Source organism: Phoca vitulina, unplaced genomic scaffold (assembly GCF_004348235.1).
Source record: "Phoca vitulina isolate PV1807 unplaced genomic scaffold, GSC_HSeal_1.0 scaffold25, whole genome shotgun sequence".
Classification (NCBI taxonomy): domain Eukaryota; kingdom Metazoa; phylum Chordata; class Mammalia; order Carnivora; family Phocidae; genus Phoca; species Phoca vitulina.
In genome coordinates, this window is record NW_022589728.1 from 23,312,776 (window position 1) to 23,889,491 (window position 576,716).

Below are 576,716 nucleotides of genomic sequence, written 5' to 3' on the forward strand. Positions count from 1 at the left end.
GCCACTCCCCATGCTTGGGCTCTCTCTCTCTCTCTCTCTCTGTGTCAAATAAATAAATAAAAAATCTTAAAAAAAAAAAGAAATTTGAAAAAACAAACTTTTATCAGCATTTTAAAAATAAATATTCACATATGGAGGGAAAAGAGGGGGTAAGGGGTTGTACACAAGACAAACAAAAATGCATTACTTTCCTGCTTTGCCATGACTGTTCATTCATGGGGCGCTGTGCAATATGCAGAGGAGAATAAAATACTTGCACGCAATTCGACATGTTCTCACTAGACTGGCTAAAATAAAGACACTTGTTTCAAAAACAGGGAAAAGAACTAACATTTACGTTTGCCAAGCACTTCATAAACATTATGGCACATAGCCACCACTCTTCCACTTTGTATATGAACAACACTTGTCATAACATGAATTTAATATATTCAAATTATCCTTCACTGGCTAGGTAAATTCACACTCAAGTCGATGTAAAATGGCGAGGAATCATTTCACAAACAGCCAAATTGCAAATGAAAAAAACCAAAAAACTGAAATAGAACAAAAACAGTAGGAAGCAAAAGGAAGATTAAGAGGTAGTTGGGCTAATTTAGGGGGTGCTTTCTGGGTTTCCAGTTTCTTAAAGATGAGCATATGCAATGAAAGAAGGGTAACAAGCCTGATCTGTACTGAGACAAGTCCATTGCCAGACTCAGCCCTACACCCTCCTCAGAGGGCCCTGAGACTCCCGATTAAAATGACAAGGGTGAGGGGACTGTTAGGGACAAGGGTGTCTCCGTAAGGATGGAAAGTCACTGTCCTTAAGTAGGTTTTATATTCATGTTCCCAACTGTCTCTGTTCTTTCTACATCCCTGCCATCCCTCCTCTGTACCTGTTACCATCTACTCCACTAGCAACTCACTCGCTCTCTTCCACCATCCCTGATTCTGCCTTATTTCATTATAATCTCATGGAAGAAAGAGTAATTTTGCTTTTTATATTTTTACAGCTTGGAAATCTGTCCTCAGATAATATTAAGAATGATAGGGAGTGGTTAAATAAACTATGGATCCATTAATGAGATACAATGTAACCAGTAAAGACTGTTTGAAGATTATGCAGTGACATGAAAAGAATGACTATGTGTAATAATAAGTTAAAAAGGCAAAATAAAAAATTGTAAGTACACTAAAATCATAGCGAAAACAAAAGTCCCCAAAAATGAAGAAGAAAAGAAGAGAATGAACACCCAACAATAAAAATGGATATGTTAGGATGGGTAAATTATCGAAATATTGTTTATCTTTTTTTCTCCAAATTTTCTGCGAAGTTCTTATCTATTTTCATAATTTCATAAATTATGCACAACTTTTCATTTTTAGTGTATTTTCATATGACCAAAATTTATTTCAAGAGTAATTAACAAGAACAATAATACTAGTAGAAAACTCAATAAGTATATTTTAAAACTCCTATATTTGTGTGCTGTGTGTAACTGGCTGACTTTAAAGCTCAGGGAATATGAAAATACAAATTTTCCTCTAAGGAGAGTAGCAACTCAGACTACTATAAATGAATCATCTTTTTTTTTTAGGCTGGCAAAGTGAACAAGTCCTGGACATTCGATAAATCCCTGATGAATAAATAAATAAACCAAAGCAGCCACCAAATAGAATATGAGACTGTCTTACTAACTTATAGATCCCTTTGGAGAAAGGGGTTTTCTTTTAACAGTATGTCAGCCGTCTGATTTATAAAAAGGAAGGTAATTATGATAATGGTTTTAAATGCCAATATTCAAAGTGAGTGGGACTTTTCTTTGACAGACTCCTTGTCCAATTGTCAGCGCAATTCTTCATCAGGCTGTCATCTCATTTAGAACCTCCCCTCACACTACGTCAGTCAGACTAGAAACAAAACCCAAGGTACTATATTCAGCATACAGAAATCTGTTAATATTGCAGAGAGTTCATTTATTTTTATTGCTAAAAATTCCAATATTCTCATGGGCAATCCATACTAGGGCAACGAATATTTTTAAAAGGAAGTCCTTAAGTCCTTTCTGGCAATGTCCCTTGAAAACTGAGAAAAGGGTGTACTTGTCAAACCAAATAAAATTGCTACCTAGATTAAAACGTGAGATCCTTTATGAAAAAAATATCAGTGGGCAAGAAAGACTTCAATTCACTAGGCAGGAAAACCTCTACCTTTAGCAGTATTACTACAGATACGTGTCGAACACAAGAGAACTGAAGAGCAATGGTCTACCTGACTGGAGGCATCTCGGTATCAGCATGAAGCAGTCTTGGATGAACTTCCAGTGGAGTTGAACTTACACTTTTTGGGCAACTCTGCAGTCCTGGTAAATATGGCATTTTGACACATTCCTTGAACTCTTCTAGACCAAATGCTGTGGTATATTCTAATTAAAAATAGTATCATAATCAATGGTATTAATTCTTGATGAAATGTATATAACTTCTTTTACCACATACTAAAATGCATAATACAATATACTTAATCAGTCATTAAGTAAAGAAAATAAAGCTACTGTAATTTATCTAGTATCTTTCCCAAGAGAATACCTTTCAATTCCTACCATAGGGATTGTAGGGAAGAGTTGATTCAGGGGCTGATTAAGAAGTAGAACAAGGAAAAAGGACAGCTTCACAGATCTCCCACAGTTGTCACTGTCCTCTGCCCTCATTATTTTATATAATTAGAATTTCCAGAATATTAAAGAAATTCACATTGAAAGAGTTTAACAGCACTTTTAAGAGTCTTGTATTATCTGCTATTTTAAACCTTTCTACCTTCCTGCTTTTATGTAAATAAGAGGTATAAATACTTGATTATTGAGTTAACAATGAGACATAAAAGAATTTTATTTCAGGCATTGGTTTTAATTTTCTCAGGGATGCCTGGGTGGCTCAGTTGGTTAAGTGTCTGCCTTCAGCTCAGGTCATGATCCCAAGGTCCTGGGATGGAGCCCCGCATTGGGCTCCCTGCTCAGTGGGGAGTCTGCTTCTCCCTCTCTCCTTCTCTCTCTGTTGCTCCCCCTGCTTGTTCTCTCTCTCTGTGAAATAAGTAAATAAATAAAATCTTAAAAAAATAATAATAATTTTCTCTCTGCAAAATTTCACACAAATCTATAAACACTAACATTGAAGCATCAAGGTTGCTTCTCCTACTGACCTCACATAAAAGAGATTATCAAATTATTTAAAAACAAAACAAAACTTCAAAATGAAGGCAATAAATGGGCAAAAACAGATTAAGAAATTAAAGGTTCAGGTGATCGTTAAACTAATTGTAGAGAATTGTTTCTTAAGCTTTCTCTACTAAGCAAGTCTAACACAGCAATAAAAATAGTATCTAATGGGACTGGAGTTATATTAAATGCTCCAAATGCTATTTTGCAACCTTTAATTTTTCTTCTTCTGGAAAAAAAAAAGTTTCTCCTGATCAAAAAACATACAAATTCTCTTTTCCGCAATTGTATTTGGGGGTAAAGGACAGATAAATTTATGTCTTCTGAGTGTCTTTAATGGGAATCTAGTGAAAAGTTGAAAAAATAGAGCAACACACTCAAAACCAGGAGCAATGAAATGGGTTGAGGAGTTTGGATTTTACCATTTTCAAGAATTACATCTCTATTTATAAAGCTGAAGGCAGAATTCAGTATAAACAAGAGATACAATTATAATTTGAAATTTGAAATATAAATTGAGATTAAGCTATTAATATATTCATACACATGTCAAAAGTCCTCAGATTAGTCTTCATTGAGCAACGGTAGAATATAAGATACTTTCCACATAAAGTTTTGGTTAGAATTATGAATACAAAAAGATGCTGTTAAAGATTTGGCTTTCTTAAAACATAAAAACCAACTTGAGGTGTTTAAAAACAAACACAATTTGTGAAAAGTAATATGACCCAACAGAGATAGCACTGCACTGATACCAAGAGAAGTAGTTCTTTAAAATTTGTTTCCATCATGAGCTACAGAATTACATTAAGTAAATTAATTTTAATTTGCTTCCATTTTTATTTTCCATAAACTTAGGATATTATCCTTCCATAAATGTTACAGAAATTATAAGATGTCTCCTGACTGCTTAAAAAAGTACATGTGTTTGTTTAAGGCACTATTTCTATATTTTCTTCAGTAAAATAATTGTAAAAATGAAGTTACCTTTCTTCATCTTTTGTGTTTCTAAAACTGCTTTCCTCCAACTACTCTCAAAAAGAAAACAACTGTCAAGGGAATTTCTGGTGACGTTAGAAGTAGCAAATTTGATTTCAGGAGAGAGGACTGGCATTTTTTCTTCTTCTTTCAACAGTGCTGATGAAAGTGAGATGCTGCTTCAGATTCAGGACACAAAATGAAAAAAAAAAAGTATTTCAGAGATAGATATTTTTTCTAATTTGTTTTCCATCATATAGATTAAATACTAACATAGGCTTACATGGAAAGTTCACTTATAACATGTAAATACATATTCTTGGGATTTTAAAGTAAGAGGCCTTTAATAATAGAGCTAAAATTGGTAGTAAGAGTTTTTTCTTTTAAATATTTTAATAAGTTCTTTCAAATCCCTGGTCACAGAAATTTAGGAATATAAAAAAAAATTAAAGTCCAACAGCAAGTTATGGTGCACAAGACAAGAAAATGTTTAGGATTCTCTCAAATATATTACCGTTGCACACAATGACCAAGTGGGACTTATCTCTGGGATGAAAGGTTAGCTCAACACACAAAAATTAATGTGATATACCATTTTAACAGAATAAAGGATTAAAAAGTCACATGATCATCTCAATAGATGCAGAAAAAGCATTTGATAAAATTCAACACTCTTTCATGATAAAAACTCTCAGCAAACTAGGAATAGAGAGAAATTATCTCAACATAATAAAGGCATGTAAAGCCCACAGTTAACGTCACACTCAATGGTGAAGAATCAAAAATTTTCCCTTTAAGATAAGGAATAAGGCAAAGATGACCACTCTTACCACCTCTATTCAACTATAAGTCCTAGCCAGAGCAATTAGGAAAGAAAAGGAGTCCAGACTGGAAAAGCAGCAGTAAAACTGTCCCTGTTTACAAATGTCATGATCTTAAATATGTGGAAAATCCTACAGACTCCAAAAAATCACTTGCACTTTTATACACTAACAATAAACTACCTGAAAAGGAAATTAGGAAAGCAATCCAATTTACAATAGCATCAAAAAGAATGAAATACTTAGGAATAAACTTAACTAAGCAATCAATGAACAACTTATACACTGAAAAACACAATGAAAAATTAAAGAAGACACAAACGGAAAGATAGCCCATGTTCACAAATTAGAAAACTTAATTTTGTCAAAATAACCATACTACCAAAAATGATCTACAGACTCAATGCAACTGAAATCCCAATGGCATTTTTTTTTACAGAAATAGTGAAAAAATTTCAAAAATTCATATGGAGTCACAAAGGATCCCAGATAGCCAAAACAATCTTGACAAAGAAGATCAAAGCTGGAAGGACTAACCCTAACTTGCTAATTTCAAAATACATCACAAAGCTAAGGTAACCAAAACAATATGATAATGGTATAAAAACAGACACATAAACAACTGGAAGAATAGAATCCAGAAATAAATAGACATATACACAGTCAACTGACCTTTGACAAGGATGCCAAGGAGTACACAATAGGGGAAGGATAGTCTCTTTAACAAATAGCATTGGAAAAACTAGATATCCACATGTGAAAGAATGAAACTGAACCCTATCTTATACCACACACAAAAATCAACTCAAAATGGATTAAAGACTTAAACCTAAGAACTAAAAGTTAAAACTCCTATAAGAAAACAGGGGAAAAGCTTCATGACATTGGTCTTGCAATGATTTTATGGATATGATACCAACAGCACAGGAAACAAAAGCAAAAATAGACAAGTGGGACCTGCATCAAACTAAAGAGCTTCTGCACAGCAAAGAAAACAATCAACAGAGTGAAAAGGAAACCTATAGGCTGGGAAAAATATTTGCAAATCATATATCTGATAAGGGGTTAATATCCAAAATATATAACTCCAAAGCAAAAAACAAAACAACAACAAAACAAAACAAAACAAAAAAACCCTAATAACCTGGTTTAAAAATAGGCTTAAAGACTTGAATAGACATTTCTCCAAAGAAGACATACAAATGGCCAACAGATATATGAAAAGATGCTCTGGCCAAGGTCAAAGAGGCCTGTGTTCTCCTCTAGGATTTTGAGGTTTCCTGTCTCACACTTAGGTCTTTCATCCATTTTGAATTTCTTTTTGTGTATGCTGTAAGAAAGTGGTCCAGTTTCATTCTTCTGTATGTTGCTCTCCAGTTTTCCCAACACCATTTGTTGAAGAGACTGTCTCTTTTCCATTGGATATTCTTTCCTGCTTTGTTGAAGGTTAGTTGACCATATAGTTGTGGGTTCATTTCTGGGTTTTCTATTCTGTTCCATTGATCTATGCGTCTGCTTTTGTGTCAGTACTATATTGTCTTGATGACTACAGCTTTGTAATTTAGCTTGAAGTCCAGAATTGTGAAGCCTCCAGCTTTGCATCTCTTTTTCAAGGTTGCTTTGGCTACTCAGGGTCTTTTGTGGTTCCATACAAATTTTAGGATTGTTTGTTCTAGCTCTGTGAAGAATGCTCGCAGTATTTTGATAGAGATTGCTTTAAATGTGTAGATTGTTTTGGGTAGTATAGACATTTTGACGATGTTTGTTCTTCCAATCCATGAGCATGGAATGTTTTTCCATTTCTTTGTGTCCTCTTCAATTTCTTTCATAAGTGTTCTATAGTTTTTACAGTATAAATCTTTTACCTCTTTGGTTAGGTTTATTCCCAGGTTTCTTATTATTTTTGGTGCAATTACAAATGGGATTGATTCCTTGATTTCATTTTCTGCTGCTTCATTATTGGTATACAGAAATGTTCCATCTAGGGCGCCTGGGTGGCTCAGTTGGTTAAGCGACTGCCTTCAGCTCAGGTCATGATCCTGGAGTCCCGGGATCGAGTCCCGCATCGGGCTCCCTGCTCGGCAGGGAGTCTGCTTCTCCCTCTGACCCTCCCCCCTCTCATGCTTTCTCTCTCTCAAATAAATAAAAAAAAAAAAAAAAAGAAAGAAATGTTCCATCTATCCCTACTTTGCTGAGGGTTTTTATCAAGAATGGATGCTGTATTTTGTCAAATGCTTTCTCTGCATGTATTGAGAGGATCATAGGGTTCTTACCTTTTCTTTTATTAATGTGGTGTATCATGTTGATTGATTTGTGAATACTGAACCAACCCTGCAGCCCAGGAATAAATCCCACTTGGTCGTGGTGAAGAATTCTTTTAATGTATTGTTGGATTCAATTTACTAGTATACTCTTGAGAATTTTTGCATCCATGTTCATCAGGGATATTGGCCTGTGGTTCTCCTTTTTAGTGGGGTCTTTGTCTGGTTTTGGAATCAAAGTAATGCTGGCCTTGTAGAAGGAGTTTGGAAGTTTTCCTTCCATTTCTATCTTTTTGGAATAGTTTGAGAAGAATAGGTATTAACTTTTCTTCAACTTCTTACTAGACTAGTAAGTCTACTTCTAACTGACTAGACACACCACCAGAGGCAAAGAAAACAAAAGCAAAAATGAAGTATTGGGATTTCATCAAGATAAAAAGATTTTGCACAGTGAAGGAAACAATCAACAAAACTAAAAGGCAACTTATGGAATGGGAGAAGATATTTGCAAATGACTTATCTGAAAAAGGGCTAGTAACCAAAATCTATAAAGAACTTATCAAACTCAACACCCAAAAAACAAATAATCTGGGTAAGAAATGGGCAGAAGACATGAATAGGCACTTTTCCAAAGAAGACATCCAGATGGCTAACAGACACCTGAAAAGATGTTCAACATCACTCATCATCAGGAAATACAAACCAAAACCATGATGAGATACCACCTCACAACTGTCAGAATGGCTAAAATTAACAAAAGAAACAACAGGTGTTGGCAAGGATGTGGAGAAAGGGGAAACCTCTTGCACTGTTGGTGGGAATGCAAACTGGGGCAGCCACTTTGGAAAACAGTATGGAGGTTCCTCAAAAAGTTAAAAATAAAACTACCCTATGCTCCAGCAATTTTACTACTAGGTATTTACCCAAAAGATACAAAATACAGATTCAAAGGGGTACATGCACCCCAATGTTTATAGCAGCATTATCAACGATAGCCAAACTATGGAAAGAGCCCAAATGTCCATCAACTGATGAATGGATAAAGAAGATGTGATGTAGATAGATAGATAGATAGTGTATATATATATATAGAGAGAGAGAGAGAGAGAGAGAGAGAGAATATATATATATATAATGGAATATATTATATCAAAAAGAATGAAATCTTGCCATTTGTAACAATGTGAATGGAGCTAAAGTGTATTATGCTAAGTGAAATAAGTCAGAGAAAGACAAATACCATATGATTTCACTCATCTGTGGAATTTAAGAAATGAAATAGATGAACATGGGGGGAGAGTAAAAAGAGAGAGGGAAACAACCCATAAGAGACTTAATGATAGAGAACAAACTGGGGTGATGGAGGGAAGTGGGTGGGGGGTGGGCTAGATGGGTGATGGGTATTAAGGAGGGCACTTGAAGTAATGAGCACTGGGTGTTGTATGTAAGTGATGAATCACTGAATTCTACTCCTAAAACCAATTATTGCACTGTATGTTTAACTAGAATTTAAATAAAAATTTTTTAAAAAGATGTTCAATGTCATTAACCATTGGGGCAATGCAAATCAAAACCACAGTGAGATATCACCTCACACCTGTTATGATGGCTATTATAAAAAATTTTTTAAAAGACAAGTGTTGGGCAGACGCGGCTGCCCTGGAGCCGCCCACAATGCCCAGCCATGGTCAATCCCACCGTGTTCTTTGACATCGCTGTGAACGGCAAGCCCTTGGGCTGCGTCTCCTTCGAGCTGTTTGCAGACAAAGTTCCAAAGACAGCAGAGAACTTCGTGACCTGAGCACTGGGGAGAAAGGATTTGGTTATAAAGTTTCCTGATTTCACAGGATTATTCCGGGATTTATGTGCCGGGGGGGGGGGGGGGACTTCACATGCCATAAGGGCACTGGAGGCAAGTCCATCTATGGGGAGAAGTTTGATGATGAGAATTTCATCCTGAAGCACATGGGTCCTGGCATCCTGTCCCTGGCCAATGCTGGACCCAACACGAATGGTTCCCAGTTCTTCATCTGCACTACCAAGACCGAGTGGTTGGATGGCAAGCATGTGGTCTTCGGCAAGGTCAAAGAAGGCATGAACATCGTGGAGGCCATGGAGTGCTTTGGGTCCAGGAATGGCAAGACCAGCAAGAAGATCACCATTGCTGACTGTGGACAGATCTAATAAATCTGACTTGTGTTTTATCTTAACTACCAGACCATTCCTTCTGTAGCTCGGGAAAGCGCCCCTCCACCCCCACCTGCTCGAAATACCCCAGAATCTCTGTGCTCTTGCTGCAGTTCTGCGGGCTCCAAGGTTCTTTATCCCCAGGTCTAGCTGGATTGCAGAGTTCAGTTTATGATGATGAAATAAAACCTAAACCACACACACACACACACACAAGACAAGTGTTGATGAGGGTAGAGAAATTGGAACTCTTGTACACTATTGGTGGAAATACAAAATGGTGCAGCACTATGGAAAAAAGTACGGAGTTTCCTCAAAAAAGTAAAAATAGAACTACCATATGATCCAGCAATCCCACTTCTGGGTATTTATCCAAAAGAACTGAAATCAGAATCTCGAAAAGATACCAGCACACCCATATTCACTGTGGCACTTTTCACGATGGCCAAGATGTGAAAACAATCTAAATGTCCATCAACAGATGAATGAATAAAGAAAATGTGGTATAGATATACAGTGAGATATTAATCAGCTATAGAAAAAGAACACAATCCTGAAATATGTAATGACATGGATGCACCTTGAGGACACTATGCTGAGTGAAATAAGCCAATCACAGAAGGACAAATACTGAAGATTCCACTTATATGAGGTATCTAAAACAGTCAAACTCATAGAAGCATAAAATGGTGGTTTCCAGGGGCTGGAGGGAGGAGGAAACAGGGAGTTGCTAATTAGTGAGTATAAAGTTTCAAGACAAGTAAGTTCTAGAGATCTGCTCTTCAACATTGTACCTATAGACAACAATACTGGATTGTACACCTAAAAATATGTTAAGAGGGTAAAGCTCATGGTAAGTGTTCTTGCCACACAAAAAATAAAAATTTTAAAAATTATTACCATGATAATATGCATTTGTGCCTGAAAAAAAAAAGATAGTTTCTATGTCCCATGGAAAATAAATATGTCCTCATGATAGCCATTACTTTTATTCTAAACATGGACACAGAAGAATAATTATGTATTTTACTTAATTTGCCACTGGTCAAATTAGGTTAAGGTCCACTCTAATGACCTCATATTAACTCGATTACCTCCAAGTAAGGTCACATTCTGAGGTTGGGGTTAGAACTTCAATGTATGAATTTGGGGGGGGGGCAAAATTCAATACATAACACTACATCATAGCCTAAATAAAATATGTGTTGGAGGTAATTTTTAAAATTCCATTTAAATAAGTGGAATAAAAATTTATTCACTCTCTTAAAACCAATTTCTAAAATCAAAAAAAGGATAATATACAACAATTGAGACCTACACAATTCTACAGCACAATAATAACTGTTGATGTTCTGGGTAATATTTGAGGGAGAAAAATATTCTGAAAAGCCTTCTGTATCAAAGACAATAATAAATTCAGTAAGATTTTGGTATTAAATGCATTTACCATATACTAATCATTTAAAAATTGGAAATCCCTGGTACTTCCCTGTATTATTTGGGCTTCAAAGGACAGAAAATCCAAAATATGTGCTTAAACAAGATTTGCCCTCAAATAAAAGCCTGGCCAGACACCTCAAGTCTGGTGCTAAGCTATCAGAGACCCCACCTACTTCTCTACTCTACTGCTCCATTGCCCTGAACACATACTATCTATAGTTCAAGATAGCTGATTGAGTAAATGAACATTCGTACTGGCGTTGATGGGAACCAGGGTTTTCATTGAGAGAGAAAAAGATACAGATTTCACACCAATAAAGAGTAAACAAAGCCTTTGAAGTCCTAACTATGAATTGGAAGTATAAGACTTTCATCTAAAAAAGAAAAAAGACCAAAAAAAAAAAAAGTTTTTCCAAGCTTTTTTTAAAAAACCTAAAAACCAAAGTTAAAAAAAAAAAAAAAAGAAAGAAAAAGAAAACCACAAAAACCAACCAGAAATAGCTGATTCCAGGTCTGTCGAAGGAAATGTACAAGATGAGCCTAGAACATTTTGTCATTCCAGAGATCTAGTAATCTATCAATGAAGACTATAACCATGGTAGTCATCAACTTAAAAAGGCTCCAAGCTGACCAATAATGAGAGTTATAAACATTAATAAAAACATTAACTGCAATGAATTGAAATGTATTATATATATATATATATATATATATATATACACATACATATATATGTACAGGCATACCTTGTTTTACTGTGCTTTGCTTTATTGCACTTCACAGATAATTGTTTTGTTGTTGGTGGCTTGGGGGGGTGGTTTGAGGATTTCTTTGTTTTTTTGGGTTTTTTGTTTTTTTACAAATTGAAGGTTTGTGGCAACCCTGCGTGGAGCAAGTCTCTTAGTGCAATTTTTCTGACAGCATTTGTTCATTTCACATCTGTCACATTTTGCTAATTCTTGCAATATTTCAAACTTTTTCATTGTCATTATATTTGTCATGGTGATCTGTGATCAGTAGTCTGTGATGTTACTACTGTAACTGTTTTGATGTGCAATGAAGCGTGCCCATATAAGATAGTGAACTTAATCAGTAAGTGTTGTGTGTATTCTCACTGCTCCACTGACCAGCTGTTCCTCCACCCCTCTCCCTCTCCCCGGGCCTCTCTATTCCCTGAGACACAACAATACCAAAATTAAGCCAATTAATAACCCTACAATGGCTTCTAATTTTTCAAGTGAAGAGTCACATGTCTCTCACTAGAAATGATTACACTTAGTAAGGCAGGCAAGTCAAAAGCTGAGACAGGTTGAAAGCTAGTCCTCGTGTGCCAAACAGCCAAGTTTAAATGCAAGGGGAAGTTCCTGAAGGAAATTAAGAGTGCTAATCCAGTGAACACACTTATGGTAAGAAAGTGAAATAGTCTTATTGCAGACGTGGAGAAAGTCTGAGAGGTCTGGATAGAAGATCAAACCAGCCACAACAGTCCCTTAAGCCAAATATAGAGCAAGGCCTTGACTCTCTTCAATTCTATGAAGGCTGAGGGAGGTGAGGAAGCTGCAGAAGAAAAGCCAAAAGCTGGCAGAGGCTGGTTCGTGAGCGCTAAGGAAAGAAGCCATCACCGCAACATCAAAGTGCAAGGGGAAGCAGCCAGTGCTGATGTGGAGGCCGCAGCAAGTTCTCCAGAAGATCCAGCTAAGGTAATTAACGAGGGTGGCTACACTAAACAACAGATCTTCAATGGAGATGAAACAGTCTTCTACTGGGAGAAGATGCCATCTAGGACTAGATGAGGTGAGAGGAGAAATCAGTGCCTGGCTTCAAAGCTTCAAAGGACAGGCTGACTCCCTTATCAGGGACTAATGCAGCTGGTGACTTTCATTGGAAGCCAATGCTCATTGACCATCCCCCAAATCCTAGAGCCCTTCAGATTTATGCTAAAATCCACTCTGCCTGTGCTCTGTAAGTGAAACAACAAAGCCTGGATGACAGCACACCTGTGTATAACATGGTTTACTGAATATTTTAAGCCCACTGTTGAGACCTACTGCTCAGGAAAAAGATTCCTTTCAAAATATGACTGCTCGTTGAAAATGCACCTGGTCACCCAAGAGCTCTGATGGAGATGGCCAAGGAGATTAATGTTGTTTTCATGCCTGAGTACAACAGAAATTGCTGGTTTATAGGCCTGTAAGAGAACTGATCTCTGAATTTTTTAATTAAACAACTGAGGTCTAGCAGGGTTATTAAATGGTTTGCCTCTAATGTTATACAACAAGGAACAACAAGAGTATTAGTTTATCAAACTCTCTTAATGGAAAGGAGAAATGGACAAAGGAAAGCGATTAAAGAAGTATTAAAATTGAGCTCTAACAAAATTAAAACTAAGCATGTAAAATATTAGGAAAAACAATTTTAAAAACTATAGACAAATTTCCCATCTGGACAATAGGGGACTTCCCATATCCTAAAATTCATAAGCAGCCAATTTGCCAGTTTGTGTTTAAATATTCAATTCACAGGAAGAATTACATGGAAGCAGTCCCTAAGTTAAGAACCCCCCAGGCTGTGAATTGAGAAATGAAGAAATATAGGAGCAATGGCACCTACAATACATCCCATCCACCTATACATCCCAGAGCCCTTTGTTACTTCCCCTTTCCTGTCGCCCGTTCCTGGGTGGGACAAAATATTTATTTTCTTGTTAACCTTTCTGTGCCTCAGTCTCCCTACCTAGGGAACTAATAAGCTCTGTCTTACAGAGTTATTATGAAGTTTGAAGGTGATTTAAGACAAGCATCTAGCTAAATGCCTCATATGCTGCTTTAATTCTCAAACAAGAATCTTCAGTTCAGACTGCAGTAAGGTAGCTTTACACACAGAGACAAATGATGGCTGCTATCATTATAATCATCATGATTATTACCCTAGGCCAAGAATCAGCTAATGGCTAGGTACGAGAGGTACAACTTGACTCAATGCCTCTTCCTCTCTTCCTCTTTTCCTTTCAGGGGAAAGGTGCACCCCTAGAACTCTCCTGTTTTTCTTCATACTGACCTGTTCTTGCCTTATGCTTTCCATACCCTTCATCTCCTTGCATAGTACAAATTTAAATATTTTCCCATGATGTTCTATTCAGTTTTGTGGTACTCATCTCCCACTCACTGCATCTGCCAAGTCTCCTTCTTTGTGTTCATTTCCTCATATAATTTGAACACTTTGACTGTGAGCTCATCTTTAGAGAGATTGCTACCTATGGGAGTCCAGTACTCCCTGAGCTCTGGAAACTTTGCTATACAGACTTTTCTATTGGTCTCTGCTTGGCCCTGGGTTTTGGAGGTGCCAGAGCAGTTAGTATGTCAGTTTCTTGGATGGTGGTCCCCGAAGCATGTAGTCATGTGAATTCAGACCCCAGACTTGAGCTGTATGTGTATGAAGCTGTGCAGAGTCTATGTGCCGGGTTTAACCGCTAACCCTTTTCCTGCCATAGTCCAAGTGGATGGCAAGCTTCCTTGCAGTCTCCTCAGGCCAATGGGGGCATATTTTTCTATTATCACCTCAGTGTCTGTAGCAGGTTGTATTTTTCAAAGAAGGATGCACTAATACATATCCATTCCTACACGTTCTTCCTTCAATGTGATATTGACACTCCTTCAAGAAGTGAGGTCTGTGTTCCCTCTCCCTGAAACTAACTTCCTGAGTAAATAAAGTGCCTTAGAAGTGACACTGTGTGATTTCCAAGGCTAGGGCATAAAAGGCGATACAACTGGCTCTCTCTTGGGATACTCACCTGTGAAATCCAGCCACCATTTTGTGAGGAAGCCAGGTGACAGGAAGAAGCCACCATACAAAGGATCCAGCTGACATCCACAGCTAAGGTCTCAGTCCACAGCCAGCATCAACCACCAGACATGGGAATGAATGAGCCTGCAGGTGATTCCAGCCCCAAGCTTGTGATTCTTCCATCCAAGGCCCCAGACATCGTGAAGCAGAGCCAAGCTCTCCCTGCTGTGCACTGTCCGAATTCCTGACCCACAGAGCACAATAAATGGTTGTTTGCCACGACTAAGTTTTGGAGAAATTTGTGATGCAGTCATAGTAACTGGAAACAGTACGCCTTTGTGACTTCCAGCTTTCGGCAGATGCTCCACAGTGGCTTCCTATGTGAATGTTCCTTCATTTCTGGCACCTGGGGATTTCCTTCTCTTGGTCCCTAGCTCAGCCACATTTCCATAAATTATCTTATTATATCTTACCCGGCATATGAAATATACCAAAGTAAAATGGAGTCCCATCCATGTCAGCTTCTTCTGCCACACCATCCAGAAGTTCCCATAACTTTGCAAATGAGGACATAAAAAACTGATGCTTTTAATTCCTTTTATATATAAAGATACTTAAAAATAAAAAAGAGAATGAACCCTATAGAAAATGTATTTATTAAAGGACAGATAATTCATTCCAGAAAAAAAATACAAATGACCAATAAAAGTTCATCCTCACTAGTTCTCAAATAAAAGCAAAATAATATAATGAGCTATGATTTTGCCAATCAAAATGGCAAGGATTTTTCTTTAATACTAGACAATGTAAGATGAGGTTCAAGGAAAATAGGCACTCTCATAAGGTTTCAGTGTATATATCAGTATCATATGTCCAGAAAGCAATTTGGCAATATATATGTCCTAATAATTTTATATACTTTTGACCCAGCAAGTCCACTTCCAGGAATTTATCCTAAAGGAATAATCATTGATACATACAAATATTTATCTTCAGGGATGTCAAATCCTGTATTTTTTTATAACAGAAAAGAAAAAAGGCTGAAAATAAGCCAAACATCAAAGAGCAGTTGGTAAGACTATCTTTATTTTTAGCTTTGTTTAAAGAAAAATAGTTATCAAGTGAACATAATGACAAGTTGTGGATTCATTGAGAAAGCTAGTTATTTATTTATCCACAATGCAGGTCATTGTGCTAGGAGCTGAAATACAAAAATGATGAAGATGCAAAAGCATACAGTATGTTGGGGGGGAACAAAGTAAACAAATAATTAGAGTTCATTATGATAAATATTAGTGATAAAGGTATGTTTTAATTCTGTGTATAACAGAGGGTTTGCTAACCTAGCCAGATGGGGGAAATAGGAGTTTTGTTTTTGTTTTTCAGCGAGGGATGTTCAAGCCAAGTCCCATGGGTTTTCATAAGTAGAAATTGACTGTGACGGTCAGTAGGCTAAATGTTTACTACAATTCTTGCTCCTCCAGAGAATACAGTGTTCCTAAGAAATGCCTACCTCCCCGTGACTGGAACGTGAGTGAGTGTAATGTGTAACGCCTTTAAGAAGCAAGTCTGCTTTTTCCGATCTTCTCCTTGCTACAGTAAGATAATAGGGAAGTGTTAATGAATGGTAGAGCCTGGTCCTACAACCAATTGGGAGAAAGCTGCCTGCTGACCAGGACTATCTGCTTTGGAATTGTTACATGAGCAAGAAACAAACTGTTACACGTTAAGTCACTAAGATGTTGAGGTCCATTTGTCATTACAGCTAGGAACAGACTAATAGATGCAATTTTTTATTCCCAAGGGTGATTATTAGTTCACTTACTCAAATACATTCACTAAGCATGTACTATGTGCAAATCTTCATATCTGAAGAACTAAACAGATTTAGATGAAGATATGAAGAACTAAACAGAGATTCTGCCTTTACAGAATTTCCAATGCAAAAGGAAAAAGAGCAGCCACTCACACAACTGTAATATAAGGCAAAGTGTGACCTTACAGCCCAAGGAGGGAGCGATGTCTCACATCAGGGGAGTTAAAAGAAGGCAGATGTTATTTTCACATGGAAGTTCAAAAAAGACTTGGAAGAAGCCAGAAAATGACGAATAGAATTTAGACAGGCAGAAATGTGGGTATAGGCATTCCAGGAAAAGATATAGATGTGAAAGTTGCCACGGAGAATGGAGCGGGGTTCAGATAAGGGCGCTGTGAGAGATAACGAAATGACAGTTTGGGGCGAGATCACAGACAAATCTGCATGCTAGCCAAAGTGGTTTGCACTTACTTCTTTGAGCAATGGGAAGACACTGACACGGGTTTTGAACCGAGGTGTGGCACATTCACAGGTATGCTTTAGGAAGATTAATCTGGCAGAGATTGGAACCAAGTTAAGAAGCCACTACAATACTAATAGTCCAGAGTGCTTAAATTAGAGTAGCAGCAGTCAGAATACAACAGTTGATTGAATTTAGGAGGTTCAGCAAAGAAAAAAGAGTCAAAGATGCCTGAGACTGTGAACTAGGGTGACTAAGAGAATGATGAATTACATTCAAAGGGAAATTGCTAGTCTGGGGGTGGAGAGAAACAAAAAGCTCGGTTTTAGATAAAATGAATGGCGGACATCCAGGTGGAGCTATAGAACCTGGATCTAAGCTGTAGGAATTGAGGACCGTAGCTTCGTTTGGGAGAAGAAATTTTAAGAGTCATCTATTCACTAGTGAGAATTAAGGCCAGAGACTGGATTAAAGTTGCCAAAGAAGACTTGAGAGGGAGAAGAAAGCCAGATTTCCTTAAAATGTCCACAAAGCAGGAAGATAAAGAAGAGGCTGAGAGGTGACTGGAGAGGCAGAGAATACAGGGGAACCAGAATCACAGGAAGCACTGGACCGTGTCCAATTCTATAGAAGTTGGTAGTGGAAGAAACTACTAATAACACAGCAACACCAAAAGCACAATCTCATTTAATCCTCAAAGAACCCAATGAAATACAATTCCCAGTCAATTACTGACCAGGAATTCCCACCCAACAAAGAACACATTTTATTCATCGGGGTAAAATGAGCCTGGATTCTAATCTTGATTCTGCCCTTCAATAGCTACATAACCATAGGTCATGAAGAAAATAACAGTGCCTCTGATTCTCATAGGGTTAGTGAGGATTCAATTTCAAAATGCATGTAAAATGTTCAGCATGGTGCTGGACATGTAATAAATACTCAATGAGTGGAAGCTGTTTTAAATAATAATAAACACAGATTTTTCTCAACACAGCCTGTTGATGGAAATGTAAATCAGTAAAGACTTTTCAGAACACAAGATTCTATCAAAAATTTTTCACATACATACACCTGACCCCACAATTCTGCTTCAAGGAATTCATTTTATAGAACTGTTCCCATGTGTAAGAATGTTCATTGTTGCATTGTTTGCAATAAGGAAAAACTGGAACCAATCTTAATGAGGAATGGTTACATAAATTACAATACATCCATACCATATGGTCATACATCTGTATGATACATCTACCATATCAATGCAGACCTAAGTAAACTGATATGAAGTTATTTGTCACATCCTTTTAAGTGAAAAAGACAATTTCTCAAAAGAATCCAGATATGATTCCAATGATGATAAAAAAAACAAATGAAAAAAAGAGTAGAAGGATAAACACTAAATTAACTCAGAAGTTTTAGAAAGAAAGGAGAAAAAGGTAAAGAGAGGGCTTTCACTTCTAACTCTATATATTCTTCTGTTTGAATGAGAACTACTAATGTGTCATAATGTAATTTTAAAAATGTAAAAAAAGAAATGTCAAAAGTATTTTTTTTTTTTTAAGATTTTATTTATTTATTTGAGAGAGAGAGAATGAGAGACAGACAGCATGAGAGGGAGGAGGGTCAGAGGGAGAAGCAGACTCCCTGCCGATCAGGGAGCCCGATGCGGGACTCGATCCCGGGACTCCAGGATCATGACCTGAGCCGAAGGCAGTCGCTTAACCAACTGAGCCACCCAGGCGCCCCAAAAGTATTTTTGAAGAAACGTCACTGTAACAGAGGATTTAAACTCACCATTAGCAATGTAGATAAAAAGGCAATGAAGATGGAAGAGCAGGGATTCTTGTGCTTCAGAGAGTACAATACCCTGAAAATGGTTGCAAAGTTGCATTTCTCTAGACAGAGGCTCCAGTTTTCATGTCTGTGGCCCCCAAAAAGCTGCAGGGGTAGAATGACCCATACAATAGAACAGACTACCTGTATTACACAAATCTTTTCTAGTATTTGTAACCCCTCATGAAAAAAGTAATAAACACACAAACTATAGGTAAATCAGAAATGGCACAAAGCTAAATTGGCTGTGAAAACGGAGCCCAGAGCTAATTAACACGGTCAGTGTCCCAAGTCCTGCTCCACATGGCTGGGTGCAAGAGTGAGGTACAGTGGCAGTCAAAAGTAGAGGGGAAATACCTAGCCCACACCCCGCTTCAGTTTAAACCCTGGGCAGGTTGGAGGGAGACCCTGTAAGGGCGTGTCCACTTGACGCAGGGATGCGCGTGCTAGCCTGACCCAGCTTGAGGAGTGCGGAAACATACAGATCCGGCAGGCAGGTCCTCGAGTCCGGGGTTCCTTCCCATCTCTCTGCTTCACCCGACCCCGCCCGGCAGCTCCCCTCAAAGTGAGTCAAGAGAATCCTTGGAGTGCCTCACTGGGCTAGTTTCCCCTGCCTGGAAGGGGGCCTGACCAGCTGACCTCTCGGCCCCACCTCCCCTTCAGCCCTGCCCCTGCAAGGTCCCCTGGCCTCCGCCCCACCCTACCACACCCCCCCCGCCCCACCCTACACCCCCACCCCGCTCCCGCTAGGCCGGGGGTCCTCCGGAGACCACCCGCACTCACTGTCCCCGCAGCTCGACCTCGGAGGAGAGGGGCTTCTTCGAATGCCTGGACCGTGGCAGTGGTGCCCAGGTCTGAGGCTCCGGCAGCGGGGTCAACAGGGGCAGCGGACAGCGCGGGAGCCAGGGGCGGCCCGCAGCCGAGCCGAGCCCCCGGCCCAGCCTGGCCGGGGCGCGGGACTGGCCGCGGCGGCGGGGCAGGGAGGGCGGCCTGGCGCTCGTACGGGCGCCGCTCTCGGGGCGAACATGCTCGGCTGCCGGCAGCCCGGCGACGCTCGAGAGCGCGGCACGCCCGCCGCTCAGCCCCGCCCGGCCCGGCGAGCGGCTCCGGTGGCTGCAGCCCTGCCCGCCCGACGCGCGCGCGTTGCCAGGCGCCGGGAGCTTCCGGACCGCCTTCCACGCGCGGTCACCTGCCGCAGTCTTCCCACGGCAGGGACCGACGGTTAGGGTGCCGCGCCAGGAAGGCGCCTGGGCGGCTAGAAGGCCGCTTAGGACTCACTCGACAACTAGTATAGGTGCCACCGCCTTTGGGGTCACTGCTACAGGGGGGAGGGGTGGGATGGGAGGGTGCTGAAATGAGGTTGGGTGTCCGGGAGTCAGACGTGGCACAAGTTCAGTGGGGCACGCAAGTTGCACCATGCGCCTGTAGGGTGGGTAGTAGGCAGTTAGACTAGGTTGATGTTCAGTTCTCTGGATTGCATTTTTAAGATTCAAACTAACCAGGTTCTCCAGAGTATTGATGAGTCTGGAACTTTCAAACAGCCCAGCAATACCTGCCTATCCCAATCTTAGGTTAAGTGACATAGTCATCCCCGAGTTCCCTCACCATGCCCGCCCGAATTCCATGTTCTATGTCTCCTTTGTCTAGGTTCTTTGGTGAAAGGTTAGGTGCGTGTCCCCTCCCCAGTAAATAAGCCTAGCACCCTGACTTGTGCGGTAGGACCTTAGCATCTATACTTTTGCCAAATTATGTTCTAAACCCTCTGCCTCCATTTCATGACCCCAAACAGGGCTGCAAGTTTAGCCCTAGTAACGATGGTTTCAGATCCGACAAAACTGAAGCTGCTCTCAAACACACTTTTCTGTTTTCATCAAGATCCACACTCACATTTCCTAGCTTCTCTGGTTAAGAAAACTCAAATTAGATCTGGAACCTAATACTTGCCCCACTTGTGTGATCCTGGGGGACGGAAAGTTAACCCCTCATCTAAAAAATGGGGATAGTGGTATACTTACCTAATAGAATAGGCTGCACATTAAAAATGACATGGAGAATTTAAAGAGAAAGGCCTGGGACCCATCCCCCCAATCAATCGGTTCTGGGATTGCTCTAAGTGGAGAACCAACCAAGGATTATGTAGATTAAGTGTACACTAGCAGTCAATGCGTGATCAAATGTTTATTATTAAATGGTCTGCTTGAGTCTGCTGTCATATCCTGAGCTATCACAACTGCCACTGCCTCCCAACTCTTGACTCTAGCTGTTCTATCACCAGTTGTCCAAATTCTACCTCCTTTGTGAAATTTCCCGATCTGCACAGCATGAACCATCTCCTATATTCCCCTAACATGCTGTTCTATTTTCACATAATAGATTCCTACACAATAAAACTCATCTTTGAGTCTTTTACAGTAATATGTATGTATACATACATACATACATACAATCTCCATGAACCCACCACAGTGCTGCCAACTCCTCTCACCATTCACCAAGGACAATGTGCCAGCAACTGGAAAATCAAAAATTTAAATTCCTATTGCTCTTAAGAGGCTTGATTCACTCAATCAAAAACGTAAGGACTGCAATGCACCAGGCATTATTCTAGGGCTAGAAGAGAGAAGGCAAACACTCAAACCTTATAGCAGTTTCAGTACATATTCTCAAAACCTTGAGGAGTGGCTGTGAAAAGCAACAAGAACAAATGGAAAAAGTATTTCCAGGAGTAAGAGATGCTGTGAAAAATACAGGGTTATATTAAGAGATGTGTGAGAAAAGACATTTTTCCAGAATTAAGAAGTGAAATACACAGACCTGAGGGCCTTGTGTTTCAGACACAAGATTACAAGGGCCAAGACCCTACATTAGAGAAGCTTGTCATTTTTGAGAAACAAGAACAAATATAGCTGGGAACTATAAATTAAAGATCAAAGAATGGCCCTCCCTAACATTTCCCTGCCATTATTCCTGGAATATGCTGCCTACAGTAGGGACTACTAGGTAGGAACTTTGCTGATGTACTTAAATTAAGGAATTTGAGATGGAGAGATTATCCTGGATTATCTGGGTGGCTCAATTTGATCACAAGGGTCCTTAGACTTCAAAGATGGAAGGGGCTATAAGCCAAGAAAAGCAAGTGGTTTGCAGAAACTGGAAAAAAAAAAAAAAAAAAAAAAAGAAAATGAATTCTCCTGTAGAGCCTTCAGAGGGCAGGAAGGCAGGCCTGATGACACCCTGACTTAGCGAAACCAATTTAGGACTCCTTACCTCTGAAATTGTTAAAGACAATAAATCTGTGTTTTAAGTCACTCAAGTTTGTAATTTGTTACAACAGCAATAGGAAACAAAAACCTAGTGCCTACTCCATATAAAATACTAGGTTGAAAGGATTAAAAAGCTGGCCTTAAAAAGTTTTACCCAAGCAAAGGGAGACAACTGTATGAAAGCAATGTTTTGCCTGGTTCGATACCAATCTGTAAAGGAAAGCAGTGGGGACAGAATGTTGTCAGTCTTCCCTACAGGTGGTTCCCAGACACCCCAAAAAGCTGACACATCCTAGACATCCCTGTAGCACTTATCTCACACTATTTGTGTTATGTCTAGCTTACCAATTAGACCAACACATGAAAGTATAGGCTCTTTTCCTTTGTACAACCCTGCTAGGTGCTCAAGTTACAATATGTAGTAAATAGTATCTACTTGTACTTTGAGCCAGAACTGCTCTAAACACCTAACATCTTCATCAAAATCCTAGATTAGGCACGACAATCTCCCCCATTTTACTGATAAAGATTCACTGGCCCAAGCTATTAAGTGAAGGCTGGATACGAACCCATTTTGGTTCCAGAGTCAGCACTCAATCCAGCCTATGGTAAAGGAACTTCCAAAGATAAGCAATATGAGGTAACACCTGCTAAAGATCAGTGAATGCAATAACTAAGCTTCATGACTTGAAAACCGGGGTAGCTAGTGTAAGATCTTATAATGCTGGAACACTGAAGGGCACAAATGTAAATTTACATATGAGGTGAATTTTTGTAGAACCAGCTGGGTGGGGCCCAGACTTTCAAAGGTTGGTTAGCCTTCTAGGGGACAGTACCTTATAGGTGACACCATCTTTTAGGAGGTGGGTTTTCTAAACAAGGTGTTAACCTGCATTTCAGTAGGTTCTAACAGTTCACAAAACCTTTTCACACCCTTTTAGTCCTCACAATCCTGTGAAGGCAGACCAATTACCCTACTTTACTCCCTAGAATCTAACAGCAGAAATTATCACTCTGACATGCCTTCCTCTATTCCCACTCTTTGAAACTGCCTAGGTTCCTTTACTCTGAAGCAAGCGCTTTAGACTTTTCTATGGCAATATTAAATGTCTGCAACTCCTCCCTACCCCCAAACTCTCACCCATTTGTTTCCCCATCCTCTGGGCCCCTGGCCCCACTCGGAAAGTAATTTATATGGAGAACTGAATTTCCCAGACTGAAAACAAACACGTCCACAGAGGACATGTATTGCCAATACACTGTTTATCCTACGTATTCCCAAAGATGTTCCTATCCCTCACCAGCTTCAAAAGCTTTGCTTCTTTGGGTAATGTGTCCATTCGTGGGCTATAAACAAATGTACCACTAATTACTGATAGTGGGCGTTTACTAAAAACAAATTTCTTGCAAAACACTGGCACACTCAGTGTGTAACATGTAACACTGACTTTACATAAAGAACCTTCTGTATTTCCAGAATTCATTGACCATAAACTCACTAATCCAGAGAGATAGTTTCTCAGACTAGAGAATTTGAGATACATACAATACATAGGAATGTTATTTATAAAATAACAAAACGTTTCATGTTTTGCTCACTACTGCTATAGGTGCTACAAAACAACTTGCATCTATGGGCACCAATTTCATTTCTTCCTTTATAACATACACAATGTATAATGGAATTATTAAAATCTCACCTAAATAAGCACAGAAGATGCAAAACAAAAAACCAAAAATGGAAATGCAAGGAAAACATGTTCAGAGTACTTTATAGAAAAGCCAAAGCCTCAGAGGATAGAATTTCAGCAACAGTATTTCTATTTGTAAATCATGCACAAAGGCCTATGAAATAGGTTTTCTTAGAACAGACCCATCTTGGCTAACTCAGTGGCACAATTCAAAAGTGAAAAATTAAGATATATTCTTTGTACAGAAGAGTCTTTAATAAACCCAAGGAATGTTTTCCACCAAGATACAAACTAGACCCTAGTTTTGCACGCAAAGGCTGATGACTTTTATCACACACCAAGATTTGCTTTAATAGTTAAGGGACAGCAGAGTCAGGCTAGCAAAAAGTCACCAAGACAACAACACATTTCCATTTGAGCGTAGCCATTTATTAACTGACCAGATTACAAAAATAATCATGGTAGATACCTGAAAAGGGAAAAAAAAAAAAACCCACCTTAATAGATTACAATTAACATAAATCAAGAAATTTTAAGAAAGTGCTTCAGTTTCCATTCTTAAGGAAAAAACCACAGGGCGCCCGGGTGACTCAGTTGGTTAAGCGACTGCCTTTGGCTCAGGTCATGATCCCAGAGTCCTGGGATCGAGTCCCACATCGGGCTCCCAGCTCAGCAGGGAGCCTGCTTCTCCCTCTGACCCTCTCCCCTCTCATGCCGTTTCTCTCTCTCAAATAAATAAATAAATAAAATCTTAAAACAAAAAAAAAAGAAAAAGAAAAAAACCCACAGGTTTTCTTTCCTCCATAAATGCCCTCAAAAGGAGTAATCAAACCAGCTGTAATCAGATGACTGGCTCCCCCCCCCAAAAATATCAGAACCCAACCCAACCCTTATCAATATTTAAAGATTACCACCACTTTTACTCTTATTATGAAGTAAAATTCTATCAAGCCTTAGCCGCTCACCTTAGTTCATCCTTCTAATAAGCCTATTGATCTGGTCTTCCCTGTTACCAGCATCTCCACCTTCTACAAAATGGGTGGTCTTTTTCTTCATTCCCCCTCGTGGAGAAGATAATTTGAAGGGCCATAAAAAGTTGTTTGCTTCTTTGAAACGTTTTCCAACAGTATAGATCTCGTGAATCAGATCCTCCATGCAGATGATGCCATATTTACCTGAACATTTTAAGATCATTAAAATCGTTAACTGTTTTTTACAGATTTTAGGATATTCAACAAGGACAATTACAGGCCATGAGACTTTAAATCAAGAGTAAAGCAACAAAGAGGGAAATTCATGGCTGTCTTTACAAAGATGAGGCTTCAGCCATGAAATCATAACTTACGTTTTCCATGGGAAGATTCATAATAGAATGAATATAAGGCCACAAGATGCCAGAAAATGTCAACTTTGTCTAGTATCAAATTTCTCCTAAAATAGGCAGAACCTACCAAGAGATCGGGCGATCAATGTGTTATCTGTCAGGGCAATTCGCTTCTTGTTGATTTTGCCATAACCACGCTTGTAGATCAATTCATTCACCGACTTCAGGTTTGGGTACCTGAAATAGGAAAAACCAGACATGAATGACCAAAGAATAGGGTTATCACCATCAGAACACCTAAAATCCATCTTGCTAACAGCCAGTTCAAAAGGAACTCTTAGGAAAGGACAGACTTACCCCCATGCTATATAAGGTTCCACAATCCTTAGCATGTTAACTGAAGCCTTGTTGAGCTTAACAAAGGTGCCATTGAAGATCTGGCGAAGGCGAAGAAGCTGCAACACCTTTCGAACCTTTGGGCTCACACCATTGATACTGCAGTGGGAAAAAAAGACAAAATTTACTTAGCTATCAGAATTTTTATTAAGAATAGGAAACTAACAATTATGAATTTTGGACAACACAAGTCCCACTTAAAACCACCCAAGTCTCACCTAAATAAATAGAAATCTTCTCCTGTTACAATGACCACTGGCATTTTTCCTTTAGTTAGCTACTTTGACATTTAAAACTTACAACCCCCCCTTTTTTACCTCCTGAGCATTTATTTTATAAAGTTTGATTTTCAAAGCAAATGACATGTCTTATCTAATGCTGTCTAGAAATATTTAACTATGTTCTGCAGTTTTCCGCAACGTCCTTTCAGTCTGAAATTTAATTATGAAGTGATACTTTAACTCATTCATTTTCAATAGGCTGGTTCTGAAATACTTGCACTTCCAAAACTTTTAAGATTTAAGATTAGATTTAATTTATTTAAGATTAAAAACTACAAAGACTTGATTTTATCCTAGAAAACTCATTGCTTCTGAGTTGGTGCATCACAATATGGCACATTTTCTACAAGGAGTTCTTTCCTAGGGACCAATTTCAATGTATTGTGGTCTGTGTGAATACCTTGTCTAACAGATATTCTGAGTAACAATTCAACGTTGGAACCTATTTCTATTAGCTTAAAGATACAATTTCTGTGGGTTTCTGGCTTGGTTCAGCTGCTCTTGCTTTGACCATAGCTACATCCATGTTCTGTACACTGGCAACTTGCTGTCTTATCCCCTGACCCTTTTACCACTTCCTCGTTTTGTATGCATCTTTGTAAGAGCACTTATAAGCCTACACCTCATCTGCTTTTGAAGTTAATCTCCAGGACACTGAATTAAAATTCAAATGCTCAATTAGAGAATGAATAGGGGCTTTGGGCACAGACCTTGCAACTAAACCATTAAGACACCACCGTCCATGTTCAAGCTATACCCAAAATATCTTTATTCCAGTGCTTCAGAACCAAAGCCTTTAGAAGTAATGTGAAGTCTTGCTGAGACCATGTAGCTTTCCCTTCAAAACCAGAATGCAGTTAAAACTGAACTTACCCTCTGATCCTAATGACAAATGCCAATTTGGGTTCCGCAGGTACGTAGAAGTTGCCAGCTTTTCTTGCCATCCTTGCCATTCGAATCTCAGTTCTGTACATCTGCCTATATTCCTTGTGGTAATGCTTAGCTTTTTCATAGATAAGCTTCCTTCTTGCCTTTCGAAGCTGAAAACCAATACCAGTTATTCATCTGATTTTTAGCTCCCAAACCCAATTAGCAATACCAGTTTTCTGGCTTATTTATTTCAACACCAATTCTATTAAAAAATGTTCCCTTGAAACTTTTTCCTTGCCACAGCATGCATTAATATATCAAAGTGCAGCTACTACCTTCATTTAATATCACTTTTAAGAGCTAATAACCAAGCTCACTGGTACAAGTGGGTGAAGTTAACAAGTCTTGCTGAGAAAGAACACCTGTTTTCCAATCCAACCACAAGGCCTTTACATGGAAAGTGCCTCAAAAGTTTACTTACCATCTTCTGAGCAAACTTCTTCCTCAGACGCTTGATCTTCAACTCTGCGAAATTCCTTCGCTTCTTCTTAAGGGTTTCTGGCACAGCAGGAACCTTCTTTTGCTTCTCTCTGGCATCAATGAACAGAACTTTATTAATAGTTCAAAAAGCACACAGCACCACATTACTCCTAATCTGTACTGAGCACGCTTTGTCATTTAGCACTACTACTGTCACTGGCTCTAAAAGTTTGTATCTTTAGCTGCTCTAGCAGATTTTAGGGAGTTTCTATGCCAGGAATCCTCGCCTTTTAATACTGACCCCTTCACTTAAATAGCAGTCGGAGACCACAATAAGTTCACATCTAATGCACGATCAGCCCCAGCCTCCGATAATTAAAACATCTACAACAAAGTTAACAAAACGTACAGACTCAGAAACTGCTGCAAGACACTCTCTCTAGACTCTTAACGAGGCTGAGTGTAAGGGGGCTTAGAATTCTCAGGAAAAGAAATTTAAAACACCTCCCAACTACCACCCTGATTCAGGTCTGAAGTTCCACATGCTAAAAGCAAAGGCCTGACGACAGGGACGACTGGGCCAAATACCAACTAAGGTTGAACCCAACTGAGACGTTCTGCGCCTCTCTTGAAAGACAGAAATACCCACCGGTCCCGCACACATTCGGCTCTCACACCTCGTTCCGGGTTCATCTCCAAAACCTCCGCCCCAAGGCCGCCTGCATCCCACCTTAGCCTGGCGCCCCCACTAGTGTCACAGAGCGTCACAAACACACAAACAAATGGGTAAAGATACAGGCTACCGCCGGATCAAGGCAAAGTGAGACAAAAGATCTCTGGTTTCGCGGATGGAGAAGGATTCACAAGCGGACGAAGAGCAACTTACTCTGCACCCTCCATGATTCCAGCCGGAAAAAAAGAGGAAGTCAGCGCATGCGCGCGGTCCACTTAAAGACGACAAGAGCGAAGCCCCACAATTCATAGGTGTCCCAGGATAAGCCAGAAAAGAACTCGGAACTGAGAACTCGTCTTGCAGACGCAAAATTAAGTACTGCCGGATTCTGCCCCTTACGATCAAGTTTCGGGTAAAATTCGTATGAGAAAATGCATGCATTAAATAGACTCTTTAATCAATATCACAAGAGCAAAGAGTGCTGACACCTTGACTACTCGGGGTCCTAGTCCCTAGGCTGCGTTGACTGGGTACTTCTCGAATTCCACCCAGTAATGTACGCAAATGACACGCCGCACCAGCGCGAACTACAAATCCCGGCATGCAGCACTTTCATTGCCAGCCAGGAGGGAGGGCAACGCTTGACTGGGACTGTGGGCACCCAGCGGTGGTGATTTCAGCCAGGAAAAATGAGAGCCTTTCGGCCCACGTTCCAGAGGGCTAGCTGCGATTCTAAGTTGCTGCCAAGATCCGGCTTTTGACGGCCTTCTCGGCTCTCTGCCAGCCCTAGCCATAAACCGGCACCCTACTGCCGCGCTGCCGAGGTCCTTCTCTTGGCTCCTCCAGCCTGCAGGGCTGTCTTCCTCAGCGCCTGATCGCAGGAGGGGCCGTCCAGAGTCCCATGCTCAACGAAAGTGGCGAGATAGGGACTAGCGAGGACTCGACGGCAGGAGGAGGATGGCCCGGACACTGCCGACCGCCAGGCCTGGCAGGCGGAGGCCGGGACACCCCACAGCAGGGGCGTAAGCTGTGAAGGGAGGTGCGACAAGGGCTGGAGGCTGCGGCCGCGGCCATGTGAGAGGGGCTGCCCCGCCGCGGTTCGGCGGACGGCGGGCTGGGGGCTGGGCCGGGGGCGGGGTGCGCCCGGGGGCGGGGAGGGCCGAGCGGAGGGAGGGCCGATGCCGCCGCCGGCTCTTCCCGGTCGAGGGTTATATAGCGCGGAGCGTGGAGCCCGCTCAGAGGCGGCCGGGAGCGCTCCGACTTGCAAGCGGGGCTGCGCTGCGGAGCCCAGTGCCCAAGTGACAGCCGTAGGGAGTGCAGGGCAGGGGACACGAGACCGCGGGGGCAGCTGCAAGCCGTTGGGCAGCGCTCGACTGCACCGAGCGAGGAGTCGCCCCTTCCTGGCGCTCCCGCTGCCCCGCACCCCACTCTCCCACCCTTTCGCAACTTGGGTCAAGTTGACAACTCCCGCGGCGGCCGGCGGGCCCGTGCGGTCTCCGCTGCGCGCCCCTCCCCCGGGGTGAGAGGGAGCCGCCGCGCCGGCTCCGGGGACGCTCGGGCGGCGGCGGCTTGGCCATGAGGGCAGCGCGCGCCGCCTAACTCGCGGCTGTCACCGCCGCTGCAGCGGGACCGACCGACCGGCCGGCCGGGCGGGCGCTGCGGGACGGGCGGGCGGCCGCCGACAGGAGGCGCCGAGCCGGGCGGCTGCCGCGGCGGGCACAGCCCGGGGCCACCGCGCCGAGCCCGGGCGGGAGTGGCCCCGCGCTAGCAGGGAGCGGCGCAGCGCACTCCAGCCCGGAGGGCACCTCGAGGGAGGGCGCGGGGCGCAGCCCTCTGGTCTCGGCGGCTCTGACAGACGCCCGGGGGGCCGGGAGCCGGGCTGCCCTGAGCGGGGTGGGCGCGGACGCGGACGCTAGACTCGTGCGGGGTTCCGGGCGTCGCGATGAACATCGTGGTCGAGTTCTTCGTGGTCACTTTCAAAGTGCTCTGGGCGTTCGTGCTGGCCGCGGCGCGCTGGCTGGTGCGGCCCAAGGAGAAGAGCGTGGCGGGCCAGGTGTGCCTCATCACGGGCGCCGGCAGCGGCCTGGGCCGCCTCTTCGCGCTCGAGTTCGCCCGGCGCCGGGCGCTGCTGGTGCTCTGGGACATCAACACTCAGAGCAACGAGGAGACCGCGGGCATGGTGCGCCACATCTACCGCGACCTGGAGGCGGCCGACGCCGCGGCGCTGCAAGGTAACTCGGACCTGCGCCGGATCAAGCCTCTCCCCACCCCCGAGCCGACCCCGGGAGGGCCCGAAACCCCACTGCCCGGGTCAGCCTCGCTCTCGAGGAAGAGAACCACCCCCTCGTCTCCTGCGAGTGGAATTTGCCCCGTGAGAAAGGAACACGGTCACCTCTGTTTTAGAACAGGGGAAGGTGTGGTGAACCGTCTTTACGGAGGTCCTGTCTCTCTGGGGACGAATGTCGGGTTTCCTAAACCCTTTGAGGATAGGGAAGGCAGAGGGAACTTGCTAGCACAGGTTTGAGTCCTAAAGAAATGCCTCACTCCCGTTTGCGGTGGGGGACTAAAGTGTCTGGGAAGTTGTTCTCACACTCGACTGATGCCTGTATCTATGTTACTGTGGTCTGAACCGCTGAGGCTCGGGCAGCATTGATGATTTCACTATAACTTTAGCCACAAGAAAATAATTAACATTGTTTCACCAGAGACAAGTAAGTGCTTTAGTTATATACTCAGCCTGATTGAAAGATGTCCTACCTCTTTCAAAGCGCTTGGAAGATTTAAGCCTCATTGTAAATTTATTTCATGTTTTTGATAACCTCAGGAAATCTGCCTCGCTGTGTATTTATTAAATAATCTGAATCTGAGATTTTTTTTTTAAAGCCGAAGCGGAGACCATAACCAGCCATAAATATTGGTCTAAGAAATTTGATAATGGCTCTTACTCTTTGATAAAATTTTTCATTTCCAGAGAAAACATATGAACTATACCGAGAAGATTAACTTGGGACACCACCCCTGCCCTATATCGATCATTTTTCACCAAAACTATTGGCACCTGCCTTTTAGGTCAGAAAATCAAAGGTCAAAAATGTTACATTTTCAACAGTGGTATGGAGGGGTAGCAAATACAGATTTTTGTGCTCCCTTCCAAAACCTAAGAGAGAAAGGTATTCAAAAACCAGGAAAGAGAATTTTGGTTTTTAAATTGAGATCTTATGTGGTAAAATTGCATATTTACCTTTAAGTTTGATTTATGTGAGGTGCTTCTTAGGAGAGCTCAGCTATTCCAGTTAGAACAAACCAGTGATCTCCATTCTTTCATGGAAACTTTAGGTTCATTTCTTGGCTTTGGATGACTTCAGATTGTTAACTACAGTTTTGATTTGTGAGCCTTAAGGAGAGTTTCCATTTTGAGGGTGCTGGTACTAAAAGAGTGAAAGCCGGTTCTGGCCACTATTCCTCAAAAAAGAGAGGAGTGTGTAGTGTTTGTGTTGGGGAGGGGGAGGGTGTTACTCTCTGGGCTGAGATCAGTTCTTTCCAGGTGTCTTTAGCTCCAGGAAGCTGATCCCATGAGGTCTGACTTGTATGGGGCTTGTCACAATTACATGATTTTCCCCTAAGCAAAGTTATCCAGTAAATTGCTGTAATTCCCAAAGACTTTTGGGGGAGGAAGGCAGCTGTAAGTTCAGTCATTGGCAAGCCTCAGGGTGTTAGAAATTTGAAGCTCACTGTAGTATTTTTGTTTTGTGTGATCTTTGTCCTACTGATTGCCATGTGACTCACATTTTGCACCCCCCACCCCCTTCTCTGTTCCATTTTTTTCCCCTTCATCTGGACTTCTGAGGACAGCTGGGAATGGTGAGGAAGAAATTCTGCCCCACTGTAACTTGCAGGTTTTTACCTACACCTGTGATGTGGGAAAGAGGGAAAATGTCTACCTAACGGCGGAAAGGGTCCGCAAGGAGGTCGGCGAGGTCTCAGTCCTGGTCAATAATGCCGGCGTGGTCTCTGGGCATCACCTTCTGGAATGTCCCGATGAGCTCATTGAGAGAACCATGATGGTCAATTGCCACGCACACTTCTGGGTAAATATAAACATCCTTGTTTTTATTACTAGGCCCTCCTCAATGAGAAGGTTGGGAAGGAGCCAGACTTCAGTACCAGCCTGAAAGACACCTGTACTGTTTCACCACAAAGCTTCCTTCTAATTTGTTATTTCCTCGTGGTAAATTACACTGTATTGCCAGTTACTATCAAATAATTATTTTCTACCCTGTCCCATGCAGTCTTTCTGAAGAGGGTAAAGGACTGAACATTTTGAACTAGTTTTGAAAGATTGCCATAAAAATAACAAGAGGGAGCATAAAACCCTGGGTTTGTTTATTTTACTTTCTGTTGAGTTTGTAAAACATTGGTTGTTCTTATGAATTCCTGAAGTCAGAGTTTAGGCTTCCAAATTACTGCTCAGCCACATTTTAGAAAGTGCCAGAGATTCTGAGATCAGCATTTGTGGTCCATTGGGAGTGGTCAGGCCACCCTGGCAGTCACTTAACATCCATTGACCATCCACAGGGTCTGTGGCATTGTCCTGATGGAGTACATCTCAGAATTTTCTCAGCTTACAAGATGCCTCTCTTAGGAGAACAGAGGTCACCCTGATAGGACCACAGAGTCACTATATAAGGGGCAGGAGGACTGTGAGACTTGGGGAACCAGGGACTTAAACCACATCAGCTTCTAACCATCAGAGCTACTACAACATCTAAGGATGAGAGGGAAGGAGGGCCTTCTTGCTCTGGGGACCAAACGGATCCCAGTTTTTCAGCTAAATTTCAATAATGGTAGGTGTGAAGTTCTCCCCTATAACTGTACCCTGTTGACCTTCTTTATCCTCTTCTTCCTCCACAGTAATTCCCCTTTACTTTTGTAGATAGGTAAGAGCCAATAAAGAAAGGATAAGGAGATAGGATTTTTGTTTTTGTATTTTCCATAGGCGGATTAGCCTTCTAATGGAACACAACAAAGAACTGTTTCTTCTAAATAGGTCACATTAAACCTCATTAATTTTTTAGCAACTGCTTAAAAACTTAATCTGGCTTTAGAAGTACTTACTCAAATGTTGTTCCTTGAACATCAAACCATTTCTCTGATCCTGAAAGAAGCTTACTTTAATGTTTTATTTTAAAACATGAGCTTTGTTTAATTCATTTCCAAACCTCTAGAAATGAACACACAAGTGATATGAGCTAACTCATATGGATGTTTTAAATGAGTAAGGTGATTACCAAATACAGTTTGGGGGCATTTAAGTATGCTTGTGCATGTGGGCGTGTGCATAGGTGTGTGAGAGAGAGAGAGAAAGTGTGAGTGTGTATGTGTGTGTGTTGTGTGCAGTGGGGTGGGGAACTGAATAGAAGTCCTTGCTGCCATGGGGTCCATAAGAGCAAGTGGCAAGGGGGTGGGTCAGGTGAGTAAAGGCCGGTACAAATGAATAAACTTGGCAATATGGTTTATCAAGAATCTTATGTATTTTTAATTCTGAGTAAAACAATCACCATTTGAAATAAGACATATGTGAATTGCAGGTGGACTTGGAGTTTTCATAGTGGAATGGTAAGGATGAAGCTGCCTTAGAAACTCCAGTTGATTTTAGTCAACCTGTCATCTTTAAATAGATATACAGCCATTGGCAGGCTAGTTGTGGACCACCAACACCAGGACTGTTTTTTTCCAATAACCTTTGATTGAGATGACCCTCGGTTTCTGAACTATAAACGATGCTCTAAAGTTTAGCCATCTTGTCTACTTTCTCTGCATGATTATTTTGCTGAATTATAAAATTTCAAATGTAACCACACTTTTAAAGAAACCCCATACAATCATCTGCAGTTAAAGACTTTTAAGAGGAAAGCAGCCTCTAGACATTCTATAAAATGAGAGCTAATTGAGAGTGTGTTAAGCACAGAAAATCCATAGCTTTGGCTTTGAAAATGCACATCAATTGATAAACCGTATCTTAACATTAGACTACTTTCTAACCTAAGGAGAAAATTGAATCAAATCTCCAATAGAAAAATTATTGTGGAATTGAATCTATATACTAAGCAGGAACATACCACCTTCCCAGAGTCCTTACTTTGCTTTGAGATGTTGCTTAACTACACAATTTAGGGAGTTCTTGGAAGCCTTGACAGTAATGACGTCACTTCATATTAAAATATGGGAGGCTCCTGAATTCTCCAGCTGTTTTTCCCCTAAGCATCTAAACTGAAGAATTTATTTTCAATATTGAGTCAGAAAATTCATTTTAGAGTTGGAATTTCTGACTTCTTGCCGAGCCTGACAAACCCTTTAAGAAATTGAGTTCTAGCAACTAAAATTTAGAAGAAGACTTACTATAATTTTTACAGCGATTTGGTGGTTGGGTGGGGGGTGGTGGTGTTAAATGATGTAAGAGCTACCTGAATTCAGCTTCCCTTCCAGTAGTCCTCTTAGGCAAAAATGTCTGTGACAACTGTCTAAAGATATATTAGCATGTGCTGTTTTCCTTCCAAAGAAAATAACCAGTGTGTCTTTTTACTGTATCTGGGTGGGAAGAAGAAGTTGCCCCATACATTTTATTTAAAAAGTAGATCAGCTGAGCAAAGAGTCGTTTAGTCATTTGAATGGGTAGTCTTGAGCCAGACTTGTAAGTAGCAGTTGCTGTCTGTTTTCATAAAATACTGAATGGTATGTTGATCCTGACTCAGCGTTAAAGTCCTGTGCAATGACATAGAAAACCGTGTGGACTTCCACTGAAAAGCTGAGGGCGCTCCTACTTCCAAACCCTTCTACTACTGCCTTTGCCTTCAAGACCCTCTTCCTCCACTCCTGTACCTTTTAAGGCCTAGCACATTTCCTAATATAGTCTTCCCTCCCCACTCCAGCCCTTGTCTGGCATTTTTGCATATTAGAGCTGCAAGGATCCGTAGAGTTAATTTTGTCGCATCCCTTGTTTTCTGATGAAGCTGCAGTTAAATGGCTTGTCTAAAGCTTTCTCTCTTCTTGCCATTAATCTCTTGCAGCATCTGTTCATTCTCACCCTCTGTGGCATAGTATGTGCACTTTGGTATAATTTTTTTTATGCGTTGTGCCCTGAAATTCCAAAATAGATGGCAAGCTGTCTGAAGGCAGTTTGTTCTATTCTTTCTATTTGTTTTCCCCTGCTTGGAATAGAACTCCACTCCTAAGACTCAATGAACAGTCAATAAACGAGTGTTCAATAGGCTAGACTTCTGCTTAAAGATTCAGAAGATCACCTACTCAGGATGCTCACAGAAGCCTGTCTTCTGAAATTTCAAAAGGTAAGCCTTATGGTGGACTAACTCAACGCTGTACAAGACTGAGGAGATCTCAGATTGGGGCTGGCTCACATTCATAATGGTTTGTATCTCCTTTTGTTTTGCTACACAACTTTTCCATTCTCCCTGCCCCACCCGCGTGCTCACATTTACTGTAGTGTATTAACTCTGCTCATTGATGCGAGGCTAGCGACTTTGAGAAGGCCGGTGTTGATAACCCAGTTGGAATCAAGCTCAAATCGAATGTATGGCAACCATTCATACGTCCCAATGGCTGGGCCTCAAGGAGAGGATTCCCACTGCAATTCCCTCCTTGATTCTTAACCTCATACGATTTCTTTCCCTGCACATTGAAAGTTTTGGCTGTGCTCAGCATTATTCCAAACAGCCCTCCGGTCTGCTGTGATGCTTCCACCTTCCAGGATTCTTCTATCACCAGCAGCTCTCCTAGGAGCCTCTCTTGGTCACCAGTCAAGAAGTGATAGGTTTGGGGTAGGCTCCAGTTAGTATAATCTGTTGTGCAACATTCACGTCAGGGTTAGCACAAGACCAAGAAGAATGTATGCAACACAATGCACTTTAATGTTGGCATAATCATAGCAACCATTCACTTAGGCGCTCTCTGTGGCTCTGTGCGATACAAAAGCTTGAAAATACCTTGCTCGTCTCCTTTGAAATGTGGCAAGTTGGCCTCCATACAGGAATTGCAAGCCTGTATTTTCCCCAAAACATTAATATTGCTTTGCTTGTTATTTTTTAAGAATCTTAACTTGCTATTTTTACAAGACAGACTTTATCTGTAGATCCTTTTTGACCAAAGAGCTGCATTTGGCCTTTATACGTGAGCAGCAAATTGATCCCTGATTAACCAAAGGGGGGAAGCCAAAGCATTTAACTCCAGGCCTTTTATGTTCTGAAGAAATTTTGCATGGTAAAGGGCTAAATCTGTCAAATAGCTAGTCGGTAATTTACTTCTATTGATATGGTAGTCAGACAAGATAATTGGTAGTTAATTAATAGACCACTTAACTTAAAAGGTTTCACAGTTTTAAAATACTAATTACTGAATTAGGCATTTATCTATATCCAAATGTCTAAAGTCTATTTAGTTAAAATCCATCCAGGAAAAGTAAAAGCCCACCAGCTAGATCTGAGTAATGTAGCACTTAAAGACATTAGTGCTGTGGTACCTAAGATCTCATGAATGGTCCCTAATCATTAATGTTTAAGTTCCTGTGTGATTTACTGGGTTTTAATCTCAAATGCTGTATTGTTCTCTGGTTAGAGAAACCTAGTTTTGTTCGAGGCCTCTTAGATTTAGAATCTTAAAAAAAAAAAAAATCATTAAGTATTCATATAAAACTACTTGGCCAGTACTTCCTCCTTCAAACCATAATATTAAGAATTGTTATACCATATACTTTATGAAATATTATTTTCCTATCTTAGGATAGCTACTAAAAAGTTGGAATTCACGGCCAGTTTTTAAGTCTATACTAGAACTGGCTTCTGTTGTTAAATAAATATTATATGCATAAAAATCAAGCTTCAGGAAGACTTTCTAGGTCTTGAACTGAACTGTAAATTGACATGGAGTAAGCATACTTTATCTTATTAATTCTTGTGGTACCATTTAAAAACACCTCTCAGGTAGCAACTACTCGGATACTTGGGACTGTATCCCTGACAGGGTCTTTTCATAGCCTTGTTTCCTAACACAAAATAAGATCACCTGCCCCTTAAACATCGAGTTTCTCTATTTGGTATGTTACATGGTAGGCCCAAATTGCTTCTATTGCTACTAGAAATCAACATCTATGACATGATAAAATGTCACTTTACGTAACTGGTATGAGCAGGGCACCATCCTATAAAAATCTTTGCAACGTCTTTGATGTGTGTTCGAACCTGTGTCCGGTTATCTCAGTTGTTTAGAAAATATTGCTAAGTAACCAAGATCATATGAAGAAATAGCAGTGCCCCCCTCACTGCCAAACCCAGTGTGCAGCTTGATCTTGCTACAGAATGTGATCCTGTTAACCATCTCTGAAACTCCAACCTTTAGTTTCCATGATAAGCCCACTTTCTCCTGCTTCTCTTCTGTCTTCCCAGTCCTCTCGGCCTCCCTGCTTCTGAGATGGAATGACTAGTACTACATGCTCAAACCTCTTCTCACTGTGTACCCCTAGCGGGGTAATTTGTTGATTTCAGTGGCTTCGTCTGATTTCTGAGACAGTTCCCAAGTTCACACAACTGTCTTGGCTGTTTCACTCATTCCCTAAAATCAACAAGTTTCAAAACTTTTTGCCCCTTCTTGAATCCCCTGGTATGGCCAGGACCAGGCTTGGGAACATCAGCAGTATCTTTAATTCTCCATCCTACCCACATCCATGGGTCCTGACTGTTGTGTTGCTACCATGTACTTGATCCCCTCCTTCCCAGTCCTGTGTCCTCCCCTGTGCTTCCATCACCTCTTGCCTGGACTTTGGAAAGAAAGTTCTCTGAACTTCTTTCCCCGTTCCCAGCTTTTGCTCTTCAACCTATGGTTATCTAAGCAGACTTGAATTTATTACATGCGTGCTTAAGGATTATGCTAAGAACCTACTCCAAACCTTTGGGTAGCCATATTGTTCACAGCATGAAGTCCAAGCTCATTAGCATGGCAGCTTAGATCTTCTAAAGCTGATTTCCACCTGCCTTCCAAATTCATCACCTATTATATCTCCTGGTCAACCCTAAACTCCCGGTGGGCTGGACACCTCACTGTGCCCTGATGGAGCCCTGTGCACTCGGCTGTTCTGCCACCTGAGACCTGTCTTACTGGGAGACAAAAGAAGTTGAATAGTTTAAACATGTATCACTACTTCTGGGAGGGGGAGAAAATATTCAAAATACTTTCATGTTGACTTAATAGTATCTTTATGGATTAAAGGGGCGGTCCTTATAGAGTAGTTTAAAAGTTTAAAAGTCCCAGTTCAGGGAATGGCCCACTCTTGTTTGATTATGTGCTATTTATCTCGATTCCTAGAAGCGAAGTTGGTGTTTGTTCTTTTCTCCCTTGTTATTTCTACATCTAGGACTTTATCCATTATCTGTAGATAACGTAGTAGAAATTAATCTATAGGACACGTCAAAGTGAAAGCATTCTTTAACCTGTGCTAACACTGATTGAATAGCTTTTTCAGAAAGGCTGAATGGAGGAGTGTTCCCCAGGTGGGGTCCTCAGCCATTTATTGCAGGATTGGGTGACAGGGGCCTAGAGAAGAGCTACAAGCCCCATGGCCAAATACTGAACTGTTCACATTCTCCCGATTTATTCTCTGCCCTTAAATTTGTTTTTACCCTAACCATTTTTCAGATTTTTAAGATCTTTGGCAAATTCTAGTGAATTGACTTTAGTTAACTTGAATAAAATTATTTTCAAGAAGTTTAATAACCTCATTGGGGACTTAGAATAATTTTTTGAAGTAGGAAATGCCTTGTATGTTCACTAGCTAAAATTTAAATAAAAAAATAAAGTAGGAAACCCCTTTTTTTTAAGTTCCTTCAGTTAAGGAATATTAATAGCAGACTCATCTAAACTTTCTGTTCTGTTTCAGAAACTAAAATTAAGCCTCATTCATTTATGATAAATAGCCAGTTTGCCTCCATTTAATCCAGATACTGGCCTATATGGATAGATGTGTAGATGACATGTTTGTTTGCTTGTTTTAGAATGCTCAGTGAATAAAAGCCTCGTTACTACGGTGCAGTTAATAGCCAACAGACTGGAAAAAGCCAATTTGAGCCACTGTTTAAGTCCTAAATACCCAGGATGTTTTTGGAACCCCAAATTGTACTATGCTGAATTTCCACTAGGGGGTGTCCTGGCAGGGTGGATTTGTATCTTATTTCCTCCTGCACTCACAAGCAGTAATTTTCCCAAGATAAAGGGCCTTTTGTAGCTAGTCTTTGGAGTATGACAAACTCTGATAGTCCTTAAGAAATAGGGAACTACTCCCTGTATCAACTGAATGAGTTAAATCCAATGTTTTGAGCCTGGAACTCTGGGGATCCGATTAAAATGTGTTAATCTCTCTTGGTTTAATTAGTGATTTTTTTATCTCAGAATTTACTATAGGAGTTAGCTATTCACAGAACTAACCCTTTCTTATAGTTTCTATTAACTGACCTAAAAAATTCCTTTTAGGCTGCGACCTCTTGTAAACATAATGGGAAAATAACCCAGAGAATGGAATCTTGTAATTCTTTCTTTGAAAATACTGAGTGGACAGGTAGAGCATACAGCCAGTCCTTGTGGTAGGGCAGCCTTAGGGAACTTCCCTGTGTTGTGACCTAACACTGTTAAGATACCATTGTGCAGAGTAAAGGTTGTCAGAGCATGGCCTTGGGATTTAATCACGATCACCCTGACACTTTTGGCCAGCCAGTCCGTCCCCGTCCGCCTGGGTTTGCAGGCTTACGCCATCCCAGCACCGGAGGGTATGCCTTTCAACACGAGCAATGCTAACATCGTTTACTTGATTTTACCCAGCATGGCCCATTCTTGAATTCCTTTTTCTTTTTACTTTATTTGTCAATTCTCTTAAAACTCAAGTTCACACCTGTCAGGGACCATTTTCCTAAATGCTCTGAAACTAAAATTAAGTGAACCACGGGGAAAAATTGAATATCCTCTCATAATGATCATAAAACTTTCAACACTGCAGCAAATGCTGCTAGAATATTTAACAAGTGAGGGCAATTACTGCCGCAACCTTGAGTGCTGTCAAATTAGCGCAACTGACAAGCCACTTACAATGAATTCACATTTGGAAACAAAACATTACTTGGTCTGTGAAACTCTCAAAGATCACACGAAGTTATGTGTGAAAAGATGGCAACTGTGTTAACATTGTAAAGGTTGTATTTTTGTTGTTGTGTGTGGTTTTTTTGGTTTTGGTTTTGGTTTGGGGTTTTTTGGTTTATTGGTTTGGGGAAACCGTGGTGTTTCTCATTTGCTGCTTGCATAAAATATGAGTTTCTTGCCTTTCTTTCAAATAGCTTAGTACTGGAATTTTTAAATATTAACAAGGTTCAGCTTCTTAGTGTTATTGTAAACAATGGGGCTCAAAATAACACTTCCCAAATCAGTGTAAGTGGGAAAATATTTGTGGTGTAACTTATGTAAGCACATGGGTATTTTGAGGACAAGTGAAACTTAAAATTCAAAGCCTGAATTTTCCCACCTGCAAATTGCACTTAACATACTGCCCCCTACTGATTTCTCAAGGATTTTTAAAAATGGGATAGTTCTACAGTCTCTTGGGAAAAAGAAACATCAGGTATAATAAATTACCTTAAAATAGTTCTGTGCTAACTTTTAGTATTTTCATGTTTGCTGGACTCTTCTCTGTCGAGCGTTATAATTTATATTTTAAAACTGTTGTTGCCTGCTCCTAGTAAAAGAGGACTAAAGGAAAGGATTAGAGAAGAGGTGTTACTGGAAAGCGTTGTTTCCCAGCATCGGCTAGGATTCTGGATGAAAGGGGTTGGGCAGCCGAAGCAGCTGCTCAGCACTATGGTTTTGAGGCTTCTTCTGGTGGTCAGGTAGTGGGTTTCTGCCGGAAGCGTAGTCTGGCACTGCCTGGAGGGCAGGGAGGCCTGGGAGCCATACAAAAGAAGAACCAGGAATTGCAGAAACTTGAAGAAACAATATAACCAAAAATAGATAGCACTTATAACCAAAAGAGCCTATAAATATATGCTTAATGAGCCTGGAGTGCATTTACCGTACTTTTATATAGCACTTAAATTTTACAGACCCTTTCATAAACACTCTTCTCTCATTTGAGCCTCAAAGCAACTCTGAATTAAGTAGAGCCATTATCCCCATTTTTATGGATGAGGAAACAAACGAGAGAGGTTATAGGAATTGCCTAAGGTCACCCCTGGGGAAAGAAGCTAGGACCCAGTCCCTTATCCTAGGACTGTAGTTTAGAATCTCTACAAATACTCACCTGGGTTACATGTTCAAAGCTCCTAGTAGATTTTCCTATGAGTCACTTATGCTTTTGCCCTTTGGTATAATGAAAGAATCTACCTTCAAATGTTGATTTTTTTTTTTTTTTTACTAGCATAGTTCATTTAGCAATGACTAATGAACACCTAGCTTAATACCACCAGAAAGTTTGTTCCATAAATTAGACAAGAATGTAAAATTCTAGACTAAAGAGCCAATACCACATTAGAATTTTATTACTAAAGGCCAATTCGTGTGTTTTTCCATGCTTTTTCTGTAATTTTCCATGGTTCACATCTGAGGTGGTTACTTAATTGAGAAGACTAGGATATCCTTGGTCACTTAGCTTCCTTGCTTTTCCTAGTTCACATGTCAACACTGACAAGCTGGACACAAAAAGCGAATAAACAGAGCACTTCAACAAGGATTGGCTGCACAAAGTTCTATAAATACTTGTTACCAAAATGTCAGTAACAGGATGGTTTTAGTTTTTTGTTTTTTGCTGTGATTTTTTTTTTTAAAGCTTATCTCCTAGAATATATAAAACCTTTATTCTGTTACGTAATAATCTTATGGGATTAGAATTCCAGATAACTCCGTAAATTTTTCCTTTGGAAATGCTAATTATGGATTTTCAAAATGATGCACTTTTGCCCAGTTGATGGCGTCCAAACTTAATGGCCCAAGCATCTGATTTGTAAAGGGCTAAGTTTTTCCTACGCATGATTTCCTTGCAGGCTTACCAAAGCATGAAAGCTTCAGAAAGTAAATGAGAAAAACGGAACAGGTAAAGGCTAAGGCTGAAAGCCCTGTCTTGAAAGCTGAGCCTTCAAAGCCTCTATGGATGTGGGGAGAGGACATTGAAGCCTCCTCGATCTGCATCTGTGAGGTTGTTCTAATGGCTCTGGGGTGTCTTAGTCCATTTAGTCCATCTGCACTGCTAGAACAGAATGCTGGACACTGGCTGTGTTACAGACAACAGGAATGTATGTCTCACTATTCTGGAGGTTGGAAGTCCAAGAAGATGAGGGTGCCAGCAGATTCCAAGTCTGGTGAGGACCCACTTGGTTGGTAGACCACGAAACCTTACACGGCAGAAGGGGTGAGAGGCCTCTCTGGGGCCTCTATTAGAAGGACACTGGTCCCATTCCTGAGGGGTCCCTAAGGCCCCACCTTCTAACCCATCACAATGAGCATTAGATTTCAACATGAATTTTGGAGACACAAGCATTCAAACCACAGCAGAGGGGCTTGCTAGTGCTAAAAATGGATCCAATGCAAATATACAGAGAATCTGTCCGTAAACTCTCATAGTTGTCCATAGAAGATTCTGGGTGAGCTTGACGTTGGTTTGAACCAGCCCTTAGCTTATAAACATTGTTGGGGAAAGGGTGTGGGGAGTGGAGAGTGGGGCTTCCCAACCTCTAATATGCTGGTTCAGAGAACACGGGTAGGCTAGAGGGTAGTGAAATCTTGCAGTTTTGCTGAGTTTCTAGAGAAATTGACGTGAGGCCACTTAAGGTTTAAAGTAGACAGATTCCCCAGCCCACCCTAGAACCTTGTGCTCAGCCTGTGGGCCAGGGCAGCGGCATCAACAGCATCACCAGGCAAGCTACACGTTAGAAAAGCAGACCCTCAGGCCCCCTCCCAGACCTACTGGATCAGAATCTGTAGTTGATTCCAGATCCCGGGTGATTCTTTGGCACATCAAAGTTTGAAGAGGAACTGGTCTTGAATATGCATTTTCCTTTCCACTTTCTCAATATTCTTCTTCCTGCTGCCTTTTTGTTTTTCTTTCCTGAGCTAATCAGCCCTTTAGGAATCTCGTAGACAAGAAAAATGCCAGACCACACACTCTGTGTTCCAATCCTAGTCTAGGTTTTTTGGGGTTTTTTTTTGGATTCCGGTCTGGTATCTAAAAGGAAGAGTGCAGGTGCTATCTTGCTCACTGTTCCCCTTGGTGGCTGTGCCCAGGGTGGAGTTTCCAAAGCCATAAGCATCATGAAACAAAGTCAAGACCCTGCAGTGAAGAGCTACATTCTTCCCACCCAGGAAGTAAGTTACCACCTTGCCTGTTGTGTATACCCCCTTCCTCCACTCCTGGCCCCTGGCATATCGTTGGCTTCCAGTATTGGATAACAGAGGGCATGGTGTCTCATACACTTGCGATACCTAAGGGGAAGTCTTCCTTTTTAGTTTTCACAATTTAGTAATGTTTTAGGTGGTTTAGCCAGAATTGTGATTGACAAGTGATTACTGCTGTCTTCTATTCCACTTTAGTACTGTTCTCCCATGAGGAAGCTAGAATATACCAGACCAGTTGCTGGATCTGCAATTACTGTCCTTGAAGATATTTCTTAATTTAGTAGTGGAGTGGTAGTTCGAAGGTATGGACATATAAACTAAAACTAATAGGCTTTTGAGCCCAAATTTTAAGTTGTGAGGTTTTTTTTAAAGCCCAGGATGCCTTCCGAACCTAGAAAAATGTCATCATGCTATGAGAACCAAAGCTTAGAAAAAAATTATCACTGGACTGCATGGAACTTGATTTGCTACTGTGCATGTTCTTTCAGAGGTTCACAAAGTTTTCTCTTTAACAGTGCCTAATACAATATAGGTACCCCTCAGACTCTCGTATATAATGAGTAAATTCTATGTTGCTACCGTGCAAGCTTAAGAATCAAATAAGTTTTCAGGAGTGACCTCTTGATTATTTTACCTTTCATTTAGGTAAAGATTTTAATTTTTTAATTTTTATTTTTTTTTAAAGATGTTATTTATTTATTTGTCAGAGAGAGAGAGACAGAGAGTGAGCACAAATGGGGAGCGGCAGGCAGAGGGAGAAGCAGGCTCCCCGCTGAGCAAGAAGCCTGATGCAGGACTCGATCCCAGGACCCTGGGATCATGATCTGAGCCGAAGGCAGACGCTTAACTGACTGAGCCACCCAGGCGCCCCGCAATCTTAATTTTTTTAAAGACTCCACAGTAAGCAAACTAGGAAGTGAGGGAGAATTTAAACTGTTCAGACATACGAAATACAAAGGATGATGGAAGGTGATCTTGAGGACACTGTGGGCCATGCTGTTGGAATGGGGGCGGAAGGGACAAAGGAGTCCTGCCCCTTCAGATGGCCTGAGCAGTGGCTGAGCTTGTGTGCAGTGTTTATGCCTCATGGAAGTGGTTACTAGTCACTAGAGCAGAACCGGAGCCTCTGCCCTTTGGAAGATCTGTCTTTATTACAGTTTCTGGGATGTGATTTGAGTTTGGGGCAAAGCAAAGGCATTAATGACAACATGTTTAGCAGACTATTTGGCTGCAATTTTGTGGGTTATTTTCATTATTCTATAAAGCGTTATTAAATAGGGAAAGGGGCCTGAGCTTGAAGGAGATCATGGAACACTCCTTTGATGATCTAGGACTCAGCCAGGGGGAGGGTCCAGGAAAACAGCACTTCAGAAACTGTGTTCAGCATTCAGTTCCTTTTAACATCCTGAACTTCCATGAACTCTAAAACACAGAAAAACGATTATTTTGCAGAGAATGTGTAACTTCGTTAATATGTAAGAGGCATGAATTCAAGTTACTTTATTTTAAAAGGCAGAGTCATGACATCATATAAATGTTTAATGAACAGATTTTTACTGCTCACCAGCTGCTGGCCTCTGCACTAATGGACCTGATACCTTGCTGAGTCATTTACGAGAGTCTTATGCAAGGTACACCTCAGTGTTACAACTTGTATTTCCAACGCGTGGTAGGAATCGAAGAAAGAATTATTGGACATAAGTCGTCATAACATCTTTGAACAAAGAAACCTTGGAGAACCTCCTCTTTTTGTCTCACAAATGAGTTAAAATCAAGATTCAAAGAGGTCAAGTAACAAGGATGGGTAGTTGATTGGCAGCTGGGACCATATGGTTTTTGGACTCCAAAGACCAGTGTCCTTTCCAGACAGATTGAGTTTTCAGTCACCTCCTTTCTGGTATTTCTGCATAGCAAACCCTAAAATGCAAGGGAATGTCGATGTTTGAGTGGCTGCCTTGGGCTAGATTCATCCCATGCATTAGCAGTGGGAAGGCAAGTTAATGAAGCATTTATTTTTGCTGAATAACTAATGGAGTCATCATCTAGGTGTTCCTTTGAAAAGCCTAGCTCTTTTATTAGCTTCTTGGTTGTAGGGGAACTGTAGGAGTATACCAGCGCATGTGTGTTAAGCATTAACTGCTGATGCCTTCAAGTGTTACACTAATCCCTGTAGCCTCAAAATAATAAAAGTATGGTAGATGTCACATTGGTAAGAATTCAATAGTTAAGACATACTCTGTAGTCTCTCCTCTTGGCTAAAGACAGAGCGGTATGTGTCAATCTGATAGGAGATTTTGTGAAGTCTAAGAGAGTAGTTCCAGGCTTCACTGTCTTGGGGCTGTGTTGCACAGTTTGTCGGGAGACTTTTCTGTCTCCACAAACACACCCAACTAGGAAAGAGGGAAAAAAAGCTGTCATTTAGTTACATGAATTTCAGAATTTGTGCTGTCAAATGCAACTAAAAGATTTAAAGTCAGTACATTGCTAGCAAGTATAGATTTAGTTTTTACTTCCTAATTAAAGATAATTTTATAGTGAAAAATTTCAACTATCACGTTCTGTGGTCAAAGTGAAATTTCTTAGTTTGGTGGTCAGTATGTTTACTAAGCAGATAGCCTTTAGATCTACAGAATTAAGAGTATTTATCTAGCCATATGTTCCTTTCCCAGGTTAGCTTGGGAGTATGTCACCATTTTTCCATCTTTAAACATGCTAATGATTTATCCTATTTGTCTTTTTTTTTTTTTTTTAAGATTTTATTTATTTATTTGACAGAGACAGCGAGAGAGGGAACACAGGGAGTGGGGGAGGGAGAAGCAGGCTTCCCGCTGAGCAGGGAGCCCGATGTGGGGCTCGATCCCAGGACCCTGGGATCATGACCTGAGCCGAAGGCAGATGCTTAACGACTGAACCACCCAGGCGCCCCTATCCTATTCGCCTTTTTAACACCATTCCCTCTATTTGCACAGAGCCTTCAATAGTGTGTACTACTGAATCACAGTTTTCCAGGAGCAGTGACTGAGTGTTCGGAGAAGAGTGCCACCAGATGTCATTTTAGCCTTGTAAATAAACAGTACGTTCCTTTGTGATTCTGATAAAGATAAGTTACTCTGGTAGCAACAGAGGCAGAAGGAGCAAAACACCAAGTAGAATTATTGAACTACTTGGAGGGGTACTATAAGGATGTCCAGTTAGATGTTCTTTGTTCAGTGGAGTCTTGATTGTCGTTTTTGGGTTTCTTTTTCCTCAGATTGTTTATATACTGCTCTTATTTGGAGATTCTGAAAATCCTTACACATCAGAAAACTATTATACATGTGCTGATGGTGTTAATCCTTTTCCCATCATAATATGATTTATGGCCCTCCTTAGAAACAAAAGTCTCCTGTTTCTTGGGTGTTCAAATGAGAATTAAACATTTTAAAAGGATTCTTTTTAAAAGATGCCTTTTCTGGAATTGACCATAAGACAGTTACATGAACACACAAAAATACGGTATGCGGCCTTTTCCTTCTTCGAGAAATTAACTTGGCTTTTTCCTTGGTGTCCATTAACCTGGAATGGCTTACAAATACAGAGAACACATTCTGGGTGTTTTAGCTACACCTTTAAAATGTCATCAGTCTCAAACATTTCAAAGCCAGACTTTGCCGGATACCACATTTCTTCACATTCTCTTTTGTTTAACTTTAGGCTAATTTGCCCTGACAGTGCAGCTGCAGGCCCTGCATCCCAGTGTGTCATTAAGAGCACCAAGAATGATCTAGAGGGTTAGAACTGTTGGAAGTTAATTTGGCGTAAACCTAACTTTCAAAGATTTCTCGAGATAGGACATGTCATGTCTATGTCCAGTCACACTTCTGTTTAAGAAATTCTTGTTCATATTAGAAATATGACCTTTACATTATCTTTCAAAGTGCCCAGGGCTTTGAAGAGGAACCCTGAGGAGCTATAGCGACATTAGACTTAAGTATGTTTCATAAGAATGTCAGGGTCCATTTCAATGTCCTTCCCCCGCCCCCCTTCTTTTTTTTCTTTTTAGTCACATAGCAACCCAGTCAGCTGGTGGCCGATTATGGTATTGGGAGTCTTGTGATAAAATTACTCATGGGTGTGCAAAGGTCCATCTCCACACTTTTTAGCCAGAGTTCATTAGTATGAGTGCTCTCTTTTTGCAGATAAAGTGATCCCTAGGTCCATTCCAGCTTTAAATTCTCCCACTGACCAAAGCAATTAGTGCATATGGGTTGCTGACTCTGAGACCCCCCTAGATCAAGAGTCAGCCATTTTTTCCTGATGAAGAACTACAAGGCCTCCCCTGTTTCATGGACATTTGAACAAAAGGCCATAGCGATGGAGTGCAGTTCTCTGGCTTAGGTTAAGCATCTAGCTGACCTTGCCAGCCACCTCTGGCGCCAACTAACTCTGTACTTTAGAGGTCATTGTACTAGGTGGTCACTTGTGATCCAAGTAATCCATCCTTCTAGCGAAGATAACATGGCAGTCCAGGTGTTCGGTGAGTGATCTGAGTTGCCCCTCTCAGATTCACTGATGGCGGCACACGCGTGAATTTATACTTAAGCCATTTGGGTGTGCTCTTAGATTTGCCCTTGATGTTCTTTTAATGACTCTTTGAGACAAAGTTAAAGATCATGAACCTTAGCTTGAACTGACTGGTGTCATGGCAACTGGCACTTCACCTTTTGCTGGTCCCCATCTCGTACATGCTGCAATATTTGTGCGCATTAATAATTCATTGCAAAGTGCCAGATTTCTTTGTGCTGTCAAACTGTGTCAGGGACGGAATATGCTGTATCTCAGATGTCATCTACCAGACTGTTGAGGGCAAGAGTAATTAGAAAAGAAAACTAGTCAGGTTTCTTGGGAAAATTCCTGAAAATGTGATGCTTTTCTAGCCACCCATTTATAGCATTTTTCCTGTAAAGTAAGGGATAGAATTAGTGTTGATCAAAGTTTATTTGGTAATGTGCCCCAGACATAAGGCAGGACTTGGGGTTGTGGAAATAAGGCACGAGCAGTAATTGCTCGCCTGCATTCAGGCAGCAAAGGAAATGATTAACAGCCTTCGTGCTCAGTCACGTGGATCCGGCTCCAGGGTGAGCCCTGAAAACCCAAGTTTAAAAAGAAACCCGAATGGTCCTGATGTGAATGCTCTTATCCCAGGCTTGCCTGGCACACAGTAGGAGCTGAATGTTTGACCCCAGCCTTAGAAGACAATGAGTCTGGGTTCCCAGGCTGACCCTGGCCTTGGATGGCTTTTTTCAGCTCCTAGTTTCCTGAACCTTGTTGTGCTCAACATGGGTAGCAGTTGTTGTAATTGTAGTATTAGACCTATGATCGGTGCACTTCCTAAACAAAGAATATAGGCCTTTGTCTTAGGATGTAGGAAATGCAGTGACACATTGGATTTCATTTATACAGAAAGCTGTGTTTGTCCCTTATTAGGCAAAGAAATCACATATTTTAAACTAGACACTGCCCTGCCACCTACCTTTTTTTTTTTTTTTTTAACTCTCCCTCTCTAAAGAAAGCTTTATATTAAAACAAAACTGTGTCACACTTTACTTAGTTACTCAAAGTGAAGCATATTTCCCGGAAAAATGTTTACAACCCACAACTGGAGAAGATTTTGGTCACTAAGCCATATTTGGATTCTTTTGTTTCCCTTCTCTTTTTTTCTTTTTTCCTTTAAATACAAAACCAGTAGCTTAAATGTCCCTCCAAACTAATTGGAGGGAGGGCAGGGAGTGAAGAAAGCAGACCCAAGTCACATTTTTTAGAATATGCAGCCAGAGTACCCTGTGCATAAACTAGAACTATTATACTTGATATACTGATTTAACACAATTAAGTGCTGATAAGTGTAAATTCTGCTTAGAGACAAGCACAGAATCAGCTCCCATTTTAGCCGTCATTGCTTGGCCAGATCATAAAACAGTACCTGCATGTAATAGATGTTCAAGAAATAATCGTTGGAGGAGTAAGTTAATACCACAGACTAATTTCAGGAAAAGGGGAGGGGTCATTAATCAGTTTCAGAACCATGCAACAAATTAAACTTAAAAAACAGTTAAGAACTTGTTAATCTTCTATCACCTACCTTTATGTGGTGCTGGGGATCTGGATTAGTCATTTAACACCTGCAGGCAACAGCATCGCACACGAGTCCGGGGAAGTCATTAGCACCAACCTGCTCGGTGCCCATGTGTTTCCATCCAGGGCCAGCCACCAGCTAGAGCGAGTGGTCACTGGCGATGTGAAAAAACAGGATCAGGGATGCGGACTCGCCAGGTAATTAAGCAAGTTCTTATTGGTGTTCTATATTGTGTGTAATTTCTTGGGATTTAATATTGAGACTCCCCACTTAAGAACTTAACGGTAGGATCCTTTGTACTAAATCTATCCCTGTCTTTCAAGACTAGGCAAACTTTTAATACTGAGAAATGATCTCTGAGTCGCATCAAGAATACATTTTATACTTTTTTTTAGCTAACCTGGGAACAGTTAACCAGATACTTAAAAGAGGACTTATAGATTTGATTACTTAAGGATATGTTTTCTTATTTAAATTGGAATATATATCCTTCTTTATGATGTTACTTTATTGCAGTTCTGTGATATGATGGCCATATATAAGATGTAGGGCTTAAAATTGAACATATAATGACCTAAAGTACCAGTTCTTGCCTTTTTTGGCTAACAAGCACACCAAAATAATAATTACTATCCTAATTACCCTAACCATTCCCACTTCTGCAAAGAAGTAAAATCCAGCTGAAACATATGTCTCTTGGAAGGGAGACACTCCAGCAGTAAGCCAGGTCTCCGAAGTTCACAAGGAATGTTATTCACATTCTCTCCTCCACAGTGCCCATCACAGGGTAGTAGTCCTCCCATAATCTTTGAAAAAATAGTCAATATCTTCCAGCTTAGTCTGAGGCAGCTGGGCAAATAAATATAAACAATTAAAATCAAAATACCACAAAACGTATAATTGCAAATGGTACTGACCACGTCTTAAAGAAATACAAAGTCAGGGTGGTGTAGAATTACATAAAGGCTCAACACCTTCAGTAGAGAATTATTTGGAAGCCCCTGTAACATAAGCACATTGAAAAGCGCAAGAGGCTTTGTAAACATGTGATTAATATTATACTTTGAATTATGTATGAGGGCATTGGGAGTAGATTGTCAGAGAAGAGAAGAGTTCATGGGTAAAACCTCACAGGTGAGAATAAGTGTGCCCTGGGTAACCACAGTGAGGAGGCCCAGACAGATGGGGTATGAGTCGGTGGTGAGGGGGATTGCATGATGATCAGGAGTCGGACCGGGAAAGACCTTGGGACACTTCACAGACATTCATCTGGCAACTGTGTGCATCATGGATTGGAATGCGGAGAAATTTCAAAATAAATGGAGTGACTGTTTTTGATCTTGTACATGCAAAAGTTATTGTAACAAATTAGATATTTATGCAAAACTTCAGTGATCCCTTAGCCAGGAAATCCTCAGAGAAGGGCATGCAAGTCTTCTTTTAAGTCCACTGTGTATTGTTTGGGTTTTTTTAACTTCATAAATCATGGGGAAGCTGTGTTGGCAATGGGATATAACTCAACAGTAGACAGATTGCTCTTTGCTGCTTTCTTTTAAGAAGCAGGTTATAAAACTGTTGGGAGCCTGGTAGAGTAGTTAATAGATCATCTTAAGCAATTTGAAGTAATTTTTTTTTTATTTTTAAATATAGCCTTGTGTTTTGAAGGTGAAAGAGCCAGAGGGGGAAGAAAGAGTTTAGCGAATAAGAAATAAGGGTCTATCGCCCTGGAACTGCCACGTGCTCAGCTACACTGAGTGGCCGGGTACCTGCTTCTGTGGGAAAGTCACTGCCCTGTAAGCCCCCCAGGGGAGTGTGGTCATTCAGAATGCTGGAAGCTCCTGTCCGTTAGCATAGGACACATTTCTCATTATAATGATCCTGTACTTTTATCCTGCATTTTTACATCCTGAAATACTCTACCTCCTGTTAGTACACTTCGGTAAAGCTTTGGATGCTGGAAGATGATGCTGGACGATCTCTTCATTCAGGGGTCTCTTCCTGTTTAGACATAGCCATAAGGGAGACATTAATACAAGGCACTTATTCGTGGGTAAGCTGGAGGCCCCTCACAGACCGTGAGATAGCTGTGTTAAAGTGTCATGAGCATAAAAAGATCCCTGACCTGGGAGTAGTTTAGATTAGCAGATAACTATCACTTGAAAGGTGATAAAGAGGCTTCGACTAATGGCTTTCTTTTCATCTCTGGCGATTGTCCCCAAAAACTCTTGTGTTACGGTCTTGTTGGTCACGGCTTCTAATAGGCCTGCCACACCAATGATACGGTGTTATGCTAACCAGACAATCAAAGGATCTTCTCTTTTAGTAAATGTGTAAGATCTTGAAACAAATTGGAAAATGTACCATTATGTGGGTAAAACTGATTTCATCATGTCGCTAAAACATTAGGTAGGATTGGCTTTTAAATGAAATTCACAGTGTCTGTTCTAAAGCTTGACTCTTACTTTTCTTTCAGACCACAAAGGCTTTTCTTCCTACCATGCTGGAGATTAATCATGGTCATATTGTGACAGTTGCAAGTTCCTTGGGATTGTTCAGTACTGCTGGAGTTGAGGTTTGTGAGATATAAAGCATTTCCTTCCTTCAATCGGTTTATCTTGTGTCGAGTATACCAAAGTCCTCCGAAGAGTGCCTGCTGCCCATACATTCATGAGAGCACTCTGCTCGACCTGTGTGCTGTGTGTGGAATGTTCTGCAGTAGCCCAGGGCCAGCTGCTGAAGCATACCTCTAATACCTTCTGCCATAAAATCACTTACCCTAGTTTGAGAAAGCCTCAGCAGCAGGAAAAGTAGGACTGCTAGTCCTCAGTATGCCCCACTTTCCTTAGCAGTTTTGCTTGATGATGGCGGGGAGGCACAGGGTCAAGAATGAAACCGTGGAGGGCAGTGGCAATACCCCGGGAAACAGATACGTGAGGCCAGAGGTTGACGTCCTGTTTGGGTCAACTTGCCAAAAGTGAACTATCTTGTATCAGTCCATCAGAGGAGATGGTTATGGCAGATGTGAGGTGTCTTGCATTGTTAAGTTTGCAGAACTGGGCTTAATCAAACCCCATTCTTTATCATATTCCAATAGTAAAGCATGTGTATGTGTATCGTATCTGTGTTGTTTGTCCTCTGGGTGCTTCTAGCATAAAATTGAAAACCTCACCCCCATGCAGATAGGCAAAAGGACACAGAATAGATGGCTTCCACGTTCTACATTTCCATTCCTACATTTAAGGTGGGGTAAGGGATAAGAACTTTCTATACCATGTGTTCTTAGATTAAGGTCTGGCTTAAGTTTACAAGGTATACTTACCATTTCCATTTTTACTTTACCCTAAAGAGAAAATCAGATCATAATAACTTATAACCTAAGCTAGATTTGCCTTTCTCTCCTAGCGATAATGAAACAAACTGGATTTTCATTCTCCTTTACTGAACAAGAGACCATTTGTAAATTTTCCAGACACTTCAAAGTGAACCTCTCTCCATTTTTAGCTCCAGCTTGTTAGCTTTTATAAAATCCTTTATGGTAACTTCCCCAGAGTAATATGATACTTGGTCGATGTGGCAAAAAGTGTTCGTCTGTTTCTGCTGTTGCTTTGAAAGTATTATTTCTGCACTGAACCACATCAGATACCTGTCTTTGAAAATGCTTTCCTTTCCTTTGCTTAGTCGCCTGTAACCTTCCGTATCAAACATGCAACCAAAGTAGTAGGATCAGGGAAGCTTGGGTTTGGTCAGTTTGGTGGGAGATCTGTGCACATACTTAGTGTTTCTGTTCTCTCCACCTCTAACTCAGGATTATTGTGCCAGTAAATTTGGAGTGGTGGGTTTTCACGAATCCCTGAGCCATGAGTTAAAGGCTGCTGAAAAGGATGGAATTAAAACAACGTTGGTTTGCCCTTACCTTGTAGACACGGGCATGTTCCGAGGCTGCCGAATCAGGTCAGTGAGAACCTGTCTTATTACTGATAAAAAGCTGTTTTAGAAACCATCTTTCCATATTGGGAGAATACGTAGAATTGGATCTTGCACTTTATCATTTGACAATTAAACCTGTTACAAACCTCATTGATCAAGGTTTGTAAAATTCAGGTGAATAAGATTAACGAGTGAGGGTCTGGTACCATGCTGATACTAATGTGAGGAAGTCAATCTGGAAGCATCAGACAGGAATTGGCCTCTTTGTACCTTCAAGGAGGAAACATAAATATCCAGGGTTTCCCTTAGAAGCTACTTCCTTAGGAGTTATTTTGTTTCTTTAGTATTAGTGTTGGTAAATGAATGTGACTTTGATTTGGATATGAAACAATGTGACTGTCACAAAAGAGTAAGCCTTTCTTCTAAAAAGCCCTTTGAATATTGCCCTCCAGATTTGGGAGCTTTCTTTTCACAGAGAGTATATGTAGGTAGATTCACTGTAACAGAATGAGAAGAACTATTTAGATTTACTAAAAACGAAATAAAATACCCACACACTTTGAAAGGAGGCATATGGGAATATAAATGTAAGGTCACGTCTGACTTGAACTAGCAGAGTAAACAAAACCACGAATCATTAAAAGAATACTTGTAAAGACATGCTTACTTTGAGATCTTTGCTTGGATGAATTTGCAAGGCAAGGGTAGATAACCGAACCAGTTCCCCGTTGGTCAGGGCCGTTCTTAACACATCCTGAAGCTGGCCACACTGTGAAGTAGGTGGAGCTCCATTTGAGTAGTCATTCCAATCTCTGGCTGACTCCAAGTCTGGACTGGGAACGGACTTGAGCTCTGCCGCTTTTCCCAAGCACGCGCACACGTGTGTGTGTGTTGGTTTGTTTCTTCATCTTGTATACTTAAGAGCCAATTGCCTAGGGTCTAAGGAGCCCTGTTTCCTATTTAGTTGTTTCCTATTTAGCATATGACAGGTGTCCAAAGCTGTGGTGGGACAATGAAAAGTGAAAGGAATAAATTATACTATTAGGTTATTTCAACGTGTCATGTAATGAATTCAGCTGAGGGTAGGATGTCTATATGCACTTCATTTCAGAGACCCCTGAGAGAAAATACCTTGGTTTTCCCTCTTGGGGCATCCAGGAAAGTATATAGCTGACTTACTTGACTCAGAAAAGTTATGCCAGTGTTACACGCCATCATTCTAACAACACTCAGCACTAAAACTTTGGTATCGTGTTTGGGTTTAGTGTTTGTTATGCCAGACACCCTCTTCTTTTTCTACTGAAAAAAATAGAAAAATAATATGAAATACATTTTAAGGCATTCTAAAAACATTGTCTCGGGGCACCTGGGTGGCTCAGTCGTTAAGCGTCTGCCTTCAGCTCAGGTCATGATCCCAGGGTCCTGGGATCGAGCCCCGCATCGGGCTCCTTGCTCCGAGGGAAGCCTGCTTCTCCCTCTCCCACTCCCCCTGCTTGTGTTCCCTCTCTTGCTGTGTCTCTGTCTATCAAATAAATAAATAAAATCTTAAAAAAAAATAAAATAAAAACATTGTCTCACCTTACAGAAAAGCAGGCCAATTTTGTTTTTTTTTTTTAACCCATTTTCTAGGCTATGCAAATAAAATATATTCATAGTAGGAAAATTTGGAAAATACAGAAAAATACAATGCAGAAAACAAAATGGACCTAAGATCCTGACACTTAGATAACCTCACTGTTAATGTTTAGATGTGTATTTCCAGTCTTCCCAACTTTGTGTTCATTCTTAATTTCATTTTTTGAATATTTAACTTTCAGGAAAGAAATTGAGCCTTTTCTGCCCCCTCTGAAGCCTGATTACTGTGTGAAGCAGGCCATGAAGGCCATCCTCACTGACCAGCCCATGATCTGCACCCCCCGCCTCATGTACATCGTGACTTTCATGAAGAGGTAACTCTGTGGGTTCCCTCCTGGGTCAGGTCTCCCCGTGCCCACCCCCAGAACCTACCGAGAGCCGGCGTGCACTCGCTAACAGACCCCTTTCTTTTTTCAGCATCCTCCCTTTTGAAGCAGTTGTGTGCATGTATCGGTTCCTCGGAGCAGACAAGTGTATGTACCCGTTTATTGCTCAAAGAAAACAAGCCACAAACAATAATGAAGCGAAAAATGGCATCTAAGGATCTTTTTTGTATGGAATATCATTTCTATCAGAAGACGATCAAGGTGTTTGTCTGATCCACATCAGCATTACTGACATTCTCTGGATTCTAAACCCATGTTGACTTTTTTTTTTAATCAACTTTAAAAAAATAAATAAAGTGCAAATTAACCGACTAGAATACTTGGAAAATGTGATCAGCAAAAGTGAGCTTACGTTGTTGCCAACAGGGTCCTTTGAGGCAGAACCCTAAAACGAGTCAAATCTTTTAGACAAGCACTGTGTGACATCTCCAGGCTACCATTATTTTTCTTAAAGAGCAGAAAGTCTAGAGATGATAACGACAGTGTGTTTCACCTGTGTGGTGTTTTTTTTTTTAATCTCCATAGAGTTTATTAATTCTTGTAATTAAACTCTAGCCAATTGACACCCTTGCAACTTCAAGGACTGATAGTGCTATATTTTCTCATGTTTTCTAAGTTTCAGTTTTGCAAAGCCCGTGTGGCTGTTCGTGGTGTTTGTGGGTACAGCTCTTTTAAAAAGGAATTTTGAAATCTCCATCAATTCGAAGTAAATGATGTTTGATTGTTACATTAACAGGGATCAGGTCTCTTTCTTAAAGTCATAAGGACTAAAGTGTTAGCCAAATTTTTAATTTTGTCTCTGAAATCTTTCCTTAAGGCTCTATTCCTCTGGAGACCTAGTTATCCACAAAGGTCATACATTTTCTACCTGTGAATTTTGCTGCATCCAGAAAGTGCCCTTTCCTCAGGAAGTTGCTGTGCTTCATTTATTTGAATGGACTTTTATCTAGAATACATAGCAGCTCTGCAAAGGAACAGTTTCTAAAAATGGGAGCTTCTGCATTAAAAAAAAAAAGTCCCCATTTTTGTGCCAACTATAATTAGTGAGGGGGAAGAAATCATATTCTATGGAGTACGTATGGAAGGTTGTAAAGATTCTTTTGAAAGTTTTATTCACATTGTAGAACAGCAATTGACATTTTTACAGTATTTTTTTGTAAAGCAAACTATTTTGTGCCTTGAATTTGGTAAATGTGTATTAGTGAAATGTTAAAGTGGACTTCTACCTCTGTATCTAAATGTATACCATCCACTTGTAAATTACTATAAACTATTATGTGATTGCTTTTTTTTTTTTTTAGAATGTCTTGTTTAAATAGCGACCGATGTTTAAGGCTATTAAAATAAGCCATCTTTTACTAATTAATTGGGAAGTTTTATAAAGGACTGATTAAATTTAAAGAATTAACTTACATGCCACTGACAGTGTGATTCTTAGTGATCACCAATATTGTAGAGAAAAGCATTGTGTTCCCTTTTTTTCATATTACACCTTAAAGAAAAAAAATGTTTAAATGGGGTAATGTTCGGGAACAGCCATTAACAACTTAGGGCGCCATACACTCAAATTCCCATTGTTACCATCTACTTATACGAGATGCTGTATCAGGGGCTTGTTTATCCTGAAAGTGGGAAAATACCATCTCATTACCTCGGTTAGTTTGCCCCACAGAGCAAATCAGCACTGTAACCACATACAGGAAAGTCCTGCTCACTGCGAGTGTCCCCAAAGCTGGTCTTAAAGAATAGCTTCATTTATGTTTGAATTTCTCTAAAAAGTATCACATTCTTAATATAATGCTACTTTGACGATGATTGCTGTTTTCTCTAAACATGAACTCTCCCCTCGTCAAACCTACATACTAGTGTTGATCACATAAGTAATTGCTGAAGTTACTTTTCTTGCTGATTAATAAACTACGCCCCCTGCCCCCCACCCCACCTTGTCATTCATGCTGACTCTCTGCTCTCTTTTTTGTCATCTGGCCCCTTCAGGCCAACGTTCAGGGCCACTGTGCTCAAAGCTAACACCCAGGGAGCACTTCTGTCCCTCACCTATAACTGATTTGTGCCCTCCTTCCCACCCCCCCCCCCAACCTTTCAACCAGTTTAATGATAATCATATTGAGTGGAATCAAAAGTTGTGAAGCCAGCAAAGATAAATTCCAACTATTTTTTCCCCCTTGATCTACCAGGTCTGCCACTCTGTCACAAAAGATTAGATTAGCTTGACAGGATTGAACTACATAAAGCCAGCCTGGGGGGGGGGGGGGGGCTGTCTCTGTGTGTGTGTGTGTGTGTGTGTGTGTGTGTATCCTGTTTCCTTGAAAGGCTATAGCTTTCAAATTTTTCCCAAGTTAAAAAAGTCAAATGTCGTTTTCAAAGTTTTCTTTTCCAACTGGCAGAAATAATTCTAAATTGGTGTTGATCTGAATCTTGGAAATTTGCTTTTGCCTCCAACAAGATTTAAAATCAGTGGGGTTTGGGGGAGGAGGGTAGTTCTTCCCATGCCAAATTTATTGCCTGTGTCTGATTAAAAAGAGGAGGAGGGAAAGCGAGGCTGTGTTGAGCCAGAAAGGCTGGGACATGGGGCCAGGGGGCCAGGAGCATAGTCAGCAGCCACCCACAGTTAAGAGGCATCTACTAAGCCTGAGGGCCTAGCCGAGGGACTCGAGTAGCTTGCTGTTGACTCACCCATTCGAATACCAGTAACTATGTGAGTACGCTACAAATGAAGCCTCAGCGTGTGACGAGTTCTCAGCAAGGTGGCATTTGAGAGAAGCCTTGAAGACTGAGGATGTAGCAGATGGAGATGAGAATGGGAGCTTGAGCGTTCCAAGGAACTGAAGGTCAGGAAAGGCTCAGAGGGTGAAAAAGAAAGATTATACTCATTGCGCCTGACATAGGACACACGAGGAGAATGCCATGCGTTCCCTAAGTGGATCCCATCTTGAGGATAGCCTCCATTCCAGGCTGAGGGTGGAGAAGAGAGAAGCCCTAGGAAAGGACATGTGCAGAGTTGTGAAGTTAATAGAATCAATTCAGTTGCTATAAAGACTTTTGGAATACAGGAAAGCTGGGAGACGAGGTAGGAGGGAGGCTATTGCAAAAGTCAGGCATAAGAAGTGACGAGCATGAAAAGGAAGAGATGGCTGCTAGAGTCCCACTTTGGAGCTTAATGACTTCATAACAACTCCTGAGCCGGCTTGTATTTAAGTGGCAGCAGCAGAACAGTGAACCTGATCTCAGAAGCGTCTTGGAGATGCTGGGTGACGATCTCTGGCAGACAGGTGGACATCTAGATCTGGTCCTCAGGAAGGAGGCTGGTGCTAAGATTCTGGAGACATCTGCAAAGAGGCTGTGCCATGCAGTAGAGCTGGCGGGGGGTGGGGAAGGGGGAAGCATAGGATGAGAAGGGCCAGGGACCACAACTTGGGGAACATGAGGGAGCTGCCGAAGGAAAAGGCTTAAAAGGTGACGTTGGAGAAAAGTTAGAAGAATCCAGACTAGAAACAATTATCTCCTCTGCCTGGACCTAATCTCCAGCCTGAGTCACACTTAAGAAACCTCAGTCTGGCCCAAGAAAAAGCATCTGTGTGGCCAGCCCTGGGGCAGAGACGCAAAAGGTGAAGGGCAGTGTTAACAGATAGCACATGGAGTCTTTAAACGAGCACTCGGGTTTCTAGTAACTGAATCCATTGTTTAAATGACCAAAGGAAAATTTCTTCCTCGGTGAAACCTGGAAACCGTTGTTGGGCAGTTTTGTTTGCTTGGCCTCGGAAGCATGACTTGCTTAAATGTGCAGGCAGCGTTTCATGAGAACCCTAGAGGAAAAACAAAGTACATTTCCAGTATCATCGAATGGATACATGTTAGCTCGGATGAACTCTTTTTATTTGCCAAAAAGATGGGACAGGACCTGCCTCCATCTGAGAGCTCAACGGGACAGTCTCCTATGTCTCCTAGGGGCTTCCCTCAAGCACTGAACTCAGCACAAGCCAAGCCTGCTCCGGGCACGTCCCTAGGTCAGGATGGACATCCCTGCTCTCCCCAGCTCTCCCTGGGAAGGTCGAGACAGTTGTGTGGGCGACCACGGTTCTAGGTGTTCTTTGGGACGACTCTGGGTGCTCGCGGTTCCTGCGTCACACTCAGATATTTCAGAGCACTGAACCGCTTTCCTGACTATCTTTTTGGGAACTGTTGGGAATGTGCACTTGCGTCGTCCAGAATCCTACTTGCTGAGTAATCATTTCTATCTCACTCGCTCCGTTTCTGTAGAGCATGTATATAGTGTCTTCCAGGAGCTTCCAACAAGCTTTTTAGCTGTAATTGTTGAAACCTTTCTAACCTACTAGCCAAAAGCAAGAGCATTGATTAGCAAGAAAAACAAAGCATCTTCAGCCCAGATTCTAAGTTTGAGGTTTTCCTGACAAGGTGATTTAAACCATGCTGAGTGTTCAGAGCAGCCATGAAAAATGCCCCCTCACCTTGCCCGCACGTCCTGGGTGGTCCACGTGGACGCCACCCGGCAGGCCTCCCCTCCCTCATGGCGGGGGCGCCGGGCTCCTCTCACCCTGACCCCGGCCAGCCTGGCTCTGTGCACGGCCTGCCTGGTCCAAGAGGCTAGCGGGCAGGTGGGGGTCTTGGCCCCGACACCCTCACATAGCGTCCCCCAGCTGTAGAGTTCCCGTTTGAGAGCTCAGTGTTGTGGATTGAATCACGTCCTCCTCGAAGAGATAACACTGATGTCCTAACCCCCTGTTCCTGGCAGTGTGACCATATTTGGAAATAGGGTCTTTGCTGTGTAATCACGATGAGGTCATTTTGAATTAGGATGGGCCCTGCGTCCAGCGCCGGCATCTGTCTAAGAGAGACGGACACACACAGGGAGAACACCATGTAAAGAGAGAGGCAGAGACTGGAGTGATACAGCTACAAGCCAAGGGGAACCAAGGGGTGTCCGCAAGCAAAGAGCAGATTCTCCCTCGGGGCCTCTGAAAAGGAATCAACCCTGTGGAAGCCTTGATTCCAGATTTCCAGCCTCTGGGACTGTGAGAGAGTAAATTTCTGTTGTTTTAAGCCCCCAGTTTGCGATACTTCGTGAGGGCAGCCCCAGGCAATACACACACCCGGGGCCTGCAGCCTTGCCTCCAGAAGTCTCTGGTGTGTACCTGGGCAATGATAGCAGGCCCCATCTCAAGGGTATTGTGAGGGCTATCCCTGGGAAACTCGTCCTGTGAGAGGATGCACAGAAAGCACAAAGAGATGGCATGGGGTGGAATCACACGAACCTGCTGTTATTCAGCCATCTTGGACCTAAACAGGAGCCATACCCCACTGAACAGTTGAGCCCGACAGCAATGAGGGCCGTGGCGGCGGCGGGGGGCAGTGCTGCTATCCGAGTCCTTGTGGATGGATGGTCCTGCTTGGTTTTTCCAACAGTCCTCAATTCGCTGACACCGGCTGGCTGTCTACCAATTCAATTCAATTCTGGCACTACTCAGAGTCAGCAAAGACCCCGCAGGTTAAGGGCTCAGTCCTGTAAGACTGCCCCCATCTCATATGCCAACTGCTAATGGGGGCCCCAGGCTTCCCACACATCTGCCCAGCTGACTATAAATTGGGGGGCTTCCACCACCCCCACCTCAGGTTTGATAATTTGCTAGAACAACTCAGAACTCAGGTAAACACTATTCTTATGATTACAGTTTGTTATAGAGGATACACATGACTAGCCAGATGAAGAGGTATGTAGGTCAAGGCACACATCTTCCATGCCTTCTGGGGACACACTACCCTCCCAGCACCTTAATGTCTTCACCCGCCCACAGGCTCTCCAAATCTCAGAGGTCAAGAGTTGTTATGGTGGTTTTATTACCTAGGCTTGTTTGATTGGCCACCATTGGCCACTGGTGAATGAACTCATAATCTCCATCCCCTCTTCCTACCCTGGAGGTTGGGAAGAGGGGTGGTGGAAAATTCCAACCCTCTAAGTGTGGCCAGCCCCTACCTTGAAACTAACTACATGCCCACCCTGTGTCATCTCTGTAGCAGGAACTCAGGTATGGTAGAAAAAGGCTTTTATGAATAACAAAAGACACTCCCATCACTTAGGAAATTCCAAGGGTTTTAGGAGCTCTGTGCCAGGAACTGGGGGTAAAGACCAGTTATACATATTTTTTATTACACCACAAACACCTACTGTGTTGCAATGACTTATTTGTACATCTGAGGACAAGTGTCCTATTTCATTCATCCCATGTGGTTCCAGTCCTACTCCTCATATAATACTAAGCACACAATAGATGCTTAATAAATGTTGACCTGCGTGCTCGCTTCGGCAGCACATATAATAAATGTTGACCTGCATGACCTTTGTGCTCATCACATAATACCTGCTGGTCTCAGCTGGGAAATAGAAAGGGACTTTCCCAAGTCTTCTGTGCTTGAAAGGATTTTTTTTTTCCCTGTTCTGTTGCTTCTGAAGGAACTGCGAGGACAGAAGAAATTTCTATTTATGTGCCCTTCGAATCTTTTCTCTGACCAACCTCACCTGTATGCAGAGGTGACTGAAGACCAGAAAAATCTGTGAGGCAGCCCTACAGATGCTGGTCCTCCAGCCCTTCAGGACATCTGGCCAGTCTTGGAGAGAAGGAGCGAGAGAGACAACAAAAATTAGCTGGGTCCTGAAAAGGATGAGCGTTGACGCAGACACAGAGAACTTTAATCCGACCCCTATAACACCATTTTCTTCTGGCTCAATTGACAATGGAAAGCTTGTCCTTTGGGGAAAATAAAATAAAATAAAAATAAATACATAGAAGTCTCTATTGTCCAGAAGCTGCCCTTTATTTTTTTATTTAAGATTTTATTTATTTATTTGACAGAGAGAGACCGAGCAAGAGAGGGAACACAAGCTGGGGGAGTGGGAGAGAGAGAAGCAGGCTTCCCACTGAGCAGGGAGCCCGATGTGGGGCTCGATCCCAGGACCCTGGGATCATGACCTGAGCTGAAGGCAGACGCCCAACGACTGAGCCACCCAGGTGCCCCCAGAAGCTGCCTTTTAATTTCTACCCCTTTGCTCTGACTTTGGCAATGGCATTGTCAGATCTTAGGGGATTTATTGCAGGATGGATACTGAAGGGTCTTTGCAATAATCCCGGAAGTGGACCTAAGATGTCTTTCTCATGACGGCCTCTGGAGCCCAGTGCTCTGCCCTCAGCATTCCTGAAGCAGAGGGAGGCCCTCGAGGACTGCGAGCTGGGAAACGCAGAGCCTGGCCAGGGAGTAAAGAAATGAATACGGCTGTCACGGAAGGAACTAGATGGAGCAAAAGCTGCAGCCCCGGGGGAGATTCCCTAACCACAGTTCCTCCAGCTGCTCGGACTTCCTGCTCCACCACCGCCTGGAGTCTGTCCCCAAAGACATTCCCGCGGCCAGCTGAAAGCCCAGGAACCATTCCCCCTTACCTGCTACAGATGCAGGAGAGTATGTTCTGGAGAAGAGGGATTGGCCAGGCTTCCCTCTCAGGGACCCAGCGTTTGGGAGCAAGTTTCATGCTTGCCTCTAGGCTTTAGCTCAGTGAGCCATGCAAGAAGAAGTTTGTGCAGTTTGGGCACTTTGGGTCTATTTTCCATGAAGAACTATCCATTCGAAATGATTTCTCTTAGAAGGGAAGAAGTAGTATTTTATGTATGAGAGGGAAAGAAAAATCAAGTAATTTTAAAGATCAATTCAGTGTCAGCTAAAGAGGAAAGGATGAGGCTATGGAAGAGGACTAGAGAAAAATGCGCAAAATGTCAGGATTTACCGGGCCCTCCCCGGCAGCAGAGGCCAGTAGGCTGACGTCGATGTCTTAATGAGCCTAGGGTTTCTAGTGTTTTCTTATTGCTTCTGACCCCTAAAATCAAATTCATTTGAAATCAAACCAGTTACACACTGGAAAATTTGGGAGGTAAGGAGATAGAAAAGAAAAGGAAAAGGTTTTAGATTTCCAGCTCCAAGTGAGATCTATTTAGAGAACATACCCCATTCTTAAAAGAACAGCTATTTAAAAGACAAGAACCCTTGTGTACTGTTGGTGAAGATATAAAATGGTGCAGCCACTATGAAAAACAGAAGGGCAGTCCCTCAAAAAATTAAACATCGAATTACCATATGATCCAACAATTCCACTTCTGGGTAGATAACCAAGAGAATTGAAAGCAGGGTCTTGAGATATTTGTACACCCTTGTTTATAGCAGCACTATTTACAATAGTCAAAAGTAGAAGCAACACAAATGTCCATTGACAGATGAATGGATAAACAAAGGGTGGTATTTACCCACAATGGAATATTATTCGGCCTTAAAAAGGAAGGAAATTCTGGCACATGCTACAACATGAATGAATCTTGAGGACATTATACTAAGTGAAATAAACCAGTCACAAAAGGACAAATACTGTACGATCCCATTCATATGAGGTACCCAGAACAGTCAAATTTATAACAACAGAACGTAGAACGGTCACCGGTGGGGGGGGGGGGGGGGGGAAGGAATGGTCAAAGTGGGTACAGAGTTTCAGTTTTGTAAGACAAAAATGTTCTAGAGATTGGTTTACAACAACATGAATATACTTAACACTATTGAACAGTATGCTTAAAAATCGTCAAGATGATAAATTTATGTTATGTGTATTTTACCACAATTAAAAAAAAAAAAATGCCTAGAGGGGCGCCTGGGTGGCTCAGTCGGTTAAGCATCTGCCTTCAGCTCAGGTCATGACCCCGGGGTCCTGGGATCAAGCCCCATGTCGAGATGTCACTAGAAAAGTGCTCCGTGGCCACAGACTGTTCCCAGTCAGTATTAACACTCCTCAGTCCCGAGGCGTACTCCGTCCTGGGCAACTCTGGGAACACAGCTGCTGTTTATGCCTCATGGTGTGTTTGATCCTGGCTGGACCAGGTGCTCTCCTTGAATCAGGCTTGCATCTTGGTTTTTTCCCTCCTCCTGGAGTGCTTGGCGCCCAGGGGCAGTCAGGGCGCATGAGTGAGTGCACTGGACACTTGTCTTCCTGCCAGAGCAAAAGAAGGAGTTGGTGCTGTGGGGAACCAGCTCTCTAACTGGACTGGGGTGGAGAGTAATGGAGATCAGAATGACTTTTCCCAAAAGTCTCCTGATCCTTCACCTCCGTTGTAAATGACTGAGGTAAAGCAAGAAACCACGAGGCTGAGGCCCTGGGGGTGGGGGGGGAGGTGGGGGGACTGACAGCCCATGGGAGTCCACATTGCTGGCTGTCGGCTCAGATAAACTGAATGGAGACCCCAGTGGCAGGGGGCAAAGGACTGAGAGTCCCAGGCTCTGGGGCCAACACAGATGTTACCTAGTAAGGAACAGGCTGGCTCTGGGCTCCCCTGTCTGCAGGCTGCCTTTTCTCAGCCGCTCACACACCTGAGTCATAGCCTGACGACAGATCGCTACAACCACCTGTTGCTGCATCCAGGGACGATTCTAGCCAGATCGCTACTGTGGTTCTGCACACTGAGAACCTCTGGGCGAAATTTCCCATTCTTCCTCCTCCTCCTCCTCCTCCTCGTCCTCTTGCTTGGCCTTGTCCATTTTTGATTGTGCATCATTTCACTCATGCCTTTTTCTCACACTCACATGCCTTCCCCACCTCCATTCCCAACGTTGTCCCGGATTTACTATCTCCCTGGAGATCTTTGACCTCTGGCCAGGCCATTCCTACTATTTTCCCACCCCTAACATCAGCTCCTGAGCTCACTCACCCCCCCTTTCTCCTGGGCCTGCCTTGGGTCTTACTCCCTCCAGGGGCCCCAACATTGCCCCTCCAGAAATGCAGTCTCTTTTCCGCCACCGAACTCTCAAAGGCCCGAGTTCTTGCTAGGGGCACTCACCGTTCACATCCCTCCTGAGAGCAATTGGAGAGCGAGGATCTTACCTTATCCATCTTTGTATTTCTCTTCCTAAATGCCATTACCTCACACCTGAGCACAATTTGTGCTCAGAAAGTGTTTATTGAAAGAATGCATGCAACTCAATAATAAAAAGCCAAACAGTCCAATTAAAAAATGAACAATATTCCATTGTGTATGTGTATAAATATATATATATCACATCTTCTTTATCCATTCATCAGTTGATGGACATTGGGGCTCCTTCCATAATTTGGCTATTGTTGCTAATTCACATGGGGGTGCATGTACCCCTTAGAATTAGTATTTTTGTATTCTCTAGGTAAATACCTAGTAGTGCAATTGCTGGATTATAGGGTAAAGTTGTGAGATACACACACGCACACGCGCGCACACACACACACACACACACACTGGAATATTACTCAGCCACAATGGGGATGGAGCTAGAGAGTATTATGCTAAGTGAAATAAGTCAGTCAGAGAAAGACAAATATCATATGGTTTCACTCATATGTGGAATTTAAGAAACAAAACAAACTATCATGGGAGAAAAAGGGGAGAGGAAGACCAAGAAGCAGACTCTTTTTTGTTTTTTAAAGATTTTATTCATTTATTTGAGAGAGAGAGAGAGAGCGCACACAAGCAGGGGGAACTGCAGGCAGAGAGAGAAGCAGGCTCCCCGCTGAGCAGGGAGCCCAATGCGGGGCTCGATCCCAGGACCCTTAGATCATGACCTGAGCCAAAGGCAGCCGCTTAACCGACTGAGCCACCCAGGCACCTTCTATGATTTTATTTCTATGAAATGTCCAGAATAGACAAATCTGTAAAGATGGAAAGTTGATCAGTAGTTACTTAAGATGGGGTGGGGGTGGGAAATGGGGGTGTGATAGCTAAAGGGTACAGGGTTTCTTTTTGGGATGATGAAAATGTTCTAAAATTGACTGTGGTGATGGCTGCACAACTCTGAATACACTAAAAACCATTGAATTACACATTTTAAATGGGTCAGTTGTTTGGTATATAAATTATATTTTTTTAAAAAGAATAAATGAATGTCTTTAATAAGCTTTTAACATCCAAGTTTTCCATTCTTGTTTGCAAAATTCACACACTATCCCAGTGGTCCATGACATACCATCATTTCAAATTTGCTGGGGCCCAATTTCAATTCCACAAGCCAAGAAGCTGGCTGGGACACCTGATGGAGTCCTTGGGCCTACTGGGAGACCAGAGGCTAGCCCGATTCCTTCACTCATGTGGCATTAGTGTTCTTTATACATGAAGATAAAAGAGAAATAGTAGAAATTCTAATACCATTCTGTTTCTTTGTGAACAAAATGGTCCTGCTCAGGGGGGAGGGGAAGCCATAAAGTCAATAGGTATGAAAATGTGATGGTGCTTACTAATTAGAGTTACGAGGAAGTCTGAGTTTCCTCAGGAAATACTGAGAGTCTGGTGAGTTTGGAATCCTGGCTTTTAGAGAGAGGAAGTCACCACAAATCTAGAAGCAGAGGGTCTAGATTTGGAGTGTTCATTCCACCAAGGCAGCTCCGGCCTGGTATCCGTACCCAAACAAAACACACTGGCTGGACATAAAAGGACTTTCCATACAAGTACCAAGCCTTCAGGGTCAAGGATCGCCCGGGTGAGTGGGCCTCACCTAAGGTCCCAGGCTGGCGATGGAGGATCAGGAGAATGAAGCTTTGCTGGTGGGGACAGTGCAGGGCTAGTAGGGTGGGGATAGATGTGAGGGGCAACATGATGTCAGTGGTGATAGGATCTTCCTGCAGCCACAGGGGAAGGAGGCCACAGACTAGACTACCTTGCCATCAAGGGTCTGTAAACAAATGCTCAGTCTCACTGGTAATCAGGGAAAAGCGATTTAAACCGCAAAGTGATACCATTTCTTTTCTTTTTTTAAATAATTTTTTTAAAGATTTTAATGTATTTATTTGGGAGAGAGAGAGAACACAAGTAGGGTGAGGGGCAGAGGGAGAAGCAGACTCCCTGCTGAGCAGGGAGCCCGATGCGGAGCTCGATCCCTGGACTCCAAGAATCATGACCTGAGCTGAAGGCAGATGCTTAATCGACTGAGCCACCCAGGCGCCCCAGAGATATCATTTCATGTCTATCAGATTGGCAAAAAGGGAACAAATCTGACACTACAAATGGTTGTCCAGGGTGTGGAGCAACAGGAACTCTCATAACCACTGGTGGGCATGTACAAACTCTGATACATCCAGCGAAACTGAAGTCATACGGGCTGCATTACCCCACAAGCCCCACCCTAGATAGAAAGCCTAGAGAGATGCTCACAGGTGCTCACAAGAGGATCAGAACAAGAATGCCTTCGTAGGATGTTTGTATGACCAGATTAGAAGCGACCAAAATGTCCATCAAGAGGAGAATGGACACAGTGTGATGTGTTCATTCAATGGATTATTACAAAGCAGTGAAAAAAAAAAAAAGAATGAACTACTGCTATCTGCACCCACAAGGATAAATCTCAAAATGTACTGTTGAATACAAAAAGTAAATTGGAGAAAGATACATTATATGACGTAATTTATTTGCAGTTCAAAAATAGGCAAAACTATTTTAGGTTCCTTCCTGGGTGCACATATTAAATAAAGGTGTAAAAACATACATGAAATGTTAAGCACCAAATTCAAGATGGTGGTCATTTCAGAGAAGGAAAAAGAATAGGGTCTGAGGATACAGGGGCTTAAATTGTATCATGTTTTCGTTTCCTTCTAAGGCTCTGTATCTGAATGAAGTATAGAAAAGTGCTAAGCTCTAACAAACGGGCAGTAGATACCTGGGTGTTCTCTATTTTGCCTTTTATTCTTTTCTCCATGCTTAAAATACTTTAGTTTTCTAAAAGTCCAAGGTGAATAAAAGAGAAAAGAAACGCATGGATCTCTTTCCGTATTTGCCTTCTAAAACCCTACAAACCTAAAAAAAATTCCTTAGAGGAACAGAGAGGCATAGACTAAGTCTTTGGGACCAGGGGGTTTAAGAGGGTAAAGTGATCCCACTTACCCTTACACCAGGAAAATACTCCCAGGGCTGGGGGACACATAGGAGAAAGATGGATGAGAAGCCATGACAGAGAATGTAGATTCTGTGGTCCCTGGATAAAGAATCCCTCTTCCTCCTCCCCCATGCAGAGTCCTGGGGAAGTGGTAACAGTTAAGACAGTGTTTTAGGATTTAAGTGCAGAAAAGGCCTGTGCCCCTCTCCCGGGGACATTGTATGGCTTCCCACCACCTTACCCGTGGCCGTAAGTGGGGACAGGGCCCCAGTCAGTCTCCACCAGGACCCCTGTGGGCCGCCCATGGTGCTAGACAATGCCATTGAAGAAGCATAGAATCCAATTAGGCGTCATGAAATAGCTCTAAGGGCAAAAGAATATACAGGGGTGGGGGGTTCTGAACAGAATCAGGCATTAAATAAATAAGGTGGAACAACCTGGGCAGGGGGCATTGCAGACTCAGATCAGGTGGGAGACTGGGGCGACCATTTACCTTCAACCCCAGAGATTCCAACCTCTCTAAAAGCACGGAGTTCCTGCTGACCGTAGTTCAACTTGTAGGTGCGTGTCATAAGGAAAACTGGATGCTGTGTCCACAGAAAAATCCCTTTTTGCTGTATCATCTCAGGCTGCTGGAATGCAGACTACAACTTGCTTAGTTCAACTTTACTGCTTCTTTTGACCTTGTCTTTTGACCTTGGGAAGGGTTCAAATTAAGTATTAATACTTTCCTGTTACATTTTGCAACAACTTGTGTATACTGGGCATTCTGAGTGTTTGTAATGGTTAAGAGGAACTGGCATTAAAGAATCTAATCTATCAGCCTCGTGATTCTGACTTAAAATGGGGAATTGAGTAATTGTTTAGATTTGTGATTTTACTAGGTTTGTAAACAATATTGGAATGTTTATGAGAACTTGAGATGCACTATATTTTTAAGTTCAATTTATTATACTTATTAGAATTGTTTTAGCATTTGGGAATGTTCTGATTGTTAGGTATTTGAAGTGCTTATAAATAAAACCAAATATATTAAATTTATAAATCCACTTTAAAGTATGTAAGGGGATTTAATTAACCAAATGAGGAAAAAAGCCCCTTTAAGAGTGATTGTTAAAATTTACTAGATTTATAAGTAAAATAATGAAAGTTGCGAGTTGAACTCAAAAACTTAAGGAAAATTAGGGGTTTTTTTCAATATATTGCTTAAATAAATTAAGTATAATTTTTTAAATGTATCTACAGATGGTGTGTCTTCTACATACAAAGCTCCCCTCGAGGACAGTACAAAGAGCAACTCACACTAGCTTTAGCGCTTTACAGAAGTGGCAAAGGGGCTGCCCAGAGCCATGCAGTGAGAGGGACAACATGTAGAGACACCAGAACATGCTGACGTCAAGGGCAAAATGTTCCTCTCCCTAACCCCTGCCACTGCATAAGCACAGAATCCCCATAGAATCTTTTTTCTACCTTTTTATTATGAAAAATTGCAAATACACAAAAAGTTGAAAAACATATAGTACATTGAACATCCATATACCTAGTTTCAACGGTTGTAACCTTTTTTTATACTGGTTTTATTTACATCTATCTGTCTGTCTATCTATCCATCTATCTGTCCTACAGAACCATTTCAACCATGACACTTTATCTCAAGATGCCATTGGCCCTAAAGCTCTGACCTTTTGACCTCCAAATCTGTGCCCACCTCCCTTGGCTTTCTGTGACATGGTGTTCTCTTCCTTCTTTTCCTCTTTGATCATCATGTGGGAGAATCACACTCTGTGATTGGACCTCAGGGGACCCTTTGGTTGGCAAGAGGGACACACAAATGCATCTACAGGTGTTTGAGTGGAGACCCACACATGGACTACTAAAGAAGCAAAGGAATATATTTATATATCTACATATCTGTCCATTGAATAGCTGTGATGGGGTACCTCTGTTGGATAAGCTCAAGGTTGGGGGCTGGAGGGTCTATTCCTCAATATTCCTCAAATATGCCTACCATTCATCCCCCTTAGGGCCTTTGTACTGGCTCTTTCCTTTGTTTAGAACACTCTACTGCCCAGATTTATACATGGCTCATTCTCTCACCTCCTGCAAGTCTTTGGTGAAAAGTCACCTTCTCATTCAGCTCAGGTCATGATCTCGTGGGTCGTGGGATCAATCCCTGCGTCAGGCTCTGCACTTAATAGGGAGTTGGCTTGAGATTCTCTCCCTCTGCCCCTCTCCCTGCTTGAGAATGTACTCTCTCTCTCTCCCTCTCTCAAATAAAACAAAATAAATCCAAAAGTCAGCTTCTCAGGTGGACCCACCCCATCCCCTGATGCTGCTTTATTTTCCTCTAAATCATGTAATATGTTCGATGATTTTACTTACTGCTTGTGTTTACTGCCCATCTCACTGTGCTACAGTGTAAGCTCCCTGAGGATTTGCTTTGTCACCGACATATCCCCAGTGCCTGGGACAGGGCCTGAACATCTCATAGTACAATTTTGTTAATTATTTGCTGAATGAACTAATAAGAGAATGAATGACATGTAAGGTACCTTTTAGCTCTAAGAAGCTGGGAATTTAGATAGTAGAGGGAAAGAAGACTGGATCTGGAATCAGAGGGCCTGGGTTTGAGTCCCAGTTTTGTCACTCATAAGCGAGGTTATCTGAGAAGGTTAGCCAAAAATGTATGAGTCTTAGTTTCCTCATCTGTAAAATGGGGTTATAAAACACAATATTTGTTTTGTGTTTGCTGTGTTCTGGGCAGTTACCAAGCACATTGCCACCTTAACCAAACAAATTATAATGGGACCACCTGATAGCACATGCCTCCTAATGTGATAAGTATATTCAGTATACAGCATCACCCATGAAGCACTTTTGTCCAGAATATTTAACTTGAACTTAAATAAGTGTCTTGACCTAACTTCTTTTTTATAAGAAAACCAGGGAGAAGGAAACAGATTAAAACAATGTCTTGAAGAAAAAAATAGACAAATTCAGAATTTGGGACATTCTTCAAGACAACTGGCCTAGCCACTGGAAGCATATTAGCTTATGAAAGTCATGATAAAGGTGAAGGGCTATTCTAGATTAAGATAATATAAAGAGATGTGCAACACATGATTCTTGCTTGGAATGTGGTTCAAGAAAGCATCAGTTGGATAGGCAAAAACTAGAAACAACAATAATACCCATAACCAGTTGAATGAATAAACATATTTATAAAATATATATAATGGAATATTACACAGCAGTACGATATTCTGTATTGAAGCCCCTCAGTGATGGTATCTACCTGTCCCACCTCTGCCTGCAGCCTCTCACAGGTAATTTTTGTAGACAACGTGAGAAGAGCAGTGACTAGCAGGCTGAATAATCTGTTTGTTTGAACCAATAAGTAGCTGGAGGTGAGGCCTAGTAGAAGAACTTGAATTTGCAGCTCTGGAAAACTAGGGTTTCCAGTCTTTGCAAACCCCACCCTCGATTTACCAAACTGGAGATGCATAGACACTGCGGAACATCCCAGGAAGAAGTTCTGGAACTTCTCAGAGAGTAGAGTAGGGGGTACCATGCAAATCTTGGGCCTGCCCTAGATGTGCCAAGTGTCTTCCTACATTGAGCTTGGGTTCTCCAGGCTGGATTTCCACACCTATCCATTGAATTAAGAACTTGGGCTGGACTCCCTTGGGTCAGTGTTGGCACAGGCTGCTTCAGGATCTTGTGAAGCCAGTCAAAGCCGGGGTGGTGCCATGCTGATCACAGAACGCATTCATTCATCCACGGTGCAGATGAGGGCTCAGCCCCAAGTATGCAGCGGGGATTCGGACCCGAGCCCTTGCTCTCAGGACCTGCCTAGAGTTCCTGCAGCTGGATGAAGGGGTTATCCCTAAGTGGGGAAGCTGTCCCACCATGAGCATGAATGGCTCCTATGGAGGGCCCAGGTGCGCCCTTTAGACCAGGACAGGGGACACTCTCCCGGGGGCTCCCACTGCCCTCCAGCCCACCCTGCACTCAGGCCCCCACTCCCCAGGTGAGAATTGTCTTCCACCATCTAAAACAGCTTTTGCTCAGTGGTGCTGGAAGAAAGGCTTTAAAATGGATAAAGTCATTCAAGGTGACTTTCTTCTCACCCCCAAAGTAAGATTTCCTGCCAAGATTTCACGCTTTTTCAGACTTGAAGTGAGAGCATGAGAAAATCAAGGGAGCTGAAGGGATCGAAGATAAGACAGAGGAAGCCATTCTGAGGAAAGGTTCCAGGGGAATTTCCCTGGGAGGATTTTCTGAAGTGTTGGGGTTAGGTTGGCCGAGTCTCATGCCAAAAGGACTGAGGTCCCCCGGGGGGACAGGGTGGGATTCAGAGGTGTGGGGAGGCCACGGTGGAAGAAGAGGCTGGTCTTCCGTTCTGCCCGCAGAGCCCAGGCGGCTGTGGTCCGGGGGACTAAACTGGCTTCAGATTCTCCTTCTTCCATTCCTGGCCCCGAGTCTGGTGATCAGAGATACACAGATTGTAAAGTGTTTCAGCCAAGTGTTGCTTGAACCCAAGAGGAGCTATTAACTGAGACCATGCTCCTTTTGCTTTGAAGGCTGAGGCGGACAAATAACAGATGAGAAAGTTCTTATGTAGTTCAAATGGAAGACGGTCCATAAAGAACTCCGAGGAGGCTGGTGAGCAGAGCAGAACAAACGTGAGCTTGATAGCCCGTGTCCGGCTAAAGCCGAAATACAGAACGCTAAGGATAATAATAGCAGACACTTACTGCATGCTGGCTTTCATTTATTAACTCATCTAATCTTCACAGCTAACCTGTGAGGCAGTTACTATTAATAAACTCAGTTACAGACGAGAAACGAAGGCACAGAGACATTGACTCATTTAGCCCAAGGTCACATCCACCGCGGCGCAGAGCCAGGACTGAAACACCTGGAAGCGAGTTTCAGAGTCGACACTGCCGGCCACTCCCCTTTCTCACTTGCTCTCACTCTGAGTCAGGGACTGATGTCTCTGTTTAACAGAGGAAGGTGGGCTCCGACTCCTCAGCCACACAGGGATGTAAAACAGGATGCAGGAAGCCAACCCCGCGCCCCGGGGAGGGAACCACAGTCGCAAGGGGAGGAACCACATTCTCTGGATGCATCTTCCTGTGAAGTACAACCCCAGACGAGGTGATCCAACCAAGTCCTGCCTCTGGTTCAATAACATCCAGGGAAGGAAAAGATGCTCAATGTCATTAGTCACTGGGGCAATGCAAATCAAAACCACAAAGAGATACCACTTCACACCCTTTAGGACGGCTAGAATCAGAAAGACAGAAAATAAGTGTTGGCGAGGCTGTGGGGAAATGAGAACCCTCGTACACTGATGGTGGGGATGTACGGTGGTGCGGCCGCGATGAAAAACAGTCTGGCAATCCGTCAGAAAGTTAGATAAAAAGTTACCATATGACCCAGCAAGTCCTCTCGTAGGTATACACCCAAAAGCATTGAATCCCAGCTCTGCCCTTTTATAGTGATTCGAACGGATACTTGCACAGGAATGTTCACAGTTGTACATGAATGTTCACAGAAGCTCTGTTTAGGACAGCCAAAAGGTGGAAACAACTTAATGTCCATCAACAGATGAACAAACAAAATGCTTATATTCTTACAATGGAATATTATTCAGCTATTAAAAACAAATAAACCACTGATACGTGGTTGATACAATGTGGGCGAACCTTAAAGGCACTAAATGAAAGAGGCTAAAATGCAAAAGTTCCTATATTCTCTGATTCCATTTATACGCTATCTCCAGAATAAGTCAAACTATAGAAAGAGAAAAGAGACGAGTGGTTTCCAGGGACAAGGCTGGAGAGGGGTCTGGGGAGGGATTACTTAACGGATTACAGAGTTTCTTTTTGGGCTGATGAAACTATTTTCAAACTATATAGAGGTGACACTTGCACAACTTTGTGAATATACTAAGTCCCACTGAATTGTTCACTTTAAAATGGTTGATTTTAAATTACCGGAACTTGACCTCAGTTTTTTGAAAAAGCAAAAACAAAGCATAAAGTGTAGAAGAGGGGAGAAATGTAATTTGGCATCCGTTCGTCTGAAAACCTAAGTGCTTTGGTGGATTATGGCTAAGTGTGAGCCACGGATGCCATCATAATGATGACTAACACGTCCATGGTGGGCTTCCTCTGTCCGGGCACGGCCCTGGCGCTTCCCACGGATCGACCCATTGGCTCCTCACCTCCGTGAGGGCGAGGCCCCGGGGGCTGCACGGCACACTTACACGCTACACTGGAAACAGGCAAGGCTGGGATTCAAACCCAGGCACTCTACTTTGGAGCCCACACCCTCACCCAAATAACTCTGTCTTTCCACAGCAATCATGATAATGTTGAGAGTCGCAAGAGCCCCAACATTTACTGGGTCCTGAGTGTGTCAGGTATGTGCTAAGAAGTTTGCTTACTCTCTCATTCCATGAATATTTGTTATATTCTGTGCCGGTTGTTTTCGTAGGCGATGGGTCACATCAGTGAGCGAGACAGGAGAGGTCCCTGTGCTCATGAAGCTTACATTCCAGGAGGGAGAGACAATGCACAGATAAATGTGAATATTACATCAGGCAAGGGCTGATCAAGAAAACAAAGTAAGGAATAGGGCTGGAGGGAAGCTAGTGTAGCAGGGAGATCCGGGGAGACTGCTCCGAGGAGGTGACGTTGAGCAGTCCTGAATGAAGGGAGGGAGAAAGATTGGCAAAGACCCAAAGGGAAAATGGCTCTGGCCAAGGGGCCAGCAGTGCACAGGCTCTGAGATGAGAGCAAGCTCAGAGAGCAACCGGAGTACTGGGGTGGGGATGGAGGTGGGGCTGGAGCGGGGGTGGTGACCATCGGATTGGAGCAAAGAAGTCAGAGCACATGGTGACTCGCAGGCCATGATGAGCAATTCGGAAGTTACTGTGTCTAATGAGAAGCCACATCCTATCTCACTTAACTCTCACAAATAACCCTACGAGACACCCACACTGTTACTATTATCCCCGTTTTATAGGAGAAGAGTCTGGAGCACAGAGGGGTTCGGCAAGAAATTCAAGATTCCATAGCTAGTAAGTTTGGAGCTAGTAAGTCTGACGCAGGTCCTGTGACCCCAGAGCTCAAAACCTTAAACAAGCAAACCGAAATTCTGCTACAGATCGCTTACCTATACCAGCTCAGCTTCAGGCTGCGCTGGTTCAGGCTCCCAGGAGAAGTGCACACACCGTTCACACTCTGCATTTGAGGCAGAGCCTTGAAGAAGCTAAGAGATGCCCAGAGAAAGAGGGGGACAGTGACATTAGCCTTGGCACACCGAATCTCAGCTTCATCCTCAGCCTTCGAGCTTGGTCAGACTCAGAGCCCCATTTTACCAGCGAGGAAAACTGAGCCACTGTTCTTTAAGTTGCCACAGGTTCTAAGGGGGTCAGGTGGTGGAGCTGGAATTTGGACCCAGACAGTCTCACACCAGAGCCAAGGTCACCTTTAGCACCGGCCCTGCCAGCATTATACTCTGAATTAAAAATGCCATGTCTTCTCCCTACTCCCTGCCCCCCCCCCTTTCCTGTGGGAAGGGAGAGACCACTGCTTCTCCTCTCGCACCCAGCACCTCTTCCCAGTCAGGCTAAATCCTCCGAGTTTTCTTTCTTCCCTGCCCTCAGCCCCATCACCTGCTGCCAAATCCTGCCAGGCTGCCTCGAACTTATTCATGCCCTCTCCTCCACACCCAGTGCCCCATTGCCTCTCATTCTCTCACTCACAAACTGGAAATGCAAAGACGATCAGACATGGCCCCACCCACAAGGCTCTTTCTGTCCGGCAGAAACCAATGAGTAGACAATTCATATACAATGAATAATTCCACGGGAAAGGAGGGCACAGGGTCACGCCTACAAGTGGGAGTCGGTGAGGGTGGACATCGAGGTGACTAGAGGAAGTCAGGGAAGTCTTCCTGGGGGAGATGACGCCTGAATTGAGACCTGCAGGATGGTAGAGACAGTAGTTGCTACCCAGCTCATTCACAGCTCTTTGCTGTTTGGCCCTGTATACCAGTCCTGCCTCCCCAGCCCCAAGCCCCCAAGAATCCTGGGCTCTGCATACTCTCTACCCTACAACTTGTGCTCAGACAGTGACTGGAAGGCAAGAAGCAACTGTCCACAGACCTGGGTTCAAATCCCCCTTCTGACAAACCCTGGTAGTCTTGGGCTAGTTGTTCGACCTCGCTAAGCTTTCCTTTCCTCAGCTGTAAAGTAGTGTTGGAAGAATTAGCACTAACAGATGTCAGCCTGGCGCATGTTACTTACTAAGGAGTTGCTCTTTTTTAAAAATTTTATTTAAATTCAAGTTGGTTAACATATAGTGTATTATTAGTTTCAGGGGTAGTATTTATTTATATATTTTTAAAGATTTTATTTATTTACTTGACAGAGAGAGAGAGCGTGCACGCACATAAGCAGGGGGAATGATACAGGCAGAGGGAGAGGGAGAGACGGGCTCCCCACTGAGCAAGGAGCCTGATGCAGAGCTCGATCCCAGGACTCTGGGATCATGACCTGAGCCGAAGGAGCCACCCAGGTGTCCCGATATTGAATTGCCCTTCTCTGACTGATACTGTTCGTTCTGCCTGAAATACCTTTCCCTTTCAAACCTCAATTTCTTTAAAAAATCATCTGAGATCCAAGAGTTGGAATTATTATCTCCTCCTCCAGACCCATTTCACTTCCATTAGTGTGTATGTCAGAGTCTGCCTTGCATGAGCGACGAATGGTATGTCCAAGTCTACTACTAGATAGGTGCTCAGCTCTGGACAACAGTAATTGTGTTTTGTTTATTTTTAACCTCTCAGATCTCAGCCCAGTCTCTGGCTCATTGCCGGTGTTTATAAGATGGAAATATGGACCAAATCCTGTCCTGAGGAATGTCTGCAGCAACTGGGGGTGGGAGTGTCATGCTGACCACAAGCCACAGCAGGAACACGCCAGGGGACCAGAACCCAATGGTTGAATGTGCAATGGTGAGGGTTGAGTGGGGGGAACATAGGTCAGATCCAGAAAAGGTGGAAAAGATGGAAAAGAGAAGGTAGAAAGTAATAAAATGAACATGCTTCAAATTGTTTGAATTTGTGAATCGAAGTTATTTTGCTTCATGTTAAAAAGAAAATCTCCCACAAATTGGTAATCCCAAAAGAAGAAATTTAAAGAGACATTAAATATACATTTTTTAAATGGCCAAAATGGGGGCACCTGGGTGACGCAGTTGGTTGGGCGTCTGGCTCTTGGTTTCAGCTCAGGTCATGATCTCGGAGTTGTGAGATTGAGCCCCGTGTTGGACTCCATGCTCAGCGCAGCGTCTGCTTGGGATTCTCTCTCTCCCTTTGCCCTCCCCCCTGCTCTTGTGTGCTCTCTCTCTCTCAAATAAATAAAACTTTTTAAAAATGGCCAAAATGACTAGAAATCAAAAATTAAATTACTGAGGGTTGCTGGAGGGGAGGTGGATGGGGGGTGGGGTAACCGGGTGATGAGCATTAAAGAGGGTACATGATGTGATGAACACTGGATGTTATATGCAACTGATGATTTATTGAACTCTACATCTGAAACTAATGATGTACTATATGTTAGTTAATTGAATTTAAATGAAAAAAAAGTGAAATTAAAATAAGACACAAGATCTCAGAGTGCTAAAGACAAAAAACAATGTATGTATCCCATTGGAACCCCACCCACTGCTGATAGGATGTAAATTGATCCAACATTAAGATGTATATACCCTTTGATTCTATAATCTTACTTCTAGGAACTTCTCTTAAGGAAATTATCAAATAAGTGTGTGATAGTATGTACAAAAAGGTTTTATTATAGTGTGGCCTATAATAATAGCAAAAAGTGGCAAACAATGAATGCTTAATGATAGGATGCTATTGAATAAATTATGGCACAATATTATGTAGCCATAAAGATAAATGTGGCTAATTTGTATTTCTTAACATTGAAAGATGTTCATGATATAGTAAAAGTGAAAAAGCAGGTGACAAAATCCTAATACGATCCTATTTTTGTATTTGTACATATATCTATAAATGGATAGAGAATTTTAAGTCTGGAAGAGTGTCTTCTATATCCAGTGCATACTTTATTTTTTTTTCTTAAGATTTATTTATTTATTTGAGAGAGAGAGAGAGTGAGATAGTGGGGGGAGGGGCAGCGGGAGAGACTCTTCAAGCAGACTCTGTGCTCGGAGCCCCACACGGGCTCAGTCTCATGACCCATGAGACCATGATGTGAGCTGCACCGAAGAGTCAGACGCCTAACCAACTGAGCCACGCAGGCACCCCTGTCCAGTGCACACTTTCTAACTTTTCTTTTTTTTTTTTTTTTTTTTTTAGATTTTATTTGTTTTTATTTGACAGAGAGAGACACAGCGAGAGAGGGAATACAAGCAGGGGGAGTGGGAGAGGGAGAAGCAGGCTTCCTGCCGAGCAGGGAGCCCGATGCGGGGCTCGATCCCAGGACCTGGAATCATGACCTGAGCCGAAGGCAGACGCTTAACGACTGAGCCACCCAGGCGCCCCCTAACTTTTCTGTAGTAACATGAAATAAACTTTGTATTCCGTGTGGGAGATAAGTAGTGAGCCAGGTAGCTGCTTGCCTCTGTGCTGTGGCTATCCTGAGCTCCCCGGAGATCCCAGGTACACGGCTGCATCTGGACATGAGGCGAAAGCCACCAGGAGAGAAACCCCTCCCAGACCAGAGAGGTGAGGCCCGGCAGAGCGCCCTTTTCCCTCTCTCGCCCATGAGGACAGAAGAGGGAGTCTCTCCTCAGATGAACAGGTTTGTGAGAACAGAGGTGGGGTTGTCCCACAGATCTGCTCTGGAATTAGGATCACACACTCAAATGAGCAGTCAGGGCAGCCCACGGTTCTACTCCACAAAGCAAGGGGGGGGGGCACGGGGGAGAACAGAATGTAAGACCTCTTCCCCTAGGAGGTCACCAAGTCAAGACCTAATCGTCATGACCAGTCATTACAATGTCAGGCTTCCCCAAGCTCAGACAAGAGAAACCTGCTATCAGCTTTGGTATTAACTGACCAGCCAGTGTTAGAATTCCTCCCTGCCGCAGGCACATCTCTGAGCAAGGAAGTCCCTAGGAAGCCGGCTCCAGGCACCAGCTTGCATTGAAGTAAGTCCTTGGGTTTGAACTTGCTTCGGGCTGCAGGAAAGTGGAGACGTCTCTGGATGAATGGAGAAGCAAAAAGGATGGAGTTCAGAGGAAAAGGCAGGAAGCCTATCCTAGAGTTAGGTTCTGCTTCCTCTAAGAGTCCCCCAGAACTTTTTCTTCTATTATTCATCGACAGTTAACACCTCCCGCTCAGTACTATTGTCTTTTCCTGTCTTTTCAGGCATCTCTTAGCTTACTATCTTATTACATTGATCACGTCCGCTTTCACTGGTCTCCTTATCTCACTCCTTCGGGACCAAGTGTGATGCCTTGTGCATTGCAATCATTCCTTCAGCATGTAATTACTGAGAGCCCTCTCTGTGCCAAGCACGGTCATAGGTACTGGAGAGTCTGCAGCCAGGCTTCCTAACTCTCCGAATACACATTCTAGTAGATGAATACCAGAATATACAATAAATACACATGAGAATATGACGCGAGATACTCAGTTGATATATACAGTTTCAACTATATTTGTTCAACAATTCTTAGTAATAGAAAGATAATAAGTCCACCTGCCAAGCAATTGCACCCACCGTTCCCCCTCAATGCGCCTGAGACGAGAGAGGGGAATCTGCCCCCTCGTCCTGAGCATCTCCCCATGCTGAATGGATTCTGATGTTAATGCAGTTTTTCACAAAGCATCACTCTTAAATGAAACCAACTGCTTCATCTGGTGTCTGACCAAAGGAAACAGTGATATGTTCCAACTTGGAGGAAAAACGGTTCTGTCAAACGTCCTGAGAGATGGTATGTGGTTTTTCAACATGGTGTCTCCCTGGGGAGGTTTCAAGGGTTATATTGATTACATGAGATTTCTGCAGTACATGTGGACTTTAGACCTAATCCCTGATCAAGTTTGACTTCCCTGAGTGTATGCTATCCACTACCTCAATACCATTTTTACGAAGTCCCTGCTACGTCAGTAACGCCTCTGTACACCGAAACTAGGGAGATGAATCCAAAGAAGTACCATCTCAAAGAGGAATGATCAACACCTTATATTCACAAGTTGTTTTCCATCTACAAAGTATTTTGTGATGCCGGTCTAATGCTTTCTCTGCTCAGCCTCTCTCCTCCTTTTCTGGTAATTGTATCTCCTTGCACTCTTACTTTCAGGAAATGTGCTTTCCCACACTACAAACCTGAGTTTTGGACGGGAGCTACGGCTGAAGAGGGGCCACCAGACCCATATGGGGCCAATCACAGTATCTAGGTCCTTGCCCCTATTGACAAGGAAGAGCGCCCTGCTCCAGCTCGGTCAGGCAAAGTTCCAGGATTTGTCCAACAGGAAGGAAAAGAAGAAGAGATGCCGACATTTCTGTTGGGGAATTCTGCGATTTGGATATGGGGCAGCAGCTGACCATGTGTGTGTGGCCACACGGAGGAAGGTAAGTTGAGGAACGCGCGTGTTCGGATGGGAGCAGAAATGAGAGGAACGGAGAGACGGCCTCCAGCAGCAAGTATTCCTGCCCTGAGGATACACGAGAGGTCCTATAAATTCTTTTTAACCTGAGCTAGTTCAAGGAGGCTTTCGGTCATTTGCAACCTGTGTCGAAGATACTCTTTTTTAGGTATCTTATCACTTGTGTCCCCCCCGCCCTGAGGAAGTTGCTTGGCAAGGTTAAGTGAGCTGTGCAATATCCCACTGCCACTAGAGAGAGCAGCAAGAATTTAAACACGGCTTCAGACCCTGCTTCGCGTCTACGACTCTGCTTGTGAGCTTGTCCCCTCTCACAGGTGTTTTGCGCTCTCTGGTCGGTGCCTCTTGCACAACACCAAGCCACACTTGTTACACGCATGATCCAACCTTCCAGTGACACACAGTCGCAGCAGAGCCTCCTCCGCAGGGCTCTGACCCCCCTTCCCAGCACCCCTCCTGCCCTCTTTTTCTTCTAAGTTGCTGCGTGCCCCCCTGCAAGTCCCCGCGTGAGTCACGCGCTCCCCCGGCTCTGTGAGCACGGGGCCCCTGTGCCAGGAGCGCCTGCCTGCCTGCCTGCCCACCTCGGAGGCCTGGCACGGTCCTCCAGGGCCCACGCAACGGGGAAGACTTCCTGCCACCCGCCAGCCTGGGCAGAGCCACACCTTGTTCTGGGCTTCTTCCTCAAGTCTCCTCCAATAAAGGCAAACAAGGCACCAGGCTCGTTTCTAATTCTCATCCTCTGCCTTCCAAAAATAGAGGTTCACGGGGACAGGGACAGTAATAAATAGCGGCTGTCTCTAGCCCGGGGCACAATGCCTGGCCCATGGCAGGTACTCAGTGAATGTCTGCTGAGGGGACAAACAAGAGTATCGGGTGGATGAGGGCTGATGCGGATATGGAGGATTCGTACTTTGCAAAGAATCAGCATCAGTTTGGGGGCCGACGGAAGTGATAGCTGAATGGTCGAATCTGAAACACGTTCTCAGAGATTCACCTTCACCCTTTGTACCCAATTAATGCGGAGCCATTAGTCCTTCTGAAGCTGCCAGGATCTATTAAGCCATTTAACTTCTCCTCAGGCACTTCAGGATCAGTCCCAAGGGCATTTTTTTCAAGGCCTGGGCAGCCAAAGTTTAAATGACTTAAGTGGTGAGCTTTCTATCACTCCCACTGGGAACCCATCTACCCAAGCGAAGCTTTAACACGGCTAAAGCTCTGTGAAGGGAGAAAGCTCCTCAAGCTCAGACTGTAATCAGTCTCAACCCTTAAAGAAATCAAAGTCTGGTGCCCTTCCGATGGGCTGACCTTCTGAGTAACTGGAACAGGAAACCACCCTCCATGGGGTGATTGGAATGGTCCTAGGAAAGTCCCCAGGCCCAAAGGATGTCCCTGAGCAATCCACTACAATGCCTGAAATTCCCTCCATTAATCATTTAAATATTTATTGAGCACCTACTAGGTGCCAGGCACTTGGAGATTCTGATTCGAAACATAGGTTTGTTATTTTGAGTTTTATGCTGAGCTCAGAAGCAAACGTCCCTTTGAGGGAAATCCGCTAAGCATTATCAGGCATTAATAACCATTCTTCAGGGCGACGGCTGCGGCAGAGGACAACTACATGGGTGGGGTTTCAGGACAGACAGGGATGCCCGCTGCCGGAGAAGCAGAGCCCCCATCTCCCAGCCTTCTTCAGAGGGTTACAAGCCCTGCCAAACCCCTCCTCAGGAATCCAGGGCCTTTGAGCTGGCTCTGGCCTGCCTGCCTGCATGCGTTCTTCACAGGAAGCCCAGGGACCACCTGTTACCCACAGGAGTGGGTGTGCCTCTTGTCAGGCTTCTTTCCATTCCCTTTGGACTCTGCCTTCTAAGATTTCACGCACCTTCACCTAATAAGCCAGCTGTGTGTTACCTTCCCCAGGCATTAAAAATAAAAACAGTTTCTGAAGCAGTAAAAATCATTATAATTTTTATTATACAATAATATATCATACATTTATTTCTGTGTTATTCAATATAATATTGTATATTATTTATAGATACGTTATAAATAAATATTACATAGTTATCATTCAATTCTAGAACTTCTCGACATTTAAAAAAGGGAGAATATCATGAACTCCCAATCCTCATTGCCTAGTTTCAACAATAATCAACATTTTGCTGATCTGGTTTCATTTATCCCTCACACTTTTTTACTCAGCATTTTTAGAGCAAATACCACAGGACATATGATTTCACCCACAAAAACTTGAGTATGCGTCCCTCACAGGTAAGCACATTTTAAAAGACATAACCATAATGCCGTTATTAACAAAGATAACAAAAGATCTGGTAGAATTTCCCCACATTCTGGACTTGGCTGATTGTTTGCTCTTGGTGTTATTAGCTAGTTCCATTATAGCCGGTATGTTCCGTAAACTGCTAAGTAAGATTTAGAGCAATGTGATGGCTAATGGAAATAAAATGCCAGCCACATATGTAATTTCATATGTTCTAGCCACATTGAAAAAGTTTAAAAAAATAGGTGAAGGGGATTAAGAGTATGCTTATCTTGATGAGCACTGAATAATAGATGGAAGTGTTGAATCACCATTTTGTAACACCTGAAACTAATATAACACTGTATGTTAACTACACTGGAATAAAATAAAAGTTAAAAGAAATAGGTAAAATTATTTTTAATAATTTAATGTGAAATAGCCAAAATATTATCATTTCAAAATGTGGTTAGTGTAAAAAATTGTGAGATATATTATATTCTTTTTTATACTGCATTTTCAAAATCGGATGTGGATTGGACACTTAAAGCACATCTCAATTCAGAATAGCTACGATTCAAGTGTTCAAGGGCCACGCGTGGCTGCCATATTAGATAGGGCAGATGTAGAGGCTTGCTTAGATTCAGTTTTAGATATTTTATGGGAGAAGAATACTTTGTAGGTGTTCTGTAGTTGTAGATTCCTGTTTTGAAATTCCCAGATAGTTTAGCATCCACCCATGGTCATTTCTAAATCCCTTATATTACTAGGGGTTGCAAAAGTCGTGATTTTCTAATTCCATTATTCCTTCTGCATTCATTGGGAAGAATTCTTACATAAAGATGAACTCTACCTTATCAGCTCTTTGGTTTCTCGAAATATAGTTCATACAGGGAAGGTGGGTTGCATGCTTATTCTTCTTTTTATCAGTTTTCAGAGAAATGAACTGGTACCCAAACTACCTCGAATGGAGACCAGGAAGAGTTCTCTTTTATCATTATGAACTCATAGTTTTCTGTATTTCTACCTTTCAATATATTGCAACCATTATTCTTTTTGATGCTAAAAATGTCCCACGTTTGGCCGGTAGGACTCTCAAGCTGGCTCATGGGCACCTGTTGATTGTGCTTTCTGGTACAATCACGTAGGCTCATCTTGGACATTTCTGCCCTAATCAGTAATCAGCTATTTCTCCAAGAAGCCCTGGTTCCTTTCAGTGTTCCAGGCATCTTTAAAGGATTCCCCTTGGGATGATGATGACATAACCTAGAAGAATGGAATCAGATTGGGAATTGGAAGCACCAAGAAATAGGACAAAGGTTTTCTTCTTTTCGGACGAAGAAGGGTAAGATGAGAGGAAAAAGGAAGATTTCAGAGGTTCTTGCACAGCTCTACCTGCCCTGCTCATCCCTTTCTCTGAATTTCTACTCTCCATACCCTCTACTCTTAGGACTAGAATTTTCTACTGCTGTTCGGTGCAGGTGAAAGCCCAACCAACTCAGAACCCAGGGGCCCCACCTGACCTCCCTTTGCGAAGAGCCCAGACCCTTTGTCCAAAGTTGCATCACTTCCCACCCAGCCCTTCCTGAGCCAACTCCCTGATGTCTCCCGGAGAACACAGTCGGCATCATCCCAATGACATCAGGGAAACTCCTATTTCCAGCAGTTTCTCCTTCAGCTGCAAAAATGTGCAGCGGTAGACAGGGTGTGGGCTTTTGAAGTCTCTGCAGGAAGCAGAGTTGTTTTCTCAGCACCACATCTGAGCGCATCTTCTGTGAGGGCTGTAGTTGCTCAGCTGCTGTGGAGCCCTCCCATCCCCTCCCCTGTCCACCACCACACCCGATGGGCCAGGGAGGGCAGACCCCACACCACGGGCTGGGTGTAAAGGAGGACAGAGGACCAGCATGGAGCAGCAAAAAGCAATGGAGGCTGGTAAGGGGGATGCCTGATACTTCTCCTGGTTTGCCTGAGTGCTCTTTGTTTCTCCCACCCCTTGCTCAAAAAGGCAATAAATGCCACCGCACTTAAACTTACATCAGCTTAAGAGAGCCCCTCAATGCCTGCCACACTCCATCAGTGTGTTCATGCATCTGGAATGGCCATTCCATGTCATTTCCATAGTTTACTGGCACTACCAGACAGAAATGGTTTGGGTTGTTTTGTTTGTTTATTTGTTTTTTAAGATTTATTTATTTTGGAGAAAGAGAGAGAGAGAGAGATTGCTCGCACAGTGGGGAGGAGCAGAGGGAGAGAGAGAGAGAGAATCCCAAGCAGGCTCCGTGCCCCCGACCCGGGGCTCCATCTCACAACCCTGAGATCATGGCCAAAATTAAGAGTCAGATGCTTCAAGGACTGAGCCAGCCAGGTGCCCCCGACAGAAATATTTTCATCACAAATCCTAATCCTAACCCCAGAAGACAAAGAAAGAAGTCCCAGCTTAATAACACTCAGACACCTGCCGATCCTGGCACACAGCTCAGAGAATAGTCACATCGGTTGTGGGCCTACTGTGTACCTGGGGCGCTTTCCCAGGTGTTCTGTTTGCTCCTTTCAGCAGTCCTGAGGACAAGTATTGTTATCCCCATCATATAGCTGAAGAAGCTGAAAATCCCTAGAAGCTAAGTCATTGGCCCGAGGTCGCACAGTTGGCTCAGGTCAGGTCTCCGTGTCCCCATGACCCCCTATCTTCCCCATCTGCCTCTCCCTTTCAGACTCTGCAGGCAGAGGTAGGGGGCCGCTTGGTCAATGAATCCTCTTACTTGGGACTAGAAAACTTGTAATATGTTTCCTTTTCCTTTTAGACACAGAAATGAGATCATTATCATTGCTATGACAGTATTAAAGCCACCATACCATGCCTGGCTTCTACTTTAGACCTAAAGAAATAGACACTAGCTCTGTGACATGACTAATATAAACTCAGCAAAATAGAGTGAGTCAGACCACGTCCCTCTTCTGCTCAAATATCTTCTCATCTCAGGCTACGTGTCAGTGTCCTTATAATGGCTTTCAAGGTCCTACAGCGTTTCCTCCTGGCTCTCCTCTGCCTGACTCCACTCCCACTGTGTCTAGAGGGCAGCTTTCCCTTCGGGGTCTCTGTGAGTGCCGTCCCCTGGAGGTGTGCAAGCACAAGATGCTCCATCCCCCCACCTCCTTTGCTCAGTCCACTCCAGCCACGTCAGCCTCTTTGCTGAACCCTGACACCCAGCCCCACGCCCATGCCCTTCACCATGATACCATGCTGCCTTTTCCCATTCAAAAACGTTCACATTGGACCTCATCTTTCCCCCTTTCAGGGAGGGATGCCTAATCATAGCAAATAATATCACCTTATTTTGGAACCCCTAAATCATCTGTGGGTTTCCACATGAGGTTCAACGCCCTGGACATTGGGAAGAACTCCTGCTGCTTCTCCAATAATCAAGGGAAACTCAAAAGCAGGATGCCTCCCAAGCACTTCCTAACGGTTGCATGGCTGTATTCCATTCCCTTATCTTAAGCCTTAGGAAGCTTGACCCTCCCGTTATTTGAAACCTCTTTCAAAGGCTATGGATTCTTCATCTAGTCTTGGGAAGGTCCTGCTGGGACAGCGTGTACCCTGCCATTGGTTCAGATATGCACTTGGGTGCACTTGGGTGATTGCCACATCTAGACTTGTATTGATGGTCAAGCTGGTTACCACTGGGTATGGATACCTTCCCTCAACCAGGCACTTTGAGTTTATTATCTCATGTAATCTTTGTTTCTCCTTATAAAGTGGCTCTTAATATGCCCCCTTTACAAATGAGGAATCTTACCAATGTCCTAAGATTCGTACCTGATTCCAAAACTCATGAGTTTTCCAACCAGCTGCCCTACCTTTCATAAGTAGGTAATTTCTCCATCCTTCCCAAACCCCAATGTCTGGATCTATGGCACATTAAATGCACAAAAATGCGAAGACAGATGGTAATGCTTCCATGTCTGAACAGTATTCTGTTAGCCTTAGAAGACACTCCCCAGCAGGAGGCTAGAAATCTGGGGTCCAATCAAGTCCAATGTTTATTAAAGTGTGCCACTGTTCTGGACTCCAGAACATTGTAGGTGATATTCAACATTTTTAATTAATTAATTTTTTAAAAAGATTTTATTTATTTATTTATTTATTTGACAGAGAGAGACACAGCGAGAGAGAGAACACAAGCAGGGGGAGTGGGAGAGGGAGAAGCAGGCTTCCCGCCGAGCAGGGAGCCCGATGTGGGGCTCGATCCCAGGACCCTGGGATCATGACCTGAGCCGAAGGCAGACGCTTAACGACTGAGCCACCCAGGCGCCCTAATATTCAACATTTTTTAAATTTTAATATGCTTTTGGAAAAAATACAAGCACACCAAGCCTATTATTTAAGCTATTAATTAGGATGAAGTTATGTTTTAAAAAGTCATTAGAGATAATAAGGAGCTAATGGCACTGGTTCTCAGAGGTGGCAAAAGTCAAGACCACAAATGACTAATATGACAAACTCGTGTACTCCGATGTGTCACGATCCAACAGTTCTGTCCTCCTCATACCCCAGCCAGGACACTGACTTCTTAGTGAGTTAAAGTTAATGATTGTCCAACTGTCCCGAGTTCCCTGGCCAGAACTGTCTCTTGCTGGCTTTTATCACTATCTGAAAATAGAACAATGGTTTCCTTTACTCTGACACATTGAAAATAAAATGGAAAACATAAAATAAAGAACGTCTTTTCCTCTTTGTGTAGACGTTTCATGAGATTTACTGAAAAACCACCTTTAGTGCTAGGAGAGTTTATGGGAAACCATATTCCGCCCCAAGAATAAACAGTAAATGGAATGATGATTTTCTAGGAAGGGCTGTGTCTGTGCGGGAGCAGCAGAAATGAGCTGAGAGAGGTTTTGGCAGCCCTGCAGGGCCCTGGAGAATCAGGAGTGGTGATTAAGAAAGCATTCATGAGTTTATCTCCGTGGGAGTGGGAGAGTGCCTCCTGTGAAGCACGAGGGTGTCCGTCTTATCTGGGGATTTCCTTCGGCATTACAGAAAATGATGCAGAGGTGCCTCCATTCCCCGGAATAAGAGGGGCGAGGCCGGCCGGGGCGGCGACTCCGAGGGGTCCGGATTCTCACGCTTGGCCACTCTTGCTGACCTTGGCTCTGAACCCCTGGTGGAACCCTTCATCCTCCGCCTGGCTCAGCTGGCCGGGCAGCCTGACACTGGGGGTAGAATGCTGAGTGCCCCCAGCCCAGGAGAAACGCACTCCCGTTTTGCACCTTCCTGAGTAAAAGCCACGGTCAGAAAGCACAGGGGTTGGTGGAATCTCTTTTAAAAACAAGACTGCTCTGGTGGGGAGATGTTCGTTGTAGCGTTGGCAACAGCTAGAAGTTGGAGGCAACTACATTGTTCGTGAGTGGGAGACTGGCTTAGTGTATTGTGGTATGTCTGGTATGCCCTATGATGAAATACAACGAAACTCTTTCCAAAAGATGATAGCAGATCTATGTGAATGGACAGAGAAAGACGCCCAATTGTGTAAATGGAGAAGATAAGCCACAGAACTATATGCAGAGTGTGATCCAATTTTCATGTATTATATATAATTATGTCCGTCAGTGCATAGAGAAAGGTCTGGGAGAAAATTTGCCTGCTGGAGGGGGTGGGTCAGGGCTGCTTGATGAACTTGGGGCAGGGTGGGGGTGGTGAGAGATGGGTCCAATGGCGCTCCCTCTCCTTTCAGGATCCAGCCAAGATTTGACCTAATAGGACAGTACTGGTGGGTAGTCAATTCGAGTGACTGGATTTGCCCAAGGCCGCCCAGTGGATAGGTTGTGGAGACAAGATTTGAACCCAGCTCCTCTAACCCTAACGTGATTGTTTCTAGGACCCCCTCGGGGAAACCTGAACTTTGGGCCCTTTTCCAGAACTGGGAGAAATCGGTCCTTAGACACTGCCTGTGAGGCTCTCCCATTGTCTACGGAGGCGGTCAGACCCACTGTGTGCGGAGAATCAGCCAGCCCGGGGCACAACTGAAGAGGGCGGAGCCTATTCCACCCCCTGGGACTAGGATTGCTTCCTCATCTTTCTTCCACAGTGTTCAAGGTCCCTCATCTTGCTCCTAATTCCCTGGCGTCCACCCCTCTTCCCTGGGCATTTCCCTAAACTCAAGGGCTTCCCCTCCCTTTATTCGTTAGTCCTATCAAGTCATTCCTCAAAACCTCGCTCCCTGGGAGAGAAGCAATAAACAAATTCCAGGCAACACATTTGCATTTTAACTGGAATTTTCTGGGAAAAACTCCTTACCCAGAACAAATCCATCCATTCTTTCCACATGCCGTTTGGGAGCACCTAATCCAGGCCAGGTGCTGGGACTCAGTAGTGAGCTCTGCCTGGAGGAGGAGGCCCTGCAGGGTCAGGGTCTAGCAGAGGCAGGGCTGCTTGGGGGATTTCAGACAAGAGGGCAGCGGAGCACAAGATGCTTTGGGAGAAGTGAGCTTTGTGAATACAATCAAGGCAGAACAAGGAGGCACTGTCCCAACATTTATGGGAAAGTGCGCTCCTAGGAACACTCAACTTAGGGAGAGAAGGATTAGGTTCAAATCTCACTCCACTACCTACCCACTGGGTGACTTTGGGCAAATCCAGGCGGTTGAACCTGCAATTTCCTCATGAGTAAAATGGGGTTTAAAAAGAGTGCGTAGGACCTAACCCATAGGATTCTCATCATACTAAGTGAGATGTGTTGTGATTTACTCCCCACATCACAGTGTCCCAGAAGAATGTTGTTAAGATGTCTACTATTTCTTCCAGGAAGTAGTAGACATGTTAACTCATAGCTTGTAGCTATGACCCTCCCCGCCTCCCTGGACCCATGACACAGTAGTCAGGGGCCAAGCACTGGTGCCAAGAGTGCTCAGATGCACAGACTCTGAGGCCAGGCATCCAGAGCCAACTATGTGACTTCGGGCAGCTCACTTCACTTCTCAGGGCCCCAGTTTTCTCATTTTAAAATGCTCACTCACTATATGGGCTTGTTGAGAGGATTAAATCCATGTAAAAGCAACACAGATGGTAAGCTCCTTGACATCCAGTCTTGGTGATGATGATTTTTTGGATTTGACACAAAAAGCAAAAGCAACAAAAGCAAAAGCAAACAAGTGGGACTACATCAAACTAAAAACCTTCTGCACAGCAAAGGAAACAATCTGCAAAATGAAAAGGCAGCCTACTGAATCAGAGAAAATATTTGAAAATCAAATATCTGATAAGGGGTTAAGACCCGAAATATATGAAAATCTCATACAACTCAATAGCAAATAAATAAATAACCCGGTTAAAATGGCAGAGGATCTGAAAATTCATTTTTCCAAAGAAGACATATAGATGGCCAATAAGTACACGGAAAGGTGTTCACCATCACTAATCATCAGGAAATGCAAATCAAAACCACAATGAGATATCACCTCACACCTGCTAGAATGGCTATTACCAAAATGATAAGAAATTAGAAGTGTTGGAGAGGATGTGGAGAAAAAGGAACCCTTGTGCATGCACGATTGGTAGGAAAGCAAAAAGTGGGTGCAGCCACTATGGAAAACAGTATGGAGGTTCGTATTCTACTTCTGGGTATTTATCTAAAGGAAATAAAAACACTAACTCAAAATGATATCTGTACCCCCATGTTCATTGCAGCATTATTTACAATAGCCAAGACATGGAAATAACCTAAGTGTCCACTGACAGATGAATGGATAAAAAATGTCAGATATATGGGTGTGTATGTATGTATGTGTATGTGTTTGTGTGTATACATATATAACATATATATATGTATATATTATGGAAGATATATTACACATATATTTAATGGACTATTATTCAGCCATAAAAAGAAGGAAATCTTATCATGTGTGACAACATAGATGGACTTGAGGGCATTATGGTAAATGAAATAAGTCAGAAAGAGAAAGACAAATACCATATGATTTCACTAATATGTGGCATCTAAAAGCAAACAAACAAAACTCCCTGAACTCATAGCTGTGGAGAACAGATTGGTGGTTGCCAATCTGTGGGAGGTAGAGGGTGGGCAAAATGGGTGAAGGTGGTCAAAAGGTACAAGCCTCTATTTAGAAAACAAATAAATCCTGGGATATAATATACAGCATGGTGACTATAGTTAATAATACTGTACTGTATATTTGAAAGTTGCTAAGAAAGTAAATCTTAAAAGTTTTCATCATAAGAGAGGTGCTTAGGTGGCTCAGTCAGTTAAGCCTCCGACTCTTGGTTTCACTCAAGTCATGATCTCAGGGCTCGGGGTGGAGCCCAGCATCGGGCTCCCTGCTCAGCGGGGGAGTCTGCTTCCCCTCATTCTCTCCCTCTGCCCCTCCTCCTGCTCATTCTCTCTCTCTCTCAAATAAATAAATTTTCTAAAAAGTTTTCATGATAAGAAAAAAATTTTTGTAGCTATGTGTGCTGATGGATGTTAACTGGACTTACTGTAGTGATCATTTTGCAATATATACATTGTTTGAAACATTATGTTGTACATCTGAAACTAATGTTACATATCAATTCTACCTCAATTATTAAAAAAATCTTTGTAAAAACCAGTGAACCATGCCTGACTTGGGTTGGTCCAGTGTGAGCTATTAGCAGGGACCACTGAAAAAGGGTCATGCACTCAATGAGTAAGGCTGGATGGGCAGTGTGCTCAGCACCCTGGTTGTTCGAGAATTCTGCTTCACTTCCTAGCAGAAGGGAGCCGTGTACGAGCAATGCATGACTGGTAGTCTCTATCATACTGATTCTCTGACTATAGCATTAGTCACAGATAAAAATGTGTCAAACCCCAGGATGTGAGGCTTTACACTTTTTCCTGCAAAAAAGAATGAGGTCTAAATAATAAAACTAACAGTAGGCTACTCAAAAGAGCAAAGCTGGGATTTCTACAACTAGGATAAATAAAAATCAAAGGAAGACAACTATTACAAAATGAATTAAACTTAGACCTAAATGTGAGATCTGAAACCATAAAAATCCTAGAAGAGAGCACAAGCAGTAATGTCTTTGACATCAGCCATAGCAACATTTTTCTAGATATGTCTCCCAAAGCGAGAGAAACAAAAGCAAAAATAAGCAATTGGGAGTACATCAAAATAAAAAACTTCTTCACAGCAAAGGAAACAATCAACAAAACGAAAAGGCAACCCACTGAATGGGTGAAGACATATCTGATAAGGGGTTAGGGTCCAAAATATATAAAGAACTTATACAACTCAACACCCCCAAAACAAATAATCCAATTAAAAATGGGCAGGAGACATTAACAGACATTTCTCCAAAGAAAACATACAGATGGCCAACAGACACATGAAAAGATGCTCAACATCACTCACCATCAGGGAAACGCAAATCAAAACCACAATGAGATATCACCTCGCACCTGTCAGAATGGCTAAAATCAAAAACAAAAGAAATGACAAGTGTTGGTGAGGATGTGGAGAAAAAGGAACCCTCGTGCACTATTGGTGGGAACACAAACTGGTGCAGCCACTGTGGAAAACATTAGAGATTCCTCAAAAAATTAAAAATAGTATTACCATATGATCCAGTAATTGCACTACTGGGTATTTACCCAAAGAACACTAAAACACTAATTCTAAAAGATGTATGCACCCCTACATTTATTGCAGCATTATTTAGAATTAACCCAAGTGTCCATCAGTTGATGAACGGATAAAGAAGATGTGACACACACACACACACAAGAATATTACTCAGTCATAAAAGAGAACGAAATCTTGCCATTTGCAACAACATGGATGGATCTAGAGGGTATAATGCTAAGTGAAATAAGTCAGTCAGAGAAAGAAAAATACCATATGATTTCACTCATATATGGAATTTAAGAAACAAAACAAATGAACACAGAAAAGAAAAAAGAGAAAAACAGAGAACCAGAGTCTTAAATAAAGAGAACAAACTGGTGATTTCCAGAAGGGAGGCTGGTGTGGGGATGGGTGAAACAGGTGAAGGGGATTAAGAGTACTTACTGTGATGAGCACTGAGTAATGTATAGAATGTTGAATCAGTATATTGTATGCCTGAAACTAACATGATACTATATGTTAATTATGCTGGAATTAAGAAAATAAATTAATTTTAAAAAATAAAATCAAACAAAATGAATTAAACTTATGAAGCTGTTTTATTCTGAGAAACTAAGTATCTTCCTGCTGATTTGGGGGATTTCAGGAATACCAGGGGCTTCCAGTGTCATTCAAGCAGCACTGACCTGATATCCGGTCATGCTGGTCCTGGACACAGATGAGAGATACAGGAAGGCAAGACACTGTATCATCTGTCTTCTTCCAGCATCAGCAATGAGGTGTGTGCAAGTGCTGGTAAGTAGTATGGCAATAAAGCCCTTGGGATTTCAGAGGAAGGCTTGAATTTTGAGGTTTAAGATGAGTAGAGAAGGATTCAAGGAGGGGATGAGCTCTGGGTAGACAGGATGATGAAGAAGGAAGAATCCTTGCAGGGAAGATCTTTGGTATCAAAAAAAGAATCCATTTTAAGCCCCTTTAAATTTGGTATGAGAAGGACTGGAAAGAGAAGAAAAGGAGAACTGTAGGGATTAGGATGGCAGAGCAAGGGTCTCTTAGGCAGAGTAAAGCCAGAATCTATCCAATGGCACCAGCTTCCTGAGAAGTGCAGCCCTCAAGCCTTAGACCACCCCGTCCTCAGTGAACTCAAAGGGATAAAGGTTTAAATGTACCCTCTGGACCAGACCTCAGTTTACTTTCCAAAAATAATTTATCAGATGTTCCAACCTCATAATATGTCCTATAAACTTAGGGACAGTTCAAAATATGGAACTAAACTCCTTTGTGGGTGTTTGTGTGATCAAGACAGGAAAGCATTATGTATATAGACTTGTGACACAGCCTCGTGGGTTTTGAGCTTTGCTGCTTTTTTTTTTTCCTAATCAGAAACTACGTGAGGCTGTGCATTTCTAGCCCCACAAAGAGAAATTTTTATCTAATAGTGAAATGTAGAGACATTTACAGTTGTGGGTGTGGCTATCCTCCGGCCAGCTCCAACACATGGTACCCCCAGGAGCTCCCTATTCAAGACAAGCCTGAAGTTTAACCAGCAAGTGACTATTCTGTCCGCTGTCACTGATGGGCTCAAAAGCACCAACTGGGGGAGTACTGCTTCCAGAATCCGTCATTCACCATGAAGCCTGTGGGTTGAATACCTACCCCAAAGATGCGGCTGCCTGGAACCTGTGAATGTAAGCTTATTTGGAAAAAGAGTCTTTGCAGATGTAATTAAATTAAGGATCTTGAAATGAGGTCATCCTGGATTAGGATGGGCCCTGAATCCAATGACAAGTGTCTTTATAAGACAGGAGCGGGCCACATGAAGACGGAGGCAGAGGTTACAGTGGTGCATCTATGTGCCAGGAACAGCAAGGATTATGAGTGGCCACCAGAAGGCTGCAGGATGCAAACAAGTATGCTTCCCTCTAGCCTTCATGGAGTGCAGCCTGCCCATACCTTGATTTGGGATTTCTGGCCTCCAGAACTGAGACAAGATACATTTTTATTGTTTTAAACCACCCAGTTTGTGGGAATTTGTTCCCAGCAGCTTCAGGAAACCAATACAAGGCCCTTGAATTGTCTTTATATGGCATCTAACAGAAGATGTTAGTTCAAAAGTTCTTTTGTTTTTGAAGGAACCGCCCCCTCCATTAAAATTGGCAAATACTACCGTCCAGATCAGAAATCACTGGGTGAGGAGGAGGGCAGAACAGAAAAAGGCTAGTACTGGAGTCCAAGCCCCAGAACGGACTCCTGGGCTGTGCCCCTCTCCCTCATCTGTCAAATGGAAACATCATGGGGCGCCTGGGTGGCTTAGTCGTTAAGCGTCTGCCTTGGGCTCAGGTCATGGTCCCAGGTCCTGGGATTGAGCCCCACATGGGGCTCCCTGCTCGGCAGGGAGTCTGCTTCTCCCTCTAGCACTCCCCCTGCTTGTGTTCCCTCTCTTGCTGTGTCTCTCTGTCAAATAAATAAATAAAATCTTAAAAAAAAAAATGGAAACATTACGGAGAGCTAACAAGATCAGTCATGAGAATGCGCCATGTTGACATGAAGGGTTGACGGCTCCCTCTACCATCTATCTCACCCTCAGGGGCCCTGATTAGAAAGAGCCCCCTTGCTGAAGGTGTAGATCCAATGTGGAGAGAACACAGAGCGTAAGAGCTCTGCAGTCAGACTGCCCGGGCTCCACGTCATACAGATTTGTGACCTTGGGCAAGTTCCTTCCGTGAACCTCAGCTCCTTATCCATACAGCAAAAATAATAATAAAAGTATCAAGCCACTAGCATTGATCATAGGTTGCATGTTAGGACTGAGGAACTTAATACATGGAAGGTATTTGATTGGCATAATGCTTGGCCCATAGGAAGACCTCAAAAAGGTCACCTGTCCTCATCAGTACCATTATTCTGCCCTGATAAAGAGAGCTCCGAGCATGTGGCCCCAGTGCTAAGCCACCACTCACGTCACGCCCTCAGGCCTCCTGGGTCCCCTTGCTTTCCCTTCACCTCACCCACCACACCTTGCCTGTTCTGAATGCAAATGTCATCACCCTAACGAGGTAAGAGTAATAATCCACCACCAACAGTTGGGATTTCGAGCTGGGGAGAAGGAAGCAGGGGACAGAGGAAGCACTCACTTCAGTACCACTCATCAGAGGGTTTCACCTGCTGCAGCCAAAGTTGAGGAACCTGACCAGGAAATCATAAAGAGCCCAACAACTTCATCGTTCTCACTAAAAAAGAGGAATTTTTCAGAGCTAATATTTTTGCTGTAAAAAATCACTTACCTAAAATTTGGTAATGACTTCAATTAGTTTTTCTTCTATTCAATTCAAGAAAAATTGAGTTCTTAACTTAAAACACCCATGCATTGAATAATCTCACTTTTATAAAGCTTATCTGACTGTGCGTTTTTCTTCCTATGGTTCTATAGGTCTATATGCATACAGAGGTGTCTGGGATGACGTTCCGCGAATGTCGACAGTGGTATGTTATGATGTCATTTTCCTTCGCTTTTCTGCCTTTGTACTTTTATGTGTTCCTTGAGCATGTATTAAAAAACATGTATTATTTTCACAAAAACAACAAAGGTTTTTGTTGTTGTTGTTTTAATTAAGTAGGCTCCACGTCCAACATGGGGCTCGAACTCAGAGCCCCCAAGATCAAGAGTTGCATGCTGTACTCACTGAGCCAGCCAGGCGCCCCGACAACGTTATTTTTAAAAACTGATCTGTTGATACCTAGAATAGGCAAATACACAGAGCCATCAAGTAGACTAGGGTTTACCGGGGGTTGGGAGTGGGGGTGGGGAATGGAGAGTAATTATTTAATGGGTGCAGAGTTTCTGTTTGGGGTGATGAAAAGTTCTGGAAATGGGTAGTGGTGATGGTGCATAATGCTGTGAATAAATTGGTAAAATTTTGGTATATCTCTATTTTACCACAATAATAAAAAACAAAACAAAACTTATCTCTTGTGTTTCCCACCCCTTGGACACTGTGACGGTAAAAGCCTACATAGTCACGATGGCCAAGGAGCCTGGCCAATGGGCTCACTTCTTCAGTTCAGTATTTGCATAAATGAGGCCTTAATGATTTAACCCCAGGAAAAGACTAACTTGGGGATGTCAGGATCTTAGGCAGGGCCCAAGGAAGAAAAACTGTTAAATAATTTGAGTGGCAGAGAGGGGTAGGGTTGAACAGAATCTTTGCTGTTGCCCTTGAAAGCCCAGCAATAGATTCGAGCTTTCTTTTCCTTTTGCAAAACTGGCCAAGAAGTTCTGAGCCTTGATCCCTTTGCTCTGTATCTTCCCCTTCAGCTATGTTTCCCATGTTTGGCCCAGTGATCCAATAACCAATTCCAAATTTACGTCTGTGAGTCTGGCCTGGTGCCTGTCATCTTCCAAGGAAGCACAATCCCGTACTATGTGCTTTCTCTCTGAGGAAGACAGATGGATCAGCAAATCGTGGACTGGAGACAGGAACTCAGGCCCCACCTCTGGCTTGTCAATTCCGAGCCCCTCAGACCCTCTGTTGAACGTTGCTGCCGTGGCAACCATACGGGAAAACACCTGGCCGGGAGGGAGCCTGCCAAAGCCCACTGTAGCAACAGCAAAGGACGAAGAGGGTATTTCCGGGAGAGGCAGTGAGCAATTACAGATGAAGGGGCCAGATCTGAGCCAGCCAGCCTGAGCAGTCTGGAAGTGTTTGACCCAGAGTTTAAACCAGAGAGGCTGAAAATATAATTTTAAAAAAATCAGTATAATTGCTTTTGTAAGCGCTAAAGCGAAGGACTCCTTTTTAAGTTCCTTTCTCATTCTTTTTTCTGGGGCATGATGACCAATAAGAACGTTGGCCTCCATTCCTGGCCCTTCATGGGGTTTATAATTACAGCAGATCCGCAGAGAGCTCCTAAACACCCTGGCCCGGCCAGGCGGAGACCAGCTGTTTGCACACAGACCTCGAAGGGAGTGATGCCTGCAGACAGTAAAACATGTTCTCATATTAGCGTCTTGCTCGTGAGCATTGCTGCACTACACTGTTAACATAAGTCACAGGAGGCAAAGTGGCTTCCCTGTGTGTGTTTCTCCTCTCCGCTCTCCCCCCACCCTTTTTTTTAGCATGGAGTTTTAAATTTCACGTTCTGTGATCTAACTTCCCATTTCCCACTCACAAACAAATGACATCTGGCCACTCTCAACAATAAACTTGGAAAGATGAGACATTTCCTGTTAGTTCTCTATGTAACCCCTGCTTAAACTTTCAAATTCCTGAAAGAATTGCCTGAAAAATAAATGGATCATTAAAATGTGGGGTGGGGGGACAGGGTTGGGGAACCTGCCCCAAGAGCCCTTTGACAGTTAATGCTGATCAGTTTTTACCAGTATTTCGGCATTTTTTTTTTTTTTACCATGTTTTAGCGCTGAAAGATCAAAATAGATTTGTTATTCTGCACAGCCACCTTATGGAAATAGCAACTGAGAAAGCCTTCCACCAGGCTGCTGGCTCCAACATCACGGCTGATTGCCCAAGTCCTTTAAGTGGAGGTAGAAAATACTGTTTTAAGTACCCTGGTTTTTAGCACCCTGCTTATCTATCCACTTGATTCGTAAGAAATTGCATATGTGGCCCCACGACCTCAACAGCTACCCAACACTTCTCACTTCTTTCGGATCTACATTGCCAAACTGGAACTTTCTTCCTCATCTTCAACGGGCAGCTGGACATTTCTTCTTGGAGGCCCTGCCCTACACCCTATTCAGCACGACTGAGCCTGCTTACCCTTCACCAACCTACCCCCCCAAACCAGCTCCTTTCCCATGCTTCCTCTTTCTCTCCGTGATTCCAGCCTTCTCTAGTACCCAGTGCAAGCCGTGGCGTCAAGGTGGTGCAAGCCACTCGGCCCCTAGAGACAGTGACCCCTGCTAACACACCACACGTGACCCTTCGTCTCATTCCTCCAACCATCGACCTTCTCTGTACGCTTCTTACCACACTGGGACAAGTCCAACGATTTCCTAATAGGTATCCCTCTGCCACTTCCTGTCCCCACCCACCTAGAAGGTACCGACAGCTCGTCTTTCTAACGCGCCACACTAATCCAGCATATTCCTCTCAAAGTCTTGCAATGCATGCTCAACGCTCACGTGCAGCGTGGGGGTCATGGGGGTACCAGTCAGGCCCTGCCCTGTGCGTGGTTGAATGCTCTGCCATCCTGTGTTGAGACTCTTAATGTTGGAGCAAGGAACCCCGAATTTTCATTTTGCCTTGGGTCCTGCAAAATAGGTCATGGGTTCTGCTTCCATGCCAAGTCCAGACTCCTTAGCTTGGCATTGAGAACTGTCACAGTTGGCTGGCCCCTCTCTCTAGTCACATGACTAGATCTTGACATCAACTCTCCTCTCCAGCCTTTCTGATTGACAGTCTGTTGTAATGGAGCACACCGTGCTCATTCCTGCTTCACCTTCTTTGCTCATTCAGTTCCTCTCTCCAACCATAACTTCCCTACTCTCCCCTGCCCCTCTCATGTCAATCCTACTCATATTTCAATATCCTCCTCCTGCCTAATCTCTCCCTTCACTCGATTCTTCTGGCAATGATGGTCAGCCTCATCTGGCTCTTGTATGCTTATTTTTCATACTTATTTTTCTCCTTTTACTCCCTGAGCCTTGTTCTCCCAACTGGTACATATTTGGGCTCAGGAAGCATGTCTTAGTTGTCAGCACCATCCTTACAATGTCTTGCAGGGTACATGGGTGCTACTTTTCCCTGTTTCTAGTGAGGTGTCAGAATGTCTCTGCTTTAGGACGCCTGGGTGGCTCAGTTGGTTAAGCGTCTGCCTTAGGCTTGGGTCGTGGTCCCAGGGTCCTGGGATTGAGTCCTGCATGGGTCTCCCTGCTCAGCGGGGAGCCTGCTTCTCCTGCCCCTCTCCCTGCTCATGCTCTCTTTCTAGCTCTCAAATAAATAAATAAAATTTAAAAAAGAAAAAGAATGTCTCTGCTTTATAAACAAGTAACAGACACAAAATGGGTTACAATTTAGTCAAGGGAAGAGTGGAAAACTAGATGTGTTCCCTGAGTACCTCTACGTTAATTCAGTAGCTACGGGGTGCTTGCTCTGTGCCCGGCCCTGTTCTGCTCCAAGCAGTAGAGAGGCATCTGCTGGAGTGGTTGCTGGCTCTCTGGGTGTCCCCTATGGCCCGAGGGATGTTCAGCTGCTGGGCCCACAGAGGCAGGCTGTCCCCCCTTCCATGCTGCCCTAAGGCTCATGGAGACCATCTTCAGCTCCCAGGTGAGGCCATCCCAGCCATGTCCTCTGGGGTCTTGGTACCCACCTCCCGGTCCCATCTCTCAGATTCCTCAAACGCACCTGCGGCTCTGGCAGCCGGCTCTCTGTCTGGGGCACGACTTCCAGGAACGACGGAGGGGGTGCTCTCCCCACGCAGGCTCCACTGACTCAGGAAATCTAATTCATAAGGAATTTGCCCAAATCAGTGGTTTCTGCTCTGAGTTCCCTCAAAAACCCTGGTATTCCGATCATTCATTCCCTGGGGCAGTGACCGCCTCCCCGTGGCTGCTTCCTCGAGGTGGAGCGAGGGTTATGGGATAGAGGAAATATTGGGAAGCACATAGGTTAGTATTTCAAATTATGTAACAGCTCACCCTCCTCCGTTTAATAAGTACTAACAGAGCACTCCTTCCACATGACAGGCACGGCGCTGGCCCCTGGACCGACCCTGCCAGCTCCAGCCATGGGGCGGCACAGCACATCGCAGACCTTCAGTCCAGAGGGAAGGCGCTCTTTGTATCCTTGCATCCATATAGGATACTATGATTTCTTTGAGCTGAGATGTTCTTCTTCCTTAAAATCCCCTCCACTAGAGTTCATTAGGCTTCAGGCTTTGGAAAACAGTGTGGGTACCTTTCCTTTCCTCCTTCCCCCTTCTTGAAAGTGAAGGGGATGGGGAAGGCCGGTTCCTGGTGGCACGTGTGTTTTGTCTCCCTAGGTTTTCAGTCCCCGGGGGTCAGGACTGGCTGTCCACTCCGAGGGGAAGAAAATACTGGGCCAGAATGAAGAGTGGCAGCCACGCAGCGTGGCACCTGGGGTCCAGCCGTGGTGGGGTGTCAGGCCGAGGGGGGGGCGCTCGTGTGGTCAGTACAGACTGCCTAATTCTTCCTCAGATGGTGCTGAGGAAAACGCTGCCCAGAAAGATCCTCCCAGGGAGGTGGAGGGGACGCGTCAACACAGGAGACCAGCCACATTCTGAGAAGAGCGGAAAAGAGAATTGGGAAACTCCCTAATGGCCCACTACAGAAAAGAGGGATTTGCTTTTCTTAATGCCACAGAATTGCATCCGGAAAACACTAATTTTTTAATTCAGATTTATTTATGATCACAAAGGAAAAGCATGTTGATTTCTCGTTCTCTGGTGAAGTGTTTTTGATGGTGGAGTTTTTTTTTTTTTAAGATAATAGGTCATTTATTAAGCTTCACATAGAAAAATGAATATTTTTTTCATGTTTATTTGAAAAAGGCTGTTTTTTCTCAAAAGGTTCTTACCAGACTAAAATCAGAAGCCAGCCACGGAGGAAAACAAAGGCATTTTGACATTCATCACTGCTTGTGGAGGACCCCACAAGATCCTGGGCATGGCCGGCACTACGGAGAAAAGCAGGTAAGACAGAGAGCCTAGATCCTCAAGGGACTTGCAGCCCACAGAGGGAGAGAGATAAATGCTCAGACTGAGTGTGAGGAAGGAGGAAGAGATGGCTAGAATTCCTAGAATAGCTTGCATAATTTGACCTGAAACTCTCCAACAGCTCCCATTTGGTTCTGAGAGGAAAGCCAAGTCTCTCAATGGCCTCCAAGGCCCTACTCCATCTGTTCTGGCCCCTTTCCTCTGCGGCCCTGTCTCCTCCTTTCTCATTGCTCCCTCTCCCTTCCTCCCCAACACACACGCCAACCACACTGGACTTCTCACCATTCATGCCAGCCTGGGAGCTTTCTCTCTGCCTGGAACATTCCTTGCAGAGATATGCTTCCTCCCTCAGGCCTTTACTCAGCTGTCACCTTCTCCATAAGACTTGTCTCCCGTGCTCAACACACTTTATGATTTTTTCCCTGCATCACAGACCTCCTGAAAGCACATGAGGTACACTCAGAGGTCTATGGGCTCACTTTGAGAACTCCTGCATTAGAATTCCATGGGGTATTCATTCATATCCAGCTCCCCCAGCCTGTCCTTCTGAGATGCTCTTTTAGTGGTTCTGGAGAGGAGCCTAGAATTCTGCATTCTAAAAAGCAGCTCAAGTGATTTTAATGATAGGGTCCAAGACCACCCTTTGCAAAAAAAAAAAGAAAGAAAGAAAGAAAGAAGGAAGGAAGGAAGGAAAGGAAGGAAGAAGGAAAGAAAGAAAAAAAAAGGAAACCATTGAAAGATTTCAGATGGAGAATGACAGGATTAGATCAGACCTGCAGGGAGGCCCAGGGGCCACACACCCTAAGCTCCAAGAGATCCTGGCGGTCTAAATCAGGGGCCAGCTAACTACCTCCTCTGAGTGAAATCTGACCCTCCACCTGTTTTTGTAAATAAAGTTCTTTTAGAACACAGTCACACCTATTGTTTCCCATAATTATCTATGGCTGCTTTTGTGCTCGGATCATGGGGTTGAGTAGTTGTAGCAGAGATTGCATGGTTGGCACAGCAAAAAATATTTACTAGTTCACACTTTTCAGAAAAAGTTTGCCAACCCCTGGTCTAAACCAAGGGCTGGAAAGCAGAGAGAAAAAGTGATCAATATTTAGAGACAAGATCAGAGGAGTGTATGGGTGGATGTGAGGGTGGGGAGGAGGACCTGAGCCCCTGCGGATGAGCGCTGGTCTCAATTTCAGTCCACTGGGTGAAGGTGATACCAACGAGTGAGATACATGTTGCTGGAAGAAGCCTGGAGTTTATGTAAGGATGGTCACTATGTTTTAGAACATGCATTCCATATATTCTCCAGGCTTAACACACGGTTCTTTTTTTTTTTTTTTAAGATTTTATTTATTTATTAGAGAGAGAGAGAGAATGAGCAGTGGGGAGAGGTAGAGGGAGAGGGAGAAGCAGACCCCCAGCTGAGCAGGGATTCCGATGCAGGGTTCGATTCCAGGACCCTGGGATCTTGACCTGAGCCAAAGGCAGGCACTTAACCAACTGAGCCACCCAGGCATCCATTAACACACAGTCCCATTGAGATTTTCTGTAGTTTGTTCCCACCAGGCTGGTCTTTTCCTCTCAGAAATAAGACTAACCGCGGGGCGCCTGGGTGGCTCAGTCGTTAAGCGTCTGCCTTCGGCTTAGGTCATGATCCCGGGGTCCTGGGATCGAGCCCCGCATCGGGCTCCCTGCTCTGTGGGAAGCCTGCTTCTCCCTCTCCCACTCCCCCTGCTCGTGTTCCTGCTCTCCCTGTGTCTCTCTCTGTCAAATAAATAAATAAAATCTTAAAAAAAAAAATAAGACTAACAGTTTACCAGAGGAACCCCAGGCACAAATCTAAAATGCGTTACCTCAAAATATATGTGTGTGTGTGTGTGTGTGTGTGTGTGTATAGTGTATTACCTTATTTATCCCCATTACCCAATGAAAAGGTACAATTATTTTCACTTTACAGATCAGAAAAATGAGGCTTAGAGATTAAAGTGCCCAAGAACCAGTCTGAGTCCAGAGTTCTTAACACTGCCCTTTGCAATCTTGAAGATTTGCTAGGTACTTTTTATGGTTTGCAAAAGGGGTTTTGAAAAGACCACTCCCAGTGACAGGTAATGAGGATTCCATTGTTGGTACGTTTCCACCCAGAGCTTGTCCTTACCCTTTGCTTCCTGTTTCAAAATCAGTTTCTGATCCATAACAAAACATTACACTTAATCCCATCTACAGTAACTGAATATTTTTATTACCAGTTGTTGTGGAGCCTGGCCAAGGTTTTGATAAGCTCAATAAAATAAGTCCCAGCCCTTGGTAATTGGTTCACACTGATTGATAGTCTCGGTACTGAAGCAGGAGATCCAAAGCTGAAAACCACGGTGCTTGTCTATTTACAGCCTGAGGCCGGAGACTGCGTGCCCCAAAGCTGATGACGGTCCCACTGACTTTTAGCACAGATTTCACCTTTGTCACATGAAAGCCCGAGTGTATTTCCTGGCCAAGAGGAAGGAAAATGAAATCTTTCTTTTCACTCTTTTCTTTCCCCCCGTCAGCTAAAGAACACGGCAAAGCTGCTACCCGGCTGTCAAAATGAAGAGAACAAGGCTTATTTACCAGTGGACTTCAAGAAAGACAATACAGTAATCTCCTGTTAACCTGGAATTACTATCCTACAAAAGACTGAGATTGAAACCAAAGGAGAGGGTAGCAACAGGAGAAACAGTAAAATATTTACATTTTTTTAAAACACACAGTAAATGACATTTCTAGAAGATACCCACTTCCAAATTTGTTACTGTTAAGAACCTGTTCCAATAAGCACATAGTTCTTCCCTTCCCTCACCTTTCCCTGGCTTCTCATCGCAAGGACGATAAAATCCGACCTTCATACTGTGGCCCACGGTCCCCTGATGATCTGGCCCCTCATGTCCGTGCTGGCTTCTGTGGGATCCTCAAGGCCACCACCCCTCCCACCTCAAGGCCTTTGACCTGGGGCTTCTCCCTTGCTCCTCATTCTCCTGCTCCTTGGCTCCAGTTTGGCTCAATGAGGCTGCCTGGGGGCACGCAGTCACGCTCTCAGCATCCTTGGTCAACTTCCCTAGTGGCATTATGATACTCGGCTGTGCTCTGCTTTATGTCCTGGTGACCCTGGAACAGTACAGGTTTGAACTACATGGGTCCATTGATATGCGGATCTTTTTTCAATAAATACAGTACAGCACTGTACTGTCAATGTACTTTCTCTTTCTTAGGTTTTCTTGATAACATTTTCTTTTCTTAGCTTACTTTATTGTAAGAATACAGTATATGATACATATAACATACAAGATATGGGTTAGCCAACTGTTTATGTTATTGGTCAGCCTTCTGGTCAACAATAGGCTATTAGTAGCTCTTAAGCCTTACTACTATTAGTAGTTCTTAAGTTCTTTTGACTCTCCCCCAACCTTTGTCCCTCATTTTTCTTTAAGCTCTTCTTTCAAGAAGAGCTCTTCTTTCAACGGGTGTAGCATGCCCGGATGGAAACCAAAACTACCCCTCAAGCAATAACGACTGCCCAGGTGAAGAGCTTCAGTGGCCCAGGCCCTTCCGACCAGTTGGAGACTCACCCCTGACTCGTGCCTGCTCAGATGGGCTATGGAGGAACCCATGGAGTGATCGGCAGTTACTACCTCATTATAATACTGAAATCTCCGCCCAAGATGCAGCACAAGCCTCATTTACATGACACACAGCCTATGAATAGGCATGTTTCCTTACGGCACATGTGCGACCTTAAGCCCACCTCTACATATGATGATAAGGCTCCCCTTCCTAAATATTCATCCTAGCCCTAAATAAAAGGAACCCATTCACCCTTGCTTGAGGAGTCATGGCTTTGGAGATTATTCCCCGTGATCTCCTTACTTGCTTCAAATCAAGTTCCTTTTGTGCAACAACTCCACTTGGTGCAATTTCTCTAACTCACCAAGGAACGAGCTCACGTTAGTTGGGCTACAGTAGGGCTTATGGTATATGGTATACGGTATATGGAAGAAGGTAGGGGCGGGGTTTCAAATCAGTGGGGAGAAGACAGATTATTCCATAAATGGACATATGAAAGAGACTAAAATCACCATCTCCCATCAGATACACCCACTTAAGCCCCCCAACCTTCCCATATTTCCAGATGGATTTAAGACCTAAATGTAAAGCATAGAACTTTAAAATTATGAGGAGAAAATGTAGAAATTATCATTAGGACCCTAGGTGAAGGATGAGTTACTTATTGCTAGGTGCTAAAAGCAATTTTCAGACCCCCAAAATACAAAGTATGGAGGGAAAAAATGATACATTTCTCTACCTCAAAATAAAGATTTCTCTACACCAAAAGACACCATAAACAATGTTAAAATATTAGCAACTCAGTGAGAAAATACTTTGCAACATAGGTAGCAAACAAAGGATTAGTAAAAAGAATATAAAGAATGCTTGTAAATCAATAAGAGACAAATAATCCAATTTTAAAATGGTTAAAGAATATAAGCAATAGTTTTTTAAAAGAGGGTATATAAATGGCCAATAAACATATAAGAAGTTCCTCAGTCTCATTAGTACATAGGGAAATGTAAATTAAAACAACGAGGACCTATACCGTAATAGCTTTGTATGGTGACAGAGAACGCACACTTGTGGTGAGCAGAGCATAACATTAGACTCGTGGAATCACTATGTTATAGATGTGAAACTAATGTAACATTGTGTCAACTATACTTCAATAAAAAACAAACAAAAACCAGGAGGACTGAGGTCACCCCTATGGGACTGGCGATATTTAAGTGGGATGGGATCTAACGTGGTGAAGATGTGGGGCAAGGGAAATCTCCGAGTGCTCCGATTGTAGATTAGATTAGTCTCACCTGGCCCTCAGGGGCAGCAATTTCACTGTGTCTCTTACAACTCAGAGTTCCTACTCCAGGACCAGCAATTACCCTTGGAGGTATCTTCTCTAGAGAAACGCTTGTGCCTCAGCACAAGGAGGCATGTGCAAGACTGCCCGTGCAGCATGGCTAGCAAATGTGAAAACTATAAATGTGTAACACAAGGGGGAGTGTGTAAATAAAACAACGCACAGTGCATTCAGAGAAACGAATCACATCCATATGGATGGACCACAAGAGATAACCCTCAAAACGTACCACTTGCTGATAAAAGCAACTTTCAGATTAGATGTAGAGCGTGGTAATCTTTTATATAAAAACACCTACATGAAACAAGACTATGCCTTTTCCAGAGGTGCATATAAATGTATGTAAAGTGTTAAAAGTTAAAAGTTGTCTGGATGTATACCCACTGGTTCATAACTGGAGTTTCTTCTAGAGAGAGGATAGTGAGATTGTGGCAAGGTGGTTGAGGAGGGTCTGAGCGATCCAATTCTGATTCTGCACCCAATTCCGATCTGTAGGGTTTTCCCCACCATCAAACAGTTAATTCAATTCCGACGTTGTCTACATAGGTTCAGACCCCCAAGATTGCCCGCCTGCAACTTCAGATGCTGGTAGCAAGTGCACTGTGCTTCTGATCGTCAGGCTATAGATCTGAGATTCCAACAACCCCCCTCCGTGGATTTGATTAATTTGCTAGAACAGCTCACCGAACTCAGGAAAACATTTATTGATTAGATTACCAGTTCATTAGTTAATTATAAAAGCATATAACTAAGGAACAAGCAGATGGAAGAGATGCACAAGGCAAGGCATGGAGCTTTCTTGCTCTCTCAGTGTGCCACTCCCCCCAGATCTCCACAGGATCACAAACCTAGAAGTTCTCTGAATCCTATCCCTCTGGGTTTTTATGGAGGCTTCATTACAGAGGCACAATTGATTAAATCATTGGCCATTTGTGATTGAATTCAATCTCCAGCCTCTCACTTCTCCCCAGAAGTCAGGAGGTGGGGCTGAAGGTTCCAACCCTCTAATCACATGCTTTGTTCCCCTGGCAACTAGCCCCCATCCTTAGGTTACCTAGTGGCTTTCCAAAAGTCACCTTATTAGCATAATAGACACCTTTATCCCTCTCATCACTTAGGAAATTCCAAGGGTTTTAGGAGCTCTGGGCCAGAACTAAAGACAAGGACAAATCATATCACAGCAGTTCTCTGAGTTTTGGGTATCTATCATCTATCTCTGTGTAATTGACACAATTAAAAAATAATTTTCATTTAAGAAAATAAACTGGTCTTCAATGAGTTAGGTACAGAAATCGAGAGTAAGCCATTAGACAATTCTATAGCAATTTAACAATGCCCCAACATCCAACCTCATGATCAGTGGGTTCATCTCAATAAAGAGGGTATAGGCCAGTTGTTGAGCTCAGTGGCAGAAGAGGAAGGCAGAGGAATTCCAAATGAGGGAAAGATTCAAGATGTTGCTGGTGTGAAGATTGAGGGGGCCACTTGAGAAGGAATGTGAATGGCCTCTAGAAGCTGATCCTGGCTGACCTTCAGCAAGAAAAGGGGAAATTCAGTCCTACAACCACAAGGAGCTGAATTCTGTGAACAACCAGAATGAGCCTGGAAGCAATTCTTTTCCAGAGCTTTGAGGTAAGTCCAGCTGACAACTGGGTTTCAGCCCAGAGATAGCCAGGGCATAGACCCCAGTGGGGCCCCCCCTGGCCTTCTGACCTACAGAAGCATATGCTAATGCATGGGTATTAATGAACAATAACAACAACAACAAAGCCAGGGTCAAGGATATGTTTTCTTGGGATGGGTGTTCTGCCTGTAAATTGGGAAGGTAGTACCTTAAGATCTCCTCCTTCTGCTATTTTTCTTTTGTTTAAGGCTGTGGTTCTTAGCTGACTGGGAGAGGGGAGGGGTGCTGCCTTCCCAGGAGACAATTTAAACAGTTTTCAGGGGAAAAAATGTCTGTGGGTATTTGAGATTGTCACAAAGACTAGGAATCTCTTGCCATTTACTGTAAGCTTTGAAGAAGCCAAACACGAACCAGCAGGCACCACATGCCCTATGAGCCATCCTGCCAGGTGGGAAACATTGTCTTTATGTGGACCAAACTGAATCTCAAATGTGTAAAAAGCTCTAAGGTTTACTGTTTTGGTTTTTGTTTTTTTTTTTTAAATTTACGAATTTAAAATCGGTTGTTGAGGGATTATTCCACATTTCCATGTGGGCTGTTCTTCTGTGTGGATAGGACATCAACACCATCTAAGAAGACTCACTAATGGCTGAGCCAAGCTTGCACATTGCTCAAAATCAATGGGTAGGAGAAAGCGTCGGTGCGATTGGTGGCCAATATCACACCCTGATTACAGTCTTGTTGACTTGTGGGTTGGTGCAAATTTATGAGGAAAGCCATAGTCAGGGCATAAAACAATGAGCTGCTGCTTCTGGGGTAATAGATTTGCTACTGAATGCATGTTATTGGGAATGGAAACTGGAGTCTGAAGAAGGCACCATGACACCCCGGGGTGCAGGGCAGTGTGCGTTGGCAGCCTAAACTCGGCCCCACAATAACTCAGTCCTCACAGGCAGTCGGGCCAGAGATTTATGGACCCCAAGGAACGCATGCGACCAAGGCTGCTCAAAGGAGGCAATACATTGTGAGATTCTGACTGTCAAATAACATGTTGGGGTTTCTTCAGTGGTCCCAAGACTTAGAGATTACATCTTTAACACATCAATAACTTAGCCTCTGGTTAGCAAGGTTCACTGGGGCATGACTAATCAGAGGATGAAAGTGTCTTTGTGGGGATTAACTTTAATGAAAAGAAAAGGGATAGTTATTTGGGGAGTTTGAAATCTTCCATAAATCAAAGCGAACACTGACAAAGCAGGTTCATAAGGTAAGAATGAAGCCATTGTGGGGAAAATGAAGGACCAGCTACTTTTTATATAAATCACAGGTCAGGGCTACATTGGTCGAGGATTCCATGGGAACAGGACCGTTTAACTTCTTCAGGTGTAAAGGAATGATATTTGGGGGAAGCTCAGCCCTCCTTAAGGAAAACCAGATGGCCCTTGTCCTTTTTAACCCTTTCCCACTGACTTACGAATATCTGGCAATGGGCTCACTGAATCTTTGAGGGAGCGATCTCCACTTATTCCAAATTCAGCTTTTAAGGTACATCCTGAATCCATCCCTTATCAAAGGGCCCTATACTTCAAAGCCTACCCAGGAAACCATGGAAATGACTCCATGTAGCCCACCAATCATCTAAGAAAGATGATTCTCTGTCCCACTGAGAGTTTAGGCATTAAAGTTATAAGAATGAGCCAGAGGTGGACTCCACTATAATCAAGTGACTAAAGTTTACTCCACGAGTAACAGGGAAAACTGACATCACATCCCTCCTGATGCTATGCATTGCAAAGGACTCAACACCAACAATGTTGTGTTGCTGCCAAAATTGTATAACCTGAGTCTAATCATGGGGAAACTACCGGATAAACCCAAGTTGAGCGAAATTCTACTAAACAACTGACCTGTTCTCTTAAACATTTTTTTTTTTTTTTTTTTTGTAGAAGACAAAGAAATTCTGAAGGGCCATTCCAGATTAAAGGAGACTAAAGAGATATGAGAACAAAATGTAATGTGCCATCCTGGACTGGATTCTTGTCAAGACAGAAGTATTGCTATATATAGTATTGGGACAACTAGTGAAATATGACCCATGTTTTGTTAACAGTACTGTATCAGTGTTAAATTTTCTGTATTTCATAATTATATACAGTTATGTAAAAGACTACCCTAGTTTCTAAGAGAGAGAAACATTTTATGGTCAAAGTTCATGATATTTGCAACTTATTCTCAAAAGGTTGAGAAAAAATTACATATGAAATACATGTGTGTTTGTAGGTGTGTACATATATATAGAGAAAGAGAGACAGAGACAGAGCCAGACATGTAGCAAAATGTTAACTAACAATTGGTGAATCTAAATGAAAAGCACATAAAAATTTATTGTACTATTCTTACAATTTTTGTATAGATTTGAAATTCGTTCAAAATAAAAAGTAAAAAATAAAATGAGTCAGATATACCTTAAGAATAGTAAATGCGTGGGGAAGTACACATAATCCTTAAAAAAGAAAATTTTCTAGCTGAGCTCTTGTTGCTGGAGTCAGTCTTAGTCTATCAGAGAAAGTGTGCGATATGAAAGGAATGGTTCATAGTATCATTTAGGAATGTTTTTGACTTCAAGTTTCATAAACTCAACTTGTACAAATATGAACCCACATTTGTCACGTCAGCCATTCTGGAGCTGGTGAGATTTCCAGGCTCCTATCTTTTTATTATGCATTTTTAGTGGATTGGCTTTTTGCCTCGTGGATACAAGATGGCTGCAGCACTTCCAGGCACCCTGTCTTCTTTCCGGGAAGAAAGAAGGTGGAAGAAAAAAGGAGAGGCAGCATCTGTTCAGAAAAGCAAAAGATTTTCTAGAAACTTCCAGAGTGCTGTTACAGATAAATACACTGAAAACACGTCGATTCTCTGGTTACCCTTCTCTTGACCATGAAATTATGTATTATCAAATATTAATAGAAGGAGTGGAGCCTTGAGACTGAGTTCAGTCCTGGTTCTATTTTTTACTCTATATGTGGCTTGATACAAGCCACTTGAGCTCTTTGGGCCTCAATTCCCTCATTTTAAAAATGAGAGCTTTAAACTAAATTATCTCAAGTTCCCTCTGAGCTGTAAAAATCTATGCTTGTATTTCCTATTGTTTAAGGGTGCTTTAGTCTGAAGGACACACAACTCTGACTTAAACTGGCTTAAACAATTAGGAAACTTATTATCTCACAAAAGGAGGTGGCTAGGTAGCCCTGGATTCATGGAATTTGATTTAACTACCTGACGGCATCACCATCAACATCTCAGGCTCCTTCCATTTCTCTGCGCTGCCCCTGCTGGACTAGCTTCATCTTCAGGCTTTTAATGCAATTATTCCAGGTGGTATAGCCAGATAAGACAACGTGTGTACAAGGAAGAAATAGCATCTAGTCCCATGGGGAGTCTCCTTTCTCACGGGAGAGAAATAACTTTCCCGGCAGTTGCCTACAGACGTCCCCATGTTTCACTAGACAGAGTTGGCTTGTGTGTGGGTCTTGCACCATCGAAAGGAGGACGGAATTAACTCATTGGTTTAGACTAACTGGCTTAGCCTACTCGTCTGAGGTCAAACAGATTTCAGGAAGTCAACCATAATGTGTTTGTAGTCAGGGTTCTCTAGAGAAACAGAACCAAGAGTATAGAGAGAGAGACATATAAGAGGAGATGTACTGTAGGAATTGGCTCATATAGTGATGGAGGCCAGGAAGTCTCAGTCAGCTCTCTGTAGGCTGGAGACCCAGTAAAGCCAATGGTATAATTCAGTCTAAGTCCAAAGGCCCGAGAACCAGGAGCTCCGCTGCCCAAGAGCAGGGAGTTTGCCCTTCCTCAGCCTTTTTGTGGATTGGATGATGCCTGCACATATTGGTGAAGGCAATCTTTTTACTCAGCCTACTGTGGAATTTCTTCTAGAAACAACCTCACAGACACACCCAGAAATGTGCCAGCTATCTGGGTATCCCTTAGCCCAGTCAAGCTGACACATAATATTAATCATCACAGTATTCTTTACCTATAAGGGGGAACTATTTTGGAAAATAATTTTTTTCCAGATACCACAGGAGGGTTCATAAATATCAAAGGCTCACACGTACTTGCTCATCCCTCTAAATCAACATTTGTCACTTCCACTTTCACCAATGAAATGTCTCCTTTATTGACTGTTCTAAGAAATAGTCTGAAAGGAAATGCCCACACAGCCCTAGGGGGAGTGGATGTCTCTAGAGTTTGTTTACTTTAAGTATACATTCATTCATTTACCTATATATATTAATTCAACAAATATTTATTGAACACCTACTATATTCCAGGCACAGGACTGATAATGAAAAGCTGTACTCTCTGCTTTTAAAGAACTTACACTGTGGTGGTAAAACAGACATCTTAACAAATATAATAAACATCACTCATGGTAAGAGAAGGAAAGACTATTAAAGATGGGTGAGATCATAAAGGAAAATTGCAACTATCTCAGATACTTGGGATTTTCATGATATTAATCATGCCATAAAATATAAGCAAGATAGTTGTGTGTGTGTGTTTGGAAGTATCATCCTTTTGTTTCTCTTATGGGATTAAAATAAAATTCCTATATGATTTCACATTTCACAGGAGACTATTTCTTTCAAATAAAAAGTTAAGTGTTGGTTTCAACCCTGACACTCTATTCCCTAAGAAGTCTTACAACACAGAAATTAATTTTAACCTATGTCTGTAGATTTTCTCCATCCAATTCCACCAGCTACTGTTAATAGTTAAATGGGAGAGACTCTTTAGGCTAGGTTATTGATGAGCTAACATATAAGACTTACTATATGCCAGACACTAAGTGCTTTACATATATCACTCATTTATTCCTTGCTGCAACTTTATGATATAGAGTGAGGAAACTGGGCTATGAAGGATTAAATAACTTGCTCAAGGTCACAGAGCAGTAAGTGATAAAGATGGGCTTCAAAAAAAGTTGGCCTGGCTTCAGAGTGCATGCTCAGAACTGCTAGGTGGTAGCGGTCCGTAGCCATAGGAGTTGGATCTCAATACAATAGGTTTTGGTCCCATACTCTGTTGCTCACTTAATTCATTTCTACATCTTGAGTCAAGTATGTATGAAGGCAAAATCCAGGTTATTCATAGAACATTATGAGTCAAAAAAAGGAGATTACAGGGAAATATAAATTAGGAAGTATCTCGAACTGAACCAACCTGGAAAAACATGCCATATCAAAATTTTGGTCACAGCCAAAGAATGCTGAAAGAGTAATTTATGGATTTTAACACTTACACTGAAAAGGAAGAAAACCTAAAAACAGTAACATAATCTTTTATCTTAAAAAGCTAGGAAAAAGAAAAGGACCAGTTCAAGCCAAAAGTAAGTCCAAGGGAAGAAAAATACAGCTCAGAGTGGAAATTAACAAATAGAAAAGAGAAAATTAATAGAGGAAATCGAGGAAACCAAAGTTGGTTTTTCAAAAAGACCCAGAAATTTGAGAAAACTTTAACTAAAATGACCAAGGGATTAAAAAAAGAGAGAAGGCACAAAATACCAAAATTAAAAATGAAAGTGGTATCGGGGCACCTGGGTGGCTCAGACGGTTAAGCGTCTGCCTTCGGCTCAGGTCATGATCCCAGGGTCCTGGGTTCAAGTCCCACATTGGTCTCCCTGCTGAGCAGGGAGCCTGCTTCTCCTTCTCCCTCTGCCTGCTGCTACCCCTGCTTGTACTCTTTCTCTCCTGTCAAATAAGTTAAAAAATCTTAAAAAAAAAAAAAATGAAAGTGGTATCATACCTAGAGACCCTACAGAAATTAAAAGTCTTTTAAGGAAACATTATGAACAACTTTATGCAAACAAATTAGATGATTTAGATGATGTAGTCAAATTTCTAGAATGACTATTAAATTCCCAAAAATTATTAAAGCAGATTCAAGAAAAAATTTTTAAAAATCTTAATAGAATTATAAAACATAAAGATATTAAATTAGGAACTAAAAATCATTCCATAAAATAAAACTCACGGCCAAATGGCTTTTTTGGAGACTGTATCAAACATTTAAAAAACAAATACCAATCCTACACAAAATCCTTCAGAAAATATAGAAAGAGAAAACAACTACTAATTCACTGAGGACAGTATTAATCTGACCAAAGCCAGATAAATACATCACACACAAAAAAAGAACTAAACAAACCAGTATCCCTTATGAATAGATGTAAAAATATTTAACATAATACTAGTTAACTGATTCCAGAAACATATTAAAAGAATTATGCACCCTGGGCAAGTGGGATTTATCCCAGGAATGCAAGATTGGTTTAACATCCTAAAATCAAATAATTCATGTAATATATAAGTAGAAGACAGGACAAAAGACCACATGACCATCACAACAGACTGAGCATTTGACTAAATCCAATGCCCATTAATGACAAAAACTCTTGAGAAATTAGGTATAGAAAGAATTTCTTCAATCTGATAAAGGACACCAACAACAGCTAACAGCTAACTTTATAGTTAGTGCCAAAAAACTGAATACTTTCCCCCTAAGATTAGGAATAATGCTAAGTGAAATAAGCCAGTCAAAGACAAACACCATATGATTTCACTCATATGTGGAATTTAAGAAACAAAACAAAGAAAAAAAAAGACAAACCAAAAAGTACTCTTAACTGTAGAGAACAAACGGATGGTTACCAGAGGGGAGGTAGGTGGGGGATGGGTGAAATAGGCGATGGGGATTAAAGAGTACATTTATCACAATGGGCACCAAGTCATGTATCGAATTGTTGAATCACCATATTGTACCCCTAAAACTAATATAACACTGTATGTTAACTATGCTGGAATTAAAAAAATTTTAATTAAAAACAACATACTTGTAAGAAAAGAAATAAAATAGTTAATTTAAATTTTTAAAAAAGGCTGAGAATAATGCAAAAATGTCTGCTCTCACCACTTCTATTCAAATGAAGGTTTTAGCCAGTGCAGTAAGACATGACAAATAAAAGAATACAGACTGGGAAGGAAGAGACAAAACTCTCTTTGTTCACAAACATTCATATGGAAATGTGAAGGTCCTAAAATAGATAAAGTAAATTTGAAAATGTCAAAGCTTGCTATATAAAGCTTAATCTTAAAAATTATTATATGAAAGTTACAGCAGTCAAGAATACATGGTATTGGCATAATGATGAACATAGAGATCAACAGAACAGAAAAGAAAGTCCACAAATAAACCCTTACATGTATAGTCAACTGATTTTCAAAAGGTGTCAAAGCAATTCAGTGGGGGAAAGTGTGGGCTTTTCAAGAATTGGTACCGGGATGATTTGATATCTAAATGCAAAAACATGAATTTAGAACTTTATGTAATTCACAAAAATTAACTCAAAGTGGATGATAGACCAATATGTAAGAGCTAAGCCTATAAAATTTCCAGAAGAAAACATATGAGAAAATCTTTTTGACTCGGGATTTGGAAAAGATTTCATAAATGCGACACCAAAAACATGATCCAGTTATTATAAAAAATAAAAAGAAATAAAGATTAACATAGCCATAAAAGAAAAATATTGGTAAACTGGGCTACATCCAGAATATATAAAGAACTCTTAAAACTCAACACTAAGAAGCAACTGAAGTGTCCATCAGTGGATGAAAGGATAAAGAAAATGCAGTATGTAGATAAAGTGGAATGTTATTAGCCTTAAAAAGGAAAGAAATTCTGACACATGCCACAACATGGATATCCTTGAAGATGCTATGTTAAGTGAGATAAGCCACGAAAGGACAAATATTGTATGATTCCACTCATATGAGATTTCTAGAGTAGTCAAACTCATAGAGACAGAAAGTAGAATGATGGTTGCCAGGGGCTGGGGGGAGGGATGAATGAGGAGTTAGTGTTTAATGGGTACAGAGCTTCAGTTGGGAATATGGAAAAAAATTCTGGAGATGAATGTTGGTGATGGTTGCACAACAATGTAAATATACCTAATGACAGAACTGGATGGTTAAAAGGGGAAGTTTTTTGTTATGTATATTTTATAACTTTTAAAAGATGAAAAAGAGGGGCGCCTGGGTGGCTCAGTTGGTTAAGGGACTGCCTTTGGCTCAGGTCATGATCCTGGAGTCCCAGGATCGAATCCCGCATCGGGTTCCCTGCTGGGCAGGGAGTCTGCTTCTCCCTCTGACCCTCCCCCCTCTTGTGCTCTCTCTCACACTCTCTCTCTCGAATAAATAAATAAAATAGAATCCAAAAAAATTAAAAAAAAAGGTGAAAAAGAAACTCAATAGTAAGAGGACAAGCAACCCAATTTAAAAATGGTCAAACATTTACATAGATAATCATCGAAGAGATGTACAAATGACTAATAAGCACAGGAAATGCTGATGATTTTTTTTTTTAATTTTTTTATTGTTATGTTAATCCCCATACATTACATCATTAGTTTTAGATATAGTGTTCCATGATTCATTGTTTGTGCATAACACCCAGTGCTCCATGCAGAACATGCCCTCCTCAATACCCATCACCAGGCTAACCCATCCTCCCAACCCCCTCCCCTCTAGAACCCTCAGTTTGTTTTTCAGAGTCCATTGTCTCTCATGGTTCTTCGAAATGCTGATGATTTTGATTAGCCATTATGGAAATGCAAATTAAAACCACAACATGATACCAGTCCACACCTACTATAATGGCTATAATTCCAAAGATTAACAATACCAAGTGTTGGTAAGTATGTGTAGAAACTGGAATTTTCATACTTTGCTGATGAAAATATAGAATTATACAGCCGGACTTTGGGAAATAGTTTGACAATTTTTTAAAAAATTTAAACATATACTTACTATATTACCCAGAAATTCCAATACTAGGTATCTACCCAAGAAAATATGGTCATGCAAACTTGTATAAACAGCATCATTCAGGGCGCCTGGGTGGCTCAGCGGTTAAGTGGCTGCCTTCGGCTCAGGTCATGATCCCAGGGTCCTGGGATCGAGCCCTGAGTCGGGCTCCCTGCTGGGGGTGGGGGTTTGCTTCTCCCTCTGCCCCTGGCCCTGCTTGTGTTCTCACTCTGTCAAATAAATAAATAAAATCTTAAAAATAAATAAATAAATAAATAAATAGCATCATTCATAATAGGCCCGAAAATAGAAACAACACAAATGTTCATCAACAGAACAGATGCACAATAATATATGGTACAACCATATAATAGAATAATAGTCAGCAATAAAAATAAATGGACTATTGCTACATGTGATATCACGCAGGAAGATCCAGCCTCCAATCCTGCGTGAGGATTCCCACCCCTTGAGGGATTGCCCTTTCTCTCTGTCAAGCATTTCACTTCTTAGAAATCATAGGGTTAAGTGTGCACGGCTCCTGACTCCTGCAATTATTCTGTGGGTTTGAAACTGAGTGTGTCTCACCAGGCCAAGAGCCTGCCTCTGGCACCTCTGATGGCTCTTTCTCACTATTCATTTCACTCAGTTGTTATTTTTTCCTTTCTGTATTCAGTGGCTTTATAATGTTCCAAAATTTTCCATGAAGATAATTTCCAGAAGAATGAGCTACTAGGTTTGGGTAGCAAGCTCACTGGCTCACTCACTGCCCCTGCAGGACCAGCCTGGCTGACCTTGTCACTTAGGAGACAGGCCCAGGCCTTGGGATCCCACCAACCGCACCTCTCAGACTCTCTGTCAGGAGGAGAAGCGAGAAGACGCACGTCCATCTCCACCTCGTCCAGCTGGGCCTCAGGCCTCCTCACTCCCCAGCCTACAGCAGCCTTACAGCCGGCCATCCTGGGCTCTGCGAACAATGCTTGTGAGTGGACAGGGTGTAGGTACTCAGTGGAGGCCTGGCTCAGGCCAGCATCCTAGGCTGAACCTGACCCCCAGCAGGACCCTAGTCCCATGCCAAAATCCAGTCTCACGCTTACATTTTTAAATAAAGTTTTATTGGCACACAGCCGTGTTCATTCATTTACATATTGTCTATGGCTGCATTCCCACCAAAGCAGCATGGTTGAGTAGTTTTGACAAAGACAGTGTGGCCCACAGAGCTATTTACCATTTACAGAACAAATTTGCCCTTTACAGAACAAATTTGCTCACCCTCTACCCCATTCCCTGGTGCCCGGGACTCTATGTCTACCTTGGGAGAGGAGGCCCAGTATCAGACCTGTCACCGGGTGAGAGGCAGCATGCTGGGGAGATGTTGTTGTAAACACCCACTTCTGGGGGCACCAGTCTCCAACTCTTGATTTCAGCTCAGGTCATGATCTCAGGGTCGTGAGATCGAGCCCCATGTAGGGCTCCGTGCTGGGTGGGAAGTCTGCTTGAGATTCTCTCTCTCCCCCTCCCCCTCCTCACACCTGCATACTTGCTTGTGCTCTCTCTTTCTCTCTGTAGGATAAATAAATAAATCCTAAAAAAAAAAAAAAAAAAAAAAAAATCCAGGAGCCTAGGTCACATCCCAGAACAGCTAAGTCAGCATCTCTGGGAAGGGGACCCAGACATCAGCATCTTTAAAAGTTTCCCAAGTGATTCCAATGTGTAGCCAAGGCTGGGAATTATTGAAGAGCGCTTTATCCAGGGATGCTGGGAGGAACATGTGGTTCCTTCTCTTGATTGTTTATTGATGCTATGTCATTTACAACTTTTAAAGGTCAGATCAAAAACAGATACATTATAGACTGGAATGCAAAATCGACATGAATTTTCAGACATTTTCTGTTTGCAAAGAACTGCCTGCCACTTTAGGTTGCATCCTGCTATCAAGGGAAGCCGTAATTCATGTGAAAGCGTCTTACACTTCGGAGGAAGCCAAGGTGGGGTTGCATTATCCCAGGCAATCTTCATCTAAACCCCTCCATGAATTCACCTCTGATGCAGCCATGACAGCCTCTCCAGGACCTCCTCCTCCCAACACCAGCTATGAATTAACTTCCTCAAAAGCATACATGGATCTACTTCCCTCTGCTGTCTGTGCCACGGCTGTCTCCCCTGGCCCCGCAGTGGCCTCCCGACGAGACCTCTGGCCGCATTCCTTACCGATAACAAGATCGGCTTCGTGAAATCCGACTGTGTCTCTTTCTTGCCTTAACCTTTGGGGGCTTCACACTGAAACTCTTTACTTGGCTTACAAGTCCTGCCCATTGCCCACCTGTCCAACCTTATGTGCTCCTTTGTCTTCTAAACACCCTTCAGCCCTGGCTTCTCTCGGCTCCTGAAAGAACCCAAGCACTGCCCCATGGAAGGTCTTTGATCCACCTTAGTGATCCTCCCCACACTGCCTCTTCCTTCAGGACTTAGCAGACAAATGTCTCCCCACACGGGCCTTCCCCACCAGCCCATCTGAAGCAAGCACTTCCTGCCCCAAGTTACTCTCTACTGAGTCTCCCCTTTCATTTTGTCCCTGTGGGGCAATTATCACCACTTGTAATTTTCTTTTTTTCTTTCTTTCTTTCTTTCTTTCTTTCTTTCTTTCTTTCTTCTTTCTCTCTCTCTCTCTTTCTTTCTTTCTGGCTCATTTACTCTTCTAGAATCTAAGTTCCTTTAGAAAAGAGACTGAGTCATTTGGTTCTCTACTGTGTGCCCAGAACCAAACACACATGGTAGGTGCTCAATAACTATTTATTGCACTGAGGTTAGTTTAGTGTTCCTATCAGCCAGCCTCGGTTTCTCTCTCTTGTCCACACAGACGGCATGCCATACAGGGGTTGGAACGGCCATGCCCATAGGGTAGGAGTGAATGAGAGCCAGCCTCTGAGGTTCCTACCAGCTGTCACCATGTAGGTCCATGGGTGCTGAAGCTTCCAATATTTCAAGAGATGTAGACAATCTAGATCTTATGTGATTTTAAAACCTTGGCAACTAAACTAAACTAAGCTTAGTGGGAAGCTTCTTCTGAACACGCCCGACTCACACACACACACACACACAAAACAACCAACCCTCTGGAAGGCCAAGCAAAACACATAACACATCTGTGGGCTGGATCCAGCCCGAGGGCTGCCCGTTTGCAACTTCTGCTGAATTCCAGATGGGCTAACTCTCTGGTTCTCCTCTGATCTACCAGCTCAGTTACCCTATCAAAGAGAGGAATGAAGTTAGATGTGGTTTGGATTATCAATGTTTCCTAAGAAAAGATAGTTCTTTGAAGCATGAATTCAACTCGACTTCAAGGGCTGTAGGCCCAGCAATGGAGTGAGCGCAGCCAGTCTGCCATTCACTAAGCATTCCTGTGTACCTGGTGGTGCCAAGGACAGTGCAGCCTTTTGGCCAATGGCTGGAGATCAAAGCCTTAGGCCACCTGCTCACAGCCAGCCCCACAGCAGCCCTTCCTCACTCGGCCCTCCCTGGCCAGCCCCCCAGGAGCTCCAGCTGCGCTCCTCACGTCTGGCCCACCTCACCACCATCCTCCTGGTCCCCAGAAACCCGTTCACCCCAGAGGACACCACCTCCTCCCTTGCAGCCCCATTGGAAGAGCGGTTTATCCTTCTGGCTGGCCCTCCCAGGCAGTGGCCACACTGAGGGTGAGCGAGGTGGTTTGGCTGGCGGCCAGCACTGACAGTTTTCTTTTGTTCTACTTTATGTCTCATCACACATCCACCTGTCCATCCCTCTCTCTGTCCATCAGTACACTTTCCTTTCTGATGCATTTCAAAGTGAATTGCAGACATCAGTGTGCTCCCACGTGCACATTGTTAATATTCAGCCTTTATTACTGTGTTTTATCTTGAGATAAAAATTGACCTTCAATAAAATGCACAACCCTTAAGTATAGAGTTTTGAGGTTTGACAGATGCATATGCCTGGGCAACCCAAACCCTTATCAAGGTACAGAATATTACCATCAACCCAGAGTGCTCCCGCATGCCCCCTTCTCAGCCAGTTCCCCCGCCTGCCCCCCCAGAAGGCAGCCTTGCTCCAATCATTTTCACCGTGGATGAGTTCACCTGTTCCCAAACTTCATAGAAAAAAAATCATGCAGCGTTGACTATTTTGTGCAAGGCTTCACTCAGTGAAATGCATTTGAGATTCATCAAAATGATGAATTTGGATGATCCATTGTATCTAATTTCCTATTGATGGGCATGTGGGCTGCTTACAGTTTTTGGTGATTACAAATAAAGCTGCCGTGAGCATCCTTGTGCAGGCATGTTGGTGTTCCTTTATTTCTCTTGGGTAAATACGGAGGGGTGGGATGGCTGGGTCACAGAGCAGATGCATGTGTCACCTGGCTTTAATCGGGGTTTCATTTTGATCAAATGATATCAGCATTCACAACTGAAATTTCTCCAAGGGCCACACCTGGCTGGATATGTCCAGAAAATGAAAGCTAGACCTTGCCTTCAAAGAGCTTGCAGTCCAGTGAGGGTGACAGACATGCACCTGTGGCCACTTCAATGACACATGTGGGCCATGGGTTGCCCCCTCTGCTCGGGAGAGAATGAATGAGGCAGCCCAGACGTGCCCTGTGTTTGGGCAGGTAGAGGCTGAGGCATCCAGGAGGGCTCTGTGCGGGAGGTGGGATGCGACCTGCACCTGGAAAGCAGGGCGAGTGAGCACATGTGAGACAAGAAGGGATGAGGAAAATACGGGGGCAGGACAGAGTCGGGCATGTTCAGAAGACAAAGAAAAGATAAGCTGGCCTGGCCTAGGAGGGCGTGGAGAGAGAAGAAGCATCAAATCAGGCAGCAGGATGTTCGGGGCTCAGATCATGGGGGATCAGGCCACAGAGTTTCAGGTTTTCAAAGGTTCTCCCCCATTCTCTTCTGGGGCTCAGTGAGCTGGGTTACCAATAATTTTAGCCCCAAACAATACTCCAAAAATGCAGACACAACTGTGGAATTTGAAATTTCCTTGGGATTTCCAGTTGCAGAAAATCGGGTGTGTCATTCCAACGCTGTTCTAGAGACATTCCAGGTTCGCTTTGCAGTTTTTCGATTAGGTGGCTACACTTTGAGGGAGCTGCCCAGAGCAGGAAATCTCCAGTCCGAGGATCAAGCGGTCACTGTCTGTGCTACTCACGTGCCCCGTTTGCAACTTTGGAGGCCCCGCCCTCTGCCCTGCGCTGCCTACAGTTCTGAAGGCAGGAAAAGCAGGATTTGGGCTAAGGTAGTTAAGAGAGCACCCCTTCGATGCCCGTGTTCTACCCTCAGCTGCCTGGCCCAGGAGACCACACGCTCCAAATGGGCTGTAGCAGCCCTGGGCTCCCAAGTGACAAGAAGGAGCCTATGCTTCCTGCGTTTTGCATGCTTTTCCCAGTAGGACAAACTATCTCCTGACAAGAACAAATGTCCCCACTGCTTATAACTTGTATATCTTTTCCAGACTTTGCAAGGGCACTACCCTGGATGAAGCTTCAGTCTCTGACTCAGAACCCTATAAAGACGCTCAGATGGCCTCAGGCAGGAGAAAAATCTGTTGACCAGCTCTTGTGGATCTCACCACATACTTGGCTTGTCAAGGCTCCAAACTGGCCTGTGTGTGGGACTAAAAGTCCCATTAAAAAATGGGCAGAAGACATGAACAGACATGTCTCCAAAGAAGACATCCAGATGGCCAACAGACACATGAAAAGATGCTCATCTTCACTTATCAGCAAGGAAATGCAAATCAAAACCACAATGAGATACCACCTTACACTGGTCAGAATGGATAAAATCTAAAACACAAGAAACAAGTGTTGGTGAGGATGTGGACAAAAAGGAGCCCTCGTGCACTGTTGGTAGGAATGCAAGCTGGTGTAGCCACTGTGAAAACAGTGTGGAGGTTCCTCAAAAAGTTGAAAATGGAACTATCTGATGATCCAGTAATTACACTACTATTTACCCAAAAAGTACAAAAACATTAATTTAAAGGGATACATGTACTCCTATGTTTATTGCAGCATTATTTACAATAGGCAGATTATGGAAGCAGCCCATGTCCATTGACAGATGAATATATACTTCCTCTCTATATATAATGGAATATTATTCAGCCATGAAAAAGAATGTGAAGTCTTGCCATTTGCAATAACGTGGGTGGAGCTAGAGAGTATTATGCTGAGCAAAACAAGTCAGTTGGAGAAAGACAAATATCATATGATTTCGCTCATATGTGGAATTTAAGAAACAAAGCAAACAAGCAAATGCAAAGAGAGAGAGAGAGAGAGGGAGAGAGAGAGAGAGAAACCAAGCAACAGACTCTTGACTACAGAGAATAAACTATGGTTACCAGAGGGGAGGTATTGGGGGGAATGGGTGGAACAAATGAAGGGGATTAAGAGCACACTTCTCATGATGAGCACTGAGCAATGCACAGAAGTGTTGAACCACTATGTTGTACACCTGAAACGAATATAACACTGTATGCTACCTATACTGGAATTTTTTAAAAAAACAGTAATAATTTTTCTTTTTCTAGTGTGCCAGATGCCCCTCTGAGAAGCAATGGAGAACCATGGTGGGGACGATCTCAGCTCCGTGAGCCGTTGTCCAGCATTTGCCCTCCTTTGGCATTGGGAGACACAGCTCGCTGAAAGAGCTCCGGTAGCCCCCAGGGGCATAAATCTCAAAGGTAGGCGTGTCGGGTGGTGGAGAAAACAGTTGCCTAGAGAGCCCGGGGGCCAGGCAGCCCATGGCTGGAGGGCAGCTTGTACAGAATTGCAGGCACCTTTGGGATTGCCTCTCCCCTGCTCCTGGAGCATGAGTCCCAGTGTGCTTAGCACTGGAAAGTCCGATGTCCCAGGACACCCCTGTCCTGGGCAAACCGAGAAGGTTGGTCACCCTATAGACAGCAGCGGTCCTATGGAGCACTTTTCTCTGAATGACATTTGGGTTTCTACAGTGCTGGTTAAAAGCGTTCCCCCAGAGCCCCCTCACCGCCCAACGAGGGTAGGTGAGTGGAGCGCAGTACTCACTCCTCTTTCAGCCAGGGTGTTAGTGAGGCTGGAGATGCCAGTCCTGCAGGCCCCAGAAATGTGGCTGCTGGTCATGGAGGAAGAGCCAGGGCCATGGGTTTCAGCTGCAAAGATGGTTTCTAGATCAGCTGCCACAGTATTTGGTGAGGCAACAGATCTCCCATGGCTGTTTTATTTGCAATTTCGGAGGGAGCAAATGCTATGCATGCAGTGAGCCTGACTCTCTGACCGGGGGGTTGGAAGTCACATCAGCGTCATCCTTCAGAGGGTTTGGTTCTGGGCGAGGTTAGTAGAATTTGTCCCCTTCTCCCACCCAGAAGAAAGAGGATGGAGCTTCGGAGGGTGCTTTGTTGCACCTGCAGGGTCAAAAGGAGACACGTTGGCTAGGCAGTTTTTTTTTTCTAGAAGCTCATTCTCTTGTCTGCCTGTTCCTCTCCACTGGATTTGAAGGATCTGAGATTCTTGCTATTTTTGTCCTTCAAATATGTGAGGGCTGCTCCTCTGGAAGAGATACGGAAGCCATTACTCTGTGGTTGGGTCTCTGCACTGCTAGTCTCTTGAGACACTGTCTTTCTGAGATGCCACGGAAGTTGGCAAAGTCCCATTGTTCTATGGGTGTTGGGCCAAATTATCTGAAACAGATCTAATAGGGTAAACACACCCATGTCAGACTTGCGGTTCTAGGGACTCTCTCCCATCTCTGTCTCATCCCCTTGGCCTGATATTGCAACAATGGGCCATTGATAATATCATCAATTGTCCCTCAAGGATGTGTGGCTGAGCTCAGTGCTGACGGCTGTGAGACAACTGTGGGCATCTGTCCTCCACCACCCAGGCTAGCCAAGACCCACAATGTGTTCTTCATTACGGACTACACAGGGGGTCTAAATTACAAGGAAATAATTCAATCTATCAGGCTAGGGTGAAACTGCCAACCAAAAGAACAATTTATGAGATCATCCAAACCTGGATGTGAAATTAATTCCATACACGATAACTCACCACAGACCACCTTGTTTAATTTTACTTTTTTTCCTAGTAATAAGATCTTCCTGCTATCATTTATGTTCTTGACAATATGAAAACAATATAACCATCATGCTAGAAACTACTTTAAATCTGAAATACAGAGAGTTATAACAGTAGTATAAGCTTTAAGAAAATTTTGTCGGTTATAAATGAATTCACTTGAGTTGAAGAGTCTAAACCTGCTCGTTAACAATGATCACAACCCAGTAAGAAAAGTGAAACTTCAGCCATGGTAGTTGACTCAGTCCAGAACTTTCTGAGCCGTTCTTGTTTCAAGCTCAAAGCTTTGGTCCACAGGACCACACTCTCCCAGCGAATTGGCATTGACTCTGGGCTCCCAGGAGACAAAAAGGAGTATACTTCAGGCTTTTGTCATACTTTCCTGACCTGCCTAGCAGGGTCCAGAATCCAAACCAAGTCGTGGCCCCTGTCCCTGAGAAACTTATGACTGAGATTTTGGGAAAAAGTTAATACAGATAAAATAATAGTCAAGGCCATAAGATAGTGTATCGTGGTGCCCTAAAGCTCAGGCTTAGTATCAGCCAGAGGGTTTGGAACAGGGCTGCAGGGATAAGCAGGGCTCACAGCGGAGTTGGAGCCTGGGAGACTTGAATCAGTGGTGCTGAATAAAGCCACAAACGCACAGTTATCGGGATCAAGTTCCATATCGTGGAACTAAAATTAGCCCTCAGTGCAAGAAAGAATGGGAGCTTAGCAATCTGGGCCCACCTAGTGTTGGCATCTGGCCCTCTCTTGTGGAGACTAACCAGAAAAAAAAAAAAAAATGAATGCTCTGTTCAGCTGCCTGTGTAAAAATGGCCCTGACCCCCAAGTGGTTCTAATCACTCATTTGGAGAAGACCCCCTCTTCTCCAGTTGGATTTTCCCAGTCCCTCTGTGCCCCAGCCGCATGCCTGAGACATTCACCGGTTGACTGGGCATCACCGAGTGGAATTTCTGCTCCACTTGATGGTGGCTGGGGTAGTGGTCATCTGAGGCTTTATTGGGCTGGAACATCCAAGAGGCCCTGTTCACCCAGCTGGTAGTTGATGTTGGCTGTCAATTCGGAGCTCAGCTAAGGCTTGACCAAGGTGACTACAATGTGGTCATTCCATGTGGCTTGGGCTTCTCACAGAATGGTGGCTGGGTTCCAAGAGTGACAGTCAGAAGAGAGACTGGCCCAATAGGGAGGAAGCGGGAGGCTAGACCCAGAAGGCTAGGCCTGGAACTGTCACAGTGTCACTTCCACCAGATTCAATTACAGGGCCAACCCAGATTCAAGGGGAGAGGACATAAACTCTACTTCTCACTAGTGAGAGAGACATTTTATAGTCTTTCATGTACCACTAACACCTCATTACAGCCTTCCCACATGAGACACCATATCCCAGACTGTGCCCACCCACACTATCCTCACAACCTTGGTCTCCTATACAGCTCTGACCAAGGAACCCCACACAAGGCTAATTACCAAGGAAATTTAAACCAATACCCTCTGAGTCCCGGTTCTTCTCTTAAAGAAGAAGCCCTATCCTTAGAAGGCAAATAAAGCAGGCTGAGCTCAGATCACCAGCCTACCAGAAGAATGGACAAGTTACTGCCAAAGTGGGAAGGGGCTTCCAACAGGAAGCACCTCTGTGGAGCAGCATCTGCAGGCTGGCACCCAATGCCCATCTGCAGTTGCTCCATCTTCAGAGGTAGCCAACACACTCCCTAGTCACAAGTCCCTGGAGAGCATGCTGATCTGAATGAGACTCGCTAGTGTGCAAACTCCCATGGGCACTGCTTCCTTTTACTGCACTGACAGCGCCCAAGCAGACACCATCTCTGGGTGGTGAGTGGGCAGAGATCACTGACAAGAGCATTCTTTCTTCACTAAATGTTTGGATACACATTGCCAAATTGTTCTCTAGAAAAGATGTACCAATTTACAGTCCTTGTCTCTAGTTAATAGTATGTCAAGTATCCAGAAGACAATAGACTCAGGATTTTGCTTGATGAGCTGTCTAGCCCCTCCAAACGAGAGTAAGGCTGCCCTTCCTTGCATCCTCCTCCTCCTCCTCCTTCTTGAACCAGACTGTCAGAGGTCATCCATGACCTCCTATGCGCTCTTTTCTTGCTCACTCGCTTCCTCACTGTGGCAACCAACACTTTTGCCCATCCCATCCTCCCTTGGCCATCCTTTGCTTATGACTTGCATTCCTTCTCAGACTTCTGCATGAGCTTTTCTTTCTCAGCCTACTTCTACTTCCCAAGGCTTTGCCTTGGCCTTTTGTTCTTCTCCTATTCTACAGGCTCTATCTGGAGGATTTTATTAATTTACATGTCATTGATTACCATCCATGTGCTTATTCCTCACAAATACCTTCTCTTCCACTTAAATGTCTCTCCTGATGTTTGACACTACATTTTCAAATTACCAGTTGAAGATCTTTCTCTGGGTGTCCTGCAGGCATGCCAGACTCTACAAGTCCAGGACTGAATTCATTAATGACTTGTACACCCTATCTTAGTGGATAATACTGCCATTTACCCAGCTTCCTAGGCCAGGACACTTGAGCCAGGCTGGAGGAAATGCCCTCATGCCTTCCCTACATCCATGTGGTGAGTAGGGCCTGCTGAATCTACCTTCTTTATGCTTCCTGTTCTCTCTCCCTACTGGTACTGCCCTCATTCAGACCCTCATTACCTCAAGTCCATTGTAAATAACTTTTACTACAGGGACATCTGTGTGGCTCAGTCGGTTAAGTGGCTGCCTTCAGCTCAGGTCATGATCCCAGTGCCCTGGGATCGAGTCCCACACTGGGGAACCTGCCTCTCCCTCTGCCCCTCCCCCTGCTTGTGCTTTCTCTCTCTCTCTCTCTCTCTCTGACAAATAAATAAATAAAATCTTAAAACACACACACACACACACACACACACACACACACACAAATAAATAAATAAATAACTTTTACTACCCATTATATGGGACATCCTGTGCCTCTACTTCTCCTTCTCAGGGTGGTATACGAAGAAATGATTTAAAAGTGCCGATGTAGTGCTGGTATACTTGTAACCAGATAGAATAGAAGGAATAAGCTGCTTTTCCATACTGGCCAGCAGGGACAGGGCTATTTTATATAGTTCTTTCTCCTTACTTCCAAGAAACTTATACCAACAGAAGCCAAGCTCAGCTTTGGTCTAATATTTCAGAGTCACCTTACCAGCTTCAGTTTCCCTGACTTCTGGGGCTGTGTGTGCCTTTCTGGGTCACTGGTGGGCTTCTTCTGTCATCTTCTCTGAGTATCCCGAGGAGTCTAGAGCAAGAGGTGCATCATGAGGTATGTGGGGAATGTGTAATCCCTTTGTGAGAAATAATTCTCTGACCTGTGGATCATTCTCACCAAACAAGTCCCAAGAGGCATTAGGAGCCACAGATATATGGCTTTGTGGACAAGACATCTCAAAGGCGATCCTGCTGAGTAGCCCACAAGAGCTTCCTGTAGATGCTCTTAGCCTCAGGTCTCTGAGGCTATTCAGTTTGAGGTAACATTTATTTGTTTGCATGTTTGATAGTTGCCTTTAAGAAACCAAAACCTCATGATGCAAAACAGGACTATGCCTTATTCATCTTGGCCTCTTTCTCGTCTCAGCACTTATAATATCTGGCACACAGTAGTTGATCAATAATTATTGATTAATTCATTGATTGGCTCTTGGTCAATAGTAACTCATATTTATTGAGTACTTGCTCTCTGCCACACATGCCTCAAAACACTTTACAGGTATTAACTCATAAGATTAATTTATTTAATCCACATAACAACACTGCCGTCCTTACTTAACAGCTGAAGAAGGCAAGGCTTGGAAAAGTTAAGGGAACTTACCTAGACATATATAAGGAGTTAGTGGAAAAGCCAAGAGTTGAGCGTAGGCAGTCTGACTCCTGAATCCCGACTCTTAATCATACCAGCACTGCTTTCTTGATAAAAGGTGGATCAAGATTATAAATCAGTAGTTAGTAAGGTTGTTGGTGGTGAAGGTGGTGGTTGTGAGAGGGTGGTAGCTCATAGCCTCAGCTATCCCAGGGATTTACCCCAGAAAAAGGAAACATGCAAGATGGATTCCTACAGCACCTTGGTTATGAGTTGGCCAGGCCAGGTCACCAGATCAAAGGGGAGCAGGAATCCAAGGTAGACATTCTTCTTAATATTAAAACCTGGGTCACTGGCCTGAGTTTCCTCACAATGCTTCCTATAAGCATTGTGGGAGCCGCAGAAGCTGAAACCAATTCCTAATGAAGTATATCTATATCTGTCTTCTTGCATTTTCTCTCACTATCTTGTTGCCATCCCATCTGCCCAATTGGACTGGAAGCTCTTTGAGGATAGACATCTTTAAGTTTCGGTTGGTTCCCCATAAGACTAACTCCATATTTGCTAATTGATTAATAGGTTGGAATTTGGTTAAGGTTAGAAATTAGAAGGCAAGATATGTTTAGCCAGACGTTTTCAAGCTAGTGATCTGTTCTCCTAAGACCGAGGCAGTGGCTGTCGTGGAGCTGAGCACTCAAACAGCTGTTGCACATTTTGTGGTGGTGACTGTGGAAGTGACTCTGGTTCCAGGCAAAAACAAAGGTTCTGACCTTCTCTGGTATCAGCTATGACCAAAGGGCCAACTTCTCCTTGGAGTTCACATGTAGGCCGGGGCTTTGCCTGGGGCTTAATAATCACCTTGAGTTGGTGAGAGATCTAGTTCCTTCCTCTGCAGTCAGAGGATGAGGAAGGACTAGTGACCAAACACCTTTCTGGAAATTACTATTCATGTAGAAGATTTAGGGGCAGGCTCAAGGGGAAACAGAAGATTTTGACTACTCATTCCCCAAGCTAAAGGGCAGGCATTTAAAGACTTACCTACAGGGAACACTTAGTCTGTTCTGGTCACAAATGTCTTCTCCAGAACTTCCCATTTCCTCATTCTTTTCCAGTGCAGCGTGGCTTTCTCACCCACTTCACTTCAGAATTCAAATTTCTGATCCTATTTTCTGCCTCCTCCCATCCACTTAAATAACCAAATCTCCTCCCTTCTTTGGGCTCCCTTGAAAACTTATGAGGAAAATTTGAAAGAAAGTCAGACCAAGATTGCTTCCATCTCTACCCACCTCCATTGTAAAAATCAGAAATCCCTTTACAGTTAAAATCCTCTCAGGATTACAAAAGCAGGGAAGTGGTCTTTGGTCTTCTGGTTTTATAGAAATCACTGAGGACGGACGACTACTCTACTGCCTATGTTTCTCATTATGTGTGCTACAGGAAAGGAGGCTTTAAAAATATACTAATTGGGATCACTGGGAAGTTTAAATTTTTTCTCGTAGGTAGTTTTAGGGTTTATTCAGGACAGCTTTGTGGTCCATCAGACCCTTGAAACCAAAGACTTGAAAGGATTAAACAAAACCAAACAAAACGGTACATCCTTCACAAACCTGAGACCAATCTATGACATTTGGAAGACTGTCAGTTATTGAAGCTTTACTGTTTACATTGAAAGTAAGAACTGGCACATGATTATAACGAGCCTTGCCCCCTGGGAAGTAGTCAAGGCAGATATCTATTGGGTTGTCTCATAAGACAGTGATTCTTCTCTGATGACTACCCTGCCCTGCTCCACAGGGGTAGAATGAGGCAGCCATATCTGCACAATGCGGGCCAGAGGTGAACAACTGGTCCAAGGTGAGCCAATCAGGGGTTCCTTCCTTTGATTAGAGGAATGAACTCAAAAGAGAGATTCATTGTTTCCTCAGGTGGCTGTAAACTTGGGTTCTCTTGGTAGCCATGTTCTCTGATATGTGCACTTGAGAAGCAGGAGCTGGTGTGCAGACAGATGATTCAGACATTCAGAGGGAGGAGGGGAATTAAGAGACAGGGAGAAAGAGAGCTTCCTGGTTTCCCCACAGCCTTCTACTTCCTGGCTCCAGTTTGCATCTGCATTTCTGCCCTTAGGTTCTGTGAAACACCCCTGTACCTTTAAAACAAGTTTCCCATTGCTGGCTTGAATAGGTTTCTATAGCTTACAACCAACAGACTCCAAATTGACAAAAGAGTGGTATTTTCCTTGCAGGTATTTCATAAAAAAAAATCCACACATTAGACGCCAAATTTGAATATAAGCATACCACTAGTAATAGAGGTATAAATGGTAGTATACATTTAGAGTTGTAATGCTCTTAGGGGCCATCATTTTATAGATGTGAAAAGTGGGGCCCAGGAAGGCTAGATCTCTTGCCAGGGTCCCATCTGTGTCTGAACCGGGTCTTTGGGCACTTGACTCTTAGCCCATGGCTCTTTCTCTACTACCCACTGAATTTGACTGAAAGATTGTATTTACTTTCACAACTTGTGCACATTAAAAAATAGGCCACTGACTTGCAGATTCTTGCCCCTATTGTTTTTGGATGAAAAGCTGAAATGACTTCAACAAGGCTATACGTTAACAGAAGTGCAACTAGAATTTATTCGCGGGCAGGAGACTCCATCCAAGAGGCCAGACTTCTCTGTCCAGGCATCCAGCTCACTGCTGATCCAATTAGACCAGCAAATCCATCATGGCAGGGGTTTTAGGGTCTTTCATCTATTCAATAAACATTTACATACTCAAATGGGCACTGTTCCCAGGCCAGGAGATACGATCACTTTGGTTGGTCTGCCTCCTGAGTGTAGGGAGGGGGCCTTAAAGAGCTTCTTCATCTGCTGTCTGTACCTTTGAGGCTGGGAGGTGGGGGCCATCCATGGACATTTGGGGCATGTGGGGTGGAGGTGAGATAAGATAATATTGCTAGAGGGAAAACAGATGGTGGCTTTTTGACAGTGTCACCTGAATAGAGCACACTGCCCAAAGCATGTAAGATGGAGGGAAGAAGTGACTGATGGGAACGAGCAGGTGAACATCGAGCTCCTGTGTGGTGGTTGTGAGAACAAAATGCACCAGTCTCAGTGCTCATTTCCTTGTGGGTCTTTCCCTCCAGCTAGAATGTGGGTCCTTCAGGGCGAAGTAGTATCATTTGTTTATTTATTTTCTGCATTCCCAGCATATATCAGAGCGCGCTGGGGATCCAAAGGAGCTTTTAGTTAAGAGGTCAGAACATAGAGGAGAGCTTCCCTAACGAGATAATTTTTAAATGAGTCTTGGCAAGGTGAGATTGAACTTGGGTGGTGTCTGCCAGAAATAGACAGGGGGCTTGACGGAGTCTAAGGAAGTCTTTGCTCTGAACCATATGTTACAAGGTTCCTCCTCATGAGACACATATCTGTGATTATGGAAATATAGGAATGTATCTGGGAGTGGGCACTGGCATTAAATCTGCTAGCCTAGGGAAGGAATATAAGTGCAGAAATGGGAAGATGGGGGGCAGGATAGTATAGTGAGTTTCTATGGGTCCAAAGTCCTCTGAAGTGGGGGTGTTTTTGAACCCACCATGTTTTGTATTAAAAAATGCCACAGTTCCCCTGGGTTGAAGGTACAATAATGTTAGCAACAGGGATGCCATACATGATCATGAGTGACTATCTCTGTGTCACGTTAAGCAGTGAGATTTAAAGCTTATTTCTTTAACAAGCTTATCTATCCCTTCGGTAGATCATTCATTTACCCATTTTTGCATATATTCAATGTATCATTTATACATTTATCAGGTACCTATATCATGGTGGGATAAGTTAGAGAAAACACAAAGACAAATTCATATACGATTTTGCCATTAATGACTTCTTAGCTCTGAGTGCAAAACTGTTAGGTTTTCTATCATCCTTGGCCATAATGATAACAAGCAGCCTCTGGACATTAAAAGGTACAGAACAAACTGGGCGGTGACCACTCACCTGCAGCTGGATGAAACACTAATCAACTGGTCTGGACCACATTTCCAAGGTTACCAGGAGTCCTGAAAACTTCTGTATAATACGTTGAGTTTTTCATTCATCTATTTTTATTTTATGGTGCAGGAATTTGGTTGAAGCTATCGACGACAGCAACAAAACTCACTGTTGAGAAGGTTGGCTGCGGAGAAGAATGCTAGGACGACTCGGATACATCACCCCAGGAAAGGGAGGACTATCCTGTCACAGCCCAATTGGTGGTGTCTCACCATCGATCTTTGGCAAGTTGTACTGGAAAGGGATGGTCAGAGTTCCAAAGTGCAATATTATATTTCCAATTAAAATGTAAAAACAAACCTTTCTCATAAGGCACATTGGCCTCAGCACTGGGAAGTAACTACAAAGCCCACTGCTGATTGAGAAAAGCTGAAAGCAGACACTGTAATTGATAAAGGAGATAAGTCAATCTGTGTCCTTTAAAGAATAATGAGTTCCATTTTTCATCAAAAAGATCTCCTTGTGCCGAAGAAACATTCTTTCAATAAATCTACTTAATGGTTTCCCCTCTAATGATATATAACATTGCGCTTTGGAACGAGCTTGGAGCATCCTGGCCGGTTCCTGCAAGGGTCTGCAGGCCACCCAACATTTGCATTGCTAATCCAACCCAAAGAAAACCCAAAAGGTTCCCAGACAGTGCTGCATTCCCCCAGGGTGGGGGCAGGGGGTGGAATATCTAAAAGCTTTCCCAGGCTCTTCAAGCAGGTAGATGGGACAGAATTTTTAGATCATTCCCTCACCATTAAACTTGAAGTCCCATGCAAATTTACATCCCCCCTTACCCCCCCCCCCCCCCCACCGAGCCGACTGCCACCCTGGTGTGTTAGGGATACCTCAGCTCTGAGGGTGGCTCAAGAGTTAAAGGTTTCAGATATTTGGGTGGTGAGAACTGATGAGCTTGTTTGTTCCCTGGGCTCACCCCTCTCCAACAGCCCTGACGGCCTTGGTGTTGTTCAGACCGTGGGCTGCAGGAGGTAGTCCGTGTTTATTGTGTTTGGTAAACTGAAGATCCACTTTAAAGACCCGGCCTGAGGCAGTGCTGTGTCCAGGCCCTCCCCCCAGCCAGACGAGGGCCTAAGCTTACTCAGGTGGTAAAGGCAGAGCAGAAGAGACAGCCTGTCCCCTGGTAAGGGAACGATCCAGGGCCCTCCGCGCCCTGGTGCTAGGCAGCAGGGCGGTGTTGCTCAGCTTGGCTTGACTTGCGACCCCTCCCCAGCTTTACAAACGTGCTGCTATTGCCACAAGCACCCAGCTTTATGTAACAAAACCCATTTCCTCCAAGGGCACCCAGCCCTCCCAATACTGGCGGACTTCCCCACATGGGACTCATTAAAAACAACCCTCGAGTTATTTCCTTATGTTGCTGTTTGTTTATTCTCCAGTCGCGTGTGAGTCAGCCCGATCATGATTTGTGGTGGTTTTGCTTACGAAATCTTACATAATTATATTTCTCTTGTCATGTTGGGTCGAGCCGTGAGGCCATAGAGTGTTTTCTCATTGCACAACGTGGGCGAATCAATACGGAGAAAGGCTGAACAGTGAGGGGACGCCGGCTGCCTAGTCACCCAGGAGGCGGCCCTGCGCGGGCGCGAGGGGCCCGGACCCCGGCCAAGGCCCCCGCGCGGCCCAGGAAGACGAGGCTGGGGGGCGGCCTCCGGCCCGGGGCTCGCGGCGGCGCGACTCAAGAGAGGGGAGCCAGGGCACGAAAGAAGAGCAATGACAACACTTCACACAGAAACCGACCACATTTTTACTGCATTCGGGCACGCCGGATCCCACCATGCTGGTCCCGAGCGTGGCTGGCTACAAGCCGGCAAGACGCTGACGGCTCCTCGGCCGGGCCCGCGCTGGCCCGCCGCGGACGGGGTTTCTTTGATCCTGCTCACCGTCCCAAGTCCAGAGGCAGCTACTAAGAACACGCTCGAGGCAAAACAGTGAGTGGCTACGACACACGGATGAGGCTGGGTGCGATTTCCACGGCAGAACGTGGAATCCAGAGAAATGGTGTGTGGAGGCAAGACGCCCCCTTAGTGGCTCCTCGTGTCACGGAGCTCAGAACCCACAGCGGGCTGGTTTCGCTCGATTCCTGGAGTATATTGAAACTAGTTGTTCCTAACGTGATTTCGTATTTTAAATAAAATATCTGACCTGATTTAAACCTTGCTTGTTTGCATACATCTTTGAGGCGTGCGCCTTAAAGTTACTCATACTGATACTCAGGATGAAGATTACAAATATCGGCATAAAAAGAGAAACCGCGTGACTCTATATGAAGACAACAACCATCACATTCCACAGCACGTCATTGGTTAATCTTTGAATCATCAAGCATTATTTAAAACGAGAGAGAGAGAGAGAGAGAGAGAGTAGAACTGAACACAAGCGCCACGACAAAACAATCATAACAACAGAACCAAACCCAATTTCTCTATTAATCATTTAAAATTTTTACCTCTGTTTCTAACACTTCTCACTAACTGTTATTTTAAGCTCCAGTAGCAGGATCAGATTTCTGCTGCCTCTGGGCCAATGAGTTATGATCTGATCTCAAGTTCCAAGGGAAACGCTCAAAGTTTTATTTTCCCCCAGTTGAGTAAACAGTACTATGTATATTATCTCTCGTGTTAGAATAGTGTTGTCTTCACGTAAGACTCAGATAATGGTATTAGTCATCCATTTCCTTGAACACAGACACCCTCATGCGTGCTGACAGGTTTATAAGGATGCGGTGGCAGCCGCGGGTCTGGGAGCTGCTAGATGAGCGGCTTTGATTTCTTGCAGTCCTGAGCGATGGAGCCCGGGTGTGTCTGGTTATTGTCCGCTTTCTCTCCCAGATGCTGGGCTTGTCTGGAAGATTAATACATTAACAAGAGCTGAAGGCCCAGGGTTGCACGTCTTCAGACATGTTTATTAGCAGATGGCACACAGGATTCAAAGGTCACCACAAAAGTGACATTTTAAAGTGAAACAACAATATTTATGTTCAGATAGTCTACTGATGAGATCATGTGGAAATGTTTTTGATTAAATTAGCTTATAAATGGTTGCCAATCTATAGACAACTTCAAATGCCAGGTCTGTTTACCAAATGTTTTCTTCTCACGCTCTCACCGTTTACATATTAATGACCAAGTGCTGTTGGCTGTTAACAGGAGGATCAATATATCTGGTTTTTACTTGCTGGGTTATCTATTTTTTTTTTTTTTTTTTTGCATTCTCAAAAATGTTATCTCCTCTAATGTGTGTTTTGAAATCTCACCTGCAATTATTAACGGCTTGGAAAGAGTTCAGATTCCACCGTGGAAATGCAACTGCTTTCCATTTCTCTAGTATAAATTGGGCCTCTAAGAGAGACCTAAACTTCAGTCTCTCAGGTAAGACCTGACGTTCAATATCATAAAAGGGCCACGAGCTGGATTCCGAAGTACTCGCTCCAGCTGCCTTCTCGCCTCTGCAGCCCTTGGGAGCCACGCTCGGGTGGCAATGCTGGCTTGTGTCTCCACAACACCGTGAAAAACAAAATGCGGTCGAGAGGAGGGAATACCTCTTCTCAGCTGCTTTTCCTTTTCTCTCTCTTGTGCCCACAACTTAGCAGGAGTGTGAGTGAAAATGTGTACCTCGGAAAATGGTTTAGCTAGAAGAAAGCTCAGTGGTATGAAGCCAAAACCGATGTTTTGAGAGTTGTGCAAGTCTCTATAGCCAACAAAACTCACATAATATTTCCAACAAAGGCATTAAAATGCAGAAATAATGATCAGTTAGTAGATTAAAATTTTCACAGATGTATTATGGGAAATGAAAATGACCATATATGCTACTGTTTCTCATTTATTTACACTTAATTGTGTTATGAATAACTCTGTAAGATATAGATATTGTTGTCCTGAGGGTTTTTTACCTTATTGTCATCTATATCTTATTTTTCTGTACAGTTACAAAATTAGAAATGTAAGAATACAGCAGAAGATTTACTCACTTTTCAAGAGAACCTTTTTCAATATTCATTGCCCCTTCCATTGGATCCAGTCCTTGTTCAGAAAATTGTTTCAAGGCACTTAAAGCTGCCTAAAAATGAAAACAAACACACAAACAAGGAGATCCATTCACTGACTTTAATGTTAATAAACAGGTAATTGTAAAAGAGAGCTGAGATGTTTAGTAAAGACTATCATTTTCATTGGTCTAAATAAACGCTTTTTTGCATCATTTAGCAAATTTACATCTGAAAGGCTATATTATCATGGAGCAATGCATATACCACGAGGGCTTTATTTCTGTGGAGGGAGTAGGTGGGCAGAGGGATCCCCAAAGTCTCATGCCCTGTCCCTCATCCACAATTTTGTAAAATCACGAAGTTTTTATCTGCCAATGTAAAAACACCTAGTTTAAGCCGATTGCAGTTTAGACAACGACTTTGCATAATTTCTCCTCACAGTACTGAAACTACCTTTCAGATGTGAGCACATCAGATTTTCCCAACTGAGGTACTCTTTCCAAAGTTAGCATAAAGGTATTGTTCAGTTTTATATTTAGCCCTAACCAAGTCACGGGCTGTGCGCAGAGAAGAGGACCCAAGACCCTTGTGCATACCGAGGGGATGGTAGGATGGTATTCTGCGAGGAGAGAGAAAATGTGTGCTCCTCGGGGGCCCAGGGGAGGCAGGCCTGGCCACAGCAGAGCCTCCCGAGGTGTTGATATGCCCGCCATGCGTGGGACGCTGAAGGGTGCGGACAGGCTGATGGAGGCTCGCTGGATAGCTGGGAGGCACCAAAAATGCGATGCTGATAAGATCTACATAACTTGTTGACACTCTTGTGCACGTTCCAAATTGTTATTTCTTCGAATAAGAATTTGGTTCCTCTTCCCCTCCCCCACCCCGCACCACTTTAAAGCTCGATTAGAAGGGCTTTGTTGAGTCTGGGATAGGTGTGAGCGGCCCCGGGCTGTTTGAATCCTGGAGATCCTGCTGGGTCACACTTTGGTCATCTGTATCTTCTCAACTGCCTTTGAAAAAGGGCTGACTCTTGCAGTTTCCCAAACTTTTATCTGCCAAAGTCCCCTTTTGGGTAGCTGACTAAGCATGTGATCCCTTGTAAATGTCATTATTTGTAATATAGTTTTTGACTTTAATTGTTAAGGTAATAGCCACAATTTTTTTAGAGTAGTTTTAGGTTTACAGACAATCGAGCAGGGATGTCAGTGGCCGACCCCACTGCTCCCGGTCTTGGCCCTGCTCATACTATTTAGCAGCCGGCGCAGGCTGAGCTGGCAGGTAAGCGCTATTTCCAGTCGGGTAGAAGCAGTGCGGCCATCTCACCAGGGTACTATTACTGCTTGAGTTGTGTCCCTCCCACATACCAAAAAAAAAAAAATCTGTATGTTGAAGTTCTAACCCCCAGTACCTCCAAATTGCGGCCTTATTTGAAAATAGGGTCATTGCAGATTTAAGTGAGATGAAGTCCTCCTGGATAGTGGGCCCAAATCCAATATGGCCAATGTCCTTATAAGAAGGGGAACTTTGGGTGTGGACACACACACACACACACACACACACACGAGGAGGACACCATGTGGAGAGGAAGGCAGAGATTGAAGTGATACAGCAGAAGCCCAAGGGACATCAGCGATCACCAGCAAACTGCCAGATGCTATGGAAAGGCCTGGAAGATTCTCCCTCACAGCCCTCAGAGAGAACCAACACCACCAACACCTCGGGTTTGGACTTCCAGCCTCCAGAACCGTGGGAAGATACACTGCTGTTGACTAAACCGCTCAGTTTGTGGTATTTTGTTATGAGAACCCTCACAAACGAATATAGGTACATCGTAATTCCTCCTTAAGCATAGTAGAACCTCTTTCTCCTCTCTGTGATGTTTCCTTTTATTATCTTTTTATTATAAAAATAGTTTTCATTACAGGACAATCATAATAGGTACAAGCCAAAAAGAAACGTGGAAATATTCACCGTCCCACCCACCCATTTACCACTTGGTATAATGTCTTTCCATATGCTTTCCTATCCCTTCCCCATATGCACACACTTTAACCTGGATCATATCCTGACACTGTTTTATAACCTGTTCTTTTCATTGAACACGAGCAGTTTTGCAAGTCGATAGAGACATGTCAGTAGCATCCTTTTGCTTGACTGCACAGTGTGTTGACTTGATATGGCCTCTTCCATTTAGCCGGTCCCTACGGTTGGACATTCCGGACACTCCCAATATTGAGGCTGTTATTAACGCTGCATCCAGCTTTCTAATGGTTAAAATTTTTGTGTACCATCTCAATAATTTCCTTATTCCTAGAAATTGAATTTCTGGGCCAAAAAGCAGGCACACTTTTAAAGATCTGGCGTGAAAATACATACATACATACATACATAAATATCTGACAGGAGCTTTCTCTCTGCCCTCGGAGAGGTTGTGACCACAGCAGCAGTGTGAGAAGCCGATGTTCCTCTAGGTGCTTTGGAATTAACCTCTCAGAACCACTTTGTGGGGCACTCGAGCAAACCAGTTTTGTCATCTTATGGCCCCACCTTCTTTTTCATTTGTCCGTCCTGACCATGTACTCTATTCACTAGATTTGGCTTTAAGTAATTTTGGTGGCTTTCAAAAAGTAAACTGACTCTCAAAAATCCAGATTTGGACAATTCCTCTCCCCCAGAAGAAATCTGCAGAGGGATGTGGCTCATTTTTAGATTCATTCAATTGGGTGACCCCTGAGGTCCTTTCCAGTCCTGGAATGCTGGGGTGCTGGACGGACTTCCTAGGTACCTCACTGTGGACAGCCCTGTGGGTGTGCACACTCCCACGGGCTCGTGACATGAACCTGAGCTCTGGAGGCCTGCCTTACATATGCGTGTATGGGGTGAGGCACTGGGCCCACTCACTGCTGAGCTCTCAAGACCAGTCCATGCCTGACCTTTCCAGATAGCCCAACTTCATGGGGGATGGGGGATGGTGCTAATGAACTTACAGGTCTTAGTATATTCAACAGTTTTGAACAAATGAACTACTCTTCTTTTTTCTGATCCTTTAGTCTGTGAATTGTTGTCAGGAATGCTAATTTTTATCAATTTCTTCCCAAACGAACTATTGTGGAGGGCTGTTCAGTACCCCCAAATTTAAATTTTCCATGTGATTCAGAAAATTGCTGAATGAGACACACAAGAGCGCCAGGGCTTCTTGGTGCTGCTTTATTCCCAACGAGGTCAAAATGGCAACCAAAAACAACTTTTAAAAACAATTTTCAAAAGTCATTCATAGGCTAACTGTAGCCCATTTTCCCTAGTTGTTTTTGGAATGCTTGTTGCCTGAATGCCTGGAACCAAATGTCCTGCTCCACCAAGTCTAGGACCCAGTGACACCTGCTCTGTTCCATCCAACAAGAGATGCACACATGAGACGCAGGCCAGGTCTCAGAGAGCAGGTTCGGTGTTTTAGCTCTTGCAAAATCTCCTGGATGATTTTATCAACATGTCAGGCAGGTCCCCGTGCACTTTCAAAATGCCTGTCATCACTCAGAGAATGTACTGCAGGCTGGAATGGCGGCATGCTCTTTCACTCAATGCCACGAACGGATTTTCAGAATTCTTGCATGGCTGCTTCCCTCCAAAGGTATGCTTAAAGCCTTCCAAAAAATATTCCCTTATTTATCTGATGAGATAATTCAACCCACATCTTATTGATAACCCTGAATACAATTGCTTAGAAATAGGACAGGACTTCTTACTAATTTATAGAAGACAATGAAGACGGTTTATCTTCTCTGTAAAAAGCAATAGCTTCCATTTGATGGACATCACTCTGCCATAGTCATGAGACCAGGCCCTTTACCTGAGTGATATCAGGTGTTACCACAGCCCTGCAGGTGGGTCCTACCCATGAGGAATTCAGTAACCTACTTGAGGTCACACAGGTAGTTAACGGCAGAGCAGAGATTTGGACCCAGCGCACATTCTTGACCAGATCCCTTTATTTTCTTCAAACCTAGCCAATTTCAGCATGACTTCTTTCAATATCGTATTTCCAGATCACTCTTATTCCTTCCTCCGCACTCATTCTATGAATGATTCCCCACAATAGTTACTGGAGGTAAATTCATATAATTATCCCCACTTTCTAGAGAAGAGGTTTATTGTGGGGACCACAGTCAGCCACCAGTCTCGAGCCTTCTTGTGGTCCCTGGGTTGACTTCTGAGACCTCGTTCAGCGCTTCTCTAACACTTGTAGTTTGGGCTAAAATTAAATTGCTATAGGAGTTATTTTGTCACTTAGAATTACCCAACGACTCCCAAACAAGGTAACTTGACTGTTCATTTCTTAACATTCTGAGGATCCTAAGTCTTGCTCACTCTATTTGCTCCCCTCCCCTCTATTGTTCTGAGAAGAGTTCATTCCTCACCTGCACGGGGTTGCCAGCAGGAGGGAAAAACAAGCTGCAGGGTTTGCCTGGAACTGTGGGCTGTGGGGTCCTGCAGCGAGAGGAGGTGCTGGGATTGCAAAGGTGAACGGACCAAGAAAGGATGGAGGGCTCGGCAGTGATTTATAGAGAGCGATAAGCCAAATATGTTTAGGAAAGCCGAGATGGGCAGGGGCTGCCGACCATGTGCCTCCTCCCCCAGGCGCTAATAGAACCCTGGTCCTGCCGCTTCCTCTCCCCCTTGTCATGAGCTCAACCGGGGAGCTCCAACCCTACCCCCAATTCATCGGCCGCTGCTTTCCCAGAAAGGATAATTTACAGATGAAAAAATTCCATCTGTGAGATGGGTGTGCTTCAGTTTCTACAGCAAAATGGCTCCGAGAAGAGGACAATGCAGCAATGCCCAAAATAGCCCCCTTCATTTAGCAAGACTCAATTATCAATCATTTCAAAGAACAATGTATAATGGAATGGCTTTGCGAACAAATGCTAAAATTGAACAGTCCACAAAAACATTTTACTAAGCACATCCAAGTCTGTCCGGAAGGCAGTAAGATCAACAAAATCTCCATGTTTAAACTATTCCAACTGAATAAATTGTTACTTGCTAGAGGCCAGTTGTTTAAAAAGAAAAAAAAAAGGAACAGATTATAAAAATGCTACATAACAGTAAAGGACACTGGAGTGAGGGAAAAATCAAATAACTCTCATTTGGAGAGACATCTAAAGCCTGATTAAGGAGCTACTGAGAGGGTAAATAGGTAAGAAGAGGCTCAGCTCCTACTGTCTCAGTTCAGCTCCTCAGCCTGGACAGTTTGCTATGTGATCACTGCAAAGTAATGTTGGGGAATCGTGGGAAGGAGGTAAATCTGGGTGCCTTAATGAGGAACATCCTGAAACGATGCTTGAATCCACGTTGTATAAATTCCCACACACCGTGGATTTGAGAATTTCAAAGATGCACTAACATAAGTACCCAGAACCCTCCATGCGGCTCCAGCCATAAACAAATAGACAACTCAATGATTTCATTACCAAGGTCAGAAAATGTTTCCTACCAAATCAAAACAAACTCACTCAGCATCCGAGTGGATGTTACCGCAGTCTACCAAGGGGAATCTCGAACTTTAGCTTTATGACCATTTACATGTTCTGGGATTCAAAAAAAAAAAGAAGAAAGAAAAAAGAAAAAAAAAGGTATATTCAAGGCAATTCATGTAGCTTGGTTTGAAAGGAGAAAAATTTTAAAGAAGCATTTTTAAAGAAGTAGATGACATTTCCTTTTTTTATTCCTGTCTTTTCAGCTCAACACTTGTATCCATTTGTGTGTGTGTGTGTGTGTGTTTCCCTTAAAAGAAAGCATCTACATAGATACGTAGAAATATTTTGGTCCCCAACAGATTTTACAACTGTTTTGTGAGGAAAGCCCCACAGGTTCTCGAACAGATGTCGCTACCATTTCATGGATCACTTGTTTTGTGCGTAGTTATAGCAATGCCAGAAACAAGATGCCAGGAAGATACTTTCCATGCCTGTTTGTTGGTCTTGGTTTGCACGTCTGCGCGCGCGCGCGCGTGTGTGTGTGTTTGTATGTCTGCAGAATGGAGGTGAGTCTTCCCAGCCATTTCTGCAATTTCTAACTTTTCTCTCGTTAATCAGCAATTAGTAAATTGTGTTGAAACCAGTGCCTATTCTTTCTGCTTCCGTCTTCAAGAGTTAAATGTAACAGCATTAAAGCATTTTTTTGAGAGACAACAATGGTCCTCATTAGCAAAAATGAGAATTTTAACTCCTCCCTTTATGACACACTGTTTTTCTTGTAGTATTTAAACACAGTGCCTGATGGGTCCTTTCATTTCCTTTTTTTTTTTTCCCCCATTTTACACTTTTCCACCGATTTTATGTCCTGAATCCCAGAAACAGACAGGCTGTTCCCATTAAAGTCAATGGCAACCACACACGCCTGAATGTGGCCTTCATTTTTAAGTGAGTGTTCAAGGTTTGTTTTGTTTTACCTGTTTCCCCTGAAGTGCTTGCTCATGTGGAACTCTTCCTGGGAGCACTCTAACTGCTAGATTCGTTTTGGAATGCACATAGTGGTCATATATGCAGCTCACTAAATAGGTCTTCTTAAATGAGAAAATGATAGGCTTCAACTGGCAAACGTCTTTATTTGCAGTTGAGGACTCCCCTAACTTCTTGTCCCAACAATCTTTGAGACTGGCTCTCTATTGAATTATTTCAGTGACTGAAAACCAGCAGGTTCTTCAGTAAGCTTAAGGCTTATTGCCCAAAGAATGTGAATTTTAACATTCCTAAGTTACCATTTTCTGGCTTTGAAAGGTCTATAACAAAACGCCAAGCCTCTCTTTCTATAAAATAAAAGAAACCGAAAAGAGAAAATTGTATTTCTAAATTGTATCACATTACAATAGGATCCTCAGTCTACCACATCTCAGATGAATCAATGATAGGACTTTAAAAAGAAAATGAAAAAGGATTACACTGAGCTTTAATTAAACCATTTGCTGCCCCGATTCTAACAATTTCATATAGCCTGCACTTTCCATTTATGTTCACATAATCCTACTGGTTTGTGTAATTTCCATAAAATTGGTACTTTATGAACAGCTTACTGTTGTAACAAAGGGATGTAAGCCTGCTAAGGTGATGGCTACTCATTGTGAAAACAAAAAACAAAAAACAGGCCGGTGGTGGTCTGAAGACACGCAGGTTTTAGACAGTCTACCAAAGCAGAGAACAGGTATTTTGACTCTAGAATTAGGGGAATTAGTACAAACTTGGGCACTTAGACTACAGACTTAGGCATCATCTCTATTCCACGGTCAGGCTCTTACACTGGATGATACATGTATCTGTCAGCCTTGACAATGATACAGAGTTAAAGCAGCATTCACGGTGCTGAGGAATGTTCACGGTACGTTTAGAACAAACATCAGCAGTGGTATCCATGCTGCCATGTTTTACTCTAACCACACTGGTTTTGTTTTACCAACTTCATTCCTTTTAGAATTCCTGCGCTGTCCAACAAAAAGTCCCTTCTGTAATGGCGTGTTACCACAACATGCTGTTGGGTACAAAGGCAGGCATCCATGAACGGCGGCAGTGTGACTCTGTGCTTGGCAGGATGATGCCTCCCCCACCCACCCACCCCCCGGAAGTGTCCACGTCCTACCCTCCAGAATGTGCGTATGTTACCTCACATGGCAAAAGGGATTCTGCACATGAGATGGAGGTATAAACACTGAGATGGGGAGATTATCCTGGATTATCCAAGTGGGTCCAATCTAATCACGGGAGTCCTTAAAATCAGAGAATGTTTCCTGGCTTTGGTGAGAGAGGACGATATGGCCAAGAAAAAATGGTCAGAGTGATGTTGTTAGTTTTGAAGATAGAGGAAGGGGGACAAGCCAAGGAATGTAGGTGGCCCCTAGAAGCTGGAAAAGGCAAAAAGACCAATTCTCCCCTCAAGCCAAAACAAAAAACTGCTGATACCTTGATTTTAGGCCAGGGAGATCCCTATCTGACTTCTAATCTATAGAACTCTAAGATAATGCATTTGTGTTGTTAAGCCATTAAGTCTAGTAATTTGTCAAAGCAACAAGAGAAACTAATATACTCTTCGTGTCATCTTGACAAGGAAGGGTGGGGAACATGGTGTTTGGAGTCTGTCAGGCCTAGACTAAAATGCCAGCCCTACTGTAGACCAGCTGTGTGTCTATGCAAGTTATTTTACCTCTCTGAGCTTCTTGGGGTTAATGCCTGGACCATAAATGAGAGCTTTTATTATACATCTTTCTCTATTGTTTCTTTTTTTAATTTTTAAAAGATTTTATTTATTTATTTGTCAGAGAGAGAGAGAGAGCACAAGCAGGGGGAGTGGCAGGCAAAGGGAGAACAGACTCCCCACTGAACAGGGAGCCCGATGTGGGACTCAATCCCAGGACCCCGGGATCATGACCTGAGCCCAAGGCAGACGCTTAACTGACTGAACCACCCAGGCATATCACACCTTTCTCTGTTGAGACCAACATCCAGTCATAAAATTCTTTATACTCTCTATCTCCATGTTCATTTATGTCCCATTTCTTATATATTTCTATTATTTTTTCTAGTGCATTGCTTACCCATTTCTCTTCCTAAGAGAACTCTAACATTATTCCTACCCCTTAATGAAAAGCCATCAATAACTTCCAGCCACCAAATAACATTCTGTATCCTTGGCCTGGCATCCATCAGCTGGCCCCATTCTACTCTACAACTTCATTTATTGCAATTTCATTACAGCATGTTTCCCAGAGGGTGATGCCTGGGAAACCCCACCCAGGAAGACCCCACAATGGGGGCTTTGCCTGAGACCTTCCAGGTGGCACATCCTGAAATAGAGTATGTGATTGGTCACCAGCCTCGGGAACACCTGGCAGGTGTCAGTGTTATCAAAAGCTCCCCAGCCAGTCGGCCTGGAGACACACCAACGTTGCAGAAGCCCCACCCACATGGATCTCCTGCCCTGGTCTGATGGGTCTACCTCTTGTCTGACATCTGAGTTTTCTTACCTCCACACCTTGGCTCCTGAAGTCTTTCATCTTCCCAGGGTGGACTTCCCCAATTCCCAGCCTGTCTCCCACCTATGAACTTCTGACGGCCCTTGCCATCTGCATCCCTGGACTGAGGGCTATCTTCAATGTGTTTGTGTCCTGTCTCTCAAATAGTTGGTCAGCTCTTGGCTGGCAGAGCCATTTTCCTGTTGGGAATCAGCACAGTGTGTTTACAGAACATCTTCAAGGAATACTCCTTGGTTGATTATTTATCAGCTTCCATCTGAAGCTCCTTAAGACAGACAAGTACTCACACACACATTTCTGCTTTCTGTTTTCTCTATTCTCTACTCTCTGAGTCTGCATCTTGCTCCTGCTTGCTCTTCCTTACTTCAGGGCATCCTCTAAAGCTTCTCTCCTATGAGGCTCTCTCTCCTCCTTTTACACACCCCTCTCACCCCCACCCGCAGGCTCTGCGGCCAATATGCTGTAGGACAAACAGTCCTAGGAAAGCAGAGCTGGGTGTCTCTATCCCTTGTGTGAGACAAGGTCCTCCTGTCCCACAGTCTACCTCCACGGACTACAGATGATAGCTAATGACTTGCTGAAATGTCAAACATTTGGGTTTTGGCTTCTGTCATCTTTGGGGTCTGTAAATAGTGTTTCCCCCCTCCCTGGGCCAGTGTGAGGTCTACAAAGAAAGTGCCTGGGAAACCTTACCCAGAATACCCCACAGTGGGGACTTTGCCCGAGACCTTCCAGGTGGCACATCCTGAAATAGAGGACCAGAGGGGAGTCTCTTCCACCCAAGGAGAGTCTGGTTCTGGAGGGCAATGGTGCCTGAATTCTGCCCTGCTCCAAAGGTCCCTTTGGGACTTCATGGTTCTTTGATATTCTACTCCAAAGAGAAGGAGAAGCATTGCCCCGAACGTGGGCACACACTGTTCTGTCTCCCCGGAAATTCCAGTTAGGTTTGAGTATGTGATTGAAAAAGATGTATAGTTATTTCATATTTTTTTTGTATTTTTTTGTTATTTTCTTATTTTTTTGTTATTTCATAATTTTTACTGCATTTAATGTGCTCTTGGATTGCATGGATGTAGGGGGCAGTTGGGAACAATAGGGAGTGATGGTCAAACAATATAACTATAAAGTTCTGTTTAATTCTGAACTTTTGGTTGTACTGAAATAGAGTCCAAGGTAGTACAGGCAGGTGGGTTGCAGGCCTTGCTGATTCCCTCAATGGGTGAGGCATGCAGAAGCCTGATTTCTTTTCTTGGGGCATTTGGTGGCCATCCCTAGTGGTCAGATTGCAGCAGAGAGGGGGCCAGGATAGATCTTTACCTCCATCCCAAAGGTCTCCTTAGCCTCTTAAGGACATCTGATTTTATACATATATATTATATTTTATATATATTTCATATATATATATATTTACTTTTTAAAATGAAAGTTCCAAACAGTCACAAAAGTACAAAGAATAGTATACTGAACCCCCACACACCTATCACTCAGATTAAGAATGATCAGTATTTTGCCAATCTGGTTTCATATATCTTCATGTTTTCCTGAAGGATTCCAAACTGGGTATCAGATAAGACACATGCCATGATCACACCTTAAGAACAAATTAAGAACAATTCCTTTCTATCATGTAAATACCCAGGTCATGTAAAACTTTTCCTGATAGTCTCAAAGATGTTTTTTAAAGTTGGTTTTTGAATCTACATCCCAACAGTTCACACATTGTATTTGATCTTTTAAAATCTAGGAGTCCTGTGGAAGGCAGAATGATGGCAAAGATGTCTAGGATCTAATCCCCCCCAGGACCCAGGGAGGGGGCGATGAGCCTGGATTGCCGGGAGTGACCCATCTAATCAAAGTCCTTAACCTCAGGGGTCCTCCCCCAGTGCTGGCCACAGAGGGACATGTGACGGTGCCAGAAGGCTCAGAGGGATGTGACGTTATAGGCTTGGAAGGGCGAGTTAGGGGAAGGAAGATGACAGAAGCTAGCAAAGTCCAAGAAATGGATTCTCCCCCAGAGCCTCTGGAAAGGAACACAGCGCTGCTGACACCTTGATTTTAGCTCTAGGAGATGGTGTTTGACTTCTGACTACAGACTGAGATGAGACCCCAGGGTTTTAAGCCACATTCCTTTAGCGGGGTACTGAAAGTCACACGGAGCTGTGAAGGGCTGATGCCCTACTCTCTCCTGAGGCCAGCTGGTGTTGGGCCCAAGAAGGAGATGCCAGGCCTGACTGAGACAACCAGGGGAAGGGAGGCTGGGCCTCGGGAAGAAAAGGGGCCAGTGGTGCTGGGTGCCTTCTTGCTGCACTGGTTCTCTGCTGGCCACATCAGGCAGGACGGAAGGAGCTCCTCACCCCACTTCAAGCAAGCTGCACACTAAGTCAAGTCACTCATCACCTAAATCCTGTGAAGACCTCCCTCCACCCTTAGGGACCTAGGCATCACTCTCCTCTTCACCCTGAATGCTCTGTGCTGGCCTCCTTTCTGCTCTTCAGCCTGGACAAGCTCTTTCTCACCTCAGGGATTCAGGCTGACCAGCCCCTGTGGCCACCCATTCTCATGACTGACTGCTTATCAGCCTTCAGATCTTGGCTCCAGGGCGGAACTGAACACCTCATCTAGAGTGTTGCCCCCCCAACCTCCAGCAGCGGGGGTGGGGTGGGGGGGTGGAGAGGGAGGAGGTACAGAGCCAGCAGAGGCTTATGGACTTGTCTGGGTAGGAGGGTGAGTGGACTTAGCAGGGAGGACTGACCTCAACAGGGGGACCATTTAGGTGAGGCCAAGACCTGAAGCTAGGCTAATTCAGGGTCACTGTCAAGGCTGGAACCCAGATAGGCTGGGACCCCATACTCACTGGGCTCACCAGAACCTATACATGAATGTATGTTAATCAGCAACATCATATTTTTTCCTGATACTAATAGGTTCGGTTTCCATTGGTTTGGAGGACCTCTAGCCCTCTTGCTTTTCCTCTTAAGTCACTGGGCACCTCTTCTCAGTTTCCTCAACTGCTGGCTTTTGCCTTGCCCTGACTTTTAAGTCCATCCTTGGGCCTCTTATCTTCTCTATCATTATTCTCTCCCTAGATGATTTCACTGAGGTCTATGACTTAAATCCCTTATAAACATTGATGACCCCCAATTCCTATCTTCAGCCTGGCCTTCTGCCCTAGAGTTCACACATACGACTCCCTGGTGGATTTCTCCCCTTAGGTGTGTAAAAGGCATTTAAAATCTGCCGAGACCCAAATTCGAGATTACCATCCTCCAAACCACTCCTCTCCCAGGACATGTAACCCTCATTCAACACAAAAAACACTAGGAATCAACCTCACTCACCTCCCACATCTGACTCATGCCATCACTTCCTAACCGTATCTCCCTGTATCTATGCTCACCTAAAGCCATTTCTTCAAATACATCCAGAGTGATAGGTGTGAAATGTAGATAAGAACAGGTCAAGACCCTGCTCCAAACCCTCTAAGAGCTTCTGGTTGCTCTCAGAACAAAACCCCAATTTCTGACTTGATCCAAAGCCCTAGGTGACCCTAACCCAGCTACATTTTCCCTACTGTGCTCCCCCATACCCACGGAGCTCTAGCTTTCTCCTCTTTGTAGAACACCCTGAGTTCATTCCTGTCTCAAGGATTTCCATATGCTTTCCCCTAGACCTGGGACTGTTTTCCCAGTTCTCCACATGGGCTCTCTCCGTCACTAAATCAGGTTCTCTACTCAATTGTCACTCCTCGTGACCACAGGACCTAGATGAGCTGCACCTCCCCACTCCTAGCTGGGTGTTCTCGCAGCTCCTCACACTGTCTCATTTTCAGTGCTTATTGCTCCTAAGTCGGTATACGCTCAATAAATATTTATTAATGACTTGAAAGAATGAATGAATAATTAAAAACAATGGCGATGTTCAAGAATACCTAGCCACCTTATATATATACGTTTTATCAATTCTCAGAAGTTCCCTATGGAAATTAGGAGAGTAGATAATTTCCCCCACTTATTGAAACCCAGAAGTAACCACTCATTTGATGTTAAAGACTGATTATTCAGCTGGAGTGAGTAGGTGCTAAATGTTAGTCTTTTAAATGAAGAAAGTGAAGTATAATGATAGTTCTCCAAGTGAGTGTTCTCATGTGTTGTAAACTCATTGTATACCAATTATTGCAACTTTGGAATAAACTTTATTGGAATTAACTGTAATTTTTTTCTAGAAAGTCTTTCTTCCTTTTTCAAACTAAGAGAAATGCAAAGTCACTATAAAGCTCAAGTAAACTATATCCTCTTTTTTTGATTACCATTGAAAGAAAAGCATTATCACTGATAATATCACACTTGGTTTGGTAATTTTTAGAAACTCCATTAAAAGTAATTTTTAAAGTCTATGGTTAAATAACCATCTCAAAGGAAAAACTAGTATCTTGACTTCCTAAAAACATCTTCATTAAGACAATATAATCAAAGAAAGAGACTTACTTTGTGTTTAAATAATCATGATCACAAATGGTCCTCTTCCTCTACCTCCACCCACAAATGAGAAGAAATTTAGTATACTTTTGGGGATACACTTTAGGTCTGCCAAATACTTAAGTAAAAAATTCTCTTAAGTTGTTTCAAGAAACTGCTGGTACTTTTAACAGGCTCCACACATTCTAATATATCCAAACACAAGGGTTTTGTTTTGTTTTGTTTTTTTTTTCTAATTGCTTGGCTGCAGACGAAGATGTAAGGTTATAAGTATAAGAATTTATGTGATGATCAGTGATGGAATCCTAATCCATCTTAAGCTGTAAGCATGACAACTGGCAGTTCCCAACGTGTATTAAGAGACAGAGAATTTTTTTCTTTTGCCTGAGGGTACATTCCCTTTCAAAAGCAAAATATTTTTCTTCATTTGCTTTCTAAAGATATCACATTAAACTCTACTCTTAATGGTTAATCTTTTAAGGAGGCAAGATAGATTGGAGAGAGAATCTGTGATAGATTTATAAATTGGGGGCAAAATGTAACACAAGGCATTCCAATACGCAATTTCAAATCAAAACCTTAACTTGGGCAAGGGACGTTATATCAGCCAACAGCATTCTTTAGAAATGCTTGACATTCAGTTGGATAGAATTATATATTGAAATAGATTGTAGGCATATTGTGAATGTTTTTGCTCTAGCATCTGGTAGCATCAAAGCCCAGGAGGAAGAGTGGGTGACCATGCCAGAATTTAAAAGCTGCCTTTTGGATAAATATGTGGAAAGGATATAAATTAAGTTATCAAAAGGCTAGAAGAATTTGCTGAAAGGGGGGAGGGTGCTAAAAGCAATAAGCCATTTGGAATTTGATAGCATTGTGCTATTCAAGCTTTGTGTAGCTAGTATTATTAGCCAAGTATGGATAAAAGGGTATTTCAAAAGAGAAAAATTAATGAATGAGGACAAGCATAAAAAGCAACAATGCAATACCTGATCTGTAAACGTAAGTAGTACTTATGAGTATCTGAGATGCAATGTGGGATGAGCCCCAAGGGAAATCAGGCACCTCCTCTACAACGCTTTTGGAAGAGAGTAGTGACTTGTGATTTCTGTGTTCTGTGTATTAGTCAAGATAAGCTAACTGCTGAACAAACACCCCCAAATCTCAATGTTCATGAAAAGACCAATTGGGTGTTCCTGGGCTGTGGATCCTAGTCAAGCAGGGTCCCGGGCCCCTTCCATCTTGTGACTCTGCCCTCTTCTAGGCTAGCATTATGGTCCTCTCCATTCAACCAGTGGATGGGAAAATAAAACAGAAGATAGTATGTAGGAGGATTTCATGAAAGAGGACGAAAGCCCTCATACTCCATTAACCAGAACCCGGTGACATGACTATACCTCACTCCATGACTACACCCATCTCCAGGTTGGGTACTAAGTCTGGCTGTGAGCTGAGAAGAGGAAGCAGGTGTGGTGAGTAATCAGACTCTACCACAAGTGGTATCATGTTACTGCACTCACTTCCTGAGGCATCAACACATCTATCTTCTCACGCTAAACTGTGAGTCTCCAGAGTAAGGTAGAATTGGGTCTTTTCTGTTCTGGTAGCTGTAGCAATAACTCTGGCATAGAGTTAATGCTCAATTTGTAGTCAGGGGATGTGGGGTGCCAGGCTCACAGAGTGAACCTGGAGATGTTAAGACTGGTTGTCTATGCTCTAATATTGCCAAGAAATGCCTGGATTGTTTTCCCTTCCCAAAGATGGCCTCTCTGTGTAGATATTTCCAGAGGACACAGAGACCACATGCCAGCGTAGGGCATGGGGCACCAACTTTGTTAATTCTCATTGTGTCTTCATGCAAGAAGTCTTGACAGGAGAAAGTCCTCGTACCTTTCACCTCTCAGAAGACACTTCAGTGGGAGAGAGTTTGGGTTCCTGAAAGACAAAGGATAGGGTGGAGGGTTTCTAGTGAACCCCAATCTCAAGAATAAAAAGGGGACCAAAATCTTCCTCAAGGATAAACCAGACTTCCATATCAACTGAGAAGGAAGCCAGAAGTTATAGGGGAATAAGCAGGACTACAGAATATTATAAAAATCTAGAACCTTATTCTTTCTGCCTCCATTTGGTTTCATGCAAAGCAAAAGCAGCCCCTGTGTGACTGCTAAAGGACTAGTATCTAGAATATATAAAACTTTCAAACTCAACAGTAAAAACCAAACAATCCAATTAGAAGACAGGCAAAGGACTTGACAAGATGGTTCAACCAAGGAGGATTTACAGATGGCAATTAAACATGTGAAAAGATGCTCCACATCACTAGCCATTAAGACCACAAGGTTATTACAAACTTATTAAAACAGCTAAATTAAACAGTAGTGACTACACCAAATCCTGGAGACGATTCAGGGAAACTGGATCTCTTACACATTTTTGATGGGAATGTAAAAATGGGTGAGCCACTCTGGAAAATAGTTTGACAATTTCATAAAAATGAAACATAAGCTGGGGCGCCTGGGTGGCTCAGTCGTTAAGCGTCTGCCTTCGGCTCAGGTCATGATCCCAGGGTCCTGGGATTGAGCCCCGCATCGGGCTCCCCGCTCTGCGGGAGGCCTGCTTCTCCCTCTCCCACTCCCTCTGCTTGTGTTCCCTCTCTCTCTGTCTCGCTCTGTCAAATACATAAATAAAATCTTTAAAAAAAAAAAAAAAAGAAACATAAGCTTACCATACAACCCACCCATCACACTCTTGGGCATTTATCCCAGAGAAATGAAAATTTATGTCCACACCAAAACCTGTATACAAATGTTCATAGCAGCTTCACCTGTAACAGTCAACAATTGGAAACAACCCAAATACCCCACCATAGATGAACTATTAAATAAACTGGTACCTCCACACCACAGGATTACTCAATATTACTATACAATAAACGGGAACGAACTATTGGTCCACACAATTTGGATGGATCTTAAGGGCATCAGGCTGAGTGAAGGTCACTTACTATACAATTCTATTTATGTAACATTCTTGAAATGACAAAAGTATCGAGATGGAGAAGACATTGGTGGTTGCCAAGGGTTAGTGGTGGCGTGGGAGGAGGAGCGGGAAGAAGGTGAGACTGTAAAGGGATGGCACCAGGGAGACTCCTGTAGAGATGGACAAGTTCTCCATCTGGATCGCAGTGGTGGTTACACGAATCTATACGTGTGGTAAACTGGCACAGAGCTATCATACACACATGGTACCGATGGCATCATCTTGGCTTGGATATTGTGCTGTAGATAAATAAAATGGAACCACTGGAGTACAAAGTACACACAACCATTCTGTACTACTCTTGCAATTTCCTGTGAATCTATAATTATCTGAAAATAAAATAAAGTAAAATAAAAATTAAAAACAAAACAAAATTAGAACTGTGCTTTTTGAAAAAAATTAATTATTTTTAATTTTAAAATGAATAATTCTTATTGTAAAACTTTGAAAAATACTTAAATGTTAAGACAGGTTCCTTACCCTGTCTTACCCTTCAATCAACTCCAATCCCACACTCCAGAAGTAACCCCTATTAATAGTTATGTCTGCGTTTTCCCAGGTATTTTGTTATATTCTTATATATACTCTATGGACTTCTTGTTTTTTCCTCAAATGGAATCCCTATGCTTCTTCTGCATGTAATAATAAGACACCTTGGACATATTTTCATGCCACCCATACCAGCTCTATTTTATGCTTTTTAATAGCTGCATCATATTTCATATTCTATTGCACAGCTGTGCCATAATCTATTTCATCAGTTCCCTACTAATAGGCATTTAGGCTGCTTCTAGCTCTTAAAAATAAGGTTGCAATGGATATTCTTGTGCACACAATTTATGCAAATACATCTATAAGATGAATTTAAATTTTTCTATACTGTCAAATTGCTTTCTAGAAAAGTTGTAACCAGTTTTGGGTAATAGCTGCTCGAAAGAGAACAGGAAGGCAGGCTGAGTCACCGGGGCCTGGAAGGGGGGAGAAGCAAGGAGTTGCCCCAGCCAGGGGAGGTGGGCCTCCTCAAAGATCAGCTCTGCCACCCGCCTCCACTTGAGGGGAAGCCATACTTACTGGAAGTTAGCATCATTTTTCTGTTTCTTCCTACCTCTGGGTGGCTAGATAACACTTGATCCCTCCGTGGCAATGAAGTGAGAGGGCCTATCTCACCACCCTCTGGGAAACGTGAGCATAATTGGTCTTCCCTCTCAAGACATGCTGTTATATTCCCATGAGCTTCAACACTGCACTTAGGGCATCTAGTGGTGGGATTTTCAGCCAACACCTTCCAACTTCTCTGTATCAAAATAAATATTAAAAATTCAATTCCCTCTTTAAAATCCTTGGGCATCTCAGAGGACTTTCCAGTTAATACTGGTTTCAGGATTTAGAGGGATATATTTAAGGAATTCATATATGGTGTTAAAATCTTCCCTTTAACAAAAACACACTCATGGTCATGTTATGATCATCAAAAAAATCAGTAAAAACTTCATTTTTCCATTATTACTTGTAGTAAATACCCAGTCTTATCCAGTCTCTTAATATGAGCCTCTCATGGCTCCTCACTGTCAGTAGGAGAATTGAGTACGGCAATATGGCTCCCAATGACTTCATGATGACGTGCCTCTCCAAGTTTTAGCTTCCGCTAGTCCCCTTCTCCCTTTTATTTCATTTTTTTGTAGCTTCAACTTGTTTGTAGTTGCCCTACATGCATCATGTTCTTCCTTACCCCCATGCCTTTCTCCTTCTGATGTTTCTGCTTGGAACCAAATGGCCTCCTCACCTGTCTTGACCTAGCTGACTTTTCTTTCAAATCCAGCTTAGACATCTTTCCTCTAGGAAGTTGGCCTATAGCCTTTTACTTGGACCAAATGTCTGTTCTCTGCAGACACCTAGCACTTTCTACACCATACTAAAATTATCTATTTGTCTATCTACTCTGGTAGGCTAAGAGCTCTTCAAAACTATAGGCCATGTCTTCTTACTCAAGTTTCCACTTGAGTTTTCACCCAGTACCTAGCAGAGCAGGAGCTTAACATGTCTGTGCAGGGCCACTGATTTTTTGCCACAACACACGCGAGTTTGACTTGAGTTTGAGTAACTAAGGATTCCTCTGGACATGTTCCTTCTCTCTCCCCTCAATCTGTTTTTGTGTGACCACTGAGCATGGGCTAATTTTTGGCTATGGGAAGTAGATGTGAGAAATCTGGATTCCTTGGCCTGTTCTAGCTCTGTCCCTCTTCTATTTTTTGGTAGAATAAGTAGTGCTCAAGGTAAGTGGTTTGCTTAAAATAATATGGGAGCACATTCTCTGCATTACTGAAGAACAAGGACCGGCAAGTCCAGCAGCCTGATTCCTTCTTAGGAGAGCTCCATCGTCCCAAGTCACCTACTTCCTTGGGGGACAGTCACCTGACCCACCTGGAGGGTTGGCAGGTCCTGATGGGACATTGATGCAACTGCCTCGATCTGACCTGTTGGAGCCCCTGAGGCTAGAGTGGGTTTCCCTGTGTCTATAAGAACAGGCTATATAAACATTTTTGCACCCGTTTATTTAAATAAAAGTTATGTGCTTGGCAGAATTTGGCCTTATTAACTGCCACAGGATGGCATAGGTAAACAAGAAAGGGCGAGTATAGCTTCTCCCATCCCTCATTGCCAGAAGTGAGCAATACTGACCAAAGGATCTGCTGGCTAACTGCAGTCCCTCCAAGAATCCGGTGTGATGCCGGGTCAGGGGAATGCCTGGCTCTCTCAGCCATTACCTCCCTCCTTGTTCCCACCATAGGCCCATTCCCAACACAGTTGTAGTTTGACTTTACATTGGACTAGCTCCGGTGCAAAGTGACAGGACTCTCCTGAGGAGGACCCTGGGCAAAATTCTGAAACAGGCCTGCTGCAAACTTCGTCCTCTCCCTCCTAGCTACAGCATCAGTGAGTTTTAAACTAGAGAGAGTAAAGTTTGACAAAATCATCTTAGTTTACAGGAACTCATGGATCAAGAATCATTTTGGGAAAAAATCGTTTGGGGGAAAAATTTCGTATGTATATTTTTTAAACATTTGCTAAAAGAAGACACAGGTCTTAAAAGGGTTGGGAATCATTGCCCTGGACCTGAGCCCACAGTTTGCTTAGGAACTTACTTCTCAGAGAGGTCCCGTGACTCTTCTAAGGTCACAGAGCTGGTAAATGGCCCGCCCTGGCCTTGAACCTAGAATATCTTCAGCGTGAGGACAATCTGGCCGGAAGATGATACATGGACTTGTTTAGCTGATCCTTATGGCATGCCGAGTCCCAGGGCCTGTGCCAAGTGCTGTGCCAGGCTCTGGGAACCCAAAGATGAAGGAAAGACAGCCCTCCCCTGACGTGCCCTGGGTGAGCGGGGAGCACAGAAATGACACACGTGCGGCAGGCCATCGGGGTGCACGAGGCGGAGGGACCTGCGGCCCGGCGGGGGCAGGGAAGTCTTCTGGGGTGCCATGCAGCTCAGGCTTTTGCAGAGGATGGGCAGGTGTGGGAGAAAGGCCTCCAGGACAGGGCCTGGCCTGGCAGAGGTGCCAGGGTGAGAGGCAGCGTGCCTCATGTTCGCATCCAGCAGGGAGGCCCAGGTGTTCCCGGAGGGGCGAGGGGAAGCGGGGCCTGTCCTCCCAGGAAGCTGGAGAGTTAGGCTGGGCAGACCCCACAGGGTCTGCCGTGACAACAAAATACCTCAGACCAGGCGGCTTACGCCACAGAGAGTTATCTTCTTGCGGCTCTGGAGGCTGGAAGTCCGAGATTAAGGTGGCAGCAGGGCTGGTTTCTCCTGAGGCCTCGCTCCCTGGCTTGCAGACAGCTGCTTTCTCTCTGTGTCCTCATATGGTCTTTTTTCTGAGCACGTGCATCCCTGGTGTGTCTCTCTGTGTCCTAATTTCCTCTTCTTATAGGGACACTGGTCAGTGTGCCCACCCTAATGGCCCATTTTAAGTGCCACCCTTAAAGGCCTTCTCCCTAAACACAGTCACATTCTGAGGTACTGGGGATGGGCCTTCAACACCTGAATTTTCAGGGGGACACTATTCAGCTTATAAGGGCTGTTGGGTCATTTCAAACTGTAACCAGGGCAGTGGCATGTCCACTTTTGTGTTTTCAAAGGGGCCACCTGCCCAGGGCTGGAGGGTGGCAGTGATGGGGAGACCAGCCGGGAGGTCATCAGAATGGACCAAGCCTTTTCTCTTCCTGACTGACTTGATGTTTCTTCTGATCTTACACTGCTGACACCCCTGGTTGTTCCATTGCTTTCTCCAGGCCGAGGCCTTCACTCTTGTTGGGCCCAGGAGGGCTAACTGGTTGGGGCGTGGAGAGGCCTTGCCCTCGTGCCCCCTCACTGCCCACTGTTTAAGGAAGAGCCCTGCCAGGTCCCTGCTCTGACCTGATCTGCTGGCACCTTCCACAAACACCGAAGGAAGCACCACCTTCCCTCTGGGGCTGCAGGGAGGCCAAAACACCTTCCAAGTCACTCAGCTCGGGACGAGGGCCAAAGGAGAGGCTGAGGCTCCTGGAGGCAAGGGGCTGATTGAGAAACAGATCCACAGTCCACGGCTGCTAGTTAGACAGCGTCCTTACCAAGGCAGGGGTTTAAGTTGGGGCCCATGCATTAAAGGACTCTGTGACTTTAGACAGGGAGGACACCACATTTTCTGGGTGTGTATTAACATCTAACTGAAATTTAGCACTTCTTTAGGCAAAATATTAAAAATACTGGAAGTACAGTAGAAGTATAGTTACTAGACCAATTGCTACATCTTGTTAGTCCATGTGCTAATAAATCCATTTATTACTACAGCACAAATTTATTCTGAAATACTTACTCTCACACAGCACAAATACTCTTAAAATATTTTGATCGTCAATGTCAATATAGTTTTTTGAAATCTTGGGTATTTTTACTTTATGTAGTTTAGAAATACTCTTCTGTGAAGAGGTCTGTAGGTTTCACCCAAGTGCCCAAGAGGGCCATGGCGCAAAAAAGGTTAAGGACCTCTGCTTAACCAAGTCCACAGATGAGATGAAGGAGAGTCCAAAGAGAGGAAACCAAGTACCCATTTTACCCTCTGTTAACGAGACATTTGGGGGCTAGGACTTCAGGGGATGTAAGCTGCTCCTGAGCTAGAAAGTTCAGGGCTTGAACTTGTAATACAGGTAAAGAAATATATCTGTATTTCTCTGATGACAACTGGTCTTTGACTTTTAGTATCTTTCTGAACATAAGCCCACATCTGAAAATGTAGACCGTCTGTATAATGCTGATCATCACAAGGACCTCTGCCTTCAGTCTTGGATGTGTGTTCATTTAAGACCTACCAGCGCACGCTCAACCAGGAGAAGGTGATGGGGTGGGGGACTTGGCTAAAATCCCACAAGCGTGTGTGCTGCCTCGGCTCCAAGCTCACTGGCTGCTGCTATTGTTAGGTATGGAGACACCACAGGGTGTGGTGGCCCGGGGCCTCTGTCACCACCCCTTGAGGGGCTGGTGAGGCAAGAAGGTGACGGCATCTGCAGTCACCAACCACCCTCGTGCTCCTCTAAAACGTTTGTGCATCACACATGCCAAGGGCAGCACGCAGGGACGGGGAGCGCGGGCTCGGCAGGTACAACACAGGGAAACGCCAAGAGGCCCACTATTCGGGCGTCGATCCTGCGCGCCGCTGGACAAAGCTCGCAGTTGGCAGGAATCTTGCCACATTTCTCTCCCCAAGTAACTGAATAAATGGGATCCTTGAACAGGACGATCTCATTCCCAGCGGCTCTTTCATTATTTCGTGCTTTCGACTTTTGAGATGTTGTCTTTGCTTGTCCCACTTGAACCTACGGCCGTCAGCTCCTTTAATAGGGGTGTCTATAAAGAACTGCCCTGAAATATGCTTTTCCAGTGCACTTAATGTCTTTCCAATTAAATCCAGATGTGAAAAGCTGAAGGAACAGTTCTCAGGACTGAACAAGATGACATAAATCTTGCAGCTGACAGAGATCCCACTGAGCTCGGTTGGGGAAACTCACAGAGAACTTGTTTGGGCCCAGAAAGGCGGCTGGGTATAAAGACAGATGTGTACACTCTGATTCCAAAAAATATGCTGAGAGAGAAAACGCTCTTCCAACACAGTGCCTACAAATAGGGCTGGAGGCTCGAAGCAGGTTGGTTTCGCTCCCCCTCCCACACTCGCTGCTAGATCAAAGGAGGTGATTGAAAAGGCTTTGCTAGAAAACAGACCAACTCAGCGATGCTTCCTGGTCTCCTTAATTGCTCTTCTCAGGGAGAGGAAGGTGGGCACTCCTGACAGACCTTTGCTGGACGAGAACAAGGGCTGTTTGTGCAGCTGAGGGTTTGGCTTTTATTTTTTTAATTATCAGGTTTTGTACACTTTCCAGAAAGTTCCTTTTAAAAATAGTATATTCTTCCTTCTCTTCTCCAGATGCTAGGAAGTGCAGGTTCAACCCAAACCGTGTCTATTTCAAAGGGACACAAAAACCCGGGGCTGGAGTTCAAGGAGTTTGGTGGCATGCTGCCCAAGGACTGGAGGCTTGGGTTTTCTCTTACCCTCCCAGTAACTTTGTTTTTAAAGCTTGGAAAACAAATTCCACGGAGGGATCGGCTTCTGCAGGATGCAGCACGGAGAAGGGCAGGCGGGCAGTGGAAGCAAGGAGCTGGGTGCAGGGAACGAGCCCCGACTGGGGCCAACGTGGTCACTCTGACAGACGGGTGCACAGGTGGACAAACAGCTCCCCGGTGCATCCAGAAGGCTCACCTTCTAGAGTTTCAGGTTGACAGGAGAGCAGGGCGGTTTTTTCCCCTCAAGATCCTTCCCAGTTAACCACTGCTTCCTCTGTCCCCCGTCTCCTGCCCCATTAGGACAGCAGCTCTGGGACAGAAGACAGCAGGTGTGGGCAGCTCGCGAGGGCTTGGTCAGGGCCACTCCTGCGAGCCTCACCTGGGTCTGGCCAAACCAGCGCGGGGAGGAGCCTTGTCCCCCCTCAACTGAGACTTTTGGCTTTTTCCTGCCACGCATCCCACGTAGAGCCCTGACGAGAGTGCATTTCATTGACAATTTTATGACCCTGACCATTTCCCCTTGTAACCATATCTTTAAAATGGCTCCTTGTCTTCAGGTGGGTGAGAGCAGGGCTATGTTCTTCCCTCTGCTTCCTGCTGCTAAAACATCTCTGCCTCGAACAATGGCACTAAAGTTATCAGAAAGTGAGTTCTGGGTCGCAGAACTGTGCATGCAACTTTGACCACTTTTATTTTCCATCTTGAGATAAAAGCCAAAACATGTTTTTTAAATTTATGTTTTACAACTTTAGTTGGGTATTACTTTTCTGAGTGAATTCTAAGTATTGTAAAGATGTCTTCAAAGATCGACAACTTCAACTGGAAAGAAATTAATGCAAATTACAGTGTATTGCAGTGACATGCTAATTTATAGCACCGTAAAGGTACCGTCCAAAGCTCGAGTGAGCCACAGAGAAGTTGGTGGATTGATGGTCTGCAGTAAGAAAGGTTTCGAAACAATAAAATGCAGCCAGGATTTTAGTTTGGAAATGAACGAAAAGGTCCATTTGTTCCAAGTTACTGAGTTTTTAATTTAGATCTGCTGTTAAAACCTAATGCATTTTGTATTTGTGGTTAGTAAATGACTCTAACTCGGTGTTTTTAAGGAGAAATTGTATAAGAGCCTGAATAATTTTCAAAGATAAGACTCACAGTTGCAGGTTTCTGAGCAAAAATGTAATCTCTCTATCTCACCTTTAAAATGAGAAAAAAGCAGAAATGTTAAAAAAAAAAAAAAGATACACCTGTGATTATTTATTTTTTTGTGGTTAGCAATTATTGTAAAAGGGAAAACATATTTCCATGGAGACAAAATTCACCTGTGATAGCTTATAAAATACTGTATATTCATAAACAATTGCTGGCAATGATTTGCCCCAAACATTTAAATCTGAGCAAGAACATAAAAGCTATCATCTGATATTTTTTCATGATTACATAAGCATGTATTTCCATTTCTTTGCTCAGTATTCTACACCTAAGGTGCAAATACATTCAGAAAACGTACTCTTTAGATTCTGAGCGCTGTCTGGAAAAAAACTGAGAGGCACTTGGCTACCCAAACCGAGCTGATGAAAACTGGCAACGGGGCCTGTCACAGCCCGGGTGCTTTGAGGCCTGAGTAGATAAACCAGTTTGAAAATGGATAGCTCTTTTTAGAAATCAGAAGGAGAATTTTTTTTTTTTTCTTTTAAGAGGCACTGAATTCTTAGGGTAGGTAGATTTTTTCATTGTCTACCAACAAGAAATATCAACTCTGGTATGATAACACAAATAACGTCTTTCTAAAAGACGCAGAGCTACTGATTAAGCATGTAGCCTTTTTTTCTTTCTTTCTTTTTTCTTCTTTTTTTTTTTTAGCAGGCAGTGGTCCTAGGTGTGCCAGAGCAGCCGGGCACTGTCTCCCCATTGGGGTGTAAGTCCTCTGAACGGATGACTTGCCCTTGCAGCCGCCCTGTTCTGGAGAGCTCTGTGCCTTCACTCAGGGTACATGTCTGCGTAGCCCGAAAACAAATGGGCACTTCCCCTGGAAAGCTCTCTTCCTTTTACTTGAGACCATCTGATTCTAAATACATTTCTTAGGGGGAAAAAAACCCAGAATATTAGATTATTTAAGAATTAGTTATCTTTAATAAATAAGTTATCTATGAAACAGAGGTTATTGAATTTGTTTCTCAATAGAGCAATCTATCAAATAGGAATTCTGCTCACCAGCCCAAACGAGCAGCTAGATTCAGCAGTACAGGCTGCATGTTGGTTGTAAAAATGCCACACGTTCATGAAGTTGCATTTTACTGCACATGGCGAGAAACATTAAACAGTAACTGTGATATAACACCCACTGGACAAATTTAAAATTTGCAGAACCCTGAAGAATAATATTTCATCTTGGATTATCTGATTGCCTATTTCATTTGTAGACACGACCTCATTAAAAAAATGTTCAGTAGATGTACCTTCAACCCACATGTTAGTTTATGCTTTTTTTTTAAAACCCTTTCATTGCCCCCATCCCTACACTCCTCTCCCCCTTTCCCCTGGCAACCACTAATCTGTTCTGTATCAATGAGTTCGTTCTGTTTTTGTTTTTGTTTTGTTTTAGATTCCTCATATACATGATAGCATACAGTATTTGTCTTTCTCTTTCTGACTTTCTTCACTTAGCATAATGCCCCCATCGTCCATCCATGTTGTTGCAAATGGTAGGATTTCCTTTTTTTATGGCTGATAAGACTCAGTTGTGTATATATACCGTATTTTCTTTATCTGTTCAACCATCGATGGACACTTAGATTGTTTCCATGTCTTGGCAATTGTAAATAATGCTGCAATGACCATGGGGGTGCAGATATCTTTTCAAGATAGTGATGTTGTTTTCTTTGGATAAATACCAAGAAGTAGAATTGCTGGATCATAGTTCTATTTTTTGAGGAATCTCCAAACTGTTTTTCACAGTGGCTGCACCCATTTACATTCCTGCCAACAGTGTACAAGGGTTCTCTTTTCTCCTTATGCTTTCTACTTATCCTTCTCAATAGTATCACTGTAAAATGGATTTAAAAGACATCTTCCTGTGATTTTTGTTTGTACCTGTCTTGAGGGATATTTTTCTAACCGCTAACTCAGTGGCAGCAACAGACAAAGAAAGTGAAGACTAGGATCTGCAGGGATGGGGTCCTGGGTCACTTGGTGCCCATCGTACCTGCCGATCATTTCCCCAGCTGCTCCCTTCTTCAACGTGACAACTGCAATAACAGTCCATGATGACGTCTTAACATTTGAATGGCATTTAACCTTTTATTATTTTTAAAGAGAGAAGACAAAGAGTATGAGACAAAGAAAGGACTAATGGGGAAACCTTTCAGAGGCAATTCAATGTAGGGGTTCCTGGGTGGCTCAGTCAGTTAAGTGTCAGCTCAGGTAATGATCCCGGGGTCCTGGGATCGAGTCCCGCATCAGGCTCCCTGCTCAGCGGGGAGCCTGCTTCTTCCTCTCTCTCTGCCTCTCCTCTGGCTTGTCCCCAACCCCTCTCTCAAATAAATAAATAAAATCTTAAAAAAAAAAAAGCAATTCAATATCATCTCAGCTCACTGAGCTGTAGAAGTTCTAGATGTACAGCCTATAGATGTGTATTCATCACAAACAGCACGCCAGTGATTACAGCAAAGCCGGCAGCGAGACTGCGCCCCCAGGGGACAGTGACACTGCATGAGAGCTGCAAACCGCACAGGTCTGTGATTGGTAGCACGGACAGGCGGGTGCCTGGGAAGCAGGCAGACTACTGTCGTCAGGAGGACTAAGTCCTCCCCGGGCTAGAAGAAGGGCGGTTTTGGCAGTTCTTCCAAGCCAGCTCACGCTTAGACACAGGATTCAGCCTCAACTGGGGATGGAAATATTTAGCCAGGTCATCCTACTCAGTGTTTGCAGCATGACACTGGAATTCTCCCATGTGCAAACCCACCAAACCCATGCCTTGCTGCAGGCAGGCGGGCCATCTGGATCCCATCTCCTTGTACAAAGCTGCAGGCCCTGAAGCCCACTGCCTGCTCTGCTTGGGCTGGGTCCAGCACTCGCTGCTCTCTACCGGTGGGGAAGTTTCCTCACGTCAAGGTTCAGAAAGGACAGGCAGCTCTGATTCGGAGAACTTCACAGCTTTGGTCTCTGATCCAGCTACTACTCTCTCGGGGGCTGTGTGACTAGGGTGGAGGGTCCAGGAGCCAGGACCACAGGTCAGAAGTCAAAAGTCAACATGCCCACGAGGCTCACTCCAACTAGAGTAGACACCGCAGTCTCTTAGCAGATCTTCCTTGATCTGGAAATATTCCCAGCGGTTGTGGGACAGCCACAGTTCAGGGCAGGCCAGGATAGCCCAAACTAGGAATGGGAGACAGCCCTCACAGCTCCCAGAGACAGGCCCAGGGGGTGCTCGGTGCCTTTGCTTAGCCTATTCCTTCTGCCTAGAGGGCCCTTCCCACCTGCCTTCACCTGGAAAACCACTACTCATTATTTAAGATTCAGCTAAGCTGCCATTTCCTCCCTAAGTGCTCCCCAGATTCCCTGAGGGCGAGTTCGTTCTGCCTTTTGTACTTCCAGAATGCTTTGCCCATATCTCCATTGCTGATTTTTATCACATCGATGATATGTGAGACTGCACGCCTCTGTACCCCACGAGGCCACAAGCTACTTAAGGTCAGGGGGTACGCTGGATGTAGCTTTCTAGCCCTAACACAAACCCAAAATATATAGGATGGTCAATAAATATTGGATAGATGGATGGATGGATGGATGGATGGATAGATGGATGAGAAGTTGAGGCTCACTGTCGGAAGGTGTCAGCTAAATCAAAGTTCACTGGCTATTTCTAATCTAAGAAGATGGGTTCAGTATCTAGGAGTCAATCAGAAAGGAATCGATGTATTGGCACGTATCAGTTGCAAAGATGCCTCTCTCCAGTGGGCAGGATCGGGCTCAGCAGTAAAACAAATACTCTTACAATATTCATGCATTTCAGTCTGGTTGCCATGGAGCATTGTTGAATTAAATGTTAAGTAGGGCATAATTACTGCATGAGATTAGGCGCAAAAGGGCAATCTAAAATACACAGTGTGGTCTATTTAAAACAGATCCCAGTTGGTGGTATAGAGGACTTTAAATAGGACCTATTTAAAATAGGTGAGCCCGAATTAATCCAGGGTAAGAAATGGAACCTCTCATCTTGCATTACAGAGAAAGAATAACGGAAATCTGCCCAGAGTTATCAATCATTCATTCCACCAGGCATCTTTTGAAGACATCCTCCATGCACACCGTGGTCGCTGCTTCACAGAGGGCATAAAGAAATAGGAAATGTGCACGTGAAAGAGGAAGAATTTGTCAGGTGGGAGTGAGAGGGAGCAAGAGGGGATGGGGCCACACAGCCTAGCCGCCAGGCGGGAATGAGCATGGGGCTCGCAGCTGGAGGTCTTGGGGGCTTTCCATTCTAGTGCATCGCACCAGATCATCTTTCTCTTCCTGCTACTCATCCGTGGGTCACCTGGGCTAATACAAGCCTACATTTTTAGAGCCACTGACATTTTCTTGATGACAACAGCTACACTTTCGAATATGCATAATTTATGCACAAACACATTTGGACATCTATTCAAAAATGGAAACAGTACCGGGGCTGCTAAATTCAAATTTGAGGAGTTATTACAGAACAATTTTATTTCATAGTGAATCACATACAGTGTATTGAAAACCACATTTACCAAAGGAAACCAAGGTCCTTTTCTGTTTGTTCCCAAATCTTTGATTCTCTGATTTAATAAATGTATTGAGATTTGAACTTGTTAATGACTCTTTCTTCTTTCTTTTTTTTCTTTCTTTTCTTTCTTTATTCTTTCTTTTTCTTTCTTTCTCTTTCTTTCTTTCTTTCTTTCTTTTTCTTTCTTTCTTTCCTTCCTTCCTTTCTTTTTCTAGCCCTGACATCTTTCTTTAATTTGCATTGGGCACTCTTTGAAATGCTATGATTTTTCCTCATGGGCGCATTTTATCTATGAATTAAGATTTTCTTCATAATTCCCTCTGGCTTTTTCTTGCAAATCAAGGGCACTGAAAGGTACAAAAATGACCGCTGTGCAGTCAGCTATCTGTTTTTCCAGTGGAAAAAGGCAGGATTATTGAGGCCCAAATCAAGCTTAAAAATACCCAGAAAGAAATCTCAACAACCAAAAAAAAGCACTTCCCTTTTGATATTAGCATCTAAATGCCAGTGAATCACTAAACAGACTGTAGGTTGGTGTCTGGGCACAGGGTCCTTGGAGGCTGCAGGGCCCTCCCAGGGAGCGGAGTCCAAGGAGGGAGGAGAGCCGAGAAGCCCGTGCCAGAGGCCTCCCGGACCCCAGGCAGCTCCTGCAGCCCCGGGGCGATGACACGTGCGGTTGGGTCTTCATCTCAAATGAACCATTCATGCTTAGGCACCCTCTCATATTTCCACTTGTAATGTTGTCATAAAGGAATTTCATTTTATACTTTCCAGACTAATGATTTGGTACAAAAAAGATATGCTGCTAAAAATGAGAGGACGGGGGAGGAAAAGAATTCTTGCAGACATTGTGAATCAGCAACGCAATAGGCCGAGAAAAGCTATGCCGTGACTTTGATCTCCCACGTCCCTGTGACTCTGAGGCTTTGCTTACAACTTACTCAATCTGAGCTTTAAATACCACTCTTAGTTTTTCTCTTTGGTGTAACATTTGTCTGACTTTTCTTTCTACGGAGATTTCCTTATTTTAGCTGTTTTAATTTATAGGATTTCCACTAGGATAGGCATGATATGCAAAGTACTGAACAGGTTAACATGGTTAACAGGTTAATATGGGCACTGACCAAGAAGACTGCCACTCTGGGCTGGGTCAAGGTCTGACACACCTCTGTTGTACTGAGTGTAACTTCTTTAGGAGCTGGGTTTTGGGGAGATGAGATGAAGGGGGGGTCTCAAAGAGGGGCCTAGGCAGCCACCGGGTTGGCAGAGGGCACAGAGAGCTCTAGGCCATGGCTCTTTACCAATGGGTATTGGAAGTATTTCAATATTTTAACAACCAGTATGGGCATAGCAGAGCATACGAACACAGATCTGATGAACATCATCCCCATTAAGATCTATCCTTAAATTTCCTTCCCAGGAACCTCACAGGAAGAACTACGGTTTAATTAAAATTCTCAGCTTTACTTCCATAAAATAAAATTGGCTCTAGCACCGACTTGGAATTTTGGTTTTCACAATTATAGCTTTCTCTTTAGACAGTTCAGCTTCAGGGTAATGTATCTGAATCTCATGGTTTCCATTCTGATTCCAATTCAATATTCTAAGATATTTAGGAATATTTATTTTTATTCCTGCTTTCATTTTAATGTACAAATATCTTCTTACTTTATCATTCTTTGGACTTAAGCCTGTCTAGTAAGTTTACAGAAACAAGAGAGAAAAAAAGAGCCTGCAGTTTCATTAACAGTTGCCAGACATTCTTTCCCAATACTTGTCAAGCAAAACTCAAGGGAAAATGTTAAACAATTGAGAACAAAATTATACCCCCTGAAAAGTAGCTATAGAATGTTCTTTTTTAAAAAAAACTTTACTAACTTGAATATTATCTCTAACTGTAAAAATGTTGGCTCATTCTGAACGCCTTTAACAAAGATATAAGAAAGTTAGCTCTTGTTACACGAACCTGATTTTCATCACGCGTATTCTCAAAAAGGGAAACCAGAATTTTATCCTGCTATATTCAGAACCAAAGTGCTGTAAACCAAGCTCTGAATACAGAAAGAACAGGAGGAAGTTGATGCTGGTCAGTGGGTGGATGGCATTGGAGAAGGGCAATAACACTTGACATTAATTATACATCATCCCACCCGGTCCTAGTCGGGGTATTTGCCAAGAAGCTCTTACATTCCTGTGGCCGGGGAACAGGGCCACACTAGAGTTTCATGGAAAACAACAGTGCATTATAAACCATTTTAATCACTCCAGCTCCCTGCAATGACTAAATAATCTAACAAAACTTTTCATTGAATGGAAGCCTACTTTTGTCAAAGTAATCAAATTTTGACTTTAAAGTTTTTTTTTTTAAAGAAGTTTCCTATGTTCATTTTTCTCCCATGACTAACGACTGCTGATTTAATATTAACTTGCTAAGGTTTTTATACTACAAAGATAGATGCAAAGACATAGGGGTGCCTGGGTGGCTCAGTCGTTAAGCGTCTGCCTTTGGCTCAGGTCATGATCCCGGGGTCCTGGGATCGAGCCCCGCATCGGGCCGCCTGCTCAGCGGGGAGGCTGCTTTTCCCTCTCCCTCTATGCTCTCTCTTGCTCTTGCTCTCTCTCAAGTAAATAAATACAATCTTAAAAAAAAAAAAATAGATGCAAAGACGTAATCTGCACACCTGCAAAAAACCCATAGAGAGGATGCCCTCACTTTGAGAGTGTATAGTCACAGAAGAGAAGCAGAACTCCTCCTCACCTAGCATGAAAAAAATTCCCAACAAATACCAAGCATATAAGCTATTTCAGATCAGCTTTATTATTATATTTGTACAAAAGAGCCATAATTTTCCACTCTATAGAAATAGCTTTAAAGAATACATTTTCCATATAGAAATTGGAAATCCCTAAATCCATCCTGAGAGCCTTCTGAATGTCCACGGTTTTTCAAAGGGCTGACTTTAAATAGTTGAGAGGCACTCTGGTTTCTGGAGCTGCATTTTTATCCTCTCCCTGTCAGGAAGTGGGGCCTCCTACATGAAGTCTGCTCTCATTCAGATGATCCCCTCCCTCCCACCCCCAGAGACCTCAAAGTGTGGCCCTAGTATGTGCAGAGCTCCCACTGAAATAAAAGCTGGTCCTCAGACTCAAGCAGCTCTGCCCCCAGATATTGCCACGTCCCACACAAGCTGCTGTCATTACACCCACGCCGTTCTGTCACAACACCCAACGGGCTGTTACTAAGGGCTCTGGTATGCTGCCGAATATATGCATTAAATAGGAATTTGAAAAACATATTTCAGGAATACTAGTCCTTGGCCCCACATCACATCTTGACTTGCTCAATGTGGCCCCTGTCTCTGGAGGAGCGACTTCTCTCAGGCATGGCTTGCCGGGCCTCTTGAGGCCTCTTGGGCCCCAGCCCCAGCCGCGAACACACAATGGAAATCAGAGGAACGTTGCCGGAAGAATCCAGGCCAGCGCTGAATTGGACTGTTCTCCTTCTCTTAGACCATTCGTGCAGGTCAGCACATCTCGTTTCACCCTCACCCTCTCCTCAGCAGTGGCTGCCCACCCAAGCTCACACTCAATCCCAGTTTTGTATCCTCATCTTCTGGCCGGAGGAACCTGACTGGCCGCATGTCCGGCAGACACCCCCCCACTCTGCCTTGGTGCTGTGGAGGCTGGAGGAACCTGACCGGCCGTGTGTCCGGCAGACACCCCCCCACTCTGCCTTGGTGCTGTGGAGGCTGGAGGAACCTGACCGGCTGTGTGTCCGGCAGACACCCCCCCACTCTGCCTTGGTGCTGTGGAGGCTCGCCTCCATACTGAACCAAGCAAGAACTCAGAGAAAAGGGGCATTGCTGTTACTGTTTTGACTGAGGTGGTTCAGGAAAGTTCATCTGTTCCAAGTTAGAAAAGAGACATGATTTGATAGCACAAATGACTAAATCAATAGTTAAGGGCTTTAGTTCTTGTTAAACATGTATGCTAAATTACTACAGGGGACGAGAGAAGTTCTGAACAAGTTTAAACACATTTGATGATATTTAGCTTAAGAACTCCATTTCACCTTCCCTAAAAATTGTCACGAGTACATAGACAGTGGTAACGGATGGTCGAATAGTAATGACAGAGGGCTTTTGAGGAACACGCTTAAGGGGGAGGATGATTTCTGTCCTCTGCTAAGCTTTCAGTACTCTTAGATCCATCGTCTTCTAGACTTGAGGCGTCCTGTAGTATTCCCTAGTTGCTTTGGGGGGATGGAGGGGTTCAGCTTTAGTGACGACAAAAACGTCAGTTGCTTCCAGGACGAGAGGCACGATTATTTAGTGCCCTACTCTGTCCATAGCTTTGTTTTCACCTTCTTCACACTGATGTCATCAGAAGCTCTAAGACTGTCCTAACATACTTAGGATATGTTTGTTGCATTCCACAGATTTCCAATATGCTTCTGAGAGGGATGCATTCCGAATGGTTTAGGGGCTGACGCTAGAATCTGCTTTGGACTGAGAGTCTGGACCACAGCTCTGAGCTTTAGCTTTTGGGGTGCACCTGCTCCCTTATCCCCTCTCCCCACAATTCTTTTCCTTCTTTCAACTGAAGGAATCACTGAATAACTGTGTGCCAGGATCTTTGGTGTGTAGTGAGTGAGTGTATGGGCTATGGAGTCGGACCGACCTGGCCTCAAATCTGGCTGAGAGACTGGGGAAATGGCTTCACCTCTGAGTCTCAGTGACTTTGATAAGTTCCGTTAAATGAGATGATGGCCACAGAGTATTTACCACAGTGCCTGGCACATAGGACATGTGTCATGCACAGCAGCTCTCCCGCTTACACAGCTGTATCTGACGGACCACGGACAGCTCATGGGCGCGTGGGCAAGGAAACACTAAACAGACCACCATTTCAGTACTTCTGATAAATGCTTCTTTTAAAGGGATAATACTTATCCCAGCCTTGTAATTGGGTGGAAGGTGAGGCTCAGAGGAGGAATACAGGAATTGATACCTGAGCTATATCTTACTGGATAAGGGGTACCTGGGTGGCACAGTCGGTTAAGCATCTGCCTTCGGCTCAGGTCATGATCTCAGGGTCCTGGGATCGAGCCCCACATCGGGCTCCCTGCTCAGCGGGAAGCCTGCTTCTCCTTCTCCCTCTGCCCAACCCCGCTCCCCCTCTCGTGCTCTCTCTCTCTCTCACTCTCTCAAATGAATAAATAAGATCTTTATATCTTATGGGTAAATAGGGGAAGACATCCTCTCATTGGTTTGGGAGAAAATCAGAAACCTTGTGGAATCATAATTAATCTGGCAAACATGGGGTGCCTAACACATGATTTCTTCTGCATTTGCAAATGCATCCATACGCTAGGGAGAGAATGCCACTTACATTATGTCATACTGGTGGCAGCCAGCGAGGTCAACAGATAGCGTAAGCATGGCAGCGCGTGGGAGGAGGATGGAGACTGTGTAGGACGGGAGAATGAGGTGGGGAGAAGCAGAAGTCAGGTAGGGACCCAGCCGCAGGCTTTCACCCACCTGTGGAATGCAGGGGAGCTCTTAAACTTGGAGCCTGCAGGGACGGAACCGGTCCAGTCCCCTGGAACTGCACACTTGGGTCTCTGCCTAGCCGCAGTGCCGCACCGAGAGTTCAGCCCTAGTGTTCCCAGCAGCTCTGCTCCCACCCTTCCCCTTGGTCAATCCAACTTCCCTGCTTCTTTGTCTGGCCCGATTACCTAACCCAAGCCTGTCACATCACCTCCTCTGTCAGTCTTTTCAACCGCTACCACCCCCTCCCATTTATAATGGGTTTTTTGTCCACATCTGCTAATAAGTAACAAAAAATTTTAAACCTAAAAATATGTAAGATATTTTCCTTATTCCTCTGGCATCTATGACTTCAAGTGTCACTTGTGATGTGCCAAAAAGTAAGTGTTCTTAGTCAACTTAATGTCTTTATGATACCTAGTATTTAAAATAATTCAGTTTATTGGAATGCTTTTAGAATTATACAATCGATTGGTTAATAAAAACTATGGCAGGGGCACCTGGCTGGCCCAGTTGGTAGAGCATGGGACTCTTGATCTTGGGGTCGTGAGTTCAAGCCCCACATGGGACATAAAGCTCAGTTAGAAACAAATAAATAAATACAAATTTAAAAATAAAGTTTAAAGAAGGAAAAGACTATGGCATTCCAGAGCACATAGCCAATGATGCTGAAGAAACTTCTCTGAAGACTATTTGCACAATAGGTAATTAACTTGAAGGTAGTCATAGTAGGAAGCAATGAGAAGGTTCCTTTTTCTTCCTCTGGTCTGCCTCTGTGCCTGCTTTTCTGCCTATCTACCGGCATTTGCTGAGCCAAAATGGAAAAGTGGGTCTAAAAGTAGTGGCTTTGACTCCCTGCTATGTGATCACGGGCAAGTTAATTAGACATTACGGCACTTGCTAGACAGTGATAAGACTAATACAGTCTAGTTTATCTTACTTTATGCCTTATCAAAGCAATATGCTGGCCTTTGAAAATGAAAACGGCACATAGATCTTTACATGCGGCAATATGCACGAGGTAGGCTTTTACCGGTTCATTTGTACTCTTCCCTGACCTGCTTTGAACGAACGAGATGCAAATAAAAAATGGCTTTTGTAACAATGTTGTCCAGAAAAACTGTATTCCTCATATCTATTTCATTTCACATCTGTCAGTTCCGAAGAGTAAATACACTTTATGCATGAATTTCGGAGTACTTGATCATAAAAGGATATTGCTTCATAAGAAAGACTGTAGAAAAATAAATCACCATAATTATTATGTAAGCTGATGACACAAAACAAATGTTCACAGTTCAGGTTTCTGAGGCTTTCTAAGTGGTCAAGGCCTTAGTCTGATATTCTTCCCACGACTTTGTTAAAAGTTTATTTATTGACGTGCAATCCAAGATTCAGGACACTTACTTTTATGGGGAAGCATGTTCAGGAAAAGGAGTTGAAGTATTTACTCCATTTGTGAAGGAGACTTTCAAGAAGGTAATTTCCTTTGGTTCTGATTTATCCCATTATCTGGGGTAAAAGTTTGAGTTTTGCAAAATGACTTCTGATCAGTGAGCATTTGTGAGCTGAGCGAGATAAGGAAAGTACCTTATGTCTCGCAGAATTGACTTGGAATATTTTTCATTTAACCCTCCAAGCAGGTTCCCTAATCTTGTACGTGCACTGAAGAGGAAGTGGGGGGTTGGTGGCTGTGAAATCAAGACTTTACAATGGTGTATCAAGAGCCTTCCCACCAAAGGCCAGATTTGTTGTGAAACATCTTTATTCCACCATTTTTTTTTTTTTCTTGTTAACAGTCAGGGGTTTTGAGCAACACTTTCTAAGTGGCGTGAAAATTGGTTGCAATTTCATTCAAAAGTGGGTCTAATAGCTTAGAATGAAACTTTTCTGGGATATTGCCTGAAGCAGAGAGCCCTGGTTTAGTTTTGTTTTGTGTTGTTTTTCACACAAGAAGTATGCTGGCAGACAAATCAGGCAGAACCCTGTTTCAAGAGGCTACTCAATCTTCTAAGCTCACACAGAGCGGTAAAGCTGGTTCTCAGACGTCTCCATTTTCTCTCTGAATCCTTTCTGAATGAAGGTTCTTGCGGCTGCTTACTATTCTTTTAGAGGGGGACACCCATTCTCTATTCTCCTCCACTTTGAATATCATTTTTCAAGCTTTCTGGGAAGCGCTGTTACACTTCTATGAAGACACTCCAACTGCCAATCTGGAAATATTCTTTGAAACCAGTAACACCAGGTGCTCTGTTCGAGAAGGAGAGGAGGCAGCTCCATAGAACATACAATACAACATTTGTTCGCAAGCAGCACTGGATTCACACACACACACACACACACACACACACACACACACACAAATGCAGCCTAAATAGCTCAATGTTTCTCTTGAAACACTCTGATGGTTCAGGAAACGCAAGGAAACTTTCAAAAACAAAGCATTAAAAAATGGAAACAGAAGAATCAAAGGAAACACTAAAAAAAAAAGAACCCGAGTCGATCATGGCTTGTACTAATATGCTTAACAGAACGGAAGTTGGGAAGTGAGATGAAGTTATATCATCAACCTGCAAGGAAGAATGAACTCTTTCAGAATGATAAAAGATCTACTCTTTGCAAGCCATTTTAGAGGGGGTGGATTTGTTTTTGTGATATCATTTTAGGAAGACACAGCTAAAATGAGGTCATTGCCCACTGGAAGATGCCACTGTTTTCTCAGCATAATTTATGTATGGAACCAAAGTCAATGGAAGAATAAACATCAACTTGATGTTTTCTACTCTTGCCAAGAAACTATTTATTGTCCTTTTGAATTTTTATAGAGCCTTGCTTTTCAAAGAGCAGAGATCTGCAAAGGAGGAAATTCAGGTGGCAGAGAGGACCCCCACCCCAGCCTAGACTCAGCGACAGCCTGGGGGTCTGACCCCTCTAGCTCCCAGCCACTTGAGCAGTGTGGCCAAACAGGCCTGGGCTATCCTATCTGATGGTCAACAGTTTAAAACATGATAAACACTTCAAATCCTTTTGGAGGCATATTGATGTTTTCCAGCACATATGATAATGTTTTATTAAATATTTAAGTGGATTTTTTTAAACCACAGTTCCTTTATGCTATCCTAGAATATAGCCCATCCTCTTTATTAGTTTCTGTATGTTGTAGAAATGTATTTGACCAGAAAATGGCATTAGGGTGACCCACTTATTTTTTATTTCTTAATTATTTCTTCAAATTAATTATCTCTTTTAAACCAAGTGTGGGGCGCTACATGTATTTTTTGAGGCAGGTAATTAACTTCCCTTCCTGCTTTCAGAGTTCCCCTTCTAACCTTTCACAGGTACGGCTGCTTTGGATTTGTCGTGACGTGTACTGGACACCAATAGTCCTGTATGTCCGTCAGAGCCTTGCCTCGTCGTAATCTGTTACATGTGTGCACACATGTGTGTGTATGTGCACTGCTTAATTATACCACAGTGGAATTAACAACCCCCTTTGTATCTTTATTGCTATTTTCTCACCCCTGCCTTTGAAGGCAGTGTGTGCTAGGGTAGGGCTAGGCCCAAATGCTCTTATGTTAATCTCCTAATTCAGCAAGCTCTAGGGAAGCATTCTTGCATTTTAGAGCAGCATACCTGTAGATCTCGCAATCCTGAATGGTGATCCATAAATTCCATGACTTTAAACCAAAACACCATGGTGTTTTCTCATAACTGTTTTTCTGGGTTTCAGGTTCACAAAGTTATCCAGTCATCTTTACTATTTCTATGTTCTGTTCATTTTAATGTGGCTAAAAAGTGTGAGTCCTTCCTTCTTTACACTGGAGTTCTGGGTCTTTAAAGACATAAGTTTGCCAGCTATTCTATCCCAAGTCTTGCAATAAAATGCCTCCAGAGGAGAGGTGAAAGGGCTCGAGCAACACCTTTCTACCCTCCGGCTTATTAGAGAGGAGGAAGGGCTTCTACACAGGATGAAAGAAATAATCCAGGAAGGAAGCCAGGAAGAAAAGGGGGTGGAGGGAAACTTAAGCCGGTGTCAAGAGGTTGGTGAATGGAAAAATGTGACACTGAAGAGAAGAATAGAGAAGCCACTCCGATAAACCTTACCATCCATCCCCGAAGGCCTATGTCACAGGTTTCTTCTCCACGGAGCCGCCCCTCCTTTCCCACCCCTCACTCTCTCACCACTGCAATCCAGAATGTTTTATCTGTATCTCCCTTAGAGTCCTCACCAATTTCTACCTTGTGTTGTAGGTATTGGTGTGATCACCTGGAAGCCCTCCATTCATTCAACATGTAATAAACAATCACTGAGCACCTTCCTTGACAGCAGGCATTTTCCTAGGTGACAGGGATACGAAGATGATTGAGACCCGATCCCTGCCCTCAGGAGGCTCGCAGTCCTGGCCTGGCCCTTGCCTACAGCACCAGGCCCAACCTCCGCCATCTCCGCCATCTTGTTCCTATGTCATTACTCTGTCAATGCAGCTTCTCTTGCCTGGAATGTTCTTTCTCTCCTTTCCCTTGTTTGTCTTTTGAGGTTCAGGCACAAACTCTTCAGGGAGGTTTTCCTGAACTGCCAGGCTGAATTCCCACAGCATATGTACACATTTCTTTTAGCACGTCTCATAAATTGAAGCCTTCTCTTTACAAATCTATCTCCACCAGTGCAATCAGGGCAGGAACCTTGCCTTCTAATCTTTGATTCTCCAGGCTCAAGCACAATGCCTGTTCCATAGTAGACACCCATTAAATATTAGCTGAATAAGTAATTGATTAGCCCTCCTTATAATATTCCTCTTAGGTGAGGTGAGAAAGATCTCATTTTTCCCTTTTTACAGGAGGGGACGGTACGATAGACTGAGCGTTTGTGTTCCCACTGTCCCAAAATTTATATGTTGAAGCCTAATTCCTAGTGTGATGCTATTTGGAGGTGGGGCCTTTGGAAGGTGATTAGAGTGGGATTAGTGCCCTTACAGGAAGAAACACAAAAGAGAGCTCTCCTTCTCTGCCAAGTGAGGACACAGCGAGAAGACGGCCATTTGCAAGCCAGAAAGAGAGCCGTCACCAGACACAGACCAGGCTGGCACCCTGATCTCTGACTTCTCAGCCTCTAGAACTATGAGAAATTTCTTTATTTAAGCCAGCAGCCTATGGTACTTTGTGAAAGTAGCCCAAACTGACTAAGACAAATGGTAAGGATAAATGACCTGACCCCAAATTTAAGTGATGGTGGGGCCAGGCAAGAAGCCACATTTTCTGCTCTATTCATAAGACTAAGTAAATTTGCTATTAGAAAAAGATATGCCTGTTCCCTCTGTGTCAGGTTAGGAGGAGGGTTTGGATGGGAGATAAAAAGAAAAGGGGACAGACATGGTAGTCAGCCATTTGTGAAACATACCCATTTTCTGTGGTCCCTAGAGAAGACAGGTTTAGGGTAAGTGCTGTTGCATGGATTCTATCCCTGGTCAATTCAAGAAAGGAATGTGGGTCAAAGGAAACAAGGTAGAAAGCAGATTGGCAAGTGAGTACCCCTCCTGGGCAAGAACACACACGCAAATATCCAGACAGAGGGCACCCGGGCAGAACCAGGCTAAAGCTGGAATTAAAGCCAAGCTGCTTGGAGAATAAAGCAGTGATCCTGGAAAAATGGGAAATAGCTCAACAGATTTATGAGTGAATTTCTAATTCATATGACCTTTAAATGTGCAGATACATTTGACTTCCATATGAGGGTGACCAACCAGCAGCACAAAGCATTGGGAGGGGCCTGACTGTCCCATTTGAATCCGGAAGCCCTGGGGTTAGGTCTCTATCTTACAACTTAAAGGCTCTGTCACTTTGTGCAAGTTATTTAGCTTCTCTGAACCTTAGTTTCCTCTTGAGATGATATAACACTGTGCTTTTATAAGGTTGCTGTGAGGATTGACTCTCCTTCTAATAAGAAGTTCAGATTTGTTTTTCGAATGATTACATTCATGATTGGATTAGGTTATCAGCCAGTTTCCCCAAAAGCTTCTAGGGCAGATATCCTGTTAAGTCTCAAAAGTGAGGTTTCTGCTCAATGGATACCCCCAGTTGCAAGGGAGTCCAGACAACAACAATCAGTTTTGCTTTGGTGGTTGTTTTTTTTTTCTCCCCTTCTATGAGATGAAAAATTTAAGGCCGAAGGGGGTTAGGAAAGGCTTTGGGATCAGTCAGCTTGTGCCACAGCACCCAATCCCCGGTAGCAAGAGCACATGCACAAAATGCACAGAAGCAAGGGGTCATGGGACTAACAAAGCTAAGCAGTGGCTGGGGATGAGGAATCTCATTAAACAGTAAATTAAGTGAAATAGGGACAGTGGCATGGAATAGCCCATTAAGAGAAACTGCTGAAGCAGTCCCACACTAGTCTCCAGGAATAACACCTAGGCATATTTCCAACAAAACTGAGCAGGAGATGGAGTTGCTGCTTTTAGGGTCTCCCTTTTTCATTACCTGGTGTCACCATTTGCTTTCACTTTTCACTTTTTCTCCCCTTTACCCTCAACCCTAATTGTTTTTAATACCCCTAAATCAGCACTCTCTAATGCCATTTTAGGCTGAGCTCCATTTTCCAGGGTTTTCTATTTCTCTTGCTTTTCCCCAATATCAATTATCCTATGGTTAATTTTCTCAGATTCCAATGACTGATTATTGCCTCTATGGTGAAAGGCAGGAAGGAGGGAAGGAAGGAAGGGAGGGAGGGAGGGAGGAAGGAAGGAAGGAAGGAAGGAAGGAAGGGAAGGAGGAAGGAAGAAAGGAAGGAAAGAAGGAAGGAAGGAAGGAAGGAAGGGACAGGAAGAAAGAAAGTCAAGTTAAGATGGGTTAGCTCTCTTATAATATTTACATTTTAATAGAAGCCCTTAATGTCTAAATGCAAAATAGAGCAACAGGTGATATAGGCATTGAAGGACAGGACCAGTGGAAGAGAGATTTTCAGACTAGGGGACCTTGCTTTAAACTTACGCATTATTACATCCCTACATTGGCTAAGCTAAAGGCTAACTCTGCTAACAACATCCCAGAGTTGAGATGCAGGAAGGGAATGCAGAATGGATTTGCCTTTAATCAGTGTGTGGTGTGATAGGACAGGGTGGTGGTGTATCAGAACTGGGTGGGGAAGGACAGATCTGTCAAAACATGAGAAGAAAAACTGATGTGCTAAGAAGAGATGACACTGGGTTGAAAATAAAGCTCCATAAAAAGCTACACAGTTAGGTAACACCCAATCAAAACAGTGCCGCTAATGGACTAATTATTAACACAGGGATACAACTGTGAATGGGGTGGGTCTCGGGGATGGGGTGGGTTTAGGGAGACGAGAAGTGAGGGGGGGTATCCTGAAGGTAAATAAAAGTTAACTTTACATTAAAGCATATACCAGGCACAATTAAAGAAAATGTCTTTGCTTATTCTTCAGTAAAATGTCTTCTTTTTTCCCGCCCCCCCTACTTAGCTACAAGTATGTGCTATTAGAAAGCCATCAATAAAAAAATAAAGATAGATAAATTAGGGAATAATTACAATATAAAATAATTACTGACTTTATGAAAAGAATTCTCCTTGAGCTTTTCTTGAGTGCCATTTAAAATATGATTCAAGTTATCCAGGATCTTTTTTTAAAATGTACAGTACAAGCTTTTAAGAATTCTATTTCATAAGGTAAGGCCAGCCCATGTAATAGAGAAATAAAGCTTTCGGTCGATTTAGTTCAGCATAAAAAACAAAAACAAAAACACACAAAACCAAGAAACATACACTGCTAATAGATAAAGGAGACAGAAAAGTGCAACCCACCTTCAGCTGTCATAAGGGGTCATTTTACACTCGGTGCCAGGAAGCTCCTGTTTCACCAAGAAGGATTCATTAAGTAGAGCGAAAGTCAATAAAAATGAGTTTTATTAAAAAGAACTGATGTAATTAAAGGTATTAGTGAAAACTAGCCCAGTTATGAAGGGGAAATGACTCAGCAGCATGTCTAAGAAATGAAACAATATACCATAGAATCTTCTCCCAATTTAACTTATTGCAGAAAAAAAAAAATGATACTCTACATAATTTGTAACAGCCAAGGCGAATGCCAGCATGATGGAGGAAGAAATACCCACATAAAACTGTCGTTCTTCAAACAATAGTGAATTACAGTATAGACGATGTTCACAGCCCAAGTAATCTGGTCATGAGCATAGTAAGCAAGACCCTGCGTGACTCGGACGGACACGGCTTAAGGGGAGAGGTGATTTTCATTAATACTGTTCTGTATGTTAAAATCGAAATGAGGAATATTTGGTCTCTGGAATATTTAAAGCTGCATCCTAGGGAAAACAGATTTAAGACTCTCTCAGAATGCCAGATCAAATGATATTTCTGAGGGGAAAAAAGGGGGGGGGGAGGGAAGCTAGTCAAATGATAGAACATCCACACATCAAAGGGCAGCAGAGTGGCTGTGCAATATGGTTTTTAAAAAGAATCATCCTATCCAAGTTTTTGTGGTCTTAGTCACATGGTTTGAATATGGAGCAAAAATCCACATGCTTCGAGACCAAGTCTTGTGCATGCGGGGCATTTTTGCAGAGCTCAGATGTATGGATATGCAATGGGAGTCAGAGGCATTGTGTGAGTACCCAGCACTTTCTCCCCCCCGGGGGGAGCCCCCTGCTTAGTGTTGTGATCGAAACACTGCCCTGGAAGACAGAGACACCGCCGGAGGCCTGGATCTGCCAGTGATGCCCTGTGACAAGCCACCGCCTAGTCTAACACCTTCTCCTATAACACCATCAAAAGGATTAAGTGCTTACTGGCTAAAAAATAAAATTAAAAGGTGGATCAGAAGATGCTCCAAGCGGCAGAAAGCTTAGTGCAGGGCTCTCCTACCTGCCTCACCCTCCCGCCAAGGGGGAAAATAAAGAGGAGTAATTGTGAGAAGAAGGGGATGGAAGAAGTTTGGAAATTTCCAGTTACAAAAATAATAAACAGCTCATAATAAGATCAGTTACAAATGGATGGCACTTTCCAAATTAGGCTGGAACATTTTCATCCAGTCTGTGATCCACACCACCTTTCTTGTCAACCCCAGAGAGTTGCTAAGACAAGCAAACGAAACATTGCCTGCAAGGATGATTTATAGAACTATAACCCCTTTAATAATTTATTGTGGCATGTGGTCTAAATGGTTAAAAAACAAAACAAAACGCCTCAAGAAGCCTGAAGAAGAATATCTGAATTGGTCAGGCCTTTATCATGTCCCTGGGTCTGCAGGCATTTTCTTCTCGAAATGTCTGCCTCTGCACATCAGAACTGCATAGTTGGGTGCAGTAAAAGGGAGACTGTCTAATAGAAGTACAAATAAAAGTTGGGTGGCCAAGGTCGGGGGTGATTTCGTGATCTAATTGCTGTCAACTTTTCATGATGTGCAAGGAGAAAACATTAGAAAAGTTTTGGTGAATCTGAGACTTTAAGCTTACCTTATATAAAGCTCTTTCTACCCACAAACTGCTGCTCTATTAACAAGCGAAAGCAAAACCAAAACCCACCACTTTCTATCCCTGAGTGTGACTTAGGATCAGTGTTTCCCAATTCTGCTCAATTTGTCATTTCTCAGGCAGAGGTGTGCTCTGTTCAGCTCCCATTTTAATGGGTGTGTCTCGGGGAGAGAAGAGAAAAAAGGCTGGTTTGAACTAAAATTAATCATGCCTTTTGATACTTATAAAGCTAATTTCTATCCTACCTTCCAACAGTGGGTAGTCTATATGCCAAAGTATCATGAAAGGCTACATTTAAAAATGGACCAGTCTTGGGGCGCCTGGGTGGCTCAGTCGGTTAAGTGACCGACTCTTGGTTTAGGCTCAGGTTATGATCTCAGGGTCTTGAGATCAAGCCCCGCGACGGGCTCCGTGCTCAGCAGGGAGTCTGCTTGGGATTCTTTCCCTCTCCTTCTCCCTTTCCCTGCTTACGTGTTCTCGCTCTCTCTCTCTCAAAAAAATAAAGTCTTAAAAAAAAAAAAAAAGAAAAAGGATCGGGCTACTGGTCACATGGATGTGCTCAATTTTTGAAAATACATCAAAGTTTACATTTATGTACTTTTTTCTGTTGTAAATTTTACTTCAGTAAGAGTTTTTTTTTTTTTTTTTTTAAAGTGGAGCACCCTCTTAGTTGACAGGATCCTGTTAGATTTGCTCTGACTGGTATTCTGATACCACCTGTTTTCAAACTTCCTACTTCCCACGGGTCAGGGAGCAACTGACCAACAGAAATTTGACTGGCTTCTGAGGCTTAAAGCTGAGACTCAGAATATATAAATAAACATTTTTATTCGTCCTGTAAATCATGGATTCAGTAAGTAGGTTTGTAAATTTAATGGATCACGGGTTTACAGATCCATGGATACTCTGAAGTCAATGGATGATAGTTTGGTTATTTGGATTTTGTTCCATTTTTGAAATGTCTTAAAAACCTTGGAGATTCTACATCCCTTATATGAAAGAAATCTAGAAAAGTGAGTCAAAACCACCTCTTCAATTTATTTAAATTGACAAAGGGTTTTCCCATTGATGTATGATGGGAGCTCATTTAACGCTAATTTAGAATCTTAGAAGATCCTTTTGAAAATGATCACGCTATGATTCTTAACCCCCTCATTTTATAGATGAAGAGCCTGAGATGCAAAGAGGTTAAATGATATGCTTATGACTACACAGATATTCACAAACAGAATATGGACTAGAATTCAGGTTTCTTAACTACTAAACCAGCTCACTTTTGTTCTGGCGTTTTGGCTTCCACTTATTGTTGATTCACAAAATTTCGAACAACTAAGAAGAGATGATACGAAATGAAGTTAAAATGTGACATTAAAATTTTAATTTACTCTGATATTCACTCATTCTAAACAACAGGGCCAAGAAATCACGTATTCCTAAGTGACTATTGACTTCTAGAAACTGACTAATATCAGTTTAGGAACTCATGTTAATAGTATCTTTAAAAAAAAAATACTAATACTCATATTGGAAATTGTGTTTACTGTTACCAATGGGAGCTGTGTGGGCTATTTTATCTTCTTATTCAGTAACTGTCAGAAGAGCAACAAATGACCTCAGGCCGGCCAGAATGAATTGATCAGACCCTTCTACGTACATCTGAGATAGATTTGATGTTATTATAAAACTTCTCAGCTTGAGAACATTTGGACTACTTTTATCTTACAATGTCTTTTCAAGGACTATTTACCTGCTATGGGTCATTACTATTTGTAAATAGTAATAATTACCTGAAGTCGAAACTATTTACTGTGTTCATTCTGTTTTCCCAGGCCATATATGGCTCAGATTCACTGACTGTAAAGCAAAGTAGATCCATTACTCTTCAACCAATTTACCTTCTGGCTTTATATTATGGGTAATGTACTGTGACTTGGTATTGTGACCCTTATTCAGATTAAAATTGTAAGTTTCCTTGATCATGGTGGCATAACATTTATAGTCTGATTCAGTATACTTCTAATAATAGAAATTGCTAGATTAAACTAGGCTTCAAAAGCAACCATCAAAGAAAATGAATTCACAGCATAAAATACCGAGGCAGCTGTTAGCATCTTATCGTATTCTCATCCTAAGACTCTTAGGTGACTGGATGTGGACTGCACTTTCCTCTCAAGCCTGAAGAAATGGTTACATCCCTCATGGCACTTGTACACGCAGATGACCCATGGGCCATCAGCACAGAGGACATATGGAGACAAATGCTCACAAGTAGATTCTAAGTACTGTAGAAATTCTAGCATAGAGATAATATTAAATACATACCATTTCAGTCCCCAACAACAACGGCGGGGGGGGGGGGGGCATGATGTGAAATAAATTCATTCAACAACTACTTAGCACCGATTCTGGCGATCGGAGTTTTAAAAGAGATAAGCCATGTGAAGGGTTTAGCACAGTGACTGGTATGTGACAATCCTAAAGGAAGTGACATTGAAGCTGACATGGGAAGGACCGGAAGAATTAGGAGGCAGGTGGTGGAGGAGGGTGAGAGTAGTCAAAGGCAGAAGAGGGCAGCATCACTGTGGGACTATCGGGGTTCAGGAAAGCTGGGACATCAAAGCTGGGCTAGGGTTGGGGCTACGGAGATGAGCAGATGCCAGAATGCAAAGAGCCCCATCTTTCTTGCTACAGAGGTCAGTTTTTATCCTTTGTGCAATGAGAATCCGAAACAGCAGTCCTTTTCACACCATAGGATCTTATCTATTAGATGAGCTCAGAAATCATTTTCATGGGTTTCAACCAGCATTGCTTTCTCAACAAGAGATCAAAATAGAATAGGACAGGACAGAACACAAAACATGAAATGTGTGTGTGTGTGTGTGTGTGCCTGTGTGTGTATTTAGTCATGATGATAAATTTCTCTAATTGTGAGCCATAAACCAAAAGGTTTGAGGTTCACTTCTCTGAAGCATTTATGGGGGGAGGATGCAAACAGCCTTGCACTTCGGAAAATGAACTTGGCTGTGGTGTAGACAGGACTGGCGGGGACAGGCCTGAGTACAGGAAGAACAGCTGCAAGAGTCAGTCTACAGATGATAGCGTTCAATGGAGGGTGAGGCTGGCAAGGATGGACAGAAGTTTGGGGGATGGATACCGCGGGACTGAGGAACCCAAAATTTAGGTGAGGAGGGTGCCAGAAATGCAACCTGGGTTGTCGAAGCTTCTACCTTGAGCAACTGGTTGGGTTGGGTTGCCCTTCTCTGAGGCAAGGAACACCAGAGGAAAAGCAGTTTGGAAGGCAGAAGAAAATTATCAGGTTGGACATGTTGAGATACAAGGTTGAAAATATGGAGAATTAGCATAAGTTGGATAAATTTCTCTATAGAAAATTTTTATTTACAAACCAATCATTATCAACTGTCTATTGTCTGATACTAAAAATTAGCACTAAAATTTGGCACTAATGTCAGAAATACATATAAATGGTAGTATCTCATTTTCTTGCTTTTGTGGTAAGGAAATAGAGTAAGTACATAGGGATTTGCAAGTGCCCAGACGTTGGGGACAAGATGGAAAAAAAAAAAAAAAAAAAAGACACCTTAAGCAGATGCAAGTAAGAATCATTATTAACAGAAAAAGGTTAAAGATGATGTATAGGAACATCTAGCATAATAGCTGACACATAGTAGATGCTCTATAAATGTTAGTTTTTCTTCCTTCCCACTTTCTTATATGTTGTCAATGGGTCTGAAGATATAGCAATATAAACTATTTACCTGAGTGTATCTCAGGTCAGTTGATAGCTAGATTTACCAGAAGATGCTAGGACTCATGAGCAAAACTGATCATGTTCTTTATTTTACAAGGGCTATCAAGAAGTCAATGGGCAAATCCACGGTGTATTTCTAATAAGTGGGCTGAAACTCATCACACGCATTCGGTACCTCTCACCTCTGTCTTATTTTTAAGTCTTTCTTCAATTCTTTCACTTAAAAAATATCATTGAGAATTTTTTAAAGTCACTTTAAGTCTTTTCTTCTAATAATTCAAAGCCTACAGACAGGTAGATAGATGGATAAATAGAAAAGATAGACAGATGCTTGAAATTGATGGATGGCTGCATATTTGATTACTAATCAAAGACCTATGAGTTTGGGTAGCTGGATCAGTTCCATGAACCGTGTTTCCTCCTTTTTAAAAAGGTGTTTAGGGGCGCCTGGGTGGCTCAGTCGTTAAGCGTCTGCCTTCGGCTCGGGTCATGGTTCCAGGGTCCTGGGATCGAGTCCTACATCGGCTCCCTGCTCGGCGGGAAGCCTGCTTCTCCCTCTCCCACTCCCCCTGCTTGTGTTCCCTCTCTCGCTGTCTTTCTCTGTCAAATAAATAAATAAAGTCTTTAAAAAAAAAAAAAGTGTTTATTATGAAAAAAGTTCAAACATATACAGAGGTAGAGAGAAGCCTCATGAACCCGTGCCTCCAGCACCAACAACTGTCAGTCGGTTCACGGCCAATCTTGTTTCACCTCGACTTCACCTACTTCCCCAAATCCTGGATTAATTTAAAGCAAATCTCAATCACTGTATCATTTCAATGGTAAATGTTTAAGTATGAATCTCTAAAAGGTAAGGACACTTTTTAAAAACGTAACCCTAACACCATTATCATACCTAAAAAAAGTTAACAGTAATTCCTTAATACCATCAAACATCAGCCAGTGTTCAAGTTTCCCCTAATCGTTTCTTAATTTTTTAAATAGTTTGAATTTTAGACACTGATTATTTCTGGATCAATTTATGAAACAGCTCCTCAGTTAGTTAAATTTAGGATCAGAGTAAGAACCTTACCAAGGAACCTTTGCTTCACTGTCTGAGGCTGGGATTCTTCCAGCATTTCCTCCAACTTCTTTCTCTCTTCCTGCATCCCTCCCATTCTGCCTCACCTCCTTCAGCTACAACTCCAATTCACACGCTAATGCATGCACGCTCACACACACACACACACACACACACACACACACACACACACACGACGGGCGGAAAGCTTTAAAGCATGGGGTTGTGTGAAAATGAATGCTTGATATAAAAACAAAAATTGTAACACTGCAGAGAAACAGGCTAAACAAGCTCTTAAGAAAACGCATCTTAAGAACTACAAATTTTGGGGCGCCTGGGTGGCTCAGTCGTTAAACATCTGCCTTCGGCTCAGGTCATGATCCCAGGGTCCTGGGATCGAGCCCCGCATCGGGCTCCCTGCTCAACAGGAAGCCTGCTTCTCCCTCTCCCCCTGCTTGTGTTCCCTCCCTCTCGCTGTCTCTCTCTGTCAAATAAATAAAAAATAAAATCTTAAAAAAAAAAGAATTACAAATTCGTAATGAATGGCAGCTGTCAAAACTTGGAGCAGAATGTCCTTAAAGCCTGTAGACACGCATACATAAATATATACGTATGTACATACATCTATAGGCATGTGGGTGTAGGCCTAAAAGGTATACACTTCAGCAGTGCTTATTTGAAGTAAAATGTCCCACTCCAAAACTTCTGAAAAATTTTATTTCTACTCCATCTCTCTCAAAATACGTTTGGGAAGGCAGATGTATGCCAGCACATGGCTTCAGGAAAAAAGGGAAAAAAAGCAGCAGCCACACTGAGTGGATGTGTCTTTCCTTCTCCTGCTCTAGTCAGCCTCTTCCTGGGGTCCCTGATCCACGCTCTTCTCCATTTCACCCAACACACAGATGCTGACAGTCTGCTCAAGCGCAGCCCCAGCTTGTCGTGCCTTACTTCAAAATCGACCACTGTTAACCAGCGTCGACAGAATCAAGTTCAGATTTCTAGAAGTGGCAGTCAAGGAGCATTACAATCCTCCCGCAGCCTGCTCTTCCAGCCTTGTGCCCCACTGCTCTTTCCCACCCCCACGCCCGCCCCCCATCCCCCCCAGAGCTCTGACTGCGCTGGAACACTTCTACTCCCCTAGCATGTCTTCTTCACGTCTCTGCGGTTTTGCTCAGGTGGTTCCCTCTGCCCGAAATACAGTATTTCTTATTTGGCCAACAGATAATAAATGTGCTCTTGCAATGGAGAGATAAAGATAAGGAATAAGGCATGATTTCTGCTCTCATGGAGCTCACCACCTAATGGGAAGCACGAATAAGTAAACAAATTTCAGTAGAAGTATGAGAGGTTAGAGACATATTAATATGTACTGGATTTGATGGTGACATGAAGGAGGGAGCACTTACTCTTTGTTCTGGATAAGAGACTTGCAGAAATAGAGCATGCACAAAATACATGGAGGAAGGAGGGCCCAATCTATGATTTAAGAACCCCCAAAATAAATATGTAGAATTAATATGTAGCTATAGGATGGCTATATTTAAGAGCTCAATCTAAAAGCATTCAGCTTATTACAAGTAATGTTTATGACAGATTGGTTTTTTGGTTTATTTATTTTTTTAGTAATCTCTGCACCCAACGTGGGGCTCGAACTCACAACCCTGAGATCAAGAGTCGCATGCTCTTCTGACCGAGCCAACCAGGCACTCCCTGTTTATGTCAGACTGTAATCACAAACTCAAATAGAACTGGTTTCCTTTACGAAGTCTTTGCTTTCAAATAAACACAGAATCTGTGGGAACCAATGTGGAAGTGCAGGATAGCAAAGGGAGGCCAAGCATTCTGACTTACACACCAAGAGACTGGAGCAATTACTTCCCACAAATTACGAAGCATATTGAAATACAAGGGAAAGGAAGAAGTTCAATGCAACACTGAAAATGAAGCTATCATCTTATATTTAAGAGTATGACATACTTGCCGCTACATTTACTCTGTTATTTAAATAATTAAAATATTTTTGAAAAATTCTTTTTATGTAAGTATAATATGACGAGTGCATATGCACTATTTTATTTAAAAAACAAAACAAAACAACAAACATCTATGTACCCACCTCCCAGGTTAAGAAACAGAATATGACTAGTATCTTTTTTTTTTTTAAGATTCTGTTTGTTTATTTGACAGAGAGAGACACAGCGAGAGAGGGAACACAAGCAGGGGGAGCGGGAGAGGGAGAAGCAGGTTTCCCGCTGAGCAGGGAGCCCGATGTGGGGCTCGATCCCAGGACCCCAGGATCATGACCTGAGCTGAAGGCAGACGCTTAACGACTGAGCCACCCAGGCGCCCCGAACATGACTAGTATCTTGAAAGCTCCTAGAATCCTCTTCCCCAACTGCCTCTCTCTCCCTTCCTATGAGTGGTGACCATTCTCTTGTTTTTCGTGATATCACTCCTTCGTTTTTCTTCATAGCTTTACCATCTACATCCTACCACCCAAACACTACTTGGGTTTCATTTTGGAAAAGTGCACAGCAAGCACCAAGCCAGCAATCTAAGGAAAGAGCAATATTGCTGATACTATGCGGAAGGCCAGGAGAAGAGACGCAACAAGGGCCTCGTCTGGCTTCAGGTTCTTTGAGGATTTATGAGAGCTTCTACTGGAGAAGTCAGAGGGCAGCTGAGAAAGTCCTGAGAAACAGAGGTCTTGCCGCCTCTGGGCTGTCGTCACAGCTGTAATGCCAACCAAGAACCAGACGTCTGGCAGGGCTGTGGTCAGGTGTGGTCTGCTCTCTGTCGTCTGTTTTTTTGTTTTTTTATTGTGGCAAACTATATATAAAACTTACCATTTTAACAGATACAGCCCTGCGACATTAAATACTGTTGTGCAACCATCATTTCCATCCATCTCCAGAAGTTTCATCTTCCCCAGTGAAACTCTGTCGTCGCCCCCCCAGCCCCCCGCCCCTGGTGATTACCACATGACTTTCTTTGTGGAGACAGGTCCCTCACATAAGTGGGATCACACCATACTTGTCTTTGTGTACTGGCTTATGTCACTCAGCATCAGGTCCTCAGGGTTCACCCATGCTGTAGCATGTAACAGAATTCCTTTTCGTTTTAAAGCTGAATCCTACCCCTTTATATGCATCTACCACATTTTGTTCATCCATTCATCTGTTGATGGACACTTAGGGTACTTCCACATTCTGGTTATTGGAAATAATGCTGCTACGAATATGGGTATACCAAGAACTCTTTGAGATCCTGCTTTCCAGTTCTTTTGGGTATCCACCCAGAAGTGCAATCGCTGGACCACATGGTCATTCTGTTTGGATTTTCGAGGAACTGCTCTACTGTTTTCTGTAGCCGCTGCGCCATTCATTCCACACTCCTCCCAGCACTGCACGGAGCTCTGATTTCTGCACATCCTCGCCAACACTTAGTATGCTCTGTGTTTTTGATAACAGCCATCTTAATGAGTGTGAAGTGGTATCTCACTGTAGTTTTTATTTGCATTTCCCTAATGATTCATGATGTTGAATATCTTTTCATGTGCTTATTGGCCATTTGTCTACCTTCTTTGAAGAAATGTCCACTCAAGTCCTTGGCCCGTTACTGAATTAGGCTGTTTGTTTTTGTTGTCGTTGTATCTTCTGTTTTTAAGCTCTCTGCGTACTACCTCCAGCTCACGGGAGTGCATATTGGTGGAGGTGAAATGAGCATCCTCAGATGACCAGCAAGGAGGACACGGAGAGGAAAGTAGGAACTTCCTTAGTACATGAAAAAAGGGGCAGAAACACTGAAAAGAAATCTGGACTAGGCTCATCTGGCATAACGTCTTCAGGTTAAAAAGACAGTACACTCCCAGTAGAGATCATAGTGCTCACAGCAGCCAATGTGTCTACTCTGTTCCATATTGTATACAACGTATCCTGGCCTCACCCTTCATCTTCCTCATGGAGACTACCTCTGCCCCCTCTGTGCCCCAGATCTCCTGTTTCCTATCTGGTTCTTCCTCTCATTTTGAGGGGGCATGTTTTCAAGCTTTTTGACAAAGGGGGCATAGGAGGCAAATATTTTGAAACTTTGCATGTCTGAAAATATTCTTATTTTATTCATTCATTACTGATGATTAGTTTGGGTTGGTAGGGAATTCTAGTTGGTGACTATTTTCCTTCAGACTTCTGAAGGCATTGTTCCACTATCATTCCGGCATTGCTTTCAGGAAACCCAAAGCCATTATAGTTCCTGATTCTTTACATGGGATCTCTAACGGCTTGTGCTACCTTCTCTTTGTCCGCAATGTTGTGAACTCTCACAACATACTTTGGTGGGGAGTTATTTTCATCCATTTCGTGGGTTTTTTTCAATATGAAAAATTAAGTCCTTTGTTCTCTGTACTCGATTTCTGGAACTCACAATATTTGGATGTTGACCTCTTTTCTGTTTTCTGATTGCTACTTTCCATCTCTTTGTCTTTTTGTTCTGCTTTTTGACAATGTTCCTCAACTTTATTTTCTAATCCTTCTATTAGCAAATGAAAGCACATTTCTGGGAAATAGCATCATCCTATTTGTATGTGCCACTACAGTAAGGAAAAGGGCACACTTTCTGAGCAAAAGGGAAAACGGCCAAGTATAAAGGGAAAATGGAGCCAAACGTTACAAAGAGCAGTTGTAGCTGTAAGATCAGGTAAATTATATGTGCATTATATGTGCAGTGTGTGGCAAGGGCTATTGTGTTCTTTGGGCTTTACTGAACAGCCAGCTTTACTCGATTGTTTTCTGCTCAAGGGAGTTGTTACAAAGTTTCTTCCCTGATGACCCTGTGTTCCAACTTAAGAATAGAATTTCTCGGTAGTAACATCTTGGAATGCCTTTGTGTCTCAAAGAATTTCTCCATTTCATATAAATTGTTGAATTTATTGGCATAAGCTATTCATAATATTTGCTTACTTTCCTCTTAATGTGCGTAGAATCTGCAGTGCTGTTACCTCTCACCTCTGATACTGGAATTCTGTATCTTTTTGTCCCAACCTCTAGTCTGGGTAGAGGTTTATCAATTTTATTAATCTTAAAAAACCAGGTTTTGGTCCTGCTGATCTTCTTTGTTCTTTGTGTTTATTATTTCACTGATTCGTGCTCTGATCTTCATTATTTCCTTTCTTCTACTTACTTTGGGTTTATTTCCTCTTCTTAGTTTTTTTGAGGTAGAACCTGACACCATTGATCTGAGTCCTTTCTTCTTTTCTACTATTATCATTTAGTGCTATAAACTTCCCTATTTTTTTTTAAAGATTTTATTTATTTATTTGACAGGGAGAGACACAGCGAGAGAGGGAACACAAGCAGGGGGAGAGGGAGAGGGAGAAGCAGGCTTCCCACTGAGCAGGGAGCCCGATGCAGGGCTCGATCCCAGGACCCTGGGATCATGACCTGAGCCGAAGGCAGACGCTTAACGACTGAGCCACCCAGGTGCCCCTATAAACTTCCTTATTAAGGTTGCTTTAGCTATGCTTACACATTTTAACAAGTTGTATTTTCATTTTCCAATTGAAAAGATGATCTAATTTTTCCTGTGATCTCTTCTTTGGCCTATCCATTATTTAGAAGAGTGTTTAGCTTCCAAATATTGGAAATTTTCCATATATTATCGTTATTGATTTGTAATTTAATCCCAGTGTGGTAGATAACACTGTTTGTATGACTTGAATCCCTTTAAATTTATTGAAGCTTGTGTTATGGCTCAGAATATGATCTGTACAGGAGAATGTTCCATGTGTACTTGAATATGGACAAGGTTCACTGGAGGTTCAATACATGTCAATTGGGTCAAGTTGGTTCAGTGTTCAAGTTTCTTATATCCTCACTGATTTTCTCTCTACTTGTTCTCTCAATTATTGAGTGACGAATGTTGAAATCTCTGACCAAAACTGTAGATTTGTCTATTTCTCCTTGCAGTCCTATCAGTTTTTGCTTCATATATTTCGAAGCTTTGTTAACACATGCATAAACATTTAGGATTGTGTCCTCTTGATGAATCACTCTATTTATTATTATGAAATGATCTTTTTTATCCTTGTTAATATTCTTTGCTCTAAAATCTAATCTGTCTTATGTTAATATAGCCACTTCCGCTTTCGATTTTCTTTGAATATCTTTGAATGCAAAGAACAAATAGCCATGCATATAGAACAGTCGTCTCTATAAAATGTCGGACACAAATCATAACAGTAATACACTAACAAGTTCTGAGTGGTTAAAAAGATTTTAAAAGATGACCCCCAGAGCAGGGCAGTACGATTCCTTAGACTGACAGCATCAGTATCAGTTGGGACCTTGACAGGAATCCAAATTCTCAAGCTTCACTCCAGACCCCCTGAATCAGACTTTCTGGGATGGGTCCCAGAAATCTGTTCTAACAAATACACCTGGGAATTTTGAGGCATATCAAAATTTGAGAGTCACTTCTAGCTTCTGATTCTAGGAATAAATACTTGGATCAAAGTAAGCCAAAAAATACTTTTTGGGGGGCAAACCAAATGAAAGCTCTTTCTAGCTAGAAGGGTATTTCTGCAACTCTACATTTCTATGATGTTGCCCCAACCAAAGGCCCATTTTTGTATACGTTAGTGATACAGTAATACTCCTAATTAAAGTGTAATAACAGATTAAGTAAGCATACAAAAAACTAAAATTCATTTTAAATAGAATCATATTTCAGGAAGAGGGGGAAGCCTTCACTGCTTTGAGTTTTTAGCTGTGATTTTTTAAAAGTAGGAAATACTGCTTGTGGAAAGATTATAATGAATTTTCATTGCACATGACTACTGAGTCTTGGGGATGAATCAAAGTTGGTATGTACGGCTAAAAAATTCTCTCCTCTTAAAACAACTTTGTTTTCCTTTAAGTCTGGTACAGTAAGTGGGTCAATTTTCTTCACTTATTTTCTCAGTGAAGTTTCCCTACTGTGCAGTTAGTCTGTGTGTATAATAATCTTTTGAGTGCTATCCCACACAGGTGGATTTTTCTTCCTTTTATTTAAATAGACTTTTAAATAGACTAGCTGCAGCTAGTCTGTACCATTTTAAAAGCTCCTCTCAGGTGTGGGGCTGCGCTCAGTTCTTCATACATATTATCTCATCTAATCCCCACTGTCACCCTGCCAGCAGGTATGACATTTTTCATCAGAGACAGGTGGAGCAAGTGGCCTGTGGTCCAACTGCTGGGGGTCCATGTATGAGCTGAGCTGGCAGGTTATTCCTAGACTTCAAATCCTGGAGAATTCCCACTGGGGCCACCATAGCTACTAGTTATAACTACGAAACATAAAGAATACAGAAAGGAAAAAGGCTCATTAACCAAAAAAAAAGAAAAAAAAGCTCTTTCCTTTTAGTTCAAAACTTAATAGACATTTGAACAATAAACAAATTGGTTTATTTCAGCATACATGGCATATTTCTTGGTATGAAGGGAATCCAAAGGAAGGAGAGGAAAGTCCTTACCTTGGCACTTTGTAAATTGACTATATGCAAACACACACCCTCACACAAACACCCTAAGCCAAAAAAGTTCTTCTAATAAAGAGTAGCAGAAGTCATTTCAGTATATTGCCTTTCATTTAACACAGACTGGATGACATATTTATGAAATATGCTTAAGTTTTATTTTTAACAGAAGTCTTTTATTTGAGCTACAAGCTACATATAGTACTTAAAAATTTTTTTTCACAGTCAGAGCAAGAATCACTAACTGTGGTATAGAAATTTTGTCATACAGCAATAACTGGGTATTATATTTTATGTATAACTTATTAATTGATTGGAACCACTCACTAAATAAAACTTAAGAACTTCATTTTCAGAATCACAGGAAGAAATTAGGTTCAGATTAAAGTATGGATGCTATTTACCCAATTGGGATGGCTTAACTGGTGGTTTTCTCTACAAAGAATGGTAAACAGAGCTCCCATACCTCTTCTAATTTCCTTGTATCAGAACCAAAAATAATATTTAATATTTGCTTTGTACCTTACACAAGAAACTGAAAAACAAAACAAAACAAAACAACAACCCATGAACAGAGTAGTCAGTGGTCAACAAAAGAAACTGAAAGCCTAAAACAAGAGACACTTCGGAGGATAGAGTGGTTGGTCTTTCCTCTTTGTTCTGTATTTCTAATAGCACAAAAATGGAGGTATAGAAAAAGTGTTTTAAACATGCTGATAAAAGAGTAAAAAGAATCACTTGGCTTGAAGGAATTTTAACAACGTAACATTAAGGAGAGCAGAGGCCGTAAAATAAAACCAAAAAGTATGTCCACAAGAACTTGAAGAAATCAGGAAAAAAACAAAAAACAAAACAGAAAAATGCTCACAAATTGTCTGGACAATCATGAGCAATCATTGACTTGGTTTGTTGTAATTTCAAATGAACTCCTCTTAAAATATGTGATTTATATGTGACCATTTACACAGCTCTTATCTATGATTTCAAAGGTGATCAGTTCAAAGCTTAATGAATTTTCTTGATATTGAATTGTTAAACCTTTGAAATCTTATATTTCAGTAACATACTATTAACATTTAAGCAAAGCTAGAGAAAATTCAATCTCTTCTGATGATTAAATTTCAGTAATTGAACATAAAAACATTTGGACAAAAAGGGCTGTATAAATGAACTGTCAGCATATATTACAACATTACAATGTTGCTTAGGTAAGAAAATGCTCCTTGAAGAAGTTGGCACAATGATCAGCCAATTGGAAAAACAGAGGAAGTAAGCTATCACTGAAATAACGAGGAGGAATTCCATTAAGGCTCCAGGCCAGGTATGTGAAGGAGGTGTGATTGATATGCAGGACTTTGAGATTAACTGTGTGGGACACGCTGAGGCCATGCCTACATGCATTGAACATAATGCTGTATTTGGTATCAGAGTTTGACTGAAGCGGTGTTTACAGAGTCATTGCTCTTGCTGGCTCTTTTCTTTTAAATGCTGAGGATTTTGTTTCAGCCATGGCGTCAGCAAGGGAGCATTTTCACGAGGAAAAGAAAAATAGAGTCATGGCCAGAGTTAGTCTCATATTAAGATGTGATTAGTGTTCACTTTTAGGGTCAACAACAATTTAAAATGCTACATTTCATACAAAGACAGGGATGACAATGGCCATGAGCTCATCAAGTCCCTATGTTCCTATTAGTAGGTCCCTTTGGGTATTGCTAATAAACGGTAAGATTTTAGAAGCCAGCATAATGACATGATATAAAAACAATTTTAAAAATTTCATATTTATGAGCATGGGAATATGGAAGAAGTCATTGTTTTGAAGCTGCTTCTAGAATTGCTACAGAGCATTGGAATCTAGCTCAAGTTAACAGAACATCCTTGAAATATTCAAAGACAAGAGTTAGCTCTGAGTATCTATTTCTAGTGCAAGTGACCATGTGATGGAATGGAGGTTAGTTGGATGGATGTGAATATTCTGTCTTTAAAACCTTCTTTCTGGATTAGAAGTGAGGCACTGGAAACCTAGCACAGCAGAACCTTGTTAATAGATGGCTTTTTATTACATAAATTCCGACGCAGTGAGGGCTAAATGATGTTTTACCAAAACCACCTAGTGCCTGCGATGAAAGTGTGTGTAATATCTTAGTCTGTAAAGCGGATGATACTCCTGTTTACCAACACCCAAGTTATAGAACATTAGAAGAAATGACCAACCTTGGATTCCTAGTTCTGCTCTCTGCTCCCTGTGTCACCCTGGTGAATCACTCCATTCTCTGTGGCAATTAAACATTCAAAAACTAGGCATGCTGGAGGTTAGTTTTAATTACCTGCAAAGTTTTTTCCAATAAAATAAGGATTGATAACTGGCCCTGACAGAGGCAAAGGAAATAACCTAAAGGTATTTGCTTTTTCCGTACCTTATTCATTATTTAGTAATGTTACATCATAATTACACTTCATCCTTCTTCAAAGATCAAATTCAGATAGACACATTCTAATCTCATGGGCAAAAGGAAGAAGCAGGGCGGGCGGCACTATCACAACACTGTCACAACAGTCCCTATTATCTGAATTCACGATGCAACCCTCCACACCAGCAACTGGGATTACAGGCGATTTTTTAAATGTTGTTTTGTTTTGCTTATCCTTTTAGAGAACTACATCCCTACGCATTTAAAATAATAATCCGTTCTAAAGTTATCAGTCAATTTAATGTGATTTATAGGCATTGACTATCTTCTAGGCACAATTCCATGTACTTAAAAGATGATGCTCCACCCTCGAAGAGTTTACAATCCAATTACCAAGGGCTCTGGGAGAGAACTGCAAAGTACAGGGAGGTTCAGTGAAGGGAAAGATCTGAAAGAGCATTAAAGAGAATTAAAAACACGTGTTTCTGGATAAAGGTGACCTCTGCAATGAGATTCAAGAAGTGATAGAACCATGAAAGTAAAAGACAGGGAGAAGGCTGTCCAAAATGAAGAAGAGGCAAGAACAAAATAGTCAGGAAAGCCTGAGGAAAATTAGGTGGTGTGGCCAAAGCCAAAGTTGTGTGTGGGATGGTGGGAGAAGAGGCTGTCGAGGAGATTGGGGAATAACATTTAGGATCTTGGATTCTTCTCTTAAGGACTCCAGACAGAGGGGAAAAAATGGAGGCTATGCCTCTTTCTACAGACAACTAACATGAAACTATGTCAATTAAGTACAGGATACATTGTCTTCTTTTATTGGCTGTGGGAGCCCGGTGAGCACAGGAATCCCGTGTTCTAGCTTCTGAATCTCCAGGGCCTGCCATTAGCAAATGCCCAAATTCTTTTTGAACATGTAAGTAAATGGACAAATAACTAAACTGACTACTTAAAGGTAAACGTGAAAAATTGAATATTACTATTGGTATATTTTTTCATACGAGTAAGTTCCTACGTGATTTATTTCAAATGAATAAGCACATGAAAAATTCAATAGGGTAGTCTTTTCTCTATATGATTTCCTTTCTAAGTTGCTCAGAAGATCATGTAAATAGAAAAATATTAACAAATATTATATGCAATGAATTAATGTCACAAACTTGTACTAGAGACTGGTTTTACATATTATCAACTAGATCTTTGTATGAAAAGCAAAACAGGTATTTTACCAAACATTACATCTAATAACAGAAAATCTTTTTCCTATCAGTTTTTCCTTAAAAATATCTGTTCTTCATATCTGCTTTTAAAAGGGTTGATTTACATTAGAAATGCAACAAAATCTCTTATAATGTTCACAGAAACCCGTATCTAATGTTCCAGAATTCTCCCTCCTCATTGGCCATTGAACTCTTGGAACTGGTGGGGGTGATAAATTCAATAAGCTCTTCTCCTCTTACCTATGGCATTATTCAAGCAAGGAAATATTTTAATGAAGCTATGGTTTAAGAACACTCTTGTTCATCAGGCTGCCAAGGCTATCCGTAGGTCATTAAGGGAAATGATGCAAAGAACTTCCTTCTGAAAGGATTCTCCTTCTGGGAAGGAGCTCTGGACTCAGTGCCCGTTATTAACTCTGGTGAGTGGCAGGAGTGGAGGAGCTGGTAAATGTGTCTTGACATATGGAAGAGAGGACATCTGGTGTTTCCTCCCCTAGCTAAAAACATCTAGTCATTACTGGACATTAATAAAGAGGTGAAGAGATGACTTGTGAATTTTCTGTAATAATAGAGGAAGCTCCCAAACACAGCAGTGATTATGGATGAAGAATTTACCTTTCTCCCCTTTCACATAAACACACAGGAGTGCCTTTCTATTTGATAAAGAGGGTGATAGGAGATCTTCTGATTTGTTTGCTTGTTTAGTGTCCAACTCTCGCCTTATCCTGCTGTACTCTGCAACTAGGAAAAGAACACTTTTCCTGCGAACTGCCCACGTAACGTGCTGGCACATCTTGAGGGCTTTGAGTGTATCTGTACAAGGCAATACTGTGGTAGTTTATCAGTGTTGAACAGTGGTTTAAATAATCCCAGATCAAATTAGCTTGATTCAGATCAACAACTGATACTGCAAAAGAAAATAAAAATTGGGGATCCAAGAGAGGAGAGGTTAAACTTCATTTAAAAAACAGAATATAAGTTTTCATTAGATCAACCTATATATGACATAAAAATTCGTGTTTTATAATGAATCATAACCTACATTAACCAATCGTAATGAAATATTTGGGAGAATCGGTGATTCTGGAATATAAAACTTTCTTACCTAATTTGTTTGGTTAAAAAGTCAATTTATCATAAACAAAAACCATTTTGAATGGTTCACATATTTAATCCAGGCAAAACAATTTCAGTTTTGTGGTACACCGTCTGTACACAGTAAATGTTAGGAAATATTTGTGTGAATGAATGAAAATTTCACCGTAATTACTTTTTGCCCCTTGAAAGCACAACAGGGTAATGTAAGTGTACTCTTCCATAGAGTATAAACTTTTAAATTACTTTTATTTGTAAATATAATTTCAAGTTCCAAATAAAATGATGAGACTAAAATCAGAAAACTATATATATATACTTTTGAATATATATAATTTAATATATATTGTATTTTTACAGTGCTTTTGATATCATCAGTTGTGAATATTCAAAGGTAAAAAATGTTCACATTTCCTATTTAGAAGACCAAATTTATCAGGAAATAGCTTTTGATTACAAAGAACCCAGCATTTATGTCTCTGCTAGCCCAAGGAAATAAAGCTGAGTAAAGGAAATAAAGCTATAGTAAATTGCTCCAAAGCAAAGGTAAAATGACTACCCATTTCAGCTATAACTTTAAAAAATCACCTTGAGGTTAAATTGGGAAGAAATATGAGGAGAAGGGCAATTAAAGATCAGTCTTTTAAATCTGAGGTCTCCTCACTGACAATGAAAGATTCGGTTACTTAAACTGTTTTTCGCTATTTCATTTATGAGTTGCTTTTAACAGCATTTCATCCCTCAACAGAGGAAATAAGGAATGCTCTTTTAAAAAAAGGCTATACCAGGCTATCAAAATCTTTGCTAAGAAAAATAAACTAATCAAGATTGATCTCCTCGGTTTCTCAGAAGTTCACCAATTCCAAATGTTCACATAAGTTTCAAAAGGGAAGAAAACAAAAAACTTCTCTATAATAAAATGCTTAAAAACTTGTTTAGGGGAGCACTGGGATTGATAATAGTCATATTTTGTAAAATGCATTTAACTATAATTAAAATAAGTATGCATCTATTTTCTTTTCTGGAATTGAAGCTTCTGTTCTCCATTACTATGAAGTGCGGATCAATTTTGTCTACTAATTCTTAAGGAATTTTCTAGAATAGTTTTTTTTCAAGAAAAGGTTGAATGCGCTCTGGCAATACTTTGGCAGAACGGATTGTTTTTCCAAAAAAAATTTTTTTTTAAACCTAACAGCAGTGTAACTACTAAATATGTCTACAAAGCAAATGCAAGGGAGACTTCTTTACATTTAAGCACACTGGCAAGTTATTTCTTTTTCGAGAGGTCTTTAATATTAGTTAATGAGAGAGCAAGTGAAAATGATAAAAAATATTAATCACATTACTGAAAAGGTTGGTTATTTCCCTTTGTTTTAAAATTCTCTTCCCGCTTCTTTTAAAGTCCACCAAAAAGACAGAGTTTGCTATAAACATTGCAGAAATGGGATGGATAAATAGTTAAGTATGACTGAAGGTGGCCTTAATCTAATGTACCATGGTCTGTCAGCTAATCTCTCCTGGTTTACCAATCTGAGTTTAATACTTCATGATGAATGAAGGGTGCAAATGACTTGAGTGTTTCAGCCCATAAAACAGGCTTAGAGAAATTAAAGTTGCAAATTTGATCGCCAGCCTTAGACTGGCCATCATTGGCGATATAACCATGGTTTTAACAGAGACTGAGAGATTTAAAGGAATTGTCTAAGTGTACTATTAGGTAATGAAATGCCAATAATTTACATTTAAAGTACCATTTACCCTAAAGCAGCCTACTATATGCAAGATTTGCTGTTACATAACTGAAATTCAGCTAGCTCTGAACTGAAAGGTGGCAAGCTAATTGTCAGAGGACCCACTGAGGCTAAGAGTTTTATAGACTCAGTTTTAGAGAAAGTTTCTTGGGAGCATTAACATGTAGTCCCATTAAACAAAAAAAGACTCCAGTTGTTAACAGCAGTAGGTCTATTGTTCAAGAAGAAGTACATTTCACGAGATTCATTATGAGGTGTGTGTGGGGGGGATCCTTTTTGCCATTCTGCATATAAAATCTTCTCAAAAAGACATCTGCAGTTTAAAAAAATTCCACCTACTTTTACTACTACAACCTTTGTTAATTTTCTACAGTTCTCTGCTCTGACTTAAAAGTCATTTCCTTAAGAAAACAGATGACAGACAAGTTGAGTGACTGATTATATTGTGCCATCACTTTGTTTTTCTCAGAGGCCTCGGTTTAAGAGGATGGATGTTAGTGTAAATGACAGAAAGGGGAGCTTCGCATAAGATTTCACTTCTGTTCAAAGACAAGCTAATGTAACCTCACTGCGGTGCAATCAACTTGACAAATGGACACCGTGCAACCCTCTGCCTCCCGCTGAAACCCGAGAGGCTGATTTACACAATATTCTCCCTGTGGACGGAAAAAGACTTCATGCTGCTAGGCTGTATAATGGGTTGATCTGATAATTCTTTGCATGTAATGAAATTCGATAATATGGAGGTGAAATGCATCTCAAAGAATGAAGCAAGTTAATGAACTTATAAAACTACACTTAAGTCTTTTAAAAACCTGAACAAACAGAAAAAGGGACTCTGCTCAAACTATGTCAAGAAAATGTAGCAGTTCTCATGCTTAAGTCTGCAATCAAAGATATATGGCTTTTACTTACAATGAATAGAAGATCCTAACTCTAAGGAGTACGGCTCTATTTAAACAATTCAATATAATCTGTAGACTCTGGTGTGCCTTATCTTTACCATCAGATTTTGCAAGCCTCAGGTCTTTACCTCAAGAATTTTACATTACTTTATTCTGTTGAATTATTTCCCTGGAAGCTTAATATTTTTCCTTTTAAAGTGGCAAATATCTTAAAGAATTTATAAATACTGTCATGCAAAATTGATAAAGAGTTCATCTGGAGATTTAAACATATCCTAAACTGGCTATGGAAACAAAAATCACAAAAATCAGGGCTTCATAAGGAATATAAACTTCTACTTTAAAGTCATAGTATGAATCCTTGCTTTTTCCAAGTATAAATGTTTAGATAAATTATTTAAGAAAGAAATACATTGTAGAGTATATGCTGCAGGCAAGGCTGATTTCAAATCCTCTGTAGTAAAACTGTCTATTGGTATTAATGCTTGCAAATAAATACCATGAACGTAAACTGCAATCAGAAGCAGTTTTAACACATGTAAATGTCGAATGAGGTAGAATTTTAGTCTTATGTTTACTTTGCTGTTGTCACAAATAAAAAAAGCACTTATGAAAACATTTCATGCTGAAGTGAATGGATTTCAACAGCTGCTGATTTGGTGACATGGAGAACCCCAGTGGAGACATCCTGCTGAATTAACGTTTTGGAAATGTTAAAAAGAAACTTCAAACAGACCTCGTTTAGCAGGCGGTCAAAGATTTTGCTCAGTGGGGATCATGTGAAGGCTAGCAGAGCAGTCACTCAGCCATGAATCAGACTTGTCAATAGTTGCCTATTTTCTCAACAGGTGACTCAAAAAGGCACACAGTCTATTTCCACTAACATTTCTGTGTGTTCTCGCACAGAAAAAAAATTATCCTAGACTTCTCTGGCATTATTTAGGAAGGCACAGCACGCATGGGTGGTGAAATTGTGATTGAAGGGGTTTGAATATATTTTTTAAAAGTTATGCTTTCCTTCTTTTCTAACCAATAAAGAATTAGCTAAGCTGTATTTAAAAATCTACTGATTTTCAAGCAAACTTTCATCCTAAGTTTAGAAATCTGGAACAGATTCAATCAGAATTATGGAACAGGAAAGAAATCTTAGAGATACCCCAAATCAAACTCCCATTTTATAGCTGAGGAAACTGAGGTCCACAAAGACCTAGTAGAGATTTAAGTAATTTGCCAAAGATCACATATTTATTGATTGACGTGTTAGACATCCATCTTCTGACTCCTGGGTTCAATATGCATTATACTTGTCCTTAAGAAATAAATCAGAACCAGGCTTCATTTAGCAATGTAAAAATACTAAAGGAAAGACACCATTAAACCAGGCAAGATCTCATGGTTCAGTGTTTTTCTGATTTGGCATGTTTTAATTTTTTTTTCTTTAAACTTGCCACAGAGAGATAGAGTTAACGGAAAATTCCTTCCCCACATTACCAAGAAGTGGGGGGTGGAGCGGGGTGGGGGGCGGGGGAGAGGGAGGGTGAAAAGAGGTCCAGTACCAAGCTTTGTTTTCAACTCTCAACATTTAAGAGTTTAGTACAAATATAGAGTACAAAAATAATACAGCATTTCACTGTTACTGATTCAGATTGGCATTGTAAAGTGTGCAATACAAGCTACTATTATGTCAGAAAATTACCAGGTATCCATTAAATGAGCCCAGACTACTTTCTATTGTTCAAGGATTTTTTAGTTGTTTTTGAAAGCCTAAGTACAGAGTTCAGTGAGAGTTCTCAGAGGTGACTCCACAATCATAGCCGTGCTCATTAGCTTAGTCAACCTCACCTACTGCTCCGTTCAACACAGTCATTACCAGCCAATGCTAAAATGGAATCTGAGGCTTAGTAAATCACCTCATACTGGCAAGATGTTTCCCAGAAAAGTACCCTGTTGAAAATACTTTCTACACAATTCAGAGATAAAAATGAGTAAGCAACTTAAGTAAATGCCAGTCCCATAAACAGATACACATAACCAAATACACAAACTGCTCAGGGCCTGAGCTCACTAATTCCTTTTATTGGAATTTACCTTTTAGAAGTTTAACTCTTCATATCATAAGAGAAAATAGTACTCTAATGCAAAGGCTGATGGGAGTGTAAAAGACAGACTGGGTTTTTACATCAAAATGAAAGATGCCCTCATTCTTTGACCCAGAATTCCCACATATAGAAATTAACCCTGAGGAGATAATTCAACAGGTGGAGAAAGATATACGTGCAAGGATTTTCATGGCAGTATTTTTTATGGTAGTACAAAGTTGGAAATTAAATTGAATTAAGTTGGCAAGAAAATAAATGTATATATATCTATATATAGGTAAATATATAGGTAAATATATAGATATATATACACACACACATATATATGCATATATGCAGCTGTTAAAACTGCTCATTTACTTCATATAAAGCTACAGTAATATCAGCATAAGGGCTGACAAACAGATTAATAGAACAAAAGAGGGAGCCAAGAAGTAGACCCACACTTACTTGGTCATTTGATTTTCAACAAAACACCCAAATCATCCAACTGTGTTAGGATTCCTAACTGAACACTATGTGTGAAAATCAACAAACAAACTAAACACCACAACTCCTTGTTCTCACCCCACACAAAAATTAACTTTAGGTCTATCATAGACCTAAATATAAAAGCTAAGACTATAAAACTTTTTGATGAAAACAAAGGAGACTATCTTCACGCGTTGGGAACAGGCAAAAGTTTCTTAAAAGACAGATAAGTTATCATAAAATAAAAAACCATAAATGTGACTTCCTCAAAATTTAAAGCTTCTTCTCATAAAAATACATTGATCAGATGAATAAGGTAGTCACAGACTAAGAAAAACTATTTTCAAAGTATGTATATATAACAAAGGATTGGTATCTAGGATATATAAAGAACTCCTATAACTTGATAATGAAAAGACAAACAACCTACTTAAAAATGGGCAAAAATTTGAATAGACTCTTCACACAGTAAGATATAGGAATGACCAATAAACACATAAGAAAAAGTACTCAACATTATTTGTCATCAAGGAACAACAAATTAAAGCCATAATGAGATACCATTACACACCCACCAGAATGGCTAAAATAAAAAGGACAGCACCAAATGCTGGCGAGGATGTGCAGCAGCAACTGGAACTCTCATACATCTTCAGTGGGACTGTTGAATGGTGTCTTCCATAAAACATACACCAATTCCACTCTTAGGGATCGATCCAAGAGAAATGAAAACATGTCCACAAAAGACTGTACAAGAATGTTCACAGCAGCTGTATTCATGGTAGATAAAAACTGAAAACAATTCAGGTGTCTATCAAAAGGAGAATGAATAAACAAACTGGCGTATTCATGCGACAAAACACTATTGAGCAATAAAAAGAAACAAACTACAGATATACACAACACTGCTGAGTAGAAGAAGCATTACAAAATGGTGTACACTGTATGAGTTCATTTATATAAAGTTCTGGAACAGGCAAAAATCATATACCAGGGGAAAATATCAGAACAATGGTTGCCTTTGAGGGTGGTGAGTGCTGGGATTTACTGAAAAAGGACATGAGGGAAGTTTCTGTGGTGATGGGAATGTTTTCTGTCTTCATGGGGTTTGAGTCACACAGGCATATGGTCAGAACTTGTCAACTGATACACTTAAGATCTGTGCATTTTATTGTACAATTTTACCTCAAAAGGGAAAAGAGGAACCAGAAACAAGTATTAAGTTAATGACATGAATGTTAAATTACTGGGGTTAGGGGCCACCTGGATGGCTCAGCTGGTTTAGTGACCAACTCCTGGTTTCCACTCAGGTCATGATCTCGGGGTCTTGGGCTCCACGTGCTCAGCACAGAGTCCACTCGAGATTCTCTCCTTGTCCTTCTGCTCCTGACCCCCCAACCTGCTCTCTAAATAAATAAATAAATAAAATATTTTTAAAAATTACTGGGATGGGGATGATGTCCCCTTCCTTCTTTGAAATGCATCCCCCCCCAAAAGACAGATTAATGTAGATGCTGAAATAGATATGTGATGAAGCAAGTATAGTAGTCAGAATGCAGGTGATTTACAAGGAGCATGTATAATTTTTCAATGTAACATTTTCCTGAACTGACATTTTACCTCTATTAACAGATACTTCTTTCATCTTTGTATACAATGAAGTTTAACTTTTTCTAAAAGAAGAAAGGACTGAATGATTTTCACAACCATCTATGGCAAATGTCAAAAGAAGGTAGAAAATACAACTAGTTTAGTTTGGTCAGTTGATTTGAATATCAAAGTCTGTCACCTTTTGGAACAATATGAAAATACAGTAATAGTTGTGCCACCCTCTATTTAAAAATCTCTGACATGGCTCAGAGCAAAGCACCTTTTAAAAATGATCTAGAATAACAATAAACTGTAAGCCACTTACACTTTAATTAGAAATATAAAGATTATTGAGAACATTATCTTAAATTTCAATGAAAGCTTTGTCAAGAAATAACATTTGAATTTTGTAGACTGCTGATTTATATGCATGCAGAAGGCAAGGCAACATTTTTCCAATCATGTTGCACCAAAAAATGGAGATAAACCACGAGATACTGTAGAACCCTCCAGAGTCATGTATAATAAGAACATTTTATTATAATCTCAGAGTGCCTTTACCATATATTCAGATTAAACACCTAAACTGTGCTATTTCTAAACTAATGTACTTTATTGATAAAAAGAAGAGATTACACTCTTATTTTTTGGTTATGATTTTTTATTGGCAACTGAAACAATAAATCTACTTTGTATCACATTCTGGGATGACTGGGTATGATCCAAAATACCATGCAAGGAAACTGATCTAATAGAAGTGTACTGGTCTCTTTAGATATTTTAAGTGCCAAATACATTACTATATATAAAATTTGATGATATATAGCGGCGTGTGCTTATGGTATTCAATAACTTACAGATATTATATTAACTATGCTACTTAATATAAAACCACGTAACAGACCTCAGAAGGATTCCTTCATTTTGCTGCATAGAACAATGTGCTTTTTCCTCTCAGTTATATAAATACTTAGCATCATAGGTCAATAAAGTAAAAGTCTGTCATTTAATTGGAATTGAGAATTTTTTTAATGGTTAATGAGTATAAGAGATGGTCAAAGTGTTAAGTTTATTTTAAGCATTTACATTTTTCTTCTGATGAGTTATTTTAAAAAACATATTATCAGTTACTTTACCAACTGATTTCTTTCCTTGTCTAATGTCTTCTTAATGTCATATTATAGTTTCTCAGTTGTCAAATAAAATGTCAATAAAAATTCATACTTTTTTCAATACTTAATTTAGCCACATTTAAAGACTGGGTCTTTTAAAGTAAACCATAATCTACCAGGGGGAATAATTCCCAAAGCTCAATATATATGTGTATAGTTAACATTAATTCTTGGGTTTATCTAATGAGAATTGTGACTGTAAAATAACAATGATTAAAATATCTCAGAAATTATGTATACAAATGAGTATTGTCTTATTAATATTCATCTGGGAAAGCAACAATTAATATAGCTGTGGAATTCCATGTTGGAACTGTCTTTCACAAGATTGTGTGAATGGGTGTGTCTTCTCTCTCTCTCTCTCACACACACACAAAGTTGCTTTCTTTTATGACCACAATTTCAGACAAAATATTACTTAGCTGACATTTCCAAATGACTTGTAGTTATTCCTAAGAATCAAAGCCACCACAAAAGTGAAAAAGTTGCTACTGAAAGAATGTTTGGAAAATTCTGAAGACATTTCTGAAAGTGGAAACTTAAATATATCACTAAAATAAACATACATTGCCTCCCAAGATGCTAACATGGCCACTTTGGAGGAACCAATACTTAGATGTATATGCTCTGGAATGTGTGTGTGTCTGTTATTAACTGCCACATTTGAAGGAAGTATACCAGAATGGAAAGAACTTTGTCGGCATCAGAAAGCCTGGGTTTGAGTTTCAGCTCTGCCATTTAGAAGCTGTGCAAGTTTGGGTGAGTCCTTTCACTTTTTTGGGTTTCAATTTCCTCATCTTTAAAAGAAGAGTTGATCTAAACCAGCACAGTCCAACAGAAATATAATGTGGGCTACATATGTAATTTTTATAGCCACATTTAAAAGTAAAGAGAAACAGATGAAATTAATTTTAATAATTTTTTAACCCAATATATGCCAAATATCATCATTTCAATCTTTAATCAAGAAAAATCATTAATGAGATCTTATACTTTGGGGGGGTAATTAAGTCTTTGAAATCCATGTGTATTTTGTACCTACAGCGTACATCCAGTTTGGACTAGCCATCTTTCAAATGCTCGATAGCTACATGTGGCTAATGGTTAACCTATTGGACAGCACAGACTGAGACAGTTGCTAACAGTTCTTTCAGTTTTAAAAAACTCTATTATTACTCTATTGTCAAAATTAATATATTAATAGAATTCATACAAAATTCAGCCAAGAATATGAAAATTATAGATTAAATGCTTCCATGGGAGGTCTACTTTCATCAGGAAAGATTCATTAATTTCCTATCTTATCTGGCATTTATAAACTATGGATGATTTTTTCCTAACACTGAACAATCATTAAGAAGTAAAGAACTAGCAACTATCTTCTGAATTCAACCCCAGAGAGTGGATTAATTAATCTATTAAACTGGTTTATGTCTATTAAATAATTGCCAAGTCCCCATTTCATATTATATGGTGCAGATTTTGCCTACATCTAAAGCTTAGGTCTTTATGTAATCCTAAAAATCATAAGACTGTTTTCAGATGAATAAACATCCAAAGTTACTCCTACAGTGACAAAGCCTATTTAATTTCTGCTTTGTTTCCTTTAGTCTAAATGAAATGAAAAGTCTAAATGCTATGAAATAGTTTTTGTAATAGTGTACCATACCACAAGCAAATCAATGTTCAATAATAGATATCATTATCAATTCTTGGCAGCTTATTACTGGGAAAAGCCATGCTCATTAAAACAGGTGATGATAGATTCTAATGGAGAAAAATGGGCAAACCATCAGCTATGTTGTATACCTTAGTAATTTAAAGACTAGAGTAGAACCTACTTACACCACAGGACAATATCTCAATTACCAATTATATTTGCAACAGACCCCTGCAAGTTATTTATCTCCAGGGTATAATTGTACATCATCTCAATTAGCTTATGAGTTTGTTATACCAAACTTTAAAAAAATTATATAAAGGTACTTTCTGACATTACCATAAGCTTTAGAACCTTCTCTTTCCTCTCAAATTTGTAACGGTAATAGCACACTCAAGTGTTTTTCTATCATTATAAGCCACTGTATAACAGAAATCTTATTTTAAAAAGAAGTTAATAAAACATCTCACATGCTTTGTCAAAATACAAGAGGTGTTTCTGAAAATCTCTAAAATGTATCTCAACGTGATATATAGTGAAAGCTGATATTAATTCATATTTATAGGGGGCAACATAACAACATATTTGATCCCTTAATAACTAGCATAAAATAGGTTGTGTTTGTAAGTTTTCATATAAGATAAAATTATGTTATTTGAAGTCAACTTTCTACATGATTTGTATTATTTAAGGAGCATTCAGCAGAGCCAGCGCAATACATAATACTGTCTCATTTCTGAAGAAAAAGGTAAATATTTATTGCAGAAGCCAGTGAAAAGAGTAATAAAGGTAAATTCAGGGAAACTCTTAATATTATGTCGCCCATCCTACTGTACTGCCTGGCACTTTGGAGTTGTTCAATGTTTGTTGCATGAATGGCCATAGAAGATAAACACTGTGCAGTATCTATGTGTGTAAACACTGTGGCCTGCATTCATTCTATAAATAAATAAATACACACAATACATATACTACATAGGTACATGTCTTTTTGTTTTTTTAACTAGAGAAATCTGTTTTAACTAGAGAAATCTTTTTAACTAGAGAACTTTTAATTTGATTTTGAAGTCTGAATCTTATCTCTCCATTTGGGTGACATTGAAACTCAAATCTTGGGGTGCCTGGCTGGTTCTGTCGGTGGAGTGTGTGGCTCTTGATCTTGGGGTTACGGCTTCAAGCCCCACATTGGAGGTAGAGATTAGTTAAAAATAAAATCTTAAAAAAAATTCAAATCTTTTTCCTGCTTTCATTCATTATGCACTGCATTCATTCATCAAGTATTTATGTAACTAGCACTATGAAAAGCATGGGACTGATATACACATATCATGAAAAAAAAAAACCAGATAGACCAATAATCATGTAAACAAAGCAATTGCTATTTGGGGAGATTAAGAAACTTGCCCAAGGTAACCCAGCCTGTTGATTACAAGAACTAGGTGTCAAATCTCAACCTAATATGTCTTCCAACTATCCCAGGAAACATAAGCCTAGAGCTGGTTAGGGGGTGTGATGGTTAACTTTATGTGTTAACTTGGTTGGCCTATGGTGCCCAGTTGCTTGGTCAAATACCCGCTCAGATGTTGCTATAAAGGTATTTTGTAAATTTAATTAATATTTATAAATCAACTGACTTTAGGTTAAGGAGAATATCCTCGATAATGTGGGTGGGCCTTATCCAATCAACTGAAGATCTTAAGAGCAAAATCAAATTTCCCAGAGAAGGAATTCCGCCTCAAGACCATAACATAGAAATCCTGCTTGTATTTCCATACTACCAGTTGCCCTATAGATATCAGACTAAAGATTACGAAAACTCTGCTTATGTTTCCAGCTTGCTGACCTGCACTGCAGATTTTGGACATCTCAGCCCTCACAACTGTGAGCCAATTATTTAAAATCTCTCTATATATACAAACATATATATACATATAAATATATATATATATATTTATCCTATTGGTTTTGTTTCTCTAGAGAACCTTCACTGATACAGGGAGTCATAGCAAATGGAAACTGGGAAGGCATCAAAATGTGAACAATAATGCAATTCATGGACGTGGATAGGACACAAAGGGAACCAAGGTAGCAAGGATAAAACGTAGGTACAACAGCATTTTAGGGGCTCGCAGAAGACAAGAAGTCTTCAAAAGAAAAAGATTAAATCAAGGCAAAAGAGGGTTTCACAAAGGAGGAAAGCAATATTGCAGAAAGGTCAATGGGGAGGAGTTTAGGTCCTGGTATTTGGCAACTAGCAGGACATTGGTGACCATGGCCAGGGCAACTGTAGTGGCGATTGGGATAAAAATGATACTGTATTCCTTTGCATTATCTACCAATAAATAAGAGGTAAGTGGAAAAAATTTGGCAATTGGGAAAAGGAAGAAAATAATAGCTCAAAAAGGAAGGTATAATGGGGAAAGACTTTAGAATGAGGGGGATATTTATAAGCTGAGGGAGAAAAGACACTGGAGAAGAAGATAAAGGCAGATGGCAACTGTTGGGAAACCAAGTCCCAGAAGAAGTAGAATATCCCAGAAGACGGACTCTAGACCACAGAGATAGGGGTAACTCTAATCAGAAGTGTAATACTTCTTAGTCTAAGGCAAGCAGTGTTTAGGTAAGGGACAGGTGGTCTTATGGATTGCTCTGAAGCTGAGGCTCCATGTCTTATTTTATTTGTCCTTTATTTTCTCAGGGAATTTAGAGGTGAGGTTATGGTTAAGAGTCATTATTGAATAATATATGTGTGTCTAGTACTATAAGGGATTCAAAAAAGCATGAGACCCATTCTCTGCCAGTCTACCTGTCCAGCTAATACGGCCTAGTACATATTTAGTCACTAAACAAACAAAAAGTTTTAACCATTCCTAGTATTGGGCTAACAGAGTATACTGTGGGAAATCTTTAGCCAAATACACTAATTTCTGCCAGTGATCAGTAAAAAATATTATTGGTCCTCTGCCTTTCATCATTTGTACAAATTTTTATAATAGAAGCTTGAAAAGATTTCTAATACATACTTTAGTTATAATTCCAATCATAAAAATAACTACACGATCTCAGTGGTCACAAGAAGAGACCACTACTATAATATAAGAACATGATAAAATAGCACAGTATATTTTAATCTTATGTTCAAATGTTTAGAAGACTTAAGCTTGACACTAGTGATGTGATCAACAATTCTTTTATTATTTATTTAGCTGTGAATAAAAAGTGATTATACAAATAAGCTGTAACTTTTTTTCCTTAAAATGTAAAGAAACTTGCACAATTTTCCCACTTTTTACTAAACTAGGAGATGGGCAGTTGGAAGCTAAAATCTTTAGGTTCTCCAGTGATGCGTTAACTAAACCAAAAGGACAACTTTACTCATTTCAGAATGTTTTATTATAACAGCAATCTTCGAAGGCAAACACAAAAGATTCTACTATGCTTAGATTTTAAAACATAAATAACCAATTTAATGCATCACTAATGATGTACAATAGATGTCTTCTTGTAGTACCAATTCAAATAAGAGACTGATGTAATCTGCCAGATACTTCAAAGTAACTAATTTGGTAATAAGAAAACACTCCTTTTGTGCAAACTTTCCTACTAAAAAAAACTGCGGAAACCTTCCCAGTTGGATATTTACTAAATAAAAGTGTTGAACTCTCATTAAAATGTTATTTAATAAAAAGAGAACTAAGTACTTTAAGTCTTAAAAATTTATCTTGAATAACATTACACTTTTAAATGGAAATATAACCTATACACAGAAAAGATATTAATGGCAAAGTATGACCTATTTTAGAATTGTGTATTTATATTCAATGTATTTATATTTAATGTCTTAAAACTTTTAAATATCGATTACATTTGTTGCTATTATGTTATACACTCCATATACACACACTCCAGATGCCTTATCTATGAAAGAAGTATACTAGTACATTTTACTTCTCTATAAATCTTCCCCAGCAAGTATAAGTAAAACATTTCCCAGACTCTAAACTTCTAAAGGTAAAGGCTTAGGTCAGTTTCCTGAACAAATTCTATTATAATGTTTAACATATTTTTCCAGGGAGAGAACCTTAGACTTCTTTCTGCCTTTGTTCTCCCTTACCTATGATGGAATCCACAATTCCAGCCTAAATGGAAATATATATAGTTATATATATATACAAAACCCAACAAGTATTTCCAAAAGCACGTTTAATAAGATTACTGTTTTCTGACCAAGGCCATTTGCAATTTGTCTTTTGGCCCACAAATGTCAAGCAAAATATAAATGTAAATAAGACGTTTTCAATTATCTGTTGTTTCTTCTCCAGGAGCAGCTAATCCTGGGAAAGTACCAATTATTCCACAAAGGAACAAGAAAGCAGGGGTTTCCATTCCTATAGCCACTGTGGGGTGGGGTGGGGTGGGGGTGGAGTCCAGAAGTGGCACACAGGAGAGGATTCTAGGGTTTCTTCCAGTGGTATTCAAAAGATCTGATTACCTAATTTGTGAAAAATACTTTCTTAAAATTGGAAATTTTTTTATGGCTAATCATTCAGGGGCAGAATACCCATGATGTTACAGTAGTATTTTCCTTCGCTGCCTCATATTTTCAGGATATATGTTCCCAATTAAAGAAATAAACTAATTGATCTGAGCCAGGTAATAATAAGTCATATTATCAATAGAACAGTATTATATTGTTTATGTCATAGAATTTTTGAACTAAAAAAAAGACACTTCTCTAATTTGCTGAATTATTTCTTAATATAATTGTTGTATATGCCCCATGCCAGTGCATTAGTCATAACTGCTTTGTGTATGTACAGATTTTCATGGCTTCTCAGGACTGGATGGAATCCAAATCTTTGTCTTGCCTTCCAAGACACTTCACAGTCTGGTCTCTATCCCTCCTTCCAGTCCTTGTTCCCACTGCTATCTAAAGACCAGTAGAGAGTTCTGTCCACTGAATAAGGCTCCCTCCTCCCTCCTCAGTGCCTGAGCTCTTGCTAGTCCCGCTGCCAGGCCAAATGCCTTTTACTGAATGCCTTTTTCTCTATTGCCTAGAGGGGAATCTGGTTCATCCTTCACCTTCTGCAGAGAAGGCCACCTCCTGCATAAAATTTTCTTAGCCAAAAACATCCCTGCCCTGTCCTCAAAATACCTTAAACATTTTGCTTATATTTCTCATAGGCCAGTAATCTTTTATTTGCATTATAGATTTTCTTCTAACCACGGTGATCACTCCTTAGGGGGAGCATCCATTTTCTACACACATCTTCAGATCCATTTACCCATATATTGTCACACTGCCGTGTATGCAGCAGACATCCAAATAAGGGTTTATCGGATGAATTAAGCTTTATGTAATCATAATCTTTTATTCTGGATTTATTCTTACTGGAGCGGTCACTGTAGAAACCAGCGGCAAAAACTATTACTGCCTGTAATCTCCTCTCAAAAGCAAACAATAGAAATGATTAATCTCTCAATTATAAATTCAATCGGAGGTGAGACTAGAGATCAGCCTCATTCATAAAATGAGACAGCAGAAGCCCGTAACCATATTGATGCCGGGGACTAAGCAATAGGCCCTGAATGATAGGTTTCCTTATAACTGTGAAAAAGATACACTGCCTATGAAAGCGTACATGGGAGACATCATTTGGCATAAAACAAAAATGAATACCTGGTACACTGAAGTGCTTTATAATGAAGTTTTGCTTAATATATTCTTTACTACCCTATTTAAGTGGTCAAATTTTTAAAACCTCCAAATCAATGAGGCTTAAAGTCATAGTGAGGCTCATTTCCTGAGATGATACATGATTCTCTGCCCAGAGTTCTATCAGCTACATAAATTGAGAAGACTGTAATGGAAGAATTAGATAAAATAGGGTTCCCTTTCATGGAACTGACCTAAACGGTGAATCACAACTTGAAAGTTACTCATCCAGAACAACAACAAAACACCCAAGCACCTTGCCTCTGGTTTCAAAAGCAACAGTACTTCTTTTTTCTTTCTTTCTTTCTTTCTTTGGCACATAGAAATACTGAATAAATATTTGTTGAACAGATGAATAAATGACTGGTTGCTCTTTGATTAGACTATTAAAAAAGAACACTTTGACAAGTGATGCACTGTGAATAGCTGAGCATGTACTTGAGGGGAAGAAACTAAAAATGTGCTCCCCTAGCAGAGAGTTGAGCACTGTCCCCCCTAACTTTATACTGTTTCTGGTCCTGAAGGACAAGAGCTGCAGGGAAACTCCGTGACTCTCTGGTGGTTGTGGCCTGGGCTTACAAACCGTAGGGAGGGAGTCTGTTTCTTTTAGAATTAAAGCAGTAGACTGCTACTTTTTCAAAGATATCTGGAGGCAAAAGGACAAAGTAAAACCCATATAAAAAGAAAAATTACTCCTAAGAGAAGGGAAAACACTACTAATGTTAATATTAAAAAATAAAAGTGAACTAATATTTGGTGACCCTAATAAAGAAAATCTTTAAATAGCATACTTTGAATAGGCTATTTTGTCTCAGGCTATTTTGAAGTGTATTCCAAGGCCCAAGAAATTAATGAGACCTCCAGAAACCTTTTATATTCATGCAAGCCCAGAGGGGAAAGCAACATGCAGTGACTGGTATTACTTTAAAGAGGACTTCTGATAACTTCCTATCAGCTACTACCAGATATAGCGGCTTACTTAAAACAGAGTTGATAAAATTTAGTTCAGAGTTCCTCAACAGTATTTCCCAAGAAATTATGGGACAAAATTGTGAGTGACCACAGTAATTTTCTCTTTAGTATTTTATGTAAATAGTTCAGTATTTTATATTGTGTCCCCAAACATTAAGTGTTTGCTACCGCAAATCCACACAAGGTGTATCTTCACCCTTCCTTCCTCTATTTTACAGGAAACTTTAGGTATTACACAGACTATATATCTCAAATGTATAGAGTGTTTGAGTTTTTTGAAATGACAATTTTAAGGTCACTTAGGAAGAAGTGACAAAGGAGGGGAAAAAGGCCTGCTGGTTCCTCTCTCTGGCAGCTTACTTTTGCCACCTAGTGGGGGCGGCAGTTTCATAGTTAGGTCTGTGTTTTGTGTCAGACCTAAGAGCAGAGGTCAGCTTCTTCTTAGAAAATGATTAAACATTTCTTTCATCAGATGGATTTTTTATAGCCTTAAGTAATTTTTCCAAACTGGCCTGTTTCATATCTACTGGTTTTCTTTTTAAGCAGTTGGTTTTCACTACAATGACTAACCTAGATAATTGAAGGGAAGATAAATCCTTTCTGTATATATTTATAACGCTGGACAAAAACCAAAACTTTTCCTGGTTTCCAATGGTTCTGCATCCCCTTACCTTGTAGTATTTCCCAAGGTGTATGTTTTGGTTCATTCTTGTATTTTGTGCTTATATGGGGACCAAATCTATGCCTTTATCCCTAATTTCTCATTGTGACTCTGACCTCAAATCTTTAGTTATCTACTGAGTATCACCTCTGGAACTGACATTTAATATGTCAAAAACGTAAGTCATGATCCTCCAAAAGAGTCGATGAATGGGTTTTCTTTTGAGCCAGTGTGGCAGGCCTAATCAGAGCTAGAGTGCAGTCTAGGGTTAAAAATGGCAGATATGTATATATTTTTTAAAGTATGTAAAAACTAATGAAACAAGTTAAGCAAAGGAAACAATCAGAAGTCAGGATCAGTTTACTGGGCTGGGCAGGAGGAAACATGATGATCAAGAGTTAGGGTGGGGCAATAATAATTAACAGGAATTGAGGTCAGGAACATAGGAAATTTGAGGCAGGTCACAAAGCTGAAGCTAAGAAAATTGGAAATAAGAGGCAACAGAGGTTGGAGAAAGTATTATAGCTCAAGTCCCCAGGCTTGAGGTACATGCAGGGATGAAGAGGGCTGAGGACCAGCAGAGATGTGCAATTCTTGGGCCTGGAAATGCATGGTGATGTCTGGTTTTCCGCTCTATCTCTGTCAAAATAGGAAAAAACAAAACACAACAAAACCAAGTCCCCAAAGAGTTTGCTGGAGAGTTTCTTGAGGTTCCGGACCCAAATGAATGATTGCTTACCAAAACTACCATGATCACAAATGGCCTTATAATCCTCTTGGTCTCTGAGGCTTTGAAGCTTTTAAGTGTGTCTTTTTTTAAACACCTTTACTGAGGTGTACTTTATAAAGTTAATCTATTGTGAGTAATTTTAGTAAATTCAGAAAGTTGTACAAACATCATCACAATCTAGTCTTAGAACATTTCTGTCACTGCAAAAATTTCCCTGTGCCCATTTGTAGTCATTCCATGCTCCCATTCCCAGCCCAAGGCAACCATTGATTTGCTTTCTGTCTCTATAGATTATTTGCCTTTTCCGAAAATTTCATATAAATGGGATCGTACAGTATGTGGTCTCTTGTGACTGGTGTCTTTCATTTAGCATGTTTTTGAGGTTCTTGGTATAGAGTATATCAGTTCATTCCTTTTTATTGCTAAATAGTATTCCATTGTGTGGATATATCACATTGTTTATCCCACCAGTTAGGGGGCATTCAGATTGTTTCCAGTTTTTGGCTATTATGAATAATGCTGTTATGAATATTCACATACAAGTCTTTGTATAAACATGTTAATTTTTCTTGGCAGATACAAAAGTAGAATTGCTGGATCATGTGGTAAATTTGTTTAACTTATGGGAAATTGCCAAATTATTTTCCGAAGTGGCCATACAATTTTACATCCCCACCAGCAACCCAAAAAGGTTTCAGTTTCTCCACATCCTTGTCAACATTTGTTATTGTCTGCCTCTTTTAGTATAACCATCTTAGTGGGTGTGAAGTTGTATCTCATTGTGGTTTTACTTTCCATTTCCCTATGGCTAATGATGTTGAGCATCTTCTCAGGTGTTTATTAGCCAGTCATACATTTTCTTTGATTTACTGTCTATTCATACCATTTATCCATTTTAATTGAGTGCTGCCTTATTATTGTGTTCATAAGAGCTTTTTGTATATTTGTAGGCACAAGTAATTTATTAGATATATGATTTGTAAATAGTTTCTTCTAGTTGGTGACTTCTCTCTCTTTTATTTATTTGAGACAGAGCGAGAGAGCAAGCACACAAGCAGGGACAGAGGCAGAGAGAGAGGGAGAAGCAGGCTCCCCACTGAAGAGGAAGCCCGATGCAGGGCTCAGTATCAGGACCCTGGGATCATGACCTGAGCCAAAGGCAGATGCTCAACCGACTGAGCCACCCAGGCACCCCTCTTTTCTTTTTCTAAATGGCGTCTTTTGAAGCACGAAAGTTTTAAGTTTTGATAAAATCCAACTTACCAATTTTTTTTTTTATGGATTATGCTTTTGGTGTTGAATCTAAATCTTTGCCTAACCCAAAGTCATGAAAATTTCTACGATTTTTCCGGATGTTTTATATCTTTAGGTTTTACAGTTAAGTCTATTATCATTTTGAGTTAATTTTTGTATGTGGTTGAGGTGAGACTCTAAATTCGTATTTTTTTCATATGGATATTTAATTTTCCCAGTACCATCTCTTGAAAAAACAGTACTTTCCCACTTAATTTCCTCAGCACTTGCGTGGAAAATAGATTGAACTTAAATATAAAGGTTCAGGCAACTGGGTGGCTCAGTTGGTTAAGCGACTGCCTTCAGCTCAGGTCATGATCCTGGAGTTACAGGATCAAGTCCCGTGGTAGGCTCCCTGCTCAGCGGGGAGTCTGCTTCTCCTTCTGACCCTCCCCGCCCTCCTGCTTTCTCTCTCAAATAAATAGAATCTTTAAAAATAAATAAATAAAGGTTAATTTCTGGACTGTTCCATTTGATTCTGTTCCATTGATCTACATATCTATCCTTATGTCACTAACTTGAATAATGTAGTTTTATAGTAAAAAATTTGAAATTTAGTATAAGTCTTCCAATTTTGTTCTTCCTCTTTAAAATTGTTTTAATTATTCTAGGCTCTTTGCTTTTCCACTAAATTTAGGATCAGCTTGTCAATTTCTAAACAAAACAAAAGCCTGCTGGGATTTCGATAGAGATTGCATTGACCCTATAGGTCAATCTGGGGGAAAGTGGCAACTTAACAATAATGGGTCTTCTAATCCATGAATGTTGAATGTCTCTCATATATTTAGATCTTTAGTTTCTCTCAGCAATGTTCTGTAGCTTTCAAGGTCAAGGTCTTAATACCTCTTTGGTTAAATTGATTCTTAAGTATTTTATTGTTTTTTGATGCTATTGTGAAAGAAATAGTCTTCTTAAATTTATTTTTGGAATATTTGTTTCTAGTATCTTTGTATTTAGTACACAATCGATCTTTTAATATTAATTTGTATCCTATAACTTTGTGAACTTGTTTTTAAGTTCTAACAGGTGTTTGGGTATGTGTGTATATGTGCGGATTTCTTAGGATTAAATAAAGACAGTTTTTTGTTTCTTCCATTCCAAGCTGCATGCCTTTTGTTTCTTTTTTCTTCCCCCCCTTTTTTTTCCTTTTGCCCTGGCTACAATCTTTAGTATAATGTTGAGTAGAAGTATTGAGAGCAGGCATCCCTGCTTTGTTTCCAAACTAGGGGGCAAAGCATTCAATATTTCACCATTAAGATCACATTAGCTGTAGATTTTTCACAGATGCCCTTTAACAAGTTAAGAAAGTACCTAAGAGTTCTATTCCTAAATTGTTCAGAGTTTTTAATCAGGAATGGGTGTTGGATTTTGTCAAATGCTTTTTCTGTGTCTGAGATTATTGTGTTTTTTTCTCCTTTATTAATATGATGTATATAGTATGTGATTTTCAGATGTTAAATCAACCCTGATAATGGTGTTTAATGTTTTTTATATGCTGCTTGATGTTATCTCCCATTTTCTGAGGTTCTGTTCATTTTTTTCATTCTTTTTTCTCTGTTTCTCAGACTGGATAATTTCTTTTGATCCATCTTGAACTTCATGGGTTCTTTCTTCTGCCATCTCATATCTGTTGTTGAATCCCTCTAGTGAATTTTTCATTTCAGTAATTCTCAACTCTAGAATTTCTATTTGGTCTTTTAAATAATTTTTATCTCCTCAGTGAGATTCTCTATTTGTTGAGTTATTGTCATTATGCTTTTAATTCTTAAACATGGCTCCTTTCAATACTTGAACATATTTATTATAGCTGCTTTGAAGTCTTCGTCTGCTAAGTCCAACATCTGGGCCCACATCTTCTTTCCACTCAGTATTGGTAAACCTTTCCTTTCTTTTCGTATCTTGTAATTTTTTGTTAAAAACTGGAATTTTAGATACTATATTGTAGTAACTCTGGATTTTGATGTTCCTTTCTCAAGGTTGTTGTCGTTGTTGTTGCTGTTCTTTGGCTATGAATTTGCCTAGATTAAATCTATGGAATCGATCTCCCCATGGCATGCGGTTCCTTGTGTCTCTGACTTCCTAAGAATCACCCTTGTGTCTGCATAGCTTAGTCAATTATTGATTAGTAATTGTGCTCAAACACAATAAGCCAATAAAGTTTTTACATTGCCAGTGGGGTTGTGTTTGGGTTGGGGAGCTCATTCAAAGCTCAAGCAGTTCTCAAGTCTGCCTTGGCATTTACTTTCTGCCAGACCCTCTTGCATCTCCTCTGTATATGTGCAGAATTCCCACCTGCAGAAAGGGATGTATAGATAGCTTGGGCCCTCTCTGGTCTCTCATGCAGATGTATAAAGTCTGTTGATCAGCCAGGAAAATATTCTGGTTTATCAAGGCTCCTTTCACTACATCATTTCCCAAATCTCCGTGGTAAATTTCTGGCTACTCTGTTGGTTCGCCATTGACCCCAACCAAGACTGTAACCTCAGGTTTACTGAGCTGCCAGCTAGTCTTTCCTATTTGTTTGCCACCAAGATGTCTACTATTATTCACAATGCCTATGGGCATAGGGTTTTTCACATTCCACTTTCAATCAAGTGAGGCCATTCCTCCAGTCATACTGCTGATTTTCATGGCTTTTCTCATCCTTCTGTAACTATGTTGATTGAGCCTGAATGTGGGGCATGGCAGCAGCCCCAGACAGGAATGCACAGAATCCTACTTTTCCTACCTGAAGTCCACTAGTTTTTCCATGAATAAATGCTTTTCTCAATTTGTTGAGCACTTTTGGTCAATTTCCAGAGTCCTAAAATTGCTCTTTTTGATAATTTTGTCTAGTTTCACTGTTGCTTTTTGAAAACAATTGTCCAGCTCTCATTCTGCCATATTGGTAGTGTGCCTTTAAAGCTATTTTTAATCCCTCTGTTTCTTTCTGTCATACTCAGCTGGTCACCAAGTTCTACTGATTCTTTTCATGCAATGTGTCTCTGGGAGAGATGCTGTTTTTCTTGCCATTTTTAGAGACACACCCATCAAGATAAGCAGCACCCATTCATTACTGAATTACTATGACAGAAGCTTTCATCCCCACCACAGTCAATTCTGTATCTGGCTACTAGATTGATCTTACAGACACCAGCATAATCATATCCCTTGCTACTGACTGAAGAATGGTTCTTTGCTGCAAAAACATAAAATTCATACTGCTTAACCTAGCTGTCAAAATGTACTCAACTGCTTTGATCTTATGCAACACCATTTATTCCTGGAGCTCCCACCAAGTTGAGTTTTTCTTTCCCCACATATTCCTTTGCCAATTTCCATGTTTCTAATTATTCTCATGTTGTTTCCCCTATGTGGAGAGCCTTTGTGATTTGGTCTTTCAATTTTTGGTCCATCAACTCCTAGAAGAAGCTTAATAAGGTGAACTCTTCTGCTCTTGATCATTTCTGTATTCCACAGCTTTTCAATATTCATATACACATATATAGATTTTGTAAACATTTCTGACACTAATCATGTCAGACTGCAATCAGTTCTCAATTCTGTGTTTTGTTGTTTCTCCAATATTTTTTCCTTTTAAATGGATTTTATTTTTTAGAGCATTTTAGATTCACAGTAAAATCAAACAGAAAGTACAGAAAGTTCCCATATATCCCATCTCCAACTTTTGATTATACTCAATTTGAGGGCTTTCCCAGTTTACAAAATTGGAAATACTTCTTACCATTTAGTACAGTGATGGACATGCTTAGTACATGATTGCTGAATTAATAAAATGTTTCTTCATTTCCTAGGGAAATTTTCAAAAATCTTCTAAGAGAAATGATCACTTTGGAATGTCTCTACGCCTCGCCCCTTGAAGAACTTAACTCTTACATTACATATACCTCTGAAAGCAGAAGTGATATTTAACATTTTTAATAACTGTGTGGCATGAACACCAATCAATGAAATCAGACAACAAAACAGTCCTGAAAATGCCTGTTGTCCCAAGAAATGATCCATTATAATGTTCCTAGATCATGAAGAGGTCCTACAGGTCCTAGACATGAGGCCATGATGGCAGAGGGTGGAATATGGGGCAGCAGCTATTTACCAAGCAGTTATGAAAGTATTTAAACATTTTAATATACAAACATACAACCGTATCAGAGGACATAAACTGAATATCAGTCCCACCAACGAGTCAACTGATAGTCTTTGGATTTTATAATGACTGTAGAATATAATATCGATAAAATGGACTTCCGTCAATCAGGCACTTTTGGATTTGGAGAGCAATATGAGAACAATGAGTCTCTGTAGTGCAAGATGCAGAGAAGGACGCACAAGAGTCAGAAGCCAACGCCAAGGGTCAGGTGGGCAGTACAAGATCAAACAGGACAGAAGTACCAGTAGGCCAAGACAAACCAACAGAGCAGACAGGAGCTAAACAACCAGGAGTCAGAGTTCAAGGTTCAGCCAAAAAGACAGGTAGGATATGCTAGATAAGGAGACCAGCAAACAGTGGCCTGGAAAGCAGATATGTATCCGCAACATGGAAATTGCAGCCAAGCAAATCTGTTCCAGAGCTGAAAAATTTCTTATTATGTTTTCTTTTACAGTAAGAACCTATGTGAAGGCATGACCTCTCTCTCTGCATATGAGGTTAGGTGAACCAGGTAGGAAGCCTCCTGGCATATTAGTCTTTCAGAGTGAGAAATTTAAGTGTGGGTCTTGGTAGAATGGTGACACTTCTTGCCAAAGGTACCAGGTTTGGTGGTAGCACACCACTGGATTGCCTAGGAAGGGTAACAGATATTTTTTATCACTACGTTGACCCATACTAATTTCAGATACATTAAATATTTGGGGGCCTAAAACTGTCTTCAAATTCTTTCATCAGAGGATGCAAAGAGAAGCAAATTAACTAAAAGGGTATTTTAAAAATATGTGATCTGAAAAGGCAGTAACTGCCAACTGAGAAACAGAGAGCAGGCCAAATAACTATTAGCAATGAAAGAATAAAATTGAATATTCTGAAAAATAACTGGTTTGTCTAAAAAAGAATTTTGGAAATGGGAAGAGGCATGACTTAATTGAAGGTGTGTTACTAAGAGAAGGTTTCTGTTTTTCAGTTTTAAATAGTATAATAAATCATACACAACACCATAATTTGAGTTTACGAGGAAGGTAATACTCTTTAGGTTGTAAAAGTGACCTCCAGTGGGCAATAATGCTCTCAAATCTGTGGCCTAGGGAGCTATATTCCATTGATCGTCACTTTAAAAAAGTCTATATAGGCAACAGTTTTCCACTATAACTTTCACATCCATTTAGCCAATTATATACATATGGTATTTATTGTTTTAATAATGTATCTGGTTATGATTCATTAGTATGAACTGTTAACAGAAAGGTTTGTGGAATATTTCCCCCATGATCTTCAAATCAACTTCAAATATATAGATCTACAGAACAGAAATATTAAATTCCTACTTAAATAATGTAAAATTAGAATACTGAATTAAAAATTAAGGAATTACTGACATGGAGTATGTATGTAGGTCCCGAATTGAACAAAACTTATTAGGGAGGAAAAGTCTAGAAAATACTTTTGGTTCTGTACTTTAATTTGTTGAGATCATGAACATGAAATTATCTTCAAAGGGGTAATCTGTTGTGAAACACTGAGCTACAGGTAAGCTGGGGTACGGGTCAAATAATCACCCTAAAAATCTTTTTTAGTATCGTTCAGAAAGGTCAGGTTTTTTGAAACTTGAAGTTTCACCCTTTCTGTTGATTAAAATAGCTGTTCCTCATCACTTCAGGAAGAAGTGGGAGAAAGAAAGCAATAAGTTAAGTTTGTGCATTTTGACTATAGTCCAAAATTATTTTATAGGTCAAGTTAATAAGTCACTTGTGTGCACAATATCACTGAATGTATGCAACCTCTTAGAAATGTGGTCATGCTATACTAAACATAAATGAAATCATGAGTCAGTTATAAAATACATAATATTTAGTCTTCCCACTACCTTCCCCTATAACTCACTGTTGGTTCTAGAAACTGCTTATACATCTGAAATGAAAGAAGTGAAAGATCACTACGGAAACAAGAGAATATTCCCTACTACTTAAAAAAAAGTCCAGCTATGAAGTGTTTCTAAATGGGATTTCAAAAGGAGACAAAAGTAACCTTTGCTACAAACTTTCTTCCAATGCCCTGATGAATGCTGATGTAGAAAGACTTATTATTCCCTTAGGGAATAAAATTGATTTCCACTGTAGAGTAAATAAGTCCAAAATTCACAATCAAGTTTAACTGTGCTATAATATGGGAAGTATTTCCAGAAAACTGGCTCTTTCTAAAAGAGAATGAACTCTGAATGACCATGTTTAAAATAACCATTTGATACAAATTCAAAAGGTGAATGCCTAATGTTTCTTCCTTCTATTCCAGGAATTAGACCAACAAATTTTTTCTGTAAAGGGGCAGATGGTAAGGATTTCAGGCTTTGCAGGCAATGAGGTCTCTTTCATAACCACCTGTCTCTGATGCTGTGGAGTGAAAGTGGCCATAGATAATACCTGAATGAATGGATATGACTATGTTCCAATCAAACTTTATTTAGAGGCACTAAAATTTGAATTCCATATAATTCTCACATGTCATGAAATATTACTCTTCTTTTGATCTTTTTTCCATCATTTCAAAATCTGGGGGCGCCTGGGTGGCTCAGTCGTTAAGCGTCTGCCTTCGGCTCAGGTCATGATCCCAGGGTCCTGGGATCGAGCCCCGCATCGGGCTCCCTGCTCAGTGGGAAGCCTGCTTCTCCCTCTCCCACTCCCCCTGCTTGTGTTCCTGCTCTGGTTATCTCTCTCTGTCCACTAAATAAAAAAAATTCATAAAACAAAATCTGAAAACCATTCTTAATTCAGGTGGTAGGCTGGATTTGGCCTGCAGGTCACAGTTTGCTGACTCCTATTCTAGTCCATCAACGAGTAATTAACTATTGTGAGAAGTTGTTCCTAGTGACTTCCTACTGAAATGTTTTCTTTGAAGACATGACTGAATTTGTAACTATGTGTGGTGATAGATATTAACTAAACTTACTGTGGTAATCATTTCACATAAAATGTACACTTAAGTTTTTTTAAAAGATTTTATTTATTTATTAGAGAAAGAATGAGAGAACGAGAGCATGAGAGGGGGGAGGGTCAGAGGGAGAAGCAGACTCCCCGCTGAGCAAGGAGCCCGATGTGGGACTCGATCCCAGGACTCCAGGATCATGACCTGAGCCAAAGGCAGTCGCTCAATCAACTGAGCCACCCAGGCGCCCAATGTTGTACACTTAAAACTAATGCAATGTTATATGTCAATTATATCTCAATTAAAGAAAAACTAAAAACAAAAAACAAAACACTGTGAACTATTGGGCTAATTACTGAACTATAAAATGTAAAGAAAAAAGATATGATTAAATTTCTTAACTATAATATATATTTGTATAAAATGAGAATTTCATGTAATAAAGTTAAAAGTCAGAAGAAGAAATTTTAGACCTATAATCATGGGACATGTTTCAAGTAGAGGAGATATTTTGAAACATTTCAATATGAAAAAACATCAGTAAATATGAAAGCAATTTCTCAAAGCAAACATTAAAGTTGATGTGCCTTTCTAGTACCTCTCTTAGCACCCTATTTCATAAAAAGTAAATGAAAATCAAGTTATGTTTTGAATTCTGGCAGCTGCAGGACCTTGCAGAAGCTTCCAATGGCAGTTATCATACCCTTTCTGTTGACCCCCCATGGCACTCAGCTAGCTCTGTGGCTTGCTATGTGGAGCAAGTATAACAGCTGAAGTTCAAAACCCATACTGGATCTATGAAAAACAAAGAATGCCAGAACCCTATCACAGATACCCTAGGATGATGACGACATGGGGTCTGTTATTAGCCAATGCCACTTAAGTGTGCCCTTATTATATTAATACAAAACTTTATTTGTCTCAGGTAATCGTTGCTCAAACCTATGAATTTCATGCATCTTTAGATTCTGAGGCCTGCAGTCCCTAAGGACAGTATTCAGTGGATACTGACTTGTGTACTACACTATGGGATGCTAGAATCAGGAGGCAGGCCCTGGAACTTTAAGAAAGCAATTCAGGATCCTGAGAAGGTTGTAGGTGTATGCATGATAGGTTAGACAAATTAAAGGTTACAAAAAGATCAGTGAGAGAGTTAATGGAAATATATGATGGATTCCTAATGATAGTTATATACTACAATTAAAGTTCCTCTTTTGAGCAAGGAGAGAGTGGCCCACGCAGAGGGAAGAAGTACAAACAGAGATACAGACGCGAGAGAGCATGAGACATGGAAACTCAAAACTGTCAGAACACGAAGTGTGGGTATAAGTTAGGTACAGGGCGAATGGTGAAGGATGAGATTGGAGACAAAGGCAGGGACAAAATCATCATGCCCACAGACCTGCACTGTGCAAGCCACACATGTGGCTACGGAGCACCTCCAGTGTGGCTAGTCCAAAATGAGATCTGTGAAGAAATACTAAACACCTCAATAATTTTAAAAGTCGATTATATGTTGAAGTGATACTTTAGATACAGTGGGTTAAATAAAATATATTAAGATCAAGTTTGCCTTTTTTTTTAAACTTTTTTAATGGGTTTACTAGAAAACTTAAAATTATATATATGGCATTTAATTCCATATGTAGTAGTCCCTGTAGTTGACTCCTCAACAACCATTTTACCCCAAGCATTTAAACTCATGGTGATCTTGGGGCGTCTGGGTGGCTCAGCTGGTTAGGCAGCAGACTCTTGATTTCGGCTTAGGTCATGATCTTGATTCAGGTCATGATCTCAAGGTCCTAGGATCAAGCCCCATGTCATCAGGCTCCGCGCTCAGCGGGGAGTCTGCTTCAGGATTCTCTCTCTCCCTCTGCCCCTCCTCCTGCTCGCTCGCTCTCTCTCTCAAATAAACACATTTAAACAAAACAAAACTAAACAAAAAAAACCTCATGGTAATCTTGGGGCACCTGGCCGGCTCAGTCAGTAGAGCATGTGACTCGAGCTTGGGGTCATGAGTTCAAGCCCCACGTTGGGTGATTACTTAAAAAATAAAATCTTTAAAAAATAAACTCATAGTGATCTCATTTCCCTTGCCAGTGACTAGTTTAGAGATGGGCTTGTGAATGACCCAATCTAAGCCTGCTCCATGAAGGAAAGATGGCTGAAGGAGTTCCTGATATAGATCTCTTTGCCCCTAAAAGGAGACCAGTAAGATCAGATCTCTCATTTTCTTTTAAATCTGGCTACACTCCCAGTGACACAGAGAACGACTGTGACCATCTTTCCACGAGCCAGAGGATGAAGCAGAGCTAAGAAATGGAATAACCTGAGTTCTTGTTGACATCACTGAGCTACTTTATCAACCAACCCTGGAGTTCACTCTTCCTCTGAACTTCCTGTTATGGGAGATAACAAGGTTCCTTATTGTTTAAGCCAGTATGAGTCAGGTTTTCTGTTACTTGTAGCCAAAAGCATCCTAGCTGATACACTCCATTAGGCTACAATTACCTCAAAGGAAAGGGACTATATGCACTATCATTTAAGACCATTTAGTACTACAAAAGTTCTGTATATAGTCTATAATCAAGCCATGTATTATTGTTGTGATAGTATATATTTAATATGTGTGAAGACCTTTTCTTTCTTAGTTTTTAATTATTATATGACTGTAAGACATTATGGAATAATTACTAAGGGAAAGAGATTTTTAATTAATCAGAAAAAAAACTATGAGCAGTATTTAACTAATCAAAAGTAGAACAGAATACCCATTAGATTTGTAACTTGTTACACTTCATGGTTGTCCTTTCACTGAGAGGTCTGCCTTGAATTCTAGTCAAAGCACACACATGGGGAACAACTCTGCTTGATTTGCTAATCTGGACATAAACCCTTACAGGTAATGTAGCAAATGAAGCAAATATACACACACTATAGTTTATACCTCATAGAATTATTATGAGAATTAAGCAAAATAATGGATGTAGAGCCTAGCACAAAATCTGGTACACAGTAAACACATTTAATATAAATTTGGTTCCTGTTTCTTTTCTGTTGAAGAATTGTTCATTTCATAAATTCTAAGTACTGTGCGAAGTATGCATCGTCCTTTATATCATAATTTCATTTTGTGTTGAGAAGTCAGATTAGAGCAAATAGCAATTTACATATGTTACACTTCATTGGCGAGTTAGTGCTTGGTTAGGTGGTTGATTTATTCATTTTTTTATATGACGCAAGTGAATTCCAAAGCTAACCTGAACAGAATGAGGTAGGCAGTGGTAAAACTATTAACTGGAAATTAAGCTACTAATCTATGTCTGCCTACCCAGTATTGTTGAGACTGTTAAGATTAATAATGGAGTCTAAATAAAGGTGAATGAAAAAATAAAAAGACAGGGAAGGAAGTTTATGATTTTGAGGCTACCTAGAAGGTGACTGATATAAGTGACAGAGACAGAGAGTAAGCAGTACTGAGTAACATCCGAGTGGTGAAGGAAGATGTAGAAAGTGTCAGGTCAGACGGACAGAGGAAAGAATATTTGGTGAATTATACCAAGCTAGAAAATTCCAAAAACCCTTCTGCACTATTACAAAGGATTTTGCTTTCAAGAATACCCTCTAACCAATACAAATTTAATTTCCAAATAGGACCTATTTAGAGCAAAACCCTCACTAGCTCCACCTTACCAAATAAATGCGCTCTTTACTCCACTAATGAATAAGGAAGATTGATCTTCACTGAAGCCACCATATGATGTGCTGATTTTAAATGTCACAGGATAATTAGCTCACCAAAGACTACATTTAAGTTAGTTATCTAGCTTATTACGAGGACTAGAAGCAGTTATTTTTGTATGCTCTAGTATCTAGTGCAATATTCCCAGAGAGTTATTCAGTTAACAAATGTTTGCTAAAAAATATCTGAAAAGAAAATCAGTATCTGGAAATTTAAACTGTTTTTATTCTAGACAGTTAAACATTCTAAACTAATGTAAATTGATAGTATCACATTTGCTGTGATGAATAAAGCAAACATACCTAGAACATTTTCACCCAAGACACCACAGGGACTCCCAGGCAGCGACCAGCCTGAATGACTGTCCACTGCCTGGATGAGAATTCAGAGTTCCCAAATGGAAAACACTACAGATCCTTTCCCTGAAGTCAAGCAGACTTAGACCGCTTTCTGGAGATTAATAATTATCCTGGAAGCCTGAAGCAGGCTTTAACTAAGCACTGGCATTTGGAGAAGCTCTAAATCGGGCTCTAAGTTTAATTTAGTGCATTCTAAGGCGGATCCAACATTTTCAGAGAATGCAGGAAAGGAAAAGGGATGTCATGTTTCCACATTTCCCTGGGGTCAATTCCATTTATGGGTCACTGATAAAGGAATGAATCTGGCTTTTTTTTAAAGTTAGGTTTATTGAAGTATAATCTAAATACAATAAAATTTACCCTTTTTAGCATACCATTCTGTAAGTTTTAATAAATGCATACAGTCATGTTCTACCACCACAACCAAGCTATAGCACATTTCCATCACCCCCAGAAACTATTGTGACAATTTATGGTCAATCCTTCCTCAGCCCCTGGCAACCAATGATCTGTTTTCCGTCTCTCTAGTTCTGCCTTCTCCAGAATGCCCTACACATTGCATCTACAGTACGTAGCCTTTGAGTCTGGTTTCTTTCATCTGTCATGATATAGCTGGCGACAAGGCCAACGAGCCCGGGATACTGAGTGGGAAGGAGAGTGGTAGGAACTGCAACTGGAGAGATGGAGAGAGCCGAATCACATAGGGACTTACATGCCATAACAAAAATTTTGGATTTATAGTAGGTGTGATGGGAAGCCACTGGAAGGTTCTGAACAGCTGAATAACGTGATCTGATTAACTTAAAATAATTTTGGCTACTGTGTGAAAGATATACCACAATGGAACAGAAGCAGAAAAAAGGAAGCTAGTGTAAAGACTCCTGCAATTGTCTGGGTTAAACATGGTAGGGGGGTGCCTGGCTGGCTCAGTCAGTAGAGCATGCGACTCCTAATCTAGGGGTTGTTAAGTTCGAGCTCCATGTTGGGTGTAGAGATTACTTAAAAATAAAGCCTTAAAACACAACAACAACAACAAAAACCCATGATAGTGACTACAATGGCAACATTGGAGGTGGTGAAAAGTGGTCTGGTGACAGGTGTAATTCAGAGGAAGGGATACCGGAACTGGAAGTAGCATCTGAGGAAAAGAGGAGGCAAAGATGATCCAAGGAGCGTGACTTGAGCAACAAGGTAGATGGTGGTGTCATTTACCAGGATGGATAAAGGGAAAAGACAGGGGAAGAGGGAGGGGCAGGTGGGGGGGGGGGGGGGGAGGCGGGAGAATCGGAAGTTCCATACATTTGGACATCATCAGCATACAGATGATACTGCATCTCTCTCCTCCATTCTGTTGATCTGTATGGACCTTCGGTAGAGATATTTAACAGTCCTTGTCCTCTTACTCCTTAATACATGAGTGAATACAGTGGATAATACATTTACTCTTTACTTCACTGAGTTCCTAGAGCTAAATCTAAAAATATATGGTAAGCTGTAAATGTTCAAGGCTAGAGAGCTCTTCCATTTCTCACCTTTATTTTCTACATAAATAAGAACTTCGTGAGTTTCATAGGAAGGATTGCCTCTAAATTTTACATATACTTTTTTTCTCAGAATACTTATTGGTTGTTCAATTGCATTGGCTCAAATGAAATAAGAACAGAAAACATTTTGTAAATGACTGTAATTTTTCTTGCTTTAAAATGTTTTCCAGTATTTACTGATTAATAGGTGAAAAAGCATTTAGTGGTCCATCCTTTCCAACTTATGAGATCAAGTTTATGCTTTCAGTATGGTGAAGAAGTACTTTTTGCTTACCCAGATCCTCACTATGAGGAAAGGGTAATGGCAACATAATGCAGAGAAACGAGAGGATGTGGAGTAGAGGTTCACTGTGTCTCCTTTCCTCAGGGAGCCCAACAGTCCAAGTACAAGGGAGGAGCACTGATCACGCCCTTACTTCCATTTGTATCTGAGGCCACCAAAGCAGAGTATTTGGTATACAGGATGAGCACTCCAGTCACAGCTCCCTTCATTTATTCATCTATCCATCTATCTTCCACTCATCCATCTGACCATTAGCAATGCATTTCCTGAAAGTCTTTTTTTACCTTAAAATCTCATGCAAGTTCATCATCTCTAATGCAACTGCATTTGCTTTAATGTAAAAATGTCTTTATTTACTTACCATTGAGTAAAACTGACATTCCAGATAGATCTAGTGTAAGACCTCTATGTACAGCTGTGCAGGTTATGTACTGAACACCTCATGGGTGGGGGAGTGGGGGCGGGGAGCCTCCATTCATGCTGTAAGTCTTGTGGATTTGGATTGCAGTAAAATGCTTTGAGGAAGAAGCACCTTTTTTTTCTAATTTGTAAAGGTGCCATATGGACTAATACTAGCCCAGAACTTTGTATACCTTGCCACATGGACTGGGCATAAGCCTGAACCACCCTCATTATTTTACTCATGAAGAAGCCAAGTTCCAAGTGGTATAGGGACAAGTGCCCATGGCTACTTCATGGCGAATCTAGGTTTGATCTGTCTCTATTCCCATTCTAGTGCTCTTTTATAGCAACATGCTACCTCTGCTAACAGTGGGTTGCTCCTCAGGTGTGTGGGTTTCTGAAGCACTCTTTCATTTCTTTGCTCAGCCTAAGGAGGAGAGGCCTTTGTAGGATGGTTATCTCAAGCTGCTCTTGCATTTGTTTCTGCCATGAATGGATATAGAGAGATAGAGCAGTAGCTAGACTTTTTGGGAAATATTCAAAGCAGTGAAGTTGCTAGGTTGCAAGCTCCAACAGCAGGAACCATGTCTAACATTCTCGTCATTTCTCCTGAACCTAGCATACAGCTCAGTTATAGTTGTATAGAGGGAAATGTATTCTGTAAGTTTGTTTAGGTCCCATCCCTCTACTCCCGCTGCACACTTTCCTGCAGCTAGAGCATATGTCGGTGCCAAACTCTGGGAAGCACTGGAGCCATCTCAAAACTGCTTTCAAGGTTAATATGCTGTCAACTGTTTATCATTGGTTGGTCTCATTTAACCAGGAGCAGGAAGATCAGTCACAGAATCATAAAATGGTAGCACTGGAATGGATCTTGTAAGTCTAACCAACTCCTTTATTTAACATTCCAGAAAACAGGGGTGCCTGGGTGGCTCAGTCGTTAAGCGTCTGCCTTCGGCTCAGGTCATGATCCCAGGGTCCTGGGATCAAGCCCCGCATCAGGCTCCCTGCTCCGCGGGGAGCCTGCTTCTCCCTCTCCCACTCCCCCTGCTTGTGTTCCTGCTCCCGCTGTGTCTCTGTCAAATAAATAAAATCTTAAAAAAAAAAAAATCCAGAAAATAGGGTCCCAAAGAGAGGTGCAGAATCCACTCCAGTAGCTGCAGCTAACTTATGCTATGGCTAGTTCCTAAGACTCAGATTTTCTGCCTAATTAGTTGCTTTTTCCTAAGCCCCACAATACCTTGCCACCAATCAACAAAAGATGATTGGAAACCGCACAATGTCAGAGACATTATGAACTAGAGAGGTGTGCCCTTAAGGGTGTCTTTTTTGAGTTGGACAATAAATCATGTGTTTGAGAAGATACACTATTACGTTCTTTTATTCTTTTCATGCAAGGGCACTCCTCAGAGAGAAGGAAAAAAAGATTAGTCAGGCAAGACTATGAGAAACCCTCAAATTTCCTGAGAAATGGGTATGAAAGTGGGTGACCATTTTTCTGCAAGTGAATAGTTAATTTAGAAAGCACAGCTGGTTAGTCAAACTGTAAACTGTGTACATGTGTATTTATTTTGACTCCAAATTAGAAACTCTATGACCCAGATCATTAGTTTAGTCTAATCTGATGATTATTTTAATTGAAAATATGTATTATCTTATAAACAGGATGCATTTTCAAGCTACTATCTAAACAAAGGAATTTGTTATTAAGAAACAATATACTTTTCAGATTTTTAGCTTTATTTCAGAAATAAAGCTTTAAAAGTAGAAACAACACTGGAGCATCATTTTAATAATATCCCAAATTATGGGAGTAAGTTGGTTCTGCAAGTTCAGTTATTTTAAACACATTCTATAATACTAAACCCTCTTCAACAGAACTAAATGAGTGTATTACAGTGAGACTCCAGTGTTATCTACATTGTTTTGCTAATGCTGCTTCTTATATATAATTATTAAAAATAAAAATAACTTGTAGGGCAATTATTTCTTCCACATAAGAGAATTCTATATTTAAGTTAATAATGAACTACAAACTAGAAGTCTAAAATAATTTAAATCTCCTAAGATACCAGTTTCCCAACACAAAAATTTTGGATTTTTCAAAATTCTAGCACATGGTGCTAGTGGATAATGTATTAGGGAAAGCAAAGCTGTATGTGTGCACATAGCTTCCATTTTGATGGTCTCTGGTTTCTCAGCTGGGCCATAACGCAGCAAAATGGCAGTGGCATATTATACCTGGTCATGGCTGGCTTCAATGGAGCTTCCAATAGCATGGAAAGTCATCTGCACAGGGGCTAATGTCAGACAGGTCACACACTCTTTGCCACTTTGTCTATCACAGTAGTGAACCTATAACAGAACACATGCAATCTGCTGAACACCACTTGTAAGAGGGAGCCAGATGCAAGAGGTCCTTTCCAAAGGCTCTAGATTTCCAGAAGAATTCAATCAATTTATGCAGAACACATTTTAAATATTCAAAACCTTATCCGGACCTTCCAATATCTATGGAAAATCTATTAATTCCATTTTAAGTACTTTTGAAGTTTTAAAAAAGTTTAGGAAATACTTTATAAAATGTTTTACATTATTATAGCCAGTAGAAAAATTCACAATTATATGCTGTACCTGTCTTTGTAAGTCCAGCTTTTCATAATGCATAATGCTAAAGACTCAAGGGTAAGCATAAGTCAAAGTTCACTTGATTCCAATGGAATTTTGTCAACCTGAATTTTCACTCATCTTTGACTCTATGTGTGTGATTGCCACTTAATTGGTAGTGACATTCTTCTATTTCTACATTATAGTCCCTATAAAACCACTGTTAAATATATATAGCTATCACTACATCATGTTCTGCTTGACATTTTGACATTACAATCAAATTGAATTAAACTAAAATATTTTAGTAAAAATATTTTACTATATTATTTATTATTTTTTAGTTAAATACAACCAACCATTATTAAAACCACATGTAAGACATTCCATATCAGAGGTAGGGTAAATGTGGGTAGAGGGAAGTGTGAGTCCATCTTCCCAGTGGGAAAATTTCCATCCTCTCATTTATCTACTTTCACAGAAGTTCTTTCAAGCAGTGCTTATTTTATTTCTAAGCTAACAAAGCAAAAACAGCATTGCTTTTGTAATAAATTAATGAAACATGCCTATAGAATGGAATTCCTACTAATTTTAGAGAAAATTGGTTTTATTAGTTACAACTTGCTCAATTTGTTAAATGTATATAGGTCTAGGATAAAAGCTTAGGTGAAAATCTTGAATTTGTGAGGAAGAAAATTAAACACATATTAGTTCCCTGAGGTTTAATTCTGACTGCTGTCTAATACCCATAATATACTTTTATTATAGATTTTGGTCCATGTATATTTTGTCATGGATAATATACATCTGACTGAAAATGACAACAATATGGATCTTAGTCTAATATTTAATAATTTAACTTTTTTAAGCTGGTAAGGGCTAAGATTTGCCATCAGTTTCCCTGAAGGTAGGGAAACTTCCTGGCATCTATAAAAAGTAGTTTAAATTTAAATCAAGGCAACATACAAAGCTTATTTCCAAAGTACTTTAAAGATTTTATTATAAAAATATTTTTTCCAAGTTAACTTTGGGGGAAAAGACTTGACAACAGTTCTAAATCACCATTACTATACCTCCTAAGCAAACTGAAAGGTCACTCAGTATATATGAGTTCAAGAATGTGGAAGTGTTGTTTACTATGCATCAGCTAAATATGGGGGAAAATGAAACTTATCACATAACAGGTTTATGCAAAAGCCAATAAATGGTGACACTAAAATAGCTACAGTTCACAGCCATTTATGGTACTGTTAAAATATTACGTTGTATATAGTGCTATTATAAAACATGCTTTTTAAAATAAAATATAACTGCCCTTTGACATCAATTGAAAGTCTGTATGAAAGACATGACACTTCCCTAAATATCCAAATTGACAGTGAATATACTTCTTAGTTAGCCAATTTATTGCAGTTCTATTTTTTCTTCTAGAGATGAAAATCACAAAGGACAGAAATACGACAAGACAATCCCAGTAGAAAATATAAACTCCAAACTGCATTTGCATCCATGGCTTAGATACTATTACTGAAAGATTTAACTTTCTCCTAACTGCACACAATTCACTGGAAGCCTGCAATACACTATGAAACACTGTGCATCCTGCAGACATTCAACATTGGTGACCATATATAACTCATATAGAACAGATAAATGTAAAGGTGTAACTTTGCACATAGCCACAAATAAAATGTCAGAGCATCCAGTGAATGTGACAGGGATTGCCAACTGTCCTCCAATATTCTTCCACAGTAATTCCTAGCTGGCTACTTGAATGCTCAGAATAAAGTTCATATTTCCTAGGCTCCCTTATAGCTATGACACCATGTGGCTGAGTAGAATGTAAACAAAAGACTTCTATAACAGCTTCCTGGAAACTTTAAAAAGAGATTTCAAGTGTCTGCCTTTTCCTTCCTCTTGACTCATTTTGTCAGCCTGTTGCTTAGAATATGGGCGGACATTACCATCTTTGGCCAAAGGACAAGGGCTGAAACCTACAGATGGCAGGGTGGTGAGTAGGCAGGAACCTGGGTCCCTGAAGACTCCATGGAACAGACCCATCACACTAGCTCTGGACTGCAAGCTTACAGACCTTTCCATGAGAAAAGAATAAACACCTATTTTATTTAATTCACTGGGCTTTTTATCACTTACAAAGAATCTATCCCCATAGGACTTTTTCTGCTGCCCCAGAATCAACACCAGGCAAACAACCAACAACAAAAGGAGCTCTAAAGAGCTGCCAACATTTAGGCTAGGCCTTACTCCCAACCCCTTAGTAAGAGTCAGCAGAACTGGTCCAACCATAAATAATACACAGAGGAACTAGGAAGGGGGAGGTGAAGGGGAAGGAATCATCTTGATTGTCACCCTTATGAGGAATATAGCATTTTCAATGAGTGGGGTAGCTCTAAGAAAACAGCTGATACAGAGTGGGAGTACTTATATTCTGTCCCCTAGCAGAATCTATAGGCTTCCTCTGAAAAGAAATCTTGACTGAAATCAATGTGTGCCCCTAGCAGTTTGGAAACATAGGAAAATAAGAGATTGAGTTTGGAGATATCTGAGAGCTTGCTGAAGGAGTCTAGGCACACAGTGTGCCTGAAATCAAAAAAAGGACAAAGGGAGATATGCTCACCCTACATATTCATGGCCCTTGGAGGGAATGAAAGAGAATCTCAGCAGAAGCCAAAGGGATACTCAGGCCAAACAAAGAGACACCTACCAACAGAGGGGGTCAGGGGCAAGGACCACTGGTAAAGTCCAAAGGAAATATGGCTATCCCTCAGGGACAGAGGGAACTGGAAGAAATTAAACGCTGCCTCAAGAAAATCATGAATATCATCTACATGGAAACCAGCAGTGGATGAAACCAGGTTAGGGTGGCATCTTCCCCTACCCTGGTCCCCCTCCAAACCTCCCAACACTAGCGCAGTAAGGCCATGAAATGAAACAGATGGAGTATGAAGGAAGAGATCTCAAAAGCCCCCACCCCACCACCTACAAATATTCAAAGGCACTGGAGTGAGAGGAAGGGAACAAGAAATCAATGTACTCCCTCCCTCCTCCAAGTGTCTTGAGCCAAACTGACTGGCTTGCCAGGGTGGGGATCAGAGTTTGGCATTTTACCATGAACTAGATTCAATTTTTAAAAATTAAAGGTAACTAGACATCATAAGTGGGAGATCTGACAGAGTATGGAGGAAAGTGGTGACTGGAGAAATATAAAATCATCCCATGTTATACCCCCACCGCACTGAGACTGCCTAATAGGCCATATAAAAGTATGTGAAAAATACAGGAAACTATTGAGGACACAATTCCACATTAAACAAAAAGTAATAATCTACAGATAAGAGCCCTTAAGAATCACACTTTACATACCACTCCATCAGCCACTTGTAAAAACAAGTTTGATATGGCTCTGTTCAGTTTTACATTTTCTTCTTGGACATAACAACATTAGAGTTCATAAAATTGTGAATGTCAAAAAAAAAAGATAATGTGTGACATTTTGAAATTCATCCTTCTACACAGAAAATTGCTTCCTATGATTCAAAGCATCAGCAGAAGCCAGAATTCTTAGGACCACTAGCCTGAAATAATTAGGGTAATAAAATCCCACTACCTCTTGTAATGCACAAATCTTCAGAACTGACAGAGCAACATCTTTCTAACACAGCAGTGTGTTTTTACAAATGTGGTCCTAAAAATTTCACTATGCGATGTCACAGGACCTTGATTTTGATTAAAGAAAAGTGAATAAAGATAATTTTAGGAGATTACAAAAGTCATCTTCTATGTGTACTTTAAGATTTATTGTTTATAAATCGTATCATTTTGCTATCTTTGGTACTCTAAAATGTTAGCAGTTGATCTTGATTTTTATAATGTTATAGCACTTGTTTTGGATTTATAACACTATCAACTACTGTAAATTGACATTTTGTTTCTTTCTTGTGGATTTACAAAAATTATTCCATTAGAAGATGGGCCAAAAATTTCAATATATATAAATTAAACAATGTGGCTGTCTTTGAAATTTACAAATCTATAATAATCTTTGTTTTAAAATAAGTTTCCTAGTTTTAACTTGTAATCACATAAACCCAGATGAGATGCTATAATTGTCCATTCTAATACTGATTTTGCCAGTCCAGAGATTTCTTTTTCCTGAGGGGAAGACACACATCACTTCAACTATTCATATAACTTGAGAAATAAAGAAAAATGGTATAAGCCTTAGAATAATTTACATTAAAAGCTAGGTATGTAAATTTTTTCATGCCCATTTGAAAATATGAGGGGGCATCCAAATGAAAATGTAAATTCCCTACCTCCTATCTCCAAAAAACGTTGAATAAAACCATTTCCTGCAGGGCTGAACTTCCTTCATGTTGCAGGACTACTACATATTTTACTAATCTCAGCAGGAAACTGGTTAACTGCTTGTCTGTCAGATGTTTTTAATGGTCACCCCCTTGGGACAAAAACGAGGAGGGTGTGAAAAAGACCCCCCCTTTTTTTTTAAGATTTTATTTATTTGTTAGAGAGAGAGAGAGAGCACAAGCAGGGGGAGCGGCAGGGGGAGGGAGAAGCAGGCTCCCCGCTGAGCAGAACCCAATACGGGGCTCCATCCCAGGACCCTGGGATCACGACCTGAGCCGAAGGCAGATGTTTAACTGACTGAGCCACCCAGGCGTCCCAAAAAAGACCTGTGTTTAAAGAAAGTTGCTCTTTAGATCACTAAGGAAAGATAAACACCTGTACATTCATATGTGATACCTAACGTAAGCACTGTAACAAGAAAACACGTTTGATTAGCGCATCTCAGGTTCATTAACCGTGGGGTCCACTGCACAGGAGTAGGTGGAGATCCCATTCTAGCTACTGCATGGAAGCTCTGCACAGAGAAGAAAAGGCAGCAAGGAGCTAAAGAGTGACAGGTCTAACACTGGCACTTAGGATAAGCATGTCAAAACATACTTGACTTTTGCAGAGTCTGCATACTAGCTGTACGGAAGACCTGTATCTTTATTAACACACAAAATAGCATTTTCTTGGCAAAACGTGAAACAGTATACTATTTGATAAATATTGCCCTAATAAATAGCTTAAATTTATATTAAATGTTCTTAACTGCCTCTTTAGATCACTTGACGACATGTACATCATCTTACTTTTTTGGGTCAACTGTGGTCAACAGTAAAAAACTACATTATGTTAGTTCTATATTCAACTAATGAATTAATATATATGTAATAAAGTGAGTTTCTCTATGAAAAGCACTTAGAACAATGCCTGGCTCATGGTTAGCATTAAAATAAATATATTAGATATTCTTCTCATCACTACTATAACACATCATAATGTAATAAAAGACATGACAAGATATATAATTATTAAGAGTAATACTACATTAGGATAATGTCTGTCACTAACTTTCTCTAAAGTTTTTCCCGATCCTTTTCATAACTAAAATCAACTCCTTTGTAACTAAAATGTAAACGTATATTTAACATGTTCAGTCATGTACCTGTGTTTCAGCGGCTGGAGAAATCTGTTTCATTCTGTATGCAATATGCTTGTCACATTAATGACTCTACAGGGATCAGTGAACGAATGAAATCATATTCTAAAGACTGAGACTCAACTTATAATTATCTTTTCTCTCTTTCAGAAATTCTATGCTTGGGATAAGCTTTGAAAATTACATGCCTGTACTTGGCATACAAAATCTAGCGGAGATGTATAGATTTATGTCTAGTGTAAGTCACGGATACAAACTGCCTAGCAAATGCAACAACAGATGTGTTACCAATATTGTCAAGGCAGATAACTGCATTCTTACTTTAAGGCATGAGTGTGTATATGACAAAAATCCTAAATCTTTTTTCTTTGCTTTTCAGTTTCTACTCACTATGCCAGTGGAGGTCTAAGGAGGAAGCCAATGAATTAGAAAGTAAATTATATATACACATATATAGTTATTTTAGTTTGACATTTCCATCAAAAAAAAAAAAAAAAAAGCACTAGGTGATTTTTAACAGTCAATTCCATAGCTACCAGAAAAGAAGCTTCTGTCTTTTGTAATGTGCACTCATGCTTTGACATACCCACATATAACCATTTACATATTTATAACAAATCATGTTAAAATCTATAGGGCTTAAAACAAAATAGCTTAACAAGAAAAACTTTTTCCAAGGTCAAAGGAAAATTACAGTTCATTTAGGCAGTTAGTACATCACCAAAGTTAAACTAACACAATCTTCTCCCAACAGGGCCAACCAACTCTCTAATTTTTATGTATTAGAATCCTATTGTATTGTATTTATTGTATTGAATATCACTTTAAACTTCAAAGACAAGACCTTAAAATCTTTTCATTATATACCAATTTAATTTATAACAGCATTTAGATTTTTTTTTTATAAAAAATATTGGAATGTGTTGCTTTCTACTCAGGAATTATAGATTTTAGAAATGTACTATATTTGTTTTTCAAATATAATTACATTCATGATGCAAAGACCATTGTGACTTCTACTTTCAGACAAGATGAAACAGATTTACTTTTCCCTATTCTTCCTGCTAAGTGTAAGTAAAAGCTCTGGATATTATATATAAAACAAACATAAGAGGATTCAGAAAGCAGGAGAGAAGGAGGAAGAATCCAAGCTAGGGATTTCAAGACCCAAGAAACAATAGAATGGTGAATCCCTCAGTTTTCTCTTTGCCTTATGTATTCTGGACTGTGTGCTAGAGAAGGTGGCAACATGGAAATGACAATGGATATAGAAAATAATAACAATAATAATAATAGAGCCCCAAGAAAATCTGCTCTGTTTATTCAAAGGGCCAGAAAATGAATAAATTAGCAAAACAGAAAACATTTAGACAATAACTGCCCTATTCCAACCAAACACCATGGAAAATATGGCAGACCCATCCCCACTCTCATCAGCAAGAGCCTAGACTTCCATCCTTGCCAGATGAATGAGGTGACCCAATTTCCCAACTGGGATGGTGACAGAGAAGGCTGAAATGGGGAGTCATGACTTTTATCCCTGCTGGATTCCTAGGCTTTTGTCTCTATCTGGTGATAATGAGGCATGCTATACCTTCTCACTGGGGTGGTCTCAGAAGCGGCATAGTGGAGGGTCAGGACTTACTTTCACCACTTTGCACCTATAACATGTCCCCCTCCTCCCACCAGGATGTCAACAGAACTCAGTGGAGAAAGTGAACTTCTACCCATAACAAGTAACAAGGCGACACTCCAAGATCCCTAGCTGGCACAATGTCAGAGGAGGCTTACTAAAACAGAAGACTTAAATAAGACACAGAGATTTATTATACCTGAAATGTCCAGGATTCCACAGAAAATCATTCATTATACCAAGAACCAGGATAATCTCAACTTGAATGAGAAAAGACAATCATGAGATGCCAACACCAAGATGACGTAGACATTAGATTCATCAGACAAGTGTTTGAAAGTCACCATTATAGAAACAAATGAAAAAAATGTAGTCTCACCAAAGAAACAGAAGGTATAAGAAGAACCAAACAGAAATTTTATAATTGATTGCACGGAGCACTGGGTGTTATACGCAAACAATGATATCAAAAACTAATGATGTACTGTATGGTGACTAACATAATAAAAAAATAAATAAAAAAGAAATTTTATAACTGAAAAATAATATAACCAAAATTAAAAACTAAGTAGAGAGAACAGAGAAAAGATTTAGTAAACTTATAGACAGAAACACAGAAATTCCCCAATCTGGACAACAGAGAGAAAACAGACTGAGAAATATGAACAGAGCTGCAGAGACTTCTGGGACCATAACAAAGGTCTAATATTTGTGTCATCAGAATCCCAGAAGGAGGAGAGACGGTGACTGGGGTTAAAAGAATCTGAAGAAATAATGGCTAAAATGCACTAAATTCTAGGAAAAGATATAAGCCTATAGCTTCAAGAAGCTGGGCAAATCCCAAACAGAGTAAGCACAAAGACACAACATAATCAAACTTCTGAAAATTAAAGACAAAGAATAAACTTAGAAGGAAGCGGTGAGAGAAACAACTCCTGACCTACAGAGATGAAACAATCTGACAGCAGTGTCTCAGCAGAAACCATGGCATCATAAGGAACTGGCACAACATTTCTGAAGTGCTGAAAGAACTGTCAACCCAGAATTTTATATTGAGCAAAATATCTTTAAGGAATGAAGGGGGACCCAAAACATTCTCAAATGAGTGCAAATCGAGTATAAGTTGCCAGCATACCTATTCTAAAGGAATGGCTAACGTAAGGTCTTGAAACAAAAAGGAAATGATAAAAGCAGGAATCTTGAACTCCATTGGGAAGAAAGAAAAAACACAGAAAGGAGTAAAAACATTGGTAAATATACAGTAGACTTTCCTTCTCTTCTTGACTTTTCTAAATTATGCTGGCCATTAGAAACAAAAATTATAACACTGTCGGATATGGTTCTTAATGTAAGTAAAGGAGATATTTAAGATAATCGTATTATAAACACAGCAGCATATAGGGGACTGAGAATGGTACAGCATCAATTCTGTGATATTCTTAACAAAAATGTACAACCTCAGGGTGCCTGGGTGGCTCAGGTCAGTTAAGTGTCTGCCTTCAGCTCAGGTCATGATCCCAGGGTCCTGGGATCGAGTCCCACATTGGGGTCCCTGCTCGGCGGGAAGCCTGCTTCTCCCTCTCCACTCCCCCTGCTTGTGTTCCTGCTCTCGCTATCTCTCTCTCTGTCAAATAAATAAATAAAATCTTTAAAAAAAAATGTACAACCTCGATCAATCATGAGAAAATATTAGAAAAACCCAAATTCAAGAACATTCTACAAAATAAGTAATCATATTATTCAAAAGTGTTAAGATCGGGGTACCTGGGTGGCTCAGTTATTAAACGTCTGCCTTTGGCTCAGGTCATGATCCCAGAGTCCTGGGATCAAGCCCCCATCGGGCTCCGCTCAGTGGGAAGCCTGCTTCTCCTTCTCCCACTCCCCCTGCTTGTGCTCTCTCTCTCGCTGTCTCTCTCTGTCAAATAAATAAATAAATAAATTCTTTAAAAAAAAAAAAAAGTGTTAAGATCATGAAAGACTAAAGAACTGTTACTTGATTGGAAGAGATTTAACTAAATGCACTATGGGATCCTAGACTGGACCCTGGGCCAGAAAGAAGACGTTAGTAGGAAAACTGGAAAAATTTGAATCAGATTACATCATCATTAATTTCCTGGTGCTGACAATTATATTATGGTTATATAATTGTTAATATTAAGCTCTGTACTTTTTACCTTTCTCTAAGTTTAAAATTATTTTTTAAAGGCCACTAATAAAGGAAAAACTTTAGTGCTTCAGGATAAAGGAGATTTGAAAGAGGCCAAGCATCAATTAGAGCAGATATCAGATAAACAAGTTTTTCTACACATATCAGAGTTTTATATTAAAAGAATCTTCAAATACAAGAAAAGAGAATCAGTGGAGATTAAATTTTCTTTTAATTAGAAAAATAAAGTCACTGTACAATGTGGTACTTTCTACCTCTGATATGGGAAGGAAAAGGGATGCAGGAAAAAAAAGTTTCTCGCATAAAAGCCTGGAAAATCGTAATATCCAAAGCATCATGATAAAGAGAAGTTAAAGCTTCCTCCTTAAGTTAGAGATTTAGAGAGAAAAAAATTATAATAGAGGCTTATTCATGGGAATCCTAGCAATGGGGACCAAGAAATTTGAACCAAGAAATATCAATAAATGCTACCTCATTTCCAAAAGCTAAGAAGGAAGTTGCTGCTTTAGGCTGCAGTAGCAAACACTAAATATGACAGATTATTTTCAAGCTATTTTTATTTTTAATCTGGGACAATATTACTATTACTACCTGAACTTTCTCCTCTATCACTAATGTCATTACAAAAATTTCCACTGAAATTACTTCTAATAGGGAGCAGGAACCAATAAATTCTATTAGGTTCTTCTTTTTAGCAGCTGACAAAAAAGTTGATCGAGAACCAGAAGAGACTCTCCTAGAAGCCAAGAGAATAGAAAGTTTAAGATGAGAGACAAAGTTTGTAGTTTGAGTCCAGCCAGATTAACTGCTTCAGAAAACAAAATTCAAAACTATGCAGAGGAATGTAACAGAATCCAGAGTCTCTATAGTGTATCATTGACAATAGTCAGGATTCAATCCAAAATTACTTGACCTGGAATAAAGAGGAAAAGGTGACTCATACTCCAGTGAAAAGGCAATTAATAGAGACAAAAGCCAATATATCCAATGTTGAAATGAGCAGAAAAGGTGTTTAAAGCACCTATTTTAACTCTTCTCAAGGATATAAAGGAAAATACATGCATAATGAATGAATGGATAGGAAACCGCAGCAGAGAAACCAAAACTTCAAAAAGAACCATATGGAAACTGGAGAAATGAAAACACAATATCCAAAGTTAAAAAAAAAATTCACTGGATGAAAAAGACACACAGTAAACTTACAGATCAATAGAAATAATACAACCTAAAGTTCAGAGAAAAAAATTTTTTTATGAATAAAGGCTCAGGAATCTGTGGACAATATTTAAAAAATGCATGTAAATGGAGTTCCAGAAGAAGAGAAGAGAGAAAGCGGGCAAAATATTTACTCAAAGAAAATATGGCCCCAAATTTCCCAAATTTGATGAAAGCAATAAATATACAGTAAATTCAACAATGGCCCCCAAAGATATGGCCAAGTCCTAACCTCTCTATACTTTTGATTGTGACCTTATTTGGAAATAGGCTCTTTGCAGATGAAATTAAATTGAGTATGTCAAGATCATCCTGGTAGGGAGATAATATTTGCAACACAAAGGACTTATACACAGGATATAAAAAGGACTCTTATAATTCCGTAAGAAAAAAAATCCCAATTAGAAACTTGACAAAGATGTGTACATTTCACAAAGATCTGTAATTGGCCAATAAGCACATGAAAAGAAGCTCATCATATGGATTGTTAGTGAAATACAAATTAAAATATAAATGGGATACCACTGTACTCTTATTTGAATAAGACTGATCATATTAATGTATGGAACCCTCATATATTGCTAGTAGGAATGTAATATGTTACAGCATATTGAAAAAAAAATCTGATAGTTTCTTATAAATTTGTATGTACACTCACCATGTGACCCAGCACATTCACTCCAAGGAATTTTTCCAAGAGAATGAGAAAGATGTCTGCATAAAATCTTAGACATGAATATTCATAAACAGCTTTATTCATAATAGCACAAAGCTGAAAACAACTCAAATGTCCATCAACAGGTAAACAGAAACAATTTGTGGTATACATCCATACAGTGGACTAGTACTTAATAAAAAACAACAAAAACAAACAAAACAAACATAAAAACCTACTGATATATACAACATGGAAGAATCTCAAAAACATTATAGTGAGTGAAAGAAGCCAGATGCAAAACTATGCATACTGTATGGTTCCATTTTTATGAAATTCCTGAAAAGGCAAAGCTAATCTTTAGTGACAGGAGGATATCCTGGTTATCTGGAGCCATAGGGAGGTGGGGAAAACAAGCTGCAAAGAGGGACCAGGAAAACTTTTATAGTAACAGAAATATCCTCATTTTTTTTTTTTTTAAGATTTTATTTATTTGACAGAGAGAGAGAGAGAGAGAGAGAGAGAGAGAGGGAACACAAGCAGGGGGAGTGGGAGAGGGAGAAGCAGGCTTCCCGCTGAGCCGGGACCCTGATATGTGGCTCGATCCCAGGACCCTGAGATCATGACTTAAGCCGAAGGCAGATGCCTAACAACTAAGCCACCCAGGTGCCCCAGAAATATCCTCATCTTGCATGTGGTAGCAGTCACATGGTTGCATATATTTTTCGAAACTGTCTAATAAAATGATTGTGTCTTATTGTATATAATTATAGCTCAATAAGGTTGATTAAAAGATTAAAAAGGTATAGCTATCTTTGACACAACAGATGGAGACATGAAGTCTCTTGCATATACTTCCCTAAAATAATCATAACTAATCTCACAATTTCCTAGCAACTATTACCTTAGGATATTAACACCATTTGAGTTTAGCATATGTTTGGATGTCCCCTGTCCCTACTCCACATCCCACCCCCACACACCCATTTTTATGTTAGCTCAATTAGCTAACATAAACGTTGACTGTCACTTATGCTATATCCTCAGGGCCAAGAAGTATACCCGGCCCATGGCAGGTGCTTGATATATTTCAGTTGAATTAATGGATAAATGAATTTTTACATTGTTAATATTCATCGGGAATCTCTCCTAGGCTATTACTCATTTTCCCTGGTCAAACTTAACTACTTCTTTTTTTTTTTTAAGATTTTATTTATTTGAAAGAGAGAGAAAGCGTGAGCAGGGGGAGGGGCAGAGGGAGAAGCAGACTCCCCGCTGAGTGGGGAACCCAACACGGGGCACCAGATCCCAGGACCCCGAGATCACGACCTGAGCCGAAGGCAGACGCTTCACAGACTGAGCCACCCAGGCACCCCATAAACTTAACTACTTCTATGGCTTCAACTACATCTATATAAAGACGACTCTCCAAACTGTGTGTCCTAGCCTTTCTTGCTGATCACCAGACGCATTTAGAACTGCCTATTGCACAACTTTATTTCAGGCAACTCAAATTCCATGTGTTTAAAATGGAACCCATTAACTTCCTCTAAGATTACTCATCTCATCGATACTAAACATAAAACCTTGCCTAAAACATGTCACATTCATACTATCCTACTTTATTTCACTCTCAAATTCTTGAAAAAATAGTTCATGTATCCTCAAACAGTCTCTACTTACTCTTCAACACATGTGAATCTGGCTTCCACCTGGAACAGGCCAGTGAAAGTGTCCCCATAAAAACCAGCACAAGAGATCATTTAATTCTCTCAGCTGTAGCTTAGACAAGCGTACCTCAGCCCCACTCCTCTATACCCACCCGCTCTGCCCTAATTCAATCTTTGTTATTTCTCTCCTGAATTCATTCAAAACAGTTCTAATTAGTCTTTTTGGCTATCATTCTTGTTTCTTTTTTGTCTAGTTCATGCTTTGTATCGCTGACAGAATTATCTTTCTAAAATACAAAACCAATGTCACTACCCTTTTAAAAGTAAGTCCATGGTCTCTGCCTAACACCTAAAATCCAAACTCCCAGCAACACACAGCTTCTTGGTCTCCCTGCGAGCCACTGCCTCTATGACTCTAAGCATTTTCTGAAACACCATGTCTTTTTATGTCTTCACTGCTTAGCTTCTGCCTGCAATTCTTATTCACCTAAAAATTCTATGTGCTTCTTAAAACTTATTTCAAATGTCCTGTCTGCTATAAATTCTCCCCTAATTCCTTCAGTCAGAGCTGTTCATTCCTGTTTGTGATTCTTGACATGGTTAACCACACCTCAAGTGAACACTTACCAGGTTACCCTTATCATGCCTCTTATTATGGGGGCAGAATTACATAATTTCATGCAGCATGCTACAAATCTTTAAGTTTTTTTTATCAAACTGTTGTGTAATGTTCAAACACTGACCCCTGGAGATGGGATTAATTTATGGTGGTGGCCAACCTTTTGCATGCTGGTTCTATTTACCTGTCTGTCCCCAACTTGATCATAACTCCTCCTGTGCCCAGTGCTTGGCACGCTACCTAGCATGTGTAGGTACTTGGGAGTACTGGCCCAGAGTGAATAAGCAGATGTTCCATTTCCTGTTCTTCAGTTAAATCAATTCCAGTATTCAATGGCTTGACATCTCTAGCGCACTTAACTTCATACCCATCTAATTCTTTTATATACTGAAATTACTGAAAACCATCCATAATATATCATCTATCTTTAAGATTTACTCAAGCTGTCACTGTGTCATCTTCAACAGCGGTCCTTGCTTCCTCAAATGTTCCATTTTAGGACTTGATTCTGGACTTTTCTTATACTTAAAAAAAATGACAGTAATACAGATAAAAACATGTTGAAAGTTTTTCAAATATCCCTTATCTCTGACAGTTAAAGCTGCCTTTTGATGTGACCATGATAAGATAGCAGAACTTTTCAGAACCTAAGATCTGTCAGGGTTTAAAGTTAATAATTCTGCACGGGGAAATGAGTAAATTACATTACTAATAGGATGTCTTACTTGTGTAGTCCCTCAAATGTGTATTTACATAATAAAATTTTATGTCAGAATAAAATCCAAAGTTCCTTTTAGCTCAAGAGAGTCAGAATTCTTAAATAACAGACTCAGTTATGAGGGCTTAAATAAATTTATTAATGAAATCTATGACTAAAACAAAACAATATCTCGAAGACCATGGACCATCACCACAAACTAGTCCTACTTACAGGGATCAATCTTCAAACACTATATAATAGTTTGATTTAAAATAAAATAAAGATCTGTAGCAAAAAGCAAAAATGTACCATGCATTTCTGCTTGTGTCATAAGATAATGTACATAATGCCTACATCACTATCTAATATATAATGAGTCAATCAATAAATACCAGTTTCATTTCCTTGTTTACCCATATATTTCTGATATAAAGCATGCCCCTGCTATGTTAATTTCTTTTTCAGGGTGTAATCCCACATACTGTTCTCTCTTCCTCAAGAATTGTCCTGGGTGAGAAGAGAACAATACACATGAAATTTTAACCACTGTCAGTAAAAATCTTAGATATAGCTGAATGCTGGAGAGAGGGAAGTAGATCATTTCAACATGACTTAGAATGAGCATTCGTATACTGCGACTAGCCAGACATGAAGGGACTTGATGGGTACTAAAATTAATCTTATGTCACTAAGTAAAAATCCTATCATTGCCAACCTTTTGTAGCAAAAGAAAACGTGGTTCACCGTTAGATGAAAAATCATTTCTTTTTCTTCAAAGACTTGATTTTCAAATGATTCCAAGTAGCATTCTTATGCTGAGCTGAAATCTCTTCTGATGCAAACAGCGAAAGCTATAGATATTTCTACTTGGGGAAGACATGTAATGACAGCCATTTTTTTTTCTGTACCACAGTGGCTCATTTTAGAGCCATATCAAAGTCACTGTGGTAGGAAAGGCTCTTTCTGTGGTTGTATATTACTTTTTCTTTGAAATATCTTATGTGTCTTACTAAGTGTGTGCTGGTACATCAAGGCTCAAGATGAATATTTTTGTCCTTCTGAGTTCTAGGTTATCCTCTGCAGTGATTTAGGGTGAAGTTAGTCCTGAATAGTTCATACAGTTATAATGGACTATTTTACTCAAGACTTGCTTGATTCTTACCTGTATTATTGTTATTGATCATATTATATGTTTATATGTATCAGGATTTCTTTCTTCCAACTAGAATTTTTCTCTATAGAGTTGGAAATTTCAGCAAAATGAGTTGGTAATTCCACTGGTTTTTATGGAAGTCCAGTTATGTAATAGGTAGTCTGCATACCTTTGGGGGTTTGGCCAAGTATGCCAAATATAATGATAACAATATAATAAGTCAGTTTGCACAAACTTGGGTTGCCCATTTGAAGAACAAACCTGAGTTTTAGGGTCACTATAGAAAGACCAAGCCTTGGGGAGAGTTCAAATACTAAACCAAGCTCTCCAAGGTCTTTGGAAAGTAGTAAAGGCCAAATCCAAGAGGGATTTTTAAAGAGTGACTGCAATCAAAGCAGAATCTGTTGACCCCATGCCAAATCGACAAATGTATTTTACTCATTGTACTCTGAATAACTTCTCTTCACTTTATACAGCCATTTGTGTAACAGTGTAGATGAAAATTTGGGCTCAGAAGTGACAAAGTAAGTTGTGTTTCAAGGATAAGTTTTAAATTGGGGAAAAATATTTCTAAGTGGGAGAGTGTATGTATATGCAGGATTTCCTTCTCCATATTCTGCTTTTAGAAACCTACAATGTTTAATTTATATTGCTCTTTGGAAAAAAAAATGGATCCCTCATTCTTCAAAAAAAAAAAAAGCAAACAGCCACTTTGATGATAAATATCTGGATTATAAAAAATGAGGTATAGGGAAGATTTAAAAAAGGGAAAGAAAAAAGGTTAATTCTCAGATTGGCCAGCTACCTTCCATACCATATTCTCTCTTTTTTTAAAAAATATTTTATTTATTTGACAGAAAGAGACACAGTGAGAGAGGGAACACAAGCAGGGGGAGCGGGAGAGGGAGAAGCAGGCTTCCCACTGAGCAGGGAGCCCAATGCGGGGCTCGATCCCAGGACCCTGGGATTGTGACCTGAGCCGAAGGCAGACGCTTAACAACTGAGGCACCCAGGCACCCCCCATACCATATTCTCAATGTAATCTATATTAAGGTCATATTGTTAAAATGTTATATGCCATATATGTTAAACAAATATTTAAAAGAAGCCTATAACTACAAAAGAAGCCTGCTATAATCATATTAAACTTCACAAAAGGAGACGTATCAGTTGAAGTGTATTAAATTTGAATTGTATTTGAAAAGAAAGTTTTTAATTTAAGTAGATATTTCAAAGCTTTCTACTGACATTTTTTTTTTTTTTAAGATTTTATTTACTTATTTGACAGAGAGAGAGCACAAGTAGGCAGAGCGGCAGGCAGAGGGAGAGGGAGAAGGAGGACCCCCGCTGAGCAGGGAGCCCAATGTGGGACTGGATCCCAGGACCCTGGGATCATGACCTGAGCCGAAGGCAGACGCTTAACGACTGAGCCACCCAGGTGCCCTACTGACATTTTCATCTTGCTGGAAATGGCACTAACATCTAAAACACAATAATAAAAAGCTCCTCTATAAAAAACTCTTTGATTTTATAAAATAAACCATAGTTTAACTAAGACAACAACTGTTTCTTTATATTCTTTATGTGAAAAAAACAAACCTAGTTTATAATATTTTACTCTGAAGGTTTCAAAAATCAACACTGTTCAATGGAGGATGATCACAAAAAGGGGCACAGAATAGCAAACTGAAATTAAATTTATCTAGAAAGGGTAATTTGCTAAAAGAATTCATTTTCATTTCCAATCAAATTACTTTTCTAATGACTCATTTTTTTTTTTTTAAAGATTTTAATTTATTTATTTGAGAGAGAGAGACTGAGAGAGAGAGAGAGTACATGAGAGGGGGGAGGGTCAGGAGGGTCAGAGGGAGAAGCAGACTCCCTGCCGAGCAGGGAGCCCGATGCGGGACTCCATCCAGGGACTCCAGGATCATGACCTGAGCCGAAGGCAGTCGCTTAACCAACTGAGCCACCCAGGCGCCCCATCTAATGACTCATTTAAATAAAGTGTGATACTGTAACTTATAAGAAATATATATTTGGTCTTCAACCCTTTTTTCTGACACTAGCTCCTCAAACCCTTGGAATTTCCAAAGTATTGAAAGTGACAGAGTTATATGTTAAGGAGGTGACTTTTGAAAGCATCTATGGATGGGAGCTGACTGCCAATGGAGCCAAAAACTGATTCGAGAGTTGGAACTTTCAGTCCATCCCCCTGACCTCAGGAGAGGGGAGAGGAGCTGGAGGTTGAATCAGTTGTCAATGGTCAATGATTTAATCCATCATGACTATATAATGAAGCCTCCAAAAAAGCTCAAAAGGACAGGGTTCTGAGAGCTTCTGGGTTGTTGAACACATGGAAGTGCTGGGATAGTGGTGCACCAGGAGAAGGCATGGAAGCTCTGTGCCCCAGTCACATACCTTGCCCCAGACATCTCTTCCATCCAGCTCTACTGAGTTATATCCTTTCACAATAAACTGGGGATTTAGCAAAATTCTCTGAGTTCTGTGAGTTGCTCTAGCAAATTAACTGAACCTGAGGAGGAAGTTGGGGGAACCTCTGATTTATAGCTGTCAGTCAGAAGTACAGTTAGCAACCTGGGCTTGACAGATATCCGACAGTTGGTGGGGAGTAGGGTCTTGTAGGACTGAACCCTTGATCTGTGGGATCTGATGCTGTCTCCATGGAGACAGTATCAGAACTGAGTTGAATTCTCAGACACCCTGCTTGGTGCTGTGTGGGAACCACCCCACCCCTACACATACACTAGACTTGATGCAAGAACCAAAAGACAAAGGAACTGCCTATATCTAATTATTCAAATCTAAATTTCTAATATCATTAGTATGGTAAAGCATATTAATGATATAAAAACTTAGAATAATGTAAATTATAACACAACAAAACAAAGTCTTCCACTTTGGTTCAAATGCACAGAATTTCAAGAACATCTCTGCCATAATAATTGTCTTTAAAAAGCTGAATAGTTTTGGCATTATAATTAAAGAGTATCAAGGTACATAACAAAGAACCCTGAAACATGTTGGTATAACTATAACTATAATTTCAAATGAGTTTTTGTGAAAAGCATTGAAGTTATAGAAGCATACTGACTGGGCTGGACAAAATCTAAGGCTCACAGAACTGTTGACATAAAACTTCTCTTTCTAAAAAATAATAAAACAATCAATAAGAACATTCAGGTTTTAAAAGAGGATAGTTAAAATGCACTCAATAAAACCTCAAAGAGACACATATTCATTTATGATGGGATTCCAAAAGCTTGCATCTAAAATAAGATAAAAATTTTAGGTGCGCCCAAGCAACGATCAAAGAATTACCAAGAATGTGCAAGTGTTCAATCACATTCTGCTCTGTGAAGTCAGTTTTATTAATAACTTTAATTGCATAATAATTTTAATTATTTTGTAGATTTAAGCAAAGGATGTGAGCTTAATACCTACATTCTAGTGAGCAAATAAGCTTTCTGTAATTTATAAATTTCAATTAAAGACTGGGTAACGAAAAAAATTTTAAAGTTAAAACAACTTAGTTTTCAGTACACTAATATATTTTTACTTTGTAATACAATATAGCTGTCACATACAATGGCTCTGATAGGCTGAAGTCAAATTTCAATGGGCAAGGAAGGCCAAAGAAGGGTTTATACAATATTCAATAAGCAATAATATCTACTCAGTGTACAATAACAAAATAAAAAAAGTACTAACCTAGAAACACAGAAAAAGAATTTATTGTTTTAAATTCCAGAAATAAAAATAACAGAATAGCATGTAATCCATAACAAGCTGGCCCTATAATTTCTAAACTACAGTCCAATTGAAACATTTAAGAAAGAGAAACAGTCTACATGTTTTTCTACCAGGTAAAGATACCTGAGAAAGTTACCTATAAAGAAATAGGCTTTAAAACTCTTAACTACAAAGGACCTTTTACCGTGACATTATGAAGATATGCTCTGTGCCTGATAGGACACTAAGCCATTTCCCACAGAGCTTCTGTTCACTGCTCAGCTGCAGGTTGCGATCTATCAGTGACACAATATTTCACATCAATACCAAGCTCATTTGACCAAAGCAGCACAGTAATGTTTTAAAACCATCTGTTTATATTCATTAGTATGTAAAAATCACAGTACACAAATTTGGGAATGTTTAACTTGTCCATAAATAAGAGCATATTATCTTAGCATAAGCTTTTAAAAAGAGGTCTGAGCAGTCAGCCCAATAATGGGGGCAATAGACTCTACATTTTGACTAAAGTAATTATAAAATTATCATTGTTATCATCACCAAGAAATAACAAATAAATACAAATTAAAAAATTTAAGTAGTTCTTCTGGCAGCAAAATTATTATCTACCATAATAACATCTCCAAGCAAAAAAATCAATTCAGAGCTTGAATGTATTTTGTGCTTTGTTTCTATAAAAATGCAGTGTTACTCTCAGACATTTCTAAATAACTAGATCTGTAAATAAGCACTGAATTTCTTTTCATCACAGTTTATTTCTAGTTCATTGTGTGCAGATTATAGAACTAAATTATTAGCTTTTTTCCAGTACTTTAACTGTATGAATCGAGGTCTTTTTATTTTAAACAGTGATTTATTGTCATTCTTAAGGTAAACAACAAAAACAAATTCTAAAATTTTAACTTTAAGTGTTTAAAATTTCAGACGACAGAGCCAATAATTGGTAACAGCTTCTTCAATTTCATATTAATAGTCTAATTAAAAACACTAACGATTACCTGGCAACAGATTTGAAAGAATCGGGTTTCTGTGAAGGCAAACAAAAAAAACCATGCAAAATACCTGCCAAAACACATGATCTTCTTTCTGATTTTATATCTAAACTTGTAAAATGTTTATAAATACATGATTATTCTACACAATACAGAGCTTCTAGAGCATTTCTAAAGAAATTACAGTTTTTGGTCTTAAGGAATAAGACTAAGATGGAAAAGGGATGAAAACAGTGAAATCTGAGGGTGCGGTACACTCTTTCTACGCATGAGCTTGTGGCTGTTCATCCAGTCAGGTCAGCGGTTACAGTTCAGTACATGATTTTCAAGGCAACTAAGATATCAGAACACAGGTATTTCCTCTTCCTAGAGTTAACAATTCTTTTAAAAGCTCTATCCAGAAAGAACGGTGGGGTGTTTTTTTTTTAAGGGAACAAAGAATAAATAGGGGAAAAAAATTCCATCCCCAAATTCATATACATAAGTTCAGTGAGCTGTGAGCTAGAGTCAGACTGACTGGTGGAACAAAACCGTTAGTACCATGAGACAGGTGCTACCCTAGATGGTTCAAAACATGATCCACTAAAACAAATACATGTTTTTATGCCTCAAACAACTAGAAAGCATGTCATTATTGTTCTAATACCATGTTTAATTAACTCCTAAGATAGAGTTCTAAGATGCTGTACCTTCACAGTATACCTGAATCATTACTAGCAATACAATGCCAACTTCAAAACTGCTATGAAAGTAAAATCATCATTAGAAAAACTCAGCCTTATTGTAAATGAGGGAGAACTCAGTGCTAAATACTAATACCAAATGTATGAAGGCAGAATTTTTGTTTGTGGAAGACAGAGTGAGGAGTTAAATGCACCCAATCAAGACCAACTGGAAGACAGAACAGAGAATTAGAAATGTTTCAAAAAAATAAAAAATAAATAAGAGGAAGAAGAAGGAAAATGGAGGAGAGCCAGGCAGCAAAAGATGAATGGACAGAATGAAAATAAAAGAAAACGAGGCACGTGCATATGGCTCTCTTTTTTCTGACCTCTGTGTTCCTAATACTTTACAATGTAAGTGGCATATAGGTCACGCTAGCAGGCAAGGATGAGCTTTCTGATGGACAGAGATGGAGGATTTGGGGCTAATGAATTTGTTTTCTGGTTTTGTTTTTGCTTTTAATTCATACCTGAAAGCCTTGAATCCTTGCTAAATATTCCAGTTGTTTTGAAGGTTGTACTGGAGAACAAGGGGGAGTAGGAGAACTTCCTTTTAAACCTATGGCTTCAGCTGTAGGAGATGTTCCATTCATTAGGAGTTCCCTGGCAATTGTGGCTGAACTATTCGATGTGGGAGATATACTGAAGAAAGAGCTTGAGGGTTGGTTCATATCTTTGGGTGACAAATAGCCTAGAGTAGTGCCAGAGATTACTTTGTGGCGGCTGGCTTCCATCTCTTGATAAACATCAGGAGACAAATGAAGAATTCCTTTTGGAGCTATAAATAAAATGAAGGAACACTGTTATTACATTTAAAATAATTAAAATAGAAACATGTTATAGCATTATTAACTTAATGATTTTACTTGGTTTAATAACAAAGTAGTAAGAAACACTGTCAATTAAGCCTCTTCCCCATACGTGCCGAGGCAATTGCAGCCTCAATTTAGAGGTGAATAACATGTTTCAATATTCCCAAATCAGAAGTTTAAAAAGATTAGGAATGTGCTGGGTCTTCAACCTGCAATTTAGTATTTTATCATCTCATAAAGAGACATGAAACCCCTAACATATGCAGCAACTGAGAAACAGTAAGTAAAATGAAGGCTGAATCAGTCCAAGTCATCTGAGGTACAAACTCACATACCTGATGGTGTACAGGTGCGCTTCTCCTCGCAAGGGTGTCCCACAGACAACTTTAACTCATGAACATTTCAAAAAGTGACAGAGTATCTTCTTCCCAAAACTAGCACTGTCTCCTATCTTGTTAATCTCCTTATGATACCACCATCTATCTGCTCAGTTGTCCAACCTACACTCCTGACAACCATCTTTGACTCACCCATAAATAAGCAGTTACCATATCCACTCTAGAATTTGTCCCTTCATCATCAAGTGTGTGAGTTCAAGCCAGACCATGGGCTGGTTCTGATATCAAGAGGAGTGAGCCTAGGGCTATGTTATCAGTTGTTGGGGTTGTAAACATATAAAAGAAGCCCTTTCCTTTGACAACCATTTGTCTCAGAGATGTTTCAAACCACATTTCACACTGCATGTTCTGTCTTTGGATCAGATACTAGCAACTCTCAAATCATGCTCTTTTAAAATTATTGAGAAATCACCACTTTTGGAGAAAGTGCTCTGACAGACACAACTTAATTCCCATGCTCTTGCCTCTCTCTCTCCCACCACTAACCTGATTCAAGCCTTCAATGTTTCTAACCTGGACTACTGTAACAATCACTAAAAGATTTCACTGCTGGGGCGCCTGGGTGGCTCAGTTGGTTAAGCATCTGACTTTAGCTCAGGTCATGATCTCAGGGTCCTGGGATGGAGCTCTGCGTTGGGTTCCCTGCTCAGCGGGGAGTTTGCTCCTTCCTTTGCCCCCCCCCCCGCCTTGCGTTTGCTCGAGCGCTCTCTCTCTCTCAAATAAATAAATAAAATCTTAAAAAAAAAAAAAAAAAAAAAGGTTTCACTGCTGCTAGTCTCCCTGGTGTCCATTTCCCCAAATGTCTATAACATAGCCCCAAATAAAAGTGTTCCATGATAAATAAATCTAGGAAATAATGCAAACGATTTCACATACACACACCCCTACCTTTTGGAAGATTTAAAATGCACATTAGCATAGTAAAGACTGAGAAGTTAAGAACAAAAATCTATTCAACTTGGTTTAACCCAGGACTTCACAAATTTCTTTTATATCCCATTTTTTTTTTAAAGATTTTATTTATTTTTTTGACAGAGACACAGCGAGAGAGGGAACACAAGCAGGGGGAGTGGGAGAGGGAGAGAGAGAAGCAGGCTTCCCGCTGAGCAGGGAGCCCAATGAAGGGCTCGATCCCAGGACTCTGGGATCATGACCTGAGCCAAAGGCAGACGCCTAACGACTGAGCCCAGGCGCCCTATATCCCATTTTTTAATTTTAATTTTATTTTAATTCTAGTATATTTAACATACAGTGTTATATTGGTTTCAGGTGTATAACATACTGATTCAACAATTCTATATCCGAATGTTTAATGTAACATTAATAACAACACTTTGAAAAATTCTAAGGCTAGCCATTTTCTTACTTTAACATCTTTTCTGGCTTCTCATCACTGCACTATTAAATCCGAACTCCTTGGGATGACATATGAAGCCCTTAATCATCTGGCTCCTCCTTACATTTCTATTTTCATCTAAATTCTTCATGAAGGGATGTCTGGGTGGCTCAGTTGGTTAAGTGTCTGCCTTCAGCTCAGGTCATGGTCCCAGGGTCCTGGGATCAAGGTCCAATCGGGCTCCCACTCAGTGCGAAGCCTGCTTCCCCCTCTGCCTGCCACTCTCCCTGCTTGTGCTCTCTCTCTCTCTGACAAATAAATAAACTCTTAAAAAAAAAAAATTCTTCATGAAGATCCCATGCTCTAGTCATACAGATATAGGCACACTTCCTCCAACACTCCCCACTGTTTGATCCCATCACATCTTTATTTCTATTATGCAGTTAAACATATACGTACGCACACACATAGTTAAGCTCCTATCGCTAGGTTCCAGGCACTGTGCTAACCAATACTGTCCTGACCTGCAGTCAGCTCTGTCTGTTGGGAGAGGAAAATGAAAAGGGCTAATGTAACGTGGTAGGGGCCCAGTAAAGGTGGATCTAGAGAGCAGTGGGAATGGGAAAGGAGAAGCACTAGGAGCTCAGGAAAGGCTTCCTCGACATGACACAGATTTCAGGGGATAAGGAGAATAAAGCCAAGGAGGAAGAGCACTGAAGGCAGAGAGATAAAGGCAGGGACCAGCAGAGTGCGTGTGTCAGAAAACCTCAGGCAGTTCCTTACCACTATTGCATGGAGAGGTGGGAACTGAAAAAGGTTAAGGTGGAGGCAGGCAGGGGCCAAGCTCCAGGGACTTTATCCTGATAGCATCAAAACATAAAACAGTTGTTATTTTTTAAAAAATAATTTATATAGTTCAAATTAATATATATTTTATGGATTTTATGGATTGACTTTATGCCTTTGTGTTAGTTTTATAATCAGGAAGAAATTTCAATAAAAATTTTTTAAAGAAAACACGCATTGGAAAAAATACAGATAAATCTCACTAATCAGAGGAAACTACTAACATTTTGCTTTAAAGATATGCTTTTAGTCTTTTTATTGTATGAACTTTTTTGTCGTTGAGTTGAAAAAATATGTTAAAACATAGGAATACCATATGATCCCGTTGTTTATAAGACAATATACTTCTACTACTAATATTAAGGCATAATATTTCATTACATGAATTGTTTCCTTAAACAAGTCCATATTGTTGGACATCGAACTTGTTTCCAAATTTTTGTAATTATAAACAACAGAGTGATGAACATTTTTGTTTTTAAATCCCTGTTTACAAGAAAATTTATTTCCTTAAGTTAGAAGCAGAATTGCTATTCAAACAATATGCATTTTAGGTTTTTTTGACATTAACAATTTGTTCCAAATTGGTACAACTCCAAAAAAGCTGTAAGAATTTCACACTCCCATATTAACATATGAAAGTGCCTTTTTTCCCTATTTTGGTATTGAATATTATTATTAAAAAATCTTTGCCTCTGCTTTCTGTGTAGATAAGTGAGAAGATTTTCAAATAATACCCAATACCAAAACAAGAAAAAAGGTACTTTCTGCCCCACCCCTGACCTCTGGGGAGGTGAGAAGAGCTAGAGCTCACCAATGATGTAATCAACCTTGCCTATGTAATGGAACCTCCATACAAAACCCCTAAATGATGAAGCTTGGACAGCGCCCGAGTTTTGAACATATTCATGTGTTGGGAGGGTGGTGCACCCCAATGCCAACTGCTGTGCGCCAGACCCTTTTGAACCTCACGCTATGCACCTCATCATCTGGCTGTTCATTTTATATCCTTAAAAAACCAAAACCAACAAACAAAAAAAACAGTGATAGTAAATAAAGTACCTTCCTGAGTTCTGTGAGCCATTCTAGCAAATGATCAAACGTGAGGAGGGGGTTGTGGGAACTTCCTAAATTGATAGCCAGCTGGTGAGAAGTGTAGGTGGTGGCATGGGACTTGTGACTGGCATCTGAAGTGGGGCAGTCTCATGGGGCTGAGCCCTTATCTGTGGGGGTCTCCGTTAATTCTGGGTCATGTCCGAATTGAGTTGAACTGTAGGACACTCAACTGGTGTCTGGAAAATTGGAGAAGTGGTTGGTATGAGGGAAAAAAATCTTCATATATTTGGTGTCAGAAATGCCTTAAGTAAAAACAGTTCATATGTCAAAATTGATCAAAGTGTATACATTATGTGCAGCTTATTATACTTCAATTATACCTCAATAAAATTATAAAAATATTTGCCAATTTGATAAGTGAAATGTCTTATTGGTTTTTGTTTTTTCATGAGATGCATAAATACCACATGTAATTCTTATTTAAAGAATAATTTAAATGTTATGACTCTAAATTCTACACTCAATTTAAGAAATCAAGAAACTAACAGCATTACTTCAGTATTGTTATTATACAGCAGTAACGGGCTTGCCAATAACAATATTATAAAGCAACAAAAATGCTCTCTCAACACTCCGGAGAGGCATTACATCGCAGTGTAAGAACTCATGCAGAGTTCAGGCTCCCTTATTCTACAGTAAAGCCTGAGTTGACTTTTCTTCATGAATAAAGAAGATTCCTTTCTACAGAGCTCAACTAATGTAATAGTTGTTGAAAGACTGTAAAAGACACATGTGGATTTCTGCAGTCAACTACTGAAGGATTTTTAACTTGAATATTAGTAACAGAGTGTATGGATTGGTCACAATTCATTTACATTCTTCCTGTTGTAAATTTAAGTAGCTTTTCAGTAGGGTAAAGACCTGAGAGTAGAATCAAAGAGTAATTTAGGCTATACATAAATTTAAGGACTTTAACTTATTTTGCCAATTAGGCCTCTTGAAAAACTATACCAATTTATACTTCTATTAGCAGTATGTGACTAAATTTGTTTTCTCATTCTTCTGTTGAAACAGGGTTTAGTTATTCTAAATAATTATTAGCACTACAATATTTCATTGTTATATTGATATATATATATTAATTACTTACTGTGCAGGATTATTACTTAATAATAAGTAAATAATAAATAATAACACAGTAATAATTAATTACTGTGCAGGATAAACTTCTCATGTAACCCCGTTCAGCCTGTGCCTTCTTTTCTGTTAGTCTGGACCTCAGTTTTGCTCATGGACTTCAAATGTATTCCCCTTGCTCAAGCCTATTACGTCCTACTATATTCATGCTCTCTCTGAGGATGTCCTTAACCCATTCTCCCATCAACTATCTTCTGTCCGTGACTTTGCCTTTAGTACTCCCATGCTGGTACTATGTCTGTAACCACTGTACACAGCTACACTGCAGATACAACACTGGCATTGTGCTAGCACTTTAAATGAAATTATCCCATTTAATTCCCCACAACAACTATATGAAATGGGTATTTCAATATATTAGAAATGAAAAAAATTGAAGCATGGAGCTCAGCCAAGGTCATATGGATAATACAAAGCAATGCTAGAATATGACTCGAAGGAGTCTGTCTCTAGAGCCTGGATACCTAAACATTACATTAAATGGCCTCCTGAAAGAACAAGTAGGGAGCTAAGTGCAATGCCCAGTCAGCTCCATATAGGTACATTTAATCCAGGAATTAAACTCCATGCCTGGGGTTTGCCTAGGGTCGACTCTAGGGCTGATCCATGTCACCGTGGTTGGCCCTAAACATTCCAGAGATTGACTCACCAAAATCTCCGTAAAATATGGATGTTCAAACAGGATTTTAAAAGCCCAAACTTGCCAGCAACTGTGACATCTTACAAAATGAGGAATGCTGGGCCATCGTGCCCGTTTTACGTTTTTCCCATTAGGTTTGTGCTTCTTTCTAGTGTGTATGTGAACCCTCTGGTTCACGCAGAACCTTCTGGAGCATCTTCATGGAGCTCTAGTCCTTACTGGAAGAGCTGCAGAGGGCATTTTGAATTCAGATCTCTTACAAGGTTTTATCATATGTGCAGATAAGCAAACTCAGGAGAACCTTGCCTTTCAATGTTCAATAACATCCTGACTCTTTGAGAGAGGCTGAAGAACATGAGTGTTAATGAATAGTAAGTGGTATCAGGGTATCAGAACAACAGGGCAAGCCAATGCAGTAAGAAAGATAATGTTATTACACTGGTGCTAGTCTATAAAGAAGAACTTCTCTCCAAGTCCATGGAATGAGTACATAGCTATTTCTTAGTAAAATCAGTTTGTCACTTTTTATATCAAAGCTTTGAATTTTTTGAATTTTTGTCACAAAACTGTTGGACTAACTTTTTTTTTTTAAATAAATACTCAAATACCTAATAATACTCAGGTCTCCTTTTGCCATAGTGAGTTTTGCATAACAAAAAGTTGTAATTCACATAGGGCTAAAAATGTTTTTTAAGTGAGACAAGGAGCAGAATAGTGGGGTGGAAGGTTCTTCTGACTGAAATTTAGCACATGTGTGTAGACTCTGCTTCTACTTAGGTACCATCACGGACAATTCACCAAATTTTAATATAAGAAAGTCAATTATTTGCATATGTTTTGAAAGCTGATGCCTCAGATTTCTATTCCTTCTTTGATCAGAAAGAATATTTTGTTGGGGCGCTTGGGTAGCACAGTCAGTTAAGCATTTGACTCTTGGTTTCAGCTCAGGTCCTGATCACAGGGTTGTGAGATCAGCACGGAGTCTGCTTAAGACTCTCTCTCCCTCTGCTCCTCACCCCCCACTCTCTTTCTCAAAAATAAATAAATCTTAAAAAAAAAAAAAAAAAAGAATATTTTGTTTAGTGATATCTGTCCTGCTTCCTGATTAGCATCAATTATTTTAAAACACCCCTCCATTTTTTGAACTGCTTATCTGAAAAGTTACTTGGTTGCTACTGGCAAAATTGATTCCCAATGAGTTTCGTTTTTTAAAATCTCTTGTCCGAAGTTTTAAGTGGCAGCCAGGTATAAATATGTTATGTAGCTGATCTTCCTGTTGATAAAGGTAAAGTCCACCCTGCAACTCACTAAATTTCCCTTGTGTGTCCCGACGGTGGTAACACCTCTTATCATCATTCTAATCTGCTCAATAAACCCTAAAGTTTCAGAAGCAAATTGTAATTTTAAAAAATCTTAAAAACTAGGAAGTGGACTGCTGTTTCAAAACAGGAAATCTGAGAAAAGCATGAGCAACAACAACATGATTTATCAGTCTTACAATGATTTTTAAAAAATCATCTCTAAGAAAATTCATGAAATCCAAGTAAGGTCTATAGTCGAATTCATTATATTGTACCAGTATCAATTTCCTAGTTTTGTTATTGTACTGTAGTTATGTAAGATGTCACCATTGGGAAAAGCTGAGTGATGGGTACATGCAAACCCTCTGTACCACTTTTACAGCTTTTTTTTTTTTTTTTAAAGATTTTATTTATTTATTTGAGAGAGAGAGAATAAGAGACAGAGAGCATGAGAGGGAGGAGGGTCAGAGGGAGAAGCAGACTCCCTGCCGAGCAGGGAGCCCGATGCGGGACTCGATCCCGGGACTCCAGGATCATGACCTGAGCCGAAGGCAGTCGCTTAACCAACTGAGCCGCCCAGGCGCCCCACTTTTACAGCTTTAAAAAAAAGTTGTAAAAACCCAGTTACAAGAAAGCACTGTTATATTGCTCTGGGCCTCTCCCTCAGTTCAAAGATCCTAGAACAAGATCCTGCTGAGACATCAAGGTAGGAAGGGCAGTGGCAGTGGCACTAGATATGGCCCTGAGACCAAGCAGGGCCGGCATCAGCAGTGCCTGCTCTTTGAGGTCTGCAGCTTTGACCGCTGCCTCTGCCTAATGCACAGTCCGTGGTTTCGAGGCTCTGGCCTAGTGGCTGGTGTTCTTCTTTTCCCAGGGAAGCTCATGGCTATTTATTAGATGAGCACATATGCAGCCCAAGAAGGAACCATTGGACCACCATGGTCATCCCCCCAGAGTGCAGGGATAGTCAGTCCATCCTCTGCATGTTCTTTAGCTACTAGGCTGATTGGATCTTAGATATTTCCACTTCCGGCAAATATAAGAGGCTCTTAACTCTTGGAAACAAATTCAGGGCTGCTGGAGGGGAGGTGGGTGGGGGATGTGGTAACTGGGCGACGGGCATCAACGAGGACACGTGATGTAATGAGCAACGGATGAATCATTAAATTCTACCCCTGAAACTAATAATACAGCATATGTTAACTAAATTGAATTTAAATGAAAAATTTTTTTAAAAACCTCCATTTCCTGCTGCCCTGTTGTTGAGATGCAATGGAACAGACTAGGTAGTTTTAGGGACTCCACCTCTCCCTCTCCACACAGCTCAGTATCAACCTGTCTTTCAGCTAAGGCTCAAGGGTCCCTAGTTCTGCCTAATTTTAAGTCAAATATAAACTATTTAGGAGGAGACAAAAACCAACTAATGCAAAATTTGAAAGAAATTCTTCTGAAAATCAAACTGAAAAAGGGAAATGTTGACTAAAAGCAATACAATGAAAAAATCAAACAGGTAAATAATTTGTCAGAAGTTTTTTTTTATTTTTTAAAAAATATTTTATTTATTTATTTGAGATAGAGAGAGAGGGAGAGCAAAGAGGGAGACTGAGAGGGAGAAGCAGACTCCCCACTGAGCAGGGAGCCGGACATGGGACTCGATCCCAGGACCCTGAGCCAAAGGCAGATGCTTAACAGACTGAGCCACCCAGGTGCCCCAGAAGTTTCTTTTTTAAGTTCAGTTTCAGAATCAGCTTGGAAGGTAAAGTTCTCTTAATTAGCAAACATTTGATCACATCTCACATTACAGATGATACTAAAGCTGTTCTGGATTAAAGAAATAGCTACATTGAAAAAGATATCATTACTGAACTAATGAATAAAATGATATATTTTAATGTGCTCAAAAAACATAACTTAAATCAGTGGTGAAATCTAACCTTGTTCTTGCCCTTAGAGTTGGACAGCACCAATTTTGTTAATTTGTGCATTTTATTGGTCTTTTTTCTTTTTTCTTTCTTTTTTTGGGAGGGCAGGGACTACATTTAACATGATGTATGTGAAGTTATTAACTTGGTGAATGCACATGAATTAAATTACTGACAGAATTTGTTGGCAAGATATGAAAGTCTTCTGGTGAGCATAGTACACTTCAGTACCAAGAGGGAAAAGTGCTTAGTGCAGCCCTGAGCCACAAACGGTGGAATCCCAGGGGACAGGCCTGACAGGAGGCCATGACACAGCACCCAGCACACCTCAAGGGGACTGTGCCTTCATTATTTCAGCTGTGCAATAGGGAGGAGGGTAACACCAAAATGGTAAATGGTAACTTTTCTCTAAAAACCTAAAAACAGTAACAGCAACAAAAGGTGTTTTTGAATTTTTTTAAAAATAAATTTCAAAGGAACTGGGACAGGCCTTTGGAAAGCTTGTCCCACCGCACAAATGCACACTGTCTTAGCCAAGGAAAGGGGCTAGTTGGGAGTTTTCAAACCCAGGAGATGAACTGTTATTTTTTCTTTAAAAAAAGAAAACTTAGAAATATATAATGACAAAGGATAAGGACCTGAGTATGGTGAATAAATTCACAACTCACCTTAATAATAAAGAAAAGTCTCAGTTGGCTGATATAGAAGAAATCTGCTCAAGGCTCAACATTTTCAGTAAAGATAGAACTGTGACTATTTCTACTGAGTAAGACAAAACTGTTATAGTAAAAATGAAGTTTGAGGGGCGCCTGGGTGGCTCAGTTGTTAAGCGTCTGCCTTCGGCTCAGGTCATGATCCCAGGGTCCTGGGATCAAGCCCCACATCGGGCTCCCTGCTCAGCAGGAAGACTGCTTCTCCCTTTCCCACTCCCCTGCTTGTGTTCCCTCTCTCGCTGTGTCTCTCTCTCTGTCAAATAAATAAATAAAATCTTAAAAAAAAAAAATGAAGTTTGGGGCGCCTGAGTGGCTCAGTTGTTAAGTGTCTGCCTTCGGCTCAGGTCATGATCCCGGGGTCCTGGGATCAAGCCCCGCATCGGGCTCCCTGCTCAGCGAGAAGCCTGCTTCTCCCTCTCCAACTCCTCCTGCTTGTGTTCCCCTTCTCGCTGTCTCTGTCTGTCAAAAAAATAAATAAAATCTTTAAAAAAAAAAAATGAAGTTTGAGAGCAGCTTGTGAAGATAATGAGCCGTGTTCAATTATTCATTTATTTAAACGGTGTTAAATGTTGCTGATAAAATAAAGATTAGTTATCTTTCTTCACAGAAAAAATCCATTAGTGACTATTTCCCTTAAACTGCAAAAAACAAACAAACAAACAAACAAAAACCCTGAAAAATGGACTATATAAGCCCTCCACGTGATACAAATGACCAATCTCTCAGCAGGAGGAAACACATACTGAAATCGTTGTCTACTGCAAGAGCCCCCCACACTGCACCACACTATTCCCCTGCTAGCTCTCAAGCATCTGTTCCAGATAGCTCATAAAACAATAATAATTATAGATAAATCACAGTCTTTACTGGAAAACAGGCTTTGCATGTATTAGCCCAGTAATCCTCACAGTGACCCTCTGTCACAGGAATTATGATTATCTCCATTTTTACTCAAATGAAGGCCCCGAGGCACAGTAAGGTCATGGTGAACTCTCAAAGTTACAGCCCATAAGTGGCAAGCCTTGGGACTGCAACTAGTCATCTGGCTTTGGGGTCAGCATGTATAACTACCATTCAGTCAGTAAAACAAATATAAAACCAAAAACTGTTATTCTTTGCAACTGTACGTTCAAGTTCTGTGCAAATGAGTCTTGAAATATTCTAACACCAGAACAGAGAAAAGAAACTGTCAAGATATTGAACTTAATATGAGGTGTCTCCTGTTTTTCATTTCAAACTTATTTTCTAGGCTCAATGAACCAGAGTCTCACTCAAGTAGCATAATAATAGAGAAGACAGATAGGAGCCAAGCTGAACTTACTTAAAAAAAAAAAAAAAAAAAAAAAAAGATTCACATTGTGAAACTACTGTTTGGGAAGACATTGAAAAATAACCTGCTCATCCAGCATTATAATTTTATTTGTTGTGAGAAAGTAACTTCAAGTATTAGGTTAACATAACAGAAAAACCATAGCTTTAGAATGAAAGAACTTATTCCATGCAACACTTTCTTTTAATTCTCCTTATATGATAGAAATTATGATTTAATCTATTACAAATTAGTCTATATATTACTCAGAAAGTTATGACTAATTCCACAATATTATAAAGATTTTATCTATTTATTTGAGAGAGAGAGAGAATGAGAGAGAGAGAGCATGGGGGGGGGGAGGGTCAGAGGGAGAAGCAGACTCCCCGCCGAGCAGGAAGCCTGATGTGGGACTCGATCCCAGGACTCCAGGATCATGACCTGAGCTGAAGGCAGTCGCTTAACCAACTGAGCCACCCAGGCGCCCTAATTCCACAATATTATAAATAAAAATAAACTGACTGGAATTATATAAATATTAAACATATATCTAATTTTAAAAATTGCCTTGCAAAAATAACAAATTCATTTTTTAGGCCCAGGAAAGGAATAGTCTAGCAAGACAGAAAACTTAGAAAAAAACTACTTTAGTTCAGCCAAGCACACACAAAAAACTGTTGTCCTACTCTTACCCATGATACCAAAGGCCAAACTGGGAGCCTAAGCTTTTACCCCCAAAAAGCTACAACAAGACTCCCCAAAACCCTCACTGTAGTAGTATTAGAGAAGGCCTAGTATGGACCTAGGACCCCACCCTATAGTATCAATGGAGATCACAGGAAGCCTGGACATTTACCCTACCCCCACCCAGCAGTAATGTGACACCCTATCCTCTCCCCGCTAGACTGTCATCAGGAGAGGAACAGTACAGAGTCAGGACTTTAATTATCAACTAGCAGTGAAAAGGTTATCTCCATTGTGGTGTCAATGAAGACTATGTGCAGCCAGAATTCACATCCTATCCAGCAATAATAAAGAGTCCCCACCTTGGGTATCAATGGAGGTAGAAGGGGGAAACTGGATTTGTACCTGCAACTAACAATAACAAGGTGGCACCCCTCACTCCACAGGCTAAGTGGTGCCACACACACACACACACACACACACACACAAAACCCAACAGAAATAGGTTTACAAAAGATTCAGAGTCCCACAGTATAATATGAAAATGTCCACGTTTCAATAAAAAATTACAAATCATATCACGAACCATGAAGATCTCAAATTGGATACAAAAAAATTAAAAGATGCGAATATTGAGAGGACAGAGATTTCAGAATAATCTAATGAAAATTTTAGAGCAGCCATGATAAAAATGCTTCAATTAAGCAAGTAGAAACATGCTTGAAACAACTGTAAAACAGAAAGCTTTGGCAAACAGAAAGTCTCAGCAAAGAAATGGAAGATAAAAAGAAGAACCAAATGACAATTCTGGAACTTAAAATACACAATAATTGAAATAAGAATCTTAGTGGATGGTTTCAATGGCAGAATGGAGGGAAAAGAAGAAGGAATTAGTGAAGTGGAAGTTAAAAAGATAGAAATTACCCAACATGAACAACAGAGGAAAAAAAAAAAGACTGGAAAAAAATGAATACCTTAAGGATCAGTGAGACTACAACAGAAGATCTAAAATCTATGCTTAGATTTTAGGAAGATGGTGGGGCTGCAAAAAGCACTGGAGAAATAGTGGCTGAAAATGCCCCAACTGGCAAGAGTCATAAACCTCACAGATTCAAAATGCTGTGTGAACCCTGGTGGGATAAATATAAAGAAATCCACAACCAAACACATCATAATTAAACTTCCAAAAACTAAAGACAAAGAAAAAGAATCTTGAAAGCAGTCTGAAAAAAGCAAAACAACCTGAGAAAAACAATTCAAATGACAGTGGATTCTCATCCCAAACCATGGGTGCCAAAAGGAAATAGCACAATACTCATCAAGTGCTCAGGGGGAGGGGAGTGGAAGCACTGTTGACCCAGAATTCTATATCCAGCAAAAATATACTTTAGGAATGAAGGGGATAGTGACACATTCTCAGATACAGGAAAACTAAAGACAATTTTCACCAGTAAACTCATGCTAAAAGAATGGTTATACCAAATCCTCTAGCAGAAAAGAAACAAAAAAAGAAGGAACCACGGAATATAAAGAAGGAAGAAGAAACATGGTAAGAAAAAAATATGGGTAAATATACTAGAATTTCTCTTGAGTTGTTTTTTGAATTATGTTTTCCAGACAAAGCAAAAATTATACTGCTATCTGATGTCAGTCTATATGTATGTAGAGGAGGGCACCTGGCTGGGTGCCTGGCTGGCTCAGACAGTAGAGCATGTGACTCTCAATCTCAGGGTCATGAGTTCAAGCCCCATGTTGGGCGTGGAGCCAAATAAATAAATAAATAAATAAATGTATATATATATAGAGAGAGAGAGAAGAAATACTTAAGACAATTATAAACAAGAAAGGTAAACTGATAAAATTAGGGAGGTAAGATTTCTATTTTATTCTAAAGTGTAAAATAACAATATCAGTAAACTGACATTATGATAAGTTATATATATAAAGTAATATCTAAGGTAACCACTAAAAAAGGCTATATAATGAGATACACTGAAAAATAGTCTAGATAGGGGCGCCTGAGTGGCCCAGTCGTTAAGCTTCTGCCTTCAGCTCAGGTCATGATCCCAGGGTCCTGGGATTGAGCCCCGCATTGGGCTACCTGCTCAGCAGGAAGCCTACTTCTCCCTCTCCCTCTCCCCCTGCTTGTGTTTCCTCTCTCACTGTGTCTCTCTCTGTCAAATAAATAAATAAAATCTTAAAAAAAAAAAAAGTCTAGATAATCAAACTGGAATTCTAAAGAGTGATCAAGTAACCCACAAGAGGCAAGAAAAAAGAAAACAACAGCAAAAAAGAACAAATAGAAAAAAATAAAATGGCAGACTTAAACCCTAACATATCAATAATTACATTAAATGTAAATGACCTAAACATATGAATTAAAAGGAGACTGGCAGAGTAGATTAAAAAGTATGACCCAATTACATGCTGTCTAGAAGAAACTTCAAGTATTATGATATAGGCAAGCTAAAAGTAAAAGGATAAGGAAAAAAGGTATATCTTATAAATATTAATAAAAAAAGAGCAGGGCATTCAATTTCCAAAAGATGACATGAGGAGATCTATTAACCCACTCCCATCAAACAACCATAATTTAAGAGTATTAATTTAAAAAAAAACTTTTTTTAAGTTTCTGGAAATTGTTCTAAGTGCATACAGCAAATAAAACATTTTCCCATGTAATAAAAAATTTGGCTGAAAAAAAAATTTGGCTGGATTCTGTCTCCAGTTCTTAGGAGGTAGCCTCTAAATCCTTGGAATTTCCTGAGTGACTGGAGTGTCTTTGTTATTCATGGGGGACCCCATGAACCACATCAGAGTTTATGCTAACAAAATGATTCAAGATGGATGATGGCCATGTCAGAAAGACCAACTATGTGATTAGACGGTTGGAGCTTTGAATCAAATGATATCAGCCCAATTTCTGAGAAGGGGAGAGAGTTGGAGACTGGTATCAACTTTATGGCCAATGAATGATTCAATCAGTTATGCCTATAAAATGAAAGCTCATAAAAATTCTGGGCAATTCTGGAAACTTGAGTGAACCCTTCTGGTTGGTCATGTGTAGGGAGGATGATGCATCCTGACTTCATGGGAAAAGGACACTGGAAGGCTTTGTGTTTAGGAGCCTCCCAGATCTCACCCTATATGTCTCTTGGCTGGTTCTGATTTGTATCTTTTTTGCTACAACAATATCGTAATCTTAAGTATAGGACCTCCCTGGACTCTGTAAATCATTCTAGTGAATTATCAAATCCAAAGGGTCATGAGAAGCCTTGAATTTATAAACAGTTGGTCAGAAGTGAGAGTGACCCTAGAAACCTCCCAAGAGCAGCTGGTATCTGAAGTGAGGTCAGTCTTGTAGAGACCATGCCCTTAACCTGTGACATTTAGCCTAACTCCAGGTTTTGCATCAGAAGTCATTATACTGAGTCATTAATCAAGAAAATCTAACAAATCTCGGTATGAACAAGAATCTGTGGCTCTTGAGCCATGATCCATTCCCCCTACCCCATAAGCAGCTAGGAAGATGGTGGTGGGGGCTCTCTTTCTCCTCAATCTCCTGTCAAGGAATATGGCATTTCACCAGGAAGGGCAGACCACCAGAATATCTCATTTCCCCCAGCTCCAAGCTGCAAAAGCTAAATTCCTCACATATGTGGCCATGAAGTTGGGCAATTCCTTCTTCCATCCAGCTACCACTCATACAGTGAAGGCTCTATACAAGCACAGCAGGCTGAAAAAACTTGGGAACTGACATCCCTCTACTCAGCTTGCTCAGAGGAGGGAGGTTCATGTTAGGAAAGGCAAGCCAAGAGCAACAGAGCCTACCCACCCTGCCCAACACTCTGGTCATAAAGCAGGGATGTCACTCTCAGAGAAGTGACCACTGTCCCCATTCCCACTCCAGAGCACTGACTCAGAAATTACGCCCAGGGGGTGAGGTAATCCGTAAGAACAGAACTGTAAAGCTCTCCCAAAGGAAATGACTTTATTTGAAATGGGTTGTGGGGAAGTTTAAGCCTAAGGGCACTCTTGAAAACACTGGAGATTTTGGTGGTTAGCAATTCACAGGAGTCTGCTAACTTCATGAAAACAGCAGGAAGCTACACTGTAAACCTGAAAGAACCAGGGAAAGACACAGCCAAGAAGAGCACTCTTGGGGTCAAAACCTGAAATAATGCCTCAGAAACTATTCTTGAAAAGGGATCCAAATTTAATTGGATCAGACTGGCAGCAATTTATATCCTAAGAAAACAATAGGGCTATATGCCAGCAATTAGTGGAATCCAGCAGCTGAGTGTTAAATCAACAAAGGCAGAAAAAAAGAGATCAGACAGAGAGCAAAATAGAACCCTACTAAATCCACTGTCATCCTATTTGACCATGTACATGGTTGAAGACTCCTCCCTCTGAGAGATGACATTAGAGGTTTCATATTGCAAAGGAAAAGACTTCACAAAAATAGTCCAGTTTTTCATCTAAGAATAGGAACAAGACAAGGATCCCCATTTTTGACACTTCTATTCAATAAACATTGGAAGTTCTAACCAGAGCAAGTAGGCAAGAAAAAGAAATAGAAAGCATTCAAACTGTAAACAAAGAAGTAAAATTAAGTCTGTCCATAGATTATATGATCTTACATGCAGAAGACTTGAGAGATTCCACAAACTGTTAGAACTTATACATAAACACAGCAAAGTAGCAGGATGTAAAGGCAACACACAAAAATCAGTTGGATTTCTGTATACTAACAAGCTATCTGAAAAAGATATTAAAAAAACAATCCATTTACAATAGCATCAAAAAACACAGTATTTAGAAATTCTCTTAATGAAGGAGGTGAAAATTTGTACACTGTTAATTATAAAACACTGCTAAAAGGATTAAAGAAGACACTGATAAATGAAAAGAAAACCTATGCTCTTGGATTATGAAATTTAACATTATTAAAATGTCCATACTGCCAAAACAATCTACAGATTTGATGCAATCCTTATCTAAATATCACTGGCATTTTTTACAGAAAAAAAAATCCTAAAATTCATATGGAACTACAATATAGGCAAATCAATCTTGAGAAAGAAGACTCAAGCTGAAGGTACACTTACTGATTTTGAAACCTTACAAAGCCAAAGTAATCAAAACACTGGGTACTGGCATAAAATAGACATATAGACCAATGGAACAGAATTGAAAGTCCAGAAATAAATCCACACAGATATGGTCAAGTGATCTTTGACAATGGTGTCACGACTACACAATGGGGAAAAGACAGCATCTTCAATAAATGGTGTTGGGCAAACTGGATATCCACAACCAAAGGAATGAAATTGGACCCTTATTCTACACCATACATACACAAAAAATCAACTCAATGTGGATTAAAGATTTAAACATAAAACTCCTAGAAGAAAATGTAGGGTAAAGTTTCATAACATTGGTCTAGGCAATGATTTCTTAGACATGATATTAAAAGCACAGGCAAAAAATGCAAAAATAGACCAAGCGGGACTATATCAAACTGAAAATCTGTACAAAAAAGGAAACCATCAAGAGAGTGAAAAGGCAGCTTATGGGATGGGAGAAAATATCTGCAAACCATGTATCTTATAAGGGAGTAATACTCAAAATATATAAAGAACTCCTACAACTCAACAACAAAAAAACTAATAATCTGGTTTAAAAAATGTGAAAAGAAAGGACTTATAAATAGACATTTCTCCAAAGAAGACAAACAAATGGTCAACAGGTAAATGAAAAGATGCTTGACATCACTAATGATCAAAGAAATGCAAATCAAAATGTTAATGAAGCATCACCTCACACCTGGTAGGACGGCCATTACTTAAAAAAAAAAAAAAGTAAGTAAGTATTGATGAGGATGTGCAGAAAATCCGAACCCTTGTACACTGTTAGTGGGAATGTAAAATAGTGCAGCCATTATGGAAAACAGTATGGAGATACTTCAAAAATTATAAAAAGAACTACCACATGAAACAGCAACCCCACTTCTGGGTATTTATCCAGAAGAACTGAAAACAAGATCTCAAAGAGATATCTGCACTTTCAGGTTCACTGCAGTTTTATTCACAACAGCAAAGAAGTAGAAATAATCTAATGTCCACCAATGGATGAATGGATAAAGATGAGTGGTATACATACAGTAGAATATTATTTAGCCATTAAAAAAGAAGGAAATCCTGTCACATGTAATAACATGCATGAACCTTGAGAACACTATGCTAAGTTAATAAGCCAGACACAGAAAGACAAATAGTACATGATTCCATATATATGAGGTATCTAAAGTAGTCAAACTCACAGAAAACAGAAAGTAGAATGGTCACTGCCAAGGACTGGGAAGAAGGGAAAATGGGGAGTCACTGTTCAAAGAGTACAAAGCTTCAGTCATGCACAATGAAAAAGTTCTATGGGTTTGCTGTACAAATTGTGCCTACAGTTAACAATACTACACTGTGCATTTAAAAATTTGTTGAAAGGGCAGATCTTATGTTTAACATGTTTTTAGCTACAATAAAAAAATAAATAAAATTTAATTTAAAAATAGTAAATGGGAGGTGGGTGGGGGATGGGGTAACTGGGTGATGGGCATTAAGGAGGGCATGTGATGTGAAGAGCACTGGGTGTTATATGCAACTGATGAATAACTGAACTCTACATCTGAAACTAATGATACACTATATGTCAATTAATTGAATTTAAATAAAATTTAAAAATAGTAAATGTCCCATATACCATTAATGAACAAGTTGAATTTGAAATTAAAAACACAATACCATTTACATTAGCACCCAAAAAATGAAATTCTTAGGTATAAATCTAACAAAATATGTACAACATCTATATGAAGAAAGCTATAAAACCCTGATGAACAAAATCAAAGAGAACTAAATAATTGGAGAGATATTCCATGTTCATGGATAGGAATACTCAATATTGTCAGTATGTCAGTTTTTCCCAACTTGACCTATAGATTCAATGCTATCACAATCAAAATCCCAACAAGTTATTTATGAATACTGACAAACTGATTCTAAAGTTGATATGGAGAGGCAAAAGCCCCCAGAATAGCCAACACAATACTGAAGGTGAAGAACAAAGTTGGAGGACTGATGCCATCCAATTTCAAGATTCACTATAGAGCTACAGTAATCAAGATAATGTGATATGGGTGAAAGAACAAACAGATCAAAGATACAAAAGAGAGAGCCCAGAAATACACCCCCATAAGTATAGTCAATTCATTTTTGACAAAGGAACAAAGGCAGTACAGTAGAGCAAAGACAATCTCTTCAACTGTCAAATGGTGTTGGAACAATTGGATATCCATGCACAGAAAATTAATCTAGATACAGACCTTACACCTTTCACAAAACCAGTAGACCCAAATGTAAAATGAAAAATTAATAAACGTCCGGAAGATAATATAGGAGAAAATCTAGATGACCTTGGGTATGGTAATGCCTTTGTAGTTATAACATTAAGACAAGATCCATGAAAAAACAACTGATAAACTAGACTTCATTAAAATTAAAAACTTCTGCTCTAAAAAAATAGACAACAGTAAGAGAATTATAAGGCAAATCACAGACTGGGAGAAAGTATTTGCAAAACATACATTTGATGAACAACTATTATCCAAAACATACAAAGAACTATAAAAACTCAACAATAAGACAACAAACAGCCCAATTAAAAATGGGCCAAAGACCTTAACAGACACCTCACGAAAGAAGATATACAGATGAAAAACAGAAGATATACATATGGCAAATAACCATATAAAAAGAGGCTCCACATCACAGGAAATACAAATAAAAATGAAAAATGACATACCACTACACACATATTAGAACGGCCAAAATCCAGAATACTGCCACCACTGCCAAATGCTGATGTGGACATGGAGTTATAGGAACACCCATTCACTGTTGGTGGGAATGCAAAATGGTACAGCCACTCTGGAAGACAGTACTCTTATCACACAATCCATCAATTGTGCTTCTTGGTATTTATTCATAGGAGATAAAAACTATATCCACACAAAAACCTGCACACAGATGTTCACAGCAGCTTTACTCATAATTGTGAAAATGCAGAAGCAACCAAGATGTCCCTCAGTAGGTGAATGGATAAACTGTGATACATCCACACAACGGAATACTATTCAGCACTAAAAAGAAATGACCTATCAAGTCATGAAAAGACATGGAAGAATCTTAAATGCTTATTACTATGTGGAAGAAGCCAATTTTAAAAGAATCTGTATCTATGACTCCAAATGCATGATACTCTGGAAAAGGAAAAACTATAGACAGTAAAAAGATCAGTGGTTGTCGGGGGTTGGAGATAAGAGGAGGAGATGAACAGGCACAGCACAGAGGACTTTTAGGGTAGTGAAAATATTCTGTATGATATTATAATGATGGATATATACCATGAGACATCTGTCTAAACCTATAAAATGTACAACAAAAAGAATGAACCCTACGGTAAACTATGGACTTTGAGTGATTATGATGTGTCAATGCAGATTCATCCTTTGTTACAAACGAACCATTCTGGTGAGTGACAGTGACAGTGGGGAAGGCTGTGCATGTGTGGGGATGGAGGATATATGGGAAATCTCTGGTTCTGCCTCTCAATTTTGTTGTAAAATCTAAAGCTGCTTTAAAAAATCTTTTTTAAAAACAGCAAATTAAAAAAAAATCTGACATTTTGTATTAGCACAAAGTGTAACAAAGAAAAGACAATAGTATGATAGTAAAGGTACTAGACTGAAGCCTCCCTATCTGAATTTGAATGGCAGCAGCAGATAGCCTCTTTACCTTGCTTTCTCGATCTCTAAAATGAATTAGACTAGAGGAACCTGAAAATCTCTTTCAGCTCTAAAAGCCTATGAATCATCTTAACACAAACCAGAAAGCTTGGAATAAAACAATACACTTGAATAACATCACCCAAAAAGCCTGTTGAGTGTTTTTAAAAATGGACTATTACTAAAGTTTTTTAAGTCTTAAGAAAAATCATGTAATGCAGATGGCTGTTCCATTGTTAAAATAAACATCTCATATGCTTTCTCAGCCATTTTAGTGTTTTTATATGATCCACCCAAATATCAAACTGGTATCTGAAACAATAGTTTGGACATTTTCCATGTTATGAAACATCCTAAATGTTTTTTAAAAAAGATTCTGGTACATGATATACAAAACATTCTTTCAAGAAAATTCATACTTAATTTTAGTGGAATTTCTTAGAAAAAGCCTTATTTGGTTTTTCTTTATTATTAGCAATGATATATATGGAAATAAATATGTTGTGTAGTAGCAAAGGTGGACCTTAGAATCAGAAGACACAAGTTCAAGTCTTTACTACCTCTACCTAACTTACTATTCCTCAAGCAAATTAATAAATCACCAGAGCCTCAATTATCCTGTTTGTAAAATGAGAGGTTGGACATTCTCCAAACTTTTCACACTTCAGACTGCTTGTATTGTTTTCTTCTATGCATACCATATCTCAAGTATCTGCCTTTCAGACAGATTGCATTTATTTAGGAATAATAAATCATCTTCTGGTTTCTTCTACCAAAGACTGCCAATCTGAGATTCAGAACAACTTGAGATAGGAATTCAGAGATATATTTCTAACTCAAAGCAATAAATCTACTAAGAATGAAGACAATATTTCTATTGGGTTGTTGAAATACTAATAAGAATACCTATTATACTGAGTACAGCAACACCAAGCTGAGAAACACAGGTCTAAATGGTACCTAAGACAATCAATACAGTGGGAAAAAAGTAAAAACACTATTTTTTTCATTTGTTAAAATGAAACCACAATCTCAGGTACTGTGCTCTCATGATTTACTTTTTAAATCAAAACAACTGGGTCCCCCCCCCATTACACTTATTTTTTAAGTTTTCCCTCCTTTTCCCTTGGGGAGAGGTGGTTAACCATGTTTACCTTTTAGATTGATTAGCTTTCCAAGAAGCAGTTTCAACTTTAAAAAATTTTATTGCAATCACCAATAATACCAAAAACAATACAATGCAGTCAACAGACACTTTCAGAATAAATGAAAGAATAAATGCTACATCCGTTATATGCAGAAGTTTTAGGGAGACTGTCACCACTGCCTTACTGAATCTTAAACCTAACACCCTCAAGCATACAGTTGCCTGTTGCTTCCTTAGTGTTTTTAGTCAATGTTTTGACTACCCTTACTTCTCTTCTCATGTCAAGGGGATTTCTATCTTTTCAATTACATGAACTCCATGTAGTATGTGCAGAAAGGTAATGGACCGAGCACTTCTCTGTTCATATTCGTTTTAAATAAACAGAGCTTCCAACTGATTCATGTTAAAACACAATAAAGACACAATGATTAAAACTGGTACATGAATAGTCAGATGAAGGAAGAGAATAGAAAATCCAGAAGAAAACCAAATACAGAATCTTAGTATATGGTAACAGTAAAGTTTCAATGCTGTGGGGATTAAAGTTGAAGCCATACTTGCAGTATAAATCCCTGATGAATCACAGATTTAAAGATTAAAAAAATGAAACTATAAAAGTTCCAGAAGATAATGTAAGAGAATTTTTTATAATTTCACAGTGGGGAAGGCATTATTAACTATGTTAAGATTACAAGTGCTATACAGACTATAAAACAAAGACCATGCAAATATACTAAAAAGAAAACCAAACTTTAAAAGATTTCACCATAAACAAAGAGAACTTGAAAAATATTGGCAAGTCATATTATAAAGGCACATACACACACACACTCTTATCAAATAAGAAAGAATAAAAGACCAACAATCTAACTTTAAAATGAGCACTAGTTATGACTACGTCACTGACATAAAAAGTATAGAAATGGCTCATAAACATATAAAAATAGTTCATCTCATTAATTTCATTCACAAGAGGAGAAATGCAAAATAAAACTACATTGAATACCTTATTTCAACTATCAGATTGGCGCAGATCTAGAAGTTTGACAGCACATTGTGTTTCTAAAGCTGTGGGGAAACAGGAAATCTCATATACCTCTGGTAGGAATGTAAATTGTTAAATCTCTACTGAGTATAACCTGGCTACATCTATCAAAATTATACATGTTCATATTCTTCGACTCAGTAATTCCACTTGTAGGAATTTACCCAACAAATATACTAACACACATGTAAAATGATATATGTATGAGGTTTTACACAGCAGGATAATTTATAATAGAAAAATAATATAAACAATCTAAATACCCATCAGTTAGAAACTAGTTAAATAATAATAAAGTCCTATGCATATCAATATGAAAGGCTCTTCAGGACATATTTTTAAGTGAAAAGAGAAAATTATTCATCAGTGTGTCTGGAAAGCTAGGGGATGTAATAATATATACTTGAATTTGCTGTACATGTACAAAAAGATTCTGCAACAGTACAAAAGAAACTAACCAAACATAAGTTAACTTGCTTGGGAAACGGTAAAATCTGTGCTAATGAGAACAAAAGTGGGGGAGATTTTTCACTTTTTTTGCATTATTTATTTTTATCCATTGAAAAAACTAAAAAGAAAAATAAGATTTTTTTTTTTAATAAAGATTTTATTTATTTGTCAGAGAGAGAGAGAGTCAGAGCACAAGCAGGGGGAGAGGCAGAGGCAGAGGGAGAAGCAGGCTCCTGGCTGAGCAAGGAGCCCAATGTGGGACTCGATCCCAGGACCCCGGGACCATGACCTGAGCCGAAGGCAGCCGCTTAACGGACTGAGCCACCCAGGCGTCCCAAAACAAAAATAAGATTAATGAATAGTTGAATTGGAACTAAACTTCAACTAAATTCATCATTGAAAATGAAATCAAAGGTAAAAGAGATTTTTTAAATGTCTATTTCTAGCAGTGTGGAGGTCTAGATATTTTGAGGGGTTCTCAGCTCTCCCATTACAAAGCAACTAGTGTTTTTGTAAATCTGAATGTACATATGCCCTATGATACATAAATTCCACTGCCAGGTGTGTTCCCCAAAACTCTTAAGACATGTGCACCAGGAGAAAGGTTCAAAAATGTTCATAGTTATACTGTTTATAATAATAAAATCCTGAAAATAACTCAAATGTGGATCAATACACACATAATGGATGAAACACTATAATGTAACAAATCAATCTTAAATTACAATAAGTGGAAGAAAAGAGCTTTAGAAAATACACAGTAATTTTCTTTCTAAATCTTCCTAAAGATTTAGAAAGAAATGCCATCTTTCTAAAGTTTAAAAAAAAAAAGCAAAACTAAACAAATACTGTAAAGGACTCATACTTATATGGTAAAACTACGGAATAAAGGGTAAAGGGCCGACATACAAAATCCAGACAGAGTGGTCACCTCTGTTGTGGAGAGACATGGGAGGCCAAGGGATATAAAAGAGGAAAATGTGGAGGTAAGGATATAGGTAATGTTCTGATTCTTAAGTTGAGTGGTGGGTTCACAAATGTTTATTGTATTAGCATCTTTATAACTTAAGTGTGTTAAATACTTTATGTGTCAAGTTGTATTTTTTTCTTTAAAGATGATAACACACAAGTTTAACATTTCTTGGCAAATTGTAATACACTGTACTGGATTTATAAAACTCCATCCTTCTAGACAAGCTGATGAAGAAGTAATTATGAGCATTAACCTGATTTTCTCCTGCTTATTGTAGAGTTTCTTTTATAACAGAGAAAATCAATTAAGTAGTTATATTAATACTTCAATCTCTGGGAGACTTCCACCTATGTGGCATTATATGCTCTCTTCCAGTTATGAAAATGATAGTTTTAGACACCTTTCGATCCCCATAGAGCTCCGAGAAGAGCATATATTTCAGATTTCCAGAACAAATATCTTAAAATTAAAATTTCACTCAGACTTTAGAAAATTATACGTTTTCTCTTCTTCTTTAAAAAAAAAAGTCAGAGGGGCATCTGGGCTGAGTCGGTTAAGTGTCCAACTCGATTTTGGCTCAGGTCATGATCTCAGAGTTGTGAGACTGAGCCCCGTGTTGGGCCCTACGCTGGGCAGAGTCTGCTTGAGATTCTCTCTCTCCCTCTGCCCCTCCCCACTGCTCTCTTTTTCTCTCTCTTTAAAAATAAATAAATATTAAAATTAAAAATTAAAAAAAGTCATAAATTTTCCCCAAGTGGGTTTCAGTATATAGATAACTGTTGCCCTAGCTCTTCAATACATACTACGTGTTTAAATTCAGCCAGATTGTACAACCCAAGGCCAAAGTTTGTGACTGTTTTTTTCTTTGTTTTAAAGAATTCATTCATTTAGGGTGGCTGGGTGGCTCAGTCGGTTAATCGTCTGCCTTTGGCTCAGGTCATGATCTCAGGGTCCTGGGATCGAGGCCCACATCAGGCTCCCTGCTTGGCAGAGAGCCTGCTTCTCCCTCTGCTGCTTCCCCCTGCTGTGCTCTCTCTCCATCAAATAAATAAATAAAATCTTTAAAAAAAAAAAAAAAGAATTAATTCATTTATTTGACGGTGGGGCAGAGAGGGAGAGAAAGAGAGAATCCCCAAGCAGACTCTCCACTGAACGCAGAGCCTGGCATAGGGCTCAATCCCAGGACCCTGATATCATGACCGGAGCCTAAGTCAAATGCTTAACTGACTGAGCCACCCAGGTGCCCCGTGAGTGGTTTGTTTTGTTTTGTTTTATTTTTTTAAGATTTTCTTTATTCATTTGAGACAGAGAGAACACAAGCAGGGGGAGAGGCAGATGAAAAGGGAGAAGCAGACTCCCCACTGAGCTGGGAGTCCAACATGGGGCTCGATCCCAGGACCTAGAGATCATGACCTGAGCCGAAGGCAGATGCCCAGCCACCCAGGTGCCTTACCCCATGAGTATTTTAAATGTACTTGTTTTGGGGGGTGCCTGGGTGGTTCAGTCAGTTAAGCCTTTGGCTCAGGTCATGACCCCAGGGTCCTGGGATCGAGTACCACGTCAGGCTCCTTACTCAGCAGAGAGCCTGCTTCTCCCTCTGCCTGCCGCTCCCCCTGCCTGTGCTCTCTCTCTGTGTCAAATAAATAAATAAAATCTTTAAAAAAAAAAAAAATATATATATATATATATATATATACACACTTTTTTTTCTGATTATAAAACCAGTATATGTTTATTATGGAAAAAAATTTCTCTATTTTTCCCTATCTTAAGCTTTCGAAAGAAAAGTGCCTAAGCTTTGGATTCTTATTGCTTCAGAAAGTCCATGCTAATTCACAATCCTACCAGCAGTATCTGAGTGCCTGTTGCCCGAACATTTGGATTTATCATTCTTAAATCCTTGCCAATTTTTATGGATCAGAAATTACGTAACATTTACTTTAATCTGCACTTTCTGGATTACTGAGCAATTTTTCATGATTTAATGTGTTCTTTTAAAATGTCTCCTTAAGTCCTTTGGCTATTTTTCTATTGGGATGTTTACCTTTTATTATTATTAACCTATTTGTGTCTTTGTGTTTATTTATCCTGTTGCTATATATGCCGCAATTTACGCTGTTTTTCATTTGCCTTTTTATTTTCTTATGCTGCTTCATGAATTCGCTTTTAGTTTTTATGTACTTACATCCATCTCTTTTCTTTATGCTTTCATTCTTTGCTCTTACACTTAAAAAACACTCTCATACGCAATCAATAAATGCATCTTTAAATTGCTCATATGGCTTCCTTTTTTAAAAACCAAGTATCTGAATCTTTTTTTTGTCTAAAAATATGAGTCAAACCAGTTTTTAAGTTCAATCTTTCCTGAGAATATTTCAGAAAAATATACTATCTATGTTAATCTGATTAAAGACTTACATTCTAGTTTCTGATTCTTCTTCCATAAATGAATGGGCCTTTAACTACAACTCAACTTGTATGACTATAACAGAAGCAAGCTTAATGCTGCCTCTCATCTCTCTAGATTCAATGACCAAGACAAGAGAATCCCAGTCCAAGTAATAAAAAGGCTTCTCACCACTCAGGCAAGTCCAACATAGCCACCAATGTAAAAGGGGGGAGAGAATCTTTCTGGAACATTTGAATCTTCCTTCCCTTGCTCAGGGGAGGACCAGCATTTCTACCTGCAGTCTCTGCAGGTACAAGAGCACAGGCAATGAGGATGTGTAGGTCTTGCTGCCCCCAGCTGCTTCAAACAGCCCTTTATTTATGGGATAGGACTTCATTCAAAGACAATCAGCTGGGGCACAAATAACCTAACAATCTTTTTAAAAGTAGATAGCTACAAGTCAGCTACACTCTTAGATTTCCAACATAGTATTTATGTCTAAATAAATAATTAACTTGATCACTTAGTTTAATATTTAAATCCAACTAAATTTTAGTCTCATTACAAAGTGGTTTTGTTATGGGAGGCACAAAAGTAAATTGTTCAGGGAACTCTCCCAAAACGCTTAAAGAATCTATTAATCTGTTATCTTAAAATTAAAAGTACAATCCTCACCCACACCCACACAAAAAAGCAGAGGTTCTAAATACAGTACACAGCATATGAGAAACAAGCCTATAATCTATCTTAAGTCATGTCACTGGGATGATCTGGCCTCCTGGTTTCAGGACGTATACAGTTTAACAATATATGAATATGACAGAAAAGTGACAAAAATTTTGGCAAGTCAACTACGATACTGAAAAGGTCAATAAGAATTCTATCCCATCCCCAAAGTATTTGTCCTGGGTCATCTCTAATGAACCTAGAAGAGCCAGCATATTTCACAGGGGCTAAATAAAACTTTTTAAAAGGTTAACGGAAAAATATTTATGTGAAAAATGCCTCCAAATAATCTTTTAGTGGGTGGATTCAGCACATACCAGTGAATACCTTTGAGCTTAGTCCAATTTTGAATTAAGCTAGAGTTCACCTTTAAGAAACAATGAACCTGTTTTTAAGTAAAACCCTCTATTAATAAGAAACATGGAATGTGAATACAAAATAAAAGATATTATCAACTGAACTGTATCTAAATATTTTACAAAGTTTTCCATGAGCCGTCAGTAGATCTTTAAAATGCATGATCTTTTAAAAAACTTGTTAGTCATTCATCTGTAAAAATCTAGCTTTTTATGTGTATGCCAAGCATAAAATTGCCCCATGCTAAATTTAACACAAACCTCACATCATAGATTTACGTGTTCTTACACTTAAACATGACTATGACAGGGATTCAAAGGGTAAAAACACACTTAGAACAGTCAGTCTACCTTTTACTGCAATTCAGTACAATGAAGAAAGCCTGAGAAGCATGCAAAAATTAGGTCCATATTTTAAATCTGCAGGCAATCAAGCCAGGAGCCAGGCTATGCAATCACAATCACTTGCAAAACCATTTAAACCATTTTTTAGTTGTAATTGTTAGCAGTTTCTTATGACTGTAATCTTTAAAAAAATATCTTCCACTTCAAAAATTAAATGCACATGTACATTAACTTTTTTTGTCTACTTAGAGTTAGGTGCTAGCTATGCCAGGTTAAAATTTTCTTTCTCCTTTCCAATTCTGCATTCCCTACTTTTAATTTTTGTACACCATGGTTCCAAGTTAATTTCATAGTATTTATCCAAATAATGGTTAGCTAACTATAATTTGTAAAGTAGTACAGAGTTTAAATGTAGAGAGTCACTTTATGATAACATTCTGAGTTTTACAGAGCAGTACGTTACCTTTTCAGATGTTATTCAAGGATGGTTAATCATTGTACAAATGTTAAGATTATTAAAGATACTCAGCATTATAAACTGGTATGCATGACTCCTAACAGAGCACACTGAACCATAAGATGTGAAATGAGTCGCTCAAGGTCAGAAAACAGGCCGGCGGGGCCGCCGGTGCTGGCAACCTCAAATTCCCGTCTTCCCCCACATGCGCCATCCCAAGAGATGCCTACTCTAATCTTTGCCTGCAAAACTCTTAACTCAGGTAGTCTTCATGGGACTGAAACCACTTAGGGCAGAATTTCAAACTTAAGGAATTAAGTAGAAAAGAATTTAACATAAATGTTACCATAATATACAAATTTAATTTTCAGGTAATGGATTCATTGCCTAAATGATCAATTGCTAAGAAACTAACTTTTTGCTAAAGTTGTATTTAAGTAGCTACATGTTGGCTCCAGAGGACACTGGGGCGCCACTAGAGAGAACTAGCCATCAGGGAGTACAACAGTTACATTTCAGAGCAGGGCTGCCATCATCCTCTGTGGTAGCCTGAGGCAGAGACCACTCAGTGTTCAGAGGGAAGAACCCAGGCATTGGCTTTCTCACCTCTCACAGTTTGGAAAGGCTGAGGGATCGTATCCTTCTTTCAATTCTCAATTTGAACTACTGGAGACCGAAGGAAGTTCTAAAGTGTTAACAGTTTGGTTAAGTTTTAAGCTGGCTCCAAACAGCTTTATCCTTTCTAACATTATGTCTAAAGCACATCTTTCATGCATTCTTACACACTTCTGATCACTGAAACTCACTGGCCTCTTTGTACTATCTCTTCTCCTACTCGCAAAAATCCCTTAGCAAGTTTAAAAAAAAACAGAATCAAAGCTAAGAGGCAAAATACCACGTTAAATGCTAGAGTTTGCAGGTTATCTATAATGTGATTTCATGTTAAAACTACCTGACTTCCATACTCAAAAGCATAGTGTTTATTTTCTTTGAAAAAATATCTAGTGCCCAAAGTAACTATTCAAATATAAACTACATATACATTGGTCACCTGGTACATTAAAACACATCTGACAGATTAAAACTGTAAGAATGGGGGGCACCTGGGTGGCATAGTCAGTTGAGAGTCCAACTCTTGGTTTCAGCTCAGGTCTGATCTCAGGGTCGTGAGATGGAGCCCCATGTCAGGCTCCATGCTCAGTGGGGAGTCTGCTTGAAATTCTCGCTCCCTCTGCCCCTCCCCCCGCTCTCTCTCTCTACTCAAATAAATCTTTTAAAAAAATAAAAAAAAAAACAAAAGTGTAAGAATGAAATTTTTGATAAGCCTACATAGAATTATATAATTTTTATTTAAAAAGGGAGGGAGAAGGCATGGAAGAAAATCAACATTCATTATGTACTTACTAGGAAACAGGTATCGTGCTAAGTATTTTACAAAAAACTAAAATCAATTTAATGCTTCTTATATTCCCTTACCAAGTAATTATAAACCTATATATTCAAACATCAAAGGAATTAAACACAAACTCTCTGAGAATCCTGACTGGATTCCATTTTTTAATTTGGGCTATGGGCTAAGCCTATCACATTTGACATTCTTATAGAGAGAGAGCAAAGGCTCAGAGCCCTATTAAATTATTTAAATTATTCCCAAAAAGTTAACTCATGAATATCATTACCTCACTGAAATATTCTTTTCAAGAAGCTAGTTTTGATGATCCAAGAATTCAATTCTCATAACATGCTTTGATTAAAGTTTGTTACTGATTTCATTATACATCAAGAGATAAGCTGTTAATACCAAAGAATACTCTTCATTATGACCATTTACATACTTAAGCTTAGTCAACTTCCAGAGGTTATAAGGAAGAGAAATAGAGTTAGAAATGAGATAAATTTGGCTTCACTGAGGACTTCATTTCATAGGGTCTTCACTGACTGGCTTTTTTGTTTTACTGATTTATAGTAAAATGGTCACGTCAGGGAAAACAGATACTTTTTGGGAGAGGTGGGAGGAAGTTAGAGAAAGATGCCTGTGCTTCCAATGCATAACAGCTTGATCGTGCACTTTTGAGAAAAGAAATAAACTGAAGGGATTTTCAAGTGTCGATAACACTAAATTTGGAATAAAATTGCTCATATTTCTCATATTTCAATTAGTGACTTTAATAAAATATTAAAAATTCTAACAATTCAGAACAGTGTGAAAAATGCTTATTACTGTGTTAAATGAAAATAACACAGTACAAACTTTCATCTGTATTATAATAATATAAAAATGAGTGTGTACCTAAAAAGAACTGAAATGTGAAAGTTGATTTTATCTTTTTATTTAAATTCAATTAATTAACATACAGTGCATTATTAGTTTCAGAGGTAGAATTCAGTGATTCATCAGTCTTATACAATACCCACTGCTCATTACATCCTGTGCCCTCCTTAATGTCCATTACCCAGTTACCCCATCCCCCCACCTCCCTCCCCTCCAGCAACCCTCAGTTTGTTTCCTATGATTAAGAGTCTCTTATGGGGGCATCTGGGTGGCTCAGTCAGTTAAGTGTCTGCCTTTGGCTCAGGTTATGATCCCGGGGTCCTGGGATCGAGTCCCGCATTGGGTTCCCTGCTCAGTGAGGAACCTGCTTCTCCCTCTGCCTCTCCCCCGCTCATGCTCGCTTGCTCTCTCTCTCAAGTAAATAAATAAATACATAAAATCTTAAAAAAAAAAAGAGTCTCTTATGGTTTGTCTCCTGATTTCATCTTGAAACAGTTGATTTTAGAGTATAACGGGTTTATAGATAATAGCTTTACTTTCTTGATTCTTTTATATTATAACAATGTTACAACAAAAACAGCTTTAAAAAATTAGATGCTCACCATGTGGAGTAAATGGTACTCTGTTTGCAATGACTAAACCATGCTAAGAATATGAGTGCTTATGTCTTCCGTCAGCTCCAGGAAAGCAAATACCATGACTTCCTTGTCTCCCCCACATCTCAGGCCCAAATAGATCCAACAAATATCCAGTGCCAGTCTAATCACTGAACCACTGATGAACACCAAGTGTAGGCAACATGAAAGTGAAAACTTACTGTTATTTGTTGGTTCAGGAAACCCAGCCTTTGGACCACTCCATCCTTTGTTTTCCCCTGTCTGAAAGATTAAGTCAATTGTTTAAATCCAGATAAACAGATTTATTCAAAAAGAAAAAAAGTTAACTAATCAATTAAGCAAAGGCAAAAGTCTCTCACATGATTATTCTGCTTATTCTCTCCCTCTCTGACCCCAGGACCAAGGACACAAAAGTAACTAATATGAACAGTATCATTTCTTCCTTTTCCACATGCAAATCTATTCTTATGTCTCCTTCTGCTTTTATCATTCATCTAAATTTACAATTTAAGTAATCAAGAAAGCCCCATATTCAACACATGTATTATATACAACACAGGCTCTATCTAGATGGTTAAAAAGTAAACAATTATTATTCAAACAGTAAACAATAATAATCATCACAAGTGCTACTGTGACCCAAAGGGTTTTATGGCTTCTGAGGTCAAATTCACAACAGAAATATTACTGTGTCTGTTCTGTAAAAGTTCTATGACAAGGGTCACGAAATACTGCTAATGACATATACAAAAAATGGAAAACTAAGCCCAAACTTTAAGTAAAACTTGTAACATCCTGACTTTTGTCAGATGATTTGATCTGTTTGTTATAAAAATACATTCAGAGAAACCAAGGTATTTTGAAGTAGTAAGTATTTTAGTCAAACTAATAAGTGACTTTAACTGGTTATGTTCTCTTTGTGTGGAGCTGGTATTATTGATATAAAGTACTCGAGGGGAAAAAAAAGTCATATTTCCTATTATAATCAGCATTTTATATTTACATTATCAGATGTCAAAGTTCAAATGGATAAATAAACTCCAGATAGAAACACAAAATATAATTCTAGCAAATAGTGTACCACTGTGAAAGGAGAGAGGAGGAGTAAGTGCTCGTAAATGCAGACGGGTGTCAATGGAAGCCCTGTGGAGACCCCATGCACACATTCTCTGTGAAGATGAGATCACAGCATGAGAGGACGTTAGAAGTTTGAGGAAAGTGGAGTAAGGAAGAAATAAGTCACATTAGGGAAAAGAAGAGCAGGCAGATTAGAAGAATGCAGATTTTTTAGGCAAGTGAGGGCTTAGTTGAAGTTGGTAATAAATTTAGCATTTCATTCCTCCTTTCATTCTACTTATAACCAAGGTTAGTTAAATATTAGATTATATGGCCTATGTCTAATTTTTCACATTCAACTGAATCCCAAGCCTCTCTGATTCCTACCTCAACACTAAGAAAACTGTTATTGTAAGGTTTCTGCTTAAACATGACAGAGTGAACAGAAGGAGTAATCTCTCCCCCCCCCAACATCTCTAAATTGATAATCCAATAATCCATAAACTCTCCTTCCCTCTCTTCTGCCCACCTACCCCCAAACAGAATATGGAAGGACTCAAGAGCAGAAGAGATATCCCTATCAAAGTCTGGAATCAGAAAAGCAGATAAACAAGTTGTAACTGACCTAACAGATGTGAGTAGGCTGAAACTAGTCTGAAGAGTGAGAAGCCAACAAAGACCTTACAAAAAAAGTAAACTGATTTGCGCCCCCAGGATCCCAAAAAGCCTCAGGAATCAGATGCACACTCGGTACTTCTAAAGATGAATCCTGGAAGGGCTCTGGAAGTCTTTCAAAGTGCTATGAAACCTCCAACTCACCTCTTTGACCCCCAAAAGACAAATTTCCTAAGAGGTGTCTTCTTAGGAAAGGCTATAAAACAGACAGACTCTGAACACCAGGCACAGCTGTGGGTGGGACTGATAGGCCACAGTGCAAATGAGGAGATGCGAGTCCAAATTTATCCTGGAAGATAAGACACCCAGCGCCCTTCCTCACTTTGGACTCAGAAGACAACAGCCAGGCTTCTGACCCACAAGGAATGGCAAAGACAACAAAGGGAACAGAATAAAACTTCCAAAAAAGGTTAACATTTTTTAAAGTTCTCAGAGCCACAGAAGAAATATTATACCCACTAAACAAGAATAAGAGGCTATAAAAAGGAATATTTTGAGAATGAGGAAGAGCTCTGGGAAGTCAAAAATACAACAGCCAAAGTAAATAATTTCAAAGAAGGACTGGAAGACACAGTTAAAGAAATCTCCTAGAAAACGGAACAAAGGTAGAGAAGGAAAGAAGGAAGAAAGGGAAGAAGGAAGAAAGGGAGGAAGGAAGGGAGGGACGCAGACAGGCTGGCTCAGAAGATCATCCATAAGACCAGCAGGTACCCCAGAAAGAAACAATAGCAAAAATGGAGGGAGAGGAATTATCGAAGGAATAATATGAGAAACTTCCCATTTTTAAAGTATATGAATTTCTGGATTGAAATCCAAATGCCCAACGCAATTTACCAAAGAATACACATATCAAGTCAATCATCCATGAATTTCACAACCCCTAGGAAAAGAAAAAGCCAGAAAAGCATCAAGAGGGGCAAAAACATAAAAGTTTCCTATATAAGCTGAAGAATCAGAAGGCTTTGGAGTTTCAAAAGTGGTGTGGGAGGTAGAAAACATCGGTGGAATGCCTTCAAGAAATCGGTGAAAAAATTATTTACAATTTAGAATTATATCTCAGAAAGACTATCAATTAAGTGTGTGGGAAATATGAAGATATTTCAGACCTACAAGATCTCAAAAAATATTTACTCTCCAAGTATCTTCTATAGGCAAGCTAACTAAAGTATGTGCTCCATCTAAACAAGGAAGCAAATCAAGAACAAGGGAAACCATCCAGAAAATAGGCAACTCAACACGGGAGAGAGGCAAAAGAAATTTTCAAAATAATGGTTAAGAGAAGAACCAAAATACTAGCTCTGCAGCAGACCTATCAAACAATCAATCCAACTTAGAAGAGAAGAATAAAGAGCTCCAAGAAAGATTTAAAAAAGGAACTAAAAAATTACATGACATGTTTACTTGTAAGAGAGTTTGGGGATAAGTTACAAAACGTAGAGAAGTGTACATGTGGAGTATGTATATGAGAGTTAAGTCTTCATTTTTCAGAGCAAGAACTCAGATAATATCTAAAAACGAAAAATCTAGAAATAGAAATATGAGTGACTGACAACAGAAAAATAATAAACAGCTGAAGCAGGTGGCAAGAGGTTGCCTCTGGAAAAAGGAAGCAGAAATGGCCAGTAGCAGGGCATTTTATCAAAAACCAATCCTTTATACCATTAATCTTGAGTAACTCTTTTTTTTTTTTAAGATTTTATTTATTTATTTGACAGACAGAGACACAGCGAGAGAGGGCATACAAGCAGGGAGTGTGGGAGAGGGAGAAGCAGGCTTCCCGCCGAGCAGGGAGCCCAATGTGGGGCTCGATCCCAGGACCTGGAATCATGACCTGAGCTGAAGGCAGACGTTTAACGACTGAGCCACCCAGGCGCCCCACAATCTTGAATAAATCTTGACCTTTTATATATATCAGTATCACTTTGACCAATATAATAATCAAATATAAAAAAAAAAAAGAATGAAGCACATGCCAGTTATGTCTTTTTTTTTAAGATTTTATTTAATTATTTGAGAGAGAGAGAGAGAGAGTGAGTATGAGCAGAGGGGAGGGGCAGAGGGAGAAGCAGACTTCCCACTGAGCAGGGAGTCCGTTGCAGGACTCGATCCCAGGACCCTGGAATCATGATCTGAGCCGAAGGCAGACACTTAACCGACTGAGCCACCATGGTGCCCCACCAGTTATGTCTTGATGTAGAACAAACTCCATGATATAAGTGAAACCCCGACATATGAGTGAAAAGGAAAATCAAGATGTAAGAACAGTATATTTTAAAAAGGTGAAAAGAATGTTCCACTTTTTCTTAGAATGCAGAAATGTATCAATGAGAAAGCACCACAGAATGTAAAAAATCGTAACTTCTCTTGAATCCATCAGAGATCTGAGATTGTAAAGCAAACAAGAGAAATGAATTCTAGAGAATGACAAACCCCTCCATGGAGGCAGGGCTCACAAAGTGTCTCAACACTGGCAGAGCAAAGAAGGAAGAGATGAATGCTATAAATGCAGGTGAGAAGAAAGTAGATGAAATGCCAATAAATTCTATGGGGCACCTGAGTGGCTCAGTCAGTTAAACGTCTGCCTTCAGCTCAGGTCATGATCTCAGGATCCTGGGATCAAGCCCCACATTAGGCTCCTTGCTCAGTGGGAAGTCCACTTCCTCTGCCTCTCTGCCCAACTCACTCTCAAATAAATAAATAAAATCTAAAAAAAAAAAAAAGAGAGAGAGAGAGAGAGAAAAATGCCAGTAAATTCTAAAAGACTGAGTGTGGGCAAACACAACAGTTTAGAAAAACTAGGATCTCAAAGCAGAAGCTCTTTTCCATGGACCTCACCTGAGTACTCAGGAGGACAACCAAGCAGAGGTACAACTAGAAACCAGAGAGAGCCTCACTCAGTGGAGCTGGTATGCAGCTGGTGAATGTCTGCCACTGAGAGGAAAGCATGGAACTTTTACACACTTCTCTAGACTTTTCTCTCATACAAAGCAAAAAGCTCAAGCCACTAGAGAAAGGGGAGAAACAAATACCAACTGCCTCTGGGGTAGAGACAAGAGATTCTGTTGCCCCAGAAGCTTAGGCAAAGACTCATTGCTTAGTAGAAGCAAAAGCTACCTACCCCTGGAATAAAGGGGTAGAAAACACTCCTGAAAGCAAGGCCCTGCACCAGTATAAAGCAGAGGTCTGAAAATGCTGACAAGGAGGCAAGAAACTCTCTTGCACCCAGGAGCACCCACAGATCCAAAGTAAAGTTTGGCTACCATGGGGAAGGAGGCAGAAACATTGATAAAAACCCACCTCTGAGACCCAGGCACACAGTCAGCTTGAGAATGAGTCTGGGCAAGAAAATCAAGAACTACGTCCCCACACCCACCACACTCTTATGATCAAGTAATAAGCACAAGAGCTGCCTACAGAGCATACAGATACACCTCAACCCTTGGCACAGTGAAGGAGGGACTGCTGAAACCTGAGGGCAGAGCAGAAACATGAGAGAAAAATCCTCCCTAAACCTCACCCCACACAAAGCACAGATAATAGCACACCACTGCTGAAGGAATCTGAAGTCGGTAGTGATGATAGCAACAACAAAACTCAAAAGGAGCTCAACTACTGACAAGACTGATGCCACCCTCCACACCTTCCACACTAACAGTCTGACAGAAGAGATATGCCTATTTCTCAACATAAATACTGTTTAACTCAGCCTCCACGATTTCTCAATATACAATATCCACCATTTGTTAAAAAATTATGAGACACCCAAAATTGCAAGAATTACCCATTGTCAGAGGATAAAGAAGTCAATGAAACAGGACCCAGAGGTCAGAATTACAGGAAATAAGTTTTACAGTACCTATGATTAGCAAGTTAGAAGATTTAATGTATGTAATATATATAATGATAGACAACATGTATAAACATGGGAAATCTCAGCAGAGAAATAGAAACTATAGAACAAAAGCAAATGGAAATCTTGGTGGAGAGTCACAGATGAAAATTAATGGTGATGTCATTATCAACAGATGGATACAGATGAAGAAATAATCACTAAAACTGCAGATATATCAATAGACATTACTCAAACTGAGGCACAGAAAAAAAAAGTAAAAAATTAAAAGGAACAAAAGATACTGGAGCTACAAAACGATACCAATGGTCTAACAAATGTGTAACTGGAAACTCCACAGAAGAGAGGAAACAAAGAGTAAGAAATATTTGAAAAAGATAATAGCTGAGAATTTGACAAAGTAGCCAAATTATAACAAAACACAGATGCCATGTTTAGACACCATTAAGCAGGAAAAATACAAAAAGGGGAAGAAAGGAAGAAGAGGAAGAAAAGGAGGAGAAAGGGAGGAAGGAAAGAGGACGGACAGGGAAGAGGGCAGAAGGATAAAGGAAAAAAGAAAAAATCACATTTAGACATATAGTCAAACTGCTGAGAACTAATGAAAACGGAAATTTGTGACAGCCTTCAAAGGGAAAAAAATACATGAAGAGGAAAGAGCAGGTAAGAATTACAGCAGATGTTCATCAAAAACTACATAAGTCAAAAGACAATAGAACAAGATCTTTTAAAGTACAGTAGTGCCCCTTATCCACGAGGGATGCATTCCAAGTTCCCCAGAAGGTGTCTGATACCATAGACAGTACCAAACCCTATATATACTATGTTTTTTCCTGTGCATACACACCTACGACACTGTTTAATTTATAAATTAGGCACAGTAAGAGATTAACAATAATAAATAACAATAAAATAGAACAATTATAACACTATAATAAGTTAGGTGAATGTGATCTTTCTCTCAAAATATCTCATTGTACTATACTCACTACTCTTGCGATGATACGAGATGATAAAATGCCCACAGGGTGAGAGGAAGTGAGGTGAATGACATAGGCATTCTAATGCAGAGTTCGGCAACTATTAACCTTCTGATGAGCTTCCAGACCTGTGGATGACTGCAGGTAACTGAAACCATGGAGAGTGAAACCATAAATAAGGGAGACTACTGTACTGAAAGAAAGAGAAAAACCTAGAATCCTATATCCAGACAAAAATAACTTGCAAAAATGAAGATGAAATAAGGACTTCTTTATCAAACAAAAGCTGAGAGAAATTACTGCCAGTAGACTTGTTAATAGAAGTAGTTGTAGAGTAGGTTCAACAAACAGGAGTATAATACCAGAAAGAACAAATGAACATTATTCATGAATATGGATCTACACAAATGAATGGAGAGCACTGAAAATGGTAAAAATGAAGGTAAATATAAGACATTTTTTCTGATTTCAACCACATAAAATGACAACTGACTATATAAAGCATAATTAGTAACAAATTGTGAGTTTTATACTATATATAGAAGTAAAATGTATGATCACAATAGGAGGTCTTCGAAACATACAGAGTATAATTGCAATAGAAGGTCATAGAGACATAGAGAAAAGTAAAATGACCACATTAAAAATATAAAGACACAGATAGACTAAGATGATGGGGGGAAATATCCCATGCAAACATTAATCAAAATTAAACTGGGATGGCTATAACATCAGACAAAGCGGAATTCACGGAAAGGAATATTATCAGGGCTAAGGAGAGAAATCACGTAATAATAAGGTGGCCAAGTCACCAAAAAGACCTAACAATGCTAAATGCATATATATCTGTTAACAACAAAGCTTCAAAGTACACAAAACAAAATTGAACTGAAAGAAGTGGCTAAATCCAAATTTATAATTGGAGACACTAACAATAAAAGCAGCAGACAGAAAATCAGAAGGAATATAGGACTAGAAAGAAGTCAAAAAGAAAATTAGAATACACCTTGAACTGAGTGAAAATAAAAACTTGTCAAAATCTGTAGGACAGAGCTAAACCAGTGCTTAAAGAGAAGTATATAGCATTAAATCTTGCATTAGAAAAGAAGAGAGTTCTTAGATCCACAGTCTTAGCTTATAGTTTACAAAACCATAAAAAAATACAAAATTAAATCCAAAACCAGTGAAGGAAGGATAAAATAAAGAGCAGAAATCAATAAAATGTTAAATAGAATAATAGAGAAAATCAATGAAACAAAAAACCTGGTTGTTTAAAAGGGATAAAAAATTAATAAACTCCTAGCCAGACTGATCAGGAGAAAAAGAAAACAAATTACCAATAGCAGGAATAAACCAAAAGACAACTGACAAAATGGGAGAAGATATTTGCAAATGACATATCAAATAAAGGGCTAGTATCCAAAATCTATAAAGAACTTATCAAAGTCAACACCCAAAGAACAAATAATCCAATCAAGAAATGGGCAGAAGACATGAACAGACATTTTTCCAAAGAAGACATCCAAATGGCCAACAGACACATGAAAAAGTGCTCAACATCACTCGGCATCAGGGAAATCCAAATCAAAACTTCAGTGAGATACCACCTCACACCAGTCAGAATGCCTAAAATTAACAAGTCAGGAAATGACAGATGTTGGCAAGGATGCAGAAAAAGGAGAACCCTCCTACACTGTTGGTGGGAATGAAAGCTGGTGCAGCCACTCTGAAAAACAGTATGGAGTTCCTCAAAAAGTTGAAAATAGAGCTCCCCTACAACCCAGCAATTGCACTACTGGGTATTTACCCCAAAGATACGAATGTAGGGAACTGAAGGGGTACGTGCGCCCCCATGTTTATAGCAGCAATGTCCACAATAGCCAAACTATGGAAAGAGCCAAGATGTCCACTGACAGATGAATGGATAAAGAAGATGTGGTATATACATATACAATGGAATATTATGCAGCCATCAAAAAAACGAAATCTTGCCATTTGCAATGACGTGGATGTAACTAGAGGGTATTATGCTAAGCGAAAGAAGTCAATCAGAGAAAGACAAGTATCATATGATCTCACTGATATGAGGAATTCTTAATCTCAGGAAACAAACTGAGGGTTGCTGGAGTGGCGGGGGTGGGAGGGATGGGGTGGCTGGGTGATGGACACTGGGGAGTGTATGTGCTGTGGTGAGTGCTGTGAATTGTGTAAGACTGATGAATCACAGACCTGTACCTCTGAAACAAATAATACATTATATGTTAAGAAAAAAAAAAGATAGTAGGAAGGGAAAAATGAAGGGGGCTAAATCGGAGGGGGAGACGAACGATGAGAGACTATGGACTCTGAGAAACAAACAGGGTTTTAGAGGAGAGGGGGTGGGGGGATGGGTTAGCCCAGTGATGGGTATTAAGGAGGGCATGTAGTGAATGGAGCATTGGGTGTTATACGCAAACAACGAATCATGGAACACTACATCAAAAAAATAAAAAATAAATAAAAAAGCAGGAATGAGAGAGGGAATATCACTACAGATGCTGCAGCTAGTAGAAGGATAACAAGGGAATGTTGTGAACAATTCTATACCAATAAATTCAACCACTTAGAAGAAATGGACAAATTCCTTGAAAGATTCGAACTGCCAAAGTTCGTTCAAGCAGAAGTAGATAGCCTGAGTAGCCCTATTTCTATTTTTTAAAACTCAGTTCAGTTAAAACTTCCCACAAGAAAAAATCTTCCCCAGATGGCTCCACTGGTAAATTCCACCCAAAAATTAAGGAAGATAGATTGCCAAACTCTTCCAAACTTCCAAACTTAATATCTGAGGAGCATTACCCTGACGCTGATGATAAAACCCGACAATAATATTACAACAACAACAAAAAAATATAGATCAGTATCTCTTATACATGTAGCCATAAAATCTTTTAAAAATATTAGCACATCTATTCCAGAAATACATGAAAAATATAGCCAATACATCATGATCAATTGGGGTTTATGCTAGTCAGACAAGCTTAATTCAACATTCAAAAAGCAATCAATGCCACTTGACATCCATTAGGATGGCTACTGTTTAAAAAACAAGACAAAACAAACACAAACACCTATACATACACACACACACACACACTCTCACACACACACACACACACACACCCTAAGTGTTAGCAAGGATGTGGAGAAATTAGAACCCTTGTACATTGCTGGTGAGAATATAATATGGTACAGCCACTACAGAAAAGAATTTGGTAATTCCTCAAAATATAAAATGTAGAATTACCATACGATCGAACAATTCCACTTCTTTTTTTTTTTTTTTTTTTTAAAGATTTTATTTATTTATTTGACAGAGAGAGACACAGTGAGAGAGGGAACACAAGCAGGGGGAGTGAGAGAGGGAGAAGCAGGCTTCCCGCTGAGCAGGGAGCCCGATGCGGGGCTCGATCCCAGGACACTGGGATCATGACCTGAGCCGAAGGCAGACGCTTAACGACTGAGCCACCCAGGCGCCCCTGAACAATTCCACTTCTAAGTGTATACTCCAAACACTGAAAGTAGATACACCAATGTTCATAGCAGCATTACTCGCAATAGCCAGAAGTTGAAAATAACCCAAATGCCCATCAACAGATAAATGGATAAATAAAATGTGATATATCCACACAATGGAATATTATTCAGGCTTTAAACGGAATGAAATTCTTATAAATGCTACAACATGGATGAATCTTGAAAACATGCTAAATGAAATAAGCCCAACAAAAAAGGACAAATATTGCATGATTCCACTTACAGAAGGTTCCTAGAAAAGGCAAATTCAGAGACATAGAATGTAGAACAGAGATTACCAGGGGCTGAGTAGAGGGAAGAACGAGGAGTTGGTGTTTAATGGTGTACAGTTTCTATTTGGGATGATGAAAACATTCTGGAAGTAGATAGCAGTGATGGCTGTACAACACTGTGAATGTAGTTAATGCCACTGAAATGTTCACCTAAAAATGGTTAAAATTGTATTTTTTTTTTGTTATTTACATATTACATAAATTTAAAAAATCCATCAGTGAAATTCACCATTACAACAAACTAAACAGAAAAATTATATGACATATCAACAGATGCAGAGAAAACATTTGGTAAAATTAAAAATGTACTGATAATTAAGTAAAAAAACCAATCTCTTAATAAAGCAGGAATACAAGGAAATATCAATCTGATATAGAGTATCTATGAAAAAAAACCTACAATCATCATGGTATTTATAATGGTGAAAGACTGACTTTCCTTTAAAGATGGGGAGTGAGGTAAGGATATCTGCCTTCCAATTCAACAATCAACCACTTCTGTTCACCATTGTACCGGATGCTCTATTCAGAGCAATAAAGCAAGACAAGTAGATAAAAGCATACAGATTAGAAAGGAAGAAATAAAACTGTTTTTATTCATAGAGTACAAGGTCAATATATAAAACCAACTGTATTTCTATACAATAGAAAAGAAGAATTGGAAATTGAATGGTACAGCCATTGGTTTAAAAACCAACACCATTAAAAAAAAATGCCATTAATAATATATCCAAAAACATGAAGCACTTAGGGATAAACATGAAAACTGTAAAATATTTCTATGAAAAAGTACAAAACATTGCTGTGAGATATTTCTAAAAACCTAAATAAATGGAGAGCTAGACCTTGTTCATAGATGAAAGACTCCATATTAAGATACTGATTTACGTGAAACTGATCTATGTAGTCAGCACAGTCCTAAAGAAAACTTCCCAATTGGCTTTTTTTTCTTGATAGAGACTGATTCTAAAATTTCTATGGAAATGCAAAGGCTCCAATAAACAAACAAACAAACAGAACAAAGACAGAGTTCTTTACTGGATTTCAACCTTACTTGAAAAGCTACAGTCTATACATACTTGTAATAGCTTCAGGATAGACATATGGATTAATGGAACAGAACAGAGAATCTAGAAACAGACCCACAAATATGTGGTCAACTGATTTTCAACAAATGTGCTAAGAGAATTCAATGGAAAAGCATTAATCTTTTAAACAGATGACAGAACTGGATAACCTATGTGGAAAAGGAGGAAAGGAGAGGACAGGAAGGAAGGGAAGGAGAAGGCAGGGGAGTTCTTTATCTGATAACGAATTTGTGTCCAAAATATGTAAAGAACTCTTACAACTACTCAATAAGAAAGCAAACTATCAAAAAGACAAAACTTCGAACAGGCATTTCAGGGAAAATGCAAATTAAATTCTAGTGAGATAACATTATATACCTACTAGTATAATCAAAACTGTCAATACCAACAATACCAAAAGCTGGAAAAGATGTGAAGTAATTGGAGCTTTCAAACACTCCTAGTGGGAATACAAATTAGTACAGCCTCTCTGGAAAACATCTTCACAATTTCTTAACAAACTTACACATGCGCTTATTATACAAATATGGACATAAAAAATATACTAGAGAAATATATACATATAAAGACTTACAATATGAATGTTTACAGCCACTTAATTTACAATAGTCTCAAACTAGAAAGAGCCCAAATGTTGGTGAAGACTAAAACAATAAGAGACAATAAAAAAGAACTAATGATAAATCCAAAAACACAGATGAATCTCAGCATTATGAAGCCAGACACAAAAGGCTTCCTAATGCATGATCCAATTTATATGACATTCTGGAAAGGCAAAATTATAGAAAGAGAAATCAAATCAGGGCTTGCCGGGGCTAAGGAGAGGGGAAGAGATTAACTACAAATGGGAACTTTTTTGGGGTAACAGAAATATTATACATCTTAATTGTGGTGGTAGTTAATGAATGTATACACACATATAAACACACATGTCAAAATTCACTGAACTGCACCTCGATAAATCTGAATTTTTTATAAAATGGGGATATATTAGTATATACACACAGAATATCTCTGTAAAAATATTTATTTCTATTTATCAAATTCTTATATAATATTCACTATATTTGACAGTATTCTAAATGCTGTACAACTATTAACTCATTGTGGGAGATGCTATTCAAAAGAGAGACTAAGAGACCAAGGGTCTCAGAGTGAAGTAAGACTTTTTCTCACTGTTCACTCTTTCATGCTATGTGAATTCTTTTAGCCATGTACATATCTTGTTTATTAAAAAAAACTTTTTAAAAACATGCTTTTGCAAGTTTTTAAACTGCTTTTGCTTCATTCATCACAGATTTTTTTTATTGACAAATCAGTGTATTCAGTCTTTCTCCCAATCTCCCTGCAGCATATGACTGCTACCTACTTCTTAAAGTCACTCTCTCTTCCTATTTATAGGTTTTCTTTCCTCCTCCCTCCCGTCTCCCCCACGCACATTATCTGCTACTGAAAGCTTATCACGTACACTTCAGAAATACCTCACGTATCTTTCCCCTCTCTTCTCTGCCACCACTGCCTGAGTTCAGACCCTCAGCATCTTTTACCTGAACAGCTCTGCTAGCCCAACTGGCCTCTCAGCCTTCAGTCTCATCCTGCTCAAATACACTCCCTATGTTACTTACAGGATTGTCTTTTGAAGAATGCAAACCAGATCATATCACTTTCGTGTTCAAATCTTAAATCAGTAATTCCTCAAGCTCCTTAATTCACATAAAAACCATGGTCCCAGCTATTCCTAACTTTCCAGATTCATCTTCATATTCTCTAGCTTCCAGGGTACTATAATTCTTGTTATATGATTAAAGCTCCTCACTGTTAACACTTAAGGGTTAGTTTTTTGAGTGTAGGGACCAAGTTTCAGTCATCTTGTTATCTTCAGTTATAAGTGTTGGGCATTTAGTGGGTGCAATGGTAAATTTTATGTGTCATTGTCTGGACCATGGTGACTAGATACCTGATCAAACATTATTCTGGGTGTTCTGTGAGGGTGTTTTTGGAAGAGATTTACATTTATCACTGAACTCTGGGTAAAGCAGATTCCTCTCCGTAATGTGGGTGGGCCTAATCAGTTGAAGACCTACCTAGAAGAAAAGGCTGACCTCCCCTGAAGCAAGAGGGAACTCAGCAGAAAGCTTCTGGACTCACACCTAACTCCTGATTCTCCAGCCTGCTGGCTTCTCCCTCAGCCAAGCCTCTACAACTGCATAGGCCGGTTCCTTAAAATAAGTCTCTGTGAGTGATGTATGAAATGTGTATATATACATACACACATACAGATACATACACACACACACATACACATCCTGCTGGACTGTTTCTCTGGAGAACCCTGAACAATAATACAGTGGGTATACAAAAAAATGTTTTTCGTATTAATAAAATCAATGCTTTTTGTTCTATTTTCACTTAACATACAAATACATGTCTATGAGGAGATTTATTTTGACGTATTTTTATAAATCACTCACCAGTTTTAAGTCAATATAAATGTGTTAAGTTAAAACAACATATACACAATATAAGAACTACAGAATCTTGAACACATGTTAGGTTTCATGTTACAAGTACTTTTAAAAGAAGAAAAAGCATTGACTAGCCAGGTTATAAAAACAGAATTGAAATCTCTAGCGATACCACACAGACAAATAATTCTTAATCACTAAAAATAATTGCCTAGATATTCACAGCTGTCTTAAAAAGAAAATGTTTTTTAACAGATGATTTTGTTTTTACTACAAATTTCAGAAATGTGTTCCTGCAGAAACTGAAAACATCTCTAAAACACAATCCTTATGTGAGAAAACGGCATGGGAAAAAAAGGCATACTGTTTTTGATAGAAATAATTATTAAGCCTGTTTTATGAATTTTCATTTATTAAATTGTTTAATAAAAATAATTTCTATATGTGCATAGATAAAATGATAATACAAAATAGAATTAAACTAGTTCCTGCTAAGTTATCTGCCAAGTGCTGAATTTGAGGTTCTCTGCTTCTCTTGCAACAGAGGTAGGTGTTAATGATGTCATTAACTGCTGCAGAAGAAATAGGGGACCATGAACATAAGTCTTGGCAGAAAATAAACACCCTCTGAGTTTACCTTTAAATTTAAAGTAAATAGAAAAATTAGTTTATAGAGCGCCTGTCCAATATAGTTCCTGCCCTAAAGGGATAACTCAGGATCTTTATTTCCAGTGTTTTCAGCTGTATTCCAGAAATAAAGGCTAACAAACTCTGTTCTTTAAAAAACACAAATTAAAACTGTGGCCAAATGGCAAAAACCACAAGTCAATAAACTAAAAATTGTTCAATTGGTATTATATAAAATATATACAATGATACAACTTTTTAGTATATGCCAACCGTAAGATTATGATTAATATTTCATCTTGGCCCTATAAACAGATGTTATTTTGTACCTGGAGAATCTATCTTTAAAGATACAGAATACTGCCCTGGGGTGGGGGAGGAACATTGACTTCTACTTTAACAGTAGTTAAGACATTACTTAGAGTCAAAAACCCTGGAATAGGATTTGTTCATCACTCTGATATTCTGACAGGATAGGCATATGTATATGTAAATTGAGCTCTCACCTTGTCAAGTTGATCTTGAAGACTAGTGGATGCTTTATAACCAAGCTGTAACAGCATTGCTTCTGCAGCGTTTTTTTTGGCTATCTTTTTGTTAGGTCCTGTTCCAGTAGCAACTTCATTGCCTACTTTGACCTGGTAAGATTAAAGTAAGAACGTGATGATAATTGCTTTGGTAAACAGGAACTCTTTAACACCATAAAACAATGTGTTATGCTCTCTAGCATGCAAAAATATAAAGTTTCATCCATAATGAAAACAGCAACTAAGATACTATTCCAGGGGCGCCTGGGTGGCTTCAGTTGTTAAGTGTCTGCCTTCGCCTCAGGTCATGATCCCAGGGTCCTGGGATTGAGCCCCACATCGGGCTCCCTGCTCGGCGGGAAGCCTGCTTCTCCCTCTCCCACTCCCCCCCACCCCCGCTTGTGTTCCCTCTCTCGCTGTGTCTCTCTCTGTCAAATAAATAAATAAAATCTTAAAAAAAAAAAGATACTATTCCATTTACATAATGTTATATATACAAGTGAAAATATACGTAGAGAAAAATATGACAATATGGTCCTCAAAATGACAATGGGGGTTTATCTCAGGGTGACAGAATCTTCTATGATTTTTACTTCCTTACATATTTCTATGTTATTTGATTTTTTAAACAATATTATTTATATAAGCAGAAAAATAAAATTCACATTGTAACAGAGTATATGTTGGTTATGACTACATTTAGTATTATTTATATAATAAACTAAAAGACTGAAAAAAGGAAAAAATTTAAAAATAAATAAAATTTTTTTAAAGATTCTATTTATTTTAGAGAGAGAGTGCAAGCATGAGTGGGGGGGTTGGGCAGAGACAGAAGCAGACTTCCTGCTGAGCAGGGAGCCTGCCATGGGGCTCCATTCCAGGACCTGGGACCATGATCTGAGCCAAAGGCAGACACTTAACTGACTGAGCTACCCAAGCATCCCCAGATAAATTTTTTTTTTTTAATTTTAAAAAGAAAGCAGAAAGTATAGCATTACAAGGAGAAATAAAAAATACATAACTACAGTGGGATTTGTTTTTTATGAATTGGTCTCAATAAATGATCAAAGCAGCAAACAAGAAAATAATCGGAACTTTATAAATTAAACAATGTAGTCTGAATAATCTACAGGCAAAGAAGAAACCCCAATAAAATTAGAAAATATTTTAAGTGAGTAATAACAGAAATATATCAAAATTTAAAGGATGCAGCTAAAGGAGGGTGGAGAAGAAAATATACAGCCATAAAAACTTAAGAGAATGGCAGGAATGTAATGAGTTAAACATCCAGCTCAAGAAGTTATTAGAGCAAAATGAATCCAAAGAAAATAGAATAAAGACAAGGGCAGAAATTAAGGAAACAGAAAACAAAATACAATAGAAAATTTCAAAAAGCCAGAAGTTGGTTCCCTGAAAAGACTAATAAAATGATAAATCAAAGGTTAAGACTGATCAAGGAAAAGTAAGAGAAGACACAAATAAGAATGAAAATGGGAGATTACTATAGCTTCTGTAGAATTAAAAAATAATAAGGGATAGGGGCGTCTGGGTGGCTCAGTTGGTTAAGCATCTGCCTTTGGCTCAGGTTCCTATCACAGGGTCCTGGGGTTGAGTACGACATGCGGCTCCCTTCTCAGCGGGGAGCCTACTTCTCCCTCCCCTGATCCCCCTGCTTGTGCTCTCTCTCTCTCTGTCAAATAAATAAAATCTTTAAAAAATAATAAGGGATGTTGAGTATTTTAGCTAAAAATTTTTGAGTATTTAAATAAAGTGGAAAAATTCCTCAATAATATAAGTTACCAAAACTGGCACAGAATAAACTCCGAACTATACAGCTCTATTAACTACTAAAAAGAAAATTAGAACAATAATTAAAACCTTTTCCACAAAGAAAACTCCAGAGAGCTTCTCCAGCAAGTTCCACATAATATTTAAGGAAGAATCATGCTAACCTTACAAAAATTCATCTAAGAATAGAAAAAGAGAAATCAGCCCCCAATTATTCAGTGAGGTATCACTTTTATTCCAAAATCCAACAAGAACAGTATAAGAAAGAAAATTTACAGACCAATTTCATTCATGAATATAACTGCTAAAGTTTAAACTGTATAACAGTAAACCGAACAAAGCAATATATAAAAAGAAAAATCATGACAAAGTTAGGTTTATCCCAGAAATGCAAGACTGATCTAACATTTGAAACTCAAAATCAATCAACAGAATCTGCTATATTATTAGGTTGAGGGGACAAAACATAGAGTCATCCTAATAAATGGAGCAACAGCATTTGATAAAACTCAACATCCATTCATAATAAAAACTTAGTAAACTACAAGAAAAAAGGGAACTTCCTTAGTATGATAAAGGGCATTTTGCAAAAAACCTACAGCAAACCTCAACAAATGTTATACTTAATGCTGAAATTTTGAAATTAGAAACAAGACAAGGATGCCCTCTATTTTCACTAGTACTTAACATTTTGCTACAAATCCTAGACAGAGCAATAAGGCAAGAAAAAATATGGTATAGAGTTAGAAGTATAAAAACAAACTGTCATTATCTGGAGATACAATATTTATATAGGAAATCCAAGAATACCTACAGATAAATTATAAGAATTTATAAGAGTGTTAAGTTTTCTATGTAAACAGTAGTATACAAAAGCCAACTGCATTTTTATATCCTATCAACAATCAAGTAGGAAATTAGTAAAAGATACCATTTATACTACGTCTACGGCCATCCCATCCTAAACGCGGGGATCTGGTCTGATCTTGGAAGCTAAGATATCATTTATACTAAATGAAAATCAAATACCTATGATGTTAAGAACTTTATATAGAAAATAATAAGCACTGAGAAAAATTAAGATAGACCTAATAGAAATAATGAAATAAAGTTTTTTAAAAATTTAAAAATAGAGATAATGTACTGAAAATCAATATGATACCAGTTCTCTTCAAATTGACTTATAAATTCAATGAATTCCCATCAAAATCCCACACGTTTTTATAATACTTCACAAGCTGATTCCAAAATTTACATGGAAGTACAAAGTGCTAAGACCACCCAAGATCCTTTTGAGGAAGAATTTGGCTGCATTAAAGTTAATTACTTCTGTTTCTCAAAAGAGCATCACTAAAATTGGAGGAAAAAAAATAAGTCACAACACAAGAAAAGATATTTGAAATGCCATGTAACTGAAAAAGACTCACATTCCAGAATATATAGTGAATGCCTATATGTTATTTTTTTAAAGCCAGTACAAAAAAAATCAAGAGAACTGAACAGGCCAACTATATATGAAAATTTGGAATGTTTTACCAGATGTCACTGTGCTTTGTTTAGAAAAAAATTGGCTTCAATAGCTTCATGCTGCTTTAATAAAATTTCACAATTACAATATACTGTGTACTAGCAATGAATTAGTATGTGGTACTACTAAATTCAGCTTTCAGAGATAAAGCTTTGATACTTCTACCCATCGTTTTCTTTTTTGGCTTTTGGGTGAAAGCATAACTGGCTACTTCATGTGCCTCAGAACATATCAGACTTATGCACTGTTTGCCATTCATTCTTATATCAGTATTTAGGCTTTATTTGTGTTAGCATTTCTATCACTACTTTTAAGCTTCAGTGAATGAAGTACTTCTAAACACAGTGGTTAGAAAAAAAAAACTTAAATATAAACAATGTGCAAATTATATGACAAATAAATTATGCTCTTTTATTTTTATTTATTTTTTTTAAAGATTATTTATTTATTTGACACAGAGAGAGAGAGAGAGAGAGAGCACAAGCAAGAGGAGCGGCAGGCAGAGGGAGAGGGAGAAGCAGGCTCTCTGCTGAACAGCCTGATGTGGGGCTCGATCCTAGGACCCTGGGATCACGACCTGAGCCGAAGGCAGCTGCTTAACCGACTGAGCCACCCAGGCGCCCCTAAATTATGCTCTTTTAATAGTTCTTGTAGCATATGAAACACTGAAAATGTATTCATTATGGAATTTCTGTAACAACTATCACAAATGTTGTATTTCAAGCCTGTACAATGTCTTTGAAACATTTCACTGCTTTTTCTTCTGAAAACTAGAAACCATCACACTATGATAAATCAGCAGTAGTCTATGGACCTCACTCAGAAGCCCTGATCAAGTACTGTCCAGTCGATCCCTGGAGCTGAGTGGACACACACTACCTCCCATATCTGTGCTGGCCTGTCCTGACCTGAACACAGCAGGCCCTAGGTATAATGTGTTTGAGTCCCTGGCTAGAGCCAGGCCTCTGCTACCTGTTATTTTTTCCAATGTTTGATTTGTTCCCCAGCTTCACCAGCCCCTGTGTTGTTGCTGGAATGCTTGCTAGCTAACAGATTAGGCCATCTACGTCAGAAGCTTCCTCTACTGCTCTGCAGGTCAAAAGACTTGCCAAAGTAAATGGAAGCAAGACCCCTGAGCAGCAAAAAATGTTTCATCTGTTTTTACATGCTATATACACCTCACTCACTCTCATTCAATTCTTTTACTGCTTCATCTCTAAATCGCATTTATCTACCCAGGCCTGATACTCTTTGACTCCAGTCTCCTGCTCTTGGGTAAGGCTGTTGCCATCTCAAGAGCATTCACGTTGGATCTGTATCTGCAGCTTTCCGTTTGACCTATTCTGACACCTTCAAGACTTGACTGCTAGAACAGGGGCTTCCAGATTCATTTTTGCCACTCACCCATCCCTTGCCTCTCACAAGTTTTTATGGTGGCATGATTCAATAGTTTGCGGGTAGTTATCCCAGACTTATTTGTTAGTATTGGAAAAGACGACTGTGCTGAAGCACTTTGATTCCCTGCTAACAAACACAGTGGGCACTCAAAACAAATCACATCATTATAAAGGCAATTATGTATGTAAATAAACTTCATAAGTCATCTTCCTAGAAAACTCAAAAAATTTTTAACTATTACAAATAATATTTTTACATTAAAATGTTTATTTGTCTGCAAAGAAGTTCAATTATTTTGCTATACAATAACTTTAAGACTGCCATATTTTTATCTTTAAACAAATCACTTAAGTGAGTCAAGTCCTCAGAAAAGCTAAAAAAAAAGTTCTAAACTAGCATACACCAAAGACTTAATTCATTATCTTTCAATGAGTAATAAATAAAACTGATGAAAATTGCTTTATATATTTTTTAAAAACCTGACGATTTTAATCACTGGTAGAAAAATTAATAGAATGTGCTATACACAATATGTATATGTGATACACACTTAATTTAGTTGTCATTATTTCCTCTTTAAAAAATTAAAATATACCCCTTTCTAAAAACAAATAAAAAGCTTTAAGAAATATGCTCTCAAAATAAATACCCAAATAATCTCATCAGAGATTTTTGTCTGGTAATCAATACAAGTAACTGCATCCACTTTATAATATACAAACTTACCGTTATTTTTCTTGGTGATAGATAAATATGAGCATATTACCTCTAGATATTTTTACTTCCACATTCAATTGTAACAAATGATAACATTGCTTAAGTAGCTTATACAAAAGCCTTTACTTTGATAAACTTGCTGCAATACTATAATGAATCCACTGGGAATTCCAGAAGGGGGAAAAGCAATATGAATTCAGTGTGAAAACATTTAAAAGCACAGCCAAATGTTCCCATTTGACTAGAATGTTTATGAATACCCATAAAATGGAAGCTGGCCTAAGATATTCTAAATTCCTTTTTATACTCCACAGGAAAAAAAAAAAACTTTAATAAAGTCAAAATTTTTATTCCTAATACAGGTCTAAATTTAGGTGATTTTTCCCTCCTCAAGTTTTGGAGTTCAAAAGATACTTCCTAGAATTCTTCCTAGAATTCTACTAAGCATGTAAAAGGAAAAATGGTAAAGTATTTTATGAAGTGAAAATACTAGAATAAGACTGTTCTGGGTCTAATGACATGTAGATAGTAATGTGCTTACTAGCCATAGAGGTATCCCCCCCCTTTTTGGATATCGAGGTTCCCAACCACGGTTTATCTGTGACTGCATCGTAAGTTTACATCTCCAACAAAGCCAAACATACTAGCTCTCAATCAGGCAGATAGGGAGCAAATATACACCAAAGGTTTCTTTTTTTTTTTTTTTTTTTAAAGATTTTATTTATTTCTTTGACAGAGAGAGACACAGCGAGAGAGGGAACACAAGCAGGGGGAGTGGGAGAGGGAGAAGCAGGCTTCCCGCCGAGCAGGAAGCCCGATGTGGGGCTCGATCCCAGGACCCCGGGACCATGACCTGAGCCGAAGGCAGACGCTCAACGACTGAGCCACCCAGGCGCCCCACCAAAGGTTTCTTAAGGTACTACTATTTACATGTACTATATTGGGTACTGTGAGATAAAGAAATGCGGAAATTATAAATTGGGAAAGAAGGTAAAATTTAGAAATGCATGAAAAGGGGGTACCTGCGTGGCTCAGTCAGTTAAGTGACTGACTCTTGGTTTTGGCGCAGGTCATGATCTCAGGGTCGTGAGACTGAGCCCTGCATCAGGCTTCGCACTCAGCACTGAGTCTGCTTGGGATTCTTTCCCTCTTCCTCTCCCTCCCTCTCGGCCCCTCCCCTGGCTTGTGTGCGCAGGCTCTCTCCCCCTCTCTCAAATAAATAAATAAAATCTTAAAAAAAAAAGATATGAAAAGTTAATCAATATGAAATACTATGTGCTACTGCCAAAATGTCCACCACATGGTCAGCACTTAATAAATAAATCTGTGGATTTTAACTGGATTACATTAAAGGTGAGACCCACGGGTCTGACTGGGAAAAGTTTCTTTGACAAGCCAATTATAATAAAAAGCTTTGGGACAATAAGGAGAATTTAAAGATGGACTGGGTATTAGATGATTCTAATGAATATGAATCATGCCTAATGTAAGAACATAAAGGAAAACTTCCATATTTTTTAGTGATATACACTAAGTAGGTAGGCTGAAATGGTATGTGGCTAGATATTAGCTCTGAAATACTTAAGAAAAGAAGGGAGGGGAGGAGGAAAGAAAAACTGACAGCTGAAGCAAGTGTGGCAAAAATCTTAATTGTTGTGTTTGGATGGTGGGCATATTCCTCATATGTCATTGCTATTCCATTATATTATTGTTTAATAGTATACTATTAAGTATACCCACCTTTGGAGATGTTTAAATTTACATAATAAGAATTAAAGGTTTCTTCAATACTGGGGCTTGAGTTGGCAAATGAAGATAAATAGGCAGAATTTTAAAAGGCGGCATTTTAGGCATTGTGCCTCAATCTGAAACCTCGAAACCTCTAGATGCCTAAATCTCTCAGCAATTCTGAGTCCCTCAGTCCTCACCATAGTTAGGCAGGAAATCAGCTTTCTTTTCCTAATTTTCCTGATAACCCAAAAGCTCATGCTCTTGGCCCTATTCCATCTCTGACATCTATCTTCTAAATGATGTCTCTAATTCCATCTGTATCCTATTTCCCAGTAGTTAACGGCCTCTGGCTGCAAACTGTAACATAAGTTAGAGATAGGCATTCTAAACTATAAACTCTGTGGTGAATAACGTGTGTGAACTCACAGTCCCTTCAAAAACCCAGACCGTCTAACATGTCCTTGACACCTGAATGTTTCAACCAAGTTGGTAGGTGGGCCTGGAAGGAATGAAACTTATTAGTTCCTAGTTTGCCTTTCCCCCATTTTCCCTCTATTACACCCTGTGGGTTTCTAATTTTTTTTCAGTGTTTAAAAATTTTTTTTCTAATAAAATGCTAGAAATACCTGCATCACAAATTCCCGACGTCGAGGCATTCCTCTTTCTGAAAGCAGAACATAATCTGGCTCTTTTTCCTTTTTGGCCTGTTGAATTTGAGCCAGGCGGCTAATGGGGTTCATTCCTTGACCATACTCTGGTCCAGCCTAAAAGATAATTTAAGAAAAAATTTCAAAACATGCTTGTAAAACTTGTTACTGGATCCTTAGAGAAACAGTGGATCTCCCCTCATCCTCTGCACCCCAAAACCATAACTGGAGAAGATAATGTGACTGGATAGTCAAATTTAAGATTTATAAAGGTAAATCATAGAATAGATCTGAAACTAAGGCTTCTATGGGATTTAGGGCTCAAATGTATTATTGATAAGTTGGGTTAAGTCTACTTTTAAACTCTTCAATATATTAGAGTTGCTTCACAACTTCTGTTCATCAAAAAACACCAAAAAGAGGGGCACCTGGGTGGCTCAGTTGGTTGAACAACTGACTTAGGCTCAGGTCATAGTCTCAGGGTCCTGGGATCGAGCCCTTCATGGGGCTCCCCGCTCAGCAGGGAGTCTGCTTGTCCCTCTCCCTCTGCCCCTCCCAGTGCTCATGTTATCTCTCTTCCCCCCCACTCAAATAAATGAATAAAATCTTAAACACACACACACACACACACACCAAAAAGGATGTAAGAAGATAAGCCATGAACTAGGAAAAGATATCTGCAATACTTATAACTAAAAACTGATATATCCAGTATCCAAAATATACATATTTTTAAATTTTTATTTATTTATTTTTGAGAGGGAGAGAGTGCATGAGCAGGGGGAGGGGCATAGGGAGAAGCAGACTCCCTGCTGAGCAGGGAGCCCGATGCGGGACTCGATCCCAAGACCCTGGGATCATGACCTGAGCTGAAGGCAGATGCTTAACCAACTGAGCCACCCAGGTGCCCCAAAATATATTTTTTAAAACTCCTAAAAAGTATTAAGACAATATAAGTTAAAAATGGGCAAAATAGATGAATAGATATTTAACAGAAGAAAAAATATGAAAAGATAATCTCATTAAGACTCAGAAAATACATATTAAAACCATAGTGAGATATTATTTCATACCCAACCACTTAGCAAAAATTAAGAAGTCTGACAGCCCTGATTGGTGAGGATGGAGAGTAACAAAAACTTATACACTGCTGGGGCGCCTGGCTGGCTCAATCAGGTGAGCATGCAATTCTTGATCTTGGGGCTGTGATTTCAAACCCCACATTGGGTGGAGAGATTACTAAAAAATAAATTAAAAAAAAAAAAAACAACCCTTACACACTGATAGTAATATAAATTGGAAAACAATATGACAAAGCCAAAAACCAGTAGCCTACTCACAGGCATGTTTATACCTCTCGAAAACTGTTGCCCATATGCACTAGCTCACATGTACAAGAATATCCATAGCTGCATTATTTGAAATAACAACAAAAAAACTGGAAATAACCTAAACAGTCACCAGTAAAAGAACAAATAAATTATGGCATGTTTATATAGTAGAGTGGCATATAACAATGAAAATGAATTAAGGGGTGGCTCAGTTGGTTAAGCATCTGCCTTCAGCTCAGGTCATGATCCCAGAGTCCTGGGATCAAGCCCTGCATCGGGCTCCTTGCTCAGTGGGGAGCCTGCTTCTCCCTCTGCCTGCCTGCCACTCCCCCTGCCTGTGCTTTCTCTCTTTCTCCCTCTCTCTCTAATAAATAAATAAAATCTTTAAAAGGAAAAGAAAATGAATTAAGGATAGTTAAATGCCTCAAAATGAGTGAATTTCAAAAAAAACTTTAAGAAAAGCAAGCACAGAAGAACATGGGATGATATAATTTATGTAAAGCCCACTAAAACCACAAAACACTGTTGAAATTAAGTGAGATCTCAATAAATGGACACACATATATGTTCATGGATCAGAAGACTCAATATTCTTAAAATGTTAATTCTCTTCAAACTGATCTATCAAATTCATTGCAATCCCAATCAAAATCCCACTAGGCTTTTTCTTGTAATAATCAATAAGCTAATGCTAAGATTCATGTAGAAATGCAAAGGACAGATAACCAAACAACTTTGAAAAAAAGAACAAAACTGGAGGACTCAGACTACCTGGTTTCAAGATTTATTATAAAGCTATGGTAATCAAGACTGTGTGTGTAGCACTGGCACAAAGAGATTAATGAAACACAGCAACATCCAGAAACACACCCATACATACATGGTCAAATGATTTTTGACAAAGGTGCAAAAAAGGGTAGTCTTTTCAACCACTGGTACTGGAACAACTGAATATTCATATGCAAAAAAAGGAAAACCTAAAAACTTCATACCTTACACCATTACAAAAAATAACTCAAATGGTTAACAGACCTAAATGTAATATCTGTAACTATAAAATTTCCAGAAGAAAACATAGGTGAAATTTTTGTGCCTTGGTTAGGTGACAATTGCTTAGGTACAACCCTAAAATCATACTCCATAAAAATAATAAATTGGACCTTTTCAAAATTAGTAATTTCTGTTCTTTGAAAAGGACAAGTCATAGGCTTGGTGAAAATATTTGCAAATCACATATCTGATAAAGAACTTGTAGGGACGCCTGGGTGGCTCAGTCGTTAAGCGACTGCCTTTGGCACAAGTCATGATCCCAGGGTCCTGGGATCGAGCTCTCTATCTCTGTATCAGGCTCTCTGCTCAGTGGGGAGCCTGCTTTTCCCTCTCCCACTCCCCCTGCTTGTGTTCTCTCTCTCGCTGTCAGAGTCTCTCTGTCAAATAAATAAATAAAATCTTTAAAAAAAAAAAAAGAACTTGTATGGGGAGGGGAGTGAACGAGGTAAAGGGGATTAAGAGATAGAAACTTCCAGTTATAAAATAAGTAAGTCATAGGGACGTAACGTACAGCATAGGGAATGCAGTCAATGACAACTATGTATGGTGACAGATGGTAACTAGACTTAATGGGGATTTCATAATGTATAAAAGTATTGAAACACTATGATGTATACCTGAAACTAAGAGGATATTGCATGTCATTTATGCTTCAATTAAAAAAAAGGATTCTCATTGAAAAAAATAACGTGTATCCTAAGTATATGAAGACCTCTTAAAATTCAATAATAAATTTATTATTATTTGAATTTTATTATTTTTATTATTTAAATTGCTTAATTTTTTAAATGGGCAAAAGATCTGAAGAGCACTTCATCAGGCTTCATGTGCTACCAAACACATATAAATGCTCAATATCATTAGTTACTGGAGAAACGTGAATTAAAACCACAACGGGGTATCAATACACATGTATTTGTACAACTGAAATTTAAGACTATACTATGTATGAGAAAGGATGTGTAGCAACTAGAATTCTCACACATGGCTGATGAGAATGTAAAACAGTACATTCTTTTAAAAAACAACTGGCCATCTCTTAAAATGTTGAATGTATACCTAGTAAATGACCAAGTCATTCACTCCCAAGCATTTACCACTCCCCCCCCAAAAAAGGAAAGCTTATGCCAATAAGACTTATACACAAATGTTCATAGCAGCTTTATTTATAGCCCAAAATGAGAAACATCCAAAATATCCACCAAAGGATGAATGGATAAACAAAGGGTGGTGTAATTATACAACAAAATACTACTTGGCATTAAAACAGAACCAATAACTGATAAATGCAACAACATGAGTGAATGTCAAAATGATTTATGCTAAGTGAAAGAAGCCAGCGAAAAAAAGAGTAGTTTCTTGGGAATGGAGGATGGGGGCGGATTACAAAGGGGCACGAGGAACCTTTTGGGAGCAATGGATAGGTTCATTACCTTGATTATGGTCATGGTTTCACAGGTGTACACATAAATCAAAACATACCAAATCACAAGCTTTAAATATGTACGCTTCATTATATGTCAATTATACCTCCACAAAGCTGTTTAAAAAGCTAACGAACGAAATGCCATTTTTTCAGAAAAACAAACATATAGTAAAATTATAAGGTAAGGAATTGTTAGATATGAAACTAATGACTGTGATTCACTACATGAGGTGGTATCTGGACGTGACAGGAGAGGCATACACACAGCTTCAATGTCACTGAGAGATGTTCTCTATCCAAGCCGGGCAGGAGGTCTTACTGTTACTTAATATGCTTTTTAACATAAATACAAATACTATATAAACCATTTAGAAGACACTCTATTTTTAACATTATATGGGTAATGTTTATGAGGAAAGCTTTTTAAATCTTTTTAAAAAACTTATATATGGCTGTTTTAGTGCCTTCTAAAAGGTTTAAAAACAAAAAACCTTTGCAAATCTCTGTGCATATGAACTTTCTTCATATATTATCCCTAGAAGTAAAGCTTTTGTATTTATCAAATGGTCAGAACCTTATTTCCAGCTGTGAAAATTTCTTCTAAAACAGATATTAGACACAAGGGTTATCACTATGTTACAGATGACAGATGTTACACTAAACTTATGTATAGAGTGAGCTCCTCCTGAGAACTGCTGGCTCTCAACCATATCTAGTTGGTGCTGCAGTTCGGATCCTGCAGGATCTTTTAAATTTAGGATTTTGGACTCTATCCAAGGAGCAATGGGAAATCACTAAAAGATTTCAAGCAGAGGCATGACATGATCTGACTGATGTCTCTAAAAGATAACATTTTTTAAAAGATCAGTTAATGTCAAAAGTATTATAGGAAGGCCAATTAAAAATCTGCTATAACAGTTCAGGCAAGAGATGATTTTGAGTTGAACCAAAAGGGTGGCAGAGAGATGGAAATAAATGAACTAACTTAAAAAATACTTAAGTGATAGATTCAATAGGACTTGATGATTGGTTGGATATAATGGCTAAGAGAGAAGTTAAAAATGACTCCCAGGTTTTTGTTTCAGCAGTGGGATGGTGATGCCAGGCACTGTGGTAAGGAATACTGGGGGCGCCTGGGTGGCTCAGTCGTTAAGTGTCTGCCTTCAGCTCAGGTCATGATCCCAGAGTCCTGGGATCAAGCCCCACATTGGGCTCCCCGCTCGGCGGGAAGCCTGCTTCTCCCTCTCCCACTCCCCCTGCTTGTGTTCCCGCTCTCGTTCTGTCAAATAAATAAATAAAATTTAAAAAAAAAAAAAAAAGGAATGCTGGAAGAGGAGGAGGTTATGATGAGTTTTGATGTGCCTGTGAAATTACAAAGTGAAGATGTCCAATAAGCAGTGTAGAGCACAGAAGAGCATTTGGGAATCATCTACATAAATACTGAACTGAAGCCCTAAAAGTATGAAGAGCAGCCTAGGGGAGAGTAAGAGAAGAAAAAGACTGAAAACTTTAGTACTGTAATAGGTGGAACAAGAGGAGAGATAAGGAAAATGTTAACTTTTAATAAAATAATGCTTTCTACCTCTACTTACATACCAAAAAAATGAAAACTAAAGGAAGTAAAGTACTGATGAGAAAAGACTAATATAGACAATTAGTTACAAGTCTAAGATTGGAATATCAATGAAAAGGTGAAGGGAAGCTTTTGAGTCTAGGGCTAGAAGTATGCCTAGTTCATGAAGATATTCAAATAAAAATGTACTTCCAATGTACTCTATTCTTGTTTAATTTGCCTCTTTATAAAAATGTTCTTAAGTTCCACGGGGAACCTGGGTGGCTCAGTCAGTTAAGCGTCTGACTCTTGATTTTGGCTCAGGTCATGATCTCAGGGTCGTGAGACTGAACCCCGCATCCAGCTCCACATTGGGCATGGAGCCTGCTTAAGATCCTCTTTCCTCTCCCTCTGCCCGTACTTCCCTCTTTAAAAAAAAGTTCTTAAGTTCTAAAACACTTGTTGATACGGATTCCAATGACAAAAAAACAGATGCCAAAATCCAATTAGGTAATAATGGAGTCTGAGAACATTAAGAATGGCTGGTTTCTTCCCTTGATTGAAATTAACTACTAGCATCCTTGACAATTAAGTTATTCCTTGGATATCAAGTCTTATGTTATCTTTCCCAAACTAGTATAGAAGGTCTTTTAACAGTTGTGTCCAGAAAACTTTATCTCCAACATCGGAAATACATTCTCTGAAGTCTCATCTTATAGAAGAGAACTACATTAAAAAACAAAATATAAACCCAGAAACATCACTAGGGCAGTCTTACATTTTAACAAGGTAACTCTATAGAGTTAATCTTAAAATCCAAAAGGAGTTCACAATCAACCAGTTTCAAATGGACACTGGAATCAGACATGACTGGACCTAGAACCTGTTACATGATCTTGGGTAAGTTTCTTAAACATCAAGGATCCCATTTGTAAAACAGGGTAACAGCTACATCACAGCATGATTATGAAAATTAAAATAATGTGATGTTTCATTCTAAATAAAGTCAAGGTAAATCATCAACAGTTTATGCTCTGCTTCTACTGCATAATAAAGAACTGTAGAGCCTAGATGTATAAGACCTATAAGAAAGGATAAAAATTCTGAAAAACCAAGATATTATTTCAACCTACCCATTTATTGGCCCACCATACTTAAAAATTACCTAGATTCCAACTCATTGTATGCATGCTGCTTTCTCAAAATAACCCTACATTTCAGAAGATGTCTATAGGCTTTACTTTAACATAAGACAGACACGGTACAAATAATTCCAAGTGTGATGTATGTGAGGAAAAATGCAAGGGGCTAACCTAATCTGGGAGTGGGGGAGAACAAAGAAGGCTTCCCTAAAGAAGTCAAGTTCAAGCTGAGATATGAATGGTGGATAGGAAGAAAGTTCTGGAATAACATGCTTATATACTAGAAGTAGCAGCAAATAATTTTGAGAATTCAAAATGTTTATCCCCACTCTGGGGAATAACATTTAAACAATAATCTTGCTTTTAATGGCTAAAGTTAAAAGCAACAAGGTTATGTTTATATCCTACCATAAAAATGTATAGATCTTTTCTAGCCTAATGGCTCATTATTTGTAACTTACTAAGATTCGATTTAGTTTAATAAATTAGATGGAAATTACTGTGACCAGTTTTGTGCTGCCACTCTGATGCAGAGCACTGTTCTTCCATCATGGAAAAGCTATAGATTTTATATATAAAAATATTTAAGACAAACAAAAAAAACAAAACAGACTCACTAATACAGAGAACAAACTGGTGTTTGGCAAAGGGGAGCGGGATGGGTGAAACAGGTGAATGGGATTAAGAGCTAAAAACTTCCAGTTACAAAATAAGTAAGTTAAAGGAATGAAAAGTATAGCATAGAAAATACAGTCAATAGTACTGTAATAACAAACAGTGACAGATGGTGACTACGTACTCAGTAATGTGTAGAACTGCTGAGTCAGTACATTGTACAACTGACACTAATATTTCATTGTATTTCTACTATACCTCAATAATAAAAAATTCTTAAAAAAATACTTAAGAAAACAGACCATGGATATATTCACATACATATAAGATGTGAACAGAGTGAGACACAAAATAACAATAGTTAATCTTTATTGAGCACTTATAATTTGTATTGTTGATAAATACTTAATAATAACTACTAACACATTCTGTGTATATTTCAGTTAACACATAACAATCCCTATGAAGCAAGTTCAATTATTATTCCTACTTTCATATGCAAAGAAATAAAAGATTAGAAAAGTTAGGTAACTTGCTCAGGTCACAGGGGATTCAGACTCAAAACTGAATCCAAACATTATGTTCTTAAAGCCATATTCTACTCCCTAACCATGTGGTTAGAGCATATGAATGAAAGCCAGCCCTCAGAATCAATAGGACTCATGATAAGTGGATCTATTTGACATTTATTTTTAGTCTACCTTATATACAATATAGAATGCTATTTCAGGGAACTCATAACCTACACGTTCTCAGTGAGATAATGATAGTATTCATTAAGAACACGTGTATGGGGTGCCTGGGTGGCTCAGTCAGTTAAGCTTCTGCCTTCAGCTCAGGTCATGATCCCAGTGTCCTGGGATCGAGCCTCGCATCACATTGGGCTCCTCGCTCAGTCGGGAGCCTGCTTCTCCCTCTCCCTCTGCCTGCCACTCCCCCTGCTTGTGCTCTCTCTCTCTCTCTCTGTCAAATAAATAAATAAAATCTTTATAAAAAAAAAAGAAGAAGAACACATGTTTATATAGTTATTTATGTAAATATGTATGCATGTATTTTTAAATAAAACCAAGGTGCAAAAGGCAGAAAATCTATAAAAATACTGTAGTTTTACCATTGTATAATCTAAACAAAAGAGGTTCATCAGAGATAAAACGTACAGTTGACCCCTGAACAATGCTGCAGGGAGGGGGAGGGGGGAGCACAATACCCCACTCAGTCAAAAATCCATGTATAACTTTTTTGTTTTTTTTTGTTTTGATTCCCCCAAAACTTAACTACCAATAGCCTATGGTTGATCAGAAGCCTTACCAATAACCTAAAACAGTGAATTAACACATATTCTGTATGTTGTATGTATTATGTACTATATTCTTACACTAAAGTAGAAGAAAAATGTTACTAAGAAAATCACAAGAAAAAAAGAAAATCATAAGAAAAATACATTTACCATATTGTATTTACAGAAAAAATCTGCATATAAATGGACTCATGCAGTTTAAACCCATGCTGTTCAAGGGTTAACCGAGCTTCAGTTTTGTAATCCTTGATTTGTAGAGCAGAACCAGAAGTCTGCTAACTAAGAGACACTGACTTGGCAACTGACATGCTGGCAACTGAAGGCTTTCTCTGTTAGCGAAACTCTAGCTCATGCAAGTCATACATACTGAGCACTCATAGGCAGTGTCCTTACTCAGGGCTGAATCATCTCACCCATTTTTTGGTGGTGGTTGTTGTTAGCGTAAACAAAAAAAAATCTGCTCTAGTGAAAGAAAAGAGTTACAACATCTTGAAAAAGTGTGTGCTCTGTTTTCTTCTTTGGCAAGGTATACATGCTTGAAAGAACAGAAACAAAATACTACCACTTACCTCACAGGGCTGCTATGAGGATTAAATGTGATAAAGCACATGAAGTGCTGGGACACACAGTGCTTTATATGTATGAGCCGCTGCTATCACCCGCATTGGTATTAGTCATATGAGTATTACTCTGTAACCTACCACCATTTCATGATATCCCAAGAAGGTACTCTATCGCAGCCTAGTGTGCAGAAAGAACACGGCACTGGAAATCAGAGTAGTTCAAGTTGCTCCACAGCCCAGGTGAATAAAAGCGAGCAAATTCTTTGAACATGTTTCATAAAACCTTACTTGTAAGAAGAGGTGACATCATCTACCTTACACAGTCCTGATGACAATGACACTAAAGGGGATCATGAATGAGAAAGTATCTTTTAAACCATAGGAAACTATAAATATGGAAGGTTTGATTATCTGATGAACAAATGCAGGTGTCCAGTGTCTAAAAGCAAAACAGAACTGTTGCTAACTTACAGTCCAGGGCCAACCGTGACTCTGGGGCAGCATATAACGCATAGGTGTAGGTGCCTGCCCCATGGAAAAACTTTTATCTACAGTCACTATAATATTTATATAGCAAAACTGACCAGTGTTCACAAGCACACACTTACCTTTACTATTGTTTTAGGGCGTTTTTTAAAAAATAATTTTGGCTTTTCAACCACAGGAAGAGGCGGAAGTTTCTTAAGCTCCTGTAGGACAGTGGTGGCAGCACGCTTCTTGGAGAGCTTTTTGCTATTTCCCTCTCCTTCCGCAGAGAACTCTCCCACTGACACCCGAGTAACAAAGCTTTTCATATGTGGTGGTCCACTTTCTTTAATAACCTATTAAATATAAGTAAAATATTTAACATAGGCACTTACGAAATGTTCTCATCCCATGAGTCTTTTTTAAATGTTCACGTCATAATCAAAATTGAAATTATAAAGAATTATGCCAAAATTATAGATTTCTTTAATAAAGTTATATAGATATTATACAGGGACATTCATTTATGATACTTATGATGCTTAATGAACTGAAGTCAAAAGAACAAAAAACCAAATAAATACATTCAATTCATAGTCAAAATTTGTGTTTTACTAGCTTAAAATAGGCAATTCTAATTATGGTGACCCAGTTTCTTATGGAACTGAAAATTAAGAATATAAAACATACCATATTGGATTAGGTGCAGAGACCATCCATAACAATAATTTGTATATAAATGTGTACATCTCTAATTTCTTCTCTGTAATAAGTTACTGAAGTACAAGACTACTTCTTCCCGGGGTTCTCTAGCCCATAAAGCATCCTTCATGTGGAAGCCTCTCAAAAATAACTTATGGGTGAAAATAACCTATTTTTGATGGAGGCCTCAAAGGCTGTTTTATAGAAAGGAATGTTTACTTTCTGCGACATGATCTTAAATAGGTAAGTAGACATACCATAAAAAATACCTATCTTTCTAAAGTAATGGATTATGAATCTGTCAGCCATGAATGTTCCTAAACCCTGTATTAATGTGTTCTTCAAACTATGCCAGCTTTTGGAGGAAAGATGCCTTCCAAAACCCAAATGCTCACAACTTCAGTCGCCTTCAAAATTCTGACCTATAAAAGATACTCTATTTAGTTAAATGGTTTACTGTTAACTTTATATTAAAATTCTGTCTTCTAATATTAATACCAATTAGGAAAAGAAAAGGAAAACAACAAAGTATCTCAATAATTCAACATTATTGGGGATAAGAAACTTACGATGAGCATACTTTCTATGTAATTTAAGTTTACTAATTGAAACACCAAAACTGTTTAACTACTTTGATGGATATCCTCTTCAATTAAAAAGAAGAAGTATGTACTTAACTGACTTAACAGAGAATACTAAATATCTGACCTTTTATTGCTCACATTAGATCATCATTATGAAAACCAAATATTCTATACTATGATATATTGATGCTTCCAAGGACTTCTAAGACTTATAAAATTGTTCCTATTCATTGTAGCCTTTAAAAGGCCCATGTTCCAATATTTTTTTTAGTACATGCAATTACTTTAGATAGCTTTTCTGTATTTCCCCTATCATTTCTTGCTGGGACCATCAGGCCCTCAAGTACTTTGCATCCCTGCCTTCCTCATTTTGCTGCTTTTAATCTGCCATAGGGTGAGAGATCAGATAACCCAACTGAGAATTGTGTCTAAGGAGATACGTCCTTGGTTGAGGTCGGTTGATCTTGACAGTAAATAAAATGCGGGAGCTTTCTAGTTGGTGAACATCCATAATTTGAAGGATACTCCATAACTGTTTCAGCTTATTTCCTGGGTTTTGCCTATTTTCCAGATATCTGAGTTACAAAATTAGTGATCTCTTAATGAAGGAGGTATTATAATAATTTAAAATTTTTCCCTTTTAAATTTCACATTTTATAAACATTTTGTGACATGTTTATCTGGTTGCAGAGAGCTGCTTAATTACTTCTCAGTGATTTATTAGTAAAAGTTAAATTTAAACCTATTTTGATTCCACAAATTTAGAAGAATTTAGTAGTAATATATACACATCACTTTTAACTTGAATACTTTGAATTTAATCCCATTAAAAACACCAAACCTTACTACAAATTATCTTATACTCACAAAATGTTATGATCGAAATGAAAACATCATATATACAAATTATTTAATACAGAAAAGCCGAAGAAATCAGCAGAAATCCATGACACTACAGTAAGTTCTATTTCCCCAGGGCCTGTATGAGTTCATGATGGAGAATCTGAACATAAGGAAGCACACTAACTCTTTCAGGATACTAGTACACTGGTTCATTAATTTGTTTGTTTATTTTAAATAGTGAGGAGCAGGGGAAGAGAAAGGGAAGATCACTACTGAGCACATACCTCAAAACTGACAGGCATATTTCGCTTCAGAGCAATTTCAAACACTAAGCTGATCTCAGATTTATTCGCATCTTTGTCATCATCCATTTCTTTTCCTGATTCGCCATTCTAAATCACAAAAAATAGGATGACGATGAGTCTTCACTTTGTAACAAACTGTACATATATTCTACAATCAAGAGGGCCTATTTAAAATACAGTAAGAAACAAGAAACCAGAGACTGTACCTTGTGGATTCCTATATAACCACAGGAGTTGTGGGCTTTGCTGCGAGGCATTTTGTGATTTAATTTGTAGGGTTTTTTTTTTTTGCTCAAAGCGTAAGAATAAATGCTGAGTGTGGAAATCTTTTACTCAACCATATACTAATTTGAGTTTATTCTATGTCCCCAGACTCAATTCTCTTTAGAGATGTCTATCCCACACCCACCCACACACACACACACACACAACACTTTCCCTGATATTCTAATATGCTGTTTAATCTTCTGTAAAGACTAAACTATAGAAAGCTTGTAAGATGCAAATCAGGGTTCTGGAGCTCTGTCTCTGGCTTTGGCACCAATTTAGTTATTCACTTCTTTAACACATACTTCTGAAGAGATTCATATATGTTGAACACAGGGTATTAGAGATAAAAAGATCAAGAGACAGTATTCCTACTGCCAAGAAACTTATGACTTAGTGTGAAAACAGATAAGCAAACAGATAAGAATCATAATGAAAGTGTACAAGGAGAAAAATACCTAAGTCAGCCATTAACTAAGATGAATCTCAGACGGGGAGGACAAGAGGTTTGAGAGCACGGGAAATGTAGGAGTTGGACAGAACAGTTTGCAATAACTAAGTGGAGAACTCAATAAGGAGGTGACTTATAAGACATGTCTGAGCCAGAGATACTATTTTGAAATCAACAGAGAAGGCAGCCGAAGCCATGGGAAATGGGTGCAATTACTCAAGATCAGCTGATATCCTGGTCTATAAAATAAAGTAGGACTGAAAAAAGTCCACGAAAATCTCTTCCACTTTTAACTCCTTGATTCTAAATGAACACAATGTAATCTCTGTTCAATAAACACAGCATTAAATGAAAGGTAAATGAATGCTATTTCTCATCCTTGCTCACATCCTCAAGTCCTGTGCTGCCTGAGAAGTAAACTCCATAGGTGAACCAAAGTCCTCAAAGGTAAGGTCATCCTAGCAGGAACACATGAGTCTAGTACAGTAGACAGGTGATCTGAGAAGCAAATCATAGCAGGTCACCACTCTAATATTCTTTCCTATCAGAAGAGATTACCTCTTTTATTTATAGAAATGCATTTATTTGTCTTGTCAATAATCTCACTGGGGAACTATAAGGAAGAGACTGTCACAGGTAGCAGTAACATACCTGAGGTGATTTTTCTGGAATAGGTTCATTCTGTAGTGCTTGAAGGGCTTTCATTGCAGCATTGTGTCTAGCAGCTTGTCGAGTCTTTCCTTCCCCAAAAAATTCATTATTTCCTACAGTCAGCTGAACATAAAAGATCTTGGGCATTGGGCAATGATACCTAAAATAAAAAAATAAAAAATATTAATGGTAGTCCAATACAACCATTCTGTAATCATGAGTAACATTTGTTTTCTTGAAAATGATAGCAACCATATAATGTACTATACTCTCTTATTCACCCCAATCAAGTATTAACCTCACGAATATATTTATAAACAATAAAATATGAGTCAATATAGCTACAAATCTATTTCTCCATGAAAAGCATATTATAGAAAACATGACCCCAATCAAGTATTAACTTCATGAATGTATTTATAAACAATAAAATATGAGTCAATACAACTATAGATCTATTTCTCTATGAAAAGCATATTATAGAAAAAATATTAAACATAATATGGTAAAAATTATTCAATTATATCACGGAAAACTTTTAGTAAGAAGTTTTCAGTCAGATTTTGACAGATGTGAGCCGAATGGTCTGGTGCTGAAGGGAGCCACAACAGATGCAGGAGACAGGCAAGCCCATTTAGGGGACAGCATGCAGAGGACGGTGACTTCAGCAGAAGACAGTTATGGCTAGACATGGGGGAGGCAGAGAGATGGAGCTACTACTCCATTCCAAAGGAATAAGTACTTTGCCAAGTAATAAGATCAGACTGAACATAAGAAAGAATGGGGAGGTAAGCCAATTCTTGAGCAGATAAGCAATATTATAATAAAATATACTTAAAGAGAAAATTTTTAGCAGGTTTGTGTTTAACTACTGAAGCAAGGAGTCACAATTAGAAAATAGTGATGCAAATATGAGGGGATAACAGGGTTGAATGAAGAACAAACTAGAAGAAATGAAGAAGAAATAATTAAGAGGATATGCAATGAAATTGATTAATTCAACAATTATTTATGGAGGATATTCTTTATGAAGAGGGAATATGACAATGAACAAAAACACATTGTACTGGGCAAGACAGATAATAAATAAGGTAATATGCAGAATATCTAGTATGTTAGAGATCTAAGTTAAAGAGAAAAAGGAAAGGTCAGACGTGTCAGGGAGGTGGGTTTTAGACAGGGTGACCAGGGAGGGTCTCACTGAAAAGATGACAATTGTGTAAAGACCTAAAATAAGTGAGGGAGAAAGCCACCCGGATATCTGGAACAGTGCACTTGAGGCAGAGAAAAATAGCAAGTGCAAAGGCCCTGGGGCAGCAGTGTGCCAAGCATGTTCAAGTGATTCAGAAGATGCCTATCTGGCTATAGTGGAGGGATGCGGAAAGAAAAGTTAAGAAATGAAAAGAAGTAGCCAGATTCCATAGGGCCTTACCTAGAAATTATTGTAAGGTTTTGACTTTTATTCTGAGTGAAATGGCCAGCCACTAGAAGGTTTGGAAGAGAGCGACATATCTGACTTGCATTTTGGAAGATCACCTGACTATTATGTTGAGAACAGACTGTAGGCAAATGATAATGGAAGCAAGGAGATCTATCAAGAGACTACTACAAAAATACAGGAGAAAAGCAACAGGGGCCTGAACTAAGGTGGCAGCAATGCAAGTAATGAGAAGCAGCTGGATTCTGAATGAATTTCAAAAGTAGAGCTGATAGGGGGTGTCTGGGTGGCTCAGTCAATTGAGCATCTGACTCTTCATTTCAACTCAGGTCATGATCTCAGGGTCATGGGATTGAGCCCTGCACTGGGCTCTGTGCTCAGCAGGGAGTCTGAGATTCTCTCACTCCCTCTCCCTCTGCCCCTGCCTGCCCTGGTGCACATGCACTCTCTCTCTCAATAAATAAAATCTTTAAACAAACAAACAAAAAAATACTAATAATAAGTAGAGCTGATAGGGTTTACCCAAGGATTAGTTATGGAACATGAAAGAGGAGTCAAGGATGATCCCAAGGTTTCTGAGCTGAACAAGTGGAAGACAGAGTACCCATACAGTGAATTGGTGAAGACTGCATGCAGAAGGATTTATTTGTTGGGCATGCGTATCAACAGCTCTCGTGTGGAAATGTTAAATTATTCAGCCTGTTTAGACATCCAAGTGGAGATGTCAAGTGAATAGTCAGATTTCTGAGTCTGGACTCCAGGAAAGAGGTCCAAAGTAAATATAAAATTTGGGAATCATATATATATATACATATATATACTATATATACCATATATAAATACCATATATATATATATGGTATTTAAAGCCGCAAGACAGGGGTGCCTGGGTGGCTCAGTAGGTTAAGCGTCTGCCTTTGGCTCAGGTCATGATCCCAGGGTTCCAAGATCAAGTCCCACATCAGCCTCCTTGCAGTGGGGAGTCTGCTTCTCCCTGTGCACCCCCCCCCCCCGTGCTTGTTCTCGCTCTCTCTCTCAAAAATAAATAAAATCTTTAAAGCCGCAAGACAGTGAGAACTCTGTGGGAAGGAGCAACAGGAGAAAAACCAGGCAAGCACAGTGTCCTTCCTGAAAGCCAAATGGGAAAAAAAATCTATCTTGGAGGAGAGAGGGGTCAACTATGTCAAATTATACTCACAGGTCAAGGAAAATGATGACCGAGAACTAAGACCACTGAATTGGGCAATTTAACAAAACTGAAAAGGAATGATTTTGATGCAATGGTGGATATACAATGTAATGCCAAAAATTAAGTTAAAATAACGCCAGTGCTGAAAAATGTCTGTTCCAAGCAAAGAGAAGTCCAATTGAAGTCCTACTGAGTTCTGGATGATTACTGAACAGCCGAAGAGCAGTGTTCCATATTCCCTGAGATAAACTGGACAGAGCCCATTGTGTACGAATTCACCAGGCAGATGGGAGTAATCAGGGAAGGTTTACAGAAGGTAAAGGACTAGAAAGGTACACCAGCACTGAAGATACAGATTTGGGAGGCAGTAATTGAAACCATGTGAGTGGATAAGCACCTGGAAAGGGTAAGTGTAAAGGAACCAAAAAAGAGAGCCTAAGGCTGGGATCTGATTGAGGCCCATGATCAAAAGGCAGGGGAAATAATAGACGGCAGTGAAGGAGATGAAAGAGGGTCAGAGTTAGAAAAGAGATTACCGCACAATGTCAGGGAAATCAACAGTGTCAAACGTCGTGGAGAAATCCAGAGTATGAAAAAAAAGAAACAGTCGCTGTTTTAAATTCTTAGAGTCAATTTTCTTGGCCCACAGTTTTCTATTACTTTAAGATAAAGCATTTTAAGTGTGTTTTTATTATGTCATAGGTTCTCATTTTTAATTGGCAAATATAAAAAAGTTAAAGGAAGAAAAAACCACTTATGGTAAAAGACTTTTAATATGCAAAGACTAAAAAGCATTAAAAACCACAATCTGTTTTGCTCTTTGATTACAATAAGTAGTACACTGAGGTGCACAATTTCCTACTGCATTCCTGAAGTGCACTTTCCTATTATTTTAGATCCCCTTTAATGCAGATATCCTAACAGACCAATACATTAAATGCAGGTTATCTTCATATTGTATAACACAAAATTCAGTATTCCACCTACACAGAACTCCGTGCATATTTTTAACTCGTTCCACTATAAAACTTTAAAACAGACAACCTGAAATCAGAAATTTACTCCTGTACTAAGATCTTATATGGCAAGCTTTCACCATAGAGCAAATGTTTACAATTAATTATACACTTCTGAAAACAGAGGTCCACAACTGGAATGCTAACAGACCTTTAACTACAGGAGAGGGAGTGGGCGCCACTGTAATCGCTAAGGCCTGCTGACAATTACAAAACTCATTTCGGTTTGCCACAGAGACAAACAAAATTTCTGTTCATTATGACTTTACTGGAATATGATGTCATAACACATAACCATACTGAAACAATCTGATTTTCTGACCAAAATATTAATTGCACACTAAAGAGCCCTTGGGGCCTCTTCCTTTTTGGCCATCAAACACGGCTCTATATATGTATATGTGGATACATATGTATATGTGCATTATACTGTACAACTATCAGAGGAAAAATTAGGTTTGTTGTCTTTTAACAGAAAAAGTAAACTATTCTAGCACTAACAACAGGAAATACCAAGACCAAATGCCTGACTTGTTTCGATCGCATTTCATTCCATCCTCTAACTTAACAATGGTTCTTAATATTCTACCCCCTGTGGTTTGATCACCTTATATATCATATCTCCTCATATCATCACAACAATTAAGATTAGCCAGAGTACCCTCAATAATGGCACCCAGACTCAATTATAGGAGAGGTGATGCAGAAAGTCTCTTTGTATGTTAGGTCCTGGTCTCTAAATATTTGTTTCCTTTGCTAAAGAAACACTCAAAGTTTATTAACTTTGAAGGTTGATGTGTTCTAAAGAGAAGTTCTTTTCTGTAATTTATTTCAAACATTAAGCTCATTTTTGGTAAAGTACTTTTTTTTTTTATATTATGTTCATCACCATACATTACATCATTAGTTTTTGATGTAGTGTTCCATGATTCACTGTTTGCGTATAACACCCAGTGCTCCACGCAGTACGTGCCCTCTTTAATACCCATCACCGGGCTAACCCATCCTCCCACAACCCTCCCCTCTAGAACCCTCAGTTTGTTTCTCAGAGTCCACAGTCTCTCATGGTTCGTCTCCCCCTCTGATTTACCCCCCTTCATTCTTCCCCTCCTGCTATCTTCTTCTTCTTCTTTTTTTTTAACATATAGTGTATTATTTGTTTTAGAGGTACAGGTCTGTGATTCATCAGTCTTACACAATTCACAGCGTTCACCATAGCATGTACCCTCCCCAATGTCTATCACCCAGCCACCCCATCCCTCCCACCCCCCACCACTCCAGCAACCCTCAGTTTGTTTCCTGAGATTAGGAAAAAGTACTTTTAACAAGTGATATACATATTTCTAAAAATTAGCAGATATTGACCTAATCTTACATTGCTATTCTTGAATGATTTTTCTCAATGAGAATTTTGTGGTCAATGTTTACATTCCCATAGTGATTACTGTTAAAAGATGGGCCATGAAAACTAATCCATCCAGGCTATTAAAGTTTCAGGTTCAAGGGCTTCTACCCACAGTCTCCAAAATGTATTTTGCGAAGTGCGATCCCATCATCAGAATTATCCTCAGTGCTTGTTAAAAATGTACATTCCTGTGCTCCACCCCTGATCTGCTGAATCAGGCTCTGGGGACAGAACAAGAACCTTCACTCTAATAAGATTCCCTGGGGAGTCTTTCATACTAAAAGTCTGAGAACCACTGCTCCGTGGTATCACTATAGCCCACAATACAGCTTATGTGATTTGAGATGACTTCAAGCTCCACGTAAGCAAGGGACCACATACATTCCTAGAGCACCATGGTTAGGTTTCCTAGCTCTCTCTCATTTAACCTCACAGTAGCCAGGAGAGACAGATGTCCCCATGGTCACCGTGAGAGGTAACAAATGTCCCCAACATAATGGTGAGGAGTCAAACTGAAGTCTATCTAACTTCAGAGTTCAGGAAGCTCTTAAGTCGTTTCCTTTATCCTCTTCTATTTTTGTGTTTCCATTTGTTTATTAAATGGGCTACGTCCCTGGTAGGCTAGAGAACCTAATCCAAGAGTTCTTTCTAAACCGAAGGTCCACTGATAGACTTCAGAGGCTTTTACTTAATAGCTGCTGAAACAAAGAGAACTCTATAATGAAATCCTATGTTTTTATGGTATGTCAAGTCAAGCAGGATCAAAAAAGAGACACAAGTGAGTAACTTACCAAGGGTGAAAAGTCAGAATAATGGGCATCGTGTGTCACACTGCTAATAGTCTAAATTTTATAAAGGCTGCTTGTAAGGCCTTGTCCCCTCCCATGCCTCTTTGCCTTCTGTCCACTGGAAGTCTTACAAAGATAAACAAATAAAATTTCAAATAAAATAAAATAAAATCTTCCCTTTCTTTAGATCCCCAAAAAAGTCTTTAGATTTGGCCTATCTTCAAGACATCACAAGTCAACACAACAAAAAAGAAAAGATGTATATTTGGTTCCTTTGAATTAACACTTGACATTCCTTATACAGTCTTGCTTTGATTTTTGAGTTAAGGGAAGATTTTACATTCTTTTTTTTTTTTTTTTTTAAAGATTTTATTTATTTATTTGAGAGAGCGAGAATGAGAGAGAGCATATGAGAAGGAGGAGGGTCAGAGGGAGAAGCAGACCCCCTGCTGAGCAGGGAGCCCGATGTGGGACTCGATCCCGGGACTCCAGGATCATGACCTGAGCCGAAGGCAGTCGCTTAACCAACTGAGCCACCCAGGCGCCCAGATTTTACATTCTTATATAAGTATTCTTATAAGAATATACATAGTCTTATACTTCTACTTGATTGTCGGTTATAACAAGTTTCCATACCATCTATCCTTGCCATCCACCCTAAAGTTACTTCATTAATGCCCTCTTTGTAGCCTCCTTTTGTATAAGTCTGAACAACTAAAAGCCACGTGTCCTCCCTACCATCTGGTGACTGCCTTATTCTCTAACATCTCCACTTTCCTAAGTATCATTTTTACAAGGTGAGAAAGACATATTCCAAATAACATGAGAACTTTTAAAAACTGAAAAACAATTGCCTCATTTTATTTGATAGCATTATTCATAAATCTCAACCCAGCTTAAGCATTCATATCTCCTCTACAGGTTTATGTCCTAAAATATATGAACAAATTATCTTCTCATCTAATAAGGACAGACTTTGGATTTCTGTGTTTATTTCTAACATTGACTGAAAACAGAAATGTCACTTAATCTTTCTATCTCAGTTTACTTATCTGTAAAATATTTGCAGAATCTATGTTTAAAGACCTCTCAAGGCCAAAACTTAGAATTCAAATGACATGTTGGTTATTTTGACTCTTTGTACACATTTTGGCACTGCTAAGCATTCTTTTTACTTGCTATAGAAAAATAACAGGTTTTATCATAAAGCTATAAAATAGTCCTTGGCACACTTTCAAGCTTGTATGTATATAAAATGTCTAGATAGGAGAGGGTTCTTTCTCTGCACATCTATAAATTTTGGAAATATATCTTTTATGGGATCTAAATGTTAAGTCTTAAGGAATTTCAAAAATTAGGACCTATTAAAAAAGATTCACAGGGCAGCTGAAAATAAGCTTTAAAGAGGGTAAGGATAGTCTATTCTATTTGTAGAATTATTATAATTGTGTTTAAAATGTCCAGGGGAAAATACAAAAAGATATGTACTAGAAACTAGGATAGGATGCTTTGAAGTGACAGAATTATAAATGATGATCTCTTCCATAATTTCAAATTTTTAAAAATAATGGTTGTACTGGAGTAGAAAGAAAGAAAGGAAGAAAGAAACTGAAATAAGTCTAGTCCCCATCCAAATAATGGTAAATCTGTGTTCCAAATGTAAATTTGATAAATTAGTAGAATGGCCTGTGGAACACAATATAATCCACAAAAGTAAATAATCTGTACTATTGTCACTGATACTAGTACCACGATAAGACTATGGAAAGCATAGCATGCTATCAAAGAGCCCGTGTTTTTTAAATACACAATCACCACTCTCAATCCTATACTTCGATCCAGCATAAACCTATCCTTTCCCCTTTCCTAAATGGGTATCTAGATAAATCATCATCACCATCATCAACATCAGCATTATGATGATTACAACAAAAACATACAAAGCACTCACTATGTGTCAAGCACTCTTCCAAGCACTGTGCATACTAATCTCAGTCACCATAACAAGCCCAACTCCATTTTACACATAAGGAAATGAGAAAGAGGTATTTAACTTGCCCAAGGCCACCCCTCCTTGAGCTAACATTTAAACCCAAGCAGTCTCACTCCAGAGCTCATGATCTTAACCTCTACAGTATGCTGTCTGTGGATGAAATAGATAAATGAGCACCATAAACTGCAGAAGTACTAACTATAAACTATGGAAAGGTCACACCAGGCTTGGCATTTAAAGCAATTTAAGTCAAACTAGACATAAGAAACCAATGGTCACAGGCGCCTGGGTGGCTCAGTCGGTTAAGTGTCTGCCTTTGGCTCAGGTCATGATCCCGGGATCTCGGGATCGAGTCCCACATTGGGCTCCCTGCTCAGCAGGGTGTATGCTTCTCCTTCTGCCCTTCACCTCGCTCGTGCTCTCTCTCTCAAATAAATAAATAAAAAATATTAAAAAAAAAAAAAGAAACCAATGGTCACACTGATTACCAAAGAGAATTCTTGGGGGCACTGTAAGTCCAGGAGACCATGCTGGCTACAGTCTTACTCCTCTCTCTCATTCTTTGTCTCCTCTCGTAACCTTTCTGAAGCCCGTGCCTAAATGTCGATGTTCCGTTACGGGATTGCAGACCAAAAGCACAATGACATACAACTTCACACCCAGTAGGATGGCCATAGTCAGGCAGCCACTGTGGGAAACAGTCTGGCAGTTCCTTAAAACATTAAACAGAATTACCATTGGACCCAGCAGTCCCATTCCTAGATATATATATAAACCAAAGAGAAATTTTAAAAAGGCACTGAGGAGTGCCTGGGTGGCTCAGTGGGTTAAGCGTCTGACTCTTGATTTCAGCTCAGGTCATGATCTCAGGGTCCTGAGATCAGGCCCCACATCAGGCTCTACGCTGAGCATGGAGCCTGCTTGAGATTCTCTCTCTCTCCCCCCATGCGCCTCCCCTCCCTGGCTCTCTCTCTCTCAAAACAGCAACAACAGCAAAAACAAAACAAAACAAAAAACCCCAACCAAAAAAAAAAATTTTTTTTAAAAGGGCACTAAAATGAGAATGTGTACACAAATGTTCACAGCATTACCCATAATAGACAAAAAGTGGAAATAAACCAAAGGTCCTAAAATGGAGTACTGTGTAACCATACATAGCAATGAAGTACTGATACCTGGTATAATGTGGATGAACTTGGAAAACATTATGCTAAGTGAAAGCCAGACATAAAAGGCTACATATTGTATAATTCCATTTAGATGAAATGTCCAGAATAGGCAAATCCACAGAGACAAAAGTAGATTAGTGGTTGCCAGGGGCTGGGAAGAGAGAAAATGAAGAGTAACTGTTAATGGTATGAGGTTTCTTTTAGGGGTGATGAAATGTTCTGGAATTAGATAGTGGTGATCATTGTACAACAATATGAATGTAGTAATTCACGGCATACAGAATTGTACACTTCAAAATAGTAAAAATGGTAAATTTTATGTTATTGTGAATTTGGCCTCAATAAAAAAAAATGCTGATCCTCCCTAGGGTTCAATCTTCTCATAGACAAAACAGTCTTCCTAGGTGATCTCACATATTCCTATTTACATTTTTGGCAAACTCCCAGAAATCAGCCTATCCAGTGGGGGCAGGGCAGGGGCAAGGGAACAAGAAGCATCCCTCCCTTTTGCACTCTTGGAAATTAATGAGCTGGTCTTCTTCTGCCCTTGTTTGAGTGCCAGGGGGTATGTGAATTAAATTAATTCAATGAATATTTATTAAGGGACTGATTCATGCCATGGACTATTTTAGTCCCTTGGGATGGTGGACTGCCCTCAGGACACAATCAATCAATGAATAAAAGAGTTTCAACTGGTAAGATGGGTTAGAAGAAAAGTAAAGCAGAGTAAGAGAAGAGAGTAAGAAGAGATCCTTTAGGAAGTGATGTTTGAATAAAGAGGTGAATGGAGTGAGAATTCCAGGCATAGAGGGAAAAAAAATGTTCCAAGCATATGCGACAGCAAGTGCCAAGGCCCTGCAGAGATAGCATACAGCCATTTTTTAAAAACAGCAAGTGTTCGGGCGCCTGGGTGGCTCAGTTGGTTAAGCGACTGCCTTCGGCTCAGGTCATGATCCTGGAGTCCCTGGATCGAGTCCCACATCGGGCTCCCTGCTCGGCAGGGAGTCTGCTTCTCCCTCTGACCCTCCCCCCTCTCATGTACTCGCTCTCTCTCATTCTCTCTCTCTCAAATAAATAAATAAAATCTTTAAAAAAAAAAAAAAAAAAACAGCAAGTATTCTTGTATCTGGAAAGCAGTGAGTCAAGAGGTGAGTGGTAGGAAACTAGGTCTGAGAAGTAGCCAGGCAGCAGATCAGAATTCAATTCCATATGTGGTTGAAGCCATGAGAGGGTTTTAATCAGGGCAGTGACACGGTCTGACATATTAAATAAGTTTCTCACTGCTGTTTGCCCAAAGAGGCAAGAAGAGAGCAGGTGGCAGGTCACCACATAGTCGAGGTAACTCATCTCTGAACACAGGAGGCTGAACTGCCTAGGAGAATACGGTAGGACTGCAGAAAGCCCACTTAAGGACTACAGGCACTATTTCAAGATGGGCCCAGTCAGCACAGTTATATCTTTCTGTAGCTTCCTGGGTACAACTGCAGAGTCAGAGGAGTTGAACTTAACCAGTTAGTTTTAACAAGCACTGTTCAAGCTGGGAGGAACTAGAGAACACAGGAATTAAGTGACAAGAGACCAGTGAGAAATGAGTGAGAAACTCCAGTGAAACACAGCCCCTTGGACTCTGCAGTAGTAAAGGCTGCAACCACCCTGGAGGTTCTGCTCAATGTTTTCCTGAAGCACAGGTAACAGAGGATACCCCCTATTTCCTGCCGTCCCCCTAGGTGGATGGCATGTAGCAGAGCCAGCAAGACATGCCTCCCGGTGGTGGCTGACAAGCACGGCAGTTTTGAAAGTGCTTCTACTTGGTAACTGTACAGAAGGGTTCTTGGCAGGGCAACCTGGTGGGGGGGCTCTCCTTCCAGAGCATGCTGCCACTGTGTCCGCCTGGCTACCGCAGCGCACCATCTGACACAGGTAAATAACTGCCACCACAGTCAGCGATGTGGGAGCTAACAGTAAGTTAGGGGTGACGGCACGAGAACGGGGCTGGGTTCCTCAGGGCAGCACTTCTCAAATGCAGGTCCCCCACAAAAAGCATCAGGGTCCTGCTGGTGGGATCTGGAACACTGTTAAAATCCAGACTCAAGACTGACCAGACTCTTTGGGTGGAGCACAGGAGTCTACATTCTTACCAAACAGCCTCAGTGATTTTTATGCATGCTGAAGACCCTGGGTCTTCTTCCCTTCCCTTGTTTGTGAATACGAAAGCTTTGAGTCCTGCATACTAATTTTGTACTCATCTCCCTTACTAACTTCTCTTGTCGCCTCCAGTAGGTTTTTAGTTGATTCTCTTGCAACTTTCCAAGTAAACAATTATATTTGTTCCACAAAAAAAGGTAATATTTCGTATTTCTTTCCAAACATTATTCTTTTTTTCCCTCTAATTGCATTGAGCCAAACCTCTAAAAGAAAACTAAATAGCAGTTGATAATGAATGCTCCTGTCTTGTTTCTCACTTTATGGGAAACGTGGCTAGTATGTCCTCATTAAGCATAATGCTGGCTACTGGGTTGGGTTGGGTTGGGATAGGAGGGGAGTATGTGTGTCAGAGAGAGAGGATGAGTGTGCATCAACAGAGTATATAGTTTACTATATTAAAGAAGTATTCAATTCATAATATATTGGGTTTTCAAAGTCAAGAATTAATTTTTAAATATCTTTTCAGCATCTGAGTAGTTAACAATTTTTACTTTTCATCTCTTAATAAGGTGTTTTTTATTAACTTATTTTCTAAAAGTGAAACAATTTTGCATTCCTGGAATAAATCCCACTTGGTTAAGCTGGTTCTTCTTTCAATGAATTGCCAAATTCTGTTTGCCAATATTCCAGTTAGATTTTTCCATTGATATTTTATAAATAATACTGATCTGAAGCTCTAGTCTTTCTTGTTTTTTTTTTTTAAACTGGCATTGTTGGGCTAGACAGTAAGACTAGTTTTGATTGCCCAAAATAATGTGTTTCCTATTTTTTAAGGGTTCAATAAAATTTCTCTGTGATACCTTCTAGGCCAAGTGCTTTTCTCCAGGGTGGTAGGGGGAGCTAATGGTAACTAGCTATATGACTACTTGTCCTTTTAGTTCTACAACAATGGATCTTTTTTGGTAGTTTATATTTTCCTACAAAATCACCCAGTTTGCCCAGGTTCTGAAATAGTTTTCCATGAGTTGAACAAAGTAGTCCTTTATGAGAATTTTCATTTCCTGTGCATCAGACCTCTCCCATCATCAGACTATATTTTGCATATTTGTGCTTTGCATTCACATTTGCTTACTTTGATTAGATTACATATTTAAGTATTTTATTGGTTTTTCCTAAGTACAAGATACTGGATTCTGTATATTTTTTCTATTTTTCTTCTGTTTTCTAATTAAGCTATTTCTGCATTCATTTTCCTCCTTCAGACTTATTTTGTTCCTTCTCTAACTTCTTGTGTTGGATAAATAATTAATTTTCATGGTATCTATTAATATAAATATAATATTACTAAATTGACTTTACCTTCTCACAGGCTTTGTTTGTATTATAATGTCTTCAAGAGAAAAATATACTATACAGTGTTTCCTAATTGTTTTTGGTAACAAAACCTCCTGATTAGTGAACGATCATGTGTATTCTATGAAACACACCTTGGGATATGCTGTTCTAGGCATCATGCCTTAGTTAAGAGTCTATATTCTACAGGTTACTTGCTTAATCTATTAGAAGCTTTTTATCTTGAATGTAATAAAGATAACTTAGCATTTTAAAAAAATACAATTAAAAATGTTTGTCAAGTACTTTTTATAAACTTGGAGTAAATAAGCACTAAGAGAGGGTGTGAATAGAGGAAAAGATTTTTAGATTTACAGTAAGATCAATTGGATTTAAGTTCCAACTACTAGATCTATAAGCACTTCGGGTAAGAGGACTTAGTTCTCGAAGACTCATCAGTGATATGAAAGATTTTTGTCTGTAACAACTTTCTCAATCTTATTCAAGTGGCAAAGCTGGAAAGAAATTACTGTATTTTTCATGAAATAGCATAATATATGTGTATTTTCAAATAGAAATATATGTGTGTGCATTTGAAGTGCACTCTACACTTCAAAAACATTAGTAAAATGTTTTAAGGAATGTAATTTTAAGTTTTTAATATGTATTCACTAAATACATGCTAGTAGTCTAATGGAAGATTTTTAAATTTAAGAAAATTATGGGTGTGGGGTGTCAAAAGATAAAAAAAATTTTTGAGAAAATTATAGAAAATATGGCTTATTTTTTCTTTAACTTGTAAGAAGATTCTCATTATTCAATTCCATCAACACATCATCTTTGGTTAAGGGCTGTCTGAGAATGTTCTGTAAAAAACTGGAGAGAATCACCCAAGTCCTTTCAACAACAAAATGGTTCCTGAAATTGGTTCTAGAAAATATTTTAAATGCTCTGTTTCCTCATTAACTTAAGCTCAAAAGTATATGCCTTTGAGAAGTTTAAATTAAAAAAAAAAATACATACATATCAGATTGTATTTTTAGAAGAAGTTTCACAGCCTTTTTGGATAAATTAATTTTGTAATGTCTATAATAAGAGATTCCAGTGGATGATGGTGTAGAATCTTCCAAGAGGTTTAGAAATTGTTTGCTTTGTTACAATGTCCAGCCCAGACATCTATTCCAGTGCCTTTGCTGATCAGAATTCACTATCAACTTTGGATGCTTGCCCACTTCAAATACTCCCAAAAGTAAGGAGACATTACATCAGCGGTACTGCAGAAAGATTAATGTGCTTTGTTTGGAGATGTAAATGGTAATTATACTTATTGCATATTTCTTGTATTTAGCCTTTTTTTACCTGAATCTAAGTGAATTTAGTTGTACATTTACATATAGTTTAATAACAATAATGTGTAGTTAACAGATATTCATTGGAAGGAATATAAAAAACTTAACTTGGCATTTTCCCAGCTAATTGTTTTTACAGCTTGACTTCACTTATGCATTAGCTACATTCATAAAAAGGTTTACATAAAGCAAATATTTTCATACTAAATCCCATTTTCCCACTGTTGCCCAATACTAAATCTTGAGTTGGATTTCTGTAAGAAAATGTTGGCTCTGACACATCATAAAAATTATAATTAAACATCTAAACATGTATGCCAAGGAATAGATACATTTAATCAACTATTTTATAAAATACATTTTATCTTCTCACCTGCAATAAAAATTAAACAAATGGATAACTATTTGTTTCATATTCCCACAATCATTTTTTAAAAATGCAGAATTTGGGGTGACTTCCACAGAAGCTGAAAGTGGAAGTATAATTTATTAGCTGGAATTGCCACATGGAAATATGCTGTCAGACAGATTCAAGCAATACAAGTAGTATCACATTATTGATAATAATCTTTTAAGGATCTTAAAAATATCTTCTGCTCTTGGTAACACACTTTTGACATTTTATTATAATCCATACCAGATGATTCATTGGAATTATACAGATCATTTGGAGCCAATACCATCGTCTGACTCAAAACTGCTTTTCAAAGAAATGGGAAAAAGGACCTGATCAACTACCCGGATCCTTTTGCAGTATAAAAAGTAACTTTTGCTAAAACAAAAAAGTACCTGGGACTTTTAGAAAACTCTTCTACTTTTAACTACTATTACTTTGAGGTAATGCTAAGTAATTTAAAGTAATTTAAATTATTTTTTTCTGCACAAATCCTCTGGGGAATACTACACGGATTGCAATTACCTATGCTCTCCTTTTCCTGTACTACTCAAATAATCTAGGTATGCTTTTCATCAATAAGTTAGTGTGAATTGTGTCTTATTCCAGGATGACACTAAGCTGAAGACATCAAAACTTCTTTATTTTTGCCTCAGGCAAAATACCTGTACCTGACACAGCAACAAGTAAGACAATACTGGTAAAAATATGACAATGATATGCAGTCTGACTACCATACATGGAAATACGTTGAGTAATATTTAGTATGAAAGGCTAACAGTTCTAAACTCTGATTATGATTCCTATTAACAATATGAATAATGGATGCCTGGGTGGCTCAGTCGGTTAAGCATCCAACTCTTGATTTCGGCTCAGGTCATGATCTCAGGGTAGTTGAGATCCAGCCCTGTGCTGGGCTCTGTGCTCAGCGTAGGGTCTGCTTGAGATTCTCTCTCTCCCTCTCCCTCTGCCCCTCCGCCCACTTGCAGGCACGCTCTTGCTCTCTCTCTCAAATAAATAAAATCTAAAAAAAAAAAACAAAACAACAATTTGAATAAGAGAATGCATTTTAGTCATACTGCAAATTCTTTTCCGTGAGCAAAACAGTTTTTAAGGAGATTCTTAAATGAGTCTGCCATGGTATCTTAATATTCCCAAAGAGCAGATGTTTACATGAGCTAGCAAAGTATAGCAGAAAAAGCATTAACTTTGAAAACATATAATCTTGGGTTGTAGGGCCAGCTCAGTCCTTCACTGGCCATGTAAACCCGGACAAATTACACACTGTGTCAGGTCATAATAGGAAACTGTTAATTGTTTGCCTTCCTTCTTCCTTGGCAACTAATCCATCATCCTTCTTAAACATCCCCCAATGTTTCTATGATGCCTGAGCACCTCTTGTGCTTTTTGTTATTCCCTGTTAATACCCAAGGGGCTTTGCCATCAGCTCCTCAAATCTAGGGACCATGACACTAGCTCCACAGTATTATGTCTGCCTAGGGGAGGACCAGGAAAGAGCTGCAGTTATGCTAGGAGATCTCTAGCCTTTCAATTCCCATGCTTGGTGGCATTCCCCATCAGTGCTCATACCACCCCAGGGAGACCACCACTTCATGCTCTCTAGGAAAACTAACATTTGGTTCATCAATCATTCAAGAAGCCAATGCACTTTAAAATATGAGGCACGGTTCAGAAGATACATTGATAAGTTCAGGTATTACGAAAATCAGTAAAAACCAACTAAATAAACCTTCAGATAAATTTAATGCAAAAATAATGAATAATGTTAGTTTAACTATAATTTTTTAAATTCTCTTTGTCTTATGTCTTAAAAGACATTTATATACATGTTTGGGGTTATGTTCCATCTCTGAGGACTATTTTATGACCTGCCAGTCAACCACAGTGTAGGAGTCTAGTAACTCTTTTATCTTTGAAGAAGTGCATCTTGACCAGAGAATGTGAGAATGTCAACAAATAATAAGGAAATAAAGAAAGCAAGTGGGTCATGGTTGTGCTAACTGAAGCCAAGAAAAAGCCAGGGAAATTAATGAATAATAACTTCCCAGGAAACACAAACTGAGAAGAGCAGTAGGCCATGATAAGAATAATACCTGAGATAATTATATAGTCTAAAACTGCCTAAGATTCTAAACCTGACCCAAAGGTAAAAGAGAATAGGTAAACAGTTGAAGTTACTCATTTTCATCTCAATGAGAAGAGAGATGAGAAAAAGAGAGAAAAGTTACGCAAGCAAACAAGGGTGAAAAATACTTGATAATATTAGGCATGATATTAAGATTACTCTATTATATTACATTAGACTATTGAAACTCAACATACAGAACTTATTTGGATTTAAGAAAATATCAGACAAAAAATAGTTTTATTTTTGTTTTAAAATGGGGTATGTAACACTACATCAAAAACTAATGATGTAATGTATGGTGATTAACATAACATAATAAAATTAAAAATAAATAAATAAATACAATGGGGTATGTAGACAACCAGTAAGTTCAATACAGTAAAAAATCTCTTGCTGCCATTACTGATTTGGGGAAAGCCTTCCATATATTCTTAATAGGACAGGATGTCAAGCAAAATCAAAAAGTCATTCAAACCTAGTGTGTATAAGGTTCCAAAAGTATGTGAGGCAGCAACAGAGAATTCTGAAAATTTGAGACCCACATGGGAGTAAAGTAAGAATGCATCTTGAGCAAATTTTACTTATTATTCTTTTTGTTATTCTCCTGAAAAAGTCATGCAAGAGAACCAAAGAAAAGTCTTGCAAATAAGACTCTACAACCTTATATGAAGAGGATGACACTTCTTTTAGACAAGGAGAAATCTGCAATGTAATCTGAGATTGTAAGACTCTGAGAATGCCAAAGCAGGACAGTGATCAAGACTGACAGGAACAGGACCATGGTAATCTCTCAGGAAGCAAAATCACCCCATACGTGCATAAGAAATTCTGGTTAGAAACTGAACACTTTAGTGCTGGTGAACTTATGATGAAGTCAACTAGATGAAGAGCTAAACTTATAATCTTAGTTGTCTTTTGACTCTTGTTATATCAAAATGTAATTCTAATAAAATCAAAATAAGTATATTCTTTTACTTCCCAAGTTTAAGAAGGACAGGACTCCCCTGCAAATGTCTGTGAACCCTGTATTAGACCATATAATTTCTTTAATAAAGCAAATAGTTTAGAGTAAATGATTGACATACTATTCTGGGAGCAGTGTTCTAGGAAGGCTATAAAGGGACTGATTTCTGCTCATACACATGGAAAAAGGGAGTCTTATTCACTATAGTCCTCCTGTCTTGTAACTGGCATTGTAATTAGCACTTAAAGAGTCCAATAATGGCTGTGAACTGAGGGAGTAATCATAGCTAACTTTTAACTTACTCTATACGCCAACATTGCACAGACAGCAACTCTAATAATCCTAAGTGGTAAGTACTATTATTATTTCTATTTTATAGCTGAGGAAACTGAAGAACAGAAAGGTTAAGCAACTTGGTTCAGGTGGAACCAGGTTTCAAACAAAGGTAGACTGACTACCACTAAACTATTATTACTATAGTCCTCTCAATGTGAGAATGAATGATTAGGAGGGAGAAAATTAGACCAACAAGGGCCAGGCTCTTAGCTTGTGGGAATAAAGTAAATCAGGCCCCACAACAAGGTGAGTTCAAAATAAAAGGATGGGGGGATGGGCAAAATGGGTGGAAAAAAGAGCCAACTTTAAATTCTTTGTAACTCTGCTTCAAGTTTAGCAATGTCTGTGAAAAGATAAATTTGATGTGTAAGTCATTTTTATACAATTAAGGAAATACATAACTATTAAAGTATAAAAATCCAGGTATGTATATTACTTTTGGGATACACTGCTATAAATGTTAGCTATTTCATGTTAAAAAGTTGGGAAAATGCTTGGTACATAAACACATAGTGTTAGTTCATAAAAAAAATTAAAAGTAAAAAACAGATGTATGTGGGATCTGACTGAGGGTGCTAGGAGTGGGTGAATCTAGTTATGATGGTTGCTCCAAGGACTTTTTAACATTTGGAGTGATCAATGACCTTGAGGCAGCTGCATGTTATACTGAGGACAAGTTAGATCTGTAGTTTTCACCCCTGGCTACACACTGCAATCAGCTGACTTGTACAAATCAGTAAGAAAAAGACGATTAAATCAATAGAAAAATAAGTAAAGGTTATAAACTCACAACTCACAGAAAAAAAAACTACTTTTACACATATGAGAAGATGCTCAACTTCATTCATAAAGAAATACAAATTAAAATGCCAAAAAGGTGTCATTTTTTCACCTAATTTTGTTGCCAAAAAAACCCCAAAAGATTTAAAATAGCTTCATCTCTAGTCTGGATTATCGTAATGACCTCCTAACGGTTCTCTTAGTCGCCAAAGTGAGCCTTTCAAAATATAAGCCAGATCATGTCTCTATTTTGCTCAAAACTCTGAAAGCCTTCTACATCTCATCCAGAGATAAAAGACGACATCCTTACAATGGCCTAATACAGCTTTACATAGGTCTGGCTCCAAACCGTATCACTGACTTCAATCATGCCACTCAACACTTTACTTATTACTCCATTCCAAACACACTGGCCTCCTTCCTGCTTCTCAAACTCACCAGACATGTTTCCACTTACGGCCTTCACTGTGGCTGATCTCTTACTTCTCCCCCAGACATCCTCAAAGCTCACTTGCTCTCTTCCATAGAGTCTTTGCTCACCTACTCAGTAAGATCTCTCTACTTAAAACTGCAATCTTCATCCCTTTATTATGCTCTACTTTTCCATTTGTCCACAGCACTTCTTACTTTTGAATCTACTATAAAACATATTTGTTATATTTATTTTTTATTCTACATATCTTCCAACTAGAATGTAAGCTTCATCAAGGCAGAAATGTCTGTTTTATTTATTAACGTATACAAAGTACCTGTAAGAATGTCTCACACATGGCTAAAATGTATATGCAAAGATACATACCACAACATTGTTACAGAAAAGCATTTGAAACAACTAAATGTCTGTGAATACAGAATTGGTTAAATAAATTATAGAACAGCCACACAGTGGAATATTAAACAGTTCTTAAAATAAAGTAAGCAGCTGTCCTGTTTTCAGTATGGCCAAGTAAGCTCTAATCGGACCATTCTTTGTAGGAAACTATAAATTCTCAACAAAATATAAAAAAACAACAATCTGAAGGCACTGAAGAGTGAACAAAAATGGCAGATATTGGGCGGTAGTTAACATTGGAAAAAGGAACTGCACAAAATGAGTTTCTTTCTTTCTTTCTTTCTTTCTCTCTCTCTCTCTCTCTCTCTTTTCTTTAACAGCTCAAACTTGAGGGCAGGTTCCAGTCTATTCCATGTGGAGCAGCTAAAATGCCAACAGAAAACAGTCTTACTAGCTTGAAGGCCCAGAGAAGGGTTCAGAGCAACCAAGGTCAGTGGAAAACGAAGGGGAAAATCTTAGAAATAACAGATCTAGAGAGGAAGAGCTCCAAATTCTGTGTGGGGTAAAACTCTGACCAAATCTCTAACACCTGAACCACACAGACTCAAAACAACACAGCTAACAGACTGAAATTTGAGCTGCTCCCCAGTGCAAACAAATATTTTGTTGGTAGGCTTCAGCCAAATTAACCACCTGCTTAAAAACTTTGCCGTACTTCAGAGGGACATTACAGAATCAGTTTCTATAATATGCAATTCACAATGTCCAGAATACAACCCAAAATTACTAAACATGTGAAGAAGCAGGAAAAAAAATGATCCATTCTCATGATAAAAGACAACAGAAAACAACCCTGAGATGACCCGGATGTTAGAATCAGCATACAGTTATACAATTCTCAAAAATATAAAAGAATATATGCCTCTAATGAATAAATGTATGGGAAATCGGAGTAGAGAGCAGAAACTATAAAATAAAAAGCTAAATGGACTAATGATGTATTATATGTTGGCTAACTGAATTTAAATTAAAAAAATAAAATAAAATAAAAAGCTAACTAGAAATTCTAGAACTGAAAAATATAATATTCAAATTTTAAATTTACTAGCTACGCACAGTAACAGAATGGGGATAACAGATGAGTCAAGATTAATCAATAGAAATTATACAAACCAAAGAACAGAGAGGGGAAAAGGTTGAAAAAAATGAACAGAGCCTTAGGGACCTGAGATAATATTAAAAAGTCTAACAGATGGAGAGAAGTGAAAAAAAGAAGGCAGAAAAATATAAAAAGACACAAAACCTAAAAAATCTTGGTAAAAGACACATTTACATAGTCAGTAAGTTCAGTGAGCTATATTAATATAAAGAAAACCACAAAAGGCACATTATAATTGAATTGATAAAAACCAAAATGACATTGCATGCGGGGAATGATAATTCATATGATGGTTGACTTCCCTTTTTTTGGTGAGTTAAGGTGTTTGTTTATTTTTATTTAGTTATTTTTAAATGGTTGACTTCCCATGAGAAAAAAAAATGAGACAAGAAGGCCTAAGACATAAGTCATAGGACAGTGGAACATCTTTAAAGTGCTAGAAGTAAAAAAGCTGTCAACTCAGAATTCTATATTCATTAAAAATACCCTTCAAAAATGAAGGCAAAATAAAAACATTTTCAGTTAATGAAAATTAAAAGAATTCATTGCCAGAAGACTTGTACTACCAGAAATGCTAAAGAAAGTTCAGGCTAAAGAGAAGTAAAGCAAAATGGAAACCTGGATCTTCAGATAGGAATGTATGTATGAGATATAGTAAATTTCTGAATATATGTAAAAGACTATTTTTTCCTTTAATTTCTTTAAGACATGTAGACTATTTAAACCAAAATTATAATATTGTGGGGTTCATAATGTATGTAAATGTAATACCAATGACAACTACAGTGTAAAAGATGTGCTGAGGCATTAAATAGACCTACACCGCTAAACGTTCCTAAATTTTCATACTAAAGTTAGAAAAGATTATGTAGCTCTTTATATACTAATATGGAATGATCTTTAAGGCATATTTCAAATTTAAAAAAGAGATTGAGGATACTGCCATAGAATGATACTTTCTTAAAAGTAAATATATACCCATAGCCAGAGAAAATCCTGAAAGGATACGCATGAAACTAACAAGGGCAGAATGGGTGCTGGAATGCAGGGGTGGCACAATGTATTAATTTTCAAATTTTTAAAATTGTGTACTAAATAGAATACAAAAAAGGGAATAAAATAAAATATACATAAATAATAAAAAGTAAAAGTTTTGAGAAGTTCTACAGTAAGAAAATGTTTAGCAGCACCTGGTTGGCTCAGATGGCTAAGCATCTGATTCTTGATTTGGGCTTAGGTCATGACCTCAGGGTGGTGAGATCCAGCCGTGTCCAGCTCTGAGCTCAGTGGGGAGTCTGCTTGAGATTCTCTCCCTCTGCCCCTCCCCCTGTTCTCTTGCTCTCTTTCTCTCAAATAAATAAATCTTAAAAAATAAATAAATAAAAAGAAAGAAAATATTTAAACTTTCCTTGATTCAGCATTTCCCAAACCTCTGTGACTAGAAGAAACAAACTCCCCTCCTTTTTTCAAATAACAGCCATTCTATCCCAAGAGAGACTAGTATTGCAGGTACTGATTTTTTAAAATCACTTTTTGATTAATTAAGCCAACTAAATACCGTAAGACTACTACTTGAGTCATTTGAAATACTGTTTTTAAAAAAGACTTAAGAGTAAGTGCACATATAACTACAATTTCACTGGCAGTTTAACACAATTACATCCACTAAAATTCTAGACTTAATATTTTCCAAAACATTCTTAAATGTTGTCACTATCCCATGGCTTATTTGTTTTAAAAACTTCATTGGGTACCTCTGACATTCCTGGGCAAATTGGATGAAATTAACCACCTTTGAGAACACAAAAACTATTTGTTGAACATACAAATGATTTCCAGAAGAAAATGCCACAATATATTTTTTAATTCCTAAAAATTGGTATGAATTATAACTGTTATTCTGGTGCACAAACAAAAAAAAAGTAGAATTTCAAAATTTTTTTTACATAAAGTTCAACTGATATTATTTAGAATGTATCCATCTTGGTGTTATAGTTTAATATAGAAATCTTTCTATATGTGATGATATATAAATTCTACTAGCTCCTTTAGGTTTTGGGTTCCTTTAAGTTTTAAATCCTCTTACCAATCTACTTTAATACTGCTTTTTACTCGATGTATCTTTGCACCTATACCAACAAAGGAGTAAGACCACAACTTGTGAATACTCAGAAATTCTGTAATCATGGAGACTGTGTATGTTTCTATGCTCTTTGAAGGGAGGACATGATCCCAGTTTCATTTGTAATAACAAGGAGAATTTATTATGAAAAGATCTGGGAGGGGCACCTGGGTGGCGCAGTCAGTTAAGTGTCCAGACTCTTGGTTTCAGCTCAGGTTGGGATCTCAGGGTCGTGAGATCAAGCCCCACGTAGGTCTCTGCGCTCAGCACAGAGTCTGCTTAAGATTCTCTCTCCATCTCCCTCTGCTCCTTCCCCCTGCCATCTCTCTCTCTCTCTCAAATAATTTTTTTAAAAGATTTTATTTATTTGACAGAGAGAGACACAGCGAGAGAGGGAACACAAGCAGGCGGAGTGGGAGAGGGAGAAGCAGGCTTCCCGCCGAGCAGGGAGCCCGATGCGGGGCTCGATCCCAGGAACCTGGATCATGACCTGAGCCGAAGGCAGACGTTTAACGACTGAGCCACCCAGGCGCCCCAATAAACAAATCTTTAAAAAAAAATATCTGGGAAAGGAATGAGATGGTAAAATGAAAAATACGGAAGTCTAGCTACATTCAGCTAGTTTTCTTCTTCATTAGTGAAGTGTTAATAGTGAGGAGTTAATGAGCCATACCTGGTACCTATTTTCTACAACCCTCTCAGATGACCCAGAATGAAAATAAATTTCTGTATTACAAATGGAACTAAATGTTATATTGAAAAGGACATGTTTAAGCACCTTAGAGGTATCTACGTATTTCAAGCTACTTCTTAACTTCATGTTTTAGGTAACTTTGAACAAGACAGCCATAATTCCATTATTCTTGCTCTGGTTTGATATTACTTTTACTTCTGCTAAACCATAAAATTTACAAAAAGAAATCAATTCTCTTAAGAGACAAGAAGAGAGCTGCCAAAGTGAATACATAATAGAATCTTAAAATTAAACTAGTAGCAACATTCAAACTAAAGAGGTGAAGTAGTCTAAAAATATTTACTCTATGGGGCGCCTGGGTGGCTCAGTCGTTAGGCATCAGCCTTTGCTTCAGGTCATGGGCCCAGGGTCCTGGGATCGAGCCCCACATCCCTGCTCGGCGGGAAGCCTGCTCCTCCCTCTCCCACTCCCCCTGCTTGTGTTCCCTCTCTCGCTGTATCTCTCTCTGTCAAATAAATAAATAAAATCTTAAAAAAAAAAAAGAGTATTTACTCTAGCTGAGTCAGGAAAAAACAATTATTGATTCATTGGGTCAACTAAATCCAGTAAGAATACTATTCTGCTGCTTATGTGGTCATTTGAAATAATTATTAAAAAAAAAAAAAAAACCTTAGTCTATCAAAGTCAATTTCAAATACAAGTTTTCCCCACAAATCAAGTATATGGGGAAAATACACAATTATTCCAAATTTCTGATTATTGTACAAAGAAATGCTTCTCAAATCCATGTGCTTCCCATCACAATATATGACAATATACACTGTGTACTGATCAATAGGAAAAAGGAAGGAAATTAACTGGAATTAAAATGAAACATATATCTTTTACCAGAAAAAAGAAAAGAAGAGAACCAGCAGGAACAAATAAATGGAAATTATTAGAAAATATTTTATTTAGAGAATTAGATATACATAAAACACAGTTCCCTATATTTCATATATTTAAACTTACAAAATAACTCCATAAACTCTATTACCCATGAATCCAGCCCAAGGTCAGCAAACCTTTTCTCAAAGAGCCAGACAGTAAATATTTCAGGCTGTGCGGGCCACACGGTTTCTGTCACACCTACTCAACACCGCTGTCAGAGTGCGAAGGGGGCCATGGAGAGCACAGGAGGGAAGGAGTGTGGCTGTGCTCCAGTACAACCTGATTCATGTCATAGCTTCTGAACTCTGAGTTTCGTATAATTTTCACACATCACAAAATATTATTCTTCTGTTGATTTTCTTTTCAATGATTTTTAAAAGTACAACCTTAGACTGTGGACCATACAAAAATAGGCAGCAGACTGGATTTGGCCCAACCCTTGATCTACAAGTACAGGAAGAGTGGTTACTACTTATACTTTCTAAATGCTCTTTTTAATAACAGAATATAAATAATATTGTACTTTTACTATACCATTATTTTTACAGTACAGTAAGTTCCAAAATAGCATTATCTGCCAAAATAATGACTGAACCAAAGCTAAGAAAGCTAAAATGAAGTATTCTTAGTATTTCAAAGCTACAAAAAAGAGGTTATAAAGAGACAGAAAAGTGTTATTTCATTACGCATTCATGGATCACAAATTTCACGTAGAATTAATTAAACTCATTCTGTATAAGATTTGCCCATTGGGCTATATAGAGTTATTAGTTATACTCATGCCAAACTATGAATTTCATTCACCCCACATATAAAATAGTATTAAAATGTGGCCATAAAAATACTGGCATTTTCATAGTTCATGCTGTTCTACATGTAACACTAAAATGTCTTAGAAAAATCATAGGACACACAGTCAAGGAAACTGTATTATGGTAACTTACTTTTAGCTAGTTGTTAAGATGCAGCCAGCATTTCCTAAAGTCTGTTCTGTATCCACAGATGATTCACTAACGTAACAGGATCCATAGTCAAACAAGTTTGGGAAATGATATACATTATATACATTTCTAGAAGATTTATAATGTACATTGGCAGATCATGAGTTCTGATAAGTCCTACAGTAAATAAATCCTTTGATTTAATTTAGTACTCTCAAAACTTACTCAATTACCTTTGTTGGGCAATATTTATTAACATCCCAAACAATTAAAATTCCTTAAAACACTTGGGAAAATTCTGTCATCAGCAGAGATTAGGTAAATACCCCTTTAGGTTCTAAATTTTAAAACTGTGAGACTATTTCTAAGTAGATTCTGTGAAAGCTGTTCAAATATTAAATTCAGGTTTACAAATCTAAACCATCTAGACCAAATGTACTCTTTATGCTCCCAGAATACTCTGACCTTCCTCTTTCAGAGTACTTATCTTTGGACTGAAATCATCTTTCTAAACTTCTAGACTCAACTCTTTAAGTGGGAAACAGAATCATGCTCTATCATCCTTATTTCTTCAACCTAGCAGTGCCTGGATCATTAAATGTTTTCCTTTTTCTTTTCTTTTTATTCTAGTGCAATAGGCTCCTACTTGACCTACCCATAACCACTCTTACCCTTCCATTGCCTCTCTATGCATATGTGGTTATATTTCCTCCTCCTTAAAAATCTGCATCTCCTACTGCTCTTAAGATGAAGACTAAATTTTTTAGGATAGCCCTGGAGTATCTAACCTTTGCCTACCCTCTCCAACTTAATCTCATATTGCTCCTCTGTTTTATACACTTTAACTACACAAAGCTAATACAGATAATACTAAGGGGTAGAGAGGAAAATGCCAGGCAAGAAACCAGGAATGTCAGAGTGGGGTGAGGTGGGATGCAATTTTAACTAGAGTGGCATGAAAGGGGCATACTGAAAAGGTCACATTAGACTTTGACAAATGAGAGGGAATAAAAAATAAATATGCCTTTATAATATAAGTATGGATGACTCATTTAGAAAATGTGGCCAAGGAGGCTGGAGTAGAGTTGGCATGGTGAGAGCAGTAGATGAAGTCAGAGAGGTAATGAGAGGCCTGATAGAGCAGGGCCTTATATGCAGTCAGCTCCCACATTTACCTCTCTAATTTAGATCTCTCCTCTGAGGGCCAGTCTTCTCTACCAAACAACATCCTTGACAGCTCCTTTGGATGTCTTAGTGGCACGTTTATGCTGGAGTCCTAATTCCCACTCCAAATCTGTTTCCTCCATTCTTCCACATCTCGGTAAATGGCAGTAACCTCTACCTATTGGTACTATTTCAGGCACCTGAAAGCTCCTCCACTAAATTGAGAATAGACATAAAGTGGTAAACCTGGTAAAGAGCCTAATCCCATCTATGTAGTACTCCAATGAATACTGCCTCTCATGTATAAATTACACACATAAAGGAAGGAAATCACTTGCATCTGACTCCCATGTCAGGGAATTAACGTTCCTATGGGGGCAGAGGATGGGTGATGTGGAACATTAAATCTGGGTGTCCTCTGAAATGCCAAATGTCCATCGAAGACAAAATCGTACATGTGCCTAGGGTTTAGCCCTAACAGTAGCTTCAGGCTAGGAGGCGGCAGTCAGAGAGGAAGAGGTCCCTACGGCCTCTGACAGTGGAAGTCTAAAAGTGGGAGATCCAGTGAACCCTATCAAGCAGGATCAGTGTCCCAAATAGCTTTATTTTTATACTCCCTAAAAAGAAATAGGAACTACAGACACTAAAGTGCTATTGTGTTTGAAAAGTTCTGAAACCTCTCTAACTTCCCCATGTTTGTCATTTGTGCTACTGCCTGTTATTTCATGATGACTAGCAACAAACTCCACAACAAAAATAACAATAGATTATTGTGTTTTACTACAGTGCAATACCTTGCAAATGTATTAACCAATGTGTATCTAGTTACAGGAAAATTCTTGTGATACATTTTTAAGTGGAAGGGGAATATGGGACTTCCATAAACACATAAAAATGTTAGTAGTAGTACTTTGGGAGATGAGACTGTAGATAATTCTTTAAACCAAAGGTTTATATGTACTTGTCCTAGAAAGTATTTAACAAAGTGAGGAGCTAAGAAGGCAAAATGCAAAATCAGACATGGATTTTGCAATGGACATTTTACTAAACTTTCTGGAATTTTTTTGTCAGCAAAAACAGATTCTGACACTTATTTTCTTTTCCGTTCTTGGTAGTCCTATTATTCAAAAATCTTTTCTGAAAAAATTTCCACTAATAAAATACAAATACAAATCTCACCCTTTTTAAATTTTTTTTTAATTTCACTCTTTACCGAAATATAAATTAACTATAAACAATGCTTTACTCTTAAAGTCTAAGCAAAATTTATACACAGAAAAGAAAATAAGGATGGTCATCCTAGGACAAAATAGAGTAGACATAATTCTCCCCATTCCTAATGCTAAGTACAGCTAAATTTCAGGTCATTATATATACAATAGCATTAAGAAAATTTTCCAAGTTAGAAGACTGGGTAGAGATCTTGAGACCAAAGGAACAACAGACCAGTGAGTTCCCTGGGATTCCTCTTTGACCTATTACATCCTGAGTTGGGTGCTAGAGAAGCCAGCAACCTGAAAGCATCAATGTGTACAGGCAAAAAAAAAAACCCAAAACACACAGCAAGCTTATTCTCTCTAGCAAAAGAACCAGGAAAAGGGCAATTGTGCAGGACAGAAAGCTTCTAGGCAATAACTGTCCTACACCAGCAATACATCACAAAAAAAGCTGCACCCCCCATCTGATCTCTGTCAGCAAAGGCTAAGTAAAGAACCTAGACTCCCATCCTCCCCCAGCTGTAATGAAAAGTTCCTTTTCCCTGCTGGAATGGTGTCAAAAGCCGAGTGAAGCTACAAGGTGTCAATGAGGCAAACTGCAGGACCTGAATCTCCATCCAGACCTGGCAAAAACATGATAGATTCCTCATCTCCTGCTTGTGCAGTACCAGAAGAAGCCTACTAAAAATAAGATCCACACTATCATAACATAATACCCACAATGTCCAGATTCTCTCAGAATCATTCACCATACCAAGAACCAGGAAAAGCTCAACTTAAGTGAGAAAAGACAATCACCAGATACCAAATCAAGGATACAGATGAAACCACCTGACAAGTATTTTGGGGCAGCCATCATAAACATACTTCAATAAACAATTACAAACACACTTGAAACAAATGAAAAAGTAGGAAGTCTCAGCAAAGAAACAGAAAGTCTAGTCCCAGAAAGAAACAACCAGATAATATAAAAAGTCAAATGGAAATTTTAGAACTAAAAAAATACAATAACCAAAATAAAGATTCATCAGATGGGCTCAACAGCAGACTATAGATGACAAAGATAAGAATCAATGAATGTGAGGTGTTCACAGCTGCTGCCCTGCCACCTCTAGCTCACAGAGCTCCAGTCCAAGGAGAAGGGGGTAAGTTAGGAGGTCTCTGTACCATGGCTCCTACAAAGCAGACTGCCCACAAATCGACCAGTGGTAAAGCATCAAGGAAGCAACTGGCTACAAAAGCCGCTCGTAAGAGTGCACCCTCTACTGGAGGGGTGAAGAAACATCATTATTATAGGTCTGGTCCTCTGGCCCTCAGTGAAATTAGACATTATCAGAAGTCCACTGAAAGGGCGCCTGGGTGGCTCAGTCAGTTAAGTGACTGACTCTTGATTTTGGCTCAGGTCCTGATCTCAGGGTCATGAGATCAAGCCCTGTGTCAGGCTCTGTGCTGAGCATGGAGTCTGCTTGAGATTTCTCTCTCCCTATCCCTCTTCCCTTCTCCCTAACCCCGTCGTGCACACACACTCTCTCTCTTTCTCAAGTAAATAAATAAATAAAATCTTAAAAAAAAAGGAAGAAGTCTGAACTTCTGACCTGCAAACTTCCTTTCCGGTATCTGGTGTGAGAAATTGCTCAGGACTTCAAAACAGATCTATGCTTCCACAGTGCAGCTATTGGTGCTTTGCAGGAGGCAAGTGAGGCCTATCTGGTGGGCATCTCTGAAGACACCAACCTGTGTGCTATCCATGCCAAACATGTAACAATTATGCCCAAAGACATCCAGCTAGACTCTGCATATGTGGAGAATGTGCTTAAGAATCTAAGATGAAAACATTTCATTCTTAAAAAAAAAAAAAATCTTTTCTTCCTATTATTGTTAGTTCTGAATGTTAGATATTTTTCCCCCATGGAATCAAAAGATACCGAAGTATATGATTGCAAATGGAAAAATAGGAGACAGAAATCAGGTACTGACAGTTTTTCCATTTTCATTTGTGTGTGAATTTTTAATATAAATGCAAGGACATAAAACATTCATGAAAGTCAAAATGTTTCAGGGAACACATTTCAGCAGTTCAACTTTATAACAATTATAAATAAACCTGTTAAATTTTTCTGGACCGAAAAAAAAGAAAGAATCAATGAATGTGAATACAGAACAATATGAATTCCCCAATATGAATAACAGAAAATATGCAAGGGGAAAAAAATGAACAAAATATCAGAGAACTACTGGGCTATCACAAAAGATCTAACATTTGTGTAATTGCTGTCTCAGAAGAAAAAGCATATAAGGTTGAAAATTATCCCCCTAAAATAATGGCTGAACATTTCTCATATTTGTCAAAAGTTATATAAATTTACAGAGTCCATGAATCTTAGAAATTCCCAAAGAGGATAAAACCCAAAGAAATCTACACCAAGACAAATTCCTGAAACCTAAAGTCAAAAAATCTTGAAAGCCACAAGACAGAAATGACACCTTACCATATCTTACCAATAGAGAAAAAATAATAGATATCACATCAGAAACCATGAAGGCCAGAAGAAAAGTGACAAAACATTTACCATGTGCTAGGGGGAAAAAAAATGTCAACACAAAATTTTATACCAAATAAATTTATCCTTCAGGAATGAAGGAAAAATCAAGACATTTTCAGAGAAAGGAAAACTAAAAGAATGTGTTGGCAGTGCACCTACCCTAAAACAACAGAAATAGAAAGCTCTTGAAATGGGAAGGAAAAAAAAAAAAAAGCTCTTGGAATACCTGAAAGGAAAATATAATGAGGAAAAATTATGGGTAAACAGAGGAAATTTCCTTGCTTCTCTTGTGGTTTCTACATTATATCTGATATCTGAAGCAAAAATCATAACATTGGCTGATATGGTTTTCAAAGTATATAGAGAAAATATTTCATTACAAATGAAAGAGGATAAAGAGACTTAAAGTGAGCTTAAAGTTTTCAACTTACACTGGTAAAACGTCAACACCAATAGACTAATAAATTATATATGTATAACATAATGCACTGGTAAAATGTCAACACTAACAGAATAATAAATTATGTATGTATAACATAATACCTAGAGCAAGCATTAAAAGGAATCTATACATATTTTATAAAAGAGATACACCCTGAAATACCAAGATAAATCAAAACAGAATTCTAAAAAAATACAATTAACTCACAGTAAGGCAGGAAAAAGAAGACAGAGAAACGAAAAACAGAAATAAGTGAAATGAAATTAAATAAAAAATAAAATAAAATGGTAGACTGAGGCCTTAACATAGAAATAATTACATTAAATATAAATGGTCAAAATATTCCAAAAAAAGACAGAGATTGGCAAAGTGATTTTGAAAACATGACCTGAATATATGCTATCTATAAGAAATTCAAATAAAAAACAAGATTACAAGTAGATAGTAAAAGGATTGGAAAAAATGTATCATATAAACATTAATAAAAATAAAGCAGTATTGGTTATTTTAATATCAGACAGGGTAGACTTCAGAGCAAAGAAAACTACCAGAAACAAAAAGGAACATAAACATATGGATAAAAAGCCACCAAGACAACATAGTAATTCTAAGTGTTTCCACCAAACACAGCTGCAAAATGTGTAAAGCAAAACTGATAGAACTGAAAGAGAAATACGCAAATCCACAATTGTTTTTGGAGACTTCAATAAGCTTCTCACAACTCACAGAATAACCAGACAGAAAATCAGCAAAAAAGCAAACTCAACAACACTATTTACTAACAGAATTAAATCAATATTTATAGAACACACTACCAACAATGGCAGAATACATATTCCTTTCAAGTACCCATGGAACATATACCAAGACAGACCATATCCTGAGCGATAAAACAAATCACAACAAATTTAAAAGAAGTGAAAGCACAGAGTGTGTATTCTCTGACCACAACAGAATCAGACTAAACATGAACAACAGAAAATTAACAGGAAATATCTCCAAATACCTGGAAGCTAGACAATACACTTCTAAAATAATCCACAGGTTAAAAAAGAAGTATCAAGGGAAATTTTTTTAAAATACACTGAACTGAATGAAAATTAAATATAACATATCAAAATTTGTGAGCTGAAGCTAAAGCAGTGATTATTTATGAACATTTGCATACAGTTTTTATATGAACATAAATTTTCATTTCTCTGGGACAGATGCTCAGAAGTATGATAGCTGGGTCACATGGTAAATGTACGTTTAGTTTTATAGGAAACTGCCAAACTACTGTCCAGAGTGCTGAGCCATTTTGCATCACAAACAGAAATGTATGAGAGATCCAGTTTCTCCTCATCCTTACCAGCATTTGTTGTTGTCAATACTTCTGTTGTTGTCATCATTCTGGTGAGTAGTAACACATCATGATGGTCTCAATTTACATCTCCCTAATGGCTAGAGATGTTGAACATCTTTTATTTTTTTGCCATCCATATGCCTTTTTTGGTGAAATGTCTCTTAATGTCCTTTCCCCATTTTCTACTGAATTGTTTGTTCTTTTACTGTTGAGTGTACTTACTGCTTATACTTCAGACAGTAATGTTAAAAAATATTTATGAGGAACCAACCTCTCTGTTGACTTTTAATCCACAACTATCAGGAAAAAACAAAGAAAAATAGCCTGCAGTCCTATCTTTTTTTTTCTTTTATTTTCTTTCCTTTTTTTTTTTTTTTTTTAAGATTTTATGTATTTATTTGAGAGAGCAAGAGAGAGAGAGAGGACATGAGTGGGGTGAGGGGCAGAGGGAGAAGCAGACTCCCTGCTGAGAAGGGAGCCCAATTTGGGGCTCGATCCTGGAACTCTGGGATCATGACCTGCCCCTTAACCAACGGAGCCACTTAGGTGCCCTTCTTTCCTTTCCTTTCCTTTCTTTTCTTTCTTTCTTCCCTCCCTCCCTCCCTTCTTTCCTTCCTTTCTTTCTTTCCTTTCAAACTGTGAACAGGGATTGTTACATCTAAAAATCAAAAAGCTACAAAAAAAAAAGTTTGCTTTTTGGTTCCCAAGAAGAGATTCTGGAGACAAAAGGAAATTAAAACAAACAAAAAATAGGAAAAAAAAAAAGTACATACAGATTCTAGATGGGAAAAGAGAAGCAATACCAAATTAAAAAGTCAAGTCAATAAAGGAACACCTTTGTAGAGAGGACATGAAAAAAATTATCGAACTTGGCAATTTCAGAAGAATACACATGCAAACCTTCTCATTTTGGAAAGTTTCTCTCTCTCTTTCTCTCTCTCTCTCTCTCTCCCTCTCTTTTGTTAAGAAACACAGAGAGAGAAATAAGGTCAAAAGAAAGGGGAAAATGCACAAATGAGTCCTTTCTTTCTCCTGTAATGTATGAGAAAATAATGTTATGAAATTTATTAAACAACTGTTATTTCTGTTCATTCCCAAAGTATTTTATGTGATTATATATCTATATAAATTCACCAAACTGTATTCAGCTAACTGGCAACTTCATTCTACCTGAAATGCAGAAGAAACTTAAAATGTATGAAGGGAAAAATAAATTCTGAAGTCAAAAAAATCCAGGAACCAAATAAAGCTCATGTACTTCACTCTTACAGGATTACCTTAGAGCCTAATTCGAAGCCTTGTTCCTCTTTGCTCCCAATGCTAACTGCCATATCAGTTTAAGACAACAGCAGTTTAAGCGCAGTAAAGAGGTGGAGGGCAAGCACTGCTACACAAAAGTACACTGACATGCAACAGAAAATAAGATGACAATCCGACTGCCAAGGATGATTTAGAAAGCAACAAAAGCAGACTTGGGTACTCAAGACACTGATGTCTAGGAGTAACTGACATAAGAACCAACCATATATTTGTCTTGCGAGACTTATGTTTGTCATTTACAAGGCTGACACTGAGTCAGCACGAGACTTTATATTCATAATTGTGGCATTTTTAATGAGAACATACCATAACTTTTAGAAAAATTTCGATCCACAATTACGGAAGAAAAGTTTTAATTTCCAAAAACAGGTAAATCCCCAGCAATTTGGAAATTTTAGCTGTCCAGAACAAATGATTCCCTGAGGACTGTGGTTAACTATAATTTTTACCTTCTAGTTTAACTCTTTCAAAAGTTCCATGACTACTTAAACCAGCATATCATAAAATAATCATTGATATTAAGAGAGGGTAATGTGTGTTTGGGTTGCTATTCCAATGGCTGGGCATTAGAATTACCTGGGGAATTTTTAAAACACTGGTGTTCATATTCCCCAACCAGAAATTCTGATTTAATTAGTCTAGATTAGAGTCTGACATCAGACTTCTTAAACCTTTTCAGGAGAGCCTGATGTTCAGCCAGGGTTGGGAACCACCAAGATCCATAGTTTTCTGCATGACATCTCTATGAATCTTTAAGGAATCTTTAAGATGCATAAAGTATACAGGATTTCCCAAATTTGTCTTCACATACCTTTTTCATGGAGCATCTTACAATACTGACTTAGATAATTCTTCAGATGAAAATCAAGGTAAATATTAAGTTTTAGAATGAGAGATTTTAGTTCCAACTAAAAATCTTCATAGTTTATTTAAAAGATGCTTACGTTAATCATGTGACTCAAAAGCATTCATATATTGTGAAAGTTAATTCCAAAGATATATTCATGCTGCCCTCTAATGGTTTAAGGTAAGAATTTTTATCTGTACTACACCAGAAATACTGACGAAAAATACAATTTTATTATTTATAAACGGGAGAATTATATTAAATACCATAGATGGAAAATAAGATTTCACTTTTGGACTGTGATGGAGTTCGAAAGATTAACTATGACCGCTATATTTGTGTTCAAGAGTTTTTAAATTATCAAGCCATTTTCATCATACTACCACATTTGCCAATCCATGTGAAAATCAAGATAAAAATATACACCCCTCAGTGCATTCCACAATAGCCATCTCTAATTCAGCTTCTCTTCAAGTAAGGCTATAGCAATGGTCTTCAAACTCAATGCTCATACCCCATAAAGGAATTCTGAAAACTACATACATTCTTGCACATTTTTATTACTCTAAAATTTCATGAACACCTAAAATTTTTCATTAGCTTAAACACTTACAAAGAATATAGTTTCTGGCTTACTATAAATACTGGCAATTTAAAATAAAAGTGTTATGTCACTCCTTTAAGTGTACCCAAAGGAATCTATATCCTAGCAAGTTGATATCTATCCTCAAAAACACAAAAGTTCCCTTCAGTGTATAAAGAATTTTATATCACTTTTTTTCTTCTTGAACTTGCATCTTATTCCACTTTCTCCATGGAATTTTATACTGCTAACTTTTATACCTGAAAGTCTTTTATTGTTCTTTCTATCATAATCCTATGCATCAAAAATATGGATATTAAAATTTTTAGATGTTTATATTTCCTGTCACCATAAGCACATACAACTCTTTTAGAAATCTGGAATGAGTCATTATTGCAACTGTTATTACTAGATAATAAATGGAACAACATAAATATTATACACTTCAATAAATAATTTCTTAAACAAAAAGTAAACTCTTAGTGGGTATGCTTCTCAGTGAGATGGACAGGAAAGAATACTTCCCACTACTAAAATCAGATAGGTTCTCAATTTTATTCTGATTTCACAGTTTCCTAGGCATAATCACTGAGAAACATTATTCACATGAAGAGGTAAATCACCCCTGACTTTTGTTACAGCAAAAAATATTTTAGCACAACTTATATTGTGATCTACCATCAGAAATTGCTTTTAAAGGGACACCTGGGTGGCTCAGTCAGTTAAGCATCTGCCTTCGGCTCAGGTCACGATCCCAGGGTCCTGAGATCGAGTCCCACATCTGGCTCCCCAGAACTCTGTCTGCTGCCCCTGATTGTGCTCTCTCTCTCCCTCTCTCTCTGACAAATAAGTAAAATCTTTATAAAAAAAAAAAAGAAAATGTTAAAAAAAAGAAAGGTTGGCAACTGATAACTTGACTAAATCCTCTTGCAATTTGTTGAAAGCAAAAAAGTAGAAACTACTGACTCACAATAGGATGTGTTACATGTTTATTACAAGTACTCAGCTTCTCAGTTTCAAGGAAGTCCAAGAAGGCATTCCTAAGACATGTCTAATGACTATTAATTATATCAATTATTCTTTCACCTAGCAGCATCTTCTTTAATTTGATATACTCAGGAAGGATAAAAAAAAATTAAAATACTGTTAATTTCAATACCTTTCTGCTGATACAATATTTGTTTTATAAAATACTTTTATCTTATCATGCACTTCATATATATTTTCACCAAAATTTGGGATAGCAGACTTGGCTCATTTAATTTATGGTAAACACCCAAGAATACATACTATCAACCAATCCCAAATTAGACTGCCCCCCCAAAAAAAGTCTGACTTTGTTTCTCAAGTCAAATATGTGTTGGGCTTAAGAGAGTAAGATTTTTAATTAGTTTCACTAAGCACGATCCAAGTATATGCTATATGCAATAGCATACCAAAAACAGAGAAAGACTAAAAATAAAAGGATGGATAAAGGTATACTAGGCTAATGGAAATTTAAAAAACACAGAGACTATCATCGTGGTATCAAAGTAGAATTCCATCCAAAATGCATTAATGTGAGGCGCCTGGGTGGCTCAGTCAGTTAAGCGCCAGCCTTCAGCTCAGATTCTGATCTGAGCAGGAAGTCTGCTTCTCCCTCTCCCTCTGCTCCTCCCCCCTGCTCATGCTCTCTCTCTCTCGCTCCCCCTCTCTCTCTCAAATAAATAAATAAAATATTTAAAATAAATAAAATAAAATGCATTACTGTAAAGGACATTTTCTAATGCTAGAATCTGCAATCTCCAATATATGTAACAGTTATGTATAGCTATGTGCCAAATAACACAGCAACTACATTTATAAAGCAAAAACTATAGAAGATGCAAGGAGATACACATAGAAGCACACAGATACTAAGACATTTTAATATACCACTCTTGGTACAAGACAGATGAAGAAGGCAAAAAAAAAGTAAAGATATAGAAGACCTAAACAACAAAAATCTTATGGAAAACCATATATACATTAAACTTCATATCCTTTATACTTCTCAAGTGCATATGCAATACTCTCATTGATCCACATTAAGTCTCAAAGGAAGCATGAGTAAGTGCCACCACGTAGAAATATTACAAAAAACAAAAATCAGAACAAAAAAAAACCCACAAAAAAACAGTCTTGGATCACAAAGTGATAAACCAGAAATTAATAACAAAATTGTAAATGAAAAAAAACCCTTCTAACTGAAAATGAAACCTTTATTGAACAACTTCTACAGTAACAGGAAAATACAAACTGAAATTACAGAATTAACAACAAAAATGATACTGAAAACTCTATATAACTGGATCTACAGGACACATGTAAAGCAATGATCAGGGGAAAGTTCACAGCCTTTAATAATTATATCAATAAAAATGAGAGCATTAGAATCCGTGAATTAAATTCAACTCAAGCTGTTTTTCTCAAAGTTTTTATTACTAATTTGGTATTAGATTCTATTTGCTCATACTTCATTTTTCTTACATTATTTATACTTGGTATTAGATTTCAATTTCCTTTTCTGTACTGTCTTTATTAGATTTAGGTAACAATGTTATATTTATTTTGTAAAGAGAATTTAGAAATTCCCCTTTTTTTTTTCACTTTACTCCTTTGCTTTAAATTTATATACACTAATATTTGGAAATTCCCCTCTGTTTCTATCTCTGTCTAGTCTACTCTCTGTAACAGTAAGACTACCTGGTCTTGATAATTTGGTAGATAGACTACTTCTGTGAAACTATGTGGGCCTGGTCCTTTTGTGTGGGTTTATTAACGTTCTCTATTTTTTTCAATGAATATTGACGCATTTAAGCTTTCTATTCCTAAGGGGCCAATTTTAGTAAACAGTATTTCTCCAGGACATTATCTGTATCATCTAGGCTTTCAAATATATTTGTACAAAGGTCTGTAAAGTAGTCTCTTGTAATTTGTTAAAATTTTTCTCTGTTCTAATTTCTTTTGTCATTTCTATTTTAATCCTCATTATTTCTTTCTCTGTACTTTCATTTACTTTGTTTTTTGAACTAGCTTTTATGATGTTGAGCTAACCTACACAAGAGCAATGTCTTTTCATTTGCTGAAGTGTACGTTTTTGTCTTTCAAGAGTACTCCAAAATTTTCCTCAAGTATTTCTGCACATATCCTCGCAAGTTCATCCCTCAGTATTTTATCCTCTTCATTGTTATTACAAATTGAGTTTTCTCTACCATTATATACTCTCCCTAATAATTCTTTGTATATTTGAAAGCTATTGACTCCTGATGTTAATTTTACATTATGCTACCTTACTGAATTATTTTACTGGTTCAAATATTTTCTAAACTTACACCTCTAAATTATTCTTTTTTCTCTAACTGATTAGCTCATCTGTCTAGGACAATGCTCAACAGTTTTGGAGATGGTAGGCCTCATTACTGATCTTGGTGTTAAAGAAGTTAAATAATCTTCTAATGTACTTTCTAAAAAATATTTTATTTATTTATTTGACACAGAGAGAGAGACAGCGAGAGAGGGAACACAAGCAGGGGGAGCAGGAGAGGGAGAAGCAGGCTTCCTGCCGAGCAGGGAGCCTGATGCGGGGCTTGATCCCAGCACCCTGGGATCATGACCTCAGCTGAAGGCAGACGCTTAACTGACTGAGCCACTCAAGCATCCCAATAACCTTCTAATGTACTTTTGAGGTGTCTGCTGTAATCGCCATTATGGCATTTATCATTCTGTTATAATCATCTATCCTCCCCTACTAGGCTGTGAGCTAAAGAGTAAGCGCAGTGTCCCACTCATCTTCATGTTCACCAGCATCTCATTTCTCAAGAACTACTGACTGGCACCAACATATTGAATGAATCAACCTATGAATAAATATATTCCTAGTGTCAGTGAATCAGAGAAAAAAAACATGTCCCCAGACAAGAATCTGGACCTGAGAGGTGCTGTTAAAATTGGTGGGACCAGGGCACCTGGGTGGCTCAGTTGGTTGGGCGACTGCCTTCAGCTCAGGTCATGATCCTGGAGTCCCAGGACTGAGTCCCGCATCGGGCTCCCTGCTCAGTGGGGAGTCTGCTTCTCCCTCTGACCCTCCCCCATCTCATGCTCTCTCTCTCATTCTCTCTCATATAAATAAAATCTTTAAAAAAACTGGCTGGACTACTTCACACTCATTAGGATGGCCATTGTCAAAAAATCAGAAAACAGTAAGTTTGGCCAACCATGTGGAGAAATGAGAACCCTAGTACAAAACCAAATTTGGACAATGTGGATTTTATTTTTAAACTAGAAATTTCCCTACAAAATCCAGGATTTTTTTTGTTCTAGCATGCCATTTCCACCCTTACCAACTTCAGATTACACTAAACATTAGATTCAATACCACTGCTATAAATAAGGCACATCTTACCCATTATGCCCTAGGCTAGCTAAGTCAGTGCCTCTGTCACTTTTTCCTTCTTCAGCTGCCCATCGGATGCTTCTGCATCTCATTTTACCTAGTCCTGTCTTTAAGCCTTCTTCTAAAGCATGCCTAGCACTTAAGGCGCTGGCCCTTCCTCAGACTGACTAAACCTGCTTCTATTAATAAACAATTTGAAAATAAAGCTGAGGAGGGGGAAAGTGTCTCCATCATCTCTGATATATCTGAAACCTTCGTTTCTTTTCTATTCTGACTGTTGTTAGAGTTGCAAGAGGCTCAATGTTATTGATCAGATGGCATTTAGGGGAAAATGTTCCTTGGAAACCGAATTTAGAACTATTTACAAGGTGCACTATTCACTATAATTAAAAAGAGCTTTTATGGGCTATCTTGGGAAGTCTGCCACCATTTACCACAATCTTTCTATGAGAAATACATTCTAAGTTTCCAGTAACCAACATAAAAACAAACTTTGGAACATGGCCTATTTTGATGCTCACCCAAAATCTTGCCCAGAATTCATTAGACACAATATTCCATTTCCAAGAAATCCTATTATTGCAGAAACTTCTATAAACATGTAACATAAACTCTCATTATTAACAGTCACAGTACTTGCATTAAAAACCATACTTAAATTTCTTTCTAAATCCAGCTAACATTAAAAACTTCACAAACCTTTTGCTAAAAATCAAGAGTTGAAAAAAACATACAAAAAGTGACTGAATATTAAGAAAAGACACCTGGTAGATAATGTTTTCCAATTCATAAAGGAACTCTCTCTCCAAGATAAAGAGGAAAAGAAAGAATTTTTCAAATTTCTCAGAGCTGAGACCAACAACCTGTTTAAATTCTCTTTGCACAATTCTGAAAATAGAAAGCCCACTCATCTATGGTACTGGCACAAAAACAGACTATTGATCAATGGGACAGAATAGAAAACCCAGAAATGGACTCTCAACTCTATGGTCAACTAATCTTCGACAAAGCAGGAAAGAATATCCAATGGAAAAAGACAATCTCTTCAACAAATGGTGTTGGGAAAATTGGACAGCCACATGCAGAAGAATGAAACTGGACCATTTCCCTACACCATACACTAAAATAGACTCAAAATGGATGAAAGACCTAAATGTGAGACAGGAATCCATCAAAATCCTTGAGGAGAACACAGGCAGCAACCTCTTCGACCTCAGCCCAACTTCTTCCTAGACATACCGCCAAAGGCAAGGGAAGCAAGGGCAAAAATAACTATTGGGACTTCGTCAAGATAAAAAGCTTTTGCACAGCAAAGGAAACAGTCAACAAAACCAAAGGACAACCGATAGAATGGGAGAAGATATTTGCAAATGATATATCAGATAAAGGGCTAGTATCCAAAATCTATAAAGAACTTATCAAACTCAACACCCACCCAAAGAACAAATAATCTAATCAAGAAATGGGCAGAAGACATGAGCAGACATTTCTGCAAAGAAGACATCCAAATGGCCAACAGACACATGAAAAAGTGTTCAATATCGCTCGGCATCAGGGAAATCCAAATCAAAACCTCAATGAGATACCACCTCACACCAGTCAGAATGCCTAAAATTAACAAGTCAGGAAATGACAGATGTTGGTGAGGATGTGGAGAAAGGGGAACCCTCCTACACTGTTGGTGGGAATGCAAGCTGGTGCAGCCACCCTGGAAAACAGTATGGAGGTTCCTCAAAAAGTTGAAAATAGAGCTACCCTATGACCCAGCAAATGCACTCCTAGGTATTTGCCCCAAAGATACAAATGTAGTGATCCGAAGGGGGATGTGCACCCCAATGTTTATAGCAGCAATGTCCACAACAGCCAAACTATGGAAAGAGCCCAGATGTCCACTGACAGATGAATGGATAAAGAAGATGTGGTATAGATACAGATATAGATATAGATACAGATACAGATATAGATATAGATACAGATATAGATAGATATAGATATATACAATGGAATATTATGCAGCCATAAAAAAATGAAATCTTGCCATTTGCAATGACATGGATGGAACTAGAGGGTATTATGCTAAGCAAAATAAGTCAATCAGAGAAAGACAATTATCATATGATCTCACTGATATGTGGAATTTAAGAAACAAGGCAGAGGATCATAGGGGAAGAGAGGAAAAAATGAAGCAAGATGAAACCAGAGAAGGAAACAAACCATAAGAGACTCTTAATCTCAGGAAACAAACTGACGGTTGCTGGAGGGGAGGGAGGTGAATGGGATGGGGGGGCTGGGTGATGGACACTGGGGAGGGTATGTGTTGTGGTGAGCATCGTGTATTGTAAAAGACTGATGAATCACAGACCTGTACCCCTGAAACAAATAATACATTATATGTTAATAATTAAAAAAATGAAAGCCTACTCATCTATATGTCATATTCCACATTAACAAGGTCTTCACAAGTTGAACTGTCATTCTGTCCAGATATTTTTTTAAACACAAGTAAATAAGCATTGCTAAAGGAAGATTTGCTGAACTACACAAAAGAAACATCTGTAATATAGCACTGCTTCAAACACAAAGGGAATTAATATTGTACTTGGTTTTCAGAGGATGAACAACAGATTAATAAAATTAGTCTCAAATAAAAGAACAGAGGATCCTGCTTCCCATAATCTATGACAAAAATTGCTGGAATTTTAAAAACAAATATGTGGCTAGAAAGATCACTTCTTGCAAAAAATTATGAATATAGCATTTATCACATTTAAGTCCTGGGTGCATTTTCCTAAAGAATCATGATAAACTTGTGGGAGAAGAGGACTTAAGTAATAATCCTTCTGGTGCTACTTTCTTTATATCCACCTTTATGGAGAATAATTTTTAAACTTTCAGCATAAAGAACTCAAAAAGGATTCTCAAGAGCATTACAAAAGTAAGTGGCCAAATAAAATAAGACGATCAAACCAGAATATAAAAAGTCATTTTTTAATTTAAGGATTGGCTTTACTTACTTCTGCTTTTGTTTTTGTTTTAGGGGGATATGAAAAATGTTAAACTTGTGTGACATGTAAAAAGTGTATTTATTTATTAAACTTACCAGATAATTTAAACAGTCTCTAATACAAAATTAAATGGTGAGCCCTGGGCTTGCCTGACTGCCTGTAAGAACAGAACAAAGGAGTCTGGAGTTCTAAATTTGTATCATGGGAAATTTGTTACAAGTAGTTAGTCCTTGAATACTAACTCAGTGGCAAGAAAACACAGACTAGCCATTCCTTGGGAATGAAAGTGAAAAAGTTGAAAGATCAAAGGTGAAATGGATGGCTATCAAGCTATGACAAGGCAGAAGAAGTATGTGTATAAATGCCACAAATAATTAACTTTTATTAATTAATTTTCTGAGGCTTGTGTTTAAATCTCAAATTAATAACTACTGATGTGCACAGTTTTCCAAGGGAGAAATGACTTTCTGGGCTGCAATGGCAGTATCGTTCCAGGATCAACTAAATTCCAACAAAAGGCCAAAAGTATCCATATTTGTATTACTGAATCAGTCATTCCTTCTGTAAAGTGAATACTTAAGAGTTACAGATTCATGCCTGTTTTTTTTTTAATTGGAAAGAAGTGAATTTTTAAAAACCTCTCAAAATAACAATGTCCTAGGACAAATACTCTGATATTTAAATTCTTTTTAAGGAATTACAAACACCATGGTAAAGTAAAGTAACAGGCCATGTGTAGTCAGGATTCTCATATAGTCCTGAAAACAACACTGTGAGGAAGCATAATTTATTCTCCCCAACTTACAGATGAGTGAACTGAGAATTAGAAGGTTGAGTAACCTGCTCAAATCCACACAGCCATCATTTCAACTCCAGAACCTGTACTTACAACTAGACTATATTACCTACAATATAATAAGGGCTAACAATTAAGTAACATTTACTGAGCAGAGGCAAAAGCTAAGCAATTTACAGACGTATCGTTTTATCCTCAGTCTATGAGGCAAATATTATTTTAGCCCCTAGTAAAACATTTACAATGGTTTCAGAGAAATGCTTGAGAGGCAAAAATCTGATGCTATCGTCAACACATTTTTATTTTAGCTTCAAAGAAAATTCAGTATTACAAAATATATTTTTTAAAAATACATCAACTTTAAAAAAATACCTCAGCTTGGGGCACCTGGGAGGCTCAGTTGGTTAAGCACCAACTCTTGGCTTTTGGCTCAGGTCATGATCTCATGGGTCATGAGATTGAGCCCCACTGGACTCTGAGCTCAGTGGGGAGTCTGCTTAAAGATTCTCTTCCTCTGCCCCTGCCCCCATTCATACACTCTATCCCACTCTCTCTCTCAAATAAGTAAATAAATATTTAAAAAAAATTTATTAGCTTTATTGAGATAAAATTTGCATGTAATGAATGGGGCCTATTTTAAGCTCATAGTTAATGAGTTTTGTCATATGCTTGTATAACAATCACTAAAATCAAGGTACAGAACATTTCTACATTTCTATCACCCCAAAAGTCTCCTTATAGAAAAAATCCCCACCTTCAGATCTAGGCAACCAATGAACTGCTTTCTGTCACCATGGGATTGGTTTTGCCGGTTCTAGGATGTCACAAAAATAGAATCTTACAATATACACATACTATCTGGCTTTTTTTTTTTTTTAAAAGATTTTATTTATTTATTTGAGAGAGAGGATGAGAGGAGAGAGCGAGCACATGAGAGGGGGGAGGGTCAGAGGGAGAAGCAGACTCCCTGCTGAGCAGGGAGCCCGATGCGGGACTCGATCCCGGGACTCCAGGATCACGACCTGAGCCGAAGGCAGTTGCTCAACCAACTGAGCCACCCAGGCGCCCCTATCTGGCTTCTTTTGTACAGCCTAATGTTTTTCAGATTTGTCCATATTGTTGCTTGAATCAAATGTTTTACTACTGAGTAATATTCCATGGCATGGCTATATTATAATTTGTTTAACCATTTAGGTGGTGTATATTGGGGCGCCTGGGTGGCTCAGTTGGTTAAGCATCTGCCTTCGGCTCAGGTCATGATCCTGGAGTCCCAGGATCGAGTCCCAAGATCGAGTCCCACATCAGGCTCCCTGCTGGGCGGGGAGCCTCCTTCTCCCTCTCCCTCTGCTGCTCCCCCTGTTTGTGCTCTCTCTCTCTCACTCTCTCTCAAATAAATAAAATCTTAAAACAAAAACAAAATGTTTACATGGTGGATATTACTAGTTTAGGACCATTATAAAGAAAGATTCTACAAACATTCACGTATAAGTCTTTGAATGGCCATATTTTTTCATTTCTCTTAGGTAAACACCAGGAGTGGAATTACTGGGTGGTATGGTAAGCATGCATTTAATTTCATTAAAAAGTAACAAACCATGACAAAACGGTCATACAGCAACAACGCAACGTGGCTGTCCTGCCACAACACTTGGTATTGCCTATCTTTTTAAATTTTAACTATGGTTTTAAGTTGCACTTCTCTAATAATTAATCATTTCAAGCATCTTTCAGATGCTTATCAGCCATTCTTACCTCCCCTCTAGTGAAGTATCTATTCAGTTACTTTGCTCACTTTTGTTTGTCTTAATTGAGTTTAAGTACTCATTTATATATTCTGGATACAAATCCTTTGTCAACATATATATTGCAAATCTTTTCTTCCAGTATATGTTCCGCTTTCTCATTTTTTAAACAGTGACTTTCAAGTATCTGAAGTTTTAAATTTTGATAAAGTTAAACTTCTCAATTTTTTCTTCTATGATTTATGCTTTTCATGTTCCCTTGTCTTTAGCTATCTCTAAAGTAGCAAAATATTTTCTTCTGTAAATTATGATTCATGCTTTTTGACTTCTATAAAATCTTTGCCTATCTCCAAAGTAACAATATATCTTCTTCTGAAAAGTTATAGCTTTAACTTTTACATATAGGTCTATGATCCATTTCTAATTAATTTTTTTCTATGGTGTGAGGTAAGGGTTGAGGATCATTTTTTTCCACCTGGATAGAAAGAGTATCTTTCGCCTATTAGCATTTTTGTTAATTTGGGGGGGAAAAAATTGACTATATATGAGTGGGTCTATTTCCTGACTCTATATTCCAGGGATGAAGCAAACTTTTTCTGTAAAGAGCCAGACAGTAAATATTTTGGGCTTTGCAAGCCATATAATTTCTCTGTCATACCTACCCAGCTCTGCTGCTGTAGCATGACAGCAACTCTAGACAATACATAAGCAAATGATCATATCTGTGTTCCAATTAAACTTTATTGACACTAAAATGTCAATTTCATCTAAATTCATGTGCTATGAAATATTTTTAAAATTTGTTTCCTAGCCATTTAAAAATGTAAAAACCATTCATAGATTGCAGGCCAATACAAAAATAGGCAGGCCAGACTTAGTCCATTACCCAGTTTGCCAACCTCTGTTCTATTTTGTCCCACTGATCTGTAATATCATTCCCCCATGCCAATATTCACTGCCTTGATTACTGTAGCCTTTATAACAAGTCTTAAAATCAGGTAGTATGAGCTCTCCAAATCTGTCTATCCTTTTCAAAACTCTTTGGCTATTGCAGGTCCTTTGCATCTCCACATAAATGTTAACATCATAAATTTTACACACAAAAAGACCCTGCTATGATTTCAATGGGGATTGCACTGAAGCTTTAACTTTGAAGTAACTGACATTTTAACTATATCAAGTCTTCTTTATCTGAACAATATTTTTTAGTTGTCAGTATACAGGCTGTGAACATAATCTGTTAGATTTAATCCTGAGTATGACATGCTTTTATGCTATTTTAATGTTCCAGTTGTTCATTACTATTAAATAGAGATACTGTTGATTTTTTGTACATTGACCTTGTATCCTGTGACCTTATTCCATTTATTTCAGTACCTTTTCATTCTCTGAGTTCTTAGAATTCTCTAAAATATCATGGTATTTCCATACAAAGACAGTTTTATTTCTTCTTTTCCAATATTTTTCCCCATTTATTTCTTATTATTACACTTGCTAGAACTCAAACACAATGCTAAAGTGATAAAATGTATATCATTGTCTTATTCCTCATCTTACAAGTAAAGAATTCAATCTTTTGCCACAAAACATAACATCAGCTAGAGGTTGTTTAGAGAAATCCCTTATCACATTAAGAAAATTACTTTCCATTCCTAGTTTGAGAAGTCTGTATCCTGAATGAGTGCTGACTTTCATCAAATGCTTTTTCTGTGTCTATAAGATGCTCATATTTTTTCCTTTATTCTATTAATATGGTTAATGCTTTCCTAAGATAAACTCCATTTAATCATGATATGTTATATTATTAAATCTTGCTGAGTTTAATTTACTAATATTTTGTTAAGGATTTTTACATCTGTGATCATGAAGCATACGATCTCAAGTTTTCTTATAAGGTCTTTGTCTAGTTTTGGTATCAGATAATGCTGGCCTCATAAAATTAGTTGGGAAGTGTTCCTTTCTCCTGTTTTCTGAGGTACTGATACTATTTCTTCCTCAAGTATTTGACAGAATTTATTAGTGAAATCATTTGAGAGTCGCGTTTTCTTTGTGAAAAAGTTTCTCATACAAATTTAACTTCTTTAAGTTACGGGGTTTTTTTGTATTGGTTTTGTTTTTGCTTTTTGTCCTTAAGTCAGTTTTGGTAATTTGTGCTTTCCTCTAAACTTACCCAATTCATCTAAGTCAAGGGTTAGCAAATTTTTCCTTCAGGGGTCAGAAAGTAAACATTTTAACCTTGCAGGCCATATAGTCTGTCACAACTACTCTGCTGTTAAAGTTCAAAAGCAGACATAGACAATACATAACTAAATGGGCATAGCTATATTCCAATAAACTTTATTTACAAAAGCAGGCAGTGAGCCTGAGGGTTACAGTTTGCCAACCAATGATCTAAGGTATCAAATTCATGAAGTCGTTCATAAAATTCCCATATAGTTCTTTTAATGTTAGTATGAGTCTTTTATTACTGATATTGATAATATGTATCTTCACCTTCTCTCTTTTGTCAGGCCAGCTATAAACTTATAAATTTTATTAATTCTTTCCCAGAAACAGCTTTTGACTTCACTGATTTCATTGACACTTTCTATTGTTGGTCCATTTTCAATTTCATTGGTTTCTGCCCCTGTCTTTGTTATTTCCTTTTCTGTATTTCGGATTTAATGTGCTCTTCTTTTTCCAGCTTCTTAAGGGGGAAGACTAAAGCATTAATTGTGGACCTTTTTCTTTTTTCACATAAGCATTTAAAGCTATACACTTCCTTCCAAGCACTGCTTTAGCTGCATCCACATCTCAGTGTTTCATTTTAATCTTCATTTAGTTCAAAATATTTTTCCAATATTCTTTGTGACTTCCTCTTGATCCATGAGTTATTCAGAAATATGAGGTTTAATTTCCAATATTTGTGGAATTTCCAGATATTTTTATCATTCTTATTTCTAACTTAATCCCTTGTGATCAGAGAACATAGCTTGTATTATTTCAATTCTCTTAAATTTATTGAGAATTGTCTTATAGCATAGCCTATCATCCATCTTGGTGAATGTTCTATGTGTGCTTGACAAGAATGCATATTCTGCTGTTATTAGATAGGGAGTTCCACAACACTGGTCAACAGTGTTACTGAACTCTACAGCTGTCTTAGCTTGGCCTGCCAAAACAAAATACCATGTTTAAGGTGGCTTAAAGAACAGAAATTTATTTTCTCACAGTTCTGGAGGCTGGAAGTCTAAGGTCAAGATGCTAACATGGTCAGTTTCTGATGAGAGCTCTCTTCCTGGCTTGTAACCAACTGACTTTTTATGTCCTCACCATGGCAAGGGCAGGGGATATGCAGAGTAGAGAGCTAGGTATCTGGTGTCTGTTCTTAAAACAGCACTAATCTCATCATGAGGGCTATATACTTATGACATATCGAAACCTAAATACCTCCCATGGGCTCTATATCCAAATACCATCACATTTCAGGTTAGGGCTTCAACACACGAATTTGGGAAGTACACAATTCAGTCCACACCAGTGACTTAGTTTTCTTATTTTTCTGTCTAGTTATTCTAAGACCTGCTAATAGGTGCATGATGATTATAATTGTTAGGTCTTCTTGATGATTTTACCCTCTCATCATTGCTAATTTTATCTTTGATAATACTTCTTGTTCTAAAGTCTACTTTATCTGATATAAATAGAGCCACTCCAGCTTTATTGTGTTTGCATGAACTATCATTTTCCATCCTTTTAACCAATCTGTGTCTTCATATTGAAAGTGGATTTCTTCACATCCCATATGGTTGTATTTCCTGCTCTTTTATCAAGTCTGACATTCTTTATCTTTTAACTAAAGCATTTAAACCTTTTACATTTAACATAATTATTGATATGGTTGGGTTGAAATCTATCATCATCTTCTTTGTTTCCTATTTATCCCATGTGTTCCTTGCTCCTTTTTTCTCCCTCTTTTCTGCTTCCTTTTAGATCACACTTAATTCCATTTTATGGCCACTATGTATTCTTTTTTTTTTTTTTTTAAGATTTTATTTATTTATTTGAGAGAGATAGGGAGGGAGAGCAGAGCAGGAGGGAGGGGCAGAGAGAGAAGCAGACTCCCCACTGAGCAGGGAGCCCAACATGAGGCTCAATCCCTGGGCCCTGGGATTATGACCCCAGCTGAAGGCAGACGCTTAACGACTGGGCCACGCAGGCGCCCCGACCACTATTGTATTCTTAACTATTCTTTTTTTGCTTTGCATCAATATACATCTTCAACTTACCACAACTTCCTTTCACATCATATTATATCAGTTCATGTATAATGTAAGAACCTTACCTAAGTTTTCTAAGTGTTTATGGTGGGAGGGTAAGTCTGGTCCCAGTTATAGCCAGAAGCATAAGCCCCCAAAATGTTTTTAGTAATTTTATTTTTGTCTAATATTTGGGGAAACATGTTGGGGGGGAACCTCTTTATATTTCACTTCAAAGAAAAAAGGTGCATTTCTATATTATAAAATGAAGTGTGCCAGTAAGAGTTACAATAGTTTTGTTTTGTTTTCTTTTGTTTTTTTTAAGATTTTATTTATTTATTTGACAGAGAGAGACACAAGAAGAGAGGGAACACAAGCAGGGGGAGTGGGAGAGGGAGAAGCAGGCTTCCCGCCGAGCAGGGAGCCCGATGTGGGGCTCGATCCCAGGACCCTGGGATCATGACCTGAGCCGAAAACAGACACCCAACTGACTGAGCCACCCAGGCGCCCCACAATAGTTTTGTTTTTATGAGTTACAATGTCCACTAGTTCCTATACTTAATTTTAAATACAGCTTGCCTAAGACAAGAGCTTCTAGACCAGACTAAATCCCTCATTTACCCTAAAATCATTTCCCTTGCTCTCTGATTCCCTGACTTCAGATTCCAGTTCATTCTCCCTCATCTTTGCTTTCTTAACCTGTTCAAATCCTCTTCTCTGGCTCCTTATGAGAGTTTTAAGATACAATGTATTTTTAACATTTTTTTATTATGGGTTTAGATTTATTTCCCCCAAATAAAAACACATTTCTAATCTAATTAATGTAATCCTATTAAAAGTAGAGGATATTGAAAATTTTTGTCTTTTAGCCTGTCAGTTCTACATCTACCTATAAAACAGTATCCTCATGAAGAAATATCATTTTTAAAAGAAATACCATTTTTGAAAAGTTATATCATACATTCCACGTATAAAGCGTGTAACAGAGAAAAGAATATATTCTCCAAACCAAGGGATATAATTTACAAAAGGCAAAATTATACAAAACTACTAGAATGAATTCCTGCTTTTCACCACTTTGCATTTATTTCATTTATCCAAGAGGCTTTAAAGTTGTATACTTGGCTGACCTTTCCTGTTTGGCTGCACCATATGAAACCAACATATTTATAGGACAAAAAAGGTCAAATATTAGTGATTTTATATGGTTTAACCTCTCATCAGTTAACCACCCACTTTGGAATACTAACCAGCATGAACTCACCCAGTCTGTATGTTGTTTTATCAGTATACAAGCACCATCTGGTGGCAGAAAGCAAAATTGTAGGCTTTTCCTGTTTATACCACTATTGTTACAAATACATTGTTTCTCAACTGTTCTACTTTCCAACATGTTTTTTAATAGGGTATTACAAACTAGTGAAGAACACTTAGATTGACAGTTTGGATTGTACACCTAAAACTAACATAACACCGTATGTTAACTACACTGGGATTAAAACAAAAAACTTAATTAAAAAAAAAGTCTGAACAAGCTCAAAATACACAGCACACCAACACAGCACTTAGCAGCTAGTTATCAGCCTCTATAACGAACTTTGAAATACAATAAGCTATTTCATAAACTAAAATCTTGATTATTTCTAGTTTTACTGATAACCAACATAATGAAATAAAATCAGTTCAAATACTTAAAAAATTTGTTTCACCCCATCAAATTTCCACTGGTAGCTACAGCTGTCCACAGAGTTCTTTCCAAGTCTCACAGATTTACCTCCCAGGGCACAAGAGAGGAGACCATGAAAATTCAAGTAGGTACCTGGCTCTGCCCACTGGAACAAGTAACCTCAGCAAAATAGTCCTCTTGCCTTGTTTAACTTACTATGACTTGTATCTAACATCTTAAGAGAAAGCAACTTTACTAACCTAGCTACAAGTGACTGGACCAGGAATTGGATACATTAGTAAATAAATACTGTCTTGACACAAAATATACCAACCATACCTGAGGACGGAAGGGCTTGGCAAGGGGGCATGCTACGAAATTTTTCCAAATCAAGTAATGACAAACCAACATAACCAAATCCCTTTGGGAAGGAGGTATAAATCCTAGATGAATAAAGAACAGATTGTTCACTCAAACGTAAGTTGTATCCTAAACAGCATCATTTTCTGCAAGATGCATTCTGATGTGAAAGCTTCAGGAACACTCTAGACCCTAAGTCCCTCTTCCCATGTGTACTTCCAATAAATCTTCAAAGCCAAAGATAATCTTCCCATACCCTCCACTAAGGCTTTAAAGAGTAATAAAATAGACCCCTCCTAAATATCTCATAGGAAATTTAAACTCAACATAGTCAAAACAGAATTCCTCATGTTTCCAAAGACCCACTTAAACTCCTCATTGCGAACAATGAGTGATCCAGATATATGAAAGTCATCCTGAATCCCCCGACCCCCCACCCCACCAACCAATCAATCCCCAAGTGTCACCAAGTCCACCTTCTAAATATCTAGACACTGCCCTCCCCTCCATCTTCACGGTTCCAGACTCTCATCACATTAGGTCCGAATTACAACATTCTTGTAATTCATCTTTCTCCCTTGAATTTTAAGACTATTCAACTATTCCCCACATACTGCCAAAGCAATATGCCTAAAACAGATACCCAATTATTTTATCCCTCAGCCTAAAATCCTTCAACGGCTCCCAATCACCTTCAGGATAAATCCAGATCTCTTCCCAAGGCCATCTGAGGACATCAAATTAGCACCCTGCCTGAGCTTCAGCTTTTTCATTCCAGACATACCAAATTCCTTGCAAGCCCATGATGAACTGAACTTCTCAGGATTCCCTGCGGTTGTTCCCAAAAACTAGTTTGCTTTTCCTCACCTTCACCTGGCTAATGTCTTGTTTACCTCAAAGATTCAGCTCAAGTGTCAATGCCTTCTGGGAGGCTTCTCTGAGTCCCCAGTCTGAGGGAGGCACTTGTTCTCAATGTTTCCATAGCACCGTATGGTCGCATCTATCACTCTGTTACTGTTTCTCTGCACTGTTTTCATCTTCTGATGGACTCAGAGTCTACCGGGCTGGCTTTCATCCAAGTACCTACTCTTAACACAACATGCGGCAAAGAGGAGGCATTCAGTGAATATTTGTTTAATGAGAGACCTCACCAAAGCCCTTTCCTTTGGTCTTATTATCTCTACTTAGCAAACGAGGAAACTAAGGAAGGTCTAGTGCCTTGCCCAAAACCACACAGCTAAAAGCATCAGAATGAGGATTTGAACCAAATGTTCTGACTATAATGAAAATGATTTTCCTTCAGAATCTTCGCCTTCAGGGAACCATTCATTAAAAAAAAAAAAAAAAAAAAAAAATTGTGCTCTGCAAGCAGCTTGGATGGGATTAATCCCTGTTTCTCCAGGCTGGGCACAAACTCAAGCATGGCCAATTAAAGTATTCCCTCACCCCAAATCCAGTCCAGATGACAAAAGGATGGACGGTCTACTCCAAGTCTTTCTTGGGACTTTCCTAAGAACTATACAAAAACCTGTTCCTTCTCTGGTACTACATGTCTAAGGACTATGTGGCATATGAGGTGCAGCAAATGAAAGTGAGCTTCTTTGAAAAAGAAGTCAAGCATATGGTGAGCACTCTGAATTTGTGTAAGACTGATGAATCACAGACCTGTACCCCTGAAACAAATAATACATTATATGTTAATAAAAATAAAATAACAAAAATCAATAAAGCAGAAATTCAATGGCAAAAAAAAAAAAGAAGTCAAGCAGAGGAAAAATGAGACAATAGCTAAAAAGAGAAATGGAAAATGAGGGAAAAGAACACTAAAGCCCTATATTCAACCATGCCTGACGATCTCCCCAAGAGACCTCTCCCAGTTACATATGGCAAAAATCCCCATTTTCACATAGTCTAGTTTGAGTTGTGGGCCTGTGGCCATCCACACCAGCAGACTGGGGACTTTCTGGCCACTAGCCAAGCAGTAATGCTTCTTGCATCTGTACATACACAAAATTGATAAACTGTCTGTAGGAGGACTGATTTCAGCCATTCTGTTCTTGAGATCATGTATATCATTTTTTATAACAAAGACAGGAGAACAAAAGCATAAAAGGTTCTCCAACCTTTACATCTTACACTTTGCCATATAAATTTTTGTAGCTTTCAACTTTATATCTGTTAGTGAGCAGTACCTCAAATGAGAAAGGAAAAGATGTAACTGGATGTATTCATTTTCAAACATCTTAGGTGTAACAAAGAGAGACAGGTACTTCCGAATCCAGGCTGCATCAGATTTTGTTCATGGATAAATCTCTTTTTTTCCCCAGCCATCATAAACCAGGGCAACAGAGGGGTGGCGCTTTAAGTGCCTCCTTAGCCTTTGAATGAGCTTAAGTCGGGAAATCTCATCAGGAAAGGACAGAATTTAGGTGCACCTGGGTGGCTTAATCAGTTAAACATCTGACTCCTGGTTTCAGTTCAGGTCATGATCTTGCGTCCCTGTGTCGGTCTCCGCACTCAGCGCAGAGTCTGCTTCAGATTCTTTCTCCCTCTCCCTCTGCTTCTCCCCCCGTTCATGCTCTCTCTCCCTCTAAATAAATAACCTTAAAAAACAGAATTTAATAAAAAATATATTTTTTTAAAAACCAACACGGGTAATCTCTAATTATTACTTAATATTATTTTAAGTAGAAAATGAAAGGACTTTTTTATAAATCCCTTTAAATGATATCTGTTTCTTGGACTTTCTAACCTTTCATTCCCTGCCTTATTAAGAAGCTACTGATTCATTTGGATTCTGACAAGGAGAAAAGAGTCTCCTCTATCTTTGGCTCCAAATTCCCTGTGACACATTCAGGTGTTGTCATCTGCAGATTAAGGTCATTTGTGAAATCCTAATTCTTAAAATATTTTTTAAAGATTTATTTACTTTTATTTTTTTTAAAGATTTTATTTATTTATTTGACAGAGAGAGACACAGCGAGAGAGGGAACACAAGCAGGGGGAGCGGCAGAGGGAGAGGGAGAAGCAGGCTCCCCCGAGAGCAGGGAGCCCGATGTGGGGCTCGATCCTAGGACCCTGGGATCATGACCTGAGCCGAAGGCAGATGCTTAACAAATGAGCCACCCAGACGCCCCTATTTACTTTTATTTGACACACAGAGAGAGAGCACAAGCAGGGGAAGTGGCAAGCAGAGGCAATGGGAGAGGCAGGTTCCCCGCTGAGCAGGGAGCCTGATGCGGGGCTCGATCCCAGGACCTCGGACGCTTAACCGACTGAGCCACCCAGGCGCCCCATGTGAAATCCTAATTTTTACAGCCTAATGAGTAATGGTTAGGTTTGCCCTTCTGTGAGCAGAGAGCTTTTCAGTTGAAACATGACTTGGCAGTTTACCAGTACTTCTCTATTTTTTTTTACCTTTTTTGTGATCTGCAGAATATTCTGAAGACTCTCCCAACAATCTGAAAGCAAAGTCCACTTTATCCATTAAGTGGGAACGGCCTAAAGCACAACCCCTTAGAGAAGTCATACATAAATTCTTACACCCCTCATGACAACTATGGAATCAGATCTTGAAACTAGAAATTGCCAACAAAGGAAAAATGTCAACATTCTTAACAGAAGACCTACAACAGAAAAAAAAAAAAAAAAAAACAAACCATATGACCCGTGTCACATCCTCATATACCAACTACTCTCCTCCTTGGTTCAGTCTTTTCCAGCCCTACTGGTCTGCTGGAGAAGACATCAACACGCCTGGTACCTTCCTACCTCGGGGGCTTTGCACTTCCTGTTTGTTCTGCTTGGAATGTTCTCTCCTTCTCTTGTGACATACACACTACTTATTCCCTCTCTTCCTTTAGGTCTTTATCAAAAGTCACCTCAGTGAGTAACCACCTCTTTATGACTGCCTCCCTTACTAGAACATGAGCTCCACAATAATAATCCACAGAGATTATTGTCAGATTTCTCATTGCTTTAGCACCAGATTTCTCTCATTTAAAAGTAATAAATCCACTAATCAAAACTCTAGGGGCGCCTGGGTGGCTCAGTCGTTAAGCGTCTGCCTTCGGCTCAGGTCATGATCCCAGGGTCCTGGGATCGAGCCCCGCATCGGGCTCCCTGCTCCACGGGAAGCCTGCTTCTCCCTCTCCCAATCCCCCTGCTTGTGTTCCCTCTCTCGCTATGTCTCTCTCTGTCAAATAAATAAAATCTTTAAAAAAAAAACAACTCTAGTAAGATTTCAATAAAGAACTACAGATATCAAAATATAATAAGCATTTAAATATCCTCATGAGTCTATTCACTACAGTATATTAAAAGTAAAATATCTTGATAGGCAAGGTGTTCCCAACTCAGGTGACCAAATATATCTATTGTGCTTAAGTGGGCAAATAGTTTTATTTATATTAGGTAACCTCAAGCTTACGAGAAAGGCTATAGGCAGGTTATACAGAAAAAGGGAAAGTAAAGCAACTACCAGAGAAATGTTATGTCCTTCTTGCCACCTATGTGGTGTGGACACCAAGTTGAGAGTTGATAAGCCTGCCACTGGATGCTCCAGTTTAGGAGACACTACCGAAGAGGATGAGAATGGAACAACACTCCAAGGGAGCTAAAGAGAGTTAAGGATTTAGGTCAAGAGAGCAAGGGAGAGATGGTAAATACTCTGTGGAAGCATTACCTGACAGGAAAAAATGGACTACACATCACCAACTGCAGGTTTCGGCAAGGCAGAAGAGAAAGGTGTCAGCTATCTGGTGGACAAGGGACACCATCACAAAGACCAGAGGAGCTCAGAGGACAATACAGGACACCCACACAAAGGTGAGGGTCCCTCCTTTCCTACCAAGACAACACAGTAAATTCCCCCAGACACACCTGGGAGAAAAGGGGGGAGGAGCAGAAATCTAAGAAGACTGTACTCATTTTTCTTAGAGAACGTAAGCAATAATATTTAAAAGAACCATTTACAATCTGAATAGGACTAAGTTTTAAATGGTAAATACACCACTGCCAAACAAGACACCAAAAGGTATCATTATGTATAGACCACACATCTTCTCACATCTGAACTGTAATGGTAGTAAATACACAAAATGATTTAAAAAGTATCAGCATCCCAACACTAGAAGAAATGATAATTATGCGACATGATCAAGGCGTTAGTTAACACTACAATAGCAATCATAATGCAACATAAATCAGGGTAGGCTGAATACCTTAAACTTGCACAATGTTGTATGTCAATTATATCTCAATAAAAATATTCTTTTTAAGCATTAGCAAATATCTGATCACAAGAATTTCTTAGGCATAAAAGTTGGAGAAATCACACACACACACAAAAATACTAGGCCATATAACATCTAAAACTGTTGCACATCAAAACAAACACAAAACTAAAAGCCAGTTTTTACAAAGCAGGAAAATTAAACAAAACAGACGTAATGCTAATATCCCCAACACATAAACATTTGAAGACCTGCCAAGCAATGCAACAGAAATTAGCAAATTCAAAGACAAATCAAAAAGGACAAACAAAATACTTGAAAACTGTTCAGCCCCACAAGTAATCAATAAAACCAAAATTTAAAAACATACCACTTTTTATCTATCAAACAAGACATGTTTTTTTTTTTTAACTCTGTGTTGTCAGAATGGAACAGAATATATGCTAAGTAATTAATACAAATTTTAATGTAATTGGGCAACATATTATTCTTTTTAACCCAATATTCCCCTTATAAGGTAATCTATTTTAAGGAAATAATCAGTGATGTAAACAAAAATTTATATGTAAAGATTGCTGCACATTATTTATAATTGTCAAAAAAAACTTAGATGATCAAAACAAGTACATTTTGTTTATATGATTATCAGGTGTTCTTTGTTTATACCTGTTTATATCCTTGTAAAATATACCCTGGCCAAATGAAGCATTATATAGCCATCGAATATGTTTTTCAAAGATCACTTAAAAATATGAAAAATGGGGGCACCTAGTTGGCTCAGTTGGCAGAGCATGAGACTCTTGAATTCAGGGTCATAAGTTTGAGCCCCACACTGGGTGTAGAGATTACTAAAAAAAAAAACTTGTAAAAAATGTGAAAAATGATCACTATATCAAATTAAAAGAGGGCACAATACTGTATATATGAGATGAACAAATTATGATACATCATACAAAGGAACACTATTTAGCAACAGAAAAGGGCAAAATCCAGATACAAGCAACAAGGATGAATCTCAAAAAACAAAAAACGAAAACAAATAAGAAAACCATTATATGAACTGAAAAAAGCCAGACACAGAAGAGTATATATTGTATGAATCTATTTATATGAAGTTCAACGACATGCAAAACTAATCTACAGTGACAGAACCATTGTTCCTCCTGGGAGGAGGTATAACGAATGCACATAGGTATGAGGAAATTCTCAGGGTAACAGAAACATGCTGAACCTTGATCGGGGTGGTCATCACATGAGGATACACACATATAAAAAGTGATCAAGTAAAGTATAAATATATATATATATACATAAATAATAGTCATCACAATGTACATTTAAGATCTGTGCATTTTGCCATTCACATAAATATACCTCCATAAAGTACTGTAGAAACTGAATATAAAGGATAACTTCACTTTGGTCAAATATATGTGCAAAGAATTTTAAAAAGTGTAAAATACATCAAAATATTAAAGGTATTTAATTCTGCAATTACATGTTATTTATATTTTCTTTTTAACTTTTTGCATTTTCTACATTCTCTATAATGAGTTACGTGACTTTTATAAATGATCAGAAAAAAACACAACTTTTTTTTAAAAATTTTGCCTTGCCCATAAAAGAAAATTCTGTTACACTTGTAACTATCACAAAATTATGCAATGTGTAGACAGACTTAGTAAATCCTTCCAACAAATTTCCTATAAATTAAAAACATTCATGTTTGCAATGTAGCTGGACAAATTAAGAAAACCACTAATTAAGCTAAGTATCTGCTTGGTAAATAAATGAGCAAGTCAACTGAAAAGTCAGCACTATATCGTGGCATGATTTTAAAACATGGTCCTGCCTGCAACAAATACAGGGTTCTCATGACTCAATAAAAACTAGTTCCCGAAAACCAGTTATTTTTAAACGTATTACTTTAAATATTCCTTTTGTGAGCCTGATTTATCTAAATTCCATGCAAAATGCCCAAAGTAAATGTTCCTTACAATGAAAATACTCTTTGAGTTTCAGAAACTGTTACAATATGCGTAAAATAATAAATAAGAACAAAACCAAAGAAGACATACAAACCTCTGATTGTACATGCCCCGAAAGTTGTAATTAGCTCTATAATTTGGGAAAGGCTTTGGATCTAATGGCCTGTAGATGGCAGGCTCTCCCCTTTTCATAGCAAGCCCATTCAGTTCCACAGTTGGAGTTATACTACCTGTTTAAAAAAAATATTAAAAGCACACAAGTGAAATATTTCCATAATAAATCACGCAAGCCATACTTACATTACATGTAATTACCATGAAAGAAGGTGGGAGTTGATGGCCTGTCTGTATGATTTTCTCAGGGGTGTATAAACAAACTACATAAACAGGAAAATTGTTTCTAATGAAATCTCTTCAGGGTTTGCAAGCTTTTTTGTATATTAATGACCAAAAATTCAACTTGAAAGACTGTTTCAAAACAAGGGGAACACAAGATTCACAGACTGCTTAATTTGGATACTATAAAGAAAGTACTGAACGTCAGCATTACTCACCCCAGGAAGCCTTCAATTATTTAATCATTAAAAACATTATCATCTGTGAATATTTTTATATTTTGCTAATCAAGCCACTGAAATTAGCAATGAATACAGGGTCATCAGTAATTCTTAGACTTATCTCATGAAAATACATTTTGAGTTTTTTCTATAACCAACAACAGGACAAAGTAAATCTACTAATGCTTTCTGTAAATCTTTAAAGATATATACTAAAGCATTTATGGATGAAGTGATATATCCGAGCTTTCTTTCGAAATAATTCAGAGGAGAGACAGATGAGAAACAAGACTGGCCACTACGTGTAGATGACTGTTGAAGGTGGTGATGGGTATGGGGCTGTTCACTATCTTATCAGCTCTACTTTTGTAAAAGTTTGAAAAATTCCATAATAAATAACACACACTAAATTATTACATCACATTATTTTGAGTACCAAAAGAGGTTATTTAGTAAAACATTATATATATACACATTACATATAACAAATCACAAATATGAATCTAAAGTTTTTATAGAAAGTAAAATTTATTTTTTCAGTGTAAATCCTGTACTATTTTTGTTGGAATTACGCCTTTTGCAACATACATTGAAGACTCCATTCGTCACATACAAAAATGGGTCGACTTATTGCAGCAGAGAAAATGGGGCTGGCAGAAAGCGCCCGCCGGGGGTGCCGAAACCTGACACAAACGCAGAACCGGCAGCCGCGTCATCAGCCAACCAGCAAGAGTCAGTAACTGCTCACTCTGTGTCCCAGTTCTAAAGAATTTATGCGAAACCGCTGAAGAGTATAATAAGAACAGGAACTAAACCAAGGTTAAGGGGAAAAACAAAGAGGGTGGAAGGACAAAGGAGGTGGAAAAGAAAAAAGGATAAGCATAAGAAAAACAGCAAAGAACGTTAACATACTGAACAGTAAGTCCAATTAGTCCAAACCCCTAATTTAATACCAACACTCAGGGCAGAGGAAGAGAAAGTCAAGAATAAAGGATTCTCTTTTCTTTCTTTCCTACAGTATTTTACTGAGGGGTAAGTAAAATGCACAAACCTTAAGCATACAAATCTACAAATTATTACACATTATAAACATTCAGTGACCACCATTCAGATCAAGATAGGAACATTTTCATCACCCAGAAAGTTCCATCATAGCTATTTCCAGTCAATACCCACCTCCCCAAGTTACCTATTCTGACTTCTGTCATCAGAGTTTTGCCTGTTCTTCAAACCTGAATGTGTATTATTCTATCATGCGTCCTTCACTCAATGTAACAATTTTGTCAAATATTTCAGTATTGCAAACATTTTTTTTTAATCACTGAATAGTACTCTACTGAATGGATACATCAGTTTATCTACTCTGCTGTTGATGGGACATCTGAGTTGTGTCCAGCTGGGAGCAATTAAATAAAGCCACAGTGTTTTAGCAGACACATACACTCAGTTCCCTTAGGTATATCACTAGCAGTGGGATTGCTACTAGATCACAGAGTAGGTCTATGGTTAACTTTATTAGGAATTGTCGGACAGTCTTCTACAAATTTAACACCAAAGAGTAGTGTATATTTTTTTTAAGTTTTTTTTCTTATTTCATATATATTGCAGTTTAACAGTTAACATATCAATCGGTTGTAAGATTTATGTCTTTCTGAATTCTACTTTGCAACAATCATACAGACACAAATAGCATAAAGTTCAAATGGAGAAAAAAGAAAAGAAAAAAAAAGTTTGAAAGGCCTCATCCTTTAATTAGGGCAATAAACAGAAACTAATGTATCTAACAATCATCAGTGAGGTGATTTTAATGCACTGGTAGGATATACTATGTCCTGCCACCCATACCAAAATTGGGTTTTAAGCTAGGTAGAAGTATTATATTCATATCATTTAAATAAATCAATGATTTCATATAAATTTCTCATTTGAAAGTAAGGGTACAATCTATTTTCTTCACAGAAATGCCAGACACTGGTCTTCGTGAAGGAGAGTGGAGAAGCACCAGACAAGTGCAAACTGCTGAAGAGGTTTCGACTCCTGGAGCCAAGTATCTCCACCTGTTTCATAAAGACCGAGACGGCCACCGCTGCGTGTGCACAGCCTCTTTACTTACACAATAACGCTCCCACAGGAAACATGTACAGAGTCACTTCCAACTGTGAGAACCTGCAGATAATGCTAAGTACCACTCCAGCAGGTGCAAGCTGGACCCAGGCTGCATAAAGATGATCATGACGCAGCACTCCTCATGCATCACATGGCTGTAAAGCGGACACTGTCAATGCAGAATCTGTTTCTAGTGGTTTTTCGGTAGATTAAAGGAAATTTCTGTATTTATCAGTGATAAACATAACAAGGCTAATTGGTTATATATACAAACATACATAACAACTACTGTGGATTCCCATTCTGTGGAAAGTGAAAGAAAAGTGCCACAACTAGTTTTTAAGGAGCTATACATTGCTAACACTCAAGGAAAAGCTTTGTAGGCAGAATAGTCCCTGGAACACAGCAGTCACTCAATAAATATTTGTTCAAACAATGAACTGATTAATTAATCAACCAAGGCTCCTTGAAGAAATGGCTCGTGCCAGGGCCAGGACAAGGAAAATATGAGATGACCTTGGAACATCTTACTGAGCCAGAAAGTAAGAAGTGCTCAAGAAGGATGAAAACAGTAGAAGGACACTGGAGTCAACTGGAAAGGTTCATACCCCTGGGGTCAAGTCTGTGACAAATTGAGAATCGAAATAAATAATGATAGATTATAATCCTGTAAGTAAAATAGGAATCCAAGAGTCTATAGTGATAGAAATAAATGAACAAACAAAAAAATGAGGGGAAAGAGAAAATTCTAAGGTAGAATGCCAACTAATAAATATTAAAAACAAAACAACTGGAATCAAAACATCACCCTTTAAGAGAAAATAAGCTTCTGTTGTTCTAAGCCATATAAATTAATTAATTAATTAAATCACCCTGTGGCACTCTTCAGAGTATTAATTCAGAAAAGAATCATTACTAGATGCCAAACCTGATAAGTGAAAGCAAGTTTGATGAGGAACAGAATGTTTATATAGTCCCAAAGTTTCTCCTCAGAAAATAATTAGTTCCTTATTATTTAATAAGAAAACATACTTATTAATTAACATTACAGTAGAGAAGCCTGGCAAACATAGTCTTCACCAAGTGACAAAAGTCATCACTAATGGGACAAATCAGTATCAGGTTTATCCTGATAAGTAACACTGAGGTAAGCCAACGCCACTGGGACATTCATGCTAAAAATTCAAAATCACGAGGAAACTCCAGATAAACTCAATTGAGGGGCATTCTACAAATGATGTGGCCTGTACTATTCAAAAATGTCATGGTCATAAAGGACAAGAACTCTGAGGAACTATTCCAGATTGAAGCAGAATGAAAAGAAATGATAAATACATGATCCCGATTAGATCCTGGACCTACAAAGGAATATTACTGGGACAATCAATGAAGGAAGAATGGAGTGTTTGCATTACATGATAATACCAGATCAATGTTAACTTCCTGACAGGAGAATGGCCATGTATTTTGGGAACAATACACTGAAGTACTAATGGGAATGGGACCACATGCCAACAACTTACTCTCAACTGGTTCAGAAATGCTAACAGTTGGGGGATCTGGGTGAAGGGTACATAATAGATGCACTATGTACTCTTGCTACAAATTTTACATAAATATGAAATTATTTCCAACAAAGTTAAAAAAAATAAAAGGAGGGAGAAAGCAAAATAGTTCTTTGATATAGTCTTAAGCCATGCTGTAAATGAATTTAACTCCTCTTTGGGGTGCAAATACTATCTCTACTTGATGTGAAGTCAGGACTGAACTCCCCCCTCCCTGCAGTGCAGACAGAAATGGATTGTCTTTTCAATAAATGGTACTGAGTTAACTGAACGTCTATATATTAAAAAGAAGAAAAATCATGAACCCTACCTTACATCATACATAAACCTCAGTTCCTGACAGACTCCAGATCTAAATTTTAAAAGTAAAATAATAAAGCTTCTAAAATTTTATAAGATTATTTTCATAACATTGTGGGAGACAAAGATGTCTTAAATAAGACACTAACCATAAGGGAAAAGACTAATAAATTCGACTTAAAGAATTAAAGAATTTCTGTTCATCAAAATATACCATTATAGAAAGATATTTGCAATGCACATATCTAACAAAGATGTGAATCCAGAATATGTAAGAATCCTAAAGTCAATAAAAAATAGAAAAACATAAAAAACAGACAATGCAGGTGTTTTTAAATGAGAAAATTATTTCAAGGCACTCTACAACAGAGATCTCAATACCAATAACCATATGGAAAGGTGCTCACCATCATTAGTTATTAAAGAAATGAAAATTAAAACTACACTGAATTACTACTATACCCCCAGAAGAACAGCTAAAATTTTTAAAGTTTAAGAGACCATATGTTGACAAGGATGTAGAAAGCTCTCATGTGTTGCTAGTAGGAAGGGAAAATTATACTTTGACGTGATGTATTACATATGCATTTATTATGTGTGTTATTTTTTTCAAAGGGGCAAACTTTTTTTTTTTTTGAGACACAGGATTCCCTAAATTGGGGCAGGGCAAAAAGACAGGGGGTCTTGCTATGTTGCCCACATTGGAGTGCAGTGGCCCTTCACAAGCACAATCCCACTACTCTGATCTGATCTGTTTCCAACCTGGGCTGGTTCACCCCACCTTAGGCAACCTGGTAGTCCCCCGCTCCCAAGGAGGTCACTCTATCAATGCTGAACTTCATGCAGACACTTGATCAGCACAGCGCACTGCAGCCCAGAACTTCTGGGATCTTCCCGCCTCAGCCTCCCAAGGAGCTGTGACTACATGCCACCTGTATAGCTCATGTATGTTTTGGGGTTTTTCTGGTTTTGTTTTGTTTTTGGGTTTGTTTTTTTTCTGGTCATACTGACCCTTTTGTTGTTTAAATTAAAAAATAAAGGATACTTTAACACAATGGTAAACATACAAGGCAAAAGCAAATAATAAAATTTAAGACTGAATTAAGTAGCAAGCTGAATGTTTGGGCCTCCAAACTGGGTAAACCCAAACCACTTAAAAATGGATATGTTCACAGTTTACAGCAATTGGCTTATAGGTAAGAGAATGGTCCAAGTTTTTCCAGCTGAACTTCCAAGGAAATTCTCTCTTCAAGGACATACTTTAATTGTTGCTCTAATTCACTATTCAACCTGGCCAAAACTATGATAGTTTCCTTACTGTGTCTAACTGATGCCTCAACAGCTTTCTTATCTTTCCCAGTAGGTCTAGGAAGAAAAGACTGTGATGTAAGAACAGCAGCTATGACACCTGTCTTCTGTGTATGCTCACCGACCTCCAGTCTTAACGCTTACTCTGATTTGCATGAACACATGCATAACCCATGACCCAACAGTTCCAATGCTAGGTACGTCCCCAACAAAAATGTACACATACAAGACTGTTCACAGCAGTTTGACTTCTAAGAGCCTGAAACTGGAAACAATCTAAATGTCCATCAATAGTACAATAAATAAATAAGTTACAGTATATTCATGCAATGGATACTGTATAGCAATGAAATACTATGTTGTTAAATACAACATGGATGAATCTCACAGATGTTAACACTGAGAAAAACAAGCTATCACAAAAGAGTATAGTGCATGATTCTAATAAGCAGGCACAATGAATTTAATATAGACAAGCAGAAGAGTGGCTTCCTTTGAAGTTGTTTGACCACTAGAAGGGGACATGAGGGAGGTTTCTGGGGCACTGGTAAAGCCTGTGGTGCTAGCAAAAAATCATCAAGGTTCTACAATTATAATTTGTGCACTTGCCGGTATGCAATATTATTCTCTATTTTAAAACTTTACCTTCCAAAAGCTACTCATTCTCTCAGCTCACTGCAACACTCAACAGCGCAAACTCATCACCACTGGCCTTTCGGACTCTCTGTTTCCTTCCCCTGACTCCCTTGTTGGTTTACTTGCCATTATAATCCTCTAAAGTGGACCTGCTGCAGAGATGGGCACACACTGCTCTTGCTTCACACTGTATGCTCCGAACAGCTTGCTCTCTAACACGGCTTCAACCACTGGATCAGCAACACCGGTCCTTCTGTTCCATTCCCAGGCCATTCCCAATACTACAGAGCAGAGGGCACACAGTACTCGATGCACAGGAGTTTCTTTTCCTCACCCATAAACTATGGCAAACGGTTTCCTAACTGATCTTGCTTTTAGTATTTTCCACCTTCAATCCACATATCAAACTGAACTTCCTAAAATGCTGTTTTAAACACATCATCCACTAGCTTATAAACACTAATCGCCTAAACTACAGATAAAATCTGATCTCCTAAACCTGGCATCAAGTCCATCACAATTCACCCCTACTATATCTCGAGTCTTCCTAGTCACTTACCTGCTCTAATTAAAAACCACTCCCAAAAAAGTTTTCTTACCAAAACTATCATCCACAATCCTATTTCCAATGCCTTTCTTCATTGTACTCCCTCTGCCTAGAGTATTCTTTCCTCACCTCTAGACCTGCCTACTCTCCATTCAAGGACCTTATCTTCCCTCAAATACTCCCATCCATGTTTATCATTACTTATAATACTGACAAGTGTTATTATTCACTTGGTACTTAATATTTACCTTTAAATTATGTGATTTATGTATACAATTGTAAAGTTTTCACAGAAAAGGACAATGTTTTATATCTCTTAAATATATAAAAGCAAGTACTTAATACATAGAGGCAGTGGTGCGGTACTAATGATCAATCAGTAACCTAAAGAGATTTTTAAAAATTAGAAAAGGAGACAGCCTCTTACCAACTTCAAATGACTAGGTGTTTTTCTTTACTGTAATAATATTTTGCTTATTTAAGCTTACTTAATAACTACTAGAATCGGTTGAACAGAAGCAAAAGGAGGAGTAATAGGAAATTCATGCAGTTTTAGGGAGAGCAGTCCTTGAAAGAATAGACTATGTCTACTTAGCACATGCCACATGAGAAAGAAAGAAGCATCAGATGATTATGAGCCTGAGCATGTGGACTCACTCTAATTAAATAGATTACAGTCATTTGTGGCAGGAAAAAGTTTTTTACTCATCACAAAAATACCTAAAGTAATATTTGTCAGAAGGTAACCTCTTAAATTAATAAATTAATGAGTAAATGGATATAGGGCTAGTATTAAACTTATGGAACTTTATTAACTTGATGTTATCAATTCATGCATTATGTCCAATACAGATTTGCCTCTTCCAAATAGATGACTGGATGCACAATGTTGGTATTATATGCAACTGGAACAACTCTTTAAAATTATTCTTAGGAGATAAAAATTGGAAAACTTGTTTACTTAGCATTATATCACACACAGGGTTTTTTTGGATTTGTGGGTTTCTTTATAAACTTCCATAAGTATTCTAAATTTGAACAGTCCTATCAACCATTTCTACACCAACAAGCAAAATAAGATGCTTAGACCTAATTGTATAATTTTTATTAAGCTAAAATAAACAATAACTATTTTTAATTATTAAACTGTGTATTTTTATATATTATATAAAAAGAGAAATTGATCATTTCTATCTTTACTTTATAAAAAACTCAGTCATTGCAGCATTATTTACAATAGCCAAATTATGGAAGCAGCCCAATTGTCCAGCCATAGATGAATGGATAAAGAAGAGGTGGGATATATATATATATATATATATATGAATATATGTGAATATTACTCAGCCATAAAAAACAATGGAGCTAGACAGTATTATGCTAAATGAAGCTAGACAGTATTATGCTAAATGAAATAAGTCAGTCAGAGAAAGACAAATACTGTATGATTTCACTCATATGTGGAATATAAGAAACGAAATGAACAAAGGGAATGAAAGAGAGAGAGACAAACCAAGAAACAGACTCTTAACTATAGAGAACAAAATGATGGTTACCAGAGGGGAGGTGGGTAGAGGGATGGAAGAAATAGGTGACAGGAATTAAAGAGTACACTTATCAGGATGAGCACGGAGTAATGTGTAGACTTTTTGAATCACTATATTGTACACCTGAAACTAACATAACGCTGTATGTTAACTACACTGGAATTGAAATAAAAAACCTAAAAAAAAAAAAAACTCAGTCATACTTTCTGTTCTTTGTATCCAAATGTATTTTTGTCAACATTTAAAAAGTAAATAACACATCTTTAGAGTATCCACAAAGCAAATTTTTAAAATAATTATAATTACCTTCCTCATTCTCTCACCTTCAATTATCATTCAGTTGTTTTTTGTGCGTGTGCTACTCATACCTGTTGACTACACAGGTGGCCTGCTATGAAGAAAGTACAGAGAACAACACATATAGAACACAACAAGACAACAGAAAGAAACAAGTCAGTGCCATACCTGGGTTATTATTAACATTACTTTTCGGTGGTTTCTGAACTGGTTTGGGAAGTGTAGATTCAGTCAAAGCTTTATTAGCAACGGCTTGTTGGGCCTTCTTTATACTGCTCCCTTCGGATTCCCATGTCTGCTCACCAAGACTCAGTTGCACTGAGAACATCTTCGAAAAACATAAAGAGACAAAGAAAACATTAAATTTTTCAGGAAATAAAATACACTGTCTGAGAGAAAAACAGATATACCATAGAATCAAAATTTTAGAGCTAGGGGTGACCTTACAAATTATTTGCACAAAAATCTTATTCTACCTAGTGCAATCATTTTAAGAGATTGTACCAGATCCTGTTCTATCCATTCAAAGGCTTAGCGGCAGCTCTAAGTATACATTTTGGGTAGAATAAAACAAGAAGAAATCAATTCCCTAAACAGAATCATATTGTTAACGTCCTCATAAAAGCAGAATAAGTACAAAGAAGATGAGAAACTAAGAGAATCCACAAGGCCCTGTCTCTGTAACACTTATAAAATCTAATTCCTTAAATGTCATACTTAGTACAATCTAGTCAAAGAGTCAGGCAATCCTACTAAATATTATGTCACCAGGAAACTCTCAATCCTCCACGCTCAACATTTAACCAGTCACCAAATTCTGTTAATTTTCTCACTAGTACTCTCAAATCTCTCTCTCTAAAAAAAAGAAACAAAACAAACAAAAAACCCCTCAAATCCAATTGTATCACCCCAACCAACTCCATGTTAAAAACCTTTCAACGTTCCCATTGTGGTGTGGCACAAAAGTTCTACCTGTCCATCTTCATTTCATAACCACCCTTTCCTTTGTCATCTGAACATTCCATTCACACCATTATTTCCATGTGAGCTCAAAACCTATTGTTCACCTTCCAAAATTGAGGATCAAGTTACAGAATACACACACAATCTGCTGTTTTCCATAGACTGCTTACTACTTTGTAGGAATACAAAATATTAACCCCAAGATATTTTTAATTAAAAAGAAATAAATGTATAATTGCAGGAAGGAGAACAGGTAGAAAATACCTTTACCAAGTGATTAAAGTTAGCATCATCAATAATCATACAAACATCATGTACCTCCTGATATGATCCAATGAGAAGCCTTTAGTATTCTTGGCCAAAAATGTTTAACCAGAATCTAATCATAGGAGGAAAACCAGACAAGCTAGATTATGGTATATTCTGTAAGACAACGGGCCTAAACTCTTCAAAAATGTCAATGTCATGAAAGGAAAAAATACAACAAAGAATATATACCATAATCTAAATTTCTCTGGTTTTTTTCCCCCCTACGATTAATCCATATGATTTAAACTCTTCTGCCTCCATTTTCCTAGGCTCACAGGCCAGACACCTTTAAGTGGTCTTCCTTGTCTCCATTTCTCTCTCCATGCACCTGCATCCAATTATCAAGCTACTGACTCAACTTCAAAAATATTTTTCAGATCTGGCCTCCTCTCTTTATTCTCTTTGCCAATGTCTTAGCAAGGAATATCAACCTCTCTCCCCTAAACTACTATAAGACCATCCTAACATCATTCCCTTAACATAAGACCTTCCCATTCAAACTATCCTTCTTACCACCACCAATATCAACATTCTATAAAATACAAATGTATCCAAGTCAATCCTCTGCTTTTCTGAAACTTCTCTACAGGATCCCACTAGCTTATTGTACACCTAAAACTAATAAAATGTGTCAATTATATTTCAATAAAACTGGAGAAAATAAAAAGAGTCCCACTACATAAGGAATCCTGGGACACACTGTTTATGAGTTTAAGTGGTAGCTTTACCATTTACTATGTGCAAAGTTAGGACAGTTACCTATTCTTTCTCTCTGTTTTCTTATTTCTTTAATAAATCGAGACTAAAAAGAACATATAGGATTGTTGTGAAAATTAAAACAAAATTATGTAAATGACCCCATTTGAAAGGTAGAGATTGTCAAACTCAAAAAAAAAAAAAAAAAAGCGAAATCCAGGGTGCCTGGTTGGCTCAGTCGGTTAAGCATCTGCCTTCGGCTTGAATCATGATCCTGGGGTCCTGGGATGGAGCCCTGCATTGGGTTCCCTGCACAGCAGGGAGTCTCTTCTCCCTCCCCCACTGCCCCTCCACCCTTCTTGTGTGCTCTCTCTCTAATAAAATCTTAAAAAAAAAAAAGCAAAATCCAACTACATGCTACCTACAAGTAATGCACTTCAACTATAAAGACAATAGAAAAAATGTATCATGCTAACATAAATCAATGAAAAGTCAGAATGGCTATATTAATATCAAACAAAGTAGATTTCAGAGCAAAGATTAATACCAAATAACAAAGGTCATTTCATAAGGATAAAGGGGCAAATTAATGAAGAAGACATAACAATCCAGAACATTTAGCCAACTAATAACACAGCTTCAAAATATATGAAGCAAAAAACTAACGAAACTACAAAGAGAAGTAAAAAATCCACAATTTACATCAGAAATACAATGCCCCCCCTTAATAGGTGATATAACAATTATTAAGCAATCATAAAGAATAGAGTAGACATGAACCATAAACCAACAAAACCTGATTGACATTTTTAGAAATCTCTACCCAAAAAGACCAAAAAGAGCAGAAAATACATTTGTTCTCAATTTCTCACAAAACATTCACCAAGAAAGAAGATATTCTGGACCATAAAACAAGTCTCAATAAATTCAAAGGATTCAATGATACAAAGTATGTTCTCTGACCACAATGGAATTAAGTTAGAAACTAGTAACAGAAAAATCTCTGGAAAATCCCCAAACATTTAGAAACTAAATAATACATTTCTAAATAACCCATGGGTAAAAGATTAAATCAAAATGGAAATTAGAAGGTATTTTAAAATGAATAAAAATGAAAACACTACATCTTAGAAGATAACACTAAAATAGTACTAAGAAAAAATCTCTAGCACTAGATGCCTATTCTAGAAAAGTAAGGGCTCAAGTAAGTTAACTTTAGCTTCGACCTCAATCCAATCTGAAGTTACAGGGGTTCAGTCAGTTAAGTATCGGACTCTTGATTTCAGCTCAGGTCATGATCTCAGGGTTGTGGGATTAAGCCCCATGCCGGGCTCTGTGCTCAGTGGGGAGTCTGCTTGGATTCTCTCTCTGCCCCCACCCTTCACACATGCATGTACACGTTCTCTCTCTCTCTAATAAATAAATAAATCTTAATAAAAGAGAATCTGAAGTTAACAGAAAAAAAAGTCATAAAGATAAAAGCAAACATTAATGAAATAGAAAATAAAAAATCAATAAAACCAAGAGCTGATTCTTCGCAGAGATCAATAAAATTGGTAAACCTACAGCCAGACTAATCTTGGGGGAAAAAAAAAGACACAAATTACTAGTATTAGGAAATGAGAGAAGTGACATGACTCCAGATTCCTAAAGTATTAAAAAGATAACAACAGAGTATTTTTAACAGCTTTATACCAATAAACTCAACAACTTAAATTCTGTTAAAGACACAATTACTAAAGCTCATTCAAGAAGAAATAAGTAACTCAAATAGTCCTATATATTTTAAAGAAATTGAATCTGTAGTTTAAAATCTTTCCACAAAGAAAACTCCAGGACCAGATGGTTTCAATGATAAATTCTACTAAATATTTAAGTAAGAAATAATACCAGTTCACACAAACTCTTCCCCCAAAAAAAGAGTAAGATATTAGGGAAAACAATATAAATCAAAACTACAGACCAGAATCTCTGATAAAGATAAATAAAAATCCTTCACAAAATATTAAACAAGGAATGCAAGCTGGCATAGCCACTCCGGAAAACAGTTTGGAGGTTCCTCAAACAGTTAAAAATAGAACTACCCTATGATCCATTTTGTATTTACCCAAAGAATACCCCAATGTTTATAGCAGCATTATCTACAACAGCCAAATTATGGAAACAACCAAAGTGTCCATCAACTGATGAATGGAGAAAGAAGATGTGGTATAAAGGGAAGACCCATAAGGCTAGCTGGCAGATCTCTCAACAGAAACTTGGCAAGCCAGAAGGGAGTGGCATGATATAGTCAACATGCTAAATGGGAAAAATGTGAAGCCAAGAATTCTCTATCTAACAAGGCTATCATTCAGAATAGAAGGAGAGATAAAGAGTTTCCCAGACCGAAAAAAAACTAAAGGAGTTCATAACCACTAAACCAGCCCTGCAAGCAATATTAAAGGGAACGCTTTAAGTGGAAAGGAAAGACCAGAAGTGACAAAGACAAGAAAGGAACAGAGAAAATCTCCAGAAACAATGACAAAACAAGCAATAAAATGGCAGTAAAGGGGACCCTGGGTGGTTCGGTCAGTTAAGTGTCTCTCTTCAGCTTGGGTCATGATCCCAGAGTCCTGGGACCGAGCCCCTCATCAGGGTCTCTGCTCAGCGGGGAGCCTGCTTGTCCCTCTCTCTCTGCCTGTCACTCCCCCTGCTTGAGTTCTCTCTCTCCCTCTCTCCCAGTGAAATAAATAAATAAAATCTTTTTTAAAAAATGGCACTAAATACATATCTATCAATAATTACTCTCAATGTAAATGGACTTCTTGCTCCAATCAAAAGAGATATGGTGTCAGAATGGATAAGAAAACAAGACCCATCTATACACTGCCTATATATATGAGACGTCGTTTTAGACCTAAAGACACATGCAGATTCAAAGTTAGGGGATGGAGAAACATTTATCATGCAAATGGATGTCAAAAGAAAGCTGGAGTAGCAATACGTGTATCATACAAACAAGATTTTAAAACAAAGACTGTAACAAGAGATGAAGAAGGGCATTATATCATAATAAAGGGGACTATCCAATAAGAAAATCTAACAATTGTAAATATTTATGCCCCCAACATGGGAGTACCCAAATACATAAAACTATTAATAACAAACATTAAGGAAATCCTTGATAATAATACAATAATAGCAGGGGACTTTAACATCCACTTACAGCAATGCATAGATCATCTAACCAGAAAACCAACAAGGAAACAATGGCTTTGAATGAAACACTGAAACAGATGGACTTCACAGATATATTCAGAACATTCCATCCTAAAAAAGCAGAATATACATTCTTTTCAAGTGCACATGGGACATTCTCCAGTATAGATCACATACTAGGTCAAAAAACAGGCCTCAACAAGTACAAAAAGATTGCAATCATACCATGCATATTTTCTGACCACAAAGCTATGAAACTTAAAGTCAACCACAAGAAAAAATTTGGAAAGACCACAAATACAAGGAGGTTAAACAACATGCTTCTAAACAATGAATGCGTCAACCAGGAAAAAATACATGGAAAATGAATGAAAATGAAAACACAATGGTCCAAAACATTTGGGATGCAGCAAAAGCAGTCCTAGGAGGGAAGTATATAGCAATACAGGCTTGCCTCAAGAAGCAAGAAAAATCTCAAATACACAACCTAACCTTACACCTAAAGGAGCTAGAAAAACAACAACAAATGGAGCCTAAAGCCAGCAGAAAAAGGGAAATAATAAAGTTTAGAACAGAAATAAATGATGTAGAAACTAAAAGAACAATAGAAGAGATCAATGAAACCAGGAGCTGGTTGTTTGAAAAAATTAATAAAATTGATAAACCCCTAGCCAGACTCATCAAAAAGAAAGAAGGATCCAAATGAGAGAAATCACAACCAACACCACAGAAATACAAACAATTATAAGAGAATATTATGAAAAACTATAGGCCAACAAATTGGACAACCTAGAAGAAATGGAAATTCCTAAAAACATATCAACTACCAAAACTGAAGAAATAGAAAACTTGAACAGACTGACAACCGGCAGAGAAATTGAATCAGTAATCAAAAATCTCCCAACAAACAAAAGTCCAGGGCCAGATGGCTTCACAGTGAATTCTACCAAACATTTATTATTATTATTTTTTTAAGATTTATTTATTTGACAGTGAGAGACACAGCAAGAGAGGGAACACAAGCAGGGGGAGTGGGAGAGGGAGAAGCAGGCTTCCCGTGGAGCAAGGAGCCCCCCAATGCGGGACTCGATCCCAGGACCCTGGGACCATGACCTGAGCCGAAGGCAGACGCTTAACGACTGAGCCACCCAGGCGCCCCTCTACCAAACATTTAAAGAAGAGTTAATACCAAAAAACAGAAATGGAAGGAAATTTTCCAAATTCATTCTATGAGGCCAGCATTACTCTGATACCAAAACGAGACAAAGACTCCACTAAAAAAGGGAACCACAGGCCAATATCCCTGATGAATACAGATGCAAAAATTCTCAATAAAATACTAGCAAATCAAATCCAACTGTATGTTAAAAGATCATTCACCACAGTCAAGGATATATTTCTGTTTGCAAGGGTGGTTCGATATTCACAAATCAATCAATGTGATATGCCACATCAATAAAAGAAACTATAAGAACCATGTAATCCTTTTAATAGATGCAGAAAAAGCATTTGTACAACATCCATTCACGACAAAAACACTCAACAAAGCAGGTTTTGAGGGAACATACCTAAACATCATAAAGGCCATATATGAAAAACTCACAGCTACTATCATCCTCAATGGGGAAAAACTGAGAGTGTTTCCCCTATGGTCAGGAAAACAGAGGAATGTCCACTCTCACCACTGTTATTTAACATAGTACTGGAAGTCATAGCCACAGCAATCAGACAACAAAAAGAAATAAAAGGTATGCAAATCAGCAAGTAAGAAGTCAAACTTTTACTATTTGCAGATGACATGACACTCTATATAGAAAACCCAAAAGACTTCACCACAAAATTGCCAGAACTGATACACAAATTCAGTAAAGTCATACAATACAAAATCAATGTACAGAAATTTGTTGCATTTCTATACACCAATGAAGCAGCAGAAGAAGAAATCAAGGAAACAATCACGTTTACAACTGCACCAAAAACCGTAAGATACCTAGGTATAAACCTAACCAAAGAGGTAAAGGACCTGTACACTGAAAACTATAAAACACTGATGAAAGAAATTAAAGAGGACACAAAGAAATGGAAAAACATTCCATGCTCATGGACTGGAAGAACAAATACTGTTAAAATGTCTATACTATCCCAAGCAATCTACAAATTTAATGCAATCCCTATCAAAATACCACCAGCATTTTTCACAGAGCTAGAACAAACAATCCTAAAATTTGTATGGAACCACAAAAGACCCCAAAAAGCCAAAGGCAGCTTGAAAAAGAAAAGCAAAGCTGGAGGCATCACAATTCCAGATTGCAAGTTATATTACAAAGCTGTAGTGATCAAGACAGTATGGTACTGGCATAAAAATAGACATATAGATCAACAGAACAGAATAGAAAGCCCAGAAATGAACCCACACTGTACGGTCAATTAATCTTCGACAAAGCAGGAAAGAATAGCCAATGGAAAAAAGACCATCTCTTCAACAAATGGAGTCAGAAAACTGGTCAGCAACATGCAAAAGAATGAAACTGGACCACTTTCTTACACTAAACACAAAAATAAATTCAAAATGGATGAAAGACCTAACTGTGAGACAGGAAACCATTAAAATCCCAGAGGAGAACACAGCAGTAACCTCTTTGACATCAAACTTTGGACCTTCTTACTAGACATATCTCCTGAGGCAAGGGAAACAAAAGCAAAAATGAACTATTGGGACTTCATCAAGATAAAAAGCTTCTGCACAGCAAAGGCAACAATCAACAAAACTAAAAGGCAACCTATGGAATGGGAGAAGCTATTTGCAAATGACATATCTAATAAAGGGTTAGTATCCAAAATATATAAAGAACTTATGAAACTCAATACCCAAAAAATAAATAATCCAGTTAAAAATGGGCAAAAGACATGAACAGACATTTTTCCAAAGAAGACATACAGATGGCCAACAGACACATGAAAAGATGCTCAGCATCACTCATCATCAAGGAAATACAAATAAAACCACAATGTATCACCTCACACCAGTCAGAATAGCTAAAATGAACACAGGAAACAACAGGTGTTGGGAGAGGATGCGGAGAAGGGGGAACCCTCTTACACTGTTGGTGGGAATGCAAGCTGGTACAGCCACTCTGGAAAACAGTGTGAAGATTCCTCAAAAAGTTAAATACAGAAGTACCCTACAATCCAGCAACTGCACTACTAGGTATTCACCCAAAGGATACAAAAATACTAATTCAAAGGGATACATATACCCCAGTGTTTATAGCAGCATTATCCACAATAGCCAAATTATGGAAAGAGCCCAAATGTTCATCGACCGATGAATGGATAAAGATGTGGGAGACACACACACACACACACACACACACACACACACACACACACACACTAGAATAGTATTCAGCCATAAAAAAGAATGAAATCTTGCCATTTGCAATGACATGAATGGAACTAGAGAGTATAATCCTAAGTGAAGCCAGTCAGAGAAAGACAAGTACTATATGATTTCACTCATGTGGAATTTAAGAAACAAAACAAAGGGGGGAAAAAGAAAGAGGGAGGCAAACCAAGAAACAGATTCTTAACTACAGAAAACAAACTGATGGCTACCAGAGGGGAAGTAGGTGGGGAGATGGGTAAAATAGGTGATAGGGATTAAGAAGTGCACTTGTTGTGATGAGCACCGGGTGTTGCACAAGACTGCTGAATGACTATATTGTACACCCGAAACTAATATTACACTTCATGTTAACTAACTGGATTTTAAATAAAAGCTTAAAAAAATCTACTAACAAATGGGATCCATCAATATAGAAATGAGCTAATACATTGTAACCAAGTGTTTTATCCCAGAAATGCAAGGGTAGATTCTACATTTGAGAGTCAATCAACATAATTCACAATATTGAGATTAAAAACAGAAAAACCATATATTACCATCTCAATCAATGTAAAACCACATGACAAAAATCAACATCTATTCATGTTAAAAACTCTCAGTAAATGTTAAGTAGAAAAGAATTTCTTCAGTCTGATAAAGGGCATCTACAGAAAAGGTACATCTAACATAATTAATGGGGGGAAACTGAAATGACTGCCCATAAGATCAGGAATAAGTTGAGAGATGTCTGCTCTCATCACTTCTCTTTAACATTGCACTTTAAGTTCTAGCCAATGCAATCGGGCAAGAGAAATAAATAAAAGACATTAAACGTGGAAAGTAGGATTAAAAACTGTCTATATCGAGCACCTGGGTGGCTCCAGTGAGTCAAGTGTCTGCCTTTGGCTAGGTGATGATCCCCGGGTCCTGGGATCGAGCCCTGAATCAGGGAGCCTGCTTCTCCCTTTCCTCTCAGCTCGTGCTTTCTCTCACTCTGTCTCTCTCTCAAATAAGTAAATAAAATCTTTTTAAAAAATTAAAAAATTAAATAAATAAAAAATTAAACTGTCTTTATTCATAAATGACATGTGGAACCCCCAACAAAATCTAAAAAGGAATTTTTGAAAAAGCTACTAGAGCTGATAAGTGAGTTTAGCAAGACTTCAGAATACTACATCAATACACAAAAATTGGTGTATTTTTATATAGTAGCAATAATCAATAAGAACAAGAAACTAAAATTTAAAAAACGAGCACTGGACAAGAGCAACAAAAATATGAAATACTTAGGGATAAATCTAAAGATATAAAATACTTGACTACTGAAAACTACAAATACTGTTGAGAGAAATTAAATAATATCTAAATAAATAAGAGATACTTTGTTCGTGTGTTGGAAGACTCAATTTTTCTACCATGTTAATTTGCCCCAAATTGAGCTACAGATTCACAGCAGTTCTATTCAAAATCCCAGCAGGGTGTTTTATAGAAAGGACAAGCTGACTTTAAATTCATATAAAAATGCAAAGAAACAATTCTGAAAAAAAGAACAAAATTAATGGACTACTACTACCAGATTTCAAGAATTATAAAGCTACTGCAAACCAAACAGCACAGCATTTGCAAAAAGATGAGAAAATAGATCAACAGAACAGAACAGACTCCAGAAATGGAAACATATATGGACAGCTGATTTTTGACAAAGGTGCACAGCAATGCAGTGAAGAAAGGATAATCTCTTCAACAACTGGACATCCATTTGCAAAAAAATAAATAAGCCTTGCTCCATATCTTACATGACATACAAAAATTAACACAAAATGGCAATTAGATCTAAATGTAAGACCTAAATGTATGATCTAAGTGTAAGACCTAAACTAATAAAATAACATAGGAGAAAATCTTATCTTTTATGAGGCAAAGATTTCTTAGACATCTACCAAAAGTACAACTATACAGGGAATAAATGGATAAGTTGGACTTCATCAAAATTAACAACTACTCCTCTCTAAAGATACTGTTAAAAAAAGAAAAGATAAGCCATAGAGTAGGAGGAAATAATTGCCAAACATATATCTAATAAGGGACTTGTATTCACAATACCCAAGGAGGGACATGAGAGAAGACACCAAAGTAGGAAGTTTCAATGAAAGAAAAGTGCCTATGATATAGCAAATACTCAACAGATATTTTACCAAGGATTTTTTTAATTCTATATACACTAACAAGCAATGATATAATTATCTGGGTACCCCCATCATCAACATAGTTGCTAAGAATTTACAAATCATCATTCCATCACACTACACTAGAACAGATAACGTATTTCTCAAATTACAGATGAGAAAACTGAAACTCTAAATTACTTGCTCAAGGCCACATAAGCTGGATAAAGCAGGGCAAAGATCAAGCTTGACAAATCTAGCTAGCATAAGAAAAAAAAAAGACTACTTGGCTTCAAAGCCACTGGGTTATACTGTCTCCCTCAGTGATATCTATTCCAAAGTAAACCTCAGAGTGCAGCTACTGGAGCTTTCTGACCACTTACTCATGCATACTGAAAACTTCTCAAAATAGGGAAATAGAGGAAAAGAAGAAAATACATTTTGTGTTCTTTCTGATTCTCTTCCTTACACTCTACACTATAATAGCCTTCTTTAGAAGTTTAAAAAGTCAAAACAATCCATAAAAAAAAAAATGAACTGTATTTAGGTACCTAGGAGATATAGCAATGTCATAATAACTCATGTTAATATAAGGTATACCAAATTACTTCAGAGCTCAACTTGAAAGTGAGCAGAAAAACAAAAGAGGGCAAGGAAAATATTACAATTTGTTATTTAATAGTTACATGTTAAAAATTGCCATAAATTGTTCAGATTCGGTAAGACTCAGTGGAGGAAAGAGGAAAGCATGTAAACATAACTACTTCCCATCAACAAGTATGTATGAAAAGACAACTCTACACCACTCTGAAGACATTTATCTTACGTTTCTCAACTCTGGATGCACATTTGAGTCATCTGAGACCTTAAAAATAATCCCAATGTCTGGGCTTCATCCAAGACCAATCAAATTAGAATTTCTGAAGGTAAGACTCAGGCATAAGTGTTTTTTAAAGCTTCCTTGGTGATTTCAATGAACAACCAAGGTTGAGAACCACTACAGTGTGTGTGTGTGTATATAACATACAAACATATATACATACATAGATATGTAAATTGTCATGTAACTGGTTAATCTCCCAAGAAAATAAGTGACACTTAGCAAGGGCTAACCAAGGGGAGCAAGACTGCTGAGGATACATACAAGGTATATGGAATTTAAGCTGGATAAGAACCATGTGAGGACTGAGAGGAGTGAGAAATAGTAAAAGGGTGGTAGAATCAATGGATTTGTGGTGCGGAAGAAGTACTAAAGTTAAATAGAGGGAATGAACTAGAAAGTTAGGAGATGTCAGAGAGAGATGAATGCTTGAGATTAAAATTATGGAGGGTCTCGCAGTTACTGGTTATGATCAAGTCAAGAGTATGATCACAGTAATGAGTCGCTGGAGGAGAGGGAAGCAAGATAACAATAGAAGTGCAAGAAACTGAAATGTCAGCATGTTGGATCAATCATCTACTTAACGAAATCACCAAAAATTAAAACACGATGAATTAGAGTAAAGGTGAGGCATGAGAAATGTGATGGAATCAGCCAGAGGTCAACAAATGACTATCGTGGTGACACGGGGGTTAGTCTATTAACATGAAATTCAAAACTGGGGAGTCATCTCAAGGAAGAATTCCTGGAATTAGAAATGAGGAGCTAAGAAGACAGATCCTACAGGAGCCATAAAATATAGAAGAACAATAACCCTAAAAAAGCTCAGTCTAGTACAATCGTAATGACCAACATGTATCATTATGTACAGCACATCGGTGACTACACCTGAGGAAGTCAGGTCCTGCTGAAGGCCCAGTGGAGGGATCAGAGAAGTTTCACAGAGGTTTAATGGTATGTGAGCTGACCGTTCAAAAATGTGTAAGAACAAAAGGACCCTCAAGGCGGGGAGACACTACAACATAGGCGAAGGAGAGAGATGTGAAAAAAACACGAAACATTCTAAGAAATGCAAACAGTTCAACATGATTAAGGCCAGAAAGGGAATGAATATGAAATGAGTATGAATTAATGGGCACAAAAGAGAGTCAGGATAAATGACTTAACTTAGGCCACAACTTTTTTTCTCTACACAAATGATATTATGAACAAATTAAACTGTTGCCCAGAAATCCTTCATAAAAGTCTCTAATAGGGAACAAAATTAACAGATTTAACAGGTTTCAGTTTCACCTTATTCCCCTTACTTTGAAGGAGGTACTAGAAAACAATTAAATAATCCAACAGCCATTGCTTTATACAGATTAATCAACTCTTAGAGAATTAATTGCTTCAACATACCTCCAAATCCAAGATTAAAAATGTACCATGGAAATTTGTGTACAACTGAGACTTTTTAAAACATATGAATAAAGCTCAAACATAAATGCATTAATTATAGACTTCTTTGTAATATATATATATATGTAAACATGTATGAGGCTATATATAAATTGCTTTTCCACTTAAGAAAACAATATTAAGAATGAATGCATAAATAACAACAATACTGGTACATACAACTTTTATAAATGATGAAACGTATAATTCCGTATCACACCAGAAAAGATGTCTCACTAGGTAACTGTTGTTATATTTACTCTGTGTCCATTTTTACTTTAGCAGTTATAATTTAATGGAAAGAACACTGCACCTGGGAGCCAAAGAACACATATTCAAGTGATGGCACGGGCACTTATGAGCTATTACTAAGCAAGTCACTTAACTTTTCTGTGCGTTAAGTTAATTTACAAAACAGAAATCAAAACCCACATCTCCTGATTTGTTAAGGTTTTTGTGAAGTACTGTATCTGAAAGAACTTTGTAAACCATAATGAGCTATAAAATTGTTTAGTTACAGACTTCTAAATATTATTAATATAGAACTAAAAACCTTCAGGTCATCTGCTGCCCCTCCCCCCACCCCACAATGAAGCACAATTAAAACCTGAGATGATAAATCTGATAGACTTTGATAAGCATGTCTCACCACCTCTCTTCATAACCTTACCTTCGAATGAGCAGGCCCTCTTTCTTTCAGAAGTTTATACTGGGGTTGGACTCTATTGAAACGGGCTAACTCATTTACCAGACACATTGGAGTTTTCTCTTTGGGGTTTGCCATTTTATCTTGGAGAGAAGCTGTAAATAAAAAGGCTTTAAAGTTTTTGTGAAGAATGACTTTACAAAATGGAAGAAAAGCTAGTTTTGACTTTTTTAGATTGAAGTCAGATTGTAAATTTGGATTAAATTATTTTCATGAATTTTATATAAAAAATTCAAATTATCTAGTTTTCCATTACATGCAACAGAAATATGTATCACATTTTAAACAATAAATTAAGGTAACTTTTTCCCTGAGTACCTAAATTACTCTCTATACATTTTTTGAAAACAGCATGCTTAAAGATTTTTAAATAATATGATTATAATAATTTTTAGTTTATCTTTTAACTTTCTTTTCCTCTCAAAAAAGTTTAGCATAAACACATAATTCTCCTGATTCTTATTACTATAAAACTACATTCTACCTTTTTTATTATTTGATCTTACTTTTTTTTCCTTCTAATTTTGAGGCAGCATATTAATTGAAAGAGCTCTAGACTTGGGAATCAAGCCTAAGCTTAAGTACTAGCTCATCCAACTACTATTTTTTAGTTACTTCTTTTTCTTTTTGTTAACAAAATTTTAAAGAAAGTAGAAAGGATAATTTAACGAATGTCCATGTTCTTACCACTTAGAACTGAAATTAATACTTTCCATGTTTAAGTCTCATTAAAAAAAAAACAAACCAGTATTATATTCCAGTTAAGTTCCCTTTATCCTTTCCAGAAACCACTACTATATAAATTTAGAATATATCCCTCTGGAATATTTTAAAATACATTTATAGGCATGTATGTATAACCATGAAAATATGGCCTTGAGATATATATAGTTTTGTAGTCACATTAATAGTAAAATAACATATACTTTTCACAACTTACTTTCTTCACTCTTCATTATGTTTTTGACATTATAACTTATATAGATCCACTGTGTTACTTTTAACTGCTGTATAATTTCCATCACAATACCACATCAGTTTTCTAATCCACTCCCCTACTGATAGACCTTTAAGTTGTTTCTTTACCCTTATAAGTAAAAAACATGCTGCCAAATGGCACTCAGAATGACTGTACCAAATTACCTTCTGCTGACAGTATGAGAATTACCACTTCCCTTCAAACCTGAAAACATCAGTATGGTCAGGTATTTTAATTTTTGATAACCTGAGGTTTGACAAATTGTAACCCTCTATTAGTTTTTGTTTTCCCCACTATTATTTTAATTTGCATTCCCATTTTCCTAGTGAGTCTAATCATCTTCTCATGTTATTGATCATTTGGGTTTCCTCTTTGGGAACTGCTCCTGTCTTTTTTTCTATTGATTATTTTATGTATTATATTTATCAATCTTTTCTTTTATAGTCTGTGCTTGCTATGTCTTGTTTAAGAAATCCTTCCCTAACCTGCAAGGTCTTAATGATTTTTACTTAATTTAACTAAGGCTTCTATGCTTTATCCTTAAGATAAGGGTATAATAAATCTATCCTACTTAACTCACAGGTTGTTTTGAGGTTAAGATTTTTTAATGTATGGTATTCTAAATTCTACGACAATTATTAGCAGCTTCAAAATATTTTCCTAATACTGTATTATTTTATCCTATATTATTCATTCATCTCATTTATAGATACATTAACTGCTTTTTAGTTTTCTTTCATCTCCTATTAATCAATACCAAGAAACATTTTAAAACTTAAGCATAAAACACACAAGTGGTTTACTTTCTGCTCAATTAAACGAATCACAATGTGTGGAAAATACATTAAATGAATGGAAATAGCTGGTTTTAGAAACTTTACCTATTAACTTTCTAAGGCAAGTTTAATGAACAAAACAGTATTCTCTTAACTTTTTCATACTCTTTTCAGGATCAATAATTTAATACAATAATTTGATCACAATCATTACGATTAAGAAAGTATTTGATTAAAAAACTACATAAATACCTAGTAAGGCACAAGTAAAAGAAAAGAGAACCTAAACAACCAACTGAAGGACCAATACAGTTGACCGTCAATTCTACAATTAAACCACTCTAAGTGGCATGTAAAACAAACAAATAAAATAAAAAAAACTAGTAATTATTACTTTTTGGAACAGCACAAAAAAGACAAGAGTAAGTCAAAAGAGGTTTGAGGAAACCTGCATCTTACTTATTCCACTGTAAATTTTATAAATTGTACCAGAAAGTCAGTCATCATATAAAATACAAAGTGACCTGGGCTATACTCAGTCTGGGTCCTTGCATACCATGGCATCAAATAACTCAACTACAACAGATAACACAGATACCCACATCTGTATCAAGAAGCAAAGAAAAATGACAATTTGTTAAAAATGAGAAAATATATTAAAGCCTGGTAAAAATCAATTTTTCATAACACTTAAACAGCATTTATACTACTGTATAATTTTTGTAACTCAGCAATGCTATATATTCATCTGCTACAATGCAAAAAATATTAGGAGCATATCAAGCACAATGTTACAGGGGAAATTTTTAATAGCATGGGTTTTTAATATATTAAAATGTGATTAAAATTGTAAGTTTATATATGTTGGCTAATTGAATTTAAATTTTTAAAAAATGATGTTTATAGCTCTCTATACTTGTTTGGTAAGAAAACCTGATCTAAATCCTTTAAAGCAAAGTGCCAACTAATAACATGGTGTTAAACTTGTATTCCACTAACTTTGACTTTTTGCTGCATAAAAATAACATGAATCCTATAAAGCATTTTAATGTGTAGCTGAAGTTTTGTTGTGAAAGGTGTGCAAATACACACAGGATCTCATGTAGATAAAGCTTTATAACTAATATTTAAAGGTTTAAATTCGGTAAATTTAAAAATAATTAGTCCTAGTTGTAATTTATTTTACAAAATGATTAAAACTTTATTTTAAATAGCTGTGCCTCTATTTAATCAGGAATTTTATTAGTATTAACTACTTGACAGAGCTCAGTGACAGAGCAATAATTAAGAATTAAAACAAAATTTTTGGGATGCCTGGGTGGCTCAGTCAGTTGAGCAACCAACTCTGATTTTGGCTCAGGTCATGATCTCTGGATCATGGGATCAAGCCCCGTGTGGGGATCTGAGCTCAATGGGGAGCCTATTGAGATTCTCTCTCTCCCTCTGCCCTCCCCCAATCGCACAGGTGCGATCTCGCTGCTCTCTCTAAAATAAATAAACAATAAATCTTTTTTAAAAAATTAAACCAAAATTTTAATAAAGCATCTATGAAACTATAAAACAACTGATTTATAAAAATTGAGATCTACAAGCTTAACTTATATATAACTTCTTAGAAAAGTCAATAGTGCAAAAAGTGAAAAATGCATATACTGTTGCATAGGTATACATTTTCAAGAGACCTAAGAATGTTTTCACGGAAGATATTTTGAAATAGGCTTCAAGTCAGTTTGGTGGCTGGGATAGAAGCTTACTTAAAAGTAAATAAAATCAATGATAATGGATTTCACAATCTAAGACTTTGTCATTTTGAGAGAGCAACTGCCATATGATGGTTAGGAGCCTGTTTTGGATATCTCTGCCACTCACTGATACCTATTTGAGTTTGAGAAAGTATTTAAAGGTCACTTTCCTAGACAGTAAAACAAGAATAATAGTTGTTTTTATATTACTGGGTAACTATATGGGTTGAACGAGATGATGCAAAAACTGTTAGAATCCATTATTATTCTGATTATAAACAATTTGTTAAAACATACTACCATCAAATTATGAAAACAGTGATATAGTTTTATAAACTTTTTTTCATAGCCCTGCAATCAAAAATATTCTGAGTTAAAATGTTCTGTTAGGATAAGCTGATTTTATTCACACAAATAGACTTAATATTCTGTAAAAAACATGTATGTTATTTTTTTCCACTGACTTATGACATCATAAGTTTGTTTCCACTGAAAAATTCCCAGCTGTAATATAAAAGACATTTAAGATTTCTCATATTTGTGTTAGGGAATATTCTATCTTTGTTGATATGAAATTTGTTTACATGTAACTCACCATAACTTTGATAGGTAACACTGGTAGATACTTGTAACAACAGTATCAGCACACTCGACAAAAAATAGATACACTCTAGTCTTTTTGAGACAGACCCTACTTTCATATTTTTATAAAATATCCTGACTCTCTGGGACTTAAATCTTCAAACTATACCAAAATAATGGAGTTGAGAGTTTTCAATCAACAGGCAAAATCCCTGTCCCAAGAGAGCTCACAGAATGGTATAAGAAACAGACACATAAAATAAACAAATACAATACCACAATACCAATGCTACAATAAGGCTGTTACAGGGAGTTCTTAGGTGAAAGAGGTACTGAAAGGCAGGTTTCAAGAGGTGGTGATTAGATTAGTTAAGTAAACTAGGAATTCACCAAGCTAGCAAGGGTAGAAAAGAGAAAGACAATCCAAGCTTCTCCACAGCACACATGCAGAAGAAAGCACATAAAACACATCACATTCCAGCAAATTCAAGTAAATCATTAACAAAAAACAGAATGCATAGAAGGAAACAGCAGAAAAAACTGACCAGAATCCACCAAAACACCAAAAGTTTCCTAAGCCAGAACTTACAGTAGCAACATTTTTAAAGTAGTTAAATTGCAGCCAGAGCTGTTGCTAATACATAGTCTACCTCACCTGCCAAGGCAAGTCTCTCCACAGAAGAATCCGTTTTCATCCCCGGTCCCAGAAATGACTTGGACACAGTTTCTATGTCTCTTTGCTGGCTTCCCTTCCCCTATGCCCTGCTACTGGAAGTGACTCATCCTAATTCCCAAGTAAATAAAAAGGAAAAAAAAAAAAAGTCAAAAGAGCAAAGGAATTTGCCTTCCACAGGCTCTTGCCTTCTAGGAGAAATAGGACTACCTCTCCATAACTCTAACTAAAACAAACCATATAACTTCAAATTAGACTATAACCTAAGGTTGTCCAAGCAAAATCACTACCCAAGGATCAAATTGTTCTGTTATAATTGCCTATCAATTAAGGAAAAATTTAAGTTCCTACCTCATAAAAACAAAAATAAATTCCATAGTATTAAAATGTAAAATATAAAAATATGACAAAAGCACAAGAAAATTTGGCTAAATATCTGTCACAATCCTGTAAGACAAACGACTTTTCTAAGTAAGAAGAGAACCCTAGAAGTCATAATGGGATAAACTGACAGATTTAATAACATAAAAAGGGGGGTGGGGGGATGGGTTAGCCCGGTGATGGGTATTAAAGAGGGCACATATTGAATGGAGCACTGGGTGTTATACGCAAACAATGAATCATGGAACACTACATCAAAAACTAATGATGTAGGGGCGCCTGGGTGGCTCAGTCGTTAAGCGTCTGCCTTCGGCTCAGGTCATGATCCCAGGGTCCTGGGATCGAGCCCCGCATCGGGCTCCCTGCTCCGCGGGAGGCCTGCTTCTCCCTCTCCCTCTCCCGCTGCTTGTGTTCCCTCTCTCGCTGTGTCTCTCTCTGTCAAATAAATAAATAAAATCTTCAAAAAAAAAAAAAAAACTAATGATGTAATGTATGGTGATTAACATAATAAAAAAAAATGTATAACTCCCATACCAGCAAGACATACCATAAATGATGCTTAAAAAGTCTACAAACTCGGGGCGCCTGGGTGGCTCAGTTGGTTAAGCGACTGCCTTCGGCTCAGGTCATGATCCTGGAGTCCCTGGATCGAGTCCCGCATCGGGCTCCCTGCTCGGCAGGGAGTCTGCTTCTCCCTCTGACCCTCCCCCCTCTCATGTGCTCTCTCTCTCTCTCATTCTCTCTGTCTCAAATAAATAAATAAAATCTTTAAAAAAAAATTAAAAAAAAAAAAAAAAAAAAAAAGTCTACAAACTGGAGAAATACTTGCAACATGTAAGGAAAAACTGTTTACATCCATAAAACACAAAGATGATAAAAATAAATTTTTTTTTTAAATTTCATTATGTTAATCACCATACATTACATCATTTGTTTTTGATGTAGCGTTCCATGATTCACTGTTCACGTATAACACCCAGTGCTCCATTCAGTACATGCCCTCTTTAATACCCATCACCAGGCTAACCCATCCCCCCACCCCCTCCCCTCAAAATAAATTTTTTAAATCCAAAAAAAAAAGGGCAAATGTACTCACAATCGACTCACAATTTGAGTAAACACATCTGCTCAAAAAACTAATGTCTAAAGAAATAAAAATTTGAATTCCAGTGAAATGTAATTTACCACACTAAACTGATAAAGATGGTAAAAATGATCATGTAAGTATTGGCAAGGATGTAGGAAAATGGGTGCAAACTCTACCGATGCAAACAGAACTTGGACAAACTTTCTGGTGAGCAAACTGGCAATACTGGTTAAAGTTTCAATTGCAGGGGACCTGGGTGGTGTAGTCGATTAAACCTCCGACTCTTGGTTTCGGCTCAGGTAGTGATCTCAGGGTTGTGAGATCGAGTCCCATGATGGGTTCTGTGCTCAGTGTGGAATCTGCTTGACTTTCTCTCCCTCTGCCCCTCCCCCCTGCACACATGTAAAATAAATAAGTAAATCTAAAAAAAAAAGTTTCAATTGCCTCTATCTTTAAAACAGCAATTCTACATCTAGGTATTCATACTACAGGAAGACTCACATAAAATATACACAGTGACAATGTGCATAGCAAGACTGTAACTGAAGAACTATAAGGAAGCTAAATATGTATCTATCAATAATTAATGAGTTAAACTACAATGGGATGTGCAACTGACATGGAAAACGTTACAAAGTGTTAAATGAAAAACAGCTAGGAAAGCTTACTGTCTGATCTCATTTTAATTTTTTTTTTTTTTTAAATCAAACAGGCGCCTGTGCATTAAAGAAGAAATGCAACTGGCAGGGAACAGAGAGAATCCTCACTTTTTTTTTTCTTTGATTTTATTTATTTGTCAGAGAGAGAGAGAGAGAGAGAATGAGTGTACGCACTAGCAGGGGGAGCTGCAGGCAGAGGGAGAAGCGGGCTCCCCGTTGAGCAGGAGGCCCGATGCGGGACTCCATCCCAGGACCCCGAGATCATGACCTGAGCCGAAGGCAGACGCTTAATGACTGAGCCACCTAGGCATCCGGAGAATCCTCATTTTCTACTTTGTAGTACCACATTGTTTTACCTTTTTACAATGAATATGTATATATATAACCTTTATATTTAAAGAAATTACAAAGCCATACCAAAAGTAGGGAACAGTTTACAGTGTAAAAGTTTCAGACTCTGCTATTGTCCTTTCTAGTCTTTACGGGGCTACCAAGTTTCTGAAAAACAAGAAGATGCTCAAGGACCTGATTCACAGCAGGCTGTAAGTGCCATGTCTACAATCCCTGACTTTTACAAATGAAGCCACCTTGGGATTTAAACACTGCTAAAATATGGTGTAGCCTTACCAACATTTGATATGGTCGGTCTTCTTAACTTTAGTCATTCTAACAGCTATGTAATGGTTATCTCACTGTGATTTTAATTTGCATTTCCCTATTGACTACACATGTTGAATTTTTTACACACTACCTGTATTTGTCCTGTAATGAAGCATCCATCTGAATATTTTACCCATTTTATAATTGGGTTATTTTTCTTATTGTTTTATTTGAAAAGTTCTTTATATATTCTAAATATAAGTCATTAGAGTCAGGTATACGTTTTGCAAAGATTTTCTCCCAGAATGTGGTATCTCTTTTCATTTTCTTACTAGTGTCTTTTGAAGAGCAGACTTTAATTTTAATAACATCTAGTTTATCAGTTTGTCCATTTATATATTGTGCTCCTGGTGTTGTATCTAAGAAATCATTACCTAGTCTCAAAGATTTTCCCCTATGTTTTCTTCTGGAAGCTTTATAGTTTTAGGTTGCACATTTAGGTCTCTGGGCCATTTTGAATTAATTTTTGCACACAGTGCAAAATATGGATTCAATTCCATTTTTTGTAGATCAATGTGCAATGCTCAAGCCCTATTTGTGAAAAATGCTATTATTTTTTCCACTGTATTGCTTTTTATGGCTTTGTCAAAACCAGTTACCGATATGTAAGTGGGTTTTTATTTCTGGCCTAGCTCTATGTTTCATTGATCTATTTGCCTATTTTTATGCCAATGCTGCTTTTACTGTAGCTTTATAGTATTTCTTGAAATTAGGTAGTGTTGGCCCCACAACATTGTTCTTTTTCACACCTGTTTTGGTTATTCTAAGTTCTTGCATTTACATATGAATTTTATTTTAGGCAAAAATGCCTGCAAGGATTAGGGAAGAATTCCCTTGAATCCTCAGACTAATTGGGAAAAAATCACCATTTTAACAAAGTTGAGTTTTCCAACTCATGTACAGGTTATACAGTTAATTCTCAATATTGAAATAAAAACATCTCAATGATAATTGTGTTTTATAATGTCTGCATAAACAGTGAATTATCAAATATTAAACCATTGCTACTAGGGGAAAGACGGGTTCCTACAGACCTCTAGTCGTAACATTTTTCTCAATCAATATATAACCTTGTTTCTCGTGTGTTTCTGTTTATAGATCCCCTACTTAGTATATATCGTTGATTCATTAACACTGAACTCGGAGCTGACAACACTCTAACTCCTGCCTGAACAGAGCTTATCTAAATACATGTACTTTCTCCATAAGGCACATCACAACTTTCTTGTGCTTAGGAATACTACCCAGCACTTCAGCATCATGCTTAGGAGACATTTTAAACAGCTAAATCACCAACAAAAAACACCAAAATGCTAAAAATGTGGCACTACACAGAGCAAGAAAAGGACACTTGCTTAATGCATGAGGGCTAAAACAAGACAACAGAACGTTCATCCTCAGTTTGGACCGTGCACATCAGCCAACTCAAATTTTGTGCCACTTTGCAAAGCACTGCAAATACTGATTTGGGGAATTACAAATAAATTTTAGCAAAAAATTCAATTCAAAATACAGAATCTGTATCAATTGTATCTCTCAATGTATTTAGGGATCCTTCACTTTCAACAGTATTTTGTAGTTTTCAATTTTCTTTAACATATTTTGTCAGATTTATCGTATTTCATATTTTTATATTTATTAAATGGTAATTTTTATTTCAATTTCTGATTGCTCCTTGCTACTTTACAGAAACCCACCTGATTTTTGTATATTAATCTTATATACTTCAACCTTAGTAAACTCATTCAGTTAGTGGTAATAGAATTCTGTGAAATTTTCAACATAGACAATCAGGCCATCTGTGAATAAGGACAGTTTTATTCCTTCCTTTCCCGTGTGAATAACATTTATTTATTTTTTCTTCCCTGATTGCACTAGTTAGAACCTCCAGGACAATGTTGAATAAGACTGGTGAAAGTAAACATCTCTATCTTGTTCCTGATTGTATAAAGAAAGTATTCAATCTTTCCAGTAAGTACAATGTCAGTAAATGAGGTTTGTCATGAATGTCCATTAACAGATTGAGGAACCTCACTTCTATTCCTAGTTTGCTCAAGGGTGTTTTTTTTTTTTAAATCAGGAATGAATATTGGATTACTCAAATGATTTTTCTGCATCTACTGAGATGATCATGATTTTTACTTTTTAGTTTGTAAATATGATTAATTATACTGTTTTTTTAAAAGATTTAATTTATTTGTCAGAGAGAGAGAGAGCACAAGCAGGGGGAGCGGCAGGCAGAGCAGGCAGAGGGAGAAGCAGGCTCCCTGCTGAGCAGGGAGCCTGATGCTGGGATCATGACCTGAGCCGAAGGCCAATGCTTAACCAACTGAGCCACCCAGGCATCCCAATTTTTTTTTGATTGTTAAACCAACCTTGCATTCCTGGGATAAACACCAAGTGGTCATGATATATTAACCTTTTAATACACTGTCGAATTTGATTTGCTGAAATTTGGTTTAGATTTTTGCATCTGTGCTCACAAGTAGTAGTATTCTGAAGTTTACTTATAATGTCTTTGCCTGGTTCTGGTTTCCCAGCAATGCTAGCATCATAGGCTTTGGAAAATATTCCATCCACTTCAAATATTTTTAAAAAGTTGATGTAGAATTGATATTATTTCTTCCCATAGTGTTTTACATAATTCGCCAGTGAAACTATCTAGACCTGGAGTTTTCTTTGTAAGCAGATTTTTTTTTTTAATTTTTTTATTGTTATGTTAATCCCCATACATTACATCATTAGTTTTAGATATAGTGTTCCATGATTCATTGTTTGTGCATAACACCCAGTGCTCCATGCAGAACGTGCCCTCCTCAATACCCATCACCAGGCTAACCCATCCCCCCTCTTTGTAAGCAGATTTTTAACTACAATTTCAATTTATTTAATAGATAGAGGGCTATTCAGATTATTATTTTCTTCTGCTTCCTTTGGGATTAATTTACTCTTCTTTTTCTACTCTGAAATCATCTGAATGAAACTGAAGTCATTTATATGAGATCTTTCTTCTTTTCTAATATAGACATATAGAGCTATAGATTTCCCTCTAAGTACTGTTTTAGCAGCATCTTGAATATGTTGTTTCTGTTCCCATTCAATTTAAAATATTTCCCAATTTCCCATTTGATTTCTTCTTCTAACGATGGATTACTTATAAGCATGCTATTTAATTTCCAAATATTTGGGAATTTTTCCAAGGATCTTTCTATTAATGATTTCTAATTTAATTCCACTGTGGTCTGAGATTCTTCTTTATGAATTCAATCCTTCCGAATTTATTGAGACTTCTTTTATGGCTCTATCTTGGTAAACACAGTCAGTCTTGGTAAATGTTCTGTGTAAACTTCTGAACAAATGTGTCTTCTGCTCTTCTTCAGTACAGTATTTTGTAAATCTAGTTAGGTCAAGTCGGTTGACAACAGTATCCAACTCAACTGTATCTTTGGTAATTTTCTGTCCACTTATTGTATCAATTATTGAGAGGCATTACTGAAATCTGACTATAATTATGAATTTCCCCTTGCATTTCTATTAATTTTGTTCTGTATGTTTTGAAGTTCAGTTATTAAGTGCATAAACATAAAACCTCTTATGTCCTCTTAATTAACTGACCCCATTATTGTTATGAAATGACCTTCTTTGTCCCAGATAATACTGAAATCTCCTTTGTCTGAAACTGATAAACTCATTCCAAGTTTCTTTCTAATAGGTTACCATGTTATATCATTTTCCACGTTTTACTTTTAACCTATTTGTGTATACAGTTAACAGTGCTTCTTGTAGGCAAGTAATACGGCTGGATCTTGCTTTTGATTCAATCTTGGCCTTTAAGTTGGGGTGTTTAGAATATTATATTTGTTTATATTTAATGTGGTTATTCATCAGAACATTTCATCTTACTCATTAGAACATATCATCTTGCTATTTCTATTTGTCCCAGCTGACCTTCTTTCCCTTTTCATGTTGTCATGACTTCTGTTGGATTGTTTTGTATGATTAAATTCTATCTACTTTTCTTTGCTTATTATTTATGACTCTGTTTTCCTATTTTAGTGAGTTTACAATACATATCTTTAATTTATCACAGTCTACCTTTAAGAGATATCACACCACCTAGTGTAGAGCATAAGAGTCTTATAATATGCTTCCTTTTCTCCCTTGGCCTTTAAGCTACTGTTACCATGCATTTTACTTTTATGGATGCGATAAACCATACAGTATCTTGTTAATATTTTGACTTTAAAAAACTACATTTTAAAGAGATTAAATAAGAAACAAATTCTATGTATTTACCCTAGTTACCATGTCTTGCATTTTTTGTTTTGTTTTTTTTTTAATTCAACTGGCATCATTTTCCTGCTGTCTGAAGGACTTTAAAATTTTCCTCAAGTGTGGGGGGTGGGGGGAGAAGCATTGAATTTCTTCAGCTTTTCTGAAGCAGCATCTTGAATATGATGAATTTTTTCACATTGGTTTCTGAAACATATTTTTGCCAGATATAGAATTCTAGGGAGATTATTTTTTCATCTTTCAGTACCTTAAAGACGCTATTCCACTGTTTTCTTGCTTATATTATTTCTGACAAGAAATCTAATGTCATCTTTATCTTTGCTCCTATGCACACAACTTGATCTTGTCTTTTTTTTTTTCTGACTGCTTTTAAGATTTTCTCTTTATTACTTGTATTTGGTAATTTGATTGTGATGAGCCTTGGTGTAGTTTCCTTTATATTGCTTATACTTGGTAGCTCATTCAATTTTTTAGAGTTTCATCTTAAAACTTATTTGGAAAGTTTTGGTTTATGGTTTCATCTTAATGAAACATATTTGGAAAGTTTTTGGCCACTATTTCTGGAAATATATTTTTATGTAAACGGCCTCCTTTAGGAACTCTACTTATATATTTGATTGTTTGAAGGTATCCTACAACAAATTGATGTTTTCTCCCTCTTTCTTCTCTGTATGTTTCTATTGGATGGTTTCTATTGCTATGCCTTCAAGTTCATTAATCTTTTTCCTGCAATGTCCTATCTGCCATTTATCTCATCTAGTGTATTCTTCGTCTCAGATGTAGTTTTCATCTTTAAAAGTTCTACATGGATCTCTTTGCATCTTACATGTTTCTCACTTTCTGAACATATGGAATATAATTACAACAAATACTTTTAACATCCTCTGCTAATTCTATCATCTGTGTCAATTCTGTGTCCCTATGGTTATTTTCATGATGGGTTGTTTTTTGGGTCCTGTGCATATATGGGGATCTTTAACTGAATGACATGCACTATGAATTTCAACTTGTTGTATGCTGGTATTTCCCACTCCTACAAATCTTCCTTAACTTTGTTCTGGGATGCAGTTAAGTGACTTGGAAATATTTTGTTCTCTTGCTTTTATAATTTGTGACTCAGTTCCACAGCAACAACATCTCCTCAACCAGGGGAATGTGCCAAACTCCACACCTCAGTTCTCACTGCCTGTGCCATAACCTGGTGAGTCTCTCAATGCAGCAGAGGCAATTGCAGGGCTCACTTCACTTGCTTCTCACCACTCAGGGATCACTGACCATCACTGCCTCACATGCAGTGTCTTCAGAACTACTGTTTGGTGTACTTTGTGTAGCAGGGGATTGTTTCGTGATGAGTATAAATATAGTCCCTATTACTACATATGAGCCAGATGCAGACCATCCTTGTACTTTTAGTCTATTTTTACCTTTATATTCCAAATAAGTTTCCTGACATCATATACTTGAGTATTACTTTTTTAGCCAATCTGAGTATCTTTACTTTTTAACTAGGTTATTTATATCATTTATATTTAATTTAATTATCAAAAAAGTAAGATTTAAATTTACTATTTTACTATTTTTGTCCCATCTCTTGTTTATTCCGTTCTTCATCTTTGCCTACCTTCTTGTGGACCGATTAGTTTTTAATATTCAATTTCATCTCCCCCATGGACTTATAAGTTATTTTTCTTTATTTTTTTATTAGCAATTGCTCTAAAGTACACAAAGCCTACACTCAAATACTATACCACTTTGTGTACAGTATAGGCACCTAACAATACTATACTGACTTTCTCCTGTACCATTCTTTATGATACTGACATCAGTCAATCTATTTCCATGTATGCTATAAGCCACCAACTCACTGTTATCTTTGCTTTAAATAATCAACTATCTTTTGAAAAGTTTAAAAAGGAAGAAAATATCTTTTATATTTACCCCATATTTTACCATTTCTTGCACTCTTCATTCCTCTTCACAGATCCAAATTTCCACCTGTTAATATTTTCCTTTTGCCTAAGTAACTTCCTTTAGGATTTCTTGCAGTGCAAGTCTGCTGAAAATAAATTCTCTGACTTTGCTTCTCAAGAGTTGTTTCCAGGGGCGCCTGGGTGGCTCAGTCAGTTACGCATCTGCCTTTGGCTCAGGTCATGATCCCAGGGTTCTGGGATCAAGTCCTGCACTGGGCTCCTTGCTCAGCAGGGAGCCTGCTTCTCCTTCTGCCTGCCACTCCCCCTCCCTCTCTCTCTCAAATGAATGGATAAAGTCTTTAAAAAAAAAAAATGTTGTTTCCAGGGATGCCTGGGTGGCTCAGTCAGTTAAGCATCTGCCTCCGGCTCATGTCATGATCCCAGGGTCCTGGGATTGAGTCCTGCATCGGGCTCCTTGCTCAGCAGGGAGCCTGCTTCTCCCACTGCCTGCTGCTCCCCCTGCTTGTGTGCACACTCTCTTTTCTCTCTCTCTCTCTCTCACAAATAAAATCTTTAAAAAAAAAGTTGTTTCCATTGCAAATCATATACCTGGATAAGGGACTGATATCCAGAATATATAAAGAACTCTTACATCTCAACAACACCAAAAAAATAAATCCCAATTAAAAAATGAGCAAGGAACTTTGAATAGACATTTCTTCAAAGATGATACACAAACAGCCAACAGGCATATGAAAAGATACTAAAGGGGCGCCTGGGTGGCTCAGTTGGTTAAGCGACTGCCTTCGGCTCAGGTCATGATCCTGGAGTCCCGGGATCGAGTCCCACATCGGGCTCCCGGCTCGGCAGGAAGCCTGCTTCTCCCTTTCCCACTCCCCCTGCTTGTGTTCCCTCTCTCGCTGTCTCTCTCTCTGTCAAATAAATAAATAAAATCTTTAAAAAAAAAAAAAAAAAAGATACTAAATATCACTAATCATCAGAAAAATGCAAATCAAAACTACAATGAAATACCACTTCACACCCATTAGAATGACCATTAACCAAAAAAGAAAAGAAAAGAAAAGAAAAGGATGGAAGGAAGGAAGGAGAAGAAAAAAGAAGTATTGGTAAGGATGTGGTTCCATATAAATTTCAGAATTATTTGGTCTAGCTTTGTCAAAAGGCCATTTGAATTTTGATAGGGATTGCACTGAATCAGCAGATTGCTTTGGGTGATACGGACATTTTAATATCAATTCTTCCAATCCATGAGTATGGTATTTATTTACATTTGTGTCCTCTTCAATTTCTTTCATGATGTCTTAGTTTTCATTGTAGAGGTCTTAAACCTCCTTGGTTAAATTTATTCCTAGGTACTTTATTCTTTTTAATACAATTATAAATGAGATTGTTTTCTTAATTATTCTTGCTAATAACTCATTATAAAAACTCCACAGATTTCTTTATGTTGATTTTGTATTCCATTAATTTACTGAATTCATTTATTAGTTGTTAACAGGTTTTGGTGAAGTCTTTTAGGTTTTCTATAGCATCATGTCATCTTTAGGTGGTGGCAGTTTTACTTCTTCCTTTCCAATCTGGATGCCTTTTATTTCTTTTTCCTACCAATTGCTGTGGCTAGGATCTCCAACACTATATTGAATAAAAGTGGTAAGAGTGGGCATCCTTGTCTTGTTCCTGATCTTAGAGGGAAAGCTTTCAGCTGCTTACCACTGAGTATGATGTTAACTGTGGGTTTACTACATATGGCCTTTGTTATGTTGAGGTACACTCCCTCTGTACCCACTTCATTTAGAGTTTTTATCAAAAATGTATGTTGAGGGGCACCTGGGTGGCTCAGTCGTTAAGCGTCTGCCTTTGGCTCATGTCATGATCCCAGGGTCCTGAGATCGAGCCCCACATTGGGCTCCCTGCTCCGTGGAGAGCCTGCTTCTTCCTCTCCCACTCCCCCTGCTTGTGTTCCCTCTCTCACTGTGTCTCTCTCTGTCAAATAAATAAAATAAAATCTTAAAAAAAAACAAAAAAACAAGAAATCTTACCTTTAAAAAAAATGTATGTTGAAATTTGTCACATGCTTTTTCTGCATCTATAAAGATGATCATACAATTCTTTCCTTCATTTTGTTAATGTGGTGTATCATGTTGGTTGATTTGTGGATGTTGAACCATCCTTGCATCCCTCAAATAAATCCCACTTGATCATGGTTTATTATCCTTTTAATGTATTATTGAATTCAGTTTGCTAATATTTTGTTAAGAATTTTTGCATCAATATTCATTAATGATACTGGCCTGTAATTTTTAAGAAATTTTTATGTGGTGTCCTTGTCTGGTTTGCTATCAGGGTAATGCCGGCCTCATAAAATGAGTTTGGAGGTACTACCTCCTCAATTTTTTGGAAGAGTTTGAGAAAGATAGGTATTAAATCTTTTTGAATGTTTGGCAAAAATCACCAGTGAAACCATCTGGTCTTAGACTTTTGCTTGTTGGGATGTTTCTGATTACTGATCAATCTCCTTAATAGTAATTGGTTCATTCAGATTTTCTATTTCCTCATGATTCAGTCCTAGAAGATTATATGTTCCTAGAAATTTATCCATTTCCTCTAGGTTGTACAATTTGTTAGCATATATTTCTTGGTGGTCTCTTATGATCCTCTGTACTGTGCTGTCAGTTGTAATTTCTCCTCTTTCAATTTATGATTTTGATTATTAGAACCTTCTCTTTTTTCGTGGCTAGTCTAACTAAAAGTCTGTCAACTTTATCTTTTCAAAGAACCAGCTCTTAGCTTTATTAATTTTTTCTATTGTTTCTCAGTCTCTAGTTCAATTATTTCTGCTCTGATCTCTATTATTTCTTTTCTTCTACTTTGTCATTTATTCTTTTTTTTTTTTCCCTAGCTCCTTCAGGTGTAAAGTTAGACTGCTGGAGATTTTTCTTGTTTCTTGATGTAGTCCTGTACTACTATAATATTCTCTCTTAGAATTGCTCTTGCTATATCCCAAAGATTTTGGTATATCAGAGTTCTATTTTCATTTGTCTCTCTGTATTTATTTCTTTGTTATCTTCAGTGACAAAAATGTTGAGTAGCATGTCATTTAACCTCCCCATTTTAGTGGTTTTTCAAGTTTTCTTCTTGTAATTGATTTCTAGTTTCATACCATTGTGATCAGAAAAAAATGCTCAAAAGAGTTTCAATCTTTTTTAATTTATTGAGGCTTAATTGGTGGCCTAACATGTGATGGAGCCTAACGAATATACGATGTTCACTTGAGAATAATGTGTATTGTTGCTTTTTTTAATACTGTTTTTTTAATGTTTTATTTATTTATTCATGAGAGTCAGAGAGAGAGAGGCAGAGGCAGAGAAGCAGGCTTCCCACCGAGCAGGGAGCCCAATGCGGGACTCGATCCCAGGACCCTGGGATCATGACCTAAACAGACGCTTAACCATCTGAGCCACCCAGGCACCCATGTATTGTTGCTTTTGAATGGAATGTTCTGAATATATTAAGTCCATCTGGTGTCATTTAAGCTGATGTTTCCTTATTAATTTCCTGTTTGGATGATCTATTTGTTGATGTAAGTGGGGTGTTAAAGTCCCCTACTATTACTGTATTGCTATCAATTCCTCCCTTTCGGTCTGTTAATATTTGTATTATATGTCTTGATGTTCCTATGTTGGATGCATACATATTTATTAATGTCATGTCTTGTTGGATTGACTCCTTTATCATTATGTAAATGCCCTTCCTTGTCTATTATTACAATTTTTATTTTAAAGTCTATTTTGTTTACTGTGAGTATAGCTATAGTATTTTCTTTTCTTTTTTTAATAAGCTCTACACCCAACACGGGACTTCAACTCATGACCCTGAGATCAAGAGTCACATGCTCCACCAACTGAGCCAGCCAGGCACCCCTCCAGCTTTCTTCTCATTCCTGTTTGCATGGAATAGTTTTCTCCATCCCTTCATTTTTAGTCTGTGTACGTCCTTACTTCTGAAGTGAGATTCTTGTCAGCAGCATATAGATAGGTATTGCTTTTTTTTTAATCCATTCAGCCACTGTGTCTTTTGATTGGAGAGTTTAGTCCATTTACAGTACTGTAATTATTTATAAGTCCGTACTTATTTCCATTTTGTTCATTGTTTTCTGGCTGTTTTCATAGTTCCTCTGTTCCTTTCTTCTTTCTCTTCCCTTGTGGTTTGATGGCTTTCTTTAGTGTTATGTTCAGATTCCTTTCTCATTTTCTTTTGTGTATTTGTTGTAAATTTTTGCATTGTGGTTACCATGAGATTCATACAGAACCTACTATGCATAGAATGGGCTGCTTTGCGTTGATAGCAATTAAATTTGAACATATTCCAAACATATTTTCTTCACCCCTGCCCATGTTTTATATTTTTGATGTCACATTTGACATCATTTTATGCAGCCCTTAACTATCACAGTTTTAGTCAACTTCATTATTTTTCTCTTTTCTTAAGCTTCATATTTGCTTTATAAGTGATTGATCCTCTACTTTTTTATTTTTTTTATTTTGGGGGGCAGGGAGGAGCAGACAGAAAGGGAGAGAGAGAATCTCAAGCAGGCTCTACACTCAGTGCAGAGCCTGATGTGGGGCTCAATCTCACAACCCCGAGATCATGACCTGAGCTGAAATCAAGAGCTGGATGCTTAAATGACTGGGCCATGCAGGCACCTCTGATCCACTACTTTTAATATATATTTACCTTTTCCAGTGAGATTTTTACTTTCATACATTTTGTTATTAACACCATTTCTTTTCAGTTTAGATAAGTCCCTTTAAACATTTATTATAAGGCTGGTTTAATGGTGATGAATTCCTTTAGCTTTTGATTATCTGGAAAATTCTTAATCTCTCCTTCAATTCTGAATGATAGCCTTGTCAAGTACAGAATTCTTGGTTGGAAGTTTTTTTTCCATTCAGCACTCTGAATAGGTCATGCCACTTGCTTCTGTCTTGCAAAGTTTCTTCTGAAAATTCTGCTGATAGCCTTATGAGACTTCCCTTTTATGTAGTAAGTTGTTTTTCTCTTCCTACATTTAAGGTTCTCTCTTTAACTTTTACCATTTTAATTATAATGTATCTTGATGTGTATCTCTTTGGATTCATCTTATTTGGAATTCTCTGAGTTTCCTGGACCTGTACATCTATTTCGTTCTCCAGATTAGGAAAGTTTTCAGCCATTATTTCTTCAGATAAGTTTTCTGCCCCTTTCTCTCTCTCTTTTTTTTTAGATTTTATTTATTCATTTGAGACACAGAGATACAGAGAGAGAGAGCATGAGCAGGGAGAGAGGCAGAGGGAGAAGCAGGCTCCCCGCTGAGCCAGGAGCCCGATGTGGGGCTCGATTCCAGGACCCTGGGATCATGACCTGAGCCGAAGGCAGATGCTTAACCATCTGAGACACCCAGGCGCCCCTCTCTTTTTCTTTCTAGGACCCATATAAAGTGAATGTGATCCCACTTGATGTTGTCCCAAGGATCCCTTAAGTTATCTTCATTTTTTAAAATTCTTCTTTTCACTACTGTGTCTACATGAGTTCCATTGCTTTGTCATCAGCTGATCATCAGCTCAGTGATCCAATATTCAGTTCATCCAGTCTGCCTTTAAACCTGTCTAGTGTAGTTTTCAATTATTTCACTCTTCAGCTCCATAACTTCCGTTTGATCTTTCTTATATTGTCTCTTTATGAAGGATTGCACCGTGTTCATCTATTCTTCTCCCAAGTTCAGTGAGCATCTTTATGGCCATTAACTTTGAATTCTTTATCAGGCTGATATGCTTATCTCCATTTCATTCATGTCATTTTCTGATGTTTTATCTTGTTCTTTCATTTGGAACATATTCTCTGTCTCCTCATTTTGCCTGGCTCTTGTTTGTTTCTATGGATCAGGCAAATCAACTACCTCTCCTAGTCTTGAAGGAGCAGCCTTGTGTAGGAGATGTCACATGAACCTCAAAAGCAAAATCCCCTCTGACCCCCAGAGCTAGATCCCCTATGTGGACTGTATGCACTGTCTACTGTGGTGGCACCATGTCTGCAGCATAGGGTGAGTGAAGCTGACACCTGGCTCAGCTGCAGCATGTGGCTGTGTGGAGCTTCCACCTGGCTGCAACATGTGATAATACCGTGGGAGTGGGCAGGGTTCTCAGCTGGATGCACCCACTGGCTCTAGCAATTTGAGAGATAATTACAAAATGGTTCCCACCAGCACCAACATTAGCAAGATAGGATGAGGTCACAAATATGGCACCCACCAATGTCTCCATCTCCAGAGAAAGTCCCAACAGTTTCCTGCCTGACTGACAGATGCCTTAAAATTACTTAGTGGGTCTTCTTCACAAAGGCGCTTTTCAAATTGGTATTTTTGTGCTGGTCCTGCGGTGAGTATATGTGCGAACCCTTTAAGAGTGGGTTCTCCATTCCCTAGTTTTATGGTTTCTCTGGGTAAAATCCCAGGTGGTTGTAAAAGCCTGTGGCTTGTCTCTCTTATACAGGACCTAAGGATTGGGATGCCTGTGGTGAAGCACTAACCTCCTGCTCCTCAGGAAAGTTTTGTATTTCTGAGTTCCCTCCTGATTGTGTATCACACCTGGGATGGGTGTTTTTACAAGATGATGTCTCTGCCTCTTCTCCCCATCTCAGTGCTGTCTTTTTTGTCCTTTGTTGTAGAGGTTCTGCTCATCCGGTCCTGTGGTCTTTTTCAGAGGAAATTATTTCATATGTAGTTGTTTATTTGTTATGGGAGGAGCAAGCTCAGGATCTTCCTACATCACCATCTTGAACTCAACTTTTTTTTTTTTTTGAGGTGAAATTGACATAACATCAAATTAAACATTTTTAAATGAACAAATCAGTGGCATTTAGTACATTCACAGTGTTGTGCAACTAACACCTCTATCTAGTTCCAAAACATTTTTATCACCCCAAAAAGAAACTCTGTACCCATTACACAGCTGCTCCCTATTTCCCTTACCCCTAGGCCCTGGCAAACACCAATCTGAGTTCTGTTTATATAGGTTTACTTATTACAGATATTTCATATAAATGGAATCATACAATATGTGACCTTTGTGTCTGACTTATTTCACTTAGCAAAATGTTTCCAAGGTTCACCACACTATAGCATGTATCAGTACTTCAGTTTTGTTTTGTTTTGTTTATCTATATATAGCTGAATAATAGTCAGTGGTATTTGTATACCAAAATTTGTTTATCCGTTCATCCATCTACAGGCATTTGGGCTGCTTCCATCATTTGGCTATTGTAAATAGTATTGCTATGAACAAGTGTGTACATATATCTGAGTACCTGTTTTCAGTTCATTTGGGTATACACCTAGGACTGGAATAACTGGGTCATATGCTAATTCTATCTTTAATTTTTTAAAGAACTGCCACAGTTTTCCACAGAAGGTTAACCATTTTACATTCCCACCAGCAATGTACAAGGATTTGTTTCTCTACATCCTCACCAACACTTGTTACTGTTTTTGTTTTTTATTCTAGCCATTCTAGTGGGCATCAAGTGGTATGTCATTGTGGTTTTTATGTGCATTTCCCTTATCATTAACAAGGTTGAGTATTTCTTCATATGCATATTAGCCAGGGTGCCTGGGTGGCTCAGTCAGTTGGGCGTCTGCCTTCGGCTCAGGTCATTATCTCAGTGTCCTGGGACCAAGCCCCACATCAGGCTCCCTGCTCAGCAGGGAGTCTGCTTCTCCCTCTCCCTCTACTGCTCTCCCTGCTCATTCTCTCTCTTTCTAATAAATTTTTAAAAATCTAAAAGATAAAAAAATTTAAAATTTAAAAATTTAAAAAAATATGCACATTGGCCATTTGTATGTCTTCTTTAGAGAATTGTCAATTCAAATCCTTTGCCCATTTCTTAGCTGGGTTGTTTGTAGTTTTGTTGCTGAGTTGTCAGGGTTTCAGTTCTTATATTTAGGTCACTGATCCATTTAGAGTTAATATTTTAATGTGGTGTGAGTAGGGATCCAAGTTTATTCTTTTGCATGTGGATATCTATTTGTCCCAAAACTATTTGTTAAAGAATTATTCTTTCTTGCATTGAGTGGTCGTGACCTTGTCAAAGATCATTTGGAGATAGATAAATAGATATGATGTATGTTATATATAATAATATAATTTTTATACATTAATTTCTCTCAGTTCTATTCCATTGGTTTATATGCCTATCCTTACGACAGTACCACACTGTTTTGACTACCGTAGCTTTATAATATATTTTGAAATGGGGAAGTATGAGTTCTCCAACTCTAGTTTTCAAGAACACAGTTTTGGCTATGTGGGCCCACTACAATTTCATATGAATTAAAGAATCTGATTTTCCAGTTCTGCAAAAAGGTCACCAGAATTCTGATAAAGACTGCATTTAATCTGTACCTTGTTTTGCACAGCATTGCCACCTCAACAGTATTAAGTCTTCCAATCTATAAACACAGAATGTCTTTCCATTTATTTAGGTCTTTAATTTCTCTCAACAATGTTTTATAGTTTTCAGTGTACAAATCTTTCAACTCCTTATGCTTTTGGACAATATTAAATGGCACAGTTTTCTTAGTTTCCTTTTGGATTGTTCACCACTGGTATACAGAAACACAATTTTATTTTGTGTGTTGATCTTATACTGACGATTTTTCTGAACTTGTGTATTAGCTCCAGTGGGTTTTTGTGGATTCTTTGGGGTATTCTATATATGGGATCATGTTGTCTACAAATAGAAATAACTATTTCTTCCTTCCTAATATGGATTTTCTCTTTCTTGCCTAACTTCTCTGGCTATAACTCCTACCACAATGTTGAATAGCAGTATGAAAATAGGCACACTTGGGGCGCCTGGGTGGCTTAGTTGGTTAAGCACCTGCCTTCAGCTCCAGTCATGATCCCGGAGTTCCAGGATCGAGCCCCACGTTGGACTCCCTGTTCACTGCTCAGTGAGGAGTCTACTTCTCCCTCTCCCTCTGCTCCTCCCCCGCCTTGTGCTCTCTCTCTTGCTCACTCTCTCAAATAAATAAATATCTTTAAAAAGAAAAGAGGCACCCTTGTCTTGTTCCTGATCATAAGGAAAAGTTTTCAGTCTTTCACTACTGGATGCTAGCTGTGGGTTTTCCATAAATCCCTTTATCATATTGAAGAATTTCCTTTCTCTTCCTAGTTCTAGAGTGTTTTTATTGTAATAGAAAATATAACAGGTGTTATATTTTGTCAAAAGTCTTCCATATTAACTGGTGATGTTTGTTTCCCTTCATCCTATTAATGCAGTGTGTATTACACTGATTGATTTTCCTATGTTGAACTGCTCTGGCATTCCCACCTGGACAAATTCCACTTGGTCATGGTATATAACCATTTAAATATACTGTTGGATTCAGCGTCTTAGTGTTTTGTTGAGGATTTTTGCATCTATACTCATAAGGAATATGGATCTGTAGTTTTTGTATTGTTTCTCATGGTGTCTGGCTTTGGTATCAGAGTAATGCTGGTCTCATTGAGTTAGGAAGTATTCCCTGTCCTCCTATTTTGGGGAAGAGTCTAAGAGGAATTTGTGTTAATTCTTCTTTAAATGTTTGGTAGAATTCACCGGTAATGCCACCTAGTCCTGGACTTTTGTTTTGGAGGGATTTTTTATTATTATTATTAATTCAATCTGTTTGCTTGTTATAGGTCAGTTCGTATTTTCTATTGCTTCTTGAGTCAGTTTTGGTAATCTATGTTTCTAGGAATTTGTCCATTTCATGTAGGTTATCCAATCTGTTGATATACAGTTGTTCATAGTATTCTCTTATAACATTTTTTATTTCTTTAAGGTCAGCAGCAATATCTCCACTTTCATTTCTAATTTTAGTTATAGGCGTCTTTGCTTTTTCCCTTTGTCAGTCTAGATAAAGGTCTGTCAATTTTGTTGATCTTCTCAAAGAACCAACTTTTGGTTTTACTGATTCTCTATATTGTTTCCTATACTCTGTTTCACTTATCTCCACTTTAATCTTTATTATTTCCTTTCTTTGGCTCGCTTTGGGTTTAATTTGCTCTCTTTTTCTAGTTTCCATAAGGTGAAAAATTAGATTTGAGTTCTTTGGAGTTCTTCTTTTTAAATATAAGTATTTACTGCTATAAATTTCCCTCTAAGCACTGCTTTTGCTGTATCTCATTATGTTATGCTGTGTTTTCATTTTCATTTGTCTGTTAATTATTTTCTAATTTTCCCTGTGATTTCTTCTTTGACCTCCTGGTTATTTACGAGTATGTTGTTTAATTTCTACATATTTGTGAGTTTTCCATTATTCTTATTGACTTCTAGCTTCATTCCACTGTGACTGAAGATACTTTTATGATTTCAATTATTTAAAATGTTTTGAGATTTTATGGTCTAATATATGGACTATCCCTTGTAGAATGTCTCATGTGCACTTGAAAAAACGTGTATTCTGCTCTTACTGGGTGTTTTGTGTATGTCTATTAAGTCTAACTGGCTTATAATGCTGTTCAAGTTCTCTACTTCCTTACTGATCTCTCTAGTTGTTATAATCCTTATTCAAGGTGAAACAAGCATTGTAATTTTTGAATGAATGATTAAAACCATAAATTTTATTGTTGGATTCTGAATTGTGTTGCATGCCTGTAATGCTGGACTTTATTCTGGTGCACAGTTAAGTTACTTGGGATCACTTGAAGCCTTCTGAAGACTCTTCCCAATGCCACATGTATTACAAGGTCTTTAGACTCTGGATAGTCTAGACACAAACTATTAACACCTTGTATGAATTCTGGAAATTGTTTTCTTATTGCTTTCCAGTAGTTCTTTCCCTGACTTTGAGTAGGTCTTGTCATGCATCTACAGATCAGAACTCAGCCAAAACCTCAAGGAACACCCTCTGCAGATCTCTAAAATGTTTTCATGCTTGAGGGCACTTTTTTACTTACCTATATACTCAGCCCTCTTCCCCCAAGTCTCTTCTCTCTGGCACTCTGTCCTGCAATTCTAACCATCTTGGCCTTCGCAAACACCTATCTTTGTTTCTTAATCTCAACAAAAGTGAGCTCTGTTTTGGTTCCTCCTCCTTGCACTGCAGCCTATAAACAACCTCTAGGCTCTACTGTAAACTGGTGTTAATAGAAGGGCTTACCTCATTTGTTTCCATTCTCTCAGGGATCAGTCCGATGCCACTTGCCATCCAATGTCTAAAAATCACTGTTTACATATTTATATGTTCACAAGTTGTTTAAGAAGGAAGGGTATATTACTGCTGCATAACAAATTACCCCCAACTGAGCATCTTAAAAAACAAGCATTTATATTTCCACACAGTTTCTGAGGTTCAGCAATCAAGAATCAGCTTAGCTGGGTGGTTCTGGCTCAGGATATCTCATGAGGTTGCAGTCAAGATGTTGATGGGCCAGTGGTTTACAGCTGGAAACCTGACAAGGGCTGGAAGATCTGCTTCCAAGAAGGCTCAGTCACACACTGTTGGCTAGAGGCCTTAGTTCCTTGTTAGCTGTTGGCAGGAGGCCTCAATTTCTCACCACATGGGCCTCTCCATAGAGCTATTCACAACATGGCAGCTAACTACTCTGAATGAGCAAGGGGTGAGCGGGGAGAGGTGAGGGGAGCACAAAGCGAGAGAAAAGAGGCAAAAGCCACAAGGTCTTTTATAACCTATCCTTGGAAGTGATCCATCACTTCCACCACATTCTACTGGCCACACAAACAATGTGTGAGAGGATTATACAATGGCATAAATATCCGGAAGCAGGGATCATTAGGGCCATCTTGGAAGCTGGCCACACAGAGGAAAAGTCCTGTTATGCCAACACAGCAGAAAGCCAAAGTCCTTCCTACATATTTTAACCTCCTTATGTTATTTTTTTTAATCCTCAAACTATAGACTGCATCCTACAGCTTCGAGAGAGATTGGCATATTGTAGATTCTACTCCACAGCCAGACTTGGAGATAAAATAACTAAGAGTAAGTAGCAGCAGCTTTTAAGAGAAAAGAATAGAGTTCTTGGGGCCTATGGCAAGAAAGAGAAGAGCACTTACCGCAGACCTGGACTTGAAAAATGTCCAAGTGCTTTTCATTCCCCCAAACAACTACTCGACTCTAATGACCAAACTAAATGTCTGCCCTCCTTTCTCTTCAATCTCCAGAACCAGACAGCAATAGCAACAGCAATATTAATAGCAGTAGCAATAGTACCAGGGCCAATGCTAAGCATTTTGCCTTTGTTATTAGTTCAATTACTCCTCACAACAAACCTGTGAGATAGGTATCATTATTCCTTAAACTCTAGGCCTTAGTTTCTTGATAATCCTACCCTAGCTTTACACTTTACAGTGTATCTTGGTACACCTTTATTCTTCCTACATAACACCTTGTTCCCTCTTGCCCTTTAGTGTTCTCCTACTCTTGGGGCACTGAAATACTGTTTTGTCCTGCCTCTCCTCCCATTCCACTTGAGTCAGGCCTTAAAAAGATTTCTCTTAGCTCCCATGTTCCCAAAAAAACTCTTTCAAAGAAACCACCAGACTACGAAGACTTCCATTAATGCCCTCCTGCTGGGCTCTCCCAATACTACAGCTGCCTAATATAGACTTCCCCTTACACCCTGTAGAACACATGCCCTGTCAGTCTCTTTCATCAACTAATCCCAAAAACTTTGCCTTATTTCAGCCACTCATTTAAAAATATTATTTCAGGGGCGCCTGGGTGGCTCAGTTGTTAAGAGTCTGCCTTCAGCTCAGGTCATGATCCCAGGGTCCTGGGATGGAGCCCCACATCAGGCTCCCTGCTCAGCGGGAAACCTGCTTCTCCCTCTCCCGCTCCCCCTGCTTGTGTTCCCTCTCTCGCTGTGTCTCTCTCTGTCAAATAAATAAATAAAATCTTTAAAAAAATAAAATAAAAATATTATTTCACAGCACACATGCCTTCTTTAAATTTGCTACAGCTTAATGTTAAAATGGGTTTCCTTTCCCTGGGGGTTTAAATTAATCACCAAGGAGAAAGGTCCAAAATATACCAAACTCCTACTTAGTACAGTACCCTGGAAACATAGGTTCCCACTAGTTATTTGCTGAATAATGAATGAAAAATATAAAGTAATGATTATAAATACTAGCTCAAAAAATTCTCAAGGGGGTAAAATCCAAAAAATTTTATTTACAAATAAAAAGGAAAAGTTACCAGTAGACACATATAAACAATTCACAAAAAGACAAAACACAAAAGAACAACAAATAGAAGCAAATCGTAGAAAAGCAAATTAAAATATCACTTTTTGTCAGACAGATCGGCAAACATTGAAAATTTGTCAAGAAAGTAAGAAAACAGGCATTCTAATAGATATAATTTTGTATTTTTGGTAGTTATGCATCAAATATCTTTAAAATTTGCATATCCGTTTGACCAGTATTTCCATTTCTAATAATTACTTATAAGAAAATAATGGACAAAGGAACATAGTTATATGTAAAAAAAGAAAAAAAATCACTGTGGCACTAACTATAATACAAAATCTGTCCAACAATAAGGGTTTGATTAAACAAATTTTAGTAATTCCAAACTATGAATTATTAAATCACTTCAGAATATTATATAATCCCAGTTTTTTAAGGTAACATATATTTACATAAAAACATACCTGCATAGAAAAAAATCTAGAAGTATACACCCCAAAATGTTAGCAGTGATATCTCTGTAAAAGAATAGTGGAATTATTTGTGATTTTTTTTCTTTTTCCTTATCTCTACTACTTAATTTTTCTACATGAGTAGCACATGGACAACACACATTCTTAGAAGGCAAAAGTAAAAATGAAGAGCACAATTTAAAGGTAGAAGTGCCATTTCTATAATAGAACATGGAACATTCCCATGTTCCCTGATAATAATCATGTCAAGCAGAATTAATATCAAGTAAAACATTTCAATAGCCTTGTTTTTAAGTAGTTCTAGGAACACACATGGAAGAATCTGTTAGTACTATTCAGGCATCTTAAGACAACAAACAAAAAGACCTCTCAAATAAAAATTTAGTACTAATCCAAAAGACAGTGTTGAAAAATCACATAGTAAAAACCTCAACGGCTTTAAGGTAAGTCAGCTTCAATCGCCTTTTCATGCCTTTTCACATTTATTTTGAGATAAATCCCACTCTAATGGGAAAGCAGTTACCATGAAAATGATAAAACATCAATCACTCATAAGTTTAAGAATTCAATGCAACTTTAAGTTTGGCTGAAGAGAAAGTCTTCTCTATAACTTCTATTCCAAAATAGATTAATTTTTCTCCTCAGACTTGAAGATCTGGGGGGATAAAACTGAATTGATAACAAGAGAGAATCCTGAGTTGAGTCTAGAAATACATGTGTGTTACAAGCAAAGCATGTATATCTCTAAGCACTGTGTACAATTTCTAGCCAAAGCACAGGGAATGGCTTGTGACTCTGCAAAATGTTGCCTAAAATTGTTTGTAAGGCCTGATTCAACATGACTGGTAGCACAGACAGTTAAATCTTCATTAGGACTAATCTATAATTTTCAATGATGCTGACTGGCATAAAATGAATGTTCTTTCCGCCTGTCTATGGTAGAATATGGAACAAATTATTCTGACTGTATCTGTGTAATTAACAGCAGGTATCCATACATTTAGCATCAACACAAACCTACAACATAGTTTGCAAGTCATGTCTCATAAAGCTCCATCAATGAATCCACTGGGATTTGGCAGCAACTATGAAAGTACAAAAAGCACTAAGCATAGTACAGCTGTAAGATTCCTTTAAATCTACATTATTAGTAACATCTTTGATGAAAGCAATATTGCACAAGAAAATTTTCTAGTACAAGGAGAAAATCAAAGAACAACTTTGCATAAGAGAGAGATTTTATGTTAATGGCATCTGTGCAAAGCAAGCATATAATACCTAAACTAACAACACAATTATGTGATTATTGTTGAAAAGAATGGAGATCTCCTTGCTTTAGTGACAACCCTAGCACCATCCATCCACTTATTCAGTAAATGTATGAAAAACCATATACAATCAGAACTATTCTAGGACCTGGGGAGATTAAAGAATAAACAAGCAAAGTCGCTACCTTCATGGAGCACATGGTCTAATAAGAACAGAGATGTTAAGCAAACAATTACATATTTGAATATAACTGCAAATGTCAGAATGTCATTAAGGGCAGGTACTATGAGAGCAAATAGTAGGACTGGGAGCCAAGTGAGCCAACCACAAGGGAGAAAGAGAAGCCCAGGCAGAGGTAATCTATGCAAAGCTCCTGCAGCTGGAATGACCTTGCCCAATCCAGGAACTGAAACATTTAGATTGGAAGCATTTAGATTGTTTGCTGGGCCCATGTTAATTCTGAGATGTATAAAGACACCCAAGTTAAGAGATCAGGTTGGTAACTGCTACATGAGTCTAGAGCTCAGGAAAGAGATCTAGACTAAGTACGAACTTAGAAATCATTGGTTTAGAGATGGTGTATGATGCACAGGCACTAGAGGGTATTACTTAGGCAAGGTGTACTGAACAGGGTAGGGCCAGGTGTGTATTACTTCCTCAAATAGCACACACACAAGAGTCATTACTTCTTGCGATCAAATTACTTCTCTCTCAATTTACAAAATCTGAAATAAAACAAAGTATTTTCTAATATTATAATACAAAGCCCTATTTGTTCAGAAAGGATAAGATTAAATGTATAAAGTTCTTGGAGAAATGTCAAGACCCAAGGAAAATATTTTTTTCAGTGAGTCTAAGACATTGTATGCTAACGTTTATTTAGCAAGGCACTTCCTTCTAACCTTTTCCAGTGCCCTAGAAAAGGAACTTTTTTTAACACACTGATATAACTGCTTCACAAGATTTGTCACTAGAAATGCTTTCATTCTGCAAAACTGCCACCTACTGAAGCTAGGTCACAATTGTAAACATGCTGAATACACCAAGTCCTGGAGGGATGTAACATCAAAACGACCAGACACACTCGAAAGTTAACAACTTTCAGAACTCTCACTATAATCCTTAAACAACCTGCCTTGCACAGTCTCCTATGATGAATACATAACAGGTAATTGCTCTGTAAAGCAGTGGTCAGGGTTATGGTTATAGAAAAGCTGGGTTAAAATGTTCCACAATGTATGGCCCAAGCACCATATTTAAGTAGGACATGCCTTAACACAAACTCACCTGATTTATTTGAAGCATGTTAAAACAATATTGACCAAACTGCTGTATCCCTCACGGCTCCAAAAACTGGAAAATGAAAATGAAGAAATAAAGTTCAACTTAGTTGGCGATCTCAATGATTAGCACTTTAAACACATGTCCTTGATCAAATCAAAATCAAATATAAAATGGAGTAGATCTAGATCAACATAGAACTTTCTATGATGATAAACATGTTTTATATCTGCACTCTCTAATCCAGGAGCCACTAGCCACAAACGGCTACTGAGCACCTGAAATGTGGCTAATGCAACCAAGAAAGTAAATCTTTAAGTTTTTTTAAATTTTCTTTAATGTTAATTTAAATTTAAATAGCCCTATGTGACTAGTGGCTACCATAGGGGACAGTGCAGATCTAGGCTGAAAAATGTCCCTTCTGGTTCTACAACTCTAAGACAATTCTAGCAAAAGTGAAGCTATTAAAAATAATCTAAAGATTTCAGATTAGTATTTAATACACGGTCCCCTTTCTCTATAAGGTTGTAAACAGCTTTGTTTCCAAACTCTGTAAGCTAAATTAAGCCTAAAGAAGATGAGACACACACTCCTCTAGGTGATATGGAAGAGTACACACATTACCTAAACGGATTTTTTGTCTGTTTGTGCTTTTGTTTATCATCACTATAAAAACAGCATGCACAAAAAATTTCACATAAAATTTTCAGAAAAAGAAATCACCGTCCTGACACCTCCCACTGTTATATTTGGATTTGTTTCCTCCTGGATCAGACCTCCTCGCCATGGTTGTGTTTCTTTCCATGTGGCAAATCTCTTCTACATTTAATTTAAAAATAGATACCAAAGAAGGGCAGAAAACCCAAATCTATAAACAAACAAAGAAATCATGGATTCTTATAATGGTAAAAGTTTACATAAAAAATAAATTATGGCAGGGGCTCAGTCAGTTAAGTGTCTGCCTTTGGCTCAGGTCATGATCTCAGGGTCCTGGGATCGAGTCAGACTCTCTGCTCAGTGGTGAGCCTGCTTCTCCCTCTCCTGCTGCCCCTCCCCCTGCTCGTGCTCTCTCTCTCTTGCTCTCTATAGCCCAAATAAAGGAATAAAATCTTTTAAAAAGTAAGTAAGTAAATAAATAAATAAAATAAATAATTTATTGGGCACCTCGCTGGCTCAGTCAGTAGAGCATGCAACTCTTATCTAGGGGTTGTGAGCTCAAGCCCCACACTGGGTGTAGAGCCTACTAAAAAAAAAAATAAGATAAAGAAAAATAAATTATGTACAGATTCCCACCCCCCGAAATTATCTAAAAAGCAACAACACAGTCTTGATAGGCAGCAAAGGAGCTAAATCCAGCCACTTGGGTAGAAACTTTCATGCTATGAAACTTTAATATTAAGCTTTCTCTCAGAAGCAGAGGTTCTTAATACACACACACACACAGATTCACATATATACATATATGGCTACCATTTTCTCAAGATGACAAACTGGGGTCAATTCAAAATGAATTTGAAAGTTTTCTATATATACATACATACATATATGTATCTATATTTTTATATATATATGTAATAACAGTGGCCTCAGCATCTGTAACAATTTTATATTTTCCAAAAGAATCATGCTGTAGAAATGGCACAAGGCCTGAGGATCACTTAATTTGTCCAAGCTCTTCAGGAGATTACCTTTTGAGCCTTGGTAAATTACTTTATGTGTCTTTGAGTTCTTTTTCTTTCTTTCTTTTTTTTAAATCTGTAAAAAGTAAACTAAGGTCATTGTGGGAGGCAGCCTCTAACAAACAGAATACAACAGAAATAATGAGATACCACTCACAATATTGGGTTACAAAAAGATCACAACTTCCATCTTGGGTGTTACCTCCTCTCGTTCTCTCACCTGTTTGCTCTGAAGGAAACTAGCTGCCATACTGTGAGCTCCCCTTTGGACAGGCCCAGCTGGCAAAGAACTGAGAGAGGCCTTTGGCCAATAGCCCAAAAGAAAGTGAGGCCTTCAGTCCAATACCCACCAAGCAAATGAATCCTGCCAAGAACTGTATGAATGAGCTTGGAAGCAGATCTTCCCCTAGTCAAACTCTCAGATGAGAACACAGTCCCAGTGAGAGCTTACCTGCAAATTCTGAAAGACCCGAGCCACAAGCACCAGGTAAGCTGCACCCAGATTTCTAACCCACAGAAACTGAGATAATAAATGTTTGTTTTAAGCCCTTACTTTCCAGGGTAGTTTGTTACACAACAATAAATAAGACAATCCCATTCAACTCTAAAATTCTATAATCCTATGGTGCTTTAAGTATTAATTAACATATCCAGGTGGGTCAAAAAAAATCAATTCCCTGTTTAACATGACCAAATGAGTTAAATTAGAGCTTGAAAATGATAAATTATGAAACTTAAACATTTACATTTTATTCAAAAGATAAAATCACTAAAAAGTGTAGGAATAGTCAAATGGTACTAAAATACACTAGCTATAACTAAAAATACAAACCCAACCAATATTCATTTTTTTAACTGAAAAAATTTCATTTGGAAGTTAAAATGTGAATAAACCACTAAAAGCATCTCAGTGACTTAGTGTCCCCTACTTTCTAGAATTTAACATTATTTAGTAAGCACTCACCAAATCGGAGAAATCCTACTTTGTATCATTTAATGTAAGCCTCTAAAAGTAACAAATGCTCATCTATAGACCTGTATGTGTTTCTTCAACATTGGAGTTTTTTGGGTTTAATTCCAATGTAAGTAACATACAGTGTTATACTAGTTTCAGGTGTACAATATAGTGGTTCAACAATTCTATATATTACTCAGTGCTCATGATAAGTGTTCTCTTAATCCTCTCCACCTATTTCACCCATCCCTCCACTTGTTTTCTACAGTTAAGAGTCTAGTTTTTGGTTTGTCTCTTTTTTTCTTCCTTTCTTCATTTGTTTTGTTTCTTAAATTCCACATATGAGTGATCATACAGCATTCGTCTTTCTCTGACTGGCATATTTCATTTAGCACTGTATTCTCTAGATCCATCCATGTTGTTGCAAATGGCAAGATTTCATTCATGGCTGAATAATATTCCAGTGTGTGTGTGTGTGTGTGTGTGTGTGTGTGTGTGTGTGTGTACAACATCTTCTTTATCCATTCATCTGTCGATGGACCCTTAGGTTGCTTCCATAATTTGACCATTATAAATAACACTGCAATAAATATACAGGTGTTCTTCAACATCAGAGTTTGTAACACTAGTGGCTGATTCCAAGAAGTAGGCACAGTAAGATATAAGGTTACATTTTTTAAAGTTCTAATCTTCTGATATGCAAAAGGTAATTGTAAGAAGAAATAAAAATAAAAGCACCTATTTGCTTAAAACTGACCATACAATTTTAAGAATTCTGTAAGCCCTGCTTTCACAATTATAAAGATCTGTATAAATTAAAACATGGAACTATGTCTATAAGAGCACTCTGTGAGGTAACTGGAAAATATTCTGAAGTTACTCCTTTTTTACCAACAAATTTTATTACATTTAATTCAATATAAAAATTATAATTCACAACCACATTATGGACAATTCAGAATGCCCAGTGACATGTCTTTAACACTTTCTCCTTTACAGACATGCCTGTTCTACTGTCCTACATTTAAAACAACTTAATAAAATAGCAATAAAATGCAGAGCAGTTTTATACTGCCTATGATATAAAATCCACCTCTCCTTCCTCTGTCAAAAAAGTTTCCAGCTACAGTTCATTCCAATTACAGCTAAGTACTTTTAGAGAAACCTATTCACATGTCCCAAAAATGCCCTACAGTGATATCCAGTCAGGCACATTAGGACATGCAGTTCCAGATTCCAAGCTACTAAATGAAAACAGGCAGGGCAGTTTACGGAGAAAGGGCACTACTAACTGCAGAAGACTTGCTGCTCATGAAGAATTGGAAGTCCAACGTGTATCTGAAATGTACTGCTGATATAACTTGCTGCATTTATTATTACATTTTGCCCAGCTGGTAAGTTGAAAGCTGTACAAAATTCAATCTATAAAATCTTCAACAATACTGCTTCATAAAATGGCATTATTAAATTATCCATAAATTTTTATATCAGCACCCATCCCACAATTGACAGGTAATCCTCACTTAAATGTCTTGTTTGACAATATGAAAATCAAAAACATTTACTACCACCAATCTTAGGCTCAAAAATACCATAAAACTAAGTATCAGCTCAAAACTTCTTACTCTAAAAAATTCATGGGGCCCTTAAAAAGCATTAAAAAGTGGATTTTCTAAATTCTCATTTCTTTTTAAAAGTACATACCCCAAAACACTTTTACATAAGAAAAGCAAAATAATTTAGTATAAATTTTAATATCTCCTAAGAGCCTATGAAAGATTCTAAGTATATAGAAATCTCACCACCAACCAAGAAAAAAAAAAACTTAACATTGATCAGACACTAATGTTATAGACCACATGCTATATTTTGCCATTTTTACAGTAATTCATTTAATCCTAATCACCTTGGGATGTAGGTGTTATCTCCACTTTTCTAGAAGTTGTATTACATCCCCATAGTCCACTGCTACGATTAAAACCTAGTATGGTCTGGTTTGAAGTCCTCATCTCTTTATTATACATTAAATTTATAAAGATTTCACTTCTTAAAATTTTTCCTGTCACAAAGGTCTTGACCTTTGTGACAGGCTCTTACATAGAACTTTGGCTCCTATATAGAACTTAAGGCTCCTATATAGAACTTTGCGGATTTATTTAAAATCAAATGATTATACATACATAAATATAAATTATAACTATTATGGATTTTAGACACTCATTTAATATTTTCTTGACTACCTATAAGAGGCACAAATATATCTACACATAATTTGATCATACTGTGCATGTCTCCAACTATTCTAATTAATATTAACACAATTCAATTTTGCAATATCCAGGTTTTTCTCTCTTTATTATGATCTGTATACACGAATGATGACACCCAGAACTCAAAGTGAATAAAAGGAGAGCATAATAGTAAAGAGGTTAGCTACAAAGAAAAAGCCCCAACGTATTGACCAACTATATCTTCCAGAATCTGATCCCAAACAGGAAAAGCACTCAGCCTCACTTTCTGTATTGTTTACACACTAAAAAGTTTGATGATCATCTTTGATATTTTTGATATTTTTTGTTAAAAACCAAACCAGCTCACTCTTTCCTAGAACTTCATTCCAGGCAAGCCAAGTAAGCTAAAATATAAACTGTATATGGTTTTCCATGCTGATTAGGAATAAAGAGGCATGATGTAACTTACCCTCAAGTGATCCAGGAAAAAAATATTATGTACATGTGACTGGCAGAGATCTAGTGGTAAGTGGGTAAAATGGTAACAGGTGAATCTGAGTAAAGGTTACAGGAGTATTCTTTGTATTATTCTTATTCTTGCTACTTTTCTATAAGCTTGAAATTATTTCCAAATAAAAAGTTAAAACTTAAAAATTATATGCCATTCTATCTGTAGTTAACAATACATATTCTGATTATACAGCAACATTTTTACAAATACAAAGCGGATTTTTGAGGAAAAATTCAGTGATTTGTTAGGAAATATGCACCATATCCTACCAACTAACAATCTCTTAGGAATAAATTTCAAACTACACTGCCATTTAATGAAATGTGGCAATGGTGACTTGAGTTGAAATCACAGCAGGAAAAAAAAAAAACAGCATACACACCACATAGTTTGGTATAAATGCCTCACATATTTAATACAGGCCTGCTGCAATATGCAGCAAATCACAATTCAAGTGATATGCGAGATCTCTAGTTTGCAGTAAAATATAGACAAACTAAAAAATTAAACACTTGCCATATTACAAAACAACCGAGATGCAGGATGTCTTGGTTTTGATTGTTTTATTAACTAAGATTTTTTTTTTCCACTGCAGCTCAATTCACAACAGTATATTTGAATCATCTTAAGAAAGGACTAGGAAAGAAATACCCTCCCGGAGAAATGTTGCAATCTTCTCTCCTACAAGGTTACTATTATCCTGCATTCCCATTCCAATTTTGAATTCAAGTGTTCACCACGGTTTCTTAAAATGTAAGGATGCATCAGAAGAGAAGCAATGCTCGGCAAAAGTTCACCAAAATTGTGAAATCAAACATTAAAAATAAGGGTTTTCAGCTAACAGTAATATACCTTTAAAGGATCATCTCTATCGTTTCTGCAGGAACCACCCACTTTAAAATCCTTTAGTACATTCCCTTAATTGAATGGCCCATCTCTACACCAGTAGTTCTTAACCTTGGGGGGGGGGTCACGCCGAGTACGGACCCTTTCCCAAGAAAATTATTCACAAATGCAAAATTCTGCACATATTTCCAGGGACTTCCAGAACCCCCGAAGCCATTATCCCCGCCCCCCACTAAGAATCCCAGTTCAGCGTCTCCTCGATTGCCTCTGCAGAACACTCCCCTCACCACAATCCCCGGCTCTCCCCGGGAGGGACTGGAGGCTCTGCCCTCACACACTGGATTCTGTAACTGATCTTTGTCTCTCCGCCCAACTCCCTTCACCTCGGCAAGGTCACTAACTGCCAACTACCCCTTTAAGCCGAGCCATCACGGTAGTAGTTCCTACGAGCCACAGCAGAACTTGCCTGTCATAGGATATATTTTGTCCCCTCGGCCCCACCTACCTTCCCCATTTCGGCGTGTTACGTCTTCACCACTTGCCCATTATACAGAAATAGCCACCAGCACCACCCCCCGGCGCGCCCCTGGCCCGCCGCTCCTCCCGCGCCCCCAGGGCCATTCCCCGCAGACCCTCCTAGGGCCTCGCTCCATCTCCTCCCCTCCTCTCCACTCCGCAGGGACCCACCCTCGGGCCCTCCCCCTCCCCCCCACAACGCCGCTTCACCCACCGTTCCCTCTTCGGGCTGTTCCCACCGGGGCCCCCAAGATGCCACCTTCCAGCGCCCTCCGTCGGGTGCCTGCCTCCCCCACCCCGCCCCCAACCCCGGCATTCCATTTACGCCGGCCTCCTAGCCTTCCTCCCGGCTCCTCCCCTCCGGACACCTGTGTCGTCCCACCCCTCCACACACACCCCCCCCCCAATTCATTCGCCCTGTCCCCGGCTCCTCGGCACCCCCACAGTCGTCCTCCCCTCCCCCCTCCCGCCAGGAGAGAGCTCGAGGAGGGAGGGAAGGCGCGGGGGAGGGGAGGCCGCTAAGGGGCCGCTCTTCTCGGGGTTCGCCGCGCGCAGCGGACCTGCAAGGCTCCCCAGCGCCCTCTGTCTCCTCCGCCAGCGGGGCGGAAGTCGAGGCCTCCCGGACGCCCCCAACGAGGGTATTTACCTTCTTGCCAGGGACACTTTGCAGACGGCTCCAACATTGGCAAGCACTACACAGAACTGACCCCGCTCGGCCGCCGCCGCCGCCGCCGCCGGCTTCCACCCCTCGGGCTCCCCGCCCCCCGCCTCCGCCCGCCTTCCCTGCGCTCCCGCCGCGCCCTCCCGGGCCCGCGCCGCGCGCCCCCGCCTGCGCAGCCGCTCCCGCGCCCCAGTCAGCCTGGAGCGCGCGCTCCCGGCCCTCCGCGGACCCGGGCCGCGCGCCCGGCGCCGGCCCTAGCTCCAATTCTCCTCCCGCCGGCCCGCGGCCGAACGCGGCCATTGTTCGCGGCGCCGCTCCCGCCCCCTGGCGGCCGTCCGGCCCCCCGCAGCAGCGGCAGCCGCGAGCGCTGCGGGGCTGGCGCGGGCACAGTGGGCCCCCGGGCGAGGGCCGTTCCCTGAGGCCTAGGGAACGAGGGCGAGAGAGTGCAAGGGGAGCGCGCCCCGTCCGCAGTCTCCTGGTCCCCGCTCGGCTTCCTGGCCTGGCTCCCCGCCCCCTCGGCTGCAAAGGGTGGGCCTGAGGCAGCCCCTTCCACACCTGCACTCGGCAACTGCCTCCACCGCCCAATTGACCTTCTGTTTTTTCTAGACGCTGCTACGCTCCCGGATTCTCTGCCCGTACCTTCCCCAGGCTCTCTGGCTGCCCCCCTTTGCTCTGCTGGGGACACGCGACCATCCCGCGTCTGCTCCGGCCGCCGCTGTGCGATGCACGGTTTAGCGGATCCTGCACCTTTCCAGACTCGGGGAGGAGGAGGGGGGCGGGGGAGGAGGGGAGGGGGTTAGTGCAACTGTCTCGCCCAGAAAACACTAGTGATCAGTAATCACCCGCTCTCCAAGATCGGCAGCGTGGCCAGACTCCTCCACCAAAAAAAAAAAAAAAAATCGTATTTGGTCACATTAAAAAGAAATCTTTAGAATCAAAAATGAGGACCATCTTAGAACAGTGCCCTAGATCCTAGATTGTTGAGACAAGAGCGCCAGAAAACTCGAATTACTTCTTGATTCGTCCTGGTTTTGATGTGGGTTACAGATGTCCAGATGACTTAACCCGGCTAAGCCCAGTGAAATTCAACCCTTCACTTACTAAATGGCACCAAAAATAATTTGACAATAAAGTAAGTCTAGAAATAGAATTATTACTTTTTTTCACAAACTTCCCCATTTGCATTATTATTCCCAGAGTTCCTTCACAATATCAGTCCCTGCCTGGAAAATGTCTACCAAGCCTGTGATTTCAGTCATCACCTAAAACTGATAGTTCTATCTACAACTGGGGAGACAGTAATAGTCTAGTGGTTAAGCCAAGGGCACCAGAATTAGATAAGCAAGCCTGGTTATCCACTTGCCAACTTCGGGACCAGGGACATGTTATTTATTCAATGAGTCTGTTTATCCTTTTGTTCAAGAGATTACATATGATAATATGTATTTAAATGTGATTATATATAAACCCCTTTAAATTGGGCCTGTCATATCGTAAGATAGTAGCTACTGCTACATTTTCCTCTTAGAACTTTCCTAAGCTCCTTCCCCTCTTCACCTCTGCCAGTTCCCTCACACTTAACATGTTGACCCTCCCTAAATCTGCACTAGTCCTTGATTAGTGACTTCTAGCTTCTCAAGCCAAGCATCTAGTCAACATTCAAATACTTTTTGAAGGTTTGAATGAATGCATGCCCTTCCTACCAGCCGTTCTCCAGACAAGCCTACCACTTTTGTGTCTTTCCATAGGCTCTTACCCTCTCCCTGGAGTCCATCCGCCAACACCGGATAAAGAAATCATCCTTCAAATAATTCCAAAATCAGCTCCTTGAGAGGCATTTTCTGACTCCTCTGAGCTGGCCAGTGCTGTCTCCTGACTCTCTCTTCTCTGGCGTCGTAGGTATGTTCAACTGTTTTGAGCCCATCTCTCCTCACCAAACAGTGCATCTTCTCCGCTCTGTGTCTCATTTATCTTTGTAATCCCAGCATCCAACAGCAAGAGGGTGGAAGTAAATGCATTTGGAATAAATGGATGAGTTTATGCTTTTGAAAATGACTCTAGAGTGGTCAGAAATTTCATCCCCTTTGGTTCAGATCATTAAAGTTAATTGAAAACCTTATCTCCACTGTAACTTTTTCTCGTAACTGATTCTAAGTCTTTGGTTATCTTCTTGCTAACTAGGGGACCATGGGTATGTTACATTTAAACCCCAAATAGATTGAATTTTTAAAATTCTGTTGAGGAGGAAAAGTTTTCCTTTACCCTTCTAGATTCTTTGGATGGTAAACAGATATAAAACAGATTAACAAGAGAAACACTAACTACATATGCCTATGGGAGCCCCATAAGCACAAGAGACCCAAGGACAAGTCAGACAATTGAGGTTTATATGCCATCCTAAGCTAAGAAATGGGATAGGAGCCTGGGGCTTCAAATGGGAGGAGGGTGATTCAGAGGATAATCAGAAGAGCATATGTTTGGTAATTAGATGTTTGTCCTGCCATACAGATAGGTCATTCAGATATAAGGTATCTCTGGTTATAGCTCTCTCTCTCTCTCTCTCTATCTCTCTGAGCCAGACCCTGTATCTAAATTCTTTAGCTAAGAGAGAGATAAAGCTTTTCTTGAGTCTGCTGGCTCTTGATAGTCTTCAGCTCAAAAGAATCTGCATGCCAAAGTGGTATATTTGGGGGTCACATATTTTGCTCCCCTTCAAGCCATAATAATCAGAGAGAAATTTGTTGTTAAGGTTGAATCCACTTTCAGTTGTTCAAGGTATATATATATATATATACCTTGTATATATACCATCAGTATATGAAATCACCTGAGTGACACGGAAATCCACACATAAATCTATGACCTTCTGAAGATTTTACTTTAAAATAAAATATTTCGAGAGGAGTTGAAAGTAATGGATATTTAAAGAAGAGTGGTCCTTGGGGTGCCTGGGTGGCTCAGTCATTAAGCGTCTGCCTTCAGCTCAGGTCATGATCCCGGGGTCCTGGGATCGAGCCCTGCATCGGGCTCCCTGCTCAGCGGGGAGCCTGCTTCTCCCTCTCCCACTCCCCCTGCTTGTGTTCCCTCTCTCGCTGTGTCTCTCTCTGTCAAATAAATAAATAAAATCTTTAAAAAAAATAAAATTAAAATAAAATAAAGAAGAGTGGTCCTTTAGGCAGCTGATTAAAACAAAGCTACTGATTTATCGATGCATCTTCAGCAGGTACCACTGTAGTCAAATATTCAACCACCAGAAAAGTATACTTTCAAATTCATCTTTGTTAGGTTTGAGCGATTGGAATGGGACAGATTCTGGAATCACAAGCCACAATTTCTCTTCCAACTATGTCCTCTCTTTTCATATATATATTTTTAAAGTTTTGTTTTTGTTTTTGTTTTTGTTTTTTTTAAGCAATCTTTACACCCAACGTAGGGCTCAAACTCACAACCTCAAGGTCAAGAGTCACATGCTCTTCCATGTGAGCCAGCCAGGAGCCCACTCTCTTTTCTTACATTATTACATCCTTTTCTTAACATCTGTTTCCCTGTAAAATTCATCTGGCCCCAGTTACTCTCCTTTGTGTGCTTATTATCAACATATTTTTATCACTACAGGGTATGTGTTTCTTTCAGTATACCTTCAGCTCCTTGAAGACAAGAACAATGACTTCCTTATCTTTGCTTCTCCAGCATTTAGCAGAAACTACCTATGGTGATCAATAAGTGCATATTGAATGAATGGATTGGTGAATTTGACAAACATTTACAGAGAACCTACTATATGCCAAGTACTATTTATGGCCCAGGGACATAGAACAATGAAAAAAATCTGCAAAATCTTTCTCCTCCTTACAGAGGAACTTACAAAGGAATGAATGAATAAATGCACGAAATAAACATTTCCAAATCCTTTACCTCTAGTAGAAAAGCATTCTGGAAATTCCCAGTGTATTTGTGTTCACAAATAAATTGATTTTTTGGAACTTAATATTTTTTCCATAATAATGATGACAAAATAGCTATTAGTAATGAAGGATAGTTGGAAGAAAGGCAGGCAGGGACAAGGAGTCCTGCCCGAAGAGGAAACCACCCTTTACAGGATTTTACACCACCCTGGAAGGAGCCCTCCACCCTTTCCCACATGATAGGTAGATGACAAAAACCTGATTGGGTGATAGGTGCGTGGAGATTAATCAGAAAAAAGCCCACCAACAAGCCCATAAAAACCCCTAGACTTAGAAACTCCAGTGGCAACCCTCTCGGGTCCTCTCCCCCTTCCTCGAGAGCTTTGTACTATCGCTCAATAAACTTTGTTTTGCTGCTCACCACTCTTCATCAGGTCTACCTCTTCATTCTTTGAAGTGGCATGACCAAGAATCATGGGCACCAAAGGAAAAGAAATCCTGCAACATTAGGATATCAGTTGTCTAAAACACTGTACTAAAAAAAAGAGTAGAAATAAATTATGTTATAAATATAATCATTAAGAGTGAGGAAATAAAATTTTATTTAATAAAGTACACAGAGGTCCTTCTAAGTCTCATGAAACAAAATGTCCAACAAATATTTTTTAATAAATAGGGAACGAATTATGCTTATATTGACTTTTCTTTTTCCTTTATATCTATCATCTTCTCTCTAAAAATCTGTTTTTTCTTGAAGATATCTATATTTTCCACCATGCAAGAAACTAGAGTTACCTATGTCCTCTCTGATATTTTTATTCTAATTTATTTATTAGATATTTAATGGCAGTAAGTCTTGATTTCAAACTTACTTAGCCAAAATACAAGATGAGATAGCTTTGCAATCTGCTTTTTCATCTCAATCTGTGTTTTATCATCTGTAAATTGGGTTCTTTTATTGAATATGTACTTGTACTACATTTATCTACAGTACAATGCACTCATAGAAAGAATTCTTCTGTTCATAGGTATTTTCCTTCTAGCCTGGGTTCTTCCTCTGCCTTTTGAATGGCATGTTCCATTTTCATATTATTATTATTATTACTATTATTATTACTTTTGCTGCAATGATTGACCTAATTTTTTTTAAAGATGTTATTTATTTGTTTGAGAGAGAGAGAAAGAGCAAGTGAGGGAGCACAATCAGGGGGAGCGTCAGAGGGAGAGGGAGAAGCAGGCTTCCCGCTGAGCAGGGAGCCCGATGCGGGGCTTGATCCCAGGACTCTGAGATCATGACCTGAGCCAAAGGCAGATGATCAACCAACTAAGCCACCCAGGCATCCCTGAACATGATTTATTTTTTTTTCATTTTGCTCATGCCTAACCTAGGAGGCTCTCTCCAGATCCACTATTAGTTTATTGTTGCCCAGTAGAACGTCTGGGGAATAAAATTCTGTTTTGTTTCATTCATTTCATTTGTTTTTGGGGATGAGAGAGTGTGATGTTGTGATATAATACAAAATATTTATTTTTGTATTTGTTCAGGGTTTGTGGCATGATGCTCCTAAAATTCTTGTAATATCCCTAAGTGATAAGAGTGATAGGAGCATCTTTTGCTATAATATTTGGGTTTTGTTCCCAGCTCCTGGGAATAGCTGCAGAGTATTAAAGGTGAAAGGAGTACCTTTAGCTTTCATAAAAAGTCCCTTTTTAACCACACCTGAGTTTACGTTAATGAGGTGACTTTTGGAAAGCCCCTAAGGATAGAGGTTGCTAAGAGAAGCAACCACACCTCAGAGAGTTGTAACGTTTGGCCCCACCTTTTGACCTCCAGGGATGGGGGAGAGATCACTAATGGCCAAAGATGTAATCATTCGTGTCTACATAATGAAACCTCCATAAAAAACTGAGGAAGAGATCTTCGAGGTTGCAGACACATCAAGGTGCTGGGGTGGGGGGAGGCATCCACTGCCTGGGGAGGACAGGGAAGCTTCATGCCCTGTCCCACATTCCTTGTCCTATGCACCTCTTCACTTTGGCTATATCTGAGATGTATGTTTTCATAATAAACTTGTACTCTAGTAAGTAAATGTTTTCCTGTGAGTCACTCTAGCAAATTATTGAGCCTGAGGAAAGGGTGTGGGAACCCTAGATTTCTACTCAGTCAAAAGCACTGGTGAAAATCTGGACTTTGAATTGACATGTGAAGTAGGGGGAGTGACAGTCTTGTGGAGCTGAGTTCTTAACCTGTGGGGTCTGTACTAAGCCCATGCTATTCAAGTCAGAATTGCTTGATGTGGAAAATCCATACAACTGGTGTCATCTGTTGATGTGAGTAGTAGAATAAAGAAAAACTATGTTTTTCCCATTTAGTTGGTGTCCAGAGAATCAGAGAATTGGTTGGTGGTGCGGGAAAACATTCCAGAGAAAGAATCTATAATTTGGCTTTATTCCACCAGATTTACCCTAACTTTCTGATACTTTTCTTTAAACCACATATAGGTAACAAAGGCTAGAACTGTGCCTTCTTTATAATTATTTAAATTTCTTTACAATGGAAATAAATGTGTAACATCTCTGAGCAAGAGGTGTGTGGGGGGAGAATGGCAGGTGTTGTTTCTTAAATAAGTTCAATGACTTCTTCAAACACTTTTTAATTGTGACTATTTTGAAAAGCATCATCTTAGCAATCACCTCTCCATCTTTCCTTATTGTACCCCCACACCCCCCGGCCACTTTTCAAAAGACTTCATTATGCATAGGACATTCTTTCCCTTTCCATTTGTAAAGGAAGAAAAATAAAACTAAACATTCCAGTTATTTATACCTTCTCATTCTTTCCTCTCTTTGGTATTTGTCAATGACATTCTGCACTAGTAATATATTGCAGTGCAATAAACCATCCCAAAATTTAGTGGTTTAAAACAACAGTAATTTATTTAGTTCAAGCAGTTTGGGCAAGGCTAAAGAGCTGGTCCCTGCTCCATGCAGAATTAGCTAGAGCAGCTAATAGGCTGAGCCTGTATAAGGGTGTGCTTACTCACATCTGTGGCTGATGCTGGCTGTCAGCTGGGACCATCAGCCAGAACACCTACCTGTGGCCTCTCTCTAGCTGCTTGGCTTCCTCCCAGTGTAGTGGCTGGGTTCTAAGAAACAGGAAGTCAAAGACATCAGTTGGTTTGTTTTTTTTTAAAGTAAGCTCTATGCCCAACATGGGGCTTGAATTTACGACCCTGAGATCAAGAGTTGCATGCTCTACCGACCGAGCCAGGTAGGTGCCTCAAAGACATCAGATTTTTAACGGCTGGGCTCACAAGCTGGAACAGATACGCTGTCAATTCTCAGATTCAAGGGGTGGAAACTTGCCCTCATCTCTCCATGGAAGGCATGTCGAAGAATTTCAAAGTCAGATTTAAAACTCCACACCTTCCCTCAAACATATCACCTTGTCTTTTCACTGTATTGTTTCTGTGTTAAAATAAAATAAAGGTGACATTGAACATTTCCTTCCATGGATACCTGGGTCCACACGAATCATGGCAGCTGACTCACACATGTAACATTTTCCTTGCCCACCGAAGGCAGTTGCACACCTGAATTATGGAGATCACAAAAACCAGGTTCAAGAGGAAGAGGGTTTCATATACTTTTCTAGTCTACTCTCCTCCCCAGGTCAAGGGGAGGCTTTGGGCAGAAGAGATGAAGGGGTAAGTTGGAAGCAGGAAGAAACACCCAGGCATTCATGTGCAGTTGTAACATCTAATCATGCTGTGTTTCTGGGACATGGCGCTGTTGGAAGTGGGCCATGTTGCCAGTGAGGAGGTGAGAAGTAACCTAGGGAGGGACCAGAGAAGGCAGCCACACAAGGTCCTGCTGACTGGCATCACCCCAAGCAAGGGTGGTTCCTTTTTCTCCCAGCCATAGCAGCCCAGCATCACCTGCGGGCTCCAGCCATTTGCTCATTTACTCATTCAACATACATGCCCGTCACAGGGTCGAGACCATGTTATCCCAAAATAGAACGCATTGGCATATGGAATATTTAAGCTGAAGAAATGTGAGAAATAGCACGTGTAGGATTGACTTTCTGATCTTCCCCTGAAACAGGAAATAAAACCCTCATATGAGAGGTGTCCTCCCTACACCCAGAGAAAAGGAGCATTCTTGTCACCAAAGTTGAAGGGACACAGAGAGGAATCTGCATGAACAGGCCTTGCTAGGTTTTCACCAGTTTACTACACTTACCTCATAACCTTTGTCTCATCAGCGTGCCACAACTCTTCATCAAACCTAGCATAACCACACGCAGGCTTAATCGTTTCTTCGGGTCTTCATTTCTTTAGGAAGGATCCTGCATTATGTAAAACTTCTATTAAATATATATGTATGTTCTTCTCTTATTAATCTGTCTTTTGCTATAGGGGTGCCAGTCACAAACTTGGAAGGGTAAAGGAAAAAGATTTTTTTCCCTCCTCTACGCGGGCCAGTGACCGTGAAACACTGATGAGCCCAAATTTCTATTCTGTTACTCTCTCCATACTGCCTACTGCCTTCCAACATACACACACACACACACACACACACACACACACACACACACACACACTGATATACCACTTCTCTCCAGCACCTGCCGGCCTGGATGCCTAGGGACCCACCTGGTCACCCCTCGGGATATCTTCTCCCAAGGGCTGTCCCAGATGTTGGTGGAAAATAAACCACTACAACCTCAAAGCTTGGCTGTTGACCCTCTCTTCTCCTTTCCTCCTCTACCCCAGCTTTGACCTCTAACCCTTATTGAGTTTGAATTGAGCTTACCACCCCTGCTCAGAGCTGTTCCAAACTTTTGTGAACCTGCACCTAATTCCCGAGTTTGCCTGCAGCTGCACTGTGAAGCGGACCCTTGACTTTTCTGAAAGTCACACTCACACGACCACCACGAGGCTAAGCAGTGTGGAAGGTAAAGGAGACAAGATCTCTTTACAGAATCCTGCTTAAACACTCTGATCTTGCACGCCTAGGTGGGTCAGTCGGTTGAGCTACCAACTCTTGATTTTGGCTCATGTTATGATCTCAGGGTCCTGTGATTGAGCCCCACATGTGGCTCCATGCTCAATGGGAGTCTGGAGATTCTCTCTCCCTCTCCCCCTGCCTCTCCCCGCCCCCACTACCCCTCCCTGCCCGTCCGCATGCTTGCTTGCACTCTCAAATTAGAAAAAAGAAAAGAAAAGAAAAGAAAAGAAACACCCTGATCTTCATCATCCTAACAACGCCTACATTTCTGCATTGTCTCAACCTACTTGTAGCCCTCCAGGCAGGGCTTCCCCGATATGGTTGGTACACAGTGCATGAGGCTCCCAGGACAAGGACTCTAGGAAACTTCTCTCCATCCCCTGACCATTTTACCCACTTTTGTGTATAAGTCTTTGGGTTCTCAGTGAGGGAGTCAAGCAGAGGAACCCTGGCCCTTTTGTCAATCTTTATCTTGACTAATATGCCTCACTATCCCCCCCCCCCCCCTCCCCGGGCCGTGGCTGCAAGTCCAATTTCTCATTGTAATCTTTGCTTTCACACTTTTAAAAAAATTGCTCCAGGGGCGCCTGGGTGGCTCAGTCGTTAAGCATCTGCCTTCGGCTCAGGTCATGATCCCGGGGTCCTGGGATCGAGCCCCGCATCGGGCTCCCTGCTCCATGGGAAGCCTGCTTCTCCCTCTCCTGCTCCCCCTGCTTGTGTTCCCTCTCTCGCTGTGTCTCTCTCTGTCAAATAAATAAATAAAATCTTTAAAAAAAGAATTAAAAAAATAAAAAATTGCTCCAAACTGGGGTAAATGGAGCTGCCTTGTTTGGGGCCCTTTAATGTTGGGAGAGCAGTAGGGGTCTCACTGGCCTGCTCAACCTTTTAGTAATAATAGTGCAGTAGTAAGATCTGTGTTTTAAGCCTATCAGTATCAGTTTTATTAACCCATGTTTAAATAAACATCTAATGATTTTCACCTTGCTGGGATGAGTCCTATGACTGTTCTCTCTCTTTTTTTTTTAAACTAATTTATTTTTTTTTTAGTAATTGCTACACCCAACATGGGGCTCGAACTCACGACCCTGAGACCAAGAGTCTCATGCTCTTCCGACTGAGCCAGCCAGGCACTCTGACTGTCCTCTTTTGTCTTTTTTTCACCCCTATCAATGTTTCTTTCCTTTATTCACCTTATTTCTTAATAACCATTTTAAACTCTTCATTTTCCTAAAACCAGTCCTTGACTCTTCCCTCAGCCTCTCCCATTCTCTTGTTAATTAATGTAATGTTTTTATAAGCATCTGTAAGACCCATGAGGAGAAGCTAAGACAGCAGATTCCACGAGGCTTCTAGACGGTTGCTCAGTTATTCAGCACTAATGTTGTATGGGGTGCCCCTACAAAAGGGGGTCCCTCAGCCGCAGCGCTCACCGTGACTTGGATAATGGGCACATCCAATAGGTGAGTATCCTGAGTATCACGAAGCCAGTCCCACATGGCCTGTATATGAAATGCATCAGCGGCTTCATCGGTGGTGTTGCACTTGCATTTAGAGAGAGGGAGTTGGGTAGTCTCCCTTCTCAGGCTCAACAGATCTCATGGTGGCTATTATCCAGCCCCCGAGGCTGGCTGTTCCCTCAGGAACAAGTGTCTGGATCCTGGGCCATCTGTGATTGTTCAGTAGTAGCGGGTCCCCTCTGAACCCAAACGCGCTCTTCCATCTACAACATCCCAAACCAAAGGCACTCCCCCTAAATCACTCTGAAAATCCATTTTCATAAAGGTTCTTCAAGAAGCTGACGATACTCACCCACAAAATGGCGCTCTGCCACGCTGCACTCCCTGCTTTCGGCAGTTTCTGGGTTTTGTCCCCCCTCTGATGTGGACTGTCTTGCTGGGGGCCCGAGGTCTTAGAGGTGCTGTCTGTTGCGCCTGCACTGTTTTTCCCTTTGAGGGGGGCTTTGAAGCCAGAGGCCTAAGCTCAGATCAAACAGAAATCTGAGCCTGGTCTAGGGTCAAAGTTTGACCCAGGGCTCTCTTTTAATTCCATTTTAGTGATTATGGATAACAGTAACCAAGGGATTGTGTATTTTACCTTTTGCTCATTGGTGTGCATTTTCTTCTGCTTCCAGTAAACCACCTCCCAGGGAGTTGTAGCCACCTCTAAATTCCACTGGCAACTTTTACCTTCAGTAAATGATTGTAGCACAGATGCTACTCCATCCATCAGGGACCATGTGGCCACCCAGCAATCAAAGGTTCTTCATGCCTGAAACTTTCATCCTTTCTCTTCCCAGACTACAAATTGGCTGGCCCCACACAGTGTCAGGGGGGCAGAGCGGCACCAGAAGATTTCTTAATACACTGGCAGGCCTCACTGTCACTTACAGGTGTAGGATCTTTTTCCTCTACCCTCTGGAGATTCCAAGGATCTTAGAAGCTCTTATGTCAGGGAAGACTAGATATTAGAACAAAAAAATGCTCCTATTTTCCCCCCATCACTCAGGAAATTACAAGGGTTTTAGGAGCTCTGTGTCAGGAACTGGAGGCAGAGACCAAATATGTATTTCTTATTATGTCACAAGTGCTTGTAAGAGAATTTTTTGTTACCCCTCTGGGTGGACACAGTTCCATAAGCACAAGTGTTATTGATTAGAAATCATCTTTATGCCAAGGAAAAGGGAGTAAGCAGAAGATGCACTGGATTTCCAGCCCCACTAGGCCCTCAGCTGGGGCTTTTGTGTAGGGCAGCCCAAAACAGTGAGCACATGGTCTCTGGGCAGTGGGGCTAGTCAATTTCCTTACACTAGTTGGTGGTTTACTTAATACCCTAAAGTCGGAAATGATCTAACCCCTCCCACCCACTCCCATGCTAGTGCCACTTTTCTACTTCCATTCAGTGAGTGTCTGTCTTCTGTCTGTCTCCTTATAGACGAAAGGAATGAAAACACTCATCACTAGATCCTATAAGGTCACAGTTTTCCCAGCATTCCTTTCAGCAGCAGGTTTAATGAATACTGTCAGAATTACCCTCGGATCGTCTAAATGCAGAATACAAAGTCAGAACCAGTCTAAAACACGGTTAACAATATCAAGTATGGAAACTTTCGACCTATAAATTCCCAAATTCCAGACCATAAATAGGACTGATCCAGAATATCATGAACAGTAATTCCATGGAATCATTTCAATAGACATTAATAGCTGTTACGTGAGGAAAGGATTCTTTAAGTATGTCTAAGAAGCTGTGAGTTCAATAAAGTTCTCAGAGCCTTTCTTCTAGCAGTATAGACGGTGTCTCCAAGAAGGGATAGGACATGCTCTGTTTCCCAAATTCATATGACCACAGGAACTTATTGGCAAGGAGCACATCCATGGAGCATATTTTGAAAAACATTAAGGCACAAGGACTTAGACACAGAGGGACTCTGCCTGTAGATGGAGCCAAAGGCTCCAATTCCCATCTAGGTTGAAAGATTTCTGGTATAATAAGAAAGGTCATGTACATTGCTAATTTCCCTCTATATCTTTAATCATTAATTGATCTTTTTTTTTAACTGATCATTTTTTTAAGCATCAACTTAATTTTTTTTAAGATTTTATTTTTAAGTAATCTCTACACCCAACGTGGGGCTCGAACTCACAAAACTGAAATCAAAAAATCAAACGCTCCACCGACTGAGCCAGCCAGGTGCCCCTACATTCTGAATTCTAAGATCTCAAATGTTCTCTTGAAAAGATCATTGATGGCCCAATGTCTAAAAAGATAGTTTTCAATGTTTTCAAACCGGGCTAGCAAACTAGGGCCTGTGGGTCAAAATGGCCTGCTGCCTGTTTTTGTTAAGTAATGTTTAAAAAAAAAATACAGTCATGCCCTTTCATTTACATATTGCCAAATGCCTGCTTTTATGCATCTGCAGAGTTAAGTAGTTGCAACAGAGACTGTAAGCACCCCCACCCCAGCCCCTGCCCTGGCCCAAACTGAAAACATTTTATATCTGGCTCTTTATAGAAAAAGTTTGCCTGTCCCTACTCAAAAGAAAAAATGAAAGGTAGTGTTAATTCAGTACTCAATACATGTGTCTCTTTTCCAAATCATATTTCAATGAATTTAGCTAATTTAAGCTTGAAATAATGCAATTAATTATATTTTTCCTTTTAACCATCTCTGTGTAATCTGAAGGTTTTCCTTTGGTTTTTTTCTCAGAGTCCTCTAATCTTCCATAATAAATTTCTTGCCTAAATATGAAAGTTGTAATTTTTCAAACTTGTACTTCTGATTAAAAATGGCAGATTGAGGGGTGCCTGGGTGGTGCAGTCGGTTATGCATCCAACTCTTGGTTGTGGCTCAGGTCATGATGTCAGGGTGATGAGATTGAGCCGCAGGTCAGGCTCCATGCTCAGTGTGGAGTCTGCTTGAGATTCTTGCTCTCTCTCCTTCTGCCCCCCCACCGTGCTCTCTCTCTCTCTAAAATAATCTTTCAAACATTAAAATAAAATTTAAAAATAAAATAAAAATGGCAGATTGAACATATCCATTTATCTCTTGTCCCATCAAAATCCTATTATAATGAAGTAAAAAAAATTTAAAAGACATAAGCCCCCAAAGACAAAGAGACAATAATGAACAAATAATTTTTACGAAGATCAAGCATACGTAAAGTGGACGGAGAAGCGATAACTAATTTAGTGAGCTCAGGAAGCTGACCCTATGTGCACAATGAAAAGTGAGCTGATTTAACAAGAGTTGTGGCACAGCTCAGAAACAGAGGTTCTGGAAGTACTTAGGGGAGATAAGGCATTAGGCTTACAACAGAAGAACGGACTAAAAATCTGTGTGAGGAACCATTAAATTAGTTTCTCCCCCTGCAGCAAACAGCTAAGCGATTCTCTTTTGTTCAGCCCCTCAAGGAGATAGGTTTATTCTCTGGGGAGAGCGACTTGGGGAGGCCCAGGGCTCAGGAATACCAGGTGTAGTGTAGGCACAGGTAAAGGGCTGACAACATGGGCTTGGGTGGAAGAAAACCATGCCTGACGCATGCACCAAACTCTTCCCTCTCTCTGGCCGACTGCTAGTGATCCACCAAAATTCATTCTCTTTTCTTCCAAGATAACCGAGTTGTGACTGGGCAAGTGGGACGTTAGGCCGGAAGCACGGTTCCCGGCCCCACGGCAGCTAAGCGTGACCCAGAAGACTAAGCTCTCCCCCGAGGAAGGTAAACACACATTCTTGCACCTGAGCTTCTCCTGGCTCTTCCCCTTTCCACAGCGGCACCATGGTTTTGTCCGACACTCTGTTCCAACCACAAAGAGAAGGACAATGCCCTAGGGTAGTGATTCTTACACCTTGACATGGATCAAAATCACCTCAGGTTTACGAGAACACGAAGCCCCACTCCCAAAGTTGCTGACTCAGTAAGTCTGAGGTAGGCCGGAAAAGTCTGCATTTCTAACAATACTCTAGGCGATACTGATGCTGTTGGTCCAGGGACCATTGTTTGAGAAACATTGCCCTATGATATGTACCTAGACAGAAGAAAACCGAATTCCTAAAATGACTGGGTGGAGATGAGCAGTCCAGTTACACAACCTTGACAGTTATGTGAAAGAGAACTTTGTTTTTCAAGCCACTGCACTTCTGGATCTCTTCAGCACATAGCTTTCTATCCTGATTAATAGTCTTGCCTAGCTCCTGGAAGTGTGCCAGGAGAGCTGACACCCAGGTTTCTCTTGAGAACCTGGTTGGTTGCAGAGAAGCAAATTTATTTTATTCATTTATTTTAAAAAATTTTATTTATTTAATTTTTGCGAGTGAGAGAGAGAGAGAGAGTGTGAATGGGGGGGAGGGATAGAGGGAGAAGCAGACTCCCCGCTGAGCAGGGAGCCTGACTGGGGACTTGAGGGATCATGACCTGAGCCAAAGGCAGACACTTAACCGACTGAGCCACCCAGGCGCAGATTTTATTTATTTATCTGAGAGAGAGAGAGAGATAGAGAGAGCACGAGCAGGGTGAGAGGCAGAGGGAGAAGGAGAGGGAGAAGCAGACTCTGCACTTAACCCACTGGGTCACCCAGGTGCCCCAAGAAGCAATTTATATATACTGTTGGAGTTACCCAACAAAAACATCAACAACACCCAGGCTTACTATCTCATTTTGCTATAGCAAATCCTCCATGTCAATAAGCCACACCCATGCAGAGACCTAGTCAGCTTTGTGTGCCTCCCAAACACAAGAACAAAGCATCTAACGTAAAAGACAAAAAAAAACAAAAACGAAGGGATGCCTGGGTGGCTCAGTCGGTTAAGCATCTGCCTTTGACTCAGGTCATGATCCCAGGGTCCTGGGATCGAGTCCTGCATGGGGCTCCCTGTTCAGCGGGGAGCCTGCTTCTCCCTCTGCCCCTCCCCCTGCTCGTGCACTCTCTCTCTCTCTCTCTGACAAATAAACAAATAAAATCTTAAAAAAAAAAAGAAAAAGAAATAGGACTAAGATGAGAGAGAGAGAGATGATGCAAGGAACAGAAGTTTGTTTGCTTGTTTTTTTTTTAAATTACCATTAATCAGAGTTTAGAGAATATATTGTACCCTTTAAAAAGAACTGGATGCTGCTTCCTTTCCAACCAGGGCTTGGCAGAATGGCTTCTGCAAAGGGTGGCCAGAAGAAGAAGGGTCATCAATGAGGTAGTGACCACAGAATATACCATCAACATTCACAAGCACACCCATGGAGTGGGTTTCCAGAAGCATTTCCCTCAGCCGTTCAAAGAGATCCAGAAACTTGCCACGACAGAGATGGGAGCTCCAGGTGTGCACACTGACACCAGGCTCAACAAAGCTGTCTGGGCCAAAGGAACAAGGAATGTTCCATACCATATCTGGTATGGTTGTCTAGAAAATGTAATGAGCGTGCAGATTCACCCAACGAGTTCTATACATTGGTTACCTATGTACCTGTCACCACTTTCAAAAATCTACAGACAGTTAATGTGGATGAGAACTAACTGCTGATTGTCAAACAAAGGTATAAAACTGCAAACACATAAAAAAAGAACTGGATGCGATTTCAAAAAGTTATAATCTGAGAAAACACGTTCTTAGAAATTAAAAACAGTAATTGAAGTAAACATTAAAATAGAAGAATCAGAAGAATAACACATAAGCAAGGAGGTGGACAATAGTTTTTTAAAAAGGAAAAGAAAAGAATTTTAGAGAATCAGTCAAGAATCTACTGAGAGTTCCAAAAACAGAGGATGAAGGGATGGAAATTACCAAAGAAACAGTAAAAGGAAATTTCCCCATGCTGAAGGATGTGGATTTCCAAATTGAAAGAGGCCATAATGTGCCCCACACAATGGATGAAAAAAGACCCATTTAAAGGCACAGTATTATGAAATTTAGTACTTCAGTGATTAAAAAATAATCCAAAAGCTTCCAGAGCAGAAACACATTACAAATAAAAGAGTAAAGAAAATAAATAAATAAAAGAAAGAAATAAAAGGAAAAAAATAGTGTTGGCTTCCCAAAAAAACCCCCAAAAGTTGAAATCTACAAGTTAATGAAGACATACCTTCAAAAAATTCCAAAAAAGGTTATCAACTTAGAATTCTACATTCAGGGGCACCTGGGTGGCTTAGTCAGTTAAGCATCTGCCTTTGGCTCAGGTCATGAGTCCGGCTCCCTGCTCAGTGGAGAGTCTGCTTCTCCCTCTCCCTCTGCCCCTCCCACCGCTCATGTGCTCTATCTCTCTCTCAAATAAATAAAATCTTAAAAAAAAAAAGAATTCTATACTCAGTGAAACTATTAATCATATATGAGGGTAAAGACATTTTTAAGCCTGAATGGTCTCAGATTTTACCTGCTGCTTCTGCTTTCTCTTTCTACTGAGAAAATGAAGGCAAGTGAGAAAGTAAACAAAGAAAAAGACCCCAGATCCAGTAAACAGGGATCCAGCATGCATCATACACAAAGGGAGTTTCCAAGATGATGGTAAAGGGAAGTCCCTGCATGACAGCTGTGGGGCAGGCCCAGAAAGCAAACAATCCACATCAAAGGAGAATGGAGGGCTTACGTAGAATGACTCCTAGAGAAAATGGACTGATGCATTATCTGTGAAAGACTGTATTACTCTTCCACAAATCCTGTGGTTCTTCCCATGATGCCCCTCCTTCCAGGGCCCCTAGAAAGACTATAGATCCCTGCCCCATTGATGTTGAGCTTTGCCAAGGATCTATTTGGCTCAATACATTGTGAGAGAAAATGAAAATAACTCCAGAGTAGAAACTTTAAGAGCCAGTTGGCCACATGTCCTTTGCTGCCTACCACAGACCAGCCATGTTCCGCCAAGAGGCTGCTCTTCACTGGGTCACAGAGTGGAGAGAGTAGGCAGCCAATCTGTGACAGATTTATATCACGAGGAAAACAAACAAAATTTTTTTTCTTGAAAGTCACCAGAATTTGGTGGTAATTTGTTACCAGAGCATGACACAGATGTGCTAATAACTTTTTTGATATTTTTCAACCATGTGGAAAACTGTTGTGTGAGGGTGTAGGAAGAATTAGTGATAGGTATCTACAAAATTAAGCCATTACAGTCATTAATTTAACAAATATTTATTGAACTCCAATCGTATGTCAGAAATTTTTTCTAGGCACTAGGAATATAATAAGCGAAAATATTTAAGAGGCAATTACTACTGTCAAAAAATGATTATAAGAAAGGAATAGCACAGCAAAGAAAACCATCAACAAAACATAATGACAACGTACTGAATGGAAGAAAATATTTGCAAATCATGTATCTGATAAAGGGTTAATACCCCAAATATATAAAGAACTCATACAACTCAATAGCAAAAACCAAGTAATCCAATCTAAAAATGGGCAGAGGATCTAAATATAGCTCCATGCACAAATTGAGATCTATTATCTGCCCTGTGGTCAATAGGAACAATCCTGTAGATGTTCTCTACCCATTAAAACCCCAACTTCATTTTCATTTTGTTGGGAAACCGCTCACCAATTCCATGTGGTCCTGATGGGGTTGTGAACTCCAGGGGCAGCCATGAGACCCAGTCCTACCAAAGTCCCTCCCCTTCCCCCACCCTCAGTGATGACTGAGGGGTGCTGTAAACTATAATCCAAAAAAGACCAAGCATAGTCAGCTCTAAGATAGCCATGCAAAGGGTAGGAAAGAGACACTTGTTCTCTTGGAGTCACTAGGCTAGGAATCTGCCGGTAGAATAAAGCCACACAGAGCTGGGAGGGGAAGACAGAGGCCTGCCCACCCTCTTTGAGTCCTGCATCCCACTATTCTGAAGTCAGGACCACCCCAGACTCTCCCGTTTCATAAACCAATAAACCCCTTTTAGCTAGCTTTTTTTTTTTTTTAATTAATTAATTTATTTGAGAAAGAGAGAGAAGATGCATGTGGGCCCACATGTGCAAGTGTTGGGAGGAGCAGAGGGAGAGAATCTCAAGCAGACTCCCCACGGAGCACGGAGCCTGGAGCCTGCCTAGGGACTCTATCCCACGACTGGGAGACCCAGAGACTGCGGTTGAAACCAGGAATCTGATGCCCAACCAACTGAAACACCCAGGCGCCTCTAGCTAGTTTTACTTGCAAACAAAAATAGCTCTAATACAAGGCTCAGGTCCAGCTTGAAATGTGAAGAAATGGGGAAGATATTTACAAACGTAAAACTCTTCTAATCTGAAATTTAGTTTTGAGGACTAGGAGATCTGTCACTGATCTCAAAACAATCCTCTTAACTGAAATTCCCTATTTATTCTAAATAGGAATTGTATTTCCTCTTAATTTGTAGTTAGCAGTTTAAATTATTTCCGCTTTCTGCAATAAAATAAATTAATATTTGAACATTTAGCTGTTGTTCCCTTGCTGTATTCTCCCTGACAAATATTTATACTCTTGATGCTGAGTTACAGCTGAAAATTATTTTGTCTTCCATGCTCCTAGATTGATGTTTCAAAGAGAAACAACATTGCTGGTAACCTAAGAGACTTGGAAATGAGTTAAAACGGTCATCCTCAAACCTGGCTGTGTGTCAGAATCATCTGGGGGAGCTCTATTCCCCAAAAGTATGAATTCTGGCTCTATCTCAAATCTTACTGCAGGGAGATTGTTGAATTGATTTAACACTCTGCCATGCTGTGTTGAACAAAGTCATAATTTTTTCTTAAAGAGACAAAGATGTAAAACATAATCTCTTTCCTTTCTGTTACTGGCAGGCACAAATGAGTTCACGAAAGTCTCTTTTTTCTTAGCTATAGAGAACAAACTGGTGGTTACCAGAGGAGGGGCAGATGGGTGAAACAGATGATGGGGATTAAGGAGTGTACTTGTCTGTCATGAGCTGAGAACTGGGTGATGTACGGAAGTGTTGAATCACTGTGTTGTACACCTGAAACTAATATAACACCGTATGTTACCTATATGAAATTAAAATAAAATAAAATAATAAAATTAAAATTAAAATTGAAAAAAGTAAAAAAAAGAAGACTCTTCAGCTTTGTGAATAGAGGAAACATTTCAGCTATGTAAAAGTTTGGGCTAAAAATGCAATTTCAGGGGGCACCTGGTGGTTCAGTTGTTAAGCATCTGCTTTCAGCTCAAATCATGATCCCAGGGTCCTGGGATCGAGCCCCACATCGGGCTCCCTGCTCAGTGGGAAGCCTGCTTCTCCCACTCCCACTCCCCCTGCTTGTGTTCCCTCTCTCGCTGTCTCTCTCTCTGTCAAATAAATAAATAAAATCTTTTAAAAAAAATAAAGATGCAATTTCAGGACACCAAAATGAGAATAATGGGAAACTCTGAACTTAGATTCAGAACTTTTGTTAATTTAATCACTCATTTAATGAACATTTACTGAATTTTTTACTTAATAGCAGGTAATATGCAAAAAATTGGGGGTAGAGATGTTAAAAAGCAGGGGAGCTTGGGTGGCTCAGTTGGTTGAGTATGCGACCCTTGATTCCAGCTCACGTCCTGATCTCAGGGTCATGAGATTGAGCCCCATGTTGGGCTCCGCACTCAGTGTGGAGTCTGCTTGAGATTCTCTCCTTCTTCCTCTACCCCTCCCCGGCTTATGCGCGCACATGCACACGCGCTCTCACTCTCAAATAAATCTTTTTAAAAAATATATTTTACTTCAAGCCCAAAGTCAAGCAAATTTCTATGACTTAAGTAAAATTTCCAGGGGTATTGTTATTTTTGTTCACGTCCAGTTGTATGTATTGACACTCAATTCTTATGCACTGCAGAAGGCAATGTTCTCCAAAAAATTCTCTTTTGAAAAAGAAACTACATTCATTATCTAGAAGTTATCACTGAAGAACTTCAATATTACTTCTTGGGGGGAAATATGTTCAAGAAAAATTAGAATGCATTCTTTTAGTCTAAATCCACAACAGATTGCCCTGAATCTCTTCAGGACTCCTGGTCTGAATATCAGGGTCAATTACCCCAGCCAACATGGCCTTGCCAGCCTGTCCCTGAATACAAGGAATCCAAAGTGCTAAGACAATAGTTATAACTTAAAGTATAATGGGACTCATGCTATGTCCCCTGGCAAAAATGCAACCCCATGGATTCCAGGACCCATGTATTCTTCCTATTAGAGACAGAGTCCCAGTAGAAGTCTCTGATTCAAGTGCACATACAACATCCTGGAAGACGGCACCCATCTTTGTAGGCAGACCATTGCCTCCAAATTGACACACCAGCTGTCCCTCCGACAGGCTCTTGTAAGATACTCTTGGACCGATTATCTCTCAATGGTGCATATGTGATGAGGCCAGTTGATCCCATGGTCATGGGCCCACTCCTTCCCCTCCTTTGCTGTGAAGTGGGTCTCCTGGTCAGATACCACATTATTTGGAATCCATGTCTGTGGGTCAAGGATTCTGTGAGACACCAGATAGTGATGCTGACTGCTTGACTCTGCTGGCAGAAAAGGTAAACCAACACCCAGAATATGCCAGTGTTACTGGCGAGAACAAACTGCGTGTCCTTTGTTTAGTTTGCTAGGGCTGCCATAAAAAAGTGCCACAAACCGGGTACTTAAACAACAGAAATGATCTCACAGTTCTGGAGACTAGGAGTCTGAAATCAAAGTGGCAGCAGGGTTGGTTCCTTCTGAGGGCAGTGAGGGAAGGGCTCGTTCCAGGCCTCATTCCATGGCTTGCAGATAGCAATCCTTCTGTTCACATGATGTTCTCCCTCTGTCTTCATGCTGTCTTCCTCCTTTGTGTGTCTCTCTGCCCAAGTTTCCCCTTTTTATAAGGACATCGGTCATATTGAATTAGAGCCTACCTTAATGATCTTATTTTTAATTTGATTACCTCTGTAAAGACTGTCTCTAAATCAGATCACATTCTGAAGTACTGGGGTTAGGACTTCAACACATGAATTTGGAGGGGACACAATTCAGCCCATAACATTCTTTTAGGACAAAAGAGTCCCAGTGTAGTGATTTTCCCACGATTGGATTGTTGGTGCTAGAGATACACACATACACACATATTTATGTGCGCACGCACACACACACACATAAATATATTTATTTCTATAAATATTCTAAAGCTTTGTTCTGCAATGCAATTAAGTTACTTGGAAAGAGTTTGATCCTCTTGAAACTTACTTTTGAGGTTTTTTGAGGTGAGCACAGAGCAGTGTTTAGTCTAGGATTAATTTTTCCCCACTACTTAGGCAATGTTCTTCTGAATATTCCATTCATGCCCCATGAATTACAGGGTTTACCACTCTGGCTTTTGGGAACACAAACATGGTCCAGCTTTTTGTGATCTCTGCAAATTGCTCCTTTGGGTGGTTCTTTCCCCAGCCGGAGCCTTTCCGAACATGCTGCAGACTTGCCAGCCACCGCCTGTGGGTCCCTGGTGCACTCTCTCTGCAAGGCTCTCTACCCTCCAGTATTTCACCTGAGAGTTCCAGTCACCCTGGGCCTCCCTTGACTTCCAGCTCTGCCTCAACTCAGGAAGAGGGTTGGGCTCCACTTGGCTCCCCCTCCGGGCACAGCAGCCTGGAAACAGCACCCTGGCCGGAAGCTGCCACAATTGTAGGGCTTGCCATGTTTGTTTACCTTCTCCCAGGGACCATGGTCCTTCCTTTCCTGATAGCCAATGTTTGGGAAACTGTTGTTTCAAAATTTCACATAGCTTTTTAGTTCTTTCAGTTCTTTTCGTTCCTTAAATTGGTCCTTGTTACTTCACCTTGGCTAGATACAGAAATTTGTAATTTAAAAAAAAAAATTCTATTTTGGCAAAGTGTTGGGGGACAGTATCAGAGGCTTCCCCGTGACTTTGCCTAACATGATGGCTTTGGCCCCCTGTAGGCAGACTCTTGTAAGGTTTCCTTCAACTGCCAATATGTCAATCGCAGTCGTATACCCACATATGGAAGCCTAGCCACAGAGTGAGGTTGTTGACCCATGGACCCACACGGTGAATTGGAAGTTGCCAAGGCCCCTATTTATTGCTTGGCTCCTCATTTGTCCCCTCTCTGAAAGGGGAGCCAAGAGGACATTTTAGGCCTCTTGTGTTCAGTAGCCCTACAAATATCTGAGTATTCTCCTTTCTTCATTGCATAATCATCTGAGTAAATAACATCATCTGAGTATATACCTTTGGGGAAGACCTGGGTGAATCATTATAGTCATATACTTGTCATGGTGTGGCAGGGTTCTTCCTCCTGGGGACCAGACCACCTCTGTAGTCAATGGGTCCTGGATCTGAATATTGTCTCTTGCCTAGAAACACGGCAAGATCATGTAATTTTGCTGAGCTGACCACACTGGCCACTTGTTCAACCATTTTTGCATGTATTTATTTATTTATTTACGACAAATGAAAACTGTATATATTTCAGGGGTACAACATGTGGTTTTTATGTTTGTGTACACTGTGAAATGATTAACACGACCAAACTGATGAACACATCCATCACCTCTCATACCATTTGCACACACATGTGCATGTGTATGTGTGTGCTAACAACACATGAGATCTACTCTCAGCAAATTTCAAGAATATGATGCATTATTATTTTTTTTAAAGATTTTATTTATTTATTTGACAGAGAGAGAGTACAACAGGCAGAGCGGCAGGCAGAGGGAGATGGAGAAGCAGGCTCCCTGCTGAGCAGAGAGCCTGATGTGGGGCTCAATCCCAGGACCCTGGGATCATGGCCTGAGCTGAAGGCAGCCGTTTAACCGACTGAGCCACCCAGGTACCCCATGATGCATTATTATTAACGATAATCACTGTGCTGTACATTAGGTCTAATTTTGCTTTCTTTTAATTATATATACTGAGCAGTATCCTTGTTGGCTGCTTCTGTTTTGCCCCTTTGGGACTCTGTTCTGACCCTGTCCAGAACTCTCTGCAAGGCAAAGCCCCTTGGCTGCAAATCTGATCTAGTGATATTACAATTAAAACTCTGGTTTCTGGCAGTTATACACCACCACCTGCTTTATGTTGCTTTGGGACTCCTTCACTCCCATTGCTAACAACTCTCCAAGTTCTGGGATAGTCTCACCAAGAGCTTGCCCTGGCCTGCAGGGAACAGACACCACTGAACTTAATGATTCTAGTGCCCACCTCATCAGCACTTTAAGATGATGGCCTTGTGATCACTTGTCCTTCCAGGACTTCTCATGGAATATAAACCTCCAGGGAGTCTTCTGACCTCATAAAACATCCATTCCAGCATGATCACTTCTTTAAGCCTTTTATTCTCTTTCTCTACCACATACTATAGTAATTCAAAGGAGAGCATTAAAGGCAAGTGGATCCTACACTGCAAAGCAGACTCCATCAAGAAGCCTGCCCATGGGATGCCTGGGTAGCTCAGTCGGTTAAGCACCTGCCTTCGGCTCAGATCATGATCCCAGGGTCCTGGGATTGAGCCCCGCATAGGGCTCCCTGCTCAGCGAAGACCCTGCTTCTCCCTCTCCCTTTGCTGCTCCCCTGCTGTTCTCTCTCTCTCTCTCTGTCAAATAAATGAATACATAAATCTTAAAAAAAAAAAAAAAAAGAAGAAGAAGAAGAAGCCTGCCAATGAACTGTTGGGGATGCCTCACAAGTGGATTCCCCTCAGTTGGCCCATGGACACCTCTACACTCCACATACCTCACCCATAACACCCTCTCTGCTGTAACTGGGTCCCTATGCACATTCCCAATGGTGGTGGTGAGAGAAAACTTTGGAAGATGGCTACTGAACATACACAGAAAGCTGACCTGAATCTGCAGGCCAGGGAGAGACCACAAACTAGAGCTTTAGCTCCAACTTTGGGAAAACAAAAGAAAGGCTGTCAGCACTGTCAGCATGGTGTGTTGCAGGATTGAGAGAAGGCATATAAGCTTAAGAATTCTGCCACAAGTCGGAGCCAGAAGCATAGAGCAGGTGTATCTATAGATGATCTGAGAAAGCCTTAGAATCCCTAGCAGGGCTGAGCTGAAAACACTGGAGCTGAAAAATACAATGAATGAAATGAAAAAAATGTAGCGGATTAAGTAGAAAAAAGAATCTGTGAGTTAGAAGACAAGAACTTTGAAATTACATAGTTTCGAGAACAAAGAAAAGAATGAAAAGAGTAAAGAAATCCCATGTGATCTATAGGATACAGTAGACAGAAACAATTTGTGAATTATTGGAATCCCAGAAAGAGAAGACAGGGAAAAGGGGTCAGAAAGCTATTTTAAAGAACCAATGACTGAGAACTTCCCAAATCTGGCGAGAGATTTGTATATCCAAGTTCATGAAGCTCATAGGTCACCAAAAAACTCAACTTAAAGAGATCTTCTTCAAGATGTATTTTTTTTTTTCAAGATTTTATTTATTTTTCAACAGAGAGAGAGAGACAGTGAGAGAGGGAACACAAGCAGGGGGAGTGGGAGAGGGAGAAGCAGGCTTCCCGCTGAGCAGGAGCCCGATGTGGGACTCGATCCCAGGACCCTGGGATCATGACCTGAGCTGAAGGCAGATGCTTAACAACTGAGCCACCCAGGCACCCTTCAAGACGCGTTTTAATAAAACTGTTAAATATAAAAGATGAGAGAATCTTAAATAGCAGCAAGAGGGGCACCTGGGTGGCTCAGTCAGTTAAGCATCTGCCTTCGGCTCAGGTCATGATCTGAGGGTCCTGGGTCGAGCCCCACACTGGGCTCCCTGATCAGTGGGGAGTCTGCTTCTCCCTCGCCCTCTGCTCCTCCCCTCTGCTCGTTCTCTCTCTCTCTCTCAAATAAATAAATAAATAATCTTTAAAAGAAAAAAAAACAGCAAGAGAAAAGAAGCTTGTAATTTACATGAGAACCTCCATAAGGTTATAATCAGATTTCTCAGCAGAGAATTTATAGGCAGGAGAGAGTGGGATAATAAATTCAAAGTGCTGAAAAAAAAAAAAACCTGTCAAAGCGAATAGTTGATCTGGCAAAGTGGTCTTTCAGAAATGAAGGAGAGATAAAGACTCTCCTAGACAAAGAAAGGCTGAGAATTCACCACCACTAGACCTGCCTTACAAAAATTGCTGAAAGGAGTTCTTTAAGCTGAAATGAAAAGATACTAATTAATAACATGAAGATATATGAAAATATACAACATACTGGTAAGTATATAGTCAAATTCAGAATACCTAATACCTAATAATACCTAATAATATGGTGGTGTGTTAACCACTTAACTCTAGGATAAAGGTTAAAGGACAAGAGTATTAAGATCACCTATAGCGGGCGCCTGGGTGGCTCAGTCGTTAAGTGTCTGCCTTCAGCTCAGGTCATGATCCCAGGGTCCTGGGATCGAGTCCCACATCGGGCTCTTGCTCAGCGGGGAGCCTGCTTCTCCCTCTCCCCCTCCCCCTGCTTGCATTCCCTCTCTCGCTGTGTCTCTCTCTGTCAAATAAATAAAATCTTAAAAAAAAAAAAGATTAAAAAAAAAGATCACCTATAGCTACAATTATTTGTTAATGAATACACAATATAAGAAGCTAAATTCTGACATCAAAAACAAAAGGGGGAGAAGTAAAAGGGCAGAGTACTTGTATGTGATTGAAATTAAGCTGTCACCAGCCTAAAATAGACTGTAATATCTATAAGATATTTTATGTAAGCGGTAACCACAAAGCAAAAACCTACAGTAGATTCACAAAAGATAAATAGAAGGAAATGAAAGTATACCACTATGGAAAATCATCAGTTCCAAAGGTAACAGAGAGGGAGAGAGAAACAAGGGAACTACAAAACAGCCAGAAAATAATAAGATGGCATTAGTAAGTCTTTACTTATCAATAATTATTATAAATGTAAGTGGATTAAATTCTCCAATCAAAAGACAGAGTGTGTTTAGATGAATAAAAAAAGACCCAACTATATGCCACCTACAAAAGGCTCACTTCAGCTTTATAGACACACATAGGCTCAAAGTAAAGAGATAGAAAAAGATATTCCATGCTGACGAAACTAGAAGATCACAGTAGCTACACTTTTATCAGACAAAATAGACTTTGAGTCAAAACCTGTAAGAAGAGATGAAGAAGGTCATTATATAATGATAAAGAGGTGAATTTATCAGGAGGATATAATAATTATAAATATATATGCATCCAACATCATATATATGCTTAAATATATTTTTAAGTTAAGTTTAAATGTATTTTTAAATATGTAAGCATATATGCTTAAGTATATTAAGCAAATAGTAACAGAGCTGAAGGGAGCAATACACAGCAAGGGGTGCCTGGGTGGCTCAGCTGGTCAAGCGACTGCCTTCAGCTCAGGTCATAATCTCAGGGTCCTGGATCAAGCCCCACATTGGGCTCCCTGACCGGTGGGGGGCCTGCTTCTCCCTCTCCCTCCTGCTCCCCCTGTTTTGTGCTCTCTCTTTCTCTCAAATGAATAAATAAAATGTTAAAAAAAAAAAAAAGAAAAGAAAGAAATATACAGCAATACAATAATGGTAGGTGACCTCAATGGATAGATCATCCAGACAGAAAATCAATAAGGAAACAGACTTGAATCATACTTTAAACCAAATGGAGGGGTGCCTGGCTGACTCAGTTGGTAGAACATGCAATTCTTGATCTTGGGGTCATGAGTTCAAGCCCCACGTTGGGCATAGAGCCTACTTAAAGAAAAAAATAAAGTATTAATCCAAATGGATCTAACAGTCCATTGTGCAGAACATTCCATCCAACAGCAGAATATACATTTTTGTCAAGCACATAAAGAACATTCTCCAGAATACGTCCTATGACAGGCCACAAAATAAGTCTTAACAAATTTGAGAAGAATGAAATAATGTGAAGTATATTTTCTGGTCATAATTGTATAAAACTAGAAATCAGGGGTGCCTGCATGGCTCATTCAGTTGGGCATCTGCTTTCAGCTCAGATCATGATCCTGGGGTCCTGGGATTGAGCCCCACGTTGGGCTCCTTGCTGGGGTGTGGAGGGTCTGCTTCTCCCTCTCCCTCTGCCTACCACTCCCCCTGCTTATGCTCTCTTGCTCTCTCTGTCAAATAAATAAATAAAATCTTTTTAAAAAATTAAAATAATAAAATAAAACTAGAAATCAATAACAGGAGGAAAACTGGAAAACTCACAAAAATGTGGAAATTATACAACATACTCCTGAATAAACTGATGGACCAAAAAAGAAGTCAAAGGGAAATAAATATCTTGAGACAAATGAAAATGGAAAGGAACACAATTTACCAAACCTTATGGGATGCAGCAAAAGCAATTCAAAAACAACTGTTTATAGTGATAAAGATCTACATTCAGAAAAAAGATCTGAAATAAAACATCTAACTTACACCTCAGAGAACTAGAAAAAGAGGAACAAACTAATCCCAAAGTTAGCAAAAGGGAGGAAATAACAAAGATTGGAGCAGAAATAAATAAGATAGAGACTAGAAAAACAATAGAAAAAAATTAGTGAAGCTAAGAGCTGATATTTTGAAAAGATAAAAAAAATTGACAAAACTTTAGCTAGACTAAAAAAAGAGAAGACTTAAATAAATAAAATCAGAAATGAAAAAAGAGACATTTTAACTGATAACACAGAAATACAAAGGATCGTAAGAGACTACCATTAACAACTATATCCCAAGAAATTGGATAACCTAGAAGAAATGGATAAATTCCTAGAAACACACAACTTACAAAGACTAAACCATGAAGAAACAGAAAATCTGAACATACCAATAATGAGTAAGGAGATTGAATCAGTAACCAAAAATTCCCCAACAATGAAAAGCCCAGGACCATATGGTTTCCCTGGTGAATTCTACTAAACATTTAAAAGAAGAATCAATGCTAATCCTTCTCAACTCTTGCAAAAAATTGAAGGGGAAGGGACACTCCCAAACTCAATTTATAAGGCCAGGATTATCTTGATACCACAGCCAAGCAAGGACACTACAAGAAATAAAACTACAGGCCAATATCACTGAAGAATACAGATGTAAAAATTCAAGAAAATACTAGCAAACCAGATTCAACAGCACATAAGAAGGATCACACACACAAAGATCAAATAGGATTCACCCTTTGGATGCAAAGATGGTTCAACATATGCAAATTAATAAATGTAGTATACCACATTAATAGAATGAAAGATAAAAATAGAGAAAAAGCATTTGACAAAATACACCTTTTCATAATAAAAAACTATCATAAATTGGAGTAGAAGGAATGTATCTCAACCTAGTAAAAACCATATATGACAAACCCACAATTAATATATTCAGTTGAGAAAGGTTGAAAGCTTTTCCTCTAAGACCAGGAACAAGACAAGTGTGTGCACTCACTACTCCTATTCAACACAAGTACAGGAAATGCTAGCCAGACCAATCAGGTAAGAAAAAGAAACAAAAGGCATTCAAATTGGAAAGGAAGAGGTAAAATTATCTTTGTTTGCAGATGATATGATCTTATACACAGAAAATCCTAAAGATTCCACCAAAAAACTGTTAGAACTAATCAACAAATTCAGTAAAGATACAGGATCCAAAATTAACATATAGAAATCAGTTGCATTTCCAAGCACTAATAACAAATATCTGAAAAAGAAATAAAGCAATTCTATTCACAACATCAAAAACAATAAGATACTTAAGAATGGGGAACTAAATAGAGATTTTTCTAAAAAAGACATACAAATGGCCAACAGGTACATGAAAAGATGCTTAACATCACTAATCATCAGGGAAATGCAAAGCAAAAACATGAGAAATCACCTTGCATTGTTAAAGTTGTTATTATCGAAAAGACAAGAGATAACTAGTGTTGGCAAGGATATGGAGAAAAGGGAACACTTGCGCACTGTTGGTGGAACTATAAATTGGTATAGCCACCATGACAGCATGGACGTTCCTTAAAGAATTAAAAAATAGAATTACCATATGATCCAGCAATCTCACTTCTGGGTATGTATCCAAAGGAAATGAAATCAGGATCTCAAGGAGATATATATATGCATTCCCTTGTTCACTGCAGCATTATTCACAATCGCCAAGATACGGAAACAACCTAAGTGTCCATTATCTATAGAAAAATGGATAAAAAAAGTTGTGATATTTATAAAATGGAATATTTTTTAGCCATAGCAAAGAAGGAGATCTTGCCATTTGTGACAATAGGCACAGCTCTTGAGGACATGATTCTAAGTGAAGTAAGTCACAGAGAAATAAATACTCTATGGTATCACTAATATGTGGAATCTAAAAAAGCCAAACTCATGGAAACAGGAAGCTACTAGTGGCTGGAGGTGGGAGAAATGGGGAGATGTTAAGTCAAAGGGTACAAACTTCCAGTTACAAGATGAATATGTTCTGGGATCTAATGTACACCAGGACCTAATGATTATAGTTAATAATACTGTATTATATACTCGAAAGATTTAAGAGTTCAATCTCAGATATTCTCACCACAAAAAAAGAAATGGTAGTTATGTGAGGTGATAGAGATATTAACTAACTCTACCATGGTAATCATTTCACAATATATGAATATATCAAATCATTATATTGTACACCTTAAATTTATGTTATATGTCAATTGTATCTCAATAACACTGGGAAAAAAATTAAATTAAAAAAAAAGGGATAGTTCTCCTGTGACTAGCACCGGCTGTTGTACATAACTGATGAATCACTAAAGTCTAAACCTGAAACAAAATAAAATAAAATTGAATAAAATAAAAATAAATAAATAAAGGGATAGTTCTTTTCCTCCATTATTAGACTCAGCATATTCCAGGTAGATTATATTATTTCTTAAACTTATGCTACTGGCAGCTAGAAGAGTTGGGAGCAGATCCTGAGAAGGGTCCTTGAGGGGGTCTTCTCACAGAGGAGGATCTCCTAGCTCTAATTCGGAGGGTGGGCCATCTCTATGGGCTCTAAAATTACAGAGTCAGGGAGCCAAAATCTTTGGAGTCAACTGCCCAGATTCTCTATTCCATGTGTCAGGGTCTCTCTCAAGTTGTCCTAATTAGGGCCCCGATGTTCTCATAACAGACTTACCCCAGCTGAGCGTACAAATATCTTTGAAGCTCAAGGCTCTTTTTATTTACTGATTTATTGATTTATTTTTAAATTTTATTTTAAGTAATCTCTGCACCCAACATGTGGCTCAAACTTACAACTCCGAAATCAAGCATCCCACACTCCCACACTCCACTGACTCCACCATCAAGGTTCTTTTAAATGCAGACTTTGGGGGCACCTGGAGGGCTCAGTGGGTTAAACATCTGCCTTTGGCTCAGGTCATGATCCCAGGCTCCTGGGATCAAATCCGGCATCGAGCTCCCTCCTCAGCAGGGAGTACGCTTCTCCCTCTACTCCTTCCCCCTGCCCATGATCTCTCTCTCTCCCAAATAAATAAAACATATACTTTTTAAAGGTTTTATTTATTTGTCAGAGAGAGAGCACAAGCAGGGGGAGTGGCAGGCAGAGGGAGAAGCAGACCCCGCACTGAGCAGGGAGCCCAATGTGGTGCTCGATCCCAGGACCCTGGGATCATGACCCCAGCCAAAGGCAGACGCTTAACGACTGAGCCACCCAGGCATCCCTAAATAAATAAAATCTTAAAAATAAATAAATAAATGCAGACTTTGGGCTTGAGCTTTTCCTGCTCTCCTCCTGCAGGAGATAAGAGCTTTTTTGGCAGTTACCGAAGAGGCCCTCTGGTGTTCAGAATCAGTTTTCAATTGTTATCTGCCCTCAACTTCGAATTTCCCTCTATAGGAGATGCTATGGACTGAATTGTGCATCTTGCCCCCTCCCAATTCATGTTGAAGCCCTAATCCCCATGTGATGGTATTTGGAGATGGAGCCTTTGAGAGATGATTAGGTTTAGATGAGATCATGAGAGTGGGGCCCTCATGAAGGGATTTATGCCCTTCTAAGAAGACGCACTATCTCTCTCTGAGTGCTGTGTGTGCTGTTGTTATAGCCACCGATCTATAGGATTTTGTTACGGTGGCTGGCCCAAGTAGCCCAAAACTAAGATAATACAGTTTATTAATAGCCAAGCAATTTCATTGTCCTTGTATTCATTGTTCCCCCGTATTTTTCAAATATTTGAACCATTGTACTGTACAAGGTGGTCCCCTCCAAATCACCACTTGTGGAAGTTTTAGCAACTAGGCCACATAACACCTGTGGCAGGGCCTGTCAATGCCCCAAATGCCACCTGGGATGGGGTCCTCATTGTCAGGGAGACAGTGAGTGATTGGGTCTCAAAACTCCCATCTTACCAACCTTCTTCGAGACCACACTCAGTGCCAACTGTGTTGATTCAGGTGGTCCAGAGAGCAGACACTGGTTTTAGAAGGGCACAAGGTTTCTTGTGGGGAAGGGTGTGCATAATGTTTGTGAAAGATAAAAAAAGGATTGGGCTGGGGTGCCTGACTGGCTCAGTTGGTAGGTCAATCTTGGGGTCGTGAATTTGAGTTCCATGTTGGGTGTAGAGTTTACTTTAAAAAAAAAAAGGAGAAGGATTGGGCTATGAAAACCAAACTATGATGCAGATCTGAAACCTATGAAGGGAAAGAGGGGAGGAAGCAGGTGTGGGTAGGCAGAGCGTCAGACTGAGATGCAGAAATGACAAGGTCTCATTGATCTAACGGGAAGATCTAGAGCAAGGATTACCTATTAGAGAAGTCCCACGTTCAGCAGTAATGGCCAGGCCATGTTATTGGCTGGGGGCTGCTTGGGAAAAGTGTGATTTAGGCTCTAAATCTGAGACAGATCCTGAAGGGCTACAGGTGGAGGATCCCAACCAGCCAACTGTACGACTTGAAGCCGACCAGCAGGTTATTTCATGAAGGGATATGGTGCACTCCCACAGCGGCCACACCCACTTTGTGGTCACTCGAGATCCCAGGGTCCTGGGATCAAGTCCCGTGTCAGTGGCGAGCCTGCTTCTCCCTCTCCCTGCTTGTGCTTTCTCTTTCTCTCTCTGACAAATAAGTAAATAAAATCTTAAAAAAAAAAGTTTAAATAACACACTGTGCTGCAGACACTAAATAGTATGCTGTAGACTCATGTCCTTACTTGCTTTTTTAAACACTGAAAAGGAAATTCTTAGAGGTGGTACTGAAGAGGAGGAAGAGAGAGTATGGCACATGATGGAATAAAAAAAAAAACACACACCACAATTCTCAACAGAATGGCAGAACTGAACAAATAAAATCTTACGGGAATAAGTAACATACTTTACATGGGACCCCATCTCCTCACAAAAAAACAAAACAAAAACAAAAACAAAAAAAACAACCCTACACAGATATAAGAAAAGTGACAGATGCACCTTTTACTGATAAAAATCATGGGCCGTGGCTGCCAAAAAAGTGGATTCAATCTTAGACTTTATTAAAAGTATCATCTAAAGCACTGTTTTCCAAACTTGTTCTAAACAGCACACCCCTTCTCCTAAGGCAATTTTATGCAGAGTTTATGTGAGATATATTTAAGTGTGCCCTGAAGTACGTCCAAGAAATTCCTAGAGCTCTGAGAAAGAGCTTGAAAACCCCTGACCTAAACCAGAGAATATTCCATCCTGTTTTGTAGATCAAACTATTTGTACTAAGATTAGTTCTGGTGACCACACTTTAAAGCATCTTTGAAAATCTTGACCCTACAACAAAAGAATAATGAAAGAATTTGAAAATGTATCCTGTGGGGGCGCCTGGGTAGCTCAGTCAGTTAAGCATCCAGCTCTTGATTTTTGCTCAGGTCATGATCTTGGGGTCCTGAGATTGAGCCCTGTGGCCCCTCTCTCTTTCCCTCTGTCCTCCCTCCCCGCAACTTGTGCTCTCTCTCCAAAGTAAATAAGTAAATCTTTAAAAAAAGAAATAAAGAAAATGTATCATGTAAAAAAAACCAGCAAGGGAGATATCTTCCTGAAAAAAAAATGTGTTCTCAAAACATCTGGAAATATCTGAAGAGACCAGGACTTATTCCATGTGTCTCCAGAAGGTAGAATCAGGGGGAAAAAAGATGGGAAGTGTGTGATTAGTTTCCCAGAGCTGCTGTAGCAAAGTACCACAAACTGAATGGCTTAAAATAACAGACATTTATTCTCTCACAGTTCTGGAGCGAGAAGTCCAAGATCTGGTATCAGCAGGATCATGCTTTCCAGAGGCTCTAGGGAAGAATCCTTCTCTGCCTCCTCCAGCTCCTGGAGGTTCCCAGCAATCTTTGGTGTTCCTTGGTTTGTAGATGCATTACAGCATTGTTATATGGCGTTCTCCCCTTAAGTGCCTGTGTCTCTGTGTCTTCTCCAATTCGTAGAACATTACTCATTTTGAATTAAGGTCCACCCTCCTCCAGTATGACCTCACCTTACCTAATCACATCTTCGACAATTCCGTTTCCAAATACGGTCACATTTGGAGATACTGGGAGTTAGGACTTCAGTGTTATCTTTTGAGGGGACACTCTTTAATCCAGGATAGATAGTATGTAGGAGATTTCAGTCTGAAAGAAATAACTTCCTAATAAGATTTATTCAAAAGTGCAGTAATTTTCTGAATTAATTCCCATCAGTGAAGGTGGTCAGGGGTGATCACTTCGAAGATGTTAATAACTAATTCATTGGTTAGGTTATTAGACTAGAAAATATTAAATTCCTTTTCAGCTGTTGGTCAATCAGCAATAAGCTCATGAACTAAGTAGAATTACATCACTCGGTTTCATTATCATTGCCACCTAAAAACTTCAGCTTACATCTCCACTCACCAATTGACTACATAAGCTACTATACTTGGTGTTATGAGGAAGTACAAACACATCTCCTCCCCAAATCTGCCCCTCACCTTGTGTTTTGGTGAAAGTCATCAGCCTCTACTCAGTTTTCTAAGCCAGAAATATGGGGGTCATGTTAAGTATAAGCATATTGACTTAGAGCATGGATTTTGGAGTCAGTCAGACTCAGACTTAAATTCCTGCTCCATCACTTCTAAGCTCTAATTTTGGGCAAACTGATTATGGTTGAGTTGTCCATTTTCTTATACTCCACTTCAGGCCATTGCCATTCTTTGTCCTTACTGCTTAAAACCTCCTAATTCTAATTGAGGTATAATGTTCAGTGAACTATTAATACTTAAAGTGTGCAATTTAATGAGTTTTGACATATATATATACCTGTGAAACCAAGATAATCAAGAATCCATCTCCTCCTCCAATTTTTTCCCACCACCCCACATCTTCAGGCAAACATTTCTCTGATTTTTGTCACTATACATAAATTTGTGTCTCCTAGAATTTTAAATAAAATCGCAGTATACTTTTTGTGTGGGCACTTTCACCCAGTTATCCATGTTTTATTCCTTTTCTATTGCTGAGTAGTATTCCGATATATGGATATCCCACTTTGGCTACCCATTCACCTACTGATGGACAAACGTTTCCAGTTTGGGTATTTTGCAAACTTGATACAAACCCTTCTGTACAAGTTTTTGTGTGGACATATACTTTCTTTTCTCTTGGGTATAAATACCCAGGAGTGAAAGGGGCACCTGGGTGGCTTAGTAGGTTAAGTGTCTGCCTTCGGCTCGGGTCATGATCCCAGAGTCCTGGGATCAAGCCCCGCATCGGGTTCCCTGTTCAGTGGGAAGCCTGCTTCTTCCTCTCGCCCCTGCTTGTGCTCTCTCTCGCTATCTCTGTCTCTCTCAAATAAACAGACTCTTTAAAAAAAAAAAAAATGAAATGGCTGATCTGTATAGTAGGTACATGTTTAATGTGGGGCTTGAACTCACGATGCTGAGACCAAGACCTGAGCTGAGATTAAGAGTCGGACACTCAACCGACTGAGCCACCTAGGGGCCCCTATGTTTAACTTTTTAAAAAGCTACCAAATGGTTTTCCAAAGTGGTTACACAATTCCACACTGCCATTAGTAGAGTAGGAAAGTTCCCATTACTCCACATCCTTGCCAAAACTTGGTATGGTCAGTGTAGCGAGTGTGCAGTGGTTCTCTTATGCTTTTAATCTGTATTCCCCTAATGACTAATGAAACTCAGCAGCTTTTCATCTACTTATTTGCCATATTTCCTTCAGTTTAGTTCAAGTAAAAAAAAATTCACAAACTTTGCCCATTTTTAAATTGGGTTGTTTGCTTCATGTTATTTATCCTAAGAGTTTAAAAAAATCTAAATATAAGTCCTTTATCATGTATGTATTTTGCAAATACATTGTTTTGCTGTTTCAATGTCTTTTGAAAAGCCTAAATTTTAAATTTTGTTGAGTCCAATTTATCAACTGTTTTTAGTAATTTGGTTCATAGCTAAGAAATCGTTGCCAAATCCAAGATCTCAGAGCTTCTGTTTTCCTGAAGAAGTTTCATAGTTTTACTCTTTGAGTGTATGATTCATTTTGGGCTAATTTTTGTATAGAAGATTTTTTCTTTTTATTTTTTTACAAATAGCTTTTCAAATATTCTAGTGCCATTTGTTGAACAGATTATTCTCCCCGCTCCCCCCCACATAAAAGTACCTTCGCATCTTTTTATAAACCAATTTCTGGACTCTCCTGTTCCACTGATAGGTCTATCTTTATGCCAATACTTCATAATAAATTCAAGTCATCATCATTTGTGTGGTACTGATGATGGTCTCTTATTTTTTCCCTTCCAGTTTTGTGACCCTTCAAGCTCATTCTCCAGGATTACAGCCAAGGTATTTTTCTTAAGTGCAAATCTGCCATTCATCAGTCCCCCTCAACCATGAGATAAAACCAAAACTCCATTAATTTGGTCTTTCGAATTCTAGCTCTAGTTTGATCTCTCATTTTTACCATTCCCTCATCCAAATTCAATGCTCCAAACACTGTTCTCTCTCACCCTGTGCACTTGCTGTGTGTGCTTTATCTCAGATGCCCTCATCTTCATTCTCCCACTTTTGCCTGGCAAATACTCACCACTTCCCCTGGAATTCTCACCTGGACTTAGACAGCTTTGACTGTTCTCACCTTGATGCTCATTCAACACTCTGATTAGCCTATCACACCAACTGGCACATTATTTTAATTACCCACTTGTCTCCCCTACCAGATCATAGCTCCTTGGGATACAGCAGATGCTCAATGTTTGAATGAGTATAAGGATGAACAAGACAGTTCCTTGTTCTTCAGAGGCTCCCAATATGGTATGGTATGGTATATGGTATGCAGAGCAGTAAACTGTATCGATCCTGTCACTGCCCACCCCACATGTCCAGTGCTTTCTAGGTCTGTTGTTTCATAGTGCCTTGTTTCCTAGAAGGGATAACCTTTGTGTATTGGTCACTGTATTAAAATAAATCACTTGTAAGGATAATATGTAGAGGAAGCTATTCTCTTCCTAGGACTTCGAACTTCTATCTGCTCCTGGCCACCTTCTGAGGACACTGCCAGAGAACTCACCTCAATCCAAGTTTGGAGTCTGACATTCCCTGAACCACTCCAAGGTGAAAGTCTCAATCAGGATTGTTTCCTCAGGTGACCTTTACTCTGGGGAATGCTCTGCTGATTTCTGGCTTTAAATTAGTTCCGATGGGTGGGATGCTGGTGTAGTGGGTCAGACTCCTTGTTTTGTTTTCTGGGCAACATTCCCTGTCATATTGCTGACACAGTGGCTCAGCTTTATAATCTCCTCTCAATTGATAAATGAATGCCCTAGGGACGAAAGGAACGTAGTGCTAGCCTCAGCTCTCTGTTTAGTGCAAACTGAAAGACCAATTTCAACCTTACCCTCATTCACGAGGCCCTACATATCATCTGGCCATTGGCTGCTGCTCCCCCACTGGCTTGCTCTGAACCAGCCACATCATCATCTAGGTCGGCGTTCATACAAATCCTGTCCCAGGGCTTCTACACTTGGGACCATGGTACTTGCCGAGAACCCACCTACAACGTTTGTAATTTTCAAGCCATTACAGTTCCTCTTGCAGTCAACTCATTTCTGTGTTTACCAAAAACTGCTATTTGTCTGCACCTTTTAGGGCTCATCACTTTTGATGTATTGTTTTTCTTTCTTATCCCGCCTATAACATAGACCCTTTGAAGATATGTGCTTTCTTTTATCTGTCATCCTTCTTAGCATAGAAAGTACTAAGTACTTGCTCAATGCCGTTTTTAACCTTAATGAGTATTACGTTTACCTTTATGATCTCGGGTCGCCTCAGATATATTTAGCTTAGAACAATTATATTCTTAATTTGTAAATATATTCTAGGTAACTAATTTACCTCAGAGATACAGCAAAAAATATGAGAACTTTTTTAAAAAATAAAACCAGTGAAGAATGGTTAATGATTTACTTCAAAGTAATTTTTTTCAGACTCTCTGGGGTAGGAAGGGTAGGGCGTTCTGCTGTGACACTTCATACAGATGGTGGTTTAGATGTAGGTTTCAAAACTGTTAGCACCTGAGTAAGTTTCTTTGGAAAAGTTAGTATAAAAATACAAGTACAATCAAATTAATTTAACAAACATTTATTAAAAGCTTATAGGATAGGTATTGTGTGCTACATGCTGGGGACACAAGCACCACTGAGACACTGTCCCTTCTGTTAAAGAACCCAGGATAGAAAGCTGGTAATGGGTGGGAAGGGAAGAAGGACAAAGATGCCCTGGTAACTAATTTGAACTGGAAAAAAAACAGATGAACATTCTAGGAACATGGAGAATGTTAGCCAAGTACAGGTAGTCTTGTTTTGCTACCATTTATGGAACAAGGTGTGTGGATGGCTGAAGAGCAGCCTGGGAACACCAGGATCATGGCAATGGCACTGGAGGGAAGGGAGAAATTTCAGATATATATTCTTTTAAGATAGGCTGAATAGAGGTTAATGATGAAAAATGTCAGAGAGGACTAGTAAGTAGTGGCAATTCTTCATTTGGATAACTAAGCTGGATAGAAATGCCATCGTGGGGGCGCCTGGGTGGCTCAGTCGGTTAAGCATCTGCCTTCAGCTTAGGTCGTGATCCCAGGGTGATCAAGCCCCACGTCGGGCTCCCTGCTCAGCTGGGAGCCTGCTTCTCCCTCTCCCACTTCCCCTGCTTGTATTCCCTCTCTCACTGTGTCTCTGTCAAATAAATAAATAAAATCTTTTTAAAAAAAAGAAAGAAATGCCATTGTGACAGGAAAGAGAAATATGTTTTTGGGGGTGTGAGAGGGGACACAGAAATTTTAATGTTAAGTTGGATACCTTTTCTGCAGGATATAGCCATCCTTATTAGGTTCTTGCCTGATGAGTTTTATCTACCCACAATAGGTCCTTGAAGGCCAAGTACCTATATGAGAAAATAATTTCTACCTTAGTTTCTTATTTCAACTTTCATTATTAAAACATTTCCATACTTCACTGAACTGGAAAGAGCACACAGGTACTCCCACTCATATATTTTGCCTTAAGCAAACATTAAAAAGAAATCTCATAAGCAATTTAAAATATTTATTGACAGGAATTCTCAGCAAGACAGATACAGAACCACTGTGGCCTTGGCCCATATTATCCAAGTATAGAAAACCCTTAGTTGCATCATTTTTCAATTCAGTTCATATTTAATTTTGCCGTATGTTAGAGTGAAAAGTACCAAGGAATATAGGGATTTCAACAGAATCATTTATCCATAGTGGCTTAAACCTTCTATGAGAGGTAGAAATTATTTTAAGGATTATAATAAAGGGAGAGAGTGTCATCAAAGCACAAAGGAAGATGGATCTTGCATTTATCTAACCAGCTACTCATCTATTGTTGAGGGCTGCAGAAATAGCATGTAGAGATAAGGCAGTTTTATGGTAGAACAGCTACCCCAATGAGGAGTAAGGTGCTCCTGGGGCAAGCAGACCCCCCAGGAATAGAAAACCTAGAATATCAGCAGAGCATATTAAATTTCTTCCTGCTATGAATAATAGAGATGCAGAGAGATATCCCTTCTTCTGCTTATCTCCTTTTCTCTTCTCATAGCTTCAGGAGCCACTCATCTAAGTAAGTTAGTTGATCTGTGTGTATATTCAAGAAAGAATCCCAAAGTTCTCTACAGGATATCCTTATGAATCATACAACTTAAAGTTCAGCAACACCAGACTCACGGTAACTCTAAGCAAGTGCCTGGGTCTCAATTTCCACCTTTTCTGAAAACACCCATCTTTTAATCAGGACTTCTTTAAATAAAGCATGAAGAACCACTAAAATACACTAGGCTACACTACTAAGTAAACATGATCTGTTAAATGAATAAGTGCTTTAGTGACTATCTTCATTCTGTTGCACTTATTTTTGGAAATGGGCATTTTACTGTTTCCACAATCCTTGGAAGATCACAGTCCTTTGTAAAGAGAAACTAGTACATAAGTAAATCTTTACATTATTATAAACTACAAAGAGATTTAATATCTATCCAATTTAATATTCAAGTCTACATAAAATAAATCAATGACAACTGCTTTATTATTAAAAGTTACTGAATTCCATAAAGCACACAATGTAATTTATATTCAACTAACAAAAGTTTGATACATGTATTTAAAAATATATAATATATAGATTTATGTCTTAACATTTATATTCTATTCAAAAAGCAGTAGCTTTACATATTTTACAACTTGAATTTATAAAATATATATACATCCACCCTATTCAAACCCTCAAAAGCATGAGCTTCCATTCCTATTAATAAAATGCACAATCTGTATTTCTGAATATTGAGAGAAAAATGGTACCAACTAAAAACAACAAACCCATTTTAACTTGAACATGGACTTAATTCTTGGCTACTAGATAACTGACATAATAATCTTTTTGAATAATTATTTTACCCTGAGCCTGATAATCAATATTTATGTCAATAATCTGTGGTTTACTATGAAGAGACTTGCATTTATTTTCACGGTGTCTGTCAATCTACCACATTCCTTACTCGATTTGTTTCAGGCTTTAAAATTAGAGAGGGGGGATTATTCACTCTCTCCATTTACTGCGAAATTTGACAAGTGATGTCACACCTGACAAGCCAAAGCCCAGAACCATGCTTTGCCTTTGAGAAAGCAGCTTAGAGTCACCGCAGAAGCAAACTTTCACAAAACCCTGACAATGTATGCATCAAGGAACGGCTTCTCTTTCTCCCTGTCAACTGCACTCAACTTGCTCAGTTACAATTCTTTAGGCATATTAAAATATACCAGCTTCTATTCAGGCATTCCTTCCACATATTCAAAATGTCTTCAGATATTATATTGTTTATTTATTAAAAAATTTTCATAAAAAAAGACATTCATGTAACCGTTCTGGAGATTCATCCCTAAATGTAAGTCCCAATAACATTTGAAATTAAAATCACAATAAACACCTCATTTACAGGACCATAAGAAGCAGAACTTCAACTTTAAGGATAAAGATCTAAGTTTGAAGTACATGTTTAGACTCCACGGGCCTCTGGAATGATGCATACAAGCCTGTCTTTAATGTAGTTTATGCTGAGAAAACAAAAATCTCCCACACATTATTTAAAAAAAAAAAAAAAAGTTCCAAATCTCAAAATGGCCTAGAAACCTTAAATGGAAAAACACTTTTACCAAAACAAATAATTTAATTCATCTGGGCAATAATTAGGCTTTGCGAGAGTCACCATCCAAAAAGTAAACAAAACTCCCTTGACATTAGTATTTAAGAGCTAAATTACTTAGTTAACAGCTCATTTATCAAGTAGTCAACTATTCAACAAATTTAGCCACATACTGATGAACCGAAATAAGGCATCAGAAATTCTATGTATTTTAATTGTAGAAAGGAGTCTTTTTCTTTTAAGAAAAATTTCTGATGTAATTTCACTAATCTTCCTTCTCTGGATTCCCTAACCTCAAGAAAAGGAAAGGGGAAGAAAGGGAGGAAGGCAGGAAAGGAGGAAAGGAAGGAGAGAGGAAAACTTAGGGAAACTGCTGAAGACTGACATATTGGACATCTCTGAGGAGAAAGGAAGACAGAAAAATGAAAGAGAGATAAAAACAAACAAAAGACTGCAAAGAAGATTAGGACTAAGGGGTGCAGATTAAGAGACACCTTCACAGATCTTAATCATGCAAAGGCACTAGCATAACACAGAATCGTGCAGTAGCTGATTTTGGTAACAGTGAATCCTCAGAAAAGATATGGGAAAGCCTCAGTTCTTTTTGAAAACCAATTTATATACACTTAATAAATCCTAAGCATTCAGCTAAAATATATACAGGAAACTAAATAAAAGTGAGATCAAGAAATATAAGCAGCAGTAACCATGAAGGATTAGAACTAGTGACACTGAATTCTTTATTTAAAAAAATTCTGAACACACAGTATCTCCTCTTCTCTTCTATTTTTAGGAAGAAGCTTTAACAAGTTTTAAATATCTCAATTCTCAAAAACAATAGGCTTTTTAAAAAATAAGACTTGATTACCAGAAACAAGTAATATGTGGTTACATACCATTTGCATATCACTACTCATTTCCATTATTTGTCAATTCATCTTTGATGCAATCTGGAAATAATTAAGCAGTCACTAGATACCTGTTTAAGAATCTGAAGAAATTATTATTCACCACAGGAATCTAATGATATATATTTGCATATATTTAAAATTTCAGAAGGGAAAAACTAATAAACTACCCTAGTTACTTTATACCAAATATTTATATACCTAGTCAAAACAATAAGGATTAAGATCTTTCTCCAGATGAACTGTATATAAAAGCTGATTTTTACCATTTTCTTTTGGGGATTAAAAAAAGCTTTATTTCCTTGCTAGCTAAAAGGAGGAATTCATCCACTACAAGTTAAGTCCTTTGGAGGTGAATAGTAAATTCCTTAAGAGAACAGCCATAAAATTTATTTTAAAAAATTTATCTTAAAAAAAACTGAAAACCATTTTTCTCTTTAAAATCTATGGCATTAATACCTACTTGACGTAATATATTTTTTTGAAGGGCACCAAGTTCATGATCTAAGCATGCAAAAGAAGGAAATGAATGTATCACTGTCTTAACAGAATTTGGCAAACCAGAAGAATGGCCTTAAAATAAATAAATAAATAAATAAATAGAGAGTACATATTGTCTAAATATGAAAGTATAATTCTGCAGTCCTATGCAGCAGATAGTGCCCCATAGAGCAAGGGAAGAGGGAAGTAGCATAATCCTATGTACATTTTCTTGGTATTCTGGTTGTCGTTCAACAACACAATACAGAGAAATATTCTTTTTATTATTACAAAGCCATTAAATGCCCTCTCTAGAGCAATGACTTAGGTAAACGGCTTATGTCTTTTAATAATGTAACTTACATTTAAAATTAACTTAATTAAATCTAAGTGCAAAGGAGTTTCCAATAATTCCTAAGTTCAAGGGAGTACTGTAATGAATAAGGTGTTATCTTACTGCAAATTCTGAATGGTTGGTATTTCATCTTATCTTCTCTTTAAACCATAAAATGTACTGAAATTATTTGGTTTCCTTTACTTTCCTCTACTTCTTTTTATTTTATGGTATCTCTATGTAGAGAAAGAGGTATGTTAAAATACTGCTTCTTTTACTTTAAAAAACTCAACTGAGGCTATATAAGACCTATTAATCTATAGGACAGCATTGTTAATCTTTGACCTGGTATATTAATTCCTTTGGTGAATAAATGTCACAGGTCATTTCTTTATAAAAGAATTTTAGTAAGAGGACCAGCAGTACGGAGAAAGATCCCCCACCCCCACCCCAGAAAATGATCAAGTCAATCAGTAGTTTAGAGCAGTTGTGTAAAATATGAAAAATATATAATATGCCGCTGCAATTTTCATATTAAAAAGCAGTTAAAAACTAAGAGTAGCTTAAAGCATTCCAAAAAACACTTTCTGTCTTAAACAGGCCAAATGATCAGACTGATAGAGACTATTATGAGAACTTAGGTGTATCTAGTCAAGAAAGAACAAAAATGTGTTTAATTTTAAAAAGTGGTAGTTGCTAACTATAGTATAAACAGTGTCCACAATTTGGTGGCTGGCCATAGTTTTAATTTTTTTTTTCAAGTTATTTCTACAGCAGACATATTTTTGAAGTCTACCCACCCCTGAGTTCAGCAATTATACTTTTAGAGTGTAAAATTATATGCCCTTAATTAACAACATGTACAAAGCTACAAAATGTCATCTATACAGAGATTAAAAACACTTTTGAAAATATTCCTTGCCAATTATTGATTGGATGTTTTGCTGGGGTACATACTTCAAAGCTTTCAGCCAATTGGCTTTTATTTTTAAGCCCAAATTGATTCATATATTTATTCACTGCAGGATATGTCAAAAAGAGTGCAACAAGAGGCATTAGTAAAAATAACATTGTAGTAGAAACAGATTTTTGCATATGTGAAAAGGTAATTTATAAAATACATAATTGCTTTTTAAAAAGAGAACCTAGTTGCAGTATCATTAACTTACATGGTACTGAGAATTGGACGTTTCAACAATTTTGTTCTATAGAAAAATTTTACCTAGCTGTAAGCAAAGTCTTTTAAACAACAAGAAAACAAAATAAAACAAATCCCTCCAGGAAAAACTGTACGGTTGTGTGAGACAAATAAGAAAACATACCATTCTATAGTGTACTTTTGCCTAAATTTAAAATAAAAATGTCCACACTCTTTTGTTAAAACATTAAGCCTCTGTCAAAAATGTATTTCTTATTTTAGGGTACAGGATTAAAGGACAAAATGATACTTACAAGTAAAGAAAAAATTACAAGAAAAAACTTGACAAAAGCTTTTCAATTGAAGTACTGTAACATTCAAACTTGACTTAAAACATAACAAAAGAAACAAAATTGCAAACGAAAACTCTTTATGGATTTTCCAAACATAAATAAATGAAATAGTGTTTAGGCAGTAGGGCTCATGCTGATGGCTAGCAGGAAGTAACAGAGTGTAATCTACTTGGAAATACCGTTACTGTACAAACAAGCCCCAATTAAGGACTACAGCAGTTTCATCATCACTGCCATTGTTCTTACTTCCAAAATCAAGCCTTGATTCAACCATTCATACCCTAGATTACTCATACCTTTACTTCAGAGATTGAGGAACTATATACAACAAATGAATTTATTTTCACCATAGGGATAACAATATTGTACCTCTCTGCCAATGTTACTTGAAAACCTTCCATGTCAAAACAATTTGACAGCAGATATAAACAATTCAATAAATACGCAATGATCTTTCATTATAGTCCTTTAAAGACGCATGTTAATTCATGCTGTTAACCTTAGGATCACAGTGCATAGAATCCAAATATAAACAGTTGGGGTGACTTTCAAAGTAATGTTGGATCCCTCACTTTATTTATAATCCCACTATAACCAATAAGTTCATTTCATAGGCCCTATCATGCATTAATTATTGGGTGGCAGGAGTTAATGAAAATTTTTCCTGTTAAACGTCCATTGCCGGCAATGAACGTCCCAAAACCGCCAAGGAAGTCATTGTTATTGCACAATACATGAGGACCTGGAACTTTTCCAAAAGCTTAAAAAAATAAAAATAAAAAATGGAATTATATTGACATTTCCTGACACCTGCATTAATACTGTATGACTAATAAAAGCATGTCAGTTGCCTGGACTGAACCAGCGATCAACATGCGCCCAGAATGCACACAAGTAAAAATGCAGTAAAAGGAAGTAGTCTTCATTGCCTATAGGTCACTTCCAGTCAAAGGTTAAAGTTCAAAGACTGAATGATCAAAGTGCTCATTTTCTCAGTAGGACTATCTTCTGCTAGGAGGATGATAACAGTGGCATCAACAAGTATCATCTTTAAGAAAAGGAGAAAAAAGATAATTAAAAAAGTCAAGCATGCATAAGTAAAACCCACACGTTAGTCTAACACAGAAATAATTTCAAGAAGAACATGGTTTACATGTCTGACTTGCCTCCCCCAATCCTTGCAAATAAAAAGTCCAGTTTGTGTTCAATTACATAGTGACAAACAAATCACGTTCTATTCTTTCACAGAAATAGTTCACACAAATCTTAAATGATGCATCAGTGTGTTAGTTCTATTTAATAAATCGATATATGTTAGCACATATTCAGGATTTATCAGTCTTGAAGAGTTCTTTTATGGGCAACAATTTTAAGTTGTAATGAGACAGGAAGTAAACTCCTGACCAACAATGTCATGGTATTTAACACAGGATAATGCAAGTTGTGTCTTTAGTCTATAAAGGAAATAACTTCACAAATGAGGTACAATTACCAAATCAATTAATACATAGTTAATGTTATTAATTTCTCTTTAGAAAATACATTTAAAAATACATTTTTTTAGCAAATTTGATACACATACAAATGAGGCCATTAAAAAAACCCCACAGATTTAGTAATGCCTTCTGGTAGCCTCAACACATTATGTAAGATATATAATTGTGGAGTTCATAACTTATTTTACAAAATTATTTCACAAGACATATCTGAAGGATTTATTTTGAGGACTGGTTACTCCTCAGAAAGCAGCTTTAGAAAGAAGCAAGACTAGTGGCAACTACCCAAGAGTTGTGAAAGCTCTCAAGGACAGCATTGATGAAAAACTGGCCAAAATATTTTACAAACTATCCCATGTTAGGATTGATACACTGTTAATAAAAAATCCCCATTTCCAATGACTCAATGAGAACTAAAAACCAGTAAATCTGATTTCTATGCTGGGCAAACTCGTAGAATATTCCATCACTCTATTTTTTTTTATAGATTTATTTATTTATTTGACAGAGAGAGACACAGCGAGAGAGGGAACACAAGCAGAGGGGGTGGGAGAGGGAGAAGCAGGCTTCCCGCAGAGCAGGGAGCCCGATGTGGGGCTCGATCCCAGGACCCTGGGATCACGACCTGAGCCGAAGGCAGACGCTTAATGACTGAGCCACCCAGGCGCCCCCCATCACTCTGTATTTTAATGGAAATCTAAAGGGTGAAATATACTAGATTTTTAAAATAAATCTTATCTATATCTAAATCATTAGAATTCTTTAAAGAAAGAATATCTTTAAGAAGAAAATAAGCAGATAGTCTATAGCTTCTAAGTGTCACATGAAAGTATCTGTTTCTTAAATTACTGTGGAACTTGGAATAAAGAGGAGGTATGGATGTCATGGATGCAGAACACTTAAGAATGTAAAGAGGTTCCTTAAAACATCACTCTTCCAACAGAGTAATTTATAACCCTAGGGTCCTTGGAAAAACTAAAACTAATCACACTTAGACCTCTAAGCTAAGAAATGGCACTAAATTCTACCTAACAGGTCAAACCTTAAGTATTCTACCACATGACAATGTATACAATAAGAAAAATGAGACAAAATTCAACTTGAACATCATGTACCTAATTAACCACCAATAATAAGCTTTTATCTCCAAAGATATATCATCTTTGATAAGTGATAACATAAATTCATCTCCATCAGGTTGTTCATTCTGGAAGTTTTCCAGTATAGTAGGCTGTTGTAGAATGTGCCACAATCCACCAAAATGATTAAGAAATCCATATAAAGCTATTCTCCCTAGCCCAATCCCTACCTTGGATTAGATGTTAAAAAAAAAAAAATAGGACTAATACTCCCTGCCTTGAATATTCTATCTTTAGAGAAATAAACTTACTGAGTTTTGAAAATGGAGTTCTATTATCTGATAGCTGGACCCACAGGTACACACGGACTTAAACATTACAAATCCGTCATGGCTGTAAGTAATCAAAGAATCTATGAGCAAATACTTAAGTATGGAGACAAGTATGAGCTAAAGCCATGGCTAACTCTCCCCCAAATAAAAAGGCCATCACTAAGAAGCAAAAAAGTCATTTGTTAGCAAAAGAAACACAGTTCCCTAGATAGATGAAGAAAAGATTATTGAATACCACGATGGTTTACAAAAAAAAGTTTTTAGAGTAAACCCATCTTGGATCAAGACAAATATAAGTTTATAAAACGTGATCGGGGCGCCTGGGTAGCTCAGTCGTTAAGCGTCTGCCTTCGGCTCAGGTCATGATCCCAGGGTGCTGGGATCGAGCCCCGCATTGGGCTCCCTGCTCAGCAGGAGCCTGCTTCTCCCTCTCCCACTCCCCCGCTTGTGTTCCCTCTCTCGCTGTGTCTCTGTCAAATAAATAAATAAAATCTTTTAAAAAAAAAAAAACAAAAACATGATCAAAGAACACAATATATCTAACCTCTTGGCTAAAGTATATGTAGCAAGATGAAGGCCTGAAAAAAAGAATCTCAGATTAACCATTTAATTTTTTTTTTCTGAAACTGTAGAAGCCCTTATTAAAAGTATACCCTCAAATGTAATATACAAATAACCAGTTCCAAAGAGATGACATCTACCATGCTGGACTTCTGGGAAATATGAGTGAGAGAGAACTGTATTATAGAAGAAGGTCAGTTTTCCCCAGAGTATAAGAACCATCACATTTTAATGGACATCACAACCATCACATTATATTGGAAACTACCTCCCTGGATACTCCCAGAGATTAAAGACTAGAAGAAAAGGAACACAGTAGTAAGTCAATAGATATGAAGTGGGATCCCACTTCCAAGAAAGACAAAAATAAATCTTTACACATAAGTTTGTCTCTCCACAGTTTAGGGAATTAAAGTTTTCTTTTGATGAACCAACTTAATAAGATTTCACAGAAGACAACAGAATTGTTATCCAGAAGGAAATAAAGGGAAAAGACTGTTAGACTGAGTAAAATTTGGACTTAGGAATTTAGAAAGTGATTCTGTAATTCTAAAAGTAGTGAAAATATAAAAACGTTCACAACTAACATAGGTAATTTTATGGACAGCTGTAAGGCAGGAAGAAAGTTTGTGAATACTAGCCTGAGACGATTTTACATTCCTATCACCTTATAATCCTTAGAATTCTACAGGAAATGTTCCAGCTGAATGGAACCAGAATGTAGTCTATAGTTTTGTAAAAAAAAAAAAAAAAAGAGATATTCCTCTACTCCTCCCCAAATTTATAAACTCAACAGTTTATTGGACATAACATCTAAACATCATGCCAATCTATTTCCTGTAAGCCTAGTTTTCTGAAGCCAATACTCAATTACAGTCTTAAGCTTTACTGCTCAATTCTCTATCACCTTAAGGAAAATGCTTCAGGAACCAGATCAGTACTGCTATCTGTGGAAAGCAATCATTTACGAAACTAAGTTGTTTATGTTCAATTTGGATCCCAGGAAACAGATGGATCATTTTATTAATGGATTCCATTATCTTACTGAAATATTTTTATGATCCCATAAAAAGGTACTTTTTATCTTTTTCAAGAATAATTATGTCTATTTTATGATTTTGAACTTTGAGGCTCAATCATTCATTCCTTTGTGTATTAAACTGTATATATTTGTTTTCTATGGACCATTCTAGCCCTGAATTGTAGGTAAATTCCTCAGCCCCCTTGTATGCTGAAATGAGTTGTCTATTCAAATACTTACTTTGGTTAGTTCCCTTTATTCATTTATTTTTTTAACCTTATTCTGTTTAATTGATTTTTCAAAGCATATGGACCCCTGGCTAAATTTGCAACACAGAATGTTTGCATTCCAATGCAGATATGACCTTAATCCTTCAGTGAATAGAAACTATAAAAGAATTCTGGAAAACAGGTTGATAGCAAACTTCAAGTAAGTAACAATAAGGAATATGTATTCACATATCAATAACTTTTTACACTTTAATAGGAGCTAGAGAAGAAGCTCAAAAGAAATGCAAAAAGAAATGAGTAAGTTATGATACTACAAGTACAGAAGGGTAGCAGTGACTGGCCTACATTTTCAAGATATACTAACAATGTGGAACATAGTTTAAGCTGAAAGAGGTTTTTTCCCCAAGAACTCAACACTGGTATTTGGCAGCTCAATTTTGGTGTATCAGCAGAATCCTACTCTTCTAAAACCAGGAGATCTACTGAATTGCCAAATTACTGTTTTTCATTAATAGTGCATCCATCCTGCATCCAGGAAGCCCCCTCTGAAGCACACAGATATTACGACTCTAAACCCAAACCTCTTTTGCCTCTTTGATTGCAAATACTGACCAACACTCTGACCCACATTGACCCAAGTATGTTGGTTAGCACCATACAGGACTATGGAGCTTGTACCTGAGGCCTACAATTCTGCTTAGCTTCTAAAAACTGAAATATTAAGTGTTTCAGTAAGTTCATCCAATTCCATGCAAGACTTTGTTCAGTCTCTGATATTTTTGTTTAGGTCTGCAGGTCGCATCAGGACTCTGATTTGACCTTATAATCCTTTCAGAATTAGATGATGCTAATAAATAACAAGAGTCCATATTTCTTGGTAATTTGATGTTATAAGGAGAACAAGATTAATCAATGAAGATCTTTTTGGAACTAAAGCAGCTAAACAGGAAAACACAGGCTGACATCTGGAAAGCTCAAAAACAGAGTTGATATGTTCTGCTTTATGAGTGAGCATGATTGATAAGATTTTCCAAATTCAACTATAAGGCCAAGGTGAGCTATTTTTCACATTGCTTTTAACTCACTCTGAAATGTATAAAGGCAAAGACAATATATGCTACACAGCTGAAATGCTTTAGTTTTTTAAAGGTGAAAGAAAAGTTCAAAGAAGCTTGTCTACACCCACCCCCCTTTATGAAAGAGCAGCTGCTCTATCATCTCAAAGTGTAACTAGTATTACCTGTCCTGGATTTCATGAGGGTCACTCATGGAGCAAACTGTTGAATTAAAGAGAGATTCTGGGAGGGGAGGGGAAGGATTCAGATAGTCAGGGTTCAAGCATGAGTAGAAAACATATTGAGATAAGAACTGTCACTGTTAGTCAATAAACTGAGTATGTTTTAAACAGAATTATATGTAATTGAAAAAAATGTATCTGTACCTGGGACCAGAACCTGAATTAGAAGAGTCATAATTTAGTTGAAGTAGAATCTGATCCTTTTAAAGATGGCTAATTTGTATTGGGGGGGGCGGGCAGGTGGGGTGACACTTTTAATCTGTTTATTGATAAAATGAATTCCTACACAAACCCTAGACTAAATTTAGTTTGAAAAGCCTCTCTTTTCTTATTTCTTGGCTAAGGAGGAGAATTTAATAGTTTAAACTATTAAAAGACTTTTTACTTTAGTCGTGAAAGTATAAATTTCTTGGTTAACAGATAAAAACTACTATGAAAAATAACATATGAAGTGTTATTTTATTTTAAAGAATTTATTTTATATTTCTAGTTTCACTATGTGACCTTTCTCCATTTCTTATTCAAAAGCACGTAATGAGATATTCTGGGAATATTCTTAGATAAAGGACTTCTCATAAATCCTTCCAACTATATAAGGCAGCATTAGAGGGCCTGAAAGATTGTAATCTTTCTGAAATTTCCCTACCAGGGAGGTAGGAAGGGGAAAAAAACAGGAATATACTGTCTAACACTGGGGCAGGATAGAATGGTAAAGGTGGTCATACTTTCAAAATATATGTATTTTTAAAATTCATTACTCTAAGACAATTTCTTTTGGTTTTATTAGAAAACTCAAGTGGTTTAAAAACACTATGGAAAAGACAATGGGGGATTTTTCTATTATTAGTGAAGTTGGGTCTGAAATAGAATGACTATACTGTCTTTAGAACTTTGTAGCAGGAGGAGAAGAATGAATGGGGGGAAATCGGAGGGGGAGACAAACCATGAGAGACGATGGACTCTGAAAAACAAACTGAGGGTTCTAGAGGGGAGGGGGGTGGGGGGATCAGTTAGCCTGGTGATGGGTATTAAAGAGGGCACGTTCTGCATGGAGTACTGGGTGTTATGCACAATGAATCATGGAACGCTACATCAAAAACTAATGATGTAATGTGTGGTGATTAACATAACAATAAAAATTTAAAAAATACAAAAAAAAAAAACCTTTGACACTTTAAAAAATGTTTGATTTAGTTGTGTTTGTCAATATTCTTGATTGACTAATCTTAACTTTTTATGAATCTGGGAACTTTCCATGCTAAGACCAAAGGGTCTGTGACACTCAAGATTTTTTTTTCCCCCAGAAGGGCTCCTTGTAAAGGCACAGAGAGAAGAGGCAGTTTGGTTTTTGGTCCCAAAAGGCAAGAAGATGAAAAAGAATGAGAAGCCAGCAATGTAAATTGAAGTAAAGGGCCGTTTTCTTAAAGTAGAGTCTTGTTAAGTGTTTTAGTAGACCTTCACTGCTCAGAAAGAATTCCTTTAAGTCTGATTATTAATTCATTTTATATGGAAACTTGTCCTTTTATATCTCAGAATCCCTGAAACAGTAGTTCTCAAGTGACAAGCTCCATCAGAATTACCTGGGGATCTCTTAAAAACTAAACAAAACCAGCGTTCTAGGCACAGTAATCAAGTTTATTAGATTCCTTAAAAGAGAAAGTAATCAGCAAGACTTTGGTGAAAGAGATCCCAAGACGGTGTGTGTAGGGGAAGGATTCTTTGAGGCAGGGTGCTTTTGTGTGTGCCCATGCAGGATTCATTCCAGGAAAATAGCACACGGAGGGATAAGAAACAGAGTATATTATATTATAATGCTCCACTGAACATTCCATGTATAAAACAGGTCTTGTTATAAAGATGATTTTCTTAGGATGGATTCTCAGAAGTTTGGTAACTGAGACAAAAGGCTTGATCTTAAATTTTAAGCTTGTTAAATATTGCTGCACTTGCTATACCATCAGCAAATATGAAAGTACTATTTTATTTTATCCTTTACTCTTTTCTGGCACTGCACTCATTTTACTCAACTCTGCCAATTCAGTAATAGTTTCAAAATACTAAATCTGTAATTACTGCAAACTTTTTGGCCTACACTTTTAATTAATTGTATTTATTATGTTAAGCAATTTTCATAAATGGTCTTTATTTTTAATAAGCTATAATTGCTTTTCACATTTTTAAACCTTATGTTGACTGTGCTTTGAGGTATTTCTAAAAGGTTTTCTAAAAGGTTTACATTTTCATGTAACTATTTAATTTCTTGTGATTCCTTTTAACTTCAGAAATTCTTCCTTCCTCTGAGTTGATACTCAGCTTAAAAAAAAAAAACATTTTTCTCTTGTTGTCTTAAAAAAACACTTAACCCACAGGAAATATTTTACATATGAAGTAAAAATGTAAATTTTTCTTTCCCAAAATGATTACCAACTTCCTAGCAGGATTACTTACTAAATAACTTTTCTCCTCATTGGTTTTGTGAAATCCAATTTACTACATATTCAGATCTTATATATAAATCTATTTTTTCATAGCTCTTACAAGTTTTGTCATTTTTTCTTCTAGGTCATCTATAGTTGTCATTAACATTAGCTGGAATATTCATCTTTTCGTTGGCATTCTTTCACTGTGTTTTCTAACCTGTAACTGCTAGCATAGTGCTATTGTATTGATTCTAATCATCACTTACCAACACCTGACAGAACTCTTATAATTTAAAAGGTTTTTAAATGACTCAAATTAACTCAGTTAACAAGTTTCACAATGGATAGAAAGGTAAGGGGGAAAGGCCATATTCCTATTAATTAGCTCTATCAATTCTAATTTCTTATTAGGCTAACATTTTTAAAAGAAAAATAAAGGAAATGCTCCTATGGATACAAAAAATCACAGGGGGTGGTTTTGTTCATGTACTTCAAAAAGTACATTGAGGAATATAAAATTTTGTTTTGCATTTCAAATACACCTCTTTAGGGAAGCGGTGAGGTCAGTTTAGAAAAGATGCTTGCAGTTTTCAGTTGTAAAGCTATTAGCACTCTCCCAACAAAACCAATAAAACAAAATCAGTGAGAGTACTTGTATTCATATAGCTACAAAATTCTTGAGGACTAACTATTAGAACAGGAAGAGCTTTCTTTAATTAAATGGGTCATCTCTCACAATGTGAACCCTCTCCCGCCACTAAGCACAGTACCAGAACTAAGTAATTTCAAAAGACATCAAAACTTCTATTTCAAGTAATAGGTTTCCCAATAACTAATTCCGATTTCATCTGAAGACTATTAAGGACCCTGTTTTCGTAATAAAACGGTAGCGTTTCAAAATGTTAAAGCAATTTTAGATTTTACTTGTATGGTAGCTATGATTTTATGTGCCCCATTAAAAATCTAGTCCAATGTCTCCATTTAATGGCTTAATATTTTAAAGACTCTTCTCCATATTACAAAAATACATCAGTTATATATTCCCTTATTTTCCCCAAGCAAACAGATATATAGTCCTTCAAACCAAAATGCTAAAAAGTTATCATTCTAAAATAAAACTGCTTACCATGATACCACCATTTTGTTTTCTTTGGATTCTTGTTACATGTTCGAACATAAAAAGAATTATCTGGTGGTCGTCTCTGAAACCAAAAAGAGAGGTTGTAAAATGGAAGATTTAAGAAGATAGTTTTAATAAAAGCTTTAGAAGAATTATTACAAAGAGTCTAAAAACAATATAAATGCCAATGTGGCACAACTGAAATAATATATTGCAGGAAAAGTAGACCCTTGACACGGGAATTAAAAATACATACATACATACATACATACATACATACATAAAACTAGGGGTTTGCATATGTGATTTGGATTAGGTTCCAGTGGGATTACTAGAGAATGACTATTAACCCAAAGTGGCAGCATTAGGTTTTAAGGAATTTTGGTTTCATTTATTTTATCTCCCTAGAAATAATTTGTAATTACTTTTGTGAACTAATTAAAAAACAGAAAAGTCTATCTAACTAGGTTTGTCTGAGAAACTAACAGCAACTTATAAACCTCCACAATTACTGTTTTCCTGTAAGGTAAGTATCACCAAAGACAGACTGAAGGATTCAGTTTCCAAACAATATATAAGAGGAAAGAGGAAGAAAAGCTATATTGGCATTTCTACCATATATATGCCCAGACTAGCACAATATTAGAAACATATGGCAGCTCTGCAAGGGAGCTTCAGCGGAAATAGTGATGCCAACAAAACTGAAGACAGATTTTGGAAGGCAACTTCCCTGAAAACTGTTGGATATTGACCAGACACAAGAAGTAAGTGACTCTCTACAAAAATCTGGAAACATGTCAAATTTGTATTAAAGCTACTGAGTGCAAGTTAGTAGATAAGTTAGTAGATAGGTCCAACCAAAAACCAATGATGAGTAGGACTGCCTAGACAGCAGGTAGGGAAACAGGCAGTCCACTTGGCACTTCTACAACTCATGTACATAACTCTGATCTTAGTTGAGCCTAATAATGCCCTTACAAGTTAATATTAATAGTAACTTAACAAAAGGGAAGAGTATAGTGTAAGATGTTAAACAACTACCCCAAGATTACCCTGCTGATAAAGTTTGAGAAAATATCTGAAAAATTAGCATCATGAAATTAGATGCCTGACAACTTCAAAGAATAATCTGTTGCTGTTTGTCCTGCAAAGTCATAATCTGTGTTCATGTGGAATAAATTGCTACCACTACAACAAATAATTTCATAAATTCATTTTCTCTGTATATTGATTAGAACCCAATCTTAAAAAAAAAAAAAAAAAACCCAACAAATCTTCAAAAAAAAAAAAAAAAAAGAAGAAGAAGAAGAAAAACACACTCACTCTATTTGCTGAAGAATATAACCAAACTGATTAAGTGATCATGGAGATTTGGTTCTTAGAAAATAAAGTAACTATACAAAAAGATGGATTACCAAAATTGTTTTAGGAATTGAATACAAGCTAGAAAGTTTGGACTATCTATATTATAAGGGCACTAAGAATAAATGGTAGATTACTGAAAGACCTCTCAGTATCAGAAATTATCTTTAATCTACTGAAATCTACTGACATGATAGATTTAAAGGCCTTCAATTTAGGGAACCATCCTTGACTATGAAAAAGAAAATTGGAATGAAAGAATTATGACTAAATCAAAGTTCCCAAATGCTTATAGTAAAAATTAAAACTTGTATTCAAGTCAAATATTAAAGTGAAACTCATAGAACCACATTGACCAGAGAATAAAATTCACCTGTTTTAAAAGAAGAGTTTTTGGTGAGTAGTTAGAAGACTTTTAAAAGCTTATTTGGAGCTAGATCCCCTCAGTGCCAAAGCAAGTTTCCTCTTCATCTCTGTAACCTAGTACTTAGCACAGTAAAAACAGTATCTACTAGGTTCCGAATAAACTTTTACTGAATTTTTATCGCATTTCACAGAACTAATGCTGCCAGAATTACTTCCAAATTATTATCTTGGTTAAATATAATTTAGTTCATATTATGTAATATAGCTTACCAATAATTTAAATGGAATAATTAGGCATATACTAACTATGAAGGAAAAACTAGCAGTAGACAACAGAAATGTGAGGGGGATAGAGAGGATTAGAAAAGGATAAAGGAGATGGAGAATATAATCATTTTCTAGTTTTTAACAGTAAATCATTACATTTATTTATTTATTGTATATCATTACATTAAATGTAAACAAAGTGCTAATCATTACAAGGCACATGCAAGAGCTATGTGCACACATCACTGGTATTTATCTCAACTTTTCTAATTAAAATCCTATACTTACTACTTCACCTTTTTAAAGACATTAAACATTAATGAGGGCACAGAAGTCCTTGTAACCGCAAACTACTCTACTCTAGACCTAAAAATTTAAAATTTATGTGTGTGCTGAGGGTGGAAGTGTGGGGGTAGAGAAAATATGGAAGCAATAAATGAGTAAGACTTGTTTCCAAAGCCCTTGGGGTTAACAAAAGCTCAAGTGTAGCCTTAAAATGCAACCTAGAAAAGCCCACAGGCAAAGAGGAAACTTTAAAAGTCATACTACAATTAGATTATGTGTACCCTATTTCATCTATTCGAAGATGTACGTTTTTCTGCACATTTTAATATTCCTGAATGGGGATACATGCCTTTTAAATAATGGTGTCATCGTTTAACTGACAGAAGTTTTTTCTTTCTTATATGGTATATAAAATTGCATATTAATGCTCTTAATGCCATAATTAAAAAAATACAATTTAAACCATTACTTCCCATGCTTCTTGTAACAAAAAAAACCTGTTTTTTTAAACCTAACACCAAGAAACCTCTTATGAAACTAACATTTCAAGAAACTCACTTTGCAAACAGTGGCTTAGAGTGTTTCAGAGTCTAGATAACCTATCATTTAAATATGAACTACTTAAAGTTCCTAAATACTAATTTAAAGTTCTCTAAATACTAATATAGTAAAAATGAGTTCAATTTCGAGAAAACAGGGGGGAAAAACTGCTATAATAACCCCACAGATCCCTAATCTGTAAGGTAAGGTTGTTTCTCCTTTAGACCCAACACAAAAGGAAACCCTCATGAAGAAAAGAGGCTTTAAAATATAGAAATACATGAACACTGTGCTACACACTGCCCCTCAGGCAGAAATGACAAGAGGGCCAGAAATGCACACAGGATTTAGATACTTTAAGAGGGTATCCTAAATTTAACTCATGTGATTTTTCTTTCTGGTATTTTCACATAGAATCTGTGGATTAAAAAGGAGAATTAGAGTAAAAGTCCTGAAAATTCTACTGGTATTCTAACCTTCCTCTTTCAACCTAATCATGATGATTAGTATGATAGGAAAGCTCTGGTTCCTGGGAAACTCCCTAAAAGAGGCTGAAAGGGTGGGAGCCAGCAGAGGGGAGAAGGGAACTATGAAACTTGCTCTTGGGACTTTCCACTGTGAAATCTAGAAATGAGAATTTCTTATACACTTTTGCCTTGTGTGTGCTTACAGAAATAAAATTCAGATTATTTAAGAACATCTGCAGAAATTTTCTGTTTAAGAAATATAAAACAATGTCTGACTTCTATGTTGAATGAAAGATTATCAAAATAATTTTCTAATCTATTACTAAACATATTACCTATAACTTCTTAATAAAAGGCATTAAGTCCTTCCTTCACATAAATTATGTATTATAATAGTTTTTCTACCTAAACTAAAAAAAGAGATATTACCTGGAATAATTCTGAGAAGTCCTACCTTTTCTTTGCAGCTGGAAAGCATGCTAATAATGCTAAGACAAACTGACTGGACTGAGAGCGCTGGGGACCAGTCTTCTGTTAGAATGGATAAACAGATATGACCATTGCTATAAACATGAGGATGAACGGGAATATTTTCACCAGTAAACATGACCTAAGAAAGAATAAAATTCCATTAACACTCAAATATTCTGTATTACCAAGAAATAAAATATTCTCCACAGAACTTATTATTTTAAAAATGAATTAAAAACAAACAAAATAAGTGCCAGAAACAAGATAAACAACCGCTTGTTGTTTATTCTTATCAATCCACAAAGTACTGGTTTCACTGTGTGAATGAGCACGTAGGAAATGGTACATACAGGGAAAAAATCCAGGTCATCTGTTTTTTATTTCAGCTATTTTTCACAAATTCCCTTTGAAAATTTATAAATTACCATGCATTTTTGGCCCAGTAAAGAAAACTGTATCAAGAATGCTTTTTCAAATTCTACTCATTGCTCTCTGCATATACAAATACAAAAGTATTCAATTTTGAGACAACATGAATTACAGGCAACAGGAACACCCCCTTCCACCTGTAACAATGCTACCACCTAAGGTGCTACGTGCAAAAGGAAATAACTGTTATATATACCATCTCCTCTAAACTGGCTCGTCCATTATCATGGGTACAAATAACTACTTACTGATCAGCAAGTAACTATGTGCTTATACACAAAAAAACAAAGGTTGAATGAGTCAAGTTTTTCTCTGCCTTTTCTTCTACTCAATTCTTCTAACAGTTTTTCCTTTCTCCACCTTGCCTCAGCACTGTTTTGAAAGATAATAAAACTATTATTCCTTCCCTTGCCCTAATAATTCATTAAGTATCCCAATAGTAGTGTTTCTTAAACATATCTACCCTAAGCATCTGAACAGGCAGAAGAGTGAATTCATACATCCCAAACAATCTGTAAGCACAGCCCAAAGTAGGGCAAAGGACAAAGACATAGAAGTCTAATATTTAAGGATGTTTATATTTTACTTCATAAAAAATTACTTATTTTGATATAAAAATTAATCCACCATCTTTATGTGAATTTTATACTGCAGTAAGATCTAACATTTTTACTCTGTTGTCTAGTAGTAATTACTAATTCCTAACCTTAAAAAAAATCAGCTGAAGATCTGGCTAAAATATAAATGCAAGGGGCGCCTGGGTGGCTCAGTCGTTAAGCGTCTTGCTTCGGCTTAGGTCATGATCCCAGGATCCTGGGATCGAGCCCCACATTGGGCTCCTTGCTCAGCGGGAAGCCTGCTTCTCCTTCTGCCACTCCCCCTGCTTTGTGTTCCTGCTCTCACTATCCGTCAAATAAAATCTTTAATGTATATATATATATAAATGCAAAAGCTCCACTTTCACAGATACTGATTCAGTAGGTATGATGGGATTTTTATAAAGCTCGTCAAATATAAACCAGTAGTTCCCAAACGAGACTTGCAGTATCTCTCTTAGCCCTAAAACTGCCTCACTTGAATACAGCAAAATCTTACTAAGAAACCCCACCTTCAGTTATGTCAGAAACTGATGACGTATTTATTGTTCTAGGCCTAAGTACTTTCCCCTTATATAAGAGCAAAAAAGAGAGCCAGTGAAATAAGTGTGGCTAGAGTAAGGTATGTCAGCATTTAATATAGGACATTTACAGAAAGGTACCATAAGCTGGGTTTTTGCTTTTATTTTCAAGTATCTAGCTACAAATCTGACTTCATTACAATTTCACAAATATTTACATTTTAACAAAGCACTCTTTCATATAAGTAGGAGTCCTCTAATATCTCAAATATACTACTAACATATGGAACTTGTTTCCTTGGCTGAAGCTAATACAAGAAAACAAAAGGAACTTTTTTCCTCAAAGGAATGACTTTACACACTTGCATATTTTTTGTTTCTTTAAATTTTGGTCATGCACCCTCCAGTCCCACCTAGAAAGAGCTAAAATAAAGCTTAAAACTAAAATAAGTCTCAAAATAAGGGATATCACGTTATTTGCCCTGCCTGATTGCAGAACCCAATCCCCTACTTTAGCACAGCTGTGTTTGAAGCCTATCATTTATCTCAATTTTATCTATCAGTGCTAGTATCCTTTTCATCACTTTTTGCTAAAAAAGGGCTGCTCTGCAAAAGGAACTGACTGCTTAAATGGTCTCGCAGCTCTGTACTTTGAGTCTATCCACAATTATTGTAAATTTTATTTTTTATCAACATGTAGTTTATTCTATACATTTGATATTCCCACAATGTGTTATAGATGTCTAGAGTGGGCGTTTACAAATCTCGCAGAACATGCATCTGCTTTGGGGTATTCACTCTGCCACAAAATCCCATTTGACCAGTAGGATATTTTCCTTAAGAATACAAACAATGCCCAAGACCTTATCCCCTGGCCACAAATATTTTTTAAAGGATATTTCTTTTCCAGTAAGGTCTCCTTTTTAAAAAGTCACACAGAATAGTGCTCTGAAAGTGCCAAAAAAGGAAGAACTGCCAAGTTACCTTCTTTGGCAAAAATTCATCAATGCATCAGCAACCATCAAGGAAAATACACAGACAGCAAAATACAAAGGTTATCACAACATGCTCTGACTAGCCAATTCACAAAGCAGAAGGAAAGCAATAGTGCTCTTGGAGAGAACAGATTATGAACTAAATCACTTGGCCTGAGAGCCAAGAAGTCACCACGAAGCAAAAGGAAACCAGGTGAGAGGAAAAGGGATGGAAAGCAGAAGAAGCCACCTCCAGCAGGAGCAGCAGACACTGATAAGCACCGAAGAGAGCCAGAAATCGAGACAGAAACAGCTTCGAAGGCTGAGGGGACTGAAATAAAAAGAAATCAGATCTCCGTAAACCTTAAAGAAAGCAAAGCAAAGCAAAAAAAAAAAAAAAAAAAAAAAAAAAAAAGCTGGGGCTTTTTAACATGCTGCATGCAGGGCAAATACAGCCAGCCTGAAACTTTCAGCAACCAAACAGAGGGCTCAATTAGCTGCACATATTATAGGTAACCCCTAGGGCCTAACCTGCCAGATACAGAATTTTAGAAGTTTGTCTAAACATGGAAAGGCTGAGTTTACATGCCAGAGATGAATTCCTGAAATAAAAGAAAAAACTTTTTTCAACAATTTATTCATGTAAAAAGGCTGGTAAGCAGTTTCCACAGACAGTTTTGATGTAAACTCTGCAATTCTGGTTCTTTGCATGTGATGGGGAAAGTAACCAAGGCTGAACTTCTTCAAGATCATGCTTTTAACCATCCTCATTTATTTAACACATGGTACAATCCAAAGGAGGAAATGGACATTTCAGTTATTTTAATGCAGCCAAGCAGGGTCTGAAAGCTTAAGAGATGATTACCTGTTTTCAGAATTAAAAAACTTTTTTGGGGGAATCCCAAGTAGCCGATAAAACTCAAACAGATTTAACAAGACAACTGAATATGATGAATTTGAAACCAAAGGGAATAAATAAGAACTTTGCTGATTTCTTTATTTTAAAATATTTATTTTTAAAGTAATTTATTCAAGTTCAAACTTAGTCATATAAACAGTTAACAACCAGAGAACTGCACATATTCATAAACCAAATAAAATGGAACTACAGATTTTAAAGAATAAGCTGTTTTACGAAAAAAAGCCACAATTTTAGAAAAGGATCTTAGATCTAATGCATGTGAATCACACCTGAAGTTCAGAGTCTGCATTAGAAGCAGTACTCAGATGGATCTAAATTTCCAAACATCTCCCTATCAGTATGGCATATTTTCAAGAGCAGGTGAGATCTAAGAAAACTAGGCTCAGTATCATAATTTTGGAGTTAAGCAAGCATATCCCACATCCAACCTGAAGTTTTAAGCAAGTCAACCTCTGGGTAACTTTTGGTACCAAATGTAGTGTCTCTCATAAAACTACTAATTTGAGAATGAAAGCCACCAATAATGACAAAATAGAGGATGGAGCTTAGGTAACTGTTCCTAATATGAAATTTCTATTTATGAGTACATAAGGATTTCCAATCAAGCTCAATACTGAATGATCCCACAATACTGAGATCTGACCACAAGGAAGGCATGCTACTATGTTCAGACTAATGTTCTGCAACTAATTAGAAAGTGAGACACCTAATATAGCATCAAACTAGGTCAAAACACATATTACAAGAATAAGCAGTACGAAACAAGCTATAAAATATAAAAGCCAATATATAAAATGGATACCAAGATTTCTTCAGGGACAATATAAGGGAATGCTTTCTCTTATTAAAACTGTAAGTAGATGACAATGCTTAATGGGCAACTACAGAAACTGAACATACAAGCAGAATTTGTTGTAATCAGGTATCTAATTATTAATAATATATGACGTAGACAATCCAGCATAAATGGTAAATATTTGACAAAAGTAACTGGGGACTGGAGTTTTAGCGTAGTTTTTAATTCAATTCTCCCCTTTTACTCACTTAATATGTATTAGTAGCATCAATATTAATAGTTTTTCTGGTCTTCCATAATTACCCTTACCATGCAATTGTACAAGTATTACAAAGTCAAAATTCCTGGATACAATGAAACTAAATTTGGGTTCCCCTGAATGGTAAACCATTCTCTCTCCTTTGTAAGCTGTGTTCTTCTAGCCTACCAGTCTTCTTTATCTTCCCTCTGCTTTACCCCCAAGGCTTCAACGAACAGGGTTCACTGTTCCCTTTCTCCTCGTCAGGTGTCCTAGATGCTAGACAATTTAAGGCAATAAAAATGGTTATTTAAGACTTTGGAAAGCTTAACCACCATCACATGAGAGAGCAAGGAAAATGACACAACAAATAAAAGGATGAGAACACTATGAAAATAGGTTCTGGATCTCTGCAATGAAGCAGTGCTGAGCAACAGAACCAAAGGGTCTGGGTTAAGGTGCCATGAATAGGAAGGGGAATAAGGATGAGGAGAAAGCGACTACTCTTTTGCCCCAGTGTTTCTAAAGCTTTATAATCAAGGTAAGTATATTTTCATCACCACTTTTAGCATGGATATTGGTTTCATGACTAAGTACAGTATCCTCTTTCCCCTAAAAAAATACTTCCCCACCTATTTCTAAAATGCCTAAAATTTCTTCAACAAAAATTAGAGTTGAAAAGCTTAAAAACAAAGTATAACCAGGATATTTACAAGATAATGTGTTTTAATTTTACTGCATTCAAATGGGATGTTTTTTTTTTTTTTAAAGATTTTATTTATTTGACAGAGAGGGACACAGCGAGAGAGGGAACACAAGCAGAGGGAGCAAGAGAGGGAGAAGCAGGCTTCCCATGGAGCAGGGAGCCCGATGCGGGGCTCGATCCCAGGACCCTGGGATCACGACCTGAGCCGAAGGCAGACGCTTAACGACTGAGCCACCCAGGCGCCCCAAATGGGATGTTTTGACAGAGGAAGGGGTTAAGTTTAAGGTCAAAGATATCTGGAAGGGAAGAGCTGCTAATGTGAGGGAGGAAGGAGAAAGGAAAAGAAGCAAAAAACGGTAAAGACACTAAACTTGAAGACTTCACAGTTTGGAAGGAGAGGTGACTATACCTCCCAACTCCTTTGAGATAAATCTCCAAATCCTTTATATTGCAAGACTCTTCTTGGATAAGCCCCAAAACATCCTTCCTTTTTCATCTCCTGCTGTAGCCCTCCATTTATCGATACATAAAACTACATTTGCTCGTAAATCTCAGAAGAAACCATGTCTTTTCATGATTTGCTCCACTTGTGACATAAACTCTTTTCTGCTTTAAGTCCCAGTACAAACAGGTTTCTCTTTGCCCCCTCATTCTATTCTAAACCAGTCATTGCTTTCTCTTTTGCTCCCAAAGCATACAATTCATACTTCAACTTATGGTGCATCCAGTTGCACAGGCCAAAAGTTGTGGAGTCTTCCCTGACTCCTTTCTCTCGTTCATATTTCTTATCAATTCATTAGCAAATCCTGTTGGCTCAACCTTTAAAATAGGTCCAGGGGCACCTGGATGGCTCAGCTGGTTAAGCGACCAACTCTTGCTTTTGACTCAAGTCATGATCTCAGGGTCCTGGGATCCCTGCTCAGTGGGGAGTCTGCTTGAGGACTCTCTCTCTCTGCCCCTTACACCCACTTGAGCTCTCTTTCTCTCTCAAATGACTGTATCTTTAAAAAAATAATAATAAAATAAAATAAGTCCAAAATATGGCCATCTTCCACAACCTCCACTACTAGCTTTCACCTCTCACTTGGATTACTACAGGAGTTGTCTGGTCTCCCTGTACCCTTGTACACCCAACAGTCAATGTGCCACACAACAGCCAAATTTTTCCTTTTAATTTTAGTAGGATTATGTCATTCCTTTGCTCAAAATATTCAAAGGTTTTTCATCTCATTCTGAGTAAAAACCAAAACTCTTACAATGGGCTATACAATCCATGACAGATCCTCCAGCCCAAATTACTTCTCAGACCTATGCCCTTGACTTCCCCTCATTTGTATACCACTCCAGGGACCTGCCACATGTGCTCCAGGTTCACAGCCTTTGCATTTTTTCTCACCCGCTCTTTCCATACTTCATATGGCTTACTCACTCACCTCTTTCAGATATCTGCTCCAAGGTCACCTTCTCAGTGAAATCTTCCCTGATTGCTCTATCCAATGTTGCAACATCCTCAATCCCCCTTTCTACTTTTTCCACCATCTTCCATACTGTATGTTTTTGCTTATTGTTTATTGTCTCTTTCTACAAGAATGCAAACTCCACCTAAGGAGGTTTTTTATTTGGTCTTCTTCACTATTATTGCCAACACCTAGTACAGGGTCTGTTCTATGACACGTACTAGATAAATACTTACAGAATGAATGCATCCACATCTGCCTATCCAAATACTAAACCAATTATTAAAGGCAGGCCCAACACCTTTTAATTTCTGTACTCTTTCGTTTCTAAAGTACAGAGCACAATATTTGGCACATAATTCAGGTCTACTACACATTAAATCAGCCAATCATTTACCTGTATCCTTTCACAGGAAAACAGAATATAATACAGAAAGATATTTTATTTTCTGTATGGCTGATGGTAAGTGCACATTAGTAGAAAACAGTGATGGAAAAGTGCCTCATCTCTGCTCCCAATATTAAAAGGTTTTGCTGTCGGGACGCCTGGGTGGCTCAGTCGGTTAAGCGGCTGCCTTCGGCCCGGGTCATGATCCCAGGGTCCTGGGATCGAGTCCCACATCGGGCTCCTTGCTCAGCAGGGAGCCTGCTTCTCCCTGTCTCCCTCTGCTTGTGTTCTCTCTGTCAAATAAATAAAATCTTAAAAAAAAAAAAAATAAATAAATAAAATAAAAGGTTTTGCTGTCATTATTGTTTCTTTTAAAGCAAATGACTGGGCCAAACACCTTCTTTTAGATAGGCAGCTTTTTCACTGTAAAGTGAGATACATGAGAAATTAATTATAATTAGTAGGGAAAAGAAAACCCAGCAAACTATAAAGTTTATTATGGTCTTACAGATCTAACTTACTGATACAGAAGTAGTAGGTTCACAATGAGACTAGTTTATTTTAGGGTTATTTCCCCAAATTCTACTCTTGTAAGTAGTGATAAACTTAATACTGCTTATTGCATAGGGAAATCAAAGACTAATTTTCTAATAAGTGCCAATGCTGTTGGGTCTCATCAAATAAAATCTTTGGTGAATGAGGAATTTTACTGCCCTTGAGTGGTTCTAATCACTTCCCCAGAGCAATGGACCTCTGGAAAGTTCCAGTTATTGGAAAAATCCAAAATCTGTATGCACATCAAGCAACTGATTGCTAGACCATTATCATTATTTTATAATCAAATAGATGCTGTGATTAATAAAAATTAAAAAATAATTATAAAGTATTAGTAGACTTAGAGCACCTCTGTTATTTTCTCAATCATGGATACTAGAATATACAACTGTGACATGAGAATGATGTTGAAAAGTGATACAAAATCCCTTCCAAAAGACTGCCCCAGAGCTTTCAAAGTTATCATTCTACATATTATCTTTCACTTTTAGAGAGAACAATACTGGCTGGATAAATAAGCATCTTCCCCATTCTGGTACTCACACCTAATTGACAGTATGGAAAGGTGTAACTTGGGTTTGAGTCTGGACTATCCTATTAGCTAACTTTTAAACCACGAACAAGACACTTTACTTCTAAAGCTTCAATTTCTTCACTTATGAGGATGAATCCATCTTCCCTAACCACTTCATTAGAGCTGTTACAAGATAAAATCAGAATGGAAGTTACATCAGAAAGTATGATACAAATATTACTACACAGCAGAAGGCATGGAGGTAATGTGTGGCTGAAATGGTTAAGTTTGGACTTACATGAGAAGCTAAAGAGTTTTTAGACTTGACTCTGCAGAAAATAAGGAAGCATTAGAGGTTTTAAGGAGGTAGTGATAGTTGTGGTGGTGGTGGTGGTGGTGGCACTGTGTATCTGTGCAAATCAATGAGGTAACTGCACCTTCAAAGAAATCTAACAGCACTGTGAATGGATGGCTAGGAGTGGAAAGAACTAGAGGCTATTATGTATTAGTCCACATGAAAGATAGAAACTTGGACTACAGCACTGACAGGAGGATAAGAGTGGACTGACTTAAGCACTGCAAAAGGACGTGAAAAGCTGCATTTAACAGTGAGGGAAAGGGAAGAATTTCAATGCAAGCAGATAGGTGGACAATAACCCAAGAAAAAAATTTTTTTTTCCTTATTTTGTTACTGGAAAAGATGGGAGTTCATTTGAGACATCTGGAGGTATTCAAGTAGCGATATCCAACAAGGGTGTGAAATTAAACCTCAGAAAGAAGAGGTTGTATACAGAACTGTATGTCTGGGAGTTAACTGCTTAAGATGATTGAAGATGTTAGAGAAAAGAGTGAGAATGAGGGGGTGCTGAATAAAGAACCCTGAGAACACCAGAATCAGAAGAGCGGGAAGAAGTCAAAACAGGGAAGGAGAAAAAAAGAATTTGAGATATGACAGAATCCATTACAAACACTCTAACTTACAGAAATATTCAAGATAAAATTCAAATGATGCTTCAGAGTTTGATATTTGATTTAGATTTAAATACTAAGGAGAGAATTTAGAGGACACTTTTGACTTGGTTCATGTTTATAGAGATACTATTTTCCTCTGATGAAAAATCTGTGGGCTCCCGGAGTGAGCCTTCTCCAATATCCTCCTAGTCAACAGTCTGGAGTTGGTGAGTCACATTCTTTCTTCATATACCTTCAACAAACTTAGCTGAAGTGAAGAACAGGTTGAAGGTGACAAGGAGATACCACTGCCTTCAAGGAATAACAATCTAAAATGATGCTGATAAGTCAAAAGGCTATAAAACATGAAGATCATTTTCTAGAGAGAAGGAAGATGTTTGCTTTGGTTTATCATAGTCTACACATGCTTACAGAGGTCTAGAGGTCATGACAACACATAACCCTTAGCTTTATTTTCATGAAAATGATAAAAATGAGTTTCTTAATCTTATTTTCTGCTCACACAAAAACTGCAGAACTCAAGGAGTCCATTTCCATTTAATTCTGTGCCTTTATTAAAAACAAAGATTTCTTGTACTTATAGCACATTACAATAACTGACTTCCATCTATACTCCTACACTGTTTGGTATATTCTATTTAAAGTGGCAATGGAATACGATTTTCCTCAAAAATAACGTATTTCAGCACTTCAGAAGTTTTAGGTATTTGAGATGCAGAACCTCATTATCTAGCAGTACTACACAGAGCTGGCATTAAGTCTTATCATTTTGCCACTAGTAACTCATTTACCCATCTCACCAAGTCAGAAATCTGGAAGTCATCCTAGAGTCTCCTTTCCTCTAACTTCCAAAAATTAATCATTCACCACAGTTAAACAGCTCTCAGTTAACAGCTCTCAAAAAAGTTCCTCTACCACCATTATCCCTTGTCTGAGTATTAACCCATTACATAACTGTGCCTCAAATTACAATGATAAGACTTGGAGCTTATGTTTAGATATTTAACATCTCGTAATATATTCTATCTTTATAGTACTAAAAGACTGCAAGGATAGCATGTCAATGCAAAATCAAAGAAGTGTTCCTTTCAACAAAGCACTTGCCCCCTTACAGTATCATTCTATCATCTTATCTAGGAATAAGTGCCTCCAGTTATTCCAAAATGCTAAGTTCTCCCACAACCCATGGGCCTGGGTTAGGTTTCCATCCCCTCTTCTGCTAACATCTATTCATAAAAAATAATATTAAGTTCTTGAAGTACAAGAGCAGCAAAGCTCTAATCTCAATAAAGTAAAATGTTCACAAGATCTTGATTATATTCAGATAAGATAAAGGAACAAATCTATTCACATAATTACAATGGATTTCTTTATAAGTTTGTATTTAGTCAAGTCACTAATTTAGTATTCTGCTATAATCTAAAAATACAATAAAATCTTAAAAAACAAGGCAGTTACCTGAGGAGAGTCAAAAGGATATCGACTACTAAACTTAAATAGAAGTTGAAATTTTTCCCCTTCATATAAGGTACCTGGTGCACCTTCCATGTCTACAATCCACCTAGAATAGGGAAAAAAAAAAAAAATTAAAAAACTTCATATAAGAAGAATTGGGATGAGACAGAAAAGGGAACACTGAAGACTTTCTGTATACCAGGCATTGGGATAAGAGTCATTCCTGTGCAACAGGGTACTTCATCCTCCCAACAATTTTAAGAGTAGGTATTAACACCCTTCTCTGATGCTCAAAGGTTAAGTAACTAGATCAAAGTCAGACAACTGGCAAATGACAGAGCCAAATTTTAATCCAGGTTTGAAAACACAAAATGAAAACCCAACTCAAGTGTGCTGGCACCAAAGCCTGTACTCTCGCTACTCAATTTATGCTACCTTATTTTTCCAAAATACTATTTTCACAATGACTGAAAAGATTTTATAGGTAACATCAAACTAATGAACTGCCTTTCTGATACCACTTTAGAAGCTGTGGTCGAAGTAGGTATCAACGACGACTAGAGAATTGTGGCTGTTAGACCCATCTTCTCATCAGTATTCTAGAGACTAAACAGGAAAAAGAAGCTAAGCTAACATCAGTGCACTTACTCTGATGGCTATTCAAGGCTCTATACTGCCTTTCCTTTGTCTCTCACGTTTCAGTTGTTTAATAAAACTCAGAAGAGATTTCTATGGCCTCTTTATAAGCTTACTTGGTTTCCACATAAAATAATCACGACTATAAATCTGTTTATAATCTGTACATTTATCTCTTGCTCACTTATTTATTTATTAGTAAGCTCTATGCCCAACACAGGGCTTGAACTCACAATACCGAGATCAAGAGTCACATGCTCTACTGACTGAGCCAGCCAGGCACCCGTATCTCTTGCTCTCTTAAAAAAAAGGGAGGAGGGGGGAATATGTTTCTCCCTCTGCCCCTCCCCCTGCTCATGCTCTATCAAATATTAAATAATCTTAAAAATAAATTTAATTAATTAATTAATTTTAAAAAGGGGAAACTGGGGCGCCTGGGTGGCTCAGTCAGTTAAGCATCCAACTCTCTATTTCAGCTCAGGCCTGCATCTTAAGCCCCGCTTAAGATTCTCTCTCCCTCTCCCCCTGCCGCTCATGCACTCGTTCTCTCTCTTAAAAAATAAAATGAATTTTAAAAAATAAATAAAAATTTAAAAACGGGAGTAGAATAAGGATTATGGTGGCAAAAATGATGGGGCCACACTGAGAAGTAAAGGTGGACCAATCATAAGAATCCTAATTAAAGCGCTGGCCAATTCCTTTCATCTTAAACTTTTTAGGTATAAAAATTTATTACTTTAAGTACAGGAAAACAAAAGGAAATAATATTGAGAATATGGAGTTGAGGTTCTAGTCATCACCCCACATACTATGGACTTAGAGGAGCACATAAAATAATAAATGTGCCTACTCTCTGAAAGCAATCAACTAACACATACAGGCCTTTAAGAGCATAGCTATTCATTTTCAGAATGCATGATGAAAACCATACATGGTAATAAAAGATATGACCATAGAGCAAGAGGCAATATTTTACAGTAAAATTACACAGGTCTGTCCCTTAGCTGTGTGGCCATGAGTAAGCTGTTTTACCTCTTTTTTTTTAACTATTTCAATTATAAAACATATATTTAAAACAAAGTTAAAAGTTCATTAAAAAAGGATACTCATCTCAAAGTGTTGCAAAGGTAAATGGCATTACGTATGCAAAACATGTAGTACTTTCCTGACATCAGCACCAGTACATAGTAAATTAAATATAATGCATAAGCTGCATTTAAAAAAATAAATAAAAACAAAACCTATTCTCTTTACAAACTGGGTCCTTCCTAGTCATCAAAATCCCTTTTTATCCCTAACATTCACTATGCAAAGTGATTATTCCAAGGAAAATCAGAGGACGTCCTGGTGCCCTTTAAGATTTGATTTGATTTGATTAATTGATTTGAGAGTGCGAGAGCATGTGCTAGTGGGAGCAAGGGAAAGACCAGAGGGGAAGGGAGAGGGAGGGTCTCAAGCAGGTTCTGGGCTCAGCCCCAACTCGGGGCTCAATCTCAGGACCCTGAGATCATGACTTGAGCCAAAAACCAAGAGTCCAGTTTAACCAACTGAGCTACCCGGGCACCCCTCCTGGTGCCCTTTCATTCTCTTTATAAGGAAAATTTAAGGACAGGGATGCCTGGGTGGCTCAGTCGGTTAAGCGTCTGCCTTCAGCTCAGATCATGATCTCAGGGTCCTAGGATAGAGCCCTACACTGGGCTCCCTGCTCCTAGGGAAGCCTGCTTCTCCCTCTCCCACTCCCCCTGCTTGTGTTCCCTCTCTCACTGTGTCTCTATCAAATAAATAAATAAAATCTAAAAAAATATATAAATAAATAAAATAAAAATTTTAGGACATAACGTACCATAACTTTACATGTGATCTATCCAAACACAGCTTTTAAATAATAGCTAAGTAAATATCTGAGTAATCCTTCCAATACCTGGGTGAGACAGGTCAAAGGCAGCATAATTTTCAACACTGCAGGATAATTTTAAATAACTTTTTGCTAATTGAAAAAAACAATATATGTTCACTATAGAAAATTTAGAACAGTAAAATAAACAAAAATCACCACAATATAATCACTGTTGAAGTACTTTGGGTACATTTCATTCTAGTCATTTTGTAGTTTCTTTATCAATGGAATTGATGTCCAATAGTTAAATTATGTGTACACTTAAATTACATAAATTCAAATTATCAGTGTTTATGGGACGCCTGGGTGGCTCAGTTGGTTAAGGGCCCTACTCTTGATTTCAGCTCATGTCATGATCTCAGAGTCATGAGATCAGGTCCCATGTTGGGCTCCCTGCTGGGCATGGAGTCTGCTTAAGACTCTCTCTCTCCCTCTGCCCACCCTCACCACCCCCGCTCACTTGCTCTAAAAAAATAATAAATAAATTAATTAATTAAAAATAACAAAACAAACAAACAAAAAACAAATCCTCAGTGTTTATGAGTCCAATTAAGGGCACATGTCCCTGAGGATGAATGAAATGGGAGAAGTCTCAGTTCTTAACTTCTAGTAAGTAGCTATTGTTCTAGGATTCTAATGTTTAAACAGTTATTTTTCATGCATTCATAGTTCCTAATCAAAGAAACAGCCAACTATTCCCCTTCAAAGGAAAAACTAGCTCTCTTGGATATATTATGATATGTTATGACAGGATACACACCAATATGGCCTCTCTAAGGGATTTTCAAAGGGATTATGTCTATACAAAATTTCTGCATTTCATGCTGACTACAGGCTATAACTCAGGGGATACCATTCCACGGTCTAACTTTGAAAAACCATTTCCGTGTTACTGATATTTATATATATATATATATTTTTTTAAAGATTTTATTTATTTGACAGAGAGAGACACAGCAAGAGAGGGAACACAAGCAGGGGGAGTGGGAGAGGGAGAAGCAGGCTTCCAGTGGAGCAGGGAGCCTGATGCGGGGCTCGATCCCAGGACCCTGGGATCATGACCCGAACCAAAGGCAGATGCTTAACGACTGAGCCACCCAGGCACCCCTACCGATATTTAAATTGTTTCCAAATTGTCTCTAGAAATAGTACTGTTGAAATGAGTATAGTTAGTTCTAAGTTAATCTTTTTTTTTTTTTTTTTTTTTTAAGGTAAACTCTATGTCCACCAACATGGGGCTTAAACTCACAACCCCAAGATCAAGAGTTGCATGTTCTACTGAGTAAGCCAACCAGGCACCCTTGGGTTAATCTTTCTCTGTCTCTGTTCCCTCCTTAGGTCAGCACAGGGGTTTATTTATTAGTTCAAAGGATATGATACTCTTATTTTTAAAGGTCTTAATACATGCTACCAAACTGTCCTCCAGAAAGCTTAATGTTTTTTTTATTATCATTCTCATCCCACTTAAACATTATCCTTTAAGATCTAATTTTTATAAAACTAGTTTTATATCCTGGAAGACAAAGATAATAAAATGTTTGTGATTCATTTACAATGAATTATTTTAAAAGAAAACCTGCCTGACATACATCTCTAAAAATGACAGGTTTATTCTGCAACAAAGATAATGCTGTTTTGGTAGTTAAACAATCTGTGGTATAACTGCTTGAAAATCTATACAAATGTTTCCATTTGTACAAATGTAAAACATTCCTTTAACTTTTTATAAATCATTGTATTATATGGTTCCCCCACCACCAAAAAAAGAAAAGGTTGAAAGAGGAAGCACTTGATTATTATCAATGAAAATGGAATATAATCTACCTGTTTAATTATACAGAAAAAAAATCTCATTTAATTATATAGAACAAATGTCATACACTCTAAATATGTGCTCCATTTTCAAATTTTGTTTGATAGAAATGAAAAATCAATCGAGAGTCACAAAAAGAAAGAGAAGAAACTTAAATGCATATTACTAAGTAAAAGAGGCCAATCTGAAAGGCTACATACTGTATGATTCCAACTATATGACGGTCTGGGGAAGGGACAACCACAGAGACAGTAAAAAGATCAGTGGCTGGGGAGGTGATGAATAGCTGGAGCACAGGGAATTTTTAGGGCAGTGAAAATATTCTGTATACCATAATCATGATACATGTCAGTGAACATTTGCCCAAATCCTTAGAACATACAATACCAAGAATGAATTATAATGCAAACTACAGACTTTGGGGGATTATGATGTGTCAATCATACTTCACCAATTGTAACAAATGTCCCACTCTGGTGGGGGATGTTGATATAATGGGGGAGGCTGTGCATGTGTGAGAGCAGAGGGTATGTGGGAAATTTCAATTTTGCAGGGAACCTAAAAATGCTCGAGAACCCAGCAATGTTTTAAAAAGACTGTTACAGAGCTAGAGATCTGTACTCAATTTTCAAACAACAATATATCCATCCAAACATCAATAGATCCATTCTTCATATCCCCGTTTTAAAAAAGCTTGACTTCCGTGGTAAGTATGGACTCAAATCTCAAAGTCAAAGGTAACTAAAACTGTTTCTCTAAAAGGATAAGTATGTCCATGAATTTTGGTCACTTTTGCTTTCTGGACCTAGAATATCACTAAGTATTTGAATTATCCTCTTTGTCCTATAATTTGGTCTACAGTATACTTTTTATCTTGCTGCCTCCTATCCTATCCCTTTTATGTTTTTGAAGATTTTAAGAAGAGATTCCATTATTTTAAATTCCTCCCCCCTGCCAATTTCAGAGCATTTACCTTTGTCTAACAAAACTATTAAGTTAAAGGAGTGATAAAAATAGACTATACTGGGTTGTGAGATCTTAGGATGATACTCTAGACATCTTTACAAGAGGACACATACATATCTCTCTACTCTTCTTGGGTTCGTATCTGGGAAAAGACTTTTTTGCACCCAAGGAAGGAGCAGAATTAGAACACTTCTGTGTCTTCCCTTCTATGCTTCACTTTTTTATCCTCATGAAGAAGTTTCTTACTATTAAAAGAGGTTGCTGAAGAGTCCGACATTCCGTTACCGTTCTTTACAGGGCAATTAATGTGTTCAGGGATTGGAGACACCTCTCAACTACTACCCTCTTCAAACCTTTACATACGGTTTTGAAAAATTTGATAAACAACCACATGCCAAACTGCTCGATTTTAGATGAAGATCATTTCATAAAGTCAGACCAAAGTTTTTATATGCTGCCTCTTTGGCAGGAAACATTTTAAAACATTACTAATCAACATACGGTTTAAAAAAAAAAGGTTAACAAATCATACATTATATACAATGTGTATGATACTATTATGTAACACAAAATGGGGTATATAAATGCATAGAATAAGATCTATTTATTTACCTCTTGATGGAAGAGAGTCGGATGAAATATGAAAATTCCACATTTTATTTTTTAAGATTTATTTGAGAGAGAGAGAGAGACAGAGAGAGAGAGAGAGAGAGAGAGAGAGAGGAGAGGGGGAGAGGGAGAGAGAGAATCTCAAGCAGACTCCCCACTGAGCGCAGAGCCCAATTCGAGGCTTGATCTCATGACCCTTACCCGAAATCAAGAGTCGGATGCTTAATCAACTGAGCTACTCAGGCACCCCAAATTTCTCCATTTTTAAAAATAAGTATATATTCATACTTTACACTAATAATAAAAGAAACAAGTACTTCAAAAATTAAATACTTACTGTGTAATTGAATTCTGAACACTCTTTTCATTTAATGTCATTCCAGGAGGTGGGTCATTTTGCAAAGCCAACAGTTCTTTCTGCAGTCGTTTCTAGAAAAGAATATCAAAAATAATTTGTACTTTGAAAAAAATGACAGTATAAACATCCTCTAGCTTCACAGACTGAAATTCTTGACTAAATTTCCTCCAAATGCTCACATCTTTTCCTTTGCAAGTCCTTTACATCTTGTGTATATCTTATATGCCTCCCTAATTTTTAATTGTTTGTCCTATAATTCACAATCAAAACATTTCTAAATATCCTGTTAACACTGATGCTGTAAAGTGGTTATGAAGAGTAGACAGCTACCTACAAAACTTCATTGTTACTCCACTGAGGTTATAAGATCTCAGCCTACGTTATAGCTGCTTAAAAGTTTTAGCAGTGTTTCCTTTACTACTTTCCATTTATAAAAACCACAGTTCTCCATCATCCTTAAAGAATTTGTCATTTCAGACACACAAGCTTTTCAAAAACACTATACAAGTAATCATACATGCAAAAAGCCTTTGGAAAATGTTCTGAATAACTTTTAATTTACAATTTACAGCCCATATTTGTTTTCATTTTTAAACAGGATACCTATACATAATTTAAACTTTCAATACTAGAATATAACATATCATGGCCTGAGATATAGTTTTTTCTCTACATATTAGATGCCCCCAAATGGCTATATTTTACATTCTTGTTTATATAGTTTTTATTGCTCAACTCTTCCCATGTTACCATTAGTGGACATTCTTTTTCAGTATACAACAAAGCAAACAAAAACCACAGAAGCCCATAGCTTATGGGTTTAAAAACCAAATAACCGATGTTATTAGAATTGCATGTAACTATAAAGACTTTTTTTTTTTTTTTTTTTTTTAAAGATTTTATTTATTTGACAGAGAGAGAGATAGCGAGAGCAGGAACACGTGCAGGGGGAGCGGGAGAGGGAGAAGCAGGCTCCCCGCCAAGCAGGGAGCCCTATGCGGGGCTCGATCCCAGGACCCTGGGATCATGACCTGAGCTGAAAGCAGACGCTTAATGACTGAGCCACCCAGGCGCCCCACTATAAAGACTCTTAATGAGCATCTTTTCTTGGATTAAAGCAGACAAGCATGGATATCTGTTCAGAACTCAACAATTCTCTGCTTAAAAGCTAGCTTGTGCTTTTTCTGGACAATGAAGTATTACTAACAATATAGCAAATGTTTCTACATCTTTTCAGTGTATGATACCTTAAATAAGCTTAACATCACCCAACACCATTACAGATTAGAAAACTCCTCCCTTCTCCATTGAGAATCACTGAACAAGAACTTATTAATAGGCACACACTCGGCCCACAAGCAGCTATCTGTAGACCATCACGCCTTTGCTTTGGTCTCTGTGGTCCTTCTGTAGTTATCTCCCACATTTGTCTGGCTGTCACCTCACAAGGAGGACAGACTATGTTGTTGATCACAGCAAACCCAGGGCCTAAAATATGCTAAAAACATTTGCTAATAAATCAGTAAAAGTGGGAAAAAAAAAATCTCCTAAATGGCTCTTTAAGTGGCCAAGAATGAAACCTTTCCTCAGAGCTTGCAATATCACAATCGCTACTGACAGTGAAATAAAGTATCAGCTACTTGCAATTTCTGACCTCAGCTGTCTTCCAAAATGTAAAATAATTACAAATTGAAAAGTACTTAAGAAAAATTTTAATTATCTAAAATATAGAAATAAAGCTGCCTGAATAACTTGTTTGAATAAAGGAATATATTTGTGATAAATTTTTGTTATAACAAGGTTTTTAATTTATTCCACTTATAACAAATGTGGGTTATATGATCAAGTAAATGTTTTTATTAAGTTTATTTTAATTCCAGTATAGTTAACATACACTGTCATATTAGTTTCAGGTATACAATATAGTGATTCAATGATCAAGTAAATTTTTAAAAACACTGGGTACAAAAAGGAGAAACTGATTTCCTCAATGAAGGATTTCTCAGAGACTTCTGATATACTAACTTGCACAAATGATTCTCCAAGGGGAAGAAGGTAACACAGAGGTTTCCAAAAGTAATGGAACCTCCTTAGTGAAAGACATCTTGGAAAAGTCTTGTTTCAATAACCACATTTTGGGTAACACTGCTGTAGAAATTCTCCAGATCTTGAGAACGTCATTAAAACAGGGAAAGCAAGCCCTTAATATCAAATCAAGGATGTATAGGAAAGTCAATTTGCAAAGCTACTAACTGAAACATAAGGATAGAAAGGTAAGCTAAGAAGAGTTTTATTGGTATGATTAGCCCTAGGTCTCCTGAACATAATGATAAAGGGTACTATGAAAAAAGAAATGTTTTCCACATCCTGATGCTACTTACATGATCACAAAGAAAGAGACCTGTGATGACCAAACTCCAAGAGAATCTCCAATTAACTCTGCTTCCTTATATTCACATTTTTCCGTAGTTCCTTCCCACACTGTACCAAAATTGGTCAGTGTGACCAACAGAATATAGCAGAAATGATATGTTACTCCCACGATTAGGCTCTAAAAGACTATGGCTTACATTTTGGTTACTCTCTGTGGAATCACTTGCCATGCTGTGAACAGCCCAATTCAAAAGCTCACATGCTAAGATTACTGGCTTCCTGCTGATAACCACATGATTTGGAAGCATATTATCCAACCCTAACCAATCTTTCAAATGACTGTAGCCCAGGCCAATATCTTGCCTACAAACTAAAAAGAGACTCCAAGTCAGAACCATCCAGCTAAGCCTCTGATTCCAGAGCCTTTGGACTGCAAGGGATTATAAATGTTTGTTCTTTCAAATTACTGAATTTGGGGGAATTTGTCATATAGCAATAGATAATGCAGGACCTCTGCTCCAAACTTCCCTGATGAGAAAGGGCTAGCATCCACTTTTCATTTCAGTATCACAGGTCAGAATCCAAAACATTCACAGGACTTTTTTTTTTTACTGAGGGGGTGGAGTCACTACATTAAAAAGACAATTCATGGGGCGCCTGGGTGGCTCAGTTGTTTAAGCCTCTGTCTTTGGCTCAGGTCATGATCCCAGGGGCCTGGGATCAAGCCCTGCATCAGGCTTCCTGCTCAGGGGAAGTCTGCCTCTCCCTATTCATCTGCCTCTCTCCCAGCTCATGTTCTCTCTTGCGCTAAGAAATAAATAAAAGCTTAAAAAAAAAAAAAAGACAATTCATGCCAGTTGCTTATTGTCTTATAGCTACTAGGCAGTAAACTACTTTGCAAATCCACATTCTCTCCAATAAAGAGATAAAGCAGGGCCAAAAGTCTGGGGGCTAATGAGTATTTACTAAAGCTCAATAACAAAAGTAATAATTCATCCATGCACTTAAAATCATAACTTAAAAAAAGACACAAAGAACAGAAGGTCAAGTGGTGTGTCTATTTGGCAGGTTCACAAAAAAACAGGGAATTTATGCTTCAGGGTGTATTCTTCTCAGAACAATAATTCACTGGAGAAGGCAGGACATGTCTTTATTTATTTTTAAAAAGAGAGAGAGAGAGAGAGAGCGTGTGTGTGTGTGCGCGCGCGCATGCGCGCACGTGCAGGGGAAGAGGCAGAGGGAGAGGAAGAAGCAGACTCCCCACTGAAAACAGAGCCTGATCCCAAGACCCTGAGATGACAACCTGAACCAAAGTCAGATACTTAACTGACTCAGCCACCCAGGTACCCCGACATGTCTTTAAATAAGCAATCAGTCCCCTCAAGGGTCCTCTGGATCTTCTAAGCAATTGGTTCTCATCAGCTATACTCAAAAACAAAATAAAACATGGGGTGCCTGGGTGGCTCAGTCGTTAAGTGTCTGCCTTTGGCTCAGGTCACAATCCCAGGGTCCTGGGATCAAGCCCCGCATCAGGCTCCCTGCTCCACGGGAAGCCTGCTTCTCCCCCTCCCACTCACCCCCGCTTGTGTTCCCTCTCTTGCTGTGTCTCTCTCTGTCAAATAAATAAATAAAATCATTTAAAAAAAAAAAAAGAAAGAAAGAAAAAAAAAGAAACTGGTTCTAAGTTTCCTGAATCTGGACATAGAAGCTAAAAGAGAAGGACCTAAAAAACTAGATGTAAAAATAAATAAAAATTCCTACTCAGTTCAGGATGTGAAGAACTAGTGTAACTATTTAGAGATCGTACCATGTAGCATCAATCAAAAGAAAGCTATTATCTCATGAGGAGGCATTCAGCTCCTAACTTTGAAGACAAAGTGCAGAAAAAGCAGATGAGAAACACTAGCAAAAGCAATGATACCACCCGCTGTGAATCCAGCATGGCAACATGGTCGGCTTTCCCAGGCAGTGCTGAAAATGGCAGCTACAGACTGAGGTAACTGGCGATAATGGGAAATAACTGCAGAAGGTAACTATTGTAACCAAAGAAGCAGAACTACCCAGAAACCACTGGGAGGAGAAGAAGCCAAGAAATTAAGAGTTCCAATGGTTCTTGGCCAAATATCACCCCTGTATGTACCTAAATTGGTGAGGTATGGGAAAACTAATTACATATATTGCAAATGTACCGTAATTCTCTGAATCTAAGAAACATCGTCAATCATAAGATGCACCATTATTTCATGGAACACTAGAAAAGGAAAATTGCTGCCAATTAAACAATAACACACCACTGGTAAGACATCGATTCCAGATGTTTAAATATGAAAAAATCTGCATTTAAAATCTATCAATATTATATTAATAAAAGTTTAATTTCTGAGTAAATTTAATGTCTAAAATGATTCTTTTCTCATTTATTTTTTTGAAGATTTATTTATTTATTTATTTGAGAGAGAGAGAGAGAGAGAGAGAGAGAGAGAGAGAGAGAGCATGAGAGGGGGGAGGGTCAGAGGGAGAAGCAGACTCCCCACCGAGCAGGGAACCCAATGTGGGACTTGATCCCGGACTCCAGGATCATGACCTGAGCTGAAGGCAGACACTTAAAAACTGAGCCACCCAGGCGCCCCTCTTTTCTCAATATTTAACACCTATCCAAAAATACATGATCTCCGTCAATCTTTAAATATGCATTTTATTTCCAGAATTTGCACAATAGCAGTACACAGAAATCTTGTCCTCCCAGGCAAAAAGGCCTGAAGTTACTAGCAAAAGAATTTCTTTTTCTATCTTATTCATCAAAAACGGCCAGGCCCAGAACCTCAATGTTTGGAAGCACCTCAAATGTACAATAAATCTGAAAACTCCATCTAAGCCCTCATTTTATGTTGGCTCAAGTCTGGAAGACTCGCAGGAATTTGAGCTCTTAAGAGATCCAAGTGGATTTATATACTCAATAAGAGAAATACTTAAACACTTTCAGAACTGGTTTGGCTTGGGGCGCCGGGCTGACTCAGTCAGTAGAGCATGCAACTCTTGATCTCAGGGTCGTGAATTTAAGCCCCATGTTTGGTGGGGAGCCTACTTAAAAAAAAAAAAAAAAAAAGAACTGGTTTGGCTTTTCAGTGGCTCTGGCTTCAGTAGTCCAGCCAATACCACCCTTTCTTTCCTTCCTCATGAATGCAAATGGTTCAAGATGATATGAATCCATTCTAATTTATTACCTTTTAGGGCGGCGGGGGGGGGGGGTACGGTTTAAGAAAACTACTGACAAATTTTGGGAGTTATCCATGACATGGTATTGGGACCCACCACAAAATGAATGACATTCCAGGTATGTCACAATACCAGTGTTGGGAATCTCTGCTCTGATATTACTACAGTAGCCTAGGACTTGTCACCCTGCACTTATAGTGACACCAGTTCAGTTCCTAAAACTTTTCCAACTCAACGCATGTGAGGGATTATTCTTGAGATTTACTCTCCCCTATGACTGGGGCTTATTAGAGGCCTGGCTTGAAAAGAGAATTTATATAGTATGAAAAGGCTGCTCTGGAGCTTAATATATTTTCTCTCCACCACCACCTCTTTAAGAATCACTACAGTAGCTGCTTCAAACCGGTTTAAAGGTGACCTGTAGGAACACAAAACAGTCAAAATAAAGAACAGACACATGTATTATTACTCTTAACCTTACAAGATGTAAAGCCCTTGGAAGGCACAAGCCACAGTTTATATACAAAAGTAAAAGCAATTGAAATTAAAAACTATAATCACTTTATTCTTTTTTTGGGGGGTTCCTTTTTTTTAATTTTAAGTTCAATTAATTAACAATATAGTGTATTATTAGTTTCAGAGGTAGAGTTCAGTGATTCATCAGTTGCATACAACACCCAGTGCTCATTCCATCACGTGCCCTCCTTCATGCTCACCACCCAGTTACCCCATCGCCCCCCCCCACCTCCCCTCCAGCAAGCCTCAGTTTCTTTCCTATGCATAAGAAGTCTCTTATGGTTTGTCTCCCTCTCTGGTTTCATCTTGTTTTATTCTTCCCAGGTTTTTTTGTTTTTTTACTAACCAGAATCATGCTATATATATTGTTCTTTGATGTGCTTTTTGGAGATGTTCTCAGCCTAGCACACTCCTTTTATCCATTCTATATTCCACAGAAATAGTTAGATGTTTGGGTTGCTTCATTTTGCGGTTATAATTATTCCCACTTTTGTGCACAAACTTGAGCACAGGGGCTGAAATTTGAGGGGAAGAGTGTCAATTTGAGCCCTTGGCAATCTGAGGTGAAGGCATGTTGACTTGGCATTTAGCAGGTGTCAGTCCTATTCCATTTCCCCCAACTCAAAATATCAATGCTATCCAAATATACACTCATAATGTTAAATCAAGCCTGAATATGCCATATGCTTCCCTGGCATAATCAGGATATGAGATAATGGATAAATATAAAGACTAACACTTAAATATCAGAAATGTTTAAATAAATGTGGGGGTTGGGGGGATGGGTTAAATAGGTGATGGGGATTAAGGAGTATACTTATGATGAGCTGAGCACAGTACGATGTATGTATGGGAGTGCTGTATTGTACACTTCAAAGTAATATAACACTATGTTAACTAACTAGAATTAAAATAAAAAATTATATAGACATCAAATACATACATACATAAAATCTCAGACATCCTAAATTTTTTTTAAATAAATGTGGTAAAACTCTATCCTAACACAGATTCCTGACATTATGTGTACTGAACATAATTTAACCTAATAATAATGACATTATTGTGAGAGCCTTAAATAACAATGAGGTCTATAAGCCCATGTGACCCTACAGCAAATTGTGAAAATTTGATATCCTTGTTTTACTGTCATCTCCATTTTTATTGTCAATAACTTGTCACAATATCTCACCTCTAGTCACTGACATCTTTTTCTTTCTCCTCTTTTCTCCTTCCTTTATCTGCTGTTTCCCCCTCTGCAACCCCACCCTACATTACCCAGCAAAAGAGTTTATTTTTGGTGGATATGTCACATTATTTTTGTTTAACCCTACTCATCTTCGGTGCTATCATCAATACTGGCAAACATTTATTGCTTCACATGCTCTTAAACTATAAATATACTGCCTTGGGGCGCCTGGGTGGCTCAGTCGTTAAGCGTCTGCCTTTGGCTCAGGTCATGATCCCAGGGTCCTGGGATCGAGCCCCGCATTGGGCTCCTTGCTCAGCAGGGAGCCTGCTTCTCCCTCTCCCCACTCCCCCTGCTTGTGTTCCCTCTCTCGCTGTCTCTCTGTCAAATAAATAAATAAAATCTTTAAAAAATAAAATAATAAATAAATAAATAAATAAATAAACTGTCTCACTGAAACTAACTGGAGAAATCAGGGATAATTTCTCTAACTCCTCATTAAATGAAAAGCATGGCTCAGTAACAGGTCCACAGACCACACTTTGTGTAGCACATGCTAAACCACGAAGTGTTATCCCAATGATGCAATCTCTGCCTCTTCAGCTACTCTCATTTTCATCAATGCCCAGTTATATATTAGATCCAGTTTTTGCTTTTTTACATAGCTGAGGATGATGGTTATGACTCTATAAAAAAAAAAAGTACACTATGGTTGTTCTATAGTGTACATTACTGTTTAAGCTTAAGAATACACATCAAACAAAATGCACCAAATAGCCAGTTGTGAACGCAGCATAAAAGTTCTTAAAGGAAATTAAAAGTGCTACCTCAGTGAACACACAAGTATAAGAAAGTAAAACAGCCTTATTGCTGATATGGACAAAGTCTGAGTGGTCTGGATAGAAGGTCAAACCAGCCACAACAGTCCCTCAAGCCAAAGCCTAATCCAGAGCAAGGCACTAACTCTTCAAATCTGTGAAGTCTGAGAAAGGTGAGGAAGCTGCAAAAGAAAGGTCTGAAGCTGGCAGATTGGTTCGTAAGGTTTAAGGAAAGAAGCTGTCTCCATTAACATGAAAGTGCAAGGTGAAGCAGCAAATGCTGATATACAAACTGCAGTTAAGTTCTCCAGAAGATCCAGCTAAGATAATTAATGAGGGTGACTACACTAAACAACAGATTTTCAGTGGAGATGAAACAGTCTTCTATTGGAAGAAGATGCCATCTAAGACTTTCATAGCTAGAGAGAAGTTAATGCCTGGCTTCAAAAGCTTCAAAGGACGGGCTGACTCTTATCAGGGACTAATGCAGCTGTGGACTTTAAGTTGAAGTCAATGCTCATTGACGAATCCAAAAATCCTAGAGCCCTTCAGAATTATGCTAAATCTACTCTGCTGGCTCTGTAAACGGAACAACAAAGCCTGGATGACAGCACATCTGTTTGTAATACAGTTTACTGAATATTTTAAGTCTACTCTTGAGACCTACTGCTCAGGGAAAAGATTCCTTTCAAAATATTGCTACTCACTGACAATGTACCTGGCCACCCAAGATTTCTGATGGAGATGTACAAAGAGATTAATGTTGTTTTCATGCCAGCTAACAGAACATCCATTCTGCAGCCTATAGATCATGGAGTAATTTTGACCTTCAAGTTTCATTATTTAAGTACATTTCATATGATATAGTTCCAACAGAGTTGATTCCTCTGATGCATCTGGGCAAAGTAAACTGAAAACCTTCTGAAAAGAATTTACTATCCTTGATGCCATTAAGAACATGTGTAATTCGGGGCACCTGGATGGCTCAGTCGTTAAGTGTTTGCCTTCAGCTCAGGTCATGGTCCCGGGGTCCTGGGATCGAGCCCCACACTGGGCTCCCTGCTCGGTGGGAAGCCGCCTTCTTCCTCTCCTACTCACCCTGCTTGTGTTCCCTCTCTCACTGTCTCTCTCTGTCAAATAAATAAAATCTTAAAAAAAAAAAAAGAACATGTGTAATTCATGGGAAGAGGTCAAAATATCAACACTAACAGGAGTGTAGACATTGATTCCAACCCTCATAGATAACTTTGAGGGGTTCAAGACTTCAGTGGAAGAAGTAACTGCAGATGTGCTAGAAACAGCAAGAAGTAGAATTAGAAGTGGAGCCTGAAGATGTGACTGAATTGCTGCAATCTCATGAGAAAACTTGAACAGATGAGGAGTTGCTTCTTATAGATAAGCAGAGAAAGTGGTTTGACAGAGAGAGACAGCGAGGGAAGGAATACAAGCATTAGGAGTGGGAGAGGGAGAAGCAGGCTTCCCACTGAGCAGGGAGCCCGACACAGGGCTCCAACCCAGGACCCCAGGATCATGACCTGAGCTGAAGGCAGATGCTTAACAACTGAGCCACCCAGGCGCCCCAGTAAAATATTTTTCAGTTATGCTATGCACATTGTTTTTTCAGACATAGTGTTATTGCACTTAACAGACTATAATATAGTGTAAATATAATTTTTATATGCACTGGGAAACCAGAAAATACACCTGACTTACTTTATTGTGGTATTTGCTTTGTTGCAGTGGTCTGAACCAAACCCACAGTATCTCTGAGGTAATGCCTGTATTCTAAAGAGTAAAAATTCTGGAGCACCTGGGTGGCTCAGTAGGTGAAGTGTCCGACTCTTGGATTTTGACTCTTGATTTCAGCTCAGGTCGTGATCTCAGGGTTGTGAGATCCAGCCCCAGCTCAGGCTCCACACTCAGCGAGGCATCTGCTTGAGATTCTCTGCCTCTTGTGACCCCCACACCTCCCCTCTGCAAGTGCTCTTTCTCTCCCTCTAAAATAAATAAATAAATCTTTTTTTTTTTAATAAAAGGTAAAAATCCTTATTTAGGGTAGGGAGAATTAAAAAACATTAAAAATGTAGAAATAAATGCTAATGGTTGCTAATGCAACTGTACATGAAATGACCAACAATGCTTTTCTCTCATTTCATCTAACAACCAACAGGAGGTGGAAGGTTAACAATAGGGGAACATAATAGAATAAAAACAAGACTACTAAACACATTACCATCATTACAATATCGAACAACTACTATTTTTTTCCTCAACATTAAACGATTATAACAATAGCTATCTCTCTTCTTTCAGGGTAAGAGGCAGGCAATGAAATGATTTTACCTTATTTTAAAATGAAGCAGAATTTGATTCATGCGAATTAAGGAAACATTTTCTTTCCTACTGAATTCTAAATACACTTCTACAGACCTCAGTTCCTAACAGTTACTTGTAGAAACTTTTTCCCCTTTTTGGAAATGGAAAGTCTCCAACCAAGAGAGGTATTCATTATTTTAACATTTTCAAAAATCAGACTGGAATGCAAATGTGACAAGACTTAAAGATTCCTCTTCTTAAAAACAGCCCACAACCTAAAGAGAAATAAATATGTAATAATTTCTACCTGCTTTCACGGTACAGCAGTGTCTAAAAGGAGGGTGGTCAAAGAAAGAAACCAGGATCATGGTAAACTGAAAACCAAAGGAGGAATGTGTTTCAAAGACTAAACAATTTCTTTTTCAGCAGAATGGCAGAGCAGATACTTGGAAAAATTCTATAAAAAACAAAAGCGAGTGTAGGAATCCTGAAATAAAAGGATCATGGCTGGATTTCGCCTTGGAGACTTCTACCAAACCCAAAGAGGGGCAAGACCAAAAAGTGAGGAATCTAACAGAAGACTAAGGACTCTTCAGTGTAAGGGTAAGATAGAGGGCACAGAAACTCCCCTGTTTTGAACTGAGCAATGGGCAGAGGAAGAAAAAATTTCTTCCATGAAATGTCTTAACCCCAAGTGGACACCCACGTGGGTTTGTAGTATGAATTCCTGCAACCTCAGGCAAGAAGTTAATCAAAAGTGGCCCAGGAAGTAATGCCCAGGTAACTGGCAGAAGCAAGTATAAGTCCTGGAGGAAAAGAAATTTTCTATCCCTTTGAGGAAACAATTTTGCTTGTCAGAATCTAGAAAGATACATAACAAATTAATAAGGACCAAATGAGAACTTATTCAGAAGACAATAGCATTCAATACCCAGCATGATAAAAATCTACCTTCCTTAGCTGGAATAGCACCAGATCCCCCAATTAATATATGTCCTTGTAGCATTTATATATAATTTATAGAGTGAGCAACTCTAAGGCAGAAAGTATATCTATTTATCTTTGTGTTCCTAGCATTCAAAACTGCCTGGCACATAATGCTTTTTGCCTTAGTAAATGTTTAAAAACAGATTAATAAGGGTGTTGACTAATGCACTATTTGCAAGGGCAAAATCCAGAAACCATATATATGTGTCTATCAACAGCTATACACAAATTATGGCATATGGAAATAAGACTATGCAACCATTAAGTATTATGTGTACTAACAGAAGAACCCCAAAATATACTGATGAATAAAAAGCAAGCCTCAATCAGGGAAATACAAATCAAAACCACAATGAGATATCACCTCACACTGGTCAGAATGGCTAAAATTAACAACTCCGTAAACAACAGATGTTGGTGAGGATGTGGAGAAAAGGGAACCCTCTTACACTGTTGGTAGGAATGCAAACTGGTGCAACCACTCTGGAAGACAGTATGGAGGTTCCTCAAAAAGTTAAAAATAGAGCCACAATAGCCAAAATATGGAAAGAGCCCAGATATCCATCAACAGATGAATGGATATGATGTGGTATAGGGGTGCTTGGGTGGCTCAGTTGGTTAAGTGGCTGCCTTCGGCTCAGGTCATGATCTTAGGGTCCTAGGATCAAGCCCTGCATTGGGCTCCCTGCTCAGTGGGGAGTCTGCTTTTCCCTCTGTCCCTCCTTCCTTGCTTGTGCGTGCTCTCTCCACTCCCCTGCTGGCTCATCTCTCTCTCTCAAATAAATCTTAAAAAAAAAAAAAAAAGTGGTATATGTATACAATGGAATTACTCAGCCATCAAAAAGAATGAAATCTTGCCATTTGCAATGATGGAACTAGAGGGTATTATGCTAAGCGAAAGAAGTCAGAGAAAGACAAATATTGTATGATTTCACTCATATGTGGAATTTAAGAAACAAAACATATGAACATAGGAGAAGGGAAGGAAAAATAAGACGAAAGCAGAGAGGGAGACAAACCATAAGAGACTCAACTATAGGAAACAACCTGAGGGTTGCTGGAGGGGAGATGGGTGGGAGGATGGGATAACTGGGTGATGGGCATTAAGGAGGGTACCTGATGCAATGAGCACTGGGTGTTACATGCAACTGAGAATCAATAAATAACCTCTGAAACTAATAATACACTATATGTTAATTAAATGGAATTTAAATTTAAAAAAATTAATTTTAAAAAAGCCTCAAAATACATATAATTTCTTTATGTTAAAACAAAAGCAAGAGATTTGGGATGCCTCGGGGCTCAGTTGGTTAAGCCTCTGCCTTCGGCTCAGGTCACGATCCCTGAGGTCGAGTCCTGCATCTGGCTCCTTGCTCAGCAAAGAGCCTACTTCTCCCTCTGCCTGCCGCTCCCCCTGCTTGTGCTCTCGCTCTCTCTGACAAATAAATAAAATCTTAAAAAAAAAAAGGCAAGAAATTTTATTTATATAAATGCATACAAAGGAGGTCAGAAGGAAGCACATCCAACTATTTTACAGTAGTCCCCTCCAAGGAGTGGAAATGGAGGAGAAAGAAGACATCCCTATTTGCACTATACACTTTTATACTAGGACTCTTTTACAGCAAGAATGTAGAAGCGAATTTCTTGTATAATTAAAAAATAAATTTAAGGGCAATGGATGATGAAAACATATCCACATTAAGAACCCGCACACAAATACTGACAGCAGCATTATTTGCAACAGCCAAAAAGAGGAAGCAACCCAATGTCCATTAACTGATAAATAGGTAAGCAAATGTGTCCAGACAACAAAATGTATCTGGTCATAAAAGAAGAATGAAGTACTGACAAATGCTGTTAACATGGATGAACCTCAAAAAGACATGCTAAGTCAAACAAATCTGTCACAAAAGACTACATATATAATACCATTTATATGAAATGTCCAGAACAGGCAAGTTATAGATAGAGAAAGTAGACCGGTGTCTGCCCGAAGGATGGGGAGAGAAGTGATGGAGAGTGAGTGTTTATGGGTACAAGTTTTCTTTTGGGGATGACAAAAATATTCTAATATTAGATTATGGGGAAGGGTATACAAGCAGGTAAATATACTAAAAACCACTGACTGTACACTTTAAATGGTTAAATTTTATGGCATATAAATTATAACTAAATAAAACATTTAAAAAAAACTCAGTGGACAGATTAAATAGCAGATTAAAATAGGTGAAAAGAGAATTAGTACCTAGACAATAATCTGAAGAGTTTATCGAGGATGTAACAGAGAAACAGAGATAAAATTATGAGACAAGAACACAAAAGAGAGTAAGAGGCAACATTTATAAAGAGATAATGACTGAGAAGTTCCTAGAGTTGCTGAAGACATCAATCCTCAGGTCCAAGAAACCCAATGAATTCCAACAGCATAAACAGAATTCCAAACTTAAAAAATCACAGAACATCAACTAAAATCAGCTAATCCTAAAATCAGAAAGAAAAGATATATTATCCACAAAGATACGGAAATTAGGCTGATGGCTTTCGTTTTATAAAAGTAACAATGGAAGACTGGTAACGCTAGAACTTAGACAACAGTGGAATTTTATATTTAGTGTAAGTGAAAACAATAGACAATTTTAACTACTATATCTAGCAAAACTAAGTTTCAGGAACACAGGTGAAATACAGATATTTTCAGACAAAACAAGTTTACCACCAATAGTAACCAACTATACAATAAATCCTGACTTCCTTCTGGAAAATGATCCTAAATGACAAGTTTAAGATCCAAGAAGGGGGGTGCCTGGGTGGCTCAGTCGTTAAGCGTCTGCCTTCAGCTCAGGTCACGATCCCAGGGTCCTGGGATTGAGCCCCGCATTGGGCTCCCTGCTTTGCGGGATGCCTGCTTCTCCCTCTCGCCACTCCCACTCCCCCTGCTTGTGTTCCCTCTCTCGCTGTGTCTCTCTCTGTCAAACAAATAAAAATTAAAAAAAAGATCCAAGAAGGAATGGTGAGCAAAAACAAATATGTAAGTAAATCTAAACATTGAATATGAAACAATATAGGCCCATGATTCCTTATGAAAAAACTCTTGGGGCCAGATATGTTTCAAAATCAAGAAATTTCTGATTTTATAAAAATAACAATGTCATAAAAGAGCACCCCATCAAACAAATTAGGATTTAGCACTTAGGTAGGTAAATATTTACAGTACATGGAATTTTTTTCAAGACTACGCAGTCTCATGTTCATTCAGGTCAGGTTTCACCACCAGAATAATCTGTGGTCAATTTACATATAAGTTCTGGTTTCTAAATTTTTTTAGATTCTGGACTTCAATAAAAGACATGAGCCCAAAATATCAATTGGTAAGATTAAGATAGGACAAAACCAAGATACAGGGCAATCAACACATAAATTGGAAGACATGTGATGGCAGTTAAAAACATTCGAAGGGGGGCGCCTGGGTGGCTCAGTTGGTTAAGCGACTGCCTTTGGCTCAGGTCATGATCTCAGGGTCCTGGGACTGAGCCCCTTCTCCCTTTCCCACTCCCCCTGCTTGTGTTCCCTCTCTTGTGGTCTCTCTGTTAAATAAATAAATAAAATCTTTAAAAAAAAAACAGGGGCACCTGGGTGGCTCAGTCGTTAGGCGTCTGCCTTTGGCTCGGGTCGTGATCCCAGGGTCCTGATCCCAGGGTCCTGGGATCGAGCCCCGCGTCGGGCTCCCTGCTCGGCGGGAAGCCTGCTTCTCCCTCTCCCACTCCCCCTGTTTGTGTTCCCTCTCTCGCTGTCTCTCTCTCTCTATCAAATAAATAAATAAAATCTTAAAAAAAAATAAAAAATAAAAATAAAAAAAACAAATATTCGAAGGTCATTTTTTTTTTTAGAAGAGTGCAAACAGGGGTGCCTGGCTGGCTTAGTCAGTAGAACATGCAACTCTTGATCTTAGGGTCGTGAATAAGAGTGCAAATATTCATAAGCTTTATTTTTTTTTGAAAGACAATGATTGTTGTTTTATTATTTTAATTCCAGTATAATTAACATTGGTAAGCTTTAGGTTTTGATAACTGTGCATATTAAATTAGATACAAACAACCAAACAGAAAAACTGGCAAAAGACTAGAACACACAATTTATAGAAAGCAACCTATGACCAATTTACATGAAAAAGGACTCAACCTCACTGATCATCAGAAAATGAAAATTAAAGCCATATTACGGTAATAACATATATCTACCCAAATGACTAACATTAAAAACAACTGACAAGACCAAGTTGGCAAGTACATGCAGGAAGTGGAACTCCCATACTGTTGGTGGACAAACCATTTGGCACTTTGTAAACCTGAATATAAACTATGACTCACCCACCATTTCCATCCCAAGGTATCTATCCAACATATATAGGTCAACAAAACACATGCAGAAGTGTGTTTATAGCAGCATTATTCATGACAGGCCCAAACTAGGAACAGTCTATCAACAGTAAAATGGGTAAATAATTTATGGTCTATTCATACACTTCAATAAAAACGAATCAGTTCCACACAGAACATGAATCATCTTATAAACTACTGTTGAGCAAATGAAGTCAGACAAAGGAAAGAATACATATCATATAATTTCACTTATATAACGCTCACTAACAAAGTAATCGATGGTGTTAGAAGTCAAGATAGTGATTACCTTTGGAGAGCAGAAGGTAGTAGTGACTGGGAGTGGGCATAAGAAAGGCTCCTGGGGTACAGCTATTATTCTATTTCTTTATGTGTGATAGAATACACTTTGTGAATCTGTACACTCTGCATTTAGATTTCTGCTCTTTTCTGTATGTTAGACCTCAGTAAAAACATTCATCAAACTTTTCAAAAATTGACTGTGGTGACAGTTGCCCAACTCTGAATATACTAAAAGCCATTAGATTGAATACTTTAAACAAACGATCATGGTATGTGAATTATTTCTCAATAGGACTGTTAGTTAAGCAATCTATCAAACAATAAAAAATGAAAGATAAATAAGGAAAATATTAACTTTGAATCTACAAAAAAGCTATAGATGTACTATATTTCCTACTCTTCATGTTTGATATTTTTGTTAACAAAAAGTTTGGAATAAAAGCAAGAATAACAATAAAATAAATGGAAAAAAAAGAGCTAGGGCAACTCCTAAAAGAATAGGAGGCATATCTTTAAAACAAGTAAAGGGAAAAACAAAACGAGAAAAAAGAAAATCCATACTAAGGGAAAGATAAAGGTACAAAAAAAAGCAGGCCAAATGAAAAGCACACAAAATGAAATAAATCCCACGATATCAGTTACTATTAAAAAATTAGATCAAGTTCTTTAAAAGGTAAAGAAAGTTAAATAGATGATGAATATATATAGTTATGAAGTTTTTAAAAGATATAACTAAAACATAAAAGCACAGGAAGAATCAAAGGCAGAGGACAAAAAACGATACCAGGCCACAAGAAAGTGGACATAGTTTACTAGTATCAAGTAAAACCAACTTTAAGGCCAAATATACTAACAGAGATAAAGAAGAAATCTAGATAGTGATAAAAGGTTCAATTCACCAAAAGCACAGAACTTGTATATACCCAACTTAGCCTCAAAAACAGATAAGCAAAGGAAATTAATCTACCTTAATAACAGGAAATTTTATTAATATATCTCAAAGTAATGGACAAATCAATCAGACAAAAAAGCCTGCAAACTACTTTTGCAGACTCCCTTGTAGGTTCTGCCAACAGGAAGCAGTGGGAAAAAAATTTTTTTTAAGAAAAAATGCCATTCCCCATCCCCTGGTTCTGATAATGCCTCCTGCTGAAGGTGTCTCCTATTGAAGTCAAGGGCAGGTAGTGGGTTTCTACCAATAGCAGTAACTTTCTGAGTAGCTCCAGCCGCTCAGCAACAAGTGCAAGCTCTTTGGTTCCAGTCATTAAGTAGTACAACTCCCAGATCTTTTGAAAACAAACCTCCTTTTTGTTCTTCTCAAACACTCTCCCCTCCCTTTTGCGGTTCTAGTCCTAACCACACCCTTGTAACCAATTACCTGCATTAAATCTCTGCCTTAAAATATCTAGAGCAGTTATTATTTTCCTATCTGTTCACTGATCAATAGAGCATTTTAAAAACACTGCCACTAATAACTAGAGAAGAAAAGTTTTTCAAGCATTTATAAAACATTTATAAGAAATGACCACTGTTAAGCCATAAAATCTACTTCACAAGTTTCAAAGAACTGTATGACACAAATCACATCCTCTGACAATGCAGTTACGTTAGAAATAGCAAAAAGAACTAGGAGAAAATATATACACTTGGAAATTTTAATATTTTATTTATTTGTCAGAGAGAGAGAGAGAGCACAAGCAGGGAGAGCAGCAGGCAGAGGGAGAAGCAGGCTCCCTGCTGAGTAAGGAGCCTGAAGCGGGACTCGATTCCAGGACCCTGGGACCATGACCTAAGCCAAAAGCAGACACTTAACCGACTGAGCCACCCAGGCATCCCTACACTTGGAAATTTTAAAACATACTTTTAAACAATTCAATGATCAAAGAAGAAATCATAGTAGAGACCAAATATATTCAGAAATTATCATCAAAATATTACCTATAAAACCTACACGTCATCAAAATGGATTAAACATCAAAGTCAGAAAAACTCAGAGTATGATTTCATGTATTTAATCTTCAAAAAAGCAAAACAATACACTGTTTAAAGTAAATCTACAAGGGGGGCACCTGGATGGTGCAGTCAGTCTAAGCAACTGACTCTTGGTTTGGACTCAGGTCATATCTCATGGGTCAGGAGATTGAGCCACCACCACTCTGTACTCCCTGTGGAATATAGCTAAAAGTGTACTTAACATAAACTAAATTATAGTTTTAAATGTTTAGAGCAATGGCTCTTAAACTCTTTGGTCTTAGAAGCCTTTTATACTTAAACAAATTTTTTAGTACCCCAAAGAGCTTTTGCTAATCTGTGGCAAATACACATATTGATACTTACTGTATTAGAAATTTGAACTGTGAAATTTTAGTCTGTTAATTCACTTAAAATAAAAATAAACATTGCTTAATAACATACAAGTATTTTATGAAAATAACTATTTCTGATACAAAAACTATTAAGAATAGCATTATTTTACATTTTTGCAAATTTCTTTAATATCTGGCTTAAGAAAAGACATCTAGATTTGCAAGATGGCAGGACTAACCCTAGTAGGTATCAAGATTTCATCGTAAACTGTGAAATATGGACATATATAGACCAAATAGGACAGGAGAGAGAGAGCACAGAAGCTGACCTATACTATTTGGAAATTTGATTGGTGACCAACCAGGAAAAGCTCTTAGTAAATGGGACTGAGACAAGTCGGGTAGGCAGGCAGTAAGTAAGTAAGTAAAGTAAGTAAAGTAAGTAAATTAAGTAAAGTAAAGTAAGTAAAGTAAGTAAGTAAATAAATAAATAAATAATATTCCTGCCTCAAACCATAAGAATTAAAAGACTTACATGTGAAAGGCTAAACCATAAGACTTTTTGGAAGACAACATTTTAGGACAAAATTTAGGTAAATTTCATGAGCTCAGTCAGAGTAGAAAAGGATTTCTTAGGAAGAACAAAAGGGAAACACTGACAAATTTTCTTTGGGGTTCATCAAGATACCATGAAAGTGAAAAAAACAAATCTGAAACTGGGAAAAGAATTTAGCCATACAAAAGAACTGTAAATCAATAAAGGACAAATGAATCAAAAACAATCAACAGGCATTTCATACAAGAGGAAACACAAATGGTCCATAAACAAATAGTATTTGACCTCTCTATTAATCAAGGAAATGTAAAATAGAACCACAATGAGATACCACCTACAAAAATTAACTCAGACAAGAATATGTGGTATCCCTGGGACTCCTGTACTACCAGCAAAAACATAAACTGATTTAACCACTTCTGACATTTGGTAAAACCGAACAAAGACATGGTACAACCCATCAAGTCCACTCTTAGATATATACCTTAAAGAAAACCATGCACATGTGCACCAGGAAAGAGGTATATTTAAAGCAGCACTGTTCCTAATAGGTTAGGAGTAAAATAATGATAGACTTTATAACATGGAATACTACTTAACCTTAAAAATGTACATCATCAAAATGGATTAAATAAACATCAAAGTCAGAAAAACTCAGAGTATGATTTCATTTATTTAATCTTCAAAAAAGCAAAACAATATACTGTTTAAAGTAAACCTACAAGGGGGGCACCTGGATGGCACAGTCAGTCTAAGCAACTGACTCTTGGTTTGGACTCAGGTCATATCTCATGGGTCAGGAGATTGAGCCACCACCACTCTGTACTCCCTGTGGAATCTGCTTGGGATTCTCTCCCTTTCTCTCTGCCCCTCTCACTCTCTAGAATAAATAAATACATACATACTTAAAAAAAAAAAAAAAGTAAATCAGGGCGCCTGAGTGGCTCAGTCATTAAGTGTCTGCCTTCGGCTCAGGTCATGATCCAGGGTCCTGGGATCGAGCCCCACATCGGGCTCCCTGCTCAGCGGGAAGCCTGCTTCTCCCTCTCCCACTCCCCCAGCTTGTGTTCCCTCTCCCTCTGTCTCTCTCTGTCAAGTAAAAAAATAAAATCTTGAAAAAAAAAAAAAAAGGTAAATCTACAAAGAAAAATTGGCAATAAAAACCAGAGAAGAAATTTACTCAGAGGAAGAGTAATGAGGTACAACTACAAGGGGCAGATAGGAGGCTTTTCCTATTAAAAAAGAGTAACTCTAACAATGGTGTGGCAGATGTACTGGAGAAATTAAGACAGAATGAAGGCCAGGAAGTCAGACTGAAAACTACTAGAAAAGAGTTGGGACATAACTAATGAACAACCACAGCAATCAAAGGACTAAATTATTAGGATGCAGAATGGACTGGATTTAGTGGTAACTAGATGGGAGGAGGAAGAAAGAGAAGAAATGAGAATGACTAGAGGATGTTAGTTTGGATGGATGGTGGTGCTATTAATCTGAAATAAATACAGTAAGAGAAACAGGCAGGGATAGCTGATCTTTGTCTATGTGAGGCTGGAGGCAGCTGAGATTAAATTCAGTTTTGAACCCGTAGAATTCAAGCTTTTTGTGAACATTAAGAGCGACAGATGAAAACAAGTTAATCAACCAGAGCTGAAGCATAGCTGTTCCTTTTAAATGAGGCTCTTTAGGCTGGGTATGATCTCTATCATGAACCCATTGTATGCATCACACATACTTTATATAATCCACCTTGGCTTCATTCAGGAGGCAATGAGTTTACAACCCCAGAATCAAACCTGAATTTCTCAAGCTAGTTCAGAAGTTATCTGGTGTTTTGAAAATTACCACTCCAAACAAAATACTTAAGTTACCCAGAAACACTGACTCCAAATGAAGTAAAATATAGTTCTGAGTCTACTTTATCTCCTCAATCACTACATTTCTTGCTATAGATGAAAAGCTGTCATCAGCATTAAGCCTCATTGAGATGAGGTCTTAACTTTGGAAGAATATTTAAATTTGGGTTTTTTCCCCACTGTAGAGGTAGAGTTCAAAATTTTTTACCTTCCAGATTTGCCAGGCTGGGCTACCTTCACTGACTTTGGTAAGTGTTAATAAAGAAGTTACTCAGGAAAATAAAATGTCATAAAGCATAAAAAGCACATTATAGCCAGGATTTGGCACACATCAAGCCTTAAAGAAACATGCTGAATAAAATGACCGATAATACTGTCCTCAAAGAGTGGAAAGTTTGGTTTGACCTACAATTCAAACTGCAGATCTATCATTAAGAAACAAGAATTAGGGTTTAGGATAATAGGATCTGTCACTTATTTGTTCAAAATGTAAGCAAAGCACAAACCTTAAGAGTATAAGTTAGAATATGCTGTAAAAGATGTATTTAATTGAAAAAAATCAATACCTGCTTTCCAGGTACATATGTAACTTTGAATAATCATCTTTATCTTAATTTCTGCGTAATTAAATATCTACCTCAGACTGTTAACAGGACAGAATGAGATCTTACAACAGATAAAACATTATTTTGAAAAGTTTATTTTTATTTTTTTTAAAGATTTTATTTATTTGACAGAGAAAAGTTTGAAGTTCAAAATAAACACACTAAAGTAGCATGAAAATTCAAAGATGGCAATAAAGAAAAAAATAAGATGGTAAATAAAAAGAAATAAAGATGACTATCCTAAAACTATGAGTTTTCCCTAACCAACTTTATTAGAGAGCAAATAAAAACATGCATCAGCTTCTTTTGCTTTGGGGAAGTGTTTTTAAATAACAAACCAGCTTTTCTCTCAGCTGCAATCTATAAAATTAGCCCCAAATGTTCTCCAAAATTTATTAATGGAAAGCTTCCTCTTAGCAAAAAATACGAAACATGCAAAGAATGCAAACTACCAAATTGTTTCCCCATTTTTAGACAACTAAAAGGGGAAAAAAAAAAATCACACTGTCCCTATAGTCAATCTCTGGTCCCTTACTTAATTCCCAAAGGATATTCTCTCCCCTTCTCAAAATCTTCCCATCCCTTTCTCTCTCTGGACCTTATCAAGTCATCCAGGATCTTGTTCTTGTAATTAATATTTTGACTTCTAGTAACTTCACTCTTTCCCATTCCATAACCCCTTCCCTTTGGTCAACAACTGGATCTCTCCTAGCTTTAAAATAAGCAAAAAGTTGGGGCGCCTGGGTGGCTCAGTCGTTAAGTGGCTGCCTTCGGCTCAGGTCATGATCCCAGGGTCCTGGGATCGAGCCCCGCATCGGGCTCCCTGCTCGGCGGAGAGCCTGCTTCTCCCTCTCCCTCTGTCTGCTGCTCTGCCTACTTGTGCTCTCTCTGTGTTAAACAAATAAATAAAAATCTTAAAAAAAAATAAATAAATAAGCAAGAAGTCATCCTTTATCTTCTATCTCTATCCATTTCCTCCTTTCCTTTCTCTGTCCCAACTCCTTGAACTCAGCCAACATTCACTGCCTTTATTTCCCCTCTAAAAATTCACTTAAGCTTCAACCCCTCAAAGCCTCAAGGTTCAACGCCACTTGCTTATTAAATCTACTGGGGCTCAGGGTGCCTGGCTGGTTCAGTCGGTAGAGCATGTGACTCTTGATCTCAGGGTCATGAATTCAAGCCCCACGTCGGGCATGGGGTTCTTATTTTGGTGACTTATCACTCATTACTTATAATCTTCCATGTGAAAAGCTTTACCTCTTTTGATTCTGTTATACAAAACTTGGCTCCATTCCTATTTCTACTATACTTCTTATGTCTTACTTACTGGTCCCTCTTTTTGTAGGTACCCCTAAAGCAAAGTAGTTGTCTACCATTTTTGGTGAGCTTCTTCCCTACGACTTTAAATTCACTGCCATCAAGTATTTCAAGAGCTAGGAAACACTGAATTCTATCAGACTTAGTAACACTATTCTTGAAAACTTATTCTAAAGAATAATTTAAAATTGAAGGTGGAGGGGGTGCAGTGCACATGAAAGCTTAGCTTATAAGGGGAAAGAAAATAGAAACAGAAACATGACTAACGAGACTGATGTCAGAACAAACACGGACACAACTCTCTATACCAAAAGACAGCTTTCAGGGCCTTTACCTTTTAAGTTTTATGACTAATAAGATTTTAGAAGATTCTTTTTAAGCCGCAAATTTGATGGATCTTAGTTGGAGAGATCCTTCCTTCTTATAGATTTAATCCCAAAGGAACAGACATCCGATGATTTGTAATTTACTGAGCATACCTGTTAGAAATTCTTCTAATACATGTATTTTTAAAAATGTATTGCATTCTTATTGAGATTTTTACCATCCTGAGCTCAACATTTTCCAGGGAACATAAAATCTATTGTAATGGAACTCATCTTGGACAGATAAAATTGATAATAAAGACAATTTCTTTGAGACCATTTCTTTTCTGTCAAGTAGAATTATCTAAAAAGTATGAATTCCAAATACTTAAGTTAGGGAGGACATTTCGCAAATTACAGTATACCTTAAGTACCATAAACCTAGCCAAGTTAAGTTACCTCACCTTTGGGCCCAGTTTTTTCATTAAAAAAAAGTTAGATTAAATGATCTCTAAATTTCCTTTTAATTTAAAAGTCCCAGAACCCAAGTTATTCTACTTGTTTTCACAAATTAAAGCTACATGCAGCTTTCTCTAGACGCTGTTCAGTCTGATTCAATCATATTTACCTACAATTAGTTTTCTGTAGTTTTACAGTGATGTATACATTCTCATTAAAGTTTTAAGCACATCTCTATATTACCTTGTAAATTCTCTATGATATTATAATATGTTCATCTAATGTGAACACAGTGTAACTTCTATATATCCATATCTCTACATAACCACAATGGTTTAAAACATGTTCCCCAAAACTAAATACAGCAGTCCCCCCTTATCTGAGGAGGATACAAGACCCCTTGTGATGTCTGAAACCACAGACAGTACTGATATATACTGTTTTTTCCTATACATACACACCTATGATAAAGTTTAATTTATAAATTAAGCACAGTAAGAGATTAACAACAATAACTAGTAATAAAATACAGCAACTATAACAATACACTGCAATAAAAGTTATGTGAATGTTGTCTCTCTCTCTCTCTCAAAATACATTATACTGAACTCACCCTCCTTGTGATGATGTGAGATGATAAACTGCCTACATGATGAGATGAAGTGAGAAGAATGATGTAGCATTGTGACCCAGCATTAAGGTATTATTGACCTTCTAATGAAGATATGTCAGAAGGAGGATCAATATGTGAAAAGGAGGACTGTCTGCTTCTGGACCAAAGAAGCGAAAATGCAGATAAAGAGGCAGCTACTGTATAAAGAGCTGTTTTTAGTTAACCAAATGAACAAATCACCACTATGAAACCAAACAGGTTCATAATTCATGTTATCATTACCTTTTATCTTATCTAAAGCAAGTAAATTTCCATTTTTAATTAAAAATAGTATTGAGGGGAAAAAGCTACTCAGTATAAACCATTTTTCTTCCTCCCCTTGTTACCCTTTACCCATTTAAACGTCCACAAAGTATGATGCCTTTCTAAGCACTATTTACAAAGATTTCCATCAGCAGGAATAAAATCATAAAGTGAACTACTAACCTTAAGATTCCAGGTTAGTTACTTTGTCAAACCCAAATACCCATTTAATGAAAAGACAGTTTGTGCAACTTTTTTATTACACTGAAGGTACACAATTGTTTGCTTTCTTCCTCAGCATGCTCAGTTATGCTATCCTGTGATTTTAGGGATTTATTCCAATTATTTATCTTGACAATAGCAGATAGAAACTTTTACAAGATTAGATTCATTAACTTTAGCAAATAAGAATCAAAAAAGAAAAAAAGGAAAGAAAATAAAAATGACTTTTAATGCTTACAGGAAGATTTTTAACACAAAGAATATGGCAATGTGCTTAAGACCGTGCTTAAAGTAGATGACGGAGTATCTCATATATGTGTACATATACAGAAATGATCAAAATAAAAGTAGTTATTTTTTTCAGAAGTTTCAATTTATGTTTTATTAAAGACATTAATGTTACAAAAGGCTACTATTTTAATAAAGATCAAGTTCAAATTTCTAAGTCATCTTTAGGGAAAAAAAAAAGATTTTATTTTAGGGGCAACTGGGTGGCTCAGTCAGTTAAGCGTCCCACTCTTGATTTCAGCTCAGGTCATGATCTCAGGGTTGTGAGACTGAGCCCTACATCGGGCACTGTGCTGGGTGTAGAGCCTGCTTAAGATTCTCTCCCTCCTTCTCCCTTTGCCCCTCTCCCCCAACCACCCATCCCTCTCTAAAAAAATAAATAAATCGGGGGGGGGGAGATTTTTAAGTAATCTCTACACCCAATGAACTCACAACCCCAAGATCAAGAGCTGCACACTCCACTGACTGAGACAGCCAAGCACCCAGAATGCTGTAAAAATAACAATTTTTGCTTATAAATTTATACATAGTTGAGCCTCAGTTGTCAAAAATAGCCACAATGTAACTCTGAGATTCTAAGACTATCTATCTTTAGCATGCTTCTTTTACTCCAAGCAAACTCAGAAGTCAACAACTTCTGTAACATTAGTATGTCAACTTTCTGGAAATACAAGGCCATTGAGATTTTAATTAAAACAACTTGGGGGCATCTGGCTGGCTCAGCTTGGAAGACCACGAGACCCTTGATCTCAGTGTCGTTGAGTTCAAGGCCACCATGGGTGTAAAGTACTTAACACACACACGCGCACACACACACACACACACACACACACACAAAAATAAAACAACAACTCTGTTTTTTCCGGAGAGTAACACAAAACAGTCTATTTGAATAATAAAGAGAATATAAAATGTATTTACACTGTTTCATCCTAATAAGAAATACGAAAAGTATAAATGATTTATATAATCAATTTTGGCAACCTATGTTTAGGAAATTATCAATTTACCTTTAATTTTTTTTCAATTACAAAACTAGAGCTGAATTTTATCTTATTTTTTTGCTACTTTATGAATGTAAAATAAGATAATAAAAAACATTAACAACATATTTTAAATTAAAAAATCTGCTTTCCGTCAAAAGCAGGTACAAAAATGTAATTTTAGAATAGGTGCTGAAAAAAGAGAGAGAGGCAGTACCTATTCACATCACTTTTGCTGTTTAGAATCACGGATAATCCTTTCCAAGCCATCACCATTAACTACCTTAGCTTTCTCTGGTACTTCTATCATTGTCAACACAAACTTCTGAAAACTACAGGCTTGCCAGGATTCAGCCAGACTTCTTTATCATTCAGAGTTGATTTTTGTGTTGGTTTTTTGTTTTGTTTTTGGTAGTAGTATTCTAAACTGACCAATTTCTTCCATACACTTTAAATTGGAAGAATCTGAAGTAAAGCTCTGTCACTATGCAAAAGCTTTAACTATGTTTAAAGATAAAAAGGCTTATCAGAAACCAGTCTGCATTTTAGACATCAACAGATGTTCTATCCTCTGCAATATGTAAAGGAACTAATCACAAACTTCCTATATCAAAACACGCCCGGGCGCCTGGGTGGCTCAGTTGGTTAAGCGACTGCCTTCGGCTCAGGTCATGATCCTGGAGTCCCTGGATCGAGTCCCACATCGGGCTCCCTGCTCGGCAGGGAGCCTGCTTCTCCCTATGACCCTCACCCCTCTCATGTGCTCTCTCTCTCTCTCATTCTCTCTCTCTCAAATAAATAAATAAAATCTTTAAAAAAAAAAAAAAACAAACACGCCCACCCTAAACAACCTCACACCTTCACCTCTGTAAGCACACACAAACTGGCTATACCCAAACCACACCCAGACACACCCAAAAAATAAAACATCTGGAAAAATAATACAATTTCAGATATGAGAAGTATCCTGAGACACAACATATTTGGGTTCAGGAAGAAAGCAATCACATAATTTTAGTATCAATGACGCAAGATCTATGATTATCTGCTGTCAAGACAAGGGTGTGGAGGGACGCCTGGTGGCTCATCAGTTAAGCGTCTGCCTTCAGCTCAGGTCATGATCCCAGGGTCCTGGGATCGAGCCCAGCATCAGGCTCCTTGCTCAGCGCGGAGCCTGCTTCTCCCTCTGCCTACAGCTCCTCTTGCTTGTGCTCTCGCTCTCTCTCTCTGACAAATACATAAATAAAATCTTAAAAAAAAAAAGATAAGGGTGTGGACTGGAAGTCTAATGAGAAAAAAATAGATTTTCACTGAGTTCATAAAGGTCTCTCCAAAGTGAAAGAATTACCAACAAAATATTAATCAAATTGAAAGAGATGCATATAATTAACAGGAAATTTACACTGATTTTAAATTCTATATACTTTCTCCCATTCAACTCAATTCTTTAGTTTCTATAATGGGACCAGGCAGGACAGAAGCTGAAGCAAAAGACAGACATCAAAGAAATAAGACATACAGCAAGAAATCAATGTTTTCATATCACTTCTGACCTATTTTGAAAAAAAAGCATTTAAGTTTCTGTTCTATTTAAGTAAATAGAATACTCAGAAAACATCTGAGTGCTTACCACCTCTAGTGTACTGCTCTGTTAAAACCTAATAAAGACAAAGTACCTTTACAATATATACAAGGCAGAACTGAAAAATACTATAGAAGAGTTAAAAAGTGCTCTGAATTAAGAAAAAGTATGTATAACTATGAGGACTAAGTTTGGTGGATTCATGATGTCAGGTATAAAAGCAAAAGGGCTAACTAAATAACTTGCTAGAAAGGTTTTTTTTTTTTTAAATCCCAGAAACAATAAGATGGGGAGCTATCAAAACTACCCAGAATTCAAAATGGAAGTTTGATATAAAGGTGACTGAAAAGTAGGGCGCCTGGGAGGCTCAGTCAGTTGAGCATCAGTCTTGATTTCAGGGTTGTGAGATCAAGCCTGAGTTGGGCTCTGCCCTAGGCAGCAAGTCAGCTGGGATTTTCTCTCCCTCCATCTCAAAAAAAAAAAAAAAGTGACTAAAAAGAATTGCTAAGTTTTCCTAGCAAGTAAGGGTACAACAGAATCTACATGTTTGCAGTAATGTCACTTCAACCAAAGGGGAGGGGAGATAAATCCAGCTCCCAGAATCCTAAACAACCTTGACTCTCAGGGATTTTAATGGACTGATAAAAAGTTCAGTACAGGCCTTAGGATAGGCGATGCAAGGGCTAGCAAGACTAAAAACAAGACTAATATTCCAAGGGTTACTCATTTTAATACAGGGCTCCTAAGATTATTTAAAACAACAACAAAACAACTTGAGATTGCAACGAGTCAAATTCAACTCCAAAGATTCATGACATAAAATTTGTAAGTTTGTCTAGGTACACAATTGGCATTGAACACTCAACTCATAACAGCCTAGAGGACCACAGAGCAGCCACATAATGTATTTTGTTCACTAATTCTCCTCCACAGAAGAACTCATAGCAGAACTTTGTGTATAAAATAGCCACCAAACAAGAGAATTCACTAAAAATGATAAAGCTGTCAACATTTGTTCTGATATGTACAGGAAATGGATATAGCTAGCTCGGAATACATATAAACATTTTCAGGCTCAAATTTGGTTCTTAAAGTTCTCTCCAGAGGTATCAACTTTGGAATGTCTACTATCTCCTAAACTCTAAATCTGGTCCATGGAGATGTATTACATCGTATCCAATTTACATCATTTGCACACCTAAGTTCCTCCACTATAGTGAAGATCAGTTCTCCACTTAGGCTGTAGGGTACCTGGGTGGCTCAGAGGGTTAACTGTCCAACTCTTGATTTTGGCTCAGGTCATGATCTCAGGGTGCAGGGATTAAGCCCCCATCGGGCTCTGTGCTCAGCATGGAATCTGCTTGTCCCCCACTCCCTCGGCTCCTCGCCCCCCCAACTGGCTAGCTCCGCGTGTGCTCTCTCTCTCAAGTAAATAATAAATAAAATCTTAAAAACAAAACAAAAAGAATTATCCAGGAGCTGAGAAAAATTCCAATACCCAAGATGCATGCCAGACCAATTAAAATCAATCTCGGGGGATAGTTTTTTTCCTCTAAAAGCTCCCCAGGTGATTTCAATACAATGCCAAAGTGGAAAACCACTCACTCGAATTGTATGGGTAACTCAAAAAAACAAGGAGAAGGTACTGATCTACAGTATAAAATGGGGAAAAAAGCAAACAAAAAACCTGGATGTAGCAAGGACATTATATTTTATACCAGTTTTAACTTGGTTTCAACACATTTCAAATCAAAAGCAGACTGAAATTTACTTATTTTCTTGGGGGCGGGGGGGGGGGCAGAAGGAGAGAGAATCTTGAGCAGGCTCCATGGCCAGTGCAGAGCCCTATGCAGGGCTTGACCTCACAACCCTGAGATCATGACTTAAGCCGAACTCAAGAGTGGGACGCATAACCGACTGAGCCATCCAGGCACCCTGAGGCAGACTGAAATTTAAATCAAAATACAGCCAATTCTCATTATTCACGGTAGTTCTGTTATAGACTATTAAGTGACAGCAAATACTAAATTAGCAAATACTGAACAATTGTTCCTAAGGGAAATACAGAGGTATGTTTCTGCATCCTCTGGCCACATTCAACCAATTAATAACCTAGGTTTTCGTGTGTCTGTTTAAAGACTCCTTAATATAGGTTGTTGATTCACTAACGTCAAACCCAAGGCTAACAGCACATGCCTGAACAAAGGTTATCTAACACACATATTTTCTACATAAGGTACACTACAGTCTTCTTGCTATTAGGAACACTAGACAGCACTATAATACTTTGCTTGAAGGCCATTTTAAACAGTGAAATCCCCAAAAGCACCAAAATGCAAAAAACGTGGCACTAAACAGACTGAGAAAAGGACACCTGTTTACAGCATGACAGCTAAATCAAGGCAGAGTGTTGCCTTGTTTGACCGCACTTGGGAACATGCACATCTAGCTACTCCAATTTTTCACAGCTCTGCACATGTATGCAAATCACCACAAAAGCACAATGAGGATTGATTTTAGGCTTACAAATAAATTATACGAGCAGGCAGATTCAGATACAGAACCCATGAATACTGAAGTACCAAATCAAGGTAGAAGTATCAAATCAAGGTAGCTCAAACTAATTGTTACAATGAATTCTATGAGGGTTTACACTAAGCAACCTCAAGAACTAAGATGACACCAATATGCTCACCTATGTAATTTTCTCCACTAGAATCCCTAAATTGGATTTCCTAAGAATGTGACAATTTTCCTCATCGAATCTATATTTAAAAAAAAAAACTATATACTCAATTTGCTCAATATATCTTCATGTAGTACAAAAGTAAACAAATCATATGTTACCAACTACCTCTAATCACAAAATGCAGCAATGACTTAAAGAAAAAGTATGATGGTTGAACTAGATGACCTCTAAAAATGCCCTATGGCTCAAAGCTTTTTAAGTCTAAAAACTGAAGTTGGTATGCCAATTTTAATTACTATAAAAGCTGATACATGAGTAAGTATTCTCAGTAATAGTTTATTAGGATCACAATCACATTTCTTAGTAGAAGGGCTACAGTATAAATTCTTATCTGAAAAACAGCTTAACAGTTCCACTCAACCTAGAAAAATAACTTGAATCCAGCAGGATACTATCAAATCTAATGAGCTCTCAGCTTGGGCCTATGCAAATTCAAAAAGAAAAAAAACAAAACAAAACAAAAAACACAACAAGCTGCTATATTAATGCTATAAAACTAAATATGCCTCATACATAAGTTAATCAAAACGAATCAAAAGCCCAAATGTAAGAGCTAAAACTGTAACAATCTCAGAAAAATACAGAGCTGTAATAAAGTGTAAATCTTTATGACCTTGGATAATGATTTCTTAGATATGACACCAAAAGCATAAGTGACAGATGAAAAAAAACAGATAAACTGGACTTCAACAAAATTAAAAATTTTTGTGCTTTCAAGGACACCATCAAGAATGTGCAAACAACTCATAGGAGAAAATGCTTGCAAATCACTTATCTAATAAAGGGGCTTGTATCCAGAATACACAAAAAACTCAATTACAACTCAAAAAGACAACTTCAACTTTTAAATGGGCAAAGGATTTGAATAGACATTTCTTCAAGAAATTTACCAATAAATGCAAGATGCTCAACATCCTTAGTCATTAGGGAAATGCAAATCAAAACCACAAGGAGATATCACTTCCCATCCACTAGGAGAGCTATAATAAAAAAAAAAAAAGAACAACAAATATTGGCGAAAATGTGTAGAAACGAACCTTTCCACACTGCTGGTGGGAATGTAAAATATAAAATACTGCAGCTGTCATGGAAATGTCTGGCAGTTCCGTAGAAAGTAAAACACAGAGTTACCAAATGACCCAGCAATTCCACCACTAGGTATACACTTAAGACAAATTAAAACATGCCCAAATAAAAATATGTACATGAATGTTCATAGCAGCATTATTCAGAAAGTAGAAATGATACAAACTGCCAATTAACTGATGAATGGAAACAGGAAACCACCTAAATGTCAATCGATTGATGAATAAACTGTAGATAGATAACCATAAAATGAACTCATAGCCATAAAAAGGAATGAAGTACTGATAAAAGCTACAACACAACGAACCTCAAAAACATTATGGTAAGAAGCCGGTTATGAAAGACCACATATTGTATGATTCCATTTATATGAAATACCCAGAATAGGCAAACCAACAGAGAAAACAGATCAGTGAATTCTGTGGGGCATGGTCAAGGAATGGGAGTGACTCCAACAGGTAAAGGGTTTCCTCTGGGATGATGAAAATGTTCTGGAATTAGATATGATGGTTGTAAATATATTAAAAACCACTGAACTGTACACTTTAATAAAAATGGCAAGTTTTATGGCATATGAATTATATTTCAATTAAAGAAAAAACTGAATGTGCCATTTAAAACTGATATAGAAGATTCAAAATACTACTTTGCTAATCCTCTTCAGTATCTGAGAATTAGTCAAGCATACATGCTAATTAGAAACCATACTTCCAAGGTGCCTGGGTGGCTTAGTCCGTTAAGGGTCTGCCTTCAGCTCAGGTCATAATCCCATGGTCCTGGGATTCAGCCCCACAACAGGCTCCCTGCTCAGTGGGGAGTCTGCTTGTCCCCTCTCCCTCCCCCTTCATGCTTTCTCATGCTCTCTCAAATAAAATCTTTAAAAAAAAAAAAAAAACTTCCTCTCTCCTTCCTATAGTGTGGAAATAGGAGACATCTCATATGACACAGGATCATATAGGAAATCTGCTTCTTTTCCACTGAAAGCCAATACAGGAGAGGAATCAATCTTTTTTTAAAGATTTTTATTTATTTATTAGAGAGAAATTGAGAGAACAAGTGAAAGGAAGGGCAGAGAGAGAAGCAGATTCCCAGTGGAGCAGGGAGCCAGACACGGAACTCAATCCCAGGACCCTGGGATCATGACCTAAGCCAAAAAAAGGCAGATGTTTAACCGACTGAGCCACCCAGATGCCCCGACAATTTTTCTTTTTTTAAGTGAGTATCTGATAGGGGTAGTTCAAAATAACAGGCTTAGAGCATTATAACTCACTAAAACTATAAAGATCCACGACATGAAGTGATCTGCAATTTTACCCCATATGATTGTTTTATTATCCCTATTTTACACCCTGGGTTAAAGAATAGGGTTGTGTAATAGGGTTCTGTTTCTATAAAATATTCTATATTTAAATATTCTATAAAAATATTTTTAGGAAGATGCCAAATCACCTCTACTTTTAAATAAGCTGTGTAATAGGGTTACACAGCTATTAAGTGGCAAAGCTAGAATTCAAACCAAGTTTATCTGAATCCAGAAGCTGTGCTCATTTATTCCTTCAACATTTACTGAGGGCCTATACATGCCAGGTACTGAGTTGTGTTCAGGAGAAATAGTAAATAAATTAATAAATAATGTCAGGGCTATTAAAAATTCAGCAGGGTAAGGGGAATTATAAGTGGCAGGGATGGAAGAGCTATTTTACATCGGGGGTCAAGGAAGGATTCTCTAAGTAACAACATTTGAACAAAGATCTGAGAGAATAAAGGAAGTGAGCCATCCAGATAGGTGAAGACTCCAAGCAGGGGAAGTAAGGGCAAAGGCCCAGAGGTAGAAATAGCAAGGAGTGTATAGATTAAGTGAGCAGGTTGGGGGGTGGGGGAGGAATGAGATAACGTAGTTAAAGCCTTCTATGCCTTAACAGGGACTCTGGATTACAGGTGACCCTTGAACATGGATTTGAAATGCACAGGTCTACTTACATGTGCATTTTTTTTTTTTATAAATACAGTACAATACTATAAATACATTTTCTCTTCCTTATGATTTTAACTTTTTTCTCTAGCTTACTTTATTATAAGAATATAGTATATACTGCATATAACATTCAAAATATGTTAACTATGTTATCAGTAAGGCTTCCAACTAACAGTAGGCTATTGGTGGTTTTTTTTTTTTTTTTAAGATTTTATTTATTTGAGAGAGTGTGTGTTTGTGAGAGAGTGAGAGAGCACGAGATGGGGGAGGGTCAGAGGGAGAAGATGACTCTCCACTGAACAACTCTCCGCTGAGCGGAGAGCCAGATGCAGGACCCATCATCCCAGGACCCTGGGATCTTAACCTGAGCTGAACACAGATACTTAACCAACTGAGCCACCCAGGAACCAAATGGCTAAGTTTTTGGAAGTCAAAAGCTATGTATGTATTTTGGACTGCTCAGGGGTCAGCACCACTAACCATGCATTACTTACTAAAGGATCAACTGTATATTCTGAATAAAACAGCGAAGCCACAGAAGCGATGCAAGTGAAATGACATCAGACTTTTGTTTTGAAAGAAGCTAAATAATGCGCTGAGAAAAGACAGTAAGGTAACAAGGGCAGAAGCAGGAAACCAGTTATGAAACTGTTGATATAATCCAGATGAGGGATGACGATGATTTACATCTCGGAGTAATTCAGAAGAAAGGATAAACAGTTCGATTCTGAATATATTTTGAAGGTAAAGCTCGATAGAATTTGCCAATGTTTTCACTAGGGGATGGGATGAAACCAAGGTTTCTGGTTAAACAAATGGATGAGTAAAGTTGCCATGTACCAATGTGAGGAAAACTAAAAAAAAAAAAACAAAAACAGGCTTGGGAAGAAAAGTCAAAAAAGTAGTTTTAGGGGCGCCTGGGTGGCTCAGTCGTTAAGCGTCTGCCTTCGGTTCAGGTCATGATCCCGGGGTCCTGGGATCAAGCCCTGCATCGGGCTCCCTGCTCGGCGGAGAGCATGCTTCTCCCTCTCCCACTCTCCCTGCTTGTGTTCCCTCCCTCTCTCGCTGTCTGTGTCAAATGGATAAAATCTTAAAAAAAAAAAAAAAGGTAGTTTTATACATGTTTACCTCTCTATTAATTTACTTTTGTCTTAACCACCAACTTGATACCCTAATTTTTGGGCAACATAGATATTTAGTGAAACAGAACCTAAATCCAGGTCTTGATTCCAGATCCTGTGCTTTTTTTCCTGATGAAGTTTTTACAAGACCTACTGAATGAGATTAGTTTTTCTCAGAATAAAATAACTCAGAGGCATGCACCATTTGTTGGTGACCCAAAACCTGCATTCACAAAAAAGGCTATCAAATGAAGAATTATTAAAAACACTCCACAAACACAAACGAGTATTTTGTAGATAAAATTAATGTAGACAGCAGTGATACAAAGAAATAACATGTAACAAATGTTCAATTCAAATAAACACTATGCAGAACTATATTTTCAGAAAGATGCCAGATCACCTCTACTTTTAAAACTCTCCTTGATAATTGGGCGCCTGGGTGGCTCAGTCGTTAAGCGTCTGCCTTCGGCTCGGGTCATGATCCTGGGGTCCCGGGATCAAGTCCCACATCGGGCTCCCTGCTCGGCGGGAGGCCTGCTTCTCCCTCTCCCACTCCCCCTGCTTGTGTTCCTGCTCTCGCTGTCTCTCTCTGTCAAATAAATAAAATCTTTAAAAAAAAAAAAACTCTCCTTGATAATAAAGACTATCTTTGAACAGTAAAGATTTGCCATAATTTTACTCAGTGCACAAGTACGTGCATAAAGATCCTTTTTAAAATGGATGCATAAAATAACTATATTATAAAATATAAGGAGTATTTTTCTCTCATCTTAGCTATAAAATATTACCCTAGTAAATGTTTACTTCTTGACTGAAAAGTAATTATCCCAGTGATTTCTCTACAACACCAAACTTGTTAACGTGTTAGTTACATACAACTTCATAGCATCAACAGATTTCAGAGCTTGGTTTCTAATCACAGTTTCAGCACTCAGTTGCTATGTAATTTTGGGTAAGTTGCTTTCCAAATAAATGATTACTTACCTAAAGTCACTGTCTCTATTGAAATGAAATAAGATTATCTGACTTCCCATTTTACAAGGTTGGAATCCAAAGAACAGAAAAATACTTTGAAAACTGTTAAGGTTATGGCAAACATAAACCAAGAAAATAAGCCAATTTTGGGGGGAATATATATATAAAAATATGAACTTTAAATTATTCCTTTATAGGGACTCAATCTTACTATTATGGAATTACTTAAAAGACTTCTCTAAAATAGAATTAAACTAATGCAGAACTTGCTAATTAGAAATGGTTTTTGAAGTGTTAAGTGTTGAACATTTACTGTAATGACTAGGTGACTTTAAGGGACAAAGAAAAGGTATTTTTCCTATTCTCATGAGATCTATGGCCCAGGGGAGTGGAAGAGACCTGAAAAGTTAAATGAAACACCCAAACAAACACTTTAGTATAAAAATAGAAGGCATCTCATTAAGCAGTAATTGATTAACAGCTAAAAGAAAGTACCATAGTGACTGCTTTGAAAGTTAAGAAGATTACCTTAGCTTTATCCTTTATTCACGTGTACTTCACTTATGTTCAGGTTAATCATTCAAACAAAATACCTTCAATTCTATTCTATACTGGTACCCCTTTCCTTGACTTGTCCCAACAGCTCTCTATCCCTAGCCAGAGTACCCAGTCAACCTTCTCAGATACTGTAATTCTAAGCATATACATTCCCCAAGTTCCCAGTATTCAATAAGCCTTAGGATCCAAGATGAGTCAATTTTTAACTTTTGATTATGCTGTAACCCTTCACATCATCAAACAATAATCACACGGAGTCTGTCAAGGCAATGTGACTACTAAAAATGTCAGTAAGAGCCCATATTCCACCTCTCTCAATCGCTACAGCCAGACACTTGAGTAAAAAGCAGTGCAGAGTCGTGAAAAACATGACATAACATTATTTCAAAGTCATCTGAAAATAAGCACGCATTCATAATCCATCTATTCCTAATCTTAACCTCCTTCCATCTAGTCAAATCAACAGTTAATAGTGTAAGACCCCCATTAGGTAAGAGAGGAAAAAGCAAGCAGAAAATCTACAAGAGTTATTTAACATCTCTAGAACTATTACAATTAAATGGAGATGTTTCTTTACTCTAACTCCTGCCATTTTTAAGTATTGTCAGAAGCCCACCATTCTCTAAGAACGCTTTCTTAAAACATAATCTAACCATTATCTTGGTAATTTGCGACTTCCTTCTAGGAAGAAACAGTAGGAAAAAAAAAGAAAAAAAAAAAAAAACAAGAAAATCTCAAAGGCTCAAGTAAGTTTGAAAACCACAACCTTTAACTACATATTGAAGAACAACTTTAGCAGTATTAGAGTAGAGCATCCCCAGCATTACAGATGTGCCAGAATACTGATACTCATCCCCAATGTTTTACTTCATCCACCTTAGTGTGTGATTCAAAAATTATTTTCTCTGTGTACCAAATGAGAAAAGGTTGGGAATACATTAAAGGAGTTAAAACCTCAACTTCAAAATACTCTCCAGTGAAAAAGCCGAAGTCTACCCTTACTTGATGTTGATTCTGAAGACTATTTCGTTTTTATCAAGTAATCAAATCCTATATTACATTTCTATAATTTGTATGTTTTTAAAATAGTTCTTCTTACAGCTTAAGTAATCTTCTCAGCAGCAATAATATCCTGGCGTAAGATAAAGAAATCTGAAAACTTTTTGGGTAAGGACGTGGTCAGAGCAGCATTTGTATAGTATAGTATACTTTTTCCTAAGCACGCTAACTGAAATCCCCAAAATATCCATCTCCTAACTCCCTTCCATGCTTTCTCTTTGTAGCATTATCACCTTCTAATATAATATGCAATTAATTTAAGTATTTGGTTCTTATCTGTTTCTCCCAACTAGACTATTATATCCATGAGAGCAGAAATCCTTGTCTGCTTTTTTGTTCACTGCTCTATCTCCAGCACCCTGATCAGTACCAGACACAGTAGGCCCTTGAAAAATAATTTATGAGTGAATAAACAAATTTCGTAATTTGGTTGCAGTTTTATATGTAGTTCAGTTGTTTTGAAGAGTTCAATTTTGCTATTAAGGGGAGGCTGGCTGGCTCAGTTGGTAGAGCATGCAACTCCTGATCTTGGGGTTTTGAGTTCGAGCCCCACATTGGTTGTAGAGATTACTTTAAAAAAATAAAAATCTTTAAAACAAAATTTTGCTATTAAGATGATCAGGAAAAAATTTTGTTCACCAAAGACAGAATAACCACAAAGAAGTGTTTCAAAAAGCTTGATTTATCTACATTAAAATTATTTTTCAAGATTCTACCAGAAAACCTGTATCAGATATTTCAAAAATACAAAAAGGATTTAGTTTTAATTAAAATAGGAAGCATCAGTTTTCCATTCCTCTAATCAGAAGACACAAAGGAATAAAGGGTGGTAAGACAGTCAGAGGTAATACTTGGGACACAGAAAAATGCAGTATTTCACTGGCAAGTAGTTTTCTTTTTTTCCATTACTTAAGTCGCCATGTAAAATTCAAGATCATCAACATTAAGTTCTGTACTGACTCAGTTCTGTACTCATTTTTTTCTCTTAAAAACGCAAATCTGCCTTTTTTCAGACCCTTGAAGTCTGAATCTAACCAGCTAATTAGTTATCCCTGTATTTTCTTGTCAAATATAATCACAAGTGTTGTGGATTTTAACGATAATTTTTAGTCTTAAAACAAATAGTTTCAATCTTAATACAAATAATCTTAGTCTTATACATCTACTATTCAACTACTGTTCCACAGTTCCTTTTTTGGGCTCAAATGACGAAACTTCTCTAACGTCTCTGGGGAGACCAGTGTAAAGTATGTTTCCTCAAATTGTTTTTTCCCTGCACCGTTTTTGTGACATCCCTTCAAGTAGGAAAGTTAGACATTTTTTTTTCTCCAGGAAAGTCCAGAGGAAGAAGCAAAGGTAAAAAGAATATCGCAAGGAAAACAGGCTGAAAGGGGACAGGTAACACAAAGGCACAGAAGTAAATGTGAAGCAAATATGTGCGCAAAAGAGGAAGATGCAGAAAAGAGAAGAAAAACTGTTCTCGCCTAGAAATGAGGAAAAAAACGTAGGGTGGAGAGGATAGGAAGACTTGCTCATTCTTCCAGAAACAAATGCACTAAATCCTTCTAAGAAAAACGTAGATCTCTTTAAGATGTCGTTAAAACTCTAAAAAGCACTCAGCTGCCACTCCAAACAGTTCTACCATCTCTTCCTACATGTTCTCATTAGAGCTAAGTCTTCATCTGTAAAATTAAATGCAAGCTATAGATAATGCAGAGTCAATCTCTACAAAACTGCAGTTGTGGTTGCCATCTTTGCCTGAAAAAAAAAATTCAAACTCCTTGGGTTTGGAAAAAAGAAGTATATTAAGTTGGAAAGCCAGAAAACCCTGAACTGCTAAGTCAGGTAGATATGACACGGGTTAATAAACGCCTCCTACCAAACTAAGATTCCACTAAAGATCTAGGGAAGAAGGGCAAAGGGCTGTAGCCTTACCGCGACCACAAGGGTGGGGCACCGTAGGAAAAAAAAATTTTTTTGAGGGCGAGCTATCCCGGAGGTATAAGGGGGCTGGTGACTCAGATCTCGGGAAGATGGCATATTAGGCGGCAAATGATGTTGATGGGCCATGGGCAGCTTCGGGAAGAGCGACAAAGTGAGCTGCCAGACCAGCGTTCGCGGAGAATGCGAAGACTAACAGAGAAAGGTACCCACGGGGCAAAGGATTAAGAGTCAAAGAAAGGAGAGCCGAGAGGCCGAGCAGTCAGGGAAGCTGGGCGTGGGAGGCCTGAGTAGAGGCCGCGAAGAGCTTTTGCAGCCAGCCGCCCTCTCTGGGAACGCCTTTTAGGCTCCCCCACACTCAGCCCCTCTCAGGGCCGCCCTTGCCCCAGCGACACGGCGAGAGCAGCTGTTTCCGCCCGGCCGGGGACAGCGGAGAAGGCATCCCTGGGGCGGGCGGGCAGGCCAGCGTCTATTAAGCAAGAGGTGATTCCGAGACCACTGCCGCCGAGCCAACGCCAAACTTCGCCCTTTCCTCCTCTTAGCTTCTTTATCCCCCAACTTCCCGGCCGGCTGGTGTCCGCTTCGACCGACCGAGGACCCCCCTCCCCCGCCCTTCTCGCCACCTCTCACCCCTCCCCAACGTCCTGAAGCTCGGAAAGGACTGGCCACCAGGGCCGCTCCCGAGCCCGTCCGGGTGCCCCAGAGTCCCAGACGCCGCCCCCGACAAAACGCTTGCGTCCTCTCCGCGGCTCCCTCGCCCGCCCAGATGCTGCAAACTCCTCTCACCTGCATTGACGCCATGATGGAACCATCCCCCAAGGCCGGCGAGGCCAGAGACGCAGGGGGCGGAGCTGCCGTGCTCGCGTCACGCCGCGGGGGCCCAGCATCCTGGGCGCCGGGGGCGGGGCCTCCGGTGGGAAGGGGACGGCGGGAGGGGATTGGCTGGCGCGCTGGGCCTTGGGGGGGAGGGGCAGGCGGGAGCGCGGTAAATGGCGTTGTTGGTACCCTCGGTCACATCCAATTCTCCGGCGTCCGCGGCTACCTCACCTAGCTATTCCGGTCGCCTAAGAAACGCCGCTCCTGGTCTGACCTGGCCACGGTTGTCGTTTTTTTTCTCTGTATACCCTAAGATCTTGATGCTCTCCAATCCCGTGGGTTTTTCTTTTTGTTTTGTTTTTCCAACCACAGGTGTATGGTTTGAAGATTTTTTTTCCCTTTCGGATGTCTTCTCCACACCACCATGCCCACTTTCACACCCTTCGGGCGGATACCACTTTCCGTGGGGCTGCATTCTGGTCTTTACGGTCTGGAAGGCTTCTCATATTTCTAATTTGGGGCAGAAAGACACAGATTTCTTTGTACAATGAGATGAGGATTGAGAGCAAAACAATACATTGATATTTTAAAGGCAAGGGTAGATTTGTAGAGCTGAAACTTATCTGAAAGGGAAGAGAAATGTTTGAAATTTTTCTTTCGTTCGTATGCTGTTGTCTACCCTTTACCCCAACCTGTCAGTTTTAAACTTCACGTGTGTAACAGTTATGGTTGTTATGGCATTCACATTTGTTTAGAGATTTGACCCTAGACGTGATTTTTTTTTAATGTAACAGTGCATCTTGTAGTATACACTTAACACCTTCTATAACATCTGGACTTCTCTTCAGCCTGTTTCATAGTGGGCAGTTTTGTGGTCGTTCGATCTAGGGATGTATTTGAATAGGGAAAGCTGAGCATTCAGAATTTATTCTGGGAATGCACCAGTTCTGCCAACATTTATCAGGAGCCACATTTTAAAAAGCTATCCCAAAACTGAAGATATCATTGGATAAGAGGAAAATGGAAGCCAAAGGCTTGCACCTCGTGTTCTTGTGCTATCTTTTAAAGATTTAAATGGCTGATATATTGAGTAGAAGGCTTTTACTTTAGCAGAACAAAAGCTTAAAATCTGTCATTTTATTAACTTGGAGCTCTTTTTAGAAATTTCTGTAAGATTTAAATATAAGAGCAATGTAGGATATCATCCTTCCCACTCAAAGGTAGCTCATTATGGGGGCCCCTGGGTGGCTCAGTCAGTTAAGTGCCTGACTTCAGCTCGGGTCATGATCCAGGGGCCTGGGATTGAGCTCCACATGGGGCTCCCTGCTCAGTGGAGAGTCTGCCTCTCCCTTCCTCTCTCCCTCTGCCTCTCCCCTGCTCGTGCTGGCTCTCTCTCAAATAAATAAATAAAATCTTAAAAAAAAAAAAAGATCATTATGTTCTCTGGGAAATTCCCTAATGTAAAATGTGTTCAAAAAGGAAAAAGATCTTTAAAATACACCAGTTATCCTATAGTATAATATTAAACCAAGTATTATTATAGAGAGGAAGTTATATTGATTTGCTTTTTCCTCTTAGAATTCTACCCTATTGCCAGAAATGGGCTGGTTTTTCCCTTTGTTGTGCAAAATGACGGTGTCCTTGAGGAATGTTTGGATGCTCTTAGCAACAAGGAATCATCTGGTGTCAGCTCAGTTGTGTTGTCAACATTTCAACCGTGAGTACAACCCATATATCCCAATGAAAGAGGAAAGCTTTTCCATATATATTTTCTTCTGGAGATCTTTATCCCTATGATCTCTGAAAATTGCTCCAGAAGATCAGGTTTTACCATCTAAAGTTCATTTTATTTAAAAGTTGATTCTTCTTAAGGTGTAAGTGACATCAGATGACCCCACAAACAAAGCATTATGACATCATCAGAACCAACAACCTGCTATGACATACTGATAAGAGAGTTAACAGAATTCTTAATACTCCTCACAGCAAAACCAATATCTGATCCCTTGGGCTTTATGTGTGTTAAAAATGACCTTGTTAAAAAGTCAAATGTTTTAACTATACAGTGTTTGAAGACAGGCTTACGTATTTCTTTAGTGTGGGGCTTACTATCACATAGGCAATAGGCAAAATGTCTGACAATACCAAAAGTGGGGTGAAGCTCTATTTAGGAGCAAAATTGGACAATCACTTTGGAAAACAGTTCAACAATAGTAAAATTAAAATTTCCCATACCCTTAAAGAATCTTTTTAATAGCACCATTTGCAATAAAATACACTTAAGAGACATATTAAGCCAACGCAGTCATGTTAACTTTGTTTGGATCCTGATTCAAACCAACTGTAAAGAAGATATTTTTGAGACAACTGGAGAAATTTAAACATAAAATGCATATTAGATGATATTAGGGGATAATTATTATTTTTGTTAGATTTGATAATTTTTTGATTTCCACATCAATTACAAATGGCCATCATGTTCAAGGAGATGATTCTCCCTCATCTCACAAACTACCCCCTCCTCCTCCATCTCCGTGGAGGACAAAAAAAAAAAAAAAAAGAGGGCATACACAAGCTACTTATGTGCCTGAGGTGGTCCCCACCAATGCAAAAGTAGAGCCTATGACAGAGGACTAAAAGCAGCAAGACTTTCTGGGAGAAAAGGGGAGGAAATATGGGAAACCAGAGTCTAGTAACTTGAAGAACTCACAAAGTGATCACTGGGCAAATGCCACAATATTGATAATATAATGTGATTTATGAATGTTTGAGTTCTAGTGATTCACTAGACTGGAGAGTTAGGAGCTATCCTATGAGAATCCTCTTGCCAGAGTGTGAAGAGGCAGGGTTGAGGAGTCTTTGCTTGAGTCTATGTTTCCACAGATGGTTTGTTCATAGTCTCCTACTGGCTGATCTCATCAGAGAAATGTAGGCAGTTCACTAACCATTAGCTTGCTAATTGTATGTTGAAAAAGGCACCAAGCTAAGAAGCCAATGCTTGTAGTCTTGTTCTAGCTCTGTCATTAATAAGCTTGGTCAGGGCTCTTAATCTCTCTGGGTTTATTTCTTTATCAATAAAATGAGCAAATCAGACTGCATAATCTTCAAGTTTTCTTCCAGATTTCAAATTCCATGTGCCTAGTAGAGATCATCAAAAATTTAAATGGTATGTCCAAAATACTATCTTAAAAAGTCTAAGATAAAATGCAATGGGAATGGTGTACTATTTTGAATTTTAAAATCACATTTATAGATATACTAGGAATGAACTTGACTTCATTGTAATTTATGTAGACACACTGGGGGGCCTTAGTTAACAATTTTAAAATGCTAATGTAATCCAGTTGAGCTATAGATGGGATTTAATGAAGTAGCAAAACTCCAGATTCACAATTTAGAGTGGTACTTTAAGAAAAGCATAACCCAAACTAGTCATTTCATGTGAATCTCCTAATAAAGGACAAAGAAAATTAGCAAAATAACAAAGGGTTTATATGTGTGACCTAATCTGTGTGACTTATTCTACATGTCAAAAATAGTTGATTCACATACATATCTGGCTTGTAAATAAAACTGTGAATCAAGAGAACTTTGTCTTCACTTTCTTCCCTTTGCCTATCCCTCTAACTAAAATTATTTTCCCCAGGTCTGTACTCCTTGAGCAACTTCCTTGTTTGCTTCTCCCCTAAACCTCTTATCAGACATGTTCTTAGCAAGTTATTCTTTTTGTCCATGGACTCACTCCACAGAAAAATGTGCATATTCATGAAATTTTGTGTTTCAGGGAGGTACCTGATCCTCAGAAGTTCATCCATCAGCAGAAATGTATAAATCTCAAGATAAGAACACCTCTACTGAAGAGGTAACCATCACTATAGATACCAGCTCAATCTCTTGACCTTTCAAAACCTGTCTTTTAAGTAGACATAATTTCATAGCTCTTGTTTTCTTTTGTTCACTTTTTTTTTTCCTGTCTTTCTGAAAAGCAGGGTGCTCTGTGAAAAGCTCAGATTAGGAACCAGAGGAGTTAAATGCTTGCCTTGATCCTTCCAGGGGTGACACTTATGTTATTTAACAACAGATGTGGCACAGATGTAGCAAAGGTACCAACCAGGAAGAACAGAAGCTCCTCAATGTTGGGGCAAGGGCCAGGATGCTCCTTGCCCTGTGGACCAGATAATGTAATTTGATCATAGGGAGGCCTGGAGTGATTCAGAGAATTGAAAGGTGATTCTTTTGGGGATTTCAGGGAAGTGGCTATTTACTATTTACTATTTACACTATTGAAGTATTTCAGTGTTTTTTAGAACAGACATGTTCTAAAACTGGATTGTGGTGATGGTTACCCAACTGTATAAATTTACTCAAAATTATTGAGTAATTATTATAGGGGAAGTTTATGGTATATGAATTATACCCCAAAAAGCTATTTATTTTTATTTTTTTATTTTTTAAGTGATCTCTACGCCCAACATGGGGCTCAAACTCATGACCCCAAGATCAAGAGTCGCATGCTTAATGGACTAAGCCAGCCAGTCAGCTCCCACCTCCCCAGTAAAGCTATTTTTAAAAAGGAAAAGACATTTCAAGATTTTAACACACCCATACCAGTACGTTTTGGCTAGTCTTTGGACTGGCTCTCCCATTAATGGTGTGAGACTGAAGGCTGGTCAGGTATCTCCCTGCATCTGGATTTTTTCGTCTGTAAAGTGGAGAGTCAATGATTTCTTCAAAGCTTTCCAGATAAGTTATTTTCCTTGTCAAAAATTCTATAATTGTTTCATCATAATTCATATTACCCTCTTTTGACCTGCTCATAAGGCCTTCATTGCCCCAACACATTGCCCCTTCTTCTACTCCTTAGGAGGGATGGCAGCCCTACTGATTTTGTCCTTGCCAGATAGTTCTTTCTCATCCTCTGATCTTACTTTCTGCCTTACTTCCCCATCCCATTTTTGTGCTCCCTTTTGCCTGATCTCTTACCATGTGTTAGAAAAGGCACTAGACTTAGAATCAAAAGGCCTCCATTTGAATCCAACTCAGCTACTTCTTAGTTTCACGACCTGGAGTTAGTCATTTAACTTCTCTGAATCTTGGTTTCATCATCTGTAAAATGGAGACAAAAATGCCAACACATGGTTTGTGGTAGAGTCTAGGTGAATCATGGATGTGAAGGAGTTTTGTGAACTGCATAGGATTATATAGGTGACAGGCAATAGCTAGTTTTTCTTCTGAATTACTCTGAGTTCTCTCTCCAGTGGGCAGATGACATGTTGGCTAGAGATAAGAAGTGGGGTGTGTGTGGCAGTGACTGAGAAATACCTATGACAAGATCCCCCAATTTCTTGTGAACATAGAACAATCTGGTCTATGAACCAGACTCTGCTTTGAGCTGAGCTTGCTATAGACAAAGTTTCAAGGTTGGGATGTTGCCTCTCCCTGCCCCACCCAGTGTCCTTCCCCACATGTGGCATCTTTCCAGACCTGCCTTTATTAATAACAATAATGATACCAGCTACTTGGGATTGAATATTTGTATGTGCCATATAGGCAGTGTAAGAGGCACTTGTATTTCTTGTATTATATAATCTTTAAAGCAGCTCTATGAAGTACATAAAACAATTCTCATTTTACAGGTAAGAAAACAGACTTAGAGAGGCTAGGTAATTTGCCAAAGTCACACAGCTTATGCATAACCAGAGCAGAATCAGAATTCTACCTTGGGAACTCCAACTGTCTGACTCTACGGATTGAATTCTTTAACTAGTACACAGTATTGTCTTTCCACATCTATTCTCTTAATGACCCATATCAATGGAGTTTTAAAATAAAAGTAACTCTAATCAAATTGACTCATTTTAAACTGTGAAACTTAATAGGCAAGGTGGATTTTACTTTTTACCAAGAATATCTGATGCCCCGAAATATATCTATGGTGAATTTTCAGACAGTTTGACAAATTTTTTTTTTAAAAAGGGACAATTTTATCAAAAAGCATATATTGAATGCCAGGCACTGGGGATATAAAGATGAGTAAGACACAGTCCCCATACTCACATTGCTTACAATAAGGAAAACAGATGAAAGAAAGGATTTTGATAGAATATGGAAAAAGCTACTTACTGGCTATTAAGGGATCCTAAGTGGGGGGCACTTGGCCTTGCCTAGGAAGCTAAAAACAGCTTTCTGGAAGAACTAAGGCCCTAGCAGAGGTGAAAAGGGGGTAGAAGAGAGGCATTCCAGGCAGAGGGAGCAGGAACTGTGTAATTGGTGTCAACAGGGGATGACAGTTTTGTATATCCCAATAGAAATTGATGGAAGGAGGTGGGAGACAAGAGGCAGGCAAAACCTGGTCATGGAAGGCTTTGTTGGTTGATGAGAAGGTTGGACTTTATCTTAGAAACCATTTACCAAATTTGAGGTATTTTCAGATGGGTAGTGGTAAGGCCAGATTTGTGTTTTGGCATGACTTCTCTGGTGACTGAACAGATTTAATCAGGTAAGATCACAAAAGAAAAACCAGAAAAGGAGGCCGTTGTAAGGATCTGACAAGTGGTGGATGAAGGCTTGGACTAGGGTGTGTACAGAAAGAAAAGGAAGAACTCTAGAGATATCTAGAGATATTTAGGATGGGGAACAGATAGGACTGAGATTTGTTGAATGCAGGAGACAAGGAAAGAGTTGAGTGCCAGGTTTTTTTTACTTGAAAATACAAGAGTTGGTAGAGATAGAAGGAATGAAAGTAGAAGGGGAAGAAAAAATAATTCATTTTGGACATGTTTCAGGATTTTAAATTTCCTATAGGACATCTGTCATGCCTTTTTCAAGTGAAAGTTGTAAAATCTATCTCAGATGAGTTCACAGAGGCTCAACTGATATGGAGGGCTCTTTTTCTGTCAGTCTTTATGGTGAGCAAAATGGCCACCAGTCTTTAGACTCATATCCAGCCTAACAGCTAAGTATCCCTAGTGGATAGTTCTAGCAGCAAATATCTGGGTACAGCTCCAATTGGCTTATCTCTAATCAACTCTACCTCTCAACCAATCAGTGATGAGAGAGGTGAGGTACTCTGGTTGGTTAGGCCTGGGCTGACTCTTGTCTCATGGGTGCCAGTGGGGTCAGCCCCACTCAAATCACATGTGGTATCTCCTAGAAGAAGCAGCTTATACTACAGTGAGGGGAGATGACACAAGAAATGCCAGAGGGACAAAAAGGACAGAGTTCGCTACCACACTTAAAGGAAATATATTCAGCAGGCAATCTTACATCAGAGACTTAAACTGGGAGAGGGTAGGGAGATGCTTTCATTTAAGTGAAGTTTTGGATTTTTTTTTTAAAGATTTTATTTATTTGACAGAGAGAGACACAGCGAGAGAGGGAACACAAGCAGGGGGAATGGGAGAGGGAGAAGCAGGCTTCCCGCTGAGCAGGGAGCTCGACGTGGGACTTGATCCCAGGACACCGGGACATGACCTAAGCTGAAGGCAGACGTCTAATGACTGAGCCACCTAGGTGCCCCAAGTTTTGGATTTTGATATAACATTAGGTGGCCTGAAAATTTTAATATTCTTTTTTTTTTTAAGATTTTATTTATTTATTTGAGAGAGAGAATGAGACAGAGAGAGAGAGCATGAGAGGGGGAAGGGTTAGAGGGAGAAGCAGACTCCCTGCTGAGCAGGGAGCCCGATGCGGGACACGATCCCGGGACTCCAGGATCATGACCTGAGCTGAAGGCAGTCACTTAACCAACTGAGACACCCAGGTGCCCCAAATTTTAATATTCTTATGACAAGATTGTTCTTATGACAAAGGGGCTGGAGAAGTTCTGGCTCCTTCCTGAGATTTCATCCAGGGCAAAGAAAGCCCAGGGGCAGGTTTGGAAGTTCAGCGGGAAATAGCACCACATAGTCTAGCTCATTCAGTAAAACGATTATATTTGAAACCATGAAAATAAAGAGATCACTCCAAGTGAGGATTTAGGAAAGAGAAGAACATGTTGCTGAGATCAGAAGCCAGGAGAAGGGGAGTGGCCTAAAAGCCAAAGAGTCTTGAACAAGGAGTAAGTAATCAGTTATATAAATTCATCTAAGAGTCTTGAACAGGGAGTAAGTAATCAGTTCTGTTAATTCATCCAAGAAGTCTTGTAAAAATTAAAAAAAAAAAGTTCAACTGGACGGGCAATGTGGAGTATATCAATGATAGTCATCAGATTACTTTTTGTTGGAATGAATTGTTGAGTGAACTGGCAAAGGAAGGCATAGAGACATTAAGAGGCTTAGTGAGAAGAGAAAGAGGGAGATGAAACTATTCAAGATAAATGCAAGGTCAACAGCCGGGAGAAGTTTTATTTCTTGTTTATTTTCAGAAAGAGATTTGAGCAATTTTATAGGCTAGAGGGAGTCAATAGAGAGGGAGATATTTGGAAATGTTAGCAATATTGGGGCACCTGGGTGGCTCAGTCGGTTAAGCATCGACGTCTTGATTTCAGCTCAGGTCATGATCTCAGGGTTGTGAGATCGAGCCCTATGTCACTCCAAGTGTGGAGCCTGCTTAAGATTCTCTCTCCCTCTTCCTCTGCCCTTCCCCGCTCATGCTCTCTCTGTCTCTAAAAAAAAAAAAAAGATAGAAAAGAAAAGACCGTGTTAGCCATATGAAGAGGGAGGGCTATGTTGGTCATAATTATTTGGTTTAATGTTGAGGAAGTATCCTAATAGCTTCTTAAATCATAATATCATAAGACTGGGGGAGATATAACTTTAGGATATGACATAGGGTATATGAAATCATAAGATAAACATGGTACATCCTCCTAGAGCATGAATTTTACTGTTGGATAAATTATTTAAAATAGAATATTCTTCAGACTCCTGGGGATTCAAGTACACGCTTAGAATTACTTAAGTGAAAATTTAGAGAATCAATAGGTAAATATTAAACTTTATTCTGTTCCTGGCTCCATTTGCTTAATTGGCTTTATCAAATGAAGCGAAAAAAGAACAAAGAGTTTAAAATGATCAGGGAATGGGCGCCTGGGTGGCTCAGTCAGTTGGGCATCTGCCTTCGGCTCAGGTCATGATCCCAGTGTCCTGGAATCGAGCCCCACGTTGGGCTCCCTGCTCAGCGGGTATCCTGCTTCTCCCTCACTCTCTGCTTGCTGCTCTGCCTACTTGTGCTCTCCCCGCTCTCTCTCTGTCAAATAAATAAATAAAATCTTTAAAAATAAATAAATAAATAAATAAAATGATCAGGGAAGCCAACTTTGAAGGGGATCTTCTGGCCAAAGATAAGATGGTTTGAGCAACAAAACAAGTAAGGACTGGAATAAACTGAAGCACATAATTATATACTTGGAAATATATATGTATATGTATGTGTGTATATGTATAGATACACATAGATACACACAATCATATAAAATCATAAATTCATAACGATACTGAAAAGAAACCTCATTGGTCACCTTTGGAGTTTGCTAGGTCACCAAATTCACTGGGGAAAAAAGGGAAAGGGAAAAGAGTAACATTTTTCTGCCTTGCCTATATAAACTGTATTTCAAGGTAACCAAATGATTGATAGAAGGGAATTCTTCAGAGAAGAATTTCAGCTACTGTACATGGAAACTATGAAAGAATAAAAGAATAATAATTGTGCCAATCCTAGTGAAATAATGGAGCCTGCCATCAATCATCAATGGGTGCTAAAGCAATCAGTTTGAACAAAAAGTTGAAGGGGAACTTTATTATGGCTGGATCATGCTGATATACCTGAACCAACTGATCAATTTTAACATAAGTAATAGTGGGACAACCAGATACTATATGCCTCTTGAAGACAATACAATAGGAAGTAATGTGAAGTGGTCTTGCAAAAAAAAAAAAAAATCTTATCAAGTCTCTATATCTCATGATCAATTTATAGGAAATAAGTATGAGAGAGATGCAAAACAGAGAAACTTATTAAACTGTATCACAAGGCTGCAAACAGCTAAAGTCAGATTATAGGGAATTCTACAGGACAAATGATGGAGTTTCTTCAGTAAATGGCAAAAAGGGAGGTGGAGGAAAACTCACAAAATAAAAGATAAGAAGTTATTAAACAAATGTAATATGTTAACCTTGTATAGAACACAAACTATAAAAAGATATTTTTGAGGAAAATAAAAAATGAAAAAACACAGGCTGGATATTTGTTTTTTTTTTAAGAGTAGAGAAGAAATGATAGATATGGAAGACATAAAAATACTATTAAATATATAAATATATAGGCATAGTTGATGGCTTCTGAAGAGAAACAACAAATGGAACAAAAAGTATTAAAAGATACATGGTATAATAAGGAATATATATTTGGTTTTTGTCTGTGGTTCCTGACACAGAGCTCCTAAATCCCTTGGAATTTTCTCAGTGACAGGAGCATCATATGTTAACTCTTGGCAGACCCCTAGATATCTTCAGGATGGGAGCTGATTGCCAGAAAGGCCAAGCCTTGATTAGAACCCCAAAACTTTCAGTCCAACTTCCCAAACTCCCAGGGAGGTGAAAGACACTGGATACTGACTTAGTAAGTGAACATGCCTGCATGATGATATCTCCACAACCCCCCACCCAAAAACACTGAGAATTTTTTGGGTTTGTGAACATATTCCTTTGCTAGGAGGGCAATAGTTTAAAGAGATTGAATAAGTGTAAGAACCAGAGTTAGCTATGGCATGAATGTTGGGATTATCAGAACAGGAATTTTTTAAAACTATGAATAAATGCTAAGAACTTTAATGAAAAAAGTATACAACACGCAAGAACAGATGGGTAATTAAGCAGAGAGATGAAAATTTTAAGAAAGAATCAAAAAGAAATGCTAAAGATCAAAAACACTAACAAATGAAGAATGGCTTTGATGAGCTCGTGAGTAGGCTAAACATGGCTGAGGAAAGAACCTCTGAGCTTGAGGATATGACAATAGAAACTTCCAAAACTGAGAAGCAAAAAGAAAAAAGACTGAAAAAAACCCAGAACAGAATATCCAAGAACTGTGGGACAACTACAAAAGGTATAATGTATATATAATAGGAATACCAGAAGAAGAAGAAGAAAGAAAGGAAGGAACACAAGCAATATTGAAGCAATAATGACCAAGAATTTCTCCAAATTAATATCAGACACCAAACCACAGATCCAGGAAACTCAGAGTTACCAATCAGGGTAAATGCCAACAAACAAAAATAGAAACTTAAGCCTAGGCACATCATATTCAAACTGCAGAAAATCAAAGATAAAAAAATCTTAAAAGAAGTCACAGGGGGAAAACAGCCTATAAAAGAACAAAGAAGCCCCGCATCAGGCTCCCTGCTCCGCGGGAAGCCTGCTTCTCCCACTCCCCCTACTTGTGTTCCCTCTCTCACCTTGTGAGAGACTTGTGTCTCTCTCTGTCAAATAAATAAATAAAATCTTAAAAAAAAAAAAAGAACAAAGAAAAGCATTATATTCAACTTCTCAGAAACCATGCAAGCAAGAAGAGAATGGGGTGAAATATTGAAAGTGTTCAGAGGAAGAAAACACCAAACTACAATTCTGTGCCTTGTGAAATTATCCTTCAAAAGGGAAAGAGAAATGAAGACTTTCTCAGGCAAAAGAAAATTAAGGGAATTTGTTGCCAGCAGACCTGCCTGACAAAAAATGTTGAAGTTCTTCAGAGAGAAGGAAAATTATATAGATCAGAAACTTGTACCTACATAAAGAAGAGCAGCAAAGGAATTAGTCAAGGTAAAATAAAAACTTTCATTTTTGTTTTTCTTAATTGATCTAAAAGGTAGCAGTTTTCTCAAAATGATAATGACAACAATGTATTCAATTATGTATGTGCATAATATTTATATATGCTTATGTATAAATGAAATGCAGGACAGCAATAATACAAGGGATGAGTTAGGATTATTGTGTTAGTATAAATTACTTGCACTACTCATGAATCAATATGGTGTTATTTGAAAATGGACTTGGATTAGTTGTAAATGTGCAAACTAGGGTAATCACTAAAAAACTACACATACACACACACATATACACACACTGCTAAGGAAGGAAAGAAAATGGAATCCTATAAAATGTTCAATTAAAACCACAAAATTGGGCACCTGGGTGGCTCAGATGGTTTAAGTCTTTGCCTTTGGCTCAGGTCATGATCTCTGGGTCCTGGGATTGAGCCCCACATCGGGCTCCCTGCTCAACGGGGAGTCTGCTTCTCCCTCTCCCCCCAATCCCCTGCTTGTGCGTGCTCTCTCTCAAATAAATAAATAAATAAAATCTTTAAAAAAAAACCCACAGTAAATATAAATAAATAAATAAATAAATAAATAAATAAATAAATAAATAAATAAAACCACAAAAGGCACACAACAGGAAGACAAAAATAGGAACAGAGAATTGCAACAAGTAGAAAGCAGCAAAAATATGGTGGACATTAATCCAACTCTTATCAATAATCACTTTAAACATCAATGGTCCAAATACACTAATTAAAGACAGATTATCAAGGTGGATCAAAAAACAGGATACAATTATATGTTATATACAAGAAACATACTTTAAATATAAAGACACATATAGACTAAAGGGAAAGGAATGGAGAAAGATATATCGTGTTAACACTAATCAAAAGAAAGCTGGAGTAGCTGTTTAATTTCAAACAAAGCAGACTTCAGAGCAAGGAAAGTTACCAGGGATAAAGAAGGGCATTATATCATGATAAAGGGATCAATACTTCAGGAGAACATAAAAATCCTGAATGTGTATGCTCTTTAAAACAGTGTCAAAATATGTGAGGCAAAAACTGATAGAACTGCAAGGAGAAACAGATGAATCCACTGTTTGAGACTTCAACACCCCTCTCTCAGAAGTGGACAAATCCAGCAGGCAGAAAAATCAGTAAGGATATAGTTGAATTTAACAGAACCATCAATCAACTGGATATAATTAACATCTATAGACTGCCTCATCCAACAACAGGCAAATACACATTCTCCTCAAAATCACATGGAACATTCACCAAGAGAGACCACATTCTTGGCCTTAAAACACACCTTAACAAATTTAAAAGAATAAAAGCCATACAGTGTCTGATTTTAGACCACAATGGAATTAAACTAGACACAACAGAAAGATAGCTGGAAAAATCTCAAAATACTTGAAGATCAATCAACACAATTCTGAATAATGCATGGGTCGAAGAAGAAAATGCAAGATGAGTTTTTAAAATATTTTGAACTAAGTGAAAATACAGCTTACCAAAATTTATGGGATGCAGTGAAAGCAGTACTTAGAGAAATTTACTGCATCAAATACATATTAGAAAAGAAGAAAGATCTCAAACCAATAAAACCTCCCACCTTTGGAAACTAGAAAAAGAGGAGCAAATTAAATCCAAGGTAAACAGAAGAAAAGAAATAATAAAAATTAGTGCAGCAGTCAATGAAATAGAAAAGAAGAAATCAATAAAATCAACAAAACCAAATCTGGTTCTTTGATAAAATCACTAAAATCAATAAGCCTCAAACCAGGTTACCTAAGAAAAAAGACACATATTAGTAATATCAGAAATGAAAGAGGGTACATCACTACAAATCCCATGCACATTAAAAGGAAAATAAAGGAATATTATTATGAACAACTCTGTGCCCACAAATTTGATAACCTAGATGAAAGGGACCAATTTTTTGAAAGACACAATCTGCCAAAACACACACAAAAAGTAATAGACATCTAAATAGTCCTACATCTATTAAAGAAATTGAATCAATAGTTAATAACCTTACAAACAGAAAGTACCAGACCCAGATAAGATTCACTGGTGAATTATACCATTTAAAGGAAAAAATTATACAAACTTTCTATAATCTTTTCTAGAAAATAGAAGCAGAGGGAATACTTCCTAACTCATTCTATGAGGACAACATTACCCTAATATCAAAACCAAACAAAGACGTTACAAGAAAAGAATTCCAATATATCTTAGGAATATAGATTCAAAATCCGTAACAATATATTAGCGTATGTAATTCAACAATATATAAAAAGAGTTACACACCTTGATTAAGTAGGGTTTTTCCCAGGTATGCAAGACTGTTAACATTCAAAATCAATTAATGTAATCCATCATATCAATAGACTAGAAAAGAAAAATCATATTATCATATCAATAAAGACAGAAAAAACATTTGACAAATTCCAACACCCATTCATGGTAAAAAATCTCAGTAAACTAGGAATAGAGGGGAACGTCCTCAACTTGATAAAAATTATCCATAGAAACCCATAGCTAATATCATACTTAATGGTGAGAAATAACCTTTCCCACTAAGATTAGGAACAAGGCAAGGATGTCCCTCTCATCACTGCTTTTCAACCTCATACAGGAAGTCCTACTAATGCAATAAAACAAGAAGTATATAGTTTGGAAGGAAGAAACAAGACTATCTTTGTTCACAGATGAAATGATCATCTATATAGAAAATCCAAAATAATTGATAAAACTCCTGGAACTAATAAGTGATTATAGCAAGGTTGTAGGATACAAAGTTAATATGCAAATATCAATTGCCTATATATTACAAAGAATAAGTGGAATTTGAAATTAAAAACACATTATGATTTACATTAGCACTCCCCAAAAGAAATAATTAGGTATAAATCTAATGAAATATAAGACCTATGTGAGGGAGGGGCGCCTGAGTGGCTCAGTCGGTTAAGCGTCTGCCTTCAGCTCAGGTCATGATCCCAGCGTTCTGGGATCGAGCCCCACATCGGGCTCCCCGCTCAGCGGGAAGCCTGCTTCTCCCTCTCCCATTCCCCCTGCTTGTGTTCCTGCTCTGTGTCTCTCTCTGTCAAATAAATAAATAAAATCTTAAAAAAAAAAAAAAAAAAAAAGACCTATGTGAGGGAAACTACAAAACTGATGAAAGATATCAAATAAATAATAAATGGGGAGATAGTCCATGTTCACGGATAGGAAGACTCAATATTGTCAAGATGTCCGTTCATCCCAATTTGATTTATAGATTCAATGCAATCTCAATCAAAATCCCAGAAAGTTATCTTATGGTTATTGACACACTGATTCTAAAGTCTATATGGAGAGGCAAAAGACCCAGAATAGCCATCTCGCTATTGAAGGAGAACAAAATCAGAGAATTAATACTACTCAACTTTAAGACTTACTATAAAGCTACAGTAATCAAGGCAGTAGTATTGGCAAAATAATAAACAGGTAAATGGAACAGAATAAAGAGCCCAGAAGTAGACCCACATAAATATAGTCAACAAATCTTTGACAAAGGAGAAAGGCAATGAAGATAGTCTTTTCAACAAATGGTCCTGGAATCTAGACACAGAACTTACATCCTTTACAAAAATTAACTCAAAATGGATCATAAACCTAAATGCAAAACACAAGGCTATAAAGCTCCTAGAAGATAATATAGGAAAAATCCAGATACCATTGGCTATGCAATGACATTTTAGAGATAACACCAAAGCCATGATCTATGATATAAATAAGTGATAAGCTGGACTTCATTAAGATTTAAAACTCCTGTCTGCAAAAGATAATTTTCAAGAGAATGATAAGACAAGCCATAATGTGGGAGCAAATGTTTGCAAAAGACACATCTGATAAACACTTATCCCAAAAATACAAATAATTCAATAATAAGAAAATGAGATAACAACAAGAAAATGACAACTTAGATGCAAAATGGGTGGAAGACCTGAACAGAAACCTAGTCAGAGAAGGTATACAGATGGCGAGTAAGCATATGAAAAGACGTTCAATATCACATGTCATTAGAGAACTGCAAATTAAAACAATGACATACCACTAAACACCTATTAAAATACCCAAAATCTGAAACATTGACCATTCCAAATGCTGGAGAGGATATGGTGCAATAGGGATTCTCATTCACTGAGGATGGGAATACAAAATAGTAGGGTTGCTTTGGAAGACAGTTTGAGGTTTCTACAAAACAAAACATATTTTTATACAATCCAACAATGGTGCTCCTTGGTATCTACCCAAAAGAGCTGAAAACTTATGTCCACACAAAAAGCTGCACACAGATATTCAGAGCAGTTTTATTTATAATTGCCACAACGTGGAAGCAACTAAGATGTTCTTCAGTGGATGAATGGATAAGCTGTGGTACATCCAGACACTGGAATATTATTCAGCTCTAAAAGGAAATGAGTTGTCAAGTCATGAAAAGACATAGAGGAAATAAGCACATATTACTAAGTGGAAGAAGCCAATCTGGAAAGGCTAGATACTGTATGCTTCCAAGTATATGACATTCTGGAAAGGCAAACTACAGAGACAGTTAAAAGATCAGTGGTTGCCAGGGGTTAGGAGGAAGGACGGATGAAGAGGCAGAGCACAGAAGCTTGTTTTAGGGCAATGAAACTATTGTGTATGATACTACGACGGTGAATACATATACGTTTTTCTAACACCCATAGAATATCTAACACCAAGAATGAAACCTAATGTAAATTATTGACTTAGTGTGATACTTATGTGTCAATATAGGTTCATTGAGTGTAACAAAAGTACTGTTATGGTACAGGATGTCCCTAGTGGAGAAGATGTACATGTGTGAGGACAGGGGTGTATGGGAACTCTGTACTTTCCACTCAGTTTTGCTGTGAACCCAAAACTTCTCTAAAAAATAAAATGTAGGGCTCCTGGGTGGCTCAGTTGGTTAAGTGTCTGCCTTCGGCTCAGATCATGATCTCAGGGTCCTGGGATCAAGCCCTGCATCAGGCTCCCTGCTCAGCAGAGAGCCTGCTTCTCCCTCTCTCTCTGTCAATCTCCCCTGCTCGTGCTCTCTCTCTCTGTCTTATGGTACTGGTATATGAATAGACAAATCAGTGTAACAGAATAGAAAATCCAGAAAGAGAACAAAATATGTATGGAAATTTAATATGTGAAAAACTTGGCATCTCAATCCACTAGAGAAATGATAGACATTTTAATAAATGGTATTGAGATAACTAGATAGCCATTTGAAAAAACATAAAATTGGGTCTATGCCTCACAATATATATCATAATTTCCAAATGAATTAAAGATCTAAATGTAAAAAATGAAACCACATAATGACTAGAAGTAAAACACTCTGAGCAAAATCAAAAGACAAATGACAAAGTGGGAGAAAATATGGCAATACATGTATCCCAGATGAAGGGATAATCTCCCAAATATCTAAATAACTTAAAAATAAAGGGGGAAAAAGACCAAACACCTGACTGGCAAGTGGTCAAAAGACATGAACAGACAACTTACAGAAAAAAAAAGAGAAAGGATCTTAAAAGCATGAGAAAGTGTTCACCTTTACCCATAAGAAGAGAAACACAAAACTGCACTGAGATACCATTTCTCAGCTCTGAGAAATGGAAATAGAAATTAAAATGGTGTAAACCTGTGAGAACACAGGCACGTTTATACATTGTTATTGGGAATGCAAAATGGTACAACCTCTCTGGAGGGGAATTTGGCAATGTCTAACAAAAGTAAACCTGCTTCAGAGAATTTACACTGAAGATTTATCCCTCCACAAATACAGAACAAAATTTCTACAGGGTTATTCATAGTGGCATTATTTGTACTACAAAATTATTGGAACAACTTAAGAGCCTATCTGTACTAGACCAGTTCATAAACTATGGTGCAATTACACAATGGAATACTGTGCAACTATAAAAAGAATGAGAAAGAGCTCTGTGAATGTACATGGAATGATTAAGTGAAAAAAAGCAAGGCGTGAAAGAGGATACAGCATGCTATCTTTGCATATGAAAAAAAGGGGGGAAAGACAAGCACACACAAACATGTATATATTTTCTAGTTCTACCTACTGAAAAGGCATAGAATTAATGATCATCCGGTAATAATGAGCACAAGACTTGGTTTCAAGTACTATTCCTCAATAAAAGGGAGGACTCATTAGCAAATGGCTGATTCCAGGTTTGGGGCAGGGAGAAAGCTCAAGTTTAGCCAAAAACTGTATCATTGTGCCAGAAAGTAAGTGTTCACAGAATGATGGGGACATATAAAAAGGACCCAGTATCCATCTTGAAAGGATTCCCACTGGTATTATTGGGATATTTTGGTTATGAAAAAGAATAATGATGCTAATGAATTATAAAATACTGAGTTAGAAAAAAAAATTCATGAATCATAGCAATGCTCCAAAAGAAAAGGTAAAGGGGAAACCTCTTTTACAGAAGAATGCCAGCTAATAAATGAGAGAAAGTAATGATAGAGTTAGAAAATCACCATTTTGTAACTACCAATGTAATAACTGATTCAGGCAAAGATCATCAGGCAAAGACACTAATACCATTAGATAAAGTGGTGTTGAGAAACAGGATAGTCACAAACTACCAACCCTCAGATTACTTATAAATTTCAAAGAGTATTCTTTGTTAATAGAGATATCTGACTGATATTACATGAACCGAACTTAGTATCACCAATGAAGAGACAAACTGATATGCCTCCTAGTGGGATTTAATGATAAGTATATGGCGTTACTTATTTAGTGTTCTTTGACTAAAATTTTAACCTGAATCTAATCATGAAGGAATAGTCAGTCAAATCCAGATTGTGAGACATTCTATAACACAATTGGCCTGGGCTCTTAAAAAATGTCAGCATAAAAAAAAAAAAATGTCAGTGTGACAAAAGGGAAAAAAAGAGGACTGTGCTAGAATTAAAGAAGAGCAAAAAGATGGGGTACCTGGCTGGCTCAGTTAGTAGAGCATGTGACTCTTGATCTCAGGGTCATGAGTTTGAGGTCTGCATTAAATGTAGAGTTTACTTAAAATTAATTAATAAGAGTAAAAAGACAAAACAATTAAAGGCAATAAGTAATCTTCAGTAAATGCTAGATTTTTAAAAAAAGTTATGACAATTAGGGAAAATTTAATGTTACTGTATCAAAGTTACTTTGTTGCACTCACTGTATTGTGGTTATATAGGAGAATATCCTAGTCTTTAGGGCAAACATGTTGTAGTGTTGATGGGTGAAATTGTCAAGATTTCTGCAACTTTCAGATGGTCAGTCAAAATTACAAATTTTACACACACATGTATGTGTATGTATTCTACATAATGAGAGAGCTATAGCTATATAGAGAAATGTAGAGATAATTTTGATAGCAATTTCATGTATCACTTTAGCCAGTCTATAGTACCCAGTTATTTAATCTAACACTAAGTGTTGCTGTAACAGTGTTTTGTAGATGTGAACATCTACAGTCCAGTTGACTTTATTTATTTATTTTTAAACATTTTATTTATTTATTTGAGACAGAGAGTGAAAGACAGAGAGAGAGCACAAGTAGTGGGGAGGGGCAAAGAGAGAATCAGACTCTCTGTCAAGCAAGGAGCCTGATGCAGGGCTTGATCCCAGGACCCTGAGATCATGACCTGAGCTGAAGGCAGATGCTTAACTGACTGAGCCACCCAGGTGCCCCTCCAGTTGATTTTATATAGAAAATACTACCCTTGATAATCTGGGCAGGACCTCATCTAATCAGCTGAAGGCTTTTAAGAGCAAAAACTGAGGTTTCCCTGAAGAAGAAATCTTGCCTTAACACTGCAACATCAATTTCTGCCTGAGTGTCTAGCCTGCCAGTCTGCCCTATGGATTTCAGAATTGCCAGCCCCCATATTGCATGAGCCAAATTCTTTCTTTCTCTCCCTCTTTCTTTCTTTTCCTCTTTCTTTCTTTTCTTTCTTTCTTTCCTTCTTTCTTTCTTTCTTTCTAAAGATTTTTATTTATTTAAGATAGAGCAAGAGCAAGCGAGAGAGCATGAGCCAGGGGAACAGCAGGCAGAGGAAAATGCAGGCAAAGGGAGAAGCAGACTCCCCCTGAGCAGGGAGCTCAAAACAGGACTTGATCCCAGGACGCCGGGATCATGACCTGAGCCGAAGGCAGATGCTTAACCAACTGAGCCACCCAGGCGCCCTGCATGAGCCAATATTTTAAAACAAACTTCTTATATATATGAGGAGAAATAAAGCTTATGTGGCCAATGTTAACAACTGATAAATCTAGGTAGGGAGTATACAGGTATTCATTGTACTATTAACTTTCCTTACTCTTGTTTCTGGTAGAATATCCAGCTTCCACAGCAGTATGGAAGATGTTTCATCGGTTAGAAACAATTTGCCTATCCAATTATATCCTGGTGGAAATTATTTACCTATAGTCTCTTCAAATTTCCTATCAGGTAAATGCTAAATTATATGAAATAGTATTTTCTGTTGCTGTTGACATGTAAATAGTGAGACCAGAGGTTAGTATCTTAAAATTTCCCACTGTAATACTATTTGATAATTTTAAATCAGAACATAAAATGGTGGGATTTCTAGCATAAGAACTTTCCAATCATTTACTTCTGGGAAATTCCTATCATTTCATCTGTTAGCTCTATTCTCCTTTTTGTAGTTAGGAAACTTTGTATTTTAAAAAACCTACTATGAGGGACGCCTGGATGGCTCAGTCAGTTAAGCGTCTGCCTTCAGCTCGTGTCATGATCCCAGGGTCCTGGGATCGAGTCCCACTTTGGGCACCTTGCTCAGCAGGGAGCCTGCTTCTCCCTCTGTCTGCTGCTCCCCCTGCTTGTGTGCTCTCTCTCTGACAAATAAATAAACAAAATCTTAAAAAAAACCCTACTACGAGAATACTATATGCTAAGTACTCTTAAACATATTATGTCATTTAATAAACTAGCGAGGTATTTAATTATTCCCATTTTTGCTTCTGAGAAACTCAGAGAAATTAAATGACTTGGCCAAGGTCACGCAGCAGATGTGTGTGGTAGCAAGTGAATAAGTGGTAGAATCAGTATTCAATCCTCTTTTCCCCTACACCACACAGCCACATGGATATCCAGACTCCAGGGCTCAACTTAAACTCAGTAAATACTTACAAATCAGCTGTGCACAAGGCCCAATACAAGATTTATGGGGATTAAAAATATTGTCCAGTGTTCCACAGTATGTGAGGGAAACAGACAAATATAATTATAGAATTATATAGACACATATAATTACTTATGATCTAAGGCTTGTTGTGGTACATGCTGAAGTAGACATACAAATGAAAGCAAATGAGAGAACAGAGATGGGAAAGGGATGATTTGAAATGGATCTTAAAGGAGAGGTAGAGCTGTGAGAAAAGAAAGGAAAGCATAAGCACCTTTTTAAAAATGAATTTATTTTTCTAATTCCAAATAATTAGCATACAGTGTTATATTAGTTTCAGGTGTACAATATAGTGATTCAACATTCTATACATTACTCAGTGCTCATCATGAGTGTACTCTTAATCCCCTTCACCTATTTCACCCATCCCTCCCCCCCACCAGGCAATCACCAGTTCTCTATATTTAAGAGTCTGGTCTTTTAGTCTGTCTCTTTTTTCTTGTTTGGTTTCTTAAATTCCACATATGAGTGAAATCATATGGTGTTTGTCTTTCTCTGAGTTATTTCACTTAGCATTATACCCTCTAGATGCATCCATGTTGTAACAAATGGCAAGATTTCATTTGTTATGGATGAGTAATATTCCAGTGTGTGTGTATATATATATCTATATATATATATCAATATCTATATCTATATATACAATTTTCTTTATCCATTCCTCTATCAACGGACACTTGAGTTTCTTCCGTATTCTGGCTATTATAAATAATACTGCAATAAACATAGGAGTACATAAGAATAAGAATCTTTTCATGAAGACAGGAGAGTCAGAATGTTTGTAAGTGTTGATTAGGATGGCATGGCTGCTTGTGAATGAGGGCAGGAATATAGGTTAGATGTTGTAATACATACCATTTTTTTTAAATTTTTTATTGTTATGTTAATCCCCATACATTACATCATTAGTTTTAGATATAGTGTTCCATGATTCATTGTTTGTGCATAACACCCAGTGCTCCATGCAGAACGTGCCCTCCTCAATACCCATCACCAGGCTAACCCATCCTCCCACCCCCCTCCCCTCTAGAACCCTCAGTTTGTTTTTCAGAGTCCATCGTCTCTCATGGTTCTTCTCCCCCTCCGATTTCCCCCCCTTCATTCTTCCCCTCCTGCTACATTCTTCTTCTTTTTTTCTTTCTTAACATATATTGCATTATTTGTTTCAGAGGTACAGATCTGAGATTCAACAGTCTTGCACAGTTCACAGCGCTTACCAGAGCACATACCCTCCCCAGTGTCCATCACCCAGTCACCCCATCCCTCCCACCCCACCCCATACCATTTTGATGATGAAGCAGGACAGAATGTGAGTGGTGGACTGCAGGTGTGAGAGAAAAAAGTAAAAGAGGAAATGGGGGGCAGGGGCTACAGGAAAGGCATGGCTCTGGGGCTGGCCCTCATAGTAGTGATCTGTTGACACAACTTCCAGGAGGACACATGACCTCAGACTGGGATCAGTACCCCTCGAGCTTGCTTTATTTTTTATTTTTTATTTTTTTAAAGATTTTATTTATTTGACAGAGAGAGACACAGCAAGAGAGGGAACACAAGCAGGGGGAGTGGGAGAGGGAGAAGCAGGCTTCCCGCGGAGCAGAGAGCCTGATGTGGGGCTCGATCCCAGGACCTTGGGATCATGACCTGAGCCGAAGGCAGACGCTTAACGACTGAGCCACCCAGGCGCCCCTCGAGCTTGCTTTAGAGAGTGGACACCATGGCTGGGATCTCTAGGCAAAACTCACAAGTGTAGCCAACAATGGAGGTGCATTACAGTTTCAAGAAGTGTTTGGAACCAGATCCCATTTGGTGGTTTGAGTTTCCATGGAAACATTTTTAGTCTCATTAAGAACATTTTGGCAATATTTAGGCATGGTGTTTGGGCCCCAGTCAAGCA

General features: G+C 39.0%; 5 protein-coding genes and 1 pseudogene across 17 annotated transcripts in view; 2 read left to right on the plus strand and 4 right to left on the minus strand.

The window, feature by feature from the left end:
• CUNH8orf89 (chromosome unknown C8orf89 homolog) overlaps positions 1–15,311 on the minus strand; it is a 20,735-nt gene extending 5,424 nt beyond the window's left edge. Inside the window, exons 1-3 of the mRNA XM_032421934.1 lie at positions 14,675–15,311; positions 4,185–4,351; positions 2,255–2,408 (exon numbers count right to left, since the gene is read on the minus strand). Of these exons, the coding sequence (XP_032277825.1) occupies positions 2,255–2,408; positions 4,185–4,351; positions 14,675–14,751 (398 nt within the window). The 5' untranslated portion in view covers positions 14,752–15,311. The remainder of the gene's footprint in view (positions 1–2,254; positions 2,409–4,184; positions 4,352–14,674) is intronic.
• LOC116643143 lies at positions 8,942–9,643 on the plus strand (annotated as a pseudogene). Its single transcript, XR_004301495.1, has one exon. The product of XR_004301495.1 is annotated as a peptidyl-prolyl cis-trans isomerase A-like (transcript).
• Positions 15,312–24,137: 8,826 nt separating the features above from the next.
• On the minus strand, positions 24,138–28,071 carry RPL7 (ribosomal protein L7). The gene is made up of 7 exons (XM_032421953.1): positions 27,968–28,071; positions 27,083–27,191; positions 26,605–26,771; positions 25,412–25,549; positions 25,182–25,291; positions 24,696–24,905; positions 24,138–24,199 (listed from the first exon to the last, which is right to left on the minus strand). The coding sequence occupies exons 1-6, from the start codon at positions 27,979–27,981 to the stop codon at positions 24,697–24,699; spliced, it is 747 nt and encodes a 248-aa protein (XP_032277844.1). The 5' UTR covers positions 27,982–28,071; the 3' UTR covers positions 24,138–24,199; position 24,696.
• Positions 28,072–29,423: 1,352 nt separating this feature from the next.
• Positions 29,424–56,658, plus strand: RDH10 (retinol dehydrogenase 10). The gene is made up of 6 exons (XM_032421862.1): positions 29,424–29,985; positions 31,607–31,842; positions 51,772–51,870; positions 53,104–53,249; positions 55,043–55,174; positions 55,278–56,658. The coding sequence occupies exons 1-6, from the start codon at positions 29,697–29,699 to the stop codon at positions 55,399–55,401; spliced, it is 1,026 nt and encodes a 341-aa protein (XP_032277753.1). The 5' UTR covers positions 29,424–29,696; the 3' UTR covers positions 55,402–56,658.
• Positions 56,659–134,492: 77,834 nt separating this feature from the next.
• STAU2 (staufen double-stranded RNA binding protein 2) lies at positions 134,493–440,435 on the minus strand. 11 transcript variants are annotated; one of them, XM_032421649.1, is made up of 15 exons: positions 439,234–439,251; positions 432,288–432,353; positions 402,233–402,363; positions 388,695–388,854; positions 379,758–379,893; positions 321,695–321,854; positions 320,305–320,412; positions 318,035–318,247; positions 308,430–308,567; positions 300,621–300,752; positions 285,729–285,789; positions 254,166–254,473; positions 232,500–232,613; positions 136,840–136,928; positions 134,494–135,710 (listed from the first exon to the last, which is right to left on the minus strand). In XM_032421649.1, exons 3-15 carry the CDS (start codon positions 402,344–402,346, stop codon positions 135,617–135,619), a joined length of 1,827 nt encoding a protein of 608 aa, XP_032277540.1. In that variant the 5' UTR covers positions 402,347–402,363; positions 432,288–432,353; positions 439,234–439,251; the 3' UTR covers positions 134,494–135,616. The 11 variants fall into 11 exon arrangements, with proteins under 11 accessions (XP_032277539.1, XP_032277540.1, XP_032277543.1 ...); XM_032421648.1 differs by lacking the exons at positions 432,288–432,353; positions 439,234–439,251 and adding an exon at positions 407,003–407,325 and having other exon boundaries at positions 134,493–135,710; XM_032421654.1 differs by lacking the exons at positions 402,233–402,363; positions 439,234–439,251 and adding an exon at positions 440,320–440,409 and having other exon boundaries at positions 134,500–135,710.
• A 37,772-nt stretch (positions 440,436–478,207) lies between these two features.
• On the minus strand, positions 478,208–553,835 carry UBE2W (ubiquitin conjugating enzyme E2 W). Of its 2 annotated transcripts, none has more exons than XR_004301445.1 (6): positions 553,751–553,823; positions 513,988–514,079; positions 507,733–507,835; positions 497,165–497,345; positions 493,455–493,530; positions 478,208–484,940 (listed from the first exon to the last, which is right to left on the minus strand). XR_004301445.1 is itself a non-coding variant. In XM_032421546.1 (6 exons), the coding sequence occupies exons 1-6, from the start codon at positions 553,763–553,765 to the stop codon at positions 484,927–484,929; spliced, it is 456 nt and encodes a 151-aa protein (XP_032277437.1). In that variant the 5' UTR covers positions 553,766–553,835; the 3' UTR covers positions 478,209–484,926. The 2 variants fall into 2 exon arrangements, 1 of the variants encoding a protein (XP_032277437.1); XM_032421546.1 differs by having other exon boundaries at positions 478,209–484,940; positions 497,190–497,345; positions 553,751–553,835.
• Between the last annotated feature and the right edge of the window lie 22,881 nt (positions 553,836–576,716).

Bases quoted from the DNA above. Each gene is read 5' to 3' on its own strand.
- STAU2 (XM_032421648.1), bottom strand. From the start codon at position 407,042: ATGAAAACGGATTCTTCTGTGGAGAGACTTGCCTTGGCAG. The intron at 321,855-379,757 runs GTTTGTATGTCT...TTTTTATTTTAG, and splicing joins CGGGGCATGTACAATCAGAG to GTATCATTGCCCAATGCCCA. The intron at 136,929-232,499 runs GTATAATATGCC...TTTCATTTTTAG, and splicing joins TTGAAGCCAGCCATGACCAG to GCAGCTTTAAGTGCCTTGAA.
- UBE2W (XM_032421546.1), bottom strand. The intron at 507,836-513,987 runs GTAAGTATTTAA...TCCCTATTCTAG, and splicing joins GTTCAGAATTCAATTACACA to GTGGATTGTAGACATGGAAG. The intron at 497,346-507,732 runs GTAACTGCCTTG...ATTCTTTCTTAG, and splicing joins ATCCTTTTGACTCTCCTCAG to GTCATGTTTACTGGTGAAAA.
- RPL7 (XM_032421953.1), bottom strand. The intron at 25,550-26,604 runs GTAAGTTCAGTT...TTCCCACTGCAG, and splicing joins TTTGTCATTAGGATCAGAGG to TATCAATGGTGTGAGCCCAA. The intron at 24,906-25,181 runs GTAGGTTCTGCC...TAAAATGTTCAG, and splicing joins ATTGATCGCCCGATCTCTTG to GTAAATATGGCATCATCTGC.
- RDH10 (XM_032421862.1), top strand. From the start codon at position 29,697: ATGAACATCGTGGTCGAGTTCTTCGTGGTCACTTTCAAAGTGCTCTGG. The intron at 29,986-31,606 runs GTAACTCGGACC...TTCTGAGGACAG, and splicing joins CGACGCCGCGGCGCTGCAAG to CTGGGAATGGTGAGGAAGAA. The intron at 51,871-53,103 runs GTTTGTGAGATA...CCTCTAACTCAG, and splicing joins TCAGTACTGCTGGAGTTGAG to GATTATTGTGCCAGTAAATT.